General features: G+C 51.3%; 6 protein-coding genes across 14 annotated transcripts; 3 read left to right on the forward strand and 3 right to left on the reverse strand.

Annotated features, from left to right (window-relative positions):
- Nucleotides 1–10,084: 10,084 nt before the first annotated feature.
- On the reverse strand, nucleotides 10,085–12,203 carry LOC102443870 (D(1) dopamine receptor-like). The gene has a single exon (XM_006135551.4). The coding sequence runs from the start codon at nucleotides 12,174–12,176 to the stop codon at nucleotides 10,809–10,811; it is 1,368 nt and encodes a 455-aa protein (XP_006135613.3). The 5' UTR covers nucleotides 12,177–12,203; the 3' UTR covers nucleotides 10,085–10,808.
- Nucleotides 12,204–18,364: 6,161 nt separating this feature from the next.
- Nucleotides 18,365–32,599, reverse strand: CHMP7 (charged multivesicular body protein 7). The gene is made up of 10 exons (XM_075910663.1): nucleotides 32,205–32,599; nucleotides 29,412–29,586; nucleotides 26,083–26,268; nucleotides 24,903–25,036; nucleotides 24,393–24,441; nucleotides 23,978–24,097; nucleotides 23,519–23,617; nucleotides 22,337–22,397; nucleotides 21,154–21,306; nucleotides 18,365–20,133 (listed from the first exon to the last, which is right to left on the reverse strand). Exons 1-10 carry the CDS (start codon nucleotides 32,492–32,494, stop codon nucleotides 20,069–20,071), a joined length of 1,332 nt encoding a protein of 443 aa, XP_075766778.1. The 5' UTR covers nucleotides 32,495–32,599; the 3' UTR covers nucleotides 18,365–20,068.
- Nucleotides 32,600–60,841: 28,242 nt separating this feature from the next.
- TNFRSF10B (TNF receptor superfamily member 10b) lies at nucleotides 60,842–79,910 on the forward strand. The gene is made up of 10 exons (XM_006135528.4): nucleotides 60,842–61,052; nucleotides 69,924–70,062; nucleotides 71,165–71,275; nucleotides 73,268–73,382; nucleotides 73,579–73,667; nucleotides 74,111–74,221; nucleotides 74,996–75,027; nucleotides 76,019–76,210; nucleotides 77,428–77,509; nucleotides 78,268–79,910. Exons 1-10 carry the CDS (start codon nucleotides 61,002–61,004, stop codon nucleotides 78,555–78,557), a joined length of 1,212 nt encoding a protein of 403 aa, XP_006135590.2. The 5' UTR covers nucleotides 60,842–61,001; the 3' UTR covers nucleotides 78,558–79,910.
- A 1,969-nt stretch (nucleotides 79,911–81,879) lies between these two features.
- RHOBTB2 (Rho related BTB domain containing 2) lies at nucleotides 81,880–118,617 on the reverse strand. 4 transcript variants are annotated; one of them, XM_006135529.4, is made up of 11 exons: nucleotides 118,477–118,617; nucleotides 102,909–102,986; nucleotides 92,174–92,375; nucleotides 91,824–91,927; nucleotides 90,432–90,617; nucleotides 89,015–90,027; nucleotides 87,214–87,332; nucleotides 86,004–86,154; nucleotides 84,482–84,570; nucleotides 83,199–83,304; nucleotides 81,880–83,077 (listed from the first exon to the last, which is right to left on the reverse strand). In XM_006135529.4, the coding sequence occupies exons 2-11, from the start codon at nucleotides 102,962–102,964 to the stop codon at nucleotides 82,836–82,838; spliced, it is 2,268 nt and encodes a 755-aa protein (XP_006135591.2). In that variant the 5' UTR covers nucleotides 102,965–102,986; nucleotides 118,477–118,617; the 3' UTR covers nucleotides 81,880–82,835. The 4 variants fall into 4 exon arrangements, with proteins under 4 accessions (XP_006135591.2, XP_075766946.1, XP_075766947.1 ...); XM_075910831.1 differs by lacking the exons at nucleotides 102,909–102,986; nucleotides 118,477–118,617 and adding an exon at nucleotides 102,153–102,278; XM_075910832.1 differs by lacking the exons at nucleotides 102,909–102,986; nucleotides 118,477–118,617 and adding an exon at nucleotides 99,355–99,591.
- PEBP4 (phosphatidylethanolamine binding protein 4) lies at nucleotides 118,473–383,508 on the forward strand. 5 transcript variants are annotated; one of them, XM_075910835.1, is made up of 9 exons: nucleotides 118,473–118,612; nucleotides 142,827–143,012; nucleotides 151,971–152,101; nucleotides 155,616–155,748; nucleotides 172,039–172,203; nucleotides 242,517–242,615; nucleotides 346,816–346,861; nucleotides 353,891–354,007; nucleotides 382,118–383,508. In XM_075910835.1, exons 2-9 carry the CDS (start codon nucleotides 142,956–142,958, stop codon nucleotides 382,207–382,209), a joined length of 840 nt encoding a protein of 279 aa, XP_075766950.1. In that variant the 5' UTR covers nucleotides 118,473–118,612; nucleotides 142,827–142,955; the 3' UTR covers nucleotides 382,210–383,508. The 5 variants fall into 5 exon arrangements, with proteins under 5 accessions (XP_075766950.1, XP_075766952.1, XP_075766955.1 ...); XM_075910837.1 differs by having other exon boundaries at nucleotides 172,039–172,122; XM_075910840.1 differs by lacking the exon at nucleotides 346,816–346,861.
- A 32,694-nt stretch (nucleotides 383,509–416,202) lies between these two features.
- EGR3 (early growth response 3) lies at nucleotides 416,203–422,258 on the forward strand. Of its 2 annotated transcripts, none has more exons than XM_075910844.1 (2): nucleotides 416,203–417,143; nucleotides 418,771–422,258. In XM_075910844.1, exons 1-2 carry the CDS (start codon nucleotides 416,990–416,992, stop codon nucleotides 419,775–419,777), a joined length of 1,161 nt encoding a protein of 386 aa, XP_075766959.1. In that variant the 5' UTR covers nucleotides 416,203–416,989; the 3' UTR covers nucleotides 419,778–422,258. The 2 variants fall into 2 exon arrangements, with proteins under 2 accessions (XP_075766959.1, XP_075766960.1); XM_075910845.1 differs by lacking the exon at nucleotides 416,203–417,143 and adding an exon at nucleotides 418,133–418,272.
- Nucleotides 422,259–446,557: the final 24,299 nt, after the last annotated feature.

The following is a 446,557-nucleotide window of genomic DNA, read 5'->3' on the forward strand; positions in this document are numbered from 1 at the left end:
CCTTGCAGAGGAGGAGAAGCCCCGTCCGTGCTCCTGAGCGCTGTCCAAGTGCATTGTGGAGCCGGAGCCGGACTCGCTCGAGCTTCGCCGGGACTGTGAACGGGATGGGCAGCGCCCTGGGATCTGCATGTGCCCGGGTCAGACCCGCTCCCCGCCAGCTGATTCGCTCCCCTCTCCACTCCTCCCCCCCCCCCCCCCGGCCAGCCCCGCTCCCCCCGATATCCTCCCAGCAAGCCCTACTTCCTGCTGGCCAGTTCTCCTCCTCCCAGTCTCCCCCGGCCAGCCTCGCTGCCCCGGACCTGCCCTTCTTCCTTCCAGCTGCCCTCCCCTATCTCTCCCGGCCAGCCCCACTCCCCTCCTGGCCGCTCCCTTCTCTCCCCCTCTCCCCCCATCAAGTGTGTCCGGTATTTTTTCTGAAGCTACCTGGTAACCGTAGTTACTCATGCGGCCCACTCACTAGCCTAGGTTGCCCATTGCTACCCTAGAAAGTTTGCAACTCATATTGCAGCACTCAGAAATGAAAAGAGAAACTCTCCAAACACAAAAGCACTCTTTTAAGGCCCCCAGTCCTGCTAGTGAGAGGTGGAGCCTCATTGAAGTTAGGGCAGCTTGCAGGATTGCAGCTTTAGGCTGTAGGGCCTTGATTCTCAAAGGTATTTAGGCACCTAATTCACACTGAGTTCAATCCTAAGCAGGTTTGAGGATCCAGGCCTGAGTGCTTCGAGGCAGGACATCTTATCTGTGTGTCACAATTTACCTGCAACTTGACTCTTTTTTCTAAACAGCAAATAAATAACAACATTCTGCATTTACGCTCCTTCTTCCAGTCCAGGTTCTCAAGCGACTTAATAAAAAGGCGCAAAGGTCGGACTGATTAGTCTCGTTTAATAGATGGAGAAACTGAGGCACAGGGACGTTTGTTTGATTTTGAGCAAAGTATTTGCAAACAGTCTGCTTTTGAATGCCTCGGTGTTTGGGGGGCCTGTCGCAAATTCTGGACCTGGTTTACAGGGGGAAGCCCAGACCCACAAAGCTTCTTAGACATCTAACTTCCTCTGATTTCAAAGGGAATTAGGCACCTAAACCCCTTGAAGAATTGGAGTCTAGGCCCCTGCACCTTCAACAGAATTCAAATAGGGGCTTGACACTTCTGAAGGTCAGCCCCAGTGTCGGGCACCCAAAACAATCTGCGGACACATGAAAATCTGAGCATTTGTGGCTTGCCCATGGTGACACTGAAAGCTCCTAAAGAGCTGAGAGGGGTTTAAAAGAAATACCTTGTAAAAATGGAAGTTTGTTCTTGCTACAGTCGTGCCCTGAGCAGTGAGGGAACAAGGCAGGATGACGAACATGTTTCGAGGAGGGATTATATACAAACTCGAAAGTGCCGGGAACTCTATTTTCTAGTCTCAGACGAGTAGCCAAGTGAGCCTGTATCTGCATAAACAATCATGAGTCCCGTGGCACCTTAAAGACTAAGGCTACGTCTACACTATGAGTTTTCTTGGCAAAAAATATGCCAATGAATATGCTAATGCATGAATCGCAATCTCATTTGCATATTTTCTGTCAATCTGCTTTTTCGCTAGGGTGTTTGCGCAAAAACAAGCAGTGTGGACGTTTTCGTTTTGCGCAAAAACCCCTTTTCCCACAAGATCGGTAAACTTCTTTTTTGGGGGAGCATAAGGATCTTGTGGAAAAAGATTTATTTGGGCGTCCGCTTTCGTGGGTAAAACCCATGAAACTTCTGATGCATCAGACAGAGTAGTTTCTACCCATGGCAGTTTATGCCCAAATAAATCTGTTAGTCCTTTAAGTGCCACAGGACTCCTCGTTGTTTCTATTTTCTGTGTTTGTTTAGCCATCCCTCACAGCCCACTTTAAAGACTAACAAGATGGTTTATTAGGTGATGAGCTTTCGTGGGCCAGACCCACTTCCTCAGATCAAATTGTGGAGGAAAATTGGCATGGTCGTATATACCAAAGGAATACAATCAAAAAAATTGAACACATATAAAATTGACAAATCAGAGTTTAGAACAGGAAGAGGCATGGGAGAGAGGTTAGTGTCTCATAGACGAGATCTCACAGCAATTTGCAAAATCCACTGTCAATGAAGATGGCCACTAGATGGCACCAGGCAGCCCCTGGTTAAAATGCTGCCACTTTTAAGGATTAGGGTGAAAATAAACCCAGTGACGTGCTGCTAAAATATAATGATCAACTCTTTATTTCTATTGCAGCGTGGAAGCCAATGAGAAATTAGGGGTCAGCTGTACCAGACAACACAAAGACAGTCCCTGCTTCAGAGAAGTTATTATCCCCATGCAACTCCTGTCCCAGACAAGCCCTGGCTATTACAAAGCCGAAAGTGCAAACGACTAATCTATTCTGGCTCTGAGTGGAATGTATAGAGATCCTGACATGCCCCAACGTTGGGCTGCATTTGAAGGCGGGCCCCTGCCTGCTGACCCCTGACAGACTCTACCTGCCTCTCCGAAGCCCATGGGAGAAAAATGAACTGCTCCTTCCATTCCCTGGCTCTGAGCCTTCAATAACTCCCCAGCCAGGAAGTGCAATTGTCACCCACTTCCTTTTGAGTTCTTGGGCAGCTAGTGGTTGAAAAAACTGTGCCGAGCTGGAGGGGCTGTTTACCTTGGAGCGCAGCTTCCTAATCTTGGTGAGGCTTTCTGTCCCCCTCCCACGGGGGTTTCACAATTACACCCTTGCCCTATCCACAGGGGCTTTCTGGAGGACACGTGGGCAGCACCTCCTTGGGGACACAGAGAAAGAAGTAACCCTCACCCTACGCTGCCCCCCCAGCATCTGCAGTGTTCATCACAGACACCCGTCACCCCAAGATGTTCTTATCTGCCTGGGAAAACAACCGATTTTTTTTTTCATTTGGAGGAGGACAAAATGCTGCAAAAGAAAGCAACTGAGGAGGTGAAAAAGGAGGGGGTGGAATCTCCATCCCTAGAGGTTTTTAAGTCCCGGCTGAAAGCCCAGGCTGGGATGGTTTAATTGGGGTTGGTTTGAGCAGGGGGTTGGACTCGTTGGTCTCTGCCAACCTTAAGATTCTGTGATTCTATGAAAAGAGAGAGCGGTGCATACAAGGGGTCAGGCTACACTTCACCTGCTTGCCTGCACGTCTACCCCCCTCCCCGCATGAGAGAACCCCAAACCAAGGCTGATACCTTGATTTCCTCCCCAGCCCTGACAAGCGCCTCTCTCTCCCTCACCCCAGCGGTGAGAGGTGGTCTCCATCCTGGCTCCTGGGAGGGTTAATCTCTCCCGCCTCTCCTCAGCTGCTGATTCTGATTGCTCTGAATTACCATACAGATTGAGAAAGCCAGGCCTGTGATTTCACAAGAGCCTCTGCTAGGCTCCTTCAAGTGGCCAGAGACCCTCAGCCTTCGCCCCGAGGCTCCGCTTTCCCTTGGAGACGGGTGCCTGCCGGTGCCCCCTGCACCTGCTTCTCTCTGATGAGGGCAGTGTCTAATGACTCCGATGTGGAAAGAAACTCAAGAGGGAAGATAATGACCGTCTGCTTCCTGACGCGTCCCAGAATCCCCCACTTCTCTTCACACCCACCCACCCCATCAACATCAGAAAAGGAACAGGCCAGTCACCTCTTCCCCAGCTCCTGCCTTATTTTCAGCCCTTTCCTGTCTCAGCAGAGGCGCCTTGTTTTTTATCTTGACTAGTCCCATTCCTGGCGGCCGTGGCACAATCGTGCTCAGGATCCCCAAGATCACAGTCCTGGCGGGAAAGAGAGGGGGCTTCTGTGCTAGTCTGCTAGAGCCCAGGGGAGGCTAACGCTGCAGCGGCTGCCGCCTTTGACCATGGTGGATTCCCCCAAACCCTCTTGCCCTCTGCTCCCAGGCAATATCATGTGACGTAATCCCAGATTACACAGGCTAGGACGTGGCTGCTTTCCTCGCCAGGCCGCTTGGCAACCTGAGGTAAATCTCTGAGCCAGAATTGATCATGTAATAGCAGCGTGTCCCTTTGTCCTCCGTGCCAGCTCAGGGCTCCTGCAACAATCTCTGCCCTGGATTATCCGTGGGGACTGACCGTGGGCTCTTTGGCAGCAGAAGCAGCGCGCTCGACCACTCCAGCTAACGGCGCTAGAAGCAGTAGTAGGTGCTTATCTTCTGTGAGGACCTGCCACTATCTTTCACAACCCTCTCGGTTGCCACCCTGATGTAAGGAGGCCGTGACGGAGGAGCCCTGAAGCCACATTGCTTCAAGGAATCCTCCCCTCAGAAAGGCAGAGGCTGTGTCTGTTCCAACGGCCCCATCTCCTTGTGGGGAGTCAGGTTCCCTCATGCCATGGCCCCATCCGCTTGGGAGTCAGCAGAGTCGTCTTTGTGTGGCCTGTTGAATTTACCTCAGGGAACAGTGAGAACCACCAGCCTTTGTGTCTCTAATAAGCTCCTTCTGAACCGCGGCGGATTTGGGCACGCTCCTGTGTCTCCCGGTAACAGGGCCAGCCGGCTAAATGTCACCCAGGCACTTGCTATTCATCACCCCAGGCTGAGCCTCAAGCAAAAACCCAGCAGGGCTTTTGGGAGCTAAGGAGGTAGGCAGATGCACCAGAGACCTCTGGCAGGAGAGAGTAGAGGGGCGTGCAGGCTTCAGAGGCTAAATGTGCCTATACAGGAAAGTAGAGAAAGCCCCCTTTGGGGTGGCACGAGGGGATCTTTGGGGCAGTGGGGTGTGAAATATAGCGCAAGCCCCTCCTAGAATGGAGGGGAAGCCCCGGGGGGTGAGAAATATGGAGGCAGACACTCTGTGGTGGGTGGCTTGGGGTAGCCGAGAGCCTTCACAATCCCTCCTCTCTCCACGCCCACTGAACCGGCCTCTCTCACATCCCACCTCCTCGCGCCGCCGGGGGGAACTTTCCCAGCTGCGTGTGGTTCATTTCCCACACAGGCGCCCACACGCAGGGGCAGGAGATGGTGACTTGCAGATGCCTGGCCACCGCGCCAGCTTCTCCTCTCCATGGCTTGCTGGGGTGGCTGTAGGGTGTCCTTTCTTCCCCTCTCGAGAGCGGCCCCCAAGCAGGGCCTGGGCTCAGCAAACCGATTCAGCCACTTGGAACCCGGAGGATCTTCACATTCAAGGGGCTCTTTTCATACATCCAACCTGTCGGTGGCCTTGTGAACATGGGTGGCGGGTGAAGGTAGGGATGGAGTAGGCAAGCCTCCAGCCCCACCCCTTTTGCCCAGGCTCCGCCCCGATGGGAGCCAAGCCACGCCCCCAGCATCACAGGGAAGTGGGGCAGCAACATTCCATGCCCAGGATGCCTACAGTAGGCGTTCTGGGGGGCAGATTATGGGTGGGGCCAGGCTGGTGGTTCAGGAAGGCAATGCCTTCCCCTGCTTTGTATACCTGCTGGCCAGGCTCGTGAGATAATCGCAGGGCCCCGGTAGGTGTGCAGCAGCCTCTGCAAAGGGTGCAGTCAGCGCTAGCGCACGCAGAGCCTTAGGGATCCGGAGTAAGATGTGAGACTGGCAGCCTTTGTCTCATGGGCCACACATAGAACCCAACCGGCTGCAGGTTGCCCACTACTGCTCTAGGGCTATAGGGGTGAGTGAGAGGATGAGTCATGGTGCGAGTGAGCCAGAAGACAGAGCCAGTGGTGCAACCGTAGCTGGGAATTACGGCTCTGGGGGACAGGTAAATGCCAAAACTTTGCATGCTTCTTTTCCTGACAAAGGAGTTGCTAGACTGCCTCAGAGCTGAGACGCCTCTAGCCGAATACCTATGGCCGGCACCAACTGCTTCAGAAGAAGGGACAAGCAATCTTGCAGTGCCAGCTGTGGGATCATCTACCCTCCTTGGAAGTCTCATGAAGACACAGAGATTGGCTTAAACCTGGAGGCGTTTGAGCCCTTCCAAAATGTGTTAAGCGTAAACTCTCCTATTATCATCGCTGACTCTTTCCGGTACCCTTTGGGCATTCTAGGGTTGGCAGTCACCTCCCTGGGGGATTACTCCTTTCCATAACATGAGAACTAGAGTCACCCCATGAACTAGGTATCAGGTTTAACACAAATAAAAGGAAGATTTTTTTTTTTTTTTACACAACACACATTCAACCTGTGGAACTCCTTGCCAGAGGATGTTGAAGCATCAAAGACTATACCAGGGTTCAAAAAAGAACTGCAGGTTGAACCTCTCTAGTCCTGCACCTTCGGGACCTGATGGGTGCCGAACCAGCTGAACTATGGGGCTGTGTCTACACGGCCCCCTTTTTCCAGAAGAGGGGTGCAGTGTAGACACAGCCTGGGAGATCACTATTGCCTACCAGCATTACCAGCACTTCCACTGCTTACAAGGCTCATGGAAGACAGCTAGGGGTATATTAGAACTAAACAGCACAGAACACTGCTGGCTAGAAACAAACGTTATGGGACCGTGGGAAACTTGGACACAGGGATGGTAAGTGGACATCCGACTAACTAAAATCATGCCGGACCACGGATGTTGCCAGACCAAATTGTACCAGACTAGAGAGGTTCAACCTGCAGGTAAATTCATGGAGCATCAGTCTGTCAACGGCCATGAGCAAGGATGGGCAAGGATGGCGTCCCGAGCCTCTGTTGGTAAGAGGCTGAGAATGGATGACGGGATGAATCGCTTGATGATTCCCACGTCTGTTCATTCCCCCAAAGCACCTGCCATTGGTCACAATCAAACGACAGGACACTGGGCTAGATGGACCTTTGGTCTGACTCCGTATGGCCATTCTTATGTTCGTACCCATGGGGCAAGCCTCCACCCTGGCCAAATCCCAGCAAGACAGCCCTACCATCCCTCCCCCTGCTGGGTTCTCCTGCAAGCACAGCAGCTGGAATACACTGAGCTCTGGCTAGTCCAGGTTGTTAAATGTCCCAAGAGGGAGTTGTGGGTTCCAGTCCTACGTTAGGAGCCCCTGCGGCTGCTTGTGGATACACCAGGGACTACAGCCACCTTTGCCCCGACTCCTCTTAGCCTGAGTGCCATGGAAGGTGCATCTGCAAAGGGCTCACTGGCTGACATCCTCTTGCACTGGGGAGGGATCCCCAAGCATATATTAGGGTGCCCGCAGCAGGAAAGGAGCAGACAAGTGAGCAGGTTAGATAGACATCTATCAGGGACGGTCTAGATGGTGCTGGGTCCTGCCATGGGGGCAGGGGACTGGACTCGATGACCTCTCGAGGTCCCTTCCAGTTCTAGTGTTCTAAGTTTCTAAGTGCTGCTTCAGCTACACCCTACCATGTTCCTCCCCATGCAGCCTGTACTCCCAGCCGCCTGTGCGGGAAACGCACCAGAAAACCACACCGCACTGAAAGGAGCAAGATTTTTTTTTTTTTTTTTTTTTTTTTTTTTGCCAGACAGACAATCCTAGTTAAGCACAGAAACACATATGTGGGTTTGAAGCTGCTGCCCACGTCCTAGCCTGGTCATTGCATGTCCGTAGCCCAGAGGGGCCAGTCCAACACCCTGGAGGCCACAGGCTCGGTTGAGTCTTTTGCCACCCCCTCGGCAGCTGGGCCGAAGGCACCAGGAAAACACAGGCCAGCTGTGGCAGAGATCACAGTCAGAGGCCGGAGGGGAGGGGGAAAGGGCCTGTTGTCCAGTCAGCGAAGTGCAGAACCAGGGAGTTTCTGAAAGAAGGAAATGAAGAAACCTTTGCCGCTGCTGCTCCAGTGGGACTTCGCCAGGGTGTGTGGGCATTGGAGAGATAATAAATAACGTTTTTTCGCAGCCACTCCCCCGCTCGGCTTGTCCACCGCCGCCAGCAACGGCTGCATCCACACGCGGCAAGTTGGCCCAACTTTTCTCACAGCAGAACGAAAAGGTCGTGCACACGTTGCCCGTCTCAAAGCACGTTACACGTGCTCGGGGACGAAGCCTCACAGCAGCGCGATGGGTGAGGTGTGCAGTAGAGCCTCGCTGGGGAGGCCAAGATGGAAAGGTAAAGTGACTTGTCCAGGGAAGCAGCGGAGCCTGGAATAGAGAAACCTGGAGCCCTAACTCCCAATGGCATCCTTGCTCTAACCACTGGAGAACGCTCCTCTCCCAGTCTGGGATCACATAATGCAGCAATGCCTCAACCCATTGTACTAAGCACTGTATAAACACATCATAAAGCGCCAGTCCCAAAGAGACCAGAACCCAGGCCACCTGACTCCCCATCCCACTGTTCCTTCTTCCCCATGGCTGGGAATAGAACCCAGGCCACCTGACTCCCCATCCCACTGCTCCTTCTTCCCCATGGCTGGGAATAGAACCCAGGCCACCTGACTCCCCATCCCACTGCTCCTTCTTCCCCATGGCTGGGAATAGAACCCAGGCCACCTGACTCCCCATCCCACTGCTCCTTCTTCCCCACGGCTGGGAATAGAACCCAGGCAGCACAGCGCTGCTCTAACCATTAGCCAGACAACTCTGCTGTTCTAAGAGGTGGCGACAAGGAGAGTTAAGTACCATCCTATCAGTAATACTGCAGCAGAGACCTAGAAACTAAGGATCCCCCCCCCCAACTTCTGTTCCCCTCCCACACCGACTGTGCGGAGACGCGCCTGTCACTGGGCTGCATCAGATAATTACCATTACTCTGTAATTATCACCTTCGGAGTTCTCTTTGTGAAGGTTTGTTGGGAGGAGCGAAAGGAAAGGGCTTCGGCAGTGCTACGGAGCTGCCCATGCCAGAGTGTGGAGGCACCCGGCTTCAGGATAACCTGGACATGCCATTTGTCCTGCAACCGTTATCCGAGCCTCTCTGAACACACACCCATAAAAACAATCAGTGCCACGTTTCACAGTGCGAGGCTGGGGGCTTCTCCCCGATTCCCCCACCCCCCACACGCACACCCCATCTGGTACCGGGGCAACCAGACGCAGGTTCGAATAGGCAAAGAAGCTGCTAATTAAAAAGTACAAGTGAGTGAGGAAAGGGAGCATCTCAGAAAGCTATTGTTATTGAAATGAGGCCAGGCACCCAGATCTAATAAAGGGGTGCGGGGGGTGTGTGGAAAGACTGCAAAGTTGAGAGGCTTGCAGGGGAAATGGAGAAGACAGACTTCAGAGAGGGTGAGGGATGGAGGATAAAGGGGAAGCAAAGGAACCACTGAGATCAACATCTCCCCCCCTAAAATCAGGATTCTGCTTCTTTCCTACAGAAACACGCTGGCTAGGAAGGATTCAGACCCAGTCAGTAGCCACAGCGGCTACAAAGAACGTGCCTTTTCCTGACAGCAGCGATAAGCAACCAGGGCGGTGGAACGGACCACGGGCAGGATTGGAGCATGCCCAGGGCCAGTTCAGACCCTGGGTCTGTGCCCCAAAGGCAGGTTGGAGCCATCGCCCAGACAGCCACAGCACGGGGCAGCCTGAAAGCATCAACCCAATGGGCTTTATTTGTACTGGCCTGGAGGATAACCTGCCTGAGCTAGAGCCATGAAGAAGAGACACCTTTCGCAGGTAACTGGGTGCCTATTTACTCAACTTCCCCCAGAGGTGCAGGAGAGCAAGGCCACCACGGACCGACCTGCCGGAGCATCCTGACTTCCTAACACCCAAAGCCTTGTTCCCAGAGGTGGAACGGACTCCTGGCTTACCTGCCCTAACCACTAGACCGCCTACCCCTCCCAAAACCAGGAGCGGAACCCAGGATCCCTAGCTGCCTGCTCCCTGTTTGCTATTCTCCGGGGTTGGCTGCAAAGTCCAGGCTGGGGACAAGGCCAGGATCAAGGTGGCTCGTGAAGCATTTCTTCTCTCTCCCCTACGTGCCTAAGGTGGTCCCCACCGTAGGGCTGCCTCAGCCACGGAGCTTAGAGCATTTCTCAGCCCTGCCTGTCCAGGGCGTGATGGTGCAGGCTGCAGTCCCTCAGGTGTGCTGCATTTTCAGTGAGACTTGTGTTGCCCTGGCGAGTGACAGTCACAGGGCCAGGCGATGCAGCAATAGAACTATCTCCCCCCCGCCTATTCCAGCAGGTTTCAGACTTTTTTTCCCATGACCCCGTTGAAGAAAATCATTGATGCTGCAACCCAATAGAATTGGACTGGAGTGTGGGGCAGGACTGAGAGTGAGGGCTTTGGGGCCTAAGAGGGGGCTCCAGCTTTGGGGGGGGGGCAGGAGGGGCTTACATTGAGCAGCTCCCAGTCAGCGGTGCAGTGGGGAGGGGGCTAAGGCAGCTTCCTGCCTCTCCTGGCACCGCAGACCCTGCTGCACCCCAGAAGCAGCTGGCAGCAGGTTCGTAGCCAACAAGAGTGCGGCGCTAGTGCTCAGGGCAGGGGCAGTGCGTGGAGCCCGGTGCGCTCTCCCACCTAGGAGCCGGGCCTGCTGCCGGCCGCTTCTGGGGTGCAGCGCAGGGATCTGCCTCAGCCCCCCCTCTGCTCACCTGAGCCCCCTGCAGCCACGAGACCCAGGGCCTGACATTGCACGGCCCAGCACTGGGTCATGAACTGTCATTTTAAAACCACTGGCCCGTACCCTCCGAAATGGACTGAGGGGGAAGGTTCATTTCCATAAGCTACTGACAACCACACCGGGTCATTTCTCTCTTCCTCAGAACTATGCTGAGACCCACCAAACTCATCTGGCACTCGACAGCCATCAGCTACTTTCATCCACCACCAACCTGGGCCGGGGTCGAGCCGCGGGCTGGAGGCGAAACATCCCAGACCCCATTCCCCTCAGCCAGCCATCCAGTTCCCTGGAAAGTCACTCTTCCTTGCTACTAACAAACTCCTGCCCAGCCAGAAGGGTAGCCATCCCTCTCCCCCTCCCTCGCTCCTTCTCATGGTCCTTTTCAATCCAGCACGTTGGAAGTGAAGGGAGTGATCTTCTCCAGTGAAATATCTGTCTCGCACTCCACGTGGACCACAGCTGGCAAGGCGGCGTTGGCGTGGTTGTCGGGGGAGGTCTGGGAGAGCTGAGACACCTTGTCGAAAGTCAGCTCGTTGTCGTCTGCCGGCAGGGCGGCGTGGGGCAGCAGGTGTGGGCAGCTGAGGGTCACCACGTCCTTCTGGCAGGTGGTGTCATGGTGGTAGGAGACCAGCTCGTTGCTGAAATTCACCGTCTCCACTACGTTGCTGGGGCAGAAGCGGCCGCAGGCCAGGATGGTGGCAAAGGCCCTCCTGAAGTCAGCATTGAAGGCGTAGATGATGGGGTTGAGGGAGGAGTTGGCCCAGCCGAACCAGACAAAGATGTTGAAGACCGTCTCGCTGACACAAGGCAGGGCGCCAGGATCCTGCAGGCCAGCGTCGCAGAAGGGCACCATGCAGTTGAGCACGAAGAAGGGTAGCCAGCAGAAGACGAAGACGCCCATGATGATGGACAGGGTCTTGAGGACTTTGGTCTCCTTCTTGAATGAGTTCTTCAGGGAGGCCTCGTGGGGGCAGTCCCTGCTGTGGCAGTGCTGGGCGTGCTCCACCGCTCTCTCCAGGGAGGAGATCCTGCGGATCTGGCGCTGAGCGATGCGGAAGATCCTGGTGTAGGTCACGATCATGATGGCGACGGGGATGTAGAAGCTGATGAGGGAGGAGGAGATGGCGTAGGTCCTGTTGAGGCTGGAGTCGCAGTTCTCCTGAGCGCCCTGCGTGAGGTTGGAGCCCGGCTCCTGTTGAGCCAGGAGCTCGCTGGCCTTGTGCCACCTCAGCTGCACGGGGATGAAGGAGATCAGGATGGAGAGCAGCCAAGCCACCCCAATCATGACAAATGCCACCCGCTGGGTCATCTTCCTCTCGTAGCGGAAGGGGCTGGAGATGGCCCAGTACCGGTCCACGCTAATAATGCACAGATTGAGGATGGAGGCGGTGGAGCACATGATGTCAAAGGCCACCCAGATGTCACAGAAGCCCCCGAAAGGCCAGAAACCAGCCACCTCGGCAACTGCCTTCCACGGCATCACCAGCACGGCCACGAACAGGTCGGAGACGGCCAGCGAGATGACGAAGAAGTTGGTCACCTTGGAGCGCAGGTGCCGGAACTTGACGACGGCCGCGCACACCAGGGTGTTGCCCAGCAAGGTGGAAAGAATGAGGAGGAAGAGCAAGGCGGCCATCACCCCCCGCAGGGACGGCTCCGAGGGCTCCTCCTGCACCCAACTCCTCCTGCGGCGGGTGTCATTGGTCCTCTCCAGCCCGTCTCCCTCTGCTAGCAGGTAAAGCCCGTCCATGAGCTCCCTTTGTCCTGCAGTCCTCAGGGATCTCTCTGGTGCTACCTCCCCATCGGCACACAAACCTTCTCCTCTTTATTCCTGCTCTGGCGTCTCGGAAGCACAAACCGCAACCCTTCCAAGCCCTGCTAGATCCCCGGTGACTAGAAGTGCTCCGACCTTTCGCTCTTTTCCAAGTCTCCTGCAGGCAGCCTGGCATTCGTCCTCCCCTCCCCCCCATACACACTTTTCTTCTTACGCAGTCTGCCGCTCACAAAGAGCGGTGCTCACCCCCTGCTCTTGTGTGGGGTGGCTGGGCTCCGCAGCAATCTTCCCTCCCCCTCCTTTCACAGGGGGCTCGGCGGCTGTTGCAAATCCATCGGTGCTCGGAGGAGCCCCCTCGTCAGCCCCTTTTGTACTGGCCAGGCTGGGACTTGCTGCTGGGGGCCAGGAGGAGTTTGGGAGCGCTCTCAGCTGTCGCCGCTTGACGCGCCCTGCATCTCAGCGCAGACACCCAGTCGCTCGGCTGCCACTGCTCTTTCCTCTCTTGCTAATGGGCTCCCGATTTCACACAGGTGAGATTTTCCCTCTTTCCCCCCCAGCCGAGGCACCGAGCCCCTGCTCACCAATCTCTGCCCTCTGAGATACCGGGGGTGTGGGGCCAGGACTTTTCTGCTGAGATCGAGGAAGGGGCTGGATTTAATGACGGTAGAAAAGCCGGCAACGGAGCAGAGGGATGAGATGAGGAGCAATTGGACAGGACGATTTGGGAAGCTGACAACTTTTACTGATAGCCAAGTTGGGAGTTCAGTATGTGGGACTCCAAGCCATTCTGGTCCTGTCAGGAGGGGGGAGCATGTTCTTCTAGTGACTAGGACATCAGGCCAGGAGAACGAGGCTCTGTTCCCACTGCTGCCATGGATTTGCTGTTTGACCTTAGGCGGGTCATTTCCCCTCCCCGGGCACCAGCGTCCCCTCTGCAAACGCGACAACAGTTCTTCCCTTCCTTTGTGAAAGGCTTCCAGTTCTAGCCGTGAAAAGTCTGTGTCAGAGCTCCCTGCTTGTGCACTACCTCTCCAGAGCCCTCTTCCTCCTGTCACGGACTGAGGGCAGAGCTGGACCAATGTCTTATTTGAAGAGGACTTAACGTAAAAAATAAACAGCCCAGAATCAGGGCCGCATTATGATTTTTGTGGGTCCTAGGCACTTTTACCTTCGTGGGCCCCTTCCTCCATTAAAAAAATATGAAACATTATTTTTGATATAACTTTAAATACTTCAACAATTTTTTTTTTTCTGTTTTAGGCAAAAGTTAATAGATTTTTCGTGGGCCCTAAAGGTTTCATTTTTTTCTGATGTGAGAAAAAAATTAACACATTTTCTTCGACCCTAAAAGTTCATTTTTTTTCTTCTGATTTTAAAAGAAATTAAAATGTTTTCGTGGGCCCCTAAAAGTATCGTGGGCCTTAGACACTGTGCCTACTGGATAAGTCGGGCCTGCCCAGAATAAACTGACTGAGAACCGGGGTACCGCAACTAAACCTGCCCTGTTTTAACACAGCGAGATAAACAAGCGTCTGTTACAAACGCCGGGTTGCTCGTGTTGCTAGTGCGAGCCTTACATTAGGCCTGGGGGTGCATTAGAGTTCCCACTGTCGAAGCCCATGGGAGCGGCCGACGGAAAGCCAAGAGCCTTCTCGTGTTAGCATGAAATCTAAATGCCATTCGGGCACAGTCCCTAGCCCAGATCAGCTAGGTGCCAGTGCAAGGAAATCTGGCCTTCCCGTTGACGGGTCATTGACAGTCACTGCGTCATGGGGCAGTAGCAAAGAAGGGTTCAGTGGTCCGTTCGTTATCCTAGCTGCAGCACCACTGGATAAACACCAGACTGAACTCCCTTTTTCTTAAACCAAGGGAAGAGAGATTCCCAGTATCATACGGGGGAGGCTGGCTGCAGCAATGCAAACTAGGAAGCAACTTCCACCGACTCTCTGCCTGAGGCCAGCAACGCTGCTTTATTTGGATCCGCCCTGATACTTTTCACATGCCATCTCACCTTGCCATTCGTGGCCCATTTTCCCCCGCTCCTGTAATTCCACTGACTTCAGTTAGCCCAAGACGCTGGAAATTTCATGGCCGGGGAAGGTGAAGAGCAGCACCGGTGGTTTGTAGAGCTTAGAAACTAAGAACCACTGAGCACGTCTGGGAAAACCAGGTGCCACCCTCAAGATTCTGCATCCCTGTAGATGCATTTTACCTCGGGTCATGTTCTCGCTGCACTGAATCAGTCAGTCACTAAAAGCGGCCCAAAAAAGTCACCGATCTGTGCTCCTGAGCTGTTTCCCTAGGAAATTTAGCTCTCAAGCAGCCTCTTAAAAGTGACTGGCTTTAGAGAAACCCTTCCCTGCCAAGAAAGCAGCAGCAAAACCCTTCCAAGACAAACACTCCCAAGAAGTCAGCCCCACGTTAGTTAGCATTCAGCTTGCTGTAACGGTGCAGTGATCTTTCTCCCTTGCTGGGTGGTACTCCATCTCTAAAGGAAGCAGCAGTCAGCCTACTGGGCGTTTTGGTTTCATTAGTATACTCCTGACCCAACAGGACATAAGCTCAGATTTCAGCCTGAACAGATCCGATCCCAGAACTACTTTTGGCTACTGTGGTTTCAAGGCTGCTCATAGGGGACACATCTTCTCTCCCACCTCGTCAAGCAAGTGCCTGTTTTCAGCATGGAGAAAATATTTGTATTCTTTAATTAGGCCCATGGCACAGCAGCCTCGCCACCCCCGCTAATGAGATCTTTAGAGAAACTGGCTAAATACATTAACAGCTTGCAAGAGCTTCCTTTGTCTCATTAAGTTCCACGGCCTTCCAGCGGATTCTTGCCGTTTACCCCAAGAAGGCGTTTTTGCTCTGTAAAATGGTCAGACCTCTTATTTGCCCATCAATGGCGATATGAAAATGGATGAAGGCATCGCAGCACAGAAGGGAGAGCAATAAGAGATCTTTGACTCCTGATCAAGAACATACAAGCACAGGAAGCCAAAAGATCTGAGATTAGGCACCGATGCAGCCTCTCCTGCTGCTAACATTGGCCTAAAGTGTTAGCTGTCGGGTTTTGCGGAGGCATCTTTCGACACTGCAGGTCATTTTGACCATGTTGGCTGTGAAAGGGGATTGGTCTCCATTCTCTCAACGTAGAACACGTGGCTTTCAGAAGTTCTCCTTGCTAGACATACGGTAGGCACACTCTTGCACCTGGAAGTCAGTCACCTAGTGTTACACGGTTGTAAGTCCCAGCCCAAAGTTGCATTCTGTCTCTCACTTAGGTCAGAATCAGATGCCTCAAGATGCCTCCAAGCAAGACCACCTCAAACTAGGACATGGTCATCTCACAAGCTAAACAGGCCAGTCCATGGAGGGGACGCACTCCACGAAAATCTAGTTACTACAGGAGGTACGGACGAGGATTCTTTCAGGAAGAACGTTCTTCCTTTTAAGTTAGCTCTGAACCAATGCTTCAGCATGGTGGTGAGGAACGAGGGTTGTTAAAATGCATGAAATTGGCTAACTGTGTAATCGCTGAAAATGTCAGTAGTTACACATGGGTGGCAGCCAGCTCCCAGGGAGCTGGTGTGCACTCCTGCCATGTAGCAACTCCTGCCTGCCGCCCCATGCTGGTACAGAGGTAGCAACAAGGGGCAGCCACCAGCTCCCTGGGACCTGGCCTGGGAGCCATGTGTAACCAATAAGCTACACTTATTGGTTACCCTTTTAAACAGCTACACTCTTATATCCCGACTAGAAACGGCCTTTTGCTTAAGCTGTAACACCAAGGGTCTCACACTCGGATTGCAGAACGAATGTTCATTGCAATTCCCATGATCCTTTTTGAAAGAGAAAGTTGTTAATCCTGGTGCCGTGGTCAAATTGAAACGGAGGTAATTACATTCTGCCCATCTGAAATTCTTCCTGCAATTTCTGTGGGCTGCAATGTCCTTCGCTTCGTACACTAAACCCGTGTGTAGGCTTGCATCATTAAACAGCTGCTGATCTACCTCAGAAGTAGCTGCATTTCAGTGAAGTGAGCACTGCATATGGCTTTTGCAAAGCACTAATATGAAAAGCTTCTATTTTGGTGGCAAGTCGTTCTTTAGCATTTTTATATTTAAAGCCTCTCTCTTCTCAGCACCGGGTGCTCTAAATTACCCCTCTACTATTTCCCCCTCCTCCTCTTTTTTTCCCCCCACAGCCACATCTTTCAGCTTTCTTTCCATTCAGTCATCTGATTACTTTCCCACTTGGAGTCAAAGCATGAAAATTACAAGCCACTTCAAGTAAGGCGCCAGCTGCTGCTGTTTAACTCTTAATGCCTCTTCCAGCCCTTCAGAACAATTGTCTCCCTGGCATGTTTTACATACACTTGCAATGGGTTATATACAGTGACCTGTTCATAACTTGCCTCTCACAGAAGGGAATGATCCTATCTGGGAACTTGGTATTCTGCTACTCCAGTGCCTATAGAAAAGATCTAGAGCTACTGGCTGTAATCAAAATCTCAGCTCTCATTAACACGTCAGGCAGCAAGTCATTTAGGACACCACAGGGGAAATCAAACCAGTCCCTCCCTCACAAAAATGTACGCAACAGAGGACCAGAACGGAGCAGATAAGCAAAAATCCCTTACCACACTAATGCAGAATACAGCTATTTATTCTAAGCATTGTCAAAAGATAGGGAGGGAAGTTGATCAGGATTTGGAGAACAAGGAAGAGTCTAGTTACTTCTTGGGACTGACAATACATCGATCAGCATTTGCTATTCTGAATGGTAACAATTTAAAACCTGTAAGGGAAAGGCAGTTTCTCCTACTCTTGGCTAATCTATGAAAATTAATCCAATAAAGGAGATAACTGAACAGGGACTTAGGGATTGTGTAAGTCTCCAAATAGGATCAATAACTAAGCATGGCAGCTTACTATGATCCAAGGGGGCATAACTAGCTATAAAAGGAAACTGAGGAAAGGTACATTTACACTTGAGATGTAAAATCCCATTTCATTGGTTAACAGGTTAAAGCTATTTAACTGGTTACCCGATTAAAGGGGCGGGGGCTGGAGTGGCCCTCCCACTACAGGGCAAACTGCACTGGATGGGTTGGAGCAGCCCCTGCCTGTAGGGCGTGGGGGCCTCATCAGAGGCTGCTTCAGCCATGAAGCCAGAGCAGCCCCTGTTTACAGCTGGGCCCCCCACTTGGCTAGAGCAGCCCCCTGTCAGTGGTGGTGGGGGGAGGGGGGCAGAACTGCTCAAGCCCCCACCAGTTAGACATTCACATCCCTAATTTACACTGATTTTCTAAATATTTAGCACAGGGGGCTATTAGATTGTGGTAGTGTGTCCTTGGTGACAGGGGCATCCTTCCAAAGCCCCCTCTCCCTCCTCCCCCCCTCACCATGCAGCTTCTGCTGGGGGCTTGGGTTCCAGGTTTCCCTACCTCCCCATGCAGCTTCTAGTGAGGGTCGTGGTCTTCCCTGGGGCTGGAACAGAACTATGGCTATGGAGAGGAGCCTCCGGCTGCTAATCTGGTAGCAGGGAGCCCTCACTAGCAGCTGCGGAGAGGAGCATGTAGGGGGTGGAAGAGGCAGATTCCCTGTAACCATCGGGAGAGAGCAGTCCCAGGGAGGAACCAGTAGAGGCATACAAGAACACACAGCTGCAGGGGGGCACCCAAAAACTGGATGCTCCAAATTATCAGGTGCCCTATGCAGCTGAGTATTTTGCATATGCGTAGGGACGGCGCTGGCGTGGTGAAAAGCCCATTTTAATCATCTTACAGTCACGCAGCTTTCTGAGAACGAACAAGAGGTAGACAGGACAGCCTGGCCTCTCTCTGCTCTTCAGGATCAAAGAGCTTTTTCAGCCAATGCTCATGGAAACACCCAGGGTCCTGAACCACAAGCCAGCAGGCATCTCTCTCACTGAAAGCAGTTGCCAGCTTTGACGGAGATGCAATCCAGAGCACTGGCGCTCTCTCACCCAGCAGCCTGATGCATGGATTATCCATCACTGTTTTTGAATCAAACCCTTGTCAGCTGCCCACTTAGGTTTAGCAACAATCTTCCCATCATAGTTGTTGGAAGCACCACAGGAGCAGCATGAATGTGATCCACGTCAGAAATAGTACAAGAGAGAAACCGGCAGCACAACGGATGTTTCTTTTTCTTCCCCTTTATTACATGGCAGGTAGAAAAATCAGTTTCCTCGGTTTACAAAGGAAAGGAACACAAGAGGCTTGCTAACCCCTTGCACCGTACCCTCCATAGGAGAAGGGGTCTCCACTCAGAAATAGTACTGGTGTTTATGGGGGGAGGGAGTGGAAGAGGAGCTGTAGCTGACTGTCGATACCTTGCTGGTAGCTTTCTTCCCCCTCTCCTGAAATTGGTCTCGGTGCAATGCCTCATCCCTTCTTCATTACTCCATCACTATTCATCCAAACTGCCCTCCGCATGGCTTGAGAAATGGAGAGCCATCGGTACAAGTAGCAGAACAGGGTTCTTACCCAATAAACAAACACTGACTCGATGCGGGGAGACAAGCAGGAGAGCGGTTACAAATGTACATGCACCTAGTCCACTCTACAGCCTTCGTTTCCTGGGTCAGCCACACTTCGTACTCACCTCTCCAAGTCTCAGGCATGCTGCTCCCATCGGGAGCCAGGATACACACGAGAGCACGGTTGGAAGCACGTGCCTTGCCTAAAGCAGCTAATCCAACTGCACTAGATGCCACTGGAGGCAAGACAGATCAGGCCTGCCCTCTTCCATTTACATGATAAGCATAGTTTAAAAAAAGGGACCTGCAAAGAGAAATTGCACTTCTTCCTGATGAGCAAAGGCAGCTCTAAAGGTTATTTCCTCTGCTTGTGGTTTTACGTTAGAAATTCAGTTCTTTAGGACTAGTGGCCTAGTGCAATTATGACATCTCAAGACAAACTAAAAGAGGATTGTTATACTGTGTAATACTCTATTTTACCATTAATGCCACTGCCTAATGAACGCTTTGGAGGAGGATACAAAATCCCCATCTATTCAGTGATGGTGCAAAACTCACACTAACCATCCCCGTGACTCTCAAAGTTCTCACAAAGGCAGGGAAGACTAAACGTGAGCTGTTATTTCTACAAGTAAAAACCAAGCAGAAACGTAATACACATTACTGGCCTTTATCATCACGCAGCACCAAAAGGAACACCTCCATTTTAAAAATCCTTTGCAGGTCCCTTTTCAAGGCCTTAGTGTATTACAAAAAGAGGAATAAATTTCATTTTGTGCTGGCAATTGGTTCCCCCTAGTGGCAACAAGTCTCATACAATAAAACAGTTACTGGTTTTGTGGACCACAATCGTGCAAATACAAACAAGGAAAGATAGACAGTACTATCAACGTGTGTAATCTTGCTTTAGACAGGTGACAGTCAAGTACCTATGTTACGAGCCAAATGTTTTACACGAGCACACAAACAGCCAGAGGTCAAGCAGCTTTGATCCTACTGTGTTTCAAGGTCTCCTCAACTCTGGCCATAGCAGAAGTAAGGAGAGTTCTGAAGTAGGAGAGTCCAGGAGTTGTAATTCTGCAGGGAAGACAGAGCTCATAGGCAAGAGTGAATATCGTAGATGAGCTGGGATAAATCAAATTGAGCCCAGTGTAGATATTGACACTAAAGAGAGACGTCAGCAACACCAGCTAGGATCAGTCCTGGAAAGGGTGGATTGTCATGGCAGTAGATCCTGTTGCTTAGCAAAGTGATATCCAGTAAAGAGGGGGCATTAGCCCACACTCCAAAAGTTTCTTTTTAAAGTTATGCTCCCTAGTTAAGCAAGCTTAAGACAGCTTTTCGATTACAGCAGCCGGACACCATTAGAGACCCAGTTCCAGAGCTCTTTTGGGTTCAGAGTACGTAGAAGCAGTCTTGTGTGCCAAATCTACAAATAAAGCAACAGAGAAGAAGAGTGGGTGTTTAATAGCAGGATGGGTTAAAGAAACACCAAGCACGTCTTAAGTCCCAAAGACAGGCAAACAGCTACTAACCCCGTCACCCCAAATGCTTTGTAAGTTCATAGCAGTTTCTTGACACTTAAATAGCATATCACCTCTTCTGTCCTAAGATGTAAAGGAAACTAACCTTCACGTCTCAGGACATAGGGAAGTTACTAACTGCTTAAAGATCTGAAGAAAATCCTATGGGTAGGTCATTCTATAATCATGATTTTATGCCTTCCTCTGAAGCTTCTGATATTTATCACTTTTTGAAACTGGAGGGATTAATGATCCCCCTCCCCCCCTTTTTTTTTTAATTAAACTTAAGCCCTTCATCTTTAAGTGAAGCTGAGACTGGTGGCCCATTTAATAGTCTGTATCACCTACATGAAAGAGGAGGAGATACAATGAAGGAGAACAAAAAGAGGACCTGCAGCATATTTAAGGACCTGGCAGATGGGCCTATGAATATTTATAAAACGGACGCACACACATGCGCACACCTCTATCCAGTTCTTCCCAATGCTTCACTTTCAGGAGCCGTCAACTAGCTGGGAAATAAACAGTTTCAACTAGCTCCTGAAGTAGGAGAACTCTCCATTTCACCCTACAAGGGGACTAGGGCTGTTCAGGGAAGGGTATGCTCTGGGATAATGTAATGCTGGATTCACAGCCAAGGAGACTACTGTCATTTAGCCACAGGTTTGAAATGGACAGTGGGAGAGCATGCGCCCCTTCAATAGGGCATCCCTAGTAAACCATCACCAGAGGTTTTGAGGTAGCTCTGCTTCTATGCTTAGTCTCTATGCCAACACTGACAGAAGGTGCCAATTTATAGCACAGCAGTCAGTTTGTACTGCAGGATATCTGGCCACTAGTAAGCGGACAGAGCCATCACCTCTCAGGTGTGGGCGTCTTTGATCCCAATAGTAGGCCACCAGCTAAGATAGTGTGCTGATACATACCTCCCTCCTCCTTCTCCAACTGTGCTTCAAGCTCAGTATCCAAGGTGCTGGGAAGCAGAGGCTTCTGGGGAACAGGAGGCAGGTCCATGGGCTCTTTAGTGGAGTCCTGGAGGAGGCTATCCAGTTCTCTCTCAAGCTCCTCAGTGTCAACCTCTGCGAGGTTAGAGAAGAAACAAATCAATCGCTGGAGAAATTAAACAATATTAGGCATTGCAGCAGGAGCGTGCAACAAGGACAATCCTCCATCAGCGGAAGAGCTGCCCACTGAGCCAAGAAGTCATACCCCTTTCAAAGAGGATGTTACACCGGAGAACCTAAGCCTGAAAAACTTCCATGAACTCGTCTTTTACCTGGCGGTTTGCACCGATTCCTGCTCAGGTAAGAAAAACTTAACACTGACTTTATAAATTCAGAACAGGCACCAATGTCCTGGTTTTGGCCCCCTCAAAGTTACTTCAAGCCAGGAGACCCACTCCAACTCTCCTGTTATCCAACACCGTGAGCAATGCCACATGCCTCAGGGCAGAAGAGGCTGAAAGTTCCACATCTAGGACCGGGGTGGGAGGGTGTGGTCTACTAAAGGCAGGAGGGCTGATGTATCATATCCTCTAGCAGAGAATGTCACTGCCGAAGCCTGAGTGTGGAGGAAGGACTGTTGGAGGGGAAGTGTTTGGGAAGAAACACAAAGCAACGCAGTAAGGCACTGTTCAAGATAAACCAGGAAGAAAGGAAGGACTTCACTAAAGCGAAGGGGAAATAGTGGGGGTTTTGCCCAAGGACTACTACTTCAGCTGAGGTGTCCATCCACAAAACAGATTAAATTATTCAGTTTACAGCCCCAACCTTGGAAGACTACCAGCAATTATATGAACTTGTATGTTTGGAGGAGTCCAATTGCGAGCTGGCTTCCTTCCCCAGTTCTCCATCTACCTGTTGAGTCACTTGCAATCAGCGGTCAGAAACCAGGAGACCACTTGTAAACCCTTGCTCCCTCTACAAGATGCCAGTAGAACAGAGGACTCTCAGGGTACGTCTACACAGCAGTGTTATTTCGGAACAACATCCATTATTCCCAGTGCTTTTTTTGTAAGAATAAAAGGTGCCGATACTCCAGAGCAAAGTTGTTGAGCAATTAAAAGAAAAAAAAAGTTAAGGAGAAGCCTGCAAAAATGGATGAACTCACCCAAGTCATTGATCGCCATTCCTGCCAGAGCCTGAATTACATCCCCCTGGGTGTCACAAAGCTGAAAGACAATGAACCATAAATGGCTCTGCAATGAAGCCCTTCAATTTAATCAATTAGATTTAAAATGTTGTTAAAGCAAATGTTCAAAATGTTCTAAATACACAGGTTAAGATTAAAAGAATCTCTGTAATACTACACAGTGTTGGAAAAGAACATCTACCAGCACTTAGTGCGCTAATGTCGCAGGTATTTTAAGGACAAAGGAGTGGGTGACAGGGGAGGGATCACGTGTGGATTACCTGCTGTGATCTCTCCCTCTAGGGCAGTGGTTCCCAAATTTTTCAGCATCACACCCCTTTTTGATTTTTGAGACACCCTCGTGCCCTCCCCCCCCCCCCCCAATAGCAGCAAAACTTTTTTTGGGGGGGGGGCGCGCACAACAAAAGAGAAAAAGAACTGACTGGGGCCAAAAAACAAAAATAGCAGCAAAACTGGGGGGGGGCACCTGGGTCGCCTCATGCCCCCCCTAGAATTTCTTTACGCCCCCCAGTTTGGGAACCCATGCTCTAGGGCATCAGGTATTGGCCACTGTGGGCAGACAGGATACTGGGCTAGACGGACCTTTGGTCTGACCCAGTCTGGCTGTTCTTATGTTCTAACATGGAAACTGATTTAAGGCCCATATTAGAGATGTGAAATATCAGTTAATTGAATAGTCGGTTAACCTCATGAATTCTTATCGGTTAGTCAACTAGTCTATAGTCCGCAGGATTAGGGCCGGCAGCCAGCGCAGTCTGGCCCCATTCCCGAGGAGCCCCTGGCTACTCCATGCTGCTGGCTCAGTATCAGAGGCAGCAGCACGGGGTGCCAGGCTGGAGCTGGTCCGCGAGGGAAGCTCGTTTAAAAACAAGGACTGGCTGCCTGTCGCCCTGCGCTGCTAAAAAGTTTACTGGCAAGGGGAAGATGGAATGCGTGTAGTCTACAGCATTAACTTTAGCTTTTGCTTATTGGTTAACCGACTGCACTATTTACATCCCTAGGTCATACAGCCCAAGAGACAAGCAGAACATAAGGGCAAAATAGTGCCAGAAGCCTCTAGTTTAACACCCGAGAAATGTACCTAGTACATTCACCCACTGTTTTCCTATCTGTTTACATGCCGCTATCCTCTCACAATACCTCCTGAATCTGATCCACCAGGTTTTCTGCCTTCTCCACAGTGACATCCTTCATGGACAGCTTCAGAGCTCCTACTCCAGCCTGGTAGGCATTGAACACCTTATTAAGCAGAAAAGACAAGACTGTTACTTCTATTAGGAACGTGTTCCTTAGCCCCGGGAAACACTACAAGCTGTGGCTTCTTTAGAGAAGCCCTAGTGCATGGCTTCTGCTATCCTAGCAGAGTTTTCAGTAGGACAGCAGCAAGAAGGGTCAAGGAGAGGATGCACCCACAAGCTAAGTGCCATGCCAGTCACAGTAAGGTTCCTATGCCATGCTCAGCATCTCGGAGTAGGGAGGATGAAATCTTACCCACATGCAGGTGCTCCTCACACACAGAACTTAAAGAGGTAGGTAAAGCAAAGCAAATTTGAGCAGCAGAGTGAACATGTGAAGCAAGAGGCGGAAGAAGCACACTACCATCTGATCTGTCTGAGACGCATATATACGATCCAAGATGCCCTGAACCACATCCAGCTTGGAAAGGAGCTCTTCCATCCGCCGCTCTGTCCGTCGCTTGGACTTCAAACATCTCAGGGCCTGAGAACATAGGCACACTTGGATCAGAAACCAGGCAACATCCAAACGTCATCCCTTCTTATAACAACTATTCCATGTGCCAGGGGCTGACTTTAGGACTGAGATGCCCTCAAATTCTCCCCACCAGCCTACTCCAAGCCACAAGGTTGGCATCATGTGAATCAACCCTCTCTGGGGCATGTTTTGCAGTATCAGAATGGTCTTGGCATGCAACATTGGAACTCAGATGATGCCCATCTCGCATCACAGTTCCAAGACCACAGCTTCCCAAGCAGAGTGGGCAGGGCATACGTACCAACTGCTTTTTGCCAGCTCTACAAGCGGTCCGGGCATCTTCTTTACACCTGCAATGACAGAGGGCAACATGAACCTCAACCCTATGGGCATGAAGCAGCTGTGATATTCTCCCCCTCCCCCCCCATCTCCCACCACCACTGTTTAGCTACTTGCAACTGACTCACTCAGATCCAGTACCCACCATAAGTCACTCCATTGCTTTCCAATACGCCTAGTAGGAAAGTATTCTGGAGTGCATCCAAGAACAATACCTGGGAAGGGGCTGACTGACAACACAGGGTAAAATGGGTGGAGAACTTAGGTTGATACTTTGCTCCCCACACACCCAGCAGCCAGAGAATTATTTCTTCTCTTTTTGTGTGACTGGGTGAAAGGGCAAGTCCCTCAACACCACATTATATATGCACATAGGGACAGGTCACAATCAAAGCTTTCCCCCCAGAGAGAGCAGACCGACCCCCCCCCCTCCACACACACACACACACACACACACACACACACACATTACCTCTCTGCTTCCTGCGAAAGGGACTCCACTTTCTGTGATAGCAGCTGCTCACTCTGCATCAGCTGATAGACCCCGATATCCACATCATTCACTGGAGATACTTTGGCATGGAGACCACGGGCAAACTTCACTATCTAAAGGAGGAGGAGCGCATTATTGAATTGCCAGACTGTAGGACATGTGTTCTCACAAGCTGCAACCTCTAAAGCAATATCTACGCCAAAAAAGCAAGAGCTCCTTTAATAAATAAGACTGTGTAAACTGCAGTCACAGTTTCTTGCTCAGCTTTGAGCTCATAATACGAAAAGTGACGTGGATAAACCAGAGTTTAAAGAAAGGGCAATGTCTGCTTGACCTATAATCCTCTACAATAGCACACTAGAGCCATGTTAGTAGGCTGCCTTGATGCCTCAAAGGAATGCCCAGAAACTGCAGCTGTGCTGGGCAACTCCAAGAGGTACTCGTCTTTTGGGTTCCACGTCAGTTACTTAATGTTTGTGCCGAACTATGAAGTTGAGAGGTGACCAAGTATTACTGCTATCCAAACAGTGTCCATGTGATATGGAGGGGGTCAATATTTAGATTAGACGTAAAACCGACATCATAACTATCAAGCCTAAGGTACAACCCACTTCCCAAGAGCTGCAGTATTAAATCCAGTATCGTGGCCACGTTCAAGCTGAAAAGTACACTCATCCATGCCAAAATCCCTATGTAGCTTCAACTGGATACAGTGTTCTCCTTTGCCTCTTGTCCCAGATCATTGGGGAGTTTTGCTTTAAGAGCAAGTTTTGTTTGATAGGACAAGACAACGGGCAAGGGAGGTTTAAACTGGATATTAAGAAAAACTTTCTGTCAGGGTGCTTAAGCACTGGACTAAATTGCCTAGGGAGGTCGTGGAATCTCCATCACTGGGGATATTTAAGAGCAGATTAGATAAACATCCATCAGGGATGATCTAGATGGTGCTTGGTCCTGCCGCGAAGGCAAGGACTGAACTTGATGACCTCTCGAGGTCCCTTCTGGTTCTAGTATTCTATGAATACCAATAAACCTGTGCCTATAGCTTGCCTATCGGATCAGCTTGAGAAGTGTAGAATTCTTTCGAGTGAACACAAAAATTAGTGCCTGTCAGCCCAACAGAATGGCTAACAAGAATGGGACCGCACACACTCTGTACCTTCTCTCTATTCTGCTCCATGACCGTGACCCTCTTTTCCTTCTGCAGCTGGAGCAGCAGTAGACAGAATGTCCTCTCATCCGGACATATGTTGGCACAGAGTGAGCGCAATTCTGAGAGTGCAACCACCGGGTGGGAAGAGAGTGCAGAGTTCTGATAGAGGCGATACACTTCCTCTGCCTTTTCCTGAAGGAACAAAAACTGACTGTTAGCTTGCATTGGGATCCCTTCCCTGTCACTGCAATGGGTGCCAAACCCAACATCTCTGGGCCAGTGTAGATGTCACACACAGTGAATGGTCCGTACAAGTCACGTGTATCAATTCAGAATATTTTACTGGCAAATCTGCACATAACCTATTGCTCATATGTCATAACGTGTAAGCACAGCGTAGAGATATGACCACAGGCAGGACTGTCCTTAGAGTGGCATGGAACCTGGGACAACCCTCCCACCAGTGCCCCAGATGCATGGCCCAGAGCAATCCCTCCTGCCGCAGGCACCATCCCTACCCAGCCTCTCCTCCACCCCTCCAAGCCCCACTCCTACTTCACCCCCCCCCCCCCCTTCCCATGCTTGCTCTGCCCACTTGCCCAAAGCAATTCAAGCTGGGGAATCTGGTGCAGGGCAGCAGCAAGGGTTGCCCTGCCCCCCCCCCCCCCCCCGCACACGCTGTGGTGACTTGAACCCGAGCAACCTGCTCCACTCTGCTGCCCTCTCCCAGCTCAAGCACCCTGTTTCACTACAGCGGCAAGAAGCAAAGCACCCTGGGACAAAGCAGACTACTGGGTTGTTCCAGCTCCCGCCGCTGCCGTAAGTGGGGGGGGGGGGGAGGAGAAGCGAGGAGGGGCGACCCCTTCTTCTGCCCTGCACAGGACTCCCAGATAATCCCCCGACTTGCCCTGGGCCTCAGCCATAGGGCAATTGAGGAAGCCACTATAGGGGAACCAAAACACAGGGCCTGGGGTGGCCACCCAGAACCATCCTATGGATAGAGCCTTGCGTGGATACAAAAATCTGTATTCACATTCGTAGCCGCAAAAATGAGCCATGGATATCTGCACCCATATCTGCGGAAGCAGATACATGCCGATATAAAGTAGATATCCAAAATTTGAAGGGTTCAAGATATAACATTTGTCTCCGCATCCATAACGGCAAGAACGAACTGTGGATATCCAAATCCAAGGATATGGATACTTGTGGATATAAAGCAGATATCCATGGATTTACAGGGCTCTTGCTATGGACAACACAGCTTCAGAGCTGTCAAGTAGAAGGAATCCTAGGCAAGTCACTCCGCTTCTCCCCCACATCTGGGAAATGGGGATAACACACCTAACCTCACAGAAATACCAAGGGTTTATGCTTCCCTTTTAAAATGCAACACGTCCTTGTCAGCTTTCATATCCATTCCAAACAAATGTATTTACACTCATGTCTCCCAATCTGCCAATCAAATTCTCTCTGTATTCTCTTCCCAGAGACTTCTAAATTACCTTATTCTAGATCAGGTCTAGAAGTTTGTTGAAAGAGAACTTTTGTATTTTAGGAACACAGGAAATCTGGGGGTTTATTGAATTTATAGCATGTTACACAGTAATATTTCTGAAAGTCTCAAGGCTAAGAGGTAGACTATAAATGTTCAATTAAAGAGACGTTCATAACATTTTAAAAAGGGAAGTTTATAGTTCTTTAACAGGAATGCTGTTTTTAAAGAAGTTTAGGCGAATCACTTGCAGCTTCAGTTCCTGAGGAACGAAAGGACAAGTTTCCTGTTTCCTCTGCCAAAGCATGTAACAAAATAAGCAACAGACATTGCATGGTGAATAAGCTATCCCGTAGCTCTTTGTATGCTTCTCGGAGGTTTTCTTTTTTGACTATCCCAATTCAAACATTTCAGCTTGATCAGTTAAGCCATTTTTTTATATGTAACAAAACATATGTCCCTTTTCAAAACAAAAAGATATACAAACTTAATCTGGACAAAAATCAAAAAAAGGGAAGAGCAGCTGAATGCAGTGTCATGAACTCTATTTGCTCCTAAATCCAACAGCAAATGTGTGTTTTAGAGTCACTTGAAAAAATCTTTTTTTTTTCTGATGCTATATAAAAGTCCCATACTAATTATGGGACATGACTATCCAGGAAGCAACAACACAACTGTACACCGAGTGCTGTCACAAGCATAATGCAAACAAGTCTATAGCCCCAGCGTTACAATCATGCAAGAAGCTGTTTGAAATGACAATAGGTAACAGAAGTTCAGAAAGATGGGTGTTTTTTTAAGTAGCTTTTTCACTTCAAACTCCTATTTTTTAGTTCATCTAACAAGGACATAGAGCCAACTAAAGGAATCAGACGCAATGCCACTTAAGCCAAATGGGAAAACACTGATTAACACCAGTAAAGAACCTGGCTCTGTTTTTAAGCTTCTAAAGTAGCCACAAACAAGGGCCTTCCATAGGTGTGGAAATGCACATATAATCATGGCTGAAAACTACACACACACAAAATTGGGATGTAAAAAACATCTACAATAGTTAATCAGTTAAACTATTTGTTTTAATAGGTTAACCACCGGCCCTACCTCACCCACAGGCTCAACCCTGCCCAGGAGCTGTGGGTGGCTGCTTTAGGCAGGAAGGCTGCTCCCATCAGCAAGGCCCTCAAGTTAACCAGTAAAGCTAATGCTGACCAGGTAACTGGTTACCCTTGTACACCACTAGAATATATACTGCTTCCATTTAATTTATTTTAATATTTGCATGTGAATTCAATGAAGACAAGAGATACTCAATGGACACTTTATATATTTATAGAACAGATGGTGCTCAGTCTAATCTGCAAGCTTCCACATATACCATAATGAATATACTTTTATAGATTACACTTCAAACTTGACTTGGAGGAGGCCCTTTCTAAATGGGAGAGAAGAGGGACCCCACAGAAACCATCAATTCTACTGGTGTGCTATGATGATGTGTTATGTGTGTGTGTCCAGTCGAGCAAAACATTAACTGAAAACTCATCCACTCACAGTCCATAAGTCACCAAACAGCCATTACATTAATTTCTGAACATCAATTTAGCAGAGAAGGGCTCTATATCCCATCTATTAGCCGTTTAACCCCCCATCTTTCTGCTGGGTTTCTCAATGCAAGTAGAGATGTCAGTTTCTTATTCAACTCTGATGCTCTTCTGCTAATGGAGGGAAATTGTGAGAGTCAAGAAAAACCCATCTCGACACCCTCCCTGCATATACATACACACTCCATCCTCATAGTGTGAGTAACCCAGGCATGCTCCAGACCCTCTGCAAGGCTCACCTGAAGTAGCTCCACAAAAATCAGCATTTCCTCCTCCTCAGGCACTTTACTGTCACCCAGCACACTCGACAGGGTCCATTTCAGGGGCTTTAGAATGAAGACTCCCACACCCCATGAGATCCAGCTGCTGTCTACACTGGCTATGAAGTCTGACTCCCTCTGCAGTTTGCCACGTCTGAAGAAAGTAAGACATACAAAAATTAGAGATGGACATGGCAACCCAGGCCCCAGTGTGCAGATGTAATCATCAGTGCATGTAGAGATTTCTGTGAAGAATCATCTTTAGCAAGTAATATTTCCTCAGTACCGAACACATAGTTGGTCCACAATTCCAGTAGATTTGACAAGATTTTCTAGTCTGACATTTAAATTTAAAATAAAGTTATGTACAATATACAAATACTCAACGTTTATGTACTTTGTGCATATGACAATTTGTACATGATGGTTTACGATAAAAATCTTCATTTTAATCAGTTTTTTTGGGGGGGATCTTCATTTTAGTCTGTTTTCTGGGGGTGTACGTGTGTGTGTGTGTGTGTTTTCAAGAGACTTTCTCGTCCTAAACATCCTCTTGCAACTTTACTGATTTTACAAATATTTTCCTGTGTTGTTCCCTCATTTTATAATGTGAAAAGCTTCAAACAAAAGAAAAAAATGGATATAATGAAGCTTCTACAGTGATTGTGCATTTGAAGGACATGTTCCATAAAGTACATAAACTGGAAGCTGTACAAAACCAGACTGTACATAAACTGATTTTGTACAGACATGATCATTTTGTGTTACACCAATAACATTGGTAGATAAAAGATTTTCAGATTGGCATAAAACATGTAGATTGTTAAGTGGGTTTTTTTTGGGGGGGGGGGAGGGCAATCACAACACTGTTGCTCCTATGTTGAATAGATACAACAAAAAGGCACTTTCATGAAATGCAGTCCTCCCAATGTCCCTTAGCATACTGTTTTCTATGCCCAACCGACTCCGTCTGCCTCATGCCCTCTTTATGAGCCTTCCCAGTGAACCTTAGCATACCACTCACTATCACCCTTTCAGCTCAGTGCCCCACTGAGCCATGCTCATCAGTCCGCCTTGTGCACAGTACTCCTACCATATTTCCCAGCATAATAGCCCATGCTCCCAAACATTCCCAAGCCCAGCACACCTTAGTGATCCCTGGCATATCCCTTGGGTGCACAGCCCCCCCCCCCCCCCCCCAGCATTTCCTTGCACCCAAGGACCCCAGCATATCAGGTACCCTAGTGCTCCATGTTCCTTGCCTCCTTGAACTCCAAACTCATCAGTAGCCCCCAGGATGTTGCTCTTGCTACAAATGCATGCCCCCTGCACTCCTATGATGTGCATGTCCAGTGTATACTGTCCCCTCCAAACCCCGCCACATGCTGCCCCTTCAGTGACCCCCAGCACACTGCTCCTAGCCCCCTGCCTTGTAACCTGCACCCAGTGACCCCCAGCACACAGCTGCTAGCCTCCTGCCCTGCAGCCAGTAACCCCCGGCACAGTGTTCCTATCCCTGCCCCACCCTATGCCCCACACCCAGGGACCCCCAGCACATTGCTTCTAGCCCCCTGCCCCATACCCTGCACCCAGAGACCCCCAATCACCACCAGTGACCCCCCCAGCACACTGCTCCTAGCCCCTATGATTGCCAGGTGTCCAGTTTTGAGCCAGCCAGTCCAGCATTTGAGCTTCCTGTCTGGGAAACAAATTGAGAAAATAGAAATGTCCGGTATTTTCTAAATAAGATGTAATGTAGCTTGTGATGTAATGTCAAGTGTGTCCGGAATTTTTGTTGAAACCATCTGGCAACCCTACTAGTAGCCCCCTGCCCTGCACCCAGGGACCCCCAATCACCACCAGTGACCCCCCAGAACACTGCTCCTAGCCACCCGCTCTGCACCCAGTAACCCCAGCACACTGCTCCTAGCCCTTCCGCCCCACACCCCGTACCCAGGGACCCCAGCACACTGCTCCTGGCACCGCCCCCAACACACTGCTCCTAGCCCCGCCCCCTGGGACCCCAACACACTGCTCCTAGCCCCGCCCCCCGGGACCCCAACACACTGCTCCTAGCCCCGCCCCCTGGGACCCCAACACACTGCTCCTAGCCCCGCCCCCTGGGACCCCAGCACGCTGCTCCTAGCCCCCTTCCCCCCCGCGCAACCAGGGACCCCGGCACACTGCTCCTGGCCCCGCCCCCGCGCCCCCAGCACACTGCTCCTGGCCCCGCCCCCCCGGGACCCCAGCACGCTGCTCCTGGCCCCGCCCCCGGGACCCCAGCACGCTGCTCCTGGCCCCGCCCCCCGGGACCCCAACACGCTGCTCCTAGCCCCCTTCCCCCCCGCGCAACCAGGGACCCCGGCACACTGCTCCTGGCCCCGCCCCCGGGACCCCAGCACGCTGCTCCTGGCCCCGCCCCCCGGGACCCCAGGGACCCCAGCACACTGCTCCTGGCCCCCCTCCCCCCCGCCCCCAGGGACCCCAGCACGCTGCTCCTGGCCCCGCCCCCCCGCCCCCCGGGACCCCAACACACTGCTCCTGGCCCCGCCCCCCGGGACCCCAGTACACTGCTCCTGGCCCCGCCCCCCGGGACCCCGGCACGCTGCTCCTGGCCCCGCCCCCAGGGACCCCGGCACGCTGCTCCTGGCCCCGCCCCCCCGGGACCCCAGCACACTGCTCCTGGCCCCGCCCCCCGGGACCCCAGGGACCCCGGCACCCCGCCCCTAGCCCCCCAGCCTGCACCCAGGGAGCCCCGTGCCCCCCCGGTACCTGAGCAGCTCGCGGAGCACGGTGCCCAGCCCGAGCGGGACGCTGCCGCGGCGCTCGAAGGCCTGCAGCAGCTCCCTCAGGCAGGTCCGCACGGCGGCCCGGCGGCGGCCCCGGCGCAGCACGAGCGCGGCCCAGAAGCCCATCTTGCTGTCCCACTCGGTGCTGTTCACCTCCCGGCTCTGCTTGAAGGCCGAGAACAGGAAGGCCATGCGCTCCTCGTCCGACTCCCACTCCGGGGGCAGGTCCCCCTCCGGGGCCGGCCCGGGCAGCGCCTCGCCCGGCGAGCCCATCTACGCGAGCCCCCGGCTCCGCCCGCGGCCTACCCGCCCCGTCGGCCCGGCCGCCGCCTCTCCCCGGCGGGCAGTCGCACGGCGCATGCGCCCACTCCTGAACGCCCCCCCTCCCTCCTCTCCCTTTGTGAGGCCGTCCCGAGCATGCGCCCTGCGGCTGGCAAGGCAAAGTTCTCTTCCCACAATGCTTTGCGGGAGGCTGGGAGGCAGAAGAGGTCTTCACCTTGCCCCAGTGTGGCTGCTAGGCAGGAGGGGGGAAGGGGGGTTGCCAGTGCCTCCCCCCCCCCAGAAGCTTCCCCCCTATAGTAAGGATGCCAGTTCTTTAGGGTTGGGATTAGGGATGCCAGTTCTTCAGGATTCAGCACGGGCATCAATTGCCCGGTGACTATGGAAAGCAATACGGGGGTTGCGGCAGAAAAAAATGACAGTACGTCATGGTGTGGGGGGGAAGAAACCACCTGGAATAGCTTCAGAGCCAGCAATAGCGTCCCCTGCAAGCTTTGCACTTGTGCCACCACTTAGGAGAGCTTCAGATGCCGTCCAGCTGAATAGCAGAACGCCCACAGTTCGGCTTTTTTTGTTTCTACACGTGGTGCACATTTGCACCTGTCTTGGTGCATATTAAATTATTCCACGCCTAGAAGGAAAAAAATCTGCACGCAGAGTGGAAAAATTAGAAGGAACATTGGTCAGCCACCCTACCCAAAAGCAGGCCTGTATTATGCTACAAGAAGAAAGTGGTGTGTGGTAACCTCATGATATCGTGGTGCTTGAGAACAGCATTGTCACATCTAAGCGTGGTTATGTGACATCGCACTAGCACGGCCTCACTGCCCCTCCGCCGGTCTTCCATACACGTCACGGGGGTTGGCCTGAGAATGATGTCAAGGCCTGCCGAACCTTGACAAGTGAGAATAACAGCACAATCTGTTTCCAAACGACATATGGGAGGGAACGCCACATGTGGTATGGTGAAACAACACAGCACAAGGCCATGGCATAATGACATCTTAAAATGTCCACACACTCCATCAAACTAGCATCATGTCCTCACACAACAGGATCACACATCAGCGTTACCTCTTTGGGTCAAAATGTCTTCACAGCATGAAAGAGCACATTATAATGTCATGCAGCTAGTACAAACTGGTATCAGTCATACAATATCAGAATATGATATATTCAAACACCATCACATCATATTGTCAGCTTTGGTTGAAGTGTCACATCACCTCAAATCATGGCATCATAACATATGACACAATATCACCTCTGGGGGGGTCAAAGACAAAGGCAAAAAAATTTTAAAGTGAAAGCTTAACACACTTTCAAATAGCAAACTCTCTGTGATGAAAATTACTATATCGGACAACAAAAATGCAACAGAAGCATCTTACAAAGTGCACTTGCTGGGGAAGCGCATATAATTGCAGAAGAACTCATCGAGCCTGGTGCAAAAGATATTATGATGTGTATGCTTTATGAGCAATCTAGTAAAACTGTGGAAGCCATGCTGCTGTCAAACAATACTGTTGCGTATTGCATTCAAGATCTTGCTGCTGCTATCAAGAAAGAGATAGTAAGGGCTCCCCCAGATTTTCAGCACCCCCCCCAGAGGAGATCCACTGCCTGTGATGGCGAGTTGGGGTTCCACCCAATCCTGCACCCCCATAGCCACAGGCACAGACTCCACCAGCCAGTAGAATAGAGGGAGTTTATTGCTTCTCCAGGGTACAGCACAGCATAGATGTAATCTGGTTACAGGAATTAGGGCCAGGATGCCTCAGGCCCCCTTGAGATGGGGTGACTGGGCCCCTACAGCCCCAGCTTCCTCCTCAGTCTCTCTCTTTCATGGCTTCAGCCTGGAAAAACTGCTCCTTCCCCTCCAACACACTTCCTTTGTTCAGCTTCTTCCCTTAACTGGTAGAACTGGTTTTAGCCACTGCCCTGGGGCGGTAAGGCACCCCCTGCTGGGCTGTGATTACAGACAGCTGCCAGTTACCCACAGCCCAAGCATAGCAACCAACAATAGGGTGCTGTGTAGACACACCCCTAATACCCAAATTTGGGATCACTTGACCGAGGGACCCCACCGAGATACAGGCTGTCCTCCCCTCCCCCAAACCTGTACTACAGAGAGAAAGGTACTAAATGTCTGGATTAATCACAACCAGACCTCACTGTCTTCAGAAAACTACAAATGAAGTGAACTCATCTCACCATCAGTTAACATAACTAAGGATAAGTCGATTACATCACAAGCCCATTAGACAAAAGGAGTTTTGATACTGTTGCTGGAGGATGCTACAATGTGTGACTGGTGGATGTTAGCAATTTGATGAGACTGTAATCAGTCTCCATGGGGGGAGGGGGAAAGTATGCATGTGAAGGCAGGAGGGTGTATTTTGTACTGCAGGTCCCAGCTCTAAAGGTCGGGGGCAGAGGGATTGGGGAGTTTAAGGGGACAGGAATTCATTGCACTGAGAAAGAAAAGGGCTGCCGGTTCCTAATTACTCAGGGTTGGGGAAGTCTGCAGGTTGATGGAGGCGGATCAGGGCCCCTTTTCTTTGCCTGTATGAAAAACGTTATGGACAGCCTGATACAGGTGATCTGCCCCAGGTTCCTCACCCCCTAGGGACAGTCCTGCTTGCTCCCCAGCCAATTTCTACAGATGTCGCTGTCACCCCACCAGCTTCTTCTGCAAGGCTACATTTATACAGCAGCGCTATTTTGGGATACTTACGGTATCCCGAAATAGCTATCCCACGTCTTAACAGCGTGCCCATTATTTCAAAATATAACGGGCATGCTATTCCAACGTCCCTGTAAACCTCGTTCCATGAGGATTAAGGGTCATTTCGGAATAGCGGGTTACTTCAAAGTTTGGCATTGTGTAGACAAAATAAGATCAAAATGAGCTACGCAATTTGCGTAGCTCCAATTGTGTAGCTCAGTGGTTTCCAAACTTTTCAAGGATACTGAACCCTTTTCAATCTCTTAAAATGTCACGGCCCCTCTTCCGTGGGAGAGAAAAAAAAAAGAAAAGAAAAAGTAAGTATTTTTAAACTTTCTATGGACCCCCTGCAGTACCATCATGGACCACCAGTGGTCCACGGACCACAGGTTAGGAACCACTCGTGTAGCTTATTTCAAAATACGGGTGCAGTGTAGACACACCTCTAGTGGTCCCCTCTAGTCTATTCCTCTCCCTTCTGAGGAACGTGGTTAGCACAAGGAAGTGAATGAAGCGTATGGAGAGGGGCAAATGTACACATTGCTCTGTTGCTCTTTTTCACATGCGAGGTCTTGCTCCACTTGTGCTCCGCTTCCCGCTTTTGCCCATGAGCACAGAGCTGAACAGAGTCCTGAGAGCGGCCCGAGAGTGAGAGCGGAGTGAAAGTTCCACCAGGAAGTCCCTTTGAGAAACATTTCCTTTAATATTTCTTATCCACCCCCTCTCTGTTAAGAGGGTCTGAGCACCTCAGATTTCTGCCTAAAGGGGGCGCCACATGGTCTGAGGTCATCCGGAGCCAAATTATCTACTGGTGTCACTCCACTGAACTCAGTGGGATGATGCCAGTAGAAAATGTGACCCTTTTTAATTCCCAGCGTACTTGCAAGAGCTAAGGAATTTCTTCTCCGGGTGGAAATTTCAGCGGAAACCTTGTGAGAGTCCCGTGGTTCCGATCACAGGAAACCAACTACCAGCGCACGGAGAGCAGTTTCTTAAAACAATAGCCCTATAATGGTCGGAAAGAAAGCCTTGTGGGGAAACACCACGCAGGTGGTCTCTACAGTCCTGATTCTCAGTTGCCTGCGTCTTTGCAGAACAGGAAACCCTGTGTCACCTGATAGCACAGAGATCCAAAAGGCAGCATACAAAGTGACCTTGCCTTCCTGGCCTTGCACCCTTGGGGATCATCCAAAGGAAACCACGCTGCTTGGAAAGACCTTCCTTAGTAGGTTTCTGCTATTTACACCCAGACCCTGCAGCCAAAGCAGAGCTTTTCTGCATCGCAAACGACACCCTGCTTATTTATTTTCAGACAACGTTATACTGCTGAGAAGTGGCCGCTTGACAGCTTTGCAGCTTGAAGTCCTCTGCTTCCTCACAGAGCAGGCATAGCATCAACTGCAGCAGTGCATTTTTCCAGGACCGTATTTCCCAGCCCTGAGCTGGAGGGACCACGGTGATGGTATGCACCGCTGCTCTCCTATCCTAGCCTCTGGTGTAATCATCTTGGTACAGGATGTGCCTCAGGGAGTATCATTTGAAAACTCATAACTTGCTGATCAGTAAGATCATGGTAAAAATGCATGTAGTAATCGCAGCAAGTTCTAAATTCCTCCCCGTAGGATGTATGTTTTGATTCGCATTGCACCAAATTGGTCAAAGAGTAGACTGGTCTTTAGGGTTGCCAGGTGTCCAGTTTTGAACCGGACAGGCCAGTATTTGAGCTTTCTGTTCGGGAAACAAATTGAGAAAATAGAAATGTCCGGTATTTTCTACATAAGATGTAATGTCGATTGTAATGTCATGTCAAGTGTGTCCGGTATTTTTGTTGAAACCATCTGGCAACTCTATTTGTCTTAATTTGCCTGTAGGCAGTAAACAGAGTCACCAAGCAAAAAAGGGGAAGCGAGAAAGCAAAGAAAGCTCACAGGTGAAAAACCAGCAGGGAACATCCCGTCCAGGAGAGGACTGAGAATTACAAAACACACCTTTGGGAAATGGGGGAGATCTAGGCCTGGGAGTGAGTTGGGATTACCCTGCAAATAGTAAGCAAGGCTGGTAAACGCCGGAATAGTGGCTGATATTTTCTAACAGGCTGCTGGGATCATAGCACCTGGATCAGGGCTATGATTCTATGTAGACACTCTGGCTTTGTCTACACTACAAGGTTTTATGTGGCAGAGAGTATGCTAATGACGGACTCATTAGCATGAGTCGCGATTTGTCATTAGCATATTTTCTGCTGATGCTTTTTGTGCAAGGGGTTACACTGCTTCTTTCTGCGCAAAAAGCATCAGCAGAAAATATGCTAATGACATCGTGACTCATGCTAATGAGTCTGTCATTAGCATACTCCCTGCCGCAAAAACTTGTAGTGTAGACATAGCCTCAGGGCAAGCCTACACTAGGAAATTATTTCAAAATAACTACTCCTGAAAGAACTATTTTGAAATAGCGTGTCCACACCACAGGAAAGCCTTGAAATTAGTCTGAGGCAGGCTCCCCTAATGTGGACACACTACCTCGACTTAGAGCCCCAGGAAGCACTGGGGAGTAATTACGTTGAATGACTCTGGGGAGTAGTTATTTCCAAATACCAGAAGTGGAGCATCCACACTACTGCTGTTTCTAAATAACTATTTTGAAATTAGCTTTGCTCCTCATAGAAAGCAGGCGTTATTTCGAAATAACCACCCGCCTTATTCTGAAATAACGGGCTGGGGAGTGTGTACACGCCGCTTGTTATTTCGAAATAGGGGGAGTCATTCTGAAATAACTCCCTAGCGTAGACTAGGGCCAAGGGTGTGACTTGAAGACTAGAAGGCTGTTTGTAATGGGTCAGGTGGGAGCTACTTCAGCAAGGCATTGTAAGACCCTAAGGCTGCAGGGCAAAGATGACAGAGCCTCTCATTGTTCTGGGTTACACCTCAGAATCTCACACCCACCTTTGGGGTACCTGGAGAATTCAGTTGCTCTGGCCTTTCTCAGCCTCTCAGCACCAACTGGAGAGGTGGTCTCTGGGACAGAGATACTAGGGACTGGTCTGCAAGTCCCCAGCATGTCACACAAAGAACCCTAAAAGCTGCCCCTCCACAACAGAATTAGGTTGTGAGGTGGTAGACATACCCACTGTTGAAGACTGGGTTACCCCTGTCCTGTGGGGGGAGCAGAGGACTCCAGTCACCAAAGCTGTCACACCCTCTGGGTGTAACCATTCCAAGTCACTATCAACACAGGCTGAATGTTAACTGGAGGCCAAGACAGAAATAGCATCATGGCCTGTGAGTCACAGCCAGTCCCACAAACCCAACACAAACCATCCAGCAAGCCAGAACCCAGTAAGAACCTGGGCGCCACATTTCAAGAAGGATGTGGAAAAATTGGAAAGGGTACAGAGAAGAGCAACAAGAATGATTAAAGGTCTAGAGAACATGACCTAGGAAGCCAGGCTTCATGAACTGGGCTTGTTTAGTTTGGAAAAAAGAAGATTAAGGGGGGACATGATAGCGGTTTTCAAATATCTAAAAGGGTGTCACAAGGAGGAAGGAGAAAATTTGTTCCTCTTGGTTTCTGAGGACAGGACAAGGAGTAATGGGCTTAAAGTGCAGCAAGGGAGGTTTAGATTGGACATTAGGAAAAAATTCCTAACTGTCAGGGTGGTCAAATATTGGAATAAATTGCCAAGGGAGGTGGTGGAATCTCCCTCTCTGGAGATATTTAAGAACAGGTTAGATAGACATCTGTCAGGGATGGTGTAGACGGAGCTTGGTCCTGCCTTGAGGGCGGGGGGCTGGACTCGATGACCTCTTGAGTTCCCTTCCAGTCCTATGATTCTATGATTCTATAAGTAAAGACAACAATGGGAAGCAAAATGATTGGGAAAAAAACCCTGCTGCACTTCAGGCTTCTGTCTGCTACTCCACAGCAAATTTACCAGGAGAGCAAGGACAAGACACAATACAGGAGAAAAAAATGGAGAAGTAATAAGCAATCTCCTTGGCCACCAGCTGCCTAGCCATTGTAAACAGTTAAGGGACAAACACAGTTCTAGTGTGTAGTGTGGATTGGATCGTGTGTGTGTTTCATTGGCTCGGCAGACTAAAGCATTAGCCTGGTGGCATTACAAGGTAATATATTATCCAGAACCATATTTGTAACAATTAGGAGACGCCTAGGTTGTACCTAGAGCTGATAAGGAATTTTTTGATAAAACAGTCTCAGAAAATGCTCATTTGTAGATTGACAAATTCGACACTTTCCGCCTAAGTTTGAATAAAGACTCTAATTATCTTACTCATTACAAAGATAGCTTCCCCAATTATCACCTCTAATATCATTAGCTCACAGACATTTACCTCCCCCCCCATTCCCCTTCTGTTCTGAAATTTGATTTGTCCTTTTCATATGTGTTTGTTTTTCTAATTGTATCCTTTGGTATATATGGTTGTGACAATTTTCTTCCACTATTTGATCTGAAGAAATGGGTCTGGCCCACGAAAGCTCATCACCTATTAAACCATCTTGTTAGTCTTAAAGTGCTATGTAGTCCTGTTTTTTGTTTCATTTGTAGATACTGAAGCTTTTAGGGACACATATATCAGGATTGATGAGGAAGGTTTTGAGAATATGGAATTTCTGGCTAGAGACAGACCCACTACAGAATAGCCAGGTGTCGGAAGCTATATTCCCTCTAATTTTTTCCATCCATGTACAGAATACATTTTGTGGTGTGCACCAATACATGTGCAGATGTGCACCACCCATATCAACACATGCTGCTGGTTATGGGTGCTCTGCAAATTAGCTGGGCGGCATTTGACTCTCTCCTGGGTGGCCATAAAAGTGCACAGCTTAAAGGGAACACAGGTCTGGAGCCCTCATGGGACTCTACCTTTCAGAAGAGAGATTTCATTGTGGCAACTGAGTGACCTAACAACCATTCTGCAGGCTCACTTTCTTTGTGCATTTGGCATTTCAGTAGTTGTTGGTTTTGTTTCACATCAGAATGACAACAAGTGGCAAAACCACAACTGAATTCTCACTTGCTAGCCAGCCATAGCAATACGCACATTCTGATGTAATTCCCAATCTGTACTGTACACAGGACCAAGGTCATGTTTACTGATTGCATAGGGGTGCGTGGTTATGATGCGATCATAAGCGAGAGGAACCAGAAATTGTTTAAGAGGACTTATCTGGGGTGGTTTGGATTTTGCAAGACCATAAAACAATTTTAAAAGAACATAAAAAGAATCTGGCAAAGATAAGACAAAACCAGCCCCCCCCCCCCGCCCCCGCTCACACAACAGTGGTGCCACCTCTGCGCCCCTCCCACTTAATATGGTTGGGTTCCACTGTGCGCCCTAGTGCTCCTGGCGAGATGCCAAGATAAATTCGACACGTTTTCTTCAGCATCATCTGTAAGAGAAAGTCACTGATTTGCCCCATTTAGATTCAATGAGACACTTTCTGATCTTAAAGCAAGGCGTAACTTAGTATTCATTCATGCCACAGCTGCACAAGATCAGTGTCCCCATTTGTGCTAGGTGCTGTACAAACATGGTGGCTGTGTCTAGACTGGCAAGTTTTTCCGGAAAATCAGCCGCTTTTCCGGAAAAACTTGCCAGCTGTCTACACTGGCCGCTTGAATTTCCGGAAAAGCACTGACGATCTCATGTAAGATTGTCAGTGCTTTTCCGGAAATACTATGCTGCTCCCTTTCGCAAAAGGGCCAGTGTAGACAGCACAGTACTGTTTTCCGCAAAAAAGCCCCGATCGCGAAAATGGCGATCGGGGCTTTTTTGCGGAAAAGCGAGTCTAGATTGGCCACGGACGCTTTTCCGCAGAAAGTGCTTTTGCGGAAAAGCATCCTGCCAATCTAGATGCGCTTTTCCGAAAATGCTTTTAACGGAAAACTTTTCCGTTAAAAGCATTTCCGGAAAATCATGCCAGTGTAGATGTAGCCAGACTGAGAGACACTCACTGCCTGAAAGAGTTTACAATTTAAACAGGTGAGACAGCTTAGGGGAAATACCAGCAACAATACAATTTTTCATGAAGTCACCCTGTAGCTTACGGGCAGGGCCAGGAATGGAACCCACAATGCCTGACACCCAAATTAGCATCTTCCCTGCTAGACCACAATACCTTGTCCAGTGGCTGGTAGGTCAAGGCAAGAAATCTCTTGTATAGAGCTGTACAGAACTACCATCTTCCACACTGGGGCAGGCCAGTAGCTAGTTAAAAAACCCATGACATTTAGGAAAAGCTGGGTCCTGCCTTAACATAAAAAAAATGAAGAGTGTGAGCAGTGATCCTCCCCTAATGTCGCCTCACTGCCAAATCAATTACTACCCCCAGCCCATTAGCTTTTTGTGGGACTCTTCGGATTCCTCTCTGGTTACTCACCCCTGGGCAGAGAACACTTGCTCTATGTTTGTGGGATTCATCCTCACCATCATTTCTGAAGTTCCCATAGAATTGGCTTAAAGCAGTGTTTCCCAATTGGTGCTCCACAGAACCCCGGGGTTCCACAAAGAAAAGGTTCTGCGATAACACGGCACTCCTCTGTCCCTCTTAAAGAGACAGAGTCTATTTTGTGGCTTTTTTTTTTTTTTTTTTTTTGCTTAACAAATTTTACCCTGGCAACCCTAGAGGTTCCCTGAAATTCCTTTAAGCTGAAAAAAGTTCCATGGACAAATAAAATTGGGAAATAGTGGCTTAAAGTAAGAATCAAATTCGCAACAGCGCTTTTAAAAATGCCATTTCTTGTTTGGAAACACAGATGTGAAGAGGGCTTTTCTGCTGTCTGTAATAGGCATGCGCTCCCACAACTTTTCTAATGGCATTGTTTAGAGGCTCATCTGAAACTTGATTTAAAAGCAGCCATCCTTCTACAAAGGAATTTCACCAGTGAATTACAGAGAGAGAGACTGCCGAGCTAACATTCATCTACAAATTCAATAGTTTCCCTGGGATTGAACAAAGACATTAACTGGATGTTGCATTATAAAGCCAGTCTCTCCTGCTCTTAATAGCTGCATTTTTATATCAAAAGCTAAGAATGGGACACTGCCAGTCCACTTAACTAGCCTCATGAGCTTCATGAGCACCTTTTTCGTTCTGTTATATATCTCTTGGTTTCTGTTATTTCCACTCCTGCTTATCTGAGGAAGTGGGGTTTGCCTACAAAAGCTCACAATACTATATATATATATATATATATATATATATATATATATATATATATATATATATATTGAAACAAAATACAGGACTATGCAGCGCTTTAAAGACTAACAAGATGGTTTATTAGGTGATGAGCTTTCGTGGGCCAGACCCACTTCCTCAGATCAAATTGTGGAAGAAAATTGCCATGACCATATATACCAAAGGGACAATTTGATCTGAGGAAGTGGGTCTGGCCCACGAAAGCTCATCATCTAATAAACCATCTTGTTAGTCTTTAAAGTGCTGCATAGTCCTGTCTTTTGTTTCAGCTAGACCAGACTAACACAGCTACATCTCTATTACTAATAATTATTTTTGTTAATCTCTAAAGTTCCATAGGACTCCTTGTTGCTTTTTTAGTTACAGACTAACACGGCAACCGCTCTGAGTCTGATTGAAGTCAGTATGCATGTGCCGGGATGTAACCCTGGAGTCCCAATTACGGGATCTGGCCTTGGGTTTGTTATTGGTGAATTGTTCAAAGACAGCTGAGCTGTGTGTACAGTGGTATTATTGGCAGTCTACTCTCAAGTGGAGGGCTCTGCATGCTGACCTGTTGTAGTAGGGTTGCCTATCAAACCTGCAAGCTCTGCATTACCGTTGTCGGAGGTTCAGGACTGCCGGTTACTCCCTGCTGGTTTGTCACGGGGCTGTTTTGCATGCCGCGTTCATTCCCTCTGTAGCATCTGGCAGAGGGGACATGGGGTGAGATGGAATGTCGGTCTGACGCAGTGAGGAGGCTGTTCTTATGGTTTGTGGTGGCCGGGTTACTTGCTGATGCCGGATCCTGGTGGCCCTAGCAATGCCAAGGTACGGGCACCGCTGTTCATCAAAACTCTCCAAGAACATTCAAGGGAGTTTCGGAGTCAAGGAGGTGGAGACTGAGGAGCGAGGGCAAGAGAGGCAGGGAGCAATGGTTTGGGGTAGGGGCTCTCAAACTGGAGGCTGCGGCCTCTAATTTTTATGTCCGCTTTTCCGGAATAAGCTGCGAGCTGTCTACACTGGCCCTTGAATTTCCGGAAAAGCAACGATGCTCTACTGTACAAAATCAGCTGCTATTCCGGAAAAACTATTCTGCTCCTGCTCAGGCAGAAAAGGGCCAGTGTAGACAGCCCAGTAGTCTTTTCCGGAAAAAAGCCCCGATCGCGAAAATGGCGATCGGGGCTCTTTTCCGGAAAAGCGCGTCTACATTGGCCACAGACGCTTTTCTGGAAAAAGGGCTTTTCCGGAAAAGCAGCCTGCCAATGTAGACACTCCTTTTCCGGAAAAACTGAAAACGGAATAGTATTCTGTTTTAAGCATTTCCGGAAATTCATGCCAGTGTAGACACAGCCAAAAGGTTTATTACTAAAAGAAAGAAAAGCATGAGAGTAAGGTTGTTAAGGAGCAGGGGCGGATGAGGGTTTTGCGGGGTCCAGGGCAGCACAATTTCGCAGGGCCCCCCCTTTGACATGGTGCATGCGCGGGGCCCGGGGCAGTCACCCCGCTCGCCCTGCCCTATATCCGCCGTTGTTAAGGAGAATACATTGCATGCATTGAATCACCCAGTTCTCAATACAGGCTCTTAGCAGAGACGTTATAAACTGCTCTCTTAAAAGTCTCTGGTGTACAGCCTATATCAGGATGGGTCCACGTCTCTCTGGCTCGCTGTTCCTCTCAAGGCTGCATCTGGAATCAGCAGCTGAACTGAAGACAAGATGGAGATTACCACATGGCATTATAGGCCTCTCCTGGCATCTTCCTGGCCAGAGCAGGTCACATGGCCAAGTGACCGATCTGTTTCGTATGCTGGCAGCCGTTATGCCCTGGCTGGTCTGCAGCTATCCAGATTTCCAGATGCATTCCTCAGGCGTGTATTCGGCTCCTAGAAATCCATTGTCCCTGGAGCCTTGCTAATTAGCACAGTCCCTGGCAAAACATTGTTTGTTCATTGCTCTGTCTCGGACAGAGAACCTTCCAGTAAAAGCACAGAGTACATATTTATAACTCTATGTACTGATATTGTACAAGTACATTAATAGCATATATAGAATCAGTAGAACATACGCTTTCATTTGACACCTCACACGGCCCCCTTTGTACAGACTTTTGGGGCAACCCCTCCCCCCATGGGTGCAGCAATATCTTTAAAATCCAATAACGTAACAGGCATTCAATAGCTCCCGCAGGGGGCTTAATGGGAAGCCATGTGGCCATGCAGCTTAGGTTGTGACCCCTCAGGGGGTCATGAAGTTACTATGCGGGGGGGGGGAATCACAAATCCATGCACAAAAACAGAGCAACGGTGATACAAATATACAACTGAAATCTAGTATTTTGGAACATTCCAGCCTTTCCCCGGCAGTGTGGCGTCTGTACACCCACAAAACGCTTGCAACCGTATAAAGCCATGCTCAGTCCGCCTAATGAAAACATATATTTGTGTTATCCCCACGGGGAGGAAGTGGGACTGGGGGGGAGTTGTCGTAGTATCACTCCCCCAGCTCAGGTCTGTTGCCTTGAGATTAAAAAGGTGGGGCAGACAGCAGTAGAGGCTTGAGTGTGCAACAGCTGAAAAGTTGCATGAAACAGCAGACTGAGATAGGCACAATCGCGCGCATGCGCACATGAGTAACAATCAGACCAGTGCTGGGGAGATTGCCGGGGCCATACCACCCCAAAATCGGCCTTAGCGCCCTCCCTCCGGTAGACACTGCTCTTAGCGCCACAGCACGGCCTTGCCACCCTTCCTTCTGCAATTGAGCACTGCTGCTGGCTCACCGCTGCCAGGAGCCCTGCAGACGTCTAGGCTGGAAATGGCACCAGAAATCAGCCATGAAAAATTATTATTGAGGCTTCTTTGTGCTGCCGCAGCCACCCTCCCCCAAGGTGAAGTACAGGGTTGCCAAACATCAGTAAATTTACAGGCAGTCCATAAAAAAATTAGCTGAAATTGGAAATGTCCAGAAAGTCTGTAAACAAATGTAGGTGCAATACAATTTCAAAACCCAGCAATTATTCTATAGCAATTCAATTTCTTCTGTGCTGCTTCAGCCATTTTACTGCAGAGCAGCGGAAATTGGACGTTTTAGTTGTTGGATCTGGGACAATTACTTCAGCTATGGTTAACAGCGTCAGTGTTCGGATGTACGATCACAAAATGGAAAACTTCCAGGACCATGACGAACTCAATGAAAGTGAGTTAAATAGCATATTGTTCTTGTGATTTATGAATGACAAAGATTACTTTTCACTTCTGGCCATTTATGTCATCTTAATATAGTATAAAAATTATGTCCGTAAAAACATGTGTCTGTACATTTTCCCCATTTTGTCCATAAATGAAATTGTGTGCGTTGGCAACCCTGGTGAAGTAGGAACTTTTTTTTCTTTAAATAAGCCTCTTTTAAACACAATTCAGTCCAAAATGTATGCGTCTTAATTGGACAGCAGTGAGAAGAGGCACACACATTGACCAGTGGGGCTGTACATTTAGCATTTAGAAGTGTTAAATGGTTTTAATTTACGGGAGGGGGTCGTGCCCCCAGGCCAGCTGTTTGAAAAGGACCAGTACAAGCCTTTTGAGAACCCCTGGCTTCAGGCAAGGTCTATGTAGGCCTTGGGTAATTATGTCATCTGGGGGAGATGACTCAGCAGGGCAGGGCTGCTCTCTCCAGCAAAAACAACCCAGCCTCCTTAACTCAAGGATGCAGGAGGGTTTCATTTTAACCCACTAATTGCTGGCCCATGATAACATCAGGCTTTCTCACCCCAGGATCCACCGATGCCCATACCTATAGCTCCTCTGCAATCAGCCTACGCCAGCAGAGAAAATCGATGCAAGACACACAACTTGTGAATTGCTGTGCAGGAGTCGACAGGCCTCGCATTGATTTTCTGGGGTGGCCCCACAGTGGGAGGTAGATGAGAGAAACGCTCCTTGTGATTTCCCTTACTCCTCGCGACAGCGACAGCAATGAGTACTGTGGTCAACGGGGGCATCCTCAGCACGCAGGGTGACAGCCCAAAGGGACCACCGTGATCCAACCTGCCACATCTTCCAGCATCCAAGCCCCCCTCCCCGCACCCCAATCTTCTGAATCCATCCCAGAGCCTGCCCCCCCTCCCCCCCCCGATTGCTCTGGGTGCATCTACACTGCACCAGAACTCCAAATAAAATACGCTATTTGAGCGACGCAAATCTTATTTCGAAATAGCTTATTTCGTACTTTGGCGGGGTCTGCACAAAGTAAACCGCTACCCCGAAACGTGCCTCGCTCCTCGTGGAAGGAGGTTTACAGGGGCGCCGGAATAGCAAGCCTGTTCTATTTTGAAACAACGGGCTTGCTGTGAAGACACAGGACAGCTATTTCGGGATACTCTGGTATCTCAAGATAGCCTTGCAGTGCAGACATAGCTTCACCCCTCTCCCCTCAACCCTCCTGTCCCCAAACTCCCTCCCTGAGCCTTCCTCCCCACCCCGCCTGCCCAATGCCAGTGTCCGCATCCCTCCCTCACACAAACGCCCTGTCAGAGCCTTAGGCAGGTGGGGAGGAGGGAAGATTCGGGGGGGGGGGGGGAGCGAGCGGGCCCTGGGTGTGCTCAGCACCACCAAAACTTTGCAAAACTGTGGCCCCTGGGTACTGCAAAGCTAAACCTGCAGCACTTAGTCATAGTGCCTGGGGCTAATTTTAAAACCCCTGGATGTTCCTGTCAGAGCTGGGACCTTGGCTCCAAACCCTAGCAAGTGGGGAGGAACTCAAAGGCAGGATTACAGCAGGAAAATCTACATGTCTATTTTTAGTTTCACAAGCCTGAGTCACATGTTGTTTTCTTGCACCCTGGACATATGGGGGTTGCTGGAGCCGAGCAGCGGCCTCATCCAGCCTCCACTGAAGACAAAAAGGTACTTTCCCACCACATTCAATGGGATCAAAATCAGGCCACAGAAACAGCCAACTTGTTAATCCTTTCTCTGCCAGCCTGTGGACAGAACCGCTACAGCAACTTTGCTTGCCAGGTGCTGAGAATGGGTGACAAGAGAGGGATCAGGTGATGATCATCCGTTCTTTTCACTCCCTCTGGGGCCCCTGGCATTGGCCACTGTCAGCAGACAGCGCGCTGGGCTAGATTAACCTTTGATCTGACCTAGTTTGGCCATTCTTAGGATCTAAAATAAAACCTTGAACACATTTCCATTAACTTGATGCAATGTCCCCAGGATCTAATGTGCTGAGATGCTCAGGCTGAGGTGGTACAAGAGCGCAAGGTGTTACTGTGTGATGGCATTCCAGACGCGGGATGAAAATGTTGGAGAGGACTGTCATGACGACGGTCTGCAATATGCAAGAGGGCTCGTGGAACAGTGCAAGATGGCGCACTGGAAAGGTTGTAAATTACTATGATTGTCCTCTTTGTATGCCTGGATCACTTCTATTTCTGGAGTTAGGAAAATGGACCATAGGTTTATATTACCAGTGTATTTGTGCGAGGTGAAACCTACCACCTGCCCTTCTGGTACAAGCATGAAAAAGCTGGAGAGTGCTGATGGCCCATCTGTAAGAGACAACCAACTGCACAAGAACTTAACCTTTCTAAAAACGTGTGGGTCAGCCTGTGAAGAATGACTACAGGAGTCCTCCAGAGACATGTGACCATGTCACCTGATCCTGGAGTCCATCTTGAATTCTGTATTTTTCCATGAGAAGCTGTGGGGGCAAGGAGTGTCAAACTAGGAAACAATAGACTCCCGCCTTATGCAACCCCTATTTAAGAGTGGGGAATGAGGTAATCCAGATAGTCAGTTCTCCCTACCCACAATGGTAGTTGGAAACAACTAAGACTGAGCCGAGGGACGGAACTGGGCATAAGCTGGAAGGGCATCTGGTGTATGAAGATTATGAGAACCACATTTAGGGTGACATTTTGCATGTAACTAGTTTCTGTAGAGGATCGAACGTAGACTACGCGCTTTGCATTATTTGCTTATTATGACACAAAGGAGGGCTGGATATACAGGGAACAGCCTCTGGGGTTTACTGTCCAGTCAGCCTGGTCCCCTGACTCAGTGTCATTTAGTGGGATGATCCAGGGGAGGCCGCTCAAACATCCAAAGAGACTGGCAAGGGCCAGGACACCATCCGTGCAGGGGAAGGATGGGTGTGGCAGTGACATCACAAAAGCCTGTTGCAGGACCTCAGCCTATTGGGGGAAAGTGACGGGTCAGTGGTGACTTCACAGAGAGACCCTGACATCAGCCAATCAGAGCAGAGGTGCAAGGCAGGGGCAACTTCAGAGAGTCCGGTGGCTTGGCGGCAGCGAGGTTCCTTCTCAAGGTCTCTCCCCGAGGATGGAAAAAGAATGAGGATGAATTGATGCAGGCATGAGAGCAGGCGTAGGCAGGCGGCTCCGACTGGCCGTGGGCTGGGAGTGGTCCCCTTAGAGTCCGAGCAGGGAACGAGAGAGACTTGCGTCAAGTTATGGCGACCATGTTCCAATCCCTGTTTCAGACAGATTCTTGCCTGGCCCCTTCTTGTTCTCTTGGAGCAGCTGGGGGAGCAAGTCCTCATGGAGGGCTCTGCCCACATCCCTTTGCCCCATGACCCTTGAGGGAGAAAGACTCCTGGCCTCGGGGAGGTTGGGAGTAACAGGAGAATCATGAGGGAGCCTCCCTCTCTTCTCTTCCATTAGACCTTAGCACGTGGTGGCTTAGCTACGACAGTCCATGCGTGACCCACTCCAGGACATTAGCCAGCTGGCCAGGGAGGGGACTTCCCGGCTCTGCAAACTGCTGCCACCCCAGAGGTAAGGAAACCCAGCTGTGAAATGGGGCCCAATGGAAGAGTAACACTGACAGAAGCCAGGCAATGGGACCCCTGGAGAAATGACCCACCTCCCCTCTGAGGGTACGTCTAGACTACAGGCTTTTGTCGACAGAGGCTTTGTCGACAGATAGAGTGTCCAAACCAGTGGTCCCCAACGTGGTGCCCGTGGGTGCCATGGCGCCCGCCGGGACATTTATGTGCACCTACCTAGTGACCAGGGCCGGCCCGAGCCATTCTTGAGCCCCGGGTCCTGAGCACACGGCGCATACGCAGCCGCCGTCCCTGGGCGTGCGGCACATGCGCGGCCCTGCCCCCGCCCCAAAAGGTTGGGGACCACTGGTCTAGACGACATCCAGTTCTGCTGACAAAGCAAGCCGCTTTGTCGACATGACAGCGTAGACGCAAAGGGCAGTGTAGATGCAATAACGCCTTCTGGCGACAGAACTCTGGGGACAAAAGGCGTTATTCCTCGTAGAATGAGGTTTACCGCCGTCGACAACACTGCCGAGTTCTGTCAACGTTATGTCGACAGAACTCAGCGGTAGTGTAGACGCAGGTATAGTTTTGTCGACAAAAGTCCACTTTTGTCGACACAACCCTGTAGTCTAGACACACCCTGAGACTGTTCCCCATTGGGTAACGGGACCCTGTCAAAACTTGCCAAATCCTCTGCAACTGGCCGCAGGGTGAGGGTGAGTCTGTCTCTCTCCTTTCCCCCCTTCTCAGTTTAGGGTCACTGGCTGCTGGCCCCACCCCTAGGAGCATTTTAGTAATCGTGCAACCCATCAAATTTGTTGCGGCTACACGATTACTAAAATGAATGTTTTCTACCATCCCTAGTAGCAAGCAATGGTATTGCCGCTCTTCCTTCTGAGCCGCTGCTGGCACTGGCATGGCTAACAGCAGCTGCCACGCCCTGAAGGCCAGGAGAAATCATGGACATTTCTTCTTATATCCAAAGACCACCTGGACAGAGACCTGAGGATTAAGGAAGAGGTCATGGCTGCGAAAACTCAAACGTGTGGTGACCCTACTAGTGACCCTCCTGTACTTGCCTTGCCACCCCCTTTTGGACTGGGACCCCCAGTGTGAGCAACGCTGCACTAGGGGATTCCTCTACAACCCCGAGGTCCAACATGGCCCGGAGTTCTTGGCAGACCCTTGTCACAAATTCCATGGAAGTGGTTGTAAATTGTCAGGGAAGTTTTCCACACTTTGAAGATCTGCCTGGATAGAGACTGTAGGACCAAAAGGAGCTCACAGCCAGGAAAACCCAAGTGCAGGTATGACTTTCAAACATCAGTATCCCTGGCTTTAAGTGGCCAGACACTTGTTTGTACAGACTTGTGCATAAAGAAACCTGTTACTTACCTAGGAACAGAAATTTCGTGTCTCCCTGCCACTTGTATCAGCCAGAATTTATCCAACTTTCTACTAACTCTGTAGTCTCCTGCCTGCTCTATCTTAGTTTCTTGGAACACTGAAATGAATCTTAGTCTCCGACAGATGCTACATCGGCACAAAATTCTTCCTCCTGGGGTGATGTAGCAACATCAGGAGCCAAAGTGTTTTTAAAAAAGTATGAGACTGGCTTAAAATAATGAGTTTGAAGAGAAATAAATAATTTGTTTGGGGTCTTTTTATGTGCCTTTGCTCTCTGAGCCTTGAGGACACACTCGCGTCATGTTTTCTGCCCTTTCTCTGCAAACCTGAGGACTTGAAACACTCTTTACATGGAAGCCGAGGGTGTGTTTGTACCCCAGAGCCTATGTTGGCATGGCCCCTAGCTTAGATGCAGCCGACACGGGCAGAAGGAGTTTTTCTGTTGGCAAACACCACCCCCTCTCCAAACAAAGCCCTCTCAGACTCCTAGCATGGGCAGTCATGCCTAGCAGTCAGATGAGTGGCAGTCCACGACTAGGATTCAGAGTCATGGTCAGAGCTGGGGTCAGGAGTCCCCGAGCAGCCACAAGGTAGGTTTCATGGACTCAGACAGAAGGGACCATCATGATCCTCTGGTGTGACCACTTGCACGTTGCCACAGCACGTCACCCACCCGGTCCTGTTAGTCATCCCTGGCTGGTTACTAAAGCCCTCAAATCTTGCTTCAAAGACATCAAGTTATGGAGACTCCACCACTCACACGGGGTGAACCCAGCCAGTGGCCCAGGGTCCATACTGCAGAGGAAAGTGACTTTCCCCCACGCCCTACTCCCAGGGCTCTGCACATCTGGCCCCGGGAAAAATTCCTTCCCACCCTCACACATGGGCTCAGTTAGACCAGGAGTATTTCAGCAAGACCCACCGGCCAAATGCCTGGGAAAGAATTCTCTCTAGTGAACTCAGAGACCTTCCCACAAAGAAGCCCATCACCAGCTCCAAAGAATATTTGCCTGTTCTAGACATCAGAACATAAGAGCAGCCAGACTGAGTCAGACTAAAGGTCCATCTCGCCCAGTATCCTGTCTGTTGACAGTGGCGAGTGCCAGATGCCCCAGAGGGAGTGACCAGAAGAGGGAATCATCAAGTGATCCCTCTCCTGTCATCCATTTCCAGCCTCTGTCATACAGAGAGGAAGGACACCATTCCTAGCTAATAAGTTTTTATGGACCTAACCTCCATGAATGTATATAGTTCTTTTTGGAACCTTATTCAAGTCCTGGTCTTCACAATTTCCTCTGGCAAGGAGTTCCACAGGTTGCCATTGTGCAATACTCGGGGAAACAGAGACACACACAATATTCATGAAAAAAGTAAGACTCTCATATACAAAGTAAGAAGGGAAAATTCCCACAAGGTTAACCACTCACTGTTCAAGGTGAAGAAGAAACAGGACTCCTCGCCGCTTTTGCAGATTCAGACTAACACGGCTACTCCTCTGATACTTGACCCTATGGGCAGGTTATTACGGAGTCATCCATGATTGGCGTTTTACACTTTCCAGGACATGCCCAAGTCTTGGTCACTGCTGGGAGCAGAATATTGGCTCACTGGTGTTTTTGTCCTGGTGGGGGTCCTGTTTTAAGAGGTTATTAGAGTATGTGTGTTGTGCAAACACACACTTTTGTTTTGAATTGGAGCTAGAGAAATGAGAAGGTGGGATGTGGCTTGGGGTCCAAAACCAGCTCCGTTCAAGCCCTTTGCAACAGACCTTGGTGACACACGGGAGGCCTGATTCCCCCCCCCCCCCCCAAGTCAGTTTTATGCCAGTTTTCCTTCACTGGCTTGCACTACTCACGATGCATGCCTGGTAGAGTGACTGTGGCTTTCAGAGCATTCTTTGCTGAGTGATAAGGCCTGTGTGGAGCAGGCGTAGGAGGCGCGAATCCAGCTGGTCCATGAAAGATAAACATAGGCAGAGGTCCTCTGCCTGCCCTGGCGTTAGATCCTTAAATGGTAATCGTGTCGTTTCCAGAGAGGGGATGATAGAAGTGCAGAGTTTGCCTCCGGCAAAGCAGGTTCTGCAGGTGGAAACTCCTGCCCGGTGAGTGAATCATTAATCCACTTTTGAGATGGATCCGGTGTCATGTGAACACTTCTGTGAGGTCTGGGAGTGGGCTCACCCATTCTAAACACCTGCCCTGACTCCTTCCCTTCACACCCGTGGACGGAGCACCTTGTGTTGAAAGCTCTGTACAAACAGTATCCACTTGCTTCACCCCGTAGGTAGATAAAAACTATCCCAACCTCAGTCCTTCTCTCTGGAGAAAGCATCCTGGTGCCACAGCAAGTGGCTGGTGGAAGCAGCAATAGGACTTCCAGGTGCCCAACGGTCATGCTATGAAATATTAGTTGTTAATAACTATTAAAAGTTGTGTCTGTCATGGACCATGTCTGCCCATTGTCCGGGCTGCTGTACAGAACCCTGAATACAATGATGGTACCTGCCCCAAAGAGCTTACAGGCTGAGTCGGGGGTGGGCAAGAGAGCTTCCATGGGTCGGATGCGGCCTGCCAAGCCGGCTGATATGGCCAACAGCTACTCTGCCGCCCCTCTGCCCACCAGGCCAACTGAGGCCTGGGGATGGGGGAGCATGAGAAATCGCCTCCCCCACTAGGACACACGGCACTAGAGGGAGCCGTCAGCTGTTCAAAACAGCTGATGGTTCCCTCTAGGCACCATGCGCCCTTGGCAGGGACGCGAGCTGCCAGGCCCTTATTAGCCTGGGACTGGGGGGAGCATTGGTAGCCTCTGGCCCCGCCCTCTTCTGCCCGAGGCCACGCCCCTTCCAGGGTGGCCCACAGCCACTTCAGAAATTTGTGAAGAGACCCCCCCTTCAAAAATGACTGCCCATCTCTGGTCTAAGTGAAGAGACAGATGGGGGAGACCAAGGAAACTGAGTCAATATTGTCTTTGACGTAGCTTGTTACCTAAACAAGCCGACTTTTGTGATAGATGGTCTCTTATACCACATCTCACAGCAATATTCAGGTTACGTCGCTTACCCGAGGTCAATGGTCTCCTACCAAAGACCATTCTTGTAGCCGATATACAGATATTTGAATAGGAAATGAGAGCCCGGCAGGGCTGTTGCTACCGTGCAAAGATGGAGGCGCCCTTATCAACTAATCGAATAATCGGTGGAAATCCCATAGTTAATGAATCTAAATTTAACATCCCTAGCTGGCACCTGGCCTGCCAGCATCAAAGCCACCTGCCTCCGTTTTCCCAGGATCATCTCTTTTTGGGGGTAACTCTCCTGCTGTAGAAACTATCCCACCGCAATACGCAACGGTAACAAAACGTCTTCATGTATAGAAATGAAAGGAGTGGTTGTTCTAACACCTTCTGAGTCAGGCCTTGCGTCATCTGCCGCCGTTGTCCTTAACCCCTGCCAAAGCAACTCGTGACTCACAGGGCTCTCAGAAGCAGCTCGAGGTGAAATTATGCCCTTCCTCAGAGAGGTCAGATTGCATTTTCAGGGTTCTGGCCATAGAACGGATCTGGCACAAATCAGAATTTGCCGGATCCTGAAGCTTGTCAGAGATGGAACAGCAGAGTGAAATGAGTAAATTACAGCTTCTAAATCTAGGCTCTATTTCAAGTGTACAGTTCTATGAGCCGGTGGCTGGGAACGAGCTAGTTGCGCAATGGGAGAAACTCCAAGCTTACCTCAGCGAAAATCCCCGCTTCAGTCTAGAGCAGGAAAACACTGAATCCTCTGTAGCAAAGAACAGCGCTGTGCATGCTACGAGCAGACATCTGGTAACACCGCTGTCTAACAGATTCAGGGTTACTTCATGCAGTCTTTACACTCTTCTGATATGGTAGCATTTCACACCCACTTTGCAGCCATGTAAATCACTGTGGAGCTGATTCTATCTAGAGTCATTTCCACCTGCTTCAATACCAGTGTAAACATGATTATCCTCAGAAAGCTGAGTGAACTACCTACACCAATGCTCAGAACAGTAGAGTGTTACCGAAAAAATACCACAGTAACATTAGTGGCAGCTGTTATAACCTGGTATTGCAGCAGTGGTTAGCAACCGGAGGGCTAAGTGAAATCTTTAGAGCGGAGTTCCTCCCCCTCTGTCATCAAAAACGAAAAACTTCAGGAGCTGTGGGTATTTTTTAAAAGAGAAAACATTTTAAAACCTATTATTTCCCACAATTTGATTAAATTTGATAACCGACTGTAACCCGTTGCCATGGTGGTCACCCCGAGTTCGGGTGACCCTCGTCCTAACCAGCTGATCGGCCTCCTGGCCCTCTGTCCGATCGTAGCTCCCGACCGACCGTGTGGGATGTCAGAGCCCGTACTGGCTCGCAGGCGCCGGGAAGGGGGCTCAGGCCCTCCCTCACTCCGAGCCCCGACCCAGGGCCCTAAGACGGGGACGCTAGTCCCTAGTCAGTGGAGGGGGTTACGTTCCCCCAAACCCTCCACTCGCGGGGACCACGGCCCCGCCCTGGGTCGCTTCTTCCCGGCCGGTTGTTCGGCACGTTCCCCCAGCAAGGGGACAGACTCACCCGTAGTCCCTGCCTTTGGTGGGGCTTCAGCTGCCGCGGATAACGCGTCTCCTCCCCGGGGTCTCCCAACGAGCCCGGTTCCTTTGTCCTGCCTCCGGTGCTCCCCCTTCCCTGTCCATGGCCAGGCGCCTTTTGAACGGCCCGCTCCCCTACGGACGCCGGGGCCGGCGTGGTCTCGTGACTCCAGGCCCCGCCCCTCCCCGCGTCCTCCCCGTCGCCCCCTGTGACGTCATCGCCCGGCGCCGGGGAAAGCGGCGGGCCGACGGCCGTCTCGGCCGGGGATACTGTTCCCGGGTTCCCCGTCTCAGTGCGGGGCGGCACGGACAGTGTGCCTGCCCCGTCACACCGACACAGAAGCTTTCCCTATTCCTGACAGCAAATAAACCATTGATAAAACTGATATTGAATAAAAACAAAATTTGATTTAAAAAAAATTATAAGGGGGTCTTTTTCCAGCCTCGAGAAATGGAAACAACGTTGATATTTTTCATGACAACATTTACATATTGTTTGCCCAGGTCTAAGCAGCTACAACTGAGCTGGGCCTTTAGGTCAAAACTAACATCTTACACTTTGGCTGGAAAACAAATACATCCAAGCCCCTGCAAGCCAAGGAGTAGCTTCCTTTAGAAGTGGCTTTGGGCTCCTGTGACATTCCCCGAGTTATAATCTGGACTGTGTGCCCTCATCGCCCCAACTTGAGGGGCCTTTTACACTGCTTCACTGTGAAAGCAACTACTCCTGGAGTGCCCCTTTATAGCTTCCAGCAGGTAAGGGCTGGTCCTTATCGGGAGAGCCACACTGTGGAGACTGATCTCTTGGGGTTCGATTTAGCAGGTCTAGTAAGGACCTGCTAAATCGATTGCTGTATGTGCTCCTGGCAACTCTGATACTCCAACAGCTCATGAGGAGTAAGGAAAGTTGACTCCAGCTACACTAGCTGGAGTTGCGTATCTTAGGTTGACTTTCTCCCCTACTATAGACCTGGTTTAAGTCACCACCAGCTTTACCGCATGAGTGTCATGTCACCCATGAATTACTCGTCAGGCAATACCAGCCAAATCCAATCTCCCGGTGCCCAGAAATGTATCTTGTACTGCCCAGGACCCTCCTTGACAAAACAAACTCATAGAGAGGCCCTCGGTTCATTAATAGATAATGATCTGCACTTTTGTTATCTCAAATCACTAAGCACTTCAATCACAAAGCACTAAGCGCATTCAAATCACACAGCACTTCAATACAACCACTCATTGGTTTAATAAAGCAAGTTGATTAGCTACAGAAAGATAGATGTTAAACAACTTCAAGTAATGCAGCATAGAAGTCAATGTTTGTTCCCAAAAAGTAAATAGATAAAACGGATCACATACCTAATTTTAACAAAAGTTCATTGAAATCAAAGAAAAGGTTTCTCTCACCATTCGCTTTAGCAGTCTTACTGCCTAGGGAATAATAATAGAGATGTAGCTGTCTTTAAAGTGCTACATAGTCCTGTCTTTTGTTACTGCCTGGGGTAAGGATGAAATAGCCCTGTTAATGAATTATAAATGACGAATATGATGTTTAAAAGCTTCAGAGAGGTATCCGAGTTAGTCTGGAACTGGAAAAACTTAAAAATAACAAATAGTCTAGTAGCACCTTAAAGACTAACAAACTTATAGATGGTATTGTGAGCTTTTGTGGGCACAACCCACTTCTTCAGATGAATGGAGTATCTAGAGTCTTTCAATACTCCAGTCATCTGAAGAAGTGGGGTGCTAGGAGACTATTCGTTGTTTTTTAAAGTTTTTCTAATATGACGTTAAACCTCATGAATTGTGGGCCAATTTTTACAAACTGGATTTTATAAATGAAACGGTGTTAACCAGTTTTGAATGAATTTGTTTGTAGTCTTGGAATAAATCTGTTATTGTAACTGAACCTCCATTTTAAACTGTTAATACATTTCCATACCATAACTGGAACCCCAGTTTGAAACTTTGTCCTACCTTAACTCTGTTCAAAGTTGTGTGTATGTGTGTGTGTGCACGCGCCGTTAACTGATGACTCATGGCATTACAGCACCCTGGGGCCATGGGACAGGACAGAATCTATGGACTAAAACATATAAAAAGATGGGTGCAAAGCTACAGGATTGGTTCTTGCAACCCTGGAATCCTTTCAACCAGGACTTTCTCCCTAGTTAATTTCCTTGTCCTCTGGGTGTCATTAATATCATGAGCAGAGATGAAGGAAGAGGTCTATTCAGGGCTTCTCTTTTCCTTGTTTATAGCTCTCTTTTTCTCTGAAAAAGAGCCAGGAGACAGTCAGTGTATATGTATGGGGGCGGGGGCGGGGGAGGGGGGACTTCAACTGATACCAGGTGATAACCATGAAATAGTCAATTTGATTTTGCTGACACCTGCCTGCGACATCCGTTCGCTCTCTTTCTTTGAAGGTATGGGTTTGACACTATCTCACCATGAAAAGCTTACAATGGCATATTTTACTGATGCTGTAAGGTCTCTTGTGATGTCACTCTATGTCAACATAATCAAATCATCCACAATGAGTGCAGTAGCTGTGTTGGCTATCCACAAGCTATGCACATTCCACATAGGCTGGTGAAACAATGTTGCTCAGGATGTGCTGTTGGTTTTTTTCCACACCCCTGAGCAACATGAGCTATCCCAACGTGAGTAGGAATGTAGACATGGCCTTAGAAAATGTTAGTAACATACTATAGAAGTCTCCTATAATTTTATATACAAGGTTGCCACATAGATTTTATCAGAACAATAATGATCAGCAAATTATGAGTTTTCAAATGGTACTTCACAAGGTATACTTTGTACAAAATCCATTACAGTTTTGCAGGAGAAGGGGACATAGGAATACAGACTATTATAGCCTCTTCAAGTCATTTCTGTTTTACCAGTCATCATAACAGTGACCTTATGCTCATCCGATTCTTATGTTTTAAAATCGAAACTGAAGTCTCCCTTTGGGACTTGATTTTCACAGGTGCCCTGTATCCACAAATTCAGATGATGGCGCTCACGGCTGAAAATCAGGTTCTTACTATCACTGGAGACTTTGTTTCGTATTCTTTTAAGCACATTTTGCTGTTTTTATTATCAAGGCCAGGAATTAATGCCAACATCAAACCATCTCTGCTAACACATACACACGTGGCATCTTACAGACTAACAGAAGTGTTGGAGCATACGCTTTTGTGGGCAAAGACCCACTTCGTCAGATGCATGTAGTGGAAATTTCATCAGATGCATGTAGTGGAAATGGCACATGCACGGGCTGGCCACGGCCGCTGGTGCACAGCCCGGGGCCCGCCCCCAGGGCGCACAGCGCATGCGCTGCCCAGCCCGGCCTGGTCAGTGCTGCTGGCGTGGGCGCTGGGCCGTGCAGGGCCCTGCGGCCATGGGGGGAAGGGCGCTGCTGGCTGGTGCCATGGGGCTGGCGCCATGGGGCCAGCACTGCAGAAGCCGGGCACACGGTGCCTGATGGCAGCTGTAAGGGACGCCATGCACCCCTTACAGCTGCCATCAGACGCCCCCCATCGGTTGGCGCCCTGGGCAGCTGCCTGGCTCACCCATGCCTCAGTCCGGCCCTGCGGCTACCCCTCTGATACCTGACATACACATATGTTCAACTTTACTATTATGACTAGTCCCTGGGGCTAACGTTTGAGTTAAGCATGCGTGGAAGCGTTAGCAGGATCCAAGCTCAAAAGACAAGAAAGATAATCTGATATTGGCAAACAACAAAAAAGCAATTTGTAAAGAAGCATAATATCATTTCTGGTCAGTTTATCCTTCAGATAATAACACAGCCCCAGCCCATCCCCACACCATAACCTCCCCAGCAGCTCCCAGGCAGAACGCTAAAGCAAAGGAATAAAGGTAAAGAAGAACAACACTGTACCCACTTCATGCAACACTGAAGATGGCACACTGATTATTACCAAGCAGAAAATTGGTTTCCTCCACAGCACTCACTGCATATGCTGAGTGTGTATCAATAGCATCAGCAGTGACGATCTTGAGACTTACTTTACAATCTTGCTTACCTTTATTGCTCACTCTGCAACATTGGGCTAGATTGTTCTCGCCTGCAGATTAGTGTAAATCAGGCCTCACACAGATTCATTCACCATCACTGAAGCGCATGAGCAGGTTCACTGAAGGGAACAGTTTTACTGAATTTTGGTAACACTTGGAATCACAGAATCATAAGACTTGAAGGGATCCGGAGCGATCATCTAGCCTGGTCCTCTGCACTCAGCAGTATTATCTAGCTTAGGAGTGGGTAATAAGCACATCCAGCTCCTAGCCTGGTTTGCCAGGGGTAGCCCCTGGTGGGTCACCAGACACTTTATTTACCTGAGCATCTGCAGGTACAGCCGCTTGCAGCTCCCAGTGGCTGTGGTTTGCTATTTCCAACCAATAGGAGCTGCAGGAAGCAGTGGTCTGGCCCGTGCTATTTCCTGCAGCTCCTATTCGCCAGGAAAGGCAAACCGCGGCCAATGGGAGCTGCAAGCAGGCACACCTGTGTACTCTCAGGTAAACATACCATCTGGCGGCCTGCCAGGGGCTAACTGCAGGAATCTAGACCATGCCAGAGAGGTGTTTGTCTAACCTACTCTTAAATATCTCTAGAGGGGCTAGAGCAGCTTCCCACCATTTGTGGCCCACACGTCCCTACTGCCCCTGGATGGAGAGTGTGTGTCCATGCGCTGCTCCTGAGTCACCTCACCCCCCACAGCCTCACCCAAAGGGGGGTGCCCTATGTATGTGCAGCACCCCCACCTGTTCCCTCCACATCCCCTCACAGAACCTACACCTTCTCCTTGCCCCTTTCTGCCCCAAACTTCCCCCACCACAACCTGCACCCCAATCACCTGCCCCAGCCCCCAAACTCCTCCCCAGAACCTGCACCCCTCTTGCACCCCAATCACCTGCTCCAGCCCCCAAACTCCTCCCCAGAACCTGCGCCCCTTCTGCACCCCAATCACCTGCCCCAGCCCCCAAACTCCTCCCCAGAACCTGCACTCCTCCTGCACCCCAATCACCTGCCCCAGCACCCAAACTCCTCCTCGGAACCTGCACCCCTTCTGCACCCCAATCACCCGCCCCAGCCCCCAAACTCCTCCTCGGAACCTGCACTCCTTCTACACCCCAATTACCTGCCCCAGCCCCCAAACTCGTCCCCGGAACCTGCATCCCTTCTGCACCCCAATCACCTGCCCCAGCCCCCAAACTCCTCCCCAGAACCTGCGCCCCTTCTGCACCCCAATCACCTGCCCCAGCCCCCAAACTCCTCCCCAGAACCTGCACTCCTCCTGCACCCCAATCACCTGCCCCAGCCCCCAAACTCCTCCCCAGAACCTGCACTCCTCCTGCACCCCAATCACCTGCCCAGGCCCTGCCCCGGAGCCTTAGGCAGGAGGCATGTGTGTGTTGGGGGCGGGGGGCCTCTAGGCATTTTAGACACCGGCACAAATTCTGCAAAGCAGCAGGCCCCATCTAATCCCCGTCTCCAGGTCCCCACACCTGGTTCCTCCCACGCCCGCCCCCTCGCTCCGCCCCCGGGCTCCTCCTCTTCTCCTTGCCCGCTACTTCGCTAGTTGGAGTGAGCGCGGCGAGACCAGCGGAGCGTTCGCCTGGAGTCTTACGCTCCGTCCCGGGGAGAGGGGCGCACGGAGCCGAGCGAGGCGAGCCCTGCCCGGGACAGCGGGGCGCTAGGGGCGGTCCCCCCCCCCGGCAGCGGAATGAGCCCGGGGCTGGCCAGCGTGTTGCTGCTGCTTCTCTGCGCGTTCGCGGTGAGCCCGCGAGGGAAAGGGGGACGGGGACCCCGGGCAGAGAGACTCTTTGGGCCGCTTAGAGCGGAGCGCCCCTGCCCCTGCGCCCGGGCCGGCTCTGTGTCCCCCCTTGCGCGGGGGAACGTGTCCGGACTTGTGCGCTCGCTGGGGCCGGGGCAGAGCTGGGGGTGGGAACAGCGGGAGGGAAGGGGGGGGCTCTCCTGGGCACTTTTCAAGCCGTTTTTGTAGCGTGTGTGACCGGAGGAGGGGGATGAAGGGAGCTGGTCACAAGCCGGCAAGGGTGCAGCTGCTGCTGGCTTAAGTGAAAACTGTCCTACCCCAGGAGAAAAGTCCTGGCGCATGGCGCTGTCTGCACCCGGCTTTAAGCTCAGGTGTGTGGATTTACACCCCCGAGCGCCATAGTTACACCCCCCGACAGTCTGTAGTGGGGGTTCGATTTGGCACCGGGCTCAGCAAACTGCTCTGAGTCCCCTATGCTGGGGGATTTTCTGCTGTCTTGTGCTCCCTGTGCGGACGGCTCCTGCTTCTGCCAATGGCGTGCCAAGAGCTCCCGAACATGCCAGGAACTCGTGAACTGTTTGTTTCTTCTGGGGCCTGAGTTCCCAGTTGGTTTAGTAACTGTTTGGGCCCATCCTGCTGCTCTTCCACAGGAACAAGGGGGGGGGCTTTCTGCGAGACTCTCTCGAACAAGGCTTGGGTTGTGGGGAACGTGTTTCTTAGGATGTGAACTTCCTAGTGTATTTTGGAAAGTTTGGATGCCTTCGCTAGGAGACTCCTGGGCGCAGAGGGGGGGGAATGGAAGTTTTGTCACTGGCTTCAGAGGGGGCAGGATTTCACTTAGGTCCATGGAGTCCAACATGTTAGCCGCTAGCCTCGTGTGGCGTGGTTATTTTGCTGGTTGAGTATGGCCAGTTGGCTAGAACAGTGTTTCTTAACCAGTGGTATGAATATCCTCGGGGTACTCGAGAGAAGTCTGGGGGATATGTCAACACAACTGAAGTTTGGAGAACTGAATTTTTGTGTTTTTACAGCACTTTGTTTGTATTTTTTACACCCAAAAATTTCATTGCCTGCTCGGCTACGATTAAGTTGTTTAAACAAATGTGTTGCAATGGTAGAAGAAAAAATGTTTAGCTACTGGGGATACATACAATTTTTTTTTTTTTTTGAAAAGGGGGTACTTTATTTTTTTAAAAAAAAGTGTTGAGAGACTGGGCTATAGCTTCAGAACCTCACTGGCTTAGGATCTGCAGTTCTCAATTCGTCTGATTATGCTGACCAGGATGGGGTTTATTTGTCTCTGGGACGGGCAGCTGCTTTTGGGTTCTGGCCTCATCCATGCTGTTCCTTCCCCAGTTTTTATTTTATTCTCCTTTGGTCAGTTAGCAGCAGTCTTAATTGTACCCTGTCGCTGCTTGTCCCTCTCCCTCATCTGGCCTCCGTTCTCTACCTGGTGCGTCAAAACCTATATGAACCCATCTCTCCGGTTTTATCCTTCCCCAGGCAACCTGGTAGAAATTCAATCAGATGTGATTGTTTTAAAAAAAAAAAACAAAAACCAATTCCACCCCAGCAATATATGAAAGTAACAGGAAGTGATGTGCCTGATCTTAGCCTCAGAGGGGGAACCATGTTAGTCTGTAACTTTAAAAACAAAAAGTCTCTAAGGTGCCCCAGGCCTACTTGGTGTCATTTTAGCGTCACCCTTTCCTTCCTATTCTTATTGTCCCATAATTGCTGACTCATGTTTGAACCTGGAATCAGCTAACTTAACCCATGTGACTATTACACCCTTTCAATTCAAATGCCATCTGGAAACTACATTCACGGGGCCTTCACCTGTAAGCACTTAGGAATGAGTGCATGGCTTTATTTGTTCCTTTGAAGCACCAACAATGCTGAAAAAACCCTGAAAAAAACCATAAAACTCTAATCTCTCTGGGACAAGGGTCATGGAGTGTTGAGAACCTTACCAACTCTGTTGTATTTTGTACTGTTTCCTTAACTGGTGTGGACAGACAAGCGTCCCCCTTCCCCTCGCCCCCCCCAATGTGGTAAGTCTGTAAGCTTGGAAAAGAGACTAAAGGGAGATATAATAGAGGTCTACGATATCTTTATTCACTTTCTGCACATCAGTTATGTTTTTTCCTTCCCAGAATGCAAGAACTAAGGGGTCGCCAAATGAAATTAACAGGTAGTGGGTGTAAAACAAACAAAAGGAAGTACTGTTTTTCACAACAGAGACATCCTGTGGAACTCCTTGCCACATGATGCGTTGAAGGCCGACACTATAATCAGAGCTCAAAAAAGAGCTAGATAAATTCATGGAGGATAGGTTCATCAATGGTTATTAGCCAGGATGGGCATGAATGGTGTGCTTAGCCTCTGTTTGTCAGACACAGGGAATGGATAACTTGGTTACCTGTTGTTCGTTCCTACTGGGGCACCTATACTTGGCTAGATGGCCCTTTGGTCTGACCCAGATCCAGTACTGCTGTTCTATGTTCTTGTGGTTTGGCGTGGATTCTTAACCGTCTGCTTTGCTCCAATGCTTGGTTTTATTGGGAGGAGAGGAAGGCATGGAATGGTGTGCCATAAAACAGAATTGGCCACTCACTCCAGTCGAAGGGCTGAAGACAGATCTGGTCTGTCCTGGATTGCACACAGGTTACTGCGGATACTGTGCCTCTGGGTTGTGCTTACAACATGGCTAGTTTCCATCTGTGCTGCCAAAGCACACTGATGTGTGGTGTGTTCGTCCAAATTGTGCGGCGCCCATCTCCTTGCCCATCTTGTTGCAAACCTTGTGGGGGCAGGGTTGTAGAAGAGTCCAGAGCCCTCCTCGCACAAATGTCGCTTTCATTCGGTGTTGCCGTAGGAGGCGCCAGAGGCGGTGGGTGGCAAAATTCGCTCCTGTGTGGCCACCCGACACCATTTTCAGTGGTGGCCAGGCCATGCTGTGGCTTTGCACACAGGGATGAATGTCACACACTCGTGCCCTTGTAAATAGTAGTCGTCTGCATGATGGGCTGTAACTGCCCAGGCCTGGCTTTTGACAGGGGAATTGGGCTCAAGGTTGCATTGCATCTTGTGGGATCTGGGAGGTGTAGCCCCGGATTAGGGATGTAAAATCCTGTTTAATTAATTAACGGGTTAAATGTTAAGCGTAATCAATTAAATAGGAGTGGGGAGCAGCAGCCCAGCCACCTTCTTCCATGGCTGGAGGCTGCTCTGGCCAGGCTGGAGTGCTTCTGCCCACAACATGCTCAGACCCACCGTGGACAAGGGCTTCTCCAGCCATGCTGGAGTCCCCCAGTCCCTACCAGTAACCATTAACATCCCTATCCCCTCACAGCTACGTGTTAATGCTACTAGGGTCAGAGATGTTGGAATGTCAGTCTCCTGGGCGGGGAAGGATTTATAGGATTTACGTTTCCTGTTTTCATCTCCAAGCCTTCCCCTGGCGGGCTGGCACGTGCCCCTTGTGTTTTAGCCTTGTGCGCTCAGCGGGAAAACCCCTTCTGCTGGCACGTCTCTGCCTAGGCCAGCCCAGAGCCAGGCCTCCATAGACTGCTCGGGTGAAGTCGGCGTGGCTGGCAAGGCCGTGTGGTCCTTGAAGGCTAAGCCAGTTCTGCTGCAGGCCAAGGAAGGGTTCCCATTGACTTCAGGGGAGCTTGGATCAGGCCCCTGGACAGTGACTTTAGAGGTTTTCTTGGCAGAGGAGGGATGGAGAAGGGTGTGCTGCTCCCCTCCTTTCTGTGTGGGTCTGAACCCTGCACTGGAGGGGCCAGCTGTGGACAGGGGGAACTTGGTCAGTCCTTGCTGTCTCTGCTGGGCATGGAGGGGTTAGGGGAAGGTTTTGTGATTAAAACCGGGTTGGGACGAGGCAGACACCAGCTGCAGCCACAGATGTGCTAGGGATGTGTCTATACCCCACATATCCGAGCCTCTTCTATCCACGCACAAAACTATGAGACTTGGATCAGCAAACACTGAAGTCTAAAGATGCCCTCTGCCCCCCAGGGTCTGACCCTGAGTCCTGCTGTGACATGGCCCAAACCCTCTCATTTTACAGTAGGGACACCACTCAAGCTGAGAACCCGAGTCAGGCTCTGCATGGCTCTGTATGGGCTCGGTCTGGCCGTGAGAGCCGGCTCGAGCAATTGTAAGCTCAGGCGTATGCTGCTAGGTGTACAGAGACTCCGACGCTGAGTCTGTCTCTGACAGATCCAGGTTTGCAGGGCAAGATGGACGTACCCTGTGTGACCTTGGGCAAGTCTCTTAATCCTTTATGGCTCTTTCCAAGCCTGTGAGACCGGGGCTGTGTCCTGGGCAAAGGCTTAGGGCATGTCAACCCGACGTAGCTTGTAGAGACAAAGTCAAGTTGTCGGTCAGCAAAACGTTTCTTCTACCCTCCACGAGCGGGTTTCGCTCTGTCGACAGGAGAGCGGGACAGTGGATGAAGCAGTATTCAGGTGTGCATTCGGCACAGCAAAACTTTGTCCCAGGGAGTTAAGCACCTGTGAACGACAAAAGTTCTGTTCAGCGAGTGCAAGTGTAAACGCAGCCCTGGTGTAAAACATGCCCCATGGGTGATCCTGATAGAGCGCTTCGCACAGTTTTGCAGTTTAGATTTTTATCCTTTTGACGGGAATAGCCAGGGAGCTATCTTAGGGTGGCTGATGTAATGTGCTGTGTCTGGGCGTCACTGATAACATTATCTCATGTTTATGGACGTACTGAGGAGTGTCTATTCACTTCTTTGCTGGCTGAGTTTGACATTCTGGTGTTAACCGAGGCCTGTCTAAACTACCGATGAAGCTGTTTTGTTCCAGAGTTAGACCACGTCTGTATTTACCCCTGGATTGATGCTCGGGAGATTGATCTTCTGGCATTCGATTTAGCAGGTCTAGTAAAGACCTGCTAAATTGAATGCTGAGGGCACCCCTGTTGGTGTCAGTCGTCCTCCTCTTCCTCCTCCTAACAAGGACTAAGGGAAATCGATGGGAGTGTTTCTCTTGTCAACCTCTCGCTGTGGGGATGGCACTAAAGTTCATATCAAAGTTAGGGGTGTTGGCTAGCATGTAACTGACTAATCATGTAACTGGATCAAATTTTGGCGGTTACATGACTATTCGATAGTCCCCAGGGGTGGGACCGACAGTTGGTGCACTCCCAGCCCTGCTCCCAGGGAGCCCCTTGCTACTCCACACTGCTGCCTCTGTTTTAGAGGCAGCCTCTGTCCGTGGGGGGTTCGAGTTCCCGTGGGCAGGGGCTGCTCTGGCATCCCACGGAGAAGCCTCTGTCCACAGCAAGCTTGAGCCTGCTGCAGACAAAAGCAGCCCCTAATCAAGGTATGTCAACTCCAGCTATGTTAATTCGAATGTATCCCTAGTATAGAGCAGGCCTTAGCGGGTTTGGTATTGATTGCAACCTGGCTACCACCCAGGGCAGTAATTGTAGGTTAGATAAGCTGTACTGTTGAAAGCTGAAACTGAACGTTTTATTGGGTTTTTTGTGGGGTGTTTTGTTTGTTTTTGTTTAACGGGTACATGGATTGTTGGTCAGTTGTAAAGCCCTTACATGTAACTTGTTGGCACTTCTGTGCTTGTCTGTCAGTATCGCTAATCCTGGAACGCTGCATCTGATCGATTCCAACGCTTCCAAGAAAACATGTTCGGCATCGCTCCCAACTCCTCTGAAGTGGGTAAAATGAGCCGCAGATATCCGCAGCTACATCCGCGGATGGGGATACCCGGGGAGATCAAGTGGACATCTGCAGATTTGCAGGCTCTAGGGATCCGGTGTCAGGGAGGGGTTCTTGAAGTGCTGATGGGGACAATGAGGCCAGCTAATGTGTCGGGGGCATTCCCGCAGATGGCTGCGATGTGACACCTCGAGTGGGTGGGCTTGTAACAGAGGATGAGGAAGATCTGGAGTTAGATTCCTCCACCTCCAGCTTTGACCCAATCCTAGCATTAGCGTTAACCAGGGGATGGCTGTGGGGAGGAGAAACCATAATGACATGTTGTGATCCCAAGGTGAATTTTATTACAACCGTCCAGCAAAAGGTCTGTGTGCTTAACGAAAATAAAGTCTTGTCTGGTGACGGCTGCTGATTGCTATGCGGGGGGAGGTACTTGAAAGGGATACACTGATGCCGCAGGGAACAAGCGGAAGGCCTTGCTTTTGGACTATGGAATGGGGGTTGGCCTGAAAAAATGTTGCTTACGGATCTGAGTCATCCGAGGTTCTGGGAGCTTTATTGTTCGTTGTAGCCCGTTTCCTAGCTCACACCTTCCCTGGTTGCTAGGGAAAGTAAAGTGTATTTCAGAGGGCAAGGTGTTCTTTTTGCGCCACTGAGATCTGTGCAGTTGTATGGTGGCATGTGCATTTTAGCTGGTTCACACTTTGCTTCCTACAGAGACCGAGCGAGATCTATTTAAAGCTGCTTCTGGCTCTCTCAGGAAACTTTTTTTTCTTTGTGCTGACAAGGCCTGTGTTGCTTCTGATTGGCCTACAGAGACTGGGATGAGCGAGGAAGGACTGGCCTAGATGGTGCCAGAGACCAGGGCGGGAGAATATTTTCTCTCTCTCTCAAAAAAAAAAAAAAAAAAAAAAGAGGAGTGGCTGCTTCAGTTGGAGGGATGATGAAGTCCCATGGAATGCAGGAACAAAAGGAAAAATGTATGTACAATAGCACTTTAAAGACTAACAGGACGGTTTACTAGGTGATGAGCTTTCACCTATTAAACGGTCTTGTTAGTCTTTGAAGTGCTACATAGTTTTTCCTTTTGTTTTAGCAAGATCAGACTAATGTGGCTACCTCTCTATTGCTATGGAATGCAGGAAGCGCTGAAAGATTTCCTCCGTTGTCCCATTCATGTTTAGCACAGGGGAGGAGGGTCTGAATTTGTAACTTTACGGGGGAATCTAAGAAGACCACTTCCTTTGTATGTCTCCCTCCCTGCTCATCCTTTTTTTCTTTTCCTGTTTGGGAATAGCCACATCCCCCTTCACCCTATACTTGCTTCTGCCGTTGCACCGGGCTGTTCTGTCAGGGATAGAAAGGCTACAGCCTTTTGGTTTTCTCCCTCTCTTGTCTCTTCCCTCCCTCCCCGGTAAGGAGGGTGGGAAGAGGCAAGGGGGATGGTAGGGGAGTTGGAGCGAGAATGCAATCGAATACTTTGGTCCAGGTGTGACAATAGAGCAGAACTAATCAGGAGGGGCAGATGGGGTGGACAAATGGCAGAGTCCAGGAGGGTTGTTATGGAAACAGGTACAAGGGCCTCTTCTCCCCCCCCCCCCCCCCCCCCAAAAAAAAAGGCTTTTCTTGCATGCACTGAATCTAGACAGACATCCCCATAACTTCAGTCTCTCGGTGTCCTGCCTCTGCACAGCAAGAGGGCTTTCCCCACCAGATTTCCTTGTCCAGGAAGCTTAGGGTTGGGCGGGGAGAGGAAGCTGGGCTACAGGCCTGACTTGTGACCCTCAGCACAGGTAGGGAAACTGAGGCACGGAGCAGTTACTCTGCGGGGATAGAGAGCCAGGGCGTGTCCCGCACCGTGACTCTAACCTGACCTGTAGAAAATGAGGTGGTGAGCTCTGCTCTCTGTGCTGGTGCAGCGTCCGTGTGTGAGCCATGACTCATACAGATAAAAACACGAGCGCTGGCTTGTGAAGCCCTGTGCGCCAGGCTTCCCGAAAGAGGGGCGGGACTTCCTGGTCGTCTAGATCGGATAAAACGGACTAATCCAAGGTTTCCTCGTGATCAAGGCTGTTCGTGGAAAGCTCTGGCCTCCTTGCCAACTGTGAGGCTGAAGCTGTTGGTGTCTGCCTGGTAGCATTGCTTTTAGCATCTTGGTTGGGATGCTGCTGTTTGCAGGCCTCCTTCAGCCCCCCCCACCCCACCATCAGTTCATATGCACCAGACACAGCTGGGAGAGAACAATTCCAGGAAACCCTTCCTGATAATCCTGCCCCCTTCTGTAGGCCCGGAGATTCGGGGAGCCCAGTTTCAGTCTGGAAAAGAAAAGACAGCATGGGGACATGCCAATTTTCAAGCACCTAAAAGATCGGTGCAAGGAGGAGGGAGGAAAAATTGTTCCCCTTGACTTCTGAGGACAAGAAGCAATGGGCTGACTTTGCAGCAAGGGAGGTTTAGGCTGGACATTTAAGAAAACCGTCCTGCCTGTCCGGGTAGTTAAACACTGGAATCAATTGCCTGGGGGGGGGTTGTGGAATCTCCATCTCTGGAGATATTTAAGAGCAGGTTGGACAGACACCTGTCAGGGATGATCTAGAAAATGGTGCTTAGACCTGCGGTGAGGGCAGGGGACTGGACTTGATGCCCTCTCGAGGTCCTTTCCGGTCTAGTGTTCTAGGAAACATTTATCAGCTTCTCCTGGGCAGTGTTCCCTGTAAGTGATGCACTTGGGAGAGATTCAGATGCTACCCCGTTGATTAGCAGAGTGCCTTCAGTGAACAGCAGCTGACAGCATATGTTTCTACTGGTGGTGCGCATCGTCTTGTGCCTTGGTGCATGTAACAAATTATTCTGCACTTGGATGGAAAAAAAACAAAACTAGAGGGAACACTGCTCCTGGGGGTTGAGGGCCTTTGTGGCTCCCTGAGGCACCATGAGCCTAGAGAGGCAAATAAAGTGCCCAAGGTCACCTAGTGGCAGAGCGGGGACTGGAACCCACATGTCCTTACCCCCAGTCTTTTGTCCACATTTCCTTTGAGCATCTCCATGTTCCAATCGCCACGCATCTCTTCCCGCTTCCCAGCCTTCCGGTCTTCAGCCAGATGCTGCTCCTTCACAAATCAGCCGTCCAAACTGACCCTCTGTGTCTTTACATCTATTTTTAGCATGAAGCCAGGCCTGCAAGTATCTCGCTGACCCGGAGTCTGGAGGGGCCTCGTTCGATCCTCAGAGCCTTGAGTCACAGCACGGAGGACTCGGAGTTCGACGAACATGAAGATCGTCTTCGCAAAACGTGCCCTGCAGGTACCATGCTCCCAGAGTGGCCTTGTCTGCCCCCTCTCTTGCCTGCCTCTCTGCTCTGGGAATAACTAGGGAATAGAAACACGAATCCGGGAACCTATCCCTGCAACAAACCCCCTCGCCATCTACCCTAGTGATACCATCACTGGACCCAGCCACATCAGCTGGACCATCATCTGTCCCCTCCTTCACGTGCCCATCTGCTAATGTGATTTTTACACCCTCCTGTGCCAACAATGACCCTCCACCTTGGCCACTGGCCGAACCGGACTGTCTGGAAGAAATGGGCACCAATCAGGCATTAAGAATGGCAGCCTACAGCAGCCGGTGGGGGAGCCCGTTAACCTCCCTGGGCACATGGTTTTGGACTTGCAAGTTGCCATTCTTAGGCCAAAAACCCCCTTCCCGGACAAACTGTTGTGCTGGAATTCGCATGTAGATTTGACAAGTTGAACCAAAGTCTAAATAAACACCTGGGCTATGGCTACACTTGCGGCTTCTTGCGCAAGTAATATGCAAATGAGGCTGTGGAATATCACCAAGCCTCATTTGCATACCTAATGAGCCACCATTTTTTTTTTCAGAAGAGGCTCTTGCGCAAGAAGGAGCATCTACACTGCCCCTTCTTGCGCAAGAAAAACCCTCTTGCGCAATGCTGTTACACCTATTACTTGACCGGAAGAACGGCATTGCGCAAGAGGGCTTTTCTTGCGTGAGAAGGGACAGTGTAGACGGTCCGCCACTGGCTATGGGGGGAATCCCATCAAAACACACTGAGCGGGCCTTGGTGGGAGATACCATTCGTGTACCCTCCCTGGGCCACCTCTTACCGTTCTGAGTGGCGTGGCAGCCCATGAAGCCTCGGGTCTCCTGCTTCCTCTGATGGGGTCCCTGGCTGGCGCTCAGCTGGAGTTCCCACTGCACGTCCTTCCACGGCGGCATCTGACCCATACTGAGCTGAGACGCTTCCTTTTATACTGGTCTTCCCCACGCTGTGGGCAGAGGGTCGCCCCCTTCTGGCCTAGGGCGGGGTACGCACTCCCTCCCCATCACCGTTCTGTATCCGTGTCCCGCTCATCTCAGACCACCGCCTCCTTTCCTGCAGGTTTCTACTTGAACGCGAGCATGAAGTGCGACAAGTGCGAAGAAGGCATTGGGTTCACTGAGTACCCCAATGCGCTTTCCAGGTGCCTGACTTGTCATGTCTGCAGAAAAGGTACGGAGGGGAAACAGAGGCCGGAGTCCTCCCTCTACTCCCCCAAGGGGCAGTTTTCTCACTGTGCTCGGTTCACCTTTCTAGTTTGAGCTCGGTTCACCTTTCTAGTTTGAGCCAAGCTACGGAGGGATTGTACGCTCCATAGGCCGGGAGCAGCTGGGTGGTTCTGTTTGTACAGTGCCTAGCACAACAGCCTTGTGGCCAGAGACTGGTGCTGTTTGCTGCTGCCGCCACATTACAAATAAGGGGCTTATTCGTACATCAGCGACGCTGAAAGTTACTGAGTGATGGGAAGAGGCAGAAGCCGCCTAGACTGCACCTAGTGGGGGTCTGTTCTAGCAGGATTGGTGTCTGGCTTTGGGACAGCAGAGCCGATGTGCACAGATGCAGCGCCATGTGCTCTATCGTGCCTGCGTATGCTAGGGCTGCATGTATGCCAATAGCAATATAAAATATGCGCACACACACATATACACACACCTGTGCATGTGCGCGCACAGACACACATTATGGGTGCGTCTAGACTGGCAAGATTTTGCACAAAAGCAGGTGCTTTTGCGCAAAAACTTGCCAGCTGTCTACACTGGCTGCCTGAATTTGCTCAAGAGCACTGACTTTGTAATGTATAAAATCAGTGCTTCTTGCGCAAATACTTTCATACTCCTGCTCGGGGGGGGGGAACCCTCTTGCGCAAGAATACTTGCACAAGAGGGCCAGTGTAGACAGGGAAGAACTGTTTTGCACAGAAAAGTCCTGATGGCTAAAATGGCGATCGGGGCTTACTTGCGCAAAAGCGTGTCTAGATTGGCAACAGATGCTTTTGCGCAAATTCTAGATGCGCTTTTGTGAAAATACTTTTAACGGAAACTTTTCTGTTAAAAGTGTTTCTGCAAAATCATGCCAGTCTAGATGCAGCCTAGATGTACTAGTGTATCAAAAGAAGAGAGTTGCTTATCAAGAAGCGAAGAAACAGATTGACAGAGCCAGGCGAGTACCTAGAAGTCACCTACCACAGGACAGTCCCAGCAAGGACAATAGCCAACCGCCATCAGTAATCACCTACTGCCCCCACCTTTAAACCCCGCCATGGCATCATTGAAAATATACAGCCTCTCCTGGAAAATGATCCTTCACCCTCACAGACCTTAGGAGATAGGTGGCCAGTCCGTGCCTACAGACAGCCCCCCAACCTAGGGGGCGCGCTCACCGGCAGCCACATAGCACACCACAGACACACTCACCCAGGAGCATAACTGCCCATGGAGGCTGTTATCCGCCATGCGGACCAGCCACTATGGAGGAGACGAAATGTGTGCTTTACAAACAGGCTGGAAGGGTTAGAATTTCACTGGTAAGTGTCAATTTCACAGACATACAGTGACTGAAATGTAGTGACTGAAATTTGCTGATGGGCAAGTAAGCAAAACGCTGCTTGAAAACTTACTCGAGTTTGGTTAAAGGATATTTGCTTGTTATATTTTGACGGGGGGGATGCTGAGCAGTTTATGAAACGTTAACTTTGAATCTCAACATCTACCATTGAATTGCCTGACTCCTCCATAGTTTCCTACAACTCTAATAATAGAAAAATAAAGTAATAGAAAAAATACCTACATCAACATTGATGGGTCCAAATTATATTTTAACAAGACACCTGGATGTTGCCTGCCCTATTTACAAGAGTGAGACCAGCACCCCATGCGTAGGGGTGTGGATGTTTTCTACCAACACCTACAGGAGTGGGTGAGGGAGGATGGAGACTTTGGCAAAGTACCCTCGGTAGATTTCTGTGCTGAGGATAAACATTTTGTCAGTGTAGAGCAGGCGGGATCTCTGGCCCCATCGAAGAAATCGATACGCTCAGTCCTTTAGTGCAAGCGAAGCTCTTCTCGCTCATTCCCCCAGTGACGCTAGCAGCCGTGAACACTCTGCCCTGACAGTGTGGATTAGGGTGGGGCAGTTCAGTACCAATTGTATGCTTGTGGTTTCCAGATGAGGTGCAGCTAAGTCCGTGCCACAGCAGCAAGGACACGCAGTGCGCTTGCAAGAATGGAACCTTTTGCTCGCCGGACCATCCCTGTGAAATATGCCAGAAGTGCAGAACCAGGTGAGAGCTGCCGCTGTGCTGGATTGAGGAGGAAGCAGGAGAAATACCTGTCCCAGCCTGGGGGTGGGCAGGCAGGTGGGTCTCCCGGGCTGAAGCAGAAGCCTATTCCGATCCTGCTCTGTAGGGTTGCCTTTCGCTCCGTTGTGGGGAATTCTGTGGCTTCCCCCTCATTCGGATCCACCCTTGTCTTTCTCAGGTGTCCCGAAGGCGAAGTGCAGGTCAGCTCCTGTACGCTGCAAAGTGACATCCAGTGTGCACATCCCACAAGCCCCCCACCTGCAGCTGGTAAGAGCTGAGGGCTAGCGGCCGAGCCCTGGGGGGGGGGTGGGTGGGTGGGTGTGTGTGTGTGCAAAGCTGGCATCCACATCTGCAAAAATGAGCCGCACCTCTCCGCAGCCGTGGCTGCCTGGGGCTACGAAGCAGATACCCTGCAAATCCACAGGTATTTGTATCCGTATCTGCAAAAGTGAGCCGCAAAGTGAAGGTTTTCAGGGTTCCCTCTGGAGCCATTGAGGGAAGAGGCCCATGGCAGCTGACAGTTGATGGGTAACCCTGGGCTGTATTTGGAGGATGAAGGTCTCTGGGTTGGGCGTTCGGTCTCTCTGGGTCCCGTTCTTCTCATCTACACCGGTGGTGGTGAAGTGACCCACTGGAGTGGCTGGCTAAGAGGAGACTCTGGTGATTACGTTTCATGAGTGCCTTCTCGGTGCCCGTGTCTTCTCCTTTAGGCCGCATTACTGGCATGACGGTAGCTGGGATATTGGTGCTTCTAGCAGTGGTTGGGGCCTTGCTTGGGGTCTGGTGGTGGCGCAGAAGGAATCGCAAATCCTCTTCTGAAGGTAAGCGACGCTCCCAGTGCGGGGGTCGTGGGACCCAGGGAGGGGTGCATGCCGAATCCAGGCTGTGGAAAATGACTCGCTGATGGTTTAAGAAAGCATCCGTGTGTTGGGGGAGAAGTGGGGCTGTATCTTGGGGATGCATGGGTCACATGATCACTCACGCTGCCCATCTGCCGGCAGTTTCCAGGACTCTGGGTGGGGTGTGCGGTGATGGGGTGTGTGGACCGTAGAGCACTTTGGGGGAAGAAAAATCAGCTTTGAACAGAGATGGGTTTTTCAGCCTTTGCTGAGGGCCCAGTCAGCACCCGGCCGTGGCCCATGTGACGTTCCCAGGGCCGTGCAGGTCGTCTGTAGTATGTGGGTCACTTCCATACAGCACATGGAGACCTGCAGTGGGACACCCATTGGGGACCACTGCCCCAGCGTGATGGGAAGGCCGGCTTAGCCTGTGTGGGCGGTTTGGCTGCTACAATCCAACCACCGAACTCAAATGGCTGCCCAGTGGGGCAGGACTGACTCCCTGCAGGCTCGGACGCAAGCCGCTGCCCTCTCCTCCCCTCTCCACGAGGTGCCGGTGCAAGGGAAAGACGGGAGACTCCTAATCCTAGGAGTGGAGGGTTGGAGGAGACCTCCCTGCTCATAGTAGGACCAACCCCAACTCAGTCATCCCAGCCGGGGCTTTGTCAAGCCGGGACTTAATCTCTAGGGATGGAGACTTCACTCCCCTCCCTCAGGAACCCAGCCCAGTGCTTCACCACCCTCTTTCTTTTCCAGGGGACCCGACAAAGAAGTCCGCCAGCATTAAGGTGAGGGTCTCTTGGTCTGCTGGGTGCTCTGGGGAGAGTGGGTTTAATCGGAGTCTGATTTTTTTTTTATGGCCCCCCCCCCCCCCCCACCCCCACGCGTGCCCTTGTGCTCACGCCGTCTCTCCCTTCCTCCTGGGCTTCCAAAGATAACGTGTAACCTGAAAACGCGAGGTTCTCCTGGGGTCTGCGTCGGTCCCAAGTAAAGATGTTGCTGCTCCAGGGGTATGGGGTGGGCGGTGGCTTCTTCCACCCTCCAAAAGGGAGAAGCATTGAGCCAGAAGCTCTTGTAGCTACTGGAGGGGGGACCGTGGAAATGCAGCTGACGCTCAAGGCAGTCTCTGGCCAGGATGTTGCGCGCCCCCCCCATCCCTTCCACTTGGCCTCTGCGAGGTCGAGGTCGCTGACAGCTTGTTGGTTCGCTGCCCTCACGAGAGAATCCTTCTTCTCTAGCAAACCCAGCGGGCTGCGTGCGCCACGTGCCCACCATGGCGAGGGGGTGTCCGTCCCACCGTGCTCTCGTTCTCGTGTCTTCGGGGGAGATGTGGCTGTGGGAAGACAGGTTTTGGGGGCGGGGGGAGGGAAGCGTGAGGCCTGAGAGGCGTGTGACAGTACCGAGCTCCTGCAAGTTGGTCTCCTGAGAACTTGACTGCGTCCGGACTAGAGCGCAGGGCCTCTTGCAGCTCTCCTGTGGGTGATCTGGCTTGATCTCTGAGGGGCCGTCGGATTCTACTGCCCCACCAGAAATGCAGAGGGGTTGGGACTCCGCTGGCCAACTTGGGAATGTTTCATATTTCAGCTCCAGGACCCAACCCTCCACCGGACTTGGGGGCTCGAAGCTAGGATGTGGGGGACTGGGTTCATCTCTAACTGATGGTAGCTTCTGCTGAAGGAACTCTTCCATGGGCCTCTCTGCAGTGCGGGCCCCTGGCAGGTCCTGGGATGGTACAGCTGGTTTGAAAGCTTTGGCTTTTTGGCATGGTTTTTAACACAGGCTCATCATATCTTGTCACCGCTGAGGAACTGCGCTCGAAGGAGACCGGGCACGCAGGACAACATGCGGAATGAGCAGCTGGATCAGGAATCCCGGAGTGGGTTGCTGACTGTGTCAGACCCTGAAGAAGCAGCCAGGGAGGAGAGCCAGGGCGAGACGAGGGCTCCACAGGCAACAGCCCCGAAGCTGGAGGTAACTTACCAACGTGCCCTTCCTGCGGGTTCTAGCTCTGAAGGCCGATCCGGCCCCTTGTATGGTCTGACCCGGGGTAAGTTTCACGTGTCCCCAAGCAGTTTCTCAAAGGCTGAAGAGCATGAATTCAGTCATTTGCCACTATGGGGAGTGTGGTTGGGATGCCCTACGACGTGTCTGTGGATCAAGGGATGGGAATCTCCCAGCGCCCCCACCCCCGCCCTGTGGGACTGTCTGATCTAGTGCGCCTGGCCAGGGAAGGGAGTGGTGAGGGGGATCTCAGCTGGGCTTCTATCTCCTGGCCGTTGCCTCTTCCTCACGCCGCAGGAAACCAAGCGGGGAACCGCAGGGTGCAGCATTTCACAGCATCCCCGGCTGAGGGCTTCTCGCCTTGGGGTGCTGAACAGAGACCCCGCGTTCCCTTCCCTTGTGGAGCTGCAGGGCTGTTCCCTCTGCCCCAGCTTAGGAGGCTCAGCAAGTCACCGCTAGGTGGGTTCAGCTGAAGCGTCCCACAAGGAGGCGCAAGTGACTGGGGGGGGGCTGCCCTTGCTCCATCCCCGCCTCACCTCTCCCCCCAAAAGAGGGGGATTAATGGGGCCGGTGCTGGCAGCGGGGGTCCACGCTCCTCTTCCTCCCATCCCGGACTCCCAGCAGTGGCGGGGGGCCTGGAGCAAGGAGACCCCCCAGCTCGCTTTGCTCCCTCGGCCGCATGGCTCTGCTTCCTGCCGGGGAGGGTGTGGGTGGCCCTGCCCCTCCCCCGGCATGGGGCAGCCGAAGGGCCATGCAAGCTGGGGCCAGCTTGTCGCACTTATGTTGCTGTCGCCGATGAGTCAGGGGGATGCAGCCTCCATTAGTTCCACTGCTAGCTGGCCCCTCCCACCCATGTTTGAGGGACACGTGGCGCCCCCATCACCTCAGAGATCCCCTGAATGTCTCCATCACCCAGAGACAAGGGAAGCTCCTTCCTCCTCCCCCCCCCTTCCCCCCTGTTTTGCTGGTGCTTTCTGGTAGGAGGTAACATCGGTGCGCATTAGCTTGCAGGTCACTAGGGGCATCCGCTCTGAGAATCCCCGTAACTATGGGGCAGGGAACCTCTAGGGACTGGAGAACAGCTGTGCCCAGAGGCTCAGACAGATGTGCTCTGCCCCACGCCTGCAGGCATCTTTGCATGGACTAGCCTGTTGCTCAGGGTAACCGCTGTCTTGCCATCTTCCCAGGTGTTGCAGCAAAACCTAGCCTCTGGCATGGCAAGCAAGAGGAGGAAGCTGGTGCCAATCGGTGAACAGAACCCAATAGACAGTAAGTGGTGGGGTGGTCCGTTGTAGTGCGTTGGGGATGTGGTGTAACAGCAAGTGACTTCTGAGTCCGCCCCTCGCCTGGGAGCTAAAAACAGGGCTGAACACTTCAAACAGCCTTAGTGCTCAATGGGTTTTTCTTCTGTGCAGTTTTTTAGCTGAGAATGAATTAAAACAAACTCTCATTTTGGGGTCTAGGTTTGATTTCTCCCCCTCTTTCCCATAGAAACAGGGAGGGGGAAAGAGAATTAGTCATGAGACCATCCAAGTTTTTCTGGCCAAATCTTCTATGAACTTTCCCTTCAAGTGAGAAGCCATTTTTCAGGGGAGATTGACACAACCTCCTCTAGCTCTGGGTAGCAGTCCCCTCGGCCTGGCAAGCAAAGGATCCCCTGAGGAGAAAGGGAACCTCAGAGGATCCTTGTCCCCTTCAGGTTCGGAGTGTGTTCCTAACCATCATAGACCTTGGGGTCCAAAATCCATGGGCTGTGACGATCACAGGGACCTGTGATAGGCTGGAGAAGGAGCGTGACTGGCATTTTTCAGGGTCTCTTTGTGACAAACTTTCCTGTTAAGAGTGAGGTTAGCTCTTTAACAGAGATAATAGCAACAAAAGGAATCATCCCCATGCTTCAGGGTCTGGTCACGGGGGATGGGGGGAGGTGGGGTCAGGAAGAAATCTCCCTGCTTCTCCCATGGGATACTACTAGACCGTGAGTATGGGGAGGTTCTCATTGGGTGCTTCCATCTTGTCTCTGCCAGCTTTGCGATGCTCCTTTGAGATCTTCACTCAGGAAGTGCCCTTCAAGGACTGGAGAAGGTTCGGGAGGGCCCTCCTCCTCTCGGAAAACGAGATTGAGTTGGCCGAGAGGAGCGACAAGTACTCGCAGGAGCCGCATTACCAGATGTTAAATACCTGGCAGAACAAAACTGGGGCAGGAGCCTCCGTCAACCAGCTCCTGGAGACCTTGGAGAAGATTGATCTCAGAGGTGTTGCGGATATTATCCGCGCCAAGCTGACTGACCTGTACAAGGAGGAAGAATTAAACTGAGGAACGGGGGGAACTGCCTTACTCGTCTCTAAGCCAGAACCACAAATGCCTCCAATCTTGGCTCTTCCCCTGGGCTGTGTTAACGCATCCTTGGGAGAGACCCGCTGCGGGGTGGGAGGGGAGTTAGCCACTTGAACAAAAGAGCCTCACGCCCTCTAGGAAGAGTGCGATGCTGCAAAATCAGCTGCACAGGCCACGGGTTCTTCCTCCAAAGGGCAGAATCTAAGTTACTGTGAGACAGCCAAGCTGGGATTTCTGGGTACTGCTCTGTTGGAACGACTCAAATACGTTCTCGTGAAACACCAGGGAAATCTGGCGTTGCCTGACTCGTCCCGGCTGCGGGGTCTTGGTAGCTGGCGAGACCGATGAAAGGCAAAGCTGGCATGTTCGTCATTCAGGGCTCCCCTCTGAAAGACCCGACCCAACCAAATATGCAACACCTGCCGCCGCCTGCTTTACCTTTCTGGGAAACTTGATAAGCTGTTTGCTGGCCAGAGCCTCTACCTCCCTCTGTGGCGGGCAGATTTTAATTGGCTTCTGGGTCATTTGTTACTTGCTGTACATTTTAGCTGTTTCATTTGCTGTATGGAAGGATTAGACAATGCCTATCTAAGACTTGAGGACTGAAGTGAGGGGCAGATGACTCTACTCTGTTGGTACTGAACCTGTGAGTCACAGGGCTTTGCTGTCTCTTCAAGGGGGCCAAATCCCAGCAGAGCTCTGCTGAGAACGCCAGAGATCGGGGTTCACACCCTTGCTCTGCCACAGACTTCATGTGGGACCTTGGGCATGTCTCTGCACCCCTTCCGACCAATGGGGACCACAGCACTGCCTATTGGATGGGTTGGGACATGCTGTCTGGGCACCAGTCCAGTAGCTTCTGTACATAGCGGAGGGACAGTTTGGCCGTGAAACGAACTACCGTTACTGAGCAGGGTGGAGTGATGCGGGGGTGACCATCCAGCCCTCCAAAAAGCCAGCTGGCACCTGCATGCTGCGTTTGGCACACTCATGGTCAGCCAGCCTCCGCTCGGCATGCGGCTTGGACAGCCGTCCCTTTCCCTAATAACGCTTGAACATCGAAATGACCCTCCCTTCTTTCGGTGGCAGAATCCCTCCATGTATTTTAAAGCTGTGCGTAAAAGAAGAAGCTGGAGGAGGTGGCATATTTAAGTATTTATTAGGAATTTTAAATGTAAGTATTTAACTTAAAAGGTAATATAAAAATAGGATTTTTTTTCTCCTCTTGTGTGTTGCAGTTGTTTGTACAGACCTCTGGCCCAGCCAGGTTTTTTAAATTTCCAGTTTTATACATGATTTGTATGAAGGAAGAATAAACTTTTTTATATGCTACTGTTTCTCATTTCTTCCCCTCCCAACTGCGCCACACCCTCCCTCTTCTCCCGTGCCTTCAGCCATGATATTGACTCATTGGGGTTAGTGGTGTGGGTCCAATGCAGACCAGTCTGTATCCGTGCACCTCTGCCTTGAGTGACGGCGGTTCATTGCGGCTCCCTGCTGTGATCCTCCCAGGCTGGATTTCCACTTCATGGCAGCCACCACGGCATAGCAAACTTGCTCCTGGAAAGCTGCAGCACCCCTCTTTCCATTAACCAATGAGATTTGTATGCAAATGAGCCTCTCCTGACCATTCATATTTATTAACATTTGACACCCAGGTGGCACAGCTGTAAATTTACAACAGGGCTGAGCAAAGCAATTCAGACCTTCAGTGGCACTTGCAGCAAACCCACCTCCTTTTTTGTGCCACAAGAGAGGTTTGCCTGGCAGAAGCAAAGTCCTCCTCTGTAATTAAGCGGTGGGCAGGAGGGGGCCTCCTTGGTAGGGTTGTGTCCCATCAGAGCCAGCACTGAGGCTGTTAAACTATTGCATCTTCCCAAAACCAGAGGGTAGACAGACTGAACCCGGCACCCTGGCTGGCTTCTCATAGGTCTGGCCTCCAAGGAAAGACTTCGAGCTATCTCAGCCTAAGGAGACCAAACCAGAGACTGCCGTGAGTTTTTCCTGTAAGCTGAGTGTTCAGGTGGCCACCCAGAAGAGATTTTTAGGGACCACCCAGCTGTTTAGCAGAGTGCCCATAGCTGGCAGCATGCTTTTCTATTGGTGATGCACATCTGCATTTGCCTCGGTGCATATAACAAAACTTACTCCACATATGACTTTCCTATCAGTGCAGGGAGGTAGGCTGGCTCCCAGGAGTAGCATGCTCAGGGTTGACACTTCTGGGTTTTGGGGGGTTTTTTTCTTCCTGTGCTCAAAGCACTCTTGGTAGCCACTAAAGTGGATCTAAGTGCTGGGCACCGACCTGTCCGTTTGAGTGGCACAAGGGGGAGGGGACCAGCAGAGGACAACTGGGGGCAGAGTTGGTGTGTGCTGCCCCATCTGGCCCTTGCTCACCCCCTACCAGATCTCAATTTCAAGCCTGCTACCAAAGCACAGGCGGGCCTGTTCCCGCCTGCTGACTTGGTTCTAGCTGCCACCAGCAACCGTCACACCAAGGGTCGGCTCCAACCGCCCACCAATGGAACATTGCCCCGGAATTCGCTGCTGTTGGATCAGACCCTAATTCCTCTCTACCAAGCGGGAGGAGGGGGGGAACCAGCCATGCATCTCTGGCTCTGGCTCATTGCAAATTCCACTGCTGTGTAAATGCCCACTGTTCTGCAACCATCACTGCCTCCTAGTGGAGTAGAGAGAAATCTAAACTACTTGCTCAAGACATCTGTGAATGACACTAGCTTCTACCCAGGGTGCTATGGGAAGGGGGTAGTTGTTTGGAAGGGCCAGAACAGATTGCCTGCCCCCCACCCCCCATTTAAGAGGTGATGCTACCCAAGCAGATATGCCTTGTTTGCCTGACTCCGGGGCCCAAGGCACTGTGCTCAGTGGAAAAGGGCACCAGACTAGAGGCTGAGTTGTACACCTGGCTTGGATTCAGCAGAGGGTAAGTCACAGCTCCGTGCTTCAGTTTCCCCACTGGCAAAAGAGGAACAGGACCAGCTTTAGCGGGCGGAGCGAGCTGTATGGACGGCAGTAGCATTAGGCTGACCCCTAGCAAAGCTCTGACTTCCAGAGGAACGTAGATGGACTGCTCTGAAACCATTTTGGGGGAGTGGCGGAGCTCGGCCGCTTGACCTTAACCTACCCCGTGGCTTTGCCAATCCACGGCTTTGCCAGGGATGTGGCTGTCGTGGTGGCACCAGGGGAGCCATCCATCAGCACGGAGCCCCACAGCAGCTGGCAGGTGATCCCTGCCTCCCCAAGCATCAGCTGCTTCCTTCCAAACACACAGGGGCCACGCTGGGCTTTAAAAGACCATTTATTACAACGGAGCCTTCGGAGCTAAAATCCCAACCACTGGGAGTTGGGGGTGTGTGTGTGCGGGAGGGGGCTTTAAAATAAAGTCAGAGTCTGGGCTCCTACAGTGGTAAAGCAGCAGCCTGTCCCAAAATGTCTGGGAAGGCAGCGACCCAGCCAATCCCCCTCCCTCTCACCACCCGGCTAACCTCGCACAATCACAGCAGAGCCCGGGCGGGATTGTGAAATGCAACATCCTCACCAGGCAGGAAGGAAGGCAGAGGGCTGGGAAGCCGGGGGGGCTCCCAGGCAGTACGGGAGCTGGCTGCTCCGTGACTATACTCCGTGCCTGCAGCAAGAGCCTGAATCCACTTGGGTGTCCAGGGGGCTTTCCTGGAAGTTTGTACAGGCTTGGGCAGGTCCCCGGAGATGGCCCCTGCCTCAGCAAATGTTCCAGAGGCCAGAGCCGGGCCGGGAAGCGCAGAGAGAGGAGGCTGCTCCCTGGCGAACGAGCCCCCGTGGAAACTGGTGGGCATGTCCCCGCGGTGGTTCGAAACGTCCTGGGGGGCGAGGAGCGCGCGAGCGAACAAGTCCCGGCCTCCGGGCAAAAGCCGAGCCCGAAGGGATTTCATTTTCCTCCTCGTAGAAAGCTCAGGCTCTGATAAAAGCCAGGTTCTCCCGCCATGAGTCTCTGCAAAGCTGCCAACAATCCCCCCATGCCTTGTCTCCAGCCAGGGCTGCTACAGCCGGGATCAGGACCCTGGAGATCTCCCAGGGGAGGGAGGTCCTGAGCCCCCCCGTATGGTACGCGCCCACCCAGCCATGGACTCCTGCTCCGCATTCTCCACGGAGGAGCTCGGCGGGCGGCGTCTGCTCCAAGCGGGGGGGGACCGGCTGCCCGTACGGGTTGCTCGGCCACCGCCTTCTCACAGGGCCACTGGAGTGAGGACAAGGGGGCTGTCACACCACAGCCGAGGAGGACGAGGAAGAGGAGGACGACGAGGAAGCCGTGGCTGCTGACGAAGAAGGGGAGGCGGAGGGGGAGGCGGAGGAGTTCCAGAAGAGCCACCTCCTCTTGGGCTGCCGTTTCTGGTGGAGGTAGTCTTCCTTCTCCCGCTCCTTCTTGGCCCGCTGGTAGTGGTCCTCTTCCTTCAGGTACCAGACCGGCGGCCAGCGGTGCTTCTCAAAGTGTTCTTGGTTCTCTGAAGGGGGGAGGCAGCACAGGGGCAGGTTAACCACAGAACGACGGGGGGGAGGGGTCCCACCAAACCGAGCCCACGGCCCCCTCGCAGGGACTCCGCCACGCCCAGGGGCCTCACTGACCTGCTGACATGGCCTTCATGTCCCGCGGGAACTTCCGGCAGACGTTGTTGTAGTTGGTGCAAATGTGATGGAGGCACCAGTCTGCCAGCTGGTAGGCGCAGTGAAACTGGAAGACAGACAGACAGAGCGTGGTGAGCACGGGCGCAAGGGGATGGAAGCCACCTCTGGGATGGAAGGCAGGCGTGGTTTATTTGTGCATGGCTAAGCACAGAGCCATGGAGAGAGGTGGAGGAAGATCTGCTGCCCATCCCTCTCTCCTGCCCCCGAAATGTGGTAGGAAGTTCTCCCACTGGCATGGGCAGCGGGTAACACAGGCAAGGGAAGGTGCTGCCTTCCCAAAACTGCCCACGCCCTCCACCAGGCTCCCCAGCTGGCCAGGAAGGATCAGGCGGCTGCCCCAGGTGCTTTGGCTGCCCAGAAAGGGTTGGGCCATGCCAGCCGCTGGGAGAAGGACACTAAGACGGCTGGGGGCCGAAAGCAGGGGTGGGAACCAGGCCTAGCTCCATGGGAGCGGGGCTTTGCCTTCCCCAGCTGGGCCTCTGCCCGCCGCCCACGCCAGCTGGAATCTGACCCCCCTGCCACAGCGGTTTCTGTGAGCTCGAGAGGTCAGCCTGGTGCTTTCAGATCTCGGCGGGGAAGGGCAGCCCAGCAGTCCCTGAACAGCCGGGGGAGCCACTCCGTACAGATGGAGAAGTCTCACCCCGCATCCGCCTCCCATCCAGCTGGGGGGACAGCCTGGCCCTGTGCAGCCTGCGAGACTTGCCGGGCTCACAGCACCGCAGGAAGCAGGCCCACCGACAGGCAGAAAATGATGGGCTGCCCTACCCCGCTCTGGGGCCACAAGCCCCCCATCCCCACCAGAGGAGCCCAGGGCCAGGCCAGCCCCAGCCTCCGCCTGCTGAGAGGACCCCCGGGGCAGCTGCACCAGGCTTCCTGGGCCCACCGTGCCTGCAGCAGCCTCCCTTGATGCAAAGACACTTTAGATACGTCCCAGGCAGGTTCTGGGGCCCGGTATCCCCTCCCTGCAACCCGCATGGGGAATATCAAAGGAGGCTTTTCCCCAGAGCAGGCCCAGTTACCATGGCAGCAGACGAGGGCCCTGGACTATTGCTCCCCCCGCATCAGTGGGCTCGGCGTGAAGCGACTGCTGGTGGCTGCGCTCTATCGAGCTGCTTCACTTCATGCTCTTTCCCGGCCCTTCCCTCCCTGCGTTCTCCTCCCCCGTGCGGGCAACCACAGCCACCGAGCACCCAGGGAACGACTTGGAGAGGAGCAACTCATACCTGTGCCAATTCCAGGAACACAAGGACGTCCCCGTCGATGTCCACCAACATCTGTGCTGCCTCCATCAGCCCCGCCACCATGTACTGCTCTGTAAGACACACAGCGGGGTTAGAGAGTCCGGCTCTGACACACACACACACACACTCTTCACAGGGCACATGCGGACCCGTATTCCCTGTCAGCCGGGTGCTTGGTGGCCATGTGGGCGAGATTAACAGCGTACCCACAGCTGGGTTTTTTTTGTTTCTGTGGGTGGTGCACATTCACACACACTGTGGTGCACATAAAATTATCCTGCACGTGGCCGGAAGACATCCGCTCATGGAGGGGAAAGATTAGAGGGAACGGTGGTGGACCAATAACTCCTGCTAGTCAGAACATTTATGACAAACGGTATTTTAGTCCAAGAGCTTGTGCTGGCTCGTCAGAGCCAAACCGCTGCACGGAGACGTTTCTATTTTGACATTTTCTACTAGCGGCAGGCTGAGATTAAGGGCCCATCTAACCCGGGGACACACAGAGATTTAGGGCGTGGCAAGGTAGGGTGTAAATTCACAGGGCACTAGCCGCCACACGCTAACTGGCTGGATGGAGCCTTCGGCTGGCCACTCAGCGCTAGGTCAAAGCACACAAGGGATCTGCTAGTGCGTGGCAAGCCGAAGCATTGTAGATTTGCTCGCACGCACCTACACACAGCTTGCTTTGCACTGTCACAAGACCTCCAGGAGGGCTCTGGCCAGAGTTGAAAACCTGCCCTTTTCCATCTGAAAACAGACCTTCTGACCCAATTCTCTTCCATTTCAATGTTCAGGAGGGTTGGGGGAGGGAGCTGTTCCAATATGGAACGAAAACCCAGCTCACCGCCCCAGAAGTGGTCCTCCTCTGGTCGCTTCCAACCCCCCCAAGCCACGGGACCTGTGTTGTGCTGTGGCTGGCTCTACAGCCGCCACCACAAACCTCGGGACCCAGGTGGAACTCCAAACATCCCCCCACCCCACCTGTGTCATTCCACAGGCAACTGGACCGGGGCTGTGCATCAAGCCACTGGGCTGGGTGAAACGGGTAACGGTGACCGATCCAGCAGGGTGTGTGGCACTACTAGTCTTGTCCCTCAGAACAGCAGCGGCTCACCAAGCCGGCCCTTACTCATGGGGGGCCAAGCCCCCTCCCTCCCAAGCGTGTCAAGCTGTCCCCGGGTTTCCGGGTTCAGCCTGCACAGGGAGGGAGCTGGCAGGAGACCCCAAAGCCCCTCTCCCCAAGTCACCGTTGCTCCTGATGAAGGGGGGCATACGGAGTCTCCGCTCAGGGTCCCTTCACTCCCTCAAGGCGCTCCAGATCCAGTGGTCACAACCCAGCTTTCTCTGCCTGCTCCTCAGCGGGCGGGAACCTGGCAGCCCTCCCAGTCCCCGGCCATTCAGACTGATTTCTAGGGTCACAGAACACCCCCCCCCCCCCGTCCTCCGCGAGGCTGTGTTTGTGGGGGGTCCGGGGGGGCTGCCTACCGCCCCTCCCCCGAGTTACCTGTGAGAGCCACCAGGTGCGGCAGACACAGCCGATTGGCCAGGATGATGAGCTGCATGTCGTCGAGGTCCGGGCCGGAGCTGAACTGGCCGGTGTACAGGTACTCGAGGACGGCTCGCATGCAGCTTTTACTGGTGTAAGGGAACATCACCTGGGAACGCGGGCACACAGGTTACCTTCCAAGGGGGAGCAGGCTGCCAGTGCCCACACTGTCTTCCCCCCAGTCCTGATCTTACTGCGGCCTGGCTCTACCTCGTCTGCACTGGGGGATTCCAGCTGTCTCTGGCCAAGCGGGAGAAACTGCCTGTGTGCAACCCCCCTCCAGACCATCCGGGCCTGTTGGTACGGGCTCCTTTTTCTGACTCCCCCCCATTTGTCTGAGCTCTCCCCGGTCTCTTCAGGCTTCCAGCTCTCAGCCAGCCCAGGCACAGTGTGGGTCATGGCCCCGAAAAATGCTTATTCCTGATTCTCATTCACCCCCTTTCTATGCAGCACAAGGGGAGGAGGGGCAGGGATGACAGCCTTTCAGCCCCTGATTCAACAGCTCTTCGGGGGTCTGCCCGGCCCCTTGTGTAAGTCAGAGTGACCCCAAGGCTGCTGGAACACCCACGCTCCCTGCAGGCTCAGGGGGGCAGAGACCAGCCACAGCGCATGGCGTTCCGGACTCCCACCACGCTGGGGCCTGGAAGCAGAGTCCTTATACTAGTTCTATCGCTGTGCAAGGGGCGTTCCTGGGGGACCCTTTCCACCCATTTCGAGGCCACTTTCTGCTGGCAGAGTAGCACGCAGGGGTGGGGTGCAGTGGAGCGCTCCCCGCCCCCCTCCCGCTGCCCGATCTCCTCTTGCTCCGGGCATCCTGCCGGATCTGCTGACTGGACTTTTCCCTCCGCCTCCCTCCCGCGCCGGCTCGCAGCGGAGTCTTGGCTTTCCTCTCCTTCTGCCCCCAGGGCCCGGGCGAGGAAAAGCACTGAGTCAGTGCGAACGGACTCGGGCCTCTCTCGCTCCATCATGCTGTAGCGCTGGGCCTCTGGGAGGCCAGTGCAGCAATGCAGGGAGCAGAACCGCGGGCTCAGCAGAACCGCGGGTGGGGCGCTGCCCGGGGCAAGATGCAGGTGGCCTTCTCTCCCCTCGCAAGCAGCAGGGCTGGGCGGGAGAGAGGGTCAAGCCCAGCCCCCCACCACCGCCCCACGGGCGCCTCCGCCCTCCTCACCTCTTGGGTTGAGCTCTCCACAAAGGGCCCCCCGAACATTGCGGCCATCCAGTCGCAGCTGGAGATGAGCAAGGGCTTGTGGGCACTAATGGCGCCGTCGTCCAGGATGAAGGTGACATCTGCAAAGAAGCACAGGGGCGGCCGTCAAGGGAGGCGCTCCCCGCCCGACAACCGCCCCCGCCGGCATGTCCGGCCCTCCCTACGAGCGCGCCAGCGAGGACGCAGCCGTGAGGCCGGGGAATAGGCCAGGCACAGCCAAGTCGAGGTGGACGCTACGTGCTGAAAGGATGCGTCACCCCCAGCCTTGTTCTCCATGTGGGCGGCGGGTATCCTAGGCAACGGAAAGCACGGCCTTCCCAAACGGCTTCACCTGGTCCCACCCGTGCCCAGCCCTGGGCCAGGCCTGCTGGCCAGCTCTCCGGAGCGCCGAGGCCGGCTGTGGGGGGGGCTTTTCTCTGCTCTCCAGTTGCCTGCTTGTGAGCACTAAGGGGCTGGAGGGGGGGTTGAGACCCAGCCAGGTGGAATGCTCATCGCCTAGCCAGGGCCTTCCACCCGCAGCTCCCGGCGTGCCTTCGGCAGGCGGCACGCCCAGAGTCCCTGCGAGCTGCGCGGTCGCCCGGGAGAGAAATCCCACACCACCCAGGTGACGAGCAGAGCACCCACATAAAAAAACATATTCTCCACATGGCTGGAAAAGATTAGAGGGAACTGTGAGCCGAACGCCCATTTTACAGACGGGAGGCACAAAGGTTTAGTGCCCATCAAGCAATCCTGGGGGAAGCTGAGGAAAGAAGCTGCTTTTTCTAGCTCGCCGGCCCCAGGACCATGCTCTCTTTCCCGGGGACCGGAGATCTAAGTCAGAAGAACGACTGGTGACCTATGCAACCTTGGGGTTTGCCAGATTAGGACAAATTCAGCCAGGAGGCCGCTGGCAGGAGGTTTATGTCAGGAGGCCATAAGGTCATGTCACGGTGTCATGACAAAACGTGATGCCACGGCGTCGGAATGCCACGGCGACGAGACAAAATTCAACCTCCTAACGTGAGGTGCTTTCTGAAGCCCGAGAAGGGATCTCGGAACCGGGAAATGTCCCACAAAGGATGGGTTTCCCATCACGAAAGGGGACGATTCTACACACTCCAGACCAAGGAGAAACTGAGTCGCGCAAGCTGCTCTTGTTTAAAAGAAACAGACCTGCAAACTGGCTGGAGAGCAGGGATTCTGCAGATGCGACAGCTGGGCTTTGCAGGAGTCACTAACTAGGCCATCATAACTACAGCAAAGCTGCACTAGAAGTTTTCTCCAGAAGCGCTGGAAAGAGGCTGGCTTGGACAGCCTTGGAGAGCGGCAGCCTGGCCAGCGGAGGCACGTAGCCACCCTGGGCAGCAGCACTGGAAGCTGCCCTATTTACCCTGCCTCAGCCTTTTGCTGCAGGGTGCACTGCTAAGTCCCAGAGTTCGGTCACCACAGCACACTCGGTCCTGGGTCCCTGTCCTGAGGTCCCAGGACTGGCTGCTGAGATTCAGGTGCCTGTCCAGGAACTGGACGGATGCATCTGCTTGTGCACGGGGCCTCTAACAGCTCGGTCACTACTGGCCCAGACCGGGCTCAGAGGGGTGGCTTAGAAAGACATCCCAGGCCATGCCCCCGCCCAGAAGGAGGAGATAAAGGCTCCCCGTGCCGTGCCCAGTTGCCTGAGCCCCAAGCCCCTCCCCACCCCAGTGAGCGACCCCCTACCCCCATGAACCTTCTAGTCCCCCCGTGGCTATTGCTCCGGCAGGGAACCCCTCTCGGGCCGTACCAGAGAAGGTCCCCTTGGCCAGGCACTCCTTCACACGGTTGGTCCGCCTGACGTGAAAGGCTTTGGTGATCTCCTGGTTCATGAACGCCTCGTTGTTCAGGATGTTGGCCACCATCATCCGGAGGTCGAAGACCTCCAGCAGCTCGGCGATGTGGGCGATGTGCATCAGGTCCCGCTCGTTCTCGTCCAGTTCCCCCGTGTAGAGATACTTGAGCACGGCCCGGAAGGGTCCCGGCTGGATGGAAGGGTCCATCTTCACCACCACCATGAGCCGGGACTTGTAGGTCAGGGGGTCGTCGGCCATCTCCTCCTGGATGCTGACGAAGGCGCGGCTCCAGGAGGAGAGGATCCTCCCCCGCCTCAGCCCGCGCTCCCCGTTCTCGTAGCGGTTGCCCCGCAGGATCCCGTCGCTGGTGGAAGCTCTAAGGCACGGTTTACGCTGGTTGGAGCTGAACTCCTCGGTGCTTTCGCAGATGTCGAAGCTGGCGGCTCGGAGGAGGAGGTCGCGCCCGTGGGGCCTCTCCTCCTGGTGCAGCCGCCGTTCGGCGGCGGCCCTGGAACTGCCCCCGGGCGCCCCCTGCTGGTCCTCCTCACTCAGGTCCATCTGGAACAGGTCGTAGAACTTGGAGGAGGAGGTGGAGAGGTAGATCTTGTGCGCGTAGATTCTGATCCTCTCGTGCAGCACGAGGATGACGTCTGCGCACAGGGGGTCCTCCAACAGGTGGGCCGGGTGCTCCTCATTGTTGGAAGGGGGGTCGGGGACCAAGATGATGGGCGGGGGTGGCTTGGGAGGCAGGAAAGGGGCCTGGAGCAGCGGCCTCTGGACATTGCGGAGGTGGGACTTCCAGAACTGGAGGTGCCGGCGGGAGATCAGGGCAGCCCGGATGGCGTTGTCGAAGACATCCTTGATGCCGAATTGAGCTACCACGCTGGTCTCGTAATAGGGGATGCCCAGCTCTTTGGCCACCTCCCTCCCCTTCTCGGGGGGCAGAATCTCATTGGGTTTGATGGGCCTGGAACAAAGAAGGAAACACATTGCAAGAGGACTGCACAGGGGTACAGCATGGGAGAGCACCAAGCCCTGTGCAGTGACAAACACGGGACGCCCACTGGCACAGCAGGCTGCCTGGGGCCAAGAAGATCACACCCACGGGCCAACCAGTGCCACCTTTGGTCTCCTACATCTTATATTTCTCCTCACCTCTCTGTTCCCTGTTCCTCCTCCCCTTTCTCCTGTGCTTCCTCCCTCCCTCTCAGTTCCTCTTCCCACAAGGGAACTGCTCTGAATGGTAGATTTCGGAGCATGGGTCCATCGGGAGTGTGTGGCTGCCTCATGGCCTCTCTGCCCCCCTGGTGAGCAGCATGTGTCCCCCCGGGGCTGCCCGGACATCCCTCCCTGCTTTTGCCTCAGCTCTACCTGGCCAAGGGTCGTCGGGCGCGATTGACGGCTTCCAGGTCGGCATAGCGAAGGTCCAGCTGACAGCCCACCAGGATGACAGGCGCACGGGGGCAGAAGTGCTTGATCTCCGGATACCACATGGTCTTAACGTGGTGCAGGGAGTTGGGATTAGCAATGGAGAAGCACAAAACCACGACATCGGACCTAAGAGTGGAGAAGAGGCAGGGTTCCCTTACGAGTTTGTCCTCCAGGGGCCGTGCACTCACTCCAGGCACACAAGTATAGGCCCCTACTCTGCACACGTAGACACGTGCAAGGCAGACTCCCCACAAAAGGGTCAACACTAGGAGGAAACACCGACTCCATGCATGGTGCTGACCTGTAGCCCCAGACCTGAGCTTATGAATGAGATTAAATTCTACATCCAGTGCCGAAGGATCTTAAAATGTTTCAGAACAGTAAAACAGCAGCTATTAGCACTGTAATGCAAAACATGCAAGTAGAGAAACATAGGACAATGGATAACGACTAAGGCAGGCGGTTAGTGGTCGTGATAGTCTAGCAAAAGAGTTAGACGACTGCTCCATTTAAGGTTAAAAGCTTTAGCAACATCTTGCATTATATAGATTGCACTCAAAAGCGAAGTAACGGATTTCTAGGGGATTTTTGGATTGAGATAACCGTGACTTCCATTTGCGCAAATTGGGGTTTTTTGCGCGCTCGATTTAAGAGCGGGGAATGGGACTTATAACGCATCAGTCCCTACAAGCGTCAACAACTTCAGCGCGGAACGGATGTATACCCGGGAGACTTATACCAGGAACGCCCTGTAACTATGTCAGCCGTTAGCGATTGCTTTATTTTGTGCCGGCCTACGGCTGGAAGTATGCATGAGCCAGAGGGGCGGAGGGGGGTTGTTATAGTTAGCTGACGTTATTTGTTTTTCTATGATTTCAGGATTTGACAATGTCTGGATTAAATAAACTTCGTGGGTGTGTTTCACCAGCCTCAAACTCAGTAAAACGTGAACCACTGGAGACGTGTACAGTCTGCACCCTCAACTTCTGAGGCTACACAGGGATGCAGGTCGTGCCCGGGAGTGCAATGCACACTCGCATGGAAGCCAGCCCTCCCCCCCAACCCCGAGGTGCAATGCACACCCCGCTCCTGCACAGGAACCAACTCCCACCCCACAGCCCTGCATTGGAGTCAGCCCTTCCCTCCCTGCAGTGCACCCTCCCCCAGAAGGGAGCCAGCCCCCCAGGGAAGACATGCACACTCCCAGCATAGAAGCCTTCCCTCTCCGTGCAATGAATCTTGCCGCAGGAAAGCCAACAACGAGCCGCCCCTTTCATGCACCTTCTCCCTCCAGTTCCTAGGCCCACAGCAAAGTCCGGTTTGCCAGCCTACCTTCCGTACGCGAAGCGTCGATCTTTGTGGTGGTCCCCAAAGGTATCCCAGAGTCGCAAGGACACGCTCACATCATCTACCACGTCTCGGGAGCGCTCCAGCACCTGAGGGAGCAGGAAAGATCAGTCACCTGCTAAGTCAGGGGAAGGGATGGGGAGGGACTAGCTAGCGCCCCTCTCCCTCTGGAGACAGGACGTGAAAGGGGAATTCATGATGCCGCGGACCGTGGGCTGAGCCTCTGCTTGTCTTGGGAGGGCAGACTGACAGCCCGTCGGCATGAATTCTCCAGGAGAGGGGTGTCCTGCGATGTACCCAGCCCCAGGCCCGCCCGCGGGGCAGCCCTCACTCACCTCCTGGCAGACACGATACTGGTCAATGGCCCAGACCGTGGGCACGTGGGTGGCGAGGAGCTGGTACTGGGTCAGCGTGGCATTGCAGGCGCGGGCACAAATGAGCCGGGTCTTGCCCACTGCGTTGTCCCCCACCACGACGCACTTGATAGTTTCTACGTTTGGCCTCTCATAATCCATGTCAGAATCCATTAATTGGGACCTGAGGAGAAAGCAAGAGGCTGAGTCCAAGTTCCAGACCCGCCTGCGAGGCAGCCCTGGGTGCCGCCCCGGGCCTGCCTGGGCCTCCTCGGCCCCCAAAAGCCCTGGGACTAACCCGCTCCCCCAGAGAGCAGCTCTAGAGAGGTCCTGTTATCCCACAGGGCCGCTGTGCCCATGGGGAGGAGGCGGTCCTGATCCACTTGGAGCCCCCTTCCCAAGAGAGACTCCTGCTTCTGAGCCAGATGGGCTCCCTGTCCGGAGACACAATAGGGTCGACCCCCCGTCTCCACAGGGGGCCGAGTGGCCAGCCACTCCCCACCCTACCCCCTACAAACTCCACAGGCAGGAAGCAGCCGCCCTGCCCATCCCGGTGAGACCCTGCCTGGGGCTACGGCAAACCCCAGGGAAGGTACTCGGTAAACAAGCCCAGCCAGCCGGGACCCACAACCGGGGCCAGCCTCCACGGCAACCCCTGTGCAGGTGCGAGCTGTGCTAGGGCGCAGAGCCAGGGCAGGAGTGGTCCGGGAAAGAGCCCCGGGGAGTGGGCACGCTCCAGCCGCACCTCCGCTCCTGCCATACTCACGAGGCCCCGTTTTAAAGGGACACCCACATGGTCTGTGTCCCTCCCGGAGAGCCTTCCCCGCCCCCGAGGGGGCCGCTGCCAGGCGTCGCAGTCGCTGCGTCTCTCACGCCCCCGGCGTCACGTCTCCCCGCAAGGAGCCTCGTCCAGGCTCCTCGTGAGCGTCTCCCCCGTCCTCACAGCCCGCCCCGCCGGCCCCCAGTAGCGGAGACCCTGGCCGGCAGCTCTCCCCCCGAGAGCCCAGCGAGGTCCATGCCCCCCCAGGAAGCGCTGAGCAGAGAACAACAAACCGCAGCCCTTGTCGGAGGAACGAAGACGAGGCAGCTCCCCAGCCCTTCTCCACACGCGCTCCCCGCGGGTTCTCTTTAAAATTTAATGGGTTCCTGGAAGCATGCACTGCTCTGCCTCTCCTAAGACACGTGGCCTGACTGTTTGCTTGGACTCTCCTCCCTCCCCCATCTCCCCAGCCCAGGCTCATGCTTGTTCATGTGAGAGAGAGTCTCCCCCCCCCCCCATTCCTCTCCTCTCAGCATTAGCTCAGGAAGCTTCTAGATCCACCTGAGCGAACACAGCCTCCCTCTCCCCTGCCAGATGTCTCCCTCCACTCCACACGTGCTCTCTCGCGCTCCCTCTCACACACGCACACAAGTGCCGAGTTCTTAGAAACAGCCCGAAGGGCAGAACAGAATTATCTCCGGGTTGGTGGTGCCTCCTCCCGCCTGCACCGAAGCGGGAACAACCGGGACCAGGGTCACCGCACACGCTTCCCGTGCTCTCATTTGACTCCGGCAGGACGACGCGGCCCAAGCAAAGTTCAAGACTCCCCGAGGAGCGCTGTGCTCCTTCTCCTACACACAGTGAGGCAGGCTTTTAAAAACACAAACCATCCTGTTCTGAAGGCTCAGCAGGGACCGGCAGGGCTGGGCCGTGGGGCAGCCTACACAGCTGGGGCCCTGGACGGCATGCCCAGGGCAGTGCCGAGAGATGCTCATGCCGCTAGCATTCCAGCGGGTGCTGTCAGGCCGCGGCTGCAAGGAGGTCGGTGCTGCTGGCGCTGAGCATGGAGAGGAGGTGGCTTCCAGCCAGCCGTCAGCAGCGTCAAGTCAAGGCACACAAGGCCGAACCGCGCCAGTCTCAGCTGTACCGTGAGCAGGAGTCTCGAGCACGCAAAATTCACACTGCTTACCCCAGGGGTTTGCAAGGCTTCTGTCCGGGGGTTGGGGGGGGGGCAAGGGCTTCTCTTTGTGAGAACAAATCCAAGCTGCCTGGCTCTGAACTCTCTCTCGAGCACTATTGCCTCTTGGCACTGGCCTTCTGAGGTGCCTTGTATATACACCAGCCCAGCAGAGCTAATACCCAGGTAACCATAGCGTAGCAACGCAGATCGGCGCAAAGGGACGCGAATGCAGGTCTCAGTAGCCGACGCTGAAAGGACTAAAGGGACTTTCCAAGAATACCATCTCTGCCCAAGCTCCCCAGGAGCCCCATCCTGCCAGAGCTCACTTGCAGGAGCTCAGCACCCTAGCAGGATCAAGCCCCAGGTCTTGTGGTCTCAAAGACTAAATGCAGCAGGCTGGGTCCTGAGCTGATGGGGAAAACAGCATGTCCCAGGACAAACATGATTTTAACCGAGGTGCTCCTGTCTCGCAGAAGAAAACCTCTGCCAGGAAGGAAAATGAGATTAAGGGAGGAGATGGACACACGGCAAAGACAGACAAATGGAATCTGCCCAGACCCCACTAGCACCCTACATGGCTCAGCCCTCAAGGAGGTGAGAAGTGGAAGTAGGAAGATCTTCGGAAGGGCTATAAAATGTCTAACTCCAACATGTTCCAAAGTGCCCGTTGCTTAAAACAGGAAACAAATCGCAGAGCAGAGTCTGAATCTGGGGGGGACAAAGGGTCCATTTGGAAGGCGGACTGGGTGCCCCTTGGGGTCTCCTGAAGGGCTTTGGGTCAGCGGCACAGGTCTCGGCATCAGCCGCTGTGCACAAAGTTCGGCGTCTAAGCACAGGTTGGCTTTTAACTCCAGCCCCGTGCTAGCAACACAGGAAATCCCAAAACAAAAAGCAGTCAGGAGCAGGTTTCAGCCTCTGTGCAAGGGGGGAAAGGCTGGCACAAAATGAAGGAGACATGAGAGGTGAAACTCTAAGCTCAGCTGCGGGGGGTGGGAGCGGGGGAGCTGGGGGAGGAAGGGAAATGAGTGTCCATGAGACACATCCAGCTTCCCATCTCATCGTTGACCTCCCCACCTCTCCCACGTCCCCACCAGCCCCATCCAACTCCCACGGGAGGAAATGGAATGAGGTGGGTCAGAGCCCGAGGATGCTCTAGGCTCCATGTGCACTCCTAGTAATAACCCCATCTCAGTCCTCCTCATAACTCTCCCAGCATCTGCTCTGATCCACCCTTAAACTCTACATCACCCCATAATCTCTTCCCCACCATAGGCTCTTCTCTCTGCCCACCTCCAGTGCAACCTCCCAGGCCCTACTCACAGTGCACCCCAGAAGTACATCACCCGCCTTAGCCCTTCTCTGGATCCCCCTCCCAATGCGCACGACCCACCCCCTTTCCCTCCTCCCAAAGAGCATCCAGATTTGTTCATTTTCAGCAGCCCCAGTTTCTGGTTACCAAGGAAACTAAAGAATCACCCCAGGGAGCCCAGCATGTATCCTAGCAACTCCCAGGCTAAAAATCCTCCATCCTGCATCTTATACAATAACCAACACACACACACACACACACACACACCCCTCGCACAATCAACCACACACACACACACACACACACCCCTCGCACAATCAACCACACACACACACACACACAACCCTCGCACAATCAACCACTCACACACACACACACACAACCCTCGCACAATCAACCACTCACACACACACACACACAACCCTCGCACAATCAACCACTCACACACACACACACACAACCCTCGCACAATCAACCACACTCTCTCTCTCTCTCTGTAGGAATGTACCCAAAATAGAACGGTCTCGTGAATGCAGCATCTCCTGTGAACCTGCTGCAAATCGGGCAAGTGAAATCTGAGCAGCAGCACAAGAGGATGGGAAGAGAAACTAGGCGCAAAGAAAGAATCCTGCAGGCGAGGGCCTGGCACGGTATTCTCTGTACTAGTGCGAATCAGAATTGTAGCCCAGAAGGAAATGCCGACCTCAAACCAAGGCAGCGTGCACACAAAGCGGGGCCAAAACGCAGATCCGGTGGCAAGGCTTTTGCAAAACCGCGCACCAAGCCATTGCAAATCTAGCAACCCCCGCTCCTCCCTCCCCCCATCATAACATGCAAGCAGGCTGCAAAGGTTCTGCACACACACCGCAGCCACGAATCGCCCATCTCTTGCCAAGAGCAGAGGCACGGGAAGGAACCACAACTCCAGCGCCAGCCTGCGGGGCTTATGCAACGGCATCGAAGCTGCAAAAAGCGCATTTGCAAAGGGCCTCCGGGGGGGGGGGGGGGCATTGCACGAGCTGGGGATGGGGTTTGGCAGCATCCTCGGAGCCGCGCCGACAGCCCCCAGCCCCTCGCCCCTGCCGCTAGGCGCCCGGGTGTGCGCGCCTCCCTTCCCCGGCCGAGGCGAGGAGGGAGCGCCGGGCTGCCGGGGGAGGAGCAGGGCCCGAGCGGGTACTTACACCGACACAGAGGAGGCAATTTCCAGTGGGCAGGCTGCAGCTGACCCCGCGAGACGTGTCCATGGTAAATAGCGCGGCCCGGCTCCGTGCGTCCGAGGCGGCTGCGGGGGGCTACGCGCCCCGGCTCAGCGGCTCCGACCCGAGCCCAGAGGGCGCAGGGCCCCGCACGGCAGCTGCAGCCATCGCCGCGGGCTCCGGAGCATCCTCCCTGCGCGCAGTAGCATGGGAAGGCGGCCGGGCTCCTCGCTCGCCCACTTGCCTGGCGGGGCCCTGCTCCCCGGGGGTGCCCAGGCAGGATGCGGCCCCCTCCTCCGCCCCACTCCGGTGCTACTTGAGGCCGGGCGCTGCAGTTCCCGGCTGGGCTCGCCCACCGCCTGTTTTCATTCACAAAAACAAGAACCAGCCACAGGCCCCGCCCCGCTGTCTCCCCCCCCCCAGCTGCCCATTGGCTGAGAGGGGGAGCCGGGGGCACTTCCTGTGCCAGGCCTGCCTGGGCAGAAACGGGTTGGAGGGGAGGAGGGTGGAGAAGGTTCAGCTCAGGTGCCTATCGGGAGAGGTCAGCTGTGCCTTTACTTCTGCCACCCTCCTCCGCTCTTCCCACTTGCCTCCCATTCATCTGCCTGCATCCCTCCCCCCCTGCACCACTTCCCTCCATCTGCCTGCACCCCCCCTGTACCTCTTCCCTCCCCTCCCCTGCACCCCTGCCTTCTTCCCCTGCACCCCTCCCCCCCTGCACCACTTCCCTCCCTCCTTCCCTTCATCTGCCTGCACCCCCCCTGCACCTCTTCCCTCCCCTGCACCCTGCTTTCTTCCCCCTGCACCTCTTCCCTCCCCTGCACCCTGCCTTCTTCCCCTGCACCCCTCCCCCTGCATCCCTGCACCTCTTCCTTCCCCTGCACCCCTTCCCTCCCCTGCATCCCTGCCTTCTTCCCCCTGCACCTCTTCCCTCCCCTGCACCCCTGCCTTCTTCTCCCTGCACCCCTCCCCCTTGCGCCACTTCCCTCCCTCCTTCCCTTCATCTGCCTGCACCCCTTCCCCCTGCACCTCTTCCCTCCCCTGCACCCCTGCCTTCTTCCCCTGCACCTCTTCCCTCCCCTGCACCCCTGCCTTCTTCCCCTGCACCCCTCCCCCCTGCACCTCTTCCCTCCCCTGCACTCCTGCCTTCTTCCCCCTGCACCTCTTCCCTCCACACCTCCCTTCCCTTCCTCTCCCTGCATTGCTCCCCTGCATCTCTTCCCTTCCATTCATCTCCCAGCACCCCTCCCCACCCATCATCCCCTGCCCTCCCACTCCACTTCCCCTCCCCCCTCCACGCTTCCGCCTCCAGCTCCCCCACAGCGTCTCCATCCACCCTCTGTCACCCCGCCCTGCTCCCAAGTCACCCTCCACAGTGGGGACAAGCAGCTCACTGCCTCATTCCCCAGCCCAAACCTGCTCCCCCGGGGATTGTGTTTCTCAGCCCGGTGCCCTTTTGCTTTCTGGCCCTCACTGATCGGTTTTGTCTCTCCTTTGGTTCGGGTTTGCCCAGAGTATCTGTCCATGCTTCAGTACCTACCCATGCTTCTCCCCACCCACAGTGGGCCTGATCCGAGTCATTTCCAGCAGTGGGGCTGAGCGCTCTTCGGCAGCGGGGCTAGAACTAATGGCAGCTCCTTTGCAGGCTGGCCTGGCAGAGGCCCATGGGGCCCTGCATCGATCCGGAGCTGCCCTGCTTGGGAGAGCCCCACCCAGTCAGTAAGGAGGCCAGGGTCTGGACTTTCAGAGAGCAGCACTGGGATAAAGATCTTTACGCATCAAGGTGAGTGGTCCAAAGCAGGCCTGGGTGGGTGTAAGCAGTGATGGATGTGGCCACCTGACCTATGCAAAACGGCTTGGCGGGGTGGGGGGGGGGGGTCTCAGTCCTCTGTCTAGAGAGGGCTGGGTACAAAAGCTGATACCAGGACTGGCTTTGTCACTCATCTCTGCAGATGATGGGCCAGGTTGCGGAGGGCGCTCTCTGCCTACCTGGAGGTGTGGGGTGAGGCAGCCTGGAGAAATCTGCCTGGGCAGGGGCTCGGTAGCGGGAGGAATTCTCCAGCTTGGGGCACCCAGGCCAGACGAGTTCCTTCTGGCCTGGGAAGCTGTGAATCGTTACAGCAGCCCTCAGGGCTGCCAAGTGGACAGGTACCTCCTGTCAGGTAGCACCTCCCGCCCCCTGGTCTGCCCCCATGACCCTCCCTCTCCATAGCAGCCCTGCGGTGCCTGTCTCACACCTCTCTGGCTCCTCTCCCCAGCCCAGCTCCACACAACCCCCAGCCTCTCTGCACTGCCCCCCCTCCCCCCCCAGATTGCTGCCTCACACGCAGCTGGGTAGCTTCAGGACAGAGCAGAGAGTCTAAAAACTCCAAGTCATCTCTGCGGCCTGACCAAGGGGAAGCAGCTTTGCTCTGTGACCCAACATCTCTGGATCCCTTGTCCCTCTCAAGGCTTTTCCCCCCCACCCCCTCCCCAGTGCTTAACCAGAATAACCCCAGCTCCCGTTCCCTTTCCACTAGGATCCAGCCAGCCACCATCCCTCAGAGCCACGCAGAGGTCTGGCACTGATGCAGTGCGGCGTCAGCTGGCGTCAGCACTCCCGGAATCTGCCTCACCTCGCACCTTTGCAGTCCAGTCACACACGGCTGGCCAGCCCCTCCTCACCGTGCCCCGACGCCCCCCTCCCCTAGCACCGTTCCTCTGCTGGCCATTCCTCACCTAACTCGCAAGACAGGAATCTCTCTCTCCATAGCAGAAGGAATCCGGAGCACTTGTCTGGGGGGTCCTTTTGTGTTTTAACCCGGGCATGTGCTGCTCCCTGGCGAGTCTCCGTATTCCACTGGGGCCGGGGGAGCTAGGAATGAGGCTGTCAGCTTCTTGGGAAAACGCTATTAATTTCCCTGCATTGGGCTGGAGAGAGAGCGGCACACAGCTGAACGGCAGCTTTTCGCTTCCGTCTCCGAGTGGGTCACGGGGAAGGAACGCGTAAAGCTTCCTTGCCAGCCGCATGATTTGGCTTATTTGCTTGGTCGTAGCAGGTGCTTGTAATTGTGGCATGAAAGTTCCTGCCAGCTTCACCCTCAGCTGAGTTTCTGCGTGGCCCCCCCACCGGCGTAAGCAAGACAAAAGCCCCATTGTGGGCTTTGGTCAAAACAGCCAGGCTTTACGGTGGCACTAGACAACGGCTCAAAGAAGCACATTCCTGCAGCTACTCCAGGTCTGTGCGTCTCCCAGCAGGGGGTGCCGCTGGGAATCCAGCAGGGGGTGCCGCTGGGAATGGTATAGGACAGCATGGTCAAGATATGGCCCACGGGCCGGATACGGCCTGCAAAGCCATTTGAGCCAGCTTGCCATTCCCCAGATCAATAAAGATCTGGGGGAGGGGGGAACGTGTGAAGTCTCCTCCCCCTGCGAGGGACACACGGTGCATAGAGGGAACTGCCAGCTATTCAAAACAGCTGGCGGTTTCCTCTTGGCACTGCACATCCCTGGCGGGGAAGGAGGGGCAGAAACTTTGAGCCCTTCCCTGCCCCCAGGCCCTAATTGCCCTGGGGATAGGGGAGCATGCAAAGTCCCCCCTGCCCAGATGGAACTGCCCCTTTCCACCTGATGACCCACCCCTTCTGAGGGCGGGTCATGACTCAGTGCTGGGTGGTGGAACGTCGAGTGCTGGGTCTCATGGCTGCAGGGGGATCAGGTGAGCAGTGGGGGGATGTCAGCTACCCGCCTGTCTTGGCGCCGCAGACAGCGCTGTGCCCCAGAAGTGGCTGGCAACAGGCCCAGCTCCTAGGTGTGGGGGTGGGTGGAATGCACCTGCCTCTGCCCCGAGCCTCCATACTCCCATGGGCTGGGAACCTGCTGCCGGCTGCTTCTGGGGCGTGGCAGGGTCTGCAGTGCCAGGAGAGGCAGGAAGCTGCCTTAGCTCCCTCACCAGGAGCCGCTCAAGGTAAACCCCTCCTGCCCCAGCCCTGCCCCCTGCCCAAAACCAGAGCCCCCTCTTACATCCCAAAGCTGTCACCCTCAGCCCCACCCCGGAGCCCAAATTCTGTTGAGTCTCAGCATCAACAATTTTCTTCAACTGGAAAAAAAGCTTGGTCATTGCTAGCATAGAATGGAGTGTATGGCTGGTGCATGGTCAGCCCCATGTTTAGGAAGAGAATGGCCAGAAGGAGCTAAGATAGTTATGAGGGGGTGCTCCGGTATGATGGGAGGATTCTCTGCATCTTGGGGTCTTCAAACTATTTGAAGGCTTCAATATCTGAGATCTAGGTGAGAGGATTATTCTAGGAGGGGGTGGGTGAGATTCTGTGGCCTGCACTGTGCAGGGGGTCAGACTGGATTATCATAATGGTCCCTTCTGACCTTAAAGTCTATGAGTCTATGATACTACAAAGAGGGCAGCATGAAAGCAAAGAGAGACGGGGGATGGATGGATGGATCTCTATGGTGATAGCCGGGTGGATAAAGCAGTATCCATGGTAACTGATGGATGGATATCTATATGGTGATAGATGGATGAGCAGAGGTGTACTTATGGTGACAGATGGATAGAATCACAGAATGAAAGGCAGGCAGGGACTAGAGGCAGGATTAAGTACCCCTAGACCATCTCTGACAGATGCGTGAGGAGAGCGAGAGATACTCTGCAGACCGTTCATCTCCAGGATTCCATGCAGAAGCCCTCAAGCTCTCTAGATCCCCCTATTTCTGACGGACATTTGACGCTCCAAGTCTCACTGCATGGATTTCACCCGTCCCAAACTATTCCCCAGCCAGCGTGTATAGAAGATACAGCTGATGCGGGGCAGGGAAATGAGCTTTTTTTCCTCTTTCCCCACTTCGTCCCTTCCTTGAAGACTGACCCCCCGCCAATCTGATCACCAGCCCCTCGTACCGTCTCACCGCCCTTTCGGGCAGCGCTGAGCGAGAGCCATGGGCCAAAGCTGCCCTGGGAACCGCCGCTGTAAGTCAGGAACCAGGCCCAATGCAAAGCAGAAGCAGCAACGCCTCCTTCCTTCTGCTGTTTTATCACAAAAAGCATCACTAAAATGCCGGTTACTCTGTGCGCCGATACCTCCCTCTGATACAAGCCTCTTGAACTTGGCCCAAAAGCTTCCCATCTGCCCTGCATGCATGGGACCGTCCCTCAGGACGTGGCAGCAGCCACAGCAAGCTGGGGAGCTGTGCGCTGAAGCGGACCGAGCACATGGGCATCAAACAGGCAAGCGGAAGAATGCCAGGAAGGTGGAGAGGGAAAACCCCCCAACTGGCGTCCAGAAGTGCCCGCCTCGGAACACACGCTTTCCGACTGTAGCTCTCTATGCTTGTGCACTGTGACCATCTCTAGTCCTTGGAAACCCTGCAATCCCCCACTTTCTCCAGCTTCCAGAGCTCTCCCCATCCTCTGTGACCCAGACACCCCGTGGAGTCCCTGCCCAGCGATACAGGCAGTGACTTCCCAAAGTAATTCTAGTCAGGCAACCCCCCCCCCCCTCCAGCCTCTGTCTGTCCCACACCTGCTGTGGCCTGGGCCTGGGGAAGGAGTCCTGCAAACCGCAGCGCTTCTTTCTCCGGAGAGCTTGGTTGGTGCTGGCTGCCGAGGCCCTGTCAGCGTACAACAGGCCGGGGTGGTCATGAAGAACTGTACCTTCCGGGTGGAGTGCAGACCCAGAGCTGCATTGGAAGAACAGACTCTGTTCTCATAGGGGGTAGCTGACCATGCATGGATGGATTTTGAGCCGAGGGGCAACCTGGATCTCCTAGCCCAGGCTCTAGGGAGGTTGTCATCCAGGCCCTGGCTGTGCTACATTCCCAAATCAGCCCCATCTGCTGCCCCTCGAACCGCACTCGCTCTCCGCCTTACACAGGCTGATGCTCCCCGTGGACCTGCATGAAGGAACCTCAACACCGAGTCCCAGAGAACAGAGGGGCACACTCCTGATACATTCCCAGCAGCCTTTCTCGTCCTTGTACCCTGGTGGGACGGAGCTGGGAATACGCCAGCTTTCTGCATTCCCAGGGCATGGCACTTGCCCTGCCCACCTCTAGCCGTGCTGTAAGATGATCACCACCCGCCAGGAGCAACCTGAGCCTTCTCCCTAAGGCGCGTGGAGCGGCAGGCATGGGCCCCTGAAACGGGACACCCAGAGCGGAATCCCTGGGTGGGTCTGGCTAGGAAAATGAGACGGGGCCGAATCTGGTCTGGCCACGTCTGTGTCTGGCAACAGCGACAAAGCACGACGGAGGAGAACGTGAGGGTGCAAGGTGCTTACCAGCTGCGATCCATCCTGTTCTTTTCATGCAGGTGGGCTTTGGATCGGCCTGCCATCACTTTCGCGTCTCAGCGGGTTCTGAAAGGAGAGGTGGGAAAAGCAGGGGTGAGATGAGTGGCCCTGGAACTCCCTCCCGGCTCGACTGCAGGAGGCGCCCTCCCTCCCCGTGGGCAGAGGCAGCCCCTGGATGCGGAGATCCTAGACCGTCACTCTGGACGGGACAGTGAGAGTCAAGAGGGCACCTCTTGCATGGTGGGCTCTTTAAAACCCAGCTCTAGTGCAGCAGTGTGAAGACTCAGGGCTGCCTGTCGTTCTTGCTGCGTAATCTCAGGTCACCATCCTCACCTAAATTTAACATCAGTTTCTTCCTTCTGATGGTGCAGTTCTTCAGAACCCCCAGCAGGGGGCGGTGGAGGAGGTACCCTCCACCTGCCATTCCCAGCATCTTTGTAAACCCCATCAATTTCATCTGAAGATCTCAAAGCACTGGGCAGACTGTCACCTAGGTGGTCTCACCCTTCTCTCCATTTTATAGATGGGAAAACTGAGGCTCAGAGGGAGGAAGCGACTTGCCCAAGTCAGTGGTTGAGCCAGGTCAAGAACCCCGGGGTCTTGACCAGCGTAAGCTGGGCACCTGTGCGGCCGCACAGGAGACATTCAAAAGCCGCCGATATGATGAGGAGAGTGCTCACAGCCAGGTGTTTGTTTCTACTACTAGCGCACACTCCCACATGCCTCGGTGCACATAAAAAATTATTCTGCACAGGGATGAAACGATTAGAGGCCACAGTGGTCCCGACTCCCTGTCTCCCACTCAGATCACTGTGTGTTGTATCGTTTTTGCTGAGCACATACATTTGGTTTGCTTGTGACCTAACTCAGCAAAACTAATGCCTCAGAGTTCAAAGCAGACCCATGAGCCCTCTTGCTTGTTTATTTTGTCTAAAGTTTTCCCTCTGGAATGTGGCAGCTCAAGAGGCGTTTTCTCCGCCTCTCTCCGTTCAGTTGCTATATCAACAGTTGCTAAACGCATCAGGGACAGGCCTGACACCCAGGAGCCGGGATACAAAGGAGCAGCTGCTGCACCCACCACACTTTCCAACACACTTTCTGTTGCCCTGCGCTCGTGGCTGAGTTTTAAGCAAGGCTGGGTCCTGAATGAAGTAAACCTGGGGAGAGTCTCCAGCAAATGCCGGCCATGTTCTGTGTGAGCCCGGGGCAGTTTCTAGAAAAGCCGGGTTGATTTACGGTGAGGGGCGGGGAACCTTTTTTGGATCGGGGACCACTGACCCACAGAAAAATCAGTCGGGGTCACACACAAGTGAGAGGCTAAAAAAGAGACACAAACCCTCACCTCCCCCTCGCACACCAGTGCCTAGGGGGGCCCAGGCTAATAGATATTGTGCACTCTGGCTCTGCAGTGGGGGGGGGGACACAAGTGCAGGCTGAAGCATCAGCGTGGGCTGCCCAATGATGGGGGAGCCCTGCGCCTTGGGGGTTGGATCCAGGCAAGCCGAGGGCCACTCCAGCCCCCGGGCCTTAGGTTCCCCGATTCTTGGGTTGGTGTGAAATTCAGATAGGGATGTTGAATAGCGTGTAATTGACTAGTCATGTAACCACATGAAATGTTAGCAGTTACACGACTATTCGATAGTCGCCGGGGGCGGGGCCAGCTGCCAGTGCGCTCCCTATCAGAGGCAGCAGCATGGGGAGGGGAAGCACCAGGCAGCTCCCCGGGATCTGGTGCTCATGGGGAGCTGACTTCAAAGCTGCTCCCACGGACACCAACTCCCACCTCCTCTTCCATTTGCTGCCTCTGACACAGAGGCAGCAACGTGGGAAGAATGAGTGTAGTCAACAGGATTAACCGATAAGCCCAGATGTATCCGTTAATCTGGTAGCCATCTACACATTGACATCCCTAAATTCAGGTAGTGTCAGCCGAGGTTTACTTTGGGCACCCAACTCTAAAGGGCAGATCAGGGGATGTGAACCCAGCGCGATGCAGATCCTACAGTGGACGTGACCGGGACGGGTGGATAAAATTGCTCCTTGACATGAGCAAAGAGCTTTGACTTTATTACTCAAAGCAGCAAATGTTTTCTCCTGTTTCTCTTCCTGGCAGCAGCTGCGTGGGGTCCATTTTCTCAGTGCGCCAGCTGCTAAGTGTTCGCGTGAACTCTAGTAACCCCTTCCATGAGAACTGGTCCAGTGCAGGGCTAATTCAGTTGGCTCCCATTACCGAGACAGTCTCCCGATCAGGCTGGAAGGAGAGAGAGCTGCATCTCAGACGGATGCTTTTATGGACTTGATATCCAGTCAGGCCCAGCGGGCAAGGAAAGCATCAAGTCAGCACTTTGCAAAGTCACAAAACCTCGCCCAGCAGTAAGTGGGATGGGGAGAGTGGCCAGCCACCCTGACCCCCAGCTACAGCTGGAACAACGACAAGGGCCCCAACTATGCCCTCAACAGACAGAGCCACTTGTGCAGTAAGCAGAGCCCTGTGGAGAGGCAGCATGTATATCCACATCCGTATCCGCCAACGTGAGCCGCGGATTTGCCGGGGTCTTTGAGTCAGGTCTGGTTCACATTTAAAAGTCTCAGTTGTGGTCTTGCTAACAGTTAGCAGTTCAGCCTCTCTCAGATGTTTCCAATTAGATCAGCATGGAACCCTAGGGAGAGCTGCTCTGTAACACCAGGCCATGTCCCTCGCTGGAGGGAGGTAAAAGAACATCCCTCCACGGAGGAAGTCCAGATCCATCCCAGAGTCAGGGCACACCCTTGGTCTGAATTTTTCCAGCAGTTCCTGGGTAGAGTTTAGGCTTATTAGGGTGCATTACGAGGAGCATTGCCGGCAGATCCGGAGACGTGATTATTCCCCTTTATTCGGCTCTGGTGAGGCCACATCTGGAGTATTGTGTCCAGTTCTGGGTCCCCCACTATAGAAAGGATGTGGACACATTGGAAAGAGTCCAGCGGAGGGCAACCAAAATGATTTGGGGGCTGGAACATATGATCTATGAAGGGAGACCGAGGGATTTGGGTTTGTTTAGTCTGAAGAAGAGAAGAGTGAGGGGGGATTTGATAGTAACCTTCAACTCCTTGCAGGGAGGGTTCCAAAGAGGATGGAGAGAGGCTGTTCTCAGTAGTGACAGATGGCAGAACAAGGAGCAATGGTCTCAAGTTGCAGTGGGGGAGGTCTAGGTTGGATATTAGGAAAAACTATTTCCTTAGGCTGGTGGGGAAGCACTGGGGTGGGTTCCCTAGGGAGGTGGTGGAATCTCCATCCCTAGAGGTTTTTAAGTCTCGGCTTGACAAAGCCCTGGCTGGGATGATTTAGTTGGGCTTGGTCCTGCCTTGGGCAGGGGGCTAGACTTGATGACCTCCTGAGAGCTCTTCCAGCTCTCTGATTATGGAGATTTCATGCCAATTTGCAGCCACTAATCCCTTCACCTGTCACTAACATCCAGCCACCTCTGGGATGAAGAGCAGCTGCTGTTTCCCGCTGCATGATCATTTGTAGGACAGACAGCGAGGAAGAATCATGCCTGGAGAGACACGTTCAGAAGATGGAATGCAGTTCCCGGCGTGGGAATTTGTTCAGTACACCTGGCTTATGATCTCAACTCTTTCCCCGTGAATAAATGTGAGTGGTCAGTCTTGGTTGCGTGTCCCATCCAACATGCAGCTTCTGCTAACATGCCTTGAGAGCGCTCAGTTAATACTGACGCATTGAAGCAAAGAACATCCTGTCGAATCATCCGAATCAGTTCCCGTGTGCCATAGATTCCCCTGGGAGGCTTCCCAAACAAAAGTTTAGAAAAGGGCAACAAAAATGAGGAGGAGTTTGGAACAGCTGCCATATGAAGAGAGATTAAAAAGACTGGGACTTTTCAGCTTAGAAAAGAAGAGATGAAGGCAGGGTATGATAGAGGTCTATAAAATCATGACTGGTATGGAGAAAGTGAATAAGGAAAAAATATTTATTTGTTTCCATAACATAAGAACCAGAGGGTCACCAAATGAAATTAATAGGTAGCAGGTTTAAAACAAACCAAAGGAAGTTTTTCTTCATGCACTGCCAACCTGTGGAACTCCTTGCCAAAGGATGTTGTGAAGGCCAGGTCTTTAACGGAGTACAAAAAGAGCTAGATAAATTCATGGAGGAAAAGTCCATCAATGGCTGTTAGCCAAGATGGGTAAGAATGATGTCCCTAGCCGCTTTTTGTCAGAGGTTGGGAATGGGTGACAGGAGAAAGATCGCTTGATGATTCCCTGTTCTGTTCACTCCCTCTGGGACACCTGGCATTGGCCACTGTCAGAAGACGGGACACTGGGCTAGATGGACCTTATGTTCTTGTGTCCCATCCAAGTATCAGCACAGCCCAAACTCGGCAGGATGGTAGCTGGAGGTGGAGACATTCAGAATAGGAGTTAGATTCTCCGTTCTGAGCACAACTCACAAGATAGTTCCTCTTGAAGGCACAGAAGCACATCCAAGCTATAAAACAAGGCTCTGCATGAAAAGGCCAATCAGACGCCTGCAGAGCAGCGCCTGACAAGATCGATTCTCGCGCACTGGTTCCAGATCTGACTGACTCAAGTTACAAATGGAAAGGTGATTTACTAACTGCTGAAGCCCCCACCTCCACCTGAGAGCTGCAAATCCCGCTGGGTTCTTACTGCCTAAGGCATCGCTGCCTGCCACGAACGCTCTGCAATCGGAAGGAAATGAGCAATTTTGCTGAGGATGCACAGAGCAGCGTCGGGGCTGGCTGCCGCTCCTATACCTGCATTGTCGCCACAGGGCCTGCCATCTGCGTGGTCAGCTGACCCGACTCAAAAATACACAGGGCCAACCACGGCTTTGAGTCAATGTACGCCTCTCCCGTAGAAATACTGGAGTGCCCACTCTTTCTCGTGGACGTGCAACTTACACATGTAGACTGGTTTTTGTGACATAACCACACACAAAAAATGAAAAACTTGAGAATCCACTCGGTTCTACTTCTTGTTCTCGCTAAAACAACCACGTTTGTTTCCATTTATGGAAGATAATGCTGCCTGCTTGTTATGCATAATGTCACCTGAAAGTCAGTGCAGGTGTTCGCATGGCACTTTTGTAGCCGGCATCGAAAAGTATTTGCGTGCCAGGTATGTGAAGCGTTCACATGCCCCTTCGTGCTTCAGCCACCATTCCAGAGAACAGGCTTCCATGCTGATGATGCTCGTTTAAAAAAAAGTATTAATTAAATTGGTGACTGAACGCGGTAGGGAAGAATTTTATGTCTTCTGTTCTCTTTTACCTGCATTCTACCATGTCTTTCATATGATAGCCCCAGGCCCTTTACCTTTCAGCTACAGTGCCTTGCCCAGGGGCTCGTGAAAGCTGCCGGTCCCCCTGCTATCATATCCGATTTGACAAAATGCAAAGAAGGTACCAATGTGAGATTTCTAAAAATAGCAACCGCACTTGAGCTTAAGACTCTGAAGTGCCCTTCAAAATCTGAGCGGGGCGAGGTGTGGAGCTTGTTTCCAGCAGCATTAAAAGAGCAACACTCCAACGCGGAAACTACAGAACCGAACCACCGAAAAAGAAAATCAGCCTTCTGTTGGTGGCATCTGACTCAGATGATGGAAGTGAACATGAATCAGTCTGCTCTGCTTTGGATTATCAAACAGAACCTGGCATCAGCAGGGACACATGTCCTCTGTAGTGGTGGTTTGAAGCATGAAGGGACACATGCATCTGGCACATAAATATCTTGTGACACCGGCTACAACAGTGCCATGCAGATGCCTGTTCTCACAGTCAGGTGACATTGTAAACAAGAAGCAGGCAACACTATCCCCTGTGGGTTGTAACCAAACTTGTTTATCTGAGCAATTGTCTGAACAAGAAGTAGGACTGAGTGGACTTGTAGATTCTAAAGGTTTCCATTGTTTTGTTTTTTAATACAGTAATCGTATTATGTATAATTCTGCATTTGTAAATTCAACTTTCATAATAAAGAGATTGCACTACAGCTTAGAAGATTTTTTTTACAGTAAAAGTATTTGTAATAAAAATAAATATAAAGTGAGCACTGTGCACTTTGGATTTTGTTCTAACTGAAATCAATATATTTGAAAATGTAGAAAACATCCAAAAATATTTAAATAAATAGTATTCTACTATGGTTTACCAGCAGGATTAATCATGATTTTTTTTTAATTTTCCACATTATCCATACTCTCACTAGGGGTACACATAGAGCCTAATACGATGGGCTCTGACTTTGCACGAGACCTCTTCCATCGCAGTCAAGATGCACAGGGCACGAGTTGATCAAGACATGGGTGTAAGCGGCAAAATCGGGTGATTTGCACCAGCTTATCATTTAATGGGTGTGCAAAACGTGATACGAGGAATAGCAGGAAAGGCCCCTAATTAAAGGCTGTAAGATAAAGCAGCCTGTCCCATAATTTACCCTACCCCTTGCTCATGCCAGGGGCCAATTCAACCATCACTTTCACCCTGATGTAACAGGATTTGTGCCTCTGGATGTCAAGGGTTGAATATGGTCCCTACATGAATACAAGTTGTTCAGCTTTGCCCCGTTCCCCATAACTGACCAATTGACACCCATGTGTAGCTCACTCTGCCACACACCGATCCATTGAGAGATTCTAAATATCTATGACCAGAAGGGACCGAGAGACCTCTAGAGCCCTGCCCTCATACAAAAATGTGGATCTGCATCCGCCAGACTCAACTCTTCATCCAATCCTGAATCCGCAATCCAGATTTTACTTGCATCTGCACCACAAATCTGGAGGGGAGTCGGGAGGGAGCACAGATGAGCAAGAAGGGGGCCAGGGAAGAGGCAGGGAGCAGGGACCAAGTCTCTGTAGGTCAGTGCTCACCAGGTGGGGGGAATGGGATCGCAGGGGAGGGGCCGACACTCGGCCCCTCCTGCAAGGTGAGTTAGGATGCAGCTTCTTGTGTCCTTTTTCTGCCCTGGCATCCTCTCGCACTCCCCGGCCGCCGACTGTGGGGCAGGAAGAGGAGCCCTGTGCAGGTCTCTGCTCCGCTATCCTCACATATCGGCATCCGCATATAAAGCAGATATCCGCAGATATGCAGAGCTCTACTCACCTCCTACATAACACAAGCCAGAGAATTCCACCTGGCTACCGAAGAATTGAGGCCAAACACCTGTGACCTGGGGGAAGCAGATGGGCCAAATCCTCAGCCACCCTAGGAGCAGGCTTGAGCCTGAAATGCCCAGCTAAGAGGTGATTCTTGATCTGGCGTCATGTGAACAGCGGCTGTGCAGCTGAGCTCTGCCGCCAGGCCTGGCTTGGTTCTGCATGTGCACGACAAATCCAGAGACTGCAGAGAGAGCAGCAGCTGCCGGGATGAAACATTTACGGGCTTGGCTCCCCACTGCACGGCCACTTCATACAGAATTCACAGCTTCATGCAGTATTCACAGCTGCTGACGTCTCATAGAAAAAAAACCTGTGAAAAGCTTTCTATTTGGAGACCATTCTGCTTATAATAGCATGCCCTGTGGTCTCTGCTTTTCTCTCCCTCTTACCTCTGTATTGCTGGGGCGAACGGCGCAAAAATAGATGGATAATATTGCCAGTGGTACCTCACACTTTTCATCTGCAATGTGCCTGGCAATGAATTAATTCACACTAAGCATCTGGGAGGCAGTTAAACATGATTCTCCTCCTTTGTGTTTTTTTACAGCTGGGGAAACTGAGGCACAGGGAGGGGCGAGGAAGGGCACAGGGTTGGGGCTCAGGGTTCTAACTCAGGCACTGCCATGCTCTGGACTCACGGTGTGACTTTGAGCAAGTGCCATTGGTTAAAGGGGAAAAAATATTGCGTTCCTCCCACCCTTTGGCTACGTCTACACTCGCGGCTTCTTGCGCAAGAATCTGCAGAGCGTCCACACTGCCCACCCGCTCTTGCACAAGGAAATTTACAGTACGGTGTGGTCAGAGAGGTCTTCTTGTGCAAGAGCTACGTTCTTTTTGAACAGGTGTCAGCCTTCTTGCGTAGGAGCTCTTGCGCAAGCGGGCAGTGTGGACGCTCAGCAAGGATTTCTTGCGCAAGAAAGCCCTAGGGCTAAAATGGCCACCAGGGCTTTCTTGCACAAGAGAGCATCCACACTGCCATGGACACTCTTGTGCAAAAGCACAGCTCGCACATGGCCGTGTGGACATTTTCTTGCACAAGAACCCTTGCACAAGATGTTCTTGTGCAAGAAGCTGCCAGTGTAGACAGAGTTTGTCTATTTAGACCGCAGGCTCGTCGGGTGGAAGGGGACGTCTCTTAGCATGTGTATGGTCGAGGCTCTGGCTGTAATAATAATATAAGGCTGGAGGGGGGGGGGAGTGTCTTCCTGGGGAGAGAACTCTGCATTTACACTTGCTAGCTTGGACTCCTAGCTGGGACCTAAAACGCTTTGCTCTCTTTTTCATTTGTGGGCTTTGTTTGATAGTAAGATAATGGAGCGGCTGCTTCTGCGAAACCTCTGCTCTGGGCTTGTTCCAATGCCAGCTCCAGTCTCCCTCAGGCATCCTGCAGGGATCCTTACTGCAGATCAGCCAAGTTTAATGGGGGGGGGGGCGGGGCGGGAAGCTGCACTCCTTTAAATCCCAGTCAAAGCCAACCCTCGTTTCCCTTCTTGGCTTTCTTAAGGTCCGAATGGCTTCCGAATTCTCAGGACAAGAGCATGAGGCTTCTCACCCTGCGATAGGCTGTGTGGACACTGTGGGCATGTCTACACGACAGAGTTATTTCGAACTAAGAAGGGGAGTGTCCACACAGCAAGCCCATTGTATCAAAAGAATAACCGCTCAATCTACAAGGATTAACGCCTACTTCGAAATTGCTATTTCAAAATAGGGTTAGTGTGGACGCTCCGCTGCTTTTATTTCGAAATCGCTCCTCCCCAGAGTCATTCAAAGTAATTACTCCCCAGTGCTTCCTGGGGCTCTAAGTCAAGATAGCACCATCCACACTAAGGGAACCTGCCTCGGACTTATTTCGAGGCTTCCCTGTAGTGTGGACGTGCTATTTCGATGGTGTTATTTCGGGAGTTATTATTTCGAAATAACTTATTACGAAATAAGCTGGCAGTGTAGACACAGCTTTTGAGGCCTTGTCCCCAGCATTAAATTCACACATAAAGAAGGCGGCGGGAGGGGAGTGGGAGGGATGAAGAATCTGTTTCCAAGCAACCGTCTCCCATAGCAATAAAGGCCGAGAAGGACCGGGGAGGGGGGGAGAAGAGCAGAGGAAATGGAAGCAGAGCTGCCTGTGAAGAGAATATTTCTTTCTTCTGAATGTCCCAGATCACCGGCCTCCTTCTCTTCTTCCCTCTGTCTTAGCCTGAGCATCTGCAGTTCCCACTGCAGGCGGGAACTGACTCAGAGGGTCTGGTCACTCTGCAGCTGGCCTGTGTGCGCTGCCTCATCACCTCGGGAAGCTACGGTTGCCAGATGCGTTCACAAAAAATCCCGAACATGGCGGGGCGAAAATATTGGTTGAGAAAAAACAAAAAAAGTTGCTGCGCCTTTATGTTCCCCCGTTCCTCCGCCCCCACCAAACGTGGCAGGGGAAAAATGTCCCTGCTTCCATCAGAGAAAAACAGAAAATACCGGACAAAAGACGCAATTACCGGACTGTCTGGGTGAAAACCAGACACCTGGCAACCCTACGGGAGGCACAATCACAGTGTAAATCTTCGGGCTCGGTTAGGAACCTGAGCTCTCAGACCCAGGCCCCAGGCCAGCCGGGGGGGCGGTCACGGCAGTGTAGACATCCCCATCAGCGCTCTCTGACTCGAGCTGCTGCTATCTCACCACAAAGCTGGAGGGAGACGTGAAGCCATGTCCTCCTCCTCAGCAGCACAGCAGAGCTGTTGGCGGCATTTTGGCGGGAGAAGGGAGCGAATGGTTTTTAATCCATGTCCTGCATTAGTGAAGTTGAACGCCTTATTGTTTGTAAAACAAACACACACAAAATGGAGGCAAATTTAGATGGATAATAATAATCAACCACCTTATTTCTATAAGGCTGCTTTCCAAATCAGGGTCACAAGGTTATACCTTCTCCGAGGGACACATAGGGGCTGTGTCTACACTGGGCCACTTAATCCGGAAAAGCAGCCGCTTTTCCGGAATAAGCTGCGAGCTGTCTACACTGGCCCCTTGAATTTCCGGAAAAGCAGTGACGATTTACTGTAAGAAATCAGCTGCTTTTCCAGAAAAACTACGCTGCTCCCGCTCGGGCAAAAGTCCTTTTTCCGGAAAAGTGTTCCGGAAAAGGGCCAGTGTAGACAGCACTGTAGTGTTTTCCGCAAAAAAGCCCCGATCGCGAAAATGACGATCGGGGCTTTTTTCCAGAAAAAAGGGCTTTTCCGGAAAAGCATCCTGCCAATGTAGACGCTCTTTTTCCGGAAATACTTATAACGGAAAACTGTTCCGTTTTAAGCATTTCCGGAAAATAGTGCCAGTGTAGACACAGCCCGGGAGACTTTGCCCCAAAGAGCTTAGGGTATGTTTACACTACCACCCTAGTTCGAACTAGGGTGGTTAATGTAGGCAACCGGAGCTGCAAATGAAGCCCAGTATTTGAATTTCCCGGGCTTCATTTGCATCTTGCCGGGTGCCACCATTTTTAAATCCCTGCTGGTTCGGACTCCGTGCTCGTGGGTACACGCAGCACGGACTAGGTAGTTTGGATTAGGCTTCCTATTCCGAACTACCGGTACACCTCGCGCCACGGATTAGGAAGCCTAATCCGAACTACCTAGTCCATGCCGTGTGTAGCCGCGGGCACGGAGTCCGAACCAGCGGGGATTAAAAAATGGCGGCACCCGGCAAGATGCAAATGAAGCCCGGGAAATTCAAATCCCGGGCTTCATTTGCAACTCCGGTTGCCTACATTAACCACCCTAGTTCGAACTAGGGTGGTAGTGTAGACATACCCTTACAGTGTAAACCAAGAGAGGGGGCAAGAAATGAGTGTAACAAACAATAGGAGGTAATGGAGGATGAAGATAATGGTAAAACCTTGTCATTAAGTAGACTACAAACCAGCCTGCTCCTTCCATTGAAACCCATGGAAAGACTCTCATAAGATAAGGACCAGGTCTAAGGCTGCATCTAGACTGGAATGATTTTGCACAAATACTTTTAACAGAAAAGTTTTTCCATTAAAAGTATTTGCGCAAGAGAGTGTCTACACTGGCACGGATGCTTTTGTGCAAAGCACATCTTTTGCACAAAAGCATCCGTGCCAGTGTAGACACTCTCTTGCGCAAGAAAGCTCCGATGGCCATTTTAGCCATCGGCCTTTCTTGCGCAAGAAATCAACTTGCTGTCTACACTGGCCCTCTTTCACAAGGATACTTGCACAAGAGGGCTTATCCCTGAGCGGGAGCATCAAAGTATTTGCGCAAGAAGCACTGCTTTTGTACAGTACAAGGTCAGTGTTCTTGCACAAATACTCGCGGCCAGTGTAGACAGGCGGCAAGATTTTGCGCAAAAGCAATTGCTTTTGCACAAAATCTTGCCAGTCTAGACGCAGCCTAAGAGTGTTAGCTAACACATACATGTAAGGCAGGGCTGGGCAGGATGCGGCCTGCGGGCTGCATCCGGCCCACCAAACACTTTGATCCAGCCTCCGGACGGCATCTGATTGCTTTCTATTTATATCCTGCTGCCCATGCTACCGAATTTCCAGGCAGTGGCTCAGGCAGCAGGATCCTATTTAAATGGCTCATGACTCACGGTCATGGCGCTACCCTGGCAGAGGTCGGAGCCACAAGCAGCTGCCAGGCAATGCGGTAGCAGTGGGGCCGGGAGCTGCAAGCCCTTGGCTGTATTTTTACTTCAAAGCCTCCAGGCCCAGACAACTTTGGAGGGATGCTAGTCCCCAGCTCCGCCCCTTCCTTCTCAGCCCCACCCCTTCTGGGGTGGGGCCGGCCCGTGCTCACGTACCAAAATTCATTAAGTGCCTTCTCCCCACCGCAAAAATTATTACCCACCCCAATATAAGGCATAGTATCTGGCATGTTAATAGATATTACATGCACAATATAATAGATATTTAAGTGTCAGGACATTATGTTCATTGAATGCATTATGCACTCCCTGCAGTTCTGCTCAGCCATGTCACGTATCCCACTATACTTTGCAAAGCTGAAGTCAACTTTGACATGAGAAATCAGTAAGCCTCGGAAAGCCAAGATGTGTGACCAGCGTATCGGATCACAGGTCGGGGTGGACTTCCACACACAAATGGTTTGGAAAGTAGTGTCCAAGACGGAGATAAGAAAAGTACACACCAAATCCCCGAGCTAAGCAACTCTGATGAAGTGGTGGGCTGGATTTTAGTGAGGTTGAAAAGTTTTTGTAATTTGTGAAGCCATACTAGAAATACGCCAAGCTGAAATGCATATCTTGTGGACGTGCACCTTCTGCGTGAGGAGAACATACTGAAAATTTGCTTCCCAGAAGGATCTATGTAGGTCTTCTTTTTGTATAGTGAACTATTTGTCCTGTTTTCATAGCAAACTGTTTTTCTTTAAATAATACATTTGGCTAAGTTGGGCTGTTTGGTGTCTCTGGGGCTGGCAACAGACTTTGCTGGACCCTGGGAAATGTGGGGAGGGGGTAGGGAGGAGGTTCATTTCTGGGCGGGCCAGAAGGGCGGAGCCTCAGGCGGAAGGGGCGGGGTTAGGAACAGACAGCCCTCAGCACTGCTTGAACTGTGTTGTGCCTCCCCCAGTCCGTATGGGGCTCCAGCTGTGATTTAAAGAGCCCAGAACCCCAGGCTCTTTTAAATCACTGGGTCCCAGGGCAACTGACCCCTTTGCCCCCCCTGCTCCCCCGTCAGCAGCCCTGGGTCTCTTGAGCATTTTTAGAATGAACTGAGTGCAGTCAAACTATTGACTAACCTGATAGTCGAAACCCTGCACAACTCGAGGGCTCTTAAAGTGTTTGAAATATTTCTCTTTAAATGATATTTTACAATTTCCTGTTGGAACACAAGCCCAGGAGCCGTCTTAGCATTTGCTGCTAAACTCTGCCCTGGGCTCACTAGCTTCAATTGTGTAACATTCCTTCTCCCTCCCCCTCCGGAGAGCGCTGAGGATTTTCTCCTGCTCTCAGGGGTAGGGAGAGTAGGACCAGAACGAAGCTCATCTCTCCAAAGATCAAGCGGCGGCATCGCTAGCTCTCTGTCCTATAGGTAGGGTCCTACCAAATTCACAGCCGTGCAAAACACATCACGGACCGTCAAAACTGGTCTCCCCTGTGAAATCCGGTCTTTTGTGTACAGTCCCACACCTGACAGATTGCACAGGGCAGACCAGGCTTTCTCAAATTGGGGGGTTCTGACCCAAAAGAGAGTTGCAGAGGGGGTCACAAGGTTATTTTAGGGGGGGGTTGCAGTATTGTGAACCTTTGTTCTGTGCTGCCTTCTGGGCGGCCAGAGAGCAGCAGCTGTTGGCTGGATCCCTCGCTCTAAAGGCAGTGCCCCGCCAGCAGCAGCACAGAAGTAAGGGTGGCAACATCATACCATGCCAGCATTATTTATGTACCAGCCTTGATTCTGTGCTGGTGCCATCAGAGCGGGGCTCCTGGCCAGAAGCCGCTGTTCTCCAGCTGCCCAGCTCTCAAGTCAGTGCCGCCACCAGCCACGGAATAGCAATACCACAACCCCCTACAATAACCTCGCAACCCCCCAACTCTTTTTTGACCCCTACAATTAACAACCTCTTGAAAATTACAGATTTATATTTGAAATAATTACATTTGCCATTTTTAAAATCCGATGACCATGAAATTGACCAAAATGGACCAGGAATGTGGTAGACCCCTCTTTATGTGGCCATAATCACTATGGTATCTGACCACCTTCAAGGATTAATGGATTTCCTCCTCTCAACACCTGGGAGATAGAGACATGCCATCCTGTTTTACAGCTGGCAAATTGAGAACAGGGTAAATTAAATGATTTACTCAGGGCTACACAGGATGTCTGCAGCTGAACCAGAATTTAACCCAGGCCTCAAGGCCCCCATCCAGTGCCCTGCACACTAGACCAGTGTTTCTCAACATTTTTTTATAAAGTACCCCCTTTAATATATATATTATATATATATATAGCTCACAGACATTTACCTTCCCCTCTCCCCCATCCCCCTTCTGTTCTGAAATGTGATTTGTCCTTTTCATATGTGTTCATTTTTTTAAATTGTAACCTTTGGTATATATGGTTGTGACAATTTTCTTCCACTATTTGATCTGAGGAAGTGGGTCTGGCCCACGAAAGCTCATCACCTAATAAACCATCTTGTATTTTGTTTTATATATATTTATATATATATATAAGTATCCCTGTACCTATAGTTTTCAGACACACAATTTTTTTTTTACCATTGCAACACATTTTGTTTAAACAAATTAATCATAGCCGGGCAGGCGATGAATTTTTTGGGTGTAAAAAGTAAAAAAAATAATAAAGCGCTGCAAAACTTAAAACAAAAATTCCATTTTCTCCAAATATCAGTTGTGTTCACGCTTCCCCACCCCCGACTTCTCTCGAGTGCCCTTAAGGGTACTTATACCACTGGTTGAGGAACACTGCACTAGACCATCCTTCCTGGAGTCTCGGAGCTCAGACAACCCTGTAACTTCTAACAGGTTTTAACTGCTAGATGAAACATAGCCGGCGGTAAGACACCACTGCCTAAGAAGTTGTCATTCCTGGTTTCTATTCCTGGCTCACTAAGTGGCTTTGAGCAAGGCAAGTCCCCACTCCATGCCTCAGTTTCCCTATTGCTAATAGTTGGATGTGGACGGCCACATTTCTAAAGCAATTTGAACTCATGGGCTCTACATGCTGAGTATTCTTATCAGATGGGGAGCGAGGACCAAGCCACAGAATGTGACTGTGGAATATGAATTTCTCCAAATCAGTTTTTTTATTCATCCCATTACAGCAATTAACATTCCCTCTGCACCTGGGGCGTTTGGAGCCGATGTCCCAATGCACCTCTGTTCCCTTTGCATTGTCCCGGAGGGACTGGGTCTGGTTGCCTGTTCTCAATGCAGCACCCTTAGTGTTCTGACAAAAACGAGGGGGCCACCATGAATCAAAAGTAAAGCCAGTCTTCCACACAGGACATCATGCTCCCTGAGCGTATGGGCCCTGAGTACATGCAGGCCAAAGCTTATCAAGGGGCCTATTCTGCAAGGTGCTGACCCTTCCATGAAGCCAATGGGAGCAGAGAATCGGGTTAGAACACAAGAATCCACATCATAAGCATACAGACTCCTAGCAGTCCCCCCGCTCCATGCACACCGGCACTCTTTAAAAGGGGCCCTTCCTCCCTCCAGTCAAGTGAAAGACCGAACTCTTGCTGAATTCCATCTCAGAACTCCCTCTGACTTCAGTAGGACCAAGAGTGGCCCCTTGGATACAGCCATCAAGAGGCAAAATCAGCAACAACCAAGATTGAGAGCCATGTAATACACCCAGCACCCCAGCTGCTACCTGAGTGCTGATCCTTGTTGTCTTCACGCACGAGGCTGGACGTTCGTTCTGCTCTTCCACGCTGTCTCCCTGTGCCCAACGAACAGCTGCTAAGATTCCTTGTTCAGTTCCTGGAAGTACTAACTGGCCTGAGCAGGTAAGCTCCATTTTTATACTCTGCCCATGTGATCTGAACAAATGCCCCAGGGATGAGTTTTTGAATCAAGCAAAGAAAAAAAAGTCCTGGGAACAAAACTTGTTGAACCAGAATCCACACTCAGCAGAAAGGAATTTTCCACTTACAGATAGGTATTCAATCCAGCTCAGAGGTTTACACCCTGCTCTTTTCCTGAACTGCTGATCACATGTAGGAGGATGGGAAGGGGCAAAGAAAGGGAGAAAAACAATGGGAGAAACTGATATTATGCGTATACAGGGCTATAGATAGATGATAAACTAGATGTTATATAACATTTATCTGTAGATATTAAAGTCCTTTAGAAAGGTCGTTAGTATTGTGATCCTACTTTTACGGGTGGGAAAACTGAGGCACAGAGCGGCAAAGTGACTTGCCTAAGGTCACCCAGCAGAACTGTGGCGGAGCTTGGGAAAGATTCCCCCTCCCCCAGACCTCCTCAATCCCAGTCCAGTGGGCTATCCATTAGGCACCACTGCCTCTAGATAGAATGCGAGGAAGTCCAGAAAGATAGATATAATCTGTCTGGATGACTATGGAAGGCTGGCTCCGATGAACAGATTAGATCCAATAGAATCCCCCTGCTGCTTTACAAACTTTGCTGAGTTGCCACTCATAGTCTAACCAGAAAGCACCCGGGGAACTTTAATGGACACAAGCTACCAAGACCTTCGCATAAAGAGCGCACTCCCTGCAGTTTGAAGCCCCTGTCCCCACAAAGGTGCATTCTTCCTGGGCCTGGTTCGGGTCTCACTCCTGTGCTTTGCTGAGGCTAAGGCATGGGAACGGAGAGGTGACCACTGGCCAGGGAATGGAAAGGGAAGGGCGAGTCAATGGGAACGGAGAGAAGCCGGTGAGTCAGTGGGAACCAGGAGGTGATAAATAAGATAATGGGGACTGGCTTGGACTCCAGTCAGTGTGAGACAGGCATGTGCCAAACTGATGGGACATTTCTAAGAACCAAGTGTGGCACTTTGGCTATGTCTACACTGTGTGTTTTTTGCAGAAGAGGAAATGCAAATGGAGTGCTCATTTGCAAGTCTCACACTCTTATTTGCATATCTCGTGCTCTCATTTGCATATTCTTTTCCGATCCTTTTGGAACAAGATCCCTTATTCCTCAGAAAATGAGGTTGACAGGATCTTGCGCAAAACGGGGGTTTTCCGACAAATGGCCCCGTCTACACAGGGCTTTTTATCGCAAAAACCTCTTCTGCCAAAAGGATCGGAAGAGAATATGCAAATGAGAGCGCAAGATATGCAAATGAGTGCCACATTTGCATTTCCTCTTCCCAAAAACTGCCGCGGTGTAGACATCGTCTTTGTGTTAATCGAAGTGTCCGGGGTGAATCTCCCACCACGCGCTCAGCAAGAGGGAGCTTTGTCTGTGCCCGTCCAGGGACCCTCTCCCCAATGGGGGCAACGTTTAGGGTCTGCAAGCCCCACTCCATTGCTCTGCAGGCTAGCAACTAGCACACTTCACTGCATTCCTCTCCCGGGCACAGTCCCTTGTCCTCTGGACGTCTGTAAGGCACATGCATCTGCTGCCTCTGTGGAAGCAGCAGGGGAGCCCTATGGCAAGGTGTGGGGAGCCCAGTTCTGTGCCCGCAGAAGGGGCGGTGCCTCAGACGGAAAGGGGCGGGGCAAGGGCAGCCAACCCTCAGGGCTGCAACATGCCCCGCCCCTAGCCCTCAGAGCCTTTCGGAGCACAATGCGTGGGACTCCAGCGGTGAATGACAGGGGCCTGGGCTCTGGCCGTTGCTGCTGCCGTAGTAGTAGCAGTTCGAATCACCAGACCCCTTTGAATCACTGTGAAATGGGGCAATTTCCTCCTTTCCTCCCTGTTGATGGGCCTGGGAAGCAGCCCCTCCCCCCCCCCAGTTTACTAGTCCTACCTCAGCTCAACACACAGTGTAGTGCAAGGCACTGAAGTTAATTTAACAGCACGTAAGATAAAGATACAAATAAAAACACGTGAAAGGTTTTGGAAACACAAGGTTACAAATCAAAGAAAGACGTATCGTGTAATCTAGAGCAATGTTCCCTCCAATTTTTTAATTTTTCCCCTCCACGAGTAGAATAAATTTTGTTATGTGCACCAAGGCATGTGCAGATGTGCACCACCAGGATAAACATATGTTGTGGGCATTGTGGGCACTCTGCTAATCATCTGGGTAGCACCTGAATCTCTCCTGAGTGGCCGTCCAAGCACTCACCTTACAGGGATCACTGATCTAGAGCCTAAATTTGTTTACAAGTCACTTTCCTGTCTAAGAAGGCATTTCTCACCCAATGGTCAGTCCTTACAGAGTTTGCCCACCCCAGACAGCACCGTTCATGAGATTCCCAGGTGTAGTGTTATCTGATTATAATATGACCATCAAAACCGTCATTGGTATCACTGTGTCATACAACAAATCTTGTGCCATGTAGGACATACAGCCAGAAAGGGTTAACAATCCCAGGCCAACTGACCCAGAGTCAACCTGTAGAGGCATGTGAGAAAAATATGTAAATGGTAATTAAGGCCACTCTAGTTAGGCTAGAACTTTGAAATGCAAACCTGTATTGGTAGAAATTAGAGGGAGCACTAGTTATCTGTGTTCTCTTATCTCTTATAGATAATGTAAACAGACAATTCCTGTCCACCAGGATAACTGTTGATTCAGAGATCAAAAGGGAAATTAACATTTAGATGAATCTTTAATGAAATAATGTCACTGTCCAAAGGTCTCTTTAAAATCTGTGATAAACTGCTTAATGGATAAATTACCTTGTGCTAATTGCCACAATGTTTGGGAGACAGAAGGTTACATCAAAAGCCTATTTTGTCCCTTTGGACAGGATCCTTGTTTATCTCGTCAGAGGGGTAACAGAGTTAGTGTGTGTAACTGTATAAACAACACAACGAGGAGTCCTGTTGCACTCTATGACCATGGGTTCCCAAACTGGGAGGTGTACCCCCCTGGGGGGGGCGTGAAGAAATTCCAGGGGGGGCTCGAGGCAACCCAGCCACGTCAATCTTCCCCTCCTCCCTAAGTTTCACTGCTATTTTTGTTTTTCTGCCCCGGTCAGTTCCTTTTTTTTTTGCTCAACAAGTTTTGCTGCTATTGGCGGGGGGCATGGGAGGGGGGGCGTGAGAGTTTCTCAAAAATCAAAAAGGGGGCGTGATGCCAAAAAGTTTGGGAACCACTGCTATAGACTAAGGGTATGTCTACACTACCCCGCTAGTTCGAACTAGCGGGGTAATGTAGGCATACCGCAATTGCAAATGAAGCCCGGGATTTGAATTTCCCGGGCTTCATTTGCATAAGCTGGGCGCCGCCATTTTTAAATCCCGGCTGGTTCGAACCCCGTGCCGCGCGGCTACATGCGGCACGAACTAGGTAGTTCGAACTAGGCTTCCTAGTTCAAACTACCGTTACTCCTCGTGGAATGAGGAGTAACGGTAGTTCGAACTAGGAAGCCTAGTTCGAACTACCTAGTTCGTGCCGCGTGTAGCCGTGCAGCACGGGGTTCGAACCAGCCGGGATTTAAAAATGGCGGCGCCCGGCTTATGCAAATGAAGCCCGGGAAATTCAAATCCCGGGCTTCATTTGCAATTGCGGTATGCCTACATTACCCTCCTATTTCAAAATAGGAGGGTAGTGTAGACATACCCTAACAGATGTATCAGGTCATGAGCTTTCGTGGGTAAAACCCACTTCATCAGCTGAGTTGGAGTGGAAATGAGAATCCGGGGTATACATCAGGCCTGCACAACATGCGGCCCACAGGTGCTCACTGTGCGGCCCGTGACAACTACAAGGGGCTTGTGCTGAGGGGAGGGGGTCAGGTCAGGAGAAAGGGGAAGGCACCAAGGGGCAGGGTGCAGGAGAGACAAATGGCAGTGGGCCAAGTGGAGACAATGAAGAAAAGGGCAGGAGGGGAGGTGTCAGTGGAAGGGGGACAGGGTGATGCTGGGAGAGGAGAGGGGAAGGGCATTGGGAGCTGTATGTTGTGCAGGCCTGATTTAATTGAAAAATTCTTAATAAAGTATCACACCCCCCCCAAATCTACCTTTGCGGTCTGCAGCTGTTTTCTTTGGAGTAATATGGCTCTGGTCGCTTTCCGAGTTGTGGAGGCCTGGTATACATAATAGCAAAAGCAGGTGCCTGTCAATTGTAGGACCAGTGTTAACGCTAATTAAGTCGAGGTGGATGTGTCTGATTCCCAGCATTTGATGTGGAAATGTGAATATCAAAAGAGGGAAAATTGCCTTTGCAGTGCGTTACCCAGTTAGGATCTTTCTTCAGGCCTAAGTTGCTAGTGTTGAATTTGTAAATGAACTCCAGTTCTGCAGTCTCTCTCTGTAATTGGGTGAAAGTTCTTTTTGTAGAAGAATGGCTACGTTCAAATCCATTATTGAATGCCCAGGGAGGTTAAAATGTTCCCCTACGGGTTTATTAGTGTCACCATTCCTGATGCCTGATTTGTGTCCATTTATCCTTCGGTGCAGAGACTGCCTAGTTTATACATGGCGGAGGGGCATGGCTGGCACTTAATGGCTTAGATCGGTGTTTCTCAACCAGTGGTACGAGTACGCTTGGGGTACTCAAGAGAAGTCTGGGGGGCACATCAACACAACTGAAATTTGGAGAAAACTGAATTTTTGTTTTAAGTTTTACAGAGTTTTATTGTTTTTGTACTTTTTACACTCAAAAATGTCATTGCCCGCCTGGCAACGATTCAGTTGTTTAAACAAATGTGTTGCAATGGTAGAAAAAAAAATGTGTGTCTGAAAACTGAAGGTACTGGGACAACATACAGGACTGGGGGTACTTATAATTTTTGGGGGGGTACTTTGTAAAAAAAGGTTGAGAAACACTGGCAAAGATCACATTACAGGAGGTACAGGTGGATGAGTCTCTGCTGTTGTGGCTCATGTGGTTAGGTCCTGTGATGGCGTCACTTGTATAGATGTGTGGACAGTTACTCACCGGCAGCCACTCACCACACCACAGAAGCAGTCAGCCAGGAACCTATCCCTGCTACAGACCTTATTGTCAACTCTGTTCATGCTCCTCTTTCCGGATAGTAACAAGCTATTGTGTCTCACCCCCGGGTGTTCACTAGTCAAAGACTTTTCTTGGGGTCTCTGTAAATCCTCAAGCTTGTCCTGACAGGATACGGCGCTGGTTCCTTGGGTATCCGCTGCTCTGAGGTGTTCGCTCTGAGGTGTTTGCTGGCTTTTAGCTCAGACTGTAGAGGCTTCTATACTCTACTGCAGAGGTCCCAAGTTCAAATCCACCTGGTGGCGGTTGCAATATCTCTGAGGTGTTCGCTGAGTGAGTCGTGAGCACAGGCATTGACTTATTTTTCCTAGTGGGTGCTCCACCCCCAGGCCCTGCCCCAATCTGTCCCTTCCCCCCAAACCCCCACCCTCATGCTGCTTCTTCCTGCTCCCCCCCTTGCTGCCCCTCCTCTGAAGTCCCCGTCCTTGCTCCACCTCCTTCCTCCCCCCAACCCTCCAAGTCTCCTTGCCTGCCCATCACTCACTGCCTACCAGCAGCCCCACCTAACAGCTGATTGGCCCTGTGCCCGGTGGTTTCCCATGGTGCTGGAGCACCCCCAGAGCCCCCAACAAACATCCCGCAGTCACCATGACAGTCAGCTGGACTGTAGCTTCCGACAGCGACTGCCCACAACCTCCTGGGGCGAGACATTGCAAGGCTGGTTGGACACAGCAGCACCAACGCCTGGGTCTGTCTGTCCCCGTCCCACCACTACAACAGGACGGAGGCTGCCACCGAATCAGCGGAAAGCCGGCAGAAACGTGCCAGGCCCTGGGCACAGGCAGGTTGTTTTCAGGTTGTTTTCTGCAGGTTGTTTTCTGCTGGTGCGGCTGTTGCCTCACCTCACCTTCTAATGGCGAGGCTGCCGTGCCCTGGGGGCTCTTTGGCCTGGCGCTGAGTCACAGCACAGGTACAGGTACAGCTTGTTCTCACAGGAGGCAGCGAGCTTTTCTCCCGCCCAAGCGGCAAGCCTCTGGAGGGAGGATGGATGGGATTTTAACCACCAACCCTCCCCGAGGGAACTCCACGTTCAACCCCCACAGCAGTCAGCAGGAGGGGTGCTGTGCGTGAGAGAGGAAACCCAGTGGGCTCCAAGCCCGCACGGTCCACACGCTTGCAGATAGCTGCCCGCTGAGAATTGTCCAGCTCTCGGCCTCTGTCAACTGCCTGGCATCAGCTCACTACACTCCCTCCCCCCCACCCCATGGCCTGTGCCAATGCAGCAAACTGCCCAGTCTCACCATCTGGGATAGCAGGTGAGGCAAACCCCCACAAGCCCCCACCCCTCACCAGAGCCAAGCCCCTCCCATTGCAGGGACAAACCTCCAGCTGCCCATGGGCACCTCCTCACCCCAGCATCTACATCTACCCTGCCCCATTGTGGCTGAGGCAGGGAGTCCAGAGTAAGCAGGGCCATAACCTGGCATTTCGGGAAGGCAATGCCTCCCACCCACGGGGCCAGCTCCTACCCTCTGCAAGCTAGCCAGCCTCAGCCTCTATTGCCACGTGCAGCCTAAGGGCTCTGATTCTTAATCTACTGGAGCTCAGGGGAGCCTACACTCCCCTTGTAACCACCCCCAGGCAGATTTGAACCTGGGACCTCAGTGTCGGAGCTGCTACCGCTTAAGCCATAAAGCCAGCTGGCTTGCAGCTTAGGCCATAGAGCTCCCTTGTTCTTATCTCTCACTGTACGTGGTCTACGTGCCCCTGCATGGGACAGTGAACCATGCTAGGTGTGTGGGTTGCACTCTGTCTGGCTGTGATGGGATCTGGCCCTTTGTCATTCCCCGTCCCACATCTCTTCCGTCCGGTGTGCGTAGCCCCCTCTCAGCGTTCTGCCACAAGTCTTCCCTCAAGCCCAACCGCAGGTGCCATGGGATGATTTCAGCCTCTGTTCTTGAAAGAAAAAGATTTTAGCCCCGGGGGTGGGGGAGCAAGCTTCACGAGGCCACCCCAGGACTCTTGCAAGGTGCTAAAAGCAGAGGGCCAATAAAAAGATCGCCAGATCTATTCTTTTCGTATCATCTGCTGACTTTTAAAGCCACCCTTGCAACTTTTGGTGAGCCTGGCTCATGATTTTGGGATGTTTGACGTTGGCAAATCATGCATCTCGGCGCTATGTGTTCTTGCCCCTTGGTCTCTGATTTTCGGAGCTTGGGGGTGGGAGCAGCGGAGGGGAGGACCCCAGCTGCCAATCACCCAGACGCTGGACCTGCCCCGGTGAGGATATATTCCAGAGCCATCACCAACTGTTTGAATTCTCCGGTGACTCAGACTGATTGGAAATCTTACTCAGCAGCGGGTTCTGACGCAGGGCCTTAGAATCCTGGCTCCCTGCCAAGCGAGCAGCCTTTGGGGGTTTTTCTTTGTTTTCCCTTTGATTTTCCACCCCTGTGGTTTACTCGTTACGGCCCCGGGTTCCGTTGCAGGGCTCGCCGGTCCAGGGAGGCAGCAGTCCTTTTAATGAGGAGCAGGAAGTGGCCCTGTCAAACCCAGTCACCTTGAGATCCCCTTCCGAGGAAGTGCTCTAGAGGCTGAAATTAAATACGCAGGGGAGGGAGCCGTGTGGACAAGCGCATCGGGAGTGCCAGGGAGCCGACTCCAGCACCAAGGCTTGAGTGGGGGGCAGGGCTGATGCTAAGCCGTTTGGCGAGGCCGAGAGCCGGACAGTTTGCAGGGTGCTTGCGAAGGGGAGTGGTCAGCGCCCCTGCAGATGGGGTAGGACGGAAGCAAACATGGGGATGTGACTCAGGGGTTCTGAAGTATTTTGGGGGTGGGAGTGCTGAGCTGCACACAGCCCCCCCACACTCTCTTTAGACCTAGTGAGATCAGGTTGCTACGTCTCCCGGACCGGATTCCATTGCTGCAAATGGCATCTGGTCCAGGAGAGCTGGCAACCCTTGCTGTGCCAGGCTGGGGGCAGCTGCTGAGCCTTGGGCCAGTGGCAGGACCCTGGTGCTGGTGGGATGCAGAACATGTGGCAGGGCCAGGGGGCAGTAGGACCCAAGGGCCGGTGGAGCCTGTGGGGACAGCAGGTGATGGGACCCCAAGGGCCAGTGAGGCCAGTGAGATCTTGGGGGGAGGCCGGACCCCAGGGGATTGGCAAAGCGCATGGGGTAGCAGGACCCTGGGCTGAAGATGCCAGCAGTGGGGCTGGCCCCCAGGTACGGGGAAGCCGGATGCAAAACCTGGGAGTTCTGCAGCATTCTCGGCTTCCCTACCTCGGGTGTGGCTGGGCTCTCTCTTGCAGCGTGACACATTCCATCCCTCCTAGTGTTGTGGGGCAGACCAGGGCCACTGATTTTCATCCAGGGGATTTGTGCGTAAAGTCCCCTCTTGTCCCCTTCCAAGTGCACCTGGAGCAACTGAGAAGGAGCAGCCCTGGATGGCTAGAGCAGAGAATTGGGAACCAGGCCTCTGGAGTTCCTTCTCAGCTCTCGGAGAAGAGTGGGGTCTGTTGGATTAGAACCAGGGGAGAGCAGATTTGAAGCAGGGGAGAGCAGGAGTCAGGACTTGCCCTGCTAGGGGCAGGAGAGTGATCTGTAGAGCCCTGTGCAGATGCAAACTTGGTCTCCGCATCTGCAAAAACAACATGCAGAGATCTGCCTCCACATCAGCAGGTACCTGTGGCTCTGAAACAGCTGTCTGTGGCTTTGCAGGGCTGTCGTGAGCTGGTAGATAAAGCAGTCAGGGCAGCTAGTAGGTTCTAGTCCCAGCTTGGGCAGGAAGCTCCCAAATTCTGTGCCCTATTTGGGAAGGAAAGTGAGGTCCAATAACTGGAGTAGGTGGAAGTGGGACTCAGTGGTTAGGGCAGCAGTCAGGTCTCCGGGGTGGTGTGCCTGGCTTGGCCAGTGACTGGATTGGCAGTGTGAAATACAAGGAGAGGCTCATGTCATGCATGGGGGCTAACAGCCCTTTGACAATTTTGGGCACATTCATGCGGTGGACTGTGGTTTTAGTTAATGTTTTATAGGGAATTCGGATTTGTTTTCTTTGTCATCATTTTGCACCACGCCGTTTATATATATAATAGGCTTGGCTCTGCTCCCGCTCCATATATTGTAACTAGGCCCTGCAAATAATCACGCCAGCCCTGGATAGAGATGCCAGGTGTCCGGTATTGACCCGGCCAGTCTGGTATTTTCGCCTCCTGTCCAGTAAAAAAAAAAATCAGAAAATACTGGACACCTAAAATGTCTGGTATTTTCTGATTTTTTCTTGGCCAGGAGGCGAAAATCCCTGGTGCTTTCCTGGTTCCACAGGGAAGCTGTCTGGCCCAGGTCAGGAAGACAAGATGGCGGCCGGCTGCTGGCAGCCTGTTAGGGCCGAAAAGCCTCAAAAGCATTTCTTAAAGGGGCCATCCTTCTTTTTTTTTTTTTTGCTCAACAACTTTGGTCTCCCCCTTTTATTTTCTCAACAGAATTTTTCCCCTTGTGTTTTTTTTTTGGGGGGGGGGGGTGTTTGGTATTTTTGGTCAAACCATCTGGCAACCCTAGCCCCGGACACACACGCTCCATTACAGCTCTGACCAGGCGCAGCAAGGAGAGGGTTGAAGATGTTCCCAGGCAGACCCCTTGCTGTAGGATGGTTTAGAGCAGTTGCTCCGGGTTCTGTGCTTTTGGGAGCCCGTGGTGGCTGCCCCAACCATCTTATGGGTGGGAGAGATCCAATGGATTACGGGGCCCTGGTGCGGGGCAGCTGGAGTCACTCAGGCTCAATGCCCTTTCCTAGCCGGCGGCACTCGGCTTCTCAGTGGCACTGGGAAGCAGAGCGCTCCGGCCCCAGGGCACTCCGGTTCCTGCGGCTGCAGAAAAGAGGCGCAGCAGGCCAGGACGGTGGCGTGTCAGGGTGGAGAGGAGCAGGCTGCTGAGTTCCTGCAGCCCATGTGATCAGTGTTGGGAGACAGCACCTGCTGCTGCCCCATGCCAGGTCCCTGCCATCCTCCAGGCTGCATTGCTCTGGGGAGGGAGCAATGGAGTGGGGCTTGGGGAAAGGGTGGGGCTAGCAGCAGTGGGGTTGCACCAGGCACTGGATGGGTGGGGGGCAGGGTTTCCCTAGGCTCTGCACCCCCCTGGGAAAGGCTCTGCTCCCAGGGACCAGCAGGGAGAGGGTTAACCATGCCTTCCTGGGAAGACGGACTCCCACAGCTGCTGGCAAGGGGGGGGGGAGACTTGGCCAGGTGTAGTGCATTGGCTCGTTATCCCTGCCCTCGTTATGCACCTGCCCTAGGGATCCCTTCTGCCTCTTCATGTAAGCCCCAGCCTGAATGAATTCTCTGGGTTCGTATGGACTGGGCTCCATAGGCCGTGAAACTCCAAGGACATGGGGCTGTTGGCTGGACCGTTCCAGCTTCATTGCCCAGTCCCAGCAGGCACCAGTGCCACGGCTGTTCCAGAATGGCCATGAGGCTAAAAAGGCCCAGGAACAAGAGTAGAAGGCTCCCTTGCCCTCCAGCTGCTGTGGGAGCTGCTTGTAGGTGAGTAGAATGCTCTGCCTCGGAGGGGTAAGGGCCCACTGGCTGCCCAGGCTGGGGAGCAAGCTTCCGCAGGGATGGATGTGCTGGGGAGTTGGGGGCCAATGGCCTAGCTGAATGGTGCCTTACCTGTTGGATTTTTGCCAGCTTGGTTCGTGCACAGGCCAGTTCCCAGCACGAAGTTCGGGGCTACCCCCGGCTTAAAGCTTTTCTTGCATCTCCGAGTCCAACTTGCTCTGCTTAGCAAGAGCTTCAGACTTGGTGTGGGGAGCTCAGCCCTTCCAGGCACAAGCTCCCAAGCCCTCACCTAGCTGAAAACTGTTCAGCAACCCTGTTCAGGCGTCCCCTCGTGTGCCGCCGGGCCACAGCTGGGGGGCTGAATTCTCGGTTGTCCAGGCTGGGGTTGTCCCCCTCTAGCAGAGGGGTAGATACCACAGGGAGGGAGATTCCAGGTGCTGTTCCTGACCTGTGGATAACCAGGCTTCTGTCTGTGGGGATGGCCATTTCCTCAGTGCTAAAGGGAAGAAGGGCTGAAGTCTTGCGGTTGTGCTAGGCAGAGAGCCCCAGGGATTGTGTTTGTGTGTCTGTCTTGCTGGTATTCAAAGCCCTGGTATGAGCAATATCTAACTGGTGGTGCAGAGTGATCACCCCTTCCCACATGCCGCTTGTTTCTTATGATGTGGAGCAACAGGCTGGTCATGGGAGCAATCAAGGTGTCTTCCCTTTTCCTGTCCCTGTTGCACAAACCTCTCTTCCCCCTCCTCTCCCCACCCCTCACTCTGAGCGCTTGCTCTGTTTATGGGCTTGTAAAGGAACAGAACCCTAGGGAGAGTGTGCCTGCGCCGGTGGGTCTACTCCTAAAACCAGGTCTGAGGCCCTGTGACATCCTGCTCCAGGGAAAGCTGCATGCTGGTACAGCGCTAACCTTCTACTGTCTGGGCTAAACTAGAGAAGTTGCACCAGTGGAATTTAGCGGATCTGTACATTCCTACAAGCCCCTAGTGCAGATGCACCTAAACTGCTTTCACCCTTGGGTTTGACATATTTTGGTAATTGACTGAGGCACGAGTTAATGATAGAATCCTAAGACACTAGAACTGGAAGGGACCTCGAGAGGTCATCAAATCCAGTCCTCTGCCCTCACGGCAGGACCAAGCATGGCCTATATCAGGGCTACTCAACTTTGGAAGCTCCAGGAGCCACAATGATACTCAGAGCACGTGCCGAGGGCTGCAACTTGAGTGTGGTTGCATAGACCTGCAAATAGCTTCTTTCACGCTACCGGGCATGAATACAAAAATTAAGGCAAGACTACATAACATGCAAGCCCCATTTAGGTCAGTTCTGCTGATATTAATAAAATGTAATAGTGACCCAATTTCCGCACATAGGACAGCACTCTTAATGAGCAATGACAGTCCAGGAATTTACTAAAACGCATATCAAAAGAAGACCGTTATATTGATTACTCTTTTTGTTTTAGCTCTCGGCCGTATGTTGAGCCCTGCATAAACCCAAACTGCAGTGTGGGCCACAAACAAATGGTCTGCAGGCTGCATGTTGAGTATCCCTGGTCTATATCATCCCTGATAGCTATGTCATACCTGCTTGTAAATATCTCCAGCGATGGAGAGTCCACAGATCTGGATTAAGTGTGCCTACACTACTAGAGGCCGGCACCAATTCGGGCTTTTTCTTTCCCAAAGGTCTCTAATTTAAACCGGCACAACGCCTAGTTTTGCAAAGCTAGTCCCAGGAAAGTAGGAAGCCCCTTGTCTTGGTCTGGCGCATCTGCTGCATCAGGGTTCACACGGGGAGGCTGACGGCTGTTTAAGCCACTGAGGCACAAAAAGGCTAACGGTAACTAGGGTTGCCAGGTGTCTGGTTTTGAACCGGACAGTCCAGTATTTGAGCTTCCTGTTCGGAGAAACAAATTGAGACAATATAAATGTCCGGTATTTTCTAAATAAGACGTAGTGTAGATTGTGATGTCTGGAATTTTTGTTTGAAACCATCTGACAACCCTAACAGTAACCAGAGTCAGATCTTGAGGTTGGAAGGGCCCATGGAGAATGGCACAGGCTGCTGGCTGAGCCGGACATGCCTGGTTTCTGGGACTGCGAGAGGTATCCAAAGAGCAGGCTGCTTAGTGGCTGGTCTTGGGGCATCTTTGTCAGAGTGCAAGCCAGCCTGGGGGTGATGTGGACGTGCTTCATGCCCTCCGAGGCTGGCTGTGTCAAGGAATCGCACACCAGCACTTGCGAGACTGGAATGACGATCTCTCATTCCTCCCTCGGCGCTCGACGAAACAAGCCCCGGAGCCAGGGCCTATGGGCAGCTGCCCGCCTGTGACTTAACCTGAGATTCACATCTGAGTCAGCTCTAAGGATGTGGCCGTTCCTGTCTTACATAATGTGTGGCAAGGGAAACAGCTTGTGAATAAGCGGCCCCGGGGCCTTCCCACCGGGTGAATGGAATCCAACTTGGCCCGGGGAGAGACGAGCTGTAAACACTTATTAGTAACGAATATTTGTGTTACACGAGTGCTTAGACTCCCGTAGGGCCCTAGCGAGCGAGTGCCTGTCCGCAGGCGTTTACAGGCTGGTGCAGAGACTGTGTGTGTGTGTGGGGGGGGGGGGGAGCAGCAGGTGGAAGTGACAGCTGGCCAGCAGCAGAGCTGGGACTGGAAACCAGACCTCCTGTCCAAGCAAGTCCCACCGCTTCCGGACGTGTCCTGTGGGGCAGACTCATAGATCGCATCGCTGCGACGTGTGGCAACAGGCCAGCAGATCACAGGCAAACCGGCTGCTGCCGCTCTTAACTCGACACCACTCCCGTCCCTGCTGTAGCAACGTGCCTCTGCGTAGAATTCAGAGCATTGCTGGGTGGGCTCGGGAAGCGAGTTTTGGACTTAGGAACGCTCCAGGAATAATGCTGGTGGGATGGTCCCCTTGTGGTCAGAAGGGTCCTCTGTACGCTTGAGCTTTAAGCCCTCAATGAAAAGGGGAGGACAAATGACACAAGGGTGGCCAGCAACGTTCCCTCTAATCTTTGGAATGTGGAGATTTTTCTCCATCTATGTGCGGAATAAATTTTATGTGCACCAGGGCATGTTTAAATCTGCACCACTAGCAGGGGGAAAAACCTCGCTGTGGGTGCTCTCCTAATCAGTGGGGCAGAATTTGAATCTCTCCGGAGCGGCTCTACAAGCGCCCAGCTTACAGATAACACTGGTGGTCAGACCACCATGGTTCTGAGTGGGTCACGGGGTGGAGTCATGCCATGGTGCATTAAAAGGGGCTCAACCTAACATTTTCTCTGCTGGGATCACTCTGCAACATGCCCAGCTTCAGAGCTGCTGGCACTAAAAACCAAGGCTCTCCCACCCACAGCCTTGTGTTCTCCGCATCTGCCTTGCCTGCAAAATGCTGATACTTAATATAGGTCAAATGAAAACTGTTCCCGGAATAGGAGACCTGTCCCCAGAAAGCTGCAGCTGTAAACCGCAGCCCAGGCAGGAACACTCGCAAACGCCATGTGGCTGCAAGGTGGGTATAGCCAGGTGTGTGTGCGTAACGCCTGTGACAGCATCGGCAGCTCTAACTCGCTGCGTTACAAGGCAATTCACACTGGGCAATTCCAGATTGCAAGGTCACCTCTGATTGCTTGACTCGAGAGAACAGAAGCCGGTCCGCTAAAAGGTATTACCTCACTCCTCTTGTTTCTCCAGGGAACCTGTCATACATATCAGAGCTGTCATGTGACCCTCCCAAAATGGGCCATCCGGGCACGCAAGTGCCAGAGGTGAATCCCGGGAGGGGAGTTCATGAATGGGCCAAGGATGACGTGGGTTGGAGCGAGTGTAGAGAAGAGGACGGGCTGCAGAGCGGGCAGGTCTTTGGCGCGTGTACTGCTCTGCAATACTGGGGGCGGGTGAAGAAACTGGTTTGACGGGATGGGCTCCGTGGCCTGGTCTGCACTAGACTCTCGGGGAAAAGACCGGCTGGAGGGACCATGGGGCTTCCGCTCTGGTATTGGCTAACACACACTGCTCTGAGCGTAGGGTGAAAAATACCAAAGCTGCCTGCACCCTGTTGATATCCATGCTGCTCTCCGGAGGGCGGTGCCAGTGGGGCAGAGCCCACAAAGGCCTTGTGCCCACAAAGCTGTTTTGAGGAAATAGACCCACGAGTAGGTTGTGGTATGCAAATGCCACGATGGAGGACGTGGTAGCTGAGCTCCTTGGATGGCCTCCCAAGAGAGAGTCAAATGCTGATTAGCAGAGAGCACACAGCCAGGAGCATGTGTTTCTAGTGGTGGTGCACATCAACACATGCTTTGGTGCACAGAACATTTATTCCACACATGGATATGGTGGGGGGTGGGGTATTAGAGGGAACAACCTGGTAAGCATGCTGGTAAGGCAACGCTTACTGGGTAGCCAATTAACCGGTTACCCCTTTACATCCCTAGCTTGAGGCCCTAGCTTTTCAATGCATTCAGCGTACAAAATGGGCTGGTGTTATGAATCGCTGCCCGCCCCCTACTGGATGGACTTGGAACTGCTTGACTGTCAAAGGCCCTGTAGCGCTAACAGACAAGGGAGATGCTCCTTTTGTTAAATGATAGGGACCTGTGCTGTTTGGAGCTGGGTGATCGGTTCCTCTGTGAAGCAAGGAACAAGCATGAAGCTTGTACATAGCGGCAGACCTGTTGTGCTACTTGGCTCTCTGCGTTCACCCTAGGATCTGAAGATGCCTTACAAAGGCAGTTGAGTCTCCCTCTCCATTTGATAGATGGGGGAACTGTGGTACCTTGATACTGAGATTATTTATGTTTATTATGGTAGTGCCAAGGGACCAGTCATGATCTTAGGGGTCCCTTATGGCAGGGGTTGCACAAACGCAGCACATTCCAGTCACCTCCCTGAAGTGTTTCTAAGTGTACTGTAGCTTCGGAGAGTGGCAGAGCAGAAAACCGACTCCTAGGTGGCTGACTTCCTCTCTCTTGCCACCGTTTCATACTTGAGGCATTTCTTTGTTGCTTGTATACGGCAAAAGAGGTCCACTGTGATCATGTAGGGCAGTGATGGGAAACCTTTTTGGGTTGGGGGGGGCGGGGCGGCACTGACCCACAGAAAAATTAGTCGTGGGGGAGGGGCGGGCTGCTCGAAAGTGAGACGAAAAAACAAACCCCGCTGAGAAGCAGAAACACACTCTCCACGTTGCCCTCTCACACCAGAGCCTGGGACAGGGGGGAGGGCAGGTTAATAGATTTTATGCACAACGTCTACACTCTGGGGTGGGGCCAAGAAAGAGGCGTTTGCTGTGGGAGGTGGCTGCTAGGAAGCAGACTTGGGGTACGGCATCTGAGCGGGAAGGAGGGTGCAGGAGTGGGCTGGTGGGAGGTAGGGTGCAGGAGTGGAGTGGGAGTACAGGCTCTGGGAAGGAGCACCAACCCAGCTCCCCAATGCTGGGGGGGAAGCTGGCCAGATCCGGCCCCCAGGCCGTAGGTTCCCCCCACCCTGGTCTAGAGGGACTTGCAGAACGCAGATCTCACTCTGCTGGCTGCTGTCTCGGTGCACAGAAATGGGCAGGAACTGCCTCTTACACTGACCGCTAGACTGAACTGAGCCTTGGCAGAAATCACCTAGCTGCAAGGGCCGCTTGTGCGCCTGCCTGGCCTGCGAGATGAAGAGACCTGGCTGCTGCTTCCTCTTAAAGAACACCTGCAAGATCCGCTCCCTCACCCCGCGATCGCAGGCAGAGGGTGGCCACAGCCTGCATGACAGGGCAGCTTGGGTTGCCAGGGGCCTGAGGGCTTCACTTAGAGCCTGCGGTGCCTCTCTGAGCGCAGCAAATGCCGGACGATTGGTTGTGAATCGTTTCCAAAGAGGCTTGTTCTGCCCCTCCCTGCCCAGTGCTGAACTTCTGACTTCAGCAAAGGGACCTGATTTTCCCTGGCTCCCTTCCAGAGGAGTAGGGCCCTGCCAAGTGCACAGGCTGTCTGGGTCAATTTCATGGCCCTAGGATTTAAAAAAATCATAAATTTCATGATTTCAGCTATTTACTGTTGCAATTTCATGGTGTTGTGCTTGCAGGGGTCCTGGCCCAGACAGGAGTTGGCAGGATGGAGGGGGGGTGGGCACAGCCGTTCTGGACTGTTGCCTGTAGAGCTGGGTGCTCAGTCAGCAACTGCGGCTCTCCGGCTGCCCAGCCCTGAAGGCAGCAGCGCCCAAGTCAGCACGGCCTTGTACGGCCGCCCTTACTTCTGGGACGCTGTCTGCAGCCCTGGGCCCTTTAAATCGCCGAGGGAGTGCTCCGCGTGCTCTGGCTGGCTTTGAGGGCTTTTTTGGAGGGGGGAGTGGCGCATGGTGTGCTCTGGAAGTGCAGAGCTGCCCTCTCACTTGGCCCAGGAGCCAAGCAAGTCTGTCAGCTTCCACCCCCCCCCCCCCCCGCCCCGTGGGAAGGCAGTGGAGAAGGAAGGGTGGCACTCCCGTGACCCCTCTCCCAATAACCTTGTGACCTCCCTGCTACTCCATTTCGTCAGGAGCCCCACTGTGAGAAACGGGGGGGGGGGTCTCCCCTGTGAAATGTATGTGGGGTAAAGCACCCAGTAGACCAGGTGTCACAATCCATGACACGCTCCGTGGCTGCGGATGTGGTAGGGCTCCACAGAGGAGGCTTAGAAGTGGCTTTTTCTGCCCTTGACACTTGTATGGCACTTTTGAGGAACAGAGCCCCTCCCCCCATTTTAATCTGGGACATGAGCCTGGTCCTTGCTAATCCCCTTCCGCGCTTCCCAAATAACACATAACGATTGAACATTTTCTCCTGGCTGGCATTTAAAGGGTTAAATTCAAAGGCCGTGGGAAGGGGGGGGGGGGCTAAGTAGTTTTGAGGAAAAAACAGGCAGGATCTTGGGGGAAGCTTTCAAATATAGAAGACTCCTCCTGGGCGAAAACAAACTGAGTCATTTGTCCCTTTGCTAGCTCCCTGGAGATTAGTCACCATCCCTTGACAAATTGGGGGGAAGAGGTGGAGCGATCAGAGACTGGTAGAAGCATGTGACCTAACAGAACACAGCTGTCACCATTTCAAATACCTGTTTCAAACACACGTTGAGAAGCGGTTTTCCTAGTCTCTCTACAGCTCCGGCCTTTTTACCTCCAGATCCAGCTGGCAGCTAATGCAGATGCTTGAAGGTAGAAATCCCTTCAGCTGAACTCGAACTCTGCCTGCTTGGCAACACAATGAATCTGCTGTCACCTGTGTCACGTGTGTTGGCACAGTGGCTGATGGTGCACCTTGTGCCATGCCTGAACCCTCATGGCTGTTACTCAACACCATGCTGGACTCCTCCTGTGTAGCTTTCCTCACCACCTGACATATGCTGCGGAGACCGGGAGGGTGGTGAAGCACTGGAACGGGTTGCCTAAGGAAGTGGTGGAATCTCCATCCGTAGAGGTTTTTAAGTCTCGGCTTGACAAAGCCCTTGATGGGTTGATTGAGTTGGGGTTGGTCCTGCTTTGGGCAGGTGGCTGGACTTGATGACTCCTTAGGTCTCTTCCAGCTCTAATTCTATGATACAGGTGCATGCTATTTATGGTTAGTGGTACAATCCACTGCTCACTCTCTGAACATGTCTGGATTCATCCCATGATGAACTTTGTGTTCCCCTGCGATTTCTGAAATTGCTCCTGGATGCTGCATTAAGGCGGCATTGCTGATCCCTGGAAGATTTTCATCAAGACCGGAACTTTTCCAGTCAATAACCAGAAGTGCTTTTTAATGTGTATTTCCTGGCTCATTAAAGGAGTAAAGAGCCCTAATTGAGGGGGTGTGTGGCAGAACATTCTGTCAAAAATCCAAGCTCTTACCATCATGTTTCTTCAACAGGAGGATAACATTTAGCAAATATGAGTCTCAAGTGAGCCTGAGGCTGCATCTTGTTGCAGATCTTATAGCTTATAATGAAAATCTAGTATGATTTCTAGATACAAGAGAGTGGCAAATGGGTAGAGTCTCAAGAACTTAGTAATGTCTCCAGAGTCCAATTATCCAGTCGCGTATTCTTAATTACCTACTGTGATGAGAACAATATATAAACAAGAACAAATCAAGATTGTACAATATGTGAATTCTTAGTTGCGTATCTATCCAATCCACTTAAATTATGAGATGAGGAGCTGGGTGGAAACATTGTTTTCCATTCTACAATAACTTTTTTTGAGAATCCAAAACACTTTCCCAAATCAGCATGAAAACTCAAACTCACCGCGTTTGAGGAAAATTGTGTGGAAAAATTCAGAGCGGATCTGCGGAAACATTTTGTTCTGAGTTCAACCTCTCGAGTATAAATTCACTAAAATGTTCAAAATTTTTGCTTCAAAAGTGACAAAAGGGGATGTTTGAACAGTTTTGGAAGTCTGAAAATCAGGAGGTTTGTCAAAACAGACTCTCTCCTGCAGACTGTTCTGATTTTAAAGGACCAGCATTTTCCAAGGAGAGAGAATCTTGTCAGAAAATTCCCAGTTTTATTTATGGGATCGATGGGCAAACACTCCTGTGCTTCAAGTTCCCATTGACAAGACCCGCTGAACTCTGCAAGGTCTGGACGGTTCAAACCTTAAAACCCTTGGCATGGTTCTTTAAAGCTTTATTCAGCACGTGAGTGGGAAACTGGAAGAGGGTTTGATCAAATGCCTTTTCTATAGCTTGTGATAGTTATCCTATTCCCAGTGTATTTAGATGCTCCCCAAAAACATTCAGATCTTCAGGCAGGGAGCACTGTTTCTCAAACTTGTAAGTGATGTCCCTGAAGTACCTGAGCATCATGTGATGAGATGAACCCCTCTCACCCAAGTAGAAGGTACACGCTGCACAGCAAAGATCCGGGAAAGCAATTGCCAAAAGGCATAAGCAGGCAATGCCTCTACCTCCTGCCATGGAAAAGCCAGCTCCAAGGGATGCTTCTTACAATAGGACCTAAAAAGGGGCTTTGAGTGGGGGTGAATGAAAACTCCCTTGACAAAGCCCCTGACCTTGCAAGTTCAGCTCTAGCAGCCAAAAATAGAAGTAGATAATGGATGCAGGGTGTTTTAATATTTAAATCCAAACCTTGCTCTGCTGAGACTTGCAGGGAGATCCTGAAACTATGGGAGCTGCTGTTGCTTTCTTGCATTGCTTAAAAGTGCAATTTTTCACTGCACTCCCCAGTTGAGAATTTTCAGAAGGGTAGTCAGGCTCTCTCTGCAGCCTAGATAAGCTTATTCCCAAATACAATTGTTAGCCTTTAAGGTGCCACAGGCCGACTCAGTTGATCCTGGTGGCACAAAAACAACGAGGCCATGTTGCTGTGCAAAGTTCCCTGTAACTTCAAGTTCTTCAGGGGTTCTTCTCGTACGGTGCTAAGTAAGTTCCACGACAGAGCCTGCACTGCTATCTTGCCTTCCGTGCAAAGATTAAGATGACTGTCCGTCCCCTGAAGGAGAAGGAATAATCAGCACTTCAACTCTGTGCTGGAGTTTCCAAAATCAAACTGCAAGCTGGTGGTGGAGCCAAGAGAAGAGTCTACCTTTTTTGTTGCTGGATTGACCAGCGAGAGGCAACCCAGGCTAGCGAGTGGGCTACAGGAATGGCCCTCAGCCAGCTCAGTGGGTCGCAAGATTGTTGTAACCAAGCGTCTCCTGGGACAGTGCAGTTTTGTTCACTGTGCTTGTGTACCTGGCATTGTGGGAGTTGCTGATCGAACTGTAGCAGCGCTGTGATTGGCTGCAGAGGGAGCGCACAGCTCTCAGTCAGTATTTGTGCAATCTGCATCCAATTGCTTTACGGGCCCTGGCTTGACATGTGTTTCACTTTAGTAATAGTGGTAGAAGGGGGGAAAAATCTGCATGGACAGAAACCAGTGGAAATTAGCAACCTTGCGCCCAGGCGACGGTAAACTGTGTGGCTTGCAGGAAGATCATGAAACTTCATGGGCCTTACTGAAGTGTTACAAGGAGGAGACTTCTTGTAACAGCTTTTAGGTACTTGAAAGCTGTTACGTCCCCTCTAGGCTAAACAGCAAACCCAGTTCTTTCAGTCTTCCCTCATAGGTCACAGTTGTTGGGCGTGGGTGTCTTTTTTTCCCCCAGCCCTTCTCCCCCCCCCTCCCCCCAGCCCTTTAATCATGTTTATTGCTTTTCTCTGGATCGTCTCCAATTTTTCCATCTTTCCTGAAATGTGGTACCCAGAACTGGACACAGTACTCCAGCTGAGGCCCAATCAGCGCAGAAGTTCCGTAAGATTTTAAAAGGTTAGGGTTGCCAGGTGTCCGGCATTGAACCGGACAGTCCAGTTAAAAAAAAAAAATTTTCAGAAAATACCAGACACCTAAAATGTCCGGTACTTTCTAATTTTTTTTTCCTGAACCAGAGGCGAACATCCCAAGCTGTCTGGCTTGGAGCAGGGAGAGAAGATGGCAAGCAGCCGCTGGCAGCCTGTTAGGGCCAAAAAGATCACTCTGCACCAACTCTTCCGGGTTGTAATCTACTCGCCATAGGAGAGTAGATTACGTTATTTGCCGAGCCGTGTGTGTGTGTATATTTATATATACTTTTTTTTCCCCCTCAACAACTTTGGTCTCCCCCTCTTCTTTCCTCAACAGAATTTTTTTCCCCGGGGTTTTTTTTGGGGGGGGAGGGGAGAAGGAGGGGATCGGTATTTTTGGTTAAACCATCTGGCAACCCTATGAAAGGTCCAGAGCGTTCTCGGAGGTTAGTGAATACCTAACCACAAAAATGGCACCAGATCAGTCACCTGTTCCTGATTGTGTCATCCTGCCAAAAGTGTGTTAAATTTGCCATGCTGCATTAAACAGTGAGAGTAGATTTTTTTCTTCTTCAAATTATCAAACGAAAAACTGGACATCTTCCTTTACTGATGCAGCACAATGAAAGGTAAACCCTAAATGATATATTATAGGGAAATAAATACTTGGTCCTTTTTTGACCAAACAAAACACAAACCAATGCTCTGGCCTTCCTGTTAGAGAGATTAGTTGCTTTGACTTCTCTCTGCACTGCAGGCAATTAACATCTTATGAGAATAGAGGTCACTGCATAGAATTTAATGCAGGTAAATTTAGACTCCATGAAATAACTTCACACAGCATGGAAAATCACTGCCCAGGGAGGTGAGGGAGACAAATATTGTTTGGATTTGCTGGTTAACTTTAACTTGGAGCTGATTGGAAAACAGAATTTCTGCCCTCTGGGAAGAACCAATACTTTGAATCTTGTGTTTTGTTCTGAATTGGAATAAAAAGTCAAATTTTCACGAACAGTCTGAAAAATATTGATTTGGAAAACAAATGTTTAATGGCAAAACACGCATATTTAAAGTGAATAATATTGATGTTGACAAAATAGTCATAGTTCAACCGGCTTGGAACAGTCAGCGTGATTTCCTTCGATACTTAAAAAGAGCATGTTCCTGTGAAATATTTTGATTTGTGCCAAAGCTACGTTTTTCTGCAGTGGAACTGAGCCCGTTTCCCCCACAAGTTCCCAGCTCACATCCTCGCCACTGTGCCGTTCAAGATGTAAGCTGGCATGGATGGTATCCCCTTTCCTAGGGTAGCAGAATATGCCTTTGCATCCTTGATCATTCTAATAGCCACTGATACCCCAAGCATTGAGGGAGTCTGCATTCTGTGTAGGTGCTTTCTAGAGCTTCTGGTGCCATGGAGATAAACCTGGATAGGCCACCAGCCTGATGTGCTGCAGCAAAATCTGATCTAGGTTCTTTGATTTGAAACTACAGGCTCACAATCCACTTAGACATCGACACAGCAATGCACTTTTTAGTGGAGTCTTGGTTCCCCAGTTGTTACTTGTACTTGGCAGATGCTCCAAGCAGGAGAAAATATTTTTCTTAGTGTACTTGTCAGTCGAGCATTTCACAGTTTCCTCTGTAGGGCTCGTCCATTCAGCCTTCTCTTGTGTGCAAGGACTGCTGGAGAATAAAAATGGCAGAGGGACAGCAGGGGCAGGCGTAGGACCTGACACAGTTTCATTTGTGCCCTTAAAGTCTCATGGGAAAATATGTAACGTCTCGTATTTACTGAAACACCAGTGTTCCCGGTGAGCTTGTGCGGCTGATCAGGAGACATTCAAATTCCGCCCAGCTGATCAGTAGGACTGGGGGTTGTGTTTCTATTGGTGGTGCATATTTGCGGAAGCGGCAGGGCAGCAAAGGGGGCAATTGCCCCAGGGTCAGGTGGTTTTTGTTTTTTGTTTTGTTTAAGGGGCGCAGGGCTCTGGCCACTGCTACTGCAACCCTGGGCCCTTTCAATGGCCACTGGAGCACCACATGGCTGCTTGGAGCAGCTCTAAGTGCTGCGGGATGGGGCAGCACTGGAGGACTATGGGGAAGGGCAGCGTGGCGCGCTTGCTGCCCAGGCCTTCCTCTTCCACCTGAGGAACCACCCCTTCTGGGACCACAGAGTTCCTCCCCCCCCCCCCCCACACACACACCTTGGCCACGGGTACGGTGTGCCTGTCAGCTCTCCTGCACCTTTGCACATGATGTGGTGCGCATAAAAACATTTATTCTGCCCCTAGACGGGAGGGAGGGGAAACTAGGGGGAGCAACTCTCTGCCCAGGTCTTGCTCCTCATTGGTTCGTGAGGCCTAACGCACTTGTGAAGCAAGGTGCTAGCGACAGAACAAAACGCTGCTGTTGGCTTCCTTGCTAGGCAATATTGTGTTGGCAGAGCCATCCCGTCCATAGGGCAAATCGGGGCGGTGGCCCCAGACTTTGGGGGGGAGGGCACGGCAGTGACTCCAACCATCTTCTAGGTGGGAGGGATTTGGGGGCTACTGGTATGGTGGCAGTAGGAGTCCCGTCTCCTCTGCCATGCAGGTGCTAGAGCAGCCTGTTCTGCTCCATCCCACCCTCCTCTCCTGGCACACTGCCCCAGAGAAGTGGGGCACGGGGCCAGGAGGGTGGAGTGGAGAGGGCTGCAGGGCTGTTCTGCATGGTGAGTAGAGGTGGGGAGGAGACCCCTGGTTCTGCCACACCAAGCCCCATAGTTCCCCAGGCCACGTTGCTCAGAGGGGGGTAAGCAGGCAGAACAGGGACAGAGGAGAAGCGGGGTCTGCAGTGGGATGTGGGGGGGGGGGGGAAGGTTGCATCAGGCCTCATCCCTCCCCTCTCCCAGGACGGCCCTGTGTGTCTGCCCTCTGAGTCTCTTTCCCAAGCTATCGCCCTTAAGACCTCAGGGACCTTGGTAGCGCTGGCTGATGGCCGTTTGACCTTGCGAGTTCCCCTTGCTACAAGGGGCGCCTGTGGAAGCAGCCTGAGTTTTGCAATGTGACTTGATGCCTGTGGCAGGTTCTGCTCAGCCGGGGTGGGCATGGCCGTCTCGCTGTCATTACAGCTCTGCCAGAGTCACACGCTCATTATAACGAGTCTGCAAATAGCTTGGCGGGTTAACGCCCAGGCTCGTCTTACACAGGATACAGCAACAACTGCTCCGTCTGCCTAAACAACCCTTACGAGAGCTCTGTTTCCCCCCCCCCCCGCCCCATCTTTTTCCTACTGTATCAGGAAGGCTCAGCCATGCAAGTGGCTGATAGTGTGTTTCTGTTCTCTCTGCCCAGTGCTTCCTTGAATGTCTCTTTGCCGGCCTGTCTGGGCTTGCTGCAGGATGGGACCCAGGAGCCTCGCTCCGGCTCAAAGCCACGCCCAGTGAGCACAAGAAGCTGTACAGGGAGGCGGGAGCCGGATAGATGACACGTCACTGTATGAAAAGCAAGCAAAGGGCCCAATGTGAGCAGCTCCAACAGGTATTTATCGCCAGGCAGGGGGACTCTACCGGGGAGGGCGTCCCAGGTGAAAAGCAGTGAGTGGATTAGCACTGAAAGGACATGAAGGAATCCTGTCTAGTGGTTAGAGCCAGGAGGATTAGGGCTGGAGGACTCCTGGATTTTGCTTTGCATTGGCGGGGGGGTAATGTTGGGGTTCAGTAGTGGGGGTGATGCCTTTTTTTAAAGGGGATCTGAGATTTTAACATTTAGTGCCCTGATGAAAATGTCTCCAGGACTGCGGTGACTGCTTGTGATGTGACGGGTAGGTGGGAGGTATGGATACAGCTGCTACATATTTTAGAACAGGGCCAGGCAAGATCCAGTCCACTGAGCCACTGGATCTGGCCTGCAGGTTGTCCCACCGGGACCTTCCAGCACAGAGGAGTCAGCCACTTCAGAGCAGCCCCACGCTGCTTTAAGCTGCTGGCTGCTCCCTGTGGCTCTCTGCTCCAGGTGTCGGGAAGGGGGAGGGGAGGCTTTGCACACTACCACTGACAGCTAGCAAAATCTCTCCACTCCTATTGGTCAGAAACTGGCCAATGGGAGCTTAGATTTTGTTGCGAGCTGGGGGCAGCATGCAAAGCCTCCCCCCTCCCTCTGGAGCGAAGAGCCACAGGGAGCAGCCAGTCATTTTGAGCAGCCTGGAACTGCAGCCTGCCTTGGGTCCTGCAGGGTTGCTGGCTGGGAGCCACCTAGGTAAGCCCCATTCCTGCCAGAGACTGCCTCTGGCACCCCAGCTCCTCCCTCCCAACTCCGTGCTCCAGGCCAACACCTAAACCCTCTGCACCCCTCCTCACCCAAGTCAGATCCCTCTCGGAGACCTTGCACCCTCTCCTACATCCCTTCCTCAGGTTAGAAACCTCTCCTGGACCCTGCATCCCAGCCTTTGCCTGAGATCACAACCCCTTCCTTCCCCCAAATTCCCTTTGGGTATGTCTACACTAGCCCCCTAGTTCAAACTAGGGAGGCTAATGTAGGCGTTCGAAATTGCAAATGAAGCCCGGGCTTTATTTGCATGTTCCCGTCCAGTCGCCATTTTGAAATTCCACTAGCCCGAAGTAACTCCTGGAATGAGGTGTAACAGTTAATTCGAACTAAGGACTTAGTTTGAATTACTGTTTCGCTGCTGCATGTAGCCGCGGGCAGTTACTTTGGGCTAGTGGAATTTCAAAATGGGGACCAGACGGGAACATGCAAATAAAGCCCGGGCTATTTAAATCCCGGGCTTCATTTGCAATTTCGAATGCCTACATTAGCCTCCCTACTTCAAACTGGGGGGCTAGTTTAGACATACCCTTTCAGACTTCTCACCCTCTCCTGCATTCTAATTCTTTACCCCAAGCTCCCTTTTGCACCACATCTCTTTCGAGACTCTGCACCCCACAATAGAAAAGTACGACCCTTGACCACTTACCAAAATCTTGGAGTGCTCCCCACCCCCAGCAAAAATGACTGCCACCCCTGTTTTAGAATTTGTCTGTTTGATCAAGAACTCTTCCTAAATACTTCAGGGGGTATCCAACACTCTGGTCATCTGTGCCCACGAAAGCTCGTGATACCATCTACATGTTTTGTTAGTCTTTAAAGGGCCACCAGCCTATTTATTGTTTTTTAAAGCTCTTCCTAAATGGTAAAAGCTAGGACCACCAAACAAATACACAGCTTCCTCTTATCAGAACTTAAAGCAACATAAGGGTTTGGTTGGGCCAGGAAAACAGGATGGGTCTGAAATGGGATTGCTTCTCATAAAACCAAACCGAAAGGAGGCATAATCACCAAATCAAGAACAGTCCTCAACATTGACCTACCTGAGCGACTGTTGAGACTGAACTAAGATGATCCAGAAAAATAGGATGAGCCTGGAAGAGGAGTGCTTCTCAATAAACCGTACAGAAAAAAGATAACATGGAGACATTTGGAGTAGTGCTCTGGTTTAGCCCAGCTAAATCAATGCTTAAGATTTGAAAACTAGAAGACAATATTGTTGGAAACCAAATGGACTATAGCCCTTATGTTAAAACACCGCAAATAAGAGTTTATAGGGATGAAGCAACAAAATACACTTGATGGAATTCCCAAATTAGACCCGAACAATGCTGGGTAAATTTGCTAGGCCTTGATGCAATGGCAGCAAGTGGGCGTGGGGGAAATGTTTCTGCACCAGTCTAAATCCTACTATAGATGTGCTGGTCTGGTGTAAACATGACTGGCGTGAGGAGAAGCTTACCCCAATGAGAGTCTTTACATTGGTACAGCACGTCTATCCCAGGGGTTACCACTGGTGCAAAACTCCCAGTGTAGACCAAGTGCCACTGTGCAAGCAGCAGCATGAAATGTTACACAGGGTACCTAGGAGGATGCTAGAACTTCTCCAGGACTTTGTATAATAATGGAATTTCCTTCGTTGAGGAGCCTGGTTCTAAGCCCTTGAGCAAGTGGGACACCCTCTCAGGGTGCCACCATGCAGAAAGTCTGGACTGAGTTGAAGATGCTAGGGCTAGCCCTGCAAAAAGCAAGTGCCCATAACTCAACAACCCAAGCACTCCTTGCAAGAGGCCACAATCCACATTCTTATGCCCAAGGGACACTCCAGTGGCCTTATCTCAAGTGGATATTGGCAGCGTTGTTGGCTGACTGGGTTTCTCCATCCCCCGAAGGATGCTTGTCAAAGAGGGGAATGGAGCCATGTTTCTCTTAGCAGTGGGAAAGGTGAAACCCACACTGCCAGCTACCTTGCTTCAAGTAATAAGAGGTTTGGTGGCTCGCAGCCACGTAGCAAACAGCACAAAGCCCCGAGGTTCACGCTGTGGGGTTAGAATTTCCTTTGGTCAGCACGTGCAGCTACCGCTGCCCTCCTCACTCCTTCCACACTTCAGCCTGGGCAGCGTGGAGCTCTTTAGACTAACTCCTGAATGAAGATAGAGGATGAGCATGTAAAGCCTGCATCTGCAGTCCTTGGTCATGCAAGCAGGTGCCTTAACTTCCGTGGGAACAACATTACTCACCTGACTTGGTGTTTGCAGGATCCAGGCTCTAATTATGGGGCTTGCCCAGCCCTGAACGTGGGAACGTTGTGAGAATTCCCACGCCTCAGGATGGCGCCTATTATGTTCCTGGTCCCTCTTCTGTTTGATGACAGTGGCATTCACGCCCGTGTGCTCTGCACGTTTGCAGCTATTTATTATGATGGAGCATGTGCTGTAATACATAAGCAAAAACACTGTCAGCTGGGAATGACATAGTCAGATCAATTAGCCAGCCGCCCAGCCTGGTGCATCGTACAAATGTTTTGAGGCTGGATGAGTTAATTTGGAGGCAGTTGCGAGGGGATGTAGTAACTCTTCTGAGTGTGGGTTTTTTTTCAGACTTGCACCCTCTGTAGTTAAATGCCACAGTTTGCCTGGCTTAGGACATGTGCCAAAGTCATCTTGAGACCTATGAAGACAGGGCAAAGGTTTGCTCATCCCTAAATTGAGTTGAGGATTTCGCTCCGTGGGGTTCCGGGATTGCCTAAGTTGCAATCCAGGATTTGCCAAGAGTGGGGATGTCCAAGAGCAGTGAGGCTGGGAATTGGGATTTCAGCCTTCTGTTCCTGTTCTCCCGCTTGTGATGTTGCCCTGCACCATTTCGTTAACCTCTCTCTATGCTTCCGTTTCTACCAACCCAACCCCGTTCTCCATGCTCCTACCATGAGGCAGGCAAGTATTTGTAAAGCACCATGGGGTTCTCTTGTGAAAAGTGCTATCGAAGGGGCAGCACGTGAAAGATGAGGTGCATCTTGAACAACTGGTCACCCCAGCACCTGCTGCTTTTAGCCCCTCCCTTAGGAGTTGGCCCTTTTTTTTTCTCCTGGCAGCTTGCTTCTCTTGGTATATTCTCTCTCCCATCCACTGCTCCCGTTTCCCCCCCTATTGAAGAAACCATCTCTATGGCAACCCAAAATGCATCCTCCCAGGTTCCTCAGCTAAAAAGAGGAGATAAGATTTTCCAGGTAGGAAGCACATGAACTAACATGCTCCATGCAACCCTCTCCTCCCCCCTCCCCCCCCCACCACCACACACACACACTGCAAAGAGAATGGGAAGCCGGAATCGGAACCTGCCTCTAACTGTCAGGTGTGAGATGACCGACCATTACAAAAGCCATTTGGCTTCAGCTCCTTCCCTGCTCATCTCCCTTTCCCTCCCTGGCACCTGCCAACTGTCACTCAGGCCGGGTGCAAGGAATGACCGAGGGTTACACAATCCAGCCAGCTGCAGTGTTTATCCGCCTGCTGGAGGCAGATACGTTCCCTGCTCGGGCCAGGCCTGATTCGCCTGCTCCAGGTAAACTGCAGAGATCCGGGGGGTGGGGTGGGGGGTTTGCTTTGCTTTGGGGTGGGGGACACTTCCCCTCTCTGCAGCACCCAGCTGCTTCGGCCACCCTGAAGAAATAGGAAGTGTGGAAGTAGCGAGAGCATCCGAGAGCTAGGGTCATGCTTGATGCACATAAGTGGGACTTGTCTCCTGGCCCTGTTCAACCTTGGGCAAGTCACTTAATCTCCGTTGCCAACCTACTTAGATGCTGTATCCATTGCACGCTGTTTGGCAGGGACCGTTTCTTACCACGGGTATGTTCGGCACCTAGCACGATGGGGCCCTGGTCTCAGGTGGGCCCTGTCATGGTGCAGGGATGTGAACTATCGCTTGTGTAAACGTGTAACTGCTAGAAATTCTCACAGTTACACGTGGGGGCGGGGGGAGGCAGGAGCCAGTGCTTGTGGAGGGGGAGAAGCGGATTTCTAGTCAGCTCCCTCCTCTCCCCCGCTGCTTCTGAGGCAGGCAGCTCCACAGGAGCAGATAGGCACAGGGAGCCAGCTTGAAAGCTGTTCTTTTCCTCCCCCAGCTCTGGCCTGTGGGAGTCAGCATGCATGGGGAGCCAGCTTGAAAGCTGGCTCCCCATGGGCCTGGCTCCTGCCCCCCCCCCTTGGCTGAGGCAGCAAGTGTGTGTGTGTGGGGGGAGGTGTTGTGTGTAGTTGAAAGGATTAACCGATAAACCTGATCATGTAATCGACTATACACTGGCATCCCTAATCTGCACTGCAATAAAAGACCCAGGGCACAGCCGTGGCCGGCCTGGGTCAGCTGACTTGGGCTTGGGATGTAGGCAGGAGAGATGACCGGATAGATGGGCTCCTGGGCAAAGTGATGGGGAGGAGCAGCTCCCCATCCCTCAGCGCTGACCGGAGCACGCTGTGCTGCGCTCCCATGGCGATTCCAAAGGGCCCAAGGCTCCGGCCCCTGCCGTAAGAGCGGCAGCGGAGGCTCAAGTAGGGTTGCCAGGTCTCCAGTATTCACCTGGACAATCTGGTATTTTCACCTCCTGTCCGGCAAAAAAATTCAGAGAATACCGGACACCTGAGATGTCTGGTATCTTCTGACTTTTTTTTTTCTCTCCCCCAGCCAGGAGGCGAAAATGCTGGGCACCCGGCAACTCTACAAACACTCAGCGCCTGAGCCCCCCTCCCTGGCTCCCAGCCCCCATGCTTACCTGGTTCTGCAAGGCTGCTGGCATAAAATGGCTGCTGACCAAGGGGTCTTAGTGCTCAACCGTTCCCCTGTTCCTATCCCTGCACTCACTCTTAAAGGGGACAATCTGTTTCATTTTTTTTTTGGTCCCCCCCCCCCCAACAGAATTTTTCTCCCTTTTTTGGGGGGGGGGGTCTGGGAGGGGTGTTCGGTATTTTTGTTTCAACCATCTGGCAACCCTAGCGGACAGGAATCCCAGGCCCCTTGGGAATCTCCAGGCCCCAGAACAACTGCTTCTTCCCCGCTCCCTAGGGTTGCCAGATACCTTCACAAAAAATACCGAACATGGCCGAAGTTGTTGAGCCAAAAAAAAGCTACACCCAAAAAGAGTCCCTGCGCTCCGAGACGCAGAAGTGGCGGACTGTCCCAAGTGGTCTTCCAGCCGGGAGAGAGAGAAAATACCAGACGTTTTACATGTCTGCTTTTTTTAAACTGGATAGAGGCCACAAATATTGGACTGTCCAGGCCAACACCTGGCAACCCTCCCCTCCCCCTGGCGATGGGCCTGGACATAGGGCTGTAAATTTGCAGTGTAAACGCTCCCATTTAGACTCTGGTGAGAGCTTGGGCTTAACCCCAGGCTTTGGCCCCAACCCGAACATCTACCCTACAGTCTTGTACCCCAGCCTGAGTCTGTAGGGCCAAGCCCGGAGGCTGGTTGCTGTTTTATTTGTTTTGGTTTTTTTCATCTCCGCGCAGATATACCCAGGGTACAAATCTGGAGTTCTCCTGGAATAAACACTCTGACCTCTGGCCCTTCTTGGGGGTGGGTTTTTTAACACAATTTCAATCGTTTTAAGGCTCTACTGGAGGCTTCAAGTTGCCACACCACCTCTCTGGTGGGGGCACTTGATGGAACCAACCGCTCTCTAAGTGAATTAGTGTGTGGTTGTCTAGGTGTGAAATCTTCCTGACTTCATATTTTATAAAGCCAGGAAGGGACAGTGCGGTTGTAAGTCTGATTTGCATAGAGGCCACCGGCTTTCTCTGAATTCTCATTTGAACTAAAGCCAGATCTCGGAGAAGAAACCATCCAATCTGGATTCAGAAATGTGTAGTGCGAATTCCCATTTGGCACCTAGGTCTCCTCTTGCCTGTGCTCCTCACTGATGCTCCCTGGAAATTGTGCTTAGTCGCTAAATGCTGTAGTTTGAACTTCTTGGGTGAAATGAGGCCATGTTTGATGCAAACCTCCCTCCTCTTCCCCCACGCTGTGAAGCTGTGCTGGAGTGTTATAAAAAGCAGCAGGGAACTCACATGAATACTGAGCGAAGCCTTGATTTAACCCTGGCGAGTACAGCCGAGGCAGGATGTATGTCTGTTGTGATCAAAATACAGGACTATGTAGCACTTTAAAGACTAACAAGATGGTTTATTATTATTTAAAGACAATCTTGTTAGTCTTTACGGTGCTACATAGTCCTGTATTCTGTTTCAGATACACCAGACTAACACGGCTACATTTCTATCACTGTTGTGATCTGACTGACCAACAGGGTGCTATTCCTCCGAATGCACACACTCTGAGCAGTCAGCTCTTTAAAGTCTGGGCACTGGTGTGGGCCAGGCCATACGGCAGTACAAACAATACTCTGAAAGCCTAAGTGTGCTAGGCAGTGCACACGCATAGTGAGAATTCCTGCCCTCAAGAGCTTAGGTCAATGGACAAAACAAAGGATGGGAGGGAAAACCGCGGCAGGCTCATAATTCAGGGGAATTGGAAGCCAGGACGCTTGATTTCAATTCAGTATCCCATCTTGTATGAGAAGGGAGACATGAACGCGACATCTCCTCTGTAAGGTTACAAAGAATCATGCAACGCTAGAACTGGAAGGGACCTTGAGAGGTTGTTGAGTCCAGTCCCTACCCTCATGGCAGGACCGAACACTGCCTACTCTTAAATATCTCCAGTGATGGAGATTCCACAATCTCCCTAGGCAATTTATCCCAGTGTTTAACCACGCTGACAGGAAGGAAGCTTTTCCTGATGTCCAACCTAAACCCCCTTGCTGCAATTTAAGCCCCTTGCTTCTTGTCTTCTCAGAGGCCAAGGAGAACAATTTTTCTCCTTCCTCTTTATAACACCCTTTTGGATACTTGAAAAACACTATCACGTTCCCTCTGTCTTCACTTTTCTAAACGAAACAAGCCCATTTCTTTCAGTCTTCCCTCATAGCTCATGTTTTCTAGACCTTAATTCACTCTTCTCTGGACCTTCTCCAATTTCTCCCCATCCTTCTTGAAATGTGGTGCCCAGAACTAGACACAAGACTCTGTTTGCTGGATTCAGCCCCCAAACCTCATCTGCTCCAGCTGTGTTTTTGCTTGAAGCAGCAGTCTTTATTTAAATATGCAAGTACAAACCCAAGACTGCCATGCTAAGTCAGCTCCGTGGTCCATATAGCCCCCTGGCCTGTCTCTGGCAGTGGCTTGGACCAGCATTTCAGGGCAGCATAGCAGGTTGCATCTGTGAATGTGCTAGGGAAAATGTTCAGCTTTCCTCCAGTGTCATCCACCTACAGCAACAGACCTACCGACGAGGCACGGGGGAGGGGGATGGATTGGTAGGGGGGGATCAATATTCCCGCTCTCATTTTTTGCTGCCATGTGTGGATGTTTTGCATCCATGTGCAGAATAATATTTTCATGTGCACTGAGGCATGTACAAATGTGCACCACCAGTAGAGATAAAACCTAGCTGTGGGCACTCTGCTAATCTGCTGGGGGTATTTTAATCTCTCCCAATCAGCAGCACAAGTGCCTAGTTTACCGGGACCACTGGTGGCGGGGGAGGAGGTATGGAGTTGGAATTATAGGTACGTTTGAACTGAGTTCGCATTGGGTACGGCAAGGGAAAACCACTCACTGGTCTCCCACCTGTGTACCCAAAGCAAATGGTAACAGAGGCCAGCTTCAACTGCCTTTTCTTCAAAGCAGCAATGGTCCCTCCAAGGAGGTAGGCCTTGTGAGTGGCTAGCAGTGGGCAGAGCCTGGAGGGTCCTGCATTTCCCCGGCTTTGTCTGGCATTAGGAAATGCAGTTCGCCTCTGACATAACGGAGATTTAAACAATGGAATTGGCAGAGGCAAGAGTGGCTCTGCTTTGTCTGCAGCTCATCTGGAGGACTCGCTAACGAGCGCGGGCTAAGCGATGCAGTGTGACTGGCTGGCACTCAAGGCAGCTGCAAACTCTCTCCCTGCAGTGGAGCTGAAAGGAAGATGAGGTGCATGCTGCCGGTGGGCTGGCTCCTCTGTCCTGCGCCCCGTGCCCAAAGGGAGCATGCCGGCGGGAGGGGAAGCCTTGCCGAGCAGGTTCGGGTGCCGCTTTGCCGGGGGGAAGCTCTAATCGGAGGCCCCTTGGTTCCTGGCAGGTCAGGATGAAGCTGCTGGCTGTGGTGGCGCTGGTTGCAGGTCTGGCTGGCGTGGCCGCACGGGGAGGGGATGAGCACGTGGAGACCTGCGTCTTTGAGAAGCTGAGCGGCCAGGATGCCAAGTTCTGCAGGTGAGCAGCTTCCACTTGTTGCTGTTCTCAGGTTTGCCAGAGCCTGAAACGCCATGTGTCCGGGGGGGGGGGGGGGGGGGCTGTGGGTCTCAGCCCATGTTCTCTGTGTTCCATCCGTGTGCGCAATAAATTTTATGTGCACCGAGGCATGTGCAGAAGTGCACCACCAGTCGAAACACAGGCTGCTGACTGTGGGAGCTGTGGCCACTCTGCTGATCAGCTGGGTGGCATTTGATTCTCTCCTGAGTGGCTGCCTGAGTGCACAGCTTATGGGGAGCTCTGGAACCAACATGCTTAGGAATGCAGGACTTGCTGTACCCGGTTGGCCTGATACGCTGTTGTATCAGAGATCCTCCAGCTGCCTGTTGTAGCCTAAGCTGATCCATCAGAAGATGGTTCCCCTTGCAGTGGATCTCCACGTGTAACCCTGCACGCAACAGAAGGGAAAGGAGGGTGACCCTTCCTGACCCTTGATAAACTAATGCCCTGAAGCATGAAATCTGATTTCCCTTATCTTTTGGTCTGGAGCTACAAATGCTATTGGTCGTAATGTTATCCAGGCCCTTCATAAATCTGGCTTGTAGCCTCCCAGTGTAGTGAATTCCAGAGCCCCAACTGCATGGCAGGGAAGAACTAAATCCAAGAACTAAACTAAATAATCCCATCTGCATGTTTTGGGAGTCTTTCAAGTGCGACCAGACTACCTGTTGTGTGTTAACTAAATCCTCTTGTCTGTCTGCTCTGATGTTGACCGTAATTGCTTGATCTAGGTCAGAACAGCCTGCTGGGATCGCTAATCTTTGTGTTGTATGCAAGGTTGGCCCTTGCATCCTCACCTGATCGCATTTTAGTCATTTGACCTCCCACCATGGGGATGTCGCGGAAATGAGATTTAAGGTGCGTCAATTCCAGCTATGCAATTCTCATCGCTGGCATTGAGTATCTTAAATTGAATTTATTGCATCGTGGAGACCTTGCCTACGGTTGTGGGGAAACGAACATAGAAGCAGATGCTTCAGGGGGTAGCTGAGTTAGTCAATAGCCGGAAAACCTTAAGAAACAAATAGTCTAGTTGTTAGCACTTTAATGACTAACAAAACTCATAGATGGTCTCATGAGCTTTCGTGGGCACAACCCACTTCTTCAGATGACCGGTGTGTTAGCCTCTCCTTCAAACAGCTGCTCTCCGGGAGGCTACCAGGCCACTAATATTACTAGCTAACCTTGGTGGCCCTCTTCTCAGGGTGTAGAGGATCAGTAGTTTTTGTGCTGAAGGCCCAGCTGTTCAAACTCTAAGGATTTGCATGGCATATTGGACACAGAAGCCTAGTTAAGAGACCAATATTAGACCAGAAACACATGCACAATCTCTTCCTTTTTATTTTTAATGGCTATTATTAAGGACTTTTTGCATAAAAAGAGCATGCCCCTTTCTTCAGGGTGAACTGAAATGGTCTCTTTAAATTAAGCAACTTAAACTGAACCCCTAAATTATTAAGGGCTGCGTAGACTTAACCTTGCTACTCAGTTTATTTCATCCCATCTGATTTCTTCCCCCATCTCTCAAACAATAACCTCTTGTTTTGAACGTTCCACCTCTCCTGTCCATGTAGACCAGGGGTCTCCAAACTTTTCTGCCCGAGGGCCGCATTAACTATCAAACAGCAGTTCGGGGGCCGACTACACACTTGAGGTCCAAATAAAAAACAATCAAAAAATGGATGTTGTTTTTAATTATTTATTTAATATTATTTTATTCAGTTATTATTTAATAACACATTGATACACTACACATGAACACCTGTATTAGTGTGAATGGTAAAATTGTTTCCTGGATGCCAAAATAGCAGACATTTCTGGCTTTAGAAATCACTGTTTGAAATTGGGGGTGGTGCTTGTCCTAGTCCTGCAGGAGGGGCTCCAGAATGGGGAAACTGCTGAGAACTCATTTCCACCTGCGCAATGTGATGAAAATTGCAAGCAACATAATCCTGGCAATATGTTCAGCCTAAGACACTCACACTTGAAGAGATGTGATCGCTCTCCTATCATGCAGGGAATGAGGTGACAATTTGTAACATAGCCCCATGGAACAAGGGGCATGCATTTTAATGGGAAAAGCTGGTTTGAAAGCAGACACGTTATCACTTGGTAAAGGAAATTGGAAAGCAGTGCCCAACGCTCCCACAGACTGATACCCGGCAGGGCGGTGCTGCTCTGGGTTGTGGATAAGAGAGACCAGACGTGGAAGGGAGAGGGATGTTTCTTCAGGGCGCACTGCAGGGACCAGGGCAGCGCGCTAGGCACGGCACAGCGTCACCCAGAGGCTGTGCCACAACAACCAGACCGCCTCCTGCAATGGGCACCAGCTCCTCAGCCCCGCCTCCGGAGAAGTAGCCCCTCGCTCCTAGCCCCTGAGAAACCACCGTCGGGTTTCCTCCCCTCCGTCCAGCCTCCCGTGATCCTCTGCCGCCGGGTCTGATCTGGAGCCCGCCTTCGAGACCCCCCTTTTTCGCCCGCCCGGCCAAGCGGTACGCGGAGCCGTCCCTGACCTGGGCTACCTGCTGTCCCGTGCGCGCGCTGGGGCCTCGCGCAGCCGCCTGCGAATCCGTTTCTCCCGCTGACACCAATGCTTGGACTCAAGCGCCTCAGGGATAATCTCGCCGGCATGCGGAAGAAGGCGGGGCCAGACAAAAAGGTCTCCACGGGCCGGATGAGAGGGCCTCGCGGGCCGCATCCGGCCCGCGGGCCGTAGTTTGGAGACCCCTGATGTAGACAATTGTTCCTGTCCTGTGCATTCATTTAGCTTTCCCCTTGGCTGGAGGATTTAATTGCTCTTCTTGCAATGGTCATTTCAGCCCCAGCTAATCTGTAGAGCAGGCCTAGGCCATGCCATGTCCTTTCTGTTGATCTGCTGCCTGCATAAAGGAAGGACCTGTAGTTCGTGGCAGTGGAACTCGTTGTAGGTTTGGGACAGTGAGCGGTTTCTCAGCTGTTACATGATGAGTCAAGGATGTTTCAGAAGCCTGTCTTAGGTGTTGATTGTGGTCTCTGTTGCCATAGCTTCAAAGTGTGAGACAGGCAAGCATGTTTAGCATCATTTTACAGAAGGGGGAAGAACTGGGGCATGGAGAAAGTGGAAGTGAATTGACCAAGATCACACAGGAAGCTTGTGGCAGAGCAGTGAATTGAACTGGGATCCCCCAAGTTCCAGACTAAAACTTAATCCTGGGCAAGGGTGAGTAGGGCACCAGGTCCCCAAAGGTCACCAATGGCCAAGAACCGGGTCTCAGACCCCAGCTCAGAAATGCACTTAAGAACGTACTGGATACTTCCATTGTGCTCTGTGAGATGAGCCACAAAGGGCAGGTTCACGGGGACTGAAGTCCTTCAGCATGGTGGCCATGGTTTAAGGACCTCAGAAATAAGAGGGGAATAATTTTCTCCTTTTCCCACCAACACACTGAAGTCTCATCTCAGTGTTTCTCTCCTTCTCCCCCTTATTCCTTTCCAGAGGGGACTTGGAGGTTTTCTACCCAGAACTGGGAGATGTTGGCTGCACGTACATCCCCAAGTGCAATCAGTACAGGAAAAGGATCAGCAAGGAGTGGAGCAGACCACAGATTGTGTATCCGCAGGCTGACAAGGTAAAGCCTCAATCAAGTCATGTGTCGTTGCAACAGGCCATATAGAAAAATATGGCCGCCTCTAGACATTTGTGGGCTAAACATGTAGCTAAATCCATTGTGATCTTGAATCACAATTTCTTGTAAATGGGAGGCATTTCTTAGAGGAAATACCTGCCATTTACAGATGCAAGTTTCCACACAGCTTGAGCTCCAGTCTTGTCTTCCAAAAACCACACCGCTGCCTGGAACGGCATATACTCTAGTATCTGAATAATACGGTGCAAGAAGTGCATCCTTAGGAAATAGTGTCCTTTGGGAATTGGGGAACTGGAATTCAATAGTCTGGTTTTCTTAAAGGACAAGAGCTGTCTTTACCCCGGGGATCCTAATTTCTTTGTGATGTACTGAAGCCTATACCTGAAGTTTCACTGATGGGGGTTGAAGTTAGTAATCTGTATCCTGCATAAAACAGCTGCTGTCCTGGGAGTGTCAGAGATTGGTGCTGAGCCTAGAAGAGTGTTAACTTAGGCGCTCTGCGGGTGATACTTATGTTGTGGAAGAAACCGGCCCTTGCTTCAATCAATCATCATAGTCCAGCGGAGATGTACTGAGTGAAATACATTCAAATTCTGGATGGGACTTTCAGAAACGTTCCTTATGGGTCTATGTCTATCTTCCAGGGGGCGCCTTTTTCCACTGGCTGCATTGGGAGCAGAGGTAGGCCGATAACTGCACATAGACCCAGTCAACTTAGCCCTGGCATCTTCATAAAAATGCATTTCCTGGGTGTTGGACATAAATTTCTGATCAGATATAATAATGGCTGCTTTTTTGTAACTAGTTCACTGACACTGACCAGGGATTGCAGCGCTACTTGTTTTCCAAATTCCCGAGCTCTTGGGTTCACATTTCACCTCTCTATTTTTGTAGCTCAGATGGCTTTTTCTGGCCTGTCATTTCGCGAGTGGCTGAAGAAATTTAAAGTAAACTATTTTTCGTTCTTGTGAAAATATAACAGGGAGAGCTTGTGAAAAATTTCACTGGCGGCCTTTACACCATTGAAGTTGTCAGAGATCAGCTCTGCTTCTTTAAAATCATGTTTATAAGGAGATTTTCTTGCTGGCAGCGTTAGTAACCCTTTATGGATTATTAAATCTGACGCTTAAACAATTTTCTTTTATCGCTGGAGTTGCTCACTACTTGTATTCCACAGCTCGTGGATAACCAAACTAGACTGATCAGCAAGGTGTGGTAATATATTTTACCAAGCCAACTTTTGTTGGCAAAAGAGATAAGCTCTTCTGCATATAAGCTCTTCTGCATGCAAGCAAACAAACCCACCCCATAGTTTGGTCAGTTCCATTTGGGTATGTACAGGCAGTCCCCGGGTTACATGGATCCGACTTACATCGGATCCCTACTTACAGACGGGGTGAGGCAACCCTGCACTAGCTGCTTCCCCCCAGCAGACCAGGGAGACGCAAAGCTAGCGCCCCCCCAGCAGACCAGGGAGACGCGGAGCGGCTTTTCTCAGCAGACACCTCAGCTTGAGAATAAAGGACTGAGGGCATAAGCCAGTTTTTAGGAGGAGATGCAAGGGTACATCTACACTAGTTCGTTAGTTCGAGCTAGGTAGGATAGTTAGGGCAAGCGGAGTTGCAAATGAAGCCCGGGGTTTAAATATCCCGAGCTTCATTTGCATGTTCCCAGGCGCCACCATTTTTAAATTCCCCTTATTACAAACTCCGTGCCCGTGGCTACACGCAGCATGGAGTAGGTAGTTTGAATTAAAGATCCTAATTCGAACTATCGTTTTTAAATGGCGGCGCCTGGGAACATGCAAATGAAGCCCAAGATATTTAAATCCCGGGCTTCATTTGCAACTCCGCTTGCCCTAACTATCCTACCTAGCTCGAACTAACGAGCTAGTGTAGACGTACCCGAAGGGAATAGTCAATCCATACCAATAGCAGCCTCTGCTAGCCCTCCAGGGGCTATATAGGTATGTCTCTGCTCCACGGGGGGGGGGGGGAAAGGAGGGACCAAGGTTTAGGGGTGAGGCTTATTCTTGAACCCCGCTTCTATAGTCTGTTACTCCGCATCTCTCTGTGTGGCTCTGGTTGCAGGCCCTCGGCCAAAAGCAATTAGTCTCCACTTCTGTCCTTGTGGCAATCGAGAACCAGCCTGGGTGTCTAGCCACAGCACATCCTACTGCCTGGCCGGGGTGTCCCCGGCTGGGGTCTGTGCTCGGTCCCTCACGCTGGGAGGTGCTGCGGGAGACTGCAAGGGAGCATCTGGTGTCGTGGATGCATGGAGTGGCTCGGAGGGCATCTGGGTAGAGCTCCGCCGAAACCGGTGCCTGAGGGAAGAGCTATTGGCAAAACGCTGACGGCCTCTGGGCTTGGGCACTGGCAGGGTGAATGGAGAGACCCTTGTCACCCCATTGAGTGCAGGGAGCCCCTGGGGGTGGGCAGTGAGAGCTGGTGCTGCATCACTCCAGCTCCTGACCCCCTGCAGCTGGGAAAAAATGCCTTGGACTCAGCAGAGATTCCCATTCGTAACCCAGTTGGCTACCCAAGCCGGCTCTGGGAATAAGCTGCGTCTAGCACGGTAGCGGCCCCGACTGGCCAGGGGAGAGAAGTGAAGATTTTTTGCTTCGCATGAGATGTGTGCTGGCTGGATGCGGCTGGGCAGGAATGTGGAACCCTAGGGCTGGAAGAGACCTCAGGAGGTCGAGTCGACCCCCTGCCCAAAGCAGGACCAACCCCAACTCAGTCGTCCCAGCCAGGACTTTGTCAAGCCGAGACTTAAAAACCTCTAGGGATGGAGATTTCCCTCCGCTCCCTCCTTAGGTAACCCCTTCCGATGCTTCTCCATCCTCCTAGGGAAATCGTTTTTCCTCATATCTCCTCCACTACAACTTGAGGCCATTTCTGCTCGTGTCCTCTGTCACCGCTGAGGACAGCCTCTCTCCACCCTCTAGGAAACCCCCCTTCACGTAGTTGAAAGCTGCTATCAAATTCCCCCTCACTCTTCTGCAGACTAAATAAGCCCAAATCCCTCAGCCTCTCCTCAAAAGTCAACTGCTCCAGCCTCCTAATCTTTTTGTTGCCCTCTGCTGGACTCTCTCCAATGCATCCACCTCTTTTCTGTAACGGGGGCATCCCTTTCTGGGTGCCCCCAACACTCCAGCTGTGGCTACACCAGTGCCAAATAAGGGGGAATAATCACTTCTCTAGTGACGGCTTCATGACCAACTCCAAGGACAGTCTGGGGTCAACCAACCCGATCCAGCACGGGAGGCCCAGAACCTGAGATCTGCCTATTGCTAATGTTTGGGTGTTTGGCTCCGAGATGAGATGTCAATCTTCCCAAATGGACCCCGTGTTCACCCCGCGGCCCAGGTCTGAATTTTGCGCCTTGCTGCTGTCTTGGCTTTGAACAAACCTGGATGAGTCCCTGTGACGGCGCGTTGGGGGTTCCCCGTCTCCTGCACCCCGAAATGGCACAAACAGACTTCACCAGCCGGTGGAATTGAGGGTGGTTTATTGCTCCTCCAGCACAGCGCAGCACAGATGTAATCTGGTTACAGGAACTGGGCTAGGATGCCTCAGGCCCCCTTGAGATGGGGGAGACTGGGCCCCTAAACTCCAGCCCCTTCCCCTAGGCTCTCCTCCATGCCCTCCGACAGCCAGCAACCAACTCACTAACTTCCAGCCCTGCCCCCAAGCCAAGGCAGCATTCCACCTTCCTTTGTTCCTCTCCATGGGGGGTGTCTGGCCACTGGTTTGCATAGTGACTCATCCTGTTTTGCTGGGTCGTGGTACCCACGGCAGCCAGTGGGGGTTCCCCCAGAGCCAGCAGCATAGAAACCAGCCAGGTACCCCCACTACGTCACAGTTCTCCCCCCTCCGAGAGCGAACTGAGCAGGGTCACTCCGCTCGTGACCTGGGGAAGTTCGGGTCCTCTGCGTGGGAACCCGCCCCGGGGACATGGGTGCTCCCCTTGACTCGGGCCGGCCGTGGCGAGGCCCCACATGAATTGGCTTCCCTCTGTCCACTCGCTGCCCCGCTCCAGGGCGACTGGCGCAGGCCTGTCCTCGGGGGTCACACCCACCCTTCCGCTGGCCTTGATCTCTGGCCGGGGTTTCTCGGGCCGGGGCCATGAGCCCAGCGAGCCTTCTCTGGACAGCCAGGGCGGCTTCCACCCCCGATGCTCCATCCAGGGAGGACTTCCCCTCCCATAACTCTCTCAGCCAGCCCAGAGGGTCTATCTGGGGTAGAGACCCCCAAGCCGCTTTCCTCCTGTCTTGGGCCTTCCCGCCCCTCTGGCAGGAGTCACAGGACCGGCAGTACCGCTGCACGGCTGTAAAGATTCCCGGCCAATAGAAGTGCTGGAGCAGCTTCAGCTGGGTGCTCCGGATCCCCCGGTGGCCCCCAACGGGGGAATCGTGGGCCAAATACAGCAGCTTGAGGCGATACTTTCGGGGGACGACCAGCTGCCGCTCTACCCTCCATGCCCTCGCCTTCCTGGGGGGGAGCCACTCACGGAACAGGAGCCCACGCTCCCGCAGGAATCTCTCCTGGCCACCTCTCCCCCGGGGCTGAGCTGCACGGAGGCCAGCCTGGTCCCTCAGCCTCTGCAAGGAGGGGTCTGCCTGCACCTCAGCCTGGAATTCAGCTGCTGAGGCAGGGATCGGGACCTGTCCCCCACCTCTGCCTAGGTCCGGAGTCCCAGCCTGGCTGGACCCCGTGTCCACTGGGATGGGACCCTGAGGACGCTGCCAGGAGTCCTTCCCTGGACCCACGTTGTCAGCCCCCCGCTGGCTCTGGCTCCGGGTAGTGACTAGAGCCCGCTGGGATTCATGGGGCCACTCCTCTAGGTCGTTCCCCATCAGCACCTCGGTGGGCAAGTGCGGGTGCACCCCCACTTCCTTGAGGCCCTCCTTGGCCCCCCATTTCAGATGCACCCTGGCTACAGGCACCTTAAACGGGGACCCGTCTATGCCCTTCAGGGTCAGCTGCGCGTGGGGTAGTATCCGCTCCGGGGCCACTATGTCGGATCGGGCCAGAGTCACCTCCGCCCCCGTGTCCCAGAAGCCCGTCACCTTCCTACCATCCACCTCCAGGGGTATGAGGCACTCGCTCCGCAGGGGCCGTCCTGCCCCCACCCGGTACACTGAGAAATCCGCCTCCTGAGAATCAGACCTCCCAGGGGAGGTGCACTGAGCATCCTTCCCCTCTCTCTGAGCTGAGGTTTGCCTGCCAGCCCCTGCCTCTGGGGCAGCCTGCCCTTCCTCCCGCCCCAGCCAGTTAACCCTGGAAAGTCCCCGGTCCTGGGACCTGGTGCACTGAGCCCTCTTGTGGCCTTTTTGCCCACAGCGCTGGCAAGTTAGGCTTTGGGCTGTCTCTGTCCAGGCCCTGGCTGGTTCTCTGGGGCGCAGACGACCTGTTCCTTGGTCTCGCCCCGTAGTTGACTCCCTCCGTCGCTCAGCCGAGATCCGGTCTCTGCGCGGTTCCCTTTCTCTCCGGGACTCCCGTTCACACCCGGACCGGCTCTCCGTGAACTCATCCGCCAGTCTCCCGGCCTCCTGGGGGTTCTCTGGTCTCCGGTCCTTGAGCCACAGCCTCAGTTTGGGTGGGCACGCTGCATAGAACTGCTCCATCATGACCAGCTTGAGCAGCTCCTCTGCAGTCTGGGCTCCGACTCCAGACACCCACTTGCGGCAGTATTGCGCCAGGCGGGAGACCAGATCCACATAGGTCTCCCGTGGCCCTTTCTGTACCCCCCGGAACTTCTTCCTGTACATCTCGGGGGTCAGCCCGAACTTGTGCAGCAGGGCCTCCTTGACTCGGTTGTAATCCCCGGGCTGTAGGTCCTCCAGCTGACTGAGCACTCCGGCCGCCTCCTGGCTCAGTGCGGGGATGAGCTCCTGCAGCCAGTCAGCTGGGGGAACCCGTTGCAGTCCACAGGCCCTCTCAAAGGCACTGAGGAACCCGTCTATGTCACCCATGTCCTTCAGTTGGGCCACCACGAGCCTCTCCAAGCGTCTGGCAGTCCTGGGACCCTGGGGCCCATCCGCACTTGGCGCAGCCGGTGCCCCGCCGGTTCTCCGCTCTGCCATGGCCAGCTCATGCTGCCGCTGCCTCTCTCGATCTTGGCGATCCCTTTCTCGGTCCTGGTGGTCCCTCTCTCGGTCCTCTACTTCCAATTCCTTGATCCGCAGCTGGATCTCCAGCCGCCGCAGCTCTGCTTGGCTGGCCCCTGCCCTAGATGGGCTGCAGCTTGCAGGCCTCCTGGGGGAAGCTGTCTCATCTCTCCTGTGGGTTCCAGCGCTCCTCCCCCTCTCTGAGCCTGACACACTCTCAGGGGGGGGTCTGGCTGCTTCCCCTGGGGACAAGATCCTGGCCCTGTGGCTGGTCGTTCTCTTCTAGCTGAGCAATCAGCTGGGCCTTGGTTGCTTTCTGCACAGGCAAGCCCCTCTCTCTGCACAGCCCCACCAGCTCTGCCTTCAAGAGTTGGGCGTAGGCCATCTGCCCGCTGGGCCCCTCGGTGCAGACTCACCAGTCTAGTGCTGCAGCGCCCCACGATTCCCAGGAACCGCTTCGCTCTGTCTCCAGCACGCCTGGCTCCAGGGCTCTTGCTTCTACTGCGCCTTGTCGCTTGCCGCTGGAAGCTCCATCCACGGGGTGCAGTGCATCCCGCTCCTGACACCAGTGTGACGGCGCGTTGGGGGGTTCCCCGTCTCCTGCACCCCGAAATGGCACAAACAGACTTCACCAGCCGGTGGAATTGAGGGTGGTTTATTGCTCCTCCAGCACAGCGCAGCACAGATGTAATCTGGTTACAGGAACTGGGCTAGGATGCCTCAGGCCCCCTTGAGATGGGGGAGACTGGGCCCCTAAACTCCAGCCCCTTCCCCTAGGCTCTCCTCCATGCCCTCCGACAGCCAGCAACCAACTCACTAACTTCCAGCCCTGCCCCCAAGCCAAGGCAGCATTCCACCTTCCTTTGTTCCTCTCCATGGGGGGTGTCTGGCCACTGGTTTGCATAGTGACTCATCCTGTTTTGCTGGGTCGTGGTACCCACGGCAGCCAGTGGGGGTTCCCCCAGAGCCAGCAGCATAGAAACCAGCCAGGTACCCCCACTACGTCACAGTCCCCCCAAGCAAAGGGGCTAATCCTGAAGCTGGAGACTTTATGGTCAGCCTGAATCTTGGGTGGACTGTGAAGTGAATTCAAACCTAGTGTTTGCCTGAGCCTTCCTGGGGAACCCCCTGTAGCCCAAGAGGGAAGGGTTTCAGAGTGGGGGTACTGCACTTACATAGCCCCCCAGTTCTGTGATTCCCAAACCAGCTGCAGCTTTGCTCTGGGTCTTTTTATCGCAGTCTAAACCAGGGGGCAGCAACCTTTCAAAGTAGTGGTGACAAGATTTAACCCGCCTGTCCTGGGCCCCCCACTCTCCTGGGCGGGGGGGGGGGCCTCTCTCCACTGTGCACCCTGCTTGGTCTCCTGCCCTGGGCTGCGCTCCGGCTTTTCCTGTGGGGAGGGAGGAGCAACACTCGCACGCTTCACCGGATGTGGCGCGGAGCCTTGGGGCTTCACAACCCCCCCCCCCCCCCCGCAAGAAGCCGGCGCTGGCTCCAATCTTGCAGGGGGACGTGATGCTGGGTCGCCAGCATGGGCTGGGGTCAGGGTGGCTCAGGGAAATTGGTGGGGTCGTTGACCCCAGGGTGTCCAGCCCTGCTGGGGGTGAGGTCCCATGGGGGTCCTGTCTGTGGCGCCCTCGCCTTCCTGCCAGGGACCCAGGCGCCCAAGGGCCAATGCAGCTTTGGGGCAAAGGAGACCCCCATGGATTTTCCACATCCTATCAGCTACCGCCGGGGGCTCCCTGCAACGCACAGCTCCTGGCCCCACTGCCCGGGCAGCCTCAGGGGAGGCAGCAGCCCCCCCCCCCCCACACCTCTCCCCCATGCGCTGAAGTTCGGAGCAGGCTGCCCCACACCCCCTCCCTCCCCTCACCTGTGGGGCGAGCGCTGGCGTGAGGGGAAGGGGCGTCAGAAGCAGCCCGTGGCGCGTGCGAGTCGCTCAGGGAGGTGCCGTAAACAAGGGCTGGTGACTGACTCTCGCTGGGGGGAGGGGGAGGCAAGGCATGTGGCTTGAGCCTTCCCGGTGTCTGTACCCCCTGCGTCTGGCCAGACCCCATGACTCAGCTCAATGCGGCGGCTGGGGACGTTTGGAAGGGCCCGACGTGCAGGATCTGGAGCTTGGCTTTGCTGGAACAGCAGCGCGAGGTCCCCGCTGCATGGGGGAGGACTGCGCGTGTCCCTCAGAATCGGGGCGTGTGCCACTTAGTGTCATACGTGGCCGACCCCTGGTCTAGACGTACCTCGAATGTCCTCCAGATTCCTCTGAAGAAGTGGGCTGTGCCCCCGACAGCTCACGATCCCGTCTCCACTTTGTGTTAGTCCAGTGCTGCAGGGCTATTTGTTGGTTTGGGGGGGAGGGTTAAGTTGACTCAGCCCTCCAGAGTGTCTTCCATCAGCTGTTTAGATTGGACTCCTCGGTTAGCTAGAGCTCGCTATGACGGACAAGCGGTAACAGCGGCACTGGCTCAGCAGCTTGGAGTTTGTTCTCTGTCTAGACACATTGAAAGCTGGACCCCTACAAATGGCCAAAACAAAGACCCCCAGGAACCTGGGAGGCTATTCAGAGTGGTGCAGGAATGGGGGGCGGGAAACTGTTCGCAGGCACAGCCTTAGGGCAAGGCAGTTGCCTTGGGCCCTGAGCTACGCACAGGGCTGAGCCGTTAACGAGGGCCGTGCACTGCGCAGGACACCACAGTGAATTCCCCAGCCCAGAGCTGGCTGCACACACAAGGGCTGTGTCTAGACTGGCCAGTTTTTCCGGAAAATCAGCCGCTTTTCCGGAAAAACTGGCCAGCTGTCTACACTGGCTGCTTGAATTTCCGCAGAAGCACTGACTTCCTACTGTAAGAAATCAGTGCTTTTTGTGGAAATACTATGCTGCTCCCATTCGGGCAAAAGTCCCTTTTACGCAAAACTTTTGCGCAAAAGGGCCAGTGTAGACAGCTGAGATTTGTTTTCTGCAAAAAAGCCTCGATCTTGAAAATGGTGATTGGGGCTTTTTTGCACAAAAGCGCGTCTAGATTGGCCACAGACGCTTTTCCGCAAAAAGTGTTTTTGCAGAAAAGCGTCCGTGCCAATCTAGACGCTCTTTTCCAAAAATGCTTTTAACGGAAAAGTTTTCCGTTAAAAGCATTTCCGGAAAATCATGCCAGTCTAGACGTAGCCCAGCCGCGTTAGCTGGGCCAGACCAGCTGCCAGCAAAGCTTGGGAGGAGCGGAGCAGGTTGTAGGACCCACGCCCGTCTAGCGGGGGAATTAGTTCAGATCCTACGAGCTGCTGGAAAGTGGCGCAGCCTGCTGGCGTGGAGCACACAGCCCCTCCTACGGCTCTGATCTGGCCCTTTATCTGAGGGAGCTTCCCCTGCTGCTGCCCCCTTCGCAGGGCTGCAGAACACTCTCCTGCCCTGTAGTTCCCTTGCTTGCCCAGGTGTGCTGCAAGCGAGGGACATAGAAGGGAGGCTGCAAACTTCAGCTCACTGACAAAACGCCGTGGGAGGCGGGGCCCCGTGCTGCTGAGTACACCCCATCCACCGGCCGGGCCCGGGGCCCCGCTCCCGGCATCCTGCCGTGGGCCCCGCAAACCCTTCGGGACTGGTCCGACTCGAAGTAAGACACCATCCCTCTGCCAAAGGGCTTCCAGCCTAAAAGCAGACACTGGCCACGTGCTGCTTGCATGGCTATTGCTTGGGCACCATCAGCGTGAGGCTGGTTAAGGAGGGATTGGAATGAAGGGAGGCTGTTCCGAGCTGGAGTCGCTGCAAGGAGGGGACGCAAGGGTGAGATGCAGGCTGCTGGTTAGTGTCACATCAAAAGCCATATGTAGGCTGCGGGGGTTAAATTTGTATTCCTCTAGGCCAGCCATGAGCCCTGCTGGCAAAAATACCAGCTGTTCTTGATCAGCCTCAGTCCCCTGTGCTTGCTAGCTGAGAACCGCGTATGGAATAAATAACATGACCTTGGTATCTTCGCCCCGGGGGAACGTTGAGTGGCCTTGGGCCAGCTCGCGGACACTCAGTAAACAGCTACAGGGCTACGTCTACACTGGCAGCTTCTCGTGCAAGAATGGTTTTGCAGAAGAGTTCTTGCGCAAAAAGTCTTCCACAAGAGTGTGTCTACACGGGCATGTGCTTTTGCACAAGAGCATTCTTGGCAGTGTGGACGCTCTCTTGTGCAAGAAAGCTCTGATGGCCATTTTAACCATAGGGGCTGCTTGCGCAAGAAATTCATGTTGCCTGTCTACACTGCCCTCTTGTGGAAGAGCTATTGCGCAAGAGGGCTTATTCCTCTTGGGGAGAGGAATAACTCTTCGGCTGTGTCTAGACTGGCCAGTTTTTCCGGAAAATCAGCCGCTTTTCTGGAAAAACTTGCCAGCTGTCTACACTGGCCACTTGAATTTCCACAAGACCACTGACTTCCTACTGTCTGAAATCAGTGCTTCTTGCGGAAATACTGTGCTGCTCCCGTTAGGGCAAAAGTCCTCTTGCGCAAAGCTTTTGCGCAAAAGGGCCAGTGTAGACAGCTCAGATTTTGTTTTGCGCAAAAAAGCCCCGATCGTGCAAATGGCAATCGGGGCTTTTTTGCAGAAAAGCACGTCTAGATTGGCATGGATGCTTTTCCGCAAAAGTGCTTTTGCGGAAAAGCATCCATGCCAATCTAGACGCTCTTTTCTACAAATGCTTTTAACGGAAAACTTTTCCATTAAAAGCATTTGCGGAAAATCATGCCAGTCTAGACGTAGCCTTCTGGAAGAAGCCCTGTTTTACAACACTATATTGTAAGTTTACTTGTGCAGGAACACGCATGCAGTGTAGACAGCAGGCAAGATTTTGTGCAAAAACGGCAGAGTAGACATAGCCCTAAATTATAGGATCACTGGGAGTCCCGTGTCTGGTCAGTCTCACAAGGGACCTAGACCTCAGAGGGTGCCCTGGATCCCCCCAGCTGGAGCCATGTCCACTGTAGCCTGGTGCGAGGTGCCCGGAACGGGACTCCCTGCAGACCGAAGGGACGTAAGCATTTCCAAGTGCCTGTGGCTTGCTTTTATGCATTGCTCTGCCTATGCTTGGCGTATTACTTTGCAGTAGCTGTGTAACCATCTGGCAGTACTAAGCCTGTAATAGTAGTGATGCAATGAGAGGAATAATAGCAACTATCCCTAATTGACTCTGGCTTGAAGCGAATCTACAACCCTGTTGAGCCCTGGCCCTGTGAGCTGACAGCTAGGAGATCCAAGGCAGCTAGACAAGAGCATCCCATCTAGCCACAAAGGAAAAATAAACCGCCCAACATCACCAGAGCACAACAGTCGCTGTTGGCCGGCTGGCTGTGGCATAGCACGTGGGGATTTTGCTGCACAAGAGATGTGCAAGCCATGCAAATGCAGCGAGTGTTTTATAGCAGACTGCTAGATGGCACCATTGCTCTTTTATTCTCCTTGCAAGCACGCCAGGGAGAGTGGAGAGAGAACAGGGCCTGGATGCTGGAGTTACTCGGGCAGAAAGTGCTCTGGGTCTCAGATGACCACATGGACAGAACCTCCTCCTTACGTTTCGTCAGAAAGGCAGCCCAGTGTCCCTAAGCCCACTGTAAAATCACCTTTGTTGCCTCTGAGCGGTACACAGAAGTTTCCGATGGGGAAACTTGGGAGCTAACGCCCTCTAGGTCATCTTGCAATGGAAGCCTATCCATTCATCTAATAACTACTCCTCTAATAATGCCATTCATCGGAAGACGTGCGTTGTGTCCACGAAAGCTCATGCCACCATCTACATGTTTTGTTAGTCTCTAAGGTGCTGCAAGATGATTCGTCATTTAAGTTTTTCCAGTTACAGACTAACTTGGCTACCCCTCTGAAGCTAGAGGACGTAGCAAACAAATATCCACCATCCGTTGACTCCTCTTCTTGATAGATTGCTGAGAGAACCAATGGGAAACAAGACAATTGTGCCAGTCATTCTTTTCAGCACTAGCTGCAGTTGCAACCCTGGCAGACAATTGACACACACACACTTTTAAGTTGATTGTCTCTACTGCACAGTTGATAAGCCCCTGCATCAAGGACTGGTCTCACTGGCCACTTGGTAGCTGTAAGGAATCTCTCTTTGGGTATGTCTACACAGCAAAGTTATTTCGAAATAACTTTCCTAGCATCTACACAAGCCAATTATTTCGAAATTAATTCGAAATAGCGGAGGGCTTATTTCGAAATTGGTAAACCTCATTCCATGAGGAATAGCGCCAATTTAGAAATTGCTCTTTCGAAATAAGCGCTGTGTAGATGCTTATTTCAAAATAGGGGGGCCTCCAGCTCTTCCCAGGGTGCTCTGCTGGCCGCCCTGGCCACAAGGTAACTTCTGACCTGATGCCCTGCCGGAACCAGTTCCGGCTGGCTTTAAATGTGATTCAGCGTCCAATCAGTGTGGATGCGCTATTTCGAAATAGCAAAAAGCTATTTCAAAATGCATTTTCTATGTAGATGCATTATTTCAAAATATCTTATTTTGAAATAACTATTTCAAAATTAGCTATTTTGAAATAACAGTGTAGTGTAGACATACCCTTTGTGTTTCCCATGTTGCTTGAAGTACAATTGTCCTGCAAAGTGTGGGGAAACCACTGCTCATTGGGTGTTAATATACAGCTCTTGTAAATGGCTTTTTACCAGTAAATCAAGACACTCTAGAAAGTATTGTTATGGGCATGGAAGGGAAGTGACTATCTCAAGGCCAATCAGGGAGCTAAGTAGCAGATCTGGGATTAGAATTCTTGTTTCCTGAGTGCTTGGCCAAGGTGCTTGCCACTAGGCCATTCTACCTAGAGAAAAGCTCTCATTCAAGTCAGTGAGAGTGCACAGATGCAACCAAGACCCAACCCTGCCCTGCAAAATCTAGTGTTGCAAGCTGAGCTCGCTTCTTGTGCTCCATCTCCAATCCCAGGTGGAGTTGGTAGGACCTGCAGTTAAAGGGGGTACCTGTAAATTCGAGCAGGCGTTGTCTGAAGTCACTGAGGTGCAATGAATGTGGGAGCACAGGGTGGTGTTTCTAGCACCTACTTTCTCAGGGCAAACCCCACTTCAATGCTAGTTAGTGGCATTAGAAAACAGAAAGAATCCACCATGCCCCATTTAACCCAGCACACTGGGAGATTGCTCTCCCTAATTTGGACACCAAGCTTGTTGGCTTCTAGTGCCTACTTGTGCCCATAACGCAAGTGGACCACAAGTTGAATATGAGGCAGCAGTGTGATGCTGTTGCAAAAAAATCAAACATGATTCTGGGATGAATTAACACGTGTGTTGAGAGCAAGTCATGAGAAGTCATTCTTCCGCTCTACTCTGCGCTAGTTAGGCCTCAGTTGGAGTATTGTGTCCTGTTCTGGGCACCACATTTCAAGAAAGATGTGGAGAAATTGGTGAGGGTCCAGAGAAGAGCAACAAGAATGATGAAAGGTCTAGAGAGCATGACCTGTGAAGGAAGGCTGAAAGAATTGGGTTTGTTTAGTTTAGAAAAGAGAAGATTGAGGGGGGACCTGATAGCCATTTTCAGGTATCTAAAAGGGTGTCATAAGGAGGAGGGAGAAAACTTGTTCATCTTGGTCTCTGAGGATAGAACAAGAAGCAATGGGCTTAAACTGAAGCAAGGGAGGTTAAGTTGGACATTAGGAAAAAGTTCCTAACTGTCAGGGTAGTCAAACACTGGAATAAATTGCCCAGAGAGGTTGTGGAATCCCCATCTCTGGAGATATTTAAGAGTAGGTTAGATAAATGTCTATCAGGGGTGGTCTAGACAGTACTTGGTCCTGCAATGAAGGCAGGAGACTGGACTCAATGATCTCTCGAGGTCCCTTCCAGTCCTAGTATTCTATGATTCTAACTAGGAGTTACCAAGTGAAATTAATAGGTAGCAGTTTTAAAACAAACAAAAGGAAGTTTTTTCACACAGCACGCATCAACTTGTGGAACTCCTTGCCAGAGGCTATTGTGAAGGCCAGGACTTTAACAGGGTTCATAAAAAGAACTAGATGAATTCATCAATGGCTGTTAGCCAGGATGCGTAGGAATGGTGTCCTTAGCCTCCGTTTGTCAGAGGCTGGGAATGGGTGGCAGGGGAGGGAATCACTAGATTCCCGGTTCTGCTCATTCCCCCTGGCATTGGCCACTGTCAAGAGACAGGACAAGGGGCTAGCTGGATCTTTGGTCTGATCCAGTCTGGCCGTTCCGATGTCCCAAATCACAAGTCTTCAGGCCCTTCTCTCCGAGACCCTGCTCCATGGTCCCACAGTTCTCACTCTTCAGGCAAATGCCCCAACTTTCTCTTGGTCACTGGGTTTTGCCCTCTGTCCTATTTTGACCCGTGTAGCATAAACTGCTTTCTCCTCACCCTTTTGGAGCCACCGGTGCGAGGCAGAGATGAGCCAGCAGGGGGTGCTGCTTGAATGCTGTATCCTGCAGGTGTTGCATGGCAGGCAGGCTGCCTAACCTATTCCTGGGTTTCCAAACAAGTCTTTTGGAGAGTTGGGAAAGCACACAATGTGCTGGGTTTTGCACATTGTATTAGTATTGCACATTTGCATTATAGTATTTTACTTTCCATCAGGGCCTCCTGCACAGTGAGTTCTGACATGCAGAGCTGGCTCCGAAGGGCTGTGCTTTCATCTATATTCTTAACCCTCGAACACCGAAGGATGCTTTTGAGATTTGGAGGAGCGCTCATGTTTGTTTCCAGCAGAAGGAATTGCTTGTAAGTGACATAGGAGCTGGACTTATAGTGTTTGATTACCCTGATCAAACACTGGGCATGGCTGGTTAAGCTTGGCTCCAGATCCTCACTGTGGGTGCAGTAACTCATGGTTTTCAAGTGGAACAGAAGGTTCCTCCCTTTGTGGATTCCTGGAGGAGTGGCCTCTGATGGACGTCCCAGTAGGTGATGGTGTTTCTCGTGCTTAGAAGTGGGTATGGAGGACCAGGACTTGTCCGGTGTCCCCAACTCAGTGTGAACTTGGCAAGTGGCTGCACCTGTCTGCCTCAGTTGCCTCATCTGCAAAATAGGGATATTGATACTGATGAGTGTTTTGTTGATGGTTAATTTTTAAAGAGCTAGGAATTTTCCATTTGACTAAATGAGAACTTTGCAGGCAGTGTCTTGCTTACAGCCGAAAGCTGGCTTTTGGAAGAACCAAAACACTACAGATTTTGGCTTTCCTAGGGGGAAAAATGAACTTCAATTTCCCATGGAGGGCGGGGTGGGGATTTTCCCCAACCAGTCCCAGCTGTTATATTAATGATCCCAGAGGAGTTCAAGTTCTGAATGCACATTAAGAAATTCTGCCATGGTGATTCTTGAGACCTAAGATTGACTTCACCAGGCGCATTCCGGTCGTCTTGATTTGCTCCTTTTTAAGCCAGTGTTTGGTCTGAACGTGGTGCCATGTTGCTGGTGTCAGAAAACGGGGCCATTTAGCCACTCGTGATATTGGACACCAAGTGGGGTAAGGAGGAGAGAAGAAGACTCCCATTGTGGGGAAGTTTTTACTTTTCTGATACTTTTTACTCATTGTATGTGACTAAAGGGCAGATTATAAACACAGACAACCTGAAAACCAGGAGGAAGAAGTGATGCAGAGCTAACTCTCTATTGAGGCTCTTATCCTGTGCCCATCATCATGGTATCTGGGTGCAGGGTGACCAGACATCCCAATAGTAGGGGCTTTGTCTTATGTAGGCAACTAGTGCCCCCTCATCCCCAAAAAAGTGTCCTGATTTTTCACACTTGCTATCACCTGCCATATCTGGGTGCTTTCCAGTGATGCATAAAACTAGGGATGTTGGAGTTCTCCATGACTTTGCATGTTCTGAAACGCTTCTCCCACCCCACAGGAAGTAGCTTGTAGTGTGTATGTGTGTTGAGGACACTAGGGGTCAGTTTGCATCCAAGGCAAGATCTCCTTTTGCCTGCAGTTTAAGTAGTGAGGGTCTGCCACCCGTGCAGAGCAAAGTAGGCATCACCCTCCCCCCATGCAAGAGGTAACATTCATCGTAGAAGCAGGTGCGGGGAAGATGGTTTCATCTGCAGCGGGGACAAAGCACTGTGGTTGGTAGCAACCAGCCAACAGAAACTCCCGAAGCTCGTGCTCCAAAGTAAGTTTTTTGCATTTTGATTGCAGACTCGCCTTTGGAATGGCCATGAAGCTAAGGCCCAGGTTTGGGAGTCAGGACTCCAGGGATCTATTTCTCCACTGCAACTTTGGGCAAGTCACATGCCCTCTCTGTCCCCCATGCCCCCTCTCTTGAGCTGCAAAATGTGGATAGTTTCAAAGGAGACAGCCAAGGTAACTTATTAAGGCCTGTAATGTTCTTGATGATCCTTGGCAGGAAGGGAAAAGGGGCAAAGGGCTCTCATTCCTTGTGACCGTGTCGCTCTTGATATGCTAGCGTTATTTCAAAATAACAGGCTTCTAATGCCAGAATGATGAACCCTCATTTCATGAGGAATAACACTGGTTTCGAAATAGGATTCGCACGGACGCTCCACTGCTGCTATTTTGAAATCGCTCCTCCCCAGCCCATGCAAAGTAATTACTTCCCAGTGCTTCCTGGGGCTCTAAATTGAGGCAGCGCATCCACATTAGGGGAGACTGCCTCAGACAAATTTCAAGGCTTCCCTGTAGTGGGGACGTACTATTTCGAAATAGTGATTTCGGGAGTTATTTCGAAATAAGTTATTTCCAAAGTTAATCCATGCTGGGGCTGGAAGATGGCAGCGAAGAGTGGTTCTTTCTAACCCTTGAGTCCTCCAGATCTACGGCTCGGCTCTGCTCCTTTCTGCAGCCCCTCCATACCTCCCGGCTTTTGCTCATTTCACTGGGTGTGATCAGCACCTCGCCCTCCCTCCCCCCGGCCACTTGGGTGCCAGTCTGCAGTGAAATGGGGATGAGGCGCTTGGATTTGCGGGCTCTCTGCTGGTCAGACTAGGTCACCTTGTCTGGTTGCCACGGGCTCCCCCTCGAGGACAGTCCCCTCACGGTCCCCTGAGGGAGCGATTGTGACCCCTGGCTCTGGAGGCCCAGGCGGCCTGCACAAAGAAAGTAAAGGCAGCAGAAGCATTTAAACAGAGGCTGGCATGGTTCGGGCCCCTGCCGTAGTCTCCGTTAGCGCATGCACTAGCTAGCTGCTCTGAACGCCTTCCAATATGCTCCTTAGAACGCTAGTATCCAGAACAGCCTGCTGGGAATAGGACTGTGCCATCCACACGCCAACTGCTGGCTACCCCATTTGGCAGGGCTGCTGTGTCTCACTCTGAGCAGCATTAGCCACCGCTCCCTTGGATGGAGGCACCAGCTTTGCATTCCCACCGGAATCTGTCCAGGTGACGCCGTAAAACTCTTGAGCATCTTGAGAGGAGCGATCGTTCTCAAAGCCGGGTGAGGGGGCGGCGCTGGAACATCGCTGTCATTTTGCCTGTGTTGGTGTCAGACCTGTGAGCGGGGATGGAAGAAAGCCGGACTTTGGAGACCAGGGGGCTTGTCTTGTGCAAACCCCACCGATTTAATGGGTGGAAATTCCTGCCCCACGATCTCTGGAGGCTAAGAGCTTAGCAGGGAATCGGTTTGGGCCTGATGTTGAGGCCTGGGACAAGAACTTAGGATAGACCCATTGCTCACTTGTTACATTTTGGAACAGGCAGTTTCCTGTGTTTCCCCTCACACTAGGCACACGCGCATTGTAAATCATCAGCGCCCCTTGTCCTCATTCCCACTCCTTTGCTAGGATCCTACAAGGAATATCACTGAGCAGACCACTGCTGTGCTGACACGCTGCCTCTCAGGCTAATCGGAGCTGTCTCCTTGTGTGAAATTGTAGGGCTGCTTTAAGGCCCAAAGGGTTAAAGACGTTTGTAAGCTTTCACGCTCCACCCGTAAACCGTAGCGGGCGGGTTCGGCATTCTTTATAAACAGGGTTTTTTTCGGTTACTAAAGCACGTGTTCCAATGCAAATATTGATTAAATGCAGGAAACTAAAACACCGGCTGAGTGATTAATGATGCTATGCAAACTTACACAGACAGTATCAAAGTCTCTCTCCTTTCGGAGTCAAAATATCCCTGTCTCTTCTTTCAGAGCAACCTTTCTGAGAAGGAAAAAGTTAATTTTATTCTGCCCTGATGTGACTGGCATTCAGTGGTCCTTTTCCTAACAAGCTCAGAGAGAGAGGATCGAAAAGAAAGATGAAATGCAGCTTTTGTTGGAGGTTTTTTGGAACCCTGCACTTCGGTTGGTTAGCAGTGGATGCTTTGGCTGGCCAGTTGACCAGACACCTGCTGCCTGGAACTTTGTTAGTTACAGCCTGGTAAGGGCTGTCTAGTTCAGTGTTTCTCAACCTTTTTTTATAAAGTACCCCTTTAAAAAAATAAATAAGTACCCCTAGGACCTACAGTTTTCAGACACACTATTTTTTTTTTTTATCATTGCAACAAAATTTGTTTAAACAACTTAATTGTAGCTGGGCAGGCGATGATATTTTTGGGTGTAAAAAGAACAAAAATAATAAAGCGCTGTAAAACTTAAAACAAAAATTCAGTTTTTGCCAAATTTCAGTTGTTGACGTCTTCCCCCCCCCCCCCCCCCCAGACTTCTCTTGAGTATCTCTAAGGGTACTTGTACCATTGGCTGAGAAACACTGCTCTAGTTGGATCCTTTCTCCATAGATGGAGCAGGTTTGGGTGGATCCAGTTTAGCTGATTTCAGGATTTGGTGAAAAGCTGAGAGTGTGACAGGATAGGAGGCAAACAGTAGTGCAGAAAGTCAAGCCACAAGGAAAGGGAACTCCAGGCAGGCTCTCACATGCTTTTGCGCTGCTGGTGACTGACTCTCTTTGATGGCAGGCTGAGGCCTGGATGTCATAAGGTGGTGACTTTCAACATTCACAGGAAACAACAAACTTCCTTAAACAAGTAATAGAGATGTAGCCATGTTAGTCTGGTCTTGTTGAAACAAAAGACAGGACTATGCAGCACTTTAAAGACTAACAAGATGGTTTATTAGGTGATGAGGTTTTGTGGGCCAGAAAGCATAGTCCTGTCTTTTGTTCCTTAAACAAGGGCATGGCCAGCCGGCTTTCCTCCGAAGAAGGTCTTTCAGGTAACTCAAGTTCCGTTGCTGAGCTGCCAGGTTTAGGGAATGAGGAAGAAAACTCCTCCTGCCTTTAAAAATCTCTTTACAAACCCCAAAGGGAGAGGAAGTGGGCAGCTGAGTTCATGATTTTGTCCACCAGTTAGGCCTAATATTCGTCACCCCAATTTTCACTGGTTCAGTTCTAGCTCCGTATCCCTTGTTGGTGTTTAACAAGCCCAGTTTCCACATCCTTGGATTGTATCAACATGGCTGGTTTTCGTTTGGGCTGATTGAATCAGTCTAGTTCTCTGGCACCTGTTTGTAACCCGCTTGAGTGAAAATAACTTGCCCTGCTGTTCCAGGGTAAGTTTATTAAGCAGGCAAAAGTTAGAGATCCGTTGTGACCGTTCTCTGTTGTGACGGTTCTCCCGTCTGTCTGTCCACCCGTTCTCTCTCTAGGACAAGGACCATCTTTGTTTTTGTGGTTTTGTTCTGTTGGTACAGTGCTTAGCACGTTGGGTCTCTGCTCTGCCATGGAGCCTCCAATGTTGCCCCCGCCAAATCAAATCAAATACTGGAATTCACTTCCTGCCTCTGCCATGGTTGACCTGCCCAAAGCCACACTCTACTCTCTGGGGGGAACCTTGCCCCTGAGCTGGCTAAAGGCGACCCCTTAAGGCCACAGTGTAGGGTGAAGTGGGACTTGAGCGTGGCATAGGCCTTGCACAGGGATGCGTGGCAGCATAGCAGCCATCTGCACTGCAGATTCTCTGTGAAATGGTCCTAATGACACTTCCTACCCCTCTGCCGCGTGGCAAAGCTCCTCAAAGCATTTGATGGTCTCGCCAACGGTTCTGCAGGGTGGTGGGGCAGGCTAGTACTGAGCAGAGACCTCCTCTGTCAACCCACAGGCCATAAACCCACATCCCTCAGGGGAGGAGTTCACCCAGCCTGCTTGGGTTTAGCCAGATACTTCATCCCAGGGGGAGATTAAGCCTCTTTTGTTCACTCTGGGGATTTGTTAATTTGTTAACACCCAGAAGTGTAACCATCACTGGGCGGATTTGAACCTGGGACCTCTGGAGCTGAGTACAGGAGCCCCTACCCTCTGAGCTAAAAGCCAGCTGGATCCCAGCCTATGCTGTAGAGGTCTGTTGGTCTTAATTGCTGCTCTGGTCTAGGTGCCACTGCATGGTAACCACACTAGGGCTATGTCTACACTGGCGGGTTCAGCCTGTAACAATGCTTGGGATTCTTCCATCCCAAGTGCAGGACTCTACACTTGTCCTTGTTGAACTTCAACAGATTTCTTTTGGCCCAATCCTCCAATTTGTTTAGGTCACTCTGGACCAGTGGTCCCCAACCTTTCAGGGCTGACGGGCGTCTGGCGGTGGGGCCGGTCACGCGCCGCACGCCCAGGGCCAGCACTGCGCATGTGCCACGCGCCCGGGGGCAGGGCCGGCCCAGATCATTCCGCGGGCTCACATAAATGCTCCGGTGGGCGCCATGGGGTCCGCGGGCACTGAATTGGGAACCACTGCCTGGACCCTATCCCTGCCCTCCAGTGTATCTACCTTTGCCTCTAGCTTAGTGTCATCTGTAAACTTGCTGAGGGTACAATCCATCCCCTCACCTAGGTCATTTAATAAAGGTGTTGAACAAAACCAGCCCTAGAACCAACCTTTGACAACCCTGTTTGAAACCAACCACCAGCCAGACATTGAGCTGTTGATCACTATCTGTTGAGCCGGACAACCCAGCCAGCTTTCTGTCCACCTCACAGTCCATTTATCCTATCCATGCTTCCTTAACTTGCTAGCAAGAATCCTGTGGGAGACCATATCAAAAGCTTTACTAAAGTCAAGATATATCACATCCGCCGACTTCCCCATGTCCGCAGAGCCAATTACCGCAGCAGAGAAGGCAGTCAGGTTGTGTTGAGTGAAATCTCTGATTACATATTTACTTCAGAGCACTAGCCATGACATGCCACTGGCGTTTCAATTGTGCTTATTCTGTCAGAGCAAGCACCCTGTTTGATTGCTAGCTATATTTCTATTCCTGGACATGAGCTCTTTAAACTGAAGCGAACTGTTGTCATGATTAGGTTTTGGTTCGGATATTTGCTTAGTAAGGGTTGGTAAACCTATTAATGCTGCCTAAATAAGAGAACCAGGAAACCATGGAAAAGTCTGTCTTCCCCTTCACCACCCGTATTTTTCCCTCAAAATCTTGGCTTTCAAGCTCTCGCCATTACTGAGAGCGTAAAGATTTGGAGAAATGGGTGGGAAAATGCCACACTTAATTGAGTTCTGAGCAGCTGTGGTACAGCTGGATGGGGGAGCAGTAGGGAAAATACATGCTCTAGTGCTTGAGTCAGGAACTCCTAATCTTGACTCTGATGTATCGTTGAGTCACTTAGGGCAAAATTTCCAAAGGGAACAGTGGTGTGATTTTCCCCACCCATCGCTTTGAAGGGCAGGGACTGAGGCACCTAAGCCCTGATTTTTGGAGATGTTCGGAACCGGCAGCTGCCAGTGGTTTCAGCTGGGGTCATGGATGTTCCACATTCCTGATAGGCCCAAGCTTTCTCAGGTGGGGCATCCAAGCATCAATGCCATCCTTGACATGCTTGGTCCTTCTGTGCATGCACAATAGGGTCACCCCACCTGCCTCCCAGGGCTGGCCTGAGATGGATCTAGCTAAGAGACCGTATCCTGCTCCCTCGGCTCACCCCAGGGGTGGCTGGCATGTGTAAGGAGAACTGAATTTGTCTCAGAGTTTGTGAATCAAGTCATAGGGAGCAGCTTTGTTCAGATGCTCTCCCCAGGTGTCCGAAAGCTGGAGGAACCTGTCTTATAGAACCATAGAGCTGGAAGAGACCTTAAAAGGGCATCAAGTCCAGCCCCCTGCCTAAGGCAGGACCAATCCCGACTAAATCAACCCAGCCAGGGCTTTGTCAAGCTGAGACTTAAAAATCTCTAGGGATGGAGATTCCACTACTTCCCTAGGTAACCCATTCCAGTGCTTCACCACCCTCCTAGTGAAAAAGATTTTCCTAATATCCAACCTGGACCTCTCCCACCACAACTTGAGACCATTGCTCCTGGTTCTGCCATCTGTCACTACTGAGAACAGCCTTTCTCCATCCTCTTTGGAACCTGCCTTCAGGAAGCTGAAGGCTGCTATCAAATCCCCCCTCCCTCTTCTCTTCTGCAGCCTAAATAGACCCAACTCCCTCAGCCTCTCCTCTTCTCTTCTAACCAATTCTTGTTTGTCTTCAGAACATGCTAATTATTAAGGAAAAAGACCTCAAACACTAAGGAATGAGACCTGAACACTTTCTCAGAGGGGCAGCTGTGTTAGTCTGTATATGCAAAAACAACGAGGACTCCTTATGGCATGTCTACACTAGAAAATTATTTTGAAATAACTTTCTCTGAAATAAAACCCCTCAAAATAATAATTTCGAAATAGCATGCCCACGCTACGGGGAAGCCTCGAAATGAGTCCGAGACAGGCTCTCTTAATATGGACACCCTACCTCGACTTAGAGCCCCAGGAAGCACTGTGGAATAATTATTTCAAAAGGCCCTGGGGAGTCGATATTTCGAAATAGTGGCCATGTGGATGCGCCGCCGCTGCTATTTCAAAATAACTATTTCAGAATTAGCGTTCTCCCTCGTGGAAAGCAAGAGTTATTTCAAAATAACCAGCCCCTTGTTTTGAAATAATGGGCTTGGTCGTGTGGACGCTCCGCTTGTAATTTCGGAATAAGGGGAGTTAATCCTATAACTCCATAGTGCAGACCAGAGCTTAGAGACTAATCACTTTATTAGGGCCTCAGCTTTCGTGGGTAAAACCCACTTTATCAGATGAATTGGAGTGGCAATGACAGAGGCAGGGCTATATCCATAAATACTAATAGAACACAAGAGGGGAGCTAAGTACGAAGTGTACGAGGTCAATTCAATCAGGGGGGACAAGATGAAAGGCAACACCACTGCAAGTGGCATCTGGGGAAGTGGAAAAGCGTCCGTGCCAATCTAGACGTGCTTTTGTGCAAAAAAAGCCCTGATCACCATTTTCACGATCGGAGCTTTTTTTTGTGTAAAACAAATCTGAATTGTCTACACTGACTCTTTTGCACAAAAGCTTTGAGCAAAAGGACTTTTGCCTGAACGGGAGCAGCATAGTATTTCCGCAAGAAGCACTGATTTCAGACAGTAGGAAGTCAGTGGTCTTGCGGAAATTCAAGCGGCCAGTGTAGACAGCTGGCAAGTTTTTCCGCAAAAGCAGGTGCGTTTGCGGAAAAACTTGCCAGTCTAGACACAGCCAAGCTGTCTGAGTTGAGCCTAGGAACCTAGATTGGCCGGTTCATTCTTTCTTCGCTGATACTTGCAGGGCTGGTTGTCAGAAGCCAGCGCAATGGCTTGGCTGTAGGGGAATGAGACTCCAACTGCTTTCTCTGAGATGAGCTGGGAAGCCCCAGCTGAGATCAGGGCCCTGTTGTGCGACCTGCTGCCCAAACGCCGTGAGAATCAGTGCCCCTCCCAAAGAACTTGAAATTGAAACCGACGAAAGAGCGGGATGAGACAGGCACCAAGCAGGGAAAGTAACACACCCAAGGTGCCCCTGTGGGTTAATCGCAAAGCTGGGACGCAGACTAGTTCCCTCAACATTCTACTCTAGCTCCTTTCCAGGTTGCATTCTGGTTGGCACAGGGTTATTTTTGGTTTATATTTGTGTTTTAAGCCACTTGAAAAAAATCTAAACTTTGCAGCTCAGCAGAACAAGTGTGTCACTTCCCCCAAAGTGATGTTTGGAGGAGTTAGCATGTAGATTGTTTTCTACTTCCTGTCATTCTTTAAAACAAATACAGATCAGTATCTTTGTCTACAAGCTCATAAACACTTGCCAATGAGCACTAGTGGGAATAAGTGCAGTACACCAGACACCTTACCGTAATCAGTCTGCACCTGAAACAAGAACCTCAAACCATTTCATGCAGCCTAGCCAATTACATTTCTTGTATCCCCTGGAGATAAGCTAGTGCAGGTTGAACCTCTCTAGTCTGGTACACTTTGGTCTGGCAACCTCCGTGGTCCGGCATGATTTTTAATTAGCCAGATGTCCACTTATCAGATTAGCCAGATGTCCGCTTAATTAGCCAGATGTTCACTTATTATCTGGCCAAGTTTCCTGCGGTCCCAAAAAGTTTAAAGCTACCAGTCCTGTCTCTGTGTTCTGTGCTGTTATTTTGCTCTAATTTACCCCTCAATGTCTTGTAAGAGCCCAGGAAGTGGAAGTGTTTGTAATGCTGCTAGACAATAGTGACCTCCCATGGTTCAGCAAATTCTCCTGTTTGGCACCGGTCAGATCCTGAGGATGCCGGATGAGAGAGGTTCAACCTGTAGTGGTCTTTCTGAGACTGTCTTCGCGACACAGCCGTTAGCGGCACGGCCGTGTTCCGGCAAAGGGCAGCGTTACTGCTATTTGTCAGCACTTGTATGAACAAAAATATTTCCACCCCTACGAGCTGGGTGCACGGTGTGGGTGGGAGAGCGCTTCTGCCGACAACGCACCGTGCCAGTGCACATCTTTTATCTTGGGGGAGGGTCAAAGGGGGTTGAGCATTTGCAGGCCTGCCAATTAGAAAACCCCCTTTGCCCCCTCCTCCCCACCAGGCCTGGGGCCTCAAAAGGGCCCAGGGCTTCTGGCTGTTGCTATTGTGGCAGCCGGAGCCCCAAGCCCTGGAACTTGCTGCCGGAGCGCCGCACCATGCGCTAAGGGATGTGGGCGCTGCGCTCCAGGCAGCACTTGGGGGCTGGCACGGTGCACTTTGGGCTGCCTCTGCCCTCTCTCCTTCTGCCAGAGGTCCCACCCTCCTGGGAGTCCAGAGCCCCCTCCCGCTTCCTTGCCCAGGGCCCACGGAAGAAGTTTTGTTCCTATCGAAAGAACAAAACAACCTAAGTTGAGACATCTGGAGAAGATGAGGCCAACAACGGTAAAGTGACTCTTTGCCCAAAATCCAACATACTGTGGCAGGAGTAGGACGTAGAGGACCAACTCCCAGAGCCTCCTCCTGCCGCTGAACCCCGACTCCTCCTAGATCTGGACGAGGGCCCCCGAGTCCAGACTAGGGCCGTAAGCGACTAGTCAACTATCGATAAGCATAATCTTGTCGGATAGTAGACTAATGAGGTGACTAGTCGCTTCCTCCCCCAGCATTGCTGCCTCTAACAGAGAGGCAGCAAGGAGGGGAGCAGGAGCTGGTGCTGGAGGGAGCCAGCTTAAAAGCTGGTTCCTCCCCCCAGCACCATCTCGGTGGGGGGAAGAGGAGGTAGAGGCACAGCGGGAAATGGCGCAAGCGGGGACAGAAGCGGCCTCTGCTCACATGGCTTCTGCTGCGATTCTGCTTTTGAAATGTACAAGAGTCCCGGTGGGCTCTTGTACGTTTCCAAGGCTCAGGGAGCAGGGCCAGTGTGGAGTGTGCTTCCTGCCTGGATTCCTTTTGAAACGTACATTTCAAAGACTCAAGCACCACTGGGAGCGCAGGACCAGTCTCCTGCTGGCCCCACGCTCCCAGTGGGGCTTCTGCTTTTGAATTGGTACCAAGAGCCCGGCAGGAAATCCCATCGACTCTTCGATTAGTTAAGTCGTCTGAATCTAATATCCCTAGTTCAGACTCCCAGGCCTGTACTCTCATTGCGAGGCTGCAGATGGGGCCTGCGCTTTTGAAGTGGAAGGATCTGCCGTCTAAACTGACTACTGGTGTAAAGGCCTAAGTAGGTGCAGGATGCAGCATGGGCCCGCCGTGAACAGCCCAGGGACTAAGACACGCACATAAGAACGGCCGTACTGGGTCAGACCAAAGATCCATCTAGCCCAGTATCCTGTCTGCCGACAGTGGCCAGCACCAGGTGCCCCAGAGAGGGTGGACTGAAGACAATGATCAAGCGATTTGTCTCCTGCCATCCTTCTTCAGCCTCTGACAAACAGAGGCCAGGGACACCATTTTATCCCCTGGCTAATAGCCTTTTATGGACCTAACCTCCATGAAATTATCTAGCTTCTCTTTAAACTCTGTTCTAGTCCTAGCCTTCACAGCCTCCTCTGGCAAGGAGTTCCACAGGTTGACTACACGCTGTGTGAAGAAGAACTTTCTTTTATTAGTTTTAAACCTGCTACCCATTAACTTCATTTGGTGTCCTCTAGTTCTTCTATTATGGGAACTAATAAATAACTTTTCTTTATTTGCCCTCTCCACACCACTCATGATTTTATAGACCTCTATCATCTCCCCCCTCAGTTTCCTCTTTTCTAAATTGAAAAGTCCCAGTCACTTTAACCTCTCCTCATATGGGACCCGTTCCAAACCCCTCATCATTTTCGTTGCCCTTTTCTGAACCCTTTCCAAGGCCAAAAAACCTTTTTTGAGGTGAGGAGACCACATCTGTACACAGTATTCAAGATGTGGGCGGACCATAGTTTTATATGGGGCAATAAGAGGAGTCTGTGTTGGCAGGTCCCTTTGCAGGATTGGGCCATGACGTTCTAGGTAGCTTCAGAGGTGCAACCCTCCAGGGATGTCACAAAGGTCAGTCAGTCGGCGTTGGTGTAGCGCGCTGTAGCTCCAAAGTGGCATTGCTGGCATTGCTATTAACATGTCTGCCTGAGACCCGGGACCAGCAGCTCTGTGGCGAGGTTCCCCCTGTAGAGAAGTCCCTGACTTCACTCTCCACCAAGAGGGGCTTTCCAGAGTCCACACTCACTCCAGCAGGAAGTTAGAGCTAAGTGGGGAACATCTGGATAGACGGGAAACGCGTCCCCCCCCCCTTGTCTCTCAGCCACAGACGCCTCAATATTGCTTTGCTCAACCAAAAATAAATTGGAAAAGAAAATTGGACATTGCATCAATTTGGAGCAAGTTTATAAATTCTGCAGCTAAGCAATCCCAATAGAAAGTGATAGATCGCCCGTGAGCGCGCAGTCCCTGCGGTGATGTATAGCCGCATTAGCCGAAATGCCGTATTACATGATTCTGCTTTATTACCAGTGTTGGTGGCAGACAGAAAAACGGATTACACTTGAGATCAAATCGATAGGAACTTTATTTACTGGCCTTTTAAAAACATATTTCTGCACTTTATAAAAACATACGGTAGATGCTATTGATAGAGCTTGTCTGCTTGTTAAAAAGCAATTTACCCGCAGCGATTGTTTTTAAGCTGCAATTTACGACATTACTTTTTACCTACTCTTCCAGATTTCTGTTTTCATCCTTGCATTTGACGACTTCCTTAGAGGTTTCTTCGGGCTGTAACGTGATTCACTTTGGGAGGATGGACTCCGTGGGGTGGCTGAGCTTTATTCTTACTCCCTCTGGGTTTCTTCCGGCGTTTGATGGACGGTGCTGCCCATGTGTGGCGAACGCTGGGTCCCACGCCAAGGGCCTTGGCTGCATGTCGGATTAGCATGAATTTGGCAGTCGATAGCCAGGTGAACTTCACGTACAGTCAGCTTGTGGCACCTGGGCTGACTCCTGTTTCAAACTCAGTGTCTTGGCCAGCTGGCTACAGAATGCTGGCTCCCGGGTACCAGCCTGGCCAAGGAGATCCAGCCACACCAAGGGAGTATGGGGGGGCGTCTTTTGAGCTCCCCGCCTCAGGGGCCAAAATGTTATGAGCTGGCCCTGTTTGGAGTGCACTTTAAAAAGGGGCAGACTGGCTTTACACCTCCAGGGGGTCATGGGGCTGTGCTGCTGTCGCTGTGTGCGGGCAGAAGGCAGATTTCGGAGCACTTCTTCCCGGCACGGCCCTGCAGTGTGGTCTGGCAGCTAGAGCCAGCCCCTGGGAGAATCCAGGGCTTGTAATCTAGCCGCTAGCTGCGCTGGCTGGCCGGGCGCCCTCAAAGTTCCCCCGTTGAGGACTGAAGAGGGAGGCGAGCGGCACAAGGGCTTTGCACTGCTCTCTGTGCCGGCGTGACACTGTAGCGGAGCTGAGGATAGGAGACAACGGAAGTAACAACGTCGGTCCAGATCCTCCACACAACCAGGGCCTGGAGGTCGGCACCCACTCTGGCCCCTGCACTTGAAGAGGAAACTGCTCTTAGCTCCCTTCAGACTGCAGCCTTTGGGCCAATCACCTTGCTCCCCCCATCTTGGAAATGGAGATAAACACAGGCCTGCCTCAGGGGAGGGGAGCAAGGGGAGTCTGGGGCTTAATTAGCTGCGTGTGAAGCCTCCTAAGATCCGTGATGAAAGGCGCGAGAGAAGTGTGAAGTTTTTCCCCACGCGGCCTTGTTCCGCGGTGCGGGAACAGCAGGGCTGCTGGTGCCTTCTGTGATAAGAGCTTCCTGCCATGAGCCGGCGTGGCAGAAATGTCACTTTGCGTCTGTTGGACTGCCTCCACCTTGGCTGCACGGCCGCTTCACCGGACCGCACACACGGAGTGTTTCTCGTCGTCCTGCCTGGAGTGGGGAGGCCTATTAAGTCAACTCGTCCATTTCGCTGCTGCTTCAGGTGGGGGGGGCTGCGCACGCGAGACCGTGCACATTTAGGACAGCTGTTTGTGCCTGTTTGAAGCAGGGGCTGGTTTTTACTTTGATCCTCGTACACACGATACAGTAATCAAAGTTTGAACCGCCTAGGATGAAATAATTGCTTAACAATCCTGTAAGACAAAATGATTCCACAAATGACAATTAGGACTTGCGATATACAGAACAGATGCATTCAGTGTACCATATTATAATGTGCTAATACAAGATTGACAGCACAATAATAGGAGAGAACAGCCACTCTGCCTCTAATTCTAAACCAAATGTAAGGCTGTCCACAGGCCTCAAATCCTAGCAGGCTGTAAAATTAGAGGTAAGCAGCGCAAGGTTCAAAAAGACTCATTAGTAGGTTGGCTGTTTCAAAGGAGAGAAAATATCTGTCATAAGATTACTCGGAGGCTGGCCAGTGTCAGCCAGCAAATGCACAAACACTCAGGGTCTATGTGAGCGGGAGCATCTTCTAACAGAAATGCTGAAAAGAAAGTTACCTGAATCTTTCTAGTGGCCTCAAACAGGTCGTAGCAGCTGCCTCTGCTATCCAACAGTGGAGCAGACATCTGCCAATCCGGTACGGTCGCCTGGAAACTCCTGCAGCCTGGTGTCAAGAAATTCAATGCGTCAGCTCCTGTTACTGTACAGAGCTGGATACGTTAACGAGACAACGGTGTCGGGAACCAAAGGAAATTAACACTGATATGAACACATGAGCGTAATTGGCGTTCCCCGTGGGCGTTGGGCAGTTCCCAAGCCCTAAATGGTACTGATGGGTGACAAGGGCACCCCGTAGCGCTGTCTCTGGCAATTAAAGAAGCTGGCTTGTGCTTGCTTTTCTCCTCGGATCAATCAGGAGAGGGGGGACGTGCAAAAGTGGAGGCTGTCGCTCTCTCCGGAGCCCAGTCCAAGTGGTCCCTTTGGAGAGGAAGCGCAAGCTTGTGCGGCGGAAGTGGCTGGAGATGAGTTGCAGTGGGCAGGCAGCTAGCAGTGCTGATTGGCCATGTGGTGCATATAGGCCAGTGTCTCTTTGTGTGACTTCAGTCTCACTGTATTGAATCGATGAATCATAGAACCCTAGGTTGGAAGAGACCTCAGGAGTCATCAAGTCGAGCCTCCTGTCCAAAGCAGGACCAACCCCGACTCAATCATTCCAGCCAGGGCTTTGTCAAGCTGAGACTTCAAAACCTTTAGGGATGGAGATTCCACCACCTCCCTAGGGAACCCATCCCAGCGCTTCCCCACCGGCCTAGGGAAATAGTTTTTCCTAATATCCAACCTAGACCTCCCCCACTGCAACTTGAGACCATTGCTCCTTGTTCTGCCACCTACCACCACTGAGAACAGCCTCTCTCCATCCTCTTTGGAACCTCCCTTCAGGAAGTTGAAGGCTGCTATCAAATCCCTCCTCACTCTTCTCTTCTGTAGGCTAAATAAGCCCAAATCCCTCCACTTCTCATAAGTCATGTGCTCCAGACCCCTAATAATTTTTGTTGCCTCCACTGGACTTTCTCCAACGCGTCCACTTCCTTTCTGTAATGGGGGTCCAGAATTGGACACAATACTCCAGATGTGGCCTCACCAATGTAGAATTACTCTGTAGATCTGCTGGCAATGCTCCTCCTAATTCACCCTAATATGCCGTTAGCCTGCTTGGCTACAAGGGCGCCCTGTTGATTCATATCCATCTTCTCATCCACTGTCATCCCCAGGTCCTTTTCTGCCAAACTGTTGCTAGCCAATCCGGTCCCAGCCTGTAACAATGCTTGGGATTCTTCTGTCCCAAGTGCAGGACTCTGCACTTGTCCTTGTTGAACCTCATCAGATTTCTTTTGGCCTAATCCTCCAATTTGTCTCGGTCATTTCTTGGCCCCATCCCTACCCTCCAGGTATCTACCTCTCCCCTTAGCTTAGCGTCTTCCGCAAACTTGCTGAGGGTGCAAACCATCCCCTCATCTAGGTCCTTAATAAAGACGTTGAACAAAACCAGCCCTAGAACCGATCCTTAGGGCACTCCGCTTGAAACCGACCACCAGCCAGACATCGAGCCGTTGATCACTACTCGTCGGGTCCAACAATCCAGCCAGCTTTCTCTCCACCTTACAGTCCATTTATCCAATCCACACTTCCTCAACTTGCTGCAAGAATCCTGTGGGAGACGGGAGCAGAAGCTTTGCTGAAGTCAAGGGATATGACATCCACCCCCTTCCTCATATCTGTGGAGCCAGTTCCCTCATCAGAGAAGGCAAATTTCCGGTGCCCGGTGCGCTGGTCACACACCACATCCAGGCAAGACCGGGGACAGAACTGAGGAAGTCCTGCTGCTCCAAAACCATGGGCTTCTATCCCCAAAGTAAAGTAATAAACGTGAATTCCCAGGAGCTTGCCCAGGCCTTTAAGAAGCTGGTTGGCGTATATGCTCTGGAAGCTGCGGCCCCTAGAATGCAACAAAAACACTGGAAAGAAAGTGGGTGCCAAGTCTCTGAGCAGGCCGTGTTGCATATACACTTGATGCATTATCTACAGGTGCCGTGACATGCCTGCTGAGAGACCTTCCCCGCCAATCACTGCTACACACTGAAGGATCTAAGTCCTTCAGTCCCCATGCACCACTGCAAGCTTTCTTCCCGCTGCCGCCACACTGAGCGGCGTGGGGTTAACACTGCGCGCCCTGTAGCGTTCCCCATCCGCCGCCTCTACCATGCTGTTGTGTGTAGCCGTTAATGGAGAAGCGCCCATGTACAGCAGGTCTGAATTTGGCCCAGACATGGCGACTGGGTTAAGGGCAGTGGGAGATCTAGCAGTGTGCTCGTTAAAATAGGGGTGAAAAATCAAATCCTTCCTGCACCGTGGATCAACTTCTATTTCTGTCTCCTCTGCGTTGGGCTCTCCAAGCAAGTTGCACATAATTAAACCTTGCAGCATCCCTCGGAGAGACTCCTGCTTTTATAAGTGGTGGGAACTGAAGCATAGAAGTCTGGCAGGACTTGCTTTAGATAGCCGAGCGACTCGGGAGAGGTACGAATGCCAGGAGCCTGCTGTCTCGTTCTCAGCTCTGTTAGCAGTGCCTACTCCCGGCCAGGGTTCCCCGTAAGCCGGGCACTTGAGCAGCCGCTCGGGAGAGAGTCCAGTGCCGCTCAGCTGCTTAGCAGTGCGCCCACAGCTAGTTTCTGCCGGTGGTGCACATTGGCCCATGCTTCGAGCCATGTAAAAAACTGTATTTCGCGCACGGTTGGAAAAGATTAGAAGGAACATTGCTCCCCGCCATCTCTGCTTGCTCTAGTTCAGTGGTTCCCAACCTTCTTGAGCATAGCGATGCCTTTTTAATCTGTTAAAATTTTACAGTTCCCCTCCACGGGGAGCAGCAGCCAGCCTGTCCGTTGGCCCGTGCTGCTTCCTTGGTTCCTGCCCCCATCCCCTGCCCATCCGTGGAGGATACAGCGAGGGGGCTCTCATGGCCAAAGACAGCTCCTGCCCCAGCACTCTGCCCTTGGCCCAGCACGGAAGCCTGGGGAAGAAAGAAAAAAAGGCAAAGAAAAGTAAGGATCGGGCCCACCGCAGGACTGGGATGGGGGAGGGGGCTGGCGCATACATGGCAGTGCAGCTGGCGCTGGGAGGACAGATGGTGCCTCCTAGGGTCTCAAGATCCCATCCCGAGGGCGGGAGGCAGCGTGCCTGTGGCTGGTCACAGAAGTGCCTGGCTGAAAGTCCGAGTCCCCCAGTGGGCCCGATCCTTTCCTTTCCTTTCCTAAACTTTCCTAAACTTTCCGCAACCCCCCTACAGTACCAACTGAACAGCTGGGAACCACTGTTCTCGTATTGCCTGAAATACAGTAGTGCTCCGTGTTTCCCATGTCCAAACATTGAACAGCTAGGATCTCCGCTCCCAGAGGGCTTACCACTAAAACACCGCCAGGACACCCTCTCTCTTAGCTGAATAGGGAACCCAGGGGTCCTGCCTGTCTCCTGATCTAGCTAGCGGATACTACTTCTGCGATGATGATCCCCCCCACCGGGCGAGGGAGTGTCCTAAGCACCTCTTCATTTGCTGCCGGGGCTCATGCTTTCTTTAATTAACTAGTTGCAGCTTGAACAGACTTCTTCCAAGTGCCGGAACTTTGCGCTCCGTCTAGAAGATCAAAAGAGATAATATTTTCAGCTCTAGTGACAAAACAGTCTTCAGCTCAGCTCATACTTTACACACACACCCCATGTGCTTATTACGCTAACATATAATTTTATTATATTTTATTATTAAATAAACATGCCAGAAAATATTCGTTTGTGGGGGAGGATGAAAAGGTTTGGTAATTAAAACTTCTATCCATCACCGCTTAACTCCAAGAGATAATTGTGTTGCTTCTGCAGATGTGTATTTTCTGTTGAATCATGCAGTTTTGTTTTAAATTCTGTGTGTACATGTGCATACATAGTTATAACATGCCATATATCCTAGGGCACAGGGGTGGGTATATTCTAGGTGTGAGCCAGAGCACTGGCCTGGGAGTCAGGAGGACTGGGTTCAACGTCTGGCTCTGCTGGGTGTTTTGGGCAAATCCGTGATTTTTTGTGCCTCAGTTTCCCCCTGTGTGCTAGGGATTGTAAGGCCTGGCTTTGCAAAGCACTTTGTGATTGATGATTTAAATCAGTGAAGGGCAAGCTAGGCTAGTGCGTGGGCCCTTCATCTCAGTGGGTCGCAAGACTGTCACAACGAAGGCGGTCTCCCGGGATCGGGTAGGTTTGTTCCCTGCCTTTCGTGCCTAGAATTTGCAGGGGGGCGTCGATTGAACCGGAGCAGCGCTGTGATTGGCTGCAGAGGGAGCGCCTGGCATGGTTTGGGATGGGTGCAATCCGCACTCACCTCTCTTCCTGTGTTCTGGCTTTCTGTGCACGTCACTTTAGTTATACCAGTAGGAAAAGAACTACACGGACAGAAACCAGCAGAATCGGGCAACCCCGTGTGTAGGCAACAGTAAAGAAGTCCCTGCTCTGTATTGGGCAAAGTGGGGAGTTTGAACTGGGGTTTCCCACATCCTAGTCATAAAACACCAGGACTGGAAGGACCTCAAATCATCCCCTGCACTCACCCAAGCACCAGCTAGATCATCCTGGACAGGTGTCTGTCCAACCTGCTCTTCAATATCTCCAGTGATGGAGATTCCACAACCCCCCTGGGCAATTGATTCCAGTGTTTAACCACCCTGACAGGCAGGAAGTGTTTCCTAATGTCCAGCCTAAATCTCCCTTGCTGCAATTTAAGCCCATCAGAGGTCAAGGAGAATAATTTTTCTCTCTCTTTGTGACACCCTTTCAGGTACTTGAAAGCTGCTGTCATGTCCCCCCTCGGTCTGCTCTTTTTCTAAATTAAACAAACCCGTGCCAATCGCTGGGCTATTGAGTGTCACAGGGCCACCCCTTCCTTATCACGAGAACAGGCTGACCGGACTTATTTGCCTTTTGGAGTTAGGTGGCTGGACCTTAACCTGCTTCCTTCCTTGGTTTTTTCTACTGCCCCCATGTAGGGGATAGGGCCCGGGCATTGAACTCAGGGCTGTGAATTCAACTGGGCAGCTGGGAACCTCACAGGCAGGCATGGGGCTGCTGAGCTGCCACCTCTTTGTGCGGCTGGCCCCAGGGCTCATCCGGGTGCACAGCGTGATACAGAGATCAAGGCACCTGATTCTCAGTCAATGCTCAGCACCCGCCCTTGGAAAACCAGGCTCCATTGGAGTGCCCCATGTTCAGCCATGCAGCAGCGTGGCTGCAAGGGCGCAGCCCTCGTAGGGTTGCACGGTTCTCTCTCGGTCCCAGGTGGTGCTAGGACAGCTCGTCAGTGCAGGAGTCCAATGGTACCTTTTCCCTGCTGTTGGCCTGGGTGGGGCTTTGTGGTCCAGCTGACACTGGGCCAGCCCAGGAATCAGGACTGCTGGGTTGTAAAGCCAGCTCTGCCACTTACTCATGGCGTAGCCTTGGGCATGTCACTTCCTCTCCTGGTGCCTGAGCTTCTCCATCTGTGTAAGGGGGGCAATGACACTAGCTCAGTGATGTGAAACACTTGAGATCAAGAGAGGGAAACGGCCTCTATTCACAGAGCGAACCGTAACTTGAAAGCAAGGGTGGAAAATGGTTTGGTGACTAGGAAACTCTCCCCCACACGCCCACCCTTCAGTCATTGTTATACCCAGCCTCTGCCCTCGGAGCCTCCTGAGCTGTTCCGGTAACTTGCTTGATCCCAGCTTTGTCTTCCAGACAAGTTCAAAGTCGGACCTGCTCGGGGAGGGGCTGCCCTTGTGGCGTGTCGCCAGCCCATCACTCCATCCATGGGCCACCCCTGGGCTTTCCTCCCTGCGCCTCTGTTCCGCTAGCCTCGGGCTCTGCCTGCCTTGCAGTCCGAGGTGCGACGGTCGCTCCAATCGAGTTAGCGCCGCTAAGAATCGCCACGTAGATGTGAGACCCTACCCAGCCCCTGCTGCCTCGTCTTCACAGCTGTGCGAAGCGAAGGCCGGTACGCCTGCCTGAGCTGCAACCCCCCCAGCAACTGCTGTGTAGACGTAGCTGTAGACCCACCAGCTGGGCTTGTGAACTGCTGCTCTCGGGTGCTTTCTAAGTCTCCTTCGCCAGCCCCTCGGACTTTGGAGTAGTCACATCAATAGCCTGAAGGTTTTGCGTGCTGGGAAGGGGGGCGGGAGCAAGAACACTGACAGGACCGGGGTGCAAGACATGCCCACCTTGCAGGGCTGGCCTTACCATGAGGCAAACTGAGGCAGCTGCCTCAGTTGCCAGACTGTGCGGGGAGGAGAGGGGGGTTGTAAAGCCAACTCTGCCAGTTACGCATGGCGTAGCCTTGGGCATGTCACTTCCTCTCCTGGTGCCTGAGCTTCTCCATCTATGTAAGGGGGGCAATGACACTAGGACCCAGAGAATTGAGACCTTTCAAAGTTTTGGCCCAAGTGAGGAGGCATGGGGGCGTCATTTGAGCTCCCCGCCTAGGTGCCGAATGTTGTGGGCCGGTCCTGCCACCTTGTGTTGGGGGAAGCATCCCTCGTCTCCCAGTTGTATCACTTTTGCTGAGGTAGCACCTGCGGACATGCTAGGCACTATACAAACAGCGACTCTCTTCTCTGCCTGTATAGGACACCTGTCCCAGGAGTGTCTGAGTCCTCCGAGCACCCCCATGTTCAGGGGTTGTCTGGGCTTCCGTGAGCAGGGCCTCGTCTCAAGGGGCGGATGCACCCGCCCCGCTGTTGGCCCCTCAGTGAGCGGCTAAGAGACGAGAGGTTCCTTGGAGTACGTTTAAAGCTGGAGTTTGGAGCCAGCTCGCCGTGGCCGTCTCTTGCCTGGGCTGGTGCCCACCTGCCGAAGCAGCCTGAAATTCCACCCGGTGGGCTTTGTCCCGGACCAGCAAGGGTCAAACAGCACAGCCTGGCTTGCCTGCCTCAAGAGAGGAGGACGCTGGACTCTCCCGAGCACAGGAAGGCGAGGTGGCAGACCTGCCAGGGGACGGTCCCCTCGCATTGTTTCTGGCCTGCCGGCTGCTGTGCTGTGCATCCCTCTGCCAGGCAACTTTGCCAGCCCTCCCTTCTCCCCCGCCCCCCACCCCTTGTGCACACATGGGAACCTTTTAAGGGAATGAGTAACTCCGCTAAATTAGGGGGATCTTCCTGCGCTTCCGCGCAAGCCGCAGAAATCCGGGGCTTCCTTGCTTCTCTCCGGCTGCCAGTCTGTCACGGATTTTTGTTTCTTCTTCCCGGGGGTGGGGGCGGGGAGGATCTCAATTATACAAGGTTGGGGTGGGAGACTATTTCTGAGCACTCTTCCCTGCCTACAAATTGCAGCTTAGAATGTGACAAGTTACAAAACACTTGAGTCATTTCTCTCTTTCCCCCACAAGGAGCGAGGCTGTTCGGTTTTGGGTTGGGGTTGGGTGTTGTGTGTGTGCGTTTTTTTTTTCTTCTTCTCTCATTTCCCCTCTCTCCCCCTCTGACTCTGCAACCCACACGCAGGGTATCTCTGAAGTGGTGTTTATGTAAGCGGCTCATGTTCTGCGAAGCTGCAGCTAGAGGCTGTTGTCAATTCTGAGGAAAGCCCACGTCTACCCACATAGGATCTCCCAGGCAGGTTTGTGTAACTCCTGCGACGCAGGCGTCGCTTCTTCCAAAGCAGGGTGGGTTTGGGTTGGCTTAAAGCTCCCCCAGCTTACTGAAAGAACCCCCCGCCCCCACACTGTCTAATCTGTGTGTGTGAAGGATACTCCTGAGGTCGTATCTTTCTATCCAAGTGCAAGGGGGATTGCAAAAGCTCTGCTTACTAAGCTCGAAATGTCTGTCTGTCTGTCTGAAGTGGCTCCTCTTTTTCAATGTGTGCACTGCATCTAAGGCCAGCAAGCCAGGTTCTGCACTGCTACCCCGTTATCTTTGCTGAATCAGCCCGATCAGCAGAATCCGGCCCGACGTATGTAGGCCAGCTGGAAACACAGCATCCTCCTAACCTACATTTAAAAAGCACCTTTCATCCGAGAGAACCCTCATAATGCCAGGGGGTGACACACGGCAGCTCTTTGTTCCAGTACACGAAGCCAAAGTGGTTTTTACCCACAAAAGCTTATGCCCAAATAAATCTTTGAGGTGAGTGACTAGTCGACTTATCAGATCGTTGATACACTGGTCGACTAGGCCTCCCCCCCACCTTGCTGCCTTTATCAGAAAGAGGCAGGAAGGGGGGAAAAGAGGAGGGGTGCTTCAAAGTGGCAATGCTGCATGAAGCCCGGGGCCAGCTAAGGATTCCCCACTGACCTCGGGCTCCATGTGGCACAGCCGCTTTGAAACGCCGCGGGGAGCATGGGGCCAGCGGGGACTGCTTGAGACCCGTGCTGGTCCCATGCTCCCCATGGCGCTTTCGACTTTTCCCCTGGGGCTATTGCTACTTCAAAGGCGGAGGCGCCCTTATCGGCTAATCAAATTTAACATCCCTAGCGCCACAGGACTCCCAGTTGTTTTTGCAGATACAGACTAACACGGCGACCCCGCTGAGACTTGCTCCAGCACAGCGACTCTCAATATTCAGGAAGAGAAGTGGAATATAACTTGCGCACCTAAAACTGAAGAGCGAGGAGTTTTAGATCAGCGAGACTGATCTACATAAGAATTTGGTCATGCCACCTAAGTTAACACCAGTATATAGAGCCTTGTGCGGATACAAAATTTGTATCCGCATCTGCAAAAATGAGCCACCGACAGCTGCATCTACGTTTGTCACGTAAGCATCTTTAGAACATATCAGTAGAGTTCTGAAAATCCACAGATATCTGCTTTATACCCACGGGTGTCAGTGGATTTGTGGATGCAGACACCCGTGGGTATAAAGCAGATAGCTGTGGATTTTCAGAACTCTACTGCTATGTTCTAAAGATGCTTACATGACTAATTAGCTAGAGCTTTGCTTTTAGCTCTCATGCTGTATCACAGTGCCCCCTGGCACCATGCAGGGGAATTAGTCCAACACTACCTCCGGCCTTGTCTACGCTTACCGGGAGATCAGTGCTGCAGTGATCTCTAGTAAAGACCCTCTAAACTGACTGTTGATCGCACTCCTGTCGACGCTGATGCTCCTCGGGACCAAAAAGAGTAAGGGGAGTTGATGGAAGATGTGACGGGCCAGCAGCAGCCCGCATTCGAGTGGGGCGGGTAGTGGCTCTGGCCCCAGCAGGAAGCCCAGGAAGCCGCGTCCACCGAGCCCAGCGCAGAGCGGAGTCCTGCGGCCATGGCAAACCGCGTTGGCTGGCTTGGACGTGAGCACCCCAGGCAGGGGATGCCAGGACGCAACCCCGCCCCCTGCAGCCCTATGCAGGGACGCTGGCAACTCCGGGGGTGGGGACGAGAAGGACGGCGTGACCTCCGGCGGGGGGTTTAAAAGCCGCCCTGGAGCCGGAGCAAAGGGGAGGATGCCAGGGAGGCGATTCCTCCCCCCCCGGTGGAGACGGGAAGCCCATGAGAACTGTGGGGGGCCGTCCAAGGTGCCACAAGACGGGGAATTGGGGACGCAGGGCTCGCTGGGCCCCGATCCACCCCTCCCGGGGGTGTCTCGGGAGCTCGCACCCATTTAACTGGTGACTTTATAGCCTTCCGACGGCGGGCTCGCTGGGCCATAACCCCGGGTCGGGAGTTGCACGCTCGCGCCCCGAACTAAAGCTGTCACAGGAGAGTTTCTCCCGTCGACTGCATGCAGCGGAGACACCGTGATAACTCGAACTATTCATGTAGCTGGAGTTGCATTGCTTAGTACGTGCATCTGGCCAAGTGGGTCTTTGCCCACGAAAGCTTATGCTCCAACACTTCAGTTAGTCTATAAGGTGCCACAGGACTCCTCGCCGCTTTTGCAGATTCAGACTAACACGGCAACCCCTCCGATACATTGCTTAGTTTGACATTGCCTCCTCGTGTAGGCCTGGCTTTAGGGTAGCATTTTGTCTTCAGAGCTGAGCGAGGCCACTTCCTGCAGTGCCAAGAGGGTTCTTGATAGTCTCTGTAATCCTACCTGGGATGAGCAGGTCTGACCACATTTGGTCAGGCCTGAGGTGGCCTGGCTGCAGGCCTTGTGCGTATAAAAAGATAGACCAGCCAACAGTTGACTAAGCATGACTTGCCCTCTTATGAGAGGCAACTTGAGGCCAGCAAGTTACATCGTCAATGATGGGTGAGTTAAAGCTAGAAGCTGGAACCGTGCTCTAGAATGTGCTTGTGGCAGCAGAGTGGAGTTTGGTCTAGGGTTGCCAGATGGTTTCAGAATAAAAAAGGACTCCAAGACTTGTTAAGTAAAAAAAAAAAAAAAAAAAAACCAGCATGGCCCCTTTAAGAAATACATGGCTTTTTGGCCCTAACAGGCTGCCGGTAGCCGCCCGCCATCTTACCTCCCTGCACCGGGCTGGACAGCTCCTAGGTAAACACTAGGGTTGCCAGGCTGCCTCCGATTGAGAGAGAAAATTGAAATCCATGCCCAGTTGGTATCCTCATCAATCCCGGACCGAGCCCCAACAGGCAGAGTGGAACTAGCCAGATGCCACTCTGGGAAATGACACTTGTTTGCCTAAAACACCCTCTCTAGTTTCATCCACATGGACGTTTTTCTTCCCCCCCTGCCCTGAACTCTTGGGAGGTGTTGCTGGGAGCTGTTCTAGAGCCGGGACGCTTTCTGCCCTCCAGGTGGTAGCATTTCAATGATTGGTCTCGCTCAAGTTTTAGAATCTCCTTGGGACAGATTCTGAGCCATTACTCAAGTAGTTCCACAAGTAATTCCAAAGGCTTCAACAGAACTGTGCCCAGAGTAAGGCGGTACGTAATAGGAGAAGCCCTAGGTGAGATGCACAAGGCTAATTTATGTACCACAGTGATCATATTTAGTCTCTCCCATAGCTAATGCTTGGAACTTAAGTACTGTTCCACCCTTAACCCTCCCTGTGTTGATGATAAACCATGGCTCTTTAGGCATTAACTATGTAATGGCCAAGGCACGGGGAGCTTTATATTAAAGGAAGATTTATTTGGGCATGTGGGGGGGCATGATGCCTTTCTCCAAAGGGCGGTCCAATTCCTCTGTGCAAATGACATTACTTCAAAATAATCACCTACCCAGAGGATGACAAAAGCGCCCGTCTCAGCTCTCAATGTTAGCAGGTTTGTATGAAGGGCCTTAGTATCCTTTTTTGGGGGGAGAGTGGGGCGGGGGGGTGTAAAAGTGGCTACAAAGAGGACAGAACACTGCCATATACGGAGGCGGGGGGGTATTTCCACATTATCATCTCAATGGCTCTTTACAGAAATACTGAAGAATAAGAAAGCTGGTGGCTGGGGTTGCTCTCAGCCTCTGAGAAACACTATCTCAGTTATCGGATTTGAGTTCCTCACAGCATCACATTTTCATAGATATTTATTCATGCAGAACAGAAGCACGGAGTTATTCACCCTGCCAGGGTGGCTGATGGAAACGCTCTTCTACATAAGAATGCGCCTTCATTTACATCCTCGCTACTTTTCAACAATTGTGCTGTATGCAACGAGGTTATTTTTATTCCTTCTGTTTTTTAAGGTGGGGGGGTTTCTAATTTTTGCATATCATTTGTATTAAAATTGCCCTCCTGAATTTTCATAAGCCATACAAATGAACACAGTTGATGGGCCTCAGCCCCGAGGACGGGCAGCAGCTGGGGGTGGGAAGAAAGGTATCGTTTGGGGCACAGCGTAAGTTGATAACAGTTTCTCTCTCACTGGGGCAGTGAACTACACTGCAACCCCTCCATCTTCTGATTTAATGTCATTCTCCCTGCCATTATGCTCCCAAATATTGCTTTTCTTGGCACAGTATCAAAGATGATTCCCTGTTTTCTAATAAAACGCACCTTCATAGTAATTGAAATAATAATTTTCTGCTCCTTGTGTTTTGGTTCTAGACTTGTCCTCACTCAAACTCCATTTCCCTCCTGACCTTTCTTTATTTTTCTTCCTAGTTGATTGGTGGTTTCAGCTTGGGTATCTCTAGTTGCCGGCCAGCAAATACAGTAGATTCCCTAGCTGGCCACTGGCAGACAGCTAGATCTGTGTCATCCAAGTTGCATCTTTTTCCTCCTCTCTGATGTTTTCCTCTGCGCAGGCAGCGTCTGGTGTCACTGCTGGTGATTCCCACGAGACACTTGGCTGTTCTTGTGATGTGTTGAAGAACAGAGGCCGATGCAGCATCTATATTGATCTTCCCACAGAAACAGTGGAAGCCGGGAGATTCAAATGAACTAAGTCCTGGAGAGTATTGTTTGTATTACAAATTGCTTTGGCATTGTGTTGGGCGCTCTATAAACAGACAGTAAGAGCAAGTGTAACCCACACACCTAGGGTATGTCTACACTCGCGGCTTCTTGCGCAAGTACAGCCGTTCTTGCAGAGCGTCCACACTGCCCGCCCACTCTTGTGCAAGGACATTTACAGTAAGGCGCAGTAAGGGAGGGCTTCTTGCACAAGAGCTACACTCTTTTTTTATCAGGTGTAAGCCCTCTTGTGCAGGAGCTCTTGCACAAGAGGTTAGTGTGGACGCTCGGCAGGGATTTCTTGCTCAAGAAACCCCTATGGCTAAAATGGCCATCAGAGCTTTCTTGTGCAAGAAAGTGTCCACATGGCCATGGGCGCTCTTGTGCAAAAGCACAGCTCGCACATGGCAGGGTGGATGTTTTCTTGCGCAAGATTTCTTACACAAGAACCCTTGCGCAAGATGTTCTTGCGCAAGAAGCCGCCAGTGTTGACATAGCCCTAGTGTGGTTCACTGTCCCATGTAGTGGCACCTAGACCACAACAACAGCTAAGATCAAGAGACCTCTCCAGCAGGTTTTGGGAGCCAGCTGGCTTTTAGCTCAGAGGGTAGAGACTCTTTACACTCATCTTCAGAGGTCCCAGGTTCAAATCCGCCTGGTGGTGGTTACACAAACCTTTGCCCAAAGCAGCATACCGTCTAAATAGACAAGACAGATAAAACGTGGGAGGAAGGCACTATGGGGAGGGGGGGAAGGAGATGTTTTACACATGGGGACCTGAGGCATTGAGGGACCCGGGCTCACTTAAGGTCATCCCACATCTGGGAACTGTCCTGTCCGGAATTGTGCAGACGATGCTATAACTACAGGATCCCCTTGGACCTTCTAAAGCAACCTGCTGCTGAGTCTAGAACAGACACGTGCAAAGGATTATTCGTTCAGCCGCTGCGGAGGTTGTCTGCGTCTCTATCTGGCTGCTGTGTAAACTGAGGCACGGAATGTTTGGGGCTTTTTTCCCAACAAGGCGTCAGGACGAGTCAGTGGCAGAGATGGAAACAGAACCTGGCAGTCCGGACTCCCTGTTCTGTGACTTAAGCCCAAGGCCAGCTTTCCCTGCCGTAGGCTATGAAGTGATGTTGCAGCGGGGAGCTAAACGCACAGACCTATTGGGTTACCCAGCCTCTCCAGCTCCCGCGTCAATGATTCTGTTCTGAGTCTTTTTCTCCCCCTTTATCCAGGGCAATAGCTCTTCACGATATTCTTATGCAAAACTCGCCCGCTGCCTGCCCCATGCCAGGACTGAGAGAGTTAACGTTTTAAACAAAACGACTTCTCCCCTTTCCTGTTTGCCTCCCTTGACTTTCTCTTCACTTGCCATTTGATCTCGGCCTGCCTCCAAACGGAGTTTTGGATCAGAGCCTGCTCAGAAATTAATCCGAATAAGGAATTAACTAGTGGATCACAGCAGCCATGGGACTGTTAGGCTACGTCCAGACTGCACTCTTAAATCGGAAAAAGAGGCGCAATTTGCGCTACGCACGTTGTGTCTCTTTTTTCGATTTCATTTCAAAAGGGTTTTTTTTTTAAATTTGGCGCATCTCCATGACGCCACATTTCAGAGAAAAGTGCTCTTTCGAGCCAGATCTTATTCCTCGTAGAACGAGGTTTACAGGGATGGCGAAAGAGCGCGTCCGTTCTTTCGAATATATTTTCGAAAAAGCTGACGCGTTCCTTGGATGTGGCGTTGCTTTTTTGGGTACTTCCGGTATCCCGAAAAAGCACTGCAGTCTAGAAGTCACCTTAGAGATTCCAATTCTGGGGTTAATGGTGGGAGCAGGAGGCATAATTCACTTGCCAGATGGGTGGAGGGGACAGAATCAGTAATGCCCCTTGGCAGGGGGGAGGAGAGAGAGAATATTCTCTAATTAACAGGCCTATGAGTGCTTGGCAGCCTGTACTCGCTGTGCATCCGTCCGGCCCCCTAGCAAGCTCCAGGGCCTAGCTCGCTGTGGCATAGGGATGACCTGTGCCTGGCCAGGGAGCGAGGGGAGGGGATGTGACCCCATCATCCCCCACATGCTCTGTGGTGCAGGAGCACACAGTAGCTAGGAGGGAAGAGCCAGCTTGGATATCTCAAAGCCAACCTTGTCTGGCTGAGAAGGGAACCTTGCTCTCCCTTGAGCCAAGCCCTGTCTGTGCTCTTTGGGCGGATCAATCCATAATCCACAGGAGAGGCGGGGGGAGAGCTCACAGCAGCCTCCTGACAAGCGCCTCGCTCTGACTCCGTCTCTAGCGGTCAGAGGCTTTCCCACGTTTATTAGGCTCCTGCAGACGGAGCCTTTTCCTCCCCAGCGCCATCGGCAGAGCCCACGTCGGACAGGAATTCCCTCATTAAACAAATATTTGGCGAGTGGGAGGAGAAGTAACAGCAGCACTGCGGAGCATGTGCTTCCCTGGCAGCTCCCAGCCACAGAGACTGCATCCCCACCACACACTCCTTTCTCAGGGAAACAGCAGCCGCAGCGGAAGGCCACGAATCCCTGGGAGAAGGCGCAAACCTGTCGCTGCTCCAGCCGGAGCGATAGGGCCCCGTGGCGGCTTTCAGAAATGCAGCAGGCGTGATGAAATAATTAGCACATTTGCCGGGAGCTGCGTGCTCTCTCTCCTGAACGTTTGCCAGAACTCCAGGCCCCTCGGGGTTTCCTGGGGATATCCCTGACTTCTCTGTGCCGACAGAGGGCTCTGAAGAAACAGAACCATGTGGCAACTTGGTCACTGAGAAAAAAGGAGCAGAGGATTCTCAGTAAAACCACCCAAGTCTGCCTCCCCCTCAAGCCCAGTCTTTACAACATCCCTTGGCAAGGAGTTCCACGGGTTAACTGCGCGCTGCATGAAGAAAAACTTCCTTCTTTTTGTTTTAAACCTGCTACCTATTATTTTCATTTGGTGACCCTGCCTGCGACTCAGGAGCAAATAGGAGTCTGTGCATACCCACATGTGAATACAGTAAAGTGAGCAACCTATGAGATGCATCTCTGCGTGGAGTCCTCCTTTAGACAGGGTACTCTTCTGAAACTTGGACGCTGGGTTTCCTGTTGTCAGAAACAGGACTCTCAAGGGAGTCTTGTGGGTCAGCAGCAGTGGGGTCTGAACTAAGCGACTCATCGGCTGAAGCCGAGACCTCGATCACTTGAGCTCATAAGTAATCTTGCTAGCTGGTCCCACTAGGCCAGCCGCTACAGGGGGCCTGATATTTAGCCAGCTCATTTTGCATGTCCCCTGTCCGGGGGAGCTTTTCTGGATTGTCTGAGGTACACAGAAGTGCAAATCCCTCTCCACGTCTCCGCTTTGAAATGCCTCCCCTGGCGGGCACAGACACTGCAACCAAACTTTTAGGCCTCCAGCTATGAAGGGCAGAGCCCGTTCCCTCAGGGCACCTGATCTGCATCCTGTCTAAGTCAGAAGCCAGCAGCATCTACCCCTGCCCAATAGGCATGTTTGGCCCAGGTCTGACATGAGTTTGAAGGTCTCGGTTCTGTTCTTACCAGTGCTCAAAGCAAAGGCCACCACCTCGCTTAGCTGAGTTAGGCTCCGTATAGAGGCAACAGAAAACTCCCTTTCCTCCAGGTCTGGATAAAGCCGCCGGGGCTGGCTGTTTGCGTGTCTGTCTGTCTGTCCCACCAGCAAACGAAGGGAGCTTCGGGACGCAGCGCCGTCAATCCGCCCTCTCTCCCCAGCGGGGCAAAACCCCATCACGTAAAAAGAATTCCATCCGGGCCCCCTGTTTTGGGAAGCAGCCGCTATGAATGCAGAGGCCACGGCCTCCTCTTTGGGACCACGACAGGGATCCGCCGTCGCCGATGAGCCTCCCATCCGAAAGCAGGTCAGGGGCCACTGACCCACAGGAAAATCAGTCGGGGGCTGAGAAGAGAGACGCCAAAACAAAACGAAACCTTCACGGACGTGGCCCTTCCTGAGGAGATAGACACGCCCCACGTTCCCCTCACACACCACAGCCAGGTGGGTCCCAGGCTGGTTGATTTTGTGTGTTCCAGCCACACCGGAGTGGCAGCTTGGAGGCGGGAGCACCAGCGAGGTCTCCCCAAGGCCGGGGGGCGGAGCCCTGAGTTTTGGGGGACAGATCCAGGCAAGCCACGTGGCTGCATCTGGCCTTTGGGCCTTAGCTCCCCACCCCTGCCCTAAAGTGTCCCCGGTGATTACTGCAGTGCTACAGGCCTTCAGATCTGTGGCTGTCCCCGTGACGCGCCGGTACCTGGGAGCATCGTGTTTTCACGCACACAAAGAGGAAGCGATTCCAACAGGAGCCACCCTTTGCGAGTGGTTTCCTCCTCCCAGACACGTGGGAGCCTGAAGCAGACCCGCTACAGCCGTGATCCCTGGGACAGGTGCCTTCCAGGCTGCTAAGGCAAGTGATGCTGGCGAGCCACAGCCCGGGGGCGGCAGGTGCTGCTCTAGCTGAGATGCCAACACCCTGCCCCGGTTAAATATCCCATGGCCGTGTCTTGGCCGAATGCCAAAGCCGGGGCACAGATTTCCAAAGCCCCAATGTCCTGTTTTCGGGGGCAGCAGGTGAAGGCCCCGCTGGGGAAAGCAAACCCCTGCCCCGCCCCTTCCGCCAAAGGCCCGCCCCTGGAGCCAAGCCCCGCCCACCCCAACTTGACCGTTTCCAGCCATGTGGCAGGACACCGCTGCCCGTGCCGTAGCCCCAGCCCAGCCCTTCCTAGTGGCCAGGGAGCAGGGCTGCCACGCCACAACCCCAGCCTCAGCCTTCGAGGGGTTGTGTGTGTAGGCAGTTTTGGGAAGGCTGTGCCTCCCCTTGCCTACATTATTGGCCACCCATGTCTATTTTCAAAAGGGCCCGAAGATCCTCCATCCCCTCTCAGAAATGGCCTAAGTGCCTTTGGAAATGTGATTCCCGGTCCTAGGGATGTAATAGTGAAGTCGATTAACTGATAAGCAAAAGTGTATAGGTTAATGCTAGAGACGACACGCATTTCCCTCCCCCTCCCCTTGCCAGTACATTTGTTAGCAGGCTGGCCAGCAGCCCGGCTCAGTTCTGGCTCGCGCTGGGTCCAGAACCTACCCCTGCTGCGGCTCTGCATTTAAAGTGCATTAGGAGCCAAGCAGGAAGGCAGCCCAGCTCAGTTCTGGCTCGCCCTGGGTCTGGGAGTTCAGACTCCCCATAGATAGGGGCTGCTGCCACCCCGCACTGCTGCCTCTTTATCAGAGGCAGCAGCACTGGGCGACAGCCAGCCGGTCCACAAGGGGAGCTGATTTTTAAACTGGTTCCCCTCGTGGACCAGCTCCCGCCTGGCACTCTGCGCTGCTGCCTCTCATACGCTGGCTGCCAGCCCCGCCCCCGGGGACTATAGAATAGTCGACTAACCAATAAGAATTCACGAGGTTACTCGACTATTCCACTAACCGATATGTAACATCCCTGCCTGGTCCTTTAAATTCTGTCCCTCAAAGTGTCCCTGCTGTGGCATATAACCAAGTTCTTCGCTCAGGGGCCAGGCCAATGCATCCCTTATCACTGCGCAACGCTGTTAGTCCGTGGGGCAGGGGAGCCCTTGGCTGTGTATGAGCCGGGTCTCTAGCAGCAGGTCTTTGCTCTTCCGAATATTTGTTACGCCAGGAGCAAGAGGTGTTACTGTGAGGTAGGAGGCCCCCTACCTGGCCATTCCCCATAAGCCCCTTGTCTACGGTGTCCAAGCATCTTATGCCCTCCTCTTTGTAAGGTTGTTCAAATGGCTTGGGGATCCCTTGAAAGCATTTCACATTCTCTCGGGGGGTGGGGAGGAGCAGGAACATGGGTTCCAGGCTGCATGGAAACAGGAGGGCGGACAGACACAGCTGTGTTCCCCAGGGCGAAAGCCGAGATCCAGAGGTGATCTGGTAGGTGGTGCAAGTTACACGCTAGCAGGAGGGCATGTGGATGCAGCAGAGAGCCCGGCGCACGTGCACTGATGTGCTGAGCGGTAGGCAGCACAGTGCAGGGTGGAGTTTTTGCCAGGTAGCCAGACAGCCAGAGGCTGCATGGTAGTGCCAGCCCTCTGCCTCCCCCGACAGTTTCCTCCTGTGCGGCAAACGTGTGCTGTTCACCTCAGCTGGCCCGCTCCTCTCTAGAGCTGGCTGCACTTCAGCGGTGCCGAATGCACAGCCTGCGGGGTGTGACGCCAGCGTGGGATCCTCCATGATGGGCATGTGTAATAATAAACCAAACACCCCTTGCGAGCCACAAACCACTAAAGCAGGGTGAAAAGTAAAAGCTCGCTCTGGCGCAACTCTGGGAATAGAGCTCTCAAGTGTCGGCATCGCCCCTGGATTTCAAACCACGCCAGTAGAATTTGACCATTGCGTTTCATTTGGCTGTCAATCTGCATCCCTGCTCCTGAGGCTGCTCCTCTTTCATATTCATTATTTCCTTTGGCGATGTCCAGACCTCGGCTGTCTCCCAGCCAGTCAGCCATCCCCACAAAGCAATGAAATCATCCTGCAAGATATTGCTCCTCAGCCGTAATAGTAAAAGGGGGTGGGGGAAGGAATCAGTGTCTATTTATGCTCTGATATGTACCAGCAATGCTAGTGCACGTTTCTGAGCTACAGAATGAAACAGTTTCCCAAATGTCTCTTTTGGTTCCTCTCACTGGAATGGCAGATGGCAAACTTCATGTATTGATGGGAGAAAAGAGCTTTCATTTCTCCCCAGGGATAATCCCCATCCAGTCCATTATTGCAGCGGGAGTTGATATGATAAAAGAGAGGGAGGTGACAGAGGTCTGTAAAATTGTGACTGGTGTGGAGAAAGTGAATAAGGAAAAGTTATTTACTTGCTCCCGTAACTTAAGAACTGGAAGTCACTAAATGGATTCATGCAGTGCACAGTCAACTTGTGGAACTCCTTGCCACAGGATGTGAAGACCAGGGCTTTAACAGGGTTCAAAAAAGAGCTAGATGAATTCATGGAGATTAGGTCCGTCAGTGGCTATTAGCAGGGCTTGACAAACAGCGGCGAAACCTACTCGCCAGCCCTGCACTGCGTATGCGCAAGACCTGCATTGTGCGTGCGCGCGCCGCCAGTGAACGGGGCGACCGGCTGAAATCTGCTCGCCACGGGCGAGTAGATTCAGTGATTTGTTGAGCCCTGGCTATTAGCCAGGATGGGTAGGAATAATGCCCTTAGCCTCAGTTTGTCAGAGGCTGGAAATGGGTGACAGGGGTGGGATCACTGGATGATTCCCTCTTGTGTTCCCTCCCTCTGGGGCATCTGGCATTGGCCACTGTCGGCAGACAGGACACTGGGCTGAATGGACCTTTGGTCTGACCCAGTGTGGCCATTCTTATGTGATCAGGGTACAATGGGATACTATATAAACGCAGCAGCCGTTAGGCCCCCCAAAGGAGAGAGAGGGCCCCATTGTACCAGGCACTATACAGACAAACAGTACAAAGACAGCCCCTGCTCCTAGGCAAGCATTTTGGCAGTACTCCACAAGTGCATAGGAAAATGAGGGGCCTGGTGTGGAGGGGTGGAGGGCCACGTTAAGTCTATTAGCAATCGAGGCGATTGCATACGTGATGCCAAGAAACCAACACATCTCAAAGCTGCCGCGCACAATCTCTGAGCCGAACGCCTCTGTCCATGTGCTCACATTATGAGAATTGCTCTTGCATTTGCAGGAGATTTGGGGGAGGGGGAGCACAAAAGGCTCTGTGAGGTCTTGGCTTCTAACGACACAACGGTTAGTTCTGTATCCTGTGCGGATCGTTCTGTCTTTGCCTTGGGCGGTTCTCCTGCAACTTTCCCTGGTATCCTCCAGAGGAGTTTGCGTCTCTGGCTTTAAAATCTAGTGCTTTAATAACCTGAACCCTGGTATCAGGCCTTGTGCTCTAAAGAGACCATGGAGAGAGAGGGACATAATTGCACCAACGGGGTTTATTGACTGAGTGCATTTCCCAACCTGGATTTGTATGTCCCAGAGTAAAGGTGAGCTATGGCAGCTGTATTAATGAAAATGCGCCCAATGGCCCATCCAAAGAGACTTCAGCCTGACACAGTGTGACCGCTCATTCTAAATAAGCTGAGATGCGCCACTGCTGTGAACCCAGCTCTGACCACCCCGAGCGAGAAGCACCGACAGGTGCACACGGTAATAACGCCAGCCACGGGGAGGTGGCAGCCGACTTCTGTCGTGGCTGCGTTCTGCAAGGTGTGACGAGGGCTGAAATCGCGTTCCTATAGGGCATGGGCGATGGGTGAAGATAGATCTGGGGGAGGCAAGCTCCCAGCCCCGCCCCAGTCCCGCCCCTTCTGCCAAGGCCCCGCCCCTGGGAGCCAAGCTGCCCCCTCCCCCTCCACAGCATACCCACCGCCCATGTTGTAGGGTCTCTGGAGGACAGCAGAGCGTGGCTGCTGCAGGGCAGGTTGAGAGCAAGGAAACAGGATGTGCCAAACTGAACGTGTAACACAAACCTGCTGTGCATGTGCCCCGATGAGGACAGGTCCCAAATAGCCGTTGACCGTGGGCCGCTGTGGGGAAACGGGATGAGAACACCCAAGCAAATCCCAGGCACCTGCCCACAGGCTCAGGCTGGGTCAGTCTGTTGACGGGAGCCCTCCAGAGGGAGCCCAGGTTCCGCTGTAAGCTGCTCTCAATTCAGGAGGGTCAATCATGCCGCGGAGTGTGTGATCAGCTGGTGCTTGGGCAGAGAGCCGCTGGATGTGCTGGGGAACATGATGCAAATCTAAAAGCCGGGTAACTCGTGGCCAAGCAAAAATCCCCCGGGGAATTTTTTTTTGCAAGTGTCAGGAGTGTTGTAAATCTAGTATTCTGGGCAAATTCCACCTGGAGTAATTTCATTCGGCTTCCCTGTCTTCCCATGCGGTTTTGGTTGAATGCATACGCACTGAACAGATTTGCCCGGGTCTTAAACTCAATCTGTATTTTTCTTCATTGAAATCGTTGCTCTGGGGAGGGAGAGGGGGTCAGCAGGCCAGCTGCCCCGGGGAGAGAAGACAACTCAGACAACCCCACTGCAGCAACGTGGGACCAGGTGAGAAGCACCTCCCCATGGCCGCTGCAGCTCCAGCAGGCACAGCTGGAGGAGGGGGACATGTTGCCCAGATGGGGCAGGTCCAGGTTCATTTGCCCCCTGCACTCCTCAGCCAGAGCAAGGAATGCAACAAACTCAACACTCCCACCCCTCTCCCCCGAGGAAAGGGAACAGTCAGCAAATGCTTCTGTATGAATGGGGGAGGAGCAACATATCTCCCTTCTTAATGGGAGTCTGGGGGAGGGGGGTAGAGCGCTCGGGCTGGGGCAGTACCAGATGGGGGGCAGCCAGCTCCTTTCACCTGCCTGATGATTCTGTGTCTCTTCTGTATGGTTTTCTGAGAAGCAATCCTGTACCAGGCACATCCCATTTTCCTATGAAAACCAAACCCTGACCTTGCTTTAAGTTACGACAAGAGGAAGCTGTATGCTGGGCCCTAGCTCTTGCAGTTCAGAAGGTGAGCTTAAACAGACAGACAAACTCTCTCAAATATATAGCAGATACAATGTTGCTGTGAGCTGTTGAAACAGCTGCTACGCTGCAGCCCAGAGGTGGCTGCATTATAGGGATGAACGAAGCGACCTCTGTGTAGCAGTGGGGGATCAGGCTGGATGAAAAGTACTCGCTGTATGTAAACAGAAAGTCACCATCAGTGCACATATGTAGCTTACAGTTACACAGCATGGCTCTTGGTACCCCTCTAATGTCTGGGTCTTTTAAGTCAGGCAGTTGCAGTACCTAGTTGTAGATCCAGAGATCCCACATTCAATATGCTACCCAGGATCCTGACGTGTTGGGTTCTATGGGCACCGTTGCTGCCTTACAGAAAGTCGAGAGTAGGTCCGAGTACGGAGCCCCACATTGTACTGATCTGAGATGTTGTTCTGACCGTCCCAGTGTAGCGAGGAGCATGCTGTGAAGTTGGAACATGGATCCCAAAGCCAAAGGCTACGTCTACACTGGCATGATTTTCCGGAAATGCTTTTAACGGAAAAGTTTTCTGTTAAAAGCATTTTCAGAAAAGCACGTCTAGATTGGCAGGATGCTTTCCCGCAAAAGCACTTTTTGCGGAAAAGCGTCCGTGGCCAATCTAGACGCGGATTTCCGCAAAAAAGCCCCGATCGCCATTTTCGCGATCGGGGTTTTTTTTTGCGGAAAACAGTACTCTGCAGTCTACACTGGCCCTTTTGAACAAAAGTCTTTTGGAAAAAGACTTTTGCCCGAACGAGAGCAGCATAGTATTTCCGGAAAAGCACTGATGATTTTACAGGAGATCGTCAGTGCTTATCCGGAAATTCAAGCGGACAGCTGGCAAGTTTTTCTGCAAAATCATCTGATTTTGTGGAAAAACTTGCCAGTCTAGACACAGCCAAAGTGTTTGGGCTCAGAGTTCTGGTTTGCTCCTTGTATCAAGCCAAGACTGGCTTTACCCATATGCAGAATACGCAGCTGCGTAGGGCACTTGACTATTTGGGGCAGCACTGGGTCTCACCTACGCCCCCCCCCCCCACCTCTTCCTGTCCCAGCTCTGTGGCTCTGCTTCCTCTAGGGCAGATGGGGAAACTTTTTTGTGTCGGCAGCCGTTGACCCACAGAAAAATCAGTCAGGGCCGCAGACAAGTGGGGCAGTGGTGGGCGAGTGCATGGGCTCCCCGATGCATGGGGGGGACCTGCGCCTTGGGGGCTGGATCCAGGCAAGCCGGGGGCCGCATCCAGCCCCTGGGCCTTAGGTTCCCCACTCCCACTCTAGAGGATCTAGTTAACAAGTGAAGAAACCTGCCAGAGCTATCAGCAGAGCACGGACGCTGTGAAAGAGCCATTCAAGTGGCAAGAGAGCCATTGAACAGGCATTTGCCAAGCCCAGGTCTGTCCTGCCACGGTCTGTGCTAGTCGACAGGGCCTTCGTTTAAAACGAGTTGCTGAAGATTTGAAAACCACCGCTCTAAAAAACTGTCCCCCTTCCTGGTTGCCACCTGGCCCAGGGTTACCCGTTTAATAGCACGGTGCGGTAAGGCCCCATAAAACCTACGGACGGCTCTGCCCGGGTCCAAACTTCGGGAGTGTTTGGAGGAGGGGGTTCTGTTTGGAGCCACTTCTAAGAGGAAGGGCCGCCCGGTGTGGGGAATGGCTGCCAGCAAACACTGCCTCCTCCCAGCATAGAAGCTGTCCAAAACCCATTGCCTGGCATACGCTGGCTTGGGGGAGGGAAAGAGGAAAGGGACCGTCCCCTGATTTTCCTCGTGAGGGAGAGTAGGAGGCGGCCTGGGACGGTGCAGACGCAGCAGTTCCCCCACTCCGTCCCTGCACAGGGCATGGAACATTCCTTCCCGGTTGGGTGGCTGGAGACTGCTGCGGTTTATCGCTGTTGTGGAAACGGTGGTAGATGTTGTAGGTGCTCCCACGGTCCCCAGACGCCTTCCTGTGTGGGTTGCTGTGAACAGCCATGCAACGGCTCCTGGGGCTGCAGGATGAGAGGTTCCCATGCAGCACTCGCTGACTCCTCCTGTGTGTCCAAGAAGCGGCCGTTGCACAAGGGCTAACACTCCCCGGCGGGCGAGGTGTCAAAGCTGCAGCTAGTCTCAGCCAGGGGCAGGGGCTCTGTTTGGGAAACAGCATGAAAAAGAAGTGGTTTAGCACTGGCTCAGCCACCAAGAGGGGCAGTAAAGGGCTGGATGAGCAAATGCTTTTTAATTGCAGAAATGTCACTGAGTCATAAATGAGTCAGAGCGATAACGGGAGACATTTCCAACCCGGTGCATGACTCGGAGACGTCTTCCAGGGATATTAGAGCTGTTTGTAAAAGCCAGCCTGGCCCTGGTTTCCTCTCCCTCTCCCCTCTCACCGTCTCTTGTTTCTTTCTGGCAAAACGACGGCACTTGCCTTGGCAGGGACCGACACGGGCCCGTCTCTCCATCTCGGTAGGCGGAAGATGTTCATTTGGGTCCAGCCGTGAAATAAAAAGGCATTAGCAAGCACCCCCCCCCCCCATTCGCAGTGACTCCAGCCACCGCTGTCTTGGGCCTGCCTCCGCGAGGAGCAAGACAGCCCTAGCTCAGTGATATTAACCCTTGCAGACCCCTTGGGAGGCAAGGTGCTTGACCAGCGCTGGGCTGTCCGGCACTCAGCTCACCTTGCCGTACAAGGGGTCTGCAAAGGTTAATATGCTCCCAATTTGCGGCTCCAAGATCTATAAGGGGAGCGGCCACGGGCACAGGATGGATGCTACCTTCTGACCCTCAGCAATGCACGAACAAGAGAGGTTCTGAGGTAAAAGCAATCTCTGCCGTCTAGCTCTGGTATCTCCGCCTCGGGGATCTGGATTCAGTCAGACCATTCAGGTTTGGCCTTGAGCATCCTGTAAACTTGCGAAAAATGAAAGATGGGTCCCGGGCAAATGCTTAGTCTCCATACACCCCCCTGCTGACCCCTCCTCTGGTGGGGAGACCAGGTCTAAGGAACGGAGGTGCCACGAGAGCTGCATAGTGGAGCTCCGATTATAGAAATGTGGGGCTGGAAGAGCCCTTGAGAAGCCATCAAGCCCAGCGCCTTATGCTGAGGCAGGGCTAAGTAAATCTAAACCATCCTTGACAGGGGTGTGTCCAACCTGTCCTTAGAAACTTCCAATGATGATGGGAATTCCACAGCCTCCTTTGGAAGGATATTTCAGCCCTTCACTAATCTCATAGTTAGACATTTTTCCCTAATATCTAACCTTCATCTCCATTTCTGTGGCTTAAACTCAGGATTTCTAAACTTCCGATTGCTTTTGTTGCTCGCCTCTGGACCCTCTCCAGTTTGCCCACGTCGGTGCCCAGAACCGGATGCAGCACTCCAAGATGTCACCAGCGCCCCCTCGAGCAGGACGGCTACTTCTGACATACAGCGCTCCTGTTAGCGCATGCTAGACTATTAGCCTTGTGCGCAACTGCATCGCATTGTTGACTCCCATCTAATTTGTTTTCCACTGTAACGGCAAGATCCCTGTCAGCAGAACTGCCACCTACCCAGTGCGTCGCCTTTTTGGGGAGGTGCATTTCATTTTTCCTTCCCAAGCGAAGTTCGCTGTGTGGGTCTTCTCTGACTTCCATCTTGGTGATTTCCAGACCAATTCTCTAATTTGTCAAAGTCCTTTTGATTCCAACAAAGTGCCCGCAAGCCTTTCTAGCGTGGTGTCAGCCGCAGCATTGATGTGCATACTCTCCACTTCACAAGGAAAATATTGAATCGTTTCAGGCCCAGGAAGGACCCTACAGTTCCCCACTAGGTACACTCTTCCAGCTTGACAGCAAACCATTGATGACAACTCTGTGAGTAAAGTCTTTCCATCAGTTGTTCCCCCACTTTATAGTCATTTCAACTAGACCACATTTTCCTCGTTGGCTTATGAGTATGTTGCATGGAACTGTTTCAAAATCCTTATTATCATTAGGGTTGCCAGATGGTTTCAACAAAAATACTGGAGACACTTGACATCACAATCGACATTACATCTTACGTAGAAAATACCGGACATTTCTATTTTCTTATTTCTATTTTCTCAATTTGTTTCCCGAACAGAAAGCTCAAATACTGGACTGGCCGGTTCAAAACCGGGCACCTGGCAACCTTAATTACCATCAAGCTATCGTGTGCACTGCACCCTCTTCCCCACCCAGGTTTAGGTCAGTCATTACTCTGTAATATCACTCTGCCTGCTCAGGTCTCAGGGAGCTCCGCATTTACACCACTGTGTGAGACAGCGTAAAGAGACTGAGCCCCCAAACATGACGGCTTGATGCCTAGAATTTGTGATCTTCCCCTTGGGAGGCACAGTGGTGTTTAGCCTCCCTTTGTCAAGTACAGACAGCCCATGATCCTGCATAGTGATCCTGTTCACAAAGCAGAGTGGTGTATGAACTAAACGAAGGCTTGCAATTTGTTCCAGCTCTGATCTCCTCCTGTATTGCTGGTCTGATTCAGTGTGGCCCTCTGTAATGGGGTTGGCACTCACCTCACATGAGTGCCCCCATTTGGCCTAGGGTTGCCAAACAAACCTCCTCCCATTTCCCCCCAAAAAAACACAGAAGAAAAAATTCTGTTGAGAAAAAAAAAGAGGGAGACGAAAGTTGTTGAGAAAAAAAAAGGACCCCGAGAGTTAGAAAAGAAAAGAAAAGAAAAGAAAAGAAAAGAAAAGAAAAGAAAAGAAAAGAAAAGAAAAGAAAAGAAAAGAAAAGAAAAGAAAAGAAAAGAAAAGAAACCCAGCATGGCCCCTTTAAGAAATGCTTTTGAGGCTTTATGGCCCTAACAGGCTGCCGGCAACCGTCTGACATCTTGTCTTTCTGCTCCAGTCCAGACAACTCCCCTGCGGAAGCAGGTAATTACCTGGGATTTTCACCTCCTGGCCGGGAAAAAATCAGAAAACAATGGACATTTTAGGTGTCCGGTATTTTCTGAATTTTTTTAACAGACAGGAGGCGAAAATACTGGACTGTCCGGCTCAATACTGGACACCTGGCAACCCTAGTTTGGCCGGGTACAGCTTCCTGCACTGCCTCAGTTTTAAAAGCCTTGCAGCTATTCAGCTCTCCTCCAGAGGCCCATCCCCATGCCCTCTGCAGAGTGTGTGTCAGTTCAATACAGTCCCTCAGTTTGTTGCCTCACTCTGAATGAGTCCTTCATTCTGCCAGCCAGCCAGCCAGCCAGCCAACCCCCCATACCTTCTCCCTTCCAGATCTGGGCTGGAACTGAGCTGCTTCTAGTCCTACAGTTCCTTTTGTAGTCCCCCCTGGCCCCTGATTGGCTGGCTTCCTCCTAGCCACTCTAGCCACCTGGAGGACTTCTCTATAGCTCTTTGGGCCTTCGTGCCTAGTCCAATTACACTCTCCTTTCTACTCTCTCATGGACCCTGATTCTATTTTCTTCCCTATAGGTTCTTATACCACATTAATCACTATAGTATCTGAGGGTATGTCTACACTACCCCGCTAGTTCGAAATAGCGGGGTAATGTAGGCATACCGCAATTGCAAATGAAGCCCGGGATTTGAATTTCCTGGGCTTCATTTGCATAAGCGGGGCGCCGCCATTTTTAAATCCCCGCTGGTTCGAACCCCGTGCTGCGCGGCTACATGCAGCACGAACTAGGTAGTTCGAACTAGGCTTCCTAGTTCGAACTACCGTTACTCCTCATTCCACGAGGGGAGAAGCCCCGAGCCTCGCAGGTCCGATCAAAGCAAGCTGCGGGCGAGTTCCCCGTCCCTGCTCTCCCCTTGTCCACCCATGTGTGCAATCACTTCGTATCTGACCCCAGAGAGGCTGACAGTGTCAGGCGGGGGGAGCTCCACACCCTCAGAAGGGGGGGGCCTCGGGTGGATGGAATGGGGCCAGGGGCAGGTAGGGTTTAGTGCTGCCGGGATCACAGTGCTTCCCATGCTCCCTCCTTCCCCCTGAGCCCCTAGGAGCATGCAGAGCACCACCCTGGTGCCCCGATGGTGATTCAAAGGGCCCGGGGCCCTGTCTGCTGCCCTGGGCCCCTTTGAATCATCAGACCCCGGGGTAATTGACCCTCCCCCCCCTCGTCAGCAGGCCTATGTGCGCCACAGCACGTGCAAATGGGCACCGCCAGTAGGAACCAAACACCCGCTCAGCAGCGGGGCAGCGCTGGAATCTCTCCCGAGCAGCCGCACGAGCGCTCAGCTTGCAGGGCCACCGGCCCTCGCTTCAGATGATCAAAACGGCCCCGGCCCAAGACGGGCGCATAAAACGAACTGTGGGAAATGTAAATAGCTGGGCCAGGACTGCAGGGTGGCAGAGCTGGGTACCCTGAATCACAGCCCTACGGCACCCCTTCCTCGAGCTGCAAATAGAACCCAGGCGTCCTGACACCTGATCCCTCGACTAGGCAACGCTGCCCCCGCCTCAACAACTGTTGGCAGTGATGAAGAGTGTGGCTAGGGGAGGAGCGTGCTACCTGCCCAGCCTTCAGCCTCCTGCGTGAGCACAAAGGGGACGTTTACAAACGCGGCCTGACTAAAAACCATGGAATAATGGTCTCTCGTTTTTAGGCCAAAGAGCGGAAAGAATTCTCACCGAATCCGTTTAGAACCCATTCTCCAGCGAGCGGAACGTTTCGTATGAAGCAGCTTGATTTCCAGCCGGGGAAAGGGGGGAAGCCGCGGCTATACTGTGACATAGATAGATATTATTATCTCTCTTTCACCTTGGTATTCACTCTCAGCCGTGTGATGTTCAATAACCCTCCCTCTAGTGTGGTTTGAAGAGAAATACCCTCCCTGCTGTCCTTGAATGCATGGCGATAGATCTCGGCAAATTAGGCAGAAGCGCTCTTAGCCGTCCGGTTGCAAAACCCCGTTCTGTGGAGTGCACCCCCCCGAGAGCAGGGCTAAAGGAAGACAGCCGCCTGGAAAGAGACGCAGAGAGAGCCCAGGCAGGATTTTAATCGGATGCTCTTACCAGAAGGGCAGAGCATGTCTACCGTGTGGTTGAGTCACTGACATTTGCCATGCTCCAAAAACCGGAGTGGCCCATCACCCTTGGCTTCCCTCCTCTTCAGTCACTTCCCAGGTTTGTGCTGAGTCCGACCCTGGTGCAGGAATCTAATCTGACCTGTAAAGTTTGTCATATCCTCATTAATTTGGTCATGTATTTCATTGTCGCCTCAGGGAACAGTCACATTTTTAACAAGGGTATGTGGCGGAGGGAGGGGGGAGCCCGTCATGTGAACAGCTTCATTTTGACAGCTACGAAGGCTGATGCGTTACAACTGTGGTGTGAGGTTTTGCTGGTTTAAAGGGAGACTATGTAAGATTAACCGTGAAATCCTGACGGGGCAAGTGTTGGGCTCAGCTCTGAGACCAGCAGAAGACAATGACTTCAGGGCATGATACACTTAACATCGCAGCCCTCCTGGCCCAGGTCCTCACTTTGTCAGTGCACTGTAATGAGTGGATTGGGTGTCCTCCAGCCGCAGCAAGAAACACGGGTGTTTCTTGGGCAAAGGATGGCACGCCGGATTCCGGGCCCTGCTGCCGACCTTCCCTCTTAGCAGATGTTGGAACCCCAGTTAAGGCTGCCTTTTTAAATGGCCAACTATCATCACTAGGAATCGTAGAATCCAAGGGCTGAAAGAGACCTCAGGAGTCATCGCGTCCAGTCCCCAGCCCAGGCAGGACCAACCCCAACTCAGTCATCCCAGCCAGGGCTTTGTCAAGCCGAGACTTAAAAACCTCTAAGGATGGAGATTCCACCCCCTCCCTAGGGAACCCACCCCAGTGCTTCCCCACCTTCCTCTGGAAATAGTTTTCCCTAATCTCCAACCTAGACCTCCCCCACTGCAACTTGAGACCATTGCTCCTTGTTCTGCCATCGGCCACCACTGAGAACAGCCTCTCTCCATCCTCTTTGGAACCTCCCTTCAGGAAGTTGAAGGCTGCTATCAAATCCCCCCTCACTCTTCTCTTCTGCAGACTAAACAAACCAAAACCCCTCAGCCTTTCCTCATCGGTCATGTGCTCCAGCCCCCTAATCATTTTGCCCCCTATTCACAACTGATTTCAGTGGAAATTAGGAGACTACATAAAAACCTTAATGGATCCTGGCCTTCAGGCCTGAATCTCGTAGGTGCTGAATGTTTGGACCACCCATTAACTTCAGCTGGAGTGGCGGGTGCTCAGCATTTTCTTCAAATAAGGCCCCAAAATTGAGGAACCACAAATTAGTGCCTATTCTGAACATCTCAGGCTGACAGGGCACCGAGTGGTACTCTAGCAGAGCGAAGGAGCCTTCTCCGGCATCCATTGACAGTTGGTCCTCTGCTTTTGCCACTAGATCGTTCTTCGCCCTACAGGTGGCGTTATGCAGTAACAGCAAGTCGATATCTGGTCGTCTAACTCCCTTGCCAAAACATTTACTGCTCATGGGCAAGGGAAAAGGAGCAAAGGGCAGTTACAGTCAGATACATGACCATGAAAACAGGCACTCATCGCCAGCAATGTTTGCTCATTCCAGGCAGCTTGGAAAGCCGGCATTTTTCTGCAGAGCCCGTGGAAATACTCTTGTGCCATCAGCAGGGCCACCCGCTGTGTTCTGAATGAAAAGACTCAGAAAGGATCATAGACTCATAGCATCCTAGCCCTGGAAGAGACCTCAGGAGTCAGAGTCCCTCCTGCGCCACGTTGGCGCCATGCAGAGCACAACCCAGGCATGAACTCAGGCCTGAGCATTGCTGGGAGCCATCGGTCCTCACGGTGCACCGCAGGACACTCTACTGATGTGCGAGGAGAAGGTGCCTGGTGAGCCCACCTCCGCTTTCCCTCTGCCACGCGTCTGACTCGAGAGCGTCTCTCTGGCGAGTCGCTGATTAGCCTCCCAGCTGTCACAGCGGCTTGTTACTCAGGTGTCCGTGAAAGCGGGAGACAGGGCAGGTCTGCTCCGGATTCCCCGCCTCTGCTCCCCCCAGGGACCGCGCGCCGGCTGCCCTAATGAATGTGATAATTAAAGAGAAGTCAGTGCATTTAGCCAAACATCCTTATCGCACGCTCCTCCGAGCTCCAGGGTCAACACTGGGCCAATTGCAGGGTCCTCACTTTAAACGCCCCCCTCCAAATTCTTCCTTTTCCCAGGGTTACTATTTAATTTAGAAAAATTCATGTGCTATTTCCAGCAAGGGTACAGTTGCTGAGTCCTAGGAAGATAAAGCTCTGGGGAGAGCTGATACCGTGCAGCCCTCTCAGTAGGTGTGCTGCGGCGTATGCACACCCCATCTCGTGGACGCCGCCTGTTCGACTGCCGAACCGTCAGCGACCTCCGTCGCACCCTTAGGAGTTGAGGCCTGTCGGCCTGGGTCAGTAGCGTGGCCACTTTGGTCACAAGGCTGCACAGACCAATGGCTTGAGTCCATAACAACAGCCCTCAGATCAGGGCAGCACAGCTTAATGGCTAGAGTCAGTAGCACAGCCCTCAGTTCAGGGTAGCACAGCCTAATGGCTAGAGTCAGTAGCACAGCCCTCAGTTCAGGGTAGCACAGCCTAATGGCTAGGGTCAGTAGCACAGCCCTCAGTTCAGGGCAGCACAGCCCAAGAGGTTTGGGGCAGCGTCCCATGTAGAGGGATTCGGGCCCACCCTACTCCAATGGGCCCCGACCCAGGGCCCTACCAGTGGGGGAGTAATCCGCCATTCACTCAGTGGGGAATCCCACCATAACCCACTGAGCTCACCGAGGCGGGAGATGCCGTTCGCGCACCTTCCCTGAGTCACTTCCTACCCAAACCAGAGTTGGGGTGCTCCATGTGGTCTCGGGGACCTCTGGTTCCACAGCACCAGCATCTCTGGTTCCCATTGTCCAGGTCTCTGGCTGGAATCTCCCTGCAGCTCCTGCAACAGGTCCTTCTCCTCCAGCATCCAGCCCAGGCTGAGCTCTGCTGAGTCTCTTTTATACTGGTCCAGCACTTGGAGCATGCCCAGTCTGGGTGGAGGGGCGGGACTTCCTCTGCCCACAGGGATTTAACCCTTCCTGTCTCAGTATGGGGTATGCACACCCCATCACAAGGTGGCTTGGGGCACATCACTATCCCAATCAGAGAGTAGCTAACGAGCTCTCCTGGCTGCAGTTGGCGCTACATAGGCACATCTGCAGGGAGTTTGTCCCAGGAAGGGTGCCTGGTGGAGGAAAGAATGCCGGGCACTAGAATTACTTGACGCTGCTGAAAGGAAGATGGGTTGCAAGGCTCTGATGCCTGCAGATGATCACAGCTGTGAGAAGTTGAAGCCCTGACTCAGCTTCACAAACAAGCCAGACCTCTTCAGACTCTTCAAAACACGCAGAGACAGAGTGCGCTCAGGCGGGAAAGGACATTAGAGGGGGAAAGGTCCCTGAAAACACCCAAACTGGACCTCGAAAGGGCTCAGCCCATCCCATGCTGTCTATCCCCAGTAATGGGCTAACGCTCTCACCGGCCCCAAACTGCGCAAGTATCCAAATCAGCGAGGGGCAACTGAGGCTAGTGCGTGGGCTGCAGGATTGGCCCTCCGTCATCTCAGTGGGCTGCAAGATTGTTATAATCAAGATGGCCTCCCAGGAGAGGATCGTGTTGCTCACTGCGTGGGCGTCCCTAGAATTAGTAACACCGGTCAGAAAAAGCGACGTGGGCAGAAACCAGCAGAATCTGACCACCCTTCGCGCGAGCAAGGGTAACAAAACGTCTCGTGGGCCACACGTAGAACCCCAGTGGGCCTCGTGCAGCCCTGAGGCACGGATTGCTCATCACAGATCCAGGTCCTAAAACCTGTCTGAACGTTGGCTCTCAAGCCCCTCGCTGTCACGATGATCGACTCTGAATGCGTCAGCGCTCTGGGACACAGCATGGTCTGAATGCCCGGGCTCAGGCCCTTTGCCAAGGCGAAATATACCGAGAGTGTAATTAGAGATGAGCAGCATAAGGCAACGTCTGGCTTTCTCAGCGCACACACAGAGTCCCGAGGTGTTTGCATTCATCTCGTCTTTTAAACCCCGGTGAATCTCTTTGGATAGCTCCCGCCTCGCTGAGTTGCCAGGTTTTAGATGGTCATGTCTGTTGATGGGCTAGAATTCATGATGCCCCACTTACTGGCTCTTTAGCAAATGAAACGCTTCATTGGAAGCCTACTCCTCAAACGCTGACGACTTTCGCACGCACCTCCACCCTTCTCTGGGGACATTGTCCATCACGGAGAAGGCCCTCTTCCAAGCCACCGGCCAAGCAAGGCCTTGGGGTGACATTTTGTGAGCCAACAGGGCAGTTTAGGTAACTTTCCAAGCAGCACGACAACGATTATTATCTGCCAACGTGTACGATTGCCAGGTGTCCGGTTTTCACCCGGACAGGCCGGTAATTGCTTCTTCTGTCCGGTAAAAAAACCCCAGAAAATACCGAACATGTAAAATGTCCAGTGTTTTCTGTTTTTCTTGGACGGAAAGCTGACGGGGACATTTTTCCCCTGCCATGTCTGGCAGGGGTGGGGGAAGCAGGGAGCACGGGAATTTAAAGGTGCAGCGACCTTCTTTCTTTTCTTCCAAGCAGTGTGTTCCCCCTGCTCCTCTTTTGTTTGCTCAACAAGTTTGGCCCCCCGGAGTTTTTGGTTGGTTGGTTGGTTTGGGTTTTTTTTGTTCAACTAATTTTTTTCCCCCACCATGTTCAGGATTTTTTGTGAAAGTGTCTGGCAACCCTACCAACGTGTGTGAGGCAGGGGCTGTCTTTTTGTTGTGCAGCATCCTGGTCCCCAGCAATACAAACGCTGTAATAATAATGAATAATCACAGTATTTCAGCTGATACTTTAAATGCTAATTCCAGAGGCTTCATGACTAGACTGCTCCCTCTCTCCTCTGTGCATCCTCAGGTCCCTGTCAGTGTAGGCCCCCTGGAAAACCTGCACCGTGCACTACGTCATGTTTAGACTCATGCATTAGGTAAGCAGGTGGAGAGGAAGTTAGCAAGGTTAAGAGTTAAAGGCCTCTCTGTTGCTCTTACAAACGCATAAAGCACACCTCCAAAGCCTAGCTAAGTGGGGGTATGTCTACACTAGCCCCCTAGTTCGAACTAGGGAGGCTAATGTAGGCATTCAAAGTTGCAGAGGAAGCCCAGGATTTAAATATCCCGGGCTACATTTGCATCTTCCCGGGCACCGCCATTTTTAAATGTCCCTTAGTCCGAACTCTGTGCCGGCGGCTACACGCGGTATGGAGTAGGTAGTTCGAATTAGGATCTCTAATGTGAACTACCGTTAGTCCTCGTGTTCATCCCTGTAGGGGCATGTCTACACTGGGGCGTTATTTCAGAACAACTCCCCTTATTTCGAACTAACAAGGCGAGCGGCCTCACTACCACGCCTGTTATTTCGGAATACGGGGCTGGTTATTCCCAAATAATAACTCCTGCTTGTGAAGAGGAAGAAGTTTATTTCGAAATAGTTATTTGGGGAGTTATTCTTTCACAGTAACTAATTTCGCAAGAAGCTGGTAGTGTAGACAGCACCTAAGGCACTAGCTTGGCCTCCGTGTAGGTCCCCGCAGCCAGATCGCCACGGCGCCTGGATTGTCGTGAGGAGTGCGCTTTCCAGAGCTGCAGCACATTGTTGCATCCAGACTGCAGGCCGTACCTGTTCAGTGAATGCAGGAGATAAGTCTCCAGGCCCATCCAGCCAGCTTCGTTCCCGGGAGGGAGGAAGGAAGGAAGGGCCAGCAAAGTTAGTAAGTAGCTTTTCCCAAATCCCTGAGAATTCCCAGAAAGCTGATCACGGAGAGTTGCCTGTGTGAACATTTGTAGCCTCCACTTGAACCACGGTTGGACTATAAGCTAAAACTGGGCCTGTTCTTTTCCTTCTGTGTGAGTACAGTGCCTAGCACAGTGGGATCCCGGTTCTTGACTGCAGCTCCGAGATGCTGCAGCAGTACAGTCTGGATGCCGAACGAACTTTCTTTTTCCTTTTTGGCCAGTTGCAGGAATGTGAATTTTGGTTTTGAAGTACTGATTAAAAAGTCAAAAGAAACCCTCCTTTGGTCTAACCAAAGCACTGGACACACAGGGCATCGCCTTCCTCCTCACAACACCCTTCAATAATGATCCCGTATTGCCGTCTCTAATGGCTCTTGCATGTAATTGCGTCAATGAACACTTGTGCTGTAATTACAGTTAATATGCAACAATCCATGACAAATCACTTGTGAAAAGAATTCCGATTCACGCAGCAGAAACAACACTTGGAGAACGTTCCCTGCTGGTGTGTTAACTGCTTCTCTGACACCCGACTGTCCAGGTGCTATGCAAGCACGTCCCACTCATGCTCTGTTGTAATCTGGGGAGTGTGTGTAGTGGGGGGGGTGCATGCAGGCCGTGTCCGGCAGTAATGTGTTGTTATGCATGGTAGTACCAGCACTGGGGTAAGATCTTGCTAGACATTACAGAGGAAGTTAGTCCCGGTTCCGAGGAGTTTGCAAGCTTAACGCGGACAATGTAAGGAGGGCAGAGGGCAAGGAAAGCTGAGTCTGTGAAGGTTCAGAGTCAAGCCAAAAGCACAAGGGTCGTGTTCATTGAAACAAACTACACAGAGAAACAGGAGGTTCTCCATCTTGGCTACGTCTAGACTGCGTCCCTTTTTCGGAAAAGGGATGCAATTTAGACATATCGCAATTGCTAATGAAGTGGGGATTTAAATCTCCCCTGCTTCATTAGCATGAAAACGGCTGCTGCTTTTTTTCGGCAAGGAGCTTTGCCGGAAAAAAGCGCCAGTCTAGATGTGGATCTTTTGGAAAATAAAGCCTTTTCCGAAAGATCCCTTATCCCATGGAGCTTTGCCGGAAAAAAGCGCCAGTCTAGATGTGGATCTTTCGGAAAATAGAGCCTTTTCCGAAACTTCCCTTATCCCTTATTTTAAGAGGGATAAGGGATCTTTCAGAAAAGGCTTTATTTTCTGAAAGATCCGCGTCTAGACTGGCGCTTTTTTCCGGCAAAACTCCGAGCCGGAAAAAAGCGGCAGCCATTTTCATGCTAATGAAGCGGGGGAGATTTAAATCCCCGCTTCATTAGCAATTGCGATGCATCTAATTTGCATCCCTTTGCATCCCTTTTTCGGAAATCTAGACGTAGCCCTAGTGTATCTTCGCACTAAGATGGGATGTCTTTGTGGAAGGTATGCAGTAGTCCAGTGTTTCTCAACCAGTGGTACGAATACCCTTAGGAGTACTCGAGAGAAGTCTGGGAGGTACGTCAACACAACTGAAATTTGGAGAAAACTGAATTTTTGTGTTAAGTTTTACAGCACTTTATTATTTTTGTACTTTTTACACCCAAAAATTTCATTGCCTGCCCAGCTCCGATTAAGTCATTGAAACAAAGGTGTTGCAGTGGTAGAAAAAAATTGTGTGGGTCTGAAAACTGTAGGTACTGGGGGTACTTTTTTTTTAAGGGTTACTTTATAAAAAAAAAGGTTGAGAAACACCGAAGTAGTCAGACACAACTTATTGCGCTCAGTACCAGACTAGAGCGACGGGATGAAACTCTATAGCCTGGCCCTATATGATGTAGGTCAGACTAGATGGTCTGAGGGTTCCTTCCAGCCTAGAAATCTAGGAACCTCAGGGAGCTGATACATATGGCTTCAGTTAACCATACACAATGGTGACTTTCAAATCTACGTTTTCCGCACCGCCTCCCTTCCCCACTGATAGTGGTCGCTCATCTTCCACTTCTTGACATCTCTTCTTGGAAGTCCTGCCAACAGCATAAAGTCAAGAAGACACAACAGGGACACCCCATCTCTCCCTGCGAGAGCTTGTCAAAACACGCTGAAAATCTTCCATGAGAAAACGCTGACCAGCTCTACTTGCTAGTTAAAATTACTCTTTCCCCTCTTGCATCTGACACTACTGCTGCTCAGGTTCACAGCCTCGGTGCGGAAGTACCAAGTGGGGCTGAAAAGATGGGAAACTTTTTTTCCCCTAAAAAAAGATACAATGGAGACACGCCTCTCAAGTTCCAGCTGTATTCTCAAAGCTGGATTGTCAGTCTGTGTCATTACACTGTTGAAGACAACAGTTCACACCAGATGAAGAGGTGGCTCCAGTCTTACCAAAAGCTGCAGTGACGTCCGCAGACCCACATCAGTGTGAAGCCTGCATTTCCATTTCTTGTCGGGGCTGTGCTGAAACTGGTTTGGCCACATTCAGGTTTCAGTATGGGGTTTGAGACAGCCATTCTTAACCTTGCGTCCCAACTCCCTGGTGAATCGCTGAGCTGTTCGTGGTCGGAGTAGGGGCGTATATTTTTCATCTCATGCTTCAGATTGAGAAGAAAGCCTTTCACACGGACGCTTTAATTTCATCCAGGTGAAATTCACTCCCAGGGCGGAGAGCCTGCAGGAAACTTGTGCATTTGCTAGGCAGCTGACACGTCCTTTATTACACTGATCATGACTGCATCTCTGCTCCCTTGTCTGTTCGTTTCCCCCTCTTAAAACGCTCGTTTGGACAGGGACCATCTCCTTGTTCTTTGTGCAGCATCTAACACATGGAGCCCTGTCCTCGAGGGCAATAACAAATACAAATAACAGGCTAAAGGCCAGTTTAGGACCACACACTCCTATGCTGGCCTTCTGCACAGGTATGAATTTCACCCCACACTGTACACTTCAAACCCTCCCAGAACAATCCCTTCATTCCTCCCCTGAGGTTAGGATGAGAGAGAGACTATGAACCACCCATGAGAGAGATTAATCACACTGCTAATGCATCACTGGAAGGCACTCAGATCTGACAGTGACAAGGACTGCAAGAGAACCTATAAAAATTAGAACAGACTATTGTTGGTTTCTAATCGCACTCACCCCGGAATATATACCATTAAGAAATGTGCATTTCATGACATGTTCAATAGGAACGTTCAAATGATGCTTCTTCACTGCGATATTTTGAAATGCATATGCCACTAATACAGGCATTTATAACACAATGCGCTTGATCACATTAACCTCACGCCTTGCAGCCTTTTGGAACACAGATGTTCTCTTTGGGTATTTACAAAAAAATCTGAAATGCCTCAAAGGATGCTGGGATTTCACGGGCTTACCGGACCAAAAAAAACAAGTAATGTGTGAGGTCCAGGCGATCAAAGTTTGAGTATCCCTGTGTTCAAATGCCGAGCTGAGATGTGTTCATTTCTGATTCTAAAACGCACTCCCCCCCTTCTCCCCACCGCCAAAACCCTATTCACATTTGTATTTTAAATAAGCTTATTTTTCATCAGTTTCTAGATGACAAAGAATGATGTGACTGGGGCAGAAATAGCATTCCACCGTGTAACCTGCTGATTGAATCCCACCTTTGTGACCCAGGAAAGCATAATTGAACCAAACAGGTGGTCTTTAAGGTAGATTTCACTGGACATAAAAATCAAGTTCTCAATCCATAACCCAGTGTGGGAAAGAATTGAGGCAAGATGACTAATGGTTCATAAAAGTAGCAAACTTATTGACTAATAGAATTCTTAGTCATGAAGTCTCCATGTTCCATACGTACCAAAATCAAAGCAATTACTGATTTAAATGAAGCTGGAATCCATGGTGCAGAAAATGCTTGTTTTAGCGTAAGATTGGACAAAGGTGAATGACCTGTAAAACCTCTGGTAATGAAAGCTCTTCACAGCTTGCCGTGTTTCACTGGATGGTAATTGCTGCAGTCTGTGATATGGATCTGGCTGTGTTAATGATGCACTGTTCCTTTCCACAGGACTCATTTAAGCTTCGCATTTTTCACAGATTTCAAAGAAACAAGGCATAGTAGAAATTAACACGTTAACATCGACATTTTATCACTTTGCAAATTTAAAATATGATTAAAGACTTTCAAAGACTTTTCTTCCCCCCCCACAAAGGGGTTAGGCCCTGCTCTCGGAGAATGGCGTGATCGTGTATGCATGGTACTGGCTGTGATGAATTGTGACACGTGCCATTGATTGTTTCAGCTTGAACTTGGTATCTCCAGCAACTGTAGAAGCTGTCAGCTTCGTAGCTTCCTCCTGCTGCCAAAAAGGGTTGCATAGAAAACATGAGCTATGAGGCACGGCTGAAAGAATTGGGCTTGTTTAGTTTGGAAAAGAGAAGACAGAGAGGAAACAGGATAGCAGTTTTCAGGTATCTATAAGGGTGTCAAAGGGAGGAAGGGGAATATTGTTCTCTTTGGCCTCTGAGGACGCAATGGGCTTATACTGCAGCAAGGGAGGTTTAGGTTGGACATTAGGAAAAAATTCCTCACTGTCAGGGTGGTTAAACACTGGAATAAATTGCCTAGGGAGGTCGTGGAATCTCCATCACTGGAGATATGTAAGAGCAAGTTAGACAGACACCTGTCAGGGATGATCTAGATGGTGCCTGGTCCTGCCATGAGAGTGGGGGACTGGACTTGTTGATCTCTCGAGGTCCCTTCCAGTTCCGGTGTTCTGTGATTCTATGATTTGAACAAATTGTATGTTGGAAATCGGGCTTCGGATTGGAAGTAAAAAATCCATTTGTTTACAAATGGGAAATCACATCCTGGTGTCCCTAGCCTCAGTTTGTCTGGAGATGGATGACAGGAGAGGGATCACATGATGACTACCTGTTGTGTTCCCTCCCTCTGGAGCATCTGGCATTGGCCACTGTCGGCAGACAGGACACTGGGCTAGATGGACCTTTGGTCTGACCCCGTTTGGCCACTCTCATGTTCTTATGTTCACATAGAAGTGGGCATGCTGGTGTGGAGGCAGGAAAAGGGAATAAGGGAATTTGTGTGCAGCCATCTTGGTCTTGTTCACAAGGGAGCAAGAGTCAGGCTAAGTGGCCTGACAACGCGAGATCTGTAATTAGACGCTGCCTTTGCCTCTCACCTCCATACGGAGATAAGGGTAGAATGCTGACTCTGCCAGAGACCTTGAGATAAGGAGCATCTGGGTGGAACTAAATAACTGTTAACCATTGGTGTTTGTAATGGGAAGGAGACTAATTTGTTATTGTTATTATATTATTTTCTTTATTTATTGGGAAGGGGAGTTCTGTGCTGTTCCCCTTTCACACCCTGTTCCAGGCCAGAATCATTTCTGGGATGGGAAGGGGTTACTGTTTGTTTGTACAGGATCATTTTTGCCAAAGCCATTTCTTGTTTAGATCCACATGTGTGTGGAGGGGCAGGGGCGGGGGCAGTGGGGGACTTAAACTCTACTTTTTGGGATGCTTTCAGCTTTGGAGCAGAGAATGACAATATTCGGAGAGTAAACCGCCGAAGATGAAGGGCTCCGGAAGCACAGCCTTGAACTGGCATTCGGTCCGCAGCCACGGGGTTGGCGGAGAACGGCCTTTCCAACAAATGTTGAAATGCTTTTTAGGAGCTCAGCCCTATCTGCGGAGGAATCGTATGCTCCATTCTCTTCCAGCACATGCAATCTTGTGCGGATGAGCCAGGAGGCTGCATTCCCAAGGGGAGCCAGGATTCATTTCTTTCCCTGACCCAAGAGGCTGATCCAGGCTGACCTGTCGCTCCGCAGGGCAGGCGAGGTCAGGGAGAGCGAGCGAAAGGGTCTGGGAGTAAATGATAAGGGGGCTTTGCCACTTAGCGCTTGAACAATACGGAAATGGCATTTCCAGTGAACTTAATCACAGGATGGTCTGTGACTGAATAGAAGCACCGAGAATCAATTACTGTCCCCACTGGCAGGGTCCCTTGGGAGCGACGGGTCAGCTTCCTTTGCGCCGTTCTGTGCTCTGAGCGCCGGGGTCCTGCTAATAGGCAGGTGCACAGTGAAGCAGCAGTGGGAATGTACCGAGATGCTTTCTCTGGTCTGCACAGGGCAAGGCAGGACGTCCTCTTTGTCTTGAACTTCATGGTCCAATAACCCGGCTTTCCTAAGGAGCTGTCTTGGGTACTCAGGTTAGCTCCCTGAAGCAAGGAGCTGGGGTGGAAAACAAAGTGTTTCAAGCGATAGACAGGAATGCATGTGTGTCCACTTGCTAACGGTGTTGTCTCAGTAATGAGGACTTGTGTTGCGTCTCAGAAAACCCGATAGAAGTAGTAGTTTGTTGCCCAATCACTCCTGTGAGGTACAGAGCAGTTCTCGTCCTGACCATTTTACAGGTGGAGTGACTGAGGCACGGAGAGGCGGAGCGCCTTGCAAAAACACCGCCGGGTAAAATTCACCCCTGTGCAAAGGGCCGTTTAAATCACTAATTGATTTTGCTACATGCAGAACATGGAGGCAAAATTCACGTGCCCTAATTAAGGTCTATTGAAGCGGTTTGCGAGACTTTTTTCTCATGACCCGGTTGAAGAAAATTGTTGATGCTGCGACCCGACAGAATTGGACTGGACCGCGGGTTCCAGGGTGGGGCAGGTTCCCAGCCAATGGGAGTGCGGGGCTAGTGCTCGGGGCAGGGGCAGTGCATGGAGGCATGTGTACTCCCCCCCCATCTAGGAGCCGGGCCTGCTGCCGGCCGCGTCTGGGGTGCAGCACAGTCTGCGGTGTCAGGACAGGCAGGGAGCTGCCTTAGCGCCCCCACTTCTCACCTGATCCCCCTGCAGCCACGAGACCCAGCGCCCGACATTCCACCGCCCAGTGCTGGGTCACGACCATCATCTGAAAACCCCTGCCCTGTTCGGACAGCTTCATGTGACACGTGAGTGCTGCAAAGGGCTTATGCTGGCTGGCTGCTGGGGCTGCCTGCCACCCATAAGCACCAAAGCCGTTCAGTTGCTGTTGTGTCACTTCGCAGCCGGGCGAGTGGCTCGCAAGCTCAGTGCTGAGCAAGTGTGCTTGCCCCATAGGACAAGCATAAAGCGCAGGTCCCAGGGATGCAACAGAGGTGGGGCTCTGCTTTCCTCCGCTCCCTCTTCCCTCCCCAGCGGTGACCACCAACAACACTCAGCTGATAGCAGAAAAAAGGGTAGAACTCGGGACCAGAGCGCGGTGACATTTTTCAGCCGAACCATTTTATTTTAACCGAAAAGCCCGCAGATTCAGTTCGACCCAAACGTTTTGTGAATTGATATCAGTTGCCACTTCGAATGGGGGAAAGAAAGAAAGAAAGAAAGAAAGAAAGAAAGAAAGAAAGAAAGAAAGAAAGAAAGAAAGAAAGAAAGAAAGAAAGAAAGAAAGAAAGAAAGAAAGAAAGAGAACCGAGGCACCTCGTTTTCCATCCTTGTACTTTCTACTGAACCCTCTGTTTTTCCTCCACACTTTCTTGGCATCCACAGGCTACCTAGGCGAGTGATGCTGTGAGTTTGCACGTCCGCTCCCTGTCCTGCTCCGTGTAAGGCAGTCAGCATCCTGACATGTTTTCTCTCCTCTCTTTCTCCCCGTTCCTCTCTATTTATCTCTGGCTACCAGACATTAAAGATTGATCTGTTGCATGTGTCTCAAAGTGGTATTTGACTGTATGCATGGAAACAGGCCTGTCAGCATTGTCAGCGCCGAATAACAAATCCCAGAGACGGAGAAAGCAAGCCGCTCTCTCCTGCCTCCAGCGCAGGGGGCGGGTATCCTGCAGGAAGGCACTAAAGTGACGGGAGGGAAAAGCAATTCTTCAAGCCGCGCTCTAATTTGAGCAACCCCTCCCCAGCGCTGGAAGAGCACGCTTCCCTCACCTGCCTCTCACAAACCCGGTGCCCGCCCGAGCCGCACTTCAGCAGATAATGAGTACGAGTTTAAAAAACTTAGACCCTCTTCCCGCAAGCTGGTGACTGACACAAATGGAGTTCATATTTAATCATCTGTTAACTCGTTGTCTATTATAGCTCTTTAATAGCACCATAGATATTCTTAATGAAGCATGATTTAAGGTATTTACAGCTCCAGGACCGACAGACATCACTCACAGTGTGCAGGTAATGAGGCGTAAAACAGCTCTCGAAACCGTAAAAATGGGAAGGGGAAGGGGGGAGAGATCAGGCGAGGAGGTAGAGGCTGAATTGTTCCAAGGTTTGTTTTAAAATGTTTAGGCATTTAAAGTCATTTGAGCTTTTCAGAGGTGTCTGCTTGCGCAGGGTTCGCCCATTACCACAGCCGCGTGGCTCCCATCACGCCGGAGGAGTTCATGGCATCAGTAGCTCTTGCATGGGGATGGGCCACCCCCTGCTTTCTCACGCAGCCGTGCGGCACGGCCACACAGGGGAAATAGGGCTGGATGGCTCCAGGAACCGGCTCTCCGACAGCCCCAGCTGGGATGAAGAGAGACATTTTGTTCTGTTATGTAACTGTGTGGCGCCAGCAGGCGGAATTGAACCCGTGAACCTCTGGAGCGTAGCGCATGAGCCTCTGATGCAGGGGTGGGGAACCTACGGCCGGGGAGTGGATCTGGTCCCCGAGGGCCAGGGCTCCTTCCAGCATTGGGGAGCTGGTACTTCAGCTCTGTGGCGCCCCCTGCTGCCCGGACCTGGCCCCTCCACGCCGCTCCCGCACCCTGCCTCCTGCCCAGACCCCACCCCCAGCCTGCTCCCGCACCCTGCCTCCTGCCCAGACCCCACCTCCAGCCTGCTCCCGCACCCTGCCTCCTGCCCAGACCCCACCCCCAGCCTGCTCCCGCACCCTGCCTCCTGCCCAGACCCCACCCCCAGCCTGCTCCCGCACCCTGCCTCCTGCCCAGACCCCACCCCCAGCCTGCTCCCGCACCCTGCCTCCTGCCCAGACCCACCCCCATACTTCTGACTTCATTTTTGGCCCCACCCCAGAAGGTCGGGGGGGCATAAAATCCTGGGGCCCCCAGGCTCTGGTACATGAGGGGAATGTGGGTTTGGTATATATATCTATATATATTGCTTTTCACTTTTGTGTGGCCCCCAACTGATTTTTCTGTGGGTCAGCAGCCCCTGACCCCAAAAAAGTTTCCCCACCCCTGTGCTAATGCTCAGGCTGTGGGGCACACTGTAAGTGGTCCCAGTGCCGCTCAGTGGGTGGTGCCCCGAACCCAGCAGGCTCAGTGGGTTACAGTTGCACCTTCGAAAGAGAAAGGAATAAAAATCTGTTCATAAGCTATTCCCAGCCCCCCCCCTCCTCCCGTGCGAAGCCAGGGCCTGTCCCTCCTCCCCCTCCCCGTCTCATCCACTCCAAATCTTGTAGCTCCTAGGTGCTGACCCCAAAGGCCAGCTGTTCCAACAGGCAGAGCTCTGTCCGGCCACATCTCACTCTGGTGCTAGCAGAGGGGCTGACAGAATTGCCTAGCCTCTGGGCAAGCTGGGAGGGTCCCAGTGCCACACTCCCACAAGGGGGACCTCAGGAGGAAGGGGTGAGGGTAGGGATGGCCAGCCCTCAGCACCGCCCGGACCACGCTGTGCAGGGTGCCGGCAGCAATTTCAGCCATGAGCACCAGGCCCTTTTGAATTGCCAGGTCCCGGGGCCACTGCCCTCTTTGCCTTGCCCTGTGGGCAGGCCCGGGTGCTACTGCAGCAGAACCTCAATGCCAGAGCTATGCTGCTCCAGCGGCTGAGCCCACGGCAGCTGCACCGAGGCAGAAGGGGCTTTTCTGTCATGGTGGGAGCCCTGCTTCCCCTCGCGATGGTGACACGGCTGATGGAAGCTTTCCTCCCCTGACCTTAGGGGTGTGGGGTTTTCAAACGCCCTGAGCACTGTCGCTACGTGGGCAGAGCGTGGCAAGCCAGTGTGGCACCCAGTGAGATAACCGGAGCTCCAAGCAGGACCCTTCAGGTCTCTGCTGAAAGGTTGGCTGCGGTGCCACTGAGGGCTGGATCCTGGCTTTTCCCAGCTTAGCGCGCCCAAGGGTGAACTGGATTCACTGCGGCCTTGCACCTGTGCAGACGTCAGCCCTCACGCCACTGGCATCAGCATTGAACGCTCGCTCCAGCCCAGTGTGAACAACTGCAGCAGGCGTGAGGCAGGGAGCAATTGGGCCCCCAGGAACCTCCCCTGCCGAGCTGACCCCTTCCCTCGTGGCCGGGGAACAACAGTCCTTCGCGTCGCCTATTGTTTTCAAATGTCACCCCGCACTATCTCTTTTAAGCAGGACTCTGAAAATAATTTGTGACGGAGGTGCCATTTTGCATCAAAATATTTTTCAGAAAAATGTCAAATGTCACCAGTCGACGCGTCCTCTCGTGTGACAGAGATTGAGTTGGAAAGCTGGGTGCTGTCACCGGGGCTGCTCGCCTCCTGTCACCTCCTCTGGTTTTTAAAACACATCCACTTCATTTGGTGATTGAACAGGAACCCCGGGGACAAGGTAGCGTCCTCAATAATTAAACTGTTCCCCAGGCCGTCTCCTCAGGACACGGTGCAAATCACAACAGGGTGGAAGGGATCAGGAAGGAATGTTCTGGATCTCAGGAAAAGTGGGTCTCACATGGCCAGCTGAAGAAATGGCTGCCGCGGCCCCCGACCTCAGTTTGATTTTGGGTAGGTTTTTATTTTAACTCCTGGTTTCGCTGCCATTTAGTTAACGTCGTTTCTCTCCAGCACGTCTGTTTTAGCGGGGCCTAAGTTGTCCAATCACCCCGTTGTGCGTGTTAAAAGTGAGAGCGTGGGGTGGGCGGGGGGGACGAGAGCAGAATTGTCCCTTCCAGATTTTTATAGAGACTTTTTATTTCTGGAGAAATGCAAAGAATATGTTTGCCGTCATCATTATCAATTGCAGACAATTTAGCGCTGTTGTGAAGGAAGGCAGCCTCGCTTCCCGAGACAATCTTATTTTCCATCTCTGCTGCTTGGGTTTTAAGTATGATGTTGCATAGGCTGACTTTACCTTTTATAGACTGTGCCGGGAAAAGACTAAAAGAGGCAGATTCTGTTACAGCATAACTCCCGGCTTGACAAAGCCTTGGCTGGGATGATTTAGTTGGGGTTGGTCCTGCATTAGGCTAGACTGGATAAGCTCCTGAGGTCTCTTCCAACCTTTGGATTTATAAACTCTGCTGCCTTCAGTATCTTTGCTCCAGATTCACCGCAGTGTAACTCATCAAAATCTGGCCCTAAATTGTTGTGATCATTGTGGAACCAACACTATTTTCCTGCCTTACCCCAATCTACCCACCCTTATTCTGTGGACTTGCACATTATGAAGTAATTTCATAGCCTGTTTCCATGGACAATCATTTGCTCTGAATGTGTTTACAGGAAAGGATAATAGCCATTTAAAAACACACACAGACACACAAACTCGCACACCCCTTAATGAAACAGAGGGTGATGTTCTTCACCTCCCACTAACGTTTTATGGGAGTTAGGTTTGCATCTAGTGGCAATCTCTTCATGTTGCATACATGTATTCATCCGGCATTAGTATTAATAAGTCTCACAGATACCTACTAAGGGCACAGACCCCTTCCCTGAATGCTGTCTTTTTTCTTCTTTGATAACATTACCAGATGAATGTAACAATTGCTGTTTTACCAGAAGAAACTTAATAGTTCTCACTTGCTATGCAAAAAGAAGCCATTCTCTTTTGATACCAAATAAAGCCTTTTTCTATAGACTCAGTCTAAGAATAGACCACCAAACAAGTTTAGAGTCTGACTTTAATGATCCTGGATTAATCAATTATTATTAGACCATTAGACTGCATAAATATTTGGTTGGCTTAGCTCTGCCTCGTCCCTGGGGAGATGAGGGAGAGCAAACACAAATATTCTAGACTGGCTAACAAATGACTCAGCAGCACCAAAGATTGTGTTGGAATTCCAGTCTCGTATCAAATCAATGAAGTCTCCTTTAAGCATTTTACAGCAGAGGGAGGGGTTGGGGAGTGTGGTCTAGTGATTAGAGCAAAAGAGACTGTGCCAGGTTGCCTGGGTCATATTCACAAATATTACCATTTGGCTCCTTAGGCAGGACGGTCCACTTTTGTGTATCTTCTTTTAAACTGGGCTAATAATCCTGCCGTGAAACTTGAGTGGTTTAAAAAAAAGTGATTACAAATTCTATCAGCTCTACTCCTTATGTGTGTTTCGATTCCCATTGGCTTATTTCGCTCTTTCTCCTGTTTTTCCCTCCTATTAGCCACAGCAGAGGAACCTGGAATTCATTCTTGGTCATGTATGAGCATAAAAATTGCTCGCTATGTGGACTTTTCATGAGCCAGAACAAACCCAGCTTGATTCTCAGCTCTCGGGCTGAGTTCCCTGCACTGGCACCTAAAAGGAAATATTTCTTTGCTCCTAAACCGGACAGACCTGATGGCTAGTTAGTGTATGGCCATGATCCAGACAGTGATGTGACCGTGGCATGTGGAGACATACCCAAGCTAGCTTTGATCTCGCTAGCTCAAGTATGATGATGCGATAGCACAAGCTTAGCTACTCACATACATAGCTCGGCTCCTGGGCGTGCGACTGCAGCTTCACAGTGGCTATTCTCGGAGCTGGCTCAGGTGCGTCTGCAACCACATCCCTCGTGGCAGAGTAGACGCACCAATCATGGAACCACCCACCAGAAATAGGCCTTGTGTGCTCATTTGGGAGGCAGCGTCAGTTTCCTGATTCACCGCTGACTTCCTCCGTGGCCTAAGCCAGCTCTTTAACCCAAGGCTTTTCAAACTCTAGGACACGGTTTGTAAGAGCAAGTTGCTAGCTGGCTACAAGCTGCTTTGTTTACCTGCACCTCTGCAGGTACGGGTCATGAGAGCTCCCGTTGGCTGTGGCTCACCGTTCCCAGCCAATAGGAGCTGCAGAAAGCGGTGCGGACTGGGATGCCACTTCCTGCAGCTCCCATTGGCTGGGAACAGCGAGCCACAGCCAATGGGAGCTGTCATGACCTGGACCTGCAGAGTCACAGGTAAACAAAGTAGCTCGTGGCCAGCTAGCAGCTTGCACTTACAAGCCACGACTCAGAGTTTGAAAATCCCTGCCATCTCTCTGTGCCTCAATTCCCCATGTGTAAAATGGGGATAATAACAGAGAGGGATGTTGGGAGGATAGGTACATGAACAGTGGTGAGCTGCTGAGATACTCGAGTAAGGGGACACGAATGCATCCAATAAACAGGTGGCTTTTCAGGGTATAACTCTTTGAAGTTTGCCAAACTCCAAGAATTCCTGATGGTACGCGCCCGCGGGTACTGAGAGCGGTGCGCTAGCTGTCCCAAAGGTTGCTCGGTGTCAAATGCTTTTGCCGTTATGGAAGGCAAATGCAGGAGCACAAGCAGAGTCATTATTTCAATGGGGGAGGGAACTGGAACGTGATCTAGCCCTGGTAGATATCAGATGTCGCCAAAGCGTATTTATGCTCTTTGACAGGAGCAAGGTGTAGACTGGGTGCGAAACCCGTCTACTCGGCTTAGCAGGACAGCTTGTAAGTCTCTGGGCGAGATGGGGGGAAATGGTGGATCCGTGGTTTCTCCCCACCTCAGTCTGGCGCGTCAGTTGGAAGGACAAATGAACCCAACGTTTCAAAGCGAAGTTAGGCCTGCTGCATTGAGCCCTGCTTTGCATCACGCATAGACTCATAGAATTTAAGGTCAGAAGGGACCATTATGATCATCTAGTCTGACCCCCTGCACAATACAGGCCACAGAATCTCACCCACCCCCTCCTAGAATAATCCTCTCACCTATATCTCAGATATTGAAGTCCTTAAATGATGGTTTAAAGACCGCAAGATGCAGAGAATCCTCCAGCAAGTGACCCATGCCCCCATGCTACAAAGGAAGGCGAAAAACCTCCAGGGCCTCTGCCAATCTACCCGGGAGGAAAATTCCTTCACAACCCCAAATATGGTGATCAGCTGAACCCTGAGCATGTGGGCAAGACTCACCAGCCAGACACCCAGGAAAAGTTTTCTATAGTAACTCCTATCATCCCTCCATTGGCCTATTTACCACTGATAGTGAAAGGTCAATTAGTTACCAAGATCATGTTCTCTCATCAAGAACGGACAGGCAAACTATGCGTTTTGCATGAGTTTTTCTAAAATGGCTCAGATTTACCCCAAAGTGCTTTCTCCCGGCCATTCCTCTCCCCAAATATTCTGTGTTCACCGCTTCCTTCCAGAACAACCCCTCCGCCCCACCCGTGTGTGTGTGTGTGTGTGTGTGTGTGTGTGTGACAATTCACAGCTCTTAGAGATGGCAGTCTGTTTATTTAATTGCTCCAGTTTTCAGGCTGCAGTCTGGGGTCAGTCTGTTTAAACTGTCCCTCTCTAAGGAGTCAAACCGTCCTTGTGTTGCAAGCCTAGGGTCTGACTCATTCCTTTGCATTGTTCAGTTGCCAGCAGAAATGCGCTAGGCTGTGCACGTGTGGCCGTTCCATGGTGCGCTTGTTACCTAGGAAACCACTAGCTCTACATGTGTGTTGCTTAACACCCTGTTTGCTTTCATTTGGATAAAGCTTTAATTCCTGTGCAGCCCTGTCTCCTCTGGATCTCTCTGGCAGCATAGCCTCAATACATTAATCTCCCCTCCCTACCCCAATCCTCCCTGCCTACCATGCGCTCTCAGGTTCCTACAAAGCCCTTGCTCGCTCAAGTTTCCAAAAGTATGGCTGATCTGAACAGCTCATGCTTTAAGAAAACGATAATTATATATAGAGCTGCTTCCCCCCCAGATGCAATTAACAGCGAAAACGTGATGCTTAGACTTTCCATCATCAAAGCACGCACCAGACGGGAACTAATTAATTCTTCCCTCTCCCCATCACAGGTTGGCAGTTCGGTGTTACCCCTATTTTACAGATTGGGAAACTGAGTCACACAGCAGTCTGAGTGGTGGGACCTTTGTGGGGATGCACAACTGACGCTATAGAGTTCAAAGAATGACCCTGGTTTGACATGGGTCCATCTCCTACAATCATAGGAGCATATGGGATAGAGAAGAAGTTTCAGGTACTAGACTAGGGGTACATCTACACTGCACAGCTATTTGGGGATACTAGAGGTATCCCGAAATAGCTCCCCCGTATCTACACAACCCGCCCGTTATTTCAAAATATTTTAAAAAATAACAGGCACACTATTTCACCATCCCAGTAAACCTTGTTGCACGAGGAATAAGGGCTCGAAATAGCGCGTTATTTTGAAATAGATTTGAAATAAGATATACAATTTGCGCTACGCAAATTGCGTATCTTATTTCACGCTTAGGGTGCTGTGTAGACACACCCGAGGACTCTATTCTGTTCTTGCCACTGACTTCTAGAGTGATCACGACAGAGTCATGCCATTAGTCAAGGGACGTCCATAAATATCCCATCGCGTTTGGAAAAACACACTGAGAAGAGATGATGCCCCTTGTACAAGGAGAGCGGAATATCTGCTTCCGCACATGCTACTCTCAAGTAATTCCATCTGGAATATCACCAGGAATCCCCTGGGCTTCTCTTCCCACCTGTGTAGACACAATATATCCTGAGCCCCAAGGCCACACAGAGCAAAGCAATGGCAGAACAGGGAGGGCTCTGGCCAAGCAGGCAGCTTGCAGGTGTAAGGCCGTTAGCTTTCTGGGTTCGTTAGCACTGAAAAGGAAAGGGAGAGAGCGCTATGGAAAGCTGAAACATTTATTTGCAGAACTAAAGAATTAGGGGTCATAGAGAGGAAATAGCTTTTTCCTTCCTCTTGCCCTCCCTTCACCGTCTGCAGAAACCATGCAGGTTCCTTCTGAGATGCCAAAGGATTGAAGAGTTTTCTGATTGAAACCGAGTCCCCTCCTCTCCGGTAATCGCTTGGATGTATTCATGGTCAGAAAGCAGAGCAGCTCCTGCTTCACTCTGGACTGATTCCCTCTCTGGAGTCTTGACAGGTGCTAATGCCGTTAGCCCATGTCCAATCTGGGGTGAAAAAAAAAACAAATCCACCAGCATCTGGGCTTCCGTGTCATTGGCAGGCTGGTGCACCACCAGCTTAAAATGCCAGAACCCCTTTGCCTGTGTTCAGTGTGCAACGACAGTAACTTTGAGAAAGTCTCAGAGAGGTAGCCTTAACAAAACACAAAATGATGTAGCACTTTAAAGACTAGCAAGATGGTTTATTAGGTGATGAGCTTTCATGGGCCAGACCCACTTCCTCAGATCAAATAGTGGAAGAAAATTGACACAACCATATATACCAAAGGATACAATTAAAAAAATGAACACATATGAAAAGGACAAATCAAATTTCAGAGCAGAAGGGGAATGGGGAAGGGAGGTAAATGTCTGTGAGCTAATGATATTAGAGGTGATAATTGGGGAAGCTATCTTTGTAATGGGTAAGATAATTAATGTCTTTGTTTAGACCAAATCAACAAGCAGGAGACCTTTGGACCATAGGCCTGGTCTACACTAGGACCTTATTCTGAAATATCCCCCTCCCCATTCAAATTAGTAAGAAGTGCATCCACACTACCACGCCCATTATTCTGGAATAAGGGGTGGCAGAATTCGATCTCTGTACTCCTGCTTTTCATTAAGAATAACCTAATTCCGAACTTGTGAGTCCCAAATAACATTAGTGTGGCCATTCCGGTGCCAACGCAGCTCCCCTGTGTTATTCCCTGAGTCCAAGGTAGTGCGTCCACATTAACGGAGCCTCTCTGGGACTCATTTCGATGCTTCCCCGTAGCGAGGACACGCAAGTTCGAATTTGTTAAATCGGGAGTTCATAAGTCGAATTTAGTAAATCTGAAATAATTTCCTGGTGTAGATGTGGCTTTAGAGCAGGGCTGGGGAAACTTTTTTGGGTCAAGGACTGCTGACCCACAGAAAAATCAGTTGGGGGCTGCACACAAGTGAGAAGCAAAGTGAGACGCTTCTGACTGAGTCTAGCAGGGGCCAGGCTAGTAGATTTTGTGTGCTCCAGCCCAGGGGGATGGGAGACTGGGGGCGGGGGGCAGCGCACCAGCATGGGCTCCCCAATGCTGAGCCTCAGGGGCCAGATCCAGGCAAGCTGGCAGCCACATCTGGCCCCCGGGCCTGAGTTCCCCATCCCTGCCTTAGAGACTGACAGAAATATTTAGAATCGTGAGCTTTTGTGGGTAAAATCCACTTCATCAGATGAATTGGAGTGGAAATAACAGAAAACAATATCTATATTGTAGGACTTATATTCATGAGGCAAATTAAGTGGGCTGGGTGTGTCCCATTCATGTCTTTTGATGTGAACATGGACATGTTAGAGGCAGGAGAAATTGGCTTTGTAATGTGCCAACCCGATAATGTCATCTAGACATTATTGTAAAGTTACATTAATGTAACTTCTAGAGTGAGCCTAGGTTGGGTTTAAAACTCTGGTGTGGTGCTGTTATAGGTGCAAGCATGGACTGGTTACAAGGGCTGCCTGCGAGTGAGGCTATGTCTACACTCGCGGCTTCTTGCGCAATAAATATGCAAATGAGACTAAGCATGGAATATTGCTGAGCCTCATTTGCATACCTAATAAGCCACCATTTTTGCAGAAGAGACTCTTGCACCAGAAGGAGGGGCTCTTGGTCAGACTTCAAACAAACTTGGCATCTTCAGGCTTCCTGAGGATCTCCACACATCCCAATCCTCAGCAGGCACTGGGGTGTCCTGGGTCTCTGGAACTGCTGAGCTGGAAGACTGTCACAGAGGCGGCAGTCAGCCTGTGTAACTCACGAGTAATGACCCCAAAGCACAGTCCGGGGGGTTGGTAGAACTTGTGAAGAGCATCCGTAGCTGAGCCAAGCTGTTTGCAGTTCACCTTTTGCTGCTAATTGCTTGGACGTGGTTTCTGCATGGTGCACATGACATGCACGTGACTGTCAGTTCCTTTGGCACGATAAATGGGTCTGGTAAGGTTGAAATGTGCCCCTGGAAATCCTTCTCTGGGTGAATCCAGCAGCTACTGAGTTGGTATAAGTGTCCTTCTCCCAGCCCAGATGGTAGGGAGTGTGACGTAGTGGGGGTACCTGGCTGGTTTCTATGCTGCTGGCTCTGGGGTAACCCCCACTGGCTGCCATGGGTACCACGACCCAGCAAAACAGGATGAGTCACTATGCAAACCAGTAGGGCCAGACACCCCCCATGGAGAGGAACAAAGGAAGGTGGAATGCTGCCCTGGCTGGGGGGCAGGGCTGGAAGAGAGTTAGTTAGTTCCTGGCTGGAAGGCAGGGAAGAAGGAGCTGGGGAGGGGGGCTGGGACTCCCCTATCTCAAGGGGGGCACTGAGGCCTCTTAGCCCCAGTTCCTGTAACCAGATTACATCTGTGCTGCGCTGTGCTGGAGGAACAATAAACAACCTCCATTCTACTGGCTGGTGAAGTCTGTTCATGCCATTTCGGGGTGCAGGAGATGGGAAAACCCCGACGCGTCGTCACAGGGAGCATCCCTGAATCCATGCACGGCAAGTAGAGCCAAAGAGCCCAAACCTGTCAGTTTAAAACAAACAAAAGGCAGTATTTCTTCATGCAGCGCACAACCTGTGGAACTCCTTGCCAGAGGATGTGGTAAAGACTAGGACTTTAACAGGGTTCAAAAAAGGGCTAGATACATTCATGGAAGTTAGGTCCATCAATGGCTATTAGCCAGGATGGATAGGAATGATGTCCCTAGCCTCTGTTTGTCAGAGGCTGGGAATGGACAACAGGGGATGGGCCACTGGATGATTTCCTGTTGTGTTCCCACCCCCTGGGGCACCTGGCATTGACAGGATACTGGGCTAGATGGACCTGTGGTCTGACCCAATATGGCCGTCCTTATGTTCTTAAAACAGCAGGACTAAAGGTCCTACACGGTCCCAGGGTATGAGGAGAACCAAAGTAATTAAATCCCCCTCCACCCATTGCTTCTATCCCTGTCCCAAGTGGAGAGAGAAAGTCACTATGAATCTGGCCCTGACTCTGTTGATCTAAGGCCGGGTACTGCACTGCGCCCTGCCATCAGCCTGAGTTAACTACACCCTGCTGGGGAGCAGAGGAAGGATCATGCCCTTGTTGTTTAATCCTTCTTGGCTCCTTACCAGGAACCATTTGCCTCGTTCCCCCCTCCCTCGGGGCAAACCCAGGTTCAGAGCAATCAGTCCTGCTACGTCGGAATGAAGTGAGGGGGAGGGAGAAAACCCCCACCCATAGTGGGGATGGAGCTTGCCTGTCACTGAGAGAACCCCTCTTCCCTCACGCCGACGGGCCTCGCCGGACCAGCCCAAAGCTCTGCGTAATGCCGCCTCGATAGGCCACAATCTGTACCGAATTCTGAGCCTGCTGTTAACTTCACTCGCACTCTATTCTCGTGTTTGCTGTTATTTTTTAACACTTTTTTTTTTTGCACAAAAGCACTATCCTCTCCCCAGAGCCTGCCTATAGCGAAGGCATGGTCTGTACAACTGCAATTATTTCGAAGAACAGATGGAGCGAGGAGCGGAAAGTCTGTTAATAGTAATAGAAATGCTACATGTTAACCTGGACAGCACACAATGACAGTCCCATGACTACACGTTCTGTTCCCACCAGCTGGGCGCCGAAGTAGAAGCAAGAGATTCACAAACACAGCATTCAGCCACGTACCCACCTAAAGTTAGAACTCAAATTCCTTCACACTTGCAGCCTGGGAATTTTCCTCCCTTCCATAAGCTCCAGTTTTAGTGTTGCCATCCAATATTTTCATTGTATATTTCGGGCGGCATCTGCTAGCGCAGAGCAGCAGACAGTGTGGGGCGGAATGGGTTAGCAGTCAGAACACAGTCCTGGGAACAATGCACCCTCTAATCTTTTCCATCTATGTGTGGAATAAATTTGTTTATGTGCACCGAGGCCTGTGTGAATGTGCACCACCGAAAACACAAACCTAGTTGTGGGCACTCTGCTAATCAGCTAGGCAGCTTTTGAATCTCTCCTGGATGACTGCACACGTGCCCAGCTTACAGGGAACCCTGCCTGGGAACCAAGAATTGCCAGAGTTGAATCCCTCATCTGAACTTTGGTCTGTTCCTGGGAACTTGCCTTGTAGCATCAGGCTTTTAAGATCTTCGGGGCTTTGGTCTACCCACAGTCTTGCATCAGAGGAATTGAACCAGATTAGTAAAGTCAGCACAAACCCGTCTGGACACCCATAGTCTGAACGATTTATTTAGATTTAGCTGCAATCTGGTCCTAATCGATTTATTAAGATACACTAAGTGTCCACACGGTGTTTTGCTCTGTTCCAGCTAAAACCCTTCATGTTCGCACCTGAAACTCAGCCAGCACAGACCTGCCATTAGAAGATCCCAGAGCTGCCTGGTCATGCTCTTTATCTCAAGTGCAATTGCTGAAGCTAACATGCCATAATATTACTATTCATTTGTATGGTGGTAGCACCTAGGAGCTCCAGCCAGGAGCAGGGACCTCTGCCTGGGATTGTTCCATAGCAGCAAGGAGATTGAGCTCCGCCGCTCTCGTTCCTTTCAGTGGGAGTCACGTGGCTACATTTCTGAGCCAGAGTCGGAACTGTCGCCCCTCAGGCGCGCTGTGGAATTGGTGCCACCAGCCTGCGACGTTGCTGCGTGGACCCATCGTGCGCTCTTATTAGCCTGTTTGCATTACGTATTGTGTGAGCTTTAATCATGGGCGGTGGGTGAACACACAGATGGGGAAGGCAAACCCTCAGCCCCGCCTCTTATGCCCAAGGCCCATCCCCATGGGAAGCCAAGCCCATCGAAAGGGCAGCTCCCCCCTCCCCACCACCGCAGCGGCAGACCTCCAGGCTCCCACATGAGCCTCCCCATCCCTGGAGCGCGGGGAAGGTCCACTGCCCCAACCTCCACAGGGAAGGGGCACTGCCTCAGCACCGCTGAAGCCCGAGAGATGGGCTAAGGCTGGGGGCAGAGTGTGGATGGGGCCAAGCCTTCCTGTTTGAGAAGGCATAGCCTTCCCTCACTTCCTATGCCCCCCACCCATGGCCTAAGTGGTCTAAGTCAGTGTTCGTTAAACTGTGTTCTGTGGCAGTCGGCGGTGTGCCACGGAGAACAATAGAATTCAAAATGGCCACCCTTAAAGGTGCAGGCAACCTTTTTTTTCCATCAATAACTTTCCCCCAACCCTTTTTCCCCTCTAACCTTTTTTTTATCAACAAAAAATCCTTGGTGTTCCTCATAAAAAAAAATTATTGTTTGTTGTTCCTCAGTCTTAAAAAGTTTAAGAAACACTGGTATAAGTGTTTGCAGGATCGTCTGGAACTCCGTGTCCTGCCAAGTCCACTGAGCTCTGTGGATTTCCTTTGCTCAGCATCCAGAAGCCATGTCAGATCCAGTCCAGAAGGCAGGGATGAAACTTTTGTTGCTGTCTATCCACTGGCGGGATCAAGATGCCTGTAGGTTGGGACAGGTGTCCACATAGTAAGAACCACCACTGCTCGATTAGGTCTACACTACAGGGTTTTTGCGCAAAAACTCACAGAGCGTCCACACCTCAAGCACAGTTTTGTGCAAATAAAATGAAAGAACAGAGGGGGGTTTTCCGGTGTAGGGGTTCCTCCTTCTACTAGGAATAATTCCTTTTTGCACAAGAGCTCTTCTTGTGCCCAGTTGATTAATTTAGTCTGTGTTTTGTTTAGTTGGCAGGGAGATTTCCCCCTCCTCCCCCTGATATCCTGGCTGTTCACACAGCCGACAAGCAGGGCTTGTGAGATTCTGCCTCTGAGATCAGCCTCTAGCCATCCCGTCCCTCATTTCCAGTGCCAAACTCTGTGCGGAAAGCCCCTTGTGTCACGGCACGTCTCTCTGTGCAGCTCTGCTGTAGGATGTGGTCAGCGAGTGGCTGGGGAAAATTCTCGCCGGTGCCTTGTCTTTGGACAGATGACAAAAGCCCATTTTTCCTTGGCAAGTTCCTGGAGGAAGTTTCAGCCCCGAGGAATGAAATGTCAGGAGAAGGAATCCAGGCTTTAGCATGCAGCCCTCGGTAACAGGAACCATCACCTTTTTACGGCTCATTTCGTTTGAGGGTCGCACGCCAGTTAACTCTTACAGTGGGGGAGAAAGGGAAACTATTGTGCTGGGGAAAGTCCTGGACTGATGTCTGTGAGGGTGATGTTCCTCAGGACAGACACAATATGGCAAGAGGCAGACTCTGTCCTGACCTGTGAGTAACTCTCCCCCCTGGGGGCACCTACACAGCCCAGCCTACACAGCCCAACTTGAGTCCCACAGGAGTGGGTTGCAACAGCCGTGAGGAACGCACCACACAGGGGTGAGACTGGGCTAGTGAGCAGAGCACAGGCCCAACGTGCCTGCTGGAATTGTAGTGCCCACCCTGACACTTCAACAGAGATAACAGCAGAGAATCCCAAAAGCCGTGTCCAGACTCAGGGGTTCTTTCGAAAAAAGTAGCCTTTTTTCGAAAGAACTTCCCCTGCGTCCAGACTCAAGCCGCGTTCTTTCGAAATTATTTCGAAAGAACGCGGCTTTTCTTTCGATGGCGGTAAACCTCAATTTACGAGGAAGAACGCCTTCTTTCGAAAGTTCCTCTTTTGAAAGAAGGCATTCTTCAATGTAAAGAGGCCGTCTTCGAAAGAGAGCATCCAGACTCGCGGGGTGCTCTCTTTCGAAAAAGCGGATTTCTCTTTCGAAAGATCCGCCTGCAGTCTAGACATAGCCAAAGTCCCAGGTCACAGTCTGATTTGCCTTCTCCCCTAAGAACTCTTCCCTCCCGCTGAACTGTGAAAGCACTGCAGGCCTGCATATGTCAAAGCTTAGGGGTGTGTTTTTTTTTATATTTCAGAATAAGAAGTACGTGCTGATCATGGCTGATCCAGATGCCCCCAGCAGAGCTAATCCAAAATATCGTTTCTGGAGACACTGGGTGGTCATTGACATCAAAGTGAGTACAGAGCCTCTTTCCTCTTCTCTCTCTGACCTAAGATCATACCAGAGACCTAGCAATGTTGCTCAATACTTTCATTTCACTTTTTCCTCCAGCCAGAACTTAGCCCGAGTTGAAATCAGGGATAATCATTCTTTTAAGTCACCAGGGTGGCACTGGGTTAGTTTGTGGGGGAGCCCCAAAAAGAGACTTTACAGGACTGTTTCTACTGAGTTTTGCTGATATTGAGATTGGTTCGCTATCTTCATCAATGATTTAGATACTGGCAAAGAGAGTATGCTTATAAAATGTGCGGCTGATACCCAGCTGGGAGGGGTTGCAAGTGCTTTGGAGGATAGGGTCATAATTCAAAATGATCTGGACAAACTAGAGGAATGGTCAGAGGTAAATAGGATGAAATTCAAGGAGGACAAATGCAAAGTCCTCCACTTATGGAGAGACCATCAGTTTCACACATACAAAATGGGAAGCGACTATCTAGGAAGGAGCACTGCAGAAAGGAATCTAGGGGGTCGTAGTGGACCACAAGCTAAATAGAGTCAACAATATTATACTGTGGCAAAAAAAAAAGCAAACATGATATTCTAGGATGTATTAACAGGAGTGTTGTGAGCAAGACGTGAGAAATCATTCTTCCGCTCTGTTCTGATTAGGCCTCAGTTGGAGTATTGTGTCCAGTTCTGGGCCCCACAGTTCAGGAAAGATGGGAAGAAACTGGAGAGAATCCAGAGAAGAGCAACAAAAAAGATTAAAGGTCTAGAAAACATGACCTATGAAGGAAGACTAAAAGAAGTGGGCTTGTTTAGTTTGGGAAAGAGAAGACTGAGAGGGGACATGATAGCAGCTTTCAAGTACCTAAGAGGGAGTTACAAGGAGTAAGGAGAAAAATTATTCTCTTTGACCTCCGATGATAGCACAAGAAGCAATGGGCTTAAACTGCAGCAACGGAGGTTTAGGTTGGACATTAGGAAAAACTTCCTCACTTTCAAGGTGGTTAAACACTGGAATAAATTGCCTACAATTTATTGTAAAGATTGTGGAATTTCCATCACTGGAGATGTTTAAGAGCAGGTTAGACAGACACCTGTCAGGGATGTTCTAGCTGGTTCTTGGTCCTGCTGTGAAGGCGGGGGACTGGACTTGATGGCCTCCCAAAGTCATCTAGAGTTCTAGGATTCTATGATCGATGATCCATTGCTCTCCCTCCTTGGCTTCATTTGCTGTACACAGCTTCAGGTTTGGGTCTTGACTAGCCATCTTGCAGGGGAGGAGAACAACCGGCACCAGGCTTCCTTCGCATTCACCAGGGTCTTGTTACAGATCATTGTAAATCGTTTTCATGGCCGCAAGGAGAAGGAAACCTGGAAACAAAGCTTGCCCGTGCCCTAGAAAGCGGAGTTTTACACCGAGGAATGAGGGCGAAGTTATTCATTGACTCACTACTGCCTGTTTTTAGCTCTCACTCCTCCTCCGTTTGTAGACTGGATGGAGATACACCCTTTAGCACTTGGGGGAAGAGAAATCACAGGTGTTCTACTCTCTGAACCTTCTGCTTCAGTCACCTGCTGATGCTTTAAGCCCAGAATCTTAGGAGCACAAATGTTTGGTCTGCATGTGACTTGGCACGACAGCATGTGGCAAGTGGAATGCAGGAAGAATGGCACAGGTGGAGTGGGCGTGGCAGTCAGTGCAACTCCAGAGGCCAAACATAGCCCGGGTGGGAGCAGCTGCAGCTCTGCTGACCTGGATGCTGGTTCCCCTGTGTCCTTCCATGCTGGATCTGGCAGCATACAGCTGAACTTGCCACACCCCCGCCTTCCTGCTCAGCTGGCTGGTTGAGGAGCTGGGACATGAGCAGACTGTGGAGGCTAGTGAGGTTTCTCAGCGTCACGAGTGCACATTAAAGCAGGGTTTATTGGGGGGGGGGGGTCAGGTTAATGTTGGGGTCTGGGTTGTGTTGACTGACAGTCTATCCGTTTAATTTCAATGATCCTACCCAGCATGAGATCGTTGTAACTCACCAGGAAATCCCTGTCCAGTGAGACTCAGGCCACCTGCTTCATGGGGTTAGTTACTTCTACAAGGAGATGTGTGTATGTATCAGCCCTTCAGCATGGAACAAATGCGCATAAAACCAGCTGGTGTGTGCAGTGGGATGAGACAGAAGCGCAGTGTAGAAGCCAGTAAGAGGGGCAGAGCTGAGCAGTTACATCAGTTCTTGACTTCAGCAACAAAGCATCACACCTGCGCTTCCCTGGAACCCCAGGTTCAAATCCCTGCTGAGACTTCCTCTTCCCAGGCTGGATGTAGGACGTTGGGAACTGAACCACACACAGACCCTGCACCTCCCTTTGGGTGGGCCTCGACCAACAGGTTCTGCGTGGCCACCAGAGACTTCACAGGGGAAGAGCAGCCTGAATAATACTCACAATTTGTTTGTTCAATTCACACACACACATGCCTGTTGCTGAATCAATTATTTACTGATTAATTCCACCCCCCCCCACACACACCCCCATTTGCACAGCTCTGCCGCTGGTTCACCGATATATTTCAAATCTCTGCGCTGCGATTTTTCCCCCCGACAGTCAGCGTGCGGTCTGGTCCCAATCCCTCTGCACCCCACTTGGGTTGCTTCTGAACGAGACTTTTCAGAAGTGCTAGGGTATAACTCAGCATTCTTGGACAACAATTGCTTTCTGCTCCCTTCTCAAAATGTGTTTAAAATGTCGCATGCGCCTCTCCAGAGGTAGCTGCATTTCTGTGGTTCTGTATGTGAAACTTTCTGGGATGAAAGGTTGCTATATAAACACGCAGTAGCAGTATTATTAAGGCAGGTAGGTGGTTGTTTACCTAATACATTAGCACAGAATTGGTCTGAAATGCCAATTATTTTTTGCAAAGAAATGTGGGGGGAAAATTGTCTTCAAAATTTTCCATTATTTTTTTTTTAATGGGGGGGGGGAGCACACCTAAACTGACAACCTAATATTTTCCAGAAAAAAATCAAGTTTTTTATTAGAAAGAACATAACATTTCAACCATTTTCTACACTTTTGTGTGTGTCAAAAATGCATTTGCAAGGAAACATGTCAACCATAGATTCTGGGATTTTCTCCAGTTGAGATGATTTGGGTAAAGGTTATTTTCAACCCTTTTACACTTTCATCAATCAGAGAACAGGGACTGTAGTTTCTCCAGCCCTTTTCCTTTAGCAGGATGCACGTGTTGGATGTGAAGACAATTAGTTGGTGTTGGTTGGTTGAACAGCACCCTTTGCATTCTATAGCACAGGTTGTTTGGAGGAGACCTTCTTTAATGCTGTGGTTAGTCCTCCTGTTGGAAACTTTTGAGGACAGTCTCACAACAAAAATCCCAACACACATTTATTGAGTCACTAGCAGTTCGATGGTGTGACTGTCGAGAATGGATTGCCATGAGTCAGTGTCCTAGAGCCCACCCAGGGATAAACAGCAAGAACATGCGATTCAGGGATCAAATTTCTCACAATAAAAGGCTCAATGAGAATTTACATTGATGGCGAGGGGAGAGAACAAACAGGAGAATTTTGATAGGACTGAACAGTCTTGTAGATACAGAGACTTGGGAGTGGAGGTCTAAATTCTGCTCCCGCTCCCTCAGGATGCAAGCTTGGTCAAATCACTTAAACTGCTTGTGATTTAGTTAGTGGGAAGGATGCCTGCCTATCTCTCAAGAGTGGCAGAGGAGTTAATTTGTGACTGGGTTGTGTGATCCCAGCCTGGAAGACACAAAAGAAGGAGGGAGCATTATTATTGTTATTGGGCTAACTCCCTTCCATTACTTCCAACCTTTCTCTCATTGCATTATCAGTACCTTGGGAGAAACAACATTTAGAAAAGCAGCTTGTTTCTCTCTCTGTTGCCTGCTTTTATTTTATTTTTTAAAAATTAGGTGTTTCAGTTCAGATTCAATCTAACTAATAATCTTAGTACTAAAGTCTAATTAAGATATCAATTAATTTGCAGCATGCATTTAATAAGATATATCTAGTCATTCTCCTCTATTATTCTCTGAAATTACTGCTAAGGGCGTTTTGTACAGATACCTTAATTAGACTTTTTATTGTTAATGGGAATATTAAGCAAATTAAAATTGGATATTAATACTTTCCATGCATTTCCTAATTGGCTAAAAAAATAAAGCATTCAGAATAATTGCAGAGATTCATGTACAAAAATCCTTCACAGGAGCCCTTCTGCATTTCTAACAACAGGGTCCTGAAAGTCTCTCATTAATTTTAATATTTACTAAATGCAAAAAAAGCCGGAGCTCGTGTTTTCCATTCTGTACACAGATCCTTCCGGTGCATTAGCTTTTACTAATTATTGTCATCTTTGCAAAAATAAAAGAGCTTCTAAAGGAAAGCAGGGAGGGATACAGATTAAAGCTCCGTGCTCCTCCTCAAAACAAGTTCACCCAAATGGCAAGGCAAGGTTTTCTTCTGACAGTTTTAGGCAATTCTGTTTCCACTCCCAACCAGAAAGCCTAAAGTGAGGAGCAGAGGGGTAGAAATCTGCGTACCTCCTCAAAGGCTGAGAGAGAGTTCATTCTATCAAGGGACTAAGCTTCAAGGGAAGGCGGGGGTGTTCTTATTTATGGCCGTCTCCCATCCCTATTTCACATCACTGGACTAGATAAAGCCCAGGGGGAAAAAAATGAAGAAAAAAATCCTGCAGTGGCCTCCAGGGCACAGAGTAAGTGGGAGCAAATAGCACTTTTCCATCTCCGACTTCGAGTCTGTAACTAGAAACAGGACTGGATCCATTTCAAAGCTATTTATTAATGTTTATACTGTAGTAGCAGCAAGGGACGCCAGAGATCGGGGCTTCCTCATGCTAGGGGCTGTACAGAGACACTGGATCTCAGTTACACCAAGACCATTAGACTCACTGTAATACCCCTTTTATACCATCAGCGCGATGTAATGGGAACCTAGGACCAGGTATTTAAGAACGATAGATGCCTAAGGTATATAATCACACAAGATGAGGCTCAGCAACTCGTGGGATATTTCTGGCTCCCGTTGATTTTGCAAATCTCACTGGGTGTCAAGCTGCATTGTTAGACACTTATTAAGTGCCTTTAAAAATCTGGCCCCTGGTGTAAATGAAAATCAGTTCCCTGGCAAATTAAAGTCTCTGCTCCAGATAGCTTCTATTTATGGTCTTGTCTGCACATAAACTGGCACCGAAATGGAGTCGCTCCAGAATAGCTATTGCATTTTAAATTCACACCCGGCCTTAATCTGGAACAGTCTTCATTTGTAGAGAAACCCTTAGTGGTGTATTCAAACCTTTTGTTATTTTGGTGCAAGTCCGAGTGTGGCTATCCCACGCCCTTGGGATAGTGGTTAAAGCACATGAAAATGATTCTGAAAAACTCGGCTTCAGTCCCAGCCCTGCCACCGGCCTACTCAGTGGCTTTGGGAAGATCACCTTGCCTCATTTCTGATGTTCACAAGAGAGGTTATACTGATCCACAGGGAAAACTTAAACCTCTAATACACATGAAACACTTTGAGTTATTCACAGGGACGCCATTATAGAAGTGCTAAGTACCATTCTACGTTCTGCAGTACCTTGGCACGCCACCAATTCTTGGTGTTCGTGCTGAATTTCCTTGTGGAGGTGTGGGTTTCAGTCCAAAGCATTGCCACTACCCGACTGTTACTTCTCGGGTCTTAATCTATCGAATACTTTCTGCCATACCGCTCTGCATTCCCTTATCAGCGATGGCTCTGCTGTTTCTCTGCTTGTCACACACGAAAGATGCTTTCACTCCCATTCAAAATAATTTAAATAAAAATGTTGCTACAAAGTGGAATAATATCTTTTGATGAATGTTTTTAAAGCCCTTTAGGTTTTCATGGTAATTTGCAGTGTAAAATTATTTAGAGATAAGAGCCAAATTAGCTCTTATAGGCGGAGGTCGATATGTCCCGTTATCCAGGCAAGCAGTGTTTAAATATAATCAGCCTTTACTCTAATGCAGCATAATTGTTCATTTGAAATAGCTTTTTTTTTTACTCCATTCAATGAGTCATTAAAATATTCAAAGGATAATGCAGTGAATTGGAAATGAATTTATCACATTATCCTGTATATACTGTAGAGCATCAGGTAACTAGGCAAGGATGGAATCAGTTTACAGAGAAATCCAGTAAACAAGGTTTTTCATTTTGTATTAAGTGTGGAGAGAGACAGGAAGGTGAAAATACTGTCCTTCAAATGCAATGTTTTACTTTTTATTTGTTCCCCCTATTGTGGGGTAGGGGGGGAAAGGGAGGAGAGAGCAAAAAGAGAGAGAGAGAGAGAGAGAACGCAGCAAATTTGTACTCCACCAAATCCTTGCTGTTTTAACTTTATTTTTATCAAAATATGTTTGTAACAGAAAGTTGTTATGGAAACCAACTCTGCCAGCCAGGAGAATTCCTACAGGAGACTGAGTGCAGAGAGAGACCCACCTTGGGACTGATCTGTTGCTCGGCAGAGCTAGCCTGAGGTTTTGCACAAGGGAAGATGTTTGGCGTCTTTGCGAGATGGCGAAGGAAAATGAGCTTTGGAGAGGTGAAGAGCCTCACCCAGGGTCAAAGGGACTGAGTCAGTGGCAGAGTTTGAAACGAAACTCAATATTCCCGACTCCACCCTGCCACTGGCTCTGACCACACGATTACCCTCCACTCCGAACTGGGAAAAGAACCCAGGTGCTTTCATTCTCAGCCCCGTTATCCACATGCTTGATAACAACCCTCTTGACCTGCCGCTCAAGAACCAGCTGTAACCCACCAGTTTCCATTCCCTCAAGCGGCTGCTTGCGAGACACCTCTGTGAATCTGGCCCCTCAGAAATATTTCTGCAGTGTGTGAGAATCGGAGGGAAAAGGTGGGCAGCTGCGACTGTCCCGTGACAAGGGCCTGCTGCCTCCTCTCAGAGCGTTCCAGGTGTTCTCATTAGGGGCACTCGGATGCCTGAAGGTGAAGCAGCCGGGACGGTAAAGGAAGCAATCTGTTGAGCGAGGAAGGCGGGACGCCGACAGCTGTTCCTTCCGCGCAGCACGGGAGCTGTGTGAAACGAGGGCCCAGTAGGGTGTTAGGCGAGCAAGCTGCTTGTGTGATGCTAAGAGAAGGGGGCTGGCGTGTCAGCTGCGATCTCTTCATCCTGTGTCAGTGGGTCGGGGAGCCGAGGGCCACTTCTGAGGAGGCCGCTCCCTCCGAAGGGAGCAGCCCCCCCCCCGTTCGGGCGTGCTGGGTCCGCACGCCACGGCCACGTGCCGCTGAGGGACTTCGCAAGCCATTTGCTTTGATACCAGTTGAATTTTTTTCAGAGCATTCCCTTGTCTTGGTGAATAAATGGGTTCTGGGTTGCAAGTGTCACCATAGAAACAGGTGCAATCTGGAGCAAACAAGAGCTTTATTAACCTGAAAAGTTATGGAATTTTCTAACGGTTCGAGGCAGGGACTGGAACGGAGGCTAAAGGTTTGCCAGGGAAGGGAGAGAGGAGGACCCTGCTAGCGTTGCCGTGTGTGTGTGTGTGTGTGTGTGTGTGTGTGTGTGTGTGTGTGTGTTAATGCATAGCTCCTGAAACACAATGTGGGTTCTCCACTTGCTCTTCCATGCTGCACATTTTCATACACCTCGCAAGGGGGCCTTTCCACTCAGCGACTAATTGGTTGGTTGGTTTGTTCCTTGGTTGGCAGACGGAAGCCTTGGGGGTTGTGGAACTGGGCTTTAACCTCTACCTACATTGCAGAACCTCTATTTGATTCATTTAATACCCTTCTCCCAACACACACACACACACACACACACACACAATCCCTCCCCCTCTCCCTCTTCTGCCCCTCCCCCAGCTCAAGCAATTGGATGCAGGAATATCTGGGTGGACTTCTCTGGTCTGCGTGGTGCAGTAGGCCAGGTTGCTGGAAGGCCATAGTGGTCCCTTCTGGCCCTGACCTTTATGGATTTCCCTTTGGTCAAGTGGCCTCTTCTCAGGCAGAGAGACATCAGCTGCACAGACTATCAGCTAGGGAGGGCAGACAAGTCTTCCCCGGAATGGAAGCCAATCCTCTATCTACTATATATTTTCGAGAGCTTGTCTGTCTATTTGATCAAGATCTCCTCCTAAATGGTACGAGCCGGGACCACCAAATTCGGCAGGCAGCTTCCTCTTATTATGCCTTAAAGCAATGTAAGGGTTTCGTTGTGCCAGGAAAATGGGATGTGCCTGGAATGGGGTTGCTTCGGTTGGTCCCAGCTCTTACCGCTTAGGAAGAATTCTTGATCCGACAGACAAACTCTCTAAAATAAATAGCAAATCAAAGAGACAACTCAAAATACATACATGAAGTAGACAGAAAAGAGAAATGCAGAGAAAGTATTGGAATCGCCGATGTTTCAAAAAAATAATAACAATGGTGCATATGAAAAATCAGCTAGTAGATTCTGTGATGCCTGGATTTCAGGGTGCTACCCAGTATGTACTCTAGAGACACTCCTTGCTCTGGAGAACGTGCACTGCAGGTGCACAGAGCATCCTGGCGGAGCGTGGGACCACTGCAGAGAGCCCACAGACATCACCTTGCATGTGAAGCGCTTAGAACTCAGTTGTGGTTCCAGAGTCACCCCTTGACCTGGCCCCTGCTTATAAAGGAGACATGTGGAGAGGGAGCGATACACTGGTACAGCATTTGAACTCGACAGGAACCCCCGAGAGCTGTTGTATTCAGAACTTCCGCTACTCGGACTTGATACTTTGGATGGGTCAGATCCTCAGGTGTAATTTTTTATAGTACCATTGACGTCAATGGTGCACGAGGCTGGGTTATGCAAGCAGGGGATCTGCCCCTACATCTGGAGCTAATCTGTGGCATGTCTAAGAAGTCAGGGATCTTGCTGTCTGAGGGCAGCTGTTCAGTAGCACCTTAGCTTTGTTAGGGCTGCATGAGGCATTTGTATGGCCCCGAGTGCAATGGGCATGTGTAAAAGGAAGCTGTGACGGCGCGTTGGGGGTCCCCCGTCTCCTGCACCCCGAAATGGCACAAACAGACTGCACCAGCCGGTGGAATAGAGGAAGTTTATTGCCTCTCCAGGATACAGCACAGCACAGATGTAATCTGGTCACAGAGCTGGGCTAGGATGCCTCAGGCCCCCTTGAGATGGGGGAGACTGGGCCCCTAAACTCCAGCCCCTTTCCCTAGGCTGTCTCCTCCATGCTCTCAGACAGCAACTAACTACCTCTCTTCCAGCCCTGCCCCCCAGCCAGGGCAGCATTCCACCTTCCTTTGTTCCTCTCCACGGGTGGTGTCTGGCCCTACTGGTTTGCATAGTGACTCATCCTGTTTTGCTGGGTCGTGGTACCCACGGCAGCCAGTGGGGGTTACCCCAGAGCCAGCAGCATAGAAACCAGCCAGGTACCCCCACTACGTCACAGAAGCCCTTTTGGCCCTCTAGGGCTATGTCGACACTGCAGCCTTTTGTCGGCAGACACAATGCAATGAAGAGCTCATTAGCATTTGTCACGCCGTCATTTGCATATTCTTTGCCGATGCTTTTTGCGGACGAGGTTTTTGCATAAAAACAAGCCATGTAGATGGGGCCGTTTTGCGCAAAAAAAACCCTTTTGCGCAAGATCCTGTATACCTCCTTTTTTGAGGCATAAGGGATCTTGTGCAAAAGGGGTTCTTTGCACAAAACGGCCCCGTCTACACAGCTTCTTTTTGCGCAAAAACCTCTTCCGCAAAAAGCATCGGCAGAGAATATGCAAATGACGGCGCAACAAATTCTAATGAGCTCTTCAGTTGCATTGTCTCTGCCGACAAAAGGCTGCAGTGTCGACATAGCCTAGGAAAGGAAAGAAGTATTAGGCAACCAATGAGTAACTGCATAGAATTGAACCTCTAGGTTACCTGCTCCAGCACATGGTTAGCAAAAGCCATTTCTGCTTCCGTGTCGTCCTGATGAAATGGGTTGGGCTTAGTGCTGGTCGTTAACTTTTGGACAAAGCAGTTTTTCATCGGAAAACACAAGTCTAAATGAAACGCTTCCCAGGAACGCCCTGGGTTTGACGGAACTTTAACTGGTGCAGGCTGGAAATTCTGATGAGAGAGAGACGGTGAGGAACTCGCGCAGGCCGTAGCTTGGGGATTCGGGCACTCGCACGGGAGGGGGAGAACCAGGTGCGAGGTCCAGATGAATCCAGATGACTGGCGAGTTTGGGGTCCGGTGTGGCAAGAGCGTCTCTCAATTCTCCTGGTGAAGCTGTTGCACTTTTTCTAAATAATTAGTCATTAGAGTAGTGATAGAAATGTAGCCGTGTTAGTCTTACCCATTACAAAGATAGCTTCCCCAATTATCACCTCTAATGCCATTAGCTCACAGACATTTACCTCCCCCCTCCCCCGCATCCCCCTTCTGTTCTGAAATTTGATTTGTCCTTTTCATACGTGTTCATTGTTTTCATTGTATCCTTTGGTTTATATGGCGGTGACTATTTTCTTCCACTATTTGATCTGAGGAAGTGGGTCTGGCCCACGAAAGCTCCTCACCTAATAAACCATCTTGTTAGTCTTTAAAGTGCTGCATAATCCTGTGTTTTGCTTTAGTCATTAGAGCAGGGAGTTGAATCTGACTCTCCCACAGGTTAAGAAAGCGTCCTATCCCGTGGGCTACTCAGCCAGCCTCCCTCTGGCCCAGTGAATATTTATTTATTGCTACACACAAAATGGCCAGTAGCCAGAGGAATTACACAAGGTAGGCAGCTTGGAGGCGCGAGTCCCTCTCCTACTTCCCAATCAGGTAGTGGGGGGACTTGAACCTGGAGCTCCTCGATCATTCCAGTCACATGACTACTCTGTGTTCCGGAATAAGGACTTATGTCCGAGTGGGAGCAGAATAGTTTTTCCGGAATAGCGGCTGATTTTGTACAGTAGAGCGTCGTTGCTTTTCCGGAAATTCAAGGGCCAGTGTAGACAGCTCGCAGCTTATTCCGGAAAAGCGGCTGATTTTCCGGAATAAGTGGCCCAGTGTAGACACAGCCACGCTGAATAGCGGCCCTTGCTTTCTAGTCCTAGTAAGTCCATTACCCTTTGTGGTCCAAACCAGACTCTCTTCTCACCCCCATCCTCTTCGGCCTCTCTCTTGATCACATCGTGATGCCGTTGCTGGATCACTCCAGCAACCCGCTTCAGTTCAGAGTTTATCCCCAGAGGTGCGCCCTTGCCTCTTCGCCTCCCAGATCAGCTTTGTTCAGTTAGTTGCTGGTTTTGTGAGCCCTGTTTGATCGCAGCTCCCCCTCCCCTTTCTGCCCCCCCTCCCGCTGACACAGCAGGCTGCACTGCCTCTTTGTAGTAATACTACAGCTGTAATACTTAGTGCCTCTGTATTGTTCTTTCTTGCTGGGGCCCTTTGTAGTCTACTTTTTGGTTATTAAAGCAAGTGTTTGAAAGGAAAAGAACAGAGGGAAACGGGTTTTTTAATTGATGACTTGATTTCTTGGGAGATTTATATAATACTCAATTCCCCCAAGTCGTTTGCCACCCTTTTTGGTAGAAATCTAGGAAGCCTTTTATTAATAAAAAATGCAAAACCCAAGAAGTAGCTAGAAAACCGCAGCTAGGGGGTATTGTTCTTTATTATTTGTACACTGCCACTGGTGTGCCAGGCCGTTTGCAGAGACTGGGCCAAATTTGCCCATAGAAATCTATGCAGCGTATGCAAGAAAGCACTTGGCCATGCAAAATGGCAAACCGTGAACATGAGTGTCTGTTTGCCGGTCCCCTCGTGCAGACAGTTCAGCTAGACTCTTCCTGTTGGGATTGGACCTGCCTAGGGCAGGGGGCTGGACTTGATGACCTTCTGAGGTCTCTTCCAGCTCTGTGGTTCTATGATTCTATGATTTTTGAAACTGAGCTTTCCAGGGGTAGACACGTGTCTGAAACTGTAACACCGAACCAAGCCAGTGTGCGGCTGATCTTCTCCCATCACACATCCGGGAGTGTTCAAGTCCACGTGGCCAGTGTGCGGACAGGCTACGGCGAGCAGGGATTGCTCTTGAAGCTTTGGTTCGGATCAGGGTGCTAGGATAGTCCAAGCCATGAGCTCAGGAGCGCTTGCATTGTGGCTCATCCCTAGAAAAGGAAGAGCTAAGTAGATGCTCTAGCCATAGGAATGCCCAGAAACAGAGTCTAACGGGATCTTCTGGCGTGTCCTATAACCATGGGCTACGTCTACACTGGCATGATTTTCCGAAAATGCTTTTAACGGAAAAGTTTTCCATTAAAAGCATTTTCGGAAAAGCGTGTCTAGATTGGCAGGATGCTTTTCCGCAAAAGCACTTTTTGCGGAAAAGCGTCTGTGGCCAATCTAGATGCGGTTTTCCGCAAAAAAGCCCCGATCGCCATTTTCACGATTGGGGCTTTTTTGCGGAAAACAGTACTGTGCTGTCTACTCTGGCCCTTTTGCGCAAAAGTCTTTCGGAAAAAGACTTTTGCCCGAACGGGAGCAGCATAGCATTTCCGCAAGAACACTGACGATCTTACATGAGATCGTCAGTGTTCTTGCGGAAATTCAAGCGGTCAGTGTAGACGGCTGGCAAGTTTTTCTGGCACATCATCTGATTTTGCGGAAAAACTTGCCAGTCTAGACACAGCTATGGTGTCCAACCAGTTCTGAAGCCAACTAGCCACACTCAACTGGCCAAATAGCCTCATGTGGCTAATGTATTGGACACCAGGGTCCTATAAGGTCTCCTGCCTTTCTTCCCAAACTCCACCCTGTGCACCCTTCATTCTGTCTCCTAGTCATGACCTGGCACCTTTTGTCTGCCTCCTTCTGCTCCTGGAAGGACATCTCCGTGCGTATGTGCTTAGCAGCCTCAGATATTTCCCTGTTCATGTCTCCCCCCAGTGATCTGCTCACCATGTTATCCCTTTCTACTAGATTATAAAATCTTTGAGGCAGAGAACTTGTTTGTCTGTAAAGGGCCCTGCACGTAACAGAAAGCAGCAACAGCATTCGTGTTATTTAACGGCATCTTGATAAAGGAAAACATTCCCCATGATCCAAAGGGATCATGAGAAAACATTGATCCTAGAGAAGTAAACAATTTGCCGGAAAAGTAAATTTCTACGCACCAGACCCTAGCATCTGTGCCGTGAAATTTCAAAATCCTCTAAACTCTATCTGTGGCAGGCACCGACCAAGCCCCCAAAGGCACACATTTCGGCAACAAGTTCCTGTGTTTAACAGGTTTCCAACAAACGGTATTAGAAGTTGAGTGTCAACTGTTATTATTCATGCTCTGCAAACAGATGGGGTTTAATTGCTATTACTGTCAGCTTAGCTGCAAATATCGCATAAAAAGAGCTTTTGGGTAATTGTTGTAAAATAAAAGTTCAGAAACTATGTATAGAAATTATAGATCCAATGTGTTTTAAAGATCAAACTGTTTATATTACCTTTAAATATAGTCATCAGCTTTAGGATCAGCGAGTGACTGGGGGATACAATGCCGCACTAGGGCCTGAGATGCCAGAACAGTATGACAGCAGTGACTTATTACGGATGGAAAAACAACACCAAAATGTGATTGGCCCAAACTGTCGAAGAATAGAGCTGCTAATCTTTGTAATTTCAAGGGCACCATTAGGGCAAAGTGCTGCTTTCACATTGCTTCAGGGGGAAAAAAAACAAGGTACGTTGCATGGCTTGCCGAAGGGACCAAGAGAGCGGGGAGATGAGAGATGTTCACAGTGCAACCGCTGGGAGGGTGACAGTGCTGGAAAAGGGTTTGCCAATAAGGAGGAAGGGGAAGGGGAAGCTGGGCACGTGTGTGTGCTCGCCACCCAAGCCTGGGTTGTGGGGTTGTGCGAGTAGCAAACACTAGCTGTCGTGGTTCTTTACAGCCCTTCTGCCATGTTTTAATCCACCATTGGCAAGGGCCCTTCTTCGCCATCCATGCACACTTGGGCGATGTCTACACTGCCCCTCCCTTGCGGAAAACCATATGCAAACGAGGCAAAGCATGGAATATCGCCGCACCTCATTTGCGTAATTAATGAGGCTCCGTTTTTGCACAAGAGGCTTTTGTGCAAAAAGGAGCCATCTACACTGCTTTTTGTGCAATCCTCCTCCCCCCCCCCGCACAAGAGCCGTTCTTCTGGAAAAAAATGAGGAAGAATGGCTCTTGCGCAAAAGCCTCTTGCGCAAAAACAGCTATTAATTAATTATGCAAATGAGGCGTGGCGAGAGTCCATGCTTAGCCTCATTTGCATATGGTTTTCCGCAAGAGAGGGGCTGTGTAGATATAGCCCTTGGTGTGTCAGCCCATGACAAGAGCCCCCTTTCTGGGTTTAATGCAGACGCCGGAGGGGAGGGACACAGTGGGCTTGAAAGCAGCCTGGTGCTCCCTTTATTCCCTAGTTAGCCCGTCTGCCTGGCCCCTGGCTTAAGCGACCACGTGCATCCTTCGCCCCGGCCCGGGGAGACTCTGACAGAGCCACTATTCAGAGAGCTTGCTGCGCCGGAGTCCGTATGCCAGCACTACGGCTCCTCCGCCCCGGCTCACCTTGTGCCTGTGCTTGGGCGCCCGAGACGTTCCGACTCCCCGGGCTCTGGAGACGCGGCTGGCGCTGCAGCTTGCCAAACAACCAGAGTGTAAAGCAGTTAAAACAGCAAAATATTTACAGAGCAGCCCAGGCGCGGTGTGCGCGGGAGTGAAAGGGCAGCGCCTCTCGTCGCGCTCATGCTTTCCCCACTCGTAATTAAGGCTGCCAGGTAATTACGCTGCCGAACCTCTAAACCGCAGCGACTCAACAATTCCTCCGGCAAGCGCACAGCCGTTTACAACAAGAAGAGGAAATACAAGCACTAGGTGCTCAGCCCATGAGCCCTCCCTTGGTGCCGGGGGGGGGGGGGTGTCGCCTCTCAGATGGTGGGTCCATGGAGCTGCTACTATCCTCAGACCCTTGGCTGCACCCTCCTCTGTCCGATCAGCAGAGCTGAGCTGGCGTGAGGGGGGAAGTAACTGTACCCTTTAAGGGTCTGCAGTGAGCTACTACACACCATATGTAAGGGGAGAGTAGGGGAAGGATTGTCTCTCTGGACTGCTCCGGTGAAGTTGCAGCTACTCCTCAGAGCTAGGTCCCAGTCTAGCCCCAACCATGCAGACCAGTGAGATCGGAGAAGCCTTCACGCTTCTCGGGGCTTCTCCAAACCCGACCTTTCACGTTCCAGCCTTCCTCAGCGCTGGACAAGATTTTGCAACGGAGACCAGTGAATTTTCAGTGCTCAGCCTGCAGTGATTTACAGGGACCTGACTTTCAGAGAGTCGGGTGCTCCGCACTGTATGCAAATCAGGCCCCATGAAGGTGTCTCTAGCGAGGCAGCCAAAATCCCTTATGATAATCTTGGCCTCTGTTTCCAGGTGATGGGGACTAACGGGCCAAACTCCCAGTTGTTCCTTCATGACTCTCTGGGTTCCTCCTGCTGCATCCCTGCGCAGGGACAAAATGAAATCGCAGAGAACAGCCTCTTCAGGGAGTGTCTGTATTCAGCCATGCCCAGTGCCGGCTAAGTGCGAGCTCACACAGCCCTGACAGGCAGACAACCCTCCCACCAACACGGGTCTAACAGAAAAAAGGAAGTAAACACACACCACTAAAAAGGCAACATTGGCCGCCTCTTCCCACCCCGGTAACCACATCTGTGCTAAGGACAGGCGGTGGGGGTGGTAGACTTGAGACCACAGCGCGGTGACTGTCAGCCCCCATGGAACACTCAGCACATTCCTGCCAGGGTTGCCAGGATACCTCCGCCTGTCTGCGTGGTGCTGTGTCCGTCCATTCTGCTCTCGCACCCAGGGTGAATTGGTCCTCCTGGGCCATGCACAGCCCCAAGTGTATCGCTGGCCCTTAAACTTGGAGGTACCTGTGTTAACTGAGCACTGAGTGTTGAATACATGGCGGTGCTCACAGTGGCTGCTGCGAGGAGATGCTGTTTGCATCACCTTAGCCCAGTGTGCCCTGGCACAGTCGTACTCACGTGCCATCTGAGCCTTGCCGGTGAAGGATGAGCCGCATCAGCACAGCATGCGCTGGCTATGTCGCTTCGTGGGCAGCATCACTCATTTTCTGGGCTGGATTAGCCCCCTTATGGCCCTCTCCTGCAAGGCGTCGTTTTAACTTTCCCTCCACTGCCGGCCTTTCTAGTCCTGCAAGTGCAAGCTGATCATTTGCCCCTGCCGAATGTAGCCCCTCTGGCTGGGGCGTGTGTGTGCGCACAAGAGAAATGTTTGTAAAGCTCATGGGGGTGCATTCGGGCTGGCAGACACACACACACACACACAGCCGCACGTGATCTGATTATTGTCATTGTACTGCCATGACAAGAGACCATTGTGAGTGCTACAACGTGATTCCCCTAACCAAGGACTGCAGGCGGCTAGTTACCAGCGGCCTCTTCGGCGTGGTGGCCTGCAAAGCATCCCGCACCCTGAAACTGCCACTCACATGCCACTGGAACAATGGGTTTGATCAGCTTCATTTGCATGTTCCCGGGCGCCGCCATTTTTAAATGCCCCATAGTTTGAACTACCTGCCCGCGGCTACACACGGCACAAACAAGGTAGTTCGAATTAAAGCTCCTAATTCGAACTACCAATATCCTCCTTGCAGGAGGAATAATGGTAGTTCAAATTAGGATCTTTACTTTGAACTACCTACTCCGTGCCACATGTAGCCGCGGGAACGGAGTTCGGACTAAGGGGGATTTAAAAATGACTGCACCTGGGAACATGCAAATGAAGCCCAGGATATTTAAATTCTGGGCTTCATTTGCAAGTTTGAATGCCTACATTAGCCACCCTAGTTCGAACTAGGGTGGCAGTGTAGACATACCCTTAGAGCTAACAGAGGACGGGCTCCCACTGTGTAGTCTCACCACAAACACAGCATAGTAGATGGTCCCTGCCCTGAGGAATTTACAGTTGAAATAAGGTCCGTATTGGTTGCAACTTTTTTTTAAAGGAATTAGCCTGTTCCTGGGTTCACACCCTTTTCCTGTTCATAACCATTCCAGCAGCTGGGCTAGCTGGTCGAGTTACCCCCAAGAAACAAATAGCTGTCCAACGGGAGTTCTCAAGTCACACAACTGGCCCCTGAAAGCCTAGCACATTTAGAGTGTGACGTGGAACAGGCTGCAACTCAGTAGTTGTGCGGTTGCCTAGTAAGTTGCACAAATCGTCCCAATCAATATCCTGGGTCCCCGACAACTAACCAATGCATTTGTAGTGTTGAATAGTCATAACTCCGAATTACCAATCCATCTGGGAATCTTGCTCTTTTGTGCAGAGACAGAATAGAGGACACATTTATCAGAGTAAAACTCACCCCATGTAGAAAGCCAACATGAGGCGGGTACACCACTTCCTTTCACAGGCCAGATATGTAAAGTTATTTAGGCGCCTTGAGTTGCTGATAAGCACCTAGCGGACTTTTCTAAAGCACCTGTGCTTCTAAGAATGATTAAAGGATTGGAAAATCTATAATGGTAGATTCAAAGAGCTCAGTCTATTAAGCTTAACAGAGAACAGGTTAAGGGGTGATTTGATTGTGGTTTTGTACTTACATGGGAAATAAATATTAGATAATGGGGCCTTTGGTCTAGCAAACAGGGGTTTAACAAGATCCCATAGCTGGGAGTAGAAACTAGGTAGATTTAGACTGGCAAATAGATGTAACATTTTAACAGTGAAGGTAATTAACCCCTGGGATAGCTTACAAAAGGGTGCGGGGAATTTTTCATCGGCAGCAATTTAAAAATCAAGATTTCGCGTTTTTCTAGGCGCTCTGGCGTAGTTCAAAGAGGAGTTATTCTGGGGAAGTTCCGTGGGTTGTTTTACACAGGAACACGGACTGGATGCTCGCAGTACTCCCTTCTGGCCCTGGACTCCATGAACTGTCACGGGAATTGGACCCTTTTTGGAAAACCAATAAGGTGCTTGTCTGCCTCTGTCAGGGTATGTCTACACTAGCTCGTTAGTTCGAGCTAGGTAGGCAAATGAGGGCAACCGGGGTTGCAAATGAAACCTGGGATTTAAATATCCCGGGCTTCATTTGCATGTTTCCGGGCGCCGCTATGTTTAAATCCCCCTTAGTCTGAACTCCGTGCTCGCGGCTACACGCGGCACGGAGAAGGTAGTTCGAATTAAAGATCCTAATTCGAACTACTGTTACTCCTCGTGGAATGAGAAGCTTTAATTCGAACTACCTACTCCGTGCTGCGTGTAGCCGCGGGCCCGGAGTTCGGACTAAGGGGGATTTAAAAATGGCAGCGCCCAGGAACATGCAAATGAAGCTCGGGATATTTAAATCCAGGCTTCATTTGCAACCCCAGTTGCCCTCATTTGCCTACCTAGCTCGAACTAACTAGCTAGTGTAGACATACCCTCAATTCCTAAATGCGTGTAAAAGATCTGACCAGACATAACCCTGTTTTGAGGGCTACAGTGGTGCACAAGGCCTCTTTGCAAGGGTGAATTTCACAGGGCCATCAAGCAATCAGTCACTTGGAACAACTGAACATCACTTCCAACCTGGGCTGCATCTGAATCCATTCAGTTTCCACTCACCCGTGGCCTAAAGGATGCTGGCCATATGCAGTCACTTCCTTGTTAGTGCGTCTGTGTCATTGCTGTGACAGGAGGAAAGGGAAGCTCCCGGCTGAGGGAGCCCGGTAGGTTGCTCTGAGAATTGATAGTGAAATCAGTCCTCCCTGCCTTCATTTTCACAGCAGGCATCGTCTTTATGCAGATTGAATTTAAGGGTTTTTCCTCGATGCTTCTATTCCATTTAACATGCATAGGCTAATAATCTGTCACAATTCAATAAAGCGGAGGTTACAAACACTCTCACTGCTGTTTATTTAAATGATGGTTTGTTAATTAGCTCCTCTTAATGAGGAGAGAATAAATCAGATAAAATGTACCAAAATGACACTGCAGTAGTTTGCACTTTTAATTTTATTTTCCCAGTTCGGATGCTCTCCTCAGCCAGGCTGGCTCGTGTTCCTGAGGCCTTCCTATTTCACAGGCTAAGCAGGGTTTTGCTGGGTCAGGACTTGGAGAGCTCGCCCAGGAAACACAAGCTGCAAAAAGTGACATTGGCAGTTCAGTGCATGATATTGTTCCTTCTAAATCAGCGTGGACCCTGTTTCCCAAGGACCACCATGCTGCTGGAAGCGTCATCTTTGAGATGGAACAAAAAGGCTCTCCCTGTTTGTGGCCCCTCAAGGTCTCCTGCACTTTATGCAGGGGAAGAGGGACCAGAATCCAGCAGCCAGCTACTGGCTGCATCCCCAAAGGGTTTCTTGTAGCTTCAGGAGAATTCTCTTTCATGTTGCCGTGTCGTACATTGGGTGTTACACGGCCACTGTGTTTCACCCAAGAGACGGTCGCATTTCTCTGATGGGCTTATCACAGTTTGTAAATCCTCTAGTTATTTTGTCTAAGATGGTGCAAAGAATGTAGGTCGCCAATAAAGCTGTGCGAATGTCATTCCAAACCGTAAGCTCAGGGCAGGTTTGCTAATCACAGAACTATTCAGGGTGTTTGTGAGCTGGTCCAGGCCCGGGTCCAGGCCCGAATCCAGGCCCGGCCCAGCTGCCTTAGTTCAGTTCACTTGGAATTATGGAGATGGCTTGAATCCCAGGGGCAAAAAAGTAGCAAAAGGATGTTTAGGGCCCTGTGAAGTGAAGTGGTTGAGATCTAATTTAAGACTGAGAGCCAGGAGCGGATGCAGCCTCCCACTCTCATCCGGCACCATCAGCTCCTCTCCCGCAGGGCTGGGACCAGTCCTGACTCCAGGAGTACGTCTAGAGGACAGGCTTTCATCGACAGAAGTTTTGTCAACTGATACTGTCGACAAAGCTTCTGTCAACAAAGAGCGTCTAGACTGCAGCCAGTTCTGTCGACAAAGCAAGACGCTTTGTTGACATGACAGTGTAGACGCAAAGGGCAGTGTAGATGCAATAACGCCTTCTGTGGACAGAACTCTGTTGACAAAAGGCGTTATTCCTCGTAGAATGAGGTTTACCGCTGTCGACAACACTGCCGAGTTCTGTCGACGTCATGTCGACAGAACCCTGCTGCAGTGTAGATGCAGGTATAGTTTTGTCGACAAAAGTCCACTTTTGTCGACAAAACCCTGTAGTCTAGACACACCCCAGGTGTTCTGACTCAGTACCTGGGATTGCAGCACCATTCAGGTTTGGCCCAGCTGCCCTCTGCCCCATCATGATGGCGAGTTCTGGGTCTAGTGTCAGCAGGTGCAGTTGAACCCATTGTAGTTCTCCAGGAGCGCGGTCGGGATTTACTGCCGTGATGTCCTCACAGGTCTCTGGCTCCATCGATGATGATAACCAGAAGGCTGCTTGTGTGTACGCTTGGTGATGTGGGCTGTGTCAACCTGTGCACTTCGTCTCCACAGCAGACCCCCCAAGAGCCCCCAAAGACCACAAACCAGATAAGGATCAAAGGTGCCAGGCCAAGTTTATCGCTAAGCAAAGTAAGGTCATAGATGTCAGTAGACTCTACTGAACCACTACGCATATGTACCCTGTAGCAATAGAATGACTCAGTTAGTGGGAAATTTCCTCTGCCCCCCAGGTCATCCAAAGACTGTCCCCCGCCCCAAGACACCACCTTATATACAGGTACAACAAATCACACCTTACTACTGATGTATTAGGTTGCCACCCTCTGACGTTGTCAGGATACCACCTTCTAATGCTACTTAGCAGTGTTGTCTTCAAGTCGTCATTCTCAAGTCCAAGTCGAGTCTTAAGTCACTACAGTTCAAGTCTCAAGTTGAGTCTCGAGTCCCTAAAGTCACTTTCAAGTCAAGTCCCAAGTCAAGTCTCAAGTCTTAATTTAAAAAATGTCAAGTCACTTTTGTACAAGCCATCAATATCGGCATTTTCGTACAGTTTTTTCACCAAGTCGATTTAACAAAATTAGCAAGTCTCAAGTTGAGTCTCAAGTCACAAACAATGAACCCGAGTCGATCTCAAGTCGAGTCACCTAGGCAACTTAAGTCGGACTCGAGTTCAAGTCGTGGGACTTGAGTGAACAGCTCTGTCACCCTGTACCTCGTGGTTTGATTAGATCATCTCTATCCATCACACTGTCATTTTAGACCCTTTCCTGAACCTGAATCTGTATCTGTGAGGAGTGGGTACCAAGGTCTTTTTTAATGAGCTGTCCACTTATGAGCAATACCAATTATTGTTCTGCACCTGGGCCTATTACCAGTTAGTGTTTTGCACTCTCAGCCCTGTTTGTGCCAAGTTCTGTGAGCAGGTACCTTCCTCTTGCTCACAGCTTAACTTTGCTTGATGTCCACCATGTTTTGTCCATTGTTAGCTAGGCCTCAGGCCTCAATCCAGTCCAGTGCTGCATTAGTTTTAGGCCTTCATCTTACTACACCCATGAACCTGAAAGCAGCCTTCAACTTCCTTAAGGGAGGTTCCAAAGAGGATGGAGAGAGGCTGTTCTCAGAAGTGACAGATGGCAGAACAAGGAGCAATGGTCTCAAGTTGCGGTGGGAGAGGCCTAGGTTGGATATTAGGAAAAACTATTTCACTACGAGAGTGGTGAAGCACTGGAATGGGTTCCCTAGGGAAGTAGTGGAGTCTCCATCCCTAGAGGTGTTTAAGTCTCGACTTGACAAAGCCCTGGCTGGGTTGATTTAGTTGGGATTGGTCCTGCCTAGAGCAGGGGGCTGGACTTGATGACCTGCTGAGGTCTCTTCCAGCTCTATGGTTCTATGGTTCTCTGATTCTAACCCACCACTAACAGCATTTGCACTGAGAGCTCGTCGGGCCCGGGACTGTCTCTCACTGTGTGTGTACAGCAACCGGAACCGCGCCTGCTGATGTGGGGGGCACATGGGGCAATCGCCCCGATGCCTGGTGATTCAAACGGGCCTGGGGCTCCCACCGCTACTGCTACTATGGGAATAGCCACAGTCAGAGCCCTGAGCCTTTTACATCACTGCTGAAGCCCCATATGGCTTGCTCCAGGCAACACTGAAGGGCTGGCTGGGGGAGGCTAACCCTGCCCCTTCTGCTGAAGGCCCCACCCCTTCCACCCAAGGACCCACCCTTCTGGGAGCATGGAGCTGGACCCCTCACTGTGCCCAGAGGCCCAGCAATTGTATTGGCCCCTCCTGCCTGGCACAATGTGGACCCCAGCTTGGCTAGGCCCTGTAGGCACCCCCATAATACAAATAATTGTACTACAACCCTAGCTGATGTCATTTGGCCCCACAGCCAGCTCTGTGAGCGAGCCAAAAGTCCATTTAGTAGAAATGCAAACCCCGAAACCGCATCCCCTACAGACCCGTAGTTTACAGAATTCAGTGCAGGTTGTGGGTCCGTATCAGTGACTTAAAGACAAAAAACAATTGTAGAGACATGGCTATCCCCCAGACAACCAGGAAATGAAGGTTGCCCTGAAAAGAAATCCAGCCCTGTTAAAGTATGTAAGTGAATGTCTAAGGCACCCCTAGGGTTGCCAGGTGTCCAGTATTTTCGCCTCTTGTCCGATAAAAAAATTCAGAAAATACCAGCAAGATGGCGGCCGCCTGTTAGGGCCAAAAAGGCTCAAAAGCAGTTCTTAAAGGGGCCAAGCTTTTTTTTTTTTTTTTGCTTACTAACTCTTGGGGTCCTTTTTTCTTTTCTTTTTTTTTGCTCAACAGCTTTGGTCTCCCCCTTTTTTTTCTCAATAGAATTTTTTCTCCGGTGTTTGGTTTTTTTCACTGCAGGGTGGAGAGGATGTTTGGTATTTTTGATTAAACCATCTGGCAACCCTACCATGCCAGAAAACAGCATGATAGTTATCCTAATTCCAGTGGTGTGAGCCCAGGTTAGACTGAACTGATATTTAATCTTAGGGACTTTTTTCAATTCCCTCTCCCCTGCTGTTGCTAGCTTCCCAACAGCCTCTCCCTCAATGTGGTAGGGGAGTGTCGTTAACCCTCTTTCGAAAGGTGAGGTAGCTGAAACACATACGTGACCTGGCCAGGGGAAAAATTGAGGTGTCCTGTGGTACCTTAAAGACAAACATATTTATTTGGGTATACGTTTTTGTGGGCAAAAACCACTGCGTCAGATGCATGGAGTGGAAATCACAGAGGCCTATACTATGTACTAGTATATCAAAAGAAGGGAGTTCCTTATCGAGTGTAGGGCCAGTGTTAATGAGGCCAATTCAGTCAGGGTGGATGTGGCTGACTCCCAGCCGCTGATGGGGAGGTTTAACTACCAAGAGAGGGAAAGTTGCCTTTGTAACAAGAGAACCATTCTGAATCCTCGTTCAGTCCTAATTTGACTGGTTTTCAATTTGCAAATGACTTGTAGCTCTGCTGTTGTAGTCTGGTTTTGAGGTGTGCCTTGCGGAAGGATGGCTACTTTTAAATCCAGTCCAGCGTGCCCAGGGAGGTTAAAGTGTTCTCCAACTGCCTTCGGTGTGTTACCTTTCTTGGTGTCTGATTTGTGTCCATTCATCCTTTGGTGCAGACACTGTCCGGTTTGGCCAATGTACATGACGAAGGGGCACTGCTGGCCCTTAATGGCATAAATCACATTAGCAGATGTGCAGGTGGATGCGCCTCCGAGGGTGTGGCTGATGCGGTGAGGTCTTGTGATGATATCACTTAGCACAGGACCTGGCCTTAGAGCACAGCGGGTCTTTTGCCCTAGAACACCAGATGAGGCTCTGTCAGTCTCTCTGGCTATGTCTAGACTGCAAGCCTCTTTCGAAAGAGAGCGTCTAGACTGCACGGAGAAATTTCGAAAAAGCGGCTTGCTTTTTTGAAAGAAAGCACCCAGCGAGTCTAGATGCTCTCTTTCGAAGAAGCCCTATTTACATTGAAGAACGCCTTCTTTCGAAAGAGGAGCTTTCGAAAGAAGGCGTTCTTCCTCATGAAATGAGGTTTACCGCCATCGAAAGAAAAGCCGCGTTCTTTCGATTTAATTTCGAAAGAACGGGGCTTGAGTCTGGACGCAGGGGAAGTTTTTTCGGAAAAAGGCTACTTTTCCCGAAAAAATCCCTGAGTCTGGACACAGCCTCTGGTATAAAAGATGGAGGATAAATGCCCCATTTGGGGTAAACGGCACAGCTGCGCTGACCTGAAAGGACTTTACACTCACTAAGGGCCTAGCCCTGGACATTTGAGGATACAGCATGAAGCAATGGGCTTCAATTGCCGCAAGGGAGGTTTAGGTTGGACATTAGAAAGAATTTCCTACGTTTCTGGGTGGTTAAGTGCTGGAATAAATTGCCTAAGGGGGTTGTAGAATCTCCATCACCAGGGATATTTAAGAGCAGGTTGGACAGACACCTGTCAGGGATGATCTAGATGCTGCTTAGTCTTGCAGTGAGGCAGGGGACTCGACTTGATGCCTTCTCAAGGTCTCTCCCCGTTCTAGGATTCTACGTAGAGCAGGGGTGGATTCTGTAGGATTCTGTAGAACAGGGTGAGGAACCTCAGGCCGGGGGGCTGGATGTGGCTCCTGGCTTGCCTGGATCTGGCCCCCGAGGCTCAGCACTTGGGAGCCGGTGCTGGTGCTCCAGCCCCCCAACCACCCCCTGCAGGGCTGGAGCACACACAATCTACTAACCTGACCCCTCCCCAGGCTCTGGGGTGCAAGAAGAACGTGGGACGTGTCTTTCTCCTTCACACTCAGGAGTGTCTCACTTTGCTCCTCACTTGCGTGCGGCCCCCGATGGATTTTTCTGTGGGTCAGCGGTTCCCTGCGGTAGAGGAAGCCTGTGTCTGTCCATGCAGCAGCATCTGTGTGTGAGATCCATAGGGAGGCCAACCTGACCCCGTGCTGTAGTTCAAGTTCAGAGAAGCTGGAGTTGTGAACCATGGGGGGGGGGGGGGGGGGGGGGGGGGGGAGGAAGCTCAGACTACATTTCCTGTTTAAACAGAATCAAAGAAAACCGTAAACTTCAACCCCACCGAGCGAGGCCTTTGTGTGGGAATCTGTTCCTGAACTGCCACTTGACCCCCCACTCTGGCATCCAAGCCCCACGCCTGGTCCAAATGCCAGAGCCAAGGGCCAGCGGCTTAACCCTCGGGGGGGCAGGGAGGTGGTGGAGGTGGGCATTTGCCTCCCAGGTTTACCTTGCGGAAGAGACTCCACTCAATGATTAATCGGGCATGTGTGACTGTGTGGGAGAGATTTGTGTTGGAGGAGGGAACTCCTACAGCACCCCGGTCATGAATCATTTGAAAGGCAAATTTGCTCCCGTTACTAAGGGAACGGAAGAAAGGAAGGGACTTCCCTCGGAATGACTCGCGCGCTGATGCTGCCGAGAAAATCGCTCCACATTAAAAAAAAAAAAAAAAGAGTCGAAGCTGTGACTAAGCAGCAAAAGTTATGTAAAGCGCCGGCTGGGAAGTGCAGGGGAGGGGACGGCGCATCCTGCTGACTGCCCACGGTTTGCGGGGGGGCCAGGCGCCTGCCCACGGGGACTGTGGGGGCGAGGCGCCTGCCCACGGGGCACAGCTGGGAGCGGGTTCTGCCCACAGTGGACTGGTGGAGGGCACCGGAGGCCTCTCTCTGGGTGAGGGCAGTTGTGGGGGTCCTGCTAACTGGAAAGCAGCTGGGGGGGGCTCTGCCCAGTGGAGGGGTGTGCATTTAGGGGTGCTGCCAAGTGTACCTGAACAGAGGAGGGCAGCCTCATGGCTCATGCCCACTGGAGAGCAACCGGCATGCCTGGGCAGCTCCGTGTCATTAACAACTCTGGTCATTCTTTCCCCTAGTGACCGAGGCCACAAGTCCCTCGCCGGCCTAAGTGCCTGATAGCCGCCCATGTTTGGCTCCGGAGCTCTGCCCCGGGGAGAGGCACCAGCCTGGAGCAAATAGGCCAGCCTGCTTCCTCCCAGCGTAGGACGGCCTCTCATTACCCAAGACAAACCGATGTGCGGGGCCAGGCCGGGGAATTCCCTCCCTGAGGGCTCATTCCATTTTGGTCAGCAGCTGGAGTGTTCGCCTGCCGTCCTGAGGCCTTTGCGGCTTCCCCTAAGGCCCTGGAGTGCCCAAGTCGCTGTGGTTTCTGCTGACTCCTGGGGAGGGGGAGGCTGAACAAGAAGATGCTTCTCCTCCAGGAATTCTAAGCATTGGGTTTTTAACCCCTTACAATACCTGGCCCCACAGGTATTGTACCTGCTCGGCCCTTCATCCAGCCACAAGAGTACCACGCAAATTACAACCTGGGTCCCCCAGATGCAGCCTTACCAAGTGAAAAAGCGAAGAGGCCACATAGACATGGGTCCGCATGCAAATACTCCTGAACTGTGCAACTTGGGCCCATCTCTGATCAACACGGTTCTGCTCTCCCGTGCTGTGCTGTAGCTACGACCCCCACCGCTACCCATGGAGCAGCCCGTTTCATTCTGGTGGGGCTGGAAAGGTGCCTCGTCCCTAGGTACCGGAAGTGTGCTCCTGCTAGGGAGAAACAAAAAACAGGACTATGTAGCACTTTAAAGACTAACAAGATGGTTTATTAGGTGAGGAGCTTTCGTGGGCCAGACCCACTTCCTCAGATCAATTTGGTCTGGCCCACGAAAGCTCATCACCTAATAAACCATCTTGTTAGTCTTTAAAGTGCTACATAGTCCTGTTTTTTGTTTCAGCTGGACCAGACTAACACGGCTGCATCTCTGTTACCTGCTAAGGAGGGAAAGGAACGGAGGAGGAGAGTGCGAGAAGGTGAAACAGTCAACAGCAGGAAAATGTAGAGCCAGTCTCATGAAAATCTTCCTGAGGGCAGATCCCATGAGAGACGCTGCCTGAGGAAAAGTGGTAGAAGCACCAGCATTTGAGCCATTTAAAATGAGATGGAACAAAACCTTTGGGAAAAAACCCCATCCGGAGCAACAGTGAGGAGTACTGCGGTCGAAGGGGACACCCTCAGCATTTGATTTAGTGGATCTTTACTAGACCGGCTAAATCAACCACCGGCAGATCAACCACCAAAGCATTGATCTTCCCGCAAGTCTAGACAGAGAAACGATGACTCGAAGGTTTGGCAGATGCTTCTCCCGTGTCCCCTGTCAGGTGAGGGTGCCCTGCTCGCTCTAACATCAGCTGTCAGAGGCGGGGAGCTGACATGCAGGAGGTTTTTGCTGTGGTGTAGCTACACCCGTGTAGCTAAAGAATTGGTGCAGCACACCCCACGTTCAAACTGAGGCAAGCTAAAGGGTGACAAGTCACTTTTTACCCTGGTGCGGCATATCTCCAGGCTCTGCCCCAGTGCAGTGAAGTTAGTGTGGGAAAACCTGCGATTGAAGAAAGGCCTTAGTGCCAGAAAACAATGGCCACGTTTTACTTTATTATATGAACGTTCCGCCCCAGTCCTGCCCCGCACTTCAGTGGAAGCACCTGGCCCCTGGCCCCATTCTATTCCTGTCAGTGGGATGTTAACGGACAGCCTCAGCAAGGTCTGGAGTTTGGGAAAGGTCAGTAAACACAAGGGACTTTCACAAGGCAAAAACTTCCATCTTGTCCAGTGTAAACACAAAGTCACACCCTACACTCCCGCTCCTCGGTGTTCTTGCCAGGGCAGCTAATCAGTCATTTGATTAATTGCAGAGGTTGTGTTTAAAGTTTAACGGGGGCTTTCTCCTCCTTGGTCTTTCTGCTTCTCCGATGTGATCTTTGCAGGCATTTAATGATGAATTTGTGTGACACCATAACCATCCCCATGGCAACGCACTCTGTGCTTGGCACTGGATCCCTGTTCCCTTCGAGGGACAATTTAAGGTGTGTTTAATGATTTAAAGATGCATTTGTGACACACGATTAAAACCTAGCTCAGATTTTGATCGCCCCACATCCAAATGGGGGCAAGGGATGTTCAGATCTATAGCGGGGGTTCAGGCCCATGTTTGCTGCAGAATACAGAAGTATTTCTATGCAAGGGGAAGCAAAGGGGTAACTGAATCACTGGCCAAGTGAGGATCCATTTGGAAGTATTGGATCTATTTAATGAATTGTTTTCCCAGTGCATGAAAATCCCTCTTTAAAATAGCATCAACTTCCCTCACTCTTCATGATAGCAAGGAGTGTCTCAGTCGACAGGGGCACCATCAGCATTTGATTTAGCATGTCTTTACTAGACCCTCTAAATCAAACACCGGCCGATCAATTTCCGCAGAATCAATCTTCCTGCAAGTATGGACTTGGGCGTAGAGAATGTAAGGTCCAACTGCTACCCTCTCTTCCCCAGGCACAGCCCCATGGGAGTTCAACGGAACAGGTGCTCATGACTCAATCTGTGCAGATACTAAGAAAAACAACAACCTCATGCACACTTGGGGCCCCATTTTCTAGTGCTCAGCCCCCATAATGGAGGCCAGATTCTCTCAAGAACTCATCCCCCCGGCACACCAGGCTCTCTTAAAAATCTGCCCCTGGGACTGAGAACTAGATAACGGAGCTGAAAATCTGTGCAGAACAGCCTGTGCCCCTGTGGTTTGGTCCAGTCCGAATTCCGGAGACGAAACCGTGAGTGCTCCTGTCCGGGGAGGGGAGCTAATGGCAGTTGGAGTCCCGCTTGAATGGAAACCGAGTCTGTGCTGAGTCTATAGCAAAGGGGACGAGGAGGAACCAGGAACCGGACGTGAAGCATGTGGCCATTGACTTCCTGTGTTTCAGGGTCGAGGTAGCCAGCTGCAGCAGTGTGTGCTAGGCCTGTCCTTCGTGGCCTGCCTGCCAGATACAAGCAAAAGCAGCTTTTGTGATTTGATGCCAGCAGCCTCTCTGACCCCACTGGGCTGGTGGAAACCCCCAAGCTCAAGAGAGATGCCAGGGGACCTTCAAAGCTGTGGGGGCTTGTAGAAACTGTGTGGAGTAGAATGACCTCACAGGGGCTGCTAGAAACCCTGGAGCAGAAGCAAGTCCCCAAAGGCCTTCGCTAATCCAATGGGGTTTGCTGGTAGCAAAGAGCAATGGCTCGCAGCGCCCCTCATTTGCATGGATTCCCCTAATCTTGCGGCCTTCCAGCATAAAGCAGCAGCATGGGCTTCTCCGGGGAACCTGGGGTTAAGGCCTGGACTCAGGAAACCTGGGTTCGGTTTTGTGCTCCTGCCATAGGCTTCCTGTGTGACCTTGGGCAAGTCACCGTGGGGCAGCGTTACAAGGTATTTAGGCACCTCGAGGGATTTCCAAAAGCACCTAAGTAGATTGTATCAGAGGAGTAGCTGTGTTAGTCTGAATCTGCAAAAGCGGCGAGGAGTCCTGTGGCACCTTAGGGTACGTCTAGACTACAGGGTTTTGTCGACAGAAGTTTTGTCAACAGATACTGTCGACAAAGCTTCTGTCGACAAAGAGCGTCTAGACTGCAGCCAGTTCTGTCGACAAAGCAAGTCGCTTTGTCGACATAACAGTGTAGACGCAAAGGACAGTGTAGATGCGATAATGCCTTCTATCGACAGAACTCTGTCAACAAAAGGTGTTATTCCTCGTAGAATGAGGTTTACATACTCAGCAGTTTTGTCGACGTTATGTCGACATAACTCAAAGGCAGTGTGGACGCAGGTATAGTTTTGTCAACAAAAGTCCACTTTTGTCAACAAAACCCTGTAGTCTAGACACACCCTTATAGACTAACTGAAGTGTAGGAGCATAAGCTTTCGTGGGCAAAGACCCACTTGGTCAGATGCATGTAGACGAAGATGCATGTACGTGCATTTGACCAAGTGGGTCTTTGCCCACGAAAGCTTATGCTCCTACACTTCAGTTAGTCGATAAGGTGCCACAGGACTCCTCGCCGCCTAAGTAGATTGGGCACCCAGGTGCGATAGATCCCATGGGAGGGAGTTATTCTGTTTTCTGCATCCTCAGGCACCTCATGCCGCTGGAAATCTGGCCTGTAGTCTCCCTGACCCAGGTCCTCGAAGGTTTTCAGGTGCCTGATTCCCCCTGAAATAAGTTCATGGAGGACAGGTCCACTGATGGCTGTGAGCCAGGATGGGCGGAGATGGTGTTCATAGCCTCGGATTGTCAGAAGCTGGGAATGGGTGACCAGAGAGGAATTGCCTGATGATTCTCTGTTCGGTTCATTCTACCTGGGGCCCCTGGCATTGGCCGCTGTGGGCAGACGGGCCACTGGGCTAGACGGCTCTTTGGGCTGACCCAGTCTGGTGGCTCTTATGTTCAATAAGTTTGGTGCGTAGATACCGCTGTGGACCTGGGGCCCCCGGACCCGTCTCTGTACAACAGGGAGAAAAGCACTGCCCTGCTGGGAGAAGAAATCCATTGAAGACGGTTGCTCAGGCACTATAGCAACCAGAGCCGGATGCCAGCCACAAATAGAGTCAGACCCCCTGTAACGCCAGCGCTTGGGTTGTCTGGGCCCCTCTAACTTTGCACCGGAGTCCCCAGAGCAGAGCCAGGCGCTCCATACTTCCAGATAAGGGCATGCAGAGGCAGCTGCGTGGCACAGGAAAGCCCTCCCCACGCTCCCCCCCCCCATGCCACCGACAATGGGTGTTGGAAGATTAGTCATCGTCATGAAGCTGTGGCTTCCCTCCTCCACAGCAAAGCCTCCCCCCCCCCCCCCCACACACACACAGGCAAACCGGCTGAATACTTAATTGGAGTTCCTCACACCTACAGGGGTATAGCCTCAAACAGAATGACAGAGCGATCAAAGCACTAGAACCTGGGAGCGGAGGGTTGCTATGGAGTTTCTGGCTTCTGTTTAAAAAAAAAAAAAACTAAAAAACAAACCAAAAACCTACAGATGGTTGCAGAGGGGGAAAAAAAAAGGAAAAGCACAAGACCATCTTTGGAGCTTGTGAATAAGTATCCGACTCTTGTGTTTGCGTAGGACCCACATGCGACTGATACTCATTTCTGAGCACTTCGGGTAACTCCATCTCTTTGTATCCCCATTGTACCTAGGAACCCTAGACAAGTGCCAAGAGCCCACAGTTCTAGATACCGTACAAACTTAGAGCAAAAAGGCCATCTCCACCGAAGGTACCTCACAATCTGAGCCTGAAGGGTGCGTGCAGGAAGCAATGGCTAATGGTTAGAGCAAGAGGTGTGGCTGTCAGGCGCTCTGGGCGTTGTTCCCAGCTCTGCCACTGTGTGAGCTGGTCAGGGCACATCCTTCCTCTTCGTCTCAGCTCCGACAAACTGGACACAACGTGGGGACGTTGGGAGCTTTTCGTTAATGTTTGTGAGACTTTGGAGAGCCGAGGAAGCAAGCTGCTCTTTCGTTCCCAGTGTTAAGGATAAGAGTTGGCTCTTCTCTAGCCCTTCCGTCCGGCGATCTTGTCAATTCAGCCTCCCAGGATCCTCTGCGAGAGAGGCTTGTGCCAACAGCTTTGTGTGAATGATAGGGAAACTGAGGCACAGAATGGGTGGTAACTTGTCCCAAGTCACACAGGGAATAAGTGACCAGCCTCTAACTCTCAGGACTTCCAAGCCTGGGCGTTAGCCGCCAGACCACAACTCCTTGCAAAGAATGCAGACCCATGTCCTGTTTTGATTGCTGAGCTTCCTTTGGCTCACAGGCGCGTAGCTGGATTGTTACCTGGCAGGAGGTGAAAGGGGGGTTGGGACCAGCGTGTGACTCCGATATAGTATAACCGCAGAAGCATCTTGTATTTTTGGGTACGTCTAGACTGCATCCCTCTGACGACAGAGGGATGCAGATTAGGCAGGTCGACATTGCAAATGAGGCAGGGATTTAACTATCCCGTACCTAATTTGCATAAAAATGGCCACCGCGTTTTGCCGACTCAGCACTTTGTCAGCAAAAAGCGGCAGTCTAGAGGGGGCTCTGTCGAGAAAGAAAGCCTTTTTCGACAGATCCCTTATGCCTCCTGCAAGGAGGTTTACAGGATCTGTCGAAAAAGGCTTTCTTTCTCGACAGAGCCCCCTCTAGACTGCCGCTTTTTGCTGACAAAGTGCTGAGTTGGCAAAACGCAGTGGCCATTTTTATGCAAATTAGGCACGGGATATTTAAATCCCTGCCTCATTTGCAATGTCGACCTGCCTAATCTGCATCCCTCTGCCAACAGAGGGATGCAGTCTAGACATACCCTTCATGGCGCCGTGCGTCCCAAAATGCTTCCCAAACAGGATGCTTTCCTTCTCCCAGTGGAAGGCCGATCCACAGCAGCAGCACACAGACGTGATGCATAACCATTGTGGGTAGGAAGTGAAGAACCCAGTTCCTTCCCCCTCTTATTAAAACCGCAGGGAGAGTTTGGGGGAGGCAGAGTTCAACTATCTAGGAAGCCCCCTACAGTAAATCAAGACCTCTGTGGTACATTTCATTCGGAGAACCTGGCCATTAATTCATAGAGACCATCATCTCTGCTAACAGCACTTCCCTACGGATTTGGGCTTTCCCCAGGGATTCCCTGTTTAAGTTCTGACCTGCCAGATCCCACTTGGCTTGTGAGCTCTGACAAGCCCTGCAGCACAAAGTTAGCCAGCAGCAGCAGCGTACTAAACAGCTCCAGTGTTTTGTGCCTGCATCTTTGCAGGAGGAAGTGCCTGAGTGAGGTGTTGTGTAACTTTCTTGTTTACTTTCTCATGGAAAGTGGGTGATGAATATTTTTAGTGGTTTGGTGTCTCTCTGGTCCCCGAGCAGATAAGAAATGCAATAAGAGGAAGGGCTCCCTCTCCGACACGCCCACAGACTCCGCAGCGTTGAATGTTTAATTGGATTCCCTTTCCTCCTACAAGGTTATCCCTCGCAGTGGAAAACACCTCGCCGCCTAGTCACGGCTCCCTTCCCCTTTGCAAAGGGGAAAGCTCTCAAAGTGTTTCCACCGTTCAAAAACTGATTTGTCTGCCGGAAGCCAGGCATCTTGCCACCAGGTTTTGCCTTCCTTGTCAAGGACATGCAGGGCAAAATCCGCTGGGGATTGACTGCCATGGAAGCTGGCAGGCAACTGCTGTTTCATCTTCTTTGGTGCAAAGGAAAGACTTTGAGTGCAATAATGAAGCACGTGGAGGTTATTCATCTGAAGTTCTCAAAGGTGAGTAATTATCGATACGCCCCTCTCGCAGCGAGGAATCTGGCTGAGTCCACGTCACACTGTCAGTGGCGGAGCCACTAAAGGCCACATTCCTCTCATGGCGTCCAGAGCACAATGCAGGAATCCGGACCCTTAAATCTTCTCTTCACTGCAGTTAACTCAGGATCTTACACAAGAGAGGCCCCAATCCAGCTCCTGTCCACACACAACCCCCCCTCCCTGCCTCACTGTGGTGGTGTTTATCTCCCTGGGGTGCTCGCACCCGAACTGCTGAGTAGCCCACTTTGCAGTGAAGGCACAAACTGAATCATTTGGATGCTACTAACCTTCCCGTGCCGTCTCACAGTTCTACCCCACTTCCATATTCTCCCACAGTTGACTGGGAAACAGTCATAGATTGGCTCATCTGAACTAGAGATGTTAAGGACTAGTCGACTAGTCGCTTCCCCCCACTTTTCTCTATCAGATAGAGGCAGTGGAGGGAAGGGAAGAGAGGGAAATACTTCAAAGTGGCAGCTGCCCCTTTGAAATGCCGCCATGGCGTTTCAAAGGGGCAGCGCATGTGGAGCCCAGGATCAGCTGAGGAGTCCTCAGCTGATCCCGGGCTCCATGCAGCGCTGCCACTTGCAGGGCAGCACCCCCTTATTGACTAATTGAATAGTCGATGAAAAAATGCATCACCTATTTGATTAGTCAGCTACACAATACTCAACATCCTTAATGTGAACACAGAACCAAGAATCATAGGAAATGTCCCCAGAAGTCCCAGCACCATTTACAAGTCAGTGCAGCACCAGAGTAGGCACAATAACTCGAGGTTGGCTTTGCAATGCGGCAGCTCCCAGCCCGGTGAGGCTAATCCAAGGGTACAGACCCAGGTGCTGATCCTCCACGGAACTGACCCTGCAGTGCTGACCTACTTCCATGCCATTGCTCTAACCACAACACCCCACAGTATGTGATAATGTGCCCTCCATCACCTATCCTGGATTTACCCTTGGCCCAAGGGCAGTGAACAGCTTGCAAGTCTATGCTCCATCCCCGTGTTCGAGAGTGACTTTTGTCCTCTTCGTTCCCAGGCTGCATGTTCTTTTGACCTCTGCCCCCCTTTGTCCCTTCAGATTTGTCTTGTCACTTGCTACTCATTGGAATCCACACTTGGTTTTGGTCCAGCGGGCAACACAATCAAAATTTCTGTGCTTCTAGGAGACAGACTGGAATCCCATTTCTGGGATACTGCAGAAATGGAGCTAGGGATCGCAATGGACCACCAGCTGGATATGGGTCAACAGTGTGACACAGTTGCAAAAAAGCAAACATCATTCTGGGAGGCATTAGCAGGAGTGTTTTGAGCAAGACATGAGAAGTAGTTTTTGGCGTGCATGGATCATCTATCTTGGATCATCTAGATGGTGCTAGGTCCTGCCGTGAGGGCAGGAGACTGGATTCGATGACCTCTCAAGGTCCCTTCCAGTTCTGGTATTCTATGAGTCTATTAATTCTTCTGCTCTACTCTGCGCTGATTAGGCATCAGTTGGAGTATCGTGTCCAAGTTCTGGGCACCACATTTCAAGAAAGATGTGGAGAAATTGGAGAGAGTCCAGAGAAGAGCAACAAGAATGATTAAAGGCCTAGAGAACATGAGCTAGGAGGGAAGACTGAAAGAACTGGGCTTGTTTGGTTCGGAAAAGAGCAAACCGAGAGGGGACATGGTTGCAGTTTTCAAGTATCTGAGGGTACGTCTAGACTACATGCCTCTGTCGCCAGAGGCATGTAGATTAGGCTACCAGACATAGTAAAATGAAGCAGCGATTTAAATAATCGCCACTTCATTTAAATTTACATGGCTCAGCGCGATAGTCTGGACGCGCGGGTGTCGACATCAAAGGTATTTGTCGACCACCCAGGTAAGCCTCCTGCGATGAGGTTTACCTGGGTGGTCGACAAATACCTTTGATGTCGCCACCCGCGCGTCCAGACTATCGCGCTGAGCTGACAAACAGCTAATCAGCTGTTTGTCGGCTCAGCACGGCAGCCATGTAAATTTAAATGAAGCGGTGATTATTTAAATCGCCGCTTCATTTTACTATGTCTGGTAGCCTAATCTACATGCCTCTGGCAACAGAGGCATGTAGTCTAGACGTACCCTAAAAGGGTATTACAAGGAGGAGAGAAGAAAAATTGTTCTCCTTGGCCTCTGAGGCTAGGACAAGAAGCAATGGACTTAAACTGCAGCAAGGGAGGTTTATGGTGGACATTAGAAAAAACTTCCAGTCAGGCTCGGGCGGTGGGTAATGTAGGTAAGGGAAGACAAAACTTCCCACACTTCCACCACCCAGGAGGGCTGGGGCTGCAGCGTGGATGGCTGCCTGGCTCTCTGGCTGGCCATGAGGGCTGGGGTCAGGATGGTTAAGTGCTGGAATAAATTGCCTAGGGGGGTTATGGAATTTCCATCACTGGAGATATTTATGATGGTGCTTGTTTGGTCCTGCCATGTGGCGGGGACTGGACTCGATGACCTCTCAAGGTCCCTTCCAGTTCTAGTGTTCTAGGATTCTGTGATTCTATGGAGTGTGGGGAGCTGACTCCGTCCTCCCAAAGAGCCAATGGGAAAGGCAATTTTTCCCTAGGACAAAACGTGCAGCAAACTGGCGTTCTGTGTTTGCTGTGCCAGACCCTGCCACCTCTCCAATCAGCTGCAAGACAGTCATTTCCCTGCAACGGCACATTTGCCAATTCACTGTTCCTGATTGTTGTGCTGTTCACGCACCATACCCAATATACCCACAAGGAGCGTGCACTCTCTGCCGTTCCCAGTGCTGTGGGCGAGTTCTGTCAAGTCCAGTCCTCTGGGTCCTGGTTTTGGCACGGGGTGGGCAGCCACAGCAGCAGGACAGAGTCTGGGTAGAACCTTTCTGCTACAAGTACAGAGCATCTGCAGAACATCCTGTTTGTGGCTACAGCAGCAGATGGGGATTTAGCCGAGCCTTCTTGGTGTTAATCCGTTTTGTAGCTGTCCTCTGGTGCACCAGTAAAGTTATCAATGAAAGCACCCCTGATGTCACGATCGCTGGCCTTTTGGGTGGGGTTAACCAGCCTGTAGGTGGCATGGATGGAGTTTAAAGAAGGGCTTTGGTTCTTGAATGAACTGGCAAGGAGGCTTTTCAGGTGATTAAAGCTGGCTGCTCTCTCTGATGATACAGCGCGCCAACCTTTGATTTACTAGTTTGGAGAAATGTGCTTTTGATTAAATTGCTGCATTATTTCTGCGCCAGCCATTCACCTTTGCACTGCCCAGGCCTGGCAGATTAGACAGCCGGCTGTCTCATATCTGGGTTGTTTTTTCTTTCTTTCCTGGAGTATTATTTATACAGTAACTGGCCTCCTACAGCCACAGTTCTGTATTGCTGCAGTAGCTGCTCAGGTCAAACATCTCAGAGGTCTTACAGATGGCAAAAACAAAAAAAGCCTCAAATGGCCCATCTCCATCACTGTACCATGGATGTCAACAGTGGCGTTGTGGCATTGCCTCGGCAGGGCTCTGGACCTTGGCCTGAAGTAACCCAAATGGGGCTGTGCCACAGAAGAAAGTCTAAGGGGAAAAGGGATTCGGGAGAGCCGGCATGTTCTCAGAGAGACAATCTTTAGACACAACCGCAGCCTGTCTAAATAGAAAGGAAAGCTCGGGAAAATAAGGAGAGGCCAATATGGATTGACTAGGAGCTTTTTTATAACCTCAGACTCAGGAAGGTATCCTCCAAAAAACGGGAACACGGACCTATTGCTGAGGAGTACAAAGGAAGAGCACAAGCATTGAGGGACAAAACCCACCCATCAAGAGACCTAAAAGGCAATAATAAAAGGTTCTGTAAATATATTCGGAGCAAGAGAAAGACTACGCAAAGGGTAGGCCCTCTACTTAGCGGGAAAGGAACGGTAACAACAGAACCACAGAAAGAAGGCTGAGGTGTTAAATGTCTGTTTTGATTCAGTCTTCATTGAAATGGTGCATTGTGGCTGCGCACTGAACACAGTTAATATTCGCAACAAAGGGGGAAAGAGCACAAGCCACCAGGGAAAAAATATTTGAATAAGTTAGATGTATTCTAGGCGGCAGGGCCTGAGGAAATGCGCCTGAGAGTACGTAAGGAAGTAGTTGAAACAATCTCAGAATCATTCACCATTATGAGAATTCATGGAGGACAGGTGATGTCCCAGAGCACTGGAGATGGGGGGGAGGCCTTGGAAACTTGGAGATGGGAGCAGTCTTCAAATATGTTTAGGGCTTTTATAAAAAGGACAGTAAATACAGTTATATTAAACTTCATCCATACTGAATTCAGTGCCACAGGAATTCAGACGGCCAACCAGCCTCCTGCATCATTTGGGAAGCATACTTTCAAGCCTTCTCCAGAGACCCTCTGAAACAGCTGTAATAGAAGCACATAAATATTGGATTGGAAGGGGCCTGGATAGGCCATCAGGTCTATCCCCTGGCACTGAGGCAGGACCAAGTAAGTCTAGAACATCCTTAGCAGGTGCTTGTCTAACCTGTTCTTAAAAACCTCCAGTGATGGGAACTCCACCACCTCCCTTGGAACCCTAATCCAGAGCTCAGCTCCCCTTAGAAGTAAAAAGGTTTTGCTAATATCTACCCCAAATGCTTCCCAACTGATTAGCAGAACACCCACAGCCAGCATCATATGCTTCTACTAGTGGTGCACATCTGCACATGGCTCGGTGCATGGAACAAAATTCATTGCGCACCTGGGTGGAAAAAATGGAGGGAAGATTGCCTGGAAGAAATGTCTGTATTATAAATCTAAAATAAATAATGAGGCACATTAGGCAGGGGTATTTTATCCATCATGCTGCTCAGAGTATCCAGTATCTCACTCTCTAGATGTTATTTGTATTGATTAGATTTTTATTTGTTGCCCATCGCTCTGGTACCTGAGTGTCTTTTTGCTCTGAGCTGAGAGAATGGAAGTTCTGTTTCTCCAAAGTTTGGAGGTTTTGAAATTTGTATCCATTCCTGTTAGGAGCAAACCCCCAAATTCTCTAGGCAGGAAACTTTTTTTTAAAAATGGGGGTTGATCAGAATGCGTGCGGGGTTGTGCTGAGGACACACGTTACAGCCAAGGCTGTTGAAATTCTAGCTCCTCCAGCTCATTAGCAGAGACCTGTCACTCAGAGACCCCAGATGCTTTGCTCCAGCCACTTGAGACATCACCCCAAACAAGCTTTCCCTTTGTAAGAAAAATCATTATGCCCCATTGATCTGATTTGCGAATGCCAGGGACAGAGCGTGGAATCAATGAAGCTCACCCCAGTGCAGGGCACCGCTGATTGGCTTTAAAAAGATCATCCTCATGTGAGGACCTCCAGTTAGAGCGGATTAATTAATACCTCACTAATGATTCGGAAAGGAGACTCCATGTAAATGCAAGGGCAATTAGTTTTGTAGAGCCTGTTCCTGTACCGCCTCCAATGATCAAGGGCCCAGGGATTTCCTCTAGGATAGTTTAATGCTAGAACGAGAAAGTGACAAATTAAAAACCTTCCGGGAACATAGAGGTTGGCCTCAAGTCTTTGCAACATGCCTGACTGCTATGCAGCTCCACTAGCATCCCCTTCTCAGCCTCCATCCATGGGAGCAGTAGTGACGGGTGGCAGAACGAGGAGCAATGGTCTCAAGTTACCATGGGGGAGGTCTAGGTGGGATAGTAGGAAAAACGAATTCCCTAGGAGGGTGGGGAAGCTCTGGGATGGGTTCCCTAGGGAGGGGGTGGAATCTCCATCCCTAGAGGTGTTTAAGTCTCGGCTTGACCATGCCCTGGCTGGGATGATTGAGTTGGGGTTGGTCCTGCTTTGGGCAGGGGGCTGGACCTGATGACTCTTGAGGTCTCTTTCTGCCCTAGGATTCTAGGATTTTATGAGCAAAGAGATACCCCAGTCTCCTGTTGGGGTCACGGGACCAGAGGTGCAAGAAAGTCCCTTCTTCTCGCTGTGCAATGTGAGCCAGTCACCAGGGGGCCCGACGTGCAAAGGGGCCGCGGGCCCAGTGAATTTGGGAATTCGGGCCTTCGCCACTGCCCTTTTGAGCCTCCCCATCCCATTCTCAGCCTCCCCGGCAGAGGTGTCGTGAGGGTTAACTCGCCACGAAGAACGAGGCGCAACCGGGCATGTACCGCTCCCCACCGGGATGTTCGCACATGCGGTTCTGCAGCCACGTCCGGAGGGTTCCCCCGGGAGGAGGGTCGGGGCCGGGTTGGGATTCGTATCCTGGTCAAGCGCAACCCCGCGGCAGCGTCTCCGTGCCGTTGGCGAGCGAGAGGATGAGGGATGAGGCAGAGGAAAGCCCTCCGCCAGCTTCCTGTGATGAACGGAGCTAATTTCTCTTTCCGCGGTGAGCAACGGAGCCACGTCTGAGGCTTCCCTCCTCCCCAGCAAACCCTCTCCCACACGCAGACAAATAGGCTGAATATTTAATTGGAATTCCTCACACCTACAGGGTAAAGCCTTGTCAGTAGAAATATAGTCCACTGCCAGCTGGCATCCCCGCATTCCACCCACCTTGTCTCTTAAAAAGAAATCCCTCCCCAACTCCCCCCTCACTCCCCACCCACGAGCCTGTGCAGACTCATCGCCGCGCTGTTGGAGCAGGGCTGCGTAAACTCAGCACAGGAGGGGTTTGGCTTCACGCGCTCCCAGAGCGACACTTTCTTTCCCATCTCCTCCCACCGCAGCCCGAGCAGGTCACGGAGCTGGCGTGGGCCAGGGGGTTTCCCTGTGACAGTGACGGCAGGACCCATCCTGCACTGGACCGGTGTGTGAGACGTGCCCCGTGAGCAGGTCTCGCTGTGGCTCTCTGAGAACCGACCCGCAACGTAACTCCAGCAGCCTGAGCATTGGCTTTAGGATTGCCTGCAGGAGGACAAAACTTGGCTGCTTTGAGCCAGTAGCATCCAAGATATCTATCAGCTCCCCACCCCCTTCTCTCACCCACTCCCTGTAACAGCCAAGCCAGACTGGGAGCATTCAGCCAAAGGTTTAGGGAACATTTGCTGTCAGCGGTACTTGCTAATGATGAAGTGTTATTGGTGTTTGGAGGCTTAATGTGAGTGTGATAAAAATGTCTGGAGCTAACCAGACAACAAGAGTTTAAAGGGGGGAGGGGAACCAACCCATTCAGGCCTTGTTGGGAAGTTGTCAGCTCTGTGAGAGATGTGCGGGCGGAGACCTGGCCCACCCAGAGAGTCGCCCCCCGTGGACTCTCTGGAGAGCCCATAGTTTATTTGCACCTATCGAGGCTCGGTCTGAGATCAGCCCCCCCCCCTTTCGCTCAGTGCCGTGCAGATGCATGGCCAGAGACAGATATGTCGATCTTACAATCGAAACAGACAAGGCAAGCAGGGAAACAGGCCCAGCGAGATGAAGTAAGTTGACCAGGGTCAGAAGGCTGGTCAGTGGCAGAGGCGGGATCCGAGCTCTGAGAGCCAGTCTGGTGCTGTGTGCATGCTGCGGTGTAATTCTATCCAGCCCCAACTCCTTATTGCTAAGGGACAGCTGTCTGCGTGCTACAGCGTGGCAGGGACGCTGTTCTGCAGTAAGGGGCCTGCAGTAAGCGGGAAGGAGGTGCATTGGCCGAGCCTTGTGTTGTGAGTACTCCCACTGAATTCAGGAGGCTGCTGTTGGTCAGGATGGAGGTGACTGGCAAACAAGAGGGGTGAGACTCAGAGGACGAGGGCTCGGGATGAGCTGCACTGGCAGAGGTGTGAGCAGAAGGACTGGACTGAAAGAGAAGGGAGAGCAGCAGCTCAGAACTGAGGAGCATGGGCCAAAGCTGTGGGGACTAGAATAGCATCAGGGGCTCGCAGCCATGACTCAGGTGACTGACAGAGCTGGGAAGACGGAGCAGAGGGGACCAGAACAAGAATCACAGAGCATGCGGCAGGTGTGGCCATGAGGGCCGAGGTGCACGAGCAGAGCGCGGGTAGAGTGCACCAGCAGGGGGCGCTGCTCCTGGCCCATTGACAAAATCCATCTCCACTGATTGGTAGCGTCAGTGCAAAGTACTGCCTCTCCCCCTCCCCCCCCCCCCCCGTCCCAGGGCCAGGCCTGGTGACCCACACAGGGAAAGGAAGCTGGAGACGGAGTCGAATGAAAGGTGACAGATCCCATCAGTCCTCTTAGGCATGCAGGTCACTGGTGAGCAGGAAGCGGGTGAACTTTAGAGCAAGCAAAGGCCACGGCGCATATTGAATCACAGAACAGTAGAACCGGAAGGGCCCTCGACAGGTCATCGAGTCCAGTCCCCTGCCCTCACAGCAGGACCAAGCACCGTCTAGATCATCCCTGACAGGTGTCTGTCTAACCTGCTCTTAAATATCTCCAGAGATGGAGTTTCCACAACCCCCCTAGGCAATTTATTCCGGTGTTTAACCACCCTGACAGGGAGGAAGTTTCTCCTAATGTTTAAACCTCCCTTGCTGCAGTTTAAGCCCATTGCTTCTTGTCCTATCCTCAGAGGCCAAGGAGAACAATTTTTCTCCCTCCTCCTTATAACACACTTTTAGATACCTGAAAACTGCTGTCATGTCTCCTCTCAGTCTTCCATTTTCTAAACGAAACAAGCCCAATTCTTTCAGTCTTCCCTCCTAACTCATGTTTTCTAGACAGAGAGGAGGGGAGCTGAGATGAACTGACCACATCCCAGGCAGTTCGTTTTCCTCGGTTCACATCATGATGAGCCATTTGGCCAAATCTCCCTGACGGTTGGGAATTCTGCCTAACCCCGGTATTCCCTCCCCCTACCCTTTCCCCTCCCTTCTGCCTTCTGATTCTTTTAGAAATCCATAGGGGTTAGTATGTGTCTCTAAAGCCAGGCGGAGTCCAGAGGCCCCAGGCCTGCTTGTAACACACCACACAGATGGACACACAAGAGGGCACCAGCCCTTGCACCACCATTGTGACTGCACTAGCCCTCGCACCATCATTGGGACTGCACTTGCTCGGTTAGGTTGTCGACTATTACCGTGTTGCCGAGTGTCCTTCCCAAGCCAGCATTGCCAACAAGAGCAGCAAGAGCAGCCGCAATGCTGCAATTCGTCCTTCCAGTCCAATCCCAAAAGGCAAGACGGAGATATCAGGGAAAGCTTCTCTCCGCCCAGAAGGCATCTCGCACAGTCCTGGAAGGGTCACTGCGAACATTCAAGCTTCTGGCTCTACCTGGGCCCAAACTTTCCCAAAGTCAGGATATGGGGATGCAGTGTTCAAATTTGGGATTCTGGGTCAAAGCAGCTCCAGTGTGGATTGCGTAGCTATTGTGTGTGTTTGTGTGGAATATGCACCTGCGTGCAGTCCTGCTGCCAGCTGTACATTGAGCAGATACATTGCGACTGGTGCAGAAAGGTTGCTGAAGATACAAATGTTTGCCATTGAATTATGTGCTGAATTCACAATTATCATTGAGGGTTGCAGAATTTCAAGGGATCCCTCACTCCAGCACTGCACCCCCCCGCCCCCGCCCTTAAAGACAGACAAGGCGGGAGCCTGCCTGTCCAAATGGCATAGATTTCAAATAAGCCCCTTCTTTCCACTGCAGACATGAAGTCCCAGAGCATGGGGATCGTCATGAGGGCAGAGAGAACATCTGGGGCCGGAGCTGCCTTAGCTAGATGATATTTATAGGGAGGCAGGTGCTGAGGCCAACAGGCTATACGCCTTCCTCTTGAGCATCACACTTTTGTGAGTCTTTCTCCCAGTTTCATGATTGCCAGAAAGCCAAAGTACGTACAGCTCATTCCCTGGGAGTTCGAAGCAGCCACGTTTGCTATAACCACCAGCACTCTTGGTTTGGAACAGAATAAAAGAGACTTTTGTTTTACATAGTGCCTCCTAATCGAGGAGCAGGCTAGCGTAGCTAGGCAGAGCAGTGCAAGCAAAGCAGCCCTGCCCTGAAGCTCATGCATCGCCCCTGGACAGCAGAATCTGGAAGAAGGAATGTCAGCCATCATACCAACAACACCACCTGCTCTTGGAGACAAGAGTCGCTGCATGTCTCCAGTGTAGACCCTCCCCCCATGCCATGTGCCCAGCATGACTCGCATGGATATTCCTGTGAAGATGTTTTCAGCTGCTGCTAGAAATAGCAGCTCCTGTAGAGAGAGGAACGGTAGAATCCTAGAATCCTAGGGTTGGAAGAGACCTCATGAGGCCTTCGAGTCCAACCCCCTGCCCCAACTCAATCATCCCAGCCAGGACTTTGTCAACCCAGGACTCAAAAACCTCCAGGGATGGAGATTCTACCCCCTCCCTAGGGAAATCCATCCCAGTGCATCACCACCCTCCTAGGGAAATCCATCCCAGTGCTTCACCACTCTCCGAGTGATGGAGGGTGCTGTCCAGACTGGGAAACTCAAGAAGCATGCCTGGAGCTAGAAATGAAGACCTCACCAAGAGTCTTCTGAGGCTGCTCAAGCCTTTGGATCGCTACCCCTTCCTTCTCCTCCACGTAGGAAGCAACGTTGCCCAGATGTGTGTGGCCATGAGGAGGAGGAGGAGGAGGAAGGTTTTCCAGAATGGAACAAAGTCCCATAAGGCTGCTCCTCACCCTCCCCTAACTAGGGACTTGAATCCAGCAAATTCACGGTGGCCGAGCCTTGTACATAGTCACAGGAGGGAGGCCCAGGATGGCACCAGCAGGGGGAACACCTTCTTAGCACCGTTATGCAGAAGTCTCTGTCTTCTCAGATAATCACACTCTCTCTACTTCCCTCCCATCCTGGCTCCCACACCTTGAGTTAGAGCAGGGTCCGGCACTATCCAGTGCAGAGGAATATACCCAGCCTGGCTTGCCTCCAAGCCAACTTTCCCTAGAGCAGCCATGGGCAACCTAGGCTAGTGAGTGTGTTGGATGAGTGGCCCTTCCTCTCAGTGGGCCGCAAGATTGTCATAACCAAGATGGTCTCCCAGGAGAGGACGGTTTTTCTCACTGCGCTGGCGTCCCTAGAATGTGCGGGGGGCACCGATGTGATTGGCTGCAGAGGGAGCGTGTGTGCGATCCGCACGCCCCTCCCTTCACGTGCCCTGGCTTTACGTGTGTGTCACCGGGAGGAAAAAATGACACACAGACGGAAACCAGAGGAATCTGGCCACCCTGTGTGTGAGCAACGGCCCCCAGAATGTCTCGTGGGCCCACACAGAACCTCGATGGGCCACATGCCGACGCCTGGCCACAGGTTGCCTATCTGTGCTGTAGAGACACCCAGCCTTGTGACACGGAGGCCTACCGGGAAGGAGCAGCATGCCAGCCGGCTCCGGGGCTAGGGGGGCAGTAGAGAGAGGGGAGCTCCAGAGAAAAGGTGGGAGGAGGAGAAGAACCGTGCGAAGCATCAGCGCTCATTGTCTTTTGTGCTCCGGAGCTTTAACGGAGACAGCAGCTATTTGTATTCCCTGAAGTCTCTCAATTTAGCGCAAATGAAATGTCAAGAAAGTGGAAGCCAGAGAGAGCTTCCTGAGGAGCGTGTGTGTCGACCGCATTGTTCCCCACAGAATCTGGCAGAGATGTTTACAGCATCTTTCGTTCAAGGCTGTATTCCCCCCCTCCTTCCCCCCCCCCCAAAAAAGCTGTTTGTTTTCTGTCATAACTGCTCTTTTTTCTCCTCCCCCCCCCCCCCACTTCCCTCTTTTTTCCCCTCCCTTCTTCTTTGCTCTTTCTCTGGCTCCCTCAGACTTTTTCTTCAATGCCTTTGTACCTCCGTGATCCCAGGTTTGAAAGACACCCCCGCCCCTCCACATTCTCAGCAGGAAGCAACAACCATCTGCCTTTTTTTTTTCTAAGTTTCCCTGCACCTTTGTCTTAAGGAGCCAGGTTAAATATTCTGTAATCAGTGTAATAATACACCTGGTCTAGTTCTCAAGATATCTGCCTTTTGTACTGCGACAGGACATTAATAGTAATTATTCTGCTTTGTAATTGGAGCTTTAAATACTAATTCAAACAGCCAGAGGAAAACCAATTAGTGCTAATTTATCTCTATGTGTTTTGGAGAGCCTGTGTCTGTCATACTGTGAAGAAATAGGTTGGTAATTAGTACAGTTGGGTGGTAGATAGAAGTAATTATCAGATTCTTTCATGTTCTTTAAAGGGAGTGGGGGGGAAAGAACCCAAGGGCTTCATGACTGTTCCCTTCCAAAGAAGTTTGCACCTCGAAGGAAAGCAGCAAGCCGTTCCCGCTTCCACCTGGTTTGGGCTCTAGGCTTGTGGCCAAAGATTTCCCTCTCCCGGTAGCAACCGTTAGGGAATGCTAGTGAAGACAAGTCAGCATAAGCAGCAGCTTCCTAAACTTCTGCCTGTGGAAAGATGCGCACGGGGATTTGAACTTCTGACTCATTCCGCTGCCCAGCACAACGCAAGGTGGCTTTTTGGGCTCCCTCCAGTGGCTGACAGGTCCACTGTATAGTAACAGACCCGCTCTTATAGCTCAAGAGAGAGTAGCTCATGGCCTAAGAGCCAGAGATTCAAGGTACATAGAATCCTAGGGCTGGCAGAGACCTCACGAGTTCATCAAATCCTGCCCCCTGCCCAAAGCAGGACCAACCCCAACTCAGTCATCCCAGCCAGGGCTTTGTCAAGCTGGGATTTAAAAATCTCCAGGGATGGAGATTCTACCCCCTCTCTAGGGAACCCATCCCAGCAGTTCCCCGCCCTCCTAGGGAAACAGTTTTTCCTCAGTTCCTACCTAAACCTTCCCCGCTGCAACTTGAGCCCGTTGCTCCTCGTTCTGCCACCCGCCACCACTGAGAACAGCCTCTCTCCATCCTCTTTGGAACTCCCCTTCAGTTAGCTGAAGGCTGCTCTCAAATCCTCCCTCCCTCTTCTCTTCTGGAGACTAACTAAGCCCAAATCTCTCAGCCTCTCCTTGTAGGTCATGTGCTCCGGCCCCCTCATCATTTTGGACGCCCTCCGCTGGACTCTTTCCAGTGCATCCACATCCTTCCTGTAACAGGGGGCCCAGAATTGGACGCAAGACTCCAGATGTGGCCTCTCCAGCGACGTCTCGGGGGAAGTTGTTAGGCACCAAGGCTCTATGATGGCTGACATGGGCAATGTCACAGGGAGACCCCCCCCCCCCCGAGCTAAAGGCTTGTCGCTTGAGCACTAAGACGGCTAGTATCCTCTATGGGTCCGTCAGAGGCGGATTTATATCTCAGACTGACCAGCCTGTCCCAGTGGCTTTACATTGTTGGGAGCCGGGCCAGGCCGCTTGAAGGTAAGGGGAAACCAGAATAATGGAGTGGAGAATCAAGCCCAGTACAAGTGACATGGGCAAGAGGAAGGGAAACTTCCTGCTAATGGACTACAAACATGGCCTCTACTAACACACCCAATCTCAAGGCCACGCTTGCCCACTAGGGGGCGGGCCGTCCTTTTCGGAGTGGAAGTAAGAGTAAGAACATGTTACAGAGGGGGGAAGGAACCATTCTGAGCAACCTTGTCTGAGCCCCTGCATCTCCCAAGCCAAAGCAGTGTGCCCAGCAAGCCCTGCAGCTACAGACCATGACCGAGCTAAAGCGGCTGTTTTGGAAAGTCGTCCATTTCTGAGCTCCAAATGATGGCGCATCCTGCGCGTCCCTAGATAAGTCGATCCACCGGCCAGTTACCCGCACGATAAGGGTCACGGTAATATGATACCATGCAGAAATGTACAACTGTCCTCTGATGAACAGGAGAGAATCAGCCATTAGGGAATGATGCTGGTGCAACGCAATGGGACCCCATTCCAGACAGCTTCATTAACAGAAATTGTAAATCAAGGCGGGGTGCAGAGTTAAACTAGCAAGGGGGAGAGAATTTGAGTCGCAGAGCAGAGAAAAGGGATGTTTTCAGCTGTGATGTGAAGTGAGAGATGGAGATGGCATGAGATGGGATGCAGAGAGGCTGTTTTAGGCAGCAGGTGCTGTAAAGGAGAAGAATTCCACCAGTGTTCCCTCTAATTTATTCCATCTCGGTGCAGAATAAAATTTGTTCTGTGCACCGAGGCATGTGTAAAAGTGCACCACCAGCAGAAAAATATGCTGCCAGCTGTGGGCACTTTTCTAATCATCTGAACAGCACCTGACTCTCTCTCAGGTGGCCACCCAAGCGCTCAGCTTACAGGGAACACTGGCTCCCTCCCCAGCAGTGGTGAACGATTGGGAGAAGACCTGGGAACCATGAGCGGAGAGAACAGGAGAAGAGGAGCAAAGCTGAGGCTTTGGTTCTGTTCTTGTGACGCGAGTTTAATGTCACTCGTGTTAATGGAGTTGCTCCTAATTTACCGCAGTGTGTGGGAGCAGGAGCCAAAGGTGGGTGGGAACAAGTGAGTTTTTCAAACCAAGACGTCGGATCCTGAAAACAGAGGAGCTGGTGAAACGGTTTGGCAAAAGAGGAAGTGGAGAAATGACCCTTTACTCCATAACTGTGTCTAGACTGGCAAGTTTTTCCGCAAAATCATCTGATTTTGTGGAAAAACTTGCCAGCTGTCTACACTGGCTGCTTGAATTTCCGGAAAAGCACTGACGATCTCATGTAAAATCATCAGTGCTTTTCCGGAAACACTATTCTGCTCCCATTTGGGCAAAAGTCTTTTTCCGAAAGACTTTTGCGCAAAAGGGCCAGTGTAAACAGCACAGTACTGTTTTCCACAAAAAAGCCCCGATCGTGAAAATGGCGATCGGGGCTTTTTTGCGGAAAACCGCGTCTAGATTGGCCACGGACGCTTTTCCGCAAAACGTGCTTTTGCAGAAAAACATCCTGCCAATCTAGACGTGCTTTTCCGAAAATGCTTTTAACGGAAAACTTTTCCCAAGAGGCCAGCCTTCATAGATAGCAGTGTAGAGGTCCCTTTGAAATTCAGACAGAGTAGACAGAAAGAACTCTTGGCTGGGACCTTCAGCCCAAAATGGAAGGGTGAATTCTTGGGAGTTTTGCCATTGACTTCAATGGGGTCAGGATTTTGCCTCTTATCTGGAGTTTTACAGAAGATCCCTGTAAAAACATTTTTGCCTTACACATCGATTGCAAGCTCTTTGTTTGTCCTACACCTGGCACACTGGGGCCCTGGTTCGTGGCGTAAGTCCCCAGAGGCTCCGGTAAGACAAACCAATAATGGTAACAACAGCAGTCTGGTTTCAGTGCCTTTGGGAGGAACCGGGAGGCCTTATTTTAACCCCAGACCTTATTCTAATTGTGATGATGTTGTCACGCTCCACAGAACTGTCCTTGACGGCAAGTCTGAGACCTTAATCATTGGGCTGTGCAGAACGGCAGCCCTGCGGCTGCGGTCCAGCCTCTGCGCCTCTCCGTTGTCATGACTAAGTGCACTTTTCCGTCGCATGATTACGAAGGGAGCTCAATCCCGGAGTTGTCTGAACATCATAAAATCATGTCTTGTTACCACCTAACACATTTCCCAAGGCAGCCTCATGAATATTAAGGGCTGGTAATGGGTGTGAAGCCGGCCAATCCCTTTCTACCGCCAGAGCTGAAACCGAAGGCCAGGTACGTGGAGGGAGGGAGTTAGACATTGTCAGTGTAGCTCTGTGATGGCTTTTGTGCTGGGGAGTGTGCTCATAAGAGCCATGATCCCCGCAAATGCCATTACCCCGACTTGGGAGCCTCAGAGCCCCAAGGATGCACTTACCAAGCGTGGAAGAAGGGCATCAAAGGGGCTATTTTACCTGCATTTTCCTTGTTCATGGCTCAGAAGCTGAGCCAAGAATGTTAGTGAGCAGAAACAAAGTATCTATCCACTTGGTACAGTCTCTGCCACATGCTATGACTTGCTTAGATAGCAATGACAAGGTGCCTGGAATGCTGTCTGGTAGCACACAGTTGCAGGAGTCAGAGGTGGCAGCATGGTGTAGTGGTTACAGACAAGGCCTGGAAGCCAGGATACTTCGATTCAAGTCCCATGTCTGCTGTAGGCTTCCTTTGTGACCTTAGAGCTGCTTCTCCATGCAATGGAGATTGTCAAGCTCTGTATAATGCTCCATCATTTTATTATTTCATGTTTAATAAATCAGCAGGAAGAGCTAAATCTTTATGCGTCCTTCAGGAAATTTTACATTCTCCGTGTTTAATCGTAAACAACTGATTTATAGGAGAAACAAATTCATGGCCATGGTATTGTATTACACCCAATGCAGCAGAGCACCTGACAACATGCCTGAATAACATGATAGCAGTCACACTGAAGTTAATGCAAACCCCGGGCTGAATCAGAGCCTAACCAGGTCCTGAAAATACGTACAGCCCAGACATCCACTGGTGATGGGTGGGCATGCTGATGAAGTGCTGCCATACTGGGTCAGACCACTGGTCCATCTTGCCTAGTGTCCTACCTCCAAGAGTGGCCCAAACCAGAACGTCCAGGGGAATAAGAACATAAGAGCCACGGTGGGTCAGACCAATGGTCTAGCTACCCAGTGTCCTGTCTTCTAACAGGCACAGCGGCCAATGCCAAATACCCCAGAGAGAGTGAACAGGACAGGGGAGAATCATCAAGTGATCCCTCTCCTGTCACCCATTCCCAGTCTCTGACAACAGAAGCTAGGGACACCATTCCTACCCATCCTGGATAATAAGTATTGACAGACCTACCTCCGTGAATTTATCTAGTTCTTTCTTGAACCCTGTTAAGTCCTGGTCTTCACAACATCCTCTGGCAAGGAGTTCCACAGGTTGACTGTGCGCTACATGAAGAAAAACTTCCTTTTTTTTTGTTTTAAACCTGCTACCTATTCATTCCATTTGGTGACCCCCTAGTTCTAGAATGTAGAGAACAGAGCAATTATGGAGTAAGCAACCCCCGTCTTCTCCCCATGTTTAGGGTTGCATCCCTGACCATCTTGGCTAAGCGCAATTGATGAACCTACCTTCCAGGGTTGCCAACCCTCCAGGATTGGCCTGGAATCTCCAGGACTTAGAGATGCATCTTTAATTAAAGATTATGTCACAATGAGAAAACCTCCAGGAGTATGTTCAGCTGAAATTGGCAACCGTCACCTTCCATGAATGTATCCCCTTTTTTTGATTGTCCATGGGTATTTAAAGGATCTGCTTGGGTTGTCACTAGCCTTGGCTGGAGTAAATCAACCCAAGAAAATAGAGTTGAATATGCGGGGGACGGGAGGGAACTTCCTACTATAAAAACGATGAGGCTGTGGAATGCTTGTCTCTGGAGAAGTGCAACACCCACTGCGTGTGTCATATACAGCTGGGCTGGATGATGCACAGTAGGGAAACCAGTGCTGTCTTGGCTGGGGGAACAGACTACATGACCCCATGCTCTTCCACCTCCGACTTCTCTGGGGTTCTCTGACTTTGCCATAAGCTAGCGATCAGACTCCTAGGATGTGCTGGCAGGAGCAGAGATGGTTGGCACTTCCTGCCACACTCCGCTTCTTTTGATCTGATTTGGATAATAGAATTTCTATGTTTTATTTTGCTTGAGTATCTGGCGTGTGGTTGCTTTGATCCCCCACTTGTGCTAGTAAAAAAAAAAACCACCCAGCATAGTAAATTCTTTCATCCTTTTGGCATCACTCTGCAGACCAACCCAGGAGTTCAGCAGGATCTGCTGGAATTCATTAATGGACCATTCTTTCTCTTCTTGTGCTCTAAAAACCCAGCACAGTCACCTAATAATAAAAGGCACAGGTCTAGGAGGAAGAGAACAGAGTTCTATTTTGATTACACAGATTGTGTTCTTCCCCCACCCTTTATTCCTGCCAATTTAAATCTGATTTTTAGAAAAGACAATAAGCAAACTGTAGTGATGAAAAAAATCATTTGCGAAGGGGGGGGAGTGGAATTCTGCCATGGAAGCATTCGATGTTGAGAGATGCTAGGGGCACACTGTATCAAAGAAAATATAATACACCCCGCTTAAAACTAATGATTGCCATATAATTAGATGTGAGCCATTGTGCTATAAATGTGTATTCTTCAGCGTGCTGTGATTTTACTGTAAAAAAAATGAGAGAGAGAGAGAGAGAGAGAGAAAGAAAGACAGAAAAACACAGAACCCAGCAACATACTATAAAAAGAACTCTGTTGACTTTTCTGCTGTTTAGTATTCCTTGCCCGTTCTCCCCTGGGAGTATGTAATTAGTGCTTTATGAAGAGTGCATTTAAAGCAGTTTAATATTCACCTCATTCAGTCTGAAACAATGTGATCACTGCTTAGACAAATCAGTGCTCCTTACTGACATAATCTGTCAGTACATTACCTCTGAAAAGACCTTTCAAGAGGCTTGGATGTTAATTAGTTGTCTATCATGTATAAACAGAGCCGTGAGCAGAAGGGGCTGCATTAGGCCAAAGACACAGAGAAATACATTTTTTATGAACATTGATTGCTTCATCGTCTTGCCCTCCCCTACACCCCCCCCCCCCTCCCCCCCCACACACACACAGTTGTGCTGGCTTTTTGCAGAGTTTTGCATGGACGGTGTTGGGGAGGGCAGCAGTGCATGCATGTGTGTGTGTGTGTGCGCGGTGGAGGAAAGGAATTTGGATTTCCCTGTTTCTGTAAAGCAGATTAAATTGTCTTTTCTATCCCCCTCCCCCGACCCCGCCCGGCTCTGCTGGAGAGCTAATGCCAGGTGTCAGATGAGCTTTTCAAACAATGACAAACAAAGACGCCCCTAGTGCCGCAGCCCCTCGATTCCTGCCGGCAGACCCCAACGGAAGAACCCCGCCATTCCCCCCCATGGCAGTCGAGTTCCCAGCCCAGTGCGCAGTCTCCGCTCCCCCTCGCGTAGCTGGAGATCAGCAGATGATCCCTGCATCACTGTTCCCTTTTGGAAGTGTGAAACTGCCATACTTTATTTAACGTTCCGAAATCACAGTTGGAAATGCCGCTTTCTAATTAGCCGGTTGAGCCGCTCTGTGGGATGAGGGGGCCTCTCTTTGCAGGAGCATCTGCGCTGGAGATGCCAAAAGCCTCGCAACATTTAAGGCTATTAATACGCCAGTAAACAGACCCAGCGGCATGCTGGTGCTTGGAGGCTGCTGACAGTGCACCCTGCTAACACAGCATGCTCCCATTCTGCAGCATGTGGCCGTGTCTCTGGCAGCCACATGGGAACAGGCAAGGATTAAGGGGGGGACAGGGCAGTCTGTGTGGTCTGATGGCACCGGGAAGGCAGCGATAACTCTAGTACCTCTACCAGTTGATTGTATGAACATGGGCAAGCAGCTTTTCTGTATCTCAGTTTCCCCGTCAGTGTCAGGCAGATAATGACATTCACCCACGTTTTGGACTCCAAAGATGCACGGATGCAGATTGCAATATCAGAACGAAGCAGGATTATTAAAACAATACTCAGTCTTAACCTCATGACTAATAAATGATGCAGTTAGCTAAGGTGCTCCAATCTCTTAGACGGACAGCAGGAGTAAAGATCCTGCGGGTGATTCTCGAGCCAGACTAAAATCCAGCTCTTCCTAGAGCTGCAGCATTAGCCCAGGGTGATATTTTGCTTTGGTCAGCAAAGAATGCAGATCTGACTTCTTCAAGAAGCACAGAAACTTTAAAAATGCAAAGAATTTTCTCCGGGAAATCAAAATTTCACCTGAAAGATTTCAGAGCAATTTGCTTATTTTGTTCAGAGAAGCACAAATATTCTGTTCCAAATGAAACTATTTGCTGTGATTCACGTGGCCAAAAAATAGAAACAAAGGGGAGTGAAACTTTTTGCAAAACTTTTTTCCCCCTTGAAAAACATGGTTGACCAGTCACTTTTCTGACCATCCTTCAAGTACACTAGGACTCTCCTCTGCTGAATGTGGCGGCGGGACTTGCTCCCATGAACGATGCACAGATAGGGCTTGCAACCCATTAGACTATAGAAAAGAAGGATGGTCCAGTGGCACTAGCCTTGGTCTTAGAAGACCTGGGTTTAATACCTTCCTCTGCCACTGATGTTCTGTATGACCTTGGGCAAGTCACTTGGTTTCTAGGTGCCTCAGTTTTGCCTTGTATCATGGGGATAATAGCACTGCCCAGCTACAGAGAGTGTGAGATTATAAAAACATTAGAGGCTGTGAGGCGCTCAGATACTGTGGTAACAGAGCTGCATCGGTACCTTGAACAGCTAGATCTAGTTTCATAAGCAGCTGTCTCTTGATCTTTTCCTCTTTTATTTGTACTTTGAGCCTTTGCTAGCACTGAAAACTCTGGAGCACCTATTGGAACCTGGAAAGGATGGGGCAAGGGGGGAGAGGAGTCTGTGTGAGAGCATATCTCCCATACAAAGGGGTCCTCAGAATGTAAAGGCAGAAAAAAATCTGCTTTTAACATAGGTTTATAAATGAAAATTATCTGCAGTCCTACCTGTCTGCCTGATCTGTCTCTCTTCACAGGCCTGGGACTAGAAGATCTGGGTTCCATTCTAGGCTTTTTACAGAAGTTCACTGCATAAACCAAGCCACTTCAGCCTGGATCTTAACGTACTTATCTTCACAATGCCTGGCTGAGATAGGGGCCGTTGGGAAATGAAGGCACGGAGCCGTATAAAGCCAGAGTTTCCATGTGTTCAGCACCCACGACCGGGGCCAGATTTGCCAAAGAGCCCAGCTCCCAACATGAACCCAAAGTGCTCGGTTCTTTTGAAAATCCCCCTAATTGTGGGTACCGATCTCTTATCTGATCTTGTCGTTCCGTGCCTCAGTTTCCCCAGGTCAAGCCTGCAGTTTGGTGACAAGTCTATTAATGAGGTGTTCAGGTACTGTGGCGACAGGGGCCCTTTAAGGACCGAGGGGGATAGATTTATAACATCCAGCTAACAGCTCCTTATCCATTTACAGATGCGCTTTCCATGCTCGGTGTATTAACCTTGCACATCAGTCTACTGCACCGTGCTGTGTTAAATGCCTCTTTGAAATCCAGGAATATTATGTCCGCTGCTTCACCCTGGCTGCTTCTGGCATTATCTTCTCCGAAAAATCCGGCAGATGTCTCCAGCGCTGGTTACCCTTTAATAAGTAATTAATATTACCTGCTGAGTAATATTATCAGCTCCTGTTTCTCTAGGTGCCCTACAGGTTACATCCTACAATGTCTGCAGGATGTCACATGCCACCCACTAATCTTTTCCATTCCTGTGTGGAATAAATTTTATGTGCACTGAGGCATGTGTGAATGTGCACCACCAATAGAAACAAAAAACCAGCTCTGCGAATCAGCTGGGCCGTATTAGAATTTCTCCTGAGTGGCCGCACAAGTGCACAGTTTACGGGGAACACAGCCTGCCACCACAATTGGACCTGCATCCCTGGCCAGTCATTTCCTGGCTTCCACTTTGATCGGCTCTTCCACTTGGATTGGCTCTCTTTCCCATTTCCCCAGCCCCTTGATACTCCCCTTCTCCTCTAAACCACTGTTCTTTCTAACCTCTTTGCTGTCTCCAGTGATTTCACCCAAGCAAAGTTGGTTCCAATGCAACTGACCTCAGCATTTTCAGTCTTTCTCCAGGAGCTTCAGGCTGAATTGAGAAGAAACCTCGACAGGGGCTCTGAAGTGGCAGAATGTATCTCTTTTCCTGTCCCTGGAGTGTGCAGTTTATACCCTGTTAGTGACTTGTACCTGCACTCAGTACACATCAGCCTTTGAGTTTGGTCCTTTGTTTCTACTTCTGACTCCTTCACCTGGGCCTCCATCATGAAGGCTTTAAGAATAGGTACCAGTGAAATCCTATTACCAGTCTCCATCTGGCATCCCCCAATTTGACCATTGTGTCAGGGTGATGGCTCTGTCCAGAAGCCGAGAGTAGCCCAAATCAAGTATTTGCACGAGAGGAGAACACTTGGCACTTTGCAAAGGCAAAGTGAGTTTTATTGGCCTCTTCGGGGTCTGATCTAAAGCCCTCTGAAGTCAATAGACTGATGAGCCGTGGGCCAGGCGCTTTGTTTCCAAGGCAAATCAGTCAGACTTCTCAAAGAGATGGGGGAGTCCTCCTCCATCTTAGACTCTGCAATGAAATAATTGACTGGAAAAATGTCTGCAATGAAATTCAAAACAAACCTGCAAGGATGCAGTGAAATGCCTGAGGAACCTGTGGTTTGTGTCACTCAAAATACTGAACAATGAGCATGATAACATTTTGTATCCTAAGTCCCCTGCTCTAAACACTGGACCACACTCCCTCATTTTGTACTTAAACCTGCTGTGCACAGTGCCATTGTCCAATTACCTATCCCTTCCTTTTCCCCTCCAGCATCCCCAATCTCCCATCAGGAGAGGCATGAACACTCCTATTTGAATTTCCAGATTTGTGCCTGGGGGTTAGCCCAGCACCTGGCTATATGGCCTCATTCCCCTCCCTTTCTTTCTTATAGCTTTCCTGGCTCCCTTAGTCATGAAGGTGAGGCACTGTCAGACACACAGACATCAAAAACAAGAGGTGGATGATGAAATGCCTGGAGTAATTAAGCTGCAGTAAATCACTAGGCCCAGGTGGCATTTCTTCAAGAGTTCTAAAGAAACGGGAGCACAAACTAACTGAGTTATTCATTATCGTCATTGTCCTTCTTTGCACCTCTCCAAGGACTTTCCCTCATGGGAAGTGGAAGTGCATGATGATTCCTACCTCTACGGGCACATGCTCCCCCTGCCTCACGGACAGGGAAACTGAGGCCCCAGAAAGCAGCCAATCAGTGGTACAGAGAATGGGGCAGTAGACTCCTGGATTCTAACTCCAGTTTGTTCGGTCTCTACTTTGGTTTGGCCCATTTACAGAAATGGAGATAAAGCCCTTTGAGCACAGGGCTGTCTTGTCTTGAACCAATTTCTGCCGAACAGCTTCAGAGGGGTAGCCGAGTTAGTCTGTAACTGGAAAAACTTTAACAAACAATGAATAGTCCTGCAGCACCTGAGAGACTAACAAAACATGTAGATGGTATCATGAGCTTTAGTGGGCCCAGCCCACCCTCTATAGGAGTTACTATAGAGAACTTTCTGGGTGTCTGGCTGGTGAGTCTTGCCCACATGCTCAGGGTTTAGCTGGTCACCATATTTGGGGTCGGGAAGGAATTTTCCTCCAGGGTAGATTGGCAGAGGCCCTGGAGGTTTTTCGCCTTCCTCTGTAGCATGGGGTACAGATCAGAGCTGGAGGATTCTCTGCATCTTGGGGTCTTCAAGGTATTTGAAGGCTTCAATATCTGAGATACAGGTGAGAGGATTATTCTAGGAGGGGTGGGTGAGATTCTGTGGCCTGCACTGTGCAGGGGGTCAGACTAGATGATCATAATGGTCCCTTCTGACCTTAAAGTCTATGAGTCTATGAGATGAGTGGAGTATTAAAAGTCCAGATCCAAGAAAAAATAAGGGAAGGCGGGAGAGGGGAAAAGAGAAAAGAGTAGTGAATTAGATTGTCCAAGTTACAAGAGGCAGATAGAACAACTTGCACCTCTAGAAGTACCCATTCTTAGGTTGGTGGGTTAAGTCATCAGGACGTGGAAGGTAGTGTGCGAGCCAGGTGATATCTTTATTCCTTCCTCTCTGATAGCAATCAAACTTGTAAATGAAGTTAAGTTCCAGCCCTTCCCTGTGTATTTGGCTTGTGGAATCGGCCTGACACGACACGGTGACTTTGAGAGGGATGAACTTGCAAGCTCTTCTTCTGACCTGAAAGCTCGGCAGCATAACCCCCTCACCAACCAAAGTTGGTTCAATGAAAGATATTACTTCCCCCTGCCTCTTTGTCTGTCTGATACTCTGAGACCAATATAGCTACAGCAGCACTGAAAGTCCTCTCTACCAGCTTAGCTCTGAGGAATAGTAGCTGAGAATTCTGCACCCGCCTCCGTCTATTCTAACCACTAGGCACCACTCCCCTTACGAGCCACTATTTGTCATTCATTAAGAAAATCTTCCGCTCATTCAGTGTGCCCTGTGAGCCAGAAAGGCCGGGAAAAGATTAGACAGCCTTAAAAAGGAATCAGAGGGCTCTGTGGAGAATGCAAAGCCCTCCCCATAGGGCACCAACTGGTCACCAGATGGGGTTGTCTTACTCCCTTTCATAATAACCCCAGTGTTGACTCTGAACCTGCTTAGACGGTGACCGCTGCTGCTTATCCCTGCCTCGGCCGTAAAACCGAGCCCAGCACAGCCCCCCTGAGCTCCTTCCCCCACAGGTCACGTCAGGCGCTCAGCCGCCCTGCACCGCACTGTCTGCACACAGCCTGGCTTGTCCTGCTGCTCCTCTCGGCATCTGGCCGGCTCTAATCCCCTTCATTCACACGCCAGCCCCGTTTCATTCAGCTTTTCTGAGCTCCCTCCTACCCACCAGCGGGGAGCCCACAGAGGGGAGCCCAGCACATGAGACTCTTCCGGAAAGTGGTGGAGGAGGAGGCTTAGGGATGGCTTGAAAACCCCCGGGGCCGCTGGGAGCATGAGATTCTAATCCTGGCTCAGAGTCAGCCTCGGCCCTTCATCCTCCGGAAGGAGGTCGGTCGAGCTCCACAGCATTTGACTGCGTTGGAATAGTTGACGGCACTGGAGATATTTAAGAGCAGCTTGGATAGGGCCCTCTCAGGGATGGGAGGGATAGCTCAGTGGTTTGAGCAGTGGCCTGCTAAACCTAGGTGTGTGAGTTCAATCCTTGAGGGGGGCATTTAGAGATCTGGGGCAAATCTGTCAGGGTTGGTACTTAGTCCTGTCATGATGGCAGGTGACTGGACTTGATGATCTCTACCAGATAGGTATAAGCTAGACCATAGGTTCTCAAAGTCCCACCCCTGTGGGGGGCATGAAGAAATTCCAGGGTGTGTGTGTGAGAGGTGATTCTGCCCATGTCAATCACCCCCATGAAAGAGCTTGGGGTGAGGGGAGGCTGGAGTGTCCTGGGCAGACTTCAAAATAGCTACCTTAAAAGGGCAACCCTTTTTTTTTTCTCAACAAGTTTTGCTGCAATTTGGGGGGGGAGGGGAAGGGCGTGAGGGTCTCTCAAAAATCAAAAAGGGGGCATGATGCCGAAAATTTTGAGACCCACTAGATGGTGCCCCATGAGGGCTGGGGACTGGACTCCATGACCTCTCGAGGTCCCTTCCAGTTCTAGGATTCTGATTTTGCCTGGGCGTTCAAGAACCCTGTAAAGGTGTCTTCAAGATTTAGATAGCAGAGCTAGGCTGTGAGCTGTTCAAGTAAAGATCACGACTTTATACAGTGCATTGGTCCTTCCTACCGGCGCTCCATACCCAGGTGTTGAAATCTCTTTGGGACAGTCAGCATTATTTACTGTGTGTGCCTATGACACACAGCTCAACGGGGCCCTCATCTGGCCGGGGCCTCCTGGGCTTACCGCAAGACTGTAATAATAGGCACAAACAGAAATAAAGGTCAGGTGTGTTCCAGCAGCCCTTGCAAGAATGCCTCTCCCCCAGATGTCTGCAGCTTGCTGGCCGTTGTCTCACACCCCAGAGGGAATCTTGGATTGCGAAGGCCTGCTGGGCCGGCTCAGTCAGAGAGAAGGGTTTTGTACAAACTAGGCGAAAGACAGAGATCCTGGCACCAATCCAAACTGCCATCGCCCCCTCCAGTTCTAAACATCCCTCAGCTTTACCAGTTGTGACGGGGCGTCTGCCCCGCACTGGCTCTTTAAGGGTTAAAACCCAGCCCTGGGCAATGGAGCCAGCAGCTGAGGCAGCTACAGCCAATTAGGGCCCAGCTGGGGCTGTATAAATAAGGGCTCCTGGAGGGGAGGAAAAACTCAGACTCACTCTTGCTGTGGCTGGGGGGGGAGGAGGGACCTGGCTTCCTAGGAAGCTGGCGGCTTCCTGACTTAGAGCCAGGCTGGGGGAAGGCAGGCAGAGCTGGGGAGGCTCTGGACAGGCAAGCTCCCAGGCTGCAGGACCTGAAGCAAGGCCTGAGGTACTAGGGCTGCAGGAAGGCAGGCAGAGGCAACAGGTCCCCACCCCCTTTCCAATGCTGAGCAACCATGTCAGATGGCAATTTGCCCCTGAGAAAAAGGGCTGGATGCCGACTGGCCAAGAGACACTGAGGCAAGGTCAGTATAGGAAGTTTGCGGTCCTCCCTCTCAGGGAACCCTGGAGCGTGGGGCCACTGTGGCAGGCGGTACCCACAGAGGAGGGTGCTGCAGTCTGGGAGGGACGCAGAGCCTAACTCAAAGTGGTGGAGGGTAAAAGGTATCAGCGGGTGAGATGCCAGTGGAAAGAGGGTGCTCCAGGGCTGAAGTGCTAATTCCCAAAGCAGCCAGCAGGAGGCGCTGTGGTGGTGAGTCCCACCATGTTACACCCGGCATCTCAGGCCTGTCTAATGATCCAAACAGCCCTGAGTATTACACCGTGCAAACCTTGCAGCTTGGCTTGTCCTGTCCTGCCGAGCCCTTCCAGGTGCTGCAAGAAGGGACTGTGTGTTCCCGAGCACGTGGGCGAGTCACCGAGCCAGGGCTCGCATGCAGTGCTGCTGTGCATTCTTTGCAGATGTTGAAAGGAGGGGGCACAGAGACTGTCATCTCCCCCAGTTCCTTGGTGAGTGGCTGCTAGTTGCCCAATCTCGGACTTCACTGATCCATTGCTTGCCCATTTCATGCTGTCCCCCAGCACAGCCAGGCCCAGGCTCTGCCAAGCACAGACAGCAGCAGCAGCACATCTGACTGCGTTGGCTTAACGGGAGCATTTCTAGCTGCAGTTGCATGTGGGGCCCCTGGCAGTTGCAGGAGTCCAGTTTGGAACAGGCTGCTCTAGGAGAGCAGGGTACCTCACCGACACTCATCTCGACTGAGATTACAGGCTGAACGTAAAGCTTCGAGACCACGGTCCAGCTAAGTCACCAGGGGACTCCGGCTCAGTTGCAGCCTCTCCAATATTTCAGGCTTCGAAATGCGGATCAGTCAGTGAGATCCTGGTTATTTTCACAAGCCTTCCTCTCGTCCAACAGCTTCCTCGAAGGCTTTGTGCCTCGTTTCTGATGGGAGAGACTCTAACTGGAGCAAAAGGGCCACCTGAGTCCAAAGATGATTTTATCAGTTACCCCATATTAAGCAAGGACTTTGGAGACTGGGTTAGTTGGACAAGGGGGCGGGTTTGTCTCTTTGCACTAGAGCTTCCTACACACTGTGGGTTAATTTCAAATGCTTCTCACTAGAGCATTTCAAAATACCAACAGTTACATTCATAGAAACACATGTTATATATGAACTAGGGCACAGGCCAGATCCCAACTTCAGATACTGGGCTGACGAGTGTAGTAGAGAAATCTATACAGGGTAGAAGCAGCACAGTCCCTTTAAACTCTGGGATCTGAAATTTGTTTCACTCTTGTTCCATCCAGAAATACAAATTTTATGGTCCCAGCCTCTGCACAGGGGGAGGCCCTGGTCCCTAGAATCATTCAACCTGCACACTTATCAGATGGAGACCCCGGGCAGGCCACTGCCAAAATCCCACTTGGCAAGGGAAATCAGGCTGTGTGAAAATTGCTCAGCGCGATAAATCTAATGTGCGTGTAAAACTCCTCCAAGCCTCTAGGTCTAACACTCAGGTAAACCTTTAATTCCCTGACAATACAGAGCTAAATCCATAATTCCATTGCACCATAGCCCTGTGAATTCTATGCTCTGCAACCCAAGCTCCATCTGCAATAAATAGCTCTTCCTTAGTAGCCCAGCTCTGGTTTAGACTGTTGAATTTTTGCTTGGACTGTAGGCTCTACAGGTAGGGACTAGGCATATTTGTGACCTGTCAATCCCAAAGCATATAGTCAGCATAAAACAAACAGTACGCACTTGCCATTGTTCCACCACGAACAGGGATGGTGGAAGTATGTTTAGTCATTGGAGCAAGATTCCTGGTTTCGACTCCGAATGCAGACAATCTGCCACTCAGTTTGTCCATCTGTAAAACGGGCATACTGTTCGCTTCCCTGTCACAAGGTTGCTGTAAGGCATTGCTCCCATTTGCAAAGTACTTTCAAATGCTGGGATTGAAGGCTACTTCTATGTGGCTATGTCTAGACTGCAGGTTTCTTTCAGAAGAAGCTTTTCCAGACAAGATCTTCTGAAAAAACTTCTTCTGAAAGAGAGCATCCACACTGCCAAAGCACAGCAAAAAAACGATCTGCTTTTTTGACAGATAGTGTCCACATTGAATGGATGCCAAATCTCATGTAATCTGTGATTACTATGGGCGGAGTGGCCACCAGGACACCTGTGCTTTTTCCTCTTTCATCTTCTTGCGAAAGAACCCCCTTTTTCTCCGTCCACACAAGCCTTTTCCTGAAATAGCTCTTTTGGAAAAAGGCTTCTTCCTCATAGAAAGAGGTTTACCAATGTCGGAAAAAAACCCTCTGTTCTTTCGATTTTTTTTCCCAAAAGAACACGATTGCAGTGTGTGCATAACTGAAGTTTTTCCGAAAAAAAACTCTGTAGTGTAGACATACTCTGTACGTGCAAAGTGTTACCAACAAGGAGGGCACCTCTGTGCCTTATCCATCGTTCTTCCAGTGCACCAGGGGCAGGAGAAAGGACAAGTGCATGGAAGCAAAGAACAGAAGTACCTGCACCTGCCGGTGTCAAGCCCAAACTGATACAATTCAAAGACTGCGATGTTTCCAGTTGGGATCGAGCGCATGTGATAAGTTGGGAGGTGGCCGAAGGTGGATGTAGCGTTGCCGACATCCATGGAAAGCGTTTTCCCGGCGCCTGCTGGAGGGGAGAGGATCTTTGAGGGACAGTGAAAGGGTGCAGCAGCGGAGAGGCTGGCAGCTGGAACAGGAGACCGGCCATGGTGGGGCGCGGTGGCAGCGCAGAACAGAGCGGCAGCCAGTGGAGGGGAGGGAAGCCTTTGTAGAGAAGCAGAGCAAGCTGACAGGTTTCTGAGCTCATTAGCATAATTATGACAGCGTTCTCGGTTACTCCACGAATTGTATAATGCGGGTCCCAGCTGACTGGGAAGTGCAAAACCCAGCAAAACCTGTACAGGAGTCTCCCCCCCCCCCCTTTAATTAGGCAACCCAATGGAAGGTGCACACATCTGCTCCACCCTGTGCTGCAAGAGACCTCTCTCAAGACAGGTTCCCCTGCAAGTCCTGCTGAGAAATGTGTGTTCAGGGCCTTCCTTTTCCAAGTCCTGCAAACCAGGGCGTCTGCTTGACCACCCAGACGTGGGACAGTCCATTACTGGCTGGCTAGGACTGTGAGATTTGCAATGCGGCTGCAGGGAGTTCTGGCATCGGGGTGTGTGTGTGACCAGCCCTAGTTTCCCCCCTGTTGATACAGTGCGATGTGTTTCCGGTTGATGTGACAGGTTTGGAAAAGTCCCATTGCCCACTCTGGAAGTTGCTGCAGGATACATGAGTCACCTCCAGCATTTGTGGAAAGTTGTCCCTGGAGCCGACTGGAGATGATCTCTGAGTGATAGAGAAAGGGAGGGAACCCATTCATGCTCCCTATCCTTCCAGCCCTGGTGGGGCTCTAAAATTGACTAGACTAGATCAGGCCACCAGGTCCTCAGTCCTGTTCTAATATCCTACCTCCTGTAACTGCCAAACGTGATGTTTCAAAGGAAGGCCGACAACCACAAAAAAGCCTCTCTTAACCCCCGGTGTATGTGTTCTATTTCAAACATAGTGCCCCATGTGCTCTGTGGGACAGGTGGCAGAATGAGGCGCAACGGTCTCAATTTGCAGTGGGGGAGTCCTGGGTTGCATATTAGGAAAAACTCTTTCCCTAGGAGGGTGGGGAAGCACTGGGATGGGTTCCCTAGGGCGGGGGTGGAATCTCCATCCCTAGAGATTTTTAAGTCCCGACTTGATTTAGCTGGGATAGGTCCTACTTTTAGCAGGGGGTTGGACTCAGTGACCTTCTGAGGTCTCATCTAACCCTAGGATTCTGTGATAGGTTTATAGCTATCCGTGACACATAATTCATATCTGTAACATGCATATGACAGCTATTAATCCTGTATAAATTGTTTATAAGTACACTTTTTTATAAGTCTAGGAGAAGGCACATCTGTGCACCGTGTAAGTTTTTTCCTCTCCAGAAGCCCATAAAACTTTCTCCGCTGCATCCTCTCCTGCCCTGGCAGCTGAAGGGTTAAAGCATTAGCTGAATGGCCGCCTCTGAGCTTCAGCCCAAACTCCGCGGCAGTTATTTCACAATGCAGTTTTGTCGTCTTACTACAAGTTTCAGACAATGAAGGTGTGTCTGAGCTCAGAGCCTGATTTTGCCCATTGTGTAGGCGTTCAGTTCAATGCTGTCTTGTCAACACTTGAATATGTTGAACATCACTCAGACGGGCATTCTGTAAGAAACCTATTAAGTTAATTACCGAGGCTTTGTGTGTGCGCGCGCAAGTGTGCGTATCTCATGTAAAAAAAAGAAATTGGCTTTCCTTCCTTTCAGATCCTTTTGCTGCAGCTCAGTATCGTCGTGTGTTGACATCTTGTTGAGTTCTCCCATTGTTACAGTCCACTCTGTGTAAGATTTTACTGACAGATCATCCTCACTCAGCTTTGGGAACAAAACGGAGTCTGGGAAGTGGGGATTGCATCCTGAGACAGAACAGGCCTAACACCCTACCTGCCCCCCCATTGTAATTCAATGGGAGAGAGATGGACCCCTGAGTAGAGCGCTGAGCCCTCTGGCTAGGTCTACACTACGAGTTTTCTCGGCAAAAAATATGCTAATGAGGGACTCATTTGCATGAGTCACGATCTCATTTGCGTGTTTTCTGCCGATCCGTTTTTGCGCTGGGGTTTTTGCACAAAAACAAGCAGGATGGACATTTTCTTTTTGTGCAAAAACCCCTTTTTCCGCAAGATCGGTAAACCTTTTTTGGGGCATAAGGACCCCAGCGCAAAACCGGATCGGCAACAAATATGCAAATGAGATTGCGACTCATGCAAATGAGTCCCGTGTTAGCATATTTTTTGCCGAGAAAATTTGTAGTCTAGACGTAGCCTCAGTAGATACCTGGTAAAGGGACCACAGCCTCATCTGTACCTTAAATGTAACTACCTAGGAGCAGGCTTCAGTTCCAACATGATTGCAAGTCATAGTGTAGACAAGACATAATTGAGCTCCCATTGTGTTAAAACTCTGGACAGTCCAACACCTTAGCTTCACTGTCATCCATCTGCTTGCATATCCCTCTGTCTGTCTGCATATCCCTGTATTTAATATCTATTGTATGTAACCAAAGTTCTTATATGCCGTGACTGCAAAATGGTTTCAAATCTTTGTCCCCATAGAGACCCAGCCCTGCCATCTGCACTCCCACTACGTTTTCTCCAAGCCAGTGGGTGGGGAGATGTTCTTGTTCTGGGTTGTACGGGACCATCCCGGCCATGAGGTGAAAATGCAGACAGGCAAGTGGGTGTGAACAGGACTTTCCTTCAGAAACCTTGCAAGCGGGTGCTTAACACTAACATGAAAATAACCACATTATAAAATGGGTTCCCTCTCCCTTATTAGCATTCATTAGTTAAAGGCCTGTTGCACTCTTCCTGTCAGTTGGGTAAGAGTGTTACACCAAGATGGGGAAACTGAGGTAGCAACTCATTTTATACATATACACACACTGTACTCCCTCAAAGGTAAGTCAGTGGCAGAACCAAAAATAGAACTCGGAGTCCTGACTCCTGCTCTGACCACTGGACAGCACTCTGACATCAGGGAATATAATCCAGGATCCCAGACTCCAAGTCCTACCTACTCTAACCATTAGACCCCGCTCCTCCCCATGGCATGGGAATGGAACCCAAGAACCCTGCCTTCTCCTCCCATCCTCTCCCCCATTGTAAACTCTAGACCACTTTCTTCCTTATGCAAGACTCGAGTCAAGTCAAGTTGGTGTGGTCTGTTTCCTGTATCGATTTGAACATAAGAACATAAGAGTGGCCATATGTGTCAGACCAAAGATCCATCTATCCCAGTATCCTGTCTTCTGACAATGGCCAATGCCAGGTATCCAGAGGGAATGAACAGAACAGATAATCATCAGGTGATCCATCTTCTGTTGTCCATTCCCATCTTCTGACAAAGATGGGACACCATTCCTGCCCATCCTGGCTAATAGCCATTGATGGACCCAACCTCCATGAATTTTTCTAGTTCTTTTTTTTAACCCTGTTAACGTCCTGGCCTTCACCACATCCTCTGGCAAGGAGTTCCACAGGTTGACTGTGTGTTTTGTGAAGAAATTCTTCCTTTTGTTTGTGTTAAACCTGCTACCTATTAATTTCATTTGGTGACCCCTAGTTCTTATGTTATAGGAGCAAGTAAATAACTTTTCCTTATTTACTTTCTTCCCGCCAGCCATGATTTTATAGACTGCTATCGTATCGCCCCTCAGTCATCTCTTTTCAAAGATGAAAAGTCCCAGTCTTATTAATCTCTCCTCATATGGCAACCATTCCAAACCTCTAATCATTTTTGTTGCCCTTTTCTGAACTTTTCCAATGCCAAGATACCTTTTTTGAGATGAGGTGACCACATCCGTACACAGTACTCAAGATGTGGGTGTATCATGGGCTTATATAGAGGCAATAAGATATTCTCTGTCTTATTCTCTAACCTCTTTTTAATGATTCCTAACATTCTGTTTGTGCTTGTGACAGCTACTGCACATTAGTGGATGTTTTCAGAGAACTATCCACAATGACTCCAAGTTCTGTATCTTGAGTGGTAACAGCTAATTCAGTCCCCATCATTTTATATGTATGGTTGACATATTTTCCAATGTGCATTACTTTGCATGTATCAACATTAAAATTCATCTGCCATTTTATTGCCCAGTCGCCTAGTTTGAGATCTTTTTGAAGTTCTTCACGGTCTGCTTTGGACTAGAGATGTGAAAGGTTAACCGGAGGGGGCTGGAGCAAGCAGGAATCCCTGCCTGCAGCAAGCTCGGGTGTACCACAGGACAGGGGCTAGTCTGGAACAGCCCCTGTCTACGGCAAAGAGGACATTCCAGCCCTTCTGCGGCGAGTCCCACCTTTAATCAGTTAACCAATTCGGCATCATGTTCAGCCAGTTAACCAGTTGGCTAAACATCACTTTTAACCAGTTAACCAATTAAACAAGGTTTTAGATCGCTACTTTCGACTTAACTATCTTGAACAATTTAGTATCATCTGCAAATTTTGCCACCTCAACATTCACCCCTTTCTCCAGATCATTTATAAATACAGTAAAACCTGTGTCATCCGGCACGCTCGGAGATTAGGGTGTTCTGGTTATTTAAAAATTCCAGTTATCTGAGGGTTCCATCAACCAAGGAAAATCCAATGGACAATAATAGTAAAACTCACTTTTTTAATGTTGGTAGTTTTGTTGTGTGAGGCAGTTGGTCTCACATTTCTATTTTGAGTTAAAGATGATGAGTACTTCTTAAATAAAAACTTGTTAAGCCAATCATGGTAAACCAAGCCAGGCCTGTGCACCTGAAGATGTGACAGTATTGTGGCTGGGAGCAATGCCACTTAACAAAGTTTTCTAGTTAACAGAGTGCTGGATAACAAAGATTTCACTGTATGTTGAATACGGTTGGTCCCAGTATAGAACTCTGCAGGACACCACTAGTTACCTCTCCATTCAGAAAACTGACCATTTATTCATACCCTTTGTTTCCTATCTTTTAAAAAGTTATCAGTTCATGAGAGGACCTTCCCTCTTATCCTATGACAACTTACTTTGCTTAAGAGCCTTTGGTAAGGACCCCTGTCAACGCCTTTCTGGAAATCTAAGTACACTATATCAGTGTTTCTCAATCTTTCTTTATAAAGTACCCCTTTATATATATATATATAGTATCCCAAGTACCTACAGTTTTCAGACACACCATTTTTTTCCTACCATTTCAACACATTTGTTTAAACAACTTAATCATAGCTGGGCAGATGAAATTTTGGGGTGTAAAAAGTAACAAAATAATAACGTGCTCTAAAACTGAAAACAAAAATTCAGTTTTCTGCAGATTTCAGTTCTGTTGATGTACCCCCCCAGACTTATCTCGAGTACCCCTAAGGGTACTCATACCACTGGTTGAGAAACACTGCACTATGTCCACTGGATCTCCCTTGTCTATATACTTGTTGACCCTTTCAAAGAATTCTAGTCATTTGGTGAGGCATGATTTCCCTTTAAAGAAACCATATTGACTTTCGCGCAACAAATTATGTTCATCTATGTGTCTGACAATTCAGTTCTTAACTATAGTTTCAACCAATTAACTTGATACTGAAGTTAAACTCACCAGGCTGTTGTTGCCAAGAGCATCTCTAAACCCCTTTTTAAAAATTGACATCACATTACCTATCTTCCAGTCATAAGGACAGAAGCTGATTTAAAGGATAGGATACAAACCACAGTTAGTTCCACTATTTCTTGAGTTCTTTCAGAACTCTTGGGGGAATGGCACCTGGTCCCGGTGACTTGTTACTGTTTAGTTTATTAATTAGTTCCAAAACCTCTTCTAATGACACCTCAGTCTGAGAGAGTTCCTCAGATTTGGGAATCTCCTTGGCCGTGAAAACCAACGCAAATAATTATGTAGTTTCTCTGCAATAACCTTATCATCTCTGGGTGCTCCTTTAGCATCTCAATCATCCAGGGGCCCCACTGGTTGTTTAGCGGGCTTCCTTGCTTCTGATATACCTAAAAAAAAATTGCTATAACTTTTTAATTTTTTTTGGCTAGCTGTTCTTCAAATTCCTTTTTGGCCTTCCTAATTATATTTTTACACTTCATTTGCCAGAGTTTATGCTCCTTTCGATTTTCCTCACTAGGATTTAACTTCCACTTTTTAAACGATGCCTTTTTATCTCTCACTACTTCTTTTACTTGGTTGGTAAGCCACAGCAGCATTTTTTTGGTTTTCCTACTGCGTTTTTTAATTTGGGACATCCATTTAAGTTGAGCCTATATTACAGTGTCTTCGAAAAGTTTCCATGCTTCTTTCAGGGATTTTAATTTTGGCATTGCACCTTTTAATTTCTGTTTAAGTAGCCACCTTGTTTGTGTGTAGTTCTCCTTTCTGAAATTAAATGCCGTGTGTTAGGCTGCCGGGGTGTTTTTTCCGCGACAAGGATGCTAAATTTAATTATATTATGGTCACTGTTTCCATGTGGCCCAGCTATATTCACTTCTTGGGCCAGACTGGATATTAAAATATATTTACTGCAGCTCCTCTGTTTCCCTCTCCTTTCTCTTTCCAGTCCCCTTCACTTTCAAGTCTGCGAGTATCCCCCACAAAGGCCTTGGCATCCCTGTTAGCAGTCCAATATTGAAGCACTGCACATCCGTGAGTCGGTATTTGAAGGATAACAAGCCTGCATGAGTGATGATGAAACACAGGGCTCTTTATGACTAACACAAGTTCAGTTCTGCTCAGACCTACAGTCTAATAAACTTCCTTGCTCCTTCTCTAGCACCCTCCCCCTCCGGGTCTTAATTACTCCCTAGCATTACTGCCTTTAGCCTCACAAGCTTGGTGGGCATCCCAGCCAATTCCCAGGGGAGATAACTGAGGCCCACGGAGAAGTGACTTGCCTCAAGCCATGCGGTGACTCACTGGCGGAGCCAGAAATAGAACCCAGTTCCCAGAGCCACTCCCAAACCATAGCACAGGATCTGAGCCGGGCTCTGCGCCAGACGGCCCAACCTTAGCCCGACGCAGGGCGCTGACTTGGGGAGCGAGCGTGGCAGGAGTCCGGCTGGGCTAATAATCCCCCTTCTCTGTAGGATGTTTCAGCCAAGAGCAGTCTAACCACTGCGTAAGGCATCCCTGGAATTTGCACATGCCCCAGGTAGGGAATCTCAACCCCTTGGTTTCTGCGCTCCCTCCGGGACCAGGGGCACAGGCAGCCAAGCTCTGTGCGGGCCAAGAGAACCCTGCAGGAACCATGTTCCGGTTGACTTTTATGGAAGAAAAGGAAGTCCATGAGGTTGTCAGAGCGCCTTTGGCAGGAGTTCCCGCTGAGTGCCTGCCAGGAGTCAAATCATGCAGCACTAACAGTGCTCGTTAGCATTAACTCCTCTTCCCCGGGCCCGGCCAGGCCTGGTGTTTCCTTCTCACTCCGAGCAGCCTGCTCTACACCCCCCATGTGTCCCACGCCCCCTCCTGCTTTGGACCCAGATCCTGGAACTCCACTGACCTTTGGGGAGTTGCACCCAGGCTGCATTTTGTCTTTGGTGGAGCTACTGTTCCTTTGCTGACTCAGATCTGCCTCCAGGATTAAGCAGCCCCAGCAAAGAGCCTTCGTCCTGTCCGTGGGGACCATTACGTGATCTGTGGGCAGACAGCTGAAGGATGTAGGTTATGGCAAGCACAGCGAGGAAGCTCAGAGGCCAGCACATGAACTAGCTCAGAGGAAAGATTGCCAGGGAGCTGTGGAGCTGGATTTTTTTTCCACCACCATTGAAGGCAAAGCAAAGGGTTCGTTCATTTCCCAACGTTCTCATTGCTCCGGGATCCAAAATAAAGTGTGCGGGGAAGGGGGCTCGTGTTACTCAAATGACAGACATTTCCTGTTTGCATCTGCAATATCCCAAAGGCAGCTCTGGATCCTGCCTTCTTCACAAGTTGCCAAGAAAAGCCTTTGTCAGGAAGCAACATTCGATGAGAGACCCAGCAGTAGGCCCCAGCCTCCAAAGGTCACGCACACACTGATCACGTCAGATACCTGCCCCAAACGCAGAGGCACTGGCTGGGGTTAATCACCCAAAGGCTTTTGGCGGATCCCTTCTGGGCCCACTGGCTGGTTGGCCAGTGCCACACTTCCCACGCCTTCCCCTCCTTCCTTTTCGGACTGCGAGAGAACCCACTCGCTCGTTAGAGCCCCCGTTACGCTGAGGGCAGTAGCCAAATTGGCACGTGTGCTCCCTTTGATCAGCCCTCTCCAGCCAGCGATTGCTGCGCTTTGGGTCGGGGAGGGAGTGGAGGCTGGTGACCTCTGAATGTATGTGTGTGAAACTGAAGCGTGCAAGGCCGGTGGGGAATGTTGCCACGTAGCTGAATTGACACAACTAGGATTATGTCTGATTCCCAATGGGCTAGGCCCGGGGCTCGCCAGGCGTGCCCTGTGGAGATGCCACTGAGATTGAGCAACAGGGCACAATGAAGAGTGCGGGGAGCCTTGCCATCTTGAGGCCTGTCAGCTGCAAGGCTAGCAAGCCCCAGCCTGCAGCACAGCGGTGGGCAGCCTGCAGTCCGAGGGCCGTACGTGGCCCATTGCAGGTCTGCGTGTGGCCCACGAGCAGGGTGGCCACGTTCCGCAGGTTCCTCTCCACGCCGTTTTGTCCTACCGGTGTGTCTGAAGTGACACACACATGAAGCCAGGGCACAGGAAGGGACGGGCGGGCGGATCGCGCACAACACTGAGGCTATGTCTAGACTGCAGGCTTCTTTCGAAAGAGGCTCTTTCGAAAGCATCTTTCGAAAGAGCCTCTTTCGAAAGATCGCGTCTAGACTGCAGGCGGATCTTTCGAAAGAGCAATCCGCTTTTTCGAAAGAGAGCACCCAGCGAGTCTGGATGCTCTCTTTCGAGGAAGCCCTATTTACATTGAAGAACGCCTTCTTTCGAAAGAGGAACTTTCGAAAGAAGGCGTTCTTCCTCGTGAAACGAGGTTTACTGCCATCGAAAGAAAAGCCGCGTTCTTTCGAAATTATTTCGAAAGAACGCGGCTTGAGTCTGGACGCAGGGGAAGTTTTTTCGGGAAAAGGCTACTTTTCCCGAAAAAACCCCTGAGTCTGGACACAGCCTGAGAGCCCCGCTTGCTCCCTCAGCAGCCAATCCCAGCGCTGCTACGGTTCTGTCGGCACCTGCGAATCCCACGGACGCCAGTGCAGGGAGCAAAACCGCCCTATGCTGGGGAGCCATCTTGGTTCCAACACTTTTGTGGCCCACTGAGATGAAGAGAGGCCACGCCTACAGCCCACGCGCTAGCCTAGGTGGCCCAGCGCTGCGGTAGTGCGTGACCAAACGCTGTTGCTGTGGGACAGCTGCCTGGTGGAAATGAGGCAGATGGTTAGAGTCCAGCTCTTAGGACCATCGTCCCTCCGTCGCCATTGGCACTCAGGGGCCTCCCTCATTAATGATCCCAGTAGAGAGACCACAGAGTGACTAGGACATAGAGACCCCCCCACTCCAGGGATCCCTGCAGCCATAGTGGGGAGGGGGCACGGCCCAAGCTGTCCCAGTTTGAGGCCTGCAGTCTCCGTGGCTGTCGTCAGCACGAAATCAGCTTTTAAATACCCAGCTTGCTTTGCAAAGTCGTTCCCAGGGAAAACTTTATTCTAGGAAGCAGGCGTCGGACAGAGAATATTTCAGTATTAGCCAGGGTGCTCATCGCCACAGCAACTTACACAGTGTAACAGTCATGCTAGAACTCCATGGGCTCGTCTATATTGGCCCCTTTTCCGGAAGGGGCATGGTAATTTTTGAGATCGTAATAGGGAAATCCGCGGGGGATTTAAATATCCCCCGCGGCATTTAAATAAAAATGTCCGCCGCTTTTTTCCGGCTTTTAGAAAAGCCAGAAAAGAGCATCTACACTGGCCTTTGAAGTAGGAATAAGAGATCCTCCGGAAAAGGGCCAATGTAGACGTAGCCCATGTGTGTCTCCTTTAACCTAAGAGCATCCAGACTGGGTCAGACCAACGGTCCATGTGGCCCGGGATCCTGTCTGCTGACAGTGGCCAATACCAGATGCCCAAGAGATTGAGATAAAATGGTGTCCTTGGCTCTGTTTGTCAGAGGCTGGAGAGGGATGGCAGGAGACAAATCGCTTGATCATTGTCTTTGGTCCACCCTCTCTGGGGCACCTGGTGCTGGCCACTGTCGGCAGACAGGATACTGGGCTAGATGGACCTTTGGTCTGACCCAGTATGGCCGTTCTTATGTTCTTATGACTTGGTTTTTGTTCTTTCTTGTTTTGCTGTTCTCGCAGTCTGAAATGAAGGGCTTTGTGACCTAGGGCATGTGGAAACTCATAACAGTCCTGTAATGCTCGGGTACTGTATTGCGGTTATTTAGATTGTGATAGCACTCAAAATATGCTAGGTGTTTTGCAAAGACAGAGGCATATATAGTCTATAACCCCAGACCTGTGCAGTCTAAATACTAGTCACCCATACATATACACACAGCTGTCCCATGTGCTTCCCAAGGGAAAGGAATTTAGTTTAGTCTCTCTCTCTCTCTCTTTGCACAGAATAAGGCCACGGTTCTTTAAAATAACTGAATTTGGCAGGGGTTGATATTTCTCCAAGAATCCTCAGGAAGTCTGCTGCTGTAGAAGCAAGCTAATCTTAAAGCAACACGCACACGTTCTCTACTGAAAGAATCACAGAAACTAGAGACAAAAAAAGACCTTTTAGAACACATCCAATCCATCCTCCACCATGGCTCTCTATACACCGTTGTCTAGACTCTAGAGCTCTGCTCACTAGTTTTAAATGTCCCCCCTTAGTGTAATAATTTGCCTCCTTCTCTAGAGGCTTTGCTCAAGAGAGCAAACATTTCAGCTTCACAACACTCCGGCCTCCCTCCCAGGGGAGTATAATGACAACTTCAGGATCAGCAAAATGCAACCAGCTCTGGGGTGGAACATGAAAGCTCCTTAAAAGTTCATGGCGATGCTGCCCAACAGGGTGGGACAGGAAGTGAAGACGAGTCCTGATCCAAGTGAAAATATTGGGGAACTTAAGGAGGCAATATGTGATTATAGTATTTTGGCTGGGACACAGAGGTGGTTAGCATACATGATTTGATGCAGAGTGCCAGGGAATCTTAACTGGCCACAAGGGATCTGGTCTCATGTAGCGGATAATATTTTGCCATCACAGCGCCCCCTAGTGCCACGCCGAGGCATTGGTTCAATGCCAACTCAGAAGAGTTTCACCTGCTGATTCACCAGCACCCGTCTATCCTGTCAGACCGACACGGGCGTGGTTCAGTGGCTGGTGAGAAAAACAGGTGTCGCAAGTAGCCAGCTTAAGCAATGACTGCCGGTTCCACCATGTCTCCAGTCGTGCAGTGGGGCTGGGGAAATGGCAGCTGCTGCTTCCGCGCTAGTTCAAGCCCCCAGGAGCTGTAGGGATGTGTGCAGAGTGGGGAAAACGGCAGCCCCCGTCCTTACCTCCCTTCCTCTGGTGTCTGTTCTCTCGCTGCACTGAGGAACATGGGGCCTGGCTCCCCAGCACCTCCGGCCTGGTGTGCACATGCAATGCAGCCTGAGCTGCGTTTCAAACCCCCAGCAAATGGGGACCCTAGGTGGGAGGCAGTGGAGGACTGGGGCTACGCGTGCTTTTCCAAACCCAGTGCTCTTCTCAGGCCTGCCTCAAGGCACTTCGCAAATCCTCAAGCCTCACTCCTCCCGCTTCTCCTCTCCTGTCTCCTTTCCCTCGCGGTCCTCCTGGTTCCCGGGCACTTCACTCCCTGACGATGCAATAGCCAGTCATGGGGCAGCGGGCAGGGGTTACTTGTTCCTGCCTTGCTCTGTCCCACTGTGGGCACTTGGAGAGGTCTACACTGCAAATTAGACACCGGTGCCTAGCCCGGGCCAGCCCACTCGGACTCGGCTCAGGCTGCAAGGCCATGTCATTGCAATAGAGATGTGAGGCTTGGGCTGCAGCCAGAGCTGTGGGACCATCTCACTTCTCCGGGTGCTAAGGTCCGGACTCCAGCATAGAAGCCTGAACTGGAAAGAAACAGCCTGACCGCCCAAGCCTTCCGGCTGAGGAGCAACAGGTCAGCGGGGCCCAGAGATTCAGGTGGAATAAAGTTCAGTAATTGCACCAGGCACTGGCATAAACTCCAGCCAGACAAAGAGCCCAGCACATACACTGAGTTTCACTCCGGTGAGGTGGCTGTCATCATCCTCATTATTATTAATGAGATTCATTATTTGTCATCCCCCCTTTTACAGAGGAGAAGTGGAGGCCAGAGGGCTGGTGTCCTGTAGGGGGCAGTAGGTGGTTGCAATGAGTTCTGAGCACGTCTTATGGTCTTGTCTACATGAGAAAGTTGCATCGCTTTTATTCAAGATGTGATCTTTTTAACACCCATTTAGTTAACCCAATGCATATCCCTGTGTGCATGCTCTTACTCTCGGCTTGACAAAGCCCTGGCCGGGTTGATTTAGTTGGGATTGGTCCTGCCTAGAGCAGGGGGCTGGACTTGATGACCTTCTGAGGACTCTTCCAGTTCTATGATTCTATGATACTCTGATTTAAGGGGATCTGATTTTGACTTAGCTTAACCAATTCCCAGTCCAACTGGATCTAAACCAAAATAAAGCTTAACCAAAAGTTAGGGTGGTTAAACACTGGAATAAATTGCCTAGGGAGGTTGTGGAATCTCAATCACTGGAGATATTGAAGAGCAGGTGAGACAGACACCTGTCCGGGATAGATGGTGCTTGGTCCTGCCATGAGGGCAGGGGACTGGATTTGATCTCTCAAGGTCACTTCCAGATCTAGTGTTCTGTGATTCTGTGATTCTATGAAAGCTGATTTAATAAAAGCATCCTGACAGGGTTTGCACCAGTTCGACTGAACTAGCTTTAAATCACACTGTACGTTAAACTGGTGCAACTCTCTCATGTAGACCAGCCTGATTGCAGTTGATGTGGTGAGGGCCCAGGAGAGAAGACTAGAGTAGAAAAAATAAAAAAGGGGGAGAGGGGTTATGTAAGTCAAAGCAGCCCCCAATGTGTGCGCACAGCTGGATTCTGCTCTCAGTCACACGGTGTAAACGTGCAGCAACTGTTGGTTTCCGTGGCGTTAGTTGAGATTTGCCGCACTGACACCAGGAACAGAATCTGGCCCCACATGCTTATTCCCTCTTCCAGTCGCTTGGCAACTGACTTTCACCCATTCACCGATGGGGAATTTACACCCCTTCTGAATTTGTCCTGGCCAAGCTCACATGACCAGAACTCAGTCCTGAGGCCCAGCTGCAACTGCTAGGCTTTGCCACCCTTTTTTACTGAAATGTCCATAACAAGCTTCTTTCACAGTCTACTTTGAACAAAATGTTCCAAAGCACCTAAATCCCATTGACCTCTAGTGAGACTTAGGCTCCTAAGAGCCAGATTTTCAAAGGTTGATGCAGTTGATGCCAAGCACCCCTGGAAGTTAAGTACTTAAATATATTTGGGGATCTGGGCATAGCTGCCCAAAGATTCAGGCAAATGCCTAGCTGGATTTTCAAAAACATCTGTGCAGATTAAGCATCTAACTCTCCTTAATTTCAGTGAGAGTAAGGCAATTTACCTACTGAGGTGCTTTGAAAAATCGTTTTAGGTGACTTAATGGATTTTTAGGTGCTGAAACAACTCCAAAAATCTGTCCCAAACACCCTGCTATATAAAGCTCTTTAGGTGGTCGTGTGTTCTCTTCCAAAAAAAACCCCAAACACCTAGGAGTCTAATTTCACTGACAGTTAATGGAATTTAGAGCTCTTATGTGCCTGAATCCCCTTTGAAAATTAGATGTGGGCTCCTAAATCCATTGGGCACCTCGACAGCTTTAAAGTTCTGGGCCTAAATTCCTCAGTCACTTCAGAAAATGGGATTAAGGCTTCTTGAGCTCTTTGGAAAATTCCCTTATTTAAGATAAGAAACCAGCAGCCAGCTTTAAAGTGACTTTTATCTGCTCTGTATTCAGCCTGTACCTCTGAAGGGTTTGGGTTATTAAGTGCAACATTCAGACCCTACTACACTCATTCCCCTAGATTAAAAATTTTGCAAAGGGCCAAACACAGACTTGATTTATGTTTATTTTATTTAGCTAATAACCTACAACATCTCTTTCTCTGGGGCATCAGGGTGCATCAGACAGACATTAATTTGAATTATAACTATGCCGGATATTTATTTTGTAATATATTTTATGGTGGTTTTCACCATTTATAACGATCCAGAGGACAGGCACAGGCACAGTAAGAAAATGCTGTTACTGTGCTAACAATCATAAGAGCAATCAGGGTAGATTGTTGAATGCGCTGACCCTGGGAACATAAAGGTAAGCGTCTCTTTAAAGCTTACACCACCCTGCAGTCAAAGGAGCTCTGGCGCTAACCTTGGCGAGTGACTAGAAGCAAAAGAAAAGCAAAAGAGCTGTCCAGTGCTTGAAAGATCCCTCTGCTCCCCAAGATGCGGCATTGAACTGAATCCAGTGCCCCAGCAATTGTGCTAGGGGGTGCTGTGCTCCAGCAGATGCTGTCAAAATCCAGGTCGTGCCCCCCTCTTCAAACACTCCGTGGTTCATTTCACAAGAGAGCTAGTGTACCGGCCAAATTCCAACTTAGCAATGACAACCTGTCTCCTGAACTTCCCAGGCTGTTTCAGATGGAAATAGGATTCCAATTCCACCCCACCTACCATCCTTTCGTAATCCTGCTGCTGCAGAGCAGCTGCCACATTCCCCCCCCCAGAGGTGGTTGCATTTAAGTGGCATGGGACTCCCCGCCAGACGGGAATGCTGCGAAGTTAAATTGATTCCTACTGGTGCAGCACTGTCACTGCGCAAAGGGCTACAGAGATGCAGAGTTTTGTTATTATTTTATTAATGTCCAGATGAGAAAGAACGTTGGGATCTTTCAGGGTAAAATAAACGCATGCTGGGATGATTATTTTTATTGTGCAGCGCAATGCTCATTGGACAGTAACACGGATTATTAGTAGATGTGGCAGAAATGCAGATCCCCTAGATGCACAAGGAAGAAGAAGAGTAAACAGCCCCTGCGAGGCACAGGAAAAGCTAGCGCGTGTGATTGACTAGAGGAGCGTATGTTGCTCGTGGACTGTCGCAGGAGCTAGGGTAGCTCCATAGAGCCATTTGGCTCGAATCCTCCTGCTTATGGGCTTGTCTACATGGCGAGTTACTGCACAGCAAGCCAGGCTGTTGTTCTGCAGCGCACCAGCTTGCTGTGCAGTAACATCCCATGAGGAAACTTCTACAGCGTGCTGCAAACTTCAGAGAATGGCTGAAGGTAGCAAGCCAAAGCACGTTCTAAGACTTCCACTGCTCTGTAGCGGCCTCCAACCCAAGATGTTCCCGCGAGGCTAGCTAGGGTGCAGTGGCTTCACACTCTGGTTTGCCACTCAGTAACTCACCAGGTAGACCAACCCTATAACTGGCCCATATCTGAATGCTTGGATGGCTGCACACTGTCGATGGTATTCTTGAGGTGAAGGCACACAGCTGGGAGTCTGGAGTTCTCCTATTGGCTCAACCACATACTCTGTGATGGTGCAAAGGACATTTCACCTCGCCATCCCTTGGTAAAGCAGGGGCTGACCATCCTTCCTGACCTTGCGAGGAGGATGCGTTAATGTCTGCAACGCCCGTTGAGATCTGCGTCCCTGCACCGCACAGGGAGCTGTCTTGAACATAAAGACCAGTTGCAGAAATAAGATTGGCTCTGATTCAGAAACAGCGAGGGGACGGAATGAACAATCCCAGCTGACTTGGGAGGGCCTCACAAGATGAGATGAGCAGCTGTTTAATGTGTAGGACAAATTCGACACAAACATAGTGCAAGAAAAGACCATGAAAGATGGAAAATGAAGCATGCCAAAGTCGGGAGATGATATTAAGGTAGCCTTATCTCTGCTTCTTGTGTGTCTGAATTATTTCAAGCCTTCACATCCAGTGAAATCAATGGGAGTCTTTCTATTGACTTTAATGAGTATTACATTTGGCTCTCAGGTCATCTTTAGATCAGGTTTACACTGGAGGAGAAAGTTGATTTAAGAGAGTGTTTCTCAACCTTTTTTTATAAAGTACCCCTTTTTTAAAAAAGAATAATTATAAGTACCCTCATTACCTACAGTTTTCAGACACACAACATTTTTTTCTACCATTGCAACACATTTATGTAAACAACTTGGCTGTGTCTAGACTGCACCCCTTTTGTGGAAAAGGGATGCAGATTAGACACAGCGCAATTGCAAATGAAGCGGGGATTTAAATCTCCCCTGCTTCATTTGCATGAACATGGCTGCTGCTTTTTTCCGGCTCAGGGCTTTGCCGGCAAAAAGCGCCAGTCTAGTCGGGGATCTTTCGGAAAATAAAGCCTTTTCCAAAAGATCCCGGGAATAAGGGATCTTGGGTGGGCAATGAAATTTTTGGGTGTAAAATGTACAAAAATAATAAAGCTCTGTAAAACTTAAAACAAAAATTCAGTTTTCTCCAAATTTCAGTTGTGTTGACATATCCCCCAGACTTCTCTCTAGTACCCCTAAGGGAACTTGTACCTCTGGTTGAGAATTGGTCTTGAATCCTGAAACACCATGTTTTCAGCAGAAATGTCCACTCTGTTCAAATTTTCAGGCACGCCCATTGTCAACGCAGGGATAGTCATTTTCATGGTTGAACACAGCCCAGCAGATGTACTAAAATATGGCCAAATCGAATCTGATTTTCTCCAAACTGGTGTAAAGCATATTTACTATCTGTGGACTATGAGCTCACCAAATTTCAAGTTTTCGTCGCCTTCCATTAAGGTGCTGGAACCATTTTAAAGACAAAATTTCTTAGTCAAAACATTGTGTCTTTTTCACTCCTTTGGTGCCTATAAATGGCTCTGTCTTTTTTCTTTTTTTTTTTTTAAGTAAACTTTCACACACACAAAATCACTCCCTGACTGACAGCAAACATCACACATTTCAACCACCTAGGTGAAACTCTGAGAAAGTTAGAAGTAACTAGAAGCAATGGGCATGTGTAGGCAACTTTAATTACAGGCTTTATTACACATACCTCCTATTAGAAAAGGAAATGTTGCTTCACACAGCTAGTGGTCAGCTTGAAAACCTGGCTGCCCTAGGAGGTCATTGAGTCAAATGCTGCGGCTGGGTTACTTCTTTTCATAGAGGGAGGATTTTACTATTCTATGGAAATGAGAAATCAACTCTCGTGCCCCAGAGCATTAGCTGACCAATACAAGGACGAGGCAGGAAATTACGCCCATGCATAGAGCATTGTACATTGAACCAGGTGTATTATGGGTAGTGTCACATATTCCTCAGACATCACGGATTGTTCATGATAGAGGCGGGATACTGGGCTTGACGGGGCTGGCACAGTGATCCAACAGCCACGTTTTTTAAAGGAGACGAGTGATTTGAGGAACGTGGGTGTTTTAGCTGAGGTAAAAGGTTGTCGTTCCATCAGTGAAAGGCTGCACGTAGCTGCTCAGCCCGGACACTGTCTGTTTAAGGCAGCGGTGACCAACCTGCGGTTGTGTGTGTGGCCCACAAGACCTTTTGGGTACCACATGCAGAGTGCTGGTTTCCATCCATGTAGAGTTTTTTTCCTGCCGTTATTACTACAGTGGCACGCACGGGCAGGTGGAGTGAGGGGCGTGCGGATCGGTTCAGTCGGCACCCTGCAAATTCAAGGTACAATGAGCGAATCCACCCTCTCCCGACAACCTTGCAGCCCACTGAGAGGAAGGAAGGCCAGTCTCTAGCCAACGTTGCCCCTCACTGCTTGGTATCTCAGGCTGGACCCCTTCAAAAATCACAAGGTACTTTTGAAATCCTTGGCCAGGGTCCCTGCCTAGTGTAGCTCGCCTGTGGAGCCAAACTCCCTTTCGATGCTGTCCCGGGCAGCTTAGCAGCAGCAAAGAGGTTAAAGGAGGCACCTTGCTGATATCGCTGTCTCCTTGCCAGACCGGTTCCTGGGAGCACAGCAACATCCTGTGAACAAATAACGCCCGCAGCAAAGGCCTGCGAAGCCACCCAAACCCCATCATGTGGAACCGCACAGCTGTCTCTGGGACAAGCAGGGATATTCAGGTTTCCCCAGGAGCAGCGCTGCCTTCTCCTCCATTAAGCCGCCGCGCTGGCATGCCGACAGATTAGCAATAAGCCCGCCACATGGCCATGGTGGGACGCAGCACTGAATGGAGCGTAGCGAGACCCAGCCGAGAGAAGCAGGAGGCTCTTGAGCCAGATTAATCTCCTGTCATTTACATTCATTAAAACCAATTCGCTCGAGATGCAGCAAAGCCGAGTAATTAGCGCCAGGCGGAAAGTTATCCCAACATTGCCAGGCGTCTAAGAGGATAAGATAAGTCTGGCCTAGGGTGACCGGCCGCCCCAATATTATCAGGACCATCCCGATATTAGCGGCTTTGTCTTATTTATGCAACTAGACCTGGGAAATAAAAATGTCCTGTGTGTTTGGTTTTTTTTACACTGGCCGTTCTTGAAGCCACACTCAATTCTGACCTATCCCGTGTCTTTCCTGCTGTCGCCAAAGGTCTAACTCTCCCCCTGGTGTGAATCAGGAGTCACTTCACTGGAGTCCCAATAAGGTAAAACCAGTCTGAGAGAAAAGATAGGCCCTTGTGTTCCTTTATCCTCACTGGTTTGTGGTATGGAGAGGCCCCAGCCCACAGTATGGAATAATCAGAAGTCAGGCCTCTGAAAATTATGAAATTGGCTTTAAAATCATATGATTTTTTTTGGAAAATACATTGTGGGGGGGGGGGGTTTATTTGGCTTCAGGTGTTGAGCCTTTTAAGGTCACCTAGCTCATGGTCTCCAGATTTTCTCTGCGGCTACAAGAGCTGGGAAATTGGCATTTGCAATGAAAGCCAAGAGTCTCATGTATACAGCTGGCTTCAGGAGCTGGGGCTTTAGGAATAGCAGCAATCATTGTGAGGCTCACGATAATATCAGGACAGTTGGCAATATTGATTTTATTTCCGCAAGTGAATGGCTTTTAAGCGTATACATGGGTTAGTGGTTAGTACAAGAGGTGCAGAATCCAATCTCTAGGGAAGAGAACACAAAGTGAGGAAGCAAGAGGTCTGGTTTTATTCCTGCCTGTGCCACAGACTCACTGAATAACCATGGCACAGTTGCTATCTGTGCCTCAGTTTTCCTGTTAGTGAAAGAAGGGTAATGCCATATACTCACCTGTGTAAATCACTTTGAGATCTACAGGTGAGATGTGCTATTTATAGATTTCAGAGCCAGAAGGAACTGTTGCCATCAACATTCCCTCTAATTTTTCCCATCTGTGTGCGGATTTTCCCCATCCATGTGTGGAATAAATTTTGCTGCGTGCACTGAGGCATGTGCAAATGTGCACCATGCAGAGAAATACACAACACTGTCTGTGGGCACTCTGCTAGTAAGCTGGATGGCCTTGGAATCTCTCTTGAACAGCTGCCCAAGTGCACAGCTTCCGAGGTTGCCAACATTGGTTGCCACCATCTAATCAGATTTCCCATGTCCCGCAGGCCAGAGGACATGCCCAAAATCATTCCTAGAGCAGGTCTTTCAGAGAAACACCCACTCTCGATGGCAAATTTTCAGTGATTTCGTCACCTCATTCCCAACCTGAATTTTTCTAAATTCAGATTCCAGCCATTGAATCGTATTATGCCTTTCTGTGCTGGGCTGAAGAGCCTGTTATTATCTGTTTGTTCCCCATGTCGATACTTATAGACTGATCCAGTCACCTCTTAACCTTCTCTTTGTTATGTTAAATAGATCGAGCTCCGTGCGTCTATCACTATCAGGCAGATTTTCAAATCCTTTAATCATCCTTGTGGTTCCTCTCTGAACTCTCTCCAATTTATCAACATCCTGCTTGAATTGTGGGCACCAGAACTCGGCACATTACTCCAGCAGTGGTCACACCGGGAGGGAATAACAAATAACCTCTGTACTCCTGTTAGAGATTCCCCTGTTTATGCATTGAAGGATCTAAGTAGCTCTTTTGGCTACCGCCTCACACTGAGCGCTCGTGTTCAGCTGATTAGCCACGACGACCAATCCCCCCAATCTTTTTCAGAGTCTCCTATCCTGTACATATAGCCCGTGTTCTCTGTTCCTAGATGTGTGCATTTGCATTTAGCCATATTAACACACACGTTGTTTGCTTGAGCTCAGTTCACCAAGCAATCCAGATTGCTCTGTATCAATAGCTTGTCCTCTTCATTATTTACAAGTCCCTCCATTTTTTAGTCATCTGCAAACTTTCTCCATCATGATTTTATGTTTTCTTCCAGGTCAGTCATAAAAAAAGTTGAAAGAGCTTAGGGCCAAGAACCGGTCCCTTCAGGACTCGACTGGAAATGCCCCCGTTTGGCGATAATTCTCTTTTTACAATTACATTTTAAGACTATCAGCTAGCCAGGTTTTAATCCATTTAGAGTCTGCCACGTTCATTTCATATCTTGCTAGGTTTTTTTTTAATCAAAATGCCATGCAGCCCCAAGACAAATGCCTTAGAGAAGTGTAAGCATATTACAGCAACCGGATTACCTTTATCAACCAAACTTGTAATCTCATTGAAAGAAGATAACAAGTGAGTTTGACAGGATCTATTTGCCATTCATTACATTACCCTCCTTTAATTCTGTATTAATTAAGTCCTGTATTACCTGCTCCATTATCTTGCCAGTATGATGACACCCTGACAGCCTGTCATTATCCAGGTCATCCCATTTATCCTTTATAAATGGTGGTGCAATATTAGCTTCTTCCAATCTCCTGGAGCTTCTCAGGGATTCCAAGACTTATTGAAAATCAATGGTCAGTGAGTGTCTCAGCCAGCTCTTTAAAAACTCTTGGTTGAAATTATCTGGACCTACTCATTTTAAAATGTCTCGTTTTAATAGCTGCTGTTTGCATCCACCTGAGATACTCGTGGATTGAAAAGTGTGTTGCCATATGATTTGAATACATTTTCTGTTTTTGCCCAAATACAGAACAGAAATATTTATTGAACATGTGTGCCTTTCCTGCATTATTATGAACTCTGTCATTCCATATCAGATGATTAATTATAGCATGCATCATCATCCATGCTGATTAGTCCTTCACTATAGTATTGTATCCAGTTATGGGTGCCCAATTTCAGGATTGCACCAAAGCCCCCGATCCTCCCGCCCTCTCCTCCACACACACAGGACCAAATTAGCCACTTCCAGGAACAGGCCAGCAGTGTGGGGCCAGGGCAGGCAGGGACCCTGTTGATCATGATCAGTCGGTTTCCGCTCATCTAGATAATACTCCTGCTATGAGCGTGGGTACTGAACTAGATGGTCTCTTGAGGCCCTTCCAGTTCTAAGATTTTAGGATTCTAAGAGTCTATGATTTCCATCTAGTGAAGGACCAATACCATTGTTAGGAGTCCCTTTGTTCATAATATACTTCTTATTGTTCTTAATTCTGCTGACCATATAGTTCTCTTCATGTCACCTTGCTTCCTTTATCAGTTTTCTACAATGCCTAAGTTCCAATAGATATGCATTACTATCAACTTCCCCTTTCTTCCATTTGTTTTATATAGACAATATGTTTGAAAGCTGCCTTGACTTCCCCTCTAAGCCATGCCCATTTTTTAAGCAATGTGACCTTCTTCCTCAACTATGGGCTGGTAGCTTTGGGGGCATTTAGTAAATTGTAAACAATTCCCAATTATCGTTCACATTCTTTTAATGCATCTGACGAAGCGGGTCTTTGCCCACAAAAGCTTATCCTCCAATAAATCGGTTAGTCAAAGGTGCCACAGGACTTCTCGTTGTTTAGTCTTTTAATTAAATTCTTCATCCCAATAGATTTGGCTCAGAATTATTTGCTTTTTTTGTGAAATTGTCCCTTTTAAGGCACCAAACAGATATATAATCCCTGGCCTGGATTTTATTCTGCGTGCACATTATGAATGTGATCAAGTTATGGTCACTTGTAACTAAGCCACTATTAATTTTTTGTTCTGTGATTAGAATAATAGACTCTCAGGGCTGGAAGGAATCGTGAGAGATCAGCAAGTCCAGTCCCCTGCACTCACAGCAGGACCAAGCACCATCTCAAGACCATCCCTGATAGATGTTTGTCCAACTTGCTCTCCAATCTCCAAAACTGACAATTCCATAACTTCCATAGGCAATATATTTTAGTGTTTAACCAGCCTGACAGGAAGTTTTTCCTAATGTCTAACCTAAACCTCCCTTGCTGCATGTTAATCCCATAGCTTCTTGTGCTATCCTCAAAGGTTAAGAAGAATAATTTTCCTCCTCCCTCTTTGTAACACCCTTTTAGGTACTTGAAAATTGTAATCATGTCCCCCTCCGTCTTCTCTTTTCCACACTAAACAAACCCAGTTCTTTCAATCTTCCCTCTGAGCTCATGTTTTCTAGGTCTTTAATCATTTTTGTTGCTCTTCTCTGCATCTTCTTTGATTTGTCCACATTGTCCCTACATAACATAACATAAGAACATAAGAACGGCCGTACTGGGTCAGACCAAAGGTCCATCTAGCCCAGTATCCTGTCTGCCGACAGTGGCCAGTACCAGGTACCCCAGAGAGGGTGGACCGAAGACAATGACCAAGCGATTTGTCTCCTGCCATCCCTCTCCAGCCTCTGACAAACAGAGGCCAAGGACACCATTTTATCCCCTGCCTAATAGCCTTTTATGGACCTAACCTCTCTGAAATGTGGTGCCCAGAACTGGTCACAAGACTACAATTGAGGCCTAATCAGTGCAAAGTAGAGATTAGTTCCTCTATATCTACCAAGACAAAGTCTAATATAGAATTCCTTCATATTGGACACAACACAATTCGAAATAAGAAATTGTGCTTTCTCTGGGGGGATATTAATCCATAAGCATTCAAGATCATTGTCTTCTGAGTTAGCAGTGACCCAGAAACAGGTAATGTCATTTTGGTCCATCTCCCCTTTTGTCCACTCGACCCCTCCTGAATAGATTCTAACCCTTGCTCTTAACATCCCTGCCATGGGCATCATGCCCCCAAGTTTCAGAAATACTAGGTGAAATGGATGCTCATCACTGAGCAATTCCAATCCCTCTTGCTTGTTACCCAGGCTACAGGCTTTAGTTAGGGTTGGTCCTGCTTTGGGCAGAGGGCTGGACTTGACCTCTTGAGGGCTCTGCCAGCCTTGGGAATCGATGATTCTAGACAGCATAGGCATGTAGGGCTGTGTCTAGACTAGTAAGTTTTTCCGCAAAATCATCTGCTTTTGCGGAAAAACTTGCCAGCTGTCTACACTGGCCGCTTGAATTTCCGGAAAAGCACTGACGATCTCATGTAAGATTGTCAGTGCTTTTGCGGAAATACTATGCTGCTCCCGTTCGGGCAAAAGTCTTTTTCCGAAAAACTTTTGCGCAAAAGGGCCAGTGTAGACAGCAGAGATTTGTTTTTCGCAAAAAAGCCCCAATTGCGAAAATGGCGATCGGAGCTTTTTTGCGGAAAAGCGCGTCTAGATTAGCCACAGACGCTTTTCCGCAAAAAGTGCTTTTGCGGAAAAGCATCCTGCCAATCTAGACGTACTTTTATAAAAATGCTTTTAACGGAAAACTCTTCCGTTAAAAGCATTTCCGGAAAATCATGCCAGTCTAGACGTAGCCTAGGCATTTAAAGTTGTTCTCTTCATACCCTTTGACTCTTTAATGAATTTTTGGGCTGTGTGCTCATATCGCTCCTCTGTTTACCTTCCACTTTTGTTTTTCCTTTAATGCCCTCCTGCCAGCCTGTCTCCAACATGGCAATGTGGAGACTCCTCAGGCAGAGGCGTGAGAAATATTACGGGCTCGATCTCTCGGTAGGTGTAGATCAGCCTAGCTCTGCTGAGGTCCGTAGAGCAAGGCCGGTTCACATCACCCATGATACCTGGTTCAACGTGCCTTGGACATGGAGGCCTCTGGGGCTGCCCCCTGTTCTTTCTCACGGCTGAATCTACCCCCGGTGACTGAGTAGGTGATTTGTCCATCTGCAGTGGGGGAGTGCAGCAAGGCCTCTTCCCTGCTCAGCTGCAGCACAAGGAGAACTGCTGCTGGGCGAGGGTGAAATCAGCGATTTGTTGTGGTAACAGCAGCAGGCAAACTGTCGGCCGCCTGTGCTAGGGAGGCTGACAACAAGCACTCTGCCTAGGTGAGTGGCTGGTTACCGGCACCTTCTTGCATCACATGCCTGCCAGGAATGGGAGCGACTGAAAGAGCAGTGAGTAGGGCCAAGGCAGAGACTGTGGTGTGGTTGCTTCCTCTAGCTCCCGGGCATTTGCCTCGGTTGCTTCTATGGGGCATCTGTCCCTTTGCAGCTTCTGCAATGCATCCAGCCTGCCTGTCTCAGACTTTTCAGCTTAGAAAAGAGAAAACTAAGGGGGGATTGGATAGAGGTCTATAAAATTATGACTGGTGTGCAAAAAGTGAATAAGGAAAAGTTATTTATTTATTCCCACAATATAAGAACTAGGGGTCACCACATGAAATGAATAGGCAACAGGTTTAAAACAAAGAAAAGGATGTTTTTCTTCACGCGGCACACAGTCAACCTGTGGAACTCCTTGCCAGAGGATCCGGTGAAGGCTAGAACTTTAACAGGGTTCAAAAAAGAACTAGATAGATTCATGGAGGTTAGGTCCATCAATGGCTCTTAGCCAGGATGGGTAGGAATGGCCTCTGTTTGTCTGGAAATGGATGACAGGAGAGGGACCGTGTGATGATTACCTGTTGTGATCCCTCCCTCTGGGGCATCTGGCATTGGCCACTATCAGCAGACAGGCTACTGGGCTAGATGGACCTTTGGTCTGACCCAGTACGGCCGTTCTTATGTTCTTACGTCTTCTAGCCGACTTCTGCTTCAAGGTGTTTTCCTTCTGATCAATTAAATTCCAGAAGAGATCCCGTAGGGTAAACAATCTTTGAACATACAACTCCGGTGAACTAGGGGTGGTAGCAGGGGCCTGGGAGCCAGGGCAGCCAGGTTCTACTTCCTGGTTCTGGGAAGGCTCTCGACCCCCTTCCCTGCAGAGCCAGGAAGAGACCCCAGGAGCAGAACTGCCTGGGGAACCGTTTCCCAGCCTGTGAGCCCCTTCCCAGTTCCAGACTTCAGGCTGCAAGCCCCAGGTTTTGGGGAGACCCACCGCAAGAGGGAGAGCTCAGTTCTCATCAGGGTGCGGCCCAAGTTCAAGCCCCTTCCTCTGCCCGGAGTGTGCCCCAGCCCCAGGGTCTCAGGGCCCGTCTCTCGTTCTTCACCCAAGGAATGTTTATTGATGCAAAGTGAAGCAGCTACAACCCATGGGACAGAGTAACAAGCAGCCGGTGAGCAGGGCATGGGTGTTGCTGCCGGGGGTATTGCCGCACCCCTTGGCATGAAATCACGGTTCCGTGTGAGGCCTCTCCACACCCCCACTGTGCAAATGGCTCTAACGCCACTGGGTCAGGACACTCACCAGCGCTGCAGGAGTCCTAGGTTTAATTCCTCTCTCAGACTTGACCATGCATCTTCCACGTCCCACATCTGTGATCTAAACCTTGGCTTTGCCCTGTCTCGCCCTGTGGCTTTGACCAGAAATTCCACCCTAGACCACAGAAACCGTGCCGAGGAAAGCGTCGTCAAAACTGATCAATGGCCATAAAAAGTTTCAATTTCAGCAAAGCGCCATATTGCAAGTCCACAAAAAAAAAAAAAAAAAAAGCTGATGGGAAATTTCCCCGAGCTCTCCCCAGGACTCTTGATGTCCAGCCCCTCTCAAGAAGAGAGATTAAAAAGACTTGGACTTTCCGTCTTAGAAAAGAGGAGACCAAGAGGGGATAGGATATAAGTCTATGAAATCGTGACTGATGTGGAGACAGTGAATAAGGAAACGTTATTTACTTGTTCCCATTACATCAGAACCAGGGGGCACCAAATGAAATTAATAGGTAGCAGGTTTAAAATGATCAAAAGGAAGTTTTTCTTCACAGATCACACAGTCAACCTGTGGAACTCCTTGCCGGAGGATGTTGTGATGGCTCGGACTTTAACAGGGTTCAAAAAAGAGCTAGATAGATTCATGGAGGTTAGGTCCATCGATGGCTATTAGCCAGGATAGGTAGGAATGGTGTCCCTAGCCTCTGTGTGTCTGGAAATGGATGACAGGGGAGGGATCATGTGAGGTTTACCTGTTGTGATCCCTCCCTCTGGGGCATCAGGTATTGGTCACTGTGGGCAGACAGGACACTGGGCTGGATGGGCCTTTGGTCTGACCCTGTCTGGCCGTTCCTATGTATGTTCTGCTGTACCTAGAAGACTCTCGTCCTGTTGTTCGCGCTCCTCCGGATAAAAGCCGCATGAGCCAACATGCAGTGGTGCCTTGTGGACTAGCCAATACCAAGAGCCATCCGCAGGGGCCATGCCAGCGAGTGATGGGCGAGTGACCAAGTTCCAGTTTCCACCTGACAATCGCCGGCCCCTGGGCGCTGGAGCATCTCCCCCTCCCTTGCCGTGCGTGTGCGCAGACAGCAGCACCCGTGGGAGCGCGCGGGTGGGCCGGCTTTCCAACTGAGTCCTGTACTGTTGCTGCTTGTTTGTCTTGCGTGCCGACAGAACAGCCTTTTGCAATGTTATGCTAGGAGCCCTGCCAGGGCCGCGTTTCCCTAGTCACCGTCTCTGATTATTTTTCCTACCTGGCTCATCTGATCAGTGTCACTTTCCGACATCACCCGGCAACTCCTGTCTGAGGTGCAGCCGTGTGTGCTATGGGGTGACACCTGCCCGTGGAATCTAAGCTCCGCCGCATTGAGCTGACCACACTGGCTAGGACACGCGCTCCCTTTCGGGACTTCAGCGAGCGCGCAAGGATCCGGGGACATGCGCCTGGTCACTTGCAAGGGGCGGGAAGGGCTAACTCCACTTGCCCCTCTACATGTAGCCAGGGTGTTTTTCGGTTTGACTCTCCTGTCTCTGTAGCTGGCCGGGGGTTGAGATGGACACTGGGTTCTCAGATGGCCCTGAGCATTAGCTCTCGTAGGTACGTGGCTGGCTGGTTCTTGCACACATGCTCAGGGTCTAATTAGATCACCATGGGTGTGGTCAGGAAGGAATTTCCCCTCCGGGTCAGTTTGGCAGAGATGCTGGGCGGGGAGGGGGGGGTTCACCTGTCTCGGCACTGTGTGGGTGTGGGTCACATGGCTGGGTTATCTGGGTCGCTCTCACTAACATTTCCCTGCCATTGTGGGTGCACCTCAGCCCACCCTGTTCTCTGCCTGTGGCACATCGTGGCCTGGTCTCCCATTGGCTTTGGTCTCGTTTCAGTTGTGTGCGGGGGCTGGTGGCAGAGTCAACCCCATGGGCCTTGCAATTCAAGGGGTCCAGGACTCCCGACCGCCAGCCTTGTCCTGGGCCCTTTAAATTGCCGCCTGAGCGCCGCACGGCACCCTCTGATAGCTCTGAGGGTGGGAGGGTGCACCGCGCTCTGTGCGGTGCAGAGGGCCAGCTGCCCAGCTCCTCTACCCAAGGCCCCCGCCCCTCCTAGGAGGGTGGAGTAGCTTCCCCCAGCCCCCCATTTTGTCCAGGGACTCACTTAGGCTGCCCTGGGCACAGTGGGGTCCCTTCTGGCCTTAAACTCTGGGACTCTCTGCAGGCTCGGCGAGATTAGACTGTAACTAGTAACTGTTGCCAATTGTCAAATTCCTTCCTCCACCCAAAATTCACTGGAAAAATGATGGACCTCGTCCAGGAAAGAAAAGTGTTTTTGATGTTTTCTTAAATCCTGCACGTGCGTTTGAGTCCCTAGCAAAGAATTCCGGATTTCACAATGCTTAGAACTGACATGCTAAGACGGTACAGTGCCAGCCCCCGCCCTCCCCTCTCCACTGCTCACGCTGTGCCAGTCCTTACCCCAGGAACAATTACACTGATACTAAGATTGTCTTCTGGTTCTGGGCCCTGGCCTGGGACTTGGGACGGCACATGGCAGTGGCTAGCGCTGACAAGGGGTCCAGGAGCTGGCCGACTCACCTAGCCTCTCCCTCTGCAAAATGGAGGTGAGCTTGAGTCTTGCTCACCCTTGGGGCAGGGAGTTTCTCTTGCTGTGCGTGTGTACAGCACCTAGGGCAATTGGGCCCCTCTCCCCTGCTCTAGCACATGGCATAACGTGAGGATGGCAGAATTGGACGCTGCCGGTATGACGGCTTATCGCGATCCCTGCGTGCATAAAGAAGAGAAATGATATGGAGAGCGGCATTGGTGATTCCTCAAAATTCATTTCAAAATAGCTTTCCGCCTTCAGAGCCTCAGCACAGGTCAGGGAGAAGGGACAGCAGGAAGCAGAGAATCCCCCCCAAAACACCAGAAAACATTTTCTGCAGAACTTTGTGTAAATTCTTGACCTGTTTTGGCACAGCTCTGCCGGACCCTCTCCGGGGGATGCCATCAGCAAAGGGCACTAGGACGGCGATAGTGCTATTGCAGACGGTGGCCCAGGACAGTTAGCAGCAGCAAGCGTAGGGGCCTCAATGTGGATGTGAGTCGCACTGAACAGACGCTGTTCTCTCCGTGTGCCTAGCTAGCTCTTTTTATCAGATCTCCTTTGTCTTGTGGGTATTTTTAATACGTCTCCCCCTCTCCTCCACGGTATCAGAGCATCTGGTTGGGTGTTATCACACCACTGAGGAGAGAGCTGAACTGTGAAAGTCTGCAGCAGTCCAGGGGCCGGCTGTGAAATTCAAGCCTGGCTCTGGATCTCAACTACCCCGGCGTGTGAGGCATTTGGATGTGAGCTCGGCTCTGACGCAGGGAGACCTCCAGCGGGGGAAATGCTCCGGCCCGTGGGGTGAGCGTTGGGCCCTTGGTTCCCGTTAGCTTAGAGAGCTGAACCCCTCCGGCTCAGCTGTCCCTCGGGAGCAGGATCCTTGCATGGCCGAGGAGCCAGGATGTGCCTGGGACACAGGACTTGGAGAACTGATTCCATCAAAGTCAATGGGTATTCATCTTTTTATTAAAAATATCCTAGGAGTCCGAGGATCGGCGACACAAGGTCAGTTTGGAATGTGTTCGCGAACCCCTGGTCTACTCTAGGGGATAAGTTCAAATTAAGATCCACAACGTCAGCTACATGAATTGCATTGCTTGAGTCGAATTTTGGCACCGTCCACATTGCGGGAAGTTGAAGGGAGCACCCCACTCAGTTCGACCTGGGGCTGATGAATGGGAGATTGGCCGGAAGAGCAGCAGAGGAAAAGGGGGTCTGAATGGCCGGAAATCATCACTTCCCTCGCGCCTGCCTGCGAGGAGGGGGCTCCGCGGCACCAGATTAGCTCGGCCTTTGAAGGGAGTCCCCCGTGGGCCGTTAGCCTCCCAAGATTTCTCTTCTCTCCCTCCAACTCCCCCTCCCGGCTCCAGTCTCCAGTTAGGGTTGAGTCATCAGAGACCAGCGCATCTGTGTGCAGTTCCCACACCCGGCGTTTACGGCCCCGGTGCCAAAGAGCCCGCTGGCCTCTCTCCTCGGAGCTCAGACCCCAGCAGTGATTCCGGGTCAGAGCATGACTCAGCCCCCGGGGAACGCTGCGAGGGAGCCAATGAGAGTTCACAGGGCAGAGCCAGGGCAGCTGGTCCCTCCCCTCTGGCAAGATACAAAGTACCGTAGAAGTCAAGGGGCCAAGGCATCAGACGATTTCCAACGCCCACGAGAGCTTACGGAGCTCTGGCTTTGCTGGCGCTGGGGGGTGCTGTGGTTAGAGCCAGGGTCAGGCTTCCTGGCTCGGGGGCCTGGAAATGGCTCCTGTGTTCTCTTCCTGGCACAGGGAGGGAGTGTTATCTAGTGGCTAGAGCCAGGGTTTGAGTGCCAGGACTCCTCTGTTCTCCTCTGGTGCTGGGAAAGGAGCGTTGTCTAGTGGTTGGAGAAGAGGCCTGGAAATCAGGCCTCAGGTTCTGATCTTGAATTGGCCCCTGGCTTCCTGTTTGACGTGGGGCAAGAATTTGCAGCCGGCTGTGTCTCCGAATAACACAGGGGACACAGAAATCTTTTAACTGGACCCACTTTAACTGGGCCTCCAGAGTTTCTTCGCGGAGACTAGAGAGATATTACAGTCCTGACGTTAGCAGGAGAGTCCTGTTCCCGAGTGGGGTATGTACCTCTGTGCAGGCTGGCAGCAGAGGTACACCAGCTTAGAGCTTCATGGGTTATCACCACTGCTTGTCTTTTATGGGGGTCAGAACTCAATACAGTCGTTTGGGAACTGAAGACTTTGAGGGAACTGGACCTAAAGTGGCTACAGGTTTCAGTTCTATGAAGGGAGGGTTAAACGGCAGCCAAAGAGCTCTGAGGCTCTTCATGAGCAACGGATGATCTACCTGCAAAAGGTCTAAATCGGGTGTCAGACTGAACCGGCATGATGCAGTTCAGAAAAATGATACTTCTTTCTGGAGGCAGCTCTCCTATGCGGAATCTTAGCTTGTCTTTCTGCCTGTCTGTTCTGTCTGTCTGTCTGTCTCTAGCCCTTAAGGCTGGGAAGGAACCCTTCAAATATGAACCAAAGCGGGGCCGTGGGACTGAGTCTGCAGACAGCCTAAAGCAATAGCCTGGAGAGGTGTGAATGGTCTCTACTCATTTTAATGAAGAGGCGCACTGAATTCTGGTTAATTCTGAACTCTGGCAATGCCCTGTTATATAGAAACATTTCCGACAATTTTACTGCTAAGGAAAGAATGCAAGAAAGCAGAGAAATGCTTGTCACCGGAGCTTCGTTTTGTTATCTCGAGCGGGTGGGGCGTTTGTGGGCGGGGCTTGATTGTGGGCAGGGCTTGGAAAAGTACCACCCCTCCCCCAGTTGGCCCCCATCCTGATGCTGAGATTTGTCTAAGTCGAGATGAGCCCCTGAGGTAAAACCCAAACCTTCATCTGGATTTTGAAACTCCAGAGGGTTGAGAGCTAAGGTTTGGATCTGCCCAATTCTCCATTAGAGTCCACAAAACTGGCCTGAAAATACCACTAGTACAGGTTTTGTGTCATGATGCTTGCGGGGGTTCGTGGCTCGCAAGCAGAAAAGTGCAGAGGGGCATAAAAATGAAAAATATTGGAAGGAGAAAAAAACCCAACCATCTGTTGTGATTAGCGTTTAATATTTATATTATAGTATCAGCCCAAGGCCTCAGTAAGGATCAGTGGCCCCGTTGTATTAAGTGATACATGTATGTAGACACTTTCCTTGCCCCAAAAAGTTTACACTCTAAGATGACAAGAGGCATTCTGCTGCCGTGGTGGGGGAGAGATGGATACAATCAAATAGGTGCAATGTTGCTAGGCAGCACTATAGTTGTGATTCTTTTCTTTTCACGGCCCGTTTCACGCCTAGAGTTTGTTTGGGGACGGCATGGTTCTTAGCCCACGGAGGCTGGCTTACCCCTCCTTAGACTGTCCCCTGTGTCAGTGAAAGCCAGTTTGTAAAATCCTGACTTCCTTATAAAGATAACAAGGAGAGAAAAGCTTCAAAAATCTGGTCGGCTGGAGCCGCCTCTCCCCTTCGAGCTAACATGCTCTACTCAAGACGTGCAGAAATCACCTTATTTGTTTGGGGATTAACTTCCCCAGTTTACTAATTGTTCTTTCATCATCACAGCCTAATATAGGGACAGCGCAGCAGCTTCGGCAGGAACTCGGAGCCCAGCAGTGCAAACTGCAGTTCACCAAGCAGCTGCAAATGCCAGGAGCTAACAGCTGGGCTCCATCCTGCTGTCTCTCCTTGCAAAGTCTTTCTTGTTTACTGGTGTCCCAGCTGTTGGCTCGGGGCAGGGTGGAGAGGGGAAAGGGAGACCGAGTTCTATCTGGGAGTGAATAACAAGCCAGCCCTGTTCTTATTCACAAACCTCAGTCCAATCAGTCATCTGTTTGTTCTGGTCTCCTGCCAGCTATTGTGTTGATTCCCACACCCACTTTCCCTAACCTAGAGTCCCTGCCTTCGCGCATTTCTCTCTCCACCGATCCCCTTCCTCGCCGCCTCCTCCCCCTTCCTCAGATGGGATCGGGCATGTTCCAGAAAAGATTTATGAAGAGGAAAACAAAATGTGACTCATTCAACGGGGAGCGGACTCCGCCGAGGGCCCGAGCGGACCTACCTCAGCGCCTCAGGGCTCCCTGGCCATTTGCAGGACCGGGCGCTGGAATGCGCTGTTCTGCCTGGCAAAGAGCCACCCTGGATGACAGGCTGGTCTCCTGCCAAGCCGAGGCGCTCGCTGTGTTTTATTCACACCGTCCAGGAGCTCCCGCCAAATCCTGACCAGGAGGCATCTCGGGATGTGCTGGGACCGCTTACCTCAGGGTTACTCAACACATGGCCCGCGGGCCGCCTGTAGCCTGCAGCCCGTTTGCTTGTGGGCTGCAGTGCGGTTGGGGTTTACGCGGGGCTCAACACTTGGCCCACGGGGGGGGAGCCAACACAAAAAAGCAGTCAATATGCTGGTCTCCTTTCGCGCTGCGTTTTAGTCGTTCAGTTCCTGGATTGTCATTGCTCATTAAAAGTGCTGGAAATCGGGTCAATGTTGCATTTTATTAATATCAGCAGAACTGACTTCAGTGGGGCCTGCGTGTTGTGTAGTCTCATCTTAATCATTGTATTCATGCCCATCAGTGTGAAAGAAGCTATTTGCATATATTTGCATGTATATGCAACCACACTTCTTCTTCGGGTAGTGTCCCTGTGGGTGCTCCACTGTGGGTGTCAGGCTCATCCCAGCGCCGCCATTCGGAGATGTTTCAGCTGTTGTTCGCCGCACTGCGCATGCGTGGAGGCCATCTTGCGGCTTTTCGCACCGTTTCTGCTTGCACAGTCCGGCCCTGCCAGTTCCTCTCGACCGTCGAGGTCTGCAAAACAAAACAAGAGACGCCGAAGAGGGGAGAAGGGTGGGTCGTGGACCATCATGGTTTGTGCCGGTGCCATTGGTGCCTGGATTGAAGCTTCAGCGGCCTCCATTGGCTCCCTCGGTGCTGGCATCGGTGCCAAGGGGCTGGGCACCGAGCGCACGGTTATTGTTTCTCTCGGTGCCGGAGGCACCACAGAGAGGCCAGGTGCTGGAGCACCCGCGGGGACACACACCTCGAAGAACCTTCGTTACTGCACAAGGTGAGTAACTTCTTCAGTTGCGGCCCTTGGCATGTGCTGAGTGTCATTGTGGCCCCAGGGCTTCCAACGTTGAGTAGCCCTGACTTACCCCTTCCCTTTTTCCATAGCACTAACATTACACACCAAGCTCTTTGGGACAAGGAGGCTTTCTTTGCCGGGTGTTTGTACAGCACCCGGCACCACCAGGCCCTGATCCCTTTATGACAGTCATACCTGAAAGGCCCACTTGAGATCGGGGACCCATGTTGGCACGGCACAGATGGATGGCAGGGGAGACAGCACCTGCTCCAGGAAGTTTGCAGTCAAAGCAGACCGAGGATTATTAGCCCCGTTTGACTGAGCGGGAAATGAGATGCCAGGCTGGATTCTGAGATAAGCACCTTCCCCATCAGGGCCAGGTCTTCAAAGGAGCCCAACTCCCATTAAGATACCCACGTAAGGGCCTGATTTCCTCGGCCACCAGCAATGACGGGCGGGCAGATTTTCAAGAGGGCCTGGTGTAACGCCAACGGGCAGAATCAAACCCAGGACCTGGGGAGGTTGGTGCATGACCCGCCACAGCTGGCGCTCAGCTCAGGCTGTAGAGCACCCGCGTTCTTTCTCTCTGCAAGTGGTCTCGGTGCCATTGCATGGGGCAATGCCATACCCTGGTGTTGGATGGGTTGCACCAGCACCCAGTGTGCTGGGCTCCTTGGAAAAGCAGGCCCCAGCTGGCTTCAACCAAGAGCTGATCCGCGATCTCCCCGAGTTCAACGCCGAGGCCTTAATCACAAGCTTTGTGATTCGCCAGACTTTCCTTCTTCGGGGTCCCCAGGTGGGCGTGCAAAGGGTAATGTACTAAACTGGCCTCCCTTTGGGGTTCATCTGCACCAGCACGACATCCCCCGTCTCTTCCGGCCCCCTCTGCTGCACGGAGGTTGGGAATTTTTAGCTGTCCCGGTTGCATGTCACAGCCCAGATCCTCGGGAGGAAAAAAGGACGCTCAGCTCAAATGGTGCCATTAAGAAATATTAATGCTCTCATCAAAGGGTATTTAATAAACATGGCAGCACACCAGTGTCCATTAGCTCAGAAGCCACGGCGGCTGTGCAGCAGCACACAGCACACCACGGGCAGTTCCAGCTCAGTAGCCTCCAAGCGGACAGCCTGGAGACAGAGCTATTAAACTAACATTGGCACATCCCGGGTGGCACGGTCGCCCCAGAGCCCCACATCTCCGCCTCATGCACTCAACTGCTCCAGCCAGCACTAGGGAAACAGGCCTCTCCAAAGTCCTTTGCAAGGATGTCAGTCTGCACAGCCCCCACGGAGGCCTGCTTCTCTTAAGAGCGTTACTGATTTTGCAGCAGCCAAGTCTGTACTAGACACCCCCACCCTGACTCTGGATGAGTTGGGAACCCAATGGGACCATGCCTGAGATGTGGGTGGGAGGGACTAGAACCTGCAACCCTGTCCTCCCTAGGTTAACACACTAGGCCACACCCACCACCTTACTGTCAGGGCAAAAACTAGGGGTGAGGAACCACAGGCCTTGGGGGCCCCCGGCTTGCCCACACTGGCGCTCCAGCCCCCTACTGTCCCACCATGGCGCTGGAGCACACAAAATTGACTAGCGTGGGCCCCCCTAGGTGCTGGGTGCGAGGGGAACGTGGGGAGTGTCTTTCTCCTCAGTCAGAGCCCACGTCAGCAAGGGGCTTGGGGGCTTTTTCTCACTTGTGTGCGACTCCCGACTGATTTTTCTGTGGGTCCGTGGCCCCCAACCCAAAAAATGTTCCCCACATCTGGCCCAAACCAATGAGATTTAGGCTTCTAAATCACCGAGACTCTTCTTAAAATTGTACCCCCTGACTCACCCGTGTTCCCCCCCACACATATGTACACCCGTGCACGCTCTAACCCACCCAGGGCCTGGCCTAGCATGAGTTTCTAATACCACACAAAGACTGGTCGTGGGAAGGTAGTCCCCATAGATGCTGCTCAGGGAGACACAGTAGGTGTCTGCTAGCCACAGATGTGGTCCACAGTAGCTCTGCCAGCCACAGATATGGTCGATTGGGCAGCAGGCGTAGTTTCCCCAAGGTTGGGCAGTGGAGGCCCTGAAGAAGTGAAGCAAATCTAAGCTACGTCTGCCCCGTCTGGGGGCCATTCTCCGGAGAATGGTTTCCTGCCTCCGAGGACCTTAGAGAAGGCTGTGGAAAAGACGTGGGACCAAGCTGCCTAAAAGAAACCCCCCGTGCCCACTAGAATCTCGGCCTGAGGCAGGCGCTCGGGGCTCAGTCCGTGCTCAGTATTAGCAGCGCGATGAACCCTGAGGCCTTTGAAGTGTGGTGGCCCTCCAGCACCTCCCCGGGGATTTCCAAAACCCGCTGCGAGTTCAGGATCCTCCGGGGCCCTTATCACCGGGTTTGGGGTTGAGGGTTTTTTTAACCCCAACGAGAACTGGCACATGCCACCTCAGCTCAGAGAAGGGGGGCCTGTTCGCTTTATATACGGCGCCGAGCTGCCTCCTGTCACCAAGGCCGGCTGGCACAGGTGTATGTCGTTTTTATTTTGCCCTCCTAATTTCCTTCGCCTCCCCTCGGCCCCCTGAGCTAACGATCTCATTGGATTATTGTAGCACTTTCCCTCTCCGCCCCTTGTTTACTCCACTTGTCGAGGCTCATGTTACGGAGGCATGGCAGAGACTGGACACTTCTCCCCCCTACTCAGACCTCCTCCCTCTCTTGTGCTGCATCAGAACAAAGTGCATCGGTGCAAAAAAAAACCCATCAGCGCTTTAGAAGGTGCAATTCGAAAGACGCGGAACAGGGCAGCACGGCATCAGGCAATATTCCCTCTAATTTTTTCCATCCATGTGCGGAATACATTTTAGGTGCACCGAGACGTGTGGATGTGCACCACCCATAGAAACACAAAACCTAGCTTGCGGGCGCTCTGCTCATCAGCGGAGCAGCATTTGAATCGCTCCTGAGCAGCCCCCCACAAGCACCCGGCCTACAGGGAACGTCGGTGTTAAGCCCAAGCTGTTTAATTGTGCGATTGTTTCCTTTTGGGAGCTCCCCACCCACCGGAGGCACCGACATCTCGAAGCATGAGTCTCCGCAGGGTGCCGGCGTATCTCCAGGCACCAGCTGTGCCCTGTGGTTACCTGGAAAAAGCCAGCGGCTTCCCCTTGCGCTTGGCAGTGCTGCCTTTGGTGCACAGCGCCCTGTGCCATCAGCGAGTGGCACTTGACAGTGCTCACGCGGGAGCCGGCGACCCCTGGCGGCGGCGCTCCGTGCCCGCGTGAAAAGGAGGCACCTGCCACTTCTCTCCGAGTTGGGGGGGGGGGGAACCAGACTCCCACCTCCGCCTGCCCAGGAAAGAGGGGGAGAGTGATTGATTCCTCCTGGCAAATGGGAAGAGGTGGGTGAAGAGATTAAATCATCTCTCCCGCGCGCACCGAAATGTGCTGCTGACCCTGTGCTCCGGCGGGGTCAGGAGGAGCTGGCAACCCAGCCCCGGCGGAGGCCCGAGTGGGCGGGCAGTTTGCAGTCAATAATTGAAGAGGAATGAGGAAGCTGGGACCCCGTTCGCCCCGGGAAGTGGGGGGGGCTGCCGTCCTCCCGTGGCGGAAAGCTCTGGAGCTGGCCAGTTCGACTCCCTCCAGGAGAACGCAGGCATCCCACCAGGGCGCCCAGCCAAGCAGCCCGGCTAATGGGAGCTCCGCGGGGCCAGCGGGGCTGGGTGTGACGCCCGGCACGGACATGGCTCCCCAGGGGCTGCGACCAGGCTCTCCCCCAAGCAGAGCTGTGTTGCCTGTTCCCATGCGGCTAGGCAGCGAGTGGATCAGCAGCCCGGCATGCCTTGGAGGTGCCTGGGCAGCGTCTTCTCCAAGCTGGCCTGAGAGCTTCCCCCTTCCTCGGGCTAGATTCTGCTCCCCACAGCTGCAAACCCAGAGCGACTCCGACGCTCGGACGCTGGTGGAACGAAGAACAGAATTGGCTCCTTGGCTTTTCAATCCGGCCTTCTCGCTGCCTCTTTTGTAGCCAACAGCCCTGCCCCTCCAGCCCCAATGTGCTTTTGCTCTTCTCCCTTCTCACACGGAGCCCGATCCTCAGATCCAGCATGAGGCCAGATTGCACCTCCCCCGGGACCCTGGGCTGGCTGGGCGGCCCTTGTTGTCCTTATTTCACTGCCAAGGAAGCGCCCCGGCACAGAGAGGACGGCTCGGACTCCCAACCAGCCGTGGCAGGCGCAGGAACGGAACGCTGCTCCCCTGCTCCCAGTCCCAAGACCAACCCTCTGCTGAACATAAAGGGCCCTCAGTTTCTGGCATCGGAGATGCAGCCCTCACTCCTGATCTTGGAGCGGGGGGCCCAGCTGTGAACTGGGAGGGGTCACGTGTTGAGTGTGGGCCTAGAATCGGTTTCAGCTCGGAACGTGCCCCTTGCCTCCTTCGCGACTAACATCTGTTTGTTCAGCGTCCTGTAGCTGCGCCATTGCAGCCTTTCAGAAATCGCTGCCTAAGAGGACCCACGTTCTCAGAGGGGCCCTGAGCAGCCCCAGCACCTGCCACCCACTTTGTGTTGTGAGCGCAGGCAGGTGTCTTGTGTCCCACGGGTGCAGAGCACTGTGTGGCCTCGCTAGAGCCATGCGCTGAGCCCGAGCGGCTGGGCCTTTCCTGAAATCAGCCAGTTTCACTTCAGGCAGAGTTGTTAATAGGCTTGCCAGATGCTTTCAACAAAAATCCCAAACACGGCAAACTTGGTTGAGCAAAAAAAAAAAGGTTGCTGCGCCTTTAAATGGCCCTGCACTCCTCAGTCCCCCGCCATATGCTGTCCCAGGCTTCAATCGAAGGAAACAGGAAATACTAGACATGTATAATATTTTCTGGGGGTTTTTTATTGGATGGGGAAGCCAAATACTGAACAGTCTGGGCAAAAACCGGACACCTGGCAACCCTTGCTGTTACTGGCAGATTGGAGCATTAAAAAAGACAACAGAATTTCCATGGGATGCTCCACACAGTCCTTTCAATGCGCCCTCCCCCATGTCCTTACATGGCTTTGGAAAAGAGGCCTGGATAAGAGCGACCCAAGCAGTGAAATTCAGCCAGGCATGGTGAGGTGCCCAAAGACAACCCTCTGCCATCAGACAACGTTCCAGCATTGCTCTCCCTGGATACATTGCTCCGTGCATTGGGACGCCGCAGCCGTAGCGCTCCTGCCTTTGTCTGGCACGCTTTGCTTCTTTCTCGTGATGGGCAAGTAAAATATTAGGCTGAGATTTTGCAAAGTGATGAGTGATTTTGGGTGCTTCAGGGGTTTTTGGCCAGGGGGTAACGTGACACACCTGCAAGGTGCGGTCTCCAGTTCTCAGCACCAGCTCTTTGCACACTCGGCCCCTCCAATCCCCGGTCGCTTTTAAAAAGGTTTCTCGTTAGCACTTTTATGATCAGCAGGATGGAATGGGTGCCTGAGGAAACGTGCCAAGGCTGGTGACATTTCACCAGGCATTGCCAAACGAATTCACAGGAATTCAGAGGGTGTTTGCAATACAATGAACTTTACTATGCACCGTGAATCCGGGTGGCTGTTCTCCTCCCCAAATGACTCAATGAAGATCTGGCTCCTAGTATTTTTGGAAAGGGTGAAGCTTGATCCAGCACTCCTGGGAGTCAGATGCTTTCTATTTGCAGTCATCTGATGTTCCTTGAATTGCTAATTGCTGACTGCTAGGGCAGGTTGAGGCAAAGGTGCATTGGCAGCGCTGGTGTGTGGGGGCAGGCCTGGAAGAACGTGGGTTGTTCTAGCTGAGTGTTTAGACCCGTTGGCAGAGCTGGGTGGGAGGGCTAGGACTAGAATAGCTGTGGGGATTACGGTTCCAGACCTGGGGGAGGCAGGGAAGCATGACTGAGGGGCATTGGCGGACTGGTTGTGGGGTGTTTGCACAGCATTGGCTTGTGCACCGCTTGGCCCACCCAACCCCACCTGTGAGTGCTGTTTGCTGCTTTGCCACGTGTGTTTTGGTCTCAATTCTCCCTGAATGCAGCAATGCCAGCGGGAGGAGTGAGAGAGAAAGTGGTGAGCTGCAGAGAAGCGAGGGCCATTGCATTATGGTTGGACACCGTAACTGACTTGTCCTGGAGGTGCTCTTGCAAGGGTTTTGAAATGCTCGTTCGTGACCATCCCAGAAGACAGCCACAGGCATCCCATCCCATGAGGTGCACAACGGCTTTGCACGGCAGATTTCCATTTCTCAACATGGTCTCAACATGCAGCGAGGGAGGTCTAGGTTGGATTAGGAAAAACTCTTTCCCTAGGAGGGTGGGGAAGCACTGGGATGGGTTCCTTAGGGAGGGGGTGGAATCTCCATCCCTAGAGCAGGGGTCACCAACCAGTCGATCGGGATCTACCGGTAGATCTTGGAGCCTCTGATAGGTGATCCTGACTGGTTTGGGCAGAAACCTATTACTTCAGCTGCCCCTCCACCCACTGTCATGCTGCTCCTGCCCTCTGCCTTGGAACTGCCCCCCCTGGAGCCTCCTGCTTGCTGTGCAGGGTGTGGGAGGAAGAAGAGGGGGAGTGCTGATGTCAGGGTGTCTCTCCTCCCCCCACTTCTGTACTTTAACGCCACACAGAGAGCCTGCCTTAACTCCACTGTTCCACCACCCAGAAGTTATATATCAGAGGGAGGGATAGCTTGGTGGTTTGAGCATTGGCCTGCTAAACTCAGCGTTGTGAGCTCAATCCCTGAGGGGCCATTTAGAGAGTGGGGCAAATCTGTGAGGGATGGTACTTGGTCCTGCTGTGAGGGAAATGGACTGGACTCGATGACCTCTCAAGGTCCCTTCCAGCTCTATGAGAGAGGTATATCTCCATATGGGTATGTCTACACTACCCTCCTAGTTCGAACTAGGAGGGTAATGTAGGCATACCGCACTTGCAAATGAAGCCCGGGGTTCGAACAAGCGGGGATTTAAAAATGGCGGCTCCCCGTTTATGCAAATGAAGCCCGGGAAATTCAAATCCCGGGCTTCATTTGCAAGTGCGGTATGCCTACATTACCCTGCTAGTTCGAACTAGCGGGGTAGTGTAGACATACCCTATGTTATTAAACAGTACCCAGCCTGAGCCCTTGTCCTAACCCTCAACCTCCTCCTGTCCCAGATGTGAGTCCCCCTGCACTCAAACTCCTTCCTAGAGCTTGCACCCTGAAAACCCTCCTGGATCCCAATCCCCCACCCTGGGCTGAGCCTAGAGCCCTTTCCACACTCCAAACCCCTTGGCTCAAGACGGTAGCCTTCAACCCTACCCAGCCTGGTGAAACTGAGTGAGGATGGGGGAAGAAGAGGGATGGGGTGACCAGGGGGAAGCTATAGAGCAAGGGTGGGGCAGGAAGGAAGTGGGGCAAGGGTATTTAGGTTTGAGGTAGAACTTACATTGCAAAAGTGATCTTGTGGTTAAAAAGGTTGGAGACCAGTGCCCTAGAAGTTTTTAAGTCTTGGCTGGGTTGATTTAGTTGGGATTGGTCCTGGTTTGGGCAGGAGACTGGATTCGATGAGTCCTGAGGTCTCTTCCAGCCCTAGGACTGTATGATCTCCTATCCACACCAAAGCTTTGGACAAGGCTTTTGCAAAGCCCACAAACACAGTCCAGATCCATTCAAGTCTACAAATGAGAAGAGCATGCCCCAGACTAGTCCCCTGACAGCAGGGTGTGTCATGCACACGTTGCCTTACGGAATCAGAGACGAAGACGGGGAGATCTTCTCTGGATCCATCAGGGGAAGCAAATCAGAGTCTGGTCCTGGGAATTGCTCTGGGGTGCTCCAAAGCACCCCAGTGTTTCCTTAAACAGTTTTCAGTGGCATACCGGTGTGCCGCGGAGAACAACAGAGTTCAAAATGGCTGCCCTTAAAGGGATAGGCGACTTTTTTTATTTTTGCTCAATAACTTTCCACTCGATCCTTTTTTTTGGTCAATAAGTTTTCCCCGCCACCATTACCGTCTTTTAATAAAATTATTGTTTGGTGTTCCTCAGTCTTAAAAAGTTTAAGAAACACTGCTCCAAATTCTTTTAGTGAATACGTGCATCTGTTCTTCATTTACCCACAAAGGGCTGGTGATTCAAATACAGCAGGCTGGCTTCCCAGGTGGTTTAAATCCACCTGGCCTAGCTATCTTCAACAGAGCGGTATCTCAGGTGGTGTAAATTGGCAGGGCTCCACTGACTTCAATAGAAGCCCGACAGTTTACACCACGCGAGGATCCGGTAAATTGCACCTGTCAGGTTCCGTAGGCATCTCTGATTCTTCACCTTCGCTCTCTGCGCTCCAGCCTGCATGCTTTCCAAAGACACCGTGACCTTCCTGCCATGGAGGGGATATTAATTAGCCCCTGCCTGCATTCCTGTGCACAGGATGGTGTCAGGGCATTAAGAGTGAGCTTTTGTAGCCTTCCCAGCATCCCGGGGCCCAGATAACAGGTCCCATGTGATCCGTCTGACAGTCCCTGTGTGCTGGCTTCAAGAGCACCGTGACAGCACAGCCTGTAATTCAGGGGCGCTCTACAATGCATCGGCTGCGGTGCACAAAGTCACTGACACTTTTAAAATATAAATTAACGAGCAAAACAGAGGCCCTGGCACGCTCGCTCCCCACCCTCCCCCTCCTTACCCACGGCAAGGAATGACATCTGTCAGGAGCGGCTGGGAGAAGGGGAAGACGAAGAAAACAAACTCCACCGAGGAAACTCGCCGGCAGCACTCAAGGGGGGCGATGTCGGAGAAGGCTCTGGCCCAGGGAGGGAGGCCGTAGCAGGTTGGATGGTGCTAACATTGAATGCCTGGGGCAGGTTCCCCGAGGTACAAGCAGCGTTTAGGGGCTTGCTTTGGGAGCTGGGCACGCAGCTTCATCCTGTGAGACCCTTGGATGAGTAAGACTGATGGGGGCTAGGCGCGCAGTGAGCTTGGTCCCCTGCTTCCTGTCTCAAAACCTCCTTCCTTTATGGTCACCCCTTCCAGCCCCCGCCCCCAGGTTTGGTTCATCCACCTGCTGTCTCTCATCAGAACCTGAACGATGAGCTTTTTACTGCCTGGCTGTACAGCACCTGACACAGCGGGGTCCTGCGTCCCCCTACAATGCACATCGTTTGCTCCGGCGAGCGGCTGCGTTTGGACATCCTGGGCGCTAACCGAATCCTTTCTGTCATTGCAGGGCATAGACCTGCGGGCTGGAAATCTAAAAGGCCGGGTGCTAACAGGTAAGCTGGGGCAGCCCAAAGCCTGCCTGTCTTACTGCCCCAAGATCTCTGGGCCATGCTACTGAACTTCTGTCGGCACGACGTGCACAGTGGCTCTGACTCTCTCACCAATGTTCCCTCTAATCGGCTCCATCCATGTGCGGAATAAATTTATATGTGCACCAAGGCATGTGTGAATGTGCACCACCAATAGAAACACAAAACACAGAGAGGCCATTGGGAGAGCTGGGCTCCTGTTCATATGGGATCTCTCTCTCCTAGGGTCAAAAGGAGACGGGGGTGGGGGAAGCAGCTAGCTCATCTCCGAGGGCACGTCCGTGGTGTTGTTCAACCAGGGAAACTTCGGGCCCAGTAAGAAGCAATCATGATGGGTCCCAAGGGAATTCTGGGCGACTCTCCCTGACTGTGAGCAGCGTTCCCTGGGCACGTCCGGCCGCGCAGGAGAGATTCCGGTGCTAATTAGCAGAGCGCCCACAGCTGGGTTTTGTGTTTCTGTTGGTGGTGCACATTCGCACGTGCCTTGGTGCACATGCAAATTTATTCCGCACAGGGATGGAGCCAATTAGAGGGAACATTGGTGAGAGAGGCAGCTGCCTTGAGGGGGAGAGGATTAAAGCCAGGAAGCACACGTGCTGGAAATGCAGGGGGTCCTTAGAGCTCTGTAGGGATATGGAGAACCCCAAGAGGGAATGTGATTGGTGGGAGCGGGGAACCCCCCCCCCCTCCAGACATTCAAACAAAGACTCTATCGCAGGTTCTGATGCTCTTGGGCATAGTCCATACATGTCCACAAGTGGTCTCATTGACTGAAGTGGACCTCCCATGCTAGGGGTTGACCCTGCCGCCTGTCGCTGCACTATCTGGGTGCCATAAGAGCATCAGAATATGGGTCCCCACCAGCAGCCACTAGGCAATACACAGGGACAGCCGGGAGGGTCTACGCACATGGCCCACGTAGGAGTCCTATTCCACTTCAAGGGAGAAAGAGGGTTCCAGAGAATGCTGAAAATAACCCCCCTCCTACCTCCCCCCCGCGCACATTTTGATTTGCATTCAGTAAACACATGGAAAGATGTAAATAGCGAGGGATTCCCCAGCTGCAGGCTTGCACAGCGCCGCCAGCCTGAGCAGCAGAAAGGCGGCGTGGAGGGACAGTTTCACATGCTAACCAGACAACAGGTTGCTCTTTGATACCGATCTCTTGTTTAGCTGCTACAGGAAAATGAGGAGGTGTTTAAAGCATTGCAAACTTTTTCAGCCCAGAGCCAGCCAGCTGGAGCACCCTCCCCCCCTACAGTCCTCCACCTCCTCCTCCGCCCGGCTTCTTAGATTATTCACTGTAGGTGGAATGTCCCCAAATCTCTCTCGCTTTGCACTCATGTGTCAGCTACAAATGGTGCACGCTAACCGGCAGCTCCAACTGGCTCCCTGTCCGTCTCGCCCATGAGACCTTCCGGCCTGGCGTCTACGTGGTACCTCGTGGCTCACAATGGCCATCTGGAAAGCCAGGCCCTCGTTCGCCTGACCCCGTGAGCTCCCTGCATTGTTACGCCGGCTAGTACTTGTCTCCCTTTCCCCCAGAGGCAGCTATCCAGTGAACTCCAGAGCATGCTTCCATGGAGACAGATATGTCTACACTGCAGTTAGTGGCCAGCCCGTCCCAGCTGACTCAGCCTCTGGTTTTAGGAGATAGAGCAAGGGTGGGGAACCTTCCGCCTGAGGTTCCTGGATCCAGCCTCGTGGCCAACGGACGGGGAGAGCAGCCGGTTTTATTAAAAGTACAAGCTGCTATTTAACAACACGTTGAAGGGGCTCTGGAGTAGCATATAAATCACTCTCCTGTTCAGAGGAAGCCTTGACTTCTGTGCAGCAAGGGGATTTTATAAACTGGTAGGGGAATACCAACCCGTAACGGTGATGGTCTCTCCATAGCCAGCATCTATGGCCTGTCAGAGAAGCCAGCTTGATTTCAAGAGAAGAATCCTGCACAGTCCCCTATTGCCGACTTGTTTCTCACATCTGGGCCAAACTCTTCATCCGACTCGGCTTGTGGGTCTTAGCCGTTTTTTGCGCTAGCACCCTAACTACATAAGAACAGCAAGACTGGGCCAGACCAAAGATCCATCCAGCCCAGTATCCTGTCTGCCCACAGTGGCCAATGCCAGATACCCCAGAGGGGTACATCCATCTCCACCCTCTGACAAACAGAGGCTAGGGACACTGTTCCTTACTCATCCTGGCTAACAGCCATTAATGGACTTAACCTCCATGAATGTATCTAGTTCTCTTTTAAACCCTGTGATAGCCCTAGCCTTCACCGCCTCCTCAGGCAAGGAGTTCCACAGGTTGACTATGCGCCGTATGAAGAAGAATTTCCTTTTATTTGTTTTAAACCTGTTATAAACTAGGGAGTCCATTGTGCTAGGTGTTGTGTAGAAGCACAAGAGACTGCCCAGAGAAGCCTCTAGGCTAAACCAGGTGTGGGCAGCCTGCGGCCCATCAGGGCTCTATATACGACCCACGAGAAATTTTGTTTCCTGATGCCCACGTGCAGGGTGGCCAGATTTCTGCTGGTTTCTGTCCACATTGTTTTTTTCCTACCGGCGTTACTACAGTGACACGCACGTCAAGCCAGGGCAGGTGAGGGGAGGTGCCTGCGGCCTTGCCCACGACATTGATTGTGAGAACCGTGCGCTCTCCCCGCAGCCAATCACAGCGCTGCTACGGCTCATTCGGCACCACCCACAAATTCTAGGTACGCCAGCGCAGTGAGCAAAACCGCCCTCTCCCGCCTTGAGATGAAGGAGGCCCATTCCTGTGGCCCACTCACTCGCCTCGGTTTCCCATGATGCATCTAAACAGACAAGACAGATGCAAGTCCCCAGCTTGACCACAGAGCTTTCCTTCCCCGCTGAGGTCTCGTGTGGGCAGATTTCAAAATAGTGGCAGCAAGTCACCACTGAGGGACGGGTTCATAGGCTGAGAAACAACACTTTAAAAAAAATTGACTCTCTGGCTCTAGAATCCGAACCTCAGGCTCCTCGGATCCCACAGGGAAACAGAGGAAAGGAGTGAGAATCCAGGTTTGCTGTGCAGAGCGTGAGAGATTGGTGTTTACCGGAGGGGGAGTCCGGGGGGGCAGCATTCCACAGGGTTGAAACGTGGTCCCTCCCTGGTCCAGGGAGTTTACAATCCCACACAGGCCGGAGGAGGTCAGACAAGCTGATCGCATTGGTCCCTGGTGGCCCTTGCAAGCCATGAGAAGAGGAGGCAGGAGAGCAGGGGCTGGGGACAGAGAGCAGGCAGGGCCGGGAGCCAAAATCTGAGGCTGGGGCAAGACTGTCCAGGTGAGGTGCTTGACCGTGATGCTTTGGGGGGCAGGGAAGAGGATGACGGGGAGCTCTGGGCAGGGGCAGGTTAGGCAGCTCTAGAGCTCCAGAGCTAGGGTGGGGACTGGAGAAGAGGTGGGGTCGAAGGAGAGGTTGTTTCAGTGGAGGGGAAACAAGAATGTGCTTGCAAGCAGGTGGCAAGGAGCCAGATGGGTGGAAGATAAGGGAGCGGGAGGGGCTGGGAGAAGGAAGGCAGGAGGGGAGGGGACAGGGGACACAAACGATAGGCTTTGGCAGGGACACACCTAAGATTGCATTGCATTTCTTCAGCTCTCTTTGTAACAACATGCACCTCCGAAAACCCCAGCAGGGCGGTGACTGGCCTGCCCCCACCCCTCTGTACCAACCACGGGGCCCGGGGCCTGGACTCAGAGTCTTACTGTGGAGAAAAAACCTAAAAACCAGTGAATAGTCCTGCAGCACCTTAGAGATGAACAAAACACGTAGATGGCATCATGAGCTTCCATGAGCACGAGCCACTTCTGCAGATGGCTGGAGTTATTAAAGGTCCAATTTCTAAATAAATCCAGGATGGGGGGCAGAGAAGGAGAAAGGAGGGGAAAACGGGGAAAGAAATAGTCAGTCAGGGTATGTCTACACTAGAAAGTTAGTTCGAACTAACGGACGTTAGTTCGAACTAACTTTCCTATGCGCTACACTAGCGCTCCGCTAGTTCGAATTTGAATCGAACTAGCGGAGCGCTTAGTTCGAACTAGGTAAACCTCATTTTACGAGGACTAACGCCTAGTTCGAACTAGCTAGTTCGAACTAAGGGCTGTGTAGCCCTTTAGTTCGAACTAGTGGGAGGCTAGCCCTCCCCAGGTTTCCCTGGTGGCCACTCTGGCCAACACCAGGGAAACTCTATGCCCCCCTCCCGGCCCCGGACCCCTTAAAGGGGCACGGGCTGGCTACGGTGCCCGTGCCAGGTGCAAGCCTGCCAGCACCCAGCTAGCAGACCCTGCACCTGGCACGGCACAGAGCCACCCACCCGATGCCCCCCAGCCCACCCCCTCTTGCCGGGACCAGGCTGGCGGCTCCCGGGAGCTTGCCCTGGACCGCAAGAGGCGGGCACCTTCCTGGGCTAGTGCGGACATCGTGGACCTCGTCCACGATCTCCGCACTAGGCACAGGAAAGTGGCCGTCTAGGGCAGGAGAGCTGCCAGCCTGGCCACCCAGGACCAGGTGTGAATGAAAATCAAGGGGGTCCACTGAGACCCCCGACACTGAGCCCTGAGCTTACAATGGCCGTCCTGGGTCAGACCAAAGGTCCATCTAGCCCAGTAGCCTGTCTGCCCACAGCGGCCAACCCTAGGGACCCTGGAGGGGATGGACCGAAGACAATGACCAAGCCATTTGTCTCGTGCCATCCCTCTCCAGCCTTCCACAAACTTTGGGCAGGGACACCACTCCTACCCTCTGGCTAATAGGACTCCATGGACCCAACCTCCATGACTTGATCTCACTTCCCTTTAAACTCTGTTCTAGTTGTAGCCTTCACAGCCTCCTGCAGCAAGGAGTTCCACAGGTTAACTATTTGCTTTGTCAAGAACAACTTTCTCTTACTAGTTTCAAGCCTGCTACCCATTCCTTTCCTTTGGTGTCCTCTAGTCCTTCTTTATGGGAACTCAGGAAGAACTTTTCTGAATGCACCCTCTCCACCCAACCCCTGCTTTTAGAGACCTCTATCCTGTCCCCCCTCCGTCTCCTCTTTTCTAAGCTGAACAGTCCCAGTCTCTGTAGCCTCTCTTCATCTGGGACCTGTTCCCAACCCCTGATCATGTTAGTTGCCCTCCCCTCTCCCAGCCTTTCTCTTCCCCTCTCCCACCTCCTTTTCCCAGTCTCCCCCAGTTTTGTTCAATAAAGACAGAGTCAATGTTGGAAGAAACGTTATCTTTATTTTGTACATCAATAAGAAGGGGGGCTAGGGAAGGGCAAGTGGAAGGAGGTGAGGGAGGAATGGGGTACGAGCCCCCGATGGGGAGGACTGGGCTGGCTCTGCGGGCTTCTGGGGGTGGAAGCTCTCCTGCAGCCCCCCAATTACTCCCTCTCCCCAGATGGCAGCCTGCGGCAAGTGCAGCCGGGCTGATGGCCGAGTGGTGTGATGTGCCCAGTGTGGGCACTCAGGGCACTCCAAGCCAGAACTTCTTTGCAAGCGGGGCACCCCTGAGAACTGTGTGTCCGGGGTGGGGGTCGGGACCCTTTAAGCGCAGCCCTCGGCTAGCCTGAGACAGTATCTCCATGCTCTAAGTCCTCCTTTTATGCCCTGCCGGCACTGCTTCCGGCCATCATTAAGCCCTGTTCAGAGTCCACTCAATGTGGACTTACTAGTTCGAACTAGCAAAACGCTAGTTCGAACTAGTTTTTAGTTCTAGATGCGTTAGTTCGAACTAGCTTAGTTCGAATTAACTAATTCGAACTAAGTTAGTTCGAACTAGCGCTGTAGTGTAGACGTACCCTCAGAGTGTCCATGCTACATGAAGCTGATCGAGCAGGTACTAGCTGTTCTTAAGCACCCATTGTTTGGTTTTTTACGTCATTAGGATGTGAAATGTAGTGGGCTATCCAGCCAAGGTCTTTGTTCGTACCTCTGTGATAGGAATCACAGCGGTAAATGAAGTTAAGGCTTCCCAGTGGAGTTGGCCTAATGGGATCTAATGGGATCTATGCTGGGGTGGGCAACCCACCGCTCTTCACCCCTAGAATCATACAATCATAGAACCATAGAGCTGGAAGAGACTTTAGAAGGCCATCAAGGCCAGCCCCCTGTCCAACGCTGGACCAATGCCAATCCCCTGAAAGTGTGGCTCGCAAAACCATCCCGTGTGCCCCTATAAATAACCCCCGGCTCCCTGTGCTCACCGGGTGCAGAGGAGCCGTACGGCGCAGCAAGATAGCGGTGGCTGACGGGAGCCTGATGTGGCCAAAAAGCCTAATCCATGGTTTTTAAAGGAACAGCATCCTTTTTTTTTTTTTTTTTTTGCTCAACAATTGTGGTGCGGCTCTTCACATTTTTTCCGCCTCTGTTTTGGCTCTCTTCATTTCATGGGTTGGCCGCCCCTGATCTATACCATCAAATGCCAGCAATACCCCCTCTGCTATGTATAAACTGGACAATCTCAGTGGGAAAGAATTAATGGACACAAATCAGATACCCGAAAAGGCAACATGCAGAAACCTGTAGGAGAACACTTTAACCTGCCTGGGCACTCCTTAATGGATCTCAAAGTCACCGTGTTGTTTCAGGCCAATTCCATAAGCCAGCTCCACAGGGAAGCCTGAGAACTTCCCTCATGTAAGAGTCATTCGATGTGAGCAACGGGATCTCTTTGCACCTGCCTGCAGAGCCCATGTGCACCGCCCAGGGCCAGGCCTCCAGCGAACTCCCTGGGCTCCTCACCCAGGCAGGGGGTTGGCACAGAAAGGGCTCAGAGCTGCCACCTGGGATAAATAGTGCAGGGTACAGTCCCTGGTTGGGAAGTTATTGGAAGCATGGAGCAAAGAGCATAATGGAGGGTGGTGTGGGGGGGGGTTCCCTGAAAATGCCAGCTGCAAATATGTGCCTTACGCAGCTGGGCCACGTGGTTATGGGATGGAATTTAGGCCGTCCATGAGCCTCATCCATTGTGTTTTCTGTCTCCAGAGTACGGCCGCCCCACCCCGCCCTCCCGGAGCGGGTACCACCGCTACCAATTCCGTCTGTACGAGCAGCCGGCTCACGAGGCCATAGCCCTAAGCCCAGAGGAAGAGGCGTCTTTGGGTAAGAGGTGACCAGGCCAGTTCTGCTCTGCATGCTGTTGCGCTCACAGTCTCTGTCTCTCTCTGTTAACACCACTGACACCTGCAGGGAACAGTCACTTCCTTGGCCACCCTGCACATGGGCATCAGGAAACAAAATTTCTCGTGGGTTGCATATAGAGCCCTGATGGGCCGCATGCAGCCCACGGGCCGCAGGCTGCCCACACCTGGTTTAGCCTAGACTCAGTAGGGGTGTAGCAGCTTCTACACTTGCCTGGATTCCAATTTGTACTGGACCTAGACGCGTGTTTTCTCGCAGTCCAGATTTCTAGTGTGATGCCCCTGGTGTATAGAGATGGCTATAGCGAGGCTTGGCAGAATCCGATTTTTTTCAAATTTTGATGGATAATGTCAGTGTTCATTCTTATGCTTTTTTTTTTTTTACTTTTATCTATTTAAATTTTCACAGTTATACAAAATTATGGGGGGAGTGTCAGACAATAATTAGTTAATGACAAGACGCTGAGATTCAAAAACTTAACACTTATAACCATTAAAATACAAATTGTCACGATCACGTCAAAATATAGAAAATAAATGTCCTTAAATCAAAGCATAATAAATTCTCAAAAGCATTTTGCTTTCTTTCCCTATCGGTGAATTTTGATTATCGTTGATGGAAATATTTTTGTCAGTTTGCACGGTAAAATAGATGTTTACTCACATTTGCTAGTGAAATTCAAATCCTTACGTGTGAGAGACCACTTTTCATATCTGTGAAGTATATCGTGTTTCTTCTTGATCCCATTAACATCTGATTTAGACAACAACGATAAGGTCATTTGCACCCCCTCCTCCGTACAGTGGAGCTGCGCAATAGTTTGAGGCAATTTCATAAAGTTGCTAAAAATATTAGTTTTAGGTCAGATCAAACACAGACATTTTTTATGAAATTTTTAAAAAAATAATTGTTTTGAGTCAAAGAAAATGAAACAACATTTTAGTTTTGTCAAAATAAAACATTTTATTTGACCCAACCCATTTCAATTAGATTTTGAACATTTTTAAACCTCTTTGATGAATTTTTCAAATTAAAATCAATGAACATTTTGAAACGACCAGTCATTTTGAACCAAAAAATGAGAGTGCTTAATTTAGAAAATATCAGAATAACCTGATTCAGATGTTTCTGATTTTTTCCCTCCTCTTTGGTTTAATTTCTAAACAAAAAAGAAATCAGTGAAACCAACAGATATTCATGAAATATTTACATCCGCAAACCTGCAGTTTTTCACTGAAAAAAAGAATTGTGTGGGAAAAATTTTCCCCAGCCCTATATCACAGTCCCCTCCCATCTGGCAAAATCCAGTCAGGAGTAACTCCATTGATTTCAGTGAGCTGACTTAGGTCCCCAAAGTAAGGGTCAGAATTGTTTGAGCAACTTTCTCTCCCTGGTGTAACACCATTAACTTCAACAGCATTATGACAGGGAAGAATTTAGCCTCTCATGTCACATTTCCCCAGCACACAGGAAACATGCTTCTGCAAACCCCGTGACTTTGCATCTGATTGTTGTGCAGGGATGTGGAGTAGGGGGGAAGGGTTAGGGGAAAGGTGTTTTTTTTCAGTGTGAACGTTGCCAGGTTCTGGTCGAGTCCCGCAGACTCAATGTGTACAGACACGCCAGATCTGCTTGCTCATGTAGCCTCTTGCTTGCTGCATCTGTGTGTAGTTAAAAAGAGGACAGTCGTGTTAGATAATTCACCTGCGCTGGTGCACAGGTAAACTTTGTAAGGGCTTGTAAACTTTGGGAAGTCAGGAATCGTCTCTAAGAGAACAGGAGTGAAATTTTTGCGCTGTACTTTATTGCTGTTTTATCTGCTGATCCCCAAATACATGCTACAAACGCATCCGACACAGCCACGTCCAAGCAGTTTGCAGACTAGTTTACTGGCCCAGACATTTTAGACCCAAACAACCCACCGTGCAACAATACATGAGGCGGAGGCATTTTCTCCAGGGGACTGCTGTGTTAATCCCTGGGACTTTGGTGGTGGGTTGCACCTAAGGATCTCAACGCACTTTGCAAACAGTCCCCGGTTAGTCTCAAACCCAGTCAGAAGGAGCTCTGATGTGCAGATGGGGAAACTGATGCAAAGCCCAGGGTCCGAACAGGAAAGCCATTGAGAGAACCCAGCAGTCCTGATTCCCAGAGCCCTGCATTAATCACAGGACCATCTTCTCCCCCATCCCCTCTGTGGCTGAAGTACGTTTTAGGGGTGAATTCACAGGGGGAGTGAGAGGTCACGAGAAGAGGGAAGTGCAGAAAACCTCACGGGAAGGAGCAAGGGAGCTGTGAGGAAGGCCTGGCATGAAGGGACGAAGAGGGTCAGTGAAAAGCAGCAGGCGGATCGGTGTAAAGAAGAGTAGGAGGAGAGCGTGACTCTAGACTCAACCCGGTTCTCATTTGAGCTGCCGGGGTTAGAAACATGCCGGTCCAGGGGGGAAGGAAAACAGAGCTGGCCCAGGGAAGGAGCAGAGAGGAGGCCGGGCCGACCTGGTGTGAATAAATCCCATTTTCTTAGGGCACGTCTGCACTGCCAGGCAAAAGTCGAATTAAGTTATGAAAGTCCATTGCATCGCCAGGGCCGGACTGAGGCATGGGCGAGCCAGGCAGCTGCCCACGCGGCATCCCTTACAGCTGCTATCAGGCACTGTGTGCCCAGCTCCCGCAGCACCGGCCCACCCGCATCCCCGCGGCGCCAGCCGGCAGCGTCCTTCCCTCCACGGCTGTGGGGCTCTACTGGGTCTGGCGTGTGCGCCAGCAGCGACAGCTGGGCTAGATTGGGCAGCTCTTGTGCTGTGTGCCCCGAGGGCGGGCCCCGGGCTGTGCGCCGACAGCCGTAGCCGGGCCGCACATGCGCCGTGCACCCCAGGGGCAGACCTGCACCCGGGGGCGGCACCACACGCCCGTGCCCGGGGTGCCAGAATGTCTCTGGCTGGCCCTGTGTGTCATTGAAGTGGAACTAGCCTCACTCGGTTTGTGGCGCTGTCTACGCAGCAGGAAGTCGAAGGACGAACACTCGTCCTCCAACTTCCCTTGCTCCTCGTGAAATGAGGGTTACAGGAGCCGGTGTAAGAAGTCCTCCCGCTTGCCCTTACTTCCAAATAACGCCTTGCTGTGTAGATGCACGTTTTGTGATTTCAAAACCACATCAGGGATTCCGAAATAACGCGGCAACGTAGACGTGCCCTTTCAGACCCTCCCTGGAGGGAGCAAATGCAGGATGAGGGGCTGGTAAAGCATTCTCATCCTCATATGCCCCAGGTGCTGTGGGGTTGGGCAGCCAGTCAGGAGGACTATAAAATCAGCCAGGACCATTATTATTATTTATCTGTATTGCCTCAGTGCCTCCGATCCCCTGTCCTGACTCCTTTGCTGGGCACTGTGCAAAGGCCCCCTGCCCCAAGGAGCTTACACGTTGGCTGTGTCTAGATTGGCAAGTTTTTCCGCAAAAGCACGGAAAAACTTGCCAGCTGTCTACACTGGCCGCTTGAATTTCCGCAAGAATACTGACGATCTCATGTAAGAAATCAGTGATACTATACTGCTCCCGTTCGGGCAAAAGTCCTTTTGCGCAAAAGGGCCAGTGTAGACAGTTCAGATTTGTTTTGCGCAAAAAAGCCCCGATGGCGAAAATGGCGATCGGGGCTTTCTTGCGCAAAAGCGCGTCTAGATTGGCACGGACGCTTTTCCGCAAAAAGTGCTTTTGCAGAAAAGCGTCCTGCCAATCTAGATGCTCTTTTCCGCAAAAAGCTTTTAACGGAAAACTTTTCCATTAAAAGCATTTGCGGAAAATCATGCCAGTCTAGATGTAGCCACTCAGTATAAGACAGGAGACAACGAATGGAGACAGACGGGGAGTAGCAGGGAACGGAGAGATGATACTGGCCAGCGTGAGGAGCAGAGATCTCATCCAAAGGCCTAGCCAGCCTCACGTTCTTTTGTAGAGAAGAGTTTGAAGGAGGTACTGTGGTGGATGTTTATGGAGGGCAGGATGATGGACAGAAATCCTCTGACTCAACAGCCAAAATGGGGGATGTGGCACACACTGGAGAGGGCGGGTTCTCTGTGTGAGGCAGGCAACAACTTTAAGAGTGTCTGCATCCTAGGATACTGGCCTGTTCCCATTTCCCAAACCACACCCTGCCCAGACTGGTGTATCTCATGCACCCGTTAGGGTTTGGTCCATAGGCTGCATGCTCTTTGGAGCAGGACACGGCGAAAGCCCCTACTGGAGCAGGGATTTCCCCCAAGACTTGTGTCTGCACCACCTGGAGCGTCTGCAGTGAGGCAGATCTCCACAAGATGCTCGTCCCCACCTCAGGTGCCTTTGAAGATGTCCCCAAAAGGCAGGGACAGGGGCTATGTCTACAATACAGAGTTTTTTCCGGGATACCGAAAAACTCTGCTGCGTCCAGGGAACACGTCCACTTTTTCAGATCAGTTTCCAAAAAAAGGCGGGCGGGTTCTTTCGGCAGCCCTGTAGTCCTCATTTTATGTGGAACAAAGGCTCTTCTGAAAGAGGAGGGTTTTTTCCCCACATCTGGCCCCGTGTAGACAGGCCAAAGGTCGGAAAAGCCTCTTCTGAAAAAAGAATTGGAAAAAGGTATGCAAATTGTGGCACCTTTTCCCGAAAAAGAACTGCAGCGTAGACAGAGCCAGGGACACCTTTTGGGATGAGGCTCATGGAGCCAACTGTAAAAAGCCACCCAGCTACCTCAAAATCACTTAGGTAGCGGACTCCCAAGTCGGGAGAGGTCTCGGTGGCTGCGAAATGCTGACAAATCCCCGTTGGCACATCCCCAAGCCCAAGCAGTTTCATCAGCAACACCTCCGAGCGATTATGCACGTCCAGTGGTGAGATAAACATCAGGAATAAATGAGGTTTGGCAATGGAGTTGCACAAACAACCCTGAAACATTGCTCAGAAGCTCCTAGCCCCACCAGGCCGGTCCCGACCTCCCCACCGAGGAATGAGCAGGGTCCCAAAGGAAAACACTGCCTCGTGAACTTTTGACAGGCAGGAGATTAAGAGGCAGGAGGAGGGAAAGCTGAATGGTGGCCTCACCCGCAGTGACATGCGGGAAGGGCTGGCAGCCAACAAGCGCCGTGGGCAGAGCCAGAGCCATGACGGGCTCGGAAAGTTCTGGAAAGCAAGAGCCTGGCGCACCATAGAAACGGGTCGGGTGCCTCTAGCAAAGGATGCAGGGCTTCCCTGCCCTGCCCCTGGAATTAGTATTGGTATTGTTAATGATTTATATTAGGCACCTGGGTGTCTTAGCCATAAACCAGGATCCCAGTGCGCTAGGTGCTGTACAAACACAGAACTAAAAGATGGGTCCCTGCCCCAATGAGTGTACATGACATGGGCCTCTTCTGTGTGAGTGATGGGTAATGTAGGCAAGGGAAGGTAAAACTGCCTATACTGCCCAGCTGCCTGAGAGGGGCTGGGGCCACACCGTGGGGCAGCCCAGTGGTCGGGGAAGGCTGGGGCTGTGCCTCAGCCAGCTTAGCTGCGGAGGGGGAAGGTTGTTGAAGGGGTGTGGTCTTGGGGAAAGGGGCAGGGCTTCTGGCAGAAAGGGCGGGGCTTCAGCTTGCCTCCCCCACCTGGGCTTTCCCCCATTGCCCATGCTCCCCAGGGCTTGGCTAGAGAGGGAGGTTTTCAAATCCTCCCCACCAGGCGATGGAGGGGGAAGGGGACACAAAAGCAGTTAGAGAGATCGAACCGGTCATTCTCAACCTCTGTGATATTGTAGCTCCCTAATTTCGACCTGGCCTAGGAACGCCATAGAAGTTCTTACTAATTCAGTCTCCTGAAGGCGTGCCCGGTGGTACGGAGCGTTCCGCAGACAGTCTGTAGCTATCCGCAATTGCAGCATTCCGATCTGGGTTGTCTCCCGTGGTTCGTGGGAGACTGGCTCCAGTACTTTGGATCAGGCCTTGGAGACCTTGACGCAGTTCTGAATTTACCCAGAATCTGAGGGCCAGATCTGCAAGTGGTGTAAATCAATGTAGCACTCGGAGCATGCAAATCTTTACTTTTGCACCGTACATCAGAGGTGCTTAGAAAGATCATGTTTTATCATGTTTTCAATAGAAACTGTTGCAGTGAAGCCAAAACTACAAGCATATTAAATGTAGAATCCGTTGGGGGGGAAAATCAATTAATAGTATCTCATAGACTAGCGTATTTAACAAATGGCTATATTAACCAATATCTCATATCCTAGATTAAGCTTTAAAGCAATAGGCTGGCACAGTAGACTAAAAAGCTAATTTATTAAAGCAAACATTTTTTTAAAGAAAAGATGACTTTTCCAATATCTAGCGAGCAACTTAAATCCATCCCAAGTACATATGCTCATAGACAACAGGTTGACTTGGCTATGAGAATTTGCTTATAAACTCACATGTTTTACCAGCACAGAATCCAGGTCACTCTGTACATAAGTTTACAATGTATAGCTCTGATATGCTTCTCTGTCTATCTTCCACCATACATACCCATTCGTTTATCTTACATGGCTCCATTCACCTTATTGTATAAGTCCATGGAACATCCTAATCCATCTGCATGATGGTTACTCTGAGACCTTGTTCCAATATATTAATGTAGTCAACGTATTATGGCGTTACCCATATTGGCAAACAGTGTCAACATTTCTGTCGTTAATAGGAATGTCTCAGGGGAAGCCGTATTAGTCTGTAACAATGAGTGGTCCTGTGGCACCTTAGAGACTAACCAATATATAGAGATCATCTCATGAGCTTTCATGGGAAAAACCTACTGCTTCAGATGAGATGAGCTTGAGTGGTTGGTTTCAGGTTGCAAAACTGAGAACCACATCTAGGATTTTCAATCCACCTCCAAGTTTTGGTGGGTTGTGAAGGTTCACGCGTTGAGTTGAGGGCTTGGCCACTGTAGAAAGAGTGATCAGCTATGAAATCCGGATTTGGGTCAGGACAGGCTGAGATACATGGGAAAACTAATAGGAAAAACTATTTCACTAGGGGTACGTCTAGACTACAGGCTTTTGTTGACAGAGGCTTTGTAGAGCTTCTGTCGACAAAGAGCGTCTAGACTACAGCCGGTTCTGTCGACAAAGCAAGCCGCTTTGTCGACATGGGAGTGTAGACGCAAAGGGCAGTGTAGATGCAATAACACCTTCTGTCGACAGAACTCTGTCAACAAAAGGCGTTATTCCTCGTAGAATGAGGTTTACTGCCAAGTTCTGTCAACGTTATGTCAACAGAACTTGGCGGTAGTGTAGACGCGGGTGTAGTTTTGTCGACAAAGGTCCTCTTTTGTCAACAAAACCCTGTAGTCTAGACACACCCTAGGGCTGTGTCTAGACTGGCAAGTTTTTCCGGAAAATCAACCGCTTTTCCGGAAAAACTTGCCATCTGTCTACACTGGCCGCTTGAATTTCCAGAAAAGCACTGATGATCTCATGTAAGATTGTCAGTGCTTTTCCGGAAATACTATGCTGCTCCCGTTTGGGCAAAAGTCTTTTTCCGAAAGACTTTTGTGCAAAAGGGCCAGTGTAGACAGCACAGTACTGTTTTCCGCAAAAACGCCCCGACCACGAAAATGGCAATCGGGGTGTTTTTGCGGAAAACCGCATCTAGATTGGCCACGGACGCTTTTCCGCAAAAAGTGCTTTTGCGGAAAAGCATCCTGCCAATCTAGACGTGCTTTTCCAAAAATGCTTTTAACGGAAAACTTTTCCGTTAAAAGCATTTTCGGAAAATCATGCCAGTGTAGACGTAGCCTGGGAGTTTACATGACATGGGCAATGGGTAATGTAAGCAAAGGAAGGCACTGCTGTGGGGCAGCCCAGTGGTCAGGGAAGCCTTGGGCTGCACCATGCAGTAGCCCCAGCTCTCAGACGGCTTAGCTGGGAAGGGAGGGAAGGTTGTTGAAGAGGCGGGGCTTCTAGAGGAAAGGGCGGGGTGTCTAGAAGAAAGGGCGGGGCTTCAGCTTGCCTCCCCCAGCTGGACCTTCACCCATTGCTCATGCTCCTCAGGGTTTGCCTAGAGTAGGAGGTTTACAAATCTTCCCCACCAAGTGATGGAGGTGGAAGGGGGCATAAAAGCAGTTAGAGAGATCAGTTATTCTCAACCTCTGTGATATTGTAACTTTAATAGGAAAAAATTATTTCCCTAGGAGGGTGGGGAAACACCGGGATAGGTTCCCTAGGGAGGGGGTGGAGTCTCCATCCCTAGAGGTGTTTAAGTCCCGGCTTGACCAAGCCCTGGCTGGGATGATTGAGTTGGGGTTGGTCCTGCTTTGGGCAGGGGGCTGGATTTGATGAACTCGTGAGGTCTCTGCCAGCCCTGGGATTCTATGACTCTATGATTCTTTGCAGGGTTTTGAGGCAGGCTCGTGGAAGTCACTCCACACACCAAACCTCTTCTACAGGCTCAGCACAGGAGGAGTGGGAGTTATTTTGCATACCCCAGCCAGCATTGTCTTGAGGAGCCGGAAGCACAATCATCCTAGATCTTTGTAAGCACAGTCATCCTAGATCCTCTCTAATGAACGAAGAGGAAAGTTTGGGACCGGCATAGTCCCAGAAGGTGGTTCTATCGTTATGTGACAATTGATTTCTAATTAGTCCATATGCGGACTATTTCTCTCCTTAGTTCTGTCTCTTCCTAACTGCTCACACACTAGATCCAGCTCTTAACACCATTCCCTAATTTTCCCCTAGATAGATCAGGGAACTTTATCTGAGTCATTCATCTTGAAGATAATTGGCCACTTACACTGTAAAGACACTTCATTTCAACTAGCATTTTGTGGCGTGTGCTCCACTTTGTAACACATGCAGGGCTCTACCATTCAATTACAGCCTGGTGGATTATGTAATGCCATCTGGGGGCCAGGGGCGCTCAGCAACCCGGAAAATCAGGCTGCTTAAAGAGGTGACTACATGCCGTGCCTCGCTTTAGGCAGCCCCGTTTCCTGCAGAAAAACAAAAACCAACCCCCACAACAGTGAGTCTCGGAGCCGGGGCCCTTTGACGGGGACTTGTACTGTGGGGCTAAATAGCAGCAGCAAGATGGGTGTGTTTAGAGAGCTCATGCCAACGATCTACACTGCTATTTTTGGCCTCCTACTGCAAGCCCCGCAAGCCAGAGTCAATCAGCCCAGCCTCTGTGCTTCTCCCCGCCTCCTTCCCCCCTTCCCCACACACACCTTCTCACCCCACCTCCCAGTGCAAAAGGTTCCAACTTCTTAACTTGACATGAGGGGGTGATCCAATAAAAGAAACCAGAAGTCCTACAATGCTCAGCCCTGTGTTCTATCCACTAGACAAGACATCCTCTCTATAGCCGATGTCTCATGGGACACAGAAAGTCCTCTACCACACAGGCGCTTACCATGCACGACAATGTATCAAAAGATCAGCGGTCAATTCCGAGGATCTATAATGCCAGCGTTTCAGATTACATCCTGCTGGAACCTGATGGGAAATTTGTCACTTCCAGGTGCAAGATTTTTCACTAAAGCTATCTTTCATCCGAGTGTCATGTGGCCCATCAGCTGCTGGCTGTTAGAATTGCTTGGGCTATGTCCAAAAGACCTGTAATATATTTGTATATCTTGTCACTGGGCCCTCTGATCCATTAGCAGCACAGTTTGGCCAACAGCTGTGCCAGGCTATGTACTGCAACTGTCTCAGTAGAAGGTCCGTTGCTTACATAGGTGGTGGGCGGTTATTTTAAACCTCTTTCCTATTGAATCACATACCTGGCATGTCCAGTATTTGCTGCTGGATCTAGTTAACACACCTCGGGGCCTGTCCCTTTGTACCCCAATAGACAGTGGGGAATAAGTAGTAGATGCTTCCAAAGATGCTTCCGTTGTCACTCCGCATGGGTCTTACCCCAGTGTCAAATACCCCATAGACTTCAATGATGTAAATGCTGAATTACAGCCCAGCCTCAAACCTCGGTTGTTTAATAATTTTTGCAAATCTTTCCCGTCTCTTACACTGAAACCTAAAGGCAATAAGCAGGGGGAGGGGAATGCAAAGATTTGTTCTCCAGTATGTTAAAATTATATTAAAGCTCTGACATCAGTTAACAGAAGCTAGGAAAAGGGAATGGAAATCTATTATCCAGGACTCAGCCCCTCCCCATCCCGCCCCACCCTGCTCTTCCTAAGAATTGCTGTCTAACAGAAAGGCAAGCTCAACCATTTCTCTAGCACGAAAGCCCTGCAGGAGTAGTTAAGATCAGCCATATAGTCTTGGTTTATACCAGACCTTTCTTGCCATTTTAATATAGTATTTATGTTGATTTAATAGAGCCCCATGTGTCTATTGAATAAACATGAATCGCCAATATATTTCATCTGTTCATTGCTGTCAGAATTAGTACGAGGAGGGGATACCTAATCAAAGTGCCTTTGACTTGCAAGACTGTTCATTATCCAACAGAAGGCCGCATGCCAAGATCTGCTTTTGAGACTCATCAGCAATATGAGGCAGATTGGAATCCACACTTTCTTTCATCTGGTTATGGAAGAATCCATGTGCAAATAGATCCGCCAATATTAGCATTCAAGGGAAACTGACAAACATACAATAGCAAACCCAAGGCTAACCCAAACAGTTCAGTACCGTCATTCCTGCCATGTGCTTAGCCACTCACAACTTCAGGACAGCAAGAGAGATAGAAGTCAGAGCCTCTTGCTCCAAAAGTGTGACTCTCCATTAGTTGTTAGCAATATAGGCTCTATGACATGCGTGGAAGCAGTTCTTGCTTCATCAAGTAGATGGCAGTGGTACATTTTTCTAATTATCAAAAATATTTCCAAGGCACCTACGATGTGCTCAGATAGAAAAGTGATGAGCGCTGAATAGCTAAATGAATAATCTACTGAGCCTACCAGATCTCAACCAGAGATACATGTACCCATGGAGGAACACAGAGGTCTTCTAGAGGTACATCAGCTCATCAAGCAATTTGCCTATTTTTACAACAGGCTACGTAAAAAGCACTCACCAAATTAGTACAAACTAAAATTTCATACAGAAACAGTGACTTGTTTATACTGCTCTATATATAATACACTGAACTGTAAGTACAGTGTTTATACGTTAGCTGATTTATTTTACAATTATATGGTTAAAAGTGAGAAGGTAAGCAATTTGTCAGTAATGCTGTCCTGGGACACTCTTGTATTTTCACATCTTATTTAAGCGAGGTGAAACTTGGGAATACGCAATATAAATCAGACTCCTGAAAGAGGAACAGTAGTCTGGAAAGGCTGGGAGGCTTAGACTATACGCTCTCTGCAGCACAATGTTACTAATAATGCCAGAGATAATTCATTTAGATATTATTTTATTGGTCTGACAAAGGGAAGTACTTGAGCAGTACAATCAGAAGAAAAGTCTATCAACTTGCAGCGAACACCAAGATGACACAATAAAATATTGATTTTAAGTATAAACAATTCATTGACTCTACATCTGTTTGGGTCATAAAAAGGAAATGTGCCCATTGAGTTAAATAGCAGGGCACGTGGATGAGGTCTTTCAGGCCATGTCTCCATTTGCGGGAAGATCGACACTGCGGCGGTCGAGCTTTCAGCGTTCGATTTAGCAGGTCTAGTAAAGACCCACTAAGTCAAATGCTGAGCCAGTACTCCTACTCCTCACAAGGAGTAAGGGAAGTTGATGGGAGCATTTCTCCCATTGACCTCCTGCTGTGAGGACATCAACTCCATCTGTGTTTTTTTACGTAGCTGGAATTGCGTACCATAAGCTGACCTTCTCCCATAGTGTGAACATGGCCTCACGTTATTACAACTTCCGCACTGTAAAACTCGAATGTGGATTGCTTTGTTTTTGCAGTTTGCCTGATGGGAACAGTAAAACTGGACTAGTCAGTTTCCCCTTCTCTTTCTGTTATTTTTCACATCCCAACTCTGTGCACTAGCATAATACTGTTGCATCAAGGATTCTAAATTTAAATTCCCTCCTGAAATGTGTCCATTGAAAATTAATGTAAAAGGTCATGAAAACACTTTTCTTCCCATTAGCCACTGATAAAACTTTCCCCTCCCACACACACACACACCTTGCATTTTTAGCACAAAATAAGCAGGCAATGCCCGTTTAATAAAACAGAGACCTGACACCTTAATGACAAGCCATTTGCTCCAGCTAGACTCCGAGGGGTTCAAACCTCCAGAAGAGGGCACTAAACTGCGACCTATATACGTTTTTTCCCTCCTTGCTCAAATCAATGGAGACTAGAAAGGAACGCTATTAAAACAGCAAAATATAAAAGTAAAATAACTGCTTCTATTTTTTCCTCCCTGGCTGGGCAGTTAGAGAAGTTTACAATTATAAATAAGAATAGCAGCTGTTGGTCAGAAGATAGATGCCAGGAGAGTTAATGTAGATGTGCCCTAGATATATCCTCCAGTATGTGGGTAGGTAAGCAAATAGATCTATCAGTCATGTGCCTGGCAACCCTTACTAGTGATAATTTGCATAAAGATACAACCATTCATGCAGAGATCAGAAAGCTCTTTACAAGGAGAAATTAAATATTGCAGCACCGTATCATGATTGCCATTTCTCAGGTGGGTGGGAAAACTAAGGTCTGGAGCAGGTTAGGTGGCTTGCCCAAGGTCACTCAGCAAGTCGGTGGCAGAGCAGAAGTTAGACACTGGGGTCCTTTCAGTTTGTCCCTGGTTCCTCCATCGGATTCCGCAGCCTGCCTCATGCCACAGACAGATAGGTTTGCTCTCTGAAGCTTTCCTGACTGCCATCTGTGAGTGACGATGCAGTCAGGGTTCCCCTGACACTGCACCCCCGTAACAGCAACAGACTCCTCCAGCTGGTAGAATAGAGGAGGTTTATTGCTTCTCCAGGATACAGCACAGCGTAGACATAATGTGTCTACAGGAGTCTGGGCCAGGATGCCCCAGACCCCTTCAGATGGGGTCCCTGGGCCCCTAGATTCCAGCCCTCTCCTTAGACTGGTTCCTTCATGATCCCAGCCCAAGACTGACCCTTCCTCCAGCACACACTCCCTTTGTCCCATCTCTTCCCTTAACAAGTAGAACTGGTTTGGCCACTGTCCGGAGGCCCCTCTTGCTGGGCCGTGCTTACAGACAGCCGCCAGTGCGGGGTCCTCCGCCACCCAAGCACAGCAACCAGCAAGGTACTGACACTACATCACAACATGTGGGTGAATCAGTAGGGATCACACATCACAGCGCAGGGGGACCTCGGGTTACAGAGCAGACAGTGAGAAAGGAGGCAATTTTTCAGTCGTAGCGTGCTCTGACCCTCATATATTTTCAGGTCTGAGTGTGTTAACAAATAGTTTTTAAGTGGGGTGTAACGTGGTGGTGCACAAGACAAATCAGACTCCTGAAAGGTAGTCTGGAAAGGTTGGGAGTCTAGGAGATACCTCGGGAATGTTGCATGCTCTGCAAAAGCCTTTCTTTCTCATCTGGAGCTCTCTCCAGCTTCACCCTGAGCTGAAACCATTTCCTCTATTTCATTTTCACTGATTGGAGATAATGTTTTGTGGTCTGTAAAATGTCAAACACCCTCACCCAGTCCACAACTCGGTCTAGCTTTGAACTGTTTGTTTAGTGTTTTCTCTGATGCACACAGAGAGGGAAACTCCCTCCCTACACTGGGGAATTTAGTGCTCCAGTGAAACCAGTATGCTGACAAGTAAATTCAGCCCAGGCGCTGTATTGCTAAAACCAGTGCATGACGCTGAGGACATTTGGCCTTGCGGCTTTCATTCTGTGTCATAGCACAGCTCACCCCAGCATCTCCTTGAAAGTGGCGGTTGGCACAGAAGGCCAAAAGCAGAAGAGTCCAGTTGGGCTTATAGAAGGTTGGTGCTTAGCGTGTTTGTGTGCACTAGAACCTCTCTTATTCACTGGCAGACAGAACGGGGCTGGACGGAGGGTCTGATTCTGGATTCATCCCTCGTCCAGTTCCTAGTGTGTTTGGCCCTGGAGCTGTAACTCTGGCCCCACACCAAGAGCAACGTGCAAGTTGGCAAGCGAGGTTCATGCTGAGTCTGTCGTTAAAATGCCACGCTAGCAAGGAGCTCTCGGGTCAGTTAGTCACAGAGCCCAAAAGATGCCCCGAGAGTTCCTTGTATCTGCTATTAAACTGTGCTGGGTTTATGGATTAGCAATGGGAGATTTTGCCGTGTTGGGTAAAGTAAGGGAGAAGCCCACAGCTGCTAAAACAGCTGCCATTAACAAGGGGACAAAGCCTGAGACCTTTACTCAGCGATTACTCAATCCTTACTCCTTAGGCATTCCCTAAATGCAACGGCTACGTCTACACTGGCATGATTTTCCGGAAATGCTTTTAACGGAAAAGTTTTCCGTTAAAAGCATTTTCGGAAAAGCGCATCATAGAATCATAGAACTGGAAGAGACCTCAGAAGGTCATCAAGTCCAGCCCCCTGCTCTAGGCAGGACCAATTCCAACTAAATCAACCCGGCCAGGGCTTTGTCAAGCCGAGACTTAAACACCTCTAGGGATGGAGACTCCACTACTTCCCTAGGTAACCCATTCCAGTGCTTCACCACCCTCCTAGTGAAATAGTTTTTCCTAATATCCAACCTGGACCTCTCCCACCACAACTTGAGACCATTGCTCCTTGTTCTGCCATCTGTCACTACTGAGAACAGCCTCTCTCCGTCCTCTTTGGAACCTCCCTTCAGGAAGTTGAAGGCTGCTATCAAATCCCCCCTCACTCTTCGCTTCTGCAGACTAAACAGACCCAAGTCCCTCAGCCTCTCCTCATAAGTCATATGCTCCAGCCCCCTCATCATTTTGGTTGCCCTCCACTGGACCCTCTCCAATGCGTCCACATCCTTTTTGTAGTGGGGGGCCCAGAACTGGACACAATACTCCAGATGCGGCCTCACCAAAGCCGAATAAAGGGGAATGATGACATCGCTGGATCTGCTGGCAATGCTCCTCTTAATGCAACCTAATATGCCATTAGCCTTCTTGGCTACAAGGGCACACTGTTGACTCATATCCAGCTTCTCATCCACTGTAACCCCCAGGTCCTTTTCTGCAGAACTACTACTTAACCGGTTGGTCCCCAGCTTGTAACTATGCTTGGGATTCTTCCGTCCCAAGTGCAGGACTCTACACTTGTCCTTGTTGAACCTCATCAGATTTCTTGTGGCCCAATCCTCCAATTTGTCTAAGTCATTCTGTACCCTATCTCTGCCCTTAAGCGTATCTACCTCTCCCCCCAGCTTAGTGTCATCCGCAAACTTGCTGAGGGTGCAATCCATCCCCTCATCCAGGTCATTAATAAAGATATTGAACAAAACCGGTCCTAGAACCGAACCTTGGGGCACTCCGCTAGAAACCGACCGCCATCCTGACATCAAGCCATTGATCACTACCCGCTGGGCCTGGCCTTCTAGCCATCTTTCTATCCATCTTACCATCCATTTATCCAATCCACAATCCCTTAATGTGCTGGCAAGAATATTGTGGGAGACCGTATCAAAAGCCTTGCTAAAGTCAAGGTATATAACATCCACTGACTTCCCCATGTCCACCGAGCCAGTTACCTCATCATAGAAGCTAATCAGATTGGTCAGGCACGACTTGCCCTTTGTGAATCCATGCTGACTATTCCTAATCACTTTCCTCTCATCCAAGTGCCTCAATATGGATTCCTTAAGGATCCCTTCCATGATTTTTCCAGGAACCGAGGTAAGAGTGACCGGCCTATAGTTCCCTGGATCATCCTCCTTCCCTTTTTTGAAGATGGGCACTACATTTGCCTTTTTCCAATCATCCGGGATTTCTCCCGATCTCCACGACTTTTCAAAGATAATAGCCAAAGACTCCACAATGACATTTGCCAACTCCCTCAGTACCCTCGGATGCACTAAGTCCGGACCCATGGATTTATGTACGTTTAGCTTTTCTAAATAGTTCCTAACCTGTTCTTTACCCACCATGGGCTGTCCATCTTCATCCCATCTTGCGTCACTTGGCGCAGAAGTCCAGGAGCCGAGCTTGTCCATGAATACAGAGGCAAAGAAAGCATTGAGTACTTCAGCTTTCCCCACATCATCTGTCACTAGGTTACCTCCTTCATCCATTAGGGGCCGCACACCCTCTCTGATCTTCTTCTTGTTAACATGCCTGTAGAAACCTTTCTTGTTACCCTTCACATCCTTAGCCAGTCGCAATTCCATTTGCGCTTTCACCTTCCTGATAACCCCCCGGCATTCTCGAGCTATACCTTTAAACTCCTCCCTGGTCATTTGTCCAAGTTTCCACTCTTTGTAAGCTTCCTTTTTGTGCTTAAGTTCACCAAGGATTTCCCCTGTAAGCCAGTCCGGTCTCCTACCATGTTTGCCTCTCTTGCTATGCGTCGGGATGGTTTCTTTCTGTGCCTTTCCGGAAAAGCGTCCGTGGCCAATCTAGACGCGCTTTTCCGCAAAAAAAAACCCGATTGTCATTTTCGTGATCGGGGCTTTTTTGTGGAAAACAGTACTGCGCTGTCTACGCTGGCCCTTTTCCGGAACAGTTTTCCGGAAAAAGACTTTTGCCCAAACGGGAGCAGCATAGTTTTTCCGGAAAAGCACTGATGATTTTACATTAGCTCGTCAGTGCTTTTCCGGAAATTCAAGCGGCCAGTGTAGACAGCTGGCAAGTTTTTCCGGAAAAGCGGCTGATTTTCTGGAATAATTTGCCAGTGTAGACACAGCCAACTTGTTTGTACAGTGTGGCCGCGCTGTGGCTGGATCACAGGTGGGAGCTGCCTGCTACGGTTCCGTGGGCAGGACTGGTTTAGCTCAAGGGACAGCTGTCTGTGCTTTGCTGTTTGAAGTCCTGGCTGCCAACCCTGTTGTGGGTGTAAGACTTGATTTAAAAAGGGGCAGCCCCTACACCGTGTATTAGAAATGGAAGTGCTCTATTTCTGCCTGTGAGCTTTCCTTTGGATTATTTACCGATTGGTGTGTGAGTTGCCCCTTTAAAGGGGGCTTGTACCTCTGTGTCCGAGGGAGGCGTAATGTTCTCTCTGATCGCAGAGGGCATGTATCGCGGCCGTGCGATCACTCAGGGCTGGGGTGATTATCTGTGATGGCCCCTGTTTGCTCTGGGAAGCCGTGCGAAGATCTTACCGGAGGGGGTCTGTCGGAAGTGTTTTGCATTCGTCACATGTAATACGGGCTGACACGCTCAGCGGCGGAGAGGGAAGTCAATGAAAAGTCTGGATTATGAGACACCGGTTTGCTGCGTGGGGGGTGGATGGACACGGCCCCTTGGCTCTCGTTGTGGTGCGTGCCATGGCCGAACTGCAGGACACAATGCTAGAAAGCGGCGAGTGGAAACAAGATACACTTTTTGTTTTAAACGGTGGGAGCAATTGACCATTGGAACAACCGACCAAGGGCTGTCATGGATCCTTCATCGCCAACGGATGCTTTTGTCACTCATCCACTCTAGGAATTATTTGGGGGAGCTCCCTGTAAGCTGAGTGCTTGTGCGACTGCCCAGGAGAGATTCAAATGCTGCCCAGCTGTACATACCTTGGTGCACATGACAAAATTTAATCTGCACAAGAATGGGGGGGGATAGAGTGAACATTGTGTGGCCCCCCTGCCTATCCTGTTGCTCTGTGACCACATTAGGGGAGATGCTGTGCTTTGTGGCCTTCACCCCAGTTCATTCAGCAATAAGAAAGCTGGAGGGGGTTAATCCCAGGGTTAATCAGTGTTTCTCGACCAGGCAGTGGTGTGTGCCTCTTATTGGTGAGTTTGTGTGTCTATCGTGAGTGGGATTTTCACAAGCATTCCATGCTGCTAAAACACCCGTTGTCCCCACCTAAGCAGGGTTGGGCTAGCTCTGAGCAACTGTGAAAATACCCCACTCTATGGAAAGTTCTTCTGAAGTGAGCTCTGCAGCTGCCCTCTGCCAGTCATGACTCCACTCTGCTTCTTACTGGGCACATGAACAGATTCCCACAAGCGCCCACTCTGATTTTCACAAGCGTCCACCATGCTGCACCTCAGAGGAGTCGCCCCAGAGGGGAGCCTTGCAGAGAAACAACCAAAGTGAATTCCCAGAACAGCAGTTTTCCCCCCAACCCTCAGAGAACAGCGACCTGTCTCAGACGTGCTGTCAAAGTGCCATGCTCTCTGCAGTCCTTGTGCCAGCGGTGGGATTCTTCTTTCGCCCGGGGCTCAATTCACATCGGGGCTGTGCAAGTGACTTGTAAAACGACCTTGTGCAAGGTGCTCTTGGGGCTCTGTCCCCTCCCACCTGTAAAATCGGGTAGAACCGGGACTTGGCTGCATCCCAGCCAGGCCTCTGGGATATATAACTTGGTCACAGCATCGGCACCGGAGCGCAGCCTCCAAGGGGTTAAAATTGCAGGGGGGAACCCCGAACCTTTGGTCTCCTGGCAAAGCCTCAGCGAGAGCATAAAGACATTAAGGAGCTTGGCAGGTATAAAAGCTGCTTAATAACACTAATAATCATCATCTGAACTCCCCCGCCGCACCCTGTGGCAGAGCTACAGGAACGACCCACCTTCCCCCCAAGGCCCGGTCTCCACGGCAGTCCAGACACTGGGAGCGTGAACCAGGTCTCAGCAGTGTGCTCTCCGGCTGTGAGTTGCAGCTCACCCTGCTACGCACCTCCAAGCCCTACTGAAGTCAACAGGAGTCTTTCCACTGACTTTGTATCAGGCCCCTGTGCAGAACAGAGGGAAAAGAACCCCGTGACAAGCTGCTGTCTCAGGCCATGGCCTGCACCTGTTCTGGCAAACAGTCAGACGGCCAGCAGGATGACTGTGAGCAGCCTCCCCTGTCACCCACTGGAACTGTAAGCAGCAAGCTGCCTTGATTGTACAGAGGGTTCCCTTGGGCAGCAAGGGAGGAGATCTAGTTGACGTCTGGCAAGCAGCTTCTTGCCCAGACTGCCTAGCCCTCAAGCTGAGCCACCCTTGGACATGTTTCTAGCGTGTCGCGGGAATCATCTTGCAGTTAAAGTACAAGACCTGGGGGTGTCAGGAGCACCGAGTCCTGCCCCTGATTCTGCCTCTATCTCCTTCTGAGACCTTGGGTGAGTCATTTAACTTTGCTGCTTGAGTTTCCTGTCTGTAAAATGGAAGCAATGCCTACCAGGAGGTGGTGTTTAGAAGCCAAAGTAATTAGCACGTTGAGTTCCTGGAATGGGATGTGCTGTATAAAGCACTGAGTAGCGTAAGGAAGTCCAGGAGCCTGGCACCGAAACTCAGCCGGCAAAAAAGTGCAGTGAGGCATCAAGAGCAGGACGTGACACGGGCTTTGCAGCTGTTGCCTATCACCCCGTGATGTGCCTCTTCGAAGATGCGCCGCAACTTGAGTTCCACCAAAGGTGGCGCACCCCCACCTACTACAGCTGCATCTCCTAACTCTTCCTGAGCCAACCCTGATTCCACCAAGCCTCCAGATTCAGTCCTGCACATACAATATGGCTGTGTCTATGCCGGGCCACTTATTCCCGGCTGCTTTTCCGGAATAAGCTGTGAGCTGTCTACACTGGCCCCTTGAATTTCCGGAAAAGCAGTGACGATTTACTGTAAGAAATCAGCTGCTTTTCCAGAAAAACTATGCTGCTCCCGCTCGGGCAAAAGTCCTTTTTCCAGAAAACTGTTCCGGAAAAGGGCCAGTGTAGACAGCACAGTAGTCTTTTCCGGAAAAAAGCCCCGATCGCGAAAATGATTATCGGGGCTTTTTTCCGGAAAAGCGCATCTACATTGGCCACAGATGCTTTTCCGGAAAAAGGGCTTTTCCGGAAAAGCAGCCTGCCAGTGTAGACGCTCTTTTTCCGGAAATACTTATAACGGAAAACTGTTCCATTTTAAGCATTTCCGGAAATTCACAGCCTATTTGTCCCCCCAGCCAACGGACAGCAGCTGCGGCCAAAAGGCAGGAACAAAAATCCCTGCAAACGCAGCTCCCTCAACGAGCGGCACATCACGAAGCAGAGTTCCTCCACGCTCTGCCAAAGTTTGGGCCAAACTTTCAGCTCACTTCCCCGCCAGAATTGCCACTCGGCAGATATTCCCGGCGAGTAATTGAGCCGGTGCTGCAAATCAAGCACTTTTCAGCTGCATTATCCAAAGTGTAGATGTCTCTGGGTGTTATTTAACGGTGAAAAGAACTCCCGCCTACCTCTGCAGGGACATCGTTAATCTTGGCAGAAAAGCATCAGGTCTCCCATCACTGAGAAAATACCCAGGGATGAGGCAGATAAATTACAGAAGGCAAACTGCCCTCTGAGCTTTGCAGAGATCACGATGGAATTTGGTTCCCGCTTGCCACAACGGTGCACACAGGACACCTTCCATCAATGGCTAGGGAAAATTCACCTCCGCCCCTGTCGGATAGCTGCCTCTTAGGCTACACCGGCTACATTGCTGAATTTCAGAGTCAGTCCAGAGTTACACCCAGATTAGGTGAGAAAAGAACCCAGCACGTTCTGATTTGAAGGCCAGTCAAACTGTGAGCTTCCTGGTCCTTAAAAGCACATGGGAGACCTTCTGTTTGAGTGGCAGCACCCGGTCAGGAGCAGAAAAAGAACATGCTGTACTCACTAGCTCCCCTCGTGGGCAGTGATGGAGGAGGAATGGGCAGGGGGAGAGGGGAGCTATAAAATCCATTTAAAACTGTGGTTCTCGACTGGGGATCCACAGGAACATTGTGGACGTTTTCGGTGGTCCACAGAAACATTGTCCAAAGTCACCCGGTGTGGGCAGGCACCAAAAATCTGTTAGTAAGAAATAAATTTCAAACCAAAATGTTCGTTGTCTGCTCTTTTTTATCATGCCTCAAAAAGGAGGTGGTCCACGAAAATTTTTTGATTGGCCTGGTGGTCCGTGGACTGAAACGAGTTGAGAACCACTGATTTAAAACATCTCAGGCTAGTGAGTGGGGGTGCTATCTAGCGCAGTGGTTCCCAACCGCCGGTCCATGGACCAGTGCTGGGCCACGAACCACTGGCTGCCGGGCCGTGGCACACTGCCAAGCCACGCCCATGGGGCTGGGGTATACCCCGGCACGTGGCTGGTGGCTGCCGGAGCTGAAGCTGGCTGTTCTTGGTGGCTCTGGGGCTGAAGCCAGCTGCTGAGTGGCAGCTCAAGGGGCCACAGTGTACCCCAGCCCCAGCCCCCCTAAGCCACCACATAGCAGCTGGCTTATGTGGCGGACAGCTGCCGCAGCTGAGGGCAGCTGTTCACAGCGACTCTGGGGGTTGGAACTGGGGTACATATTTTGGTGGACTAGTAACAATTGATTTGCATATTCATTATTTGCATAATAAATATGCAAATAAAATGTTACCAGTCCGAGAAAAGTTTGTGACTGAGTTAGCCGGTCTGCGGTATAAAAAAGGTTGGGAGCCATGGTCTAACGGGTAGGTCAGTGAAGCCAGAATCTGACCCAGCAGTCCCAGTTCCCAGTTCTGTCAACATGAGTGGGAGCAAGTTGCTTCCGCTCCCTCGTGCCTCAGTTTCCCCATCTGTACAACAGGGATAATGGGGCTGTTGTGAGCGGGAGTGTTTGTGGCGTGTTCTCAGCTCCTCGGACTGCAGCGAGTACTCGGATAAGGGCGAAACCCTATGATATAATCCTCCAGGAAATGAGTTTGAAAATGGACCAAAGGAAGCATGAAACCTCTTATTGTTCTGGAGGGGAGGGGGTCAGGGCCCTTCTGACCCCCCCGCCCCCGATCCCAAGTGTCTCTCTTACTCTCTCTCTCCTATCCCTGGCTGTTAATCAAGCGCCCTGGTGAATCATCAGCACCAAGCATTAGTGAATCAATTAGGCCATTCGGTGTCAAGAGCAACAGAGTGGCTGGGGGACGGTCAAATATTTGCAGAGAGAAATCACTCTTGCGGTGGGCATGCCGGGGGGCGGGGGGGTGGAGAGCGAGGGGCTTACACAGGGCTCCCCCTCTGATGCCTTCGGCTTAGCCAGCAGGGCAAAGGAGGGGCTGTTTTACTCTCACTAGGCTCAACTATTTTTAAAAAACCCAACCCAAATTAAAAAACAAAATCCTAGACAGTCCTGTTCTGGACACTGAAGGACTGGGGTCAGCTCAGGCATGTGAGGGAATTTAGCACCTAGGGGGTCTCATAGGTGCATGGGGCTAGAGAGAGGGAAGAAGACTTAGGCCAGATGGGCCAGGTCCGGCCCTGGCTTGCCTGGATCCGGCCCCCGAAGTTCAGGGCTCTGCTCCAGCCCCCTGCTTCTGGGCTGGAGCCCATAAAATCTACTAGCCTGGGCCCCCTTAGGCTCTGGTGTATGAGGGGAATGTGGGGAGATGTGGGGTGTATCTTTCTGCTTCTGCTTCTCACCTGTGTGTGACCCCTGACTGATTTTTCTGTGGGCCCGCGACCCAAAAAAACTTCCCCCACCCCTGGCTTAGGCATTCGTGGTTATCTCAGGCACGCAGGGCTGGAGGGGCATATTGGGCCCCTGCGGCTGAGGGGGTGTTGGGATCCCAGGGCCGGGGGGGTGAAGGTGTCGAGGGTGGTAGGCCGCAGGGAAATCCCAGGTTTGATTTCTCTCTTCAAAACTCTGATATCAGCAGGTGAGAGCCCTTTGCTGCCGGGTACACCTCGGCTTCCTGACCACTGAGACTCAGGCTGAGATGGCGTGTGGTCACCGATCTGTTTCTCCGGCCTCTTAGCCGCTCAGCCCATTTCTGGGTAGGGAGGGTTCCACGGGGAGGGGCGGCGGGAAATGCTTTCCCCGAAGACAACCAAGGGACAAACCAGTGAGGTCACCAGTAGAGAAACGGGTCAGAAACCCCCCCTCTGCCCACAATGCAGAGGTGTAGTGTGTGCCGGGGGGGGTTGTGCCCGCAGCGCAGTGTGATAACACCGCCGTTCTCCCGCACCGTTCCTCCGCGGCGCTCAAGGGATTTATAGACACCGACTGAAGATTCCCAACAGCCTCAGGAGATGGGGAAGTGTCTGAGCCTCAAGCTACCGTGGAGTGAAATGGGGATCAGACTGACCTACCGCCAGTCTTTAAAGTGGCCTGACAAATGGGGTGGAGTCAGATAGCTTGGGTAAGAGAGTGTGTAAATGGCCACCTTTCAGCAGCCCAGCTCAAATACAAAAATTGTTTCCAGGTTTGTAACAGGCTCCCCCCCCACACACACACACAACTCACACGCTGCCTTCCTCTTGGGTTTGCAAAGCACTTTCACGCCCTCCCACGAAAGGCACTCGAGAAAAGCACAGCGTCATCAATATGAGCAGAAACAAGGAGTCCTGCGGCACCGTAAAAATGAGCAGCTTTATCTGGGCATAAACTTTTGTGGGTAAAAACCACTTTGCCAGGTGCCGGGAGAACTCCCGTCCAGGGTGCTTGGGGCACCTGACCCTTCCCCCCCCCCCCATGCATCGCCCCTGAGGCTAGCCCGGTCACAAGGAGAGTGATTTTTTGCCATCATAGTGACACAAGCCCCTGGCACACAGCACATGTATCCTGGCATAAAGGTGCATAGGGCAGAGGCGGGGTTGCTTTGACAATGCCGGTGTAGTGGAAGCAGGACGACTTCCTAGCACAGACAGGGCCTGGATTCCCCTGCGGGGCAGGCGCAAGGTGGGTAAAGAGTCTCTAGGCCCTTCAATCCAGCCCCTTTTGCTAGCGCTACCCTCCAGTCGGGACAAGCAGTGCCTGCGGGGTTAGGGGGTGCAGGAAGGGCTACCTAGAGAGGAAGGGAGGTGGGATGTAGGGGCACCTCATTTAGCCTATGTCACCAGCGCCTCCAATTGGCAGATAAAAGGGAAAAAAGGCCAGTGGGGGTCTAGGCCACAGCGCGTGGGGTGCACCAGTGTGGGGCCCACACGTGGACACAGTATTCCTGGTCTAGACTCATCCCAGCCTGCTCTCAATACCCCAGCCAGCCACGTACAGCCACGCCAGGCCCCGTAGATCCCGGCAACAGGCCGAAGAGACTCAGATCCCATGTTACACACACACAGGCCTGCTTCACCCAGAGCGAGTGCCCTGTTGGAGGGCAGCCGGGGGAAAGGTGAACGAACTAGCATTACACACACACCCGTCCAGGCAGTGACCCACACATTCCGTGAGCAACACTTCCTCAAGGTTAACCTAAATCTGACAACCTCATGGAAAACCGCCGGCTTTGGCTGCCTCGCAGGGGCTTTTTTGCTTTCGCCCAACCGCAGAACCACAAGAGCAACCAACTGTACGGTCCCTTCTCCGGGGCCCTGACTCATCCCGAGTCGGTGGCCGTGTGTGAGCCCCTCCTCCTCCTCCCCCCACTTGTGGCAGGAAAGGGGAGGGGCCTGAGCCAGGATGCGGCCCCCCACGGCTCACTGGCTCGGGGCGGGAGCCATTGTGTGTGAGGCCGTACGGTGAAGCAGCACCCCTGAGCTCAGCCAGTTTGCAAAAGCACCCGAGATGACTTGCTGTGCGATTTGAAGGCAGATACGAGGAGCCATCCTGCCCCAGCGCTCCAGTGGGTCACAAGGGGGTCAGGGCGCCTCATAAACGGCCACCTCAGCCTGGTGTTTCCTCCTGGCTTTAATTCAGAGTACCCCAGTCTAAACATGAGGGTTAGATACACACATGCAACGCGGCACAGACGGCGAATGCATTTTGGCCCTGTCGCCTGCAGGGGTGAGGACAGTCCGTCTGTGCGGGGTAGTTGACAATCCCCCCAGATAGTGTGTCACCCTTCCAGCAGCTCCACAGACTGCCGGCCCATGCAGCCAGCTGTTCAGCACGAGAGGGGAATGGCTGGCTGGGAAGAGACCAGGAATCCTGGGTCCAGACGCGGGCGCCGCCAGAAGAGACCAACGAGCCAGCGGAGGTTCAAAGGCGAACAGGGAAATGGATGAAGGCGACTAAGGGATTGAGTTGGGAGAAAGGATTAAAAGAGCGAAGGGCCAGACCACAAGCACAGCTATACTGGGGTCACGCTAGGGTGGGGGGGGGAACCTTTCTGGGGGCTGCCAACTTACAGAAAAATCAGTTGGGGGCCACACACAAGTGAGAAGCAAAAAAACCCAAACACCCTCGCTGATATGGCCCTCAACTGGGAAGGAAAAAGACACTCTCACACACCAGAGCCTGGGTTGGGGGGCAAGCTAGTCGATTGTATGTGCTTCAGCCCCACGGGGGGGGGGGGGAGGCTGGAGTGCCAGTATGGGCTCCGCAAGGCTGGGGGCCCCCCAAACCTCAGGGGCTGGATCCAGTCAAGCCGGAGGCTGCATCCAGCCCCCCCCTCCAGACTTTTAAGCTCCCCACCCCCGGTCTACACTCTAAGGCTACGTCTAGACTGGCATGATTTTCCGCAAATGCTTTTAACGGAAAAATTTTCCATTTAAAGCATTTGCAGAAAAGAGCGTCTAGATTGTCAGGGATGCTTTTCCGCAAAAGCACTCTTTGCGGAAAAGCGTCCGTGCCAATCTAGACGCGCTTTTGCGTAAAAAAGCCCCGATGGCCATTTTCGCGATCGGGGCTTTTTTGCGCAAAACAAAATCTGAGCTGTGTACACTGGCCCTTTTGTGCAAAAGGACTTTTGTCCGAACGGGAGCAGCGTAGTATTTCCGCAAGAAGCACTGGTTTCTTACATGAGATCGTCAGTGCTCTTGCAGAAATTCAAGCGGCCAGTGTAGACAGCTGGCAAGTTTTTTTTTGCAGAAAAACTTGCCAGTCTAGACACAGCCTAAAAGTTTCACTCTGCCCCTTAGGGGTGGATATTTTTACCAGCCTAGTTCTGCCAGGAAAAGCCCTACTACCAATGCAGCCATACTAGCATAAGGTACTTTCTACTGCTGGGTGAGCTTGGCTTGGCCAGACTAGATTAAACTCCTCTAACATAAGCACCTTGACACCAGTATGATGGTGCCCACATGAGAGGGGTTGCCACTTTCACGGTTCTATGCAGATCCTCGGGTACATGACACACACACGCCACCGCAAGGCAGGGCACCGCTGTGGTGCCCAGTGTACAGAGGGAGAACTGAAGCACGGAAAAGTTAAGTGACTGGCCCAAGATCACAGGGAAAATCTGGAGGGGAGCAGGGAATTGAACCCAGTGCTGAGATTAGCAAGCACCCTTCCTCCCCCAAATCCGCCTTCACGGCGCACCTCTCCGACAAGGGGTGCTGCCCAAGAGCAGGTGACATTGACAGCCCTTGTGACGCTCCCCAAAGCTGTGGGGACACCCCAAAGATGGGGACTCTGGCCTCTACTGAACTCAAGAGCAAGTGTCGCCATTAGCGTCAAAGAGGCCTAGCCAGGAGGCACTTTCTCCCCTGCCTCATTCGAATGCCTGGGTGTAACCTAGGAGACATGCCCCCTGCCCAGCTCTGAGGCCCTGAAGGCCGGGCACCATGTGCCTGATGAATACACCTCCCAGCCTCTGAGAGTCTGAGGGATGGTGACACTCTCCCATTTCGGCGCCTGCAGGGATGAATCTCTGCCCACAACAAGAACGGTCACGCCAGGACCTGTGCCTCTGGCACCTCCTCCCCGGAGAGAGAGGAGTCCCTGCCACGTCCACTCCGCCCCCGTGGCCAGGGCGAAGGGCTTCACAGCCGCCTCCAGGGCGGAAAACACACGTGGCGCCCCCAACCTGGCCAGGGCCGCTCCCGCCGCCCCCCAGCCTGAAAGGAATGCCCTCTCCCCCACCCTGGGCAGGATGCTGTCAGCGCCTCAGTGTGCACAGTGGCCAGCCTCGCCTCCGCACGCCGCTCGTCACGGCCGCATGCGGTTTCACTTCTTGTTTCTGAGGAAAATCGCATCCTGGTCACTGGTGTGAGCGAGGTCATTCCCGCCGGCCAGCCTCATGCGCCTCGCCCCCCTGCCTCCGAGGACAGGCGGCACCTCCTGCCTCTGCCCCGGCGTGGCACCATGGGAGAACAGCTTAGATTTTCCCAGAATGCACCGGGCAGGGGAAGGCCGAGCATCACGCTGGTCCCACAGCTGCACCGGGATGCTGCAAGCACCGAACCCTGTAACTGTGTCAGAGCCCAGCTCCGCGCCCCATCGGTCTATCTGGCAGAGAGGGGGTCGAAGCATGGCAGAGGGGCCGGAGGGGGAGATCAAAGGGGAGAGACCAAGAGGTTCTCAAAATACCCAGGAGGCTTTGCTGCAGAAGTGCTCAGCAGGGGTTAATAGCGCTGTTTAATGGAGTCCCCCCCCCCCCCCCCGGCTCATTAAAGGAATGGGGGATGGAAAGCTCCCTTGTTCTCACCCCTCTTTCCCCTCCCATGCTGCATCTCTGCTTGGTGGCTGGGGATTTCCACAGCATCTGGGGGTGGGCTTGTGGGAAGCCGTGGGAAGGTCTGCTCCAAAGGTCATCAAGAAGCAGCGGGGGGGGGCGGGGGGCGGGGGAGGAGGAAGATGAAAGGGCAAAACCAGCATGTACAACAAACAAACCCCAAGGGTGACTGTAGCAGCCCGGAAAGGTGCCCGAGAGCATCCGAGCTCTTCCGGCTCGGTTGGAGCAGGGTCCAGGGATGCTTTGGGGTCCCCGAGCCAGCGTGCGGGTGTGGGGCGCCGCCCCGGAGAGGCTGGGTCCCTCTGGCGGCGTCCCTCTCGCTCGCTCTCTGCCTCTCTCCCGGCAGGATGTGGTCTGCATCACGCAGGTCAGAAAATTAAAACAGTGACTCTCAGGGCGGCGTGTCAGAACAGGCCCTGTCCCGGAGCTCCTGGAGCAGCCAGCACGGAGGGGAATCCCACCTTCTCCCTGCTGGCTGGCCGGCCCCACCACTGCCGTCCCCTTCCTTCTTCTCAGGGGCTGCTGGCAACAGGCACGAACACACCAGTGGCTCACCTGGGAGCACACACGCGGCCCCTCCAGCGCACCCCAGCCGGCCCCTTTAGCAGGCGCCCAGCTGGGAGTGTGCGCCCCCACCGGCTGCGCACCAGGCGCACCTGCTTCCCTTCCCCTCGGAGACACACCCCTCTCTTTCTGCTGCCGCTGCCCAGAACAGCCCTCAGAGCTTGACTTTCACTCCCCCCCTTTGTGCCCTCTCCAGGTTCCTGGCCCCTGGAGCGCTTCGTTGAGCGGTTTCGGCTCGGCTCCCCCGCGGCTGCGACCCAGTTCCTCACTCAACATCCCAGCGACTAGCGGCAGCGTCGCCGGCAGAGCCCAGCCCCAGAACTCAGAAGAGTCTCGCTCCTCTTGGCTTTGAGTCGTTTGCATGTCCCTGGCGGCTCTTGAGGCCTTGCATGACGCACCCCCCCCATGGCCTCTGCCCTCGAGACACGTTTAGACCCCCCCATTCCGTTATTTCTGCGCCTCCTTCTAGTCAGTACCCCAGTCTCTGCCCAGTGCCGTCCTCCAGCCACACAGTCCACAAGGGGCTCTGCTTTTGATCCCGGTGCCCCACCAATGCCACCATAGAGATGCAAGCCGCCCCATGCCCCCGGCTGCCACCTTTCACCTGACCTAATGCCCGGCTGATATAGCACCAGGGGCAATCTGCAGAGGGGAGGGGATATTTTGCGCTTGGAGCCTGATTCATCCCCCCCAGTGATGCAGTAGCCAGCATGGGGCCTGGGAGAAACAGCTTTCCTCTTTGCTCTTCAGGGGCGGCCCCCCTGGGCATGAGGGTACTTCCTCCGGAGTCCAGCCTGCCCGCTGGCCCCTTTGCACCAGCCTTGCCTTCAACGTGCTAATGCTGTCCTCCCCCGGGGGCTACAAACCCACCCCCACCTCGAAAATCCCTCTGGTTTCAGCCCCCTGCAAAAACGTCACAGCTGGCTCGCTCCACAGCAGCCTCCAACGCCGCCGGGCTAGCAGCGCCGCTGGTATTAGAGAGAGAGGGACGTGGTGTCCCTTGAAAGGGTCAACGGCACCGCGCCTGGGCCCAGAGCAGAGGTGAGCAGAGACAGATGCAGCCATCGACAGCAGGAGTGGGCCCTGCCAAGCTGATGGCGTCACACCAGCGAGAGCAGAATCGGGCATAATCCCCCCATCCCTCCGGACACCAAAAGGCCCAAGCAGGAGTCTTTTCCACAGCTCTAAGGAAGGCAGGCCTGCGCTGCAGCCATCCAGATTTAACCCTGACTCAGGTCACCCCTCCCTTCCCCAAGCCAGCGGCGTCACCTCGGCACAGCTGTGCACCAGACGCTGCGTCTCGTACTGGAGTGACAGAGAAAGTGTCAGCGCCGGGTCTGGCTGTCACTGGCAGGCTGTGTGACCGGGGAATCCCACTGGGATAGAGTAGCCAGATCCTGCCCTCCGATTTGTTTCTTCCTTTCCGGCCTAGGCGTCGGGCAGCATTTCCTGCCTCCGAGTGTGGGCATGGGGGTTTTGTGCTTTGTTTTGTCTGTGCTTTCCTGCTCCCCCCCCCTTTTCTACCTGTTACTTCCTGCAGCAATCAGAATAAAGCATGGCATTGAACAGGGTTTGCATCCACACATACCCTGGGGGAGTTTCTTTCCCGCGGGATCCGCCTGTGAATTTCAGCCAGCGCTCTGGTAGGGAGGTACCAGACAGGCTCAGTGCCCAGCTATGTGGGAGGGAATGCGGCCTAGTGGTCAGGGCTGCGGAGAGTGATAGGCTGTCCTGGGCGCCGTTATTAGCTCCTTGATGTCGTGATTCAAAACAGACTCCTGGGTTCTCCTCCCTTCTCTACCGCTGACTCACTTTCAGGCCTGGGGCAACTCAGAGTACGTCTAGACTACGGAGCTGTTCCGGGAGGCCCCAAAAATGTCGGAACAGCCGGGCGTGTTTTGTCAGCATCCCCGTAAACCTCGTTTCTCGAGGAAGAAGGGATGTTTCTAAAGAGGGTTTTTTCTGACATTTGGAAAAGTCTCTTTCGGAAAAGTCTCTTTCGGAAAAAAAGTGGGAAAAAGAGACGCAAATTGCACTTTGCAATTTGCGTCTCTTTTTCCGACTTTTCTTTGTAGCGTAGACACAGCCTTGGTTCTTGGTTTGCCCCTCTGCATCTCAGTTCCCGCCTCGGACCTACCCCGCAAGGAGGTCAGGGATCAGAGGCAGGCTGCAAAGCAATCAGGGAGCCTCATGCTGAAGACAGAATCCCTCCCGAAGGGGTTCTCATAAGGGTGGGTGCCTTGGAGAGACATGCGCTGGAGTTCAGGGCAGGTGTAGCAAGTCAGCGCTAAGACCAGGAGGCAGATTTGGATGCTGAGCTCGGCTGAAAGGCTGTCCTTCCTCTAGGAGCAGAACTGAGAGCCGAGAGGGTGGATCTGGTTCCAATCATGCACTCGGAAACCTGGCCACGGCCTCTGTTCAGAGCCCAGGCAGTGCCAAAGCATCATGCACAAGCGCACTAGGCTGCAGAATAACCTCCCCGGGGAGGCCCCAGCGCTTGGCTCCGGAGATGCCGGAGCTGGGAACGATCCACAGCGGCCCCCGCAGCGGGGAGGAACACGTCATGACCCCGTGGGTCCTTTTCTGTCTCTGATTCCATGATGACTCTGCTGCTCAGATCCAATCTCCTCCGCGAGCTTCAAAGGGGAACATGCAGGGCCAGCATTTTCACTTCCTGCTGCCTCCCGGGCTCGCCGTCCCTAGCAGCTGCCATTGGAACCCGCCGGCCGGTACAAACTCCCCAGGCGCGAACGCTCCCGGGCACCCTCCCCTGTGCTCCGCCGAGGGGCTGCCTCTTCCCTCGCGACTCTGCTGCCCTCTGCTCTGGCCTGGACCCTCCGCGTGCTCCTCATGCTCCTAGAAGTTAGGTGCAGGGCTGAGATCAATGCTGGGGCACTTGGCCGGCCCAGAAGTGACACGCAGCAGGGCCTTGGTGAGTCCTGATTGACGCCGCTGGAGCGTCTGACTCATGCTGCGAGGAAGGGAGTGGATAGGTCACCCAGGCCAGATCTGCCTCTTTTCAAAGTGCCCCTGAGAGGTTAAAACAGGAGTGGGAAACTTCAGGCCCAGGGGCCGCATCCGGCCCCCGGCTTGTCCGGATCTGGCCCCCGAGGCTCAGGGCTCCCCTCCCCTTGGGGGTGGAGCACACAAACTCTACTAGCCTGCCCTCCCCCCTCAAGGCTCTGCTGTCTGAGGGGAATGTGGGGAGGGTCTTTCTTCTCCTCAGTCAGGGGCCACGTCAGTGAAGGTTGGTTTGGGGGGGGTTGGTTCTCACTAGTGTGCTAACCCCCCCCCAAAAAAACCCGACTGATTTTTTCTGTGGGTCAGCAGCGCCTGACCCAAAAAAGGTTCCCTGCCCCTGGTTTAAAACCTCCATGCAGCAAGGCACCTGGGAGACAGCCCCCGGCCCAGGGTGGCACCCCCACCCCGTCAGCCTCCTGGAGTCAGGATGGCGCATCAACCCAAGTTTTGGTGCTGCGCTTGAATCCCAGCTATCGAGACCGTGGCAACGCCGCCCATCACGCTGTCTGCTTGGTGTGCCGGTCAATGACTCCACCGACTGCCGCGCGGGGATCATAGAGCCACAGAAGGGACCTGAGAGGGCATCAAGTCCTCACGGCAGGACCCGGCCCACCAAAGCCATGCCCACCACCAGTCATGGGACACAGCCAGGGCAGGGACCCAGGAAACAGCATTAGCTGGGCTTTAGAAAAAGCAAAGTCTTGAGCGATAGACTCAACAAGGGGCCTGCTTACTTCTCTGATGGCTTTTGAATTCTCCTTTCTAGAGAGCAGCAAAATCAGGTGTGGGGATGGCAGAGGTGGCAGATTAAAGAAGGGGGAAGGGAAGAGTTTAAAGGATCATCAAGGAGATGATGCAGCAGAGAGATGCTCCCACAGTGCCAGGAAATTTGAGTGTTGTTCTCTAGAGAAGCCAGTTGAGACATCAGCTCTGATAGCTGCTCCTTGGCCCGCCAAACGCTGATCCCCAGAATCAGGACGTACTCAGCTGATCCCCAGGATCACAACCTTCTTTCTTGGCGGGGCCTGTTCCACACCAGTGGTGTTGTGGCAGAACCAAAGCTGGTCTGGATTCCAGTTTCCAGACTCCTTAACCACCTGATTTTTTGGGGGGGAGGTGTCACTTCTGGGCTTGGTTTCAGTATAACTCCGTTTTGTGCGGTTGCAAATGTCAGTCCCAGGAAAGCCACAAGCTGTGTTTCCTTTCCTCTCGGGCGTAGGTTCACTCTTCAGCTGAAGTTGTGAAATTATGAAGGTTTGTGTCTAGGGCAGATTGAGCAGGGAAGAGCGGCACCCACGCCGAATCTCCCGCAGAGCCGTTCACCTGGGGCAGCGCGGGCCGGAGGGAAACATCTGCCACGCGGTCTCCAACTGCAGCTGGAAGCCTGGTTGCTGCAGCGACCCTGCAGAAGAGCTGCCATAATAAACCTGCTGCAGATGGGTCTCAGTTTGCTGCGTGGCGGGACAGATGTGCACAACCAGGAGCTGTCTGGGGCAGGGGGCGTATTTTGCTGCACCATAAGCACAGTCGTTACCCGACGGGGCTGAAAGCTAAGCTGGGCACTCAAGGCAGTGCTGTAAAACACGTCACAATCACATTTACTCCCCTTCCTGCTGGCCTCAGAAAGACAGAACCTCCCACACCTTGGGGAGGGGGCAAAGGGACACCCGCCCTGCCACACTCTGGGTATGTCTACACTGCTACCACAGGGTGGTGATCACAGCTCGGTCCAGCTCGCTTTAACCGGAGGAGGATGCACTTCAGCGCCGGCTAGCCCCGCAAGTCATCTCCAGGTGCTCTGGAACCCGCACTGCTGCGGCTTCCCGGCTCCTGCACCCAGGCGGCTAGAGAAAAGCCCCCTCGGGTCCGTCTAGTGGAGTTGCACCACACCCCTTCGCTGCACCTGCATGTGCCGCCTCCCTGCACGCTCGGTTCTCCTTACAAGGAAATCAGGAATTAAAGCAATGAGCCAGAATTGTTGCACCCACTGGCCACTTAGCAGGACTTGCCCTTACTCATCCCATTCGTGAATTAGTCTTTCACGGGAGACTTTCCAGTGTGTAAGGCCCAGATTTCCTCCTGGGACCCTTCCCTTGCACCACGAGCTCTTTGGGGGCTAATGCACAAGAAGAGTCAGCTGATAACACCGGTACCTTCCTCTGGCACCTTGGCTCACCGAGTCACCACACGCTCGGCTGTCATTCATCAGCTCACAAGTGCCTGGCCACGGGAGAGTCCTTTTCCCCCAGCAAGGCCCAGGAGAGCTGGGGAAACAAGCACCGAGTGGGGACGTGTCTCGCCCACGGGGGCACATCAAGGCCACGACAGAGCGAGACACAGACCCCAGAGTGGAATTCTGGCCCCAGGAGAATTGATGGTAAAACTCCCATTGACAACGGGGCGAGGCCTTCACTTCAGGCCGGCTAACTCCCGATCCCAGGCTATGCCCAGCAGGTTCCAGGTCTTTTCCAAAGCTTTGGTGCCAGCGTGGCTCTCTGGAAGTGTCAGAGAGCTGCAGGGGCCCTGTTCCCAGCCTCTCCTCCGGAAGCAAGAACAAATGCAAGCCAGACTCATGCGCCATCTAGCTCCACGCCCTTCACTCCCGACGCCTGACTGGCCACAGCTCTGCACCAGCCTGACTTTCACTCGCAACATGGAGACTAAAACCTGGATGGGATTTTCCCTCCAGCAGGAAATGTCTGTTTACCTGCCGGAGTACGTTGGCTGAATCACCCTGAGTCCCGGGACACACCACGTGCCAATGCCACCTCCTTCAGACAAGGCTCCAAGACGGCGGCACGTCCTCAGGGGCTGGCACATCCTAAGGCAGCAGCAGCACAGAGCGCACCCCGCCTAGAGCTCCCCTTCAGCCTTCGCATTTCCTTTGTCGCTCCTTCTCTTGGCCCGTCAACACTAGGGACGTGAACAGGTGATTCGGTTCCATGAGGGCAACCCCCCCACCCAGGGCCTGCCGAGGGTGAAGGGCTGCTCCAGAATATCTGGAAGATATATAAAGACCCAGAATATCTTACTGCCCCTGTATAAAACTATGGTACGCCCACATCTTGAATACTGTGTACAGATATGGTCTCCTCACCTCAAAAAAGATATTTTGGCCTTGGAAAGGGTTCAGAAAAGAGCAACTAAAATGATGAGGGGTTTGGAACGGGTCCCATATGAGGAGAGGTTAAAGTGACTGGGACTTTTCAGTTTAGAAAAGAGGAGACTGAGGGGGGATATGATAGAGGTTTATAAAATCATGAGTGGTGTGGAGAGGGCCGATAAAGAAAAGTTATTTATTAGTTCCCTAAATAGAAGAACTAGAGGATACCAAATGAAATTAATGGGTAGCAGGTTTAAAACTAATAAAAGAAAGTTCTTCTTCACACAGCGTGTTGTCAACCTGTGGAACTCCTTGCCAGAAGAGGCTGTGAAGGCTAGGACTGTAACAGAGTTTAAAGAGAAGCTAGATAATTTCATGGAGGTTAGGTCCATAAAAGGCTATTAGCCAGGGGATAAAATGGTGTCCTAGGCCTTTGTTTGGCAGAGGCTGGAGAGGGATGGCAGGAGACAAATCGCTTGATCATTGTCTTCGGTCCACCCTCTCTGGGGCACCTGGTGCTGGCCACTGTCGGCAGACAGGATACTGGGCTAGATGGACCTTTGGTCTGACCCAGTACGGCCGTTCTTATGTTCTTATGTTCGTATGTCCAGCCCCGCCGAGCCCCCACACGGGGCTGCCAGCCAGCTTGTACCAGAAGCCTGCACGCCTGGCTGCTGGGCCAGTTAACTGCTGCTTCGGGTTTATACATCCCTGGTTAACACTCAGGAAAAATGTGACTGGGGACAGGCTGCGACGGGATCGTGGTCCGGCAATTAGAGCCAGAGGTGGGCTTGTCATCGGAAGCCTGACACATAGGAAGGGTTGCCAGGTGTCCGGTATTGGTCCGGTATTTTCTGTTTTTCTCGGACGGAAGGCCACATGGAACATTCTTTCCCTGCCGCGTTTGGCGGGGGAGCGGGGAGCATGGTGATTTAAAGGTGTAGTGTCCCTTTAAATCGTTGTTGCTCAACAACTTCAGTCCCCCTCCTTTTTTTTTTCTCAACCAATTTTTTTTTCTGTCATGTTCGGTATTTTTTGTGAAAGGATCTGGCAACCCTACGCATAGGCTGGGGTTCTGTTCCCAGCCCTGGCGAGGAGTGGTGAGCACAGGGGCCTGGCAGGCAGTCAGGATGCGGCGGGTACATCGCAATAAAAAGACAGCGGCGGAGTCTCGGAGACTCAATCACAGGGGCTTCAACTAGATCACCCTGGCAGGCCCGCCTGATTCCCAGCTGAGGGTCTAGAGATTACACGCGAGGCACTCGGGGGCAGGCTGGGCCCTGTATTCTGAGACCCAGCATCTTCACGGGTTCCTGAGCCAATTTTATAGCCCCGCAGCCCACGCCTGGGGAGCCAAAGTCAGCTGACCCCAGCCGTCCCCTCAGTGGCGGCCCTAGACTAGCTGCCAGCAACTGGCGCCCTAGGCAAACTATGCAATCAGCGCCCCCACCTCCAAACCCCTCAGCGATATTGCACCACCATTTGGCGCCCCATTTAACTTGTCGCCCTAGGCAACCGCCCAGTTCACCTATATGGACGGGCCGCCTCTGCCCTGGGTCTTTGGTTGCAGTGTAGACGTAACCAGAGATTCTTCTGGCTCTGGAAGAGGCGCTGGCATGGACCAGAGCACAGGGCAAAGGATGGGCAGGGGGGGGGTTCATTTCAGCTCCAAGAGATGCCCACACATTAGCGCTGATTAAAAAGCACATGTACAGGGGTGCCAGTGGCAGAAGAGACCCACCAGCCCCGCGTACCTACCCCTCCAAGACAATCACTCACAAGCACACAAGCAACCTTAAATCCTGTAGGACTGTCAGCATGATTTAGGCACACGAGGGCCTGAGATGCTTTTGAAACTTTTCTGCAACGTGGAAATGCAAAATATCCTCTCACTTGTGCCACTCTTTGGACACCCCTTGTTACAGGTTCACGGCGAGGCAAGAGGGACAACGAAGATCATCTCATCTGATCTCCCTCATACCACAGGCCAGAGAAGCCACGAGGTCGTTCCCGCAGTTCAATGAGCCCATTTACACCAGCTTACGTTACACACGCCTGTACGCGGGCACAATGCCTGCAATCCAGTGACGGCATTCTTAGGACCTGAATGAAAAGCACATCTTTCTCCTAGGGCTTATTGTGTCATTTACACTGCTGCCGGTTCCATTGACAGGTCTCGTGTGTGTGTAACCGTTCTATTTCTGGAGTGGAGCAGAATCTAAACCAGTCTGCCTCCCCTCCCCTCCTTCATGAAACTGCAGGACTCAGAGGGAAAGAGGAAAAGAAAAAAAGGAAGCTAGATTGTAACACACCACAACCCAGGGGGGGAAATACAAAATGCATTACCCTGCTTGCAAGCGGAGTTAAAATTAGCAGCGAAAGGAAATGACAGTTTGACATGTCATGGAAGTCAGCTAAAGTTGGAGTTCTCTTTCACTTCTTTTTTAAATGTACCTTTCACAGAGGGTGTAATTGGCCTGTGAGATTAATGCAGCAGGACCGGCACAAATGAAAGATCGGAGTTTGTTGACATCCTGTCGTCAAACTAGAGTCATCGTCTGGTCTCTGTCTTTCATTCCTTGTGGCCAGCTGGTTTATTTTTGGTGGACAGGGAGAGGGAGAAAAATCAGATGTTTATCCTTCTAAGAACTTGTCACCATCCTTTTTATTTTTAATTTTAGATGAAGAGAAGAAAAGTTATATGCAAACTTCCTTCCAGTGCCATGTTCCTGAGTCTGATTTCCACTAAGGCCACTTTGCTCCACTCTAGCAGTGCAAAGAAGCCATCAAATGAGTGTCAGTTATCTTTATGCTCACTTTAAACACACTTTACACTGCTAGAGAGGGCTTTTAGCTGAGAATCAGGACCAGCGTTCCCTGTAAGCTGTGCACTAGTACAGCCGCCCAGGAGAAAATTCAAATGCCACCCAGCTGATTACTAGAACGCCTACAGCAAGGTTTGTGTTTCTATTGCTGGTGCACATTCTCACCTGCCTCGGTGCGCATAAAAATTATTCTGCACATGGATGAAAAAATCCGTTCACAGATGGAAAAGGTCAGAGGGAATGTTGATCAGGACCCATCCACCTGTGGATGTGCTAAGACTGAGTTGATAGATAGGCCTATGTCTGCACTAGCACATTTGTTAGTACAACAGATCGCTCAGGGGGTGTGAAAAAGAAACACCAACAGAAGCACGAGTGTGAACAACGCTGAGTCAGCAAGAGACCCCTTTCCGGCCACCATAGCTGCAGCTGCTGGTGGAAGGTGGTTTAATTACGCCGGCGGGACAGCTCGCTGCTGTCAGCCATGAGTTCGCTCGTGCCCAGTCTGCGACCCCAGAGTGGGATGGAGGCTTTCACCTCGCTAGCTGGGCTACTGTAGCTGCATGAGCATCAGAGTGGGCTAGATTAAAGCTGCCTTAGGATGACAGTGTGGACATACAGAGTTGGGCTGTTACCTGGCTCTGATTCTTTGGCTGGGTCTTCACCACAAAAATAAAAAGAAGGTGTGGCGTGCAGTGCGAAACTCCCTCCAGATAACGGTCTCGCCTGTACCATTCCAATGGAGAGGAAGGGCTGATGTTCCCACTATGACGTCGCCAGATGAGGTCAACCACCGGTGAAGGGCAATAGGATTGTTAAAAAAAAAAACCTCGTGATTTTTAAGCCAACCTGATGATTTTTGCAGGGCGGCCTCGTGAGCAGTGAATGTTCTGAGTTGGCAGGAGTGGGGTGAGGAACCGGAACGCGATGCGCAGCAGCCGCTGCAGAGGGTGGGGGGCTGCTGTGGTCGGACATTCATTGGCTCATCAGGGTTATGTGAGTTCGCTTACTCCTCAGGAAGGGCAAGGGCAAGCCACAGCCGGGGTGAGCCTGTAGAAACTGCACAGCAAAGTTATCACTGAGGAGGAGGGAAGATTCTCTGCTTGAAACACTTTATTTTCAGGCAAAAACTGGCTTGTGGTTTTTTCGGAGAGTCAATGCTGAGAGCAGAGGGGGCGTTCTGTGTTTAACAGAACACAGGTTTCCTGGGACATGGGCTGGGAGGAATTTTAGGTGAGGGGGTGGGTTTGTGGCCAGGGTCAGGGGGTTGCACCAGGGATACACTCCCACTGCATGAGAGCCGGTGACTCTAGAGTCAGTGTTCAAGGCTCATCCCAATCTCTACTCCTGCAACCCAGCAGGAACACACAAACCTATAACTACAGAAAGACACAGAGAACACACCCGGACACACACTGATGTGATGCACATGCATAGAACACACAGAAATAGACACACAGGTAGAAATACACAGGTACAGTACATATAGTACATATGCAGTACATGTACAGGCTGGGGAGAGTATACAGTGAGTGCACAGTACAGTACTGTACATACAGGATGCTGTGTACACATAGCATGTACAGTACATACAAATGGGTACAATATATACAGTATGGGGAGAGTACACGCTGAGTGCACAGCACAGTGCACACTCTAAAGACATAAACACATGTACAGCACATATGTAAACAGACACACCCATTACGCACAGAAATATCATGGGAGATCGTGGACAGGGCCTTTGGGTCTCATGTACAACACAGACATGACTGTAGAGGGGACTGTACAGGGAGACTGTACATGATTATTTGCAGAGCCTGGTTCAGATATATGGAGCGGGGCCTTTTTATAAAGGCACACTAACCGAATTACCCTGCATTGCCTAGGTCCGTCAGGACAGGGGGCTGGTGATGTGGGGGGTGCTGGACTTAGGGGAAGGCTGTGGGAGGAGGAAGTGTAGGAGGCTGGAGAAGTGCAAGAGTGAGAGTTAGGGGGTGATGAGGGGCTCAGAGTGGGGGTCCCATCCAGCATGGGCCTTTTCTCTCCCCACCCACTGGCTGCCAGGGACCTTTTTTCTCCCCCCAGTCCCACTCCCCAAGTTAGGGTTGCCAGGTGTCCGGTTTTGAACCGGACCGTCCAGTATTTGAGCTGGAAATAAATTGAGAAAATAGAAATGTCGGGTATGTTCTAAATAAGATGTAATGTGGATTGTGATGTAATGTCAAGTGTGTCCGGTATTTTTGTTGAAACCATCTGGCAATGCTACCCCCAGTTTCCAGGGGCCTTTCTTCTCCCCCCTCGCCCTTCCCTCCCCCCATCCCCTGGCGCTACGACCAAGGGCAAGGCAGGGAGGAAAGGGTTTGGGGCAGGGGGCCTACTTACCCGATGTGCTGGCAGGCAAGATGGCAGCGCCCCAACCCTGCTGACCACTCCCTGGTGGTGCGGCTGTCCCCAGTGGACACGCTAATATCGTGTCCTCCCAATAGTAGCCCCTCCCTTTGCATGTTATGGAAAACAGTCCTTTTTCCAGGGCTTCCGGCTGTCCAGGCACAACCAAACCCTGAGCTAGTTTTAAGTTAGGACAAGAGGAAGCTGCCTGCCAAATTTGATGGTCCTAGCTATAACCATTTGGGAGGAATTGTTTAAAAAACGGACTCACAGACAGACACACAGACAGACTCTAAAATACATATATAGCTATAGCTATACTGAGTGGCGCAAAAAAATGACTTTTTGTAGAAACAATGGTAATAAAACATTATTAGTTACATTAATTTTAATAGAAATGTTATTGTTTTTAAAACACAGCATTTATTTTGTGCCTCATGGTTTATAGAGTCATGCATTTCTGAATAAGACACTACCAAGCATATCTCTATATTTTACACTGTGGCGCATGCATTATGGACTTCGTTACGGTGCTTGGTTTGAAACAGACGTGCGTACATCAACCTGATTTGTAGATGGTGTAAGGAATATTTTGCTTTTACCAAACAAATGTCTGCCCATAGGTATTTTTAATATAATTTGAACTTTTTATCATTATTGTGTTGATATGTAGTAAAATCAATTGTCTATAGTGCCGGTACACATGAATAGAGCTTTGAACGGGACTAATAAAAAAGAGTGGGCCACGTATGGGGGAACCAGCCGCACATGCCTCACCCTGGCCCTGCCCACTTACAAAAGAGCCCCGCTAACCACAGTATAATCTGGTTTGGCTTGGAGAGCCAACTGTGTTTATAACCATTTAAAGTCCCACACTATAGTAAATGGGGGCTATGACCTCAGCCACTCTATGCCTCAGTTTGCCCATCTGTAAAATGGGGGTAAGAGTTACCCTACATTTGCAAGGGGATGGCCAGGCTTCCTTCACTGATGCTAGTAAAGTGTTTTGAGATCCTCACATGAAAGGGGCTTGTGCATAAGTGCACAATCCCGCCTGGATGAGGCCTGCTGGCCTCACTGACAAGGCCCCTTGTTGTCACTGGGCCAGGACTTTCCCCTCATGGTGGAAGAGACCTACCACCAGAAAGGCAGAAGTACGTATTGAATAGTAGGAACACTGGCCAGACTGTGACCACAAACTCTCACTTCAATGTCTGCCAGAGGTTTGCTGGGTGGAAAATATTAATTACGAGTTTGGTGACTTTTGGATCATTCAAAAGAAAAAACAAAAACGGAAGCCACGTACAGTCACCCCGTGCTGGCCACGCCCCCTTTTGCTCTCCTTCCATTCGCTCACAATCAGAGCCAAAGAAAAGAGAAGCTGAGTCTCTCTCTCTGCCTAAATGTAGCAGTTTTGTTTCTAAATCAGGCCGTGATGGAAAGGAAACACGTCACGTCCCGGGGGAAGTGGCGAGACTCTAGCAGCCACAAGCCCATTGCAAAGCACTGCAATGGAACAAGCTGACACTGAAATAGATTCCCACTTTGTTATTGTCACTGAGATAATGTGTTCGGGGCATGAGTGTGTGTCATTTTTAGCATCCAGAGGAAACTGTATTTGTATTTGTTAGTTTGAATTTCCACTGCCGCGGCTTTGGTTCTCGGGAACAGGAGGGGGGGAATGAGAAAATAGCCCCCGAGGTGCAAACATGTTATCAGTTATGTGAAACCCCCTGAAGCCAATGGAAAGCCTTGTGTGATCAGAGTGAAGCCATAGCACTTTGCTGGGTGGGGGGGAGGGTAGATCACTTGGAGGGGTACGTAGAAATATGGAATGGGTGTACATCCTGGCCCTTACTGCCTGCACTCTCCCACAACAACCGCGCTGTCCAGCGGCGGAGATCATGGAACCATAAAATGCTAGAGCTGGAAGGGACCTTGAGAGGTCAGCGAGTCTAGTCCCCTGCCCTCACGGCAGGACCAAGCACCAGCCGGAGCAGCGATGTTCAAGACCCAGTTGAAGAAAATCATTGGAGCCCACGACCCAGCATAATTTGACCGGAGTGTGGGCTCCAGAATGGGGCAAAGGAGGAGCTTTGGGGTGTAGGAGAGGGCTCCAGCTTTGGAGGGGCAGGGCTGGGGCAGGAGGGGCCGACCTCGAGCGGCTCCCAGGCAGCGGTGCAGCAGGAGTGTTAAGGCAGCTTCCTGCCTCTCCTGGCACCCCAGATCCTGCTGCGCCCCAGAAGTAGCCGGCAACAGGTTCCCGGCCAATGGGAGTGCGGTGCTAGTGCTCAGGGCAGTGTGTAGAGCCCTGCGCGCTCTCCCCCTACACATACACACACCCCGACATAAGAGCCAGGCCTGCTGCCGACCACCTCTGGGGCGCAGCGCAGTCTGCGGTGCCAGGACAGGCAGGGAGCTGCCTCCGCCCCCCCCCACTGCTCACCTGATCCCCCTGCAGCCACGAGACCCAGTGCCCAGCTTTCTACCACCTAGTCCTGGGTCACAAACCATAGTTTTCAAACCTCTGATCTAGACCACCCCTGATAGATGCCTGTCTAACCTGCTCTTAAAAATCCACAACGTCCCTACAGGCCCGGCCCACAACATTTTGGCACCTGCGGCGGGGAGCTCAAATGACGCCCCCATTTCTCCTGCCTGCCTGTTACGTCTCTTGTGCCCTCCTTCCTCCAGCCCAGCACTGCCCCATCTCTGTGCATCTAGAGCAGAGAGGATACATCTGCCCCAGCAGCAGACACAATTTTCTACACTCTGGGTCCTAATGGCGTCGTCCCCCCCCGCAATCTGGCACCTGAGGCATCCGCCTCAGTTCGCCTCATGGTAAGGCTGGCCCTGCCTCCCTCGCTGTGTGCTTTTCTCTACCCTCAGCTCACTTACAGGTGCCAAGGCCCCAATGCTGCGTCCATCTCTGCTCCACGAAGCATTTCCAGCCCTGTTTCACTTTAAGCACAGGCTTTGCTTCAAGCCATGCTGCAGGGCAGTGGAGGGAAACTCATCCTACCATGCAGGGCCGGAACCGAGCACCTACGGGCTGTATTCCGCACGGGGGTGAATACACCTCTTCATCATCAGGGATGTCCTGTCATTCACCCCCTCCTCATGGAGAGGCACCGCCATTGTTCAGAGACAACTTCCGTGAACACCGGCGGATTTCCACCAGGAATTGTTTTCGCTCATCACGCTCTGAAGGCCTTTTTTCTCCCTTGCGCCATGCAGCCATTTACCCCTTTGCAAAGTTGGTGTAAAATGCTGCCGCATGGGAACAGTGGAGTTTTCTACCCGCCCTGCCCTGCTATAAGTGGCTACAAAGGTGAAGGGCAGTGGTGAGTCAGACCCTAATGCAGCAGGAGCTGACAGACAGATGATATTAATGGACAGATGCAGAAGAAAGCAAATGGCAATTCTCCATGGGAATCCCCAGAGACACAAAATTGCACAGGATCAAGTAAATACGAAAACCAGCATTCTGCGCCTCTGGCATAGTGCCTTTCGTCTGCCGATCTCAATGCTCTTAAGCCATGAAACAGCCCTGTGTGGCAAGGAATCATTGCCAGTCCCATGTCATGGTTTGAGAAACTGAGGCACAGAGTGATTGGCTGCTAGCAAGACCATATGTGCTGCCTACACACATTGTTCTCCCCTTCGTCATGCAGCCTCCCCTCCACCCCCACATCCAGCTGGGCTAATAACGGAGTTTTGAGTTCACTGGCAATTCTGAAAAATAATTTTTTTTAAAAAAGGGTTGTTTCCAGTTAAATCAAAACTTTTTTGTTGTTTTTTTTTTTTTTTGTTTGATGAATTAAAAAATTGAGAAAAGCCTCATTGTTAGGTCAAATGAAACTTTTCTTTTCCATTTTGGACATTTTTAATGGTTAAAAATGATCAGTAAATGTAAAGGAAATTTGGGCTAGGGGGGTGCAGAGACCTTTCAAATAAAACATATCAAAATGTTTAGAGTATGTCAAAAAAAAAATCTGGTGGGTTTTTTTTTTAATTTTGGTTTTCATCTATAATTCAGCAAATTCTCCAAATGCTTCGGCCTCCCTGAATTTGCATTTTATTTTTGCCGAACGTAAAGATGTGGTCAAAAAATGTCAGCCCAGTTCTGTCCCTTGCTCCAGGATGGGAGAAGGAAGGGGAGAGCTAGGAGCAAAGTGAGCTCCATAAAAAGGTGCAGCATATACATGAGTCTGTGTTGGATGCCATACTGATGCTCTCTCTGGGTCAAATGTGATCCAGGTGTCACTCCACTAAATCAGTTGCCCCTTAGGGAATTAATCTGTCCTCAGAGTCAGGAGTTCAGAGTGGCTATTAGCAGACCTTCCCTTACAAGGACTCAGCTACTTGTCAATCAAACTGGCCACACACAGCTACCTGGAGACCTGACCTTGATGCTGATTTGAAAGGCGGAAGAACCAGCTGCACCTTCCTCTCGCCTGCCTTCACCGGGGCAAGGAAGTGGTTACGATGTCGGATTTACAAGCATTTACCTCCTGACAGCAGGGCTCAGCTGGCTGCTGGTAATTGACAACTTCAGAGTTCACAATGGAAAAATAACAAAACGAGCAGCACTTTCCCCGAAGTCCGACCCTTCCTCCAGCATCATCCCTCTGGGGCAGCCACAAAGCCCCTAAGACTCGGTGCCCCGTGCCGTTCCCAGCAGGGAGCGGCGAGTGGAAAAGGAAACACTCCTGTCGCCAGATTGATTTCAAACCCAGCTGCCCTTAGGGATTTCCCTTTAGTTCGTTAAGCCACCATTTTTATGGGCGGCCACTGGGTTTTCGGGAGCCCCGCATCTTCGGCTGCCCGGTTTTAAGACACAGGGGGCCTGATTTTTCAGATCTGCTGAGCGCTCCCCGTTCCCAGGCAGCGGGTCCGTCGCAGCCGTTTTGTTCTGTGTGGGAACCCCGCTGCGGCCCCATGTTTCAGTTCAGAAGGTTTGTGAAAGCGAGTCTGGGATCCACCTGCAGCCCCTGATCCGAACAAGGCAAAGCATCTGGAAAGCTGCCCTGAAAGATCAGCCAAAGAGTGACCCAAGGGAATCAATCGTAAGGTGGCACAGTGCCAGCATGGGGGCTCAGTTCCATCTGAGGGGGGCGTCAGTGGGAAAGGGTCACCCATGGAAGGAGAAGCCAAGGCAGAGTGTAGCATGCTCTTCCTGATCCTAGGCTGGCGTAGCGGTCTCTAAGGAGCCCCAGCAGCCTGCATAACTGTAGAAAAGTCCTTAGGGTACTCTGAGTCACGGCTGGCCCAGGATCAGCAACCAGAAATGTGGCTTTAAAAAGCTTGTATATGGCATTTTTCATCCACAGATCTTATGGTACCTTACAAAGCAGGCTGGTAATCATTATCCCCATTTTAAAGATGGGCACACTGAGGCTGGGACTTGGCCACGGTCACCCAGCAGGGCAGTGGCAAAATCAGGCTGAGAACGCAGGCCTCATGGGGCCCCTATGCAGCACCTGATCTACTAGGCCTGAAGCAGGCATGACCCTCTATCACTCCACATCTGTCAGCTGACTAATCCCGCCACAGCTAAGAATTGAGTCCTCTTTCATCTCCCTTTTCCTTGAGCCGCCCCGTCTCTTGCCACGTGCATCTTACACGGCGTCTAAATCATGCATCAAAAATATAATCGTTTGAATGGGTTTTTTTTTTCTTTTAAAGTGAGCTTGTAAAAAATTAATGTGCTCCAACTAGCTACGGGCAGCTCTCCGCAGTGCATGTGGCTGGGTGTTTCTCTCTGGAACTGGGCTGGAGTTCAGAGCACGTCTGCACTAAATGGGATTCTTAAGCCAGCCAGGTCATAATTACCTATTTGGAACAATTATTGACATAAGCACCATCATGAAACTCTCAGCACACGGCTCAATGGTGAGCAGCCTCAGGTACCTTCCCCTGATGGAAAATGGAAGCGCGTTCTAACGTGCGTGCCGGGCTTTGATTATAGTGCAGCAAGGTCCCCAGCGTGGCCCTGGAGCGGGCGTGCAACCGGGCCGTTAAGCCGCCAGCATCGGAAGGAAAGGCTTTGCGAGGGGCAGTGGCGTTGGGGCGGAGGGGGAGATAGATGGTGCCCGTTCTTTAACGATGGTGCCCGTTCTGTGCTTTAGTGCTGCCACCTTGCAGACCCGTGCTCCCATGAGTAACCCCATGGAAGCCAGCAGTACTACTCGTGTGAGGAGGGAATACTTGCATAAGGAAAGATTTCCAGGATCAGGCTATTGACGTAATAAATTAATGCCTGGCCCCTGGCAATACCTCCCATCTGAGGATCTGTAAGCGCGCCTCAAACATTCACTGCATCAGCCCTTTCTGTACCCCCCCCTCCCCGCCCCGAGTAATAGGTCAGTAGCAATAGCCCCATTTGGGGAAACCGAGGCACAGAGCAGTGAAGACCAACATTGTTCACTTTAGGGTGCCTTGATTTTAAAGATGAGACATCTGATTTATTTCAGAAGTGCTGAGTTATTGGAACACCAGCTGACATCCTCTCGCATTGTGGGTTCCCAGTGCTGCTTTCTAAACACCAGGCAGGCCCACGCTGTCTCATGTTAGGCTTCCAAAAATGGAGGCCCTGAAAAATAATGGACCATTTGGTCTTAAGAAACTTGCCCAGGGTCATGCAGCCAGTCAGTGTCGGAGCATAGAGTAGCACAGCACTCAACTACATGCCTTCACCTTTCCTATGATCTTCATAGTGAGATGAGGACATAACCGTGGGGCTTGGCAAACTTCTTCAGCCAGATCCGGGCTTCTGAGTCCAGGGTGAGTCAGACCCAGGTGTGAGTTTATCGGGAGAGCAAAAACTTTCTCATGGCAGCACTGGTGGAGTGCAGACAAAGCCCTAGGGTCTGAGGTAGAGTGCGGGAAACGAGCGACAGAAAGGATCCAGCGAAAAATCAAACTTGGAAGCTGTCCGACAAGCTGAAGGAGGGACTCGAAAACGTCAACACGGCTGCTGTTGTCTGCATTGGGGAAATGAGGGCCTGGACTAATACCACATTATTACCATTGTGGCAGTCCTGTGAAAGGGGCAAATTATCCCGCGAGCCTCCTGCTTGAAAAAATAAAATAAAAACTTTTTATTGAAATAATTTGCAATAAAAAAAATGTCGGTGGGAAATACAAGAAGTTCCTTTGAAGCAAGTCAAGGTTCAACAAACAACGATGAGAGCCTCGCAAAACTTCAGTCAGCCCAGTCAGTGTTCCTTCCAATTTTTTCCATATGTGGATGGAATAAATTTTATGTGCAAAGGCATGTGCGGATGTGCACCACCAGTAGAAACACATGCTGCCAGTTGTGGACACTCTGCTCATCAGTTGGACGGCGCCTGAATCTCTCCCTTCTGGCCACCCAAGCGCTCAGCTTAGCAGGGAATACAGCTCCTCAGTTCTACGTGGAACAGATCTTGAGTCTTGGTGTCCCAGCCTTACTTCTTATCCTCAGCCATAACCTGTAATTAAACAGTCCCCCCGCCTCCGACTCCTACTGTGGATCCTGTCACATCCGTCAAAGGGATGAGAGCAAGGGAAAGAGGCTGCAGAGGAACCGGAGTTCACGGGTTCCTTCTTGGTGACAGGATACGGCGAGCTCCCCTCTGAACCCTAAGAAACCACTGTCTCCTGCTGACGCCCTCGCCACAAAAGAAATAAACCAGGACACAAGGGACGGGAAGAGTCCCCCAGAATCACAGAAGGCTGAGTTCTGCTCTCCCTGCCGGCTTGCAGCTCACGTTCCTGCCCCGTGGCTCTGTTATAACTCGCTGTGGGCCGACCACCGTCATTATAATCTTCCTTGTTCTGGTCACGGCACCTTCCACTCGATGCTTGCAAAGGGCTTTCCAGGTGTTAATGCAGAAAACTGCACTCCTCCCCCATGCAGCACACTGGCCTCCTCATGCGTGCTGGGGGGCTGACAGACTCCGACACCTCTTGGTTTGGGTGGCCAATGTGAGATGCCCTAGGGGACCCGGCTTTGCAGAGGGCAGAACACGCACGGCCCTTGTTGGATTCAAATGCCGCTGAGGAGTCCAAGCACCCTCTGGAAATCAGGGGCAAAAAGTCCCCGACTAAGCTATTCAAAATCAGAAGTCATTTTTTAAGACACTGGCATATGTCCCTTGCCCGACAGGATGCAAGTCTGTGATGCCTCCAGGAATAAAACCCAGGAGACCTGGCTTCCAGCCCTGCACTTTAACCACTAAATTGTGCTCCCATATTTGTCAGGCAGCAGGATGCCCTCAGAAATTGCTGGGCTAGTTGTGCTTATTCCACATACTAAGTCATCTTTCCACACCGCAGTGGGCAAACTGGCTGGGCTTTTAAACATGTGTCTTTCTCCCTGTGTCTTTCCAACACCTCCCCACTGATTTAGGAGCTGCTCTGTTTGGCTCTTTGCGGCACCGAGAAGAAATCTAATCTCCGGCCGTGTCCACTGAATGAAGGAAACTGAACGAGGAAGTCCCTCTGTCTGTGGTTTGTTAAGGGAACTTGGGTTCAGGTGGAGAAAAGGTATTGCACTTAACAGCCAGACAGATACACCGTGTATTTATTACAAAGTCAATCCGTAGCTTTAGAAACACCAAGTGACATTTTTGCTGTGACTGTGATAGTGACGAAGGTTCCCATTTAGTACGGCCATTTGCACCATCGTATCTGAACACCTTCCAGCCGTGCATTACGCAGTGTGACTGACACCTGTCCCATGGGTTGTTCTCTCTCTTGTTCCCTCCCCTGGGGGACAGGAGTGTGTGCAGCAGGGGGTTAGGGTTGCCAGGTGTCTGGTTTTGAACTGGACAGGCCAGTATTTGAGCTTTCTGTTCGGGAAACAAATTCATAGACTGATAGACTTTAAGGTCAGAAGGGACCGTTATGATCATCTAGTCTGACCCCCTGCACAGTGCAGGCCACAGAATCTCACCCACCCCTCCTAGAATAATCCTCTCACCTATATCTCAGATATTGAAGTCCTTAAATGATGGTTTAAAGACCCCAAGATGCAAAGAATCCTCCAGCAAGTGACCCGTGCCCCATGCTACAGAGGAAGGCAAAAAACCTCCAGGGTCTCTGCCAATCTACCCTGGAGGAAAATTCCTTCCTGATCCCAAATATGGCGATCAGCTAAACCCTGAGCATGTGGGCAAGACTCACCAGCCAGACACCCAGGAAAAAGTTCTCTATAGTAACTCCTATCATCCCTCCATTGGCCTAATTACCACCGATAGTGAAAGGACAATTAGTTGCCAAGATCATGTTATCTCATCAAACCATCCCCTCTATAAACCCATCTAGCTTAATCTTGAAGCCAGATAGGTCTTTTGCCCCCACTGCTTCCCTTGGAAGGCTGAGAAACTAGAAATGAGAAACTAGAAATGTCCGGTATTTTCTAAATAAGATGTAATGTAGATTGTGATGTAATGTCAACTGTATCCTGTATTTTTGTTGAAACCATCTGGCAATCCTAGGTTTGTTTGCGGGTTGCTTGCTTTTAGATGCCCACACCACCACACTTTTTGCTAAACAAGGATAGGCTGAAGTAGTACAGGCTTCACCTGGAGCAGGTGTTTAATGTACGTATACTAGGAATGACATGAGAGGACTCCAGGCATAGAAAACTAAACTGGCTCTTTACTGAGTTGTTACAGAGATGCTGCAAATGCAATTAGCATGCAAACCAGTTGCACACAGATTGGCCTCCCTGTGCCTCCTCCAAACTCTTCCTTCCTGCAACCTGGGCACTGCCCTCCAAGCCCCACAAAGGCACCCGCATCTTTCCTTGTGCCTGGTGGAGTCTCCTAATCCCGCTTTGCTGCCGATCCTATCACTCGCCGTTTAAATGGGTGTAATGATGCCTCTTTTTTTACAGGCTTGCCAGTTCCTTCACCAGTGAGTCCAAGGGTGTGTCTACACAGCACCCTACACTCACAATAAGAGATGCAATTTGCGCTATACAAATTGCATCTCTTATTTTGAATCTATTTTAAAATTTGGCATGTCTACACTGCGCCAAATTTCGAAATAATGCGCTATGTCGAGCCATCCCTTAACCCTCGTGCAATGAGGTTTACCAGGATGGCGAAATACCGCGCCTGTTATTTCGAAAAATATTTTGAAATAATGGGCGGCTTGTGTAGACGTGGGGTAGCTATTTCGGAATATCCCAAAATAGCCGTGAAGTGTAGACATACCCCAATAAAGCTAAGGGAAGGGTGTGATTCTAACTGCAGCTTGCCCTGCAGCTACGTCAGTTGCATAGCTTACGTCGAAATTTTAATTCAGCTTTTGGCGCTGTCGACACAGCAGGAAGTCGAAGGAAGAGCACTCTTCCCCCGACTTCCCTTGCTCCTCGTGAAATGCGGGTTACCGGGAGTTGGAGTAAGAAGTCCTCCCGCTCAACGTTATTTCGAAATAACGGCTTGTTGTGTAGACGTGCATGATGTTATTTCGGAATAATGTCAGTTACTCCAAAATAACGCTGCTGTGTAGACGTCCCCCAGGTGTCCACCTCCTTGACTTCTCTTGCATACCGGTCAGGCCCTGTGGTGATGGCCCTCCCTCCAGTTTCACGTTCAGGCTGTTCTGGTGTTTACTGCAATGACTTCCCTGGCTTCCACGGCCCTGCTACCCACGCTGGTACTCTTGCGTGTCAGCGACTCAGGTGATAACATTTTGCGTTCCATGGGTTTCTTACCAGCAGCCTGCATTGCACACTAACCTTGAAATCATTTTATTGTCACAGCATTTGGTCACATTTCTCTAGTCAAATCATGCTGTGTGTGATGGGGAGTGGGGGGGCTGCTTCTTGGGGTGCTGATAAAGCCACTGCTACTGACCTCCTTGCTCTCTGGGGCTTCTCACCACCCTGCCGTGGCTGGGGGAGAGCAGGAGATCTGGCCCAGCCGGATGGACCCCCGGGAAGCAGCCCCAAGGGGTCTTCTGGGACTGCCCCCCATCACACCGTGAATCTGTATTGTTAGAATACATTGCAGCTGGTTCCAGGAGACAGCTAAACATAAGAACATAAGAATGGCCATACTGAGTCACACCAAAGGTCCATCCAGGCCTGTATTCCACCTCCTGACAGCGCCAATGCCGGATCCCCAGAGGGAATGAACAGAACAGAAAACCATCAAGTGATCTCTCCCCTCGCCCATTCCCAGCTTCAGACAAATAGAAGCTGCTAAGGACACCATTTCTACCCATCCTGGCTAACAACCATGGATGGGCCTATCCTCCATGAATTTATCTAGCTCTTTTTTGAACCCTGTTAAAGTCCCAGTCTTCACAACATCCCCTGGCAAGGAGTTCCACAGGTTGACTGTGCATTGTGTGAAGAAATACCTCCTTTAGCTTGTTTTAAACTTGCTGCCTATTAATTTCATTTGGTGACCTTTAGTTCTTATGTTCTGGGAAGGAGTAAATAACTCTTCTTTGTTTACTTTCTCCTCATCAGTCATGATTTTATAGACTTCTATCATATCCCCCCATTAGCTGGAATCGAATCAGTTGTTGATCTGATAGTAGAGTTGCAAATATGGCAGTTGAATGGCTGGTAGCCTTTTTCTGCAGCCAATGTTCATTGGAAGTGTGTAGATTAAGTCATGTCACTGTTCTCCTCCTCTTCACTGAAAGGCCTTCTCTCCTCAGTCACTGCGTGTATTACTGCTTTTTTCTCCCTGAGGTAGATGCAGGATTGGAACATAAAGTGGGTCTGATTTCGACATAACTTACTCTGTAGCCTATAAACTGGGCATTGTTATTTCTGCCTTTTGTGTGGCTTTCCACAATATCGATACTAGACCAAGAAAGAGGTGGACAAATTGGAAAAGAGCAACAAAAATGATTAAAGATCTAGAAAACATGAGCTAGGAGGGAAGACTGAAAGAACCAGGCTTGTTTAGTTTAGAAAAGAGATGACAGAGAGGAGACACGATAGCGGTTTTCACGTATCTGAAAGAGAGTTACAAAGAGGAGGGAGAAAAATTGTTCTCTTTGGCCTCTGAGGACAGGACAAGAAGCAATGGGCTTAAACTTCAGCAAGGGAGGGTTAGGTTGGACATTAGGAAAAACTTCCTATTTGTCAGGGTGGTGAAACACTGGAATAAATTGCCCAGGGAGGTTGTGGAATCTCCACCTCTGGAGATATTTAACAGCACATTAGATAGACACCTGTCAGGGGTGATCTAGATCAGTGTTTCTCAACCAGTGGTATGAATACCCTTAGGGGTACTCAAGAGAAGTCTGGGGGGTACGTCAACAGAACTGAAATTTGGAGAAAACTGAATTTTTGTTTTAAGTTTTACAGCGCTTTCTTATTTTTGTACTTTTTACACCCAAAAATTTCATCGCCTTCCTGGCTACAATTAAGTTGTTTACACAAATGTGTTGCGATGGTAGAAAAAGATGTTGTGGGTCTGAAAACTATTGGTACTGGGGGTACTTTATAAAAAAAGGTTGAGAAACACTGATGGTGCTTGGTCCTGCCATGAAGGCAGGGGACTGGACTCTATGACGTCTCGAGGTCCCTTCCTGTTCTAGGGTGCTAGGATTCTATAATGGTTGTATTCGTGGTCAGTCTGTCTCTATCCTGCTGCCTGAGTTCCTTTAGCTTGAGCCTGCATACTTGCTCTGCATTAGGGACTGTCGTTATGTTCATCCTGGATAATTCAGCTGTCCTTGCTATTGGGAGGCGTTTCTCTGCGGGGATCAGAGCTGTGTAAACTGGGCTCACGTGTCCCACAAGTGACCCTGTCTTTGGGCAGGGAATCTGTAAGGTCCCCAACGTTACATGTGGACGCCGGCGTTCTCAGTTCTGCAATGTAAGTATCTATTCACCCCTCGGCTGCTTGGTTTCAGGCAAAACACAGTCCATCTCTCTCGCTCTGTCTGGGGTCACAGCACACGTCAAATCCCTTTGTTAGCAGGTACAGTGTTTCAATCATTACTTCTGGCAATAGTGTTTCACTCATTTCTCTTCCATTTTACCCAAGTTGGTAAAAAAGCTTTTCTTTCTTTTTCACATCTTTGCCCCCGCCCCCTTCCCTGTCAGCTTTGTACACAGCCTAAATTTTTGTTTCCGCTGTTTCCATGCTTGTACAAGGCTTTTGGTCTGGAAATCTAACATTCCCAGGAGTTTAAGTCACTCCATGCCACTGGTTTGCTGTGTTTCTAGAAGCTGCTTTGTTTGCCTACTCTCTGCCGTGCTGTGGGGATTTCCAGACTACCACTGCCACCCCGATCCATGTTGCAGGCTGGTTATCAGTTTGAGAGAGGACTCGCTGCTTGTAAAACTCAATGGCCTCTTTATTGAGAGAATTATTGACAGAGATGCTGTGACTTCATCTCGTGTTCCAGCCACGTGCACCCAGACGGATGGCCTTGTGCCGCCTCCAAACTCTTCCCTGCCGCAACCTGTGCCCATCCTTCCAGGTTCCAAGCAGATTGCCACCGAAAGTGGTGAGGTTTGTGACGCTCCTCAATTCCCATGGGAATTTGCTCCCTCATCTCAAATCAGCCCCCAAGAAAGTCCTGTCCCGTTACTATGGGCTGCTGCTTCAAGTACCAAGGGAGTCAAAAGTCCCCTGCAGAGGTAGGCAAATTCTTGCTGCAGCATTAACATCTGAGCAGCAAAAGATGCCTCCAGGGAAGCATCTCTGGGCATGTCCGTGGGGGGAGAGGGAGAAGCATGTGAGTCTGTCCCTGCATCTCGGTGTGTATGTGCGCACCATGGAAAATGGGTGCAGATGTGTCCTTGTGTCTTGGGAAGTGTGTGTCCGTGTGTTTAGGAAGCACGCGTCTGTCCAACCCCCTGATTCCTACCCGTCTGAGTGGCTTCTTTCTCGCCTTTGCTAACACAGTTGCTGCTGCCAGCCAGCTGCTAGTGCTGCCACCTTCAGGGATCATCCTTCGCAGCTACAGACAGAACTTTCACTCTGCAGCGTTTCCTGGACCTGAAACTGAACTGGTCCTTGCCTCCCAGGCCGCTGGTCTGCTCCCAGGGCCTCTGCTGCCCCTGCCCGACAGAGTCAGCTGCGACTAAACACATGGCGCTGTCTTTTCCCTTTGAGATCCTGCACCGGGATGCTTGACAAGGGACCAGCCCATCTTCTGGATCCGAGGGCTCCTCTCCGGACCCAGACGAGTCAGGAACAAGGAGCCCATCGGTGATAAATCGGGAACGTCAAGCTGCTGGCATGGAACAAGTGGACAGCTGGGGGAATAGAACATGACCGGCAATTTCATAGCCAGCCTCGTGTTTGGCTTCTTGTCCTGACATGCAGTGTTTGTTTGCACTGATGTACCTGAGGTCATCATGGAATCAGGAGCGCAAATCACCCAAGCAGCAGAGGGCACGTTGTTTTCCTCTGGTAAATCGGGAGGGTCCTCCTGCAGCCCGGAACACGCCCTCTGTGTCGTGAGTCAGGGAAGATGCGCAGAACATCAGCTCCACGGGGCTGGGAGAGTCGGCTTGGGTAGCTGCACACCCTGGCAACAGGTTTCCAAGCAAACATGTCGCCTACAGCCAGAGTTTGGCCCTCAAATAGAAAGCAATAAATTTGTTGGTGGTATCACTCCCTGTCGCAGGGCGCGGGTGCAACAGCAGCTAAGCAGCCCCGGCACTCTCGGCTCCAATCAAGGGGACGGATTGAGGCTGATGGACAGGCCTGATGCCGGCCTGAGGACCGGTAAGACCTGCAGCCTGACGAGCCAAGGGCTATACGATCTGGGAAAGAGCCAGAAACAGGCAGCGAGGGAGGAAACTGGAAGGCTCCTAGATGAAGATTGATTCTGCCTGTGAAGACAGTATGCGGCTAGGCACGTGTGGCAGGACAAGCCATGGTGAATAAAGATACAGGCGCTGCACAACTCCGGGGTCCTTCTGAGCCTGATTTGAGAGGGCAACTGGGGCCCAGGAAAAGGGGCTGGCAGTGCACCCCTGTCCGCTTCCTTGAAATGACATTTGGGAATCATATAGCCCTAACATTTCTACGTGATTGTGTATGAAAGCGTGTTGTGCCCATCACTATGGTATCTGGGCACCTCCCAAAGCTACACGTCGACTCAATCACTAGGGTCATTAACAGCTGTCTGAATGAGGCCTCCAGACCTCCCAGGATACAGGTCTCAGTGGCCGCAGGCTCAGCCCATCAGGCAACAAAAGGTTGTTCCGTCCGTGTTTCATCTGACCGAACCTGGCAAAGTGCATTTCCCGTTAATCGGTGACCAGCTCCCCAAACCAACAGCTTGGTGTGTGACCGTGGACCCAGCACTCCGGGGATGTCAGGAAATGAGTCCTAGGGATGCTGGAGTGCGGCACAGCATTAGTTTGGAAATCCTACCGCCTGTCGGCCCAGATGCTCCAGAAGAAGGCACCGATCCAACACAGTCCCCCTCCCCAGTTATGCCGTGGGAACCTTGGCAGCTTGGCTCCGGACTGTGAGCACCCAGGAGGGATGGAAACGTGACGGAATCGCTTCAAAGCCTGAAGTGAAAAGCAAGAGCAATCGAGAGTGGCTGTCAGGAAGAGCCGGCATCCTCTGCCACCATGTCATTATAATCCTTTCGGGCGGCTCTCAGTCCCTGCCTCTCTCCCTGCTCTAAACAGAAACCTGCTGCAGCAGTTCAGGCAGGCAAGACACGCTTTCCCGGAGTTCAGACACACCCGAACTGCCCCCTACAAGCCCTTTTCTTCCGCTCCCACCCCGATAGGATCCCATGGCTTGCAAAGTGAACAGTTTAGGGCCCTGAAAAATAAATACGCTCTATTGCCATGCCTACCGGGTGGTTTCTGGTGGCTTAAAAATTTGATTCGAATTCCTTTTTGACTTGTTCTCCTTTTCCCCTTCTCAAGGCAGCTTGGGGAGGGGGGGCAGGTTGTGTAGACTAGCGACTATCAAAGCAGCTGCTGCTAAACCTGGCCCAGAGTCAGCTGTCTTAGCAGGTGCACAATCAGTACAGAAGTTTAGGGCCCAAAGTCTCAGCATTCTGCGAACACAAGAGTCTGGCCTAGAATCCAAGCACCCTATTAATGATATAGATGTTCAGGGCCCGAGGTCTCAGCAATCGCCAGGGGTCCCCGTCTCGCAATATGGCAGTGCACAGCCATGTGCTAGAAATGCCCCCAAAAATTCAGGGCCATGATGGGAAGTTCACTACTGCAAACTTAAGAGCCACATTCAATGAGAAATAAGAATGCACCAGAGGACGGGAAGGAATCTTCGATTTCTGTCTCCAGAGACGTTGTTGACAGGGGCTCTTCTCTGTGAGTCCATAAGACGGATTGTTTCTCTGTAGAGAAGACCAGTCATGCTATTCTCTTTGTATGTACTTTTTAGTTGTTAGATGACAGACTAATTAGTTCCCCTTTTAACCCCCCAGCTGTGCTCTGTGAATAACCCTCTCTCCACGGCATCCTCTGCACCTGCGGGAGTTTCAGCAGAACAAGCAGCACATGAATCACCCTCACACCTTCCTGCACAGATCAACTTCTGCTAAAATTGCTGGGCAGCATCAGGTCCGACAGTCACAAGACCCCAAAAAAAGTTAGAGAACTCACATGTCAGCTGACAGCCAAAAGCCCACACAGCTCGGAGGTAAAGGTTATTAATATTCAAAGTTTGCATTTTCAGCGGTGGTGGCTGTCCCCATATATGCAGAATTTTGCACTTATTAGGCTAGACCCTTTCAGCGGGGGAATCACAAGGCGCTTTAAAATGATGAATTTAAAAAAAATGGTGTATCTAATTTCAAATCTATTTCGAAATAGCGTATTTTGAAATTTGGCACGACTACACAGCGCCAAATTTCAAAATTACAAGCTATTTCGAGACATCCCTTAGCCCTCGTAGAATGAGGGTTACCGGGGTGCCGAAATAGCTCGCCGGTTATTTTGAAAAATATTTCGAAATAACGGGAGGCTTGTGTAGATGCGGGGTAGCTATTTTGGGTTACCTCTGGTATCCCGAAAGAGCTGTGCCATGTAGACATACCCTGTGTCTCCGTTCCCCATCGGTACAATGGGAATTACAACACTTCCCTCCCTCCCAGAGATGCTGTGAGGCTAAACACATAATACAAGTCTCAGAGGGGTATCTATGTTAGTCTGTAATTTTAAAAACAGCAAGTAGCCCTGTGGCACCTTAGGGTGCGTCTACACTGCACCGTAAGTCGAAATAAGATATGCAATTGGAGCTACGCAAATTGTGTACCTTATTTCAATGTTATTCAAAATAACCCCCATACCTAGTGTGGTTCATTGTCTCACGTAGTAGCACTTAGACCACTTACAGCGAGAGATAAGAAGGGAGATCTAGAGCCTAAGCTTAAAAACCAGCTGGTTTTATAGCACAAGCTGTAGAGGCTCCTACACAAAGCTTCAAAGGACCCAGGTTCAAATTCCCCCAGTGGTGGTTATAAGAGCTGCTGGCTACACAGCACTTACTTTGAAATAACTCACTCTTCTGAAATGTCTCTTACTCCTCCTGGAGTGAGGTTTAGAGGGACGTCTGAATAGCAAGCCTGTCATATTTTGAAATAACAGGCGCGCTCAAAATATGTGGAACAGCTATTTCAGGGTACCTCTGGTATCCCGCCATAGCGCTGCCATGGAGACGTAGCCTTAGAGACTAACATGATTCTAAGGTGCCACAGGACTACTCGTTTTTTGCATGATATAAGGAATACGGTGGTGTTTGGGCAAGAGGGTAACATGATCCTTTCAACCCTGAGGTAACAAAGAGGAAAAACTAAGACACAGTCTGCAGCAGTGGCTTACCCAAGGCCTGCATGGCCTTCAAGTGACAACCACATATAGAACCCAGGGGTCCGGACTCTCCCTCCCTTCCTCTTCTCTAGTTAACCGTACTGCCACAGGTGGGTTTCCTAGGGCAACCAAATATTACGGGTAGTCAAATATCGAGTGACTAGTGATTGTGTAAGAGAGGGAAGGGTTGGGAAAGGAGGTTATTTTTCCAGTTTGTCCAGGGCAGTGAAGTTTCCTGGCACCACTGCTCCATCTGAGAAGTTTCTGAGCTTGATTAGATGCAGAGTGAGAGATTCTGTCAGGTTCTCTCTCCGCGCTTGATGAACACCGAGAGTTTTCTGAACACAGAAGCAAATAATGTTTGGGGGCCTTTCAAGCATATGGACCAATGCTATTAAATTATTATTATTATATATTCGTATTACAGGAGGTTACAGCCAGTGTTGGGGGCCCTTTTTCCTAGCCATAAGAGAAGATCCCTGATCAAGGATCAGAATCAATGCCCTTCTTAGCTTTGCCGTAATTTCACATATATACTCGTTAGTGAAAATCTAAACAATCATAATGCTAAACAATGATTCTAAACGATCATAATTATACAAGTCTCTTTGATTCTCACATATATTTGACAGTAAACACAAAGAAGTTGTCAGCAAATGAATGCGAAGCTGAAAAAAATATTTTTCATTTTCCCCCCTTTGCTGCTCCCCATACAACTGCAGCATTGGGACAGCCCTACAATGTATAATGGACTAGGAGTGGAGGAACAGCTGACAGACAAACCAGGTGGTATTTAAAAACAGTTCAGGAGTTTGGGGGTTGCATGTAGGGTTTTTTCCTCTTTTATTTAAACCTGGGCCTTCTCTGCCCAGAAAATTGCACCACTTTAAGTTATTCATTTAAGCCAATGTAAACTCCCACGTGGAGTTTCTGATTTCAGCTTCAAAATATCTTCTTACAAGTTATCTTCAACCAAAATAAGCGTGTCCACACGGGGATTTACACCAGTCATTTTAAATACACAGCTTAGGTTAAACTGCTGCAAGTTTCTTGTGTAAACAAGCCCTAATGACTCAGTAGGCTTTGAACAATGAAAACGCAGGCTTTATCAATCCAAAAAGAGTTTCCATATGTTCAGATTATTAGCGGGAAATATTTTTTTCTCTCTCAAGAACTCGGTGGTGGAGAACTCCAAGGCAAGGGGTGTAACTCGCACTGTGAAATGAGTTCACACAGTAGCTGATCCATTGCCCCATCACCCACTGAAGACTCATTGTCTCCCCGGCAGGTAACTACATTGGTTGGTACCATGTGGGAACCAAGCCAAAACTGGGGCTGGGCTGCCTGGCATTCAGGTGGATGCAGGGCTGGAACCTGCCTTTCACCATCTCGTAGGGTGAGGACCGCTGGGCCAGTGCCTGCTTGCTCCTGCACAGTAATTAGGAATGAAAGTCTCATCTGTGTCTGCCAATAAAATAAAGCAAACACTCAGCCCTCTACTATAAAATCCGGAGACGCTTTTTATTGATATTTGTTATGATTCTGCCTTTGGCAGTGGAGGAGGGGAGACAATACAGGCACTGGAATCAAAGGGAAAGTCTTGCTCTGTACACCTCTTCCCACCTGTGTGCTTGCTAAGCAGGTCCCCCAGGGCTGGGAAGTAGGGGCGGGGGAGCAGGCCCTGTTTGTATCTAATGTAGAACATACCTGGTGCATTCCAGACACCCCTTCCCTGTCCCCTGCTACATCCATCAGAAGACTCCGTAGGAACCAAAGTCATAAAATGCTGAGTCTGGAGGGGGTCACATTTTTTAGCAGACGTGAACGTAACCCACAGGCCAGTGTGTTATGTCAGCTCCCTCCAGGCACAGCGGTAGAGACTCCAAGATCCCTCCAAGATCCACACCGCTAGCGAGTCCCTACAAAGGTTTGACTCTCATGTTTGTAGTGCTGTACATAAGGGCTTTCCAGCCACAACAGGGCCAAGGGATACATCTGGAGCAATACATCTCGGCTTGACAAAGCCCTGGCTGGATTGATTTAGCTGGGATTGGTCCTGCCTTGGGCAGGGGGCTGGATTTGATGACCTCCAGCTCTATGATCTGGAACAACTCCAGATTTACCCCAGCGTCACTATCAGTCGACTCTGGTTTAAAGTCCTTCTTCCGAGGAGGTTATAATCTAAATGGGACCGCTGAGATGCGCGGTATCATAATTCGGATAAAGGAAACAGCAAACTGCCTGGCCCTCTGCTCCATAGGGGCCACAGGATCAGGCCACGGTCCCTGCAGGGAACGAAGCTGGAGGAGAATGGGATCTGCTCCCAGGACAGAGGGAAGCGAGGGTGTTTGGTGCCATTACTGGATCCTAGTGGTAACCCCCCCAGCTACCTGCCTGCTGGCACCTGGCATGGCCTTCTACACTTTGGGGTGCTCAGTGAGACGACTCAGAAAAACTTTCCACCCCAGCTAGATCAACCGAGCCCCCCTGGTGCACGTGTGAAAAATCAGGAGGGGAAGGGAGAGGGACAGGCGCTGGGGTCATCAAGCAAAGCCCCCCCCCACTGGGGCTGTCCCTGTAAAATGGGGACATCTGGTCCCCCGCCTGCAGGTGGGTCTTTGGGGGGGAGAAAGGCCTGAAACGCCCCAACCCCTGTGCGCTGAGCGAGGGCCCTGCAGATGCCAGCAGCCCCGCTGGCTCGACCCCCCCTCCCCTGCCTGGCGCTGGGTGGGCCGGGCTGGGCTGGCTGCGGTCCGGGCGGTGCACACGGGCCCTGCAGGGGGCAGCGATCCAGCCTGCCCCCCCCCCTCCGGGCGGCTCCTTTAAAGGCTGCCAGTTCCGCTCGCTCGCTCTCCCCTTGCAGCGGGAGCCAGGGAACCGGAACCCCGGCTGCCATAGAAGGAGCTGGGGGTGGGGCCGGATCTGAGCCTTGTATGGAGCTTCCCCCGGGCTGCCTGCCCGGCCCGGCCTCCCCCCTCCCCGCCTGGCTGCAGCGGGGCCGCTGGCTGAGCTGGATCCGGGGTGGGGGGGGTCCCAGGGCAGGCCCCTAAGGGGACCCCTCCCCACGGCCAGCTGGGGTCTCCTGCCCCCTCCGATGCCAGCAGCAAATGGGGAGCCCCCTGCGATGCAGGCGGGGGTCCCTCTCCCAGGGCAAACCCCTCCTGCGGGTAGGACCCCGCCGAGCTCCCGCGCACGCCTGGGAGGGGGGGGGCAGAGTGAAGCTCCCCCCCAAAGGCAAGGCTGCACCCTCTTCCACTAGCAAACATCGCAAGGGCCTTGCCCGGGTGCGCTCCCCAAGAGCCGTGTCCCCTTAGCCCCGGCCGCCTCTTCTGCGCTGGGTGTGTCCAGCCGGCAGCAAAGCGAGGTCTTGCTCCAGGCGTCGTGGAAATGCAAAGCAGTAACAATGAGGCGTCTGCTGGGAACAGATTTGCTGCCCCGTGGAACAGTTGTGGGGTCACCCTGAGGCACCTCCCCCCTCACTGAAACAGCCCGTGAGACAAGCTACCCCCCAGGTGTGACATGGAGTATCCCCCCACACACGCACGTGAAAATAATGGTGCATGTACACCCCCACCCTCTCCCCCAAGCGTTCCAAGCTACATTGCATTCTCTATACACACACACCCAAAAAAAACCCCTTTTTGGGAAGATACAGGCCCGCCCCAGGAGTGCAATTCAGGGCTTCCACAAAAAAAATCAGGTATCTAAAGAGGCGCAATCAGCCCCCTCCCGCGCGCGCACACACACACCCCTTCCCTCCAGATTCCCCCCTTCAATGCAAAAATCGTGGCAGCCTCAGCTTCCAGATTCCAGCCTCCTGGATTTCACTCGCATTGCAAAGCTGGCCCTGCAGGAATTGGGTAAGCGGAGCGGTTGCAACATCGAATTTTTCCATAGGCTTGCTGTATAACTCGGAGGGGTTTATGTAAAGATAGCATCAGCTGGCACACTTAGCACGAAACCACCTAATTACCGACGCCTGGGAAGTGCCAAACTTTAAAGGGGGAGGGGAGGCTACAAAATCACAGGCGATCAACGGGTGTAACCAGCTTTCCGTGTTGCAAAGCGCTCCTCTGCATAATAGCACGCAGGGCTGTGCAAGGGCTCCTGGATGCAAATGAATGGTCTTCTGCTCCCGGTGATGAGCGTGAAAACACATTGCAAGTGGGCCCAGACTTCTGCGCGTTCAGCCCCTTTAAGCCAGATGTCTCAAACGGTGCGCTCCCCCCAAACAGTTCGCTGCCTGGCACTGCGCGCTAGCACCTCCGTAGCTCCCCTTTCCCGGGTCCCTTGGAAATTAGATGATTTTCCTGGGGCCAGTTTTGCTTTCCACGTTGCGTGTGCGCAAAGACCAACATGAAGCCTCTAGTTCAAGGGTGGGGAATCTAAGGCCCGGGGGCCGGATGCGGCCCCTGGCTTGCCTGGATCCGCCCTAAAGGCTTAGGGGCCCTCCAGCATTGGGGAGCCCGAATTGACGCTCTAGCCCCACTGCAGGGCTGGATCACACAAAATCTACTAGTCTGCCCCCCCCCCTTCCCCACCATCCCCCCTCCCCCCACAAGATCTGTGGGAGGGGACTGTGAGGAGTGTCTTTCTGCTTCTCAGACAGGGGCCCCATCACTTAAGGGGGGGTTGTTTGTTTTTGTTTTCTCACCTGTGTGGACGCCCGGATCGATTTTCTGTGGGTCACTAGCCCTCGACCCAAAAAAGGTTCCCCACCCCTGCAATAGTTCCTCCATCCTGGTTCGGACCACCCCCTCCACACCTGCCTATCTTAAGGTGGGGGATGCATGGAGGTAACATGGAACTGTGAATACTAAGTAATATGGGAATATGTCCCCAAACCACAGTGTAACTTTGCATACAAGCGTTTGTTTGTGCGGGGAGGGTTCAAGCTATGCACTGGCCTTAGATCCTATTTAGCTTTCCAGATGTGCCTCGACCCCTTACGGTGTTACAGCCCAGATGTGCAGCTAGTACGCGACAATCCGCGCCACCTGCGTTTAAAACACGTTTTGCTTTGAAATATACACTCCCGTGGCATCATTGCACGAACCTGGCTCATTTCTTTGGCCCTCACCTTTGGGCAGGGGGCGCCAACCGGGGCTGGGCTCGGGTCAGTGTGGGGGGGAGGGGGGAGCTAGCTTGCTTTTCGCCTTGCCAAAGTAATTGCGAAGTCGCCTCAAAGTCAGGAAGGGCGCGCTGTGTCTTTTGAAAAGGTCCCCAGGGGCTGCCGGGTGGAAGAGGGTGCCACACACCAGCCATCGCTGTCGGATCTGTCCCCGGGTGAGGCAGGGCAGCCTGCAGCACAGACGGGCTTTCATGGGGTCTGGGGGCAGAGAAAGAGCCTTTTTCGCGCACCCGGGCGCTTTCAAAATCGTGCGCTGGGTCCGTGGCTTTGCCTCGCAGGCGCAGCGCCGCATTGGCTGAGGGCTCTGCTTCCTGCTTTCTAGTTTTCCATTGTGAGGAGCTTCCATTGTGACGTCTCGCCCTCGGCTGGGCTTTGTCTGTCCATATATGGGCAGCTACGTCACGGAGCTTTCCAGTGCCTCACATAAATAGGCTGTGGAGTTCCCTGGCTGAACATTTGGGCAGCAGTGAGGGAACCTGCTCGCAGGCGAGGGGGACAGAGGCAGAGCGAGAGAGGAAAGGAGGGGGGGAGGGATCAAACACCCCCCCACTACCAGCTTCTACAACCATCGGCAAGACAGACCGCCCCTCCCCTTGGAGGAAACACCACCAAGGACCCGCTGAGGATTGTAACCCCCTCCCTTGGCCCCCTCCTCCGCAAAACCGCCCCCCTCAACTCCCCCGCCTCCCCCCTCCCCCACCCCAACTTTTCTCTTGCATGATTCCCCTTGCACGGATTTGCCACTCGGATCGGATGCCGTTTCCCGGGGAGCTGCGCTCGGAGCCACGTTGAACCGGCCTCGCCTCCCCAGTGCTATGACCGGCAAACTGGTGGAGAAGCTGCCGGGGACCATGAACACTTTGATGAACCCGTTGCCTGACAATCTGTACCCCGAGGAGATCCCCAACTCTCTGAACCTCTTCTCCGGCAGCAGCGAGTCGGTGGCTCATTACAACCAGATGGCTGCAGGTGAGGGAAAGGGAGGCAGGGGGAGGATGGGAGGGGAGGGGGAGGACGCGTGCTGTGTGTGTGTGGGGAGGGGGGTGATGGAGAAGGGAAAGGAGCCGGTGGGGCTGGAAATCTTTCTCCCACCCACCCCCTCCCCACCCAGCCCCTTCTCTCTGCGCGTCTCTATGCCAGCGCTGTCTCCGCAGCGGCGGGGCTTTTCCCTCAGCTGCTCGGGGCTCTGGTGGGGTGTGGAAGCCGCCAGGCAGAGAGGTGGAAGGTACGCTGCCGGGGCCAGATCTCTGGGGGTCCGGGAGGGGCGTGCGGGAGGGTGCAGGTTCGAAGCCCCCCACCCAGGAGCTGGTCAAATCCATGGATGCTCGCTTCCCTCGGAGAGGGCTTGTGTGTTTATTACATGTGCGTGTGCTCCTGCAATGTGGCTCTGCGTGTGCTCTCGGCGTCTCTCCCTCCGTGTCTGTGTCTGGAGCTAGAGACCTGCTGTGTCTATTCCGGGGGGCGGGGGGCCGTTCAATCCGGGGTGCGCTGCGTTGAGCTCGGGGAGAAAGGATCCGGCGCAGACTTTTTGGATTCGGATTGGGGCCAGAAGCGTATAGGGCGTGGGGGGGGGGGTGAACTCTGCTCTCCACGAGGGGGATGCAGCAGGAGTGATGGGGATGGTGCTTTGGGGGCAGGAGGAGAAGGGGGAAACCCGGGGGGAGACAGGTGAGGCAGAGAAGCGATGGCTCCGCTCTCCCCCCCCCCCCCAGTCCCTCTCCCGGGCCAGGAGTACTTGGGTGCCGCTGAAGTTGCCCCGGCTGCTGCTGCTCTGGTTTCTTCTGACTCCAATTCTTGGGGGAGGGGGTCCGATCCGCTTTGCCCCCGCCGCCGCCTTTGCATCCCTCCGGCCCCGGATCCGAAGCGCGGCGGCTCTCGCGTGGTGCCTGTTCAAGCCGGTGCCGGGCTGCCCTCTCTAAAACTCCCTTGTATCTCTCCTACCTGGGCTGGACGCAGAACACACGGCGAGTTTGTAAAGCGCCTGGTGGCACTGGCCGGATACGGGTCCTTGGAGTCCCCTGCTGGGGTGGCAAAGCCCCTGGACACCAGTAGAGAGACCAGGTCGCTCTTGGCAGCCTCAGCCTACCTGTAACTTCAGGTACCTGCTTCCTCCTGCCCCACCTTGCAGGGCTGCTCCCTGGGCCGTAGCCGACAACACGCCGCGGGTCTCCAGTCCGCGCGCGTGGGGCTGTCGCACCTTAGGCTGTCTGTCTTCGTGGAGCTGTCTCGTGCGTGGCTGTGTGGCCGTGTCCCCGCGATCGGGGTGTGTGAGTCCCCCTGGGGAGGGGCTGGTGTGTGAACACAGGGGGTGCGCGCGCGTGTGTGTCCAGGCCTGACCGAAAGTCCCCATGGGTGGATGTGTGTGCGCCATGCACGGCTAAGCTGCTGTTCCGTTTTCCTGCTTCTTCCCGGCGGTTTGGGGATGGAGCCGCAGTCCTAGGGGAAGGCCCTTCGCCTGGGAACTTCTCGCCCCTCCCCAGACCCCGGTTTCCCTACGGCCCTGTCCGAACTAGCCCCCCTCCCCCTCCCCATGGTTGCCTGCTCCCCTCTCGGACGCGCCTTGGTTACTCACCCCGCTTCTCTTTCCTTCCGGCAGATAATGTTATGGATATTGGATTAGCGAACGAAAAGACCAGCCAGGAGCTGTCGTCCTATTCGGGCAGTTTCCAGCCCGCCCCTGGCAACAAGACTGTGACCTACCTGGGGAAATTCGCCTTCGATTCCCCGTCCAACTGGTGTCAGGATAACATCATCAGCCTCATGAGCGCGGGGATCCTGGGGGTGCCGCCTTCCTCCAGCGCCATCACCAGCACCCAGAACTCCGCCGCCAGCATGGTGCAGAACCAGGGCGAGGTGGACCAGATGTACCCCGCGCTGCCCCCGTATTCCACCTGCAGTGACCTCTACTCGGAGCCAGTCTCCTTCCACGACCCGCAAGGCAACCCCGGCCTCACCTATTCCCCCCAGGATTACCAAACCGCCAAGCCCGGCTTGGACAGTAACCTCTTCCCCATGATCCCAGACTATAACCTCTACCACCACCCCAACGACATGGGCGCCCTTCCGGAGCACAAACCCTTCCAAAGCCTGGATCCCATCCGAGTCAACCCTCCCCCCATCACCCCGCTGGAGACCATCAAAGCCTTCAAGGACAAACAGATCCACCCCAGCTTCGGCAGCCTCCAGCAGCCGCCCCTCACCCTCAAGCCCATCCGGCCCCGCAAGTACCCCAACCGGCCCAGCAAAACCCCGCTCCACGAGCGCCCCCACGCCTGCCCGGCCGAGGGCTGCGACCGGCGCTTCTCCAGGTCGGACGAACTCACCCGGCACCTGCGGATCCACACGGGCCACAAGCCCTTCCAGTGCCGCATCTGCATGCGGAGCTTCAGCCGCAGCGACCACCTCACCACCCACATCCGCACCCACACGGGCGAGAAGCCCTTCGCCTGCGAGTTCTGCGGGCGCAAGTTTGCGCGCAGCGACGAGCGCAAGCGGCACGCCAAGATCCACCTGAAGCAGAAGGAGAAGAAGGCCGAGAAGGGCTCCTCCGCCTCCTCCTCGCCGCCCGTGTCCTTGGCCCCGGTGGTCACCACCTGCGCGTGAAGCCCCCCGCCCCGACCCCCGGCCCTAGTGCCTCCCAATGGCTGCCTTTAGCAAACGCGCACCGACGGGGACCCCTCGCCAAGAGACAGTGCGTGCGCCTCCCCTCCTGTCCCCGCTTCACCGCGGTGGGGACTTCGCTTTCCATCGGATCGTCTTGATCCGAATCGGCTGCGGGAAAGGGGGGACCCGACCCCACCCCGGAGCTGGGGGGGCCGGGCGAGGGGTTGCAGGGCTGTGGAAAGGCATGCGGTGCCAGCGAGGGTGGTGGTGACGGCTGCGGGGGAAGCGCCCCCCTCTCCAAATACGCGCACCCCATTCCTCCCCCCCCCTCCCCGCTGCTCATTGGAGGTGGTGGAGGGGCACCAAAGCGCAGTGCTTGCTGCCCGTTGAGACTGTGCATCCCTGTGTGTGTCTGTGACTCCGAGTTGAACTGGGCTGCTTCGATCTCCAACCACCCCCAAAGGACTCTGGCGCATGGAGAGAACCCAGCCGCCTCCTGGACGCAGGCGGGGACCTTGGGTATCTTTGGCACGGGTGGCCTTCCATCTGATCTCAGTGTTTCTTACAGAAATGCCTAGGATGCTGCTGCTGCTTCTGGTCTCCCGGCCCCCCTCTTGGAGCCTCTGCCTTGATGGTTTTCCTGGTCTCTTCACTACTGGTCTTCGAGGCACTTTCTCTGATGTGCTGGAGAAGGGATATGGCTTTTGGGATCAGCTCTTGGCTGCTCCAGATTTATCTTCATGCGGTTTATTATTTAAACCGATTTCCTTTGCGGGTTCATCCCCTGTCTCCTTTCCTCCCACCTCTTCCACCCATGCGTCCTCCCTTCTGGAAGGAAGAAAGGAAGAAAGAAAGAGGCAACCCCCCACCCCTTAAATTTCACCATTTCACTCCACTTGGTGTTTTATTTCATGTCACATTTAGTAAGAAAAACCTTGGGAAGAGGGAGGAGAAACATCTTTTCCCCCTTCCATCTGGCTGAAAAGAGGTTGTTGCCATTTCTGTTCTTGTTACCATCTCGACAGCAGTTCTGAATTAAAATATAATAATAAAAATATATACAGTATGTATTTGTTAATGTCACTATTGGCTTTCTAGTACAGTACCGACCATATATAAAGGTATATCAGTATTTACAGCTTTAATGTTTAATTTTTGGAGAAGAGAAAATAACTGTGAGGAGTAAAATAGTCACTCCAAACTTTCCTCCAGAGGGAAGATGGGGGATTTGTATTCAACTAAAATCCTCTTTTATCACACCCAAATCCACCTCCCAGTTGTCCTCTGTAAGCAGCTCTGAATGTACGGGCTCAATTGAACCCTTAGAAAGAGGGAGCTAGTAGGGCTGCTTAGCAGCTTTCATCAAAGATCTGACTGAATGTACTGTTGTTACCTATTCAATCTTTTCCCCCTATGGCTAGTATACTGTTCGGGTGGGGGAGGGCAGGGGCAGTAATTAAGTTTACAGGATGTCTGATTTAAAGTCACTTTATGCATCTTTTCCCCCCTTTATTATATTTTGTTCAAAGCACCATTTTTCTGTGGTGGATTTAAAAGGACTAGCTATCTAGATCTTTCAAAAGAAACTAAAAGGGGCGTGGGTTGTGAATTTCCAGGTACTCCTAGCTTACTCTGGGTTGACAATATAATGTTGGAGGGGGGGGAAGGGTAAGGCTGATTTAACATATTTTCAGCAGAAGGGAAATTCTTTACAGAAATGCAGAAAACAGTATTTTGCTGAATACTTTTTATAATGTGAGATATTTTTATTTTATTTGGTCACTTAAAAACACAGGGAGGAGAAATCAGTTAACCCTCAATATTATTTTTTTTTCTTTCTCCTTCTGGTATGTGCATGTCACTGCATGCCTGCTCTGATTTTTTCTTCTTTTGTTTTAATAAAACTGTGCTCAGACATTTAAGCTAAACTAAGCAAAAATAATTATTTAAAAAATATTTGTTGCCAAAAGGTTGTGCTATTCAGGTTTGATGTCTGCATGTGATCTTTTTTTCTAATAAAAAAAACAAAAACAAAATCAAAACAAAAACCATACAAAATAAAGGAGAAGAGGAAAAAATGCAGTCTAATTTATGTGAACTGAAAGGAGCAAAAAAAAAAAAATCAGGTTTAACCATGCAAACCTAAGGGAATGATATTTTTGAAAGACTTTTGTATAAAGTTGAGTACTTAGAGAAAAAAAAAGACCTACCAGATGTAATATATTTTGTGGATGTTTTTATTTCTTGGATTTATAGTACCTTATACTAAGGTTAAAAAATATGCTTGATATTGTGAAAAGGTGATAATTTTCACACACATTTCATTTGCTCATTTGTCACGTTGTAATGCAAATATGATAGTTAATGCATACAGCATTTTTAAGGAAAAAATCAGAAATATTGAACTGATGTATTGTTGTACCATTTGCACTGTGAGCAAATGCTAATGCAGTAAATATATTGTGTTTGCTGACAATCAAATCCTGTAGTAAATATCTTTATTTTATCTTTCTCTAAAAATATATAATACATTCCTATTCTGAGAAAAGCTCTAATATGTAAATAACATGTTAAAATGGCTTGCTTGAAATGAGTAGGATGTGAGGCATTGTACATCTCTACAGATCTTTTCTGGAATTTGTTTGTAATCTTTTCTAGTCATTCTGGAATGATTTTTTTAAAATAACCTGGCCTTTTACCAATCCCATCTTCTTCCAATTCGGTTTACGGTGCTAAAATGGTCAGAACAGGAACAGCAAGGACTGGGCACATTAAGTCCTGTTGCTCCAGATAAAATCCCCCCCCCCCCCATGCCTCTTTCCCAATGTATCCTAGAATTTAGAAATGAAAGCTTTTAAGAATCGAAGGGCCCGATCCAAACCTCAGAAGCATTGCCCAGAAGTAGTCTTGGGCTCAAGCCCGTAATCCATTCTCATCATTTGGAGGGTGGGTTGTTCCCTATGGCATCTTCTTGAGGGCTCTGTCCAATCTGGAATCGATTGACGTTGTCACCCATTCTGCAAAAGCTCTTAATTGTAAGCTGCAAGGCTCTGACGTACTGCTGGATAGTGGAGGGGTGAAGAGGGGTCTTGGTTGGTTCAGCTCCTAGTTAATACTCTACCTGCTGTCCTGAGCCAAATCGCTGTAGGTATGGAACGCAGGAGATCTGTTTCATTCTGCTAGCCAGAGAAGTCATGTAGGATAAAGCACATGGATTAGAAATAATGCAAAGGGTTTTGAACGTTCTGTAGTAACTGCAGGAAAGAAAAAACACCCAGTGGGAGAGTAACTATTAAGAAACTTAGATTGCTTGGAAGAATAGGTCCCTCCTTACACCCCTTCCCAAAGTCAAGGGCATAATGAGTCCTGAAGGATGTGAGGTTTGATTCATTACGGTTGAGAAAGTGCTTTGAAGGCGAGGACTAGAGAAGAGCTAGAGGAATGTTCTCTTAAGCAGCGGAGGACTTAGCTGTGATGATACACTGGTGAGTTGGAGTAGCTGTGATGATACACGGGTGGGAATAGGACTGGCACTTGCTCAGGTTTTTGCAATCCCCACAAATACACACCCTTCCAGGTCTTCAGCTGTGTTGATTCAGCGCCTGCTCCTCTTTTCTTGTCTAGGAACAGAGGATGAGTTCGGACTGTAGGCCCTGCTTGAGCAAGGAAGCACATGCCTGAACTGGACTTCAATGGGAGTCCCCATGGACGTAACTCAGGCATGTCCCTTATTGAACCAGGAGGAGCCCTGGGGTGCTGGCTGGGTGGGTCTGTTTGGGCAGAGGTAGAGCAGTGGATTCCCGTTAATGGTCTATTCCTCCAAGGAATAATTCTCCAGTGGGTTATAACATCATCAAACATACAAACCCAGCAAAGGAAGAGCAGAAGTTGTAATTGCTGTAATTTCACTGATAGGTTTTCTTTATATGGTTTACATTCCAGTACACCCAGTGGGGCAAATTATGTGGTGTGACTCTAGTGATAGTGTAGGGAATAATTCTGGACACTCTGGATGCAGGTGAAAACAAGCTGAGGATTAATTGTACACCAGCTTCAGAGGGTTTGGGTCAGGGGTAACTTTGATCCACTCTTGCAAGATGGAAGGGACTTGCTTAGAGCTCTAAGTATCAGCTTCAAACTACCTAGATGCTCGGTAACTACAGGTTCAACTCCTAACAGGGTCCACCCAGCATTTCTCCTTTCCCAGGAGAGAGGGTTGATTTCTGCGTGCTGTTTAATGCCTGCGGGTCACTCGCATGACAGCTGACGTTCTATCTTGCCATGAGATGAGGGCTTGTGCTGATGTGTTTAGTGAGCCATTCCCACCGCTGCCCCCAACACTGTTGTAAAGTTTGCTGTGTACAGGTTGCCCAGAGCTGGGAGCTATCTTACAGTGCCTAGTGGAGTGTTTTCTCTGTGGCTAGAGTTTATAGAGTGCTTTGGGGTGGAAGGTGCTATTATAAAATTAAGACACTCTCTTATTTCTTGGCTCTTTTGGATCATACAGTTCAGGACACAGCTGGGCATTGACGGATGTAGCCTGGAGATTTCTCTTGGAGGTTCGAGGCCTCCCTTGTCCTGCTTGAGGTCCGAGTAGAGGGAGATGCTACTAACCTGGAATTTGCACTGCTAGAAGGAGAAGCTCTGCTTCCAGTCTAGATTTCTCTCACTGTCAACAGTTTGCACTTAAAAAATGGTGAGAGCAAAGCAAGTCTGTAGAGGGCAGAGGGCAGTTTGGGTCTCTTGTCAGCCCTGAGAAGGCAGACGGGTCTGGTGGTAGCTCTCTGGCTGAGGGAGACATGTCTGGGAGTCCGTCTCCCAGGGCAGGGAATCCTTCGTGGCTGTTGGAGAAGAGTTTCCCACCAAAATGACCCTTTTCAGGTGGAACTGGAGTAGGAGCGAGGAGGTCGCCTCTTGTTGGGGAAGGAATCAAGAGAGCAGGGCCCATCCAGTGTGCGGGGTTGCAGTTAGCTTGGGTGCTTGGCCTAGTCCCAGGGCTTAGCAGCCCCACTGCCAAGGGGCTGAGTTCCTGTGTCCTTACTGGAGCTATGCTTCTCCCTCATGTGCCGCAAGGACTTCTCCGGCGAGGCCCAGCTCCCTGGTTCTTTCTGCTGCAGTCAGCTGATTCCCAGTGCATTGTGGGATGCCGCGTGTCTGTCCCTTCTGGACACATGGGTGGAATTGGGGGAGAACAATCAGCCCTTGAGGGTTTGAACCTGCGTCCTCCCAGTAAAGTGGGCAGGTTGCTCTAAGCCAGCCCCTAGCTGGGCCGGCGGGAAAGCGCCACTTTTCTCAGGAGAGTTTTGGGTGTGGGTAGGAGGAGGGTTAGAGACAACACCCAGGTAAATCCCACAGGGACATCCGTAGAGGGCGCCTCTGCCATTGGAGACTGGGATTGCTGGGCGTTTCTAGCCGAGGTGTTCGTTCAAGAGCCCCGTCGAGGTCCACATCCAACCTGCTATTGACGTCAGCGAGAGCTGGATTGGGCCCTCCGAGAAGGCGGGCTTGTGTGGGAGCTGCTTCTGCGCCCCCACACGCAGCAGGGCTGGGGTCTTTGCAGGATGCGCTGGGCAGGCGCTGAGCACCCTGCGTTCATGCTGGTCTCAGCTCCGAGCAGGAAGGACGCCAGTTGCTAAGGGAGCCGCTTGCTGGCCCGGTTGGCATCCGTGTGCGAGTGCCAGTCATACAGCTCTGGGGTCTCTCTCTCCTTTGAACGGTGCCCTTTAATTGTATGAATACACTCGCTGGCCATGGGGTAATAACATCACTTCGCCCTTGTCTGGTACCTCCCAGACCAGGCTCTTCCTAGACTTGACTTGTCTTAGGCCCAGCAGCCCCCAGGGGAGTAGGTGTCCGCACAGAGAACAGCAACCCCGTCCCCAAGGTCACAGTGAGCTCAGGAGCACCCCACAGGAACCGGCGCTCTCAGCCCATTGCTCTAATCACTAGGCCCCACTCTCTTCGTACATCTGGGAATAGAACCCAGGAATCCTGGCTCCCCGTGAACTGCCGTCGCTGCGGTAGGTCCCTCTCTTCCGCCTCCACTCGTCCCGCATGGCAGCAGTTTTCCAACTTTGTTTCTCATGACTCAGTTGAAGAAAATCGTTGATGCCGCGACTCAACAGACTTTGACTGGAGTGTGGGCTCTGGCGTGGGGCTGAGGAGGAGAGCTATGGGGTGGAGGAGGGGGCTCTGGCTTTGCAGGGCGGGGGCAGGAGAGGCTTACCTTGAACGACTCCCAGTCAGGGGTGCAGCGGGGGAGCTAAGGCAGCTTCCTGCCTCTCCTGGCCCTGCAGACCCTGCTGTGCCCCAGAAGCAGCTGGCAGTAGATTCCCAGCCAATGGGGGTGCAGAACTAGGAGCCAGGCCTGCTGCCGGCTGCTTCTGGGGTGCGGCACAGCCTGAAGTGCCGGGACAGACAGGGAGCTGCCTTAGCCCCCCCCCCTTCCTCCCCACCCCACGCTGCTCACCTGATCCCCCTGCAGCCACGAGACCCAGCGCCCGACATTCCACCCCCAGCCCTGAATCACGACCCGTCGTTTGAAAACCACCGCCCTATGACATCACGCTGCATCTTCTCACGAGGGTCTGGCTGACCCTTGGTCCCATCCAGGGACTCCTAGCTCCCCTCTCCCGGAAGTCGATTGTCTGCGTGGAGCCAATGTTCCCTCCCAGAGCGCGGCGAGTTCTCGCCCCCGCGTTCAGCACAGACATTTCTAGAGGCGCGGAGCAGTCGTCCCTGTGGACACTGTTTGGGTCAATGATAATGTTCCGGGCTTGCCCACCCCTCCTTGGCAGAGTTGAAAGCAGGGGTGATTTTAATGTGATGCAAGGAATTGCTCCTGAAATCTCCTTGTTTAACCAGCCTGATCCCAGCCAGCGTCCTTTCCAAGGGGAGCCCTGCACTGGCAAAGCCAGCAGGGACCGTGGGGTGGGAGATTCCAAATGGGAACTGATGTGCTCAGTGAATATCAGCCGTTGCGTGGGCTGAGCTCCGTCTCCACGCAAGGTCTGCGCTGTCGATGGCTGGTGGGGGACGGGAGACGCCGACTCGCGTGGCGAGCTCCTTCTTTACGTGGTTTGGGGGAGTCCGTCCCGTCACTGCCCCGGCAAGCCAGTTCCTTCGAGCTCTCTGTGTGGGCAAAGCAGCTTCAGTTCCCTTTGTGCTTGGCTTCCTCCTACAGCTGGCCCCATCTCTGTTCCGATTTGGGATGTTACATATCAGTTAATTGAATAGTCGAGGAACCTCATGAATTCTTATCGGGTAGTCGACTATTCTATAGTCCCCGGGCATGGGGCCAGCAGCCAGTGTGTTTCATCTCCACTTCTGGGGAGCCCCCTGCCATCCCACGCTGCTGCCTCTCTACCCACGTGGGGTGCCAGGTGGGAGCTGGTCCACTAGCAGAGCCAGTTTATAAACCAGCTCCCCTTGTGGACCGGCTGCCTGTCACCACCTTTCCGGGGGTGGGGTCTGATCTCCCAGACCCAGTGCAGACTGGGACTGAGCCGTGCTGCTGGCCAGCCTGCTAAAAAAATGACTGCAGGGTGGGGGCAATGCATGTGGGCTATAGCATTAACCTGTAAGCTTTTGCTTCCCAGTGAATTGGTTAATCGACTAGACTGTTACATCCATAGTTCAAATGCCTTCTCGTTCCATCTTTTTGGTTGTGTCCCCTCCGCCCCAAACACACCTTGTTTGGTTCTGAGTTTATCCTGCCCTTCCTCCAATGCTAGTAACAAATATGATCCCCCATCGCCATAGTGCCGGGGCCCTTCCCAGCTGTTTATCCACACACTTCCTGTGCGTTGCTGAAGAGTCCTAATCCCCATGGGTATGTCTACACTACAAAGTTAATTCGAACTAACAGACGTTAGTTTGAATTAATTTTGATAGGCGCTACACATACAAACCGCTAGTTCGAACTTAATTCGAACTAGCGGAGCTCTTAATTCGAACTAGGTAAACCTCATTCTACGAAGACTAACGCCTAGTTCAAATTAAGTTAGTTCGAATTAGCGCTGTAATGTAGACATACCCCATGGGGGGGAGAGGGAATGGAGGTGCACAGATCCAAGGTCAGCTGGGGTAGCGCTAGGAATGAACCCTGATCTCCTTAGCCACACGGTTCTCCTTCCATCCTGCCAGGACCTTCCGCACTGTCTTATTTGTCCGGGTTAGTGCTGATCAAGTATTAAGTAACCTAACTGGTGGGCTTCTCCAAGATCATCGACACAGCCCTTCCATACACCAGTAGACATCCCTGTTCCCAACCAAAGCGTTCCTGCACTCAGCATCCCCTGGCCCCTAGGTATTAACCCTTGGACCAGTCTCCGTTCCTCTTCTTTGTGGTTTATTCCCTTCAGGCACTTGCCAGTGGTTTGGGGTCTCACCTCTGGCTAAGTGACTCAGGATCAGGACTCAATTCGCCAAAGGGGCTTAGCAATCAGGTCTGATTCCAGGTGGATGCCGATTGCCTTAAATTCTCCCTGGGCGTCCAAGCGCCATTCAGGGCCAGGGTCAGGCTCAGTAGTTTTACTCCTAAATCAGTCCCCTACCTCTGCTCAGTTGTTCCTCCGTCGCTTTACTCTCTACCCGGTTTGCTCAACATAGAGGGGGTCCAGCAGAGGGCAACCAAAATGATGAGGGGGCTGGAGCATATGACCTACGAGGAGAGGCTGAGGGAGTTGGGTCTGTTTAATCTGCAGAAGAGAAGAGTGAGGGGGGATTTGAGAGCAGCCTTCAACTACCTGAAGGGGGGCCCAAAGAGGATGGAGAAAGGCTGTTCCCAGTAGTGACAGATGCAGAACTAGGAGCAATGGTGTGAAGTTGTGGTGGAAGAGGTCCAGGTTGGATATTAGGAAAAACTCTTTCACTAGGAGGGTGGTGAAGCACTGGGATGGGTTCCCTAGGGAAGTAGTGGAGTCTCCATCCCTAGAGGTTTTCAAGACTCAGCTTGACAAAGCCCTGGCTGGGTTGATTTAGTCGGGATTGGTCCTGCCTAGAGCGGGAGGCTGGACTTGATGACCTTCTGAGGTCTCTTCCAGCTCTATGTTTCTATGATTCTATGGTCATTTCCTTTTACCCATGAGCCCAACCCAGAACGCATCAGGCAGAGACGGAGCAGTCAGCCAGAGCTCACATCACACCAGCGAAGGAAGAGGGGGAGTTGTTGGCAATGTTCCCTTCTAAATTTTTCCATCCATGTGCAGAATAAATTTTGTTAGGTGCACTGAGGCATGTGCAGATGTGCACCACCAATAGAAACACATGCTGCTGTGTGCTCTGCTAATCAGCTGGACAGCATTTGAATCTAGCCAGGAAGAGAAGGGGGGATTCTTTTTATGCTTTAAGTAGAACTCCCCCTTCCCTTATCCCCTGCCTGCTGGAGCTGCTCTGATGTGTCTCCATCTTCAAGCCAAAATGGCATTAGGGTTTGTTTTTTTTAACTTTGCTGCCATGTCTTATTGCAAGCTCCCATTTCATGTATAATCCGCTCTCACCTCTAGCTGTATTTTTTTTTTTTTTGGCCGTTCCGGCTTTCTAAATGTCACCCACGCAGTGAATATCTGTGCTTCGGGATCTCTTCTCCCTAGATGTGTTTACTTGCCTTTGCCCAGGCTCAGTCTATGCCTGTCTTTCTAACCTCCTTAGATCCTTTTATGTTAATCCTTTGTCCTCACTGGTGTTTGTAACACCTCCCAGTTTAGTATCATCTGCGAACGTAATTACCGTGCTGTTCACCTGCACATCCAGATTGTTCATAAATAAAGCCAGCACTAGCGCTTATCCCTGCAGCTCTGTGTTGGACACCTCTCCACCACACAGCGCCACGGAGCGTTACCTTCTGTTGCCAGGCCGTCAGTGAGCTTTCGATCCATGTGACAGCGCTCACCCCGCCAAGCCAATTTGAATTAGCTTCTCAAGTAAGAGTTCACGAGGCACCGTATCAAATCATTTCCCCAAGTCGAGATGTGTTATATCTCCCGCGTCCCCTTCCTCCGCTCATGTTGTAATTAGAGAGTCAAACGCCTGAGTATTTCTGAGGGGTTTTTTACTTCTGCTGTCACCAGTCCGATGGGTTGCTTCTGGTTCCATTAGCTTCTCTGTCAGTGATGGGCAACCTGCAGCTTGATGGCCGCATGCAGCCCATCGCGGTTCTGTGGGGGACCCGCAAGACATTTTGGTTCCCATTGTCTACGGGCAGCCTTGCTGGTTTTCATGGACATAGTGTTTGTCCTCCTGGTGTTACAACAGGACATGCATGTCAAGCCAGGGCAGGTGGAGTAAGGGGTGTGCAGATGGCACACAACGGTAACGGTGAGAGCCGTGCGCTCCCTCAGCAGCCAATCACAGCACTGCTACGGTTCCATCGGGGGTATTTGATAGAGGTCTATAAAATCATGAGCTTCAGGGGGTAGCCGAGTTAGTCTGTTACAGAAAAAAACATCAAGCAAATGGTCTGGTAGCACTTTATAGACTAACAAAACATATAGATGGGATCATGAACTTTCATGGGCACAGCCCACTTCTTCAGGTGACCGGAGTTATGACTAGAGGATAAGAAAACTCGAAATAAAAGGAAGTTCTTCTTCACACAGCACATAGTCAATCTGCGGAACTCCTTGCCTGAGGAGTTTGTGAAGGCTTAGGGTGTGTCTAGACAACAGGGTTTTGTCGACAAAAGTGGACTTTTGTCGACAAAACTATACCTGCGTCTACATTGCCACCGAGTTCTGTCGACATAACGTCGACAGAACTTGGCAGTTTTGTTGATGGTGGTAAACCTCATTCTACGAGGAATAATGCCTTTTGTCGACAGAGTTCTGTCCACAGAAGGCGTTATTGCATCTACACTGTCCTTTGCGTCTACACTCCCATGTCGACAAAGCGGCTTGCTTTGTCGACAGAACTGGATGTCGTCTAGACGCTCTTTGTCGACAGAAGCTTTGTCGACAGTATCTGTCAACAAAAGCCTGTAATCTAGACGTGCCCTTTGACTATAACAAGGTTTAAAAGAGAACTAGATAAATTCATGGAGGTTAAGTCCATGAATGGCTGTTAGCCAGGGTGGGTAAGGAATGGTGTCCCCAGCCTCTGTTTGTCAGAGGGTGGAGATGGATGGCAGGAGAGAGATCGCTTGATCATTGCCTATTCGATTTACTCCCTCTGGCGCATCTGGCATTGGCCACTGTCGGCAGACAGGGTACTGGGCTGGATGGACCCTTGGTCTGACCCAGTGTGGCTGTTCTTATGTTCTTCTGTTATCGCCCACATATTCTAGGTGCGCAAGCGCAGTGAGCGAAACCGCCCTCTCCCGGGAGATTGTCTTGGTTGTGAGAATCCTGCGGCCCTTGAGATGAAGAGGGGCCACGCCTGCGGCCCACGCACTAGCCTCAGCGGCCCCTCGCTTCTCTGCGTCTTTCGTTCTCAGGGGCTTATTCCCCTTTTTCTTCTCCTCTGGCCCACACTCTCCCAGGGCTCATGTGTTCGTGACCCACCGACCCGCATACCCACGCAGTTGTCGGACTCCCCTGCCGCTTCGGGGGGGCGAGAGCAGGGGCTATTCATGGGGCTGCTCCCTCCCACGCACCCTCTCTTTCTCTCCTGCAGTTCGTTGCTCTCTGCCGCACGGGCCCAAGCGTCGCTTCTCGTCAGCCTGCTCCACATCTCGCCGGGCCGCTGGAGTTGCCTTCCGGTGTCTGTCCCGCCTTCTCCCTCAGGTTTGTGCCTCAGGTCAATAGTATCCTCCCTCTGAGCCTGCTCTTTCCTTCTTCCAGGCCCTTGAGCCATAAACTGGATGGATACTGATCCCAGGGACAAGTGCCTCTCCCACATTCAATTGCTCGGCTTGGCCTGCAGCTGCCCCTCCGCTTTGCTCCTCTGGGCGTGTTCGTTCTCCTCTCCCACGGCTCGCGCTCAGCGAAGCAGCGCGGGACGCAGCGCAGACAGAATCCCCCTGTCCATTGTGCCGCCTCTCATCTCGCTGCTGGGGAATTTCTGCAATTATCCTGCCAAAGCTTGGCTCCACACAACGCCGTCTCTTTGCTCCCCGTGATCCCCCTCAGCCCACGAGAAACGGCTCCGGCTCCTTCTTGGTGCCCACCTCGCCGTGGTAGACGATTCAGCCAACCAAGCTGCTGGCTCGTTGCATCTTCCCTTCTCTTTTCTCTCAGCGTTGACCGTTGCGACACTGCCAGCCACCTCTTTCATCCCCTCTCCCTCCCCACAGAGGTGTTCTCCGCCTCTCTCAACTCCCAGGCACCCCTTCCAGTATGGCTCCATGACCCCTCCAAATCATAGGTCCTCAAACTAACCCTGAAGGGGAAGAAAAGACAAGACGGGACCATGTAACAACGTACCTCTCTCTTTCTGCCCCACTCTCACATACTACAGTCGCACACAATGCAAGCATCCAACACACACTTTCCCCACTGCTATTCCCAATCCTCGCACACCTGGGCATGTTCTCCGGAACATTCTCCTGCCATTCACTTGCTGTCTGCACCCTCAACCCTGCAACCCCCACATAAATCCCCGCCCCCACCCCCCAGCACGTATCTTCTCTCCATACGCAAAACAGCAGCCCTAGACTTCCCATGGGGTTCACCCAGATTGCCTCAAACACAGCCACGCTGATGAGTGGCAAGAGAACAGAATTGCCTAAACTAGGGTCTTGAAAATGCTTAGCCCTTCAACACACAGACACACACTTCAACACACGCACACACTTTCTTTAGAGCAGTGTTTCCCAACCAGGGTTCCGCGGAAGCCTGGGGTTCTGCAGACCATTGTCAGGGGTTCCGTGAGAAACGTGGAATAAATAAATAAATGTTTTCTTACAATGTAAGCTGACATATATATATAACAGCTCTTTACAAATACATTTTCTTGACAATAATTTAGCAGTAATTGAATTGCGCTCCCCGCTGTCAACTTTTTCTGGCCAAGCAAACGTTTTCATAGGTAGGGGTTCCTTGGGATATGAAAAATTATTTGAGGGGTTCCTCCATGGGAAAAGGGTTGGGAATCACTGCTTAGAGGGATTGTTGCAATTTTAAGAGTCTTTTTTATTAAGCCCCAGAAAAACAGCAGAAAAAATCTCCCGTGATCTCTCTCCCCCCCCCCCATGTTGGCAGTTATTTTCCTAAATTTTCCATGTTTTGTACTGAAACGAGGGACTTTTTTTTTCAGTTTCCTTTCTGAAAATAACTCCGAAACTATAATTTCCTCCTACTTGTTTTTCCCCTTCTTATTTTAATTTGCAAAGTTGCTGGCTTTGTGGAATGATGCCTCTGCACCAGGGTTGCTTAGTGTCTTCCTTTACAACTGCATTCTTTAAGGCCCCAATCCTGCAAAAACTTTTCTTACAGGAGGAAGGTTTCCAAAATGCTTACATGTGTGCAGAACCAGCATCTAGATGAGTGAACTAGGTCCCCAGTCCTACAGACATTGATGTCTGTGAATTTTGTTGCTATTTTTATTATGATAGCAGGGCCGTCTTTAGGGTTTACGTATCCTTATGCAGGATTAATAAACTCGTTCTCCTAACACCCGATGGGAGCCTAGGTTCACATGTATACTTTAGATAAGAGTGGTCTTTTGAAGGATTTATTTAAAAAAAACCTAAGTCTGAAGAACTAAATCATTTAAGTCTCCGAGGGGTTGCTGTGTTAGTCTGTGACTTAAAAATGATGAGCAGTCCCGTAGCTCCTTAGAGAGCTCCTGATATAATATACTTGCCAGCCTCTAAGGTGCCAGAGGACGGCTCATTGTTTTTAAAGCATGTAAGGCTAGAGAGGAATACTCAGATTGTGCCTCTAAAAAATCTGTGCAAGAGGTGTTTTTTTAGAGATGGGATTCTATAATCATCAACACACGAAGGAAATATTTTCAAAGCAAATTTTAAAGGAAGATCCCGTCGACTACCATGTTCTGAGTAAATATTGTCGTAATGCACAAGTGTTTTTGTCAGTAAATTCAGAAACTGACAGTATATACCCGAGGGCTGGCAAATGCCTGTTAAATGGCTTCATTCCCACTTGAATGGCTCTTTCACAGGTTCAGTTTTCTGCTAATAGGTCTGGCAGGCTTTTTCACGCTGAAGTTATTAGACCCCCCTCTGGAGGAAGACTCACCAGAGTGAACAAGCCAGCTGTGGAACTGCAGGAAGGCTCAGAAGAGGGATAGGAAGAAGGTGAAGGGCGGGCACTAAGACCCAGAAGTGCCCCAAATTTTCAGGTGTCCTATGCAGTCAGGTATGCCTAAAGAAGGCCCTACAGGATAGATTGTAGAGGGCTCACTCTAGACCAAATTCCTCTTTGTTCTAAGTACTGTCCAGTATATACTAAGTGCCAGTCCCCTGCCTTAAATAAGACTGACCTAGGAAGTATTATCATCCCAGTTTTACAGATGAGGAACAGAGCGATTAAGTGATTTCCCTAAGGTGGGGTGGGCAATGAGTGACCTGCAAGCTGGACGCGGTTCCCCAGGGTCAGCCCCTAGCGGGCTGCCAAATGCTTTATTTACCTGAGCATATGCAGGTGCAGTCACTCGCAGCTCCCATTGGCCACGGATTGTCATTCCCGGCCAATGGGAGCAACAGGAAACGGTGTTCCAGTCCACAGTGCTTACTGCAGCTCCCATTGGCTGGGAATGGTGGACCACAGCCAATAGAGAGCAAGGGAGGTAAATAAAGCGTCCAGCCTAAGGTCACACAGGAAGCCTGTGTCAGAGCAGGGAACTGAAGCCAGTTTTTCTGGATCACAGCCAGTTTCTTAACCACAAGACTGTCCCTAACCCTACCCCTTGCATGCTTCCATTTTTTTTTCAGAGTTGGTCTCTCAAACACGGGGATTCTAATTTTAACACCAATTCACTTTCCTAATTGCTACTTCTAGCTCCTGGTACTTCTTTCTTCATTCAAGGCACAAGCGAGAGCCAGCTCTTTTTATTGGGAAAAAAAATGAAAAAGCAATTAAATGTCCTCCCGATATTTTAAACTCTCTCTGAGTTTGTTTGTAGGGAGTGAAATGTCTAGAGGTATTTATCTCTCTTAATTTCTCCCTTGCATTAGACTGCGGTGCGTGCCAGGTTCCTGTGACGTTCCCTTCCCCTGGATGTTAAGAACAGTTTTTCTGATTTCTGACATGCAGGGAAAATTGCGATAGATTTGAAAAGCAGCATATTCCCAGGAGAAGGGTGGATACAGATGATTTGTACTTATGAGAAGAGATGTGGCGGTGGGTTTATTCCCCCCCCCCTCCCTTTACTCATTGAATTCTTCCATTTTGTGTAATTTCTCAGAAGAAGAAGTTCTGCTAGAAATAGGTTTTACTTGTTAATGACAGTTAAGTGTACACAGTTAAACAAGGCTATCAGATCTAAAAGCTCTGACAAAACCTGGTGGCAGTCACTAGCCTGCCTCCCTGCTTGGGGGGCGGGGCACGTTCCTGGTGTTTGAAAGGCATCACACCTGAAAGATGGGCTTGTGGTGAATGCACTGGGTTGGGCGTTAGTAGGGGTCTGTTCAATTCCCAGCTCACTCTTTGGACCGGTTGTTTAATCTCATTGGCTGAGATTTTTAAAGTTGCCTAAGGGGATTTGAACATGCCTGTTCTCATGAATATTAATGGGAACTGCCCGTCCAGCTCGCTTTGAAAACCTCAGCTTCTCCTGCTGCAGGATGGCGAAAATAAGACTCCTCTCCTCCCACTCTTGCCTTCTTTGTACCGTTGGGGAGGTCTTTTCAGGCAGAAGCTGTCTTGTGCTGTGTGTTTGAACAGTGCCTAGCACAGGGGGGCTTTGATCTCGGGGGGCACCTCTGAGAACGACCTATAGCTATATATTCGTTTTGTGTGTCTGCCTGTGAAATTTTGTTCAAAAACTCCTCCTAATGGCAAGAGCTAAGACCACCAAATGTGCGGTGCAGTTTCCTCTTCTCTTAACTTAAAGCGAGCTCAGGGTTTGGTTGTGCCAGGACAACCAGAAATGCTGGGAAAGCGACTCTTGTCCAGAACATGGGAGGAGCTAGGCTGTTTGGAGGGATGCGATACTGAGAGCTTCCTGCAGGGTTCACTGGAGGCAGCCGCACCTCCAACAGAGTGGGCGGCAGGACTGGGGCCAGGTAAGTAGCCTCCCACCCCAAACCTTTCCCCCTCTTCCCCTCCCCTTGGCCAATGGTGGCTCAAGGGAGAGAAAAGGCCCTTGGCATCTGGGAGGAGAGAAAAGGCCCCTGGTGGCCAAGGAGGCTGTGGGAAAAGGGCCAAGCCAAATGGGACACCCCACCTTAAGCCCCTCCTCACCCCCCCAATCCTCACTCTCACGCCCCTTTCCCAACTCCAGACGCCTGCACTGCTCCAATTCCTCCCCATCCCCAAGGCCCGGCCCTGAAGGACCCAGGTAACACCGGGTAAGTCTTTTAGTCTGCTCTATATTTGAAAGAGTTTGTCTGTCCGTCCGTCTGCCCGTCTGTCTGTCCAAGAGCTCCTTCTACACAGTAAGAGCTGGGACCGCCCAATTCAGTGGGCAGCTTCCTCTTCTCCTAACTTAAAGCGAGGCCCGGGTTTTGGTTTGAACACAGGACGTGCCTGGAATGGGATTGCTTCTCATAAACCCTACAGAAAAGAGACAAAATCATCGGGCAGGTGAAAGGGGCTGGCTGCGGGCGCCCGCCCCCATCCCCCGTCCAGGTCTGCTCCATCCCTGAGCCTCCCAGCCCCCATGTGCCCTTTAGGGAGGGCAGGGGGCTGAAGCTCCCTCCCCCCCACCCCGGTTCATTGCTGGCTGTTCCCCTTCATCAGGGAGTGGGGGAAAGTGCCCAGTGTGCTGCATTCCTCACTCTGGCTGGGGAGCGCAGGGGGCAGACGAACCTGGACCTGCCCCAGCTGGGGAAATGCACCCCTCCCCCAACTGAGCCTGCTGGAGCTGCAGCAGCCTTGGAGAAGCGCTTCTCACCGGGCCCCAAGCTGCTGAGGTGAGAGGGGGCTGGGGTTGAACTCTCTCCCGGGGGTAGCCTGCATTGCAAACCCCTCATCCCTGGCCCCACCCCGAGCAATGATTTCAACGAACCCTGGACATTTTCATTGTATTAAAAAAAATTAAGGACCTGGGCAACACCAGGCAAATCCTCTAGTTGTAATATAAATAATAAGTCCATAGAATCACAGAATCATAGAAGATTAGGGTGTACAGAGACCTCAGGAGCCATCAAGTCCAGCCCCCTGCCCAAAGCAGGACCAATCCCAATTCCATCATCCCAACCAGGGCTTTGTCCAGCCGGGACTTCAAAACCTCCAGGGATGGAGATTCACCACCTCCCTAGGGAACCCATCCCAGTGCTTCCCCACCCGCCTAGGGAAATAGTTTTTCTTAATCTCCAACTTAGACCTCCCCCACTGCAACTTGAGACCGTTGCTCCTCGTTCTGCCATCTGCCACCACTGAGAACAGCCTCTCTCCAGCCTCTTTGGAAGTTGTTGCTATGAGAAAAAAAAGAAAAAAAAAAGAGGGTTTTGGGCTGCAGAACTTCCAGTTCCAAGCAGCACAAGTGACTGCTTCTCCGGCCGCATGGCCCTGGGTGGACTCAGCAGTTCATACACCTGATCTCCCTGCTCCTGCAGTGCAAAGGCATTTACAGCCTGACCTAAATGTTGCTTGTAATGAGAGATGTGGCTCGTGGCTAGACCCGGATCTTCCACTCCAGCAGCGAGATCGGTCGCACCATCTGACCCTCATATTTCTGACTAGCAACGGGACTAAATGGAAGAAGAAATATCCCACCGATTTACTCTGATCCAGCTAGAGAGCGTTGGCCTTCCCTGGAATCCTATATTTTGATCCTTCTGTATTAAAGCCCTCAGTCTGCATTAGGGATGCTACATTTAGATTAATTAACTAATCGAATAGTCGATGGGATTTCCATCGACAATTCGAGTAGTGTATAAGGGAGCCTCTGTCTTTGAACTGTAACAAGAGGCCCTGCCCGGCTCTTGCTACAGTTCAGAAGCGGAAGCCCTTCAGGGAGTGCAGGCTGAAGCCTTTGAAATGTACGAGAGGCCCAGTGGGGTTCTTGTACATTTCAAAAGGAAGCCACACAGGGAGGGCGGGGCCAGAGGGGGCGTCCCAACGGGGCTCTTGTACATTTCAAAAGCAGAATCACAGCAGAAGTGGTGGGAGAGGGGACTGCTTCCGTCCCCGCTCGCGCTGTTTCCCGCTGTGCCTCTACCTCCCCTGCCTCCTGCGGAGAAGGTGCTGGAGGGAATCGGCTTTTAAGCCGGCTCCCCCCAGCACTGGTTCCTACTCCCCGCCCCTTGGTGCTTCTGTCTAATAGAGGCAGCGATAGGGGGGAAGCAACTAGTCGCATCCCTAGTTGACTAGTCGCTTACATCCCTAGTCTGCATTGGAGTTACTGAGAGCAGAGAGGTTCAGTTCCCGGCAGGATCAAGCCCTAACAAACTGGGTGTAGCAGAAGCCCTGAATGAAATCAGTGATCCCAGATCAGATTTAGCTGTAGGCTGACACTAGAATGGTAGCTGCTTCCAGCACATCTGCATTTGTCCCGGCGTAGTCTGCATCACACGACCCAGTTCTGTTTTCCACCATCCAGGCTGGTAGGGGGCACTTCTGGGTGTTTCTTCTTGTGCCTTTCCACCGCCTCGGTGCCAATTTGAAGAGCTGCTATTCTCAGCTCGCTGCCGCTGCGAGAAAAATTAAATCCCATCTGCTCCTCCCGAAAGAACGAGGGAAGAAACAGACTCCTCCACCTGCTAAGCTGCCGTAGTCCCCGTTTAGGGCTTTGCTACGGAAACTCAGCTGAGCTGCACCAGGTAAAGGGACTCCAAATCCCCGTGGCCTGCTGCTTGTGCCAAGCGGTCTGCAGCAGACAGTTTTGAAGACTAGCGTCAATGTAGACGTCCTTATACCCAGGGCAAGGCACATTCAGGTCACGTTAGCAGAGGCAAGTTTTTTTGGTAGATGACTTCATGGACACAGATTCCATAATAAGGATAATACGGCTGCGTGGAAACTTCAAGCATGCTTAGGAAATGCTCTATTTCAGGCTCATTTCTAGCAGCCGGAGGAGAGATCCCTGCCCTCTCCAGCCTGTTTTCCTCCCAGGATAATCAGAGCCCATGGATAATTGAGGCCTTTTTTGGCTTCCCCTTAAAACACGCTGTCTCCTCTTGTTGTGTCTGCCCAAGCAAAACAAGTGACACAGGCAACTTCCAGCCCGAGAGGTAATGTGGGTACCCTCTCCGGGCCAGGGTGAAATCTCTGTAGAGATAGTCCAGGGTTAAGCTTCTGTTGTTCTGGATGGAAGGACCCATCCCCTCTCCGGCCCTCCCCATCTCTCATGATGGGACACAGACGAGGTTCTCCGAAACACCAGAAACAAAACCAGAGCTGCAGCTGTGTCCCAGATACGACTTCTAAGGCCCCCTCGCTCAAAGCCGTCCGTAGGATTTCTGGGGCCTCGTGCAGTTATTATTAAACTGGTCCCCCTGTGCTCGATGGCAGCTGGGGAGGCGGTGGGAGCAATGTCTTAGAGCTGTGATTTTATAAGCTACCACACCGCACTAATGCAGGGGTTTTCAGACGACGGGTCACGGCGCAGCGCTGGGCGGTGGAATGTCAGGCGCTGGGTCTCGTTGCTGAAGGTAGATCAGGTGAGCAGTGTGGGGCTAAGGCAGCTCCCAGTGTGTCCTGGCACTGCCGCCTGCGCTGCCCCCCAGAAGCACCTGGCAACAGGCCTGGCTCCTAGGTAGGAAGAGTGAGAGCGCACAAGGCTCTGCCCACTGCCCCTGCCCTGAGCACTAGCGCTGTACTCCCATTGGCTGGGAACCTGCTGCCGGCTGTTTCTGGGGTGTAGCATGATCTGTGGTGCCAGGAAAGGCAGGAAGCTGCCTTAGCCATTCCCCCCCCCCCCCCCCCCCGCACTCCTCCTTGCTGCACTTATGCTGCAATTATGTTGGGTCGCGGCATCAACCATTTTCTTCAACTGGATCATGAGAAAAAAGTTTGAAAACCCCTGCACTCGGGAAATATTATTCAAGCCAATTTTAAACTAAGGCTCTGGAGACTAACAATAAATTCAGAAACTAATAGTGTATTTCTGGAGTTGGCAAATGTCTGTTCATGACCCCTTGAATGGCTCTGTCTCAGGTTCAGTGTTATGCTAATAGATCTGGCAGGCTTTGTTACTTTCTCTCCAGAGGAAGTAGAGCTGCAGAACAAGGATAGAACAAGACCCGAGAAGTCGTTCTTCCACTCGGCGCTGTGCTGATTAGGCCTCAGCTGGAGTCTTGTGTCCAGTTCTGGGCACCACATTTGAGGAAAGATGTGGAGAAATTGGAGAAGCTCCAGAGCAGAGCAACAAAAACGATTAAAGGTCTAGAAAACATGAGCTATGGGGGAAGGCTGAAAGAATTGGGCTTGTTTACTTTAGAAAAGAGAAGATTGAGAGGGGACATGAGAGCTGTTCATAGAATCATAGAACCATAGAGCTGAAAGAGACCTCAGAAGGTCATCAAGTCCAGCCCCCTGCTCTAGGCAGGACCAATCCCAATTAAATCAACCCAGCCAGGGCTTCGTCAAGCCGAGACTTAAACACCTCTAGGGATGGAGACTCCACTACTTCCCTAGGTAACCCATCCCAGTGCTTCCCCACCCTCCTAGTGAAATAGTTTTTCCTAATATCCAACCTGGACCTCTCCCACCGCAACTTGAGACCATTGCTCCTTGTTCTGCCATCTGTCACTACTGAGAACAGCCTTTCTCCATCCGCTTTGGAACCTCCCTTCAGGAAGTTGAAGGCTGCTCTCAAATCCCCCCTCACTCTTCTCTTCTGCAGACTAAATAAGCCCAAATCCCTCAGCCTCTTCTCGTAGGTCATATGCTCCAGCCCCTTAATCATTTTGGTTGCCCTCTGCTGGACCCTCTCCAGTGCATCCACATCCTTTTTGTGCTCAGAACTGGACACAATACTCCAGATGTGGCCTCACCAGTTTTCAAGTATCTAAAAGGATGTTACAAGGAGAAAAATTGTTCTTCTTGGCCTCTGAGGATAGAACAAGAAGCAATGGGCTTAAACTGCAGCAAGGGAGGTTTAGGTTGGACATTAGGAAAAACTTCCTAACTGTCAGGATTGTTAAACACTGGAATAAATTGCCTAGGGGGGTTGTGGAATCTCCATCACAGGAGATATTTAAAAGCAGGTTAGACAGACACCTGTCAGGAGTGATCTATACGGTGCTTGGTCTGGCCGAGAGGGCAGAGGACTGGACTTGATGACCTCTCCAGGTCCACTATTCTATAATTCTATGATAGGAAAGGCAGGTGGGTGGACATTAGGACCCAGTGGTGCCCCAAATTTTTGGGTGCCCTGCACCACTGAATATTCTGTGAATGGGTAAGGATGGCTCTGCCCTCGCTTATAGATCTTGGACTAGCTCTGTTCTTCTCCCTTGTAGCCTTGTTGGAATAACCTCAGGCTTATAAATCTAGAGCAAAGTTCCAAGGAGCCTGACCCTACCAATGCCATCTCTGGAGTGTCTAGATTCACAGGTTATGTCTGTTCCCTCCATACGGTGGCCCCTGAGTTATAGCTACAGATGAACAATGTGTCTAGTCACCGTCTGGCTCTGGGGAAGGAAGAAGGACTCAAGTTGTAAGAGAGACGATCAGAGGAAGAAGGCAGCGTTTGGGTTCATTGGGAAGTTAGCAGGGAGCCTGGAAGGAGGCAGCAAGCCAAGGGAGTTCCACGTTCTGAAGGGCTGGTGGGGGATCTATCTCCCTAAGAAACCAGGTTTTCTCCATTCTGCTATGGGAACGCAGTCAGCAGAGGGGCCCACGTGGAAGCACAACTTCCGTGGTCACCTCTCACCCCCAGTTCAGCAGGTGCTGGAGCCTTTCTCATCTGCCCCTTGGTGTTTGGGTGCTCCCAGGTTTGCAACAGTCCCGTTAAAAAACTTGATATTTTTCCCGAGCCCTTTTTAATTGGCTTCAGTGCGCTTGGTAATTAGTTTAATTATCTTCTCCTATTGTGCGGTGCCTTGGGATGCCCGTCGAGCCTGTGAGTATTGGGTATTACAAAACACCTGGGCGGGACCTAAATACCTACCATCCCAAGCCAGGAGCACCAAGTGCCGGAGCCCTGTGCATGGCGCAAGAGGAGCACACGGCGTCTCCCTCCAAGGCCTCCTCAGCGTGGCTTCGACCAGCTTGGCCCAGGGACAAGTGTTCCTTCCGGATCAACGGGCAGACATGCCTCCTACGATCCAGGAGAGTTTGGGTGCCAGTTTCAGTGGAGGAACTCTGCAGATGGCTGGAGCCCTGCGCAGATACAAAATCTGTATCCGCATCCATGAGCTGCAGCTAGCTGCAGCCACATCTGCGGCTACCTGTGGATATCTGGGGCTGGGTCTCGACTACACCTCTCTGTCGACAGAGAGATGTAGATTAGGCACGTCGGAATTGCTAATGAAGCAGGGATTTAAATATCCCTGCTTCATTAGCATATACATAGCTGCCACTTTTTTTTTTTTTAAACGGAGCTTTTTCGGAAAAAAACAGCCGTCTAGACGGGGATCTGTTGAAAATAAACTCTTTTTCGACAGATCCTGTAAACCTCACATTTTGAGGAATACAGCATCTGTTGAAAAAGGCTTTATTTTCGACAGATCTGCGTCTAGACTGCTGGGTTTTTTAAAAAAAGCTCCCTTGCGAAAAAAGCAGCGGCTGTGTTTATGCTAATGAAGCGCCGGATATTTAAATCCCTGCTTCATTAGCGATTTCGACGTGCCTAATCTACATCTCTCTGTCGACAGAGAGGTGTAGTCTCAATGTCCCCTGTGAATTGCAAGGCTTTCCAGGTGGTGTGTGTGACCTATGCAGCAGGCAGAAGAAGTAGAAGGGACTCTAATACTGTGTTCAGATTCAGGCTCCAGCATTATTCCCCTCACTGGCTGACAGCCCCGGGGCTATTCTGTGATGCAGATTACCGCTTGCATGCTGGGTTAAAAAAGAGCTAGATACACTCATGGAGGACAGGTGGGCAGGGAGGGTTCCTGGCCTTTGTTTGTCAGAAACTGGAAAGGGGTGACAGGGGAGGGATCACTGGATGATTCCCTGTTCTGTTCACTCCCTCTGGGGCATTGGCCGCTGTCGGACGTCAGGACACTGGGCTAGATGGACCGTTGGTCTGACCCAGTCTGGCCACTCTTCTGTTCATTCTTCTGTTCAGATACTGGTGGGTCTCTCCCATTAATCGTAGAATCCTAGAGCTGGAAGAGACGTCAGCAGGTCATCAAGTCCAGCCCCCTGCCCTAGGCAGGACCAATCCCAGCTTAACCAGCTCCACGGTGCTGAGTTACCCACAGGTTTTTTTAGAGGCCACTGCTGAAATCACTGGGCAACTCCAGGAATTAATCTAGAGCTGCAAGTTGTTCGTTCCACTCCGATGTAGGCTGAGGCTACTCAAAGCCATTCCGTGGCCCCTGGGAGATGAGTGTGCTAGGCTGCAAGGTTCAAGAGGAAAGATGGGCTTGTGAGGGAGGCACTGGAGTGGAACCCAGGAGATCCACGTTTAAGGCCTCTCTCTGCCACAGATTGTATGTCCTTGGGCTTGATGCTTAGTCTCAGGTTCCCGCCTCTTAAGTGGGGATAATCATACTCCCCACCCAGACTGTGTCTTGTCTGTTTAGCTATGAGCTTAAGGGCACAGACGCTCTCACACGCTGTGGGTGTGCAGCACCTTGTACCATGGGCCCATACGTGCGCCTGTAATCCGCCCAATAAGCATGCCTGTCTAGTTCCAATGGACAGGCGTCGCCCAAATCTCCCCTGGAAGCAAGTGCATGTGGGCGCCTCTTGTTGGCAGATCCCACGAAGAGGGACTGGACTTGGGGAGACTAACACACCTGCCTGCCTTTCAAGAGGAGGCTTCCCAGGACAGGGGTGGAGCAAAGCAATAGAGCAATGCACCCAGCGAGGCACCGCTGTTCTACCCATCAGCAGGCAACTGCTGATCCAGAACCCTCCTCCAGGCCTCGCTTTATACAGGGAGATGGGTAGGTACCAAATGGTGGGGCAGCTCCTTAGCTGGCGCAGACTGGCTCTGTCAAAGCCAATGGCATGATGTTGATTTATACCTGCTGAAGAGTTGGTCCCACGTGACCAAAGACCCACCCCCCAACCTTTACAAAAAGACTCTGTTTCCAGCTTTGGCTGGGTGAGGGAAGAAAAATAACGCAGAGTCATTTTCCCTGAAGGTGTTCCTGCATGTCCTCTCTTTCTCCGTTCTTCATCATGCTAATAAATCAGAAAAGGGGGGGGGGGGGGGGGGGGAGAAAGATCTGCCGAGCTTTACGCCTGGTATCTCCACACACACAAAAATGCTGTGACTAATGCTCCCAGTTGGCAAAAAGGCAGTGTAATCAAAACATTTTTTTTATAGTCCTTCAAGTTAGTCATTCTGCAAGCAGGAATCCAAACAGGCAGACACGAAATGGAAGCCAAAGTGCCTGAGAGCTTCTTATGCAATAGACCAGGCACTTGGCGAGGCAGCCTTCAGCATGGTCCTGGGCGCTTGTGGCTTATAAGCTGGGAAGGGAGCAGCATCCGGGGAGTGGATGGCTTGGGGGGTGAGGAGGGGGTAGAGGGAGACAGTGCAACATGCAGCCTGTCGCTGACAGGTTCCTGGGATTGGACTCCAGCCAGGTCGGTACGTTCTAATGGAACTTTGGCAGCTCACCTGATGAAATGTGGTAGGTCTCCATCTGGTCCTGAGAAGGCAGATGTGCTATCCCTACACAGCCCCTTTATTGGCAACCTCACCCGAGCGACTGTGGGCTGCAGAGAATCAACCCTCCTCTGATTTCTCGTCCAGCACGAGCAACAGAAGGGCAAATGATGCTGCCAATGGAGAGACTCCTTTGGAGCGGAGTTTAGTCTCCGTTGCCCATGCAACCCAAGAGCTGTCTCTCTTCTGCTTGCAGGATATGTGGGTGAGATTAAAAAGCCTTGAAACCCACCCCCTCCTGCTGCCACTCAGCCCCCTTAGCTTCTTCCCCCACCTTCTAAAGGGCCAGAGAGCCTTCTGTTTCCAGCACTGGGCTTACTTTGGGGGATGCCCTTTTATCTGCTCCTAGAGCAAAGCAGTGTTCCCTTTAAGCAGAGCGCTTGGGCGGCCTGACAGGAGAGAGTCAAATGCTGCCCAGCTCATTAGCAGAGGGCCCATCGTGCCCATAATCGGCAGCATGTGTTTCTACTGGTGGTGCACATCTGCATATGCCTCAATGCACATAACAAAATTTATTCCACTCATGGATGGAAAAAAAATTAGAGGGAACATTGGCACAAAGGCATCTCAGTCCTCCACCATCCACAACTCCAAGTGTCACCCTAGCAATGGCACATGGAAAGATTCCCCCAGGCAAAGGTGTAGTAGATATGAATGACCATAGTCATCACCACCCTGAAGCCCCTCCATTTTACCCCGAGATAGTTAGTACTAGTGTGCATCCCTCCTCAACGATTCTCTTTATACTGAGCCACAAGGCTCCGGAGCTGTCAGTCCCTCTCAGCGCCCACGAAAACACAAGAGCCTTTGTTCTCCTGTCCCACCCTGAGGGTACAGACAGGAGTCAGCATGGTCCTGACGGAATATTCTAATTCCCCATGGGCTTGGCAGGCAAGTCACTTCCTCTAAGACTTTTCCTCGCACCCCACTGGCATGACAAGACACCTGCCTGCACTTGATTTCCCTGCTGGAATGAGCAAAGGCGGCTGCTACCGCTGCCACTTTGACCGGGGCCCAGGACAGCGGCCGCTCCCTCCCTGCCTGTTTCACACCAGTGACCGGAGGCCACACTGCAGGGAAGGTCAAACCTTGGGCCACAAACTGCAGTGGGATTGGATTCCCAGAAGACGCTTGTAATTGGCCTGGGTGATGAAACTGGGGAGAAGGGAAGCATCTAGGAGTGCAGAGAGGAGCACGCCTGGCAGCCAGGTGCAGCCGCAGCATCAATCAGGGCGGGGAGTTTGTAAGCAAGTCCTGGGGTGTGAAGCCGAGCGTGTTGCAATCCAGTGCACACCTGTCTTCGCCTTGTTGAAATTGCATGACCACCGTCTGCCGGGGTGACTCCAAATATTGCACCAGCTCTCCAGAAGGCTGCAGCATTTGCACCCATTGCAGCAGCCTGCCCCATTCTCTACTTATAAGACTGTATGGAGCTTTGTGAGGGGGCGGTTCATATCCGTAAAGTATCCTGGACACCTACGGGTTGCACAATTAGCAGGGCGAAGGGGCAGCATGTGACTACAATACCTGCTGGGGAGGCGGGAAATCTAGGGTCAGTTCCCAGCCCTGCTACTGACAAGCAGAGGGTCAGTAATCCAGTGTTTAGGGTATTCACCCAGGAAATGCAAAGTCAATTCCCTGCTTTGGCATAGACATCATGGGTGACCTTGGCCAAGTCTCTAAGCCTAAGACGATTAGGTGCCTAACTCCCACTAGACACCTGTTTACATCTCTAGGCATATAAATACCTCTGAAAACACTGGCCCTTCATCTCTCAGTTCCCCATTGCTACAACGGGGATAGCAGCACTTCCCTGCTTCAAGGGGGTGCTGAGAGGATAAACGTGTTAAAGATCGTGAGGTACTCAGGTACTACATCAATTGGGGCCGGATGAGGGCCCAAGGAAAGTGGGCAGAACTTTTTACCTCACCGAGTACAGCTGCAGCAGACTAGAAGACCTGCAGCACGGTGTTGGGCTGATCCTA

The sequence above is a fragment of the Pelodiscus sinensis genome, chromosome 28 (genome assembly GCF_049634645.1).
Source record: "Pelodiscus sinensis isolate JC-2024 chromosome 28, ASM4963464v1, whole genome shotgun sequence".
Classification (NCBI taxonomy): Eukaryota; Metazoa; Chordata; order Testudines; family Trionychidae; genus Pelodiscus; species Pelodiscus sinensis.

Bases quoted from the DNA above. Each gene is read 5' to 3' on its own strand.
- LOC102443870 (XM_006135551.4), bottom strand. From the start codon at position 12,176: ATGGACGGGCTTTACCTGCTAGCAGAGGGAGACGGGCTGGAGAGGACC.
- CHMP7 (XM_075910663.1), bottom strand. From the start codon at position 32,494: ATGGGCTCGCCGGGCGAGGCGCTGCCCGGGCCGGCCCCGGAGGGGGAC. The intron at 26,269-29,411 runs GTGAGCCTTGCA...TTGTTCCTTCAG, and splicing joins TTTTTGTGGAGCTACTTCAG to GAAAAGGCAGAGGAAGTGTA. The intron at 20,134-21,153 runs GTATGTATCAGC...CTTTATTTGTAG, and splicing joins GTTGGAGAAGGAGGAGGGAG to ATTTGGCACACAAGACTGCT.
- TNFRSF10B (XM_006135528.4), top strand. From the start codon at position 61,002: ATGAGCCCGGGGCTGGCCAGCGTGTTGCTGCTGCTTCTCTGCGCGTTC. The intron at 61,053-69,923 runs GTGAGCCCGCGA...ATCTATTTTTAG, and splicing joins TGCTTCTCTGCGCGTTCGCG to CATGAAGCCAGGCCTGCAAG. The intron at 74,222-74,995 runs GTAAGCGACGCT...TTTCTTTTCCAG, and splicing joins TCGCAAATCCTCTTCTGAAG to GGGACCCGACAAAGAAGTCC.
- RHOBTB2 (XM_075910831.1), bottom strand. From the start codon at position 102,271: ATGACCACCCCGGCCTGTTGTACGCTGACAGGGCCTCGGCAGCCAGCA. The intron at 92,376-102,152 runs GTGTGGGACAGA...CTTTCTCCTCAG, and splicing joins CCAGGCCCAGGCCACAGCAG to GTCCCAATTAATGGATTCTG. The intron at 83,078-83,198 runs GTCAGTGAGGCC...TCCCCCCTTCAG, and splicing joins CATGAAGGCCATGTCAGCAG to AGAACCAAGAACACTTTGAG.
- PEBP4 (XM_075910835.1), top strand. From the start codon at position 142,956: ATGACACGTCACTGTATGAAAAGCAAGCAAAGGGCCCAATGTGAGCAG. The intron at 152,102-155,615 runs GTGAGCAGCTTC...ATTCCTTTCCAG, and splicing joins CAGGATGCCAAGTTCTGCAG to AGGGGACTTGGAGGTTTTCT. The intron at 155,749-172,038 runs GTAAAGCCTCAA...TTTTGATTGCAG, and splicing joins TGTATCCGCAGGCTGACAAG to ACTCGCCTTTGGAATGGCCA.
- EGR3 (XM_075910844.1), top strand. From the start codon at position 416,990: ATGACCGGCAAACTGGTGGAGAAGCTGCCGGGGACCATGAACACTTTG. The intron at 417,144-418,770 runs GTGAGGGAAAGG...TCCTTCCGGCAG, and splicing joins TTACAACCAGATGGCTGCAG to ATAATGTTATGGATATTGGA.